The sequence below is a fragment of the Chiroxiphia lanceolata genome, chromosome 5 (genome assembly GCF_009829145.1).
Source record: "Chiroxiphia lanceolata isolate bChiLan1 chromosome 5, bChiLan1.pri, whole genome shotgun sequence".
Classification (NCBI taxonomy): domain Eukaryota; kingdom Metazoa; phylum Chordata; class Aves; order Passeriformes; family Pipridae; genus Chiroxiphia; species Chiroxiphia lanceolata.
Window position 1 is genome coordinate 42,615,425 of NC_045641.1, and position 576,716 is coordinate 43,192,140.

Consider the following 576,716-nt stretch of genomic DNA (forward strand, 5'->3'; position numbering starts at 1 on the left):
TGAGATAAGTGCTAAAGAACTCTTGTTTAACATGTGGAAATGTATGATCTCAAGTTCCTGCTTCAGCTTTCCCTGTTCCAAGAGTGACTTTTAACAAGAAATTTGTAAGTCTTTGTGAATCTTTTGTGTCTGTGATGGATGCATCCCACTATGAAAAGAAAGGGAATTAATAAGTTTTCTTAATGTCTGCATAGTGTGCTATGCATAGAGCAGGCAGCTACACAGGGAACAGTAGAGAATAATACCTGAAACATTGGTACATTATGTGATAAAAGCTTTACCTGCATTTCATAAAGGAAAGTCCTGCTGAAAAATAGCATATGCTAATATGATTGGTACCTACATATTATAATGCATGAAGTCAAAGGAATTGAATTCACTTTGTGAAAAGAAACTAACCTTGACATTTGAGTGCTTAATATTGCAGTAAAATTTCATGGTTTTGGAATACTTTTCTTGAATAGTATATTTTAAAATAAAAGCTATGCCTCTGTAATCCCCATGCAGATATAACACAAATATGAAAAAATTAGGAAACTATTTAAATACAGCACATATTATTGATTGAAGAACTATTTTCATTATGTTACTTGAAAAGTCACAGATCTTTTCTCATATACAGCACCTGCGCATTGACAGAGGGAGAAGGCAGCACTGTATTTATTTTGTTCTTCCCTATCGATGCTATAAATTATCATTTAGCAAAGATTTGTTTCTAAAAATGCACAAAATAATTTTACTATTAAAAAAAATAAGTTTTGTGTTTGAAATCCTGGATTTCTTTACAAGTAACTATTTACTATTTTATATAATCCCAGAATTCCTGATAAAGCTACTGTTTTACTTGCTGTTAATTGCTTAGAAGGAAAAAAATCCTCTAGAAAGAAAGCAGAGTTAAAAACCTCTGGTCCTAGCAATAAATTCTACCATGGATCTTTTCATTCACCAAAGTGGGAACAGGTAAAAAATGATGGGCAGAGGACTATTCTAGGACTAAGTGTTCTCACTAAAAATCCCAATTCTGTCATTGGCTAACTGGCTAAACAATCTTGGCCAACTCCATTTTCTTCTTCTGTGTAGCTTTACCCTGGAAATAGTAATACTAAGATGTTTCATACAGTGTTGTAAGGTCTTGAAATGAAAAGCATTAGAAAAGCTATGCTTTCCTAAAAGCTGTTACTGAGATGGTCAGGTATAATTAAAATACTACCGCATTTTATGTTGAAATTCAGACATTTTCATTTTTATATTTTGGGTTTTTTCTTATCCATACCCCTCAATATACACCTACACGTAATTTTTTTGTGTCTAAAACCATGTTTCTGAATCCAGTGCATACACTTGTGGGTCCAATGGTCTCACCAGTACGTATCTACAAAAGACCTCAGCTCTCTAAGCAGGCACTTGAGCATGGCTTTTTTGTTCAGCTACAATATGAGAAGGAAAGTTCTCAGAACATACTCCCTAGAGTCATTTAATAGACCCAAATCATGGTCAGGGGCAGTGACTCTAACTCTAGCACCTTTGCCTCTTGCGTTTGCTCTGAAAGTGTTTCAAGATGTGATCCTATGGTGATAACAAATGCCATGAGATCCTGTTATATTTGGAAACAATTGTGGATTCTATGTCATTTGTTGCCACAGCAGGAAAATCCTAACCATACCTCAGACGATGCATCGTAAGGTAGAAAATTTAGAGTGAATCCTACATGCTATTCCTTCCTCATACACACAGTATTCCCTTTGCAGTGCAAAACTAAGCAGTCTTACAAACACAGTGAAAAGGCTGTTGCATAACTCCTGTGCACTTGGCAAAAACCCTGCTATTGTGTTTGGAAAACAACAATTGGTAAACAATGAAATTTTTTGTGCAATAGAGCCTTCAACATGAGGAAGCAACAACTGCCTGTAAATCTGAGGGTGGTTTTATTCCGTATGTAATCCATACTCAATGAACAGCTTTTCAGGGGCTCTTGATCAACCATGGTGCAGGTACAAGACTCTCCACATGGAGAAATGCCGGCTTGAGCTCTAGAAGGAAGCCATATCAGAGAGTGATTCTTCTTCCTGGGCACTGGCATTTCCAAACACATTGCACAGAAGTCTTGTTCACAGTTTTCCAGCCTCTTGTGAGCTGAGAGAGCCCTTTTCTCCCTTCCTCCCCCACATCCTGCACTGGCAAGGGAGTATGGAGGGAATTTCACTACTGGTGCATCTTCCCTTATCTCTACTCATTTCTTCTTTGTGGTACAAAATCCACTCTCAAACAAAGAGTCCAACAGAGACCTGCTCTGCTGGATGTCTGGATTACAACTGACACAGATTTTATAACATAAACCTCTGCACAGTATCTGTTATTAAACAATTTCCTTCTGTGAGTTTAGATTCATATGTCCAAAATGAGTAGCAACTGAAGAGTCTAGGCAGATTTTAAACTAAGACTTAGTATTTTTCAGTATCTTACCATTTTTACTTCTCTCCCTTGTGAAATGTTTTTTCTTATGATTGCCATAGCTAGTTTTGAATAGTTATTCCAGGATCAGTTTTATCCCTTTGATGTATTTATAAAATACCGTATGCTCCCTAATTCTTTTGCCTGGCAGAAATAGTTTTCTACAAATGACTTCACTGTCAATGTTCCTGTAAAATTTTACACTTCTAAGTCACATGCAAATTTTCTGAGATTTATTAAAAAAATACCAACAGTTTATGCAAATAGAAGGACTTCATTATTGAAAAAAAAAACAACAGAATTTTCCATTTGTAGCAAAAGGTGCATAGCATAGGCCTGCAAATGACACTACAGAATTTCATAAATTACTTGCTCTAGATAACTTGCATCCTAAACTGAGAGAGCATTATGTTGCATCTTGTATAAACACATGATACTTTCACACAGAATAACAGAGAAATTGCTTCTTGGGTGTTTGTAGCATCGCATAACATTCATCATTACTGTATTTGCTGTATCAGCCTTGAAATTGCTTGAAGATGCAGCATAATCTTGGCTGAAGATTCTATCCTGTCTATTTGAGAACCAAATGTACCAAATTCCCTGTCAGATGTGTGAAGTCAGACCACTATTTCCACACTGACAACGCTTGAGCAATTCTTTCTTTTTCTTCCAATGTCTCATGGCTTGCAGGCTTCATGGTACAGTTTCCAAGTACATCTAGGCTTTGAGAGACTATCAAAGCAGCAATCCCAGTTCTTCTTTTGCTCTCTACTTCTATTTTCCGAAGAATATCATATCATTTGCCAACTTAGATATGGAAAGGTGTATTTAACTTGCTGACGAGGAAAGTCATGCAACTCTGTATGAAATAGCTATTCTTTTAAGGAATAAATTGGTCTTAAATTGCAGATGTTCTTAGGCTTTCACGTGTAATTTGCTGCTCAGCATGGGTGTGTATATTCAGAGATCCACACAGTTCTGCAGGAAAGCAGGTTGTTTTCAAATAACTTTATTTAATAAAGGGCTATTTGAAAAATTACTTTCCAGAGACTGCTACAAAAAAAAGCACATTTGCACCAATAATCTATCAATTTTGTTGTATAGTAAATTATCTAATTTCCATTGCAACTGATGTAGTGCAGCAATTAGATGATGTCTTATATGGGACCATGCGAATTTTATTGGTTGATGTCTTTTCCAAAATTAAAGCCGAAAAATGCACAGGAGCATTTCTACTTATTGTGACCTCACACCTTAAATGATATTCCTCATATTACTTTTGTCAGTAGGAGTAAATGCAGTTATACTGAACTTTCTGAAATTGAACTGCCATTATATTGAATCCTTCATGTGTTAAAACGTGAACAATACATGATAAATTGAAGTTCAAAGCACCTGAACCTTCTGTCTCAATGAAGTTCTGTTGATAATTTAAAGATGGATAGACTCTGGTAACATCCGTTTCTTGAGCTGAAAGAAGTGATACTTTGATGGAAAAGCTTTTGCTTTATTTTGCTTCACTTTGATTCTTTGCTTTCAATACAAATATTAGAATTATCAGTAGAGAAGACAAAGAAAGTGAGGTCAGGTATTGATGCTAAATGAGTCTCAGTTGAATAACTGCTGGTGAAATAATTTTCATGAAATGCTTTGCAAACCATTTATGAGGAATACCACATAGGATAGAATATTTTTTTTTAAATATTAAGAGAGATCAATCCTTCTCAATCTTTTCCTTTTATTGGCTAACATGCATTACCCATAGTCCTACGAAGCATCTTAAAGCATGATTTTTGGGGGTGTTAAACTTTCATGCTTTGGCAAATGGAGATTATCAAACACCCCAGATTCCTCATCGTTTATTACTTTTTCCAGTTTTTGCTACACCCAGATGTTAGGTCAGATATATTATCTTTTAAATGTTCTGATCTGCCACTTTTCTTATTCAGAGATCAGTTTTCAGTTGCTATTCTTCTGAGAAATACCTTAGATGCTTTTCCAGCCATGACTAGTTTGTGATATAGAGAGAGCTGAAAGGAAAGGAAGAAGAGTCAGAAGAATGTTTTTCACACAGTTTTTTGTAGTGAGATCATCTGAAGGATCCATTGTGTATAAACTTCTGGAAACATTCTGAAAAAGATGAAAAACTCATTTTCCCTTCCTGGCACAAGGTTTATTTTTTTCCCATGCAAGCTCAAGAGAGAAGATCAATACTTTATGATTTAAAAGGGTATAAAAGGTTATATATCAATACCCATGACACTGTGTGCTCATGTTTTTGACATTTGCTCCAAGTACATGTAATGTACCTGTTATTCTATTGTCTTACAAACAACTTCTGAGAATTTACTAAGCTATGTATCTGGCAGGGCAAGTCAAACACAATTACAATATTTCTGTTTGTTTGCTTCTTGATTTACAATGAAATATAAGGAAAAGAATGCAGAAGTCATCTTTGCAGCTATAGATTTTTAGGAATAATTTAAAGCAACTTGACTGTGATTACATGACAGAAAGTTTAAATAGCCTAAAACAGGTCAGGTTTTAACCTTGTCCAAAGCCTAAATTAAAAGTAGTGAATGGAGAAGTTAGTATTAAAGTTGCATTTGTTTGAAAATCTACATTTCATTCTAAAAAGCATGAGGCGTGTAGCTAAAAGCTAAAGCAGAAGATAGAATTAATAGCTTTGCGTGATGGACTAATGAAGCATGGGCAGCTCATTAGCAAGCAAAAAGCCCTTTATTCAAAGCAAGCTAATTTTTTATAGGCTTTTTCTATGTCCACACTCATATATCTTCTTTCTTATTGGTTACTCGCTCTTGTTCACGCGTTTTAGCTCATTTCTTGATAGGTAGCTGGTAGTTCTCGTGTTGCTAAATGTCAAACTGCATCCTGATTTTGCTGCTGTCTTTCCTCTTATCTCACTCCTTCTTCCTTAATGATGTTTACTTGTCCTTTTCCAGGTTACAGCTGTATTCACTCAAGGTCAAAGCTGCCTGCGGCCCAACCGTCCTCTACAGCTTTGGGCTTTGGTATCTTCCTTCTCTGTCTTTTGCATCGGTGAAAAAAAGAGTCATAAATTCCTTCCTTTCTTTTATTTTATATTGTAAATTATTTTCCCTTTACATTTATCCATTCTCCCCATTTTCTTTTCATCTCTTGTCAGGTGTTGCACACAGAGTACTCCCACTCTTTGAGCTCTCTGTAGTATCATAGTTTCAGCAGCAGGTAGCAGAAAGGTTTACTGTGTGTCAGGACTTTGTCAGTCTACTTCACTAGGACCTTTATTCTTCTCTTCCTCTGTTAAAGTGATCCATGATGTGAGACAGAATGGCAAAAATGAGATAGGAAGGAAAGTCTTAGCATTAATAGCATGATAGATTCATGCCTAATTCTATTTATTCCCTGGCTCTGACTGAAATTTCACAACTTTGAGTGACTCAGTCATTCTGAACTTAGTTTCTCACATGTAAGAAGACACTATTTCTTTGTCTCCTCAGACAGTCATTGCACAGGCAGGTAAATCTCTACATGGCTTGACATGAGTGATGCACGCTGCGGAGGTGTAGGCAATATTTCTTTCAACAGTCCAGAAAAGAAAGCAGTAGGGAACTCACAGTTAACTTTTTTGTATGTATGAAATTTTCAGTTAGGCCATGACTAAGAACAAGTCTGGGGATGAAATAATTCCAGAACAAACAGATTTGCCCATTCTGGAAACAATGGTGCTTTATTGTAAGGAACACATTTTAGACTGGTGTTTCAGACCTCCTCTTTTCCTTCATCATTTTGCTTACAAGGTTTTTTTGAGCTGTCGTAAATTTTAAAGGCAGATTTTAAGCCATAAGGATCATCTGGTTTGATCTTTGCCTAACACAGGCCATAAAATTTCACCAATAATTCCTGTAGTGAAACATATCATCTTTCCTTAAATTGTAGGTGAATACTGGCAAACCCAATAACTTGGGGTTTACTACAGCATAAAAATATCCTGTCTCAATTTAAGGAATCCTGGAGATGATGAATTTCCTTCTTCCTTGGCAGTGGATGATTGCTATCACTACAGAACAGTTGTTTCTAATTTTTGTTTTGAACCAGAAACAAATGCAAGGCTGCCATATGATATGGGTGAATACGGCCTAAGCATTTGTCACACCCACAACAAGGGACAAAATATTCTACTTCATATCTCTGTGTATGTCCTTTGTCTGCTGGTCTTTTATAACTAAGTTTTAAGGGTTTTATACTGCAGTTGGCTCGGTTCAACCCTCCCTTTACTTTTATCCTATTTCATGCTAAACCACATTTAAATTTATTCCTTTCTCAGGCCTCACAAAAGCTATGCCAGATCACAGAAAAGAGAAGGCAGGAATTATCTGTGATGTCATGGGATGTAACAGAGCATTGTCTGATGCTGCTGCTTTTTACTCATATAAGATTATGTGTTAGGAGAAAAATTATAGTAGCACAATTCAGCTGTGAAACTCAGAGCTATCTGCCTTGTGAGCCAAGCATCTGTTAATCACAAACTTACTGACTTCTGCGTAATTCACTAATTCACACTGGGACTACAAATATCAGATGTAACTGGTCATTTCTATGTCTGCCTGACTGTGTCAGGCACATGGGATCATGGAGTAGCAGTGTCAGTATAATGAATTCCAGAAATATTAGTGTTATAAGAGGGAAACTCCAAATTGAAGGAAGATACATACATATACATTAGTCATAACAAACCCATTCCCAATGTATTTCCATACTCTCTTGACTTAAAAAACTCCAAAACCAAATAAATCCACTAACCTCTCCCACAATGAAATCCTACAGATAAAGTTCTGTTATGTTGTTTTTGTGTTGGTGATTTTCCATTTTCAATGTTAATCTATAGAGTAATTGGCAAAATCACGTATTTGCCTTATAAATAGATGATTTAAAGTATTATTACAAAGTCTATATCAACAGTGTAGTAGCTACAATAAAAACTCAAAGCATCTGAATCTGTGTGCTGTTTTGGGAGAGCTGAAGTCTGAAAAATAAGGAAAAGCAAATGTTTATTAACAAAGTATAGATATAAACAAACTGTAAGATTCTTACTTAGCAACACAAAAAATTAGTTAATATATAGCCTATAAAACCTCATATAATGTTTACAAAAAGCAAATGGAAGTAAGGTAGATAATGCTATAAAATTGTAGAAAATTGAGAAGAAATCACAACTTGTGCTTTTGTGCAGAAATATCAGGATGGATAGGGATTGACTCAGAAAACAGATGGGAGTATTCTTTCCTTCTTTAATCCACTGAATTTACTTACAGCACAAATGTGAACTGTATCACTCATTCAATATACAAAGGAGTGCAACATTTACTGAGGAATTTACAGCAATGAAACAGTTACACAAGCACAGGACTTGGCCTTTCTCTGAATGCCTATGTTGCATAGTTCAAATATTGACTTAACTACAAACACTCTCGGCCTGAAATTTTAGACATCAAAACCAAATATATGAAATAAGTCTTGGAAAAGAACACTAAAAGCAGCAATAGTGCACAAGTGATTAATCTGTACTGAAAAAAATAAATTTTTTCTTTTTGATCTCTATAGATTTTTATTTTTATTTTTAGCTTTCTGTAGATTTTAGAGGTAGTTGTGTAACAAATGTAGATTTTAATATAGCTGTGTAATCCCATACACTTTAGCACAGTAGTTTCCATTTACCTAATTTTCCCCATTTCATATTGAACCTTCTAAATCCTTAACCTGTTTAGACTCATTTCAAGGAAGGTCTTCATTCTGTTTAAGAACATTTGTGCCCTTGGCTGAACAACAAGATACATCACAGTCAAAGCAACTTTCAAAACCCGGAACCTTGGGGGAGCTCCAAGCACTGTATACTCTGTGAAGAAGAGGAAGGTGAGGAAGAGGGGGTGGTAAGAGACCCCTGACTCAGCTTGCAGAGGGTTGTGCCGGGGGCAGAACTGGGGATGATCTCGGGTGTGGGTAGATCTGGGATTGGATGGAACTATCTTATCTCTCCTAATAATTGCCTGGTGAGTTTCTTTTTTGATATCTGATTCTTTAAGGCATGATTTTTTTTAAGAACACTTGAGCTAAAATTTATTTATATCATTTCACTTTTGCAAAAAAAGACAAATTAAAAGAATTAAAGATCTGCTTGCTAATACTAAGTCCTTCCCAAAGAAAGGGAGGGATCAAATTATAGAACAAAATTGTTTGCATAGGAAAGTAATCATCCAGATGGCAAAATCAAGTTTCCCTGAAAATAGTTTATGTTAAGATGAAGGCTATGCTTCTTGAGGTCATTATCAGTAACAGTTTCATAACAACTCTTTCAAGCTCTCAGCTTTAAGGATACCAGAACAGTTCAGTGAACATTAGCCAAACTGTGTATTACTAATCTATTATTCTAGAAATGTGTGACTGCAATACAGTCCTGGGTTTATGATTGACCTGGCCCTGTTTGACATGAAAGTACCAGAAAAGAAATAGCAGTTCACTTTTTTTAATGTAACTTCTCTGCTCTCAGAATTCATTGCAAATATAAATAACATAGGAAATATTTTAATGAAGACATTCCTATGTTGCATAAAACCATCTTCCAATCCACTTATTTTTTTTCATACATAAAGAAGAGCAAAAGTAAGGGCAATTTACTACATGTAAACTATTGACAGGCTAATCAGCTTGGTGAACTTAGATTTAAGCAGTGGTCTCCTTCTCCAAGAAAGTATGTACATCTATTTCGGGAATATTTAAGTGAAATGAAATATGAAGCAGTAGCTACTTAATTTGTAGTTTAAAACAAACACATTAGCTCAGAAATGAGAACTTGGAGTGCAGCTGTTCTGAAGCAAAATAGGAATTAACATAAAATAAGCAAGCATGATATTTGATGTTGGAAGAAATTATTAATAAAATCCAATCTAAGCACTGAATAACTCAAAAAATTGCAGACATGAACATAGTGCATGGAGCTGAAAATACATAAGGCAGGTAATTATTTAGGCAAGTTATGGAAAAGAGTCAAATGGGAATTGGGAAAAATGGTCAGATAAGCTTTACACTCACACAGCCCATGGCAGCCTGCAAAAGAATTAACATTACCAAGTATATTTTCTGTCCCTATAGTCGAATATGAAAAGACTCCACACTACTTCTAAGTCATGAATGGCAAAAACTCTCTAAATCAAAAAGTCCTTCTCTGTGCCTAGCAAAATATCTGATAGGAATACAGACAGGAAGGAATTAACAACTACTTCGTCATGCAAATAACTCTCTCCCTCTATAATCTATAACAGAGTTGCTGACATATTATTCTCAGGAATGCACTGGTAAAGAACTCAGATACTTTTGGAACTTGTATACTCCTCTGGATCTTTGCCTTGTGGAACAACACCCGTTTTTTTTTATCATAGAAAGTGACTGCATGACTTTCCCATAGTCAACGTTATATGATCTACCCTACCTCAGTACCGCACAGGATTAAACTAGACTTCTAAGTGACAGTGAACTTTTTTTACCAGCTAAGCTTTTTACTCTGTCTTAACTGTATCCTAGCAAAATGATCACTGCATTGTTCTTAATAAAATAATTCCTCTCTCCCCATAAGGAATTATTAACTCCTGAAAAATGGATGTTGGGGAATGGATTGATGGATTGAACATCAAAAGTTGTCAAATATTTGGGTGCATTAAAATTTCAACTAACAAGCTAGTTGAGCAAAACATGCATATAGTCACTGCATAAGCAAAAACCTGCATTTACATGCACAAAGACAACATTTTCCCCCCTCTTAGGTGAGTTTCAGTTAACAAGGATAGCAAATTCAAAATTCTTTCTATAAATACTTTTGGAAATCTAGTTTTTCAATGAATCGTTGTTTAAACCCCTTTAAATTCCAGCTGAATAAGAGAATACTGGTATGAATTCTAGTCAGATTTTTTTTAACCTGAAAACTACATATAGGATAAAATGTAAGGATTTAATTAATAACTCAGAAAAAGTGATATACTGCCCAAACATAAGTAACGATACATTCTTGTGACTGTTTCTTGAAGTAAACCTGAAGATTTGTAAAACATTATGCACAGCTCTTGTTGAAGTTAGTGGCTGGATTCCAGCTGAACTTGATCTGCCAGTGATACAAGGCAGCCACATATCTAATTGCAGAAAATCAACCTGTAATCATCTGCCTGAAAAACTGAATTTGCTGCAAGGTTTAATAACTAAATATTGGAATCTGTTAAGTATTAGAAAGAAGATCTTGATTGTACTTTATACACCAACAGTCTTCTCTTTGGAAGATAGTAATTTCAGTCATGGAGAGTTTTGTTTCAGAAATGACTGAGATTTTGACATAGTATAATATATTCTGAGTTGCATATTAAATTGAAAGAAAAAGCAAACAACAACAGCAAACTTTGGAATGAGACTATTACATTTTACAACACTATATCACAAAGGCAGTATAACATTAAAAATAGCGTATAGTCATTCAAAAAACTTTCAGGAAAAATAATGGGTTTAATATATGGAAAAATCATTCTATTATAAACACTGAAAATTTAGTCATATTTGTTTTGAACTGTGTTTATGTTGTCAGATGGAGCCCTGAGAAAGATAGCAAGTAGCAATTTCTTTTCCGAGGTTATAAAAGGCAAAATGGTATAGTAAAACCACCAGAAGGATAAACACCACAGCTCTAGGAAAATAAAATACTATCTGTGTAATAATTTTGAGAATGTTACTGTTGGAAAAAAAAACAGTCATTTGTGTTCGAGCTATTTAAACCGGTAAAACGGAGAGATGGTCCAAGGTAAGTTTAGAAAAAAAGTCCTTTGGATTAGAGACTTCTGTACTAAAATATATGTTCCTCTTGCACTATTAATGAAAATGCTTATCATTGCCAAAGATATTTTATTACAAAAGCAGTGTTTCATGGTATGAAAATGGAAAATAACGTGTGTTTCTTTTTTTTTAGGTTTTTTTTTACAGAAGAGACATTCAAAAGTATACTAAAAATTTAAAAAGGAATGTTCAGATAATATTAAAGAAAATATATGCAACACTGTGTTGGGTTGACACTGGCTGGATGCTAGGCGCCCAAAGTTACTCTATCCCTCCTCTCCTCAGCTGGGCTGGGAAGAGAAAATACAACCAAAGGCTCTTGGGTTGAGAGAAGGACAGGGAGAGCTTCCATCATGGGCAAAACAGACTCAGGGAAATTAATTTCATTTATTAATTAAAATATTCATATATTAATCAAATCCTATCATTGTAATGTGAAATAAAACCTAAACTTTAAAACACCCCTCCCTTCTTCTCAAGCCCAACTTCACTCCTGATTTTGCTCCACCCCCTTCCTGATCAGTACAAGGGGACAGGGAATGGAGGTTGCAGTCAGCTTATCACATGTTGTTTATGCTTGTCCTTCCTTCTCTTATTCTTCCCCCGCTTCAGCATGGGGTCCCTCCACAAATTTCTCTGGCTTGGGTTCCTTCCATAGGTTGCAGTCATTGAGAAACAGACTGCTCCAGCATGGGTCCTCCATGGGTCACAGGTCCTTCCAGACTACAGCTCCAGCATGGGCTCCTCTCTCCATGGGGTCACAGGTCCTGCCAGAAGGCTGATCCAGTGTGGGCTTCCCAAGGGTTTACAGCCTCATTTGGATATCCACCTGCTCCACCGTGGACCTCCAGGGACTGCAGAGGCACAGCTGCCTCACCATGAGCTGCACCACCAGCTGCAGAGGAATCTCTGCTCTGGTACCCAGAGCACCTCCTTCCTCTCCTTTTTCACTGACTCTAGTGTCTGCAGAGGTGTTTCTCTTATATGTTATCACTCTTTTCTCCAGTCAGTGCTGCCCAGCAGTTTTTTTCCATTCTTAAATTTGTTATCCCTGAGGCCTTGGCCAGCAGTGAGTTCATCTTGGAGCTGTCTGGAATTGGCTTTGTCGGACGTGAGGAGAAGCTTCTGGTAATTTCTCACAGAAGCCACCCCTGTAGTCACACCGTTGTCAAAGTCATGCCATGCAAACCCAATGCAATAACACACAAAATCATTCAAATTACTATTTGCTTAGCATTAGAATATATTGGTACTTTGCTGGATTAGGTGCATGGATCTAAATCTTTCTCCAAAGTAAAGATTAGGTAATCAGAAATAAGAATTATATGATTTTGTAATATTTGTTATATTACATCTATTTAAGTCTTTACACAATTGGAAATATGTAGAAAATAATAAATGATTCTAAGCATGTAGACAAATGTAAAGCCTATCATAGCAGTTTGCAAGTTGAAGCTCTAACCCCTGTGAATTTCAGTCTGTCAGTATCATACAATTGAATACTCATTTTAGAAATATATGTATATGTATATATAGAGCACATACACACAACCAGTAGAAAAATTGCTGAATGCTCAATCTCAAGACAAATATATAGTCTATAAGTTTGAACTGATAAAATCTCTTCAGGAGTGCAGAAAAAAAAGTCAATAATTTTCTAATTACGTGGTAACTTTTAACATAAATACATGGTAAATACCATAAATTTCTATATGACCAAATTATAATTATGTTTTTATTTGAAAGAGTCATCAAGGAACTGAAACAGGTAATTAAATTGACTCATCTACTTTCATCAAATTTGTAAAAGTACGTAATAAAGTCAGTCAGAAACATGAGTTTGGGGTATACGCTGTTCCCTGGAAATTGCTGGAATTATATTGGTTATAAATATATATGTGAAACTACTTATGTATGTAGGATCCAAAGAACTTTGTATAGGCAAGTCCATTCATTTGAGCAATGTTAGTCCAGACGACAGTTGTTGAAGATCTCTGCCTAGGTTCATATTGAACGCTAACCCATCCCACCCAAAACCAGTCACAATACAGGCTGAGTCTGGCACCTATTCACCACGCTGTTCCTCTAGCTCTGAAGAAAATGAGGAACACTGTGACCAGGGCAGACAAACAGGGCGTGGCATCATGGTGTTTGTTGAAAGGTGCCTCTCTGAAGGAGGAACATTCCACGGTCTGAGTAGAGAGATTTGGAGTCCACATAACCCAGCATCTAGTTACAGCACCCTTCTGTAATCATCTGTACATCGTCAAGGGCACTGCCTGATCCCTAAGGCTGTGCTCCAATTGGGGGGGCTCCATGATCTACGTGGTAGTGGCTGATACTTCCCCCCAGATGGAGCTGCTGAAGGGAGAGGTTGCACTGCAGACCTCACACTGTGGGAAGTGCCTCGACCCTTTTGCTGTGGCAGGGACAGGCTGCAGACCTGCCTGTGAAAGCTGTGCCCAGGTGGGGGACTGCTGTTCTTTCACCAGTGATACAGCCGGGAGCAGTCTGATGGATCAAGAAGGATTACAGAGCCCTAAGTGCAGTTGTAAGAGGGTCTGGAGTGCAGGCAGCTTTTTCATTGGTCCTCACAGTCAGAGGGTAGGAATTTGAAAATGCCACTGATATCTAGTAAATTGAAATTCATCAGATTATGGTTAGAGGACTGGTGCCATAGCCAGGGGTTCAGCTACTTAGATTATGGAACTTGTTTTGAGAAACCTGGTCTATGGAGGGTTTATGGGGAACATCTGTTAGAGAAGGGAAAGAGCACCTTTTGTTATAGACTTGCCAAGGTGGTGAAGAGGGCTTTAAACTAAAAAAGATTTGCTGACGGAGGGGAACTTCAATCCATCCCACTCCTACCAGTTTTATGCCAGCACCACCTCTCCGCCCAGAGCCTGGAGAGGGATTACAGGTCAGCAGGAGGGTACCTGAGGAGCAGCACAAAGGCATCCCTCTCATTTTAGTCAGTAAATAGTCTGCATTAAGAGCTCAACTTCAATGCCTATATGCAAGTGCACGTAGGGTGGGGAATAAACAAGAGGAGTTAGAGGTGCACACTAGGATCTTATTGGCATCACAGAGATGCAGTAGGATGGCTCCTAAGACCAGACTGTTCGAATGAAATCATACAGTATCTGTAGGAAGGATAGATAGGGGAGACAAGGAGGGGCTACTGTCCTCTGTGTCAATGACCAACTGGAGTTCGTAGAGCTTTCTCTGCCTGGGGATAGATGAGAAGCTGACCAAAAGACATCAACCTGTGGGGTGCAGTCCTCATTCTGGAGGGAAGGGATGCCATCAGAGGGGACTTGACAGACTTGAGAGTTTGCTCCAAGAGAATCTCATCAGGTTGAACAAGGTCAGTTGCAAGGTCCTACATCCAAGTCGGGGCAATCTCAAACACAAATACAGTCTGGGTGGAGAATGGATCAAGACTAACCCTGAGTAGAAGGATTTGATAGGGGTAGTGGATGAGAAGCTCACTGTGACCTGCCAATGTGCACTTGTAGCCCTAGTCTTCATTAAAAGAGGTGTGACCAGTAGGTCAAGGAAGGTGATTTTTCCCCTCTGCTCTTGTGAGACCTCACCTGGAGTGCTGCATTCCTCTCTGGGCTGGAGAACCTCTCCTCTGAAGACAGGCTGAGAGCTGGGGTTGCTCATCCTGGAGAAGAGAAGGCTCTGAGGAGACCGCTGTGCACCTTCCAGCACCTAAAGGGGGCCTACAAGAAAACTAGAGACTTTTCTAAAGGGCATATAGTGACAGTATGGGGAGGAATGGATTCAAACTGAAAGAAGGTAGTTTTGGATTATATACAAGGAAAAAATTCTTTACTGTGATGGTGGTGAGACACTAGAACAGATTCCCCAGAGAAACTGTGGATGCCCCATCCCTGGAAGTGTTCAAGGCCAAGTTGGATGGGTCTTCATGCAACCTGGTATAGTGAAAGGTGTCTCTGCCCATGGCAGGGGGTGGAACAAGATGATCTTTAAGGCCCCTTCCAACCCAAATAATTTTATGATTTTATGAAATAACTACCTTTCTGATTTTCCTTTCACTTTACATTGACATTTCCCATTTCCACTCCCTGGTTAGAATTTGTCTCTCCTCTTATGCAAGACTTACATGTAACATAGTCTATAAAAATTTTATAAAATGAAACAAAATTTGAAGATCAAAAGTCAACTGGCTTAATGGAATTATAGGAAATTATTCAAAGTTTTTGATTGTGTATTTCCTTATGAGACTTTAAAAGAAAAATAAATTATATATAGCTAGGACAGAGGAGGAAGTAAGGAGCATAAATGCCCATTATTCTAAAACCAGATTGAACAAGTACATGGAAACTGTCGAGGCAGATAGACAGCAAAGAGTGCATACAGTCTGTAATCATCTCATACATTCATCTAAATTCTGAAAGAAAAAAGTTTGAGATGTCAAAGTATAAATTTCAAATAAATGCTTCAAAACACTGGATTTTTAATATTCTTTTATTTTTTAAGAAATACTCTCTCCCAATCTATTTTTCCTATTTTCTTCTTAAAACACAGTGATACTCTTAAGATCTACATGTTGCAAGGGAGGTACAATCAACCATGTAGTGTGGATAAAGATCAGTTGTGAGAACTCACACAAGTTCTTATGAGTGAAATAAATCTGGTAGAGTATGAGTGGAAATTAGCTCCCCCATGGGTCTTGTTCTAGCCCGCACAGCTGTGAATATTATTCTGTTTCAATTCTCTATCCTCTAAGTATTTAGATATAAAAAAATGACTCAGTAGAAATAACTGTTAACTAAACTAACAAGAACTCATAGAATACGTTAGCCTACTCTCAGCATTCAGAACTCTGTGCTTACTGCTTGTCAGAGTGATACCACAGAGGTCAAAAGATGCAGAGTTGCGTTAATAAATTATTACAAAGACAAGATAATATATTTGATACACATGTTTCCATCAGGAGCTGATGAGTCTAAGTATTACACATTATTATTGAAGCATTAAAATAGCATTGTATGACAAAAATACAACACAAAATATATTAAGGCGACTAGCACACTTTGTTGGAACAAAAACTATTTATAATATCCAGGATTAAAAAAAACAAAAAAAAAAAACAAAAAAAACAAACAAACCCCCAAAAAACCAAAAACCAAGCCACAGCAGCAACAACAAAAAAGAAAAAGAAAAATTTCCTTTTTAGAAATTTTTTTCTTTTCTTCTTTTTGTTTTGTTTTTCTGCATCAAATATGTGCTAATCAGCAGTCCTAGTGCTTTGGTCATTTTAGAAAACAGACGGTTGACAGACATTTAAGAGAAGAAAATTACAGAAGGAGAAAGCAGTGTATTTGAAAGTATTTTACATTTATACCTTCTAAGTACTGTCCATTTGTTTACTTTGTAGGCTGTTGATTCTAGGATCTGTCTGAATTTTGCAGTTGAACTTTTTTTAAAAACACTGCAATTATTTCTCCATTCAATTCTTTTAATCAGAAGCATTAAACAGATTGACCTGCAAAACACAAACATGGCAACCCAGAAATTATGCGTGTATTCTCTATTAGCAGAGTGTCTAGCTCAGAGTTAGAAATCTTGTTTGGCAACCGAGGAGAGCACCTCAGTTCTACAGCTTTGTTTCGTATTTACAGCAATGTACTGGAGAAGGATTTGGGATCAACTACTACATCTTAAATGAAATCATTTAACTTAATCACATAGCTGTAAAATTCTCATGTTTTGCATTCCCTCTTTTTTTTTTTTTTTTTTATTTTACCTGGGGTCCAATATTTAATTAGCTATATAAAGTGGACAGTTTTACCTATATCCTGAAATCCTCATTGAGGAAGTAGGATTTACAGGTTCCTGCTCCAAAACATGAGATGAGATTTGACAAGCTACCTGCTACATGAAAATAGTAACTAAGTGGCTATCGGTAAAGTGTCTAGCCAGAGACAAAAATGTCTTGTTCCTGCCTGTCACTTCTGCTATGCTTTTTTTGGTAGTCATTTTTAGAGGAGGCTTAAGACACTGGATCCAACCATTGAGATAGTCAGGAGAAAGCCTTGCTTTCTGAAAATGCCCCTGGGGTTAAGTGTGAGTTTGAGATTTGAGCATCTCGCACAAGCAGGACATAAGCAGTTCTGACATGCCTGCTGGCAGAAACTACGTGAACTTAAAAATCACTGGGGCAACTACAGGGTAACAGCTGATAAGTAGGGGGTTTAAGAATCTTAAAAGCAGGTAAGTGCCACTGAAAGAGAATCGAAATTCAAAACCTATGTGTGTAAGGTAATTTTTAAAATGGGACTTAGGAGTTTTTGAAAATATTCTGATGAAACTAAATTTAAAAATACAACATAAATACTATTATATTTCTTTTGTCCTACAATATCATAATAACTATTTTTTAACAGATTACATGCTCAATTATATATTGCTTTACAGCAGCTTCATGGCAGGGAAACTCCATCTGAATAAAGCTAATGTAACAGAGTAGAAAATAAAACTCTCTGTCTAGTTTGCTCTAGTCTCTACTTCATGTTTCTAAAAAGTTAGAGAGATGCAGGAGTGGACCCAAAGATCAAAGGATATCAAATCTCCAAACTTTGGGGTCAAGACAGTCAGAATGCTCCTGTTTCACTAATTATCAATATTACAAGATCTAAGTAGTCTGTCTTGATGTAGCAAAGCCAACAACTTTGCACCTATCAGCAGTTAACCCATGATACTGCACATGATTTTCAGCACAAGTATGCTATTAAGGACATAAATAGACACTGTTTACTTTGTTAAAGTGATGCCACAGTTTTAACATCTTGAAGAACATAACTTTTAAGACAAAAAAATTTACTAATCCTTATAAATATCCTCAAAATATGACCTTTCATAAATGCATGACTGTTTTCAACTATGTTGACAACAGTACCATGTCCCCCGAGGTTATTTCAGAGTCCTGACTGTGTGTAGAGCTTATTCCAGTGTCTGAGTCCGTATCATTTATGTCCAGATTAGTCACTCTATGAACAAAGTCAGGAACAGCAGTGCTGTTACTGGAGATGCCACTGCCCTTGGATGGCTCTTCATTTGACTGAAGCCTAGTTTCAACGTTGTCTTTAACATGTAGTAAATTAAATTCTTCGGTAAGAAGTTCATATTCTTTTTCCTTCTTTTGAAGCAGTGAGTCCCTGTATGTAAGTTCTTTCTGAACGCAGCTCAGGTATGAGTTGATTCTTAGACCATCTTTCATACTTTTTTCCAACTCATATTTTACACTTTCTAAACTTGAGTTTTCCAATTCAGCATTAGCAGCTACTTCTGTGTGAACATCATCTACATTTTTTTCAGTGCATATACCTTGTACCTCTTTTTCAATTTCAGCACACAGGTTCTCTATTAATTGTTTGTGATGTTTCAATCTCTCTTCAACCTGTAAAATGCCCTCACTTTTGCTCAAATACTCATGCATTTCTTTTTGATCATCTGGCCTACTCCTTTGCTTCTCAGCCTCAGTTGGATTGATCATTAAGTAGGAGTCCTGTACGTAATTTTCTCCGTCATTGGCCACACGATCTAGATGGAATTTCGCTTCACATTTTTCAATTTCCATATCTAGTTCCTTCATTCTAAGGACTTGTTGATGAATGGTATGATCTTGAGAAATTATCAGATGAATTAGTGTCTCCATATTGTCTCTCTCTTGCTGAACACTGTCCTGTTTAAGCTTGGCCAGTTTCCGGAAAGTCTTCCTCACAATTTTCTTTTGCTTGTCTATTGGCAACATCTTCATGTAATTTGCTGGACTGAGGTCCCACTGTTTTTCTACATTTTGTATTACCTTGGCTTCAGCTGTCTTCCACAGTGGAAAGGAGAGGAAGGCATCTGACTTTACCAACACAAAATGCAAGTTAGACTGCTCTTCCCCCCAGGCCTTCCAAAGTCTCAGAATCTTTGTCAAGGGAGGTAGTACTCGCTCCGAGCCTCTCCATTTTTCTATGATGCAGTAATCACTAGGTTTTCCAAAAAGGACCTTTTTCTCTCCAAATGTTGTCTGATGTTCCTCAAGCAGTGCTTGAATCACTTCTGAGCAAGTTGTGCGCTTTGTCAAGCCACATACAATCTTCTCCTCCTGGCAAACCCAAACCACAATCTCTCTTTCATTTGAAGCCATGTCCTTGCTGGGAGACCTGGAGAACAAGAAGACATCAAGTACAAATTACATATCAATGGTATAGAATAATTACTATAATTCCAGTATGACATCAGATTGAAAAATTTGTGTACTGTTGTACAAGATAATATACTTGTTTAAATTCCATGAAGAAATATCTTTATATTACGTAACAGCTTTAATCAGCCACTGCTTTAATACTACTACTAAGTCAGCTGGCAATCTCACACAAAATGGCAATCTCACACAGAATGGCAATCTCACACAAAATGTCTTTTATCAAATTTAGTTTTTGTTCACATAGTAAGTGTGTATTAACAATCAGTGATAAAGTTTGGCAATCTGTATTACATATCCAGACTGTCCTAGGACAACACAACTTCCTCATCACATAGACACTGCACAAACATTTCTAAGATCTTAATATCACCAAGGCTTCTAAAGAGAAGAATACACTGAATATAGATGGACTGAGGAAAGCTGACATCAAAGTTAAAAGAATTTGACAATAAGATAAATCTATAGTTCTTTTGCCACACACAGACCCACACAAGCATAAACACCATTGTTTTCCAGTGTTATTTTTCACTAACAAGCCTCAAGAAATTTGTTGCTTTTCCTGAAGCACCAAATAACATGAATTCCAGTGAACTGTGAAAGAATACCAACTGCAAGAGAACACACATATGGGTCTGTATTTTATAATGTTTGAAATTATACAAAAATGCAAGAAAAGCAAAAAAGTTTATTTATTTATTTGTTTGCTTATGAATTGCAATGAAAGTGCTATTTAATTGATATCTCCTTACACTAAGATACTTAAGATGTCTGATATCCCTTTATGGCCACTGTAACTGTCTAATCAGTACAATCAGTAGTGCCTAGAGAGCAATTCAGCTGACCAAAGGTAGAAATTCACTTTACAGCTAACTCTTCAGTTCATCCCCATCTGAGTGGTCCTGAATTGCTATGGGCCTATGTTGGCAAAGTTGCCAGGATATTCATGTCCTCAAGATGCCGCATGCATAATTTACTGCTTGTCCAAACCTGATAATTTGACCTCTTTTATCATAAAATGGTAAAACACTAAATTCCCTGAGGAAAAATGCCTTTCTTTGGATTTTCTGGTATTTCTTGCAGTTAGTTTAAATGAATGAGATTTAACCCGGTCTGACAGAGAAAACTTGCAAATGAAAATAACTATTCAGACAATATTCAAAGTGCTCAATACAACATTTGCTTCTATCTGGCATTACTTATTCGGAGACCTTTTCTAGTCTTCTGAGATGTAGGAGGAATGGAGTTTTATTTGGCTAGATTATGGTTATACCCTATGATTATTAAAGCAATACAACTTGTTTCTTTTTCTCAATTATTACACAACATGACAGACACACTGCAGTCTAATAAATTGAACTATGACTGACTCAACTCTAGGTGCCACTCTGACCAGGAGGCAATAATCCTCAAAAGACAGGAGAGTGCAAATGAATACTAATAAAACCGACAAGAGTGAGCTTATTAGTATCATCGCAGAGGAGAGATCTGTCCAACTACGTTGCTTCAGGTCTTGGAACATCCTCTGTAAAATCTGTGTTTTGGTAGATTACTCTGAGTAATGACATAATTTTCCCACTTCTATAGCTCCCCCTTACAGACCAGCATTTTACAATAATTATTTTTTGAAACTGGTGCTCAGAAGATTAATAATGTTTTCATAGACTACTTCTCAAAATAAGAAAATATTTGTCACAGACATAGAAAATGGCAAAGTGACACAAAGAAAGAGTAATATTCAAGTTTAAATGGGGGAGAGGAAATGAAAGATGATACTAGATTAAATGGCATTACTGTTAAGTATGTCACACGCTAAAAAGTTAACATTTGTAAGTGCTTTTAGATTTGAAAAAAACAGGATGCTATAGAATTTTTTCTGTTGACAGATCAGGAGTTAAGTGAAATGAAGGTAAACAGCAAATTGCCACATGAGTCAACTGTGACTATACAATAACCAAGGGTTGGATTTTTTTCACCACAGATATGAAAAGAAATACCCGATTAGGAATTGTGAGGCAGTAAATTCAGTGTTTGCTCTTCCTGGTTTCTTTTGTAATCAATAAATATATTTTAAGGAATAAGCGTTATCTCTTCTGGCATTCTTCCAAGTGTATCTTATGCAATTTGTTTTCACATTGAAACTCTTCCTATTATTTTTTTTTTATTCTTGTTTTTGGTTGATTGCCATATTTTTTCCTGGTCAATATTTTCAGTATGTAACAGATTATGTGCATTAAGAAGCTTACAGTCTCTTCTTCTCCTGGTTCCTTTAAAGTTTTCTTATGAAAGTGGTTTCTCTCTGTGATATTAGTAAAACTACAGATAAAATCTGAAAATCCCTAGACACCTTTTCTTTATTGTACTGATAAATACTTCTGCTATACCCATTTTTATACAAAATTCCCACAGAGTTCAGCAGGAGTTAAGCAAAATTCCGATGGCAACACACTGTTTATTGTAAAGCAATCTCTACAGGATCCCTGAAACTATATGGGTGTAAAATAACATCTTTAAATTACTGTTTTCAGTCCTCTTTTAGACATTTATCACCCCCTGTTATTTTTTCAGTTATGATGTACCTGTCTACACAGAATTTACATTAAGATTTTTGGGAATGATTGTTCTTTGTTTTGTCTATAGCATACAACTAGTAGCAGCACTGCAAAATTGTATAATGTATGCACATAGAGGTACACAAAGAACTCAAGTAGCTTAAACATGAAAATATATACTTATAAATATATATGTATGTATGTAATTTATGTAATCTACACCTTTAATTATATTGTCACCTTTTATGGAAAAGGAGAGAAGAAATTAAAAAGAAATTCTGAACATCTCTGTAGTTCTTGGGTCAAAACAAAACTGTAAAGTACAAATTCTTTCATTTTCTTTTCTATGTGTTTGTTAGAACATGTGTTATCTTAAAGTTTATTGACATCTCACTAAAATTTTGATCTTTCTTTTTAATCAAAAAGATTTAGCAAATAATTCGTAATCTTACATTTCCATCACATTCTAATATCTTCTAAAATATCAAAAGTGGTTTACTGTTTTCTTCCACTAAAAAATGGTAAACTGATGCACTTTACTATGGACATTATAAGTAAAATTTATTGTATAATTCTTTTATCATAGTTAATTCAGATAGTTCCAAACAAAAACGAACCATTATTGTGTCAGTCAGAAAAGAACGATTATTAAAGACTTGCTTTCAGGATGCAGGAAAATGTTAGTACAAGGAGACACCTGTTAAGCTCTACTTTCCTTATAGAAAGTGAAGCACAGATTCTCCATATACAAAGAGGAATTCATCTCACTTAGACATATGAAAATTAAAATTTCAGTATAAATTCACCATCAGAAGTTCCTCTTTGTCAAGAGAAGAGAGTAGACCACCAAGGAGAAATCACCATTGCCTAGACCATCTATGATAATTGGAATGAATTCTCAAATGAAGCTATTTCTCTCTTTCCTTAACTATGAGAGACCTATGTGGCCACCTTCAATTAAATAACTCATTTTCAGGTAGCTGAATTCAAGTGAGATTAATCCAATCAGATTATAGTTTATTGTCTGAGAGAAATGTAACAAGAATGGTTACAGCAGCAGTAGATTTAGTAATGATAACTAAAAGATAACATATTACAACTTCTTAGCTTAGTTTAAACCTTGAATGTTCCATTCATTGTTGAATTTATTACTGTAATTTATGAAGAAATCCATTAATTCATTCCAATACTAAGGAAGACATCTTGAATAAATGTTGATAATTGACAATTTTTTTTTCTGAAATGCAATATTATAAATTATAATCTTCAGCAACAGGATCTTCTTTTAAACACTCATTTTAAGGGAGAGGCAAGCTTCTCATGTTTATAGGTTGCTTGCCTTCCATGGCCTGCAATTTTGTAAAGGACATAAAAGAACCACCGTTTTTAATAGTGTATCAGTTAATGAGAGTGTAACAGTGAAAGCGTTTTTGCAGTTTAAATGGTTAGTTTTCCCAAAAAACACAACAGCAACTTTCTCAAAAGTAGCTAAGCAACTAATTTTTTTTTTTCAACAATGCATTGCTGCTTCTGTAAACAGGCTTTGAAGCTTTCAGTTATGGCTTGAATTCTGTTTCTTTGAATTGATCACTGAAATGTTCTACTTATCCGTCTATGATTTTAAAGTCTTTATGATAACAACCACATGAAAGTCTATCTTTTTTTGCAAAGCCAATTGTTTCTTAGGAACAGATGGGAATTTAAACTTAAGAATGGTCAAAAGTACTTTTCCAATCTTTTTGTTTGCTTGGTTTGTCTGCTAGTTTCATGCCTGTTACTCCTTACTTCTCTTAAAGATGACCCAAAAAAACATTCTAATCATGTTATAGACCTCACACAGTCTTAATTATGTCAGCACAAACTGATTGTTGCCTGTCAGATATACACTTTGTTAATTTATTTTTCAGGCCTGGGGGAAGGTAATACATTCCAGTAACACATAGACAAAACAAAAACATGTATTTACATTGCACAGAGTCAAAATATTAGATAGCTTAAATGCTGGGAGCAGTGCTTTTGATATTCACTGACTTAAAGGTATGTCTGGAACAAAAATATACATATCAAACACAGAATTCTTTGCCTTCCTAAAAATGTTAACATTCTTCTTAATTACGTAATATATAGTTTTACAACCAATCATGCTAATCAAATAAAGAGTTCCCCCTACTTTTTAGAATTTCATCTTCATGTCTACAGGATGCTTCTTTTCCTTTACTAATTTCTGCATTCTGTTGGGACTAGGTCACTTGCATGTCGTACTGTTAGCAACTCAATGCAGTGTTTCTGAACGCTAAAAGAAAATCTTCTCTCCCTTCACTGTAATAAATTCTTCCTAGACTTTCACAAAACAAAATGGAACTCCTTTTTCAACATTACTGTATTTCTTGACGTACCCTCCCCAAAGAAAAATCAAACTGAGTAACTAAAAAATACCTAAGTAGTTGTTAGAAATTTCACAGCCAGGACATTTTTGTGAACCCCTTGCTAGTTTAAAACTTTACTAATTTTAATTCATCATGAACAGCTGAACCAATTTTATGTCAACATGAACAACCAACTAAAAGTTTTTGTGTTAGGAATGGGATTCAAACCTGAGATTATGTTTATGATCAAAAATTTTACTAGCTGTCTCCTCTCAGTCATTGAAATAATTTATAGAGAATAAAAAAATCAGTAGGTGAAAACAGGTGGCACACCAAGCAATACACTAACCTTTTCCTTGCAAATGTGTACAACTGTTAATAATTTATAAATTTGCCATCAAAGGGATCATGTTGGAAAGCCATTTGTGTAAAATCTCTCAGTAATTTTCCCCTCAATTTACTGGGAGAATCACATTCTATTCTATGACAGCTTAAACCTTCTCAATAGCACATACAGTTTAATCTACAGCAGATCAGATAATAATCGTGTTTTATAACTGACTGACTGATGTGATGGGGTCCTCAGCTGACCAGAGTATGTAGGTATGTTGCTGTCCTGACGTCCCCAAGGTAAGATCAAAGTAATTCTAAACTTCTAAGAAGCAAACTCCTACATTATGTCAAGATGTCACCCAGAACAATTCACCTTCTTCAGTGGAGAAACCAAAAGCCAAAAAGGCTTTAAGAGACAATCCTCCTGATGCCTACTGCATCCTTGCAGTGAAGCCCTTACCTAGAAGTATAGGGCCTGCCATCTCAGGGCTTTCCTAGAGTCCACTAAGAAATATGAAACTTTTAGGGAAATCCAGGTAGGTAGCTCCTTGAGTCTCTCGTGTCTCTGAATGCTCTCTAACTTCTTTTTCAAGCTGTACACTGCCAGCTCCTCGGGAAGAGGTTCTAAACCTCATCTCCTACCTGCCACATTGCACAGTGGGTAAAAATCTTCCAGCCAAGCCACTTGCTCTCCTCTGAAAATGGTATGACACAACGGCATATAACACCCTGGGAAAACAAGAGACACTGAACATTTAATTATCTAGTGTTTTCAAGGGGCTGGTTTTGAGCATACTGCTGGGGCACATGCATATGCCTATTTGGATTTTGGCAAGTATGTGTCTGTGCTATGATCTCTTTGTTCAGCGTCCACAGATGTTTCTTCCATGTGTAAGGTCCTAGAGAGCACTTGTCTTGGTTTTATGCAGTTGCTAAATCCTTGCTAAAAATCTCTGTGCTGAGATTAATAATCTCTGTTATCTCTCAGAGCTGAGCTGAGTCATATTAAAAATATGACTATCTATAAAAATAATTTTTTTTTATATATTTCCTTGCTGGAAATAAGAAGCCAATATTACAGGGATACCTACTTGGCACAAACAACCTACATCTGTAGCATAGATCACATGCTGAATGTCATTTGAGAGCTTTCAATACCGGTGGCATTTACATATCAGGGTATATAAGAGCAAATTAGTTTATCAGTCATAGAATCATAGAATATCTCAAGTTGAAAGGGACCCATAAGGATCACTGAGTCCAGCTCCCTGCTCCTCACAGGACTACCCCATCCAGAAGCTCCTTGAGCTTTGACAGGCTTGAGGCTGTGACAGCTTCCCTGGGGAGCCTGTTCCAGTACCCAACCCCACTCACAGTGAAGGACCTTTTCCGAATGTTCAGTCATTTGTGGGAAGGATGTGGGAATGCAGTTTCCACCAGATCTCTGACCTAATATGAAGTCAATAACCTGATATGAAGTCAAAACATAGCAAATACATGCATCATCTCATTCCATTTAGAAATTATAATATTATATTGCTTTTATTGTTTCTTTTTCAAAATCTCAGGATGTTACCATATATATATAAACATATATGAAACAATAGATGATCATTATGAAAGAAAAGATCATAACATATTTTGTATCTTTGCGATTTTTATCTGTGAAATTTGTGAAAAAGTAAAGCTATTGGTGCCATGTGTTGCAGCTCTTGCTTGGAAGAAACTCTAATTTAATTTGATCCACACAGATTTTTGATTGTGAGTTTAAACATTAAAGCTATAGAGAATACAGAGCCCGTATGAAAGTTAAGGTCAGAAGTATTTCAACCTTTCAGGAATAAATGAATCACATTAAAAGTTCATACTAAGTTTATTCAGACTATCCACATTTAATCCACCTTTTTTCTCAACTTTCTGTCACTTCTGTAAAGTTTTTCAAAAAGCAATAAAGGCCAAATCTTATACTCAGTATGCCTCCTGCCTAAGTAGATTACACGCTTCTGAGTTTCCTAAGGGCAGCAAGGAGGAAGTAGTTACTCTCTCACCATGCAATGAAGCTGGAATTACTCCAAAACTTCAGGAATTTAAGTTAGCCTGTTAACTAACTGCATTCCCATTCCCCTTCACCTGTCCCTAAAAACAATATTAATGTAGGCACAGTTAATGTCCACATAAAAATTCCATACATGACACGTCAGAAACTTGGTTCTTATTCCCTTCTGCATCACACAAAAGTCAGGGCAACAACTAGTTGAAAAGAATAATGGCAAGGCAGAACTACTACTTTAACTATAAGAATAAAACCCCTCAGTATAGTCCCAATAGTAGTAGTCCTAATATTGCAGGAAGACTTGGAAAGAACACTACAGAACTTCTGAAAACAATTATTTCAAAAGGAATAGCTTAAATTTCTCTCTACCATCTGTTTCTATACCCATTTAATGTTGCTCTATAATAAAACTTCCTCCTTTACAGAAATGTATATAGTCATTTACTAAAAATAAAGGCAAATTAGGCATCTTGTGAGTCAAGTGATATTTTTCAAACATACACATATACACAACATTTGGGGTGCTCTAATTGAAATATTTCAGATATTTGAAAAAAGAAAACAATTTAAACAAAATCTAATTTTACAACTAGCTATTTACAACACATTTTTCCTAGTATAAGTTTATGTTCATTTTGCTTTTTCTTTTTAAAAGCATAAATTTTTGACTCAACAAGATACCCATACTGTCAGGAAGCTTTTATGAGGAATTTTAAAGCAAAAAGTGCTGCAAATATGCCCTATATCAATTAAAATTTATGTACTTAAAACTGTGAGTAGTTCCTTAGTCTATTCTGCAGAGAAATGCCATCACCTTAGTTAGCTACTGTACAAAACTGCATATATTATAATTCAGCAGTGATTTATAGTTGAAATTTCTCTTCACGTAATCACTTTATACTATAGTGGTGTTCTATGACAAATGTCAGTGAAATAATTTTAAATTGCAATGAGATAGTATTATTTTGTCATGGAATAAAATACATGAAAAGCATGACAGTTTAAAGAAAATAATTTTGATAATTATTTTATTGCAAATAACTTTTTCACACCAGAGTTTCTGTTGACTTGAAATGTCAGACTTTGGTAAAAATCCCACGGGAAATCATACGCTTCATTCTAATAAGTGTACTGCTTAGAAGCAGGTGCCTGAAAAGGGATCAATATTTAAGAAAAATAAAAAGGGGAAAAAGCTCTGACAGTACTTAAAACAGATAAAAAAGAAATTAAAGTAGTCAACAAAAAAGACCAACAAAGACTGACAGTAATAATTCTGTCATCTGTTATGTGGATAGGTACTTCATGGAGTTTGTACTTCATAGAAAATAAGCCAAGAAATTGTAGTAACTGAGGATATTTCAAAAACAGGAAGACAGAAATAAGAGATACTGTAAAAGGAATTATACACCTTGCTCACTAGATGAGAGTGATAGTTATGGTAGATTATCCTGAACACTCCCCTGTAGTTCCATTTAATGACAGGACTCTGTGTCATTGCTACAGTGGACAATATCGTTTTACAAAATCCCATTTGCAGGGTCAGAGTGTAGATTTTCAACAAAGGTGACCAAAATTCTACTAAGTCCTTTCCTTCACCTGTTAGCTGTGCCATATACCACGTTTATGCTTCCAGTCACTTAACCTACAGGCAAGTGGAAAGGCTGCAGTGGAGACTGCATCTGCCCCTGTCCTTTCCTCCTGTCATACCTCTGAAATTGTCCTCTACCCCTAAGGTTATAAATTCTCTATAAATAACATCTATGCTTTAAATCTGCCTTCCTGTCAGACAAATCATCATTTCTCCATAGTATATTCAAAGTCACAAGGTTGGTAAGTGGATGTTAGTCAAAAAAATGTTTGGAATTCCAGCAATGTACGTAAAATGCCATAGCAGATAACATGTTCTTTGTATCAGGTGTGTATTGGTGGTGGCCTGACACAGTGGAGGTTAGAACAGAGGAGAACTAGCTGTCCACCAAAATATTTTCCAGTATGAGTTACAATAACATTAACAATTTACTTTAGTGGGAAAACATGTTTTGATATGTATATTGCAACTACTAGTGAGGAAGCAGCTGTTATACAGGGATGGCAGATGCAGGAAAAACTTCAGAGCCAAAACAAACACTGACATATTCAGTGACAGTAATTCTTTAGATCATATTAGGGGGAATGGGAAGATGGGCATTTTCAAATTCCTGTGTTAATAAGCAGCATACAATGTTTAGGAATATCAATACAGAAAATGCTACATCTTGATTTTGGGCAGTGGATGGTTCTTACTAGTGAACAAATGAAAATGTCACTGGTACTTCTTACCTACCACAAGAATTTTGCTACATTGCAAAAATACAATTCTATACATTGTTCCTGTGTCTACTTAAGCACCTATGCATATTTAAGCACTGGTTACGCTATGCAAGCTTTATGGAACTCCTATTAATAATGTACAAAATGTGTCTAAAATTCCATCACTTTCAATAATATAGAGGAAGCAGAATCATTTATAGATCATTTGGAACATAGACTTCAAAATGATAGAGTTACTATTACAGCTAGTAGAAATTTGGGTTATCTAATTTCTCCCATTAGAATTTTTATAACTGCTTTTCAGAAGCGTCCTGGTTGTTTATGAGCTTTTGAGATCAAAGAAGTGAGGGGAATTCCAAGCACCGGGAGTATGAGTTTTTTTTTGTTGTTGTTCCATGAAATGCAGTTCAGCTTTTGTTGAAAGGTAAACGTATGCTACTTCCCTGCTCTGGATTTGTTGATATTTTGCCCAGTGAAGAAATAAACACAAAGCATTCTGAGGGTGGGTCTGGGCTGCCAAAACATGAAAAAAGCGCACTATACGTAAACTGGTGATAATAAGGTAAGTTGAATAAAGGAAGAAGATACAAACAAGGAAAAAATAAGATTTCATGCCACTTTTCCAATACTCTCTAAGCTAAAGGCTGGGATGGTTATCTTCTTATGAACCATTATATGCTGTGCATGTTGTATACCTCTTCTCTGCTCCTGGTAGCACCATGTGAGACAGATGCTAATCTCATTCACAATAAATAGAAAGAAAAGTCCAGATGGATTTGGTTTTTCTTTGCCAGTCTTCAAGCTGAACTTAGGCTCAGAAAAGAATCTCTTCTTTCCCTGATGGTCATCAGTCTGTTCCTGATGGCTACCTACTGTAATTACTTCTGTAGCTGCTCTAGTAGAAGCCTGTGGCAAATTTCTGTTTGTACGTCATGAACATTGTAGGAATTAGTATTTTTATCTTCTGTCTTTAAACACTCCAACACTCCTCAAACCTATCCCCAAAACAGACAAAATTTTTTACAAAATTAATACCTTACCAAAGTGATTATCCTAAATACTATTTTTACTGCTAAATCTAGTCTTATATGTTAGCAATATATATGACTTAAAATACCATGAAGTAATTTAGGCAATCTGGTGTCTAGTGGATATTCCCATCTCCTTGCTTGTGCCAGCTTTGTAAGTTTAACCAATGGGTTTCCAGTTTGATAAACTTGCAGAAAGCAAACCCAGAAAAACATTAAAAGAAAAACCCAAAACCAAAAAAAAAAAAAAAAAAAAGAGAGAAGAGAAAAAAATAAGGAAAATATTCAGTGTGAGGCAAGAATAGGAGCAATGCAAAGGAAATGGTAGAGTGGCCAGGAATCTGGAAAGGAGGCTTAGCACTGCCCTTTTTACAACACTACCCTGCTAGATCTGTCCAGCCACCTCATCAATCATCACCCTTTCTTAACTTTCTTGATTTTAATGATTTGTTAACACAGCTTTTTTGTATATCATAAAATCTAGTTTAAGTATCTCTTTACAGTTTGCCAGAAGTGAGAGAAATATAGGATGGGCTTTAATTTTCTTCTGTATATATTGCAATAAATTTTGCAGCTGAACCACCTCACTCTGAAAATTATATTGTATGATCTTTGCCATTTCATTTGCTTTCATTAAATCATTTTGAAGAATATCACCTCAAAAGGGGTTCTATCAAGACCTCATTTACAATCAATTCTTTCTCTTTTTTTTTCCTTCAAATTTCTCCCTCGAACTTTCTGAAAGATAATTCAGTGACAAATGTGTTCCATTACTTACAGTATTTGAAGAGCTGAAATGAAAAAAAGATGAGATGATGAAGTGGACTCATACAAATTTTCATTCTAAAGAGCTAAATTGAGTACTAGATACATAATTAAGCTAACAAGAAGAGTGGACATAAATTTTTTTTTAAAAGAAACCTGAAGAATTTTTAGTGTCCATTGTCAGTATGAGAGATTTGTGCAGCTTATGCTTTCAAGTAATTTTCTAAAATTGCCTATCAATGAATGCTTCAATGTGTAGTTAGTCAGACACAGGCTGATAAGGTCTCTGAAATATAACCACATCTTCTCTGAAGAAGCTACTGAACAAATGAAATAAATTGTTAACCTTACCAACTGTGCTCTGTCCTAGCAATGGATATGCTAAGGAGGGCATAGGCGATTGCAAAACTAGCTCTAGACAGCTGAGCAATAGAGATAGGAAAGGTAAGAAGGGATGATTCGCTGTCTGGAAGCAAGGTTAATGCTGGATCATAAAGACTACCAAGACTAATGGGAAAATTATGAGAACAATGCCAAGAAGAAAGTGTAGAAAAAAGAGATAGATACAGAGAATGGTGTCCAGTAGCACACTGACATAATTTTTAGCTGTGAGAAGAAGGAGGCTAGCTGCAGAGGAAAGACATTTCATGTGATTCCCATAAAAAGCCATGTGAATCCCAAAGTATTTGAATGATGGTGACTTAAGCCCAAAATCTGTTCTATAACAGACCTGATGGGTTCAGATAATGAGTTTCCATCTGGGGCCATCTGAAGAGGCTCATACCCATGTCAGTTGTCCATCACAACCCTCCCACTGGGGCTGAGCTACTTGTCTGACCTCCAATGAATCATGATGAATTAGGCCATAAAGATAAAAGCCTTGTTAAACAAGATAACCCACTTAAATGTGATGGAACAGTTTAGGAAGAAACTGTTCAAAAATTTGATGCAGCTGAAAGGGTAGTAAGCCATAGTGTAAGATTTGTGATGAACAGAGAGAGCAGGTATGGGACAAAAACCTGCACTGGGCACAGTTGAAGGCAAACACGGCTAGGTTACTGTGACCAAAGACCAAGGCAGGCCCAAGAAATAATGGTGCTAGTTTTGTGAGATGCATCTATGGCAGGATAGTGATTATCCCAAGCAGGCTGTGACACCAGAAAGACATTGCAAACTACTTGTCATTAGTTCACAGAAAGTCAGGCTGAGTCAACATTCAAATTAATGTGATGTTTCTTTATTTCCCATATCCAAATGTCTTTGCAGGTGGGGATCCTTTCAACATATGAGCAATTCATATGGCTTCATAGCTCAGGGAGGATAAAACGGTAGTTTACTTTTAACAAGGTACTTCATAAGCTGAATGGTTGCCCACAGTGACAGCTGAGTGAAGGCATGCTTCCCTCTGCCATGTGGACAACTCTGTCATGTTTGGAGAAATATACATATTTAGCTTTCTTCCATGACATATGCACGTTCTGTTTGTGGCTTCTGACTTTTAAAGAAGTCTAGTGTGTACTCAGTTTTGTAATATGTAAATGCATAGATATGTATTTTTTATTTATTTCCACATACTCTTGTAGGGAAAGAACTCCCTTTTACAAACCAGAGCTCAAAAATATTCAGACCAAAGCTATCCACTCATTTAAATTCCCACTCTGGATAACTGAATTGATATCATAGAAATGTGCAAAGTGAAACATCCTTTGCTCAGCCCTTGTGCAAAACAGATTACAGGACACTGAATTAGCAAATAAAGAACACACAGTGAGTAACCACTTCTGTAAACTGTGGTTTATGTGACTTGCCCAAAATCAGGTAGGAATTTTGTGGCAGGGTTGGGGAACACATCCATGTTATTAGGATGGTTCTCCCTTAATCATACATTATCTACCTATCATTCACCTCTACATTCATGACTTCCTTTCTAGTTTTTAAAATGAATGGTGCAAATGATGGTGCTCCACAAAGTCTGAGCATGCTCCATGAAAAGTGATTGGGTGGAGCTCATGTCATCTACCTTAAGCTATTTAAAATGGAGATGTGCAATCAGAGATAATTTTCTGACCTTCCTCTGTAATCAGTGGCGTAAAGTAGGCTCCTCCAAAAGGGTGACTAATCACATACTGAAAGCCTGCCTAAGACTGAATGAATTGCCCTCCAGAAGTGTTTAGATGTATCCATTAACTACAAAGAGTACCTAGATGAGTAGATACCTAAATTTTCAGTGGATCAAGTTGAGTAAGACGGAGCTTGACATTTGTGTTTTCCTGTGCGCTTGAATCTTAGGAACAATACGAATGTCAGAAGTACTGTGACCATCCACAACTGTAGTTCCAAAAATAACTTAAATCTTTGTCTGATACCTGTAGTGACCTTCATGGGTAAACAAACATGATTAGTTATCTACCTAAACCTTAAGGTATCAAGAATCTGGGAAAGCGCAGTAAAGTCAATAGAAATCCTAAATTTTTCTTAGAAAACTGGATTTGTACAAAGTTTTTAATGAAAACAGTATTCTAACAACAAAGTGTCCCTGAGAGACACAGGCAATAATCAAGTTAAACAAGTATACTTAGTGCCTCAGCAATCAGCACAGAGGAAGTCTATCATCAGGTAATATCCAAATGAAACAGCAGTTCAGAACATCAGTTTACCAATTATGAAGCCAACCAAAACACAAGCAGCTGAACATCTGTGTAAGATCCTGTATTTATAAATGTCACTAAACCACTCTTTGATCAGTGAGCAGAATCTGATAACTTCCTGTGGCAAATGAGATATACTTAAGGTCATGGAAACGGTATCCCAACTGTTGCTCTGAAAAATGTTGTAGCTTAAAAGGGCTTTCGCAGTGGAAACTACCCTCTGTAGAAATAATCCTTTTCAATTTGAAGGAGGTTGGGGAAAGCAAAGTAAGGTGTTCTACATGGATGATGGAATGTATTAACACAAAGCAAATTGCATGGTCAAGACCCAAGGGCAGACTCTCTTAAAAATTAGTAGTCTTCACTCAGCTACATTATTCCACTGAGGTCATACATCCTTACAAGCTAAAGTAAGGTAAACATATTTGTACCTGACCAAAACAAAACTTGGTCTAATAGATTATTAAATTTTCATGAACCTGATTGTGTCCTTGAACATGATAATATTATTATTTTGCATATTTATTTTAAACTTTGATAATTTTGTATTATTAAAAGGAGGAAAAAATAAATATCTTCTGCTTTTCAACAGAGATGACTATATTTACTATTATGATGGGAAATTCATAATTCAGAACTCTTTACATCAATGAAAGAGAACAGACGGGGTGAAGCAACTTAATCAGATTAACAGTTTTGACCCTCAAAATCAAAAAATTATATTTATACTTATATATTTTATTCACAACAAATACCTATCCTCTCTACCTTCCATCATTATTCTACAGTTTACTAATGAATGTGAGGAAAAAACATCATACAAAACCAACTGCAACCCAGGAAAACAGAAGCATATATCACTTCTAAGATTATTCTAAGAAATAAGCTTCTTCTAATGCTAACGCTCAAAAAATATACATCTAGCAACCATCCAAACTACAAATTTAATGGTTCAAACTGACAGAGGCAAATACGTACTCGGGCAGACAGGAGTGAGAACGAAATAGGAAAAAATGGGTGAAAGAGAAACATAACTTTAAATAACGGGCATAAATAAAATGCACGAGAGATGTGCCAAACGTGCACTGGAATTTCTTTTCTTTAAAGTTTTGTGTCTTTTATTAATTTCTACATGATATCAGAACTTGGCTTTCATAGCATTAAAAAAATAATTACATGACAACTTTAATATCATTACCATCGAGAAACTTCCTTTCTGTTTTTTGGTTTCTGCAGCTAACTTTCTTTTCTTATATTCACTTCACAAAACCACCACAAAATCTATTAATATCCACATGCTATTTCTTTCTTTAATTCCCTTTCTAGTACATTACAACCTTCCTCACAAGTAATTTTTAACATTATGAAAAATTTTAGACTGATGAAAATTCCTCAGAGAATCATGTGAAATCAAACCTAAACAATCCACAATGTATTCTCATTTCCCTGCACAGCAGTTAGCTCTAGTGGACTGTACAAGTAGAAATAAAGAGCTCACAGATTTTATTCATACCTCTCTCACTAACTGGCTTTCATATTCTGCATTTCCACAAATTTTACACTGTCTAATCATGTCCTACGTATTTTCCTGAGGCATGTAAATATTAACACCCAAATTACAGCTAAGGAAAACTAAACGAGATTGTTGGTTGTCTGAGGTCACAAGCAAATTGGTATCGTTATCACTATTGCAACACCTGTGGTTTAAGTGCATTTCTGGATAGGTCAAAACAAGCAAAGGCAACTAGTGGTTCATTCTGGGGCTATTTGAGTCAAGCTCCAGCAAGATGCTAAAAAAAAATATTCTTTTGGATAAGGCTCTCTCAAGAATGCAACTTCCAAAATCACTAATGAGCTCTTGACTTATATATTTATGTGTTAAACATAAGCAAGAGGAATTATTTATGAAAATTTGTCACTTTTGCAAGAATTGTGCAGGCCCATGGAAAATTTACAGCCCCAGAAGGAAAAATTCCATCACCAGAATTTGCGTGAAAACTGTGCTGTGTTCTAAGTAATTTTTTCTAATGGAACATGTAGATATAGAATAGTTTATAAAAAAAAAAATCAGATGCAAACCTATCTGAGAGAAATTTTCAGAGAACTCTGCATAACATTATACTGAACTGTACTTGTTTAGTACCTACATTCTGTAGAGGATTGTTCTGGCTCTGCTACACAAAAAAAAATTGTAATTTATTTTCCCATTTGGTTGGTCACTCTTTCTTTCCATTCATCCTGAAACCATTTGTCTCTTGTTTGTTTTGCCCTACGTGATACCTGAGGAATTGCTAGTATGGAAGCACTGCAAAAGACAGAAAGTCAGCATCTTGAGAGTATCATAATACATGAGAGAAACAGTAGAAGTGACAATAATAGACCAGTAACCCATGCGCATAGCTATGTACAAGCATGTCCAACATTTATTTAGTTCTAGGCTTCACTTACTGTGTGGTCTTAAATACAAGTTTTATGCTGCATCATCCTTTCTGTCACTATTAATAAGGATTTATCAACATACTAAATATAGAAGCTGGATGAACTAATTAAGGCTTGTATAGCATATGTGATGCTAATGTTTTCAAATAATAATGTTTCAGACTATAGTTTTACATTGTTATTACTAATCATATAAAACAAACAAACCAAAAAGTTTTTCTGAGCATAGGTCAATCAGGAGGTACTACTCTGTGATTATCACTGACTTTAATAAAAGTTAATAGAATTTTAAAAAATCCCCATCTCTGAAAACTTATTTCTCTCTATAAAATCATTACACATTTAGGAATGTGACTGAGTTTTTACTCTGCATATAAAATGCTAATTTTTCAACAGTAAAATAGGAAATAGCCACTGACCAGCAAGATTTTTCCTCTTTTGATTTTTTTACTAAAAAAAAATGGGGGGGGTTGTGTCTGAAATGTATCTCTCAGCCTGACTTTACATTATATTAGTGTTTCAGATTAGCTTCAACTTAACCTAAGTCATGCTCTTTCCTTAGATGGTGTAGTATTACACACTTCTATTACTCATTTTATTTACTCCTTTGGAATGAAATTGCTACCTGCCCTCCCGGAATAGTAGATAATTAACTCTTTAGAAATAAAGTTAGTGTTTTGCTAGACGAAAAGCTCTTCCTGAAGCTGAAGTGAACAAATATGTACAAAGATTATTAGAAAATGTATGCAACCATTTTGACCCCTGTGACAAAGCTGACAAGCCAGACCAGAAAATAAATTTTGGTGTATGAAGTCTGGCTCAAAAAGGAAAAATTTCTTTGATAGTTCACTAATATGTCTCATACTCAAGGAAAAATAAAAAATATGGAGAATAATGTATTCTACCATTACCAAACAAGCACCATCTTTTTGATTTAAAAATTTAACATGGATAACACCACTGATTCTAAATAAGTTTTTACCTACCCCCTCCAACATACATACCAAATACCTGGTAGTCTTGTATCAAAAAGCACCTTTAGAGCTTCATATAGATTTTTATCCGGGTGTGCTCATCCAAGAGAAGAAGTATTAGACATCTCACATGATCCCATGAGACTTACAGTGTGGGTCATGCACAGTTCATTCAGACAAGCAGTTGATCTCCAAGAGCTTTACCAATCCAAACATCAATGCTGAGCATTTTCAGTTTTACTTCATCAAGGTTTAAACTGTACAGCAGCGTACTCAACCGTAGAGCAGTAGAGATGTTCAGAGTAATACTCAAATCACTGTGCTAACTAGATGTGATGAGAAACTACTGGAGGGAGGGAGGAAGGGAGGGATCATGGAAATGTGAGGTCAGTATCAGAGAGATGAAGTTGCTAATCTAATTCACTACCCTGCATGGTAATATAAAAACTGAGAGAATCATTGAATGTGTCTCTCACTGGGGAGGGGCGTCTGACTGTCAGAACTGAAAGAACTCCCTCTATATCCATAAGATTGAATGGAGATATATGGTCTTTTTTTCTATCTCTGAACTAGAGATGAGTTGTTTAAAGAAAGGAAGAATTAAAAGTAGACAAACTAAGCCTTTGCCTCCTATAGATAAACACTGCGCTAACTGCCATTGCACTGAGTAAAAGTGGAAAATGGTGGAAAACAGTAAATAATAAAGGGTGGGGGGAAAAATCAGGAAGGAAAAGGAAAACTAATAAATAAATTTAAATATTAATAGATTTGAAACACAACTGTTTCATCACAAAAAATGTATATTGGATTCAGAATTGTTGTATGTCAACAGAGCATACAAACAGTTGTGGTAAACACAGGGCCAACATGAAGTACACTGGCAAAAAATATTTCTCAGTGTGTTGTGCCTAACAGGACAACCCTACAGCATCAAGGACAACTGTGTGAAGAAGATAGATTATCTGTATCTTCTGTTTCTCAGTGTGCTACTTCTCTGGCTACAACATGCACAGAACAGTAGAGCTTCAACAAGTTTGACTACAGTTTACGTGTAAAACCCAAGGAAGTAGTCTTTATGAAAGAAATAACACTGAGGTCAGCTTTCTTGGTGTGAGATAGATCCAGATATCCTTGAAGTATTTAAATGAACCTAAAGACCCCTTTTCAAAAGGGATCAAATCTAGCACTCAAGGGCAGAGAAGTTCTAATCTTACAGAAAATCAGTGTGGCATAAATTCCTGTACTGCTTAGCAACTAGGAAATCCTATACAGTATGAAACCCCACTACATAGACACCGCAAGTGTATATGCTCTGTATTTGTTTCTCATATTTGGATAGGGAGCTCTTTTGCTCCATGCAGAGCAATGTGTTAGAGTGCAAAGAACTCAGTGCCTTTTCTCTTTCTCCACCTTCTGCTAAGCATTTCCTGCCATCACCAAAGTTATGAAGTGTGATGTCAGCTGAGTATTCCTCTCACTCTCAAAGAATGGCATCTTTAAGAGATATGCATAAAAATAAATCCCCTTGAGTTTACTCATGTTGCAGAGCCTTAGTCCTGCAGGAAACTCTTTTTTCCATTGTTGCCTTAGAGAGTACAGCCTGTCCCGCTGCAAACATTTCGGTTTGTAGGTGGGTGGGGCATCTTGGAAGTATAGTTCTCCTGGGGACACACTGACAAGCACAAACACACTCTGGGGAATATGCTACTTATAGCTGTTGAAAAAGATATCAAGACATCACTCACTGTCTTTCTGGCCAAGAAATATATGTTGGAGCCACACTGTTAGCAGCTGTTCCCCTGAAATTAAACCAGGGCTTACTGTGAGTAGCTACCTGGGCCGTGTGCTGTCTTTGCATGAGTGAGATTTCAGCAGCCCAAGAGAGTAATACTGACTGAAGATCTTTCAAATACTGGTAGTAGTTCAGCATGGGTTTTGTCTTCCTGATGGTTAATCTCAGTTTCTTTCCCTAAAGGCTGGTGACATCATAGGCAACATCCCTCACCTCTTGCTAGAATACCTCATAGACACAGAATCAGAGTAAACTCTTTGTTTAAACTCTGGGGTCTTACGGGTAGGGACTGACAATTATGATCTGTATATGAAAAGCCTACTATGAAACAGGGCCCTGATCTGGGACCTCTGGGCAATGCTGCAAGTCAAGCACTAATTACGGTGGTGTCGTCTTGTTATCTGAGCAAATGACTGTAACGCCTTCATTTTCCTTCTGGCATTTCTTCCACTTACCTTTATTACCTCAACTTAGCTTTGTGTCCTCATGTAAACATAGATTTTACTCCCCATTTGCTTATCTTATAACTTTCAGGAGTTATATTTGCATGTAGCGAATACTCATTAAAACATTCCAGAAAAAAAGGAAAAAAAGTTTCTCAGAAAGGTGGATGAGTGCTAGATCTAATGAAAAAAGCAGCAGTAGATTAAAGATCTACTTTTTTGGTCTCTCTTTAAAGGTAATTAAACTAATAAAAGGTAATGAGCCACAAGTTCCAACTCTCCAACTACTGCCCTAAACATAGTGAAGGATTTTAAGCTCACTTCTTTTCAAGGTTTCAGATGAGTTCACCAAGATACAATTATAATGAAAAAGAATTATTATGTATCTCTTCACTTATATTGCAAAACCGTTTTACTAAATGCATAAGCAAAGTTAAATTCTCAAAATTCAATATCAAAACTTACATTAAATATGCAGAAATTTAAATATCTGAACAGATAATAGCAACACATCTTAAGAATTATGCAGTTTGCTTTGTTCTTGACCTCCTCCCCCCACATTTCTATGGTCATACAGCCCCTTCTTATTGTCATAACTACTCTCTGCCATTAAAAGCATTAATTTATTTTTGGAGGTGGAAGTATGAAGTGAGAAGAAAATGCTAGATGTTCATAGTAATGATTCTTTTGGTATTTGAATTTCTATTGCCTGTTTAAAGCTTTGGATTCTGAATTTCTTTTCCCGAGGAATAAAATGTCACATCAGCAAACATAGTGAGATTGATGAAATTAGTGTGAAGATATTATAAATATCCAAAAGAGAAACAGTTTCACGGTTAAACACAATGGAACTGTGCTTTGTGACGTAATGCTTATTCAGATAAGTGATGGCAGTAGCAAAACTTATATTTTAAGAGTAAAAAATTTACAGCTCTATGTAAAAGCAATTTCATAAGAAATTCATGTCCACCTTTCCAGGCCTTCTAAACAAGAAATGGCTACATGAGAAATACATCAAAGTTTTACTGTTTTCAGACCCATTAGCAAAACGTGCTGTTTAATCTGTAACCTACAATATTAATAATTCTAAAATAGTATCCAATTTGTTAAACATTGACTGTTAGAATCTTTCTGATTTATATTCCATGTACTATGCTAAATTAATCTTTTCACACAATCCCAACAAATACAATCCCCCTCGAATAATTTTCAGTATATCAAATGTGAAAATCAAAAGCCAAACCCAGAAAAGGGACATTTTTACAAGACTTTTTAAGAATTCAATTATATTCCCCCTGAAAGAGATTTTCCCTTGCATTCCTTTAAATACAAATTTCAGCGAAAAGCACCAGTCAAAATGGGAACAAGATTACAAGTGATTTTTGAGGCAATCTGTTTCTGTTCAGCTTTAGCTAAATTGGCTCGGCAACTGTACATCCTATAGGGTCCAAGTAGATTTACTCCACTCCAAGAATATTTATCTCAAATAATCTAGTACCATCCTAGCACCTAACATGATTACATAACCCTTTTTCTCCTTTTCACAGCCGGTGTGCGGGGCATGTGGAAGCATGCACAGCGTTAGGGGCAAAGTCCCCATAAAGAAACTTGGCGGCAGCCGACCCAGGGACCGCAGTTGTCCACCTGAAGAATTTTCTAGGCAAAAAACCACACGCAATACGAGTCCATCCCGGACTAAAGGCTAAACAAAAAAAGCATGCTCGCTCCCCAGGCTGACAGCTCGATGCTCTCCTACCTCCCAGGCTTACAGCCAGCGGACAGGATAAGGGACGGGGTTGATTCGAAGGGGTTGCGGGCTGCCGCTCTACCTCCCAGGGGAACGTGGCTAGGGCGGGAGGCGATGGGCCCGGAGCTCGACCCTCCCGTGAGAAACTCAGGGAGTTTTGTCCCGGGCGGCTGAAAGGCTCCGGGTTCCCCCCGGTCGCCTCCGGGACGCGCACGTCGGGGTTGCAGCCTGTCCTCCCGGCCCCGGTGAGCCTCACCTTGTTAGCACGGGGGGCCGCCAATGTTCGCCTCGGTTTAGACGAGGCAGGTTCGAAGTCCGGAAGAGGTACTTTCCGCTCATGGAAAATATTGACCAGCAACCAAAAGAGCCAGAGTTAAGAGGGGGATCCGGGGGAGGGGGGAAGGGAAGAACCCCTTGTCCCTGCACACGCCAACCCCCTCCGCTCCGCTCCCCCCGGCCCGTCTCCGGTTCGCTCCTGAGCCCTGGAGTTCCAGCTGCAGGGAGCGGCATGGCCCGGATAACACATCCTGGCCCCAGATCCAAACAAAAAGTATAAAAAAATTATCCCATATAGCTCTCCCTTTTCCTCCACATACCCACGCATTTTACCTGGTTTTATGCCGGGTTTTTAATAAATTCCTTCCAAAAGGAGCCATGATCCCAGCGGCATAACATCAGCGATCCCCAAACAATTCGAGGGTGTTCCCTTCTCCCCTATTTTTTTCCCTGAGCGCCTTCCAGCTTGTTAATAGTCACCGAGCATAGCGATGAGCTGGAAGTTGTGCAATTTACTGCTAACTTTGAACTCCAGCTTGTTGCTGCTGCTGCACCTTTGGAGTCCTGCCCAGCTGCGAACTTGAAGGAGGTGTTTAGGAGCAGGAAAAAGAAAGGGGAGGGGGAGAATACGCACTTGCTCCTGTGATGTGAAGTTATGCACAGAACTTGCTAAACTTTCAGCCTTGTCACCCTCAGGGCAGTAGGCGGCAAATTGGAAAGAAGGGGTTTTGTTGCGGTGTGGAACTCTGTAAAGACACACACACACACACACGCAAGCACTGACAACTTTCCCTGGGAGGCTCCAGCCACTTCAGGTCAAGTCGTTCAGCTTAAACACACGCGTTAATGAAGGGGAAGCAACAGTTGCCACACCAGTTCCCAGTGCATAATAACCTGCCTTTTCACTACCTCGGTACTACTTTACAAGGTGTTGGACGAGTAAGGGGAAGATGAAGGGAAAAAGAGCTCTGTGGCCCCTCTGCTCTCTGTGGATTTTTAAGTAAATGATCCATTTGCATGAAAGCCTTTGCAGACTAAATCCACCTTCGAAAAAGTTTAAAGTGTGGCCTAGCAGAGGCAGCAACACGAAAGGCTGGATTCCTGCTACACTGTTCTAGGACCTTTTTTGTTATCATTTTAAATTGTCTTCGCCAGAAGAGAAGTGAACACACTCTAGGTTCCTGCTAACTGGAACCCACTGGGAACAAGAGATTGGGAGTAAAGAAAGCTTCAGAAGGATTTATTCTTTTCCCCCTCCTCCAATATGGAGCTGAGCAAGGGAAAAAGGACCCATTGCTCCCCAAAGGCTGATGCTGGTGTGTGAAGGTTCCAGGGCAGGTGGAAAGTCCCCTGCACAGCCCTAGTCCATAGTAGCCCTCTACTAGTCCTTTCTGCAGTTAATTTAACAGGTACATATTAGACACAAATAATTCTTTTTTTTTTTCCCCTCACAGGGCAAATTCTTTATGTGGCTGCCCAAAGGTGCAGGACAATAGGGAATTGTTTTATTAACCAAGGGTGATGATTAAATAGGAGACTACCACAGTAAGGGCTTATCTGAAAAAAAGGCTTTTTCTTCTTCTAAATTTCGCCTTTCCTCCCTTATTCAAGATAGTCACAGCAGCCTGAAGGAAACAAAGGAAAGGTCCATTCCATGGATTACCTATTACTGGAAGCTCTAGGAATACCCCACATATTTTCAGTTCAATCCCACGCCTCTAAATTCTCTGAGCTGTAACTACAAAGAGAAGGACCGGAGCCTCTTAAAAGCCTTGTTTGTGTAATCATTCAAATAATGCAAAAAAATAGGGAAGCTGAAATGAAATAACTGTCAGATTTCTTGTCCTGCTGCCAGGGTAGATTTTAAGTAGTCTGATTTGGGCATTATGATTATAAGCACACATTAAGTCTATAAAAGCCTTTCCTTTTGCTTTGAATTAGGTAATATATGTTACCAAGAGGAGATATTCTTATATCTAAAGGACCAGAAAAAATTTTGGGTCCCTAAGAGATGTTCAAGGTATATTTGGTGTAAAAATCAAATCACTGTAGAACTTCCTAGAGAATAATTAACATTCAAATAATTATTTATATTGGCAAAGTTAAAATGAAAGAGCTTTATCCATAAAATAATATTCACTTTTCTCATCATTAGGAAAATAAATGGGAACTTGGTGATATTTGTAGTTGGTTTTATTACTTTTGAATAGTCATCTCACAATTTTAATTTATTTAAAAATTAAAATACTATGTAAATTGTACCTCTTCCTCTAGCAAATTCAAATTGATGTTCAACTAAATATATGTAATGTGGGAACTGGGTCCCTCTACACAAGTAAATCAAAATGTTTGTTAAATTTATGTAGCTATGCAAATAATTGTAGAAAAGACTCCAGCATAATAAGCAGATGTTTCCCCCACAGCTGAGGGAGAAGGCTTTCAGTCTACGCACTTTTACAATTAGGCTAGCTGAAACCAGGAAGAAAGTACATGAGGGTATGATAAAGTCTTACAGAGTAATAAAGGTGAGAATCTTAAGAATGGCAAACGTTGTGCTTTACTAAAAACAAAACCAAAGGATATTTAGCATACCAGAAAGAAGGGAAGACATGCTGTTTCATCTGATGTTCAATTATTCTGAATTTATAGAAAAGCGTACTCAAACCCATAAAAATACCCCCTTGCAGAGGGACAAGTTAATTTTGTAAGCAGTGTTGACACAACAGTTCAGTTACCTTGTCCTTAAACTTCCAAAGTGCCTCAAACTATCTGTATCTGTATGTACACGTCCTTAGTTTTCTTTAAACTCCAGCTCTGATCTTCCAGGAATTTTGAGCCAACATTCCAGACCAGGGCCCTGGCACTTCCCAGCATGCCACAGGGACATAAAAAGCAACCACCACTCAAGTCTTGAGTATGACCACCTTCTAATCATTCTTTCTCCATGCAAAAATCTAAAAGTTGCACAGCTGGTAACATCAGATATTTCACTTACAGATTGTGAAGCCCAGCCAAATAGTTCTCTGTCGCAGTACCTTCCCTCTAGGAGAAGAAATAAGTCAATGGAAGACAGTTTGGTTTGCAGAACTCATGTTTTGAAAATATTCTGTATATGTACGGAGCTGGTCTTTCTTCAGAAAGACATGTCAACGATTCACTCTGATATTTAAAGGAGAAGGAAGGGGAACTATAAACACTAGAGTGTCACCTGCCACCAGCTTACTGAACAATAAATATGGATGCCAATATTGGGTGCTTGATCAGAAAGCCTAAGGTTAATAAATTGCAATGTTTCATTTGCCATTTTCCAAAGCATCTCACGTTGAGTGTTTTACTCCTCTTTTTGGTAAAAATACTGCAGCATAGCAATGCTTTAAAACCCAGCTTTAACCCTGGTTTGTAACACAGCTTTAACAATATTAGTCTATGGATATAGTTTCAAATTAACTTTTAAATGCAGCAAAGAGGGGGTGTGCTAGGTGTGCTACTGCTCCCTCCTTCCCTTTCTTATCTCTCTTACCCACCACTTAGTTTCAGTGCTTATCTTAAACAGTCTCTGGGATCTCATCTGATCTCTTTGTAAGCTGACAAAACTTATTCAAATTCCAAAGCAGCAAAAAAAGTTTGTTCCTTCTATTTTGACTGATTGCTGAGATGAGCTGGCTTACCTCTGGATCAGAGAAGCTCAGTCAGACAATGCAATTTCCAGAGCTGAATCAAAGGAGGAGAACTAAGAGAAAGAAGGGAGGAAGCAAAAGAGAACTTGGAAGTAGAAGGGGTGAGTGAGGCCTCCTTTGGCTGAGTGTCATGGTAGCTTGGCAGCTTAACCTATTCTAAGAGTGGGTTTACAAGAAATGACTTCATCTAATCTAATAGCTTGCTGTCCTTAAAATTTGGGAGGTCTTACTCCTCTCACCAGCCAAAGACTCCTGACCCTTTCCTTGTGCCAAGTCTGGTTGTCAATAGGCTTTGTGCTCACACCATTCAACTTTTGAAATGGATGGAAAACGGACTTGAAACACACGAAAGTGAATAGACAGCTATTTGTGAGCCAGATAGTTAAACTGGCTTATTGAGGTATCAGACAATTGGCAAGACTGGTATGTGAGGAGAGAAACAGGATCATGTGGCCAAGAATGTGGGCAGAGAAATGTGGGAGGAAGATGTCTTGTCTGAGCAGCCTTGAGCAGCTAGATTGGCTCAGCCACGTTGTGTTGGTTCTGGCTACAGCAATAAGCAGCCAAATGGAGACAGTAAAAGCTACCTTAGTAACAGGGCAATTTGTTGATTCCTTGCTCTGTGCATAGGCTGCTTCTGATGCCTTGGCTCCCTCATTTTAAACCATCATAAATAGTTATGTTTGCTTAGGTGCAGCCAAGTGTATGAATAAAAGACACTAGACTAGATGAGTAGAGTAAGAGGGAAAGGTCAGTGTTAGGATTATAACTCATGAAAGGCAGGAAAGTGGGTGATCCATTTTCAGCGAACTTGTGGATTTATCCCACTCAATTTACTTGAGATTTGCAGAATAACTCAGAAGACTAATGACTGATAATATGGCAGGTGAAGGTAATGTTGATGAGTGCAGAGTGCAGTGTAGAAGAAAATCTAAACAAACCATTAAATTGTCACATCTTGGAAATGTAATTTATTTGGGTCAGTTCATGGGAAGCCTTAGATCAATGTTCTATACTGTTAAAACCAAAACTAAACCCAAACAAACAAAAAAGAGAGTTAACAATTAATGAGAAAGGAATGCAGAAGGAATTGGAAAAGCTTGTTATGGAAAAGCTTGTTATGCCCCTGTAAACTTTCATTCTGAGTCTACCTTTTGAACATCACAGGTAGCCGATTTGAAGAAGGATATGAAGCAAATGGCAGCAAGGGAGTTTTAACATAAAATATACTTTAATATGCGAGGAGAAATTAAGTAGACAGATGAGACCCTTGAAACTAAAGAAAGGGTCTGATTAATCTGATTTATTTAAGAGAGCTCTATGATAATCACGGAGAAACTAAACAGGAAACAGTTATTTCTCACAATGTAAATATAAGGGCCTGCTGAAAAAAATAATCAGAAAGCAAAATTAAAATAAGTAGACATAAAAAGATCGTACTTGTAAGCAAATGACAGAACTGGCCTCTGACTGCAAATGTTGGGAAGAACAAAAGTAAGAATAGTTATAATGAGAGATTAGACAAAACCATGGAGCTTATGGCCAATAGAGATTAGAAAAATCACTGGATTCTTGTGTTTTTATCACCTTGGTCCAGTCGTTTCTCAAACTTCTTTTTCTTTTACCTTTCTTTCCCTACAGTTGGCTAGCTACTGGCATAACCTAAAACACTGTAAACCACACAGGCTACTTTTGACGTGCATATTGGTTCAAATGTAGCATCACCGTGGCTGCTGTGCCCTCTTGTATAGGGCCTCCATGTAAGGATTGTCCTACACTTTAATACAGCAGTGAACAAAACAGTCAGCTTGACTCCCTGTAAGCAGTTTTTTATTCAATGTTCAGATACAGAACTAGTTTTGTATATTCTACAACTACTCCTAAGTGTTGGCAAGGAGAAAATCTCCAGATATGGAGTCAAGTTCTTTGCACATGAAAATCTCAGTTAATACGTTCCTCATTCAGCCCCAAATCTCTTTCTCTCCTTCCTTTCATGAGGTATCGAGACAATGTCCTGTGACTGAATTTGCATTTTTCTGTTCCAACACTCTTCTCCCTTATGTATTCTTACTCCTTCTCTAATGGTGTAAATATTTGTCAGTTAGGTACTTGAACAGTCTGCAATAAAAGGCTGAAGCAAATTAAGTGAGGAGAACATCCTTCTGTCTGACACAGGGTCTGTTAAATATAGCGGTGCAAATAAGCTTTCAACTCTGAAAATCCTTGAATTGCTGATTACTTCATGATAGGAGTAAAAAAACTACCTCATATTTGCCTTGCTTTTGCACTCTTCTCTAAACGTCTGCTAGTACCCACTATCAGAGACAGGATATTTTTTAAGATGAAACTGGATGTGGCACCTAGTGCCATTGTCTAGTAACTATGACAGTGTTGGATCAAGGGTTGGGCCTGATGATCTTGGAGGTCTTTTCCAACCCGGTTGATTCTATGATTCTATGTTTCTATGGTATGATGCCAGTAAGGTATTTTATATGATCTGCTAGAGCAGATCTTCTGTTGATGATTGGATGTAACATGAAAATTGCTCTTCTTCTTGTGTTTTTTCTTCAGCTTTCTATCAGGTCCTTTTTTCTTACTGTGATTTTGATAAAAATGTGTTAAGAGACATGAACTAAATTCTCAACTCCTACAGATTTGCACGGTTATCTTGGAAATAGTATATGGGGTTAAATGTTTTACATAATACCTTCCTTTACTATTTTTTTTAAATCTTCTTATGAAATATATTATACTATTATTTTTCATAATAACTTTTGCAGCATACTGTAATAATATTTTGTGGTTATATTCTTTGGTGTAAATGCCTGCCTTATAATAGCTATGACCATTGTCAAAGAGAGCAGTTTAAATGAACTGTTGTGTCCTAAGCTGCCATACTTGGGTCAACAATGATTGGTGTAGAGGATTTATCACAAAATCTAAAACTCCTCTGTGTACACTTCCAGGAGCCCTAGTTCAAACTGCATCCATTGAGAAAGACATTTTGAAAACACACCAGGTACATACATTAAAGAAACTTCTTGTTACTGGAAGGGTTTAGAAGTTGAAGAGACACAAAATAATTTTCCTTTTCCAAAATTATGACAAAAATACTTTCATGATACAAATATAATAAGGGTTCTGAATATCTTTAATAAAGGTTTTCTATATAACACTTTTCTTTCAAAAGACATATGGTAAATTTGCGTAATGTACTGTTACTGAAAAAAGCTACTTATGCTGTCTACATCCAAGGATAACCAATGGCGGTTCTTGCAGCACTAAATGAGGGAATATGATCACAGGATTTGTAGATAGGCCACTGACAGCATTAATTTAAATTATTTGAAGACTTTTAAAACATAGAAAACAAAGGAATACAGGAAAAGTCAACTGAAATATTTTTAGGACAGTCTCCTGACAGTCTCCTGACTGTAAACCCCCATTCATGGCATTCTTTGCATACCACTATGTGATTAATAAAGGGAATATTAATTATATGTCTTTTGGTCTGCCACGATAATATCCATTCATTTCACATCTCTAGGTTTTCTGAGGTTTACGAATGATTAGGACTTTCCCAAGATCTTGGTTCACACAGTAGGAGAATAAATGGTTTCCAGCCACAAACTGGAGAATAACATCATTGTTCCTCCTCTTCCTATCCAAATTGTAATTACACAAGCTTTAAGAAGGACGAGGACCAAATATCTACCAGATAGCCTCCAAGGTAAGGAGCCTTCAGGCCCCATGTATATTTTTTTTCTTGTGGCTGTGTTATAGCAGTCTTTTCTCAATTGAGCTGGATCAATTGGTTCATTATTTAACTTTTGGTTATTATTTAATATTTCACAAGAGAATCTCCTTTGCCATTTAAGTAGATTTTATAGTATTTAGAAGAATTGAACTTTACAACTTAAAATGATTTTCAGAAAGACACAAGCCTTTGAGTGTGCTCTTGTCTGTTGAATGAGAACATTTTTTAGAGTCAAACATCTGAAATAAATGTCCCCTGGAGGTGTGCACTATTCCAGTCATTACAGAGGGAGTACTCATGTTCTTATTTAATGCCAGTCCCTGAGATCCTGTCAGTACCTGCACCTATTAAGCCTATCACTTTTCAACTTTACACCAAAATCCTCGATATTGTTTTCCTGATGTAAGATTCCAGCATGCCTGTTCTTGTCTTCTTGTACAGAGAGAGATCTTCTCCAGATGTCAGCTCTCAAATGGGCCAGACACACATTAAAATACAAGCTCTATTCCCTTACTAGATTCCAGCCATGCATGGAAAATAAACTCTACTTAATTGGTACTACCTCTGTCACATTAGTATTACTACCTAATACTTCTACCTCTGTTGCCTGTTTTTCAGAAGAACAGAAACAAATGTTTATATTCCCTCCCCCCACCTTGTCTTATCTAGGAGAACGTGGAAGTATCACTGATAATTCCACAGTGGTAAAAAGCTGCTGTTCCATAATCTTTTAGTGGCACACTGCTAGTTCGTTAATTAATTTTAAAAGAAATTAGGATATCATGAAGAATAAGAAATCTTCTAATACATGACATATGAAAATTTTAGTAGTTTCTAAATCTTTCTCTCACTTCATTTCTTAAAAACCAAAACAAACCAGCAGGGTAGGAATCTGCGTATGATGTAATACCTGGAGACAATTAAATTCACATTTCTATGTACTTTTTTTGAAGTTTCTTCATTGAAACCAGTGGGAGTTTTTCCTGATCAAGGTCTTTTTGCACAAACGGACAACTGCAAATGTGTTAGGAAAGACTGATATCTGGGACAGTGAAGTGGTTTGTCTCCCTCAGAAGAAAAAAAGAAAAACCAACCAAAATTTCTTGAGACTGTTCATTTTATACCTAAATTTATATCCAAAGGAATTTCTTACTTTCATCCTAACTGGAAAGTGAATTTATTGCATAGAACGTTCACTTAAGAATAAACCTGATGTTAACGACACAGAAGTAAAAAACAAACAAACAAACACCAAACCCCCCCCCAAAAAAAAACCAAAAAACCAAAAGCAAACCCAAACAACTGTATTGAGCTTACTCTCCAGATGGAGTAGACTATTTTAAATTGTATTTTCTAGCATCTTTGTCTATTTCAACTAAAATAATAAAATCAAAACTATCTAAGTCCTTCAGAAATGTAAGACACACTTTCTTTGTCACAGATTTAGCAGTAGTTCCAATAAAGAGCATAGGTCTGTAATGAAAGTTTTAGGTGGATTTTACATGCTGAATATTTCTGACACAGATGCCAGAGTTGACATTTCAGACCAGCTAACATCAGGAATATTTTCAAAAGATGGAAAGACATGTGGGATGCATCTGACAGACCAAAATAAAGAAGGATGAGACGGTTTACACAGCAGAGGTACATATGTCAAGACACATGTCTTCTGCTGAAGATGTTCTTATGTCTTGAACTGGGGTATAATGCCTCACAATGAAAGATACTTGGCTCTTTGTAAATGATTGCTCCTGTGAAACTCTTTTGTGCCTCTTGGTCAAGTACATATTTTTTCACAGCTAAATTTTTAATTATTACTTCATCAAGAATATTCCCTGAGGCCCAGGTACCTAAACTCTAGAGAAAAAGAGCAATGTACTTCACTGGTTTCTTCTCCATTCTTCTGGCTGCCAGTAACCTAATTCCTGAAGCAGTATAAAGGAAATATAGTTATCTAGTAAAAAGGTATAGAGACTTTTGACCTAGCATTTATTTGGTCCAAATCCACAAAGCTGTTTAGATAATTAACTCCCATTGATCCTGATATGTATGGACACTTTTACTATTTAAGCCTAGATCCTTTGTGCTAGATGTAGCAGCAGAGGGAAAACAGTCAGTCCCTGACTGTGACTATGGCTGACTGTGCAGGTCTGTGTGATGGTTTGAAGGCCTTACTCCAAAAAGATTTAGTTGGTTGGGTGCATAAATCTATGACCAGGACTGCTATACAATCAGCTACATAACCACAAAGAGTATGATCTGTCAAGGAACTGCTGCCACTGAATTGTACATGCAAAAGGGCATTTTCAGCACCACAAATATGGATGACAGCTAGCAGTAAGGAGTGGTGGCGGGGGGCAGCAGGAATGGTTGCTATATGTGGCAGCGTCCTATTCTCTTATCTTTTTGCCTCAATTACCATTAGAAACACATACTGAATCTTACTCTGGTACAAGGACTGTAGGCTGCATTCTGATGGTGCTGGTATCTGCACTCTATAAGAATTTCAAAATACAGCTACAAGTTCTATTCCATGAAAATGTACAGGATCACCCAGCGTGAGCTATCTGATAAAGTCAGTATAATAACTGAACTACCTGTTGTAAAGAAATGTGTAAATGATAGCCAACTCCTTATCTCTAGGTATGCTGATTTTGGTTGAGGTAATTTTCTTCACAGCGGCTACTATGGGGCTATGCTTTGGATTTGTAACAAATACAGTGCTGATAATAGAGATGTTTTTGTTGTTGCTGAGCAGTGCTTATACAGAGCCAAGGCCTTTTCTGCTTTTGGTACTGCCACACTGGCAAAGAAGTTGGGGGTGCATGAGAGTTTGGGAGGACACACAACCAGGACAGGTGACCCAAACTGACCAAAGGGTTATTCCGTACCATATGACATCCTGCTCAGCCTATAAATCTGGGGGAAGTAGGAGGAAGGGGGAACATTTGGAATGATGGTGTTTCTCTTCCCAAGTAACCGTTAACCTTGATGAGGCCCTCCTGTCCTGGAGGTGGCTGAACACCTGCCTGAATTCCTTGTTTTGCTTTGCTTGCATGCATGATTTTTGCTTTTCCTATTAAACCCTTTATTTCAACCCATAAGTTTTCTAGCCTTTTCCCTTCCAATTCTCTCCCCAGTCCTGCTGGTAGGGAAGTGAGTGAGAGGCTGCATGGTGCTTGGCTAATGGCTAGGGTTAAACCACGACATTAGGTTTCCAGAAAACTTTGGAACATTGTAAACTTGGTCAATGTCATCCTGTACTCAACATTGGTGAGGCCACACCTCGAGTACCATGTTTAGTTTTGGCCCCCTCACTACTAAAAGTCATTGAGGTGCTGGAGCTGTCCAGAGAAGGGCAACAAAGCTGGTGAAGGGTTTGGAGCACAAGTCTTATGAGAAGCAGCTGAGGGAGCTGGGCCTGTTTAGCTTGGAGCAAGTGAGACTCAGTGGGGACCTTATTGCTCTCTACAAATACCTGAAAAAAGGTGCAGCCAGATGGGGGGCAGCCTTTTATCCCAGGTAATGTGATAGGATGAGATGAAAGGGCCTCAGGTTGTACCAGGGAGGATTTAGGTTGGATACAAACACAAATTTCTTCACGGAAAATGTTGTCAACCACTGGAACAGGAGTCACCATCCCTGGAGGTATTTAAAAGATGTTTAGATGTGGACATGGGTTAGTGGTTGACACAGCAGTGCTAGGTTGGCAATTGGACTTGCTCTCAGAGGTCTTTTCCAACCTAAAAGATTCTATGATTCTAGCAAGAGTTGAATCTCTGAAAACCCATAATCGAATGCATCTGACACTGTAAGTAAAGCATTGTTCTGTGATGCACATCCTTCTGAGGCTTTAGACTGTAGGCAATAGGAGTTACCTATACTTGATGTACCTGTGCAAGCCTGCCAGAGATAACATGTCACACCTGCTTATGTTTTTTAACTCTTTACGCCCTCTAACACCCCTTAGGTATATAGTGATGCTATCTAACGTTATTCTTTCTGCATCAGTAACTCAGCTGGCTGTTCACACAGCAAAGAGATCTCATCTGTGTAAATAAACCCATTCCATTTAGTGATACTCATTGAAATAGAGTCAGAGAAGTTCACTTCCAGTGCTTTACCTTACTCATAAAGATATGGCCCTATGGAGAGACACCATTGCAGCTATGCAAAGGTATCATTTACTTGTTAGCCCAAACAGTGAATGTTGAGCTGTCTCACCAGTTACAATGAATACAGCTGGAGCACTTGTTCATCCAGGGGAGACTGGGGACAATGAGGACCAAAGCAGGAAGAAATGGAAGTTTTTCTCTGCATTGAATATTTACTCCTGATTATAAAAAAATTTAGTTTTAATTAAATCAACCATATGAAATGCTACAGAGTACCATCAGGTAAGTGTAACGCTCTTCAAATCTGCTTGTAATCTTTGACTGCTAACATATTTTCAGTTGATGGCCAAAGTATTCCATAGGTATCTCAACTTAAGTCAAGAGTTGTAATCCAGGCCTCACTGTTTAAATCAACAAGTCATGTTCCTCAGTGTGGTTACATGAAATTTACAGATACAGACAAGCTTAAGTTTTAGCATTTGAGTCATGCTTCTCATCTTCTTAAAATTAGACATGTATGGAGGTGTTTTCAGGACTGGGGCTACATCATCGAGTGATTAGAAAACAGTCCCCTCTGGGTCTCAATTAAACATGGCTCCAGTAGCACAAATCAATGCACCAGGATGGTGGTTTGAAGCTGAGATCATGTCTACAGCACAAGGCATGGCTGACATCAGCATGTTAATCTGGGGTGTGAGCACTCTGCGCATACTGAATCCCCTAGTTTACCTGCAGTTATAACAGCACAACTGTTCTCTTGCCAGTCTAACATATTTCTGTTGGGAGGGAAAGGGGGGGAGAGAGAAGGATGAGTACACCAAGGTTTGATGTTGTTATGATGTGGATGGTGATCACAGATGTGGAACTACTGTCATGACACATATCCAGGAAGATGTACTGCTCTGGATGGTTTTCATAAGGGATAGAGATAAACACAGTAGCTCTTTAGCATTTCCCGTGATAAGTCTTAACAGTAAAAACTAGGCTAGTGTAGGCTGCCACAGATTACAAACATTTTTTTTCGAGAACAGTGTGTATTTATAAGCTGCATTCTAGTTTAGACATGGCTATAGTTAATCATGGCTGGGCTTCGCGAACGAAGATTTGGGGAGGGCTCTACCCACATTTGTTACAAGTGCACTGGTAGTTAATTTGTGTTTATAAAGCATTGAAATTGAAAGGTGTTATGCAAATGCAAAATATTTCTCAGATGCAAGCTCTCTTTTTATTTTCAGAAAGGGTGCTTTCTTTCTTTGTCAGTGATGTTTTTGCTTGTGTTGTAAATGATTGGTTGCCTGTGTTTGCTGTTGTAACATGTATTCTTATTACCACTTTGACTGTCTTTATTGGGTTGTCTGCTTTTCAATCTCCTAGGAATTTCTTAAATACTATGCATGCAAATTTCAGTTCACAGATGTGCAAATTACATAGACGCTTTCCATTCCTCATAGGTAAAAAAGCTGGAAGTTGCAGAAGTGTTGTATACTTGGTATGTGTGTGCTGGCACGGTACTGAAACCACAGTTCTTTTAATCCATATTTTGTTACTGAGTATTACTCCTAAATCAAAACCAATGAGATTTAACAATGATTTTTAAACAATCTACCCATAAACCCAAGAACCTTGTATATTAATAATAAGTTTAAAACTAGTGCTTTTGCCCTGCTTAATGAAATTTTTGAAGGAAAAAAAAACTAACAAACTGAATGAGGGCGTTAAAATAACTAACAAACTAAGTGATTCTTAGTTTTTTCTTATGTTTCAGCAGAAGAACTGTACAAGGCTGTCCATGACTCTTGAGGATCCCTTTTATTGCTAAAAAAAAAAAAGGTTACTAGTTCTTTGGGAACCTCTTAAGGACTCCTAGAGAAGAACTTGTAACCGGTCAAGATGAAGGTCTCAGCATAATCTCACTGATTTACAGTAATAATAACATATTATCTCTTCACTGCACAAAGAGTAAATATTACCCAGTATTTTTAATTAAAAATCTTTTCATGACTGTGTGATTTTAAATAACTAGCTAAGATTAATTTCTCTTTTGGGTACAAGGAAAATGCACAATTATTTAAGAAATTTGTGAAGGTGGCAGGAAAGGTGATTTCAGAAGTTTCAAATTGAAGAGTCCAATTCCTATTTGTATGGCATAATTGAACCAGTGTAATATGACAATGCGTATTGTATGTCTTCTGTTACCATGTTCCACGGAACACTGAAGAATAATTGCAGACAAAAACTGAATATCATGGGAAAAAAGAGAATCAACCCTCTGAATTCAGGTCAATTTCATTTTGCTCTTTCAGAAATTGTGGATAATCATTGTTACCTGATCAGTCCAACAGTAAGAGTATTAAAAAAAATAATTTTGCATCTTTTAACTACTTCATCTATTTAACAAAAAATTTTAAAGCATGATCAGTCTGATGAGCAGAGGATTACATGAATATGTAATAGTCAACAAAGTTATATAAGGCCTTTCACCCATGTGTATTGTATATATTAGATCCTGGAACTTAAATTAAAGTATTCATAGCTCACTGGAGAGAAATGAAAAATTGATTAACTTAGATATTTGGGGAAAATGTGTAATCAGAGAAATGAGAAAGATGCAGTCTGGCTTGGGAATGAATTGCTGAGAGGTGAGGGTAAGGAGGAGGTGCCCAAAGCATAACTCCCATGACACACTGTGGTGGCACTTCTAACTGCACTTGTTGCTTTCTCATATAGAAGGGTTCTAGTAAAAGGAAAAAAATAAAACAGAAATTGAAATTAGGAGTAAGAGTGAAGATTGTTTTCCTATGACCTTTTTTATCCAAATTGACTTTTCTTAAACAATTTCCAAACTGTTATATATATGTCCAAAAAGTTTGCATTTTCAGTTGTTTTAACTGTTGGTGTGTAGATGCATACATGTTGTGTTTGCTTTATAGTAAAGGAAATACAGAATCTGTCTTTTCATTATAACCTAAGAGAATCTCAAAGTTCTGGAAATTTAATGGCCGTGTTTTAATGGAAAAAAAAATTAATGCAAAAGACGAAATGATACTTCAGATTATTCTAGTGAAATGATATTTTTAAATTCTCTATGATTTGAGAATCATGATTCCCTAGGGTGTTGAGATGTTGTTGCTGTTTAAAGCCTCAGAGCATGAAGAAAAAATTCTCTACCATACATGTAGACCTCGTGTAGAGGTTACACAGAATGTCACTTTCACAGTTTAAGGTCCCAGAACTTTCAAACACAAAGGGTGAGCTCATTAGTCATCCAAAAAGTTTCTGCTGTTTTGTAGCTCCTTACAAAATGTTGTAGAAATTTGTTGCATATTAAGAAACATTTTTGATTCTGATAATAATGCTTACGTGTTTGAGATTTTTTTTCTACAGCAGTAAATTCTTTAGCATTACTCAGTTGACTTCTGAAGGTTCCCTTAAAGTGTACAACCTCATAAATCTAAAAAATTGAGGATGCTTAATGTTTTACTTTAAAATGATGGTGCACTATCTCCCCTTTACCTTTGAACTCTATTCTGATATCCTTTGCAGCACAGGTGGTCTCTGGGACTTTCACCAGTTGAACACACTATAAATTTTTGAGCATTACTGTCCTGACCAAAAAATTCTAGACCTATTTTTAAGCTCAAAGAAAGAGATACTGAGAACTCACAATGCCTGGGAAATTCAGCTTCACTGTCTGACTATGTTAATGATTTAAATGTACTTTGAATACCCTCTCCTGTCTGCCCTGTTGCTTTGCTTGAGCTTGTCCCTTGACCCAAAATGATAGAAATTGAGTTATTAGTTTTCTGCCCAGCATATTAACCTAAACTGCTGATAGTCAAACTGTTGTAGGAGCAAAGGAACTTAATCACCACAACTAAATTCAAATTTGAAATTGTGAGTGAGCTTGTTGTTTAAAATTTTGTCTTGCTGATCACCCCCAGAATTCAGATTAAACATCTTGAACTGCTTTCTATTCATTGCCACTGTGTTTATTTCCATTTCAAAGGCATAAGACTGCTACATGGAACACTGAGAATTCCTTATAATAATCTCCACTTCCGTCTACTCCAGGATCATTAGCAGAATGATTCTTTCTTTCTGTTTGGTGATTAAAGCTTTTGTGTTTGGTGTTATCCATATGTTTTGGTAGTTTTATGACAAAATAAATAGAGGTTCATCTATCTGTTCTTCCATGAATCTGCCATTTGTGTGATCGTTTCATTATCTTCAGATACCTCGCAGCTGCAAATTGATCTGATTTATAGGCCTGGACAGGTCATCTAAATCACACATTGAGGGTAAGTAAAGATAAACTGAATTTCCCAAACCAACTGACACTAATGAATAGTTATAAATATTCTCTTTGGTTAGGAATGTTTAAAGAGAGAGAGAGAGAGAGAGAGAGAGAGAGAAACAGATCTGCCAAGAGGTTGGGTTTTTTCCTTGTAAAAGCTTCTCTAAATCACATTTCTCATTAGGAGAAATGTGATATGAAGATGACTTGAGGAAATCAAAGTGATTTAGGGAATAAAATGTAGAAAGGGTTAAAATTCATATCATGCAGTTCTTTGTGAAGTAGTACAAGGTACAGATGTAGGAAAGAGGTAGAAAATGTAAATAAAGGACCCTCTGAGAAACAGAAGATAGTTGAGTTCTATCAAGAAAAAAAATGTAATTGTGCCTGATCTGGGGGACTTGAAGATAATATGTCAAGAATAGCATGGTCAGAAAGCAAAGATTTTTCAGCACTGAAGTTTCTGCCTTGACAGTTTCCAAGAAAAAAAAAGTGAAAACAGAGCAATGAAAAAAAGATTATGGCTCATAACATACCATACACTTATCCTATGAAATCACTAGTAATTATTAACCCAGGAAAAAAAAAAAAGAAAAAGAAGCAACAATTAGGTGATCAGAGATTTTAATGGCAGGATAAATGGAAATTACTCTCTTCCTGGCAAAAAAAGTAAAATTCACTCCTTTAAATTCCAGTTACATAAGAATATGGGTAATTAGACTATTGAAGAAATCTGTGACAGGCAGTAGGCACTAGAAAATATCTATGAAATATGATTCTCATTCATAGAGCTTTCTGGACTCTTGAACACCCACAGAGAAAAATCAGCTTCAGATTGGTCTTTCTACATCATAGAAATAATAGAAAATAGGACTAGAGGGAAGTGTGAGCTAACCTCAGTGCTAAGGAAGATGAGTGATAGCTGAAACTTTCTGGTAGACTAGCACAGGCCATACAACGTACTAAATGCGTTTTGGGGATTTTGTTTGTTCGTTTTTAATTTCTCTCCCAGTAGTACAGAAAGATGTACTATATGCAAAAAATGTGTTCTTAAAACAGTTAGTACCATGGCAATGCACTGAATTTCATTTCTGTGTGTATTTATTTGACCATAAACCAAAACGACATTTAAATTTAAATTATGTTGTGCTGCAAAAGTTGCTTAAATGAAGAAAGAATTCAATTAATTAAACTTTTCTTGCCAGGTGTTCTTCATGGCAGGATTTTGAAAATTCTGTGTGTTTTCTTTTTCTGCGACACCTATTCAGTCACAGAGGGTGCAGGAAGAAAGCAACACCCGTCTTTGCTCTTTGCATTTTAAAGGAACCTTTCTGCGGTAGAGAGCAAGTCCACGACAGAAGAATCTACTCTCGGAGTGTGTTCCTGCCTACGTGTGCTATGTGTATCTGCCCTTAAATGTATTCAAAGGGACCGAAATGTTCTGTATTGTGGTATCTGCATTCAACATATGGAGCATTTGTGTGTATCTGGAGGGGAAAAAAAAAGGAAAAAAAACAACCAAAAAAACCCTAAACCAAACCACACAAAACAAAAAAATATCCACAGTAAAAGCATTAGCGCAATGGAGGCTGACGCCAGTCTTTCAGTTTTACGGTTTTATACCCACACGTTAGAGATTACCCTGCCCTCACCTTCGGGTCAGTTCCCTGGGCTTTACGGTTCATCTGCTGAGAGCTGGACGGCAGGAGAGCCCGGCTCCGGGGCTCGCACGGAGGGCTGGGAATGCGGTAGAGAAACAGGGGACCCGCGCCCCCCAGTACGAGCCCCCTTCCGAGGTAGGGCGCGCCCGCCCCGCCGCCGCCCTGCCTCCGCCTGGGGTCCCTGCTCTGACCTCCGGCTGCTCTGCACGGAGCCTGTTCTGTGCGGGTCGCTGAGGAAGGATACCTAGTGTGAAAATCAGCCGGGAAAAGTGCATCTTGAGAGAAACGTCTCCTAGGAGCGCTCACTCTCTTGAAACAGCAGCGGGTGGCTGTGGCAAGCGCTCTTCAAAACTAATAGGGTCGGGCATCATGATTTTTTGTGCATCTATGACTGACTCTATCAAGTGACTTTCCATTCAACACCCCTGCCCGTGGTCAGGGTTATATCCCTACCGTATCCCATGTCACACGTTCCCTGCACATCCCCGTTTTAGCACCCCTGCCCATCAGCAGTGTGCGATTCTCTCCCTGGTTGTTTCCCTTGCTATCGGGAAAGGTTCTATAGATGAAAGACAAAGCGCATCAGGCGTCAACCGAACGAGGACCGCCCCTGGCCCCGCGCCGGGGGACCGAGCACCAGAAGAAACTTTTTCTTTTCTTTTTCTTTCTTTTTTTTTTTAATAATAATAATAGAAAAATTAAATGGGGACCGTTCCAGACCACAGATAGTTCCCTTTCGGGAAAAGCCCGCGCGGGGCGCGCCCCGCGGCGGTGGGTGCGGGGGCTCGCCGTGCGTCAGGCACAGAGTGGCGTCAGCGGAGAAGGGGCAGCGGGAGGGGGCAGGGGGTATGGGGGGGGAGGAGGGAGGGATCTTCGTCAGGAGGCGACGGCGGCACTGCTGTGACATCACCCCGCGGCTTATATAGTTGGGGAAGGGTCTGTGTCCCCCGTCTGGTGCCTGCAGCCGCCCGACAGCACGCGTGCGGAGGGCGTGGAGCAGCGGGGCTCTCTCTGTCTGTCTGTCTCTCTCTCTCCGTCTCTCCTCAGGATTTATGGACTTTACTTTCTAGAGGGCGGCGCAGCAAGGATGAGAGTCCAGCTAGTGTGCGTGGTGCTGCTGGCCCTGGCCTCCTGCAGCCTCTGCTCAGGTAAGTCCCCGCCGCCGCCCTGCACCGGGTCCGACCGGGCGCGCCCCTCACCGCCCGTCCCCGAAGTCCCCCGACCACTCGGCACTGAGTCGCTCCCGGAGCTGTAAGAGGGACCTAAAGAAAAGAGGTGAAGTCGCTTCGGGCTCCCCGGTAGGCGCCCGGGAGCTGTCTCTAGTAACGGGCTCCGGCCAGCATCATGTTTTGTATTACTCCTGTAACTTTCTCCCTTCATATAAGCCCTTCCTTCTCACGGCATCCATGTCATGGAAGTAACTGTAGACTAGTCATTGGAAATACAAATCAGTGTAGACCATCTGCTTGGTTGTGCTACCTCATTCGTGGTTCATTGAATATCATGTATTTCAAATTATGATAGAAATTATGATTTCTGCAACTCATGAATAGCTGCTGTAATCCAAATCAACATGAATATCTATGCACCTTCGTCACTTTTTAGAGAGAGAAATACAGTTTTATTATGTGGGGAAAAAATTGCTAGCAATTGATCTGAAATTATGATCAAAAATGCTGAAGCAGGTGCAGATCACAAAACAGGAAGGTCAGTGTAAATACGTTTCTTCTCCAAGAGTAACTGCTTTAGAAACTCAAAAGGAGTTAAAATGCACTGCCTGCTCCTTTGGAAAATATCTCTGAAGATGTACCATTTATATCCCAAATTTATGACAAAAAATGGGTACACACAGGTGTACAGACACAGACAGGAAGCAGAATAGCCTTAAAAATACACTCTTAACTAACTTTTGAATTACTTTGATTTTTAACTCCACAAAATTTAGTGAGCAAATTTACAAACATCTTCACTTTTCAACTTCAGTATTCAGGGGGACTCAGAAATCCTAATTCTTCCTTTAGCTGAAAGTTTTCAATTTGTATTCCCTGCAGAAGAAAAATGTAACACATGTAATACCTGCATTTTATCACAGTTTAAATATAATCATTCTGTATATTGTAGAGAACCGGTGATCTTAGCGACAAAGCTTAACATTGATTTTTTTCTCCCCATCTATTTGAAGCTTTTTAAACAAATTCTTCTAGTATTTTCAATGAGGCAGTTTCAAATTTAATTCTTTGTAGAGCCTAAATGAAAGCCCATTAAAGTAAAAAATGTCAGTGGAAAGTAAAATAGGTTCATAAAAGAAAAAAGCAAAAGCAGAAGCAAAATTGTATGTGTAAATAACATTGGTGGTTTATTTGCTTGAAAATTTGAAATTATTTTTAAATGAGAAATGCTACAGAGAAGTTTGTGTGAAGGAGCCTAAATCAGTTTTAACTAAAATGTTCAGTTATGTCAAGTGATGGTTAATTTTAATTTGATTTTGAAAATGTTTGCCATCAGGGGAAAGTGTGTAACTGTAGAATGTAACTGTTCCTGTAAAATATGAATATATGAATAGAAACTATTTTTGTTGTCAATAGAACCAAGAAGACATCAAACTGTTTGGATTTCCCTCTGATTTGAATGATAATGCATGACCAGACTTCTTATACATTGCTCTCTGAGACCCTGTTCCTTTTATGCTTTTGCTCCTTGTCCACCTCTTTCACTCCTGAATTACCTGGATGTGCTTCCTTCTCTTCCTCCAAGCCTTGCTTTATTATTCATTCAAAGAATTTTGGCTAGACTCCTAAATAATATCCTCTAAGCTTCTTTTCTCAATCCAAATACTTCTTAATACCTACCCACTTTCCACGGCTGCAGCTACCTTCCAACCTTAATGGTGTGGAAGCTATCTTACATCCTTTATAGAATATAAAAACCAGGTGTTAATCAGACACAAGCCCTTTTACTGCTCTCAGCAGACATGACCCAGGACACCACAAATCATGATGCTATCATTGTGTGTGCTGCTCACCTGTTCACAGCAGCTGCTAACATTGATAGAAATTCAGCTGAGGTGATCTCGTGCTGCCAGCCGAAATTTGGGTAGTGGTGAAGCATTAAGTCAGGTAAAACTGACAACCATTGCTGCTGGAAGGAAGAAAAAGGCATTAGGTTGGAGAACAGTTGCTAGTGACTTGCCATAATACTGATCTACAACCAGTCTTATTTAATATGAAAATGTTAAATATTAAATAAGACTGGTTGTAGATTAGTATTACAGCAAGTTACATCAATGCAATAACTTCAATGCAAAAAATAATGAATTAATGTACTGTATTGGTGATGCAAAGGTGAACAGGAGCATCCCTAGAGAGGAATGGGATATCTGTAACTCACAGAAGTTTTTGATGACCTAAATAATTGAACTGAGAAGCAGTGCAACAATACAAAATGCAGTAGCTTACGAAATAATACAAATTCCTGTTAAAGGCTCCTTTTAACCAAAGCACAGCCATTGCTGAGGAAATAAAAGACTTGATCATATTATCTAATTTCTTTTTTTTTTATGTGTGTGTGTGAGATACTGAAGTTTTTCAGCCATGAAAAACAAATAAAATACAAAAATATGTAAGAGAGCTATCCTCTGTAGCTAGTGGTAAGCATTAAGGTTGTTAAGTGTTGAGGCTTCTGATTCAAACTGTACTGTGCTCTCTTGAGAACACATAAGGCACAGAGGAGGGCTGGTCTGATGAGCTGGAGAATACAAGGCTATTACAAGAGAGAAAAATAAGTGAGAGTCCCATAACTCGGGGCATAGTCTTTCAGTGAAACATTTATGGGATTTCCAGGGGAATGCTTTATGTTCAAAAAGGCACAGTGATCTTGCACTGATCTTTGCTGATCATCGTGTAAGCACCCACCAAAAATCTAAGCTGGGAAGAGCTGTGATTCCTCTAAAAAAATATTACAAATAGAAATTTATAATTTTTAGTGTATGAATTTATATACATACCATGAATAAATTTGTAATTATAAATAAATTGGGCTTGAAATTAGAAGAAAGTGAATAAACATTGATAGTTTTCAAAAATTTCCTGAAGAAGAAACACAGTGATAGTAGTGGTAAGATCTATCAAGATTGAACATGATTGATTTCTAAGAGCATAAAAATGGCTTCTGTGCTAACAGAAACCTGTGACAGATTAGCACATATTTGTGTGTAAGGTCCCTTACAATCTCATGTTCTGGGAAAGGTAGTGACACAACATGGTGATGATCTCTGAAATGAAGTCATAGACAGAATCTATACCCAGATTCAGTGGTAGGGTGTTACATACCAACAGCATTGATCATTTTAATGAAAGTGAGATGTGAGTTATATAAATATGTAATAGATTGTGGTCTAGTTTGGTTTGAAATATTAGTGTATTTTTTGGCTTTAGGGCTGCTAGTATTCCAGGAAAGCTAAAAACTATATGAAACACTGTTTCACTTAAAGACTGAGAACTGATTTCTATATATTTCTCCTTTTTGAGCTGTGTTGCTACTACATTTTCAAGGCAGCAGATCTTCGTTGTGATTCTTTACAGCACAAAGTAGAAATGTGTGTGTCTGTTTTCTCTTTGTACAACAATTTTACCCTTTTCACCAAATCACAGGTCTTGTGAGTCTACTGAACTATCAAAGATCAATTAAATCAGTAAAGAAAATCCCAAGACTGCCACTCAGAATGTTTTCTTTTTGTATGTGCACTGTCAAGATCTTGTATCACAAACTGGTCAAGCTCAATTCCCTCATATCAATAAAAATAGTCTTAATTCAAGCCAGAATAATCAAGACTATTGGTTATTAATCAGGTAATCATTACTGCCATTCACCTAAATGCTTAGCTGCTACTTAAATAAATATTATTTAAAAATAAATATACAAATTCTTCTTCCAAAGTAAGAAGAGGTAACAAATAATTATTATGAAAATCAAAATTATTTTGAATTAAGAATATTGCAGCAGGGTTTTTTTACTGAAAGGACTCCACTTTAATGGCCTGTCCACCATTGAATTGAGATTAGTGAACTGTTTCATTCACCTCAATAAGCTTGACCGTGCTTTAAAAAGGTAGTAAGTATCATTTTTAACATAATGTTGTCATTACCTGAAGACTCTTCACCATCCCTCTAGGTCATTTTGCTGTGGTTTTATCTAGGTTGTGTTTGTTTTTCAAAATTCATTGGTATAAGTTCTGTATACTGAATTGAAATGTCCGTGATTTGTGATCAAACAATAAACATATGTTTCTGGTTTATTCCCAGATTCAGAAGAGGAAATGAAAGCATTAGAAGCAGATTTATTGACCAATATGTACACATCAAAGGTAATTATTTTTCCTCTTTTAGCTGACGGAGAGAGAGTAAAAGAATTCTCATTACAAACCCAGAAGTCTTTGGACAAAATAATAACCTGTGATCCAGACCAAGAAGTTCAGTGTTAGGTTTTGCTTTGGTGCAAGATTTCCTCCAGTTCAAAGGAAATTTAAAGGTGTTGATGTGACACAATAAATGTGTTCCTCACATGTACACTGGTACTTTCATTAAACTGTCAAAACTGTGTTATGTGCAGAGATGTAAATTTATATGAGGAAATGTGTTTCCAATATGATTATGCCTGATGAAAGCTAAATTAACCTTGAGTCAAATCTGTAAGTGTTATTTTCATGCAGAAATTTTCCTATATACATATAAAATTAGGACAGTCGTAAAGCAAAAATTCTTAATACCTATGCTGATTTTGATTTAAGAATTTAATCATAGTGTTAGTACAGGAACATGAGGACATGACTGTGAAAATATTAACCTGATAAATGGTATTTCCTTACTAAGTTGCCAGACTGTGAATGATCTACATGTTATTTAACACAAAGAGATAAAAAATCAGTTAAACCTCATATTGACAAGATGAAGCAGCAAGTGTTGCTCATATGTATTGAACAGGTTGATAGACAAATAATTTCTTAACCCTATTATTTTCCACAAATGATTTAAGAAATATATATGTCTGATATACCTTCAGCAACATATTAAAGAACAAACCCTAAAACAAGTGCTATGGGTTTAAGGGTGAATATTTTAATTCATTCTTCCAATGAAGTTCACTTAGTGTTTAAATGTAATAGAAAATAAAATGAGGAATGAAAAATTTCTTCCAAAAAAAAGAGAGGTTTGTAAGCCAATGACTAGTTGAAGGTTAAGTACAATACCTGCCAGGAATGCTTATGCGTTTACTGTATTTGCTTATATGTGAGCTTTTCCACAGAATTATTGAATAGACTGAAAGAAGAAATGAGGCCAGAAAATAATTTTTTTTTATCTGGTTTGACAGTTCTTAGGTTTCTATGTTCTTTAATGGCATGGTAAGTAACCTTAGATGGCAAATAAACCTGTTTGTTACTCACTTTCCTAAGGTACAGAAAAATTTAATAGCTACTCTTTTTCTGTGGCATGTTTACATGTAGGAGGTTGACAAAAATAGTACTTTCTCTGTGTGGCAAAGCATAGTATGCCCTGGTAGGAAAACCTGCAGCTATCGGTATTTCTGCTGCTGACTTTAGTGGATCTCTGAACATAACTTCCACTTTTCCTCCCTCTCACCACAGAACACAAGCTCAGGTAACTCAAAATGCACAAATATATTGCACTGGTTGATAATGTAATGATGTCTTCCATAATACTCTCATGTTGTTTCATTTCATGTAGCTTGCTATTCAACTTCTTTATGGTATTTAACACCAATCAAGTGACACTTGATGTTGACAGAAGCAGTTGATTCATGCTGGGGACATTGCTTTAATTCTGCAATGTATTGCCTTAAATTACCATCTAAAATTCATTATTTTAGACAATATACATTGTCTTTTGGCATCAAAGTAAGGCATGGCAGAACTACTAAAAAGTATCCATCAACTTTTCTACAAGAGGTATACCACTATTACATTCATTACTAAAATGAATTATTTTTTCCTCTTGTCCTCTGCCAGCTGTGTAATAGCTGTCTTGTGTTGTGCCAGAGATCTGATTCCAGTTGAGGGCAGTTACTGCTCAATTGCATTAACTGTCTTTGACACTGACTTTGTAATAAGCAGCAAAGGAAATCCTGACAATTTAAACAGCATTAAGATGGAAAAAAATATTGTTTACGAAAGCTCAGATCTAAAAGTGAAGCAAAGTGGATCATCACTTCTGGTTTTAGTATTTGACAGAAAAAAAGTCTGCCTCAGTAGGCACTTGTGAAATATATCATCAAGACTACTGCTAGGGCTTAAGCACATACCTTTTGCAACATTCAGTAGTCTATCCAATATTACAGGAAGAATTACTGTATGCCTTTGATTTCACGAACGGCTGTCCAGTGTCTGCTGCCCTTTTTCAAACTGCTCTTTAAAGTCATCCGTATGGTGAATCACTCTCCATCCTTAAAGAAGTATGTCCATGCTTATCATAACGTCTCTTCAACATTTAATAAAGTTTATCGCCCTTCCCTGCTGTTACATCTTAAAGAAGATACAAGGAGCAAACAAGTCCCTAAAATGCTTTATCTGGCTTTTCTGTAAGATAAAATCCAAAAAGCCATTTGGAAGATCTGGTGAAATGACAAAACCTGATATGTCACAAATATGTGGACAGTTATCTCCTGCCTCTGCTTGGTATCAAATAGAAAACTCTATTCCTGTCAAAGGGATAACTCTATTCACAGCTTCCTAAATGCCTGCCTGAAAGCAGTAATTGCATGAAGAATGTCCTGAACTCAAAAATGATTGAGTTCGTTTGTTGATTGTGTCCCCCCCATGTTAATTATAGGGGGGAAAAAAATTCCCTTGAAGAGTATGTCATCACCAGAAAATACTCCACATTTGGGGTCCCGCCTGACATTAATTTTCTGAAGTCTGGGACCCTCTGAGCTTTTCATTGGTTTAGGATGCCTGTTTCTGACTGTATTTGTCCAGAGAGTTTAGCCTTCTTGTCAGAAGAGCTACCTAGAAGTTACTGACTTCCTGACTTAGTCATCATGTGAAAATTCATTAGGTTTATAGGCATAAGTATACACCATGGAAGAACTTCTGCTGTAACAGAACTCAATATTATATCTGATTAAACATAGAAAATATTTTTATTATTTCTATCGTTATAATCTGAACAAAATTCAGCTACTATTCTGGAAAGGAACCATAGAGATCCTACACTAGCTTGGGCTTTTTACTTGATTATGACTTTGTTTTTTATCTGCTTTCATTACATAAAGAAAAGAATTTAAAAACCAGATAACTGTTTTTCTGAAAGAAATATAGCATTTGGGAGGTATGCATTATAATAAAAGAAGTGTCTTAAGCAAACTATCAGGAGTATCATTCAACCATAAATGGAAATAAAATATCATATAAATTATAACTTGGGAATCTTTTATCTTGCATAGGACAAACCTGTTGTCAAAGAACAAAATGTTCTCAAGCTCATTTCAGTTTCTTATATGATGTAAAATTCTCTTTCAAGATATGTGAGGTGTGGGAAATCATATATCTGAGTCTTTTTTCAGAAGCATGTTCAACAATGGAAATGCACACATCATGTTCACTTCAGCATTAATACCTTTTAAATTCTTGTTCATACTGCAGTCTCTTTTGTTCCTTCAGATCATTCCCAGGTATTTTTCAAGTTAATCTTAAAAAATTGGTTCCATCTTGGCAGATAAGTGTTCCTTGTTCTCTTGTGTAGGTATTTTTCAAAACATGTCTTGAGCTACTGTAGTTGTTATTGCTTAGCCTTTGTGGAAAATATATCACATACTGGAAATTAACCTGAACATTTGGATTATCGTCATCTTAAACTGTGTTTTTATATATACTTTTAAGATAACTGCCTCAGAGATTTTTCATAATCTAAAAAGCAAAACTGTCTGATTTTCATGCTTGCTGTAATAGTGGAGAAGAAAAACAACATGACTGCTCTGTTCAGTGATTGGACATGACCTGGAAAACTCCTTGTTCAGTTAAAAAAACCCCAAAGTTTACTCTTGAGTGAAGTTCTTAATTGTTTATAGTCTCATTTTGCGAGCTGGTAGCAAGATAAGTCAGAAGCAGGTGTACCCAAGTAAAAATACTTTGAGGTGATATACGCATGGTGTTAATAGGAATGAGACTCTCATCACAAACGAAGTATACTTGTAGATGGTGCTGAAAAATTGTTTCCTCCTAACCTCATATGTATCAGCTAAGACCAATTTCACCTAATGAAGTCTGCTATTTAAGTATTTTACTAATATACAGGGTAAAATTCCTTTAAGCATAGACATGCATCAGGCTGACATAAAATAGTAACTTTAGATTGAAAAGATTCTATATATTATGCAAGAAGGTATAAAAAATTTCCCTATCCTTTACTCTTCTCTTTTATTCCCATCCATTGGAACATTTTTGGTTCTTTTTTAACTCAGAAATCTCATTTGCTCATGTAGCACTGCCTTTAGATTTTATGCTCCATTGTAATTTAGCTGTTGCAGTGGTAGCTTGCATTTCTTTTGTATACCCAAGAGAGAAAAGTGCACTGGAAAAGCCTCCTCAATTGTCATAGAAAGCTCCATATTTTTATATTTCACAAATATTTTAAAACAGACTGAAGAACATTTTGAAATTGCAGTGGACATTTTTCTTTTCCCTAGTTTATCTTCTGTTAATAAAATTAGATATTCTGCAAAGAGAGTAATTTTATTTGAACCTGTCACATATTTTCAAATAATTTGATGGACTAACTTGGGCGCTTAGATGGGACAACAGATGAGCTCAAAGTAAACAGTATAGAACCAATTACAAGCTTCCGAATAAGATTTGAGATTTGCTTTCTTCTTAGCTTCAAAACAAAATACTCTTTCCTTATTCTTTCTGAACCTTCTCAGGAATCTGAGAACACAGCATGGTTCTATTCTAATTTTGAAAGGCATGTGTGTATCAGAGGTATATCGAAGTAATGATCATGGCCAAAAGGGAATTTTTTTTATCTGTTGCTAATAGTGATGCCAACTGTTCTTGTTTCTTCCTCTTTCCTCTCAATTTTCTTTCTTCTCCTTCAAAAAGTGGGAAAGTGTGGTGAATATAAATTATTTATAAATATATTTATATTTGTAAATATATTTATATTTATAAATAAATCTTGAATGCAATGCCCCTTTGTTAGAAAGGTGTTCTAAAGAAACAGATTATATAATTACCCTATGTTCAGATAAGTAAACACTGCATCCACACTCTCAATTAGTGCTGTCAAGTATGTGAAAGGCAATGTCTGTTTTAGTGTAATATCTATATTTAACTTAGGACATCCAAGAAAGGAAGCAACCACATTTCAGTTCATAGGTAAAGTCTAATCCTAATGGGCACATCAAGGCAGTCCTTGCCAGTAATAAATAGGAATTTGCTATTTGACTTTTGATTGGAGATTGCTGTGTCACCAGTAGTAGTTTAAGGAAACTAATTTTTCTACTAACCACTAAAAGGAATACAATATGAAAGAAATAATTAATAGTGGGAGAACCAAGAAAGTGGCAAAGACATGAAAAGCAATGAATGAGGTAGGAATACACTTTTTAACTTACTTTTTTCCTATTGATAACCAAAATGGAAGAAGACAATTGCCACAAATACTTGGAAAGAACAATACCGGTAGAAAAGTAAAATTAAGATTCTCAAAATTTTTTAGAAGTGTTTAAAAGTTAAATAGCTCATAAATAATGTAAGGTACTGGAACAAGCAAAATTTGAGACAAACCATGATGAAATTTCTTTATTTCTTTCTGTAACGTCTCTGGGCAGGTTCATTATGGACCACCTAAATATAGTTTGCAGTTTTTCAGTCTAGTTGCCAAGTCAGGAATACTTTTTTTGCACAGGTCTGTTTTATCTTTGCTCCATCTTTCTCTAAGCCTGTAGCTTCAACTAACATCTCCCAGGCTCTTGACTCTCCAGCATCCAAAACTCCTGGGGCTTACAAATTCCATAACTTCAGACCCAGCCTCATCAGACAGATTGTGCCAGGGCAAGGACTCCTTTCCTTTTCTCAGGGAATTTTGAAATGACTGGTATTTGTTCTGAACTGGGGAGGAGCATCTAGTTAACCACAGGCATCCAGCTTGCATTCCAGAACTGGGAATTTATCTGGTGGGTTTGATTCATTGTCCTTATTTGCACCTGTGACTTTATATTATATTAATTTCCATCTATGTTTTGTTTGCGCCTGTGCAGAATGGCTATGAAATGCTGTCATTCTGGTTTGGTAGCAGTTTAGTTTTTTCATCATGTTTCTCTACCTGCAGGGTAAGGCTTTGGGGAAGCAGAATTAGTGTGCTTAATAAATGAGCTGTCCTAAGTTCAACACTCTATAATTATTGTCTAAAAGTCGACCAGATGAAAAGTACTTCAGAAATACAAACTTGCTCCTAACAAAATGTCTGAATGTTGCACATGATTACTAAAAAGCCAAAACACATTAAATAGTGGGTATTTTTATTTTCAGATTAACAGAGCAAAACTTCCTTACTGGAAAATGACCCTGCTAAATGTCTGCAATCTTGTCAACAACCTAAACAACCAAGTGGGAGAGACAGTAGAGGTAGATGAAGAGGATCTCGTTTCAGGAAGACAGCTTCCCTCTCCTCTGGATGGCTTCAGCTTGGAAGCAATGCTGACAGTATATCAACTCCAAAAATTTTGCCACAGCAGAGCCTTTCAGCATTGGGAGGTAAAAAACCCTGTCTCAAATGCGTGTTTTAAATTCTGTTAAACTCTCTGGCTCTGTTTTTAGTGGTGTTGTAAAATCCATATCCATCAGACCTCCATCGCATGGTCTGAGTTTTCCTTCCCTTTTTTATATTCTCTAATACCTCTAATATGCCTCTTTTAATAAGAGTTGAGAATTAGTGCAGTTTCTGATGAGCTGAGTGTATGTTTCTTATAACAACTCATGAGTTGATAAATGAGAACTTTTCTTAGCTGGATACTTTCTCCGTTCTTTGTAGCCATTCCAAATAACCGAACAAACACATGAAAGTAATCTCTATACCAGAATACATAATTAATATCTGCTTAACAGTTGTGAAGTTACTCACATTTATTGAGGCATAAATAAATACAGTCAGTATTTTTGTTTTAAGACCCTAAGGCAAACTGGATTCAAAATGCATGGACACAGGCCCATGTGTACATACCATTTTGCTTGGTACTGTGGGTTTCATATCAGTGCTAGGAAACTGGCAGCAAGGTAACTCCTGCTTTTTGTTTCCCTGCACCTAAAGAGGGCCCTGGAAGTTGACATTGTGACTGCATGAAAATTACTGCTCTTAAATAGGGATTGTTTGTAGTCCATTTGTGATATTTGTTGTAGTGCAACGATCACACAGAAGCACACTAGGCACAGTCCTCGTGCCGTTAAATAATACACTAAAAGCTGCTTTGTGTAGCTAAAAAAGATATCTCAGTGTTACTACTTACTTTCCAGTAAACCAGATTTCTTCAGCTATCTCAGGTTCACAGACAGTCTTATGGAGGAAGCTCTGTATATAATAGGTTTATTCTAAATCCTCATATTTGCTGAGACAGTTCATACAAAAGACTGCAACATCTTTGAGAACTCCCAAATAAAACTAAAAATACAATTATATATACAAGTTCGATTTGCAAAATTTTGGCTTCTTGTGCTTTATTTTAATTCCTAATTTGTTTATTACACGTTTTGATTTTTTTGGCTGTAGGAAGTTGCAGATTAAAATATTGCTCAAAAGCTGAAACCAGAAAGGAGTGCAGGTGTTTAGCCTAAATGAGTGACTACAGAGTGACAATCATTAGGAAGTTTTCAGTAAATTTGAGTTTTAGTGCAAGGAGGATATGCTAGCTTTTCTCTCTAGTCAAAACCAGTGATCTCATTTGTTTCAGTGGAATTTAAATATCATCTCTGTAGGGTTCAGCTGATCTTTAGCCTGATCTTAGGTTTGTATCTTGAGTTTTGTCTTTTTTTTTTTTTTTTTTACCCTGCAACTATTGTAATAAAGATTTTTTTTGGTGGTATACGTAAAGTATATTTTAAAAATTTCTAGGAACTTATAATCTTCATTACCAAAAAAAACCTGATAACATTGTGTCTCTTCTTGCATCCTACAGTTAGTTCAGCAAGATTCTTTTGATCTAGAGAACTCAAGCCAAGAAAAAGAAATAATGAAGAGAAAAAATCCCTATATTCTGAAACGGCAGCTACATGTGAACAAAGCTAGAAGACCATACATACTCAAGAGAAGTTCATATTACTGATGCAGCAGAAGAAAACAATGTATATTTAGTTTATAGGTAACTGTGTATTATGGTTATCTTATCTAAATCTAAAATCATACTTGTGTGAAAATATACTATGGAAAATCAAGATGATAACATAGCTGTGTCTTTTTTGCAATTGCTGTTTCTCGATTGTGAATTTTTCCTACTTGAGATTAATTGGACTAATACATTTGCAAATAAAACTAGTTTTTAAGCATGATGTATTGTACAAAACTGAGATTTCAATATACTTACAATAATCTTGTAGTCTTCTCCAATGTTATAAAGGACACCAACAAAACACCAAGGAAATTGATATTGACCGTAAATCCTACTGAGAATCTTACAATTTCTTAATGCAACATGTCAAACGTATATATGCTTGCAATTTTTTTATAATATGCTAGTAAGAACTGCCACAGTATTTTATGTATTGGCCATTAATTTATTAGGGAATAGGTCTAAGAAAGGAAGGGAATACTATCAACTAACTGTTAAATGGCAACTTCAAAATTAATATTTTAAATAGTCTGCTTGTAAGTGAATTTTAAGTTCTTGACTTCTAACTTGCCACTAAAGACTAATTATTTAGGAAAACAACACATAATGAGACTTTTAAAAAGTATGCTAGTGAAAACAAACCTAGATGTGCTTCAGAGTCTTGTATATCACTAACTAAATAATTTATTAAATCACTAAAAGAATTTACAGTGTTTACCTAATCTACGCATGCTCAGGAAAAAAAAAAGACAAAAGCTAATTCATGTCCCAGTGTTGTCACTGTTAAAAGTCAAAATAGTAATCTGATTACATGAGAAACTTGGGGAAGTATTCAAAAGATGAATTGAAATTAGAACATCTTAAGGTTACAATTAAAAGGCATTTGCTTTCCTTACCTCTACAATTTTGTAATAATAGTCAATGTCAAGGTTTAAGACAGTCTTGGAGGCTAATTGAGAGGGAAGTTTACAGAATGGGAAAAATTGTTATCAAGCGCAAGAAATCAGTTTCCCCCTGAAAGTTACACATTTTCCAACTCTGTGGTGTGTGCATAAGATTTGGGATCTCAATGATTCTGAGTTCCAGTCTGGAGGAAAACAGCCTGAAAGGACTGGGGGCCACAGCAACTATAAAAATAGAGGGATAGTGCAAGCCCTGTGAAGCCTGGATGCTCAGACCAAGAGGCAAAATGGGACAGACGTTGTTTTTGAAAACTTGCCTGTTTCCTGGCTGAAGTATTTTCTCAAAGTAATTCTGCAAAAACAAACAGATAAATAACCTCCCCGAACTACCCCCTAAACCCAACCATTTAAAAAACCCCAAAAAACAAAAATACTCTCACCCTCCCCCCTCCAAAAAAAAAAACCAGACCCAAAATCAAAAACCAAAAACTCTGAGAATTTCCAAATCCTCTCACAGATTAGATTTTCTACCAATTATTATTAAATGTATACAGGGATATGCATAGAAAGAGCATACCCATACAATGGTTATACCAACTTTGTTACATGGGGAGGGATGGGGTTTTTTGCAGCAAAATTTATTTTCACTGTATTAAAACTAATTATATTTCCTTTTCTGAGTGCAAATGTTATTAATCAGCTTCTTCATTCAATAACCATTAAATGTATGCACTGACAAGATATAACTGAGCATACACTAATTATTGTAATAATCACTATGACTTGGATACACCAAAGCACTTAAGCACATTCAGTCTCAGTATTTTAAATGCTAAATGTGCTTTAGGGCTTTGCTTAAATAAGGTTCTAGTAAACTCATACCCTTCACTTTTTTCACAAAACTGTCATATAATTAGACTGGAAACCCAGTATGGTCTCAAGCGGCTAACATTCTCTTTCCAACAGACCTATAAGATCCCTAGTCCTATTGTGGTTATTTTACATTCTGAATTATCTTTTGGTCTGAAATTACAAAGTAGAACAGAGATTGTTCCAAAATTCACTGCTAGCAGTATATAAGGAAAAAAAAATAAAAAGAGACTTCAGATTGTTTTTTCATGAGAAACACAGAAGAATAAGACAAAAAAATAGGTTGCCATTATATTTTTCTCTCATGCTCAGTGTAAGAGTATAAGAGCTAAGGAAAAAAAAAAGTAAGGTAAGGTAATATGGTCTTCATTTCTTCAATGTACACTTTTCAAAAACAAAACTACCCTTCCATGTTTCATTTTAGGGGTGATTTAGATATGCAGGGTGATGACAGAGGACCTCAAATGATGATATTAGCTGTTTCACTCTCATCTAGTGCTCCACGCTCAAGTTGGACTTACCTTGTGACTGTGTACTTGATCCTTGAAGTGCAGAGCTAACAGATTAGTCAGACTGGCTGAAAATGGCTTTAAATAACCCATTTCCTTTCAGCAGACTGTGAATTCACACACAGCCAGCTATTATGTGTCACTTGAGGAGACAGAGGCTAAAGCATGTCAGGAAAGTACATCTTGTCAGGTGTCCCTAGTCTCTGATGGAGATGTCCAGGGACCTGTCAGAGGAATGGCATTCAGAATGGCAGTCTGAACTAGATAAGGAAACAAAATCTATAACTGTAACATGGTCAGTTAAGCTACAAAAGTCAAAGGTGACAATTCAGCTTTTTGGTCACTCATGAAAAGCAAGCATAGCAACATTAAAATATTAGAAAACACACTTAAACCATAGAATTAAACCAAGTGCACAGAGCTGTTAAACGAAATTTTGAAATCTGGGAGACCTTTATTTACTTCAAATCTCTCACTTCCTCCACAGTGAGGAAGCAACAGCTTCCTCTTGATGACCTCTCTGCAGTGGAATTGCAGCCTTCCTTTAGCCTTCACTTTTGGACAATGGCAGCAAAAAAAAAAAAACAACCAAAAAAAACCCAAGAAAGGCATGCTTATGCATTTTTTTCTCTATTTTACACATCTTTCAGTGAGAACCTTAGGGTGCTTACCTTGTCCCTAGCTGTGCATTGCCTGCAAAATCAATGCTGTATTTGCTGCAACAATGAGTGCTGAATGAAGTTCAAGTAAGAGGAGAGTCTCACAGTATGTAAAGCTATTAATTCAGAAATTCAGACAGTTTCTTTTTTATCCCTTCCCCTTCCCTTTTCCCTATCCCTTTCCCTTTTTTTCCTGAAGCTCATAATTCCCTTAAGTTTAAAAATGTTATTTTGAAGAACATTAATTCAGATTACAGCCTTGGCTTAAGAATGATATGGGAAATTTTGTTTATAAAGGTAATTATTGAGAGATGTTCTGTCTTTCTCTATCTTTTCAGAGGAGCACTTTATTCCTACATGTTCAGTTGTTAATTTTTTTATGAAGGTCATAGATGAATAATTATACCAATTATTCAGAAACTTCATACTAAATTATTTCTTAACCTCCTAAAATATTTGATATAGTCATACAAAGCAATTGCAGAAACTTCTCAATACTTTCTAATGTATAATTAAGTATATCTGAGATTTACTTTGATTTTTTATATTTTTAAGGGTTCTAATCCATAATATTACAACTACCCTATACAAGAAAAGTAAAACATAGAGAAATTAAAAATTTTATCACTTCTGAAACATATAGAAATGTTATAATAATTTCTATTATCAAGGTTAAATGTGATGATAGAGTAAGTCTTCAGTTCTTGAGTCTTGCTTGTGGTATATTAAAAATTTTACTGTTTTCTGTCTTTTATAAATGTAAACTTTGTTCTATGTCTTAGGTAAGAATTTAATGGATGTACTGTGAACAAAGTAGATGAAATGTTGAGTTTTCAGATTAAGAGAGATTTAATTTTGCGATGTGTGATCATGACTGTGCCTCATACCCTATTCCTAGTGAGCACACATTGGACGCATAATTTGTTTGATCGTTATTCTTTTTCCCCAAGATTAGTTATCAGTTTACACTATAGGGTGTCAAATTGAAAATATAAACCACCACTATAATGATTGAGTTTTGGAGGGCAGAAAGAGAAGGAGGTTCTTCTGAAATTCCCCAAGGTTCCAGACTGCTCATTGATGTTCTCGATGTCCAAAATATCGGACTGACTGAAAGCAGTCAGAAAACTAGAATTGCAGAGAACCTGCAAAATAAAGTCTACTGACTCTTGTGACATAGTGAGAGAGTCAGAATGTGTATCTTGCTCTCCAGGAATCAAAAAAAGTGGAAGGGAGGGATTGACCTTCACAAGGAACCTGGGAATTAAATTTTCATTGCTACCAAATCCAAGCATTCAGAATTTGTGAGTGAGGCTGCAAAAACTTGCAAATAGGTAGATAGATGACAGACAGATACATAGACAGATAAGAAATAAATATCTCTGACTTCTAAATAAAATAATAAACACATGCCAAATAATTTTTATTTCTTTCCATTTACTGGACTTCCAGCGATCATCTGAATCACATTTCTAAGCACTTCTATCAAGAGGTGCTAAAACACATTTATTAATGTTTATTGCTACTGAAAATTGACATTCTCATCCAACCTCTTGAATCCAGCAGATGTTAGATTAAGACACACATAAAAGCACAATGTTCAGGATCAGATTTTAAAATTCAGATCCAGGATATATGGATGGGCCTGCCAGACCAAACAATCAGATGGTGGAATAGAAAGAGCTTTGTGGTACCTCATTAGCTGGCAAGTTTTGACTGAACGACTTGCCTCAGGTGGCAATATGGGAAAATGACATGGAAGCCACCCAGGAACTTTGGGCTGCATGTCAGCTATTAAGAAATATAAAGCCTGCAGTTTCTGAAGTTTTTGGGAACTCTTAGTTTCCCAAGTAAGACTTGCTTTGTCTGAGTAGATGAGAGTGTATAGCTGATGCCTCAGGGCATGCCTCACTTCCTTTATATAGAAAAAAAAGATGGGACTATACAAAACTGGACTTGAATTATCAAGGAATAGCATTTGTCTGTTTGAGTTTCCAGTGGGTCAAGTACCAGTCTTTTTTGTCACAAAAGTTACAGTGTACTATTAGTCTAGAACCATTTCCTATTTTATTCTTGAAAAGCAGTTGTAGGAATCTTTTGTAGGATACATTTCTCTTATGAATACATAAAGGGCTTCTCAGATTGTCTACACATTGCTTTAATGGATGAATGCCAGCAGCATGAAGACCTCTGTCCAGGTGCAGTGTCTTAAGCTGCTTAATAAAGTGTTAATGGTATGAGAATGAAAAACTGTTGGGCTTGTATACCAGTGAAGCTGGTGTTGAGGATAGACTGGGAACATCCTAAAAGGCAATCTTGACATCATTGTTGCAGCTTTTTCAGATTCCTTATTTAAAAATCCAAACTGTATAATAGATTTTTGTAATCTAATCTTTTAGAATTTAAGACTGTTTTCCCCCCACAGAAATTTAAGTCAAAATGTAAAATAAATGTGTACACAAAAAAGGAAAGAAAGAAAGAAAGGAAGAAAGAAAAAGAAAGAAAGAAAAAAGAGGAAAGAAAGAAAAAGAAAGAGAGAAAGAAAAGAACTAATATGTGTTAAATTGTGCATTATTTTCATAAAGAAAGTTTTCCCAGAGCAATATGACTTGGGAATCATTTTATCTGGAATGAATTTTATGATTCCTCCAAAACTTTTTTCCAAAACCATTGTTTATGTGTATTTAAAAAAACTCAACTTCCTAGAATCTTGTATTGTAAAGCCTTTTATTGGGATGCAAAAAAAAAGACTTTTGTTGAATGAATAATCTAATCCCTATGCTTAAAAAACAGTCATTCTTGTCCTTAAAAATAAAAAAAAAAGAAAAGAAATATTTCCTGTTTTATAGCAGATATAGAGAAGATCTTAGAAATAGTTTATTTAATAGCTTTTGCATGAATTAAATCTCTTGGTTGTTTTTATGTACTACCAAATCGTTAGGGTAGTTGTATAACCATATACTGTTGTAGTTGTTGTGTTTTGGTACCTTATATAATGATCTTTTAAATAAAGAACTGTTTGGAACAGACAACATGCCTTTTGTTCTGTTCAAAAAGAAGAAATCAAAAAAATAACCACATGGAACAAAGGTATATGTGCATGTACCCACACATGAATGGTTTATTTAAATTATTCTGAATTATTTTCCAAAAAGTAACACTCAGCTGGCCATCTCTTTACATCCTTCGCATCCCCAGAGAAACAAAGACAGATAGAAAGTGTTTTAAGTAATTCCCTATTCCACAAAAGAATTTTGAACTAAGAAAACAATTAGAAAGCATTTTCAAATAGGCTTCATTATTGCTCATGATTGCATGTGGTAACACCTTAGTTTTTATGTTCTTTCCATAGTAATAAGATATTTTGAATGCTAGAATGATCTAAATTTAATAACTAATGTTAACACCTGATACCATCTAACTCTAGCATAGAGAAGATTATACTTTAGGGAAAATTACCTTTGTTTAGAGGGCTTAAATACAATGTGTTTCTTATTTCTAGTTAGTTAAATACTTATTACTAGACTAAGGGGATTACTCTGTGAAAAGTCTGATGAATATTTTGGTTAAATACTTGTATCTTATTTAGGACAATGAAGTCCAGGGACTGTCCTAATACAAACTAAGCCTTGGTAATAAAAGCTTGGTTGGAGTGTTACCGTACATGGACTCAGCTAACTTGAAAAGAAAAAATTTAGCTTTTCATAACGTTTTTTTCTTCTGTAACTTTGAGCTTTTTTCTCTATATTTCCATTCTTTGTCCATTCTATTCTGTTAACAGGGCTCTGGTGTGTTGCTCCACTTATAAGAGACAGGATGCTCTCATAATTGAAGGGATTAGAGAAGGCAAAATAAAGCTGCTGCAGTAAACCCCATTTCCTTTAGCAAAGTATGGAAGACGTCAGGATCCAAACCTAGAGGACTTAGGAAACTAAATCAAGTTTCCTTTGAATGTTAATCATACTGAAAAAGAACAATAGAATGTCTGTTGAGAACCCACTCACTGTGTCCAGAAACTTAAATGACCTGGAATTGCTGATATTAGGTTTACTGTAAAAGCATCTATAAGCCTACATTTCTGAACAACATGTTGTTGTGTCCTTGACAGGGTGGGAGGTAAGAGTGTAGAGGTGTGGGAAATACCTTTGAGAAACATCTGAATCACTGTGATACTTCTTCAATGTAAGATCAAGGAGCAGCATTGGGAACCGTAGCTTTTCTCAGATTGTCTTTACAGATAGAAGCTCTGATAGAAACTCCAGAAATTTATATTCTCTGAAAGAAAGTAATCTGGAACTGGTCTTTGAAACAATTAGAATTTCTTCATGTATTTAGCTTAGTTGTGGCAAATGAGACACTCTACTTCAAGACATGGTGGACTGACCTGGACCTGAAATCCATGTTTCTGTGAATTGGGTGGGTATAGACTATAAACAAAATGTCTTCTGAGCATTCAACAAGGCAGAAGGCATAAGAAGTAATGCTATGCTAAAACATTTTTGATGCCTTATTAGCAGCTTTCAGTACTGCGTGAAGAAACATAATGTACTATTTGCAACACTTTCCAAGGCATATCTTGATGTGAAAGAAGGAGCTGACATTTACTGTGAAAGTAAAGTCTTTATTTAGATAGAGAAAGTGTGTAAAATATCTGAAGCATGGTGCTTACAAGCCTTATTTCTATTCACTTAAACACATCAGTGCTTTTCTGCTACAAGTGCATCTGCCCCTTTGGCAACAGGTGTGAATAAGAAATGATTGCTCAAATTCACCATTATAGATATTCATTGAGACTGATAATATAGAAAGCTGAAGCTTATTAAAACAGTACAGCTTTGTACAACCAGTTGAAAGGATCTGGGGAAACCAGGAAAAGTCAAATAAATGGACAATATTTCTTTTGCTAATATATATACACACAGGAAGAAATTCTTTACTGTGAGGGTGGTGAGACACTGCAACAGGTTGCCCAGAAAAGTTGAGGATGCCTTATCCTTGAAAATATTCAAGACCAGGTTGGATGAGGCTTTGAGCAATGTGGTGCAGTGAAAGGTATTCCTGCCTATGGCATGAGACAATTGGAACTAGATGATCTTTATGGTCTCCTTCAACATAAACCATCCTATGAGTCTATGATACACACAAATATACATTAGTATGGGAAGACACTGCATACAATGTTCTCTCCATATCTCTGTTAAGGTGTATCTCATCAAAACAAGAGTTTTGCAGGGAGGTTACTTGATTTTGCTGGCCAGAAAAATGAATGTTTATGCTTGTTTCATGTGAAAAAAAAAGTAATATAAAAAAAATTCAATAGTTTCTTAATTCTTTCTGTGTGTTAGCAGAGCTGACAAAAATTATGACCCGTAGCTGATCTCATCTGGTCTGGCTGTGAGCTTCACAGTTGGGAAGTAAGTCTGATCATCACCTTCCAACATTCATGAAATCAACTCTATGTCCTGTACAGTCACACTGGACCTGAGCTAAGCACCTAATTTGGAGTAGGAGAAGATGAAATGATTTGGTGACAAGAAACCTCAGTGTTCTAAGGCACCAGTAGATATATAAAAAACCTCAGATATTGCAAAAGTGACAGGAGGGAAGCCTTCTGTAAGCTGGAAATGATTACTGGATAAAATAGCATAAGTGACTCAATGAAAAAGTAAAGTAAATGGTTGCTATTAAAGATAAATGAAGAAAATAGGGACAGAGAGAAAGCTGCTGTGTTGCTCCCCACATAACATAATGAAATCTTCTTCAGAAATATATTGCCATCCTTTAAAGTTGCTTCCTTTCTGACACTGAGTACAAGATTACGTCTGGCCTCTTCCAAGAACAAGAAAGACCAGGCTCTTACCTGTCTTCCTGGGATTGCTGAAAACAAATTTGTGAGAACCAGTATTTCAGTTTTCCTATTGAAGTGGCACCCAGTCAACAGCAGAGGGTGAAAACACACAAACCAGAATCTCATCTTACTCTTTGAGAAGAGCAATCCATAGAAGAAGATACCATGGGTATCCTAGTGCACTTATTTTTTTTTGAACTGGTATCTAGAAACTTGGTCCATTCTAAATTACAGGTTGTCAATAGTACTCCAAAAAATAGCAATTCCTTAATAGCATCCTGATTGGTACATGGATTGTAAAAATATAGTTGCTAGAGAATTGAAAGTGCATGAAATTTCATGTTAAGTAACACAAAACACCATAAGAGTAGAAGACATCATCCAGGTCACTGAGTTCAATCCTTCACAGTTTTAGTCTGGCAAGCATTAGAGACTTCTCATGTGGAATTCATCTCATCAGAGTCAGATATCTAGGTCTAAGTTAGTTATGCAGACTTCCTCCATGCCTAATGAAGAGAGAGGAACTTTAGGAGGAAAATGCTGTATCAGGAATTATCTGTCTGTAAACAAACAATCTACTTTGGACGAGGCACTTCAGCTTCAAATGTTATAAACATGCCATGTGCCTATACTGAGTCAAAGAAGTTTCTACCTACACAGTGATCCTCATCAAATGAAAAATATGAGCCAGGAAAAGACATAACCCCATGAAAAAAAATTGAAAAAGAAGAAAGCAATATTTGAAGTAATAATCACCTCACTGGTCCTAGTGTCATGGAGATATTATTGAGTTGAGAGAACTATCAAAGATTATAAAATATTTGGAAATGAAAAGTGAAGAGATTTCAGATTAATTATTTCAGATAAAATAATAAAATGTTATAAAATTTTAATCATCATCATAATAATAAAAATAATATAAGGATTAATATTATGAATTAAAAATTAGATTCTCAGAACTGGTATAATTTGGTTATGAGCATGTTATATAGTTGTAACTAAAGAAAACCTCATAGGCAATTTACATAAGGAAATGTGTTTCGCCAGAGAGATTAAGTGCAAGCTTATTTATATACATTGGTTTGTCACTGAAAAATGACAGGAAATTTTGAAAACCTTCTCTAGAAGGAAAGATGTCTTACAGGGGGTGACAGAATGTTGCATATATTTGGATCTTATTCAACGGGTATTTGTGAATGTGCTGGAGTTTACATACTTTGAGTAATCTGTCTGTACAAAGAAGCTACTCACCCTTCTTTAAGTCGTCTTATTATCAGTGGCATGAGATTGTTTTCCATTTTAAAGTGATTTTTAAAGGTTTTCCTTTATTCCTCGTTGAGTCAGGAACCTAAACTTTACATTTGTAATTCTGTTACTAGGAAAAAAAAGTGCTATTGAAGTTTTGGGCTGGCAATCACAATTTCCTTCCCATGGTGTTTGTGATTACTGCTGATGTTTGATCAGATTTTGCACAATACCAGTAGAAATTCAAGATTTTATTTAATTTCAGCACCAGGGACTGGTGCTACAAAATTACATCTCTAATACAAAGTTTTGTAATATACTCTTTATCAGATGTGTACTCTCTCTTTAATCTTTAACAAAAAAGGAGAGAGTGGTGTCCAGATGGATAGCCTGGACAAAGAAGAAGGCAAGGAGGAAAGAAAGCAAGAGAGACAGACTATAACGGTAGGGCCCTTTCTCTTCTTCTACAGCAACTTAGTAGCATCACTGTCTTAGACCTTATTGTTGCAGGACACTGCTTACCTCTTGCAAAGTAAGGAATCGATTTTTCTGAAGTTGCTAATAGCTCTGCATGGCTGATTTTTACCAGGTCGGTCAAGACTGTCTTTTAGAAAATGGTGCTTTCTGCATGCTGCTATTTAGTCAAACTGTTTCAAACAGACAAGTTACAAACCATGGCAGCACATAAACTAAACTGTGACTGGAAAATTATTCATAGGTTTTTGATCAAATTCCCTGCTTTAAAAATATTTCAGGTCCATTTTCAGGAGCAAACAAAGCTATGAGTCAATAACAAAAGTTTCCATGACTCTTTTGCTCCATCAGTTTCCCAAACCATAGCGAACACTTGATTTTAACAGAAAAAACAAGTGTGTTTTCCCTTCATTTTCTTTTTTGGATGGGGTAGATTAGTTCCTACTCTGGACTTGGGGAGATGAGCAGCAATAGAAGAGCTTTTGTAGAGATGCTACCAGTTCAGTTGTACTGTGTCATAGCAGCCAATTTGTAATCCAGAGTAGGTAGACCAAACGATGAGCTGCTGTTCATGATCAGTGGTCTTATGAGGATCTGCCAAACTGGTGACCACATAGATGAGGAGGTAACAGTCAAAATGGCAGAGAATAATTTGGCAGAGTACTGATGACAGAGTTAGAGTTGGGCTGCTTCATATTTGGTACCAAAGGGTAGAATATCTGTTTTGGTTATGTTTAGCTTCTGATACTTTAACCTTGCACATGAACACAGGATAATTAGAAAACAGTCCTGCTTGAAGCTTGCTTTTCAGATCCACATGGCTTAGGGTGGAGTATCAGGACTTGTGTTAAGCATCATATTTCCAGGGACCCCAAGATCAGCCTCTGGAACCTTAAAGATTAGTAAGTTGAGCCCTTTTACTTATGAGTGGATATCAAGGTATTGTCTGGAGAGACACAGTGAATAAGAGTAGACAAAGCATTATATTTTCCCTTTAAGTTTTTCCTTTGTTAAAACCAGTAACATGGAACTTCCTTCAGTTCAGAGCTGAAATAACAGTAATCTCAATAAAAGACCTCTATTCTCAGATGCAAAGAAAAGTTTTTAATGGGGAGACCTTTGGTAATTTTTTTTTTTACTTTTAAGTACTTAAATGTCTATGTATATGGATTCTAATACAATATACTACAATACTTGAAAAGAAGCGTAAGAATATTAACTACCTAGAATAAATCTTGAAACATCACAGGTCACATCACTCCCTGCCACAGTATCCATGGCACTTGCAAGAAAAACTCATTTCTTGTAGGGGCTTCAAGATCCACTGTTGCTACTGAGTTAGTTCTAGGAAATGTAGGGCTTCTGATGTGACTTTATTCACATGCTCATCTGTTAGCTGAGGCAATTGTTTCAGAATCAGTGGAATCTTCTTGTATTGAAGCAAGACACATTTTAAGACAAGTTAAGTCTTCCTTGATCTGATGTCAGGCATATCAGAACATTCAGGAGTTATATAGTGATATCTGCTTAAGGTTTAAGTATTTACTGGGAATGCTCAGGACCTTGCAACTAATCCACCAAAGGTCACCAGTATTGCATGTGAGACAGAGAGCAAATATAACTAGTAAACTCTTTAAGAAGAAACAGATGAAAAACCATTTTGTCAGGAATCATTGCTGAAGTGGAATAAAAAGATATTACAATATTTGATTAAAAATATCATAACTGTGATTTTTCTCTAAACATCAATCATCAAAAATAAAGAAAATACTGGAAGAAAAGGTCGCTTTACTAATGAATTTCCCTTGCTTTTTGGGCAAGAGAGGAGAACGGTCTTCCGGAGTCTTTTTATGCACTATACCACCATCTGGTGGAAGTAAAGAGAAAGACAAAGCTTTTGAGCAGTTACTCCGTCTTGATACTGGAAACGTTTGTTTCCTAGTATTGGCTGACGTCAGTGGGCTCGTGAGGCTTTAGTGCACCCGCTTACTTAGACCATGTACTTTCACACTGTTCTATTCAGCTTATTTGCTTCATTTGTTGGTTTTAAGAGAATAACTTCAAAGGGACTTAAGGATGTTCTTAAATCTAAATACACATTTCAGTATTTCTTAATATATCTGTTCTGTAAGACAGGACAGAATTTTCCACTTAGTGATATAAAATGCTTCCAAATACTTTGCTAAATATCAGGCAAGAGTTATCATATAGACTATAGGCTATTCCTGTATTTCCAGGTATTGGTAGAACTTGGATGTCTTTCTCTTTCAAAAAATTGGGAGCAAGATAACCTTCTTTGTGCTGCTAGGAGTTTTTCCCCCAAAAATTTTGATTAAAACCTTAGAGAAAAGATTCTAACCATATTGCCTATGCATTTTAGAAGCTAAACTTCATTTTATACTGCATTGAAAATTCACATGTTAACAGAGTTTGTAATATATGCTGATATAGTATCTGTTCTTTTCTGCGGTCCCCATGTTCTTTCTGTGTTGTCGTCAACAAATGTTGTTATACTGTGAGTACAATAAGATGGAAATAAAACATATGTATATTAAAAAAATCTTGCTAGAAAAATATAAGGGAAAAAAAAGCACCAGCAAATTATGTTGATACTTGTTTTACTGTAGAGCTTCTGAAAGAAATAATTTCTGCTCTGGAACTGTTTCACAGGATCTCAGTGCCTCCCTTTTTTTTTTTTTTGGCAGCTGCTAGGCTTGCATGATAGATACTTAGACATCCCAAATATCTACCAGACAATTATTCAGGAAATTAGATACAATGCCATTAGATGTTGGGTATTTGCTGCAGAAAGACTTAATCAGACTTACAGTCAGGTAGCTTATTCAGTCTTGGACACAGCAAATCAGCAAAAGTTTTCCAGCGCAATTAAGTGTCTTGCTGAGCTAGGTGACATGGTCACAGCCAAGGGTCAGCCTATCTGCCAATTTCTGCTGAAGTTTTTGGCAGATCAACCAGTCCACAGGAGTGTGCCAAGGCCAGAAAACTGGCAGTTTTTTATGGGAAAATATTTTGTTGTAACCTTTTAATGAGGCCTAATCATGGTTGGGCTTCGCGAACGAAGATTTGGGAAGGGCTCTACCCACGTTTGTTGCAAGCCTGTTGGTGGCTAAAAGGCCAATACGGATAGACACGTCCGGTTGCAAAAGGCACAGCAGAAAGACTCTTTAGGAGGTATATTCTGCAAGGCAGAATTTCTGCGTTGCCTTTTCTCGTCAAGAGTGATCCTGCGTGCTTTCTCAAAAGCATCAGCAGTGTTGAAGATAGTGTGTCTCCAGACCTCCCGATTGGAGGCCAGAGTAGACCAGTTATGTCGATCAATATGGCCAAGGCTGAGATGTTGTTTCAGGGAGTCCTTGTATCTTCTCTTCGGGGCTCCTCTCTTGCAGTAGCCGGTGGCAAGTTCACCATAAAGTAAGATCTTAGGGAGGCAGTGGTCCTTCATCCTGGAGACGTGTCCTGCCCAATGCAGCTGTGTTCTCAGCAACATGGCCTCAGTACTTGTGATTGCTGCTTGTTCTAGAAACGAAGCCTAATAGCGCAGTGTGGATTAACTAGTGGCATTGACTTTGTAGCAACCTCTGTGCTCCTCGTGTACTGATAGAAGGATACGTTATGGTCTCTAGAAAGCCAGAGGGATGCAGCTGGCAATAGAGGATGTTTGATGGGCAGAGCTACTGAGTCCTTCCGATGTGCCAAGAAGGAAGAGATCTCAACACTGGTGTAAGGAAAATGTTACCCTGGCGTATGTTCATATTGGTTGCTACACATACATGGTGGGATAGGATCTGTTTTTCTCGCTTGCTATTTCCCAGTAAGGCTGTGTTCAGGGTGACACAATTTGTAGCTGTACCCAGCAGTGTGGACACCTGTTTATGGGCCTGGGTGCTGCCTTTTGCATGTAGGGGCTAGCTGTTAAATTTGGTTCAGTGTCCATGACTCTCCTCCTACTACAGAAATCTGGATGGAGTCAGATATACTAAAAAATTAAGACTTGCTTCTGCAAAATCATTATCTCAGATAGATGAAAAGTGTTCTTTTTATTTTATTATTGCCATTTCAATTAAATTTTGAAGCGCATGCTAGAATAATTAATTGTATTGTACAAAGCAGGTATCATTTCCATAGTGCAACTAAGCATGTATGACAAGTATTCCCTTTACTGGGAACAGTTCAGTTATAAGCCATAGTGCTGAAGACAAAAGGGGAAACCTCGATCCAGCGGAATGTGCAGTTAAATGACTCAGAAGACTGTACGATTTTAATGCTACAGATATTCATGAACACAGAAACCCTCTATCATACTTGTAATAGTATGAATGGCTTTTTTTATAACTGATATGCCAGTTTTATAAGCAACGTTCATGTCTTTTTCATACTTACAATGAGTTTCACAGTTAAATCATGTCTTGTAACATGAGTTCATTTGGTATTTTTGAGCAGGGTGCATTTAATTTTTGTTTTATATCTATAATTACATTACCTGTAGAGAATGAAAATCAGCATCATTGTTTAAGTGAAGGGTGTTTTGACACATATTCTATGCTTTACAAGTCCTTCTCTTTCCTTTTTAAAACAAACGTGACATGGCTATAGCATATGTTCCATTACCTTGAAGTTCTGTTGCACCACTGAGCAATTGATTGTTCAGAGAAATGCTTTCTTTCTCAAAGAGATTCTTGGGGTCCACAATACTTTTAAAATTATTGCCCGGTTTTTTGAGTTCTCTCCATGCATTGTAGTTTACTGCTGGTAGCATAAGCACCACACAGCCCTCACTCATTCTCTGCCACAGCAGGATGGGGGAAAAAGAAATGAAGATTAAACCCAAGAAATTCCGGGTGTCAAAATATTAATTAAAAAAAATAGTAGGTGAAGGATAAAGCAGAAGTAGAGGAAAAGAAAACAAGCGATGCAAAGGCAATCACTCACCATTTTCCTCAAGTAGACCAATTCCCCTTTGTTTAGTTTGGGTTGTCTGTCTGTTCCCTCTCAAACTGTTGTGGACCCCCAACCTAATCAGTGGTGGTGTAGAGTAAGAAACAGATGTGGCCTTGATGCTGTGCAGACACTGTTCAGCAATAGCTACAACATCAGTGTGTTGTCAGTATGGTTTTGATCACAAATGTAAACTATAGCACTGACTGAGATGCTATGAAGTAGCTATCTCAGTCAGGTTCAGTACAACATGTTACTGTTGGATATGACTGATGCTCTCCAAAAGTTCTATACTACATAAGGCACCAAAAGCAGTTTCATACACAGCCTTCAACACAATAAAATTTTTTTTGACAGTATATATGAAACCTTCCATTCTGTTCTTTGGCTGCAGTCTCCTTTTTCACTGCCAGAAAGGTAATTTTATCTGTCGTATTTTTAGGCAAAGATTTAGTTTCCCCCTGCTTAATGTCACAAAATTAGTAAACATACCTAACAACCTACCAGTTTTATTGAAAATAAAACCCTATGAGCACCACCACTGCCCCTGGTTCTGGATCTTCTAGTTGCTTCTATGACTTGAGTGAAGGTTACAGAAATTTACTTTACTAGTTAATGTCACAGTTTTTAACTATCTGCTGCCTGGTCCAAAAAGCCATAGTCCTTCTGATCTTCTGAATCCAATTCCATAGGTTCTTTTATCTTTGTCCTATCTGTCTGCAAGTATGACAGCTTGAAGTGAACACCATGCTTAGAAAAACAGGTCCTACATTATATATTTCAGCGGCAGTGTACGAAAGTTGCTATTATTTTCCTGTTCACATTATACCTCTCAATATAGTCTTTGCTTTTTAGAGTTGTAGTAGGTAAAGTTCAGATGACTAAACTGGTACTCAGGTATTTTTTATCAATGTGTAGAATTCAGAGAATGCTAATTAGTATGTGAAGAATGAAACGTTAAATCATTGATTCTACTTTCCTCTACAAGGGAAACAAGAGAATTTAATAAAGACTAAAGCTAATTTTCAAGTTCCCATTTGAAGACTTCAAAAAGACAAAGAGTTTCACTTCAACCTTCAATCATCTTTTCCAGAGACCAATCACCCTAACCCCTGAAAATTAGAAATAAACAGTGCAAATCAGAATTTGCCAAGTGTTAATTTGTAGCTATTTGTTTATTATGCTTTTCTCCACCATTACCCTTAGTATCCAGTAATTTTTATCTCTTAAAATAACTTATAGATGTCATTTAAAATATTGCTTGATTTTTTTTTTCCTTATGTGCTTTCCATATTTACTGTAAGAAGTGTTTCAGACACAAATCAGAGGTGACCTTCTGCACAGGCAAATTCAATTTTGTGAAAAAAATCAGTAGTCTGGAGGAATGAAAGGCATGAGGTAGGAAGAATCAACTGTGGCAGCAGAAGGCTTGGGTGAGCCCAGGAGAATGGTGTCAGTAGTCCGGAGGCAAGGAAGAAAGACTCGACCCTTGGGTATGAAGGTAATGGCTGAAGAGTACGTGGATACTTGATTTTACTGGGTGGGTAGGATGAAGGAAGGTAAATGAGAACTTTTAGATGTGAGGCTGGAAAAGATCAATGGTGTCTCATGGGTAGAGTGAGTGTGCTGGGTGAGGAAAGAGAAGAGTCACTTTAGAGTTTTTCTTGACCCAATCAAGATCACCCCCCTCTTGACAGCCACAGAACTTCATAGTCTCTCTGTGGAACCTTAGTACTGCTAAATGAAGCTCTGCCTTTTTCTTCTCTCTTCTCTGCTTCAGATGCTGGCAGGAAATGAAGGCTGCAGAGTCAGAAAATGTGCCTGATGGGATCAGACACCTGATCTGAAAATCATGAATAGGAAGACTTCATTATTTCCTATGTCCTTAAATGAGAGAGAGAGGTAAGAAGTCCTTTCCCATTTCTTTGTAGGAAAGCATACAGTTCTGGAGACTGTTGCTACCTCATACTGGAGAAATCAAGCTGTTCATTTATATAGGAATGTTTACCTGCACCAATAAAACTACACTAAAGTAATAACAGTCGGCCTCCTGCAAATTTGTCTCAATTCTTTGATCTTTATTGATACATATATATATAAAAAGAATATTTATTCAAATCCACATGCCCAGAATGGTATGAAACAGGGAAGGGTATGAAATTAGGTTGCTTTAATCAATAGAGAAGGAATTAAATCCACTGAGCAGAAGATATTTTTCAGATAATTTCACGAAAAAACTTATGGCCATTAGGTGGTGCCCTTATTCCAAATAACAAACAAGGCGGGGGGGGGGGGGGGGGGGGCGGGAAATAAAGCTGAATAGCTGACAATTAGCTCAACATTGTGAGTATTTTCTTCCCCTATTAGCCACTGCAGACTCCAGCACACACTCTCTAAAGAGCACTCTGCAAGCCTAATGAGGGTTTAGACAAGGCACCTGTATGTGAACTGTGAAAGGGTCACATTCTGTTATTGACAATCTCTTATTGCTGGAATTAGACACCATAGTTTTTCATGGTAGAATGCTTTAACCATCTTGTAATCAAGCTTTTATGTACTCAAGAACTTGATATTCACAGTAAGTACATAAACCTCTGACCCACAGGTTGTATTGCTGGTGAATATGATTAACTCAATAACGCTAAAAGATGTTTTAAAAGTTAAAGTTTGTGTTTGATTTGCGAGCGAGAACTTACAATTTTTTTTTTCGTGAGACAGGCTTTTTTTCAATTTTATGTAATTCTTAGAATATGGAAGGAACTCATGAACAAAAGTGACTTTAATAGCATAGGAAAAATTTCTTCACCAAGAGGATTATCAAGCTGGAGCAAGTTGCCCACAGAAGTAGTTAATTCTACAAGTATTTAAAAGACATGTAGATGTAACACTTAGGGACATGGTTTAGTGGTGGACTTGGTAGTGCTAGTTTAGTGGGCTACAGACAACTGCTTAATCATTAACAACACAGGGTTCTTTCCATCTAACAGAATCATGTTGGCTCCAATCCCTGAGCTGTGTCAGTAAAGGTGCAAATATGTCAAAATGGTGACTGAACTAACACGAAAGTTTTTATTTCTTACTTGATTATAATGCATATTATATTCTTTTTTTCGTTCACTATCCAATTCACTGGGTACCAGCACAGTTAACAGAACCGGGGGGAAAGACAGGACAGAAGTAGGGCAGCACCACTAAAACACTATTTTCAGTTTAGAGGAAATAGTGGTAACGGCTTTTAATAAAATTTTGTGTAACTCTGAATACAATTTCTTAAAAAACATCAATATCACAGCGTTTTGTTTTCATGGCAGTCGTTTCAAAGTGCCATCACTAAGACTAGTTTGATGATTAGAGTTAATTTCTAAATTAGAATGTGATCAAAGACCTGTTGAAATGAAGGTGGATTTCAGTGGTCTTTGGATTGTTTGGAATATTTCAAATTATATAATATTTTGCGAGCCCTAGAAATATCTGAGTCATTTTTTGCTTTGTTACTGACTGTCCCCTTCTTACATCTAATATCTTTTCAGCAGCTATAGAATTGCTACCGTCAGGCTCAAGGAATAGTGTGAGCTAAAGTAATTTCCCCGCTTTTCCTTATTAGGTGACATCCACAGCATGGCAGGGCATTCCAAAAGAAAAATGCCCTTCTGTAACAGTGTTCTAGCAATTTAGCCCCACTTCTTTCTGTATCCTTTCTTTTGTGGTAGTAAAAGAGGGGAAAAAAAGTTAAATTTATTAGATGAACTGTTTCTTACAAATAGTTCCCATTCTGATTAAAAAATAAATAAATAAATAAATAATAAATAAATAAATAAATAAATAATCCTTCAAAGCAAAGCTGTTAGGATGTCCTCATCTGAATTCCAGCACAGCTGAAAAAGGGAAAAAAAAGCCCTAAACAAAAAAAAATACCTCAGGTTCATAACAAATAGTGATTGTTTAGACATTAGAGAGAACTAAAAAATAAAAGCAGCTGAGGAGAAAAAAAAGGTGCATTAGCACTTAGGAATATGTTGCAAATAGCACCCTAAGTGCCAAAACTCTGTTCTGAGGTGCCATATGGGAGAAAATATCTGTTTTCCAACAAAAGGAATAAAAAAATGAACAATTCTCCTGAAGGCTATAAACATTTTTCCTGATTGTTTCTTTGTATCTCTCACATTTTTGTCTGAAAACTACAGTGAACTGAAGCAAATAGAAAGAGCAGAAATACTTCCTAATTGTGAAATTTTATGTCATTAAAGACTGAAACCTGAAAACTGGGTCTATTAATGCAAGTGCAGTGAAGGCAGTTAAGCTATTGAATGCAGGGTTTTAGAACAGTGGGACAAGGAGGAGAAGCTCCCATCAGCATTCTAGTACATGTACACCCCATTTATGAAATTATGAATTTTATCCTTTGGTGTAAAGGCTGTTTTGGAAGAAAGATGCTTTTCTATAGCTCATATTGAGATGACGAAATAGGAAAGAGGCTCTACATTCCAGCCGTGAGATTCAAAAGTTCAGTTTCTTGGGAAATCTGCTTTAGCACTTGCTTTTGTGAGAGAGAGGTAACTTTAAGCCTCTGGTTTCTTACTCCAAGTTAAACTAAAGATCCTTTAACCCTTAAAAGACTTTTGAGGCTATTTTATAATCTCAGTCTATTTAATTACCATGTTAAATTGAAGAGAAAATAAAAAAGGAAAAACCCATGAAACCCTAGGTAGAACTTTTGCTTTTCCATTAGTATTAGAAGTAGTTATTTACACAAGGGTAATTCAGATAATCATCTGGCCCACAAACTATCCTGGCACAGACAAAGGTTTGTTTTATGTTTGTTTTTTTTAAGGACCAGTAATTTTTCCAACATGTCTTGACTACTGGGAGCAGAACGTCTGACCAAAGTATGCTCAGCAGATGGTGGATGTTTCCATGTGGGTAAATATTAAAAAAGTTCTAAATCTATGTAAACTTGGAAATAGGAGTAGGAAAGATTTGTTGTTCTAGTTTTAGTTGCCTCTGCAAACTAAAAATGTGAGAGGAAAAAACCTCAACCAACTAACCAAAAAAATTCAACTAAAAAACCCCCAAAACCCCACCTCTAAACAAAGCTAAATTAAAAAGAAAAAAGAGAAATGTCCTCTAATTTTTACTGGATTTGACCTATTGTTTATGACTAATTTGAGAAACTTTAGAGTTAAAACGTTTTTATATTTATTTTCTTTTATTTCCTAAATATCTTTATTATTTTACTATTAAAAAAAACCCCCTGCTTCCTTAAAACATGATAGCTACACAAATAATGGCAAAAAAATAGCTTTGTATAGGGAAGGAAATATAGGAAAATCCAAAAGAGGTGTTTTAAGGACCAGTTGAATGCTTCATGCAACCAGCTCCTTGCCACAACTTCTACCAACTAGGCAGGAGTAGAGAGCAGCATGGGGTAATGCCTCTGACATTCCAGGTCCTCAGCCTCTCAGAATATTTAAAATACTGATGGAAGTAAGTTTGCGCAAAGACACCACATTGAACACTGGCTCTGCCGACCTCTTCTCTTCCACCAGCTCCCCTGGTGGGTCTGTAAATTTAAACAAAGTGAGGGGAGGGGAATACCAGCAAAGCTGGCCAGTGATAAGGTTTAAACTGCTACAGCTGTTGGCTGACTGGATGCAAGTCAGAGGGCTATGGTGCAATAACGCCCAAGCACTCTTCTAGATGATGTAGCATGCCAAATTTGGCTCCAATTTGCAACCTCAGCAGGAGCAAACAGCTCCCAAACATCTGCAAAAATGTTTGCTGGGTTAGTAATTTATCCCAGATTTAAAACCACATAGACGGCTAGAGGGTACACTGACACCACATGGTGTAGGTTGACCAGAAGCAAGCTGGCTTACATGACAAACGATTTGTATCTGAAGTGGCATAGCAAAGTAGTGCAAAGTTAATAGAAAAGTTCCAACTAAGTGGGGTGAGCTTCATATCATCTATCCACAGAGGCATGTGAAATGGAAGAAATGTCACAGTCAAAAGGCAGGGCAGCAGAAGAAAATGTTCTTTAGCTTTCCTTGTACTGAACTTTAAATAGCTAAGACAACTTCTAACTCTCATGCTCTCCTCTCTACCAGAAACCTATTGCTTACAATGCCTTTCTGTTTATTTGTGTTTTCACTGTGTGTTTGCCTGCAGTGAGCAAGTGAGTAGCAAAATCTGGATACGAAGAAGGTGATGACAGAAACAGATGATACAGAAATGTAACCAATTTTTTCCCCTCCACTCCTCAGAAAATCTATGTCTATGAAAATGAATAAATAAAAACAAATACTAACCACAAATTATCATAACAATGAGACACATTGACCAGAAATTTGCAGTATTTTTTTCTTTAGAACAGTGTAAGATAGATGTTCAGTCTTTAATAAACCTACAAAGATAAACGTTTGTTCAACTAAATGCATATAAACCTAAAGGGGGTCTGACTTGATTTTGTGGACATGACGGAAATTCGTGATACAAGGAAACTGGGTTTCATGAAGCAGAACTAAAAAATGTGATGCCTTGCTGCTGGCAGTAGAAATGAAAGTTTGGGAAAGGGAATTTTTTCAATAATATGGGCTTAGTTGTGCATTCTTTTCCCCCACAAATTCTGAAACAAAGATATTCCAGTATTTTTTTAGAACACATAAGTGCTTAAATATACTTTTATGACTTAGATACCTTTTCTCAGATATGATATTAGTAAAACGGTTTGGATCCAGTTTCATACCAGTTACATATGTGTTTCCTGTTCCCTTCTTCTATAATGTTTATGCTAAAGCTATTGAAAAGAAAAAATATATTTCCTCAGTTTAAAAGAGAAAATAGAACAAGAGAAGAAAAAAAATTATCAATAGTGTGTGCTCAAGGTAAATATATTAATTATAATCAATATTCATGAAAAGTAACATCTGTTTACAAAATATATGCAACAGCTTGGCAAGAGATATTACCCAAGAGATTATATTCTATGGAATTGGCTTAGTATCAGAAGAAAGAGTGATTAGCTGTACAAAAGTTAATGTTCAAATTATTTCTGACACACTCCTTTGATCACAGAATGATTTCTCTACTTAGCCAGAGAGTTTCAAGTCTTTGATGCAGAAGCCAGCTGTAGATGTGGGGTTTTCCAACTGTTTTATTAACATACTTACGTGTGCACATGCCACAGTTACTCACCTAATAGCCTTACCTGACTTTTGTTTGTTTGTTTTTATAGAGTAGCAGTTAACACAAATATGCTTGAGTAAACATTTTTTCCCCTTTAAGTGAATATATTTTATATTGCTCTTTGAATGCTTTAAAAAAAAATATGGACCTCTCAAAAAATTTGTTGGCTGCCTTGTGTCATTTATGCCTCAAATGCAAGAGTTTCTGCATAATCTAAATTACCCCTCTCCAAAATCAAAATATGAGTGCGCAGATGAGAGAGAGTTGAGGTATTGTAAAGGGGAGGACCACTTGCTGATTTTAATACACAATTTTGAGAAAGAGAATGGAGGAAACCTAGGGAAGAAATTGCATCTTTGAAAGGTAACAGACAACCACTAGAAAGAATACCTGTTTGGGTTTTTTTTTTTTTTTCTTCCTTGAAAGTTGTAATTCAGCTCTGTGGAAGAGAGAAATTCAGCTCATTTTGCAAATGCAAAGCCAGACTGCTGCCAGGAACCATTTGCAGGAGCGATTAACAAAACCAGTTTGCTTTATGAGATTTTCATGGAGGTAAAATGGTATGCATATAATTTTGACACAATCAGATAGTGGACCCTTAGAGTTATACGGGAAAAAAAATAATGAGAAACTCTTAAAAGGATTCTCATTATGGCATGCTTATTGTCTTCTCAGCAGATGTGGCATTTAAATGTAGTGAGCAATGGCCAAATGTAGGAAGTAATTCTGAGAAACAAATGACAGTAACAGTCCCAGTCTCCTGAATGGAGGTGAAAGTGGTTTGGCAATATTCACCCAAGATGATGTTAATTTATTCAGTATTGAAATTAAAGAGAGAACAAGAGAATGTCTGTGTGTGCTGGTGAAAGTGTAACATGAAATTAAAATAGATTCTAAAGTTGCAAATGGGTTGAAATATCCCAAGCAGCATCAGCACAAAGGAGGAGACTTTCAGTAGCAGCAAAGGATGACATAAAGGTTAAACTTATATGCTCAGATCTCTGCTTTTAGTGGTGCGAGGTATACTAAAGAAAAAACCCAGAACACTTTAAATTGTTGCTCTAGACTTCAGTTTGAGCAGCAACTCTAAATCTAGGTTATCAGAACACAGTGAATGTATATTTGAGGAAGCAAAATATATAATAACTCATTGCCAAATTTCCTTTAAATACGCTTTTTCCTTTTAGGTTATATGGACATTTGGCCCAAGTTACAGAAATGGAACTATGGTATCTACAATTAAAAGAAGACTGAATGATGCTGTGGTTAAAGAGAAGGTCATTAAGTCAAAAGATCTTTTCATATCTTACATTTATTTTGAAAAATATTACAGGTACTCTGGCAGGGATAGGACCTGCTCCTTGTGATATTTCCTCCCCAACTCTGATAGACATAAGTATTCCAGAGTTGCAGTACAACAAGCTGGACCCATGGCCTATATTGTTCTTTGTGTACCACATCAGCGTGAATGCCCAAGGCAATGCTTTTGAATGCTGAATATATTCTTTTTTTTTCAAGACAGCAAAAAAGGAGCAGTTCTGGAGGCCGTCATGGCTGCCTTTTTGTTGTAAAAGGGTTAATATAATGATGATACTCTGACAAATAACCACCTTTAAATAATAATTTAAGTACAATCATAAGCAGAAATGCACACACATAATATTTACTTAACTTTACCTTGCAAATACGGTATTTTCATATTTTTTACTTAAATTTCTCAGGACAGATGAAGCCTGATCACAGAGAAACCTTTAAACCTGGCTTTAAAAATTAAAAGTAGGGTTTTTTGCATAGCAGGCTTTTTTTTCCTGGTAATGTCTATGTTAGTATCTTTGCTTGATGCAGTTATGTAGGAAGAAAATCCACTCTAGTAACACCAGAGGAGCGTCCAAGAAACCGTACACTGCTTGTGCTGGTTTTCAAAAAAATAGTACCTGTCTGTTAAGAAATGGGAACATTTCATAAAGTACAAACACAGTACCTTTGAGATTGAGAATTCACGGCCTGAGATTTCCATGGCTATCAGGTAGGTTTTCCTGAACCGGCAAAAGTAAAACCATCATTAATGGGTAAAGAGCAAAAGAGAAGGAAGGCAGGTATTTAACAGTCTGAACACAGGAAGTGAGCATCAGCTTTCGATGTTCGGTTTTACTTGTTAAATGTGAAACTATTATATAAGCCCGGCAAAGGGCTTGCAAAGGTTTTAGTACTTTCAATATCTACATGGAATTTTAAGAATCTTTTTTACAGCTATTGGGACAAAGTGGAATTTTATTTGAGAACTGGTAGTAAGTAGCATAACAGTTGAAAAACATCTAGAAATGTGGCTGAAAAACAGCCTAGTATCTGTCCAGATGCCAATTCTATTTCACTGAATTGCAGTTTAACATCAAACTACTATCATGGAAATGTTATTGCAATTAATCTTTCTCTGTACTTAATTTCATTGTTAAACTAACATGAAATAAATAATGCTTTAGATCAAGCAACGAATTAGATTAGATTAGAAGGAATCAGATCTTAGACAACTGTTGTACACTGACTCTGGACATGTTCCTCTTTTCTTTTACAGCAAAAGCAGTAATATGGGCTTGGTCTACATGAGTGACTGTTCTGCTTAAGGGCATGAAGACTTAGGTGGCACAGAATGTATTTGCTGTGACAAAACTGGTAAACGAGACAAGATCTTGGAAGATGCCATCTGAAGATACCAAAATACATTTTTCTGATGACTATTTTCATTTCAGTCTTCCAGAATGGCTAAAACTAAAATGAAAAAGATAAGACAAATATTAAGCCCCTTGTTTACTTTATCTTAAAAAATGATAGAGCGGTGGAGGTAATCCAATCAATTTGTCTCTGTATACAGCATACGAAATCAAGATAATCTAATTTATTTTAATTATAATATATCTGCATTTTCACTTGTTTTTACAAAATAATATACTTTACCATTTGAGGATATGACACTGCTAGAGCTCATGACACATGATCTGCATTAGTACTTATAATTTAATATTTATTTAAATGCTGCCTAACAAAACTGCAAATTTAACTTGAGAGTAGTAAGAACTACCATTTCCATCAGATTCTCTGAAATACTTCACAATGAAAGCTGGTGTCATCTGCGGTTTTTAAGACAGTTAAACATGGGGCTTTTTCCCTTAATAAGTTTCCAAAATGAAATCTTTTATAAGGTGTCATGTTTGTTGTTTATTTAGCTTTTAAAAATTCAATAACAAACAAGTTCCCAACATCCCTTTATAAAAGCAAAAACATTAGGGTCTAACACAAGAGAATACTGAGCAGAGAGTAAAACAGAGTATCATGTTAGAAGATTGATCTAAAAATAACACATTCGTAGAGCACCTTAGTGAATCACGTTTATCATAGTACACATCTTAAATATTCTAAAACTGGTTTGTCTGAAAATTGTTTTCTCCTGGTTTGTTTATTCTGCAGTAAACTAAGGGCTCATTTATTCTTGTAATTCACAGTGAGTAGTATTTTACTTCCCAAGAATTCTTATGTCAGAAGGATGTGTGGAGATACCTGTGTGCAGAAAGGTAGAAGACAAACTGGCTTTAGTTAAGAAAAGAAAAAAAAAAGGCCCAAGGGCGTTATACAATGAGGAATCCCAAACTCTAGTAGGAACAATGCATGTATGTGAGTTAAGAACAGATCCATCACTGTGCAGATCACAGTGAAATATTTCAGTATTCACATTTCGCTATGAAAATATGATGCCCACAAATGAAGCCAGGAAATACACACTAAGAGAACCAACTGTATACACCGATGAACTGAGCTTTATAACACTGATAATCAGTGAAAAGAAGAAAATTCAAACTTTGAGAAGTATTAGTAAAGATATAAATGTCTGATTAAATGTTTTCCTTTCAGAAAGCAATCACTTTTCCTAGCATACAAAGAAAAAAACATATTTTCAAACACATATTTGAAATCTGTCTGAAAACCAGTTATCATTGATTTCCTGGCTTCTTTCTTTTTTTTTAATTTTTTTTTAAATCTGGCAGCCTTTTAATGTGATTGAGTTGGATAAAATATGCATTCAGTGAAGGAGAAGCTGGATGCACTACGGTGAGTGTTCAAAACACTAAACATTAACTTGCAGAACTGTGTTCTAATCTCTTCTGGAATAAATGTATTGTTAATTACTTTTCCAAATCTACTCAATTTCAACAATAAGAGTGGTGCATGCCTCTCATTCCTAGCACATACACTACCACAGCCAAGGAAAGCTTTCTCTGAGGGTATTTGTGGGTTTGACCTTCTAAGACTGGTAACAACCAGACGAGAGTTCTCACTGCTAAGCCTTTATACCAAGGCAAGTCTTACTACTGCTTTTTTGAAAAGGAAAGCAGTTTTATTAGGCTCGTAATTAAAAAATACCATTTAAATTCCTAAGGCTTATGTTGAGAGTGTTTAATTTTACTAGTCATTCACATTGTGTGTGGTTTTGACTACAAGAACATTTGAAATCTTGGTGTCTTCTAATTGTCTTCTAATTTAGAAAATTGTTTCAGACATACTACACTGCTGAATAAAAGTAAAGACAATGTTTTTGGTTAACCTAGTTATGTTTGCTTCAACACTAATAGTTAAGGATCAAGGAAAGTGAATGAAATACAAGTTAATGATCAAATGAGTCCAGAGGAGGGCCACAAAGATGATCAGAGGCTGCAGCTGGAGGAAAGGCTAAGAGAGTTTGGATTGTTTGGATGGAGAAGAGAAGACTCCTGGGAGACCTTATAGCATCCTTCCAGTACCTAAAGGGTACTTACAATAAAGATCAAGAGGGACTTTTAACAAGGACATGTAGTGACAGGACAAGAGGGAATGGCTTCAAACTGAAACCAGAGTAGGTTTAGATTAAAGAAGAAATTCTTTACTGTGAGGATGGTGAAGCACTGGAACAGGTTGCCCAGAGAAGCTGTGGATGCCCCATCCCTGGCAGTGTTCAAGACCAGGTTGGATGGGGTTCGGAGCAATCTGGTCTAGTGGAAGGGTCCCTGCCATGGTAGGGTGGTTGGAAATAGGTCATCTTTAAGGTCCTTTCAAACCCAAACTGTTCTGTGATTCTATGAAAGGAAAAATAGAAGAATGACAGCTTATTAAAAGAAATGGGGATTGACCAATAATTAATTATCAAGTAATTATTTTATAAACATGGAACATCATATTAAAAAGCAAGTAATTTATAGGCATTTATAATAATTTAAGATTAGCATGTAGTTATTTTTTTAAAAAGTTGTATTAATTTCCTTTTCATGTTGAACATGTATGACATTTTAATCTGTTTTACTGATTATATGAAAAACAGAGATTTAAGTGTGTATTAAGGAACAAAGAAATAAAGATTTCTTTGAGAAAAAGATGCTTTTCTGAATTACGTAGAAGCATATATCAGAAAAATTATTTGACAATGTACCTCTCCTTTGTACCGGATTTGACAAACCTGGGCCTGAATTTATACAGGTTTATGAACCAGGAAAAGCAATTGCATTGATGTTTGTGTAGGTTTTTAAAATAATTTACTCTTCTGAAATAGCCATGTTAGGTTTGGATGTACTCATACAGTCATTAATTCATTCTTGGTCAGTGCAGGCATTCTTCAAATTTCTTGCCTTCCAGGTTTAACTGAAAAATCATAAATGCAATCAGATGATAACCATAGTACTCATGAGACTGACAATAAAATGTTCATCTGTGTCACACTTTCTACTCACGTATTTTTAGTGTGTCTACTGAGATATCAAGAATTTCTTAGAAGAATAAAACCCACAGATTCTGCTAATCTGAATGTATGCATATAGTATAAATCTATGCTATACAGCCTCCCTGTGTGATGCACTAGAAGCCCAGAACTGATACTGAAGTCATGTAGATTGAGAGAACTTTTCTGATTTTTGTCTAAAGCCAGACAAAATATTCTTACAGGAAATATGCCTATCAGAGGCAGTAGGAAGATGTCTACAAGACTAATATGATTAGAATTAGAAAACTGCAAAAAAAACCCCAAACCCCCAAAAAACTAATTTAGGACCATATTAATTTCTCATTGAATAAGGATTCCTCATTTTGTGTCTCTTCTATTGACTATAAATCACCCAGAGCTTATAAGACTGGAGCTTACATTGACCTCCAATTGATTAACCTAGTACAGTTTGTATTTGTATCATACTTAAACTGGACGTGTATATATGGAAGACATAAGAGTCTTCTGTTATGCTAAAAGCATGCTGTAGTATTCAACTATATGCAAATTTCTCAGGGAGAGTTCTACATATCATGAAGGAACAAAAATGTTGCATCTTGGATCTGTTAAAATGCCTGTCTAAGAGAACAGTGGTGCCCTTGAGTTGCTTGGGTTTGATATTGACATCAGTACTGAAGCAGAAACCTTGCTTACTGTGAGACATTTTGTTCAAGTAAGGAGAGTAAATTGGTCCCCTAAGTAATATAGAATCCAAGTACTGCTAATTTCAGTGAAAGGACACAGAAAAAAGAACAAAGGATATTTGTTAAGACAGAATAACAGATGCAATTATCTCTTTCTTTACATAATTTTCATGTCAGATTTATAATTTTACATACATTCTCTTTTGAAAAGAAGTTGCAGTGATTAGCCACACTATTTTCTTACAGTGCTCAGAAGGAAACTGCCAGTTTCAGGACAGATTTCCTTGTCACAACTGCCTGTAGAAGAAACACATCACCAACTACAGTACAAATGCATACTATCATAAGATTTTAAATTTTTATGTGCATAAGGTGCGATTCAGTCTTTTTTCACAACATACTGGTCATAGATTTAAACCTTTTGGCAATTATAGGATGGTTTTTTTGTTCTGTATGGTCCACAAGATCTCTCTTCCAGAGAAATAATAATAAAAAAAGAGTTTAAAGATCTCCTATAAAATTCAAAATTTTCAGCAAATAAATGTTATTGCCTGACCAAACTAGTAAAAAATAAATTGCTTTACTTGTTTTGTGATTTCCCCAGATTTTCTACGTCTTTAGTGAAGAGTTGTGTCAGTTTTTCTGGGGAATGTCACCAGTTGGAACCCAGGTGATTGTGTGCACTTTGTACCTGCTCAGGTGGCTTTGCTTTACTGATTTGGTGTTTGAGAAGTCCAGACGCTAATGCTCCTAATGATCAGCCATTCTTTTTGACTTTTGGTAACAAGTATTCTCATGCAGTTAATATCAAACAGAACTTTGTGCTCTACATCAGTTATTTCAAAATTCCCATTTTTGAACTCCCCTAGTCTCAAGTAAGTTGTACATTGTCTCCCTTTTTTATTGCCTACGATCTTTTCTCCTACTTCCAGGGCTCCATGATGTAAAATATCATTTTGCCGATCTTCAGTTCCAGTGACAACTTTAATTTTACTGATTTTAATGGGCTTTTCAAATACAATTCCATAGAAGTCTCCACTAGAAGGAGCTTTGCCCCAGAAATACTCATCAATGCTGCTGTAAGCCTTGCTTGCCTCATAGTTTTCAAATACATTCATGTTGGTGTGCAAGTTTGCAGGTGGGTTGTCAGGGATATCAAATGATTCCTCTTCAAAATCATCATCCTTTAACTTGTTTTCAGCTCCTTTGTAAGATGAGTAGTATCCCATGTGCTGGAACAAAGATGGCTTAAAACGTATCACTTCCTTTTGAGCTAACAGCCCGCGAAAGTGGATGAGCAACCAATCGCAAGGCATTTCTTGGTAAAACATCAACAGAAAATGAGCCAGGCGTGGGAGGTCATGAGAATGATAAAGCTTTCCAATGTATCCCAGTTTGGAGAATTCCAAAGTCACCCAGTAGGATCCTTCTCGTGAGGTAATTACTTTCTTAACAGCAGTCAAAAAATTCTTTGAGCAGCGAACGTCATCTTCTAGCATCACATAATAGTCAGAAAGATTAGCACAAAAGTTTAGAAGGAAAGCGTAATCTACATTTTGTTTTGATCGAAACTTCACACGGTCTCTGGTCTCTGGGTCATTGTAATTTCTTTTGAGGCCATCCAGTACAGGATAATAATCCTCAGGACGTGAATAACTATTAATCTGCCTGCAATTATATGATGTGCAAATTTCTGTGAAATATCCTGGACGATCCCTTCACACCAGGCTGAGTCAAAATCTGCCAGTTGTACTACCACTGCGATTTCTTTGAGTTCTTCATAGCTTGACTGTTCAAATATGGACTTGATGGTCTCAAGTAAATAATTTCCCTTTTTCCGTTTTACAGAGGATAGTCCAATTGTAAGATACCCTGTACAAAAGACAATTTAAACAAAAACAGGGTATTTGATATTGGAAACAATTTTGTCACAAAGCCGTTTTCCAGAGCTCTGCTTATATGAAATAAATCTCGTGAATGGTGAAGAGTGAGAAATTTGGTATGTGAACTTAAATTGCATGCAATAAAGGACCTTTATTGCCTTTTTGTAAAGAAGCAACGTATTGCAAGCAAATAGACATATGAAGACTATTGTGTTAAACATTTACTTGTTAACTGCAAGGAATAGCATGTCGTGGTCAGATGTGAAAGCAATGTGTGTCTATACACCTGGCAGATGAAACCACACAGAAAATTATAAGGGGTTTATGAGGCGATTACTCACACAGTATTTTTAAAGCTAAGAACTACCAAATGCAGCACAAAAATATGATACATAGACTAATTGCCAAACTTTTATAATTTTAAACCCTCTAAAGAGTCTAGCAACATTTATACACAACTGCAGAGTGTTATGGATTTTGCATGGATAATTTATTTTCAGCATGTTCCTTCTTTAGCTGAATTTGTCCAGTTTTTCCTTGCTAGTTCTTTTTCTAACTCTTTTTCAGGACTCATTGAGCATTTTACAGGGAACTTTTTCTTGCAAAATGCAATTTAGATATTATTTTAAAGTAAAAGAGAACATATTTCTCTTCTTGCTTGTACAAATAATTTTTAATGCTGTTACATCTTTCTAGAGAGAGATGTATTTTAATTATAACAGAAGAATTTTCATCTCTGCCATTTTGTAGTCACTGCCATTGCATTTTTACCATCATTCTAAATCGGTTTGTTTTCAGATATTTGCTAATATATCTCTGTTTTTCTAACTTCTGCTATAAAACATTTTAAGACTTTATAATTGACAGTGTGTACTTCAGTTGAACCTACCCCAACTTTCTTAAAATACGATGTTTTGTAAAAGACTGCTCTGATATAGTGATTCAGTGTTTCCCTCGAGGCTTAAGTCTGCTCAAAAAGCAGTTGTACAGTGAAGTACAATCCCAGAAGTCATTTACACTGCCTACAGAGCCTCAAATTTTTCAAATCTAATTTGGACAAACTTTATAGCTTTCTACAAATAACAAACTATTTTATGTTACCTTCTGTTTTGAGCTTATGAGCTTTGAGAAATGATTGATTTGGAACACAAGGACACCTGTCTAAAGGCTAGGAATGGTCATATTTCACTTCTAGAGGAAAGTCTTGAACTTGATTTCTTGTCTGAAATCAGAGTAACTAAATAGTCCATCTACAGATAACTCTGAGAAGAACCCTTTTTTACTTTGCCCATAACAGCACAATTCACCTCCCCTATTATCACAGCTAAAGGAACAAGGAGTTCCATTCGCAGCGGCTGGGTTGGCAGAATAGGGAACCTGAAGGTTGTATCTATGGGGTCCCAAGCATACTTAAGATTGGATTTAGAGGGTGTTACAGAAAACCACCAGCATATATGCCTTGCTTCTGCTTTCTAAATCATCATCTTGCCTGGGAGGAGGCATCCATAGGAGTATGCTCACACAGACCATTTGGGGGCTGCTGCAGGCTGTCTGCATCCACTCTAGAACTGCCTGTGCAGAGATAACTGTCCCACTAACTTTTTTGAGATTGTCTGCTTAACTCAGTCCGTTGCCTAGAAATACCAGAGGGACTATATGGATTTAACTTATTTTTAAATTGCCTCATTTCATAACATTCAGATTGCAGTTACTTACTTTTCCTTGGCAAAGGTGTGCCAGCTAAGTAGCGATAGGAAATGTTTATAGATCCTGAGAAATTAGACAAATCTTTAAAAGTGTGAACATAACGCTCTGGGTTGAGCTGGTGCGTGGCTGTTTCTCTGATTTGTTGCTTGCCCCTTCCTAATAGCGGGAAACAAAGAGAATAGAGGAGGGGAGAGAGACAGAGAGAAACACATTTGTGAGTGCCAGCTAAAGAGGAAACATGGACAGGCAGGTTTCAAGAATAACATTTTTCAGTGTCAGCTTTTGTGAAAGATGTATATGTCACCCATTTAAAAAACAACCAAAACAACAAAAACCCAAAACAAACCACAGCATTACTGAAACATTACAGAAAATCTACCAAACCCTTCAGATTACAGTTAAAAGAAAAGGAAAAAAATATTTACACAAAGCTCTGGAAAAATAGCAAATACTAAATTATTGGCAAAAAAATGCTGTGGTATCAAAAGAGAGTTTTGTCAGCAACAGATAAGATAACTTTCATCGATGTAGAAGTGGGGGAGATTTTTTCAGTGATTAAAAAGCCACTGACACTGTTGCAAATGAAAGACAAAACTAGATTCTGGCAATCTGGCTCACTTTTGCCATTTTTTCTGAGAAGCTGTCTACTCAGATTGTGATAGAAGAAATACATATGATCATGCAGACAGCAAAGCTTTCTCTGAATTTGATGAACATGTTGATGGCATAGAAAAAAAGGCACATTTCTCACCATGCCTCCTCTTCCTGCCTCCTCCTTCAGTCTTTTCTTCCAGAAGGCTTTCATGGACAATAGTAAGTCACAGAAGGGAAAGAGCAGCTTCATGAGTAGTGCCCCTATCCCTAAGGTCACCTGGGCTTCAGGAAAAATTTGTTCCTTAGTCCTTAAGAAAAGGGAAGTATCTAACAGGTTGTAACGCCATGAGACTGAATTTAAAAGTACGAATACTGTTTAATTACCTGGTTGGATCTTAGTCTGATGGCAGGCCCATGTAGAAATGAGTTCATTTATTCTGATATATACATTGTCTCTCGAGTAATTTCTCTCTATTGCTTCTGTGCTACTTTTGTATTTGCTCATAAGTTACAAGAGGAAGTTTGATGATCGGATTCAAGATTAAAGTATAACTCAATGGTCTAGGAACAGAATACACCAAAACTTTAGGAGATTTTCATGAAAAATAGCAGATGGAAAAAATGGGCTGGTCCAAAAACTTCTTTTTTTAAAACCACCCTTTCTTTAATGTCAAAACATTATGTGTCATTGATTCCAGATAGAGCCCCAAATTCCTTGTTCATAAGAGGTTTGGAATGGAAACCCATTCTGATGAGGTTTTCCTACATAAAAAGTTTCAAAATGTTTAGAAATAGACAAAGTCAGAACAAAATGTTTTGATTTTAACAAGCAAAATATTTAAGCTGACCACAAAAATTTTCCCTTTTTTTTTTTTTTTTTTTTTTTTTTTTTTTTTTTTTAATATATGCCTTTTGTGGGCTAACTTTTTGTTTTTTTATGGTTGGCTATTTTCATTCCTTGTTGAATGATAGGCAAAATTGACATATGGATTTTTCCAAAAGATTAAAATCTGTTTCGTCTATCTCAGACTACTACGCAGAGGTCAGTGAAGCTGAGGAGCTTGATTAATACTTTGTTTCTTTTCTCTAGTTTTTTCTATGATCGTTCTGGCTTTTCATCTGTTAACTACCCCTCTAACTTACATTCCAGTGTTCGCTGAAGCTTGTGGGTTTTACATGGGTGTCATACGTTGAAGTGGCAGAAGTTCTCCATTCTTTATGGAGATATTCTGCTCTGCTAAAGATGCTGTGTCAGCTACAATAGTTACTATTGTTTTCATAGTGCCCAAAATAGTGATAAGTATTCATAGAAGAGCACAAAACACATGCTTTGCTTACAGTTCACTTACAACTCTGAAAAGGTTTTAAAAACTCCACTGCATATATTGTGATATCTGGTATATTAATTCAGTATGTCTTCAAAATATTTGATCAAATGTAGTTCATATGTTGCAGACGAAGTACCTTAAACTGCATTTTCTAATATACATCCATCAGCAGTGCATAACTGCACACCCTCTATCCAATATACTTAAGCAATTTTCCTCTTTCCATTTCTGCAGCAAATACCTGCAGAAAACAGTAATGGGATTTTTTTGGACGTGTGATACTCTCTGAGCAAAACCAGAAAGCTTCTTCTCTCCCTTCTTAAGACTTGTCATAACAAATCTCACTTTAATATTCTAATATGTTGAAAAAGACCACTCATCTAATCTTACATGTGGGCAGAGACACCAACTCCACAGTCCCTTGCACAGCCTGGCTGCCTGAGATCGGGGAAGAGGAACTCAGGTCATTGCCTTTCTTTTCTCAGTTACCTCAGCAGATAGTCCAGCAGGAGATAGGCTACAATCAGAGTGCCCTTCGGGGCTTTAAGGACTTTCTATTCTCATTCCCTTAGGGGAACTGGTTAGATGTTGTCCTTAAAGGCTTTCCCTAAGTATCTCTCTCTTCGCCCACAAATACTGAAATGCTCATCTTTTACCTCAGCAGAGATAACACACCAGAAAGTGTGTTTGGAGCGTCAGACATGGTTCAGGGAAGTGAAAATAAATAAACTAAAAAGTCAACAGACTAACACATTTGAAAAAATACTTTGATGGACCATAAGGTCTCAAGAGATCTGGAAGAACTGTCAGGAGACTTGGCAAGAGACTTGGCTGGGAGCTACATGAATACAAACACGCCAGAACTGTGATGAGAGAAGCAATGAAGAGAGAGAATTTATAAAAAGTGGGGAAAAGGAGAGAAAATAAGAATAAGACATGGAGCCATCTGGGGAGCTGGCAACAGGACAGGAAATGATTTCAAAACAAACCAGGAGGAACACCATTAGCAGTAAAAATAAAAGCACTTTCAAAAACATCTGGGGGACTTTGAAGCGATTAGAGAATGGGGAAGAAACATCAGGGCAAATACCACTAGGGAAAAAAAAAAGTGACAAACCAGGTCAAATTTGATCATAACCAGAATTGCTAAATAAATAAAAGAGTGTAAAACTTTAGTTTTAGAGAAAGCAATATATCTGTAATGGAGTAATATGATAGAGGCATGGGTTATGTTTTCAATGACTTAAAAAAATACTAGCATAATCTTAATTTGTAAATATTTACAATACTGTTATAAGTAATTTCAGAAGTAAAATATTTTGATTAAAATTATTAGGAAGTTATATATGGTTCTGATAAGTAATTTAAAGATTTTACTATTTGGGTATTATACTTTTTGTAATACTGTTGTGTTTCTTTTCAAGTCCAACTGAGATTGAACTTCACCTTTCAGAATATTGGAAAGCCCATACTTTCCCAGTTCAAGATCAAGATAGGAATGTCTAATCACATCACGATATAACATATTCAGTTTAGTCATTTTACTATTTACGAGCTCCAGTTGTTAAGCCACCATGTTCTTTTACCAGACCCAGTCCAACCTCCAAAGAACTGGAAATCCAATCCACTAATCAAGACTTCAGGGCTTGTTTGACATTCAGCACTGAGACACTCTATGTTACATACAAACTGCCGAGTCATGTTACATTGTTAGAAGCTTATTTTTTGAAATTCCTTACACAAACCTTTCTGTTTTTTTCTTTTCAAAATCATAAATTTAGACTAAGTTGAATTTATGTCTAATTGTTAATGCTGTAGCACTGAACCTGTCAGACTCAAATCTGAGATACAGAAGTTGAGAAAAACATAAAATAAAACCACTAAAAAGAAATTATTCATGCAAGGAGCTTAAAGTAGATGGAATTAATGAGAGTTCTCTTTTATAATTTAATTTTTATAGTAGCCTTTAATGCAGCATTCACAGGTGAGATTTGCAGTGTGGACTGAAATTAGCTCACACGAATATTTCAGATGTAGTCTATTTTCAACATTAAAATTGAGGGAAATCCAGAAGTATGGAAAATACAGAGAATATTCTGACTCAAAGGGCACCTGATGGAGATACCTTCATGTTTTGCTACATTCATTATCTCCCATACTTCCAATAAACAGAGACACATTTACTTCTGTGAAAAGGACTGTTAGGATCTTACTGACACACTTTATGCGATATACATTAGGAAGATGGTTTCATCGTAAACGACACATTTTGAGGATACTTCACTGTTAATGGTACACAGACAGAGAAAATTGAAGGAATTATGAAATTTAGCGTTTAACTAGGGATGCATCCTGTTTTGTTGTTCTAGGATAATTTCTCCCATCTAAAAAACTTACCAAAACATAACCGTCTTCAATGTACAGGTTCATGAACAGCAAGCAAACGACAAGGATTCCTAAGAATGACACTGCTGATCTTTTCCGCAAGCATCTCATTTTATCAAAATATTTCAAGCTGTGTCTCATGTGAAGAACAGTATACAATATTGTCACCTAGGAAAGAAAACCACAGTATTACAAGAACTGTCTGCCCGATAAACATTATAACAAATCAACTTACCTTCAGATATATCAAATCCCTTCAAACACATAGAATACACACTTTCAGGTGAAATGAATTTCATTTAATAATTGTCATCTTCAAGTTCCATATAGAATCTTAACTATAATTTAAGCTTCTCTTTTTTACTTGTTTGTTTGTTGTGGGGGTTCTTTTTTCAGTAAATAAAAAAACCGTATTGCCATACCCATTTTAGGTTGGAATTATGATGTCACTGTGGCAGGTGTGCATCAGCAGTTCAGTTTCCCATGCTTAACTGTCAGATACCAACTTGATGGCTAGAGATGATGCTGTGCATTGTTCTCCTATGTACCTAGGTCTCCTCCCAAAGACAGGTCAAGCCAACAGGCAAGAACGAAACTATTGCATGACTCAGTGTTGTTGCCAACAGAGGAATTCTGGATACCAGAACTTCCAGGCACAAATGAGGTACCTTCCCTGAAGTGAGAAAGCAGTAGCAAGGCTGTGCAACATCCCTTAGCCTTAGACCTCTGTATCACAATGGAAAAACTCTCACTGGAGATATCATTCTCTTCTTCAGAAGAAAGGTGTGTGTCTGTCTAAACCAGACACATTTAAGCAGAGTATGGGAAGTCCTGACCTAATTAAATGGATCAAGAAGGGGGACTTGGAGGACTATAAAGCCACTCAGTAGTTCTATTCAAGGTCAAGAAGAAGGACTGCCTAGTCACATCACAAAGTTGCATATTGATTTTAGCCATTTTACTCTTTAATTAAAACAAGATGAATGGTATTCTTGCCCACAAAATCATAAACAATAACATATGTAGGACTACATAGGTTTGAACAAGATTTGGCCACAAACTGAAGATCGTACTGCCCAAACTCTAAGGGATTATTAGCAAAAGCATTGAACATCTAAACTGATACAAAGTAGGCCAAATTAGGATTTCCATAAAGATTTGTCATGTTATATAGAAAGGTTTCTGCCCTAACAACAAAAAACCTTCCAAGACCAAAATTCAATATATATTTGTTTTGCCAAACTGAATAAATATATCTAATAATATAAAATATGAGTCCATTAGACTCTAGAGGACTGGGAGGTAAATATATCAAATATTAGTAACGCAAATGTGTAACTGCAAGGTTTTGTCTATATAGATTCACAATGAACTGCAGTAAATGGAGACTGATTGTACACAGAATATTTTTAAAATCACTATGATGAAAATAAAACCAATTTACATGTCGCACGTAGGAAAAAAGGAATTAATAAGAATTTAGATTTTTGTCCATATTTGTTTGAGGGTGGGCTGAATTACAGAAGCCTGATTATTCCGAAGGTGAAAAGCCCAATGTAGATATTTTTTTAAGTTGCATAAAGGATTTCCTTTTTCTTAAAATCCAAAGAACATAAACATCATGAAGAAGCTGTTAGGGACATGAATCTCCAAACACTAGTCCTCCCTAACTCCCTACACCTCCCTGTGGCAGCACAGTGCTTACTCGTGTCTATAGATTCCAGCAGGCTGTTGAGGAAATGAAAGATTGCCCGTTTTAGAAAAGACTGTGTTACACATACAGTTTGGGTTTCATTTTTGGTTTTTTTTTTTTTTTTCCTCCCTTTTCCCATCCCCTCCTTTTTCTCACAGTATAATTACTGATTTTCAAAGCAGCACATTCTTTTAAAATCCTATCAGAGGATCACTGGATGGATTAAATACTGACACTTCTCAGATAGGGGCTTTAAATACCCTGACTACTGAAAATGCAGGTAGTCTGAGTTAGAGTGCTTGCAGTCACTGTCAGTTTATTACCTTCTGAAGTTTTTCTTTGGAAAACTTAAGAATAAATAAATGCGGGTTTTTTCAGTTACAGGGTGACTGTATGTACCATATTTGTTGACTGGACTGCACTGTTACACAGTACCCCCCATCTTTGCTCTGAGCAGCCTGACTGAAGTCCCTAAGGATGAGGAAGAAGACTTACAACTATATTTGCTGGTCATATTATACTAGTTTTCCCCCATTGTATTTTTCATTAGACAGTAACTATGTTGGGTTGGCAATAAAAATTAAGGCAATTACACAGGTGAGGATGGAGGAACATAAAACTGTCATGACTAAAGAAGATGTGCAGAAAGCAGAGAGCCCAGTACGGTCACCACTCGAAGGAGAACACTGGCATTGCTTGTGTGGTTTCACAGGAAGCCGTTACATTACTGTTTTACAAATGGAAACAGCTGAAAGCAAAATATCATGCATCATGCCAGTGAGGGTTTTTCACTCATCAGACCTATTGCTAGGTCCATACCGAGTAAAGACACCAAAGCGAAGGACTCCCCGAGGAGAGTGCGCCCCGGTCGATCCGGTAGGTGCCAGGGCAGGCTCTGACAGCACCGCTAACACCAGGTGGCACTGCGGACGCGCTCCTGCCAGCCCCCGACCTGGTCCTCGACCTGTCCCTCCAAACCGGTTTGTCCGAAGGTGCTGTTTGACATCCTTATACTAGAAGCCTTAGCTAAAAATGCGCCCAGGATCATACATATGTACATACAGAATTCCTGACGTCTTTTTAGAGCTGCTTCCTCTCGCAGCTCCGTCTCCAATCTTTAACATTGCATTGTGGAACACTTCACAAGTGAAATTTGCACAGAAAAAAAGGTAAATCTTACTCGTTTTTTCCAGGTAATATCATTCAGCTTTTGAAAAATAGTCTCAGAACTTCCCACACTGAGACCCCTGTTCTCTAAAACCATTTGAGTAGAATAGTCACCATTACTAAAAATCTAAGACTTTGATGTTGAAAAAAAGGATTCAATTCATAATGTAATTCTGAAGGCACAGCTTCGCTTGAGGATTTTATGCCTTCATTATTCATGCACAATTAAGTAACTACCAGGATGGTATAAATGCAATTTGTTTCATATGTCTGGCATTAAGTAGTTAAACATAATAATTAATAAACATGAATGAATTATAAATCTGTTCCTTTCTAAATGAGATGTATTGCTTTCCTCAGTCTCTTCAGAGGGAACTTTTAAGACCTCAAATCCCTCTGCACATGCATATGTTGCTATCAGACATACATGTGCAGTTTTACACAGCAATGTGAAACTATAACTTTGACTTTCTAAAATGATACAGCAATGAAAAGGTGGTGAGCTAAAATGCAATGATATACCTTTACATTGTGAAGAGGCTGTTCTTTATAAGATCTACAAAGGTGTGAAAGCTGTATAAAAGTCCAAGATTGATGTTCACACGATAATGTGAGATTTTGTCTTGCAGAATTTGCAACACTCAGTAAAATTTTAAAAATTTTTCCAAAAAAGTAAATCCCAAATGACCATTCAGAAACAGTATGTTCTTAATAAGCCAAGTCCTTGAAACCACAAAATTAAATTAAAGTATTTAAATATATTAAAATGTTTAAACTTACTAAATTTTATTACAATTTATCTGTTCCCAAGAGGAAAAAATTACATAAAGTAAGATTTTTTTCCTCATTTTCCTCTTTTCTGAGTAAAAGACTTTTTTCCCTCCCTATATTACTTACTCTAGGACACATATATGCACATTCACTGTGGTAAACCATTTCATATTTGAACCACTCTAATTCTTCATCACTTTTTGATAACACTAGGAATTTGTGCTTCTTCTCACTTTCAGAGATTATTGTTTACTTTCCTGACATATTTTCTCCATAAACAGATACATAAAAAGGCCCTGTATTGTCCCTTTACCCTTAAGGATGACAACCTGAGTTAAGAATTTAGCTTTACCTAACCAGTACAGTGAATCTGCTTGTATGTACAGCTGTACAGAGAGCAACAAGGTCATCTTCGTATTATACTCTAGTCTGCTTGAGCACTGTGCCCCCCCAAAAGCTCAAGAGAAGGTGCTTATTTGTAGAGGCATTCATGGCTGTCAGAAATGACAACTGCCTTATTTTTATATTCTAATATTTCCAAATGAGGCACAAAGCTTTGCCTGTCACTGCAGAGTAAAGTAGAGCTGATCCACTGCCACATTTATTATACCAACAAAATCCATAGATAACACCCCCCCCCCCACCATGACTGGATTATTAAATCCCTTGTGAACTTTATTGCAATCCTTCATTTGTCTAAGGCACTCAGAAGCAGACACTTCATTCCTCAGTTTTGTGACGTACCATTCCACCTGTAACATTCAGTCCGTAACTGAATCGCTTTACTTGCAGTTCTTAATGTTTGTCCTATTTGTTTTTCAGATTTTCTTTTTGGAAGGCTGCACACGATGCCTCAGGGTTGCATTCAGTTGTCTTTAGGAAGTGGTAGAGGAAATACTTCCAGAAAAAAAAAAAAAGGAAAAAATAACAACATGGAAATTTTTTCCATGGTTATTATTATATTTTGCATGTGTTATGATTTTCTTATAGAAGATTAAAAAAACAAATTCTGGCTTGTAATGTATGTTTGAGCTACAGATGGTAGTGAACTGGAGAATTGTAATGGATAGGCTATTCCATGGGATTCAGATAGACTCCCAGCAAGATTCACTGTTTGCCTTACTGAAAGCCTGAAAATACTTATGAAATGTTTAAGACTGACAGGCAGGATGTTTGATGTCACTGGCAGCAGGGAAGTAAAACTGGCCTAAAGGAAATGAAAGTTTAACTTAGAATGAGGCTAACAAATCCAGAGGCTAGAGCTCAGGTTTTAAAGTAGACCTAAGCATATTGTTTGGATGACTTTCCATTGTGTAGCTTCACATGCTTAAAATTAATGGTTTAAAGACTATCATATCTTCTGATATTTAGATTCTAGATACAAAAAAAAGAAATATATTAGTAGGCAGATTACTCAAAATTAATACCGATAAAAGGATGAGCAAAAGAAACGGGTTTTGAAAAGGGATTTGAAAGGTATAGTGATTCTTGATCCACAGAAAGTGAGAGATTATTTCAAACATTGATGTAGGACACACATATATAGACCCCAACAGTTTGGGAAAAGGGATGAGAGTTTAGGAGGAAACAGATGATTCAGCTGAGGCAAGTTACTAAACAATACGGAAAGGTAGAGAGCTTAAATTCAAAGCATGTATTGGAGGATGAAGTGTCTTTCCTGTCTGACAACTTCGAGTGATATAAAATGGAGCCACAAAACTTACTTTGGCTTTAACGCTCTGAGCAAAATGCATTTCTTCTGGTGTGGAGGAGTCAAGTCTAATCAAGGGGAAGAGATGACTAAGAATTGTGAAGTCATATTGACTTAGATAGTAAAACACTATCTAATCCATCACTGGATGGATGGCTGTGTACCACTGGAGATATTTTATCAAGTAAGTTGTAGTGTAAAATATGGGTTTTAGAAAAATGATATAGACAGTGAGTTAATGGCATGTGGAGAAAACCTGGAAGATAAGAAAAAAATGGCAAAGAAATCTGAAATAGCCCTGAATTTCTGCTCCACAGAGACAAAGCGAAGAGGAAAATAAAACAGCGTGGGTATGAAGAGGGAAGAAACAACTAGCTGTAACATCCAGAGAGAGTGAGATTAGCAGCTTTTACAGACACAGGAGTAAGGTTTTAGGCTGAATCAAAAATACAGGGAGAAATCCTTGAGCATTGAAATAGCACATTTTCTAAACATCAGAGAAAATGTTTAGAAAGAGGATAGACATTGAGTTACACAGATATTCAATAGATTTTATCTATTGACTCATCAATTAATGAAAATAATATGTGGATACAAATACTGATAGATTCAACAGAAGATAAAATTGTAATGGACAGTTGTCATACAGTACATTCCTATACTCTGTGAATACTGGGATTATCATATACTATGACCCATCGGGTAAGATAAATTCCTTGAGCCTATTAGGCTGAACAAACTAGAGGGACATCCTGGTCTGAAGACACCTCTGCAGCTCTCAGTCCCTTCACCCAAGCACAGAATTATGAGCTAATATCTCAGCAACACTTACCCCAGGTGCTAACTTTTACCTCAAGGTCTCACAGTCTCTTACCTGAGGTTTACAGATAAAAGCTTGTCAAGTATCATGAACATCACTGTTTTAATAGAAGTAGATAATGTGGTGAAAAGAAAATTAATGTAAATGTTTGACCAAAGCCAATTAGTCTTGATGAGAAGAGCTTCATCTGATTCTGATTAAATCTGTTAATGGTTTTCTCTACAGCGCACACTGTAGCCTCATCTAACAGAAAGGTGAGCAGCTATTTCACAGAACTGCAAAATCACAGAATGTTTGAGGCTGGAAGGGACTTTTGGAAGTCATCTGTTCCACCCTCTATGTTTGCGTAGAGCCACCCAGAACCACGTGCTCCAGGTTGTGTCCAGGCATCTTTTGAATGTATCCAAGGATGGAGATCCATAATTTCTCTGGGCAGTGTGTGCCAATGTAAGTCACCCTCATAAGAAAGTTGTTCAGAGGGAATCTCCTGTGTTTCAGGGTGTGCCCGTTCCTTCTGGTCCTGTAAAGGTGCACTGCTGGCTCTCTGGTCTTCACACCCTCCCTTCAGGTGTTCATATACAGTGGTAAGATTCCCCTTGAATCTCTTCTTCTCCAGCCTTAACAGCCCTAGCTCTCTCAATCTTTCCCAATAGGAGACATGCTTCAGTCCCTTAAACAACCTTGTGGCTCTTAGTTGAACTCTCTCCGGCATGTCCATGTCTTTCCTTTACTGGGGAGCCTGGAACCAAATACAACACTCTAGGTGTGGCCTGTGGCTTCACCAGTGCTAAGTAGGGCACCATCCGTGACCTGCTGGCCACGTTTAGTCTAAGGCAGCCCAGGACACCATTTGCCTTTGTGTGACTTGGCACAGGGAGGACGAAAGAACAAACACAAAAATATTAACAAGATGCAAAGAGTAGTTTCATTACTCCACCACCTGGGGATCCTCAAAACAATAGTCAGGCATAGGCACACAAGCAGGGTTGCAGGCACTGCAGAGCTTCGTCCAGGTTCAGGATCACTGAACCTGCTGGTTTTGCCTGTGCGTCAGGGATTTGTACAGACATAGTTTACCACTGTGCTTGATGTTTTCTGCAACAGAGCATGAAACTTAAATATGTTTGATAGGGTGCCTATCACAGCCTATATTATCTACACACAGATGTTCTACTTGTCAAACACACAACAATAAACAGCAATTAATATAATATATGTGTTTTTTGACACCCCAGCTATAAGTCACTTGACTATGTTTACAATAGTCTTTGACAATATTCTGCTATTTCCCCACAGTCTTTGCTGCAAAGGCACATTTCTGGCTCTTCTTCAGCTTCACATTCACTATGGATTCCAAGTCCTCTTCTTCTAAGCTGCTTTCCAGCTGAGTTGTTAGGGGTGCAGGATTTTGAACTTCTCCTTGTTGACACTAGTGAGGTTTCCATAGCCCATTTCTCCTGCCTGTCAAGGTCCCTTTGGATTGTAACACAACACTGAAACATATCAGCCACTCTTCCCAGTTTTGCGTCATCTACAATGGTTTAGTTATTTTTAATCCTGATGTGGAGAAAAAACTCTGACCAAAAAACCGGAGAACTTCCACGCAGTCACATATGCATGTGACTAATGTGGACCTGGTATTTGATGTAATGTTAACCCTAAAGTTAAGGCATTAGGTTGTCATTATACTGATCCATCATCTTCTCACTTCATAGTGTTTGTGGCTTGTCAGAAGGCAGCATTACCAGACATGTACAAACCTGAGAGATTTATATGATTAGGAACAAGTAATATTTTTTGTGATAAGTAGTCACTTCTGAGGAGATACTCTTGGTCCATATAATGGAGCTATCTCAGGTACTGAAAGGTGTTTTAACCTGGAATTTTTACATAATGTTTCACAGAGTTTACATAATAATGTACATTTGGGTGATCCTACCTAGATCAAAAAGTAAATAAGTTTTATTGTGTGACTTAATAAAAATATTTTTTTAGTTTTTAGTTTTTTTACAAATTACATTGCTGGGTCCTTTACCATCTACTTAGACTAGGTTTAACTATTTCAGAAGAAGAAAAAAATCAATTTAGAAAATTGGCTAACTGTTAGGAGGCAACTCTCAAACTTATGGGATTCTATTATATAATCAGTTATTTGCACAAAGCCATATGTTGTGAAGGTCATGGTACCCTTGAGAAGTAATGTAAAATAGATTAGGAGATTAAATGCCAGAATTTTTTTTTCATTGGTCATACTACTAATCTGTTTCTAAGATAAGAATTTCATTAAGACTTTCCATTGAGCACCCAGGCAGCTAATAAACCTGATCAATAAAATAACTCATTTCATAAAGAAGGCTTAGAAAACTATGGAGGGGCATGTGTGACCAACGATTTGTTTATTCTTTAAAAAAGAAAGAACACACAAACTTCAGTAAATTTTGATGAATAAGGGTATATAAAATGAGAACAATTCTTTATAAAATGCTACATTTGTTGCTCATTTTTTCTTTAATGTTTTGTATGTTCGTCTGTTGTCACACCCAAAATATACTGCTATGATATTTTCAGTAGAAGTAAACCAGTGTGGATAAACTACATCCAAAATTCATCATCTTATCTCTGCAGTCAGATTAACTAGCAGAAACCCAATATTTCCAAAACTGTTAATACATTCACAAACTGGTAGCCTTGATTGCATTTGTTTGTTTTTTAATAAGAAAGAATCAAAAATATTTTCTGCTCTTGAGTGGACTGTGTTATTTATGGAGTAGTCTAGCCTTGATCTATTACATTAATTGATGTTGATTGTGTAAATAATGAAAATGGTTTTAGAGGTACCATAAAATCTACAACATGTTATCTTGAAATCTAATGCAATTTCATCATGCAACCTAAGCAAGATCTGTAGTGGGAGGGGTTAATAGCTGCCATTGCAAGTATCTTCACAGTTTTTGCCTTCTGAGTTAATGTTAGCTTAGAGACCTATTAAATAAATCCTTCACAGAAGGGAGGCAGACCAGGTGCACTAGCAGCTTTCAATTGCCACAATGATGAATTCAACTTTAATCATCAGATTTCCTATAGACTTCATAAAAGTCTAGGCAGACTGAAAAGTGACCTCAGATAAATAGCTACCTGTCGAGTTAACAGGCATTTCAGATCCATGAAGCTGAGTAGCATGGGATCTCTGTGAGTACTTTGACTTATCTAAGGCTGCTTTCAGTGAGCAGGGGCATGCTACCCTTTATCTCTGTGACCTGTCAAGTAAAACTGGTTCCATTTGAGTAGGGAAAATCTCTCCAAAGCCTGTGCCTGTGGAATTTTCTGCTATCCAGTGAGCAGCTGGACCCTTATTTCATTGAACTGATGCATCATTTTTCAAAGGGATAGTGGGGAAGGAAAAGGTATTACTACCTCTGTCTTGTAGCAGATTAGTTTCCAATTTTTTAGGAGATGTTTAGCTCATTTTGCTTCTAGCTTCAATTTATCTGTTTACTAGCATTATGTTTGGTGTTATCTGTTAGGTTGTGCCACAGATAATTTTGTAATCTAAGTAAAACACTTTCCCCCTTACTTTTCTTTAAAAAAAACCCAAACCCTGAAGAAAAAACATCAACAAAATGGCTGGATGATATAGTCAACCTGTCAGGTGTGGAAAATAGGTTTTTGTCCTCACCATATGGCAAGCATGATGATCAATAAAGGCTTAAATGACCTTTTCCAGTATTCTACATGTCAGTTACTATAAATAAACTCAAGCCATGGCAACAAAATATGATTAGTTATCAAGGTTTCTAATACAAAAAATACTTTTTGAAATCTTTATTTTTCCAAATAAAAGTTAAATAAACAAAGCCTGGTAGCAGGGAGTGAATAAATCTTTAATAAACATATTAATTGAATTTCTCTTGTATGTTTTAAGGTAAACTTCTAATCCACTTTTCCTCTGAAGAATCTATAAAATATTGCTTTACGTTAGTGACAGAGATTTTTTTACTTGTCTTAAATCAATATCATAAAAATATGGTTACTAAGTAAAACATTTATTTTCATTAAATTCAATACATGGACAGGAAGGAATTTTTCACAATATGGTAAAAAATAAGTTCAATAAATCTAAATATGCACTTTGAACTCTGTTTTGCTCATTTTTACAATGTCAAGAGCCGCAGTGTAGTTTGGGAAGAAAAGAAAATTTGAGAGTTTAGGGAAAAAGAAGTACTGTAAAAGATGTCCTCAGTAGAAAAAATACATTTTTTGCAAGTAACCTTCAAACAAGATCAATTGATAATTTAAACCTTTAGCTGGACCTACGTACTAAAGTAAAGTGTAGCATTTTTACTGGGAAGAAAAACAACCAAAATATCCACAGTATCTTAAACACAGGAAAAATAAAAATAACAGATATAAATTGTCCATGGCAGATTAAAAAAAATAATTTCCTTCTTTTTTCTATATTTTATCTCACTTCCTAGCTTTGTCCATTGTAGGTACAATAACTCTCTTATTTTTAAATAGCTCTTGATATCCAGAAATTAGGTTTATGGTGAGTCTTATATCATGACAAGTGTACCACTTTGCTCAAACTGGTTGCTTTAGAGCAATATTGGTCTGAATCATCTTTCGTAGCGGCTTTTTGCTACCAGTGATATTAAAAAGTGCTCAGGGAAACTATCAGTCTAACTCAACAATGGGGAAACTGCTGTAAATGCTCATAAAATCTCAGTATCCTGTGTTTTTCTAATGAATTATGATGTAAATTGATTTAGTAAGCCTTAAAGACAAGAGACATAACATCTCTTCAAACAAAACTTTCAGAAGAGTACAGAAAACAACAGAAGAGTACATAATAGCTTTATTGACTGATGCACAAAGTCCTAGTTCCTGAGATAACATTTTCAGGCCACTACTCCATTACTAATTTTTGGGTATATGTCTATTGGATGTATGGTCTGTTGTTTGAGAACTCATTGGAGTTGTTTTTCATTGTCTTCTTAGAATGACATTTTCCAAACACAGACACCTATGATGTGAATGTCTGAGCTAATCACACTTAGTATCCATTTACAGCCAATGTAGAAAAATAAGTATTCTACACTGAGATTCATCTCACTAAAAGGCAATATTCTAAAATATATCAGATTAATTGTGCTCAAAAAGGCCCATTCTCTTCACTGACTGCAAGAACAACCTTGGCAGACTCAGATATAGATACCAAAAGAGAGGAATTCCTTTCTCTGGTTCTTTAGTAATTTCTTTTTGCTTCCTTTTTTAGGGACAGTATATAAACAATAAGTCACTGTCTCCATCTCCAACGTATGGACCTACAGCAGAGACCTACACCTTTCATCAGCATAAAAATGTCCTAATTCTCACAATAACACAAGGTCAGATCTTGGATTGTCCCCATCTATGACACCATGGCTGGCATATCTTGCCTGCAGTAGACTGCTGAAAGTTCCCCTCCATTAAAAAAACTTGAACTTGGTTGTCTATCCCAAGACAGTTCTCTTTGTACACCTCACAAACCCGTTCTCTAATTCTGCTGCTTTCCCTTCTAGCTTTACCCAGAACATGGTTTTGCTGCTGCTAGAGTTTCTACTCAATAGATTCATCACTACAGCACGCAGTAGACAGACATTTATGCCCCCCACAGTAGGTACCTAATAGTTTTCCTGCAGGATATTTGGAAGTTGAAAGAGATACCCGTCAAAGGGCTTAACAGCCACAGTGGACTCACGCCCTCAAGTTGTGTTCTTGGGGGAAGTCTTGTATCTTTGACTCACCCACAGTCCCTGCCAAGATCGGAAACTTGTTCATTCAATGCATTCAAATGAAGCATCCGATTTTAGGTGGAATAAATTTTCTGTATGGCAGGACAGTAAGTCAGAGAGTTGTTTCATTTAAATGCAGTAACTGAACTGAGATTCAGATCTTACCAAATGCTGTGGGTGAGTCAAAAGTACCTATAGACTCTTCAGCCTAAAGATAGAACATCTATTGTTCACATCATTCACCCTAATTCTCTTAAGTCATCAAAGTAATATGGTATCTTTTGTGTAGCCTTTGATATACACCCATGATCCTGGAAAGTTGATATTTTTTCCCTCAATCTTGAATCTCAGCTTCTTTTTACAGAAGAATAAACTTCAAGATGTTACACTGGGATAAGACATTGGGTACCCTGATGTGTGTACACTGTGTGTACCTGTAGTGTCTGCTGTATGGTGACGTGTTTTGGTTCAAAATTTTGTGGGTTTTTTTTGGGTGGGAGTGGTTTATTCCTACTGAGAATGAAATACCAGCTTAAGTTTATATGTCCTTACCTGGAGTTAAGGTAAATAACCCAAACCCACTATAAATCTTATTTAAAAAATATTATAATATCATGAAGGAAGGAGAAGATACTTATATTAGAGCTTCTTTAGTTTTAGAAGATGAAGTAAGCTGTCCATTTGATTTCAATGAAGCTAAAATCAAGTACTTAAAGGTTATCTTTCCTTTTTTTTTTTTTTTTCCAAACTGAGGCTGATATTAGCAGATCACAGTTAAACAGAAGCCTGTAGGGAAAGAGTTATAGTATGACAGGTTGCATGAATTCCACGTTTCTAATATTAGAAGAACAGAAATAATATCATAAAATGGATTTGAGCATATAGAACATTTGCAGAAAATGAATATCATTACACTAAGAAATCCATACATTTTACCTACTGTACTAGTTACCTGGCTGTAACTATATGTCAGGATAAATGCATGTCATTTTCTGACCCCTAGATTGCCAAAAAATGTGGTTCAACACATTATGATTGTTTGTTTTTAAGGCATGGAGAGATGAAACAAAACCCACACCTGTGCAGTAGAAAGAATGTGTTTAAGTTCTTGATTTAAATTTTAATATTACATCTTCAGTACCATACAAATACTGGCAGTCAGCAATAAAAAAATTGTTGAGGATGTCATCCAAAAGGTTTCCAGCAGCAGATAAGAGGTTGTCATTTTATCTGAAAAATATTTTCCAGAACAGGAATTTTTGCATTTTTTCTATTCTATTTTTTTTCAAGCTTTGGATTTTGGGAGTTGTTTGAAGACCACCGAGTCTTCAGTTGACTTTTGTATATCTCACTTAGGATCAGAGTATCATAACAGTTGATATTTAGTGTGTAGAATGCAACAATGCTGACACAATCTCCTGATGAGTGCATTTAGCCCCTAAATCAGAAAAGGTCTAGTGGATGTGCCAGGGAGGTCAGCACACTGTTTCTGCAACAGAAGCATGAGCTATGTTCTGAGGAAACATAATTCTTCTGGAAACTGACTGTAAAAGGACTCTGTGACAATAATTCTGTATCGTTCTCTCTACATCTACCACTAAGTAAAGGAAAGATTAAAGCTATGTAGCTAGTTCATCCTCCCTGTAGAGATGCAATTGTATTCAGGAAGGTAAAAAAGTGATATTAAGAGGGTTTTAACCCTTTCATTACTACTGGACAATTGTCATGGGTTTATTCGTCTTGCTTCTTTATCAGAGAGCACAGTTCACATCACATTTACACCGAGGTTGAATCCTAGCTCTTTGACACCTTATGTCAGTTTAAACTTGTCACTTTCTCTTCCAGGGTATGTTCTCTTCTCTATACCTAGAATAACTTTTTTTTTTATTTATGTCACTTGGCTTTAGTTGTCTTACTAAACTACCTGATTTAGGCTCCCTATACTGTCAGTGTGTACTAACAGTTCCCACAGTGTCTTCCTCCTTATTTACTGACTATTGAAATAAGCTACATAGCTAGTTTGGCCTAGATCCCTAACTTTTATGAAGTTAAAGATAGCTGAAACAAATATCAGTTTGCTGCCTTTACTACTAAGCAGTTAATAACTGGAGGAGGAAACACACGTGGGCATACAAGACCATCAGGCTTACAAAAGCTCTGCTTGTGTCAGGCAAGACTCATCGTGCTAAGAGGTGGTGCTCTGAGCTGTGATGTCTCTAGAATTTCAGAGGAAACATTGTTAATACGTGGCTGACACCTTAGTAGCAAGCTGTGTGAGAGTATGTTTTTCAAAGGAAGCTTTAGAAGCCACATACCCATCTTCATCAAATGCAGACACAATCTCCTTGTGAAAGAAATTATTTGCAGTATCAGTGATAATCAATATTTTTCAACTGTAAATTATTAGCCACTAAGTTTTATGAATGGCTCTTCCATGTATGAACGAGGGAAGTGGGACTAACTGTATCTGCAAACGCAGCCAAGCAAGCACACTGTGACTTGATTTGTATATTAGAATATGACTCAGACATATAACAGTAGCAAATTAGAGGAAAATGGCTGAATTGCCTGCAAATGGAAAATCAGGTAGATATGTGGCTTCTTTCATTCATTTGTTAATTTTATATGAATCCTTAATGCAGAGAATAAGCAAGGGAAAAATAAACAAGGGGAAAAGCTAAAAATTCTGGCTTTGTTAGTTGGCAGTCTTTGATTGAAATACATTTGGTAGTGAGAGGGCCTTACATTATGTACTAGAGGTTTTTTACAATTCTTTGCTGGAAAAATTTCTGCATGTTTGTGGTTGGGTTATTTTCAATATTTCACCATGAGTTTTAGAGATAGACACTTCAAGAAGAGTTGTGAAATTACAAGGAAAATTATGTAATTTCCTCCTGTTCTTCCTGGCAACTTTTGGAGCATGAAACCAAAAGCCATAACTCAGATAAGTTTTTAGCTGCCATCAGCTCTCAGTATGACATAATATCTAATTGTTGCTCAAGATGTATGCAACCTTTTTAAAACTTGAGTTCAGGAGGAGAGGTAGAAGAATTTCCATGATTTTTTATATCATTGAATGTTTCAGCTGACTCTTGAGATTCTCATATAAAATTACCATTTGCTTTGTCACTATTTAATACATCTGGACTGAAGTTAAATATCAGCCTAGGCTTTCAGTGTTCTGACCTCTGATTGTACAAATCCTGTAACATCAATATGATATAACCTTGTCAAATCAATAGGTGAAGTGCCATTTTTCTGTGATTCCCTTGAACTATTTCAATACATTATTTTAACATGATATTTGTTGTCTAAAGGTAGTATATTCCAGCAAGTTTGTGTGTAGTAAAGTGCCTAGTTATTTTTTATTAATATATCTACAGAAACAAAGATGGTTATAAATAAATTACACATTATACCTTTTCTGCATTTCAGTGTTGCTTATTTTCCATTAATATTTCATGACCTGCAGCTTGGTAAGTACATAGTGCTTTTTCATTGATTGTTGTTTCTGTTATACTACATGAAAAAGCAGTTTGTGTTTCTATACTGGCTTAAAGTGTGCAATGACTTATAAAGAAGTGCAAAAATGTAAAATATTTCAATAGTTAGATCAGAGAATCATATTTTGGGTTGGAAGGCACCTTAAAGATCATCTGGTTTTGAGCCCTGTGCCATGAGCAGGCACAGCTTCCACTAGACTAGGCTACTCAGAGCTCCATCCAACCTGGCCTTGAAAACGTCCAGACACTGGGCATCCACAACTTCTCTGGATAACCTCTTCTAGTGCCTCATTGTCCTCACAGTAAAGAATTTCTTCCAAATATCTAATCTAAGCCTAATCTCTTTCAGTTTGAAGCCTTTCCCCCTTGTTATGCCACTACATGCCCTTGTAAATAGTCTCTTCTCTTCTCCAGGCTAAACAATCCCAATTCTCTCAGCCTTTCCTCTGTACCTGTTCTGACAGGTCAATGTCTTTTGTGTGCTGGGGACCCCAGAGCTGGATGCAACACTCTAGGTGGGATCTCACCAGAGCAGAGTAGGGAGGCAGAATTTCCTCCCTCACCCTGCTGGCCACACTGCTTTTGTTACAGCTCTGAATACAGTTGGATTTCTGGGCTATAAGTGCACATTCCCAGCTCATGTCCAGTCTCTCACCCACCTGCACCCCCAAGTCCTTCTCAGCAGGGCTAATCTCGCTCTGTTCATCCTCCAGCCTGTATTGATACCCAGGGTTGTCCCAACCCAGGTGCAGCACCTTGCACTAGATCTTATTAAACCTCATGAAATTCCCATGAGCTCACTTCTTGAGCCTGTCCAGGTCCCTCTTCATGGCATTCCATCCTTCAGGTGTGTCAAATGCACCACTCAGCTTGGTGTCCTCTGCAAACTTGCTGAGGTGCACTTGACCCTTCTGTCTATTAATGAAGATATTTAATAACACTGGTTCCAGTATGGACCCCTGAGGGGCACCACTTGTCACTGATGTTCATCAGGACTATGAGCCATTGACCACTACCCTCTGGATGCTGCTGTGTATCCACTTTCTTATTCATCTGACAGTCCACTCATTGAATCCATCTCTCTCCAATTTAGAGAGAAGGATGTTGTGTGGGATTTTATCAAAGGCTTCACAGAAGTCCAGATAAATGCCACCTGTAACCCTTCCCTTGTCCAGTGATGTAGTCAGTCCATCACAGAAGGCCACTAGATTGGTCAGGCAGGACTTGCCCTTGGTAAAGCCATGGTGTTTGTCTCAAATGACCTCCCTGTTCTCCATGTGCCTTATCATAGCTTCTGGGAGGATCTGTTCCATGATCTTCCTAGGCACAGAGGTGAGGTTGAGAGGTCAGGGGTTCCCAGGGCCATCCTTTCTACCCTTTCTAAAGATGGGTACAATGTTTCTGTTTTTGCAGTCACCTGGGACTTCACCTGACTGCCATGACTTTTCAAATATCATGCAAAGTGGCTTGGCAACTACATCAGCCAATTCTCTGAGAACTCTGGGATGCATCTCATGAAGTCCCATAGCTATATGTATGTCAGGTTATTCAGGTGGTCGTGAACCTGATCTTACTGTGGGAGGGACTTTGCTCTCCCAGTCCCCATCGGGCTATCCCTCCAGAGGTGTGAGAAGTTGCCATTGAAGATTGAGGTAAAAAAGTTGTTGAGTACCTCAGCCTTCTCCTTCTATAACAATACTTTTCCATAATATTTTTCCAGATAACTCATTATACTAAAACTCTGTTAGTTACTGTTGATATCTTTTGAAAAATGTTAGGAAAAAATGCCATTAACTCAAAATATTCCATCAAAAGTAGTATGCTTAAAATTCATATTCCTGACATATTTGCTGACAAGATGCTTTAATTAGGACAGCAATAAGCTATTCAGTCATATCTGGATATAACACTAATTTAATTCATACTTTTCTCCTAAATAAACCTACAACAGCACTCTGTGAAATTAAAATACAGGACACTCATATCTTTGCTTAGTATCAGCTTGCATTTTAATATTTTACACTGCTAAATATAAATAACCAAAGAAAAGTTGAAAACTCATCTGGAAGAAAGGTGCTGATTCATGACAAGACAGTTCTAATTTTAGGCAGGTATAGAAGCAAAAAATTAGTTGCTTATTTTCTGTTGCTGTGAAAGTAATTCACAATGAATAATTTATCTAACACATTTAATTTATTTTTAGATTTTTTTTAAACAGAAAAAATAAATTATTAATTTTATTATATTTTTAATAATTTTTATTTCTAGTATTTGATTTGAATAAAATTGTTCTCTGGGAATAATTATTATTTTTATAATATTTATTATTATTTCTCAGATATACCATAAAATATTTCTTTATCCCATTGATAGGTATCTTAAAATTTCTTGCAGCAGTTTGAATTCTAAAACGCATATTTTGTATGTGTGTTGGTTGTATTATATTTTGTCAAAAGTATATTCATATAAAACAAAGTGGAAAAATAAACTAAATTAAATGTATCTAAAAACTGGATTTGTATGAACATTTACAGTATTCTCCATACAGTTCTTATCACTCCTGAAGACACTGTTAAAGATTGAAAATAAAATTTGGGAAACATGTTTGGTAATTTTTTTCTTTAATATGGCAGGTTAAAGGGGTTGTTTTGTTTGTTTGAATCTTTGAATCTTCCTATACTGTGTTTTTCAGCATTATGATTTTTACTTTTAATTTCTTTTTAATTCTAAAAGTACAACCAGTTATTCCCAGGGAGGAGGAGGGGCAGGCACTGATCTCTTCTCTGTGGTGACCAGTGATGGGATCCGAGGGAATGGCCTGAAGTTCTGTCAGGGCAGGTTTAGGTTGGATATTAGAAAAACGTTCTTCACCCAGAGGGTTGTTGGATACCGGAACAGGCTCCCCATGGAAGTTGTCACAGCACCAAGCCTGACAGAGTTCAAAAAGCATTTGGATAGTTCTCTCAGGCACATGGTGTGACTCTTGGGGCTGGTTCTGTGCAGGGTCAGGAGTTGGACTCAATGATCTTTGTGGATCCCTTCCAACTCAGCATATTCTATGATTCCATGAAACTGGGAGGCAGGTGACCCATTGTGATTAAACAAGTTTGTTAAAGCTGACTACTGTTTTTTTTAGCCCAAATTTCTAATAAGCCTAAGTAATTTCTTTGAATGAAAAAAAATATCCATTGAGGGTTGGAAATTGGTAAATCCCTCAATATTGCAAGGCTCAGATTGGATGCTTTCTCTTTAGAAGCTTATTTGTAGGCTTTTCTAAGTGCATATAAGCAAAAAATATGCAAAAACACATACACGAGGTAATGATTAATTAATTCAGCAAACATATTGATAAAGCATCAGGTCAACTCTCAGATCTTTTGGGCTGACTGTTGGTCAATTAGTTCTTACATGTAGTCAAGTTGAAATACATTATTCTATTTGCTTAAGTGACAAGAGAGAAAGAAAAATCTATATTACTCTTTACTGGAGAAAACTACATTTATCAAATAGTTTCCACTTTTGTTTTATAACTTTATGAAACATACAATTATTTCTGAGGTTTTTGCCTAACCTCTCCATACTTTCAAATCTGTATATGTTGGCTTGTAAGCCTTCTGCTTGTAAGACTCTTCATTTATAAATGACTCCATACTTTTATAGAATACAATGTCAAAAATTACTACCTAAGAAATGCATACTAAGAAATAGAAATATTTTGGAAAATGACGAGAAAGTCTGCAGGTGACATGTGAGCTCAGTTTTCAGTCTGATGAAGTTCTATTGTATATATAAGGAATAATTCTGTCTCCAGAAATAGTTCTACATCTCTAAAATGAATAACCTTTGAGGTTGAATAAAAAGCAGAACATCTTTATGAGTGCATATGATTTTAGCCAACAAAAATGGGTCATGGGAGTTATTTTTCTATCATACTAAAATTGATATTTTAATTCAGAATTATTAGAATGAAAATAAGCTTTACTATTCTCTGTCATCTTACAGTGTAGCTCAAAATTTTGATAGCTGTGAATCAGCTGTGACTCTTATTATTTCAAAGGCAAGATCTAGACCACAAAATAAAAGATAAGAAATAAAGGAAGAAAAAACATGAAATAGATCAAAGTTGAAGAGAAGCAGAAAATGTACTTTGATTAATTGAAAGGTTAATTACTGAAAGACTTCCTCCACACAGCATACTGTTAATTAGAAAGTCTGAGCAATGTGTGATTCCATTTAACACCATGCAAAAGGCCAACATGACATAGTAAACTGCTTGATTCTTCTTGTGTTTATGAAACGTATGACTCGGTGTTTCATTTTACTCTGAAGTAAAAGAAAGTTCCTTTTCCTTTTTCCTTTTTCCTTTTTTTTTTTTTTAATAGACAAAAGACAAGATTAAAAAATGAGAGTTTGGTTAAAAAATGTGAGTTTGGTAGAGATCAGGCCAATTTGACACCATGGGCTAGTGTTCTCACCCACCACTGCCACCTTAGCTCTGATCTGTGAAGCACACTGAGCACAGAATAGAACTGTGCTGTTCGATAGGGTTTCTGGAATATTTTGGTGTCTTCTACAAAGTAGTAAGTCTCCTTAAAAATTACATTTCTTTTCCAACATTTCAAGAAAAGTGTTGTTCTCATAAGAATGGAAAGTATAATGTTAGAAGTGTTCTACAACAGTTGGCCTTCCAGAATAGAATGCCAGACTGTCCTGTCTCACCAGAAACTCCTCACTCTTCATAACTCTTGGAAATACTTTCAGCAAACCATCAGCAGCACACATGGGAAGTGTGTGACAACAACAATGTGCATGGACCCCAGAAACCACAGCAGCTTTAGAACCTCCTAGGTGTACCTCAGGGACTGAAGGACTGTCAAATTTGTGATTTACAAGGAGCTATAGAAATGGACAGAAAGGACACAATATTAGATAGTGAATTTGATGGAGTGTGGGACTGGGAGATCATGAGATTTGAGTCCTCATTGTTGGTGGAAGTATAAATTTAACAAGGAATTTTGATGGGAAATACTTTTTATAGACTAATCAAAAAAACAAACTGGAAATACCAGAGTATTATCAGGTCTGGAAAAGGCATAAAACCAAGAATTAATTCCTGTGTCACTGTCTCCCCCACTTTTAGCTACAAAGCAGTACCTTGAAGCTGGCTGACAGCACCATGAACAGAAAGAGCAATGCTTTCAACCATCAGGAAAGAATTAATTCTTTGGTTTAGTCATCTAAGCATTAGTCATGTAATCTATGCTGCTTGCAAAGGTGCTCATTATAAAGTAATTGAACGTATGCTAAGATAGCTGTTTAAAAAATGTGCTCTGAATAGGCAGATTGTGTCTTTCCATTTATTCTACTTTTTTAAGAGTAAATTTAGGTAGGATAACTTCTGTCTTTAGATAGTGATGTAGTTTTTTGAGAATTCTAGACAAGCAGAACCATTTTCTCCAAATTTTATTTTAAGCAGATTGATAGAATCCCATGACAGGAGTAAGCAAAAGAACATGGAAATAACAACTGCATGGCAAGCAGCATGAGTCAAGTAGGAGGAAAAATGCAAAATCTTCTTAGTGCTATATGATTAATTTTTCAAGGACATAAAAATCCACACTGTCATAGACTACTAATAGAGACAGCTTATTGTTCTTCATGGACTTTTAACTTGACCTGTTCTTATGTAATTTCTTTTATTTTTCATTGCTGAGTCAGGAGACCTGTTACTATTTTGTTGCTATATGGATAATTCAAAAACCTGTGCTGCACAGGTTAACATTAATTTGAAAAAAAAGCCTGCCTCTTTGGCCCAAGAGTTGCTTCTATTTAACTAAACCATGTTAAAGCCAACTAAAGAAGAAATAAATGAAGAAGTACAAGGTAGTGAAACAAGGAAGAGAAAACAAAATATCTGTCAACCAAAAAAAAAGTCCACTCAGACCTCCAGCCTTTGGGACAGAAGTTTTGACAAAATTTAGTTTAATATGAGCAAACCCCAAAAGCATAGCCAAAAAAAAGTATTTGAAAGGAAGAGGGAATGATCACTTCCCATTCTCTTTCAATCTAACAGGGCCTAGTCAAAAACTAGAAGTCTCTTAAAAGCTTCTCCTGTAACACACATTGTAATCACCACAGCAACTCTCTGGTTAATTATAATTTCCCTGTTGTGGCAGAAGATTACAAATGAAGCTTCCTTCTAGCTCCATGTGTTCTGCAGAGTAATGTGATAATAGGAGAAATACAAGGAAATGGCATCCTGGCAATCAGTTCTGCTTTTGACAACAAAACTACTGAAAAATGTATAAAGCTGTTAAATAAACTCAGACATTAAATAAATAATTTAGGCTCTTTCTGTGTTCTGAAAAATGGCATATTTTAATCTGAACAGACATAGTATTTTTTACAGTACATCATTTCTGATGGAGTTCATACAAAAGAAATAGGTTAGACTGAGACAGACATATCTAATTCCTGAAGCTTTCATCACTAATATTTTATCACCTTCACTGATCTGCCCAATCTTGAAGAAAAATGTGACACAACTATAGAATTTATCTGCATCAAACAGGAGGTAAAATGCAAACTACAATAGAGATGTCAAAGCAAAGTATCGACTTTGCTCACTGTTAGCTGAAACAGTGCATGGAGTGTTTTATTTGAACAGTAGGAACAAATTAGCATACACAAGTATGATGGTATGTCCATTCAGAGAAAAATATGATTAATGTTATTTGTAGGAAGGTATTTTTTTATATCCCTTTTATGCTGTCATTCCATTAACATCCATTTGCTTTGCTGAAGATTACTGTAGGAATTTTTTCAAGTTTAACATATCAAGATTTTTGATTTATCAACATTAGAAAAAATATAAAAAGAAAATTATTCTTTTTCTACACTCACTGATGAATCTCAATAATGCATCAAGGAGCATTTGCTATGGTAAAGACACTTGAGGAGACCATAGAGTTCAAATAGTTTGGTACGTGAATCTGCTTATATTAGTGAAATGGGAAAATATAAGAATAGAATCACTGTACTGTGATCTGTAGTAACTCTATCAGTTATGTTGAGGTATAGTAGGAATAACACATTTGCCTATGGAAAAGGGGAAACAATGAATTTACATAGAAAAAAATATGAACTGTGATTCCATTAATACATGTCAGTTATACAAGTCTGACCATGAATCACCCTTTGATGGTAATATAGCGTTATATGAGATTTAAAGACCACCTCAACAACCCCTAAGTGAAGTTCCTTGTTTGTTCTGACTAGGTTGTGTTTGATTCAGGTCACAAGGACACAGCCATGTAATTTGCAGACAGTCCAGAGCAAACAGTGGTGCAACTCCTTATCAGACCAAATGAGACTGTGGTGTGTGATACACCTCTCTCTACCCTGTCACTTACATAAGAGAAAATCAGCTTCATTGTCATCCCTTTTTAGCACAGTATGTTGGTGTGATATGGAGCAGCTCCTGAAAATCAAGTCCAAAGACATTGGTTCTCCAGGATGCTTATCTGGATATACTGCCCTTGTGACAGTAGTTGACTCTTTATACCTTTTCTGTCTTACAGTCACTGCATTTTCACAGTAAGATAGCAGTGCTAGTTGGAGGGGTTGTCAATGGAGCTCATACAGGCCTGTTCCTACTCGGAATGGGGCTATAACCAACGCTAGAAGAGGTCAGCTGTGGCATTGTCCAGCCAAGGCTTGAAAATCTCCAAGAGCATTTCACTGTCCTTCTAGTAGATTTTTCTTGCCCAAGTGTCTAATCTGAAACTCTCAAACTTTAATCTTTGACATCAGTAGAGAACTAAAACTACCATTATGTTACCTGATATTAAATATGGAAGGAAAAAAATAATAAAAACACTTACAACATTTCATTTGTGCCACCAGACGCAGGAACTGAAAACTTTCAGTGCAAAATCGTCTCACAACAGCTCATAAGAAAGACATGGAAACTCTCCCAGTAGAATGCCTTACTATTTGGATATCCAAGTCAGAAACTGAAAGAGAAGAAATAAAAATATTCTTTTTAAATCTCATCAACTTTATAAGGGACAACTGTGATAACTACTACCGTTCTAGTTCAATGGGAAAGATATTCTATTATCTATAATACAATTAAAATTCAAATGGTATTCAGCCTGTATTTTAGAATCTGATAATTAATACTCAGTATTACTAAGGTTCAAGTAAACCCACATCCTTATATCACACCCTCAACAGTAGTTTAAAATTCATGTCTGGAAAGAAATAAGAAGTGCAAAGAAGAAGGTGGAAGGCAAATCACAGTCAGAAGTGTGCTATACCTTACTTGAATGAATATAACCAGATGATAATATGATTGTGAATCTCCAATGAATCAGTAATATTTTCATCAAAAGTAAATCAGATGATCCTAATTCTGAAAGCATTATTAAACAACTATAAAAAGGGGAATATAAGAACATATTTCTTACTGACCTAGCAGCTGTTCTATGACCTGTAGAGGGGAGGGGAGGTGTGGGGAGGGGCAGGAAGGGAAGGGAAGGGAAGGGACATGAGCCAACAGGTTCATGTTACTCAGGTTCAGTCAGCTCTAGTTAGAGCTGGGGAAAAGACCCAATGTCTTTGACAAACTGTTAACTTCTTAATCTGGGACAATGTTACCACATAGTTTTCTACTCATTAACGCCACTATACATCTGCTGTTAAAATGAAACAAGAATGTTTTTCCTATGCTGAAATGAGAAATTATAGTCTCACTTAAAATTATAGTTTTAGAACTTCCCAGTATTGGAACAAATTCAGCATAGGAATGCAGTACTAAGATAAATGATTGTCTGTCCTTTGCCATTAAATCCTTAGTGATGTTACCTGTTAAATACAAAATTTGAATTGACAGATAGATTGCTTCTGTGATTCCTCCACATACTAAAGTACCCTTTGGTCTTCAGAACAAAATGAAGTCTGAGTAGACAGCATAAAACCTACTTTAAAAATAGCAAAGAAAATTGCCAAAATGATAAATTATTTTATTATTGTAGACATAGATTTTGGTCAATAGTATATTTGCTTATACTGTGGGGAACTTAACACAGCTATAAAAAGAGAGCTGTTAAATTATAGATGATGATGATGATGATGATGATAACAATAATAATAATAATACAAAAGGGAGCATGTCGAGCTGTCAAGAGAAAAAAAAAAATCAGAGCATAATTTGGAAAAGCAGAATTTGTGTCTAAATTGCATGCATTCTCAGGCTCCTAGCAATGAAAATCATCTCAGCACTAAGCATAATAGGGAGTAAAGATTCTTACAGTGTCACCTAGCCTTATCTCCAGCAGTTTATCATGAGGCTGTGCATGTGCATATGAGGAAAAAATGGGGGGAAAATATGAAAAAAAAAGCCAAATGTGAAGAAGTTCAACTCTGGTCACTGAAAAATAATTAATGTATAATTTAACACTGATGTCTGACGTTTATATATTGCATTGTTTCCACTACATGACAGTAATATTCTCCTAGGTTAATAAGAGTTCTAGTTCCTGGCACGTCTCAGAAAGAAGTGACTTCTTACTGAGGAGTTTCTGCTTCTAATAGAGGGAAAGGAACAACATGAACCAAACTAACAAAAGGGTGGATTGGCCAAAATTATACTACCCTTTTTTTTTGGAGAAGACTGAGAGAAAGATTGTGGAAATTGCCACAGATCCACTGAAATCACCTCTATCTGCCATCTCAGAAATTGTTCTTCAGTTTAAGTTTCCCTCCCCCAGATTCATTTTTCATATCAATGGGCAAAGAAAAGGAAGGTAAAGCACAAGCGCTGTTTCTCAATTTCTCGGATCAGAAGTTGTTGATCATCGATTTTTGATGTGTATAAGCTACTGAAAATAGTGAATCAGAATCATACATGGAAATTATTCTTAAGTGATTTTTTAAAATGGTTTAGATTTTCATACATTGCCTAGTCATAATATATTTTCCCCATATTCCTTTGTGATAAGAGCAGTATCTTACAATTGACAGACTATGGTGTTCTAGGACTGTACTGGAAAGGAGTTCACACCAATGTTCTCTATAATCTTTAAAATAATTATAAAGGATATTTTTCTTTTTCAAGTAGTCCTCATGGATGATAGGTGAGCCTGTCTCTGTGGCACATTTTTCCAGCGCTTATTCTTTAATACCTTGAAACCTAGCAAGAGCCTTTCACATGGCAAACATCTCCTTTAGTTGTCTGCCAGAAACAAAAGCTGGCAGCTGCTCTGAAGCCCATTCATTGAACCTGTACAATTTCTAGAGCAAAGCTCTCTTTAATGTGAGGGAGACTGTGCCAAGTCAGCCTGTATTTGTACTATGCAGTCACAGCTCTTGTTTCCCAATGTGAATCTCCAGGGCTTCCTAAGGATTTAAGGAAAGAAAGCAGAGAATGGAAATAGACTGTTTTTACACAGATTCATCTCTTTTAGTGAAGGCAGTTTCTAAAGTGTAAATAGAGGGGACATTTCCCAGAGACATTAAGTATAACTGTTACAGAAATTTATAAATGTATTCCTAAAGATATTAAATTTGCCTAGTGAAATCTATGAATCTGTGTAAGTTCAGGAAAATAAAATAAAGAAATAAAAATACATACATACATACATACATACATACATACATACATACATACATATATATATATATAAAAAATTCTTTACATTTACCAGCTGATACCACCTTTGATTGTTTTTCACAGTAATACACAGTTTTCATGCCTGCAATATGGGCTACAGTATTTAAAACCTTAGCTGAATAGTTTAAAGAACTAATTTAATGTGAATTCTGATTGTCCTGGACTTCAAAACTGGTCCATACCATAATTTTATGTAATATTCTTTTTGCATCTCTGAATAAATGAATGCTTGCTAATGCAAGCATGTTGGACTTACCATTAGAATTTAGTAAGATATTAAAAGCACTTGGAATTTTTTAAAACCTTACCTTTATCTTCCACTTTCATTCAAATATAAGTTTTAATACCCATCTACATTCCTTCTTTTTTCCTATTTAACATTATTCTTTAGTTTTACACGGTCACTGTGTGGATTTATACTGCAGAAAAGTGTAGGTTTTTTCCCGAATAGTAAGTGGCTATCAAAGCCATTTAATCTTTTCAGTCATCTGTACTATTCATTTAGAAAAATGAATTTCTAATAATTGTTATTGCATTATGCATTCAAATAGTAAAGAGGATTTTCATATATGTGTTCAAATCAAACCACTATGGTTTTTTCTCAGTTTCAGCGGAAATGCAAACAAGCCAATATATTTATCATTCAGAAGGACATAACTAGGTTTACAGAAGAAATGTCTCCTTCTCATTTATTAGGACAGAAGAAACAATTCCTCCCTGCAGATTGACAATGTTATTCCAGTGGTAATCTTGTGTAAATGTCAGAAGTAGTTTCCTAGAAGTGTGGTGTGGCTGTAAGGATTGCTGAAAATCGGAAAACCCTGCAAACCCAATCTGAACCCCTAAATATTTCCAAAGGACAAACTTCATAAACTTTAAAAAAGTTTCAATTTTTTTCCACTAATTATTAGAACCAGGTGAGCAGCTATAGTGTTTTGCAGTGCCGTAAAGATACATAAGTAAGCTATTTACTGCACGACATGTTGTGCTGGGAGAAGCTCTGCATGGCCAATGTAATCATGTAGAAACAAGCTAGTCCAATAGAAAACAGAACAGTGTAAGATAAAAATACATAAATACTACACAGTTGCAATCAGCACTTATTAAATAGCAAATGAAATATATTGTAACCAATTTTTCATATGTACAGTAAAAAGGGCAAACGAACAACATAAACTTAGTCCATAGTAATGGAAGGTTGCATCTATCTAATGGATAAATATGGCATCCAACAATTTATTTTATTTTTTTTTTTTATCCCAAACATCTGTACATACAGAAATAGAGACAGCAGTAAATATGAAGTTAATGGTGGTGAATTACAGGAATATGTTTAGCTTTTTTTTTATTTTACTAACAGTGTGATCACTGTGACCACTAATAATGCCCCACTATGGTAGGGAGCAAAACAGAAACAAAAATAGGAATTTATAAGTACTGAATCTATGGTAAGCAAAGTGTAAAAAACCAATGCCCTTAACCACTATCTTACCACTATAAAATATAAAAGTAAATTTGTATCAAACATGAAAGAAATATATACCCTGCATACAATAATGATTTTTTAAAAATATTTAATGTCAGAGTAGACTAGCTACATATTCTACCCTTAAATAGTTATATCCTTTTCCTGTTCAATAGTATTACAGCTATCTATTCAATTATGATTGTAATTAATTTTAAAAATAATTCAACATGAAAGAACACATTGCAGTATAATTCAGAAAACCTCATGATATTTAGACATCTTAAGAGAATTAATTTAATGTTAATGAATAGTTGAAATTATTTTTCAGTAAAATGTGACTGTAAATGTATTGTAATATTTTCACTTTGGTACTTAAAGAAAAGCTCTCAGTCAGATCAATGGAAGTAATAATAGCTAACATGTTTACATTGACAAAATGTCACTGAAAAGTCTTTTACTGAATGATAACACTTAAAGTTCAGTTTCCTTGTTTTATAAATTACTTTTGTGTTTTACTTTTTTATAGTTCTTATACAAATAAAAGTGAAATAACTTTGTCAGAATAAAGACAGTCAAATTAAATTTAGAAGTACCATTGACAGAATAGGAGAATTTTTATATATGTTAGAATTTTAGAGATATTGATATGCTTAAATGGTGACATTATACAAATTATTTAATGTGGTGCTTTACTTTGTGATATATTTTTGACATAATTATAATATACAATTTAAATAGACCAAAAGCTTTTCAGAAAGAGTGTATAAAGACTTCTGAAATGAACTTCTAGAAGCTGAAAGTGTTCTTTCAATTTATTGACTTTAGTAGACTCTTAGAAATCTATAACCATGTGAGGACATTCTAAGAATAAAGTACAGTTCTCATAAAAGATTAATGATTTGTTTTTAATATTTTAACAACCTCTAAAAAAATGTGTTGAAAGCTTACAGGTTGTAATTTTGATTGAAAGAGAGCCAAAAAAAAGTTTATAATAGAATTTTAAAGCAATCTTGGTTTTCAGAGACTCATAAAAAAAATGTTTCTTATAATCTTTTGCCCGATTTGACTAAAATTCTTTCACTTAGAAACATTAGGTACTTGAGAAAGTGACCAATGCATCATTTTTATATTATCACTCCAGAAGGAAAGTGAAACAGCTTGGTAAGAAATATTTTCTTTGTATTATCTTATACTATTTTCTGTTAAACTCTTGAAGTATGAAGGCTTTCAAAACAAAGTAACTTTTTGTTGCCTAAACCAGACGGTCATTTAATGAATCTCCTGACAATAGGGTATATTATGCAAAATGTAAACTTGTTACTGGCTACTGATGAGCCAGTTGATTAGGCTTCAAATAGCAGTTCTCAGCATTTTTCTAAGTCTATTTTTAGACTCTCACTTTGCATCTAGAGACATCTCTTCTTCCTACTTTGCAGTCTCCAAATAGTAGTGCAACGATTTAGCTCCAAAGCAGCTATGATTGGATCTCTCATACAGGACACCCTCTTTGAGACATTTGCATCAAAACCTTTCCTCCCATATCTTGACATGCGTCTTTGCATCGTGCTCCCTTTCTCACAATTGTGACTATTCCCTTCTCCAGAAAAACTTTGGAAAACTCATCTTTGCTCGTCAGATAGATCCCTATGAACAGCACTGACACTCTCTCAGTGAATTTTCTCTCTCAGACGCTTCATATAAGAAAGAAGATGTAGAGGTGTTTCTGTCCCCAGCAAGAAGACTCCTGAAGGGTACCACTCTGCAAAACCTTACTTCATTGAGAGGACCGGCTCAGTGGAAGGCTTTGCACCAGGCACACCACACACTGCCAGCTTGCTCTGTGAGACTGGTTCACAGCCCACATTACATGGTGAGTTGTTCATTCACATACGTACACTGCAGAGCTGCTCTCCTAGCACAGCACAGGTGGAAGGGCTCTGAGTGCAAAGCACAGTGTATACAGTACAGAATACAACAGAAGGAGAAATAAAGAGGAGACAGGGAGCTGGAAAATGCCACAGACACTGAATAGCCAGTGGAAGCTGTACAACGTGTTCACACAGGGCAGTCACTTTTCTTAGATTTGTAGTCTGTACAGGCACAGGGCCTTTCTTTCATTTCCAGTTTGGGATCCTCACTACAAGAAAAACATTGAGGTGCTGGAACCTGTCCAGAGAAGGACGACAAAGTCAGTGAAGGATGTGGAACACAAATCTGATGAGGAGTGGCTTAGGGAATATCTTATCGCTCTCTCAAACCACTTAAGGTTGTAGAAAGGTGAGGACTGGTCTTTTCTTCCGAGTAACAAGCAATAGAATAAGAAGAGCCTCAGGTTGTTCCAGGAGAGACTCTGATTGGATATTAAGAAAAATTTCTTCACTGAAAGTTTATCTCTTTCCCTGGGAAAGGTACTTGGCAGCTCTGTCTCTCTTACCTTTCTCCTTTCCAAAAGATATGTTAATAAAAAAAAACATACCTACAGACAAGACTTGTCCTGGTAACTAATTAACATGCACACATATAGGCTATGAGGCCACGGGCACAAATTTGACATTTCCTTGGTGGAAAACTCAGCAGCTCACTTCTGGTCTTTTCTTGCCTTCAGAACCCTGCTCACACAATGCCTCACTGTGCCCTACACCAGCACACAGAATGAAGAAAGCACACTGGGGAGTCTACCTTCAAGCATTCTGGTAAAATTAAAATGCTTACCATTTTCACTAAGCTTCTTTCTCTCTCAGCCCAGAAAAGCAGACTTATATACCTCTGTCCATTCTAAACCTCTTGAAGTAGAGAACCCTGACACTCCAGGCATCATCCTGAGTCATCTTTACTCCTCTGCGCACCCAGAAGCTCCTAGAGGAAACAGAGTTATCTAAGTGACAGGTCTACTGATATGTAGGTGCTTTAGCGGGCCTGTCACTTGAACCAGAAAAGAGAGTCCAGTTTGCATTTCTCTCTCATATCTAGAAGGACACAAACAATAATTAGGTGTCAGGTATCTACAGATGTTACAGATGCTATCGATTATTTGGATATTAAATCCCCTCATGTTAGGTAATATGGCACTTCCTGCTCTCTGGACAATGTCCTCTCTGGAGGTCAGTGGATAGACAACAGGACCTGGAGTTATGGCAGCTGAGACCTCAGAGTTGAACCTGTACCCAGTGGAGGAACTTTCTAAACATTCTGTTGAGTGAGGGCACTGCATGATGGAACAAAGGACTCCTCTTTTACACATGAGTAAACACATGAGTAAACACAGCTCCTGAGCTCCTTCAGCTTCTAGGTAATGGGTACCAAATCCTCACCTTCACTTATGGAAGCCTCTGTTGTTGTCCCAGGCAGGGCAGTGGTAGGGAAGGCTTTACCTCTGAGACTCCTGTCATCACCATAGAGGATACCTTTACTGAGGTCAGTGTTGCAGAGATCAACACAGAAGCCCTGACCTCACTGCCATTGCTGTCTTAATGTCAAGAAAGTAAGATCACAATTAGAGCTGAAAAGGACTCCAAGCCTGCAGGTTCATTAGAAATGTTGTCACTAGGACAAAAAACAGCTATTTGCCACTCCAGAATGTCTTCAGATAAGTCTTTCTGACGTCACTAATGCATAAATGCATCATGAATTTTATTAAGGTCAGCAAGACTCCTAAATAAGGGCTATTAAACAAGAGTAAGAGTTCGCAAGAGTTGCTCCATGTTTCATATTCTGATGTGTCCTCCAGTTCACAGGCTAGTCATGCAATACTGCTTTTTAAAGGTAAATGTGTGCTTCATATGGGAATAAGAAAAAATAATTACTGAGGTATTCATGAAGTATATTAATATAAAACTTTTTAACATATTTAACAGTTTAGTTAATAATCCAATAGTTAATATAGAAATTTCTAACTGAAGAATGTGCTGATACACCAGATACAATTTGATTACCTTTACCTACTTTGATTACCTTTACTTACTTTCTTACTTTGAGACACAAATAGAACTGAAGTGCTTTCTCACAGTTTGGGAACATCCCTGGTCCCGATGGTCAGTAATTTGCTCAACTTACGTACAAACAGGCAAATGAGACACATGCAACCCTCTGCCTCATGCCTGTCCTTGTCTAGATGTGGAGAGAAGTTAAACTGTGACATGCATATATTTCTGGTCAAAAAATATGTATTTCACATCCTAGAAAGTAGGTCTCAGAGGGACAAAAAATGTTGTAACTATGTGTCAACATCCAGAGGGATCCCGTGGTTAGAACTGGGTTCCACAATGTAGATCTTTGTTGTGAAGATTTTTCACTAAAATATTCTTTTGGAGTACTTTCAAATCTAATTTCAGACAAGCTTGGAAAATCCATTAATCCTGATATATACAATTTTCACATAGTTTATATTGTACTGATTAATATTAGGTCAAATATTAAAGTGCTAATTTATACCAATTTCTTAAGCCGATGACACAGTAATGTATTATCATTGCAGATATTTCACTTAATGAGAATCATGTAGAGTCTTAGAGTTCCCAAATGACTCTCAGTGAACAACATAATGACCTAACAAATTTCCACTAATTCCTCAGTATGTATATTTATAGATTTAGAAAGTCAAAATGCTAAATGCTTACTGATACAGATAGATCTCACTACCATTGTGGGATAATTGCATTATAAAATTCAGAAAACTAATGAAAGCAATGCTATGATTGATGGAAATTGTAAGTTGAAATGTTATTTCGTTGTTAGTAAAAGATCACTGAAATAATTTTTTTTTTCTACAAGTGGTTTTACATGCACCACAAAACTTCATTTTAGGACTATACAGTGGACTACTATCTATTTCAGTTAAATATTTAAAGACAAGAGCTAAATAACTGATGGAAAAAGATGTTAATATAATCTAAAATTTGGTAGTATTAAATAGCAAAAAATTGAAGCCTTATTGATCAGTGTGTCTAAGGGAAAGAAGGAGGTGTCATCTTTATATATAATCTGAAAAGCTCTCATGTTTACATTGAGGAAAGTATATTTGACTCTTAAAACTGAATATTTTCATTAGATAGATATTGTTTCAATAACAAAGTAGCAAAATATCAGACCTGATACCTGTCTTGGGAAAACTGAATTCGACAGTTATTGCCTAAAGACTGACTGTGTCAGCCTGGTGAAGAAGATTTACTCTGTTTCCCAGTCTCAGGGTAACAAAGGTTTTAAAGGAATCATCTGGGCTGTTGACCTAATGCTTTACAGCTATACAGTAGGTATTATATCCCAAAGAGTCCATAAAGAGCTTCACATTCCTCTATTCACTGCGGGTAAGAAATCATTTCCCCTATTTTAGAAAACTTATATCTACAGAGCAGAAGTTCACAGAATGGGAATATAAACTTCCTTGAAAGGAAGTAGGGGAGATCAAAGGCAGTGGTCAGTACACCACAACTCTGGATGGATTTATTAGAGAAAATTCTGATAACCTGCTACCAGGTAGTCAACTGCACCTCAAACTACAGATGAAAGTAGCATAAACAAACAAAGATGCCAACAGTTCTTACAGATAAAACTTTAGGAAAAAAATCCCTCTTCACCTATCACCGCACTCAAGACTTGAGTTTTTTGTCTTTTTTTAATTCTTTTGTTGGAAAGTTATGGTTATCACCTGTAAACCGGGGTGAGAGCTTTGCAAGCAAGCAGAAGCCCTAAGAACCTTGGGGGAAATATTTATGGAATCTGACAAGTCACTGCAGTTAGAGGATAGGCAAGCTCTTATTTTAACCCTCGGGCTTTCAACACCATTTCTGAGCAGAACATAGGTCCTCAGAAGTAGTATGGTGACAACTCTTTGTGAAATGAAACCCTTAAGATCCCTTTCAGGCATACAAGACAGCACAAAGTATTGAATGTTCAAGTTTATAGAAACTTCTGTGCATAGGAAAACAAAGAATCACTATCCCTTAGAGTTACAGGGGAAATTAATAACTCATGATCAAACTGACATACACTAGGAAGACAAAGTGCTTTTTTTTAAAGCAAAACCAAGAGTTTAGGTTTTAAATTTTCACTTTAAAGAGAGTTTTAGTTTTTAGTTTATTTTTAAATTTAATTCTGCAGTTAAATATGTACATATGCACTAAATTGTGCATATAAATATGTATCTGCATTACATATATGCATATACATTTAATAAAAAAAAATACAGGACTGAATGAAAGTTTAAAAGCCCTCAGTTTTCAGTGCTCTCAAAGTTAATGTTTTATGAGAAATATTCTGTGTTGAATGTTCTGCAAATAAATTTTTAGTGAAAGGATATAAGAATGTGGTCTATTACAACTACCATATCAGAAGAATTGAGTAAATGAGCCATAACAAAAAGCCTCAGTACATAATTGTCCAAACTTCTTACAAAGAATGTTGAAACAGACTGTGCTCTTTTCAGTAGTTTTAGAAACTAACATTCCTGTCAGACTCCTCTGTACATTTTGTCTTTCTTATGAAATACTAATGTAATTCAACAAAAAACATCCAAATAAAAAGTTTTAAAAAAGCTCAATGAGAAATTACCAATACAGCAGAAGAGCCTTACATAATTCAGCTGCCACCATCTGTAATTAAGATATTGGAGCATCTCCCTAAATAATCTAGTTTGTAAAAATTATCATGTATGAGTCACAGAAACATTTACGGTATGTTATGACAGGAAAATACAAAGACAAATTCTACTCAGACATATACAGAGGCTATGTTATAATCTGTTTATTTGTGCTGGTATTGTTTGCTTGGGTTGTTCTAAGTAGCCTACTGCATCAAGGCACAGAATTACAAACAAAGTCTACTTATTTTGAAAGATTTTTCTTTTTTTCATCTTGGTACTGCTTTTGTTGCAATTTTGCCCTATACACATGACAAAATTGCCTAACTTCTAAATAGTTGCCCATTTAACTTCTACATGATAAACAGTTTCGGAGTCATGTATTGATCTAGACTTTCCTGATGAAGCTGTCCTTGTTCCCTTAATCCCCATCCCTAAAGTCTTATAGCTGCTCACCTACATGATGCCTGAAAGTTGTTTTGAAAGGAAGAAATCAAAAATGCCTGTCTGTCAGCATCCTATAGGCTGGGAGGAATTCAGCTCCACGGAGCTCTATTAGGGAAAAAATGTTTGTTTCTACCTCTTCACATAGAGGCCTTGTGGTAACAAACATTTCTTCTCAGTAAACCCACACTATATCTCCATGGTCTGGCAAGACTCTAGCTTCAGTGATTCTGACATGGAATCTTGAAGGAATATGGATGAGAAAGGGGAAAAAAAGGTTATTTTTAATATTACGTAAACTTCACTAAGTCAGAACAGACTGTCATAGGAGACAAGGAAAGCACTGCATTCAGAAGAAAAGTCACTTGTAAAATCATAACATTTTGCCACTTGTACAAACAAAAGTTTGTGAAAATCATCTGTAACAAAAAATGTTATGCATACTAAATATCAGTGTAGGGTTTTTTTAAATATACTATACAGTTCTGAAAACAAACTTTAGCTAGCATTGAATAAGAAGGTGAATATATTCAGTTTAGCAGTGGGCCATAAATGTATGTATATGTACCTATGTATATACAGCTGCTCACTTTTAGAAAATATGATACCTTTTACCCCATACACCAGTAATAAATATATATGTTGTAACATTTACTTCTATTTTTTTCCCAGTATTATTCATTTTATATAGCCATAGCTATAAAAGAATTATAGAGATTTAATCCTAGAAAACTATAAAAGTGACACAAACAGATTTCACTAAAACAGTTGCTGAAAATTAAAAGAATACTTGAAATTAGAATTGGAATGTAACCTTAACATGTGCAACAGTTCCAGAATTGAGCACATATGATCAATGACCTCAACTCAACACTCTCTACTCATGGACAGAAATGAAAGATCACATACAACATAAGAATGACCTATACTTGGAGCTAAAAAGAAGTACTGGACAAGTGATAATAGGAAAAAAGACTCAAATTTTAAGCGAACAGAATTCAGATGCCACAAACAAGGATAAGAACGCTGAAAAGAATGATTGACAAATCTATAAAAGAAACAGGAATGTTACATCACTCTAAAGAGAAAAGAAGAAAAACAAATAAAAGGACTTCTGTTTTGATTTGATCCTCTGCTTTGAAAAGACAGCTAATAGACACACAAGCAAGTAAACTAATCCAATTTCTTACTATTATAAACAAAATTGCATTAAAAATTCAGTATTACTGCTGAAAGTCAAGCAGTCAAAAATTAGGAAATACCTCAACTGTCTTTTCACTCTCATCACTACTGCCTGTTCACTCCTGGCTTGGCCCCTAGTATATAACTAGAATGATAGTAATATAGACAAAAGTTTCCACTTATCCTGAGGGAACAGTGAGTTGCTCTTTAATTCCATAATTGGTGAACAAGAAGTCGACATGTTCTGCTGCAGATAGGAAGGCAAAGTATTTCCCATGAGGAAAAATGAGCATGTTTTCCTAAAGTGTATTGCACATTAGTTTCAGTCATGAGACAGGAGGCAACTCCAGGATTAGTGAAGTGTTATGGTTGCTCCATTTGCTCAATCCTTGTTTCTGTGTTGATAGTGCCCCATTTGAGTGTGACTTACCAGAAGTTAGGGTAGGACCAGTATTTTATTTAATTTTGTAAAAGAAATTTATTGGCTAGCAATGCTGTTTAGCCACATATCTTGAATTAGAGCTAACACCAAAATAAAAAGAGTCTGTAGAATGTTATCCCAGACCACCTAGTTTCTGAAATGTTAAACATAGTATGGTTTAGTTTTAACTCATGTACTTATTCAAAATGAAAGATATGAAGACAATCCACAGCCTTCATTTGTATTCTTGATGCTGAGCACATACAAGTGCTGATAAAATCAAGTGCTTACACTCACTCACTAAAAAGTTCTATGTGAAGGAGCAAGATTCAGGATGGGAACAGGTCCAGGCATGGAGAAAGGCATACAGCAATTGACAGGACTTTGTTATATGGACCTTACAGTTATTATATGGACTTTACTGTTATTATGTGGTTTCCTTGTATCCACACTACAAAGTGCATAACCTGGGCATGCTCTGGCTCACCAGGAGTTTGCCTGCTCCCTGCTCCCCCTCTCCCTACTCTGATAGGCTGAAAAAGCTGCAGAGAGGAGATAGTTACCATTTGCCCTTTTCCTCCCCCTTTTGCCTGTGTCCCTACCCTGATTTGTTCCCCTGTTTGTCTGTCTCATGCTCCACCCCATGTTCTGGCCCTTTCCCCTCCTGAGCTGATAAAAAATCGCGTGCACGCTTCAATAAAGCATTCTACCTGCACCCTATCTTGTCTCCTGAAGCTGTGCTGTGCCATGGTCCCTCAGTCAGTAGAGCATGAGACTCTTAATCTCAGGATTGTGGGTTCATGCACCATACGCCACGGTCCGAAGGGGGATGGGGCCATGACACAGCACGGGTTCAGGAGGTATACAAAAGCTAATGAATTCAGTCCACAGACAAGAGTAAGCCATAAGAAGAGGTATATTTGACTGCTCTGGTAATAATTTGATGACACTGAAATCAAAAAGGTCATTCACAAAATAGAAGCAATCACATATTACTACAGATGACTATGAAGATATAGGGCAAGTAGGCATGCTAGGATAAAGTCAGAATGTTAAGGAGAGAAAAGAGTTACAGTTCTTTGAGAACATTAAAACCATAGAAGTTAGAGATGATAATACAGTACACACCAAGAAGAAGAGAAAAAGAAAGTCTAGTTCCGTTACCTATCAGGGAGGGAGACAGAAACCTTTTTCCCTCTGTGTTTTACAGAAAATGCTATGGCCGGACACTCAAAATAAACATGTGAATTAAAAAAAAAAAAAAAAAAGAAAGGATTGAAAGGATAGAAATAGATACCATAAGAAAGAACAGATTAAACCCAATTCTAACAAATTATCTAAAGATAAAGATCTTATAGTATTTTACCCATGAATCTTGAAAAAAAAGAAGCCCAACCTATCTTTGAATTTTTATTCTGAGGTTTTATGGAGATTAGAAAGATCCTTCTAAGAAAGAGAACACTGAGATTAGGTGAAGAAAAGATATAGTATGTCTCATTAATAAAGGGAGAAAAGCAGTACCCGGTGAATTAAAGATCAGACAGTCCAGTTCTGACGAGGGGGATTATACTAGGAAAAATATTGAGACATTATTTATATATTTATTTATAGGATTATAAAACACTATATTTCCCAACATATGTTTCTCTATAAATAAAGATATTTCTACAATCTAATTTCCAACTTTCTAAGGACAGTTAGGTTCATCAGTAGAAAAGAAACAGCGGGTGTGACAATCCATTGACTTCAGGTAATTTTGTAATATTGCCTTTATAATATTTTTATAATAAAACAATGGAGAAATTATTACTTGAAAATAATCCCCTTAAAGAAGATACCTTCTTAAAATGTTTTCTTGAAAAACACCTATCAGTGTTTCTAGTTTAATTATAAATATAGTACCACTGGGGTCTTGTCTGGCTACATGGATTTTCTGGAAGTTTCTTGTGTGTTTTGATTTCTGAAAACTGAGGAAATGTGACATTTAGTGGAGTAAGCTAAAGCACGTATCTCATTAAAAAAAAAAATCTCTATTAATCTGCCCATTGGAAAAATTTAAAATCTCTTACTTTTCCTTGTGAGTTGTAGAGGAAAAAAAGGCAATATTTTTGTTGCATTAAAAAAATTAATATTTCTATTATTATACTCTGTAGGGATCAATATCCACTTGATTTGAAGACCAAATAATCATTTGATCTTGCTTAGTTCTTGTTGTTAACATTCAAAAAGATTTTTAATCTTATTCATATAATTTCTAATTGCTCTAGAGTGAGAATTTCTTTAGAATGGTTGTGGGAATTAAGTAAATAAATATATATTCAAAAGAAAATGCTTATCTTCTCAACTGTTAGCCCACAGGGAATCAAAACACAAAGAGGAAATATGGCATCTAAAGATACCAGAGTTTTTATCTTCCCTTATTGCTCAGTCTTCAGCCTCTTCTGATTTGCCAGAAAAACTGCCAATTGTGATCTGCATATCTGTCCATAAGGGAAACAACTGAGAATGACAAGGAACTTAATACTGGACTGCATGGGGGTATTTGTAAAATGATGATATTCTACCACTAGTAAACTGGGCTGGATTTGAAGGGGCAGCCCTGGGCAAATGATATCAGACATCACTGCCATTGTCCTAAGCAATACAATGCCATTATTATCAAGTATTCCATACCTGATAATCAACTGAGCCCATGAAGTTGCATCTGTTAAGATATTAAACAGCATTTTCTATAGAACTGAAAGAAAATGCATCCTGAATACTGATTTAATCTGCCTCATGAGAAATCAAATACTGGTTTATGTATCAAAACACAGTCATTATGGAGTTTTGAAATACAAGTGTGAGATTTTGTAACACATTTACCTACCTTTTGCTTAAGAGCCCTGTACTTCTCTGTGGCTTTAACCTGAAATATCAGGGTCCGAGAATGTATCAGGGTGCAATTGTTTTTTGATTTGACTTGAAAGAAAAAAATATGGATTGAACATGGACAGAAAGATTCAATTATTAAGAAAGGACAGATCAAATTTTGTGATAGCCTGGGATTTGAAAGTGTACAGGTAAGGAGACTTGTGTTCAAAAAGTGAGGGTCATGAGCACTGGGTATGAAGATTTAGGTTAAGAAGGGCAGATCTAAGAATTTTCAGTCCTCAGTAAATTTGCTAAATATATGCTTACATTTCAAAGTGATATACTTCCATACTTTAGTAGAAGTTAGATAACGTGCATATTTGTAGCAAGGTATCTTTCTGAGTTACACAGTTACATAACATAAAAAAACCCAACAAACAAAAACAAACAAACAAAAAAAAACACAGAAAAGGAACAAAAAGTGGTAACAAAACCACACAGTAAGCTTAGCATGTTAATATGCCCTAAAAAGTTCTAAGTCCTCCAAAAGAAACAGTTCTATTCTGTCAAGCTTTTAGATCTCACATGCTATAGACGAGTTTAGTTTCCAGCATGCTTGCGTTTGATTTGCTCTAGACTTTTGCAGTATGTAATTGTACTTCTATGAAGCTTCTAGGTCAAATCAGCTATGCCTAGTGAGTTTAGACACTTACATGATTAGGTTGCCAATAAACTAATAGAAATCAGTGCTTTGTATATAGGGAACTATTATCTGCCTGCATTCTGTTTTGGCAGTTTAAATCCTTTCCGTGGTTTTGAATATTAATCCTTGTTTGTGCAATCCTTATCTGTCTGACTGGGTTATTTTGCTCTGAATTAATGTAAAAAACTAAATCGTTGTGCTACAAATGTACTCTGTTGCATATTGTAAAACCACTGAGATTTTTTTTAATCTTTTGCTAAAGAAGAATCATCATAGGAAATTCTGAATTATTCTATGCATGGGAAAAAGTCTTGTGAGTTCATCTAATTAATTGCAACATGATAAAGAAGATGAGAATGTATTACAGAAAGCTGAAATGTTTTCAACCTCTCTTTTGAAAGATTAGCAGCGACATCTCAATGTGAGAAAAACAATCCAGGGGGAGACAAACCCTGAAGAGCTCTTGAATAGCTAAAAAGACAAGAAATCAATAAGGCCCTTAATTATTGGCACATAGATTTAATGAAGTGTAAAAGTTCGGTATTACAACAAATTAAAACTCTATTAATGTACATGGATCATGAAGAACAAAAAATGATTAAGAAAAAATGCATTCTCGTCTTTTCTCATACTCTTAATTCAGAATTATTTTTAATATAAGAAATAGCTGAAGGAGACTTAAAACAGCAATTTAATGGGAATTTGACTTATTATGAAGCAAACCTAAGCCCTTTTTAATACGTCCCAAATGGATATAGAATTTTAAACTAGTGACAAGCTTCACTGAATGGACTTGGAAATAATATGAAATGTACTACAGGTAGGTTAATTGGGTTCATTTTATGAAAGCATATTCTAAATTAGCTAAATTTATCCTTTTTTTTTTTCTTTTTGAGGAAAAAAAGGGCTGAAGCTACTGCCATTGGATTTCATTCTGAGATGTAGAAGAATCTGACTGATAGCAGTGGGAACTGGGAAGCTGATACTTTACACGTGCATCACAGGGAATTCTTAAAAGCATTTGTTGTCCATGGAGGATGAATCAGACAGCTTTGACAAATATTTGCAGTAGTATGAGCGTCCTTCTTGTCTTACTCTAAGATTACTGCTGGATAAGTCTTCCATTTATTAAAGGTCTTTTCTGTTTTCATACAAACCAAGCTTCCGACAGAGATAATATTATTTCCTGTGACATTGTAACACATGTATTTCCCTTGTATTCTACTAAAATGTTACTAATAATTTAGTTTGATGGATATTAACACATTATAGAACAAAAGCTAATACTTTGGAGTAAATATTAGTCACAACTTGTTCTATGCATGCATCTTGTCTATATGTGCAATCTGTCTACATGCATAATGATACCTAAATGTTGTAGAATTTTATTAGATAAAGCATACCTGGTACATCACAGAAATAGATTATCTAAACACTATGTAAGAAACAGAATGGAACAATCAAAACACAAACACATTTAGCTATCAATTTAAGTAAATCACAGTACTAGAGAAGTATTTGAATTTGTGTCCAGGCATGAAATGTAAGCCCTTAGAATAAAGTATGCACAAAAAACCCTTGAGAACAAGATTACAGTATTTAAGTAATAGCCTATAAAGAGCCTGCATAGTTTTCACATAGGAATCTCACCTCTAAATAGTTAATCCATGTCCTCAATTCTGATTCAGGACATTTTTCTTGATTGTCATTCCCCCGTGCTGAGAAATACCCTCCTGGCGATGCCTGATGTCCATGTCTTTCTCAGTAACTGCTTGCTAACCCCTTGGCAGAAGAACCCTATTTGCCCACTGGAAGCTTGATTTTCTGTCAGGCTTTGAAAAAAAAGCAGAAGCAAACATCACTTGAGCAGCTATTTCCACTTGCGCATGGGAAAAAGGCAGAGAGAGTCAAAAATAATGATGAGCTGAATTGGACCTCAGGCCAGGCTGGAAAATGTGTTTGATAATCTTCCAACCATATTGAGAAGATGACAGCTAAGCACCGTAATTATAAAGATCAATATTCTTAGAATCTCTTGTTATTTATATGCCATATTTTTTGACATTATAAATACCTAAAGGAAGTTAAATGCAAACCCAGAAATCTCAGCTACCAACAATCAAATGTTTCAGGATATACTGAGAGAAACCATTCTGCTTGAACCACCTCTTGATAAATTTCTGCTGTAGGGTTTGAAACTACTTGATTCTGACAGAAACCTGAGGTAAAACAGAGACGGGAGAGAAGCTATGCCTCAGGAATAAATCACTGCTGATGACAACAAAAATCTATTCCTGTGGAAAACCTACCTTTTTTTCCAAAGTGTGTGCTTTATTGATGGAAATTGCCTAAGCAAAAGCATATAAACCCTGAAGTTGCACTGTGTAATTCCTATCAAGTCAGATTTACAATAAGAATAGAGTATTTTTATGAGATTTTTAGGTGGTAAATTCACATCAAACATCAGTCTACTACATTCCTGAAACATTTTCCTCCAGAGCCAACAGTGAATATCTCTATATATCCTATGGTAGACTCTACAATATAACTTACATTGATTTCATAGTTTAGAAATAGTAAAAGAAAATTTGGGTGGGGTTTTTTTGTCATATTTCATCATTCCTATGATACAGTCTGTGGCAAACCATAGCTCAAGGAAAAAGTTAAATCTTAAATGGTTGATGTAGACTTGAACAATAATTACCTTTTATTTAGAAACAAAATTAAATAGACTTTAGCTATTTGGAAAACTGTTCTCCGAAAGCAGTGCATGACAGATAACAGGAAAGCAAAAATAAATATTTCATTTTCTGTTAAATGAAAAAATTTATTCCCAAAATTTTACTGGAGAAAGGGATCACTTAGCATATGTTAAATAATCTGGCTTTACCTACTTAATTAATAAACTTCAGATAATTTTACTGAATGTCATTTGATTAAAAAAATCAGAATTCAGAACAATAAACGATATTAATATTTAAAATTATAAAATTAAAGCTATGTTTGATCAATAACAAAGTGAATGAATCTAAATGATGAATCTAAAAAAAATTATCTGACCTAAAAGATAAGAAGGTATCTGACTGTGGACCTAGTCTTTGCCCTCCAGCAGCTGCCAGTCAGGGGAAGTTCTGAAAACTCCATAAGAGGTTATTTTCTGCAGGAAAGATAAAAACATTTCAAGTCACCATTTAAATTTTCACTTATTTTTAAGCCTAATATTCCTAATTTTAATTTTTTTCTCAATAAGCACGAAAATTAAATATTCCTATGATTTTCAAAAAAAGGTGTGCTTCCTATTTCTCTCATCCTCACAGGCATTATAATTACAAAATATACCAGGGAATATGTCCTAGTTATTTATCCGCTGTTAATAAAATCCAATTTTATTAAAGAACATAAAATCATGGAGCAACTCATTGTGGAAATCAAGAGAGTTTTGGAAGAACTGAAAACAGGTGTATTGATCTTCTTGGTCAGAAGTTTTTGCATGTTTTCTTTCTCCTTTGTTTTGTCTTCATTGTGTTTGAGATATTTGTTTCCATCTGGATGCACCAAGAAACACATTCATTTCATAGCACCTATAGACGCATTTTAATAGGTTTAAAAATAGCCACTGGCACTTATTAGCCTTCAATTACCTTGGTTGCCTCCTATGTAAAACATTTGCTGCTGTTTATCTAATCGTAAAAAAAATCTTAAGAGGACTCTTTATTTTTTGTTCCAAATCTACCAGTATGCTTCATCACTGCATCTGTCTCAGTCCCATCATTTTTATACCTGTTCAACTTTTACTACATGTTGTTCAGGGTGCAGGTGCCCTGGCACTGGCAGTGGGAGTTGCAGGGTCCTCTGTGAGGAGGGACCTATGGTGGTGGCACCTCAGGGAAATGCATTTAAGATGGGGAAAAATGCCAGTGAGCAGAGTGAGGGAAAAAAAAAACCTGGAAAACGGAAGAGGGAACAAGAGGGAACTTGTTTTATGGTCAGAGAAGAAGGAGATACTCTAGGTACTGAAGCAGAGGAAAAATATGAGCAGGAAGGAGAAGTAGACGGGAACTGTTATTGATTACTCCCCCATCCCCCTGAGCCCCTTGGGGTAGGAGGTATTGAAGCTGGAAGTGGAGGAGTGAAGTTGAGTGCTGAGCATGTGAAAGAGGAAGGAAAGCAACATCTTAATATTTTTGTTCTAATTTCTCACTACTCTTGTTTCTACTACTGTTTTAATTGGCCATAAATTCAATCAATTTTCCTCAAGTTGAGTCTGTTCTCAAGAAGGTACTTGATAAGCAATCTTCCTGTCTTCATCTGAATCCATCATCTTTCTCATTGTGTTTTGTGGCCCTGTGTCACAGGGCGAGAGTGGGTGACTGACTGGATGGGCATTTATTTGGCTATTAGACAGGGTTAACCCACAACATGTTTACCTCTTTCTTAAAATTCTTCTTATGCCATCCCTTGCCTACACTTCTCAGTCTATTTGTAAGGTTTATTCTCCTCTGTATCCTGTATTCTATTTATTCATACAGATAATATCCATATTTTTGTGGTTTGTGTTCAGCTCTACAGGAATCTGTTACTGTACTTTTTAATTTAACTTATTAAAATAATTTTTTCTTTTTCCTTCTTTACGACTGTCAGTCATCTTGTGATTGACCTGATACAAAGCTAACTGCAAATGATACAGAAAGGGGTTCATTTGGATAAGACCATAACAGAAAAATATCAGTATAGTAATCATCTCCAAAAGCAGTATGACAGCAATAAATGGAATTACTAAGGGAATTATTCTGTTAAACTGGAATGAACTATCAAATTTAAACCCTGATAAAATGAAGATTTTAATTATATTACATTTCTGTACACAGAAGTTGCTATAGCCTCTGGAACTACTTTGCGATCTACAGGAAGTCTATTTCAGTCCCAAATCTTGAATTGTCTGATCTGCGTTTTTCAGAGTACTCTATCTAGGAAGCTTCTTGTAGACTCTTCTATTTATCAGAGGGAAAGCAAGCTACCTGGATAGCATCTACCTGGATAATAGATCCTAAAGCTGTCCTACATTACACAAACATTTTACTGTAGAGCTGACTCTTGGAATAGGCAATTTGATTAAGTCTCCATCAAGATTAGAAAGCACGTTTAACAACTGTGACAAATGATTTTAGGGAGAAACAACAGTTAAACTGTTTGGAGACAATTTTTAAATATATAGTTATTTTCACATTGATGTTCACGAGTCCATAGCTATAAGTAGTAATTTTCTACTGTTTGTTTTGCAATAATTATTTGCTAATGTTCTTGAAGCAAACTGTTTTGTGATTCTTACTGGGAGAGAGATATGAAATCCAGTTCAATTGTATGCTTTACTAGCATACAGCAACTTGAATAAGTCAGAGAGTGGAGATTTTAACTGAGTATACGCTCAGACTTTGAGGTCAAGGGAAGTTTTATTTGAAAATGGCAAATGGGATTAGTTCCTAAAAGACTCTTTAATAAAGGTTATCAAATGAAGAAATTTAATAGGTGATCCATAAAAATTTGCATTGTTAAGCATACAATTCTGAATAGGATTTTCCCTTCTTCCTGAGTTTAGCCTGTGGTTTACTACCTGTCAAGTCGTGACTGCTTCCAAAATGTCATGTATGTTAACTTGCCTTTCCCCAGACACAAAATATGCTAATCTTGACCTATTGTTAGTTGGTCTTAATACTTTCTTCCAATCACTCAGTTTTAACTTTTCTCCATAATTCCTGTAAAATTGCACACTCTTACATTGCAACCTTAAAACTGCAGTGTGTAAGCAAATACAGTTCCAAATGTGCATTAAGAAAAATTTCTCATTGTTTCTTCTTCTTGATGACACCTTATTCTTTTCTTCTTTTTTCTTTCTTCATACAAAAATGAAATCAGAGAAAAAAGAGATTTCTTTCCCTGTCAGATTATAGCTACCGTCAATGACATAAATAGAAGTTCATTATACAACCAGTGGCAACATTTCATGACATTCCTGGAAGTGGGTTACAACTACCTGTCCAGTGCCTTTTGGATACAATTCATGATTAAACAGACTTGCCTTATTTTTTATTAGGAAACCCTCAGGGCATAGATAGAAATATAAAAACAGTAACCTGAAAGTTTTCAGAGATCAAGATAAGAAATAAACTAAGCAAGTCAATGTGCTGATTTCAGACAAAAACAGATAGGTGTCATAAATGTTATGTTATCTAACAGGAAAAAAAAATGGCTAATCATAGGCAAAAATTATATTTGGAGCGCTAAAATATTTATTATGTTATTGATCAAAGTTTTTCATATCTTGAAGTTATCCTGACATAAAAAATGTACTAGAAGCTAAATGGCTTTAGCTTCTAGTCCACCTGCTTAAATTAAGTGCAGGAAAATGTCCTTAGGGAGATCTTGAATGCTAGAATGCAGAAGGATCTCTCTGGGGCTGTAAAAATGATACTGAACATTTTTCACGACATGTTACTTCTAGTTGTTTCTGGACAAATGCCAGAGGTGAAGAAAGGCAAGATCTAAGTACCCCTTCAGCTGGTATAAATTAGAAATCATCTCAGCTGGTTCAAGCTAAAGAGTTGGAAAGGTCATAAAAGTTAGAAGACGCTTTTACTGCTATCTCTGACTTTGTGTTTGAGCGGCATCGAGAGTGTGTTTAGCACTGAGAAAAAATTGGGGCATGTCTTCAGAGTTTATTTAATATTTTTATTCATTAATAGGCAAAATGCATTTGTATCCTGGCCATAGTATTTTGGGTTAGAAATCATTAACGTTATGAATTACTGAGCTTCACTGTAAGGGTTAAACTGCAGTCTAATTCTTTGGTGTTTTCTGACTCCAAACCCTGGACCAAAACTGTAAGATTTTGCTATGTTATCCTATCCAGCTTCTACATGAAGCAATGAAATTCTAAACCACAATGTTTATATATGTTTTTATACGTATATATAAAAGTATGATATTATTAAAATAAGATTTGTGCTGATGGTCTACCATGTAATCCCTTTGCCCACTCAGAAATTCTGCTCAATATTTCATGTACAATAATAAAACATCCCATAGCTCTCTACTATATTTTCCGAAGTCCTTTAGGAATAATGTCAGAGGGCACTACTATTTGATTGATGCCACTAGAAAAATATTGCTCCTTTTTGACAGCATTTAATGATTCAGGTCACTAGTCTGAACCATACTCAGCGGCTTTATAAAGTACACAAAACCTTTCTTCATGGAGAGTACAAAAATGTGAGCTTTTTCTTTTGAAGGAAAATGCGAATCCATCTCAGGCACTTATTTTTCATACCTGCACAAGTGTATTTGAAAACAAAGTAATGTAAAATAATCAGTTCAAAACTGCTTTTTTTATTTGTAGTCATAAGTGTTCTATAAAGAAAACAAACAAATAATGCACTCAGGAACATATGAAGAAGACATCACAAAAAAAGTAAAAGGAGTCACTTCAAATCTTTTATGAATTAATTTTTTCTGAGATTCTACAGCTGAACAAGTAGAGCTATAATATTAACAGTAAATGCCATTATAATTATGAGTGGCACATTATCAAGTTACTACTTATAACTATTAGGAAGTCAACAACACCTAATTACAAAATTAGCTTTTTTTTCTCTCTTAAATAGTAAAACATGAACATGTTGTTTTCTAAAAACATTATTTTCATCATTAAAATTACTGCCTTTTCATTTCTTATGTTTTGAAGACTTAGTTAGTTTTAAATAATTTTGAGGCAGGCCTTTCCAATAAATACCTGATTTTAGAGTTATGAAACATTAAAGAACCGTGTTTTTGTAAGCAAATGCTGTTAAAAAAGTTGGCTAAAAGATAATTTAAATTATTTTTTCCTCTCCTGAGTTTTAAGGATAATTAGTTCTGTCACATGACAGATTACATTTTCAGCATCACAGAATGCAGACCTCAGAAAACACTGAGTACTTGTGTCATAGCTCAGTCAGTTCCCATATGATGTAAACCAATATACTGATACTGAAGGCACTAAAACCACATGTATCTACAACAGCTAAAGAGCCAGACTTTTATATTCACAAGGTTGATTTTCTCATTTTCAGATGTCTCTCCAAGCACTGTTGCTTTCACTTCATGTAAAGGAATTCCATACAAATTTACATATTAAAAATAAAAAGTGTACTCCAAAAAGCTCATGGGAGTGAGCTCCAAAGCTCCAAAAATCTCACTGAGAGTGAGATTCTGTTTGCGGACAAAGGTGTCTGTATGTGTATATTCACGTGTGAACTAGAGATCAGCTCATTTGCACACTAGATATCTATTGTCAACCGAAATTCTCTCAAGGATCTTTCCATCTGCCATGCCATTGGGTTTCTGCTCTCCTATAGGTTTTGCATTGCATTTGAATCCATGAGGATATTGCAGATAACTTGGAGCACCTAAAATGACACAAAGTGCCTTCATAAAGGGAAGTGACCTATGTGATATTCAACATAGTCAGTGGAGGTTAAAGAGCAGTTCAGCCACTAACAGTTCAGCAAAATAGAAATTTAAGGTGAAATTCTAGATTACAAGAATTTAATGTCATTTTTGACCCTTTGGGACATCTGAGTCCTGCTTATGTTGCCAAAAGATATAATGTAAAACCTACAGAGACACTCATCCTTTTCAAATGAAGAGTTATTTCAAGCCTAAGAGCATATCCAATAGTGTTTACAATGACAAAGGATGCCTCTGGGGAACTTAATCCTTTGTTTGGGTGGCTGATGTCAGAGACTGAAACAGTTAATAATTTATGCATTCTAGGATTGTCAGGGGACTTTTGCAGGCTGGGAAGAGGAGGCTGTTGGTTCATCAAAGCCCATCCCCCTGCTAATCCTGAAAGGTAGAAAAAATCCTTTTACACCATGCTCCTCACAGGAACTCTGCACAGGCCCAGGAGAGGTTGGAGACTCGTGGCATGGTCCGTGACACTATCCATGGATATAATAACTCATAACTTCTTTGAGTGTGTGAGCTTTGCTCCCCCAACTCCCAGTGGATTAAGGCCACCACTTCAACTGACAGACATGGAAACTGCAACTTTCATCACTGGACCCCATGGGTGGTGACTATATACATTTTTCCACTCTCATCTTTTCTTTCCCTTACTCTCCCTTACTCTTATCCTGTCTTTTCCTTTCTCACCCTTATGTATTTTCCCTAAAGGTTATTTTTATACCATATTACTATAGATCATACATACAGATGATAATACCCCAAATGGCAACATACCTGTTTACCTTAGAAACAAAATTGTTCTAAAATAAACCCTACATATATATGTTTTCAAACACTGATTATTCAGTGTCGTTTCACTCTAATCCACCCCAAGGGATTTATTAATAAGAACCTGGGTTACCCTCCCCTTTCTGGGGCAGGCTGTAACAGCTAATCAGCTCAACAGCTTTTGAGACACTATTTCAAATATTGACAATACTGAATGGATAACTAGATATCCACTGGTGTCCTAATCTGTGTGCTAAATCCTACCCTGAGTGATGATAGTAATTTAGCCATTGTTTTCCCTAACATGTTTCAAGTGCTATAAATGATTTGAATTCTGAATATAGGCAAATTCCATAACCATTCACAATTCTTTGGTTATGGTACATTTTTTATGACATACATGATCTGTAAACATGTATGGAACTTCAGCTAACCTGTGCTTGCAGTACTTTGCTAATTCTTATGGCCAGGTTTGAATTCTAAGCTGAAGAACAGAGATACCTGAGTAGTCAGTTTATGTGGTCTTTTTCATTTGATACCAACAACATATTTTGAGTACCCAGAAAAGCAGCTATTTCCATGGCTCAAATCAGAAACCCATAACATAGATATAATAAGAGATTTAAGACATAAAGAATTCTTAGACCTGTTTTAGAAAGTGAACCACTGTGGTGAGACAAGGTACCATTCCTCTGCACTGCAGAATCACTGCATTTAATGTTTCTCCTAAAGGTGTCATGTTCATGTTTCTATAGCTGAGCTATGGATTGGTAGCTGACAACTGCTAGAAAACACAAAGTCAAATATTATTGTTAAAGGTAATACGTTTCATTTAAATACATAAACTGTGGTTTGGTTCTGTAGAAGACCAAACAAAACTGCATTCAAAATAACCCATCTCTTTCCAAATGTAATTAATACATTCATTGATGGCTAAAACCCATGAATATGATGGACTCACTGGGGATTCTTTCATCTTCACAGTTATGAACTTTACAAGTATTGAAGAAATATTGCGTGAGGGAACTCAAAAGTCAGATAACATGAAATGAGAAGTTTTGGATGGAATTTTTCTGACAAAGTCAAATTTCACTTAAAAATAGTATTTCATTAAGCTCGATTATATTTTGTCCAGACCTTCTACTGAATTTAAGTTAGTATTTTGAGATTTCGTGTAGGATCCTGACAAAACTGTCTTACAGCAAAGGGTACTGGAGGATGTCTGTTGATAACACAGGGATTTTTTTGCATCCAGAGTGGAAATTAGCACCTTCGACACACCACAGCTGGTCTATTGGAACAACATGATCACAGTCAAATGCCTAAAAGCATCAAGCCAGCTTCTAAGGAGTGATGAAACTAGCCAACAGCGTCTAAGAACATTTGAATATACTGGAAATTTGCAAAAAACCCTGCTATAAGTAGCTTTAACAGACCCTGGACCTCCCTACCCCAAAACATTTCTTATATATCAAAACTCATATTTTTCAGCTTGTCTAAATACAGAAAAGAATAAAATGAAATTTCACCATAAATACATGTTTTGTTTTAAAAAAAGAACAAACAAAACAATAAATCTCCTTTTCATGTTATTACAAGTATCCCCCTTTCCTTCAACCAACAATGTACCTGAAGACAATTTGTATATAGTGCATAGATATTAAAGTCCAATTCACAAAAGCAAAATAAATTTTGTAATGGAAATCTTATATGCATTAATAATTGTTGACACAAATTACAGCATTTAAATATGTAACCAGATGACTAAACCTGAAAATTAACTATCTCAACAGTTGCAACAAATGCAATCATCTGTTTTGCAATTATGTGTCTACCTTGTTGATTCTGGAAATGACTGCAGGTGCAAAATCGAAGCCTGGGTTATGTATCCTTTTAAACCTTGGTCCTTAATGTAATTTCCATTTTAATATGCATTTGCAGCATATATTGTAATTGTTTCTCTAGAGCTCATATCTATGATTTGAATACATAATATCCATAACACAAATTGCATATTACAGCTTCAGAATACCAATTGTATTTTAAAATGTCTATTAATTTGTGTGCAACATGTAGAAGCTACTGAAATGTTTCAGCATTATTTTTACATTATGAAGTTTAGTAGTTCATATCATGTAACATGACTACTGAAGTTAACTTAAAAGAACGTTACAGAACACCAGAAAAATGCATCCTAAAATTTAAAGTTCCTTCTTTGCTTTAAATTTTTTGTCCACCAATACAACTTATGTTTCAGAAACAGTTTTTCTTTTAATATTTTATATATTTCATCTCTTTGATATTTTTTAATCCAGTGATAAATACCTTGATAACAACACAGCACTCTGTGAGGCATAGAAACCATCAAAAACATTCCAACTCTCTTTTCCTCACCACTCTTCACATACATCCATCTTACTACTTCTGTTTACTGCTGCTTTCACTGAGAACCTGGGTGAGAGCTTCAGAAGCTCCATTTACAATATTGCATGGTGGTATGGCAATCAAAAACTGAAGCGAAGAAACCATTGCATTCTTTCTCACGCAAGTTTTCCATATCCTAGATGTGTACAGCTAGAAGTAAAACTGGTCAAGTGACGAATTTGCTCTTCATCCTTTCCCTCCTCCACCCACCTTTTTTTTGAATTGAAATAAGAAGCAAAGCAAAATTATTCTGTCTCTTTTTAATTCTTCCTCATGCAAGTTGCACTTTCTAGACACATACACAACAGCACACTCAGACCCGCAGCAGCGTTTGGATGTTTGCAAACTCTTCTCTTTTTTTTTAAGGGAGTGTGAGTCTATTATATCAACCATGTGTTTTAATAGATGATACTGATATTAATCTTAAATATGACCTATTACTTTAAATGAGAGTGATAATAAATACTGAATTAATAAAAAGCATATATTCTTGACTGTTCATGTCCAATATGGACATGGGTTTAGAAATTACAAACTCCTTCACCTTCTAAAATTCCTAAAATTATAACATGTATTGAGGGGACTTACCATGCTCTCCTTTAAATAAACTACATTTTTTTTCCCCCTGTATTATTTTGTTAGTTTTCCTTTGGAATATTGCCATTACTTATAGGACTAATTTTCTGAGTCAATTGATTATGCTGAACACAGAAAGATTAATATTTTCACTACTGTAATATTTTCAGTGCTGCCACTAGGTACACTGGACAAAGAAACATGCCCAATTAAAGAGAACAGCTACTCAGAGTGCAGTTCCCAAGTGGCATTTTAGTGAAAGTAAGAAGCAGTTCAATGTTTTGTTCAACTGATTCCCTTGAAACTCTTCTCAGTTGCAATCGGATTTGGTCAGTTCAAATTTGATAAATACCAATGTGACAATTATTTTGAAAGTATTTTCATATAACAGACACATATATGTAAGTTTGCAGGTTTATATGTATGTATATAGTTTATCATGGGGAAAAAAACCTCCAACCAACATTGTAGAAACCTCAGTTTTCATCTGTGAATGATTGTAATAAAATATTTTTAAGCAGCTTTCTTCCACAGGAATGTGTGAATACTACAACCTAATGACTCTAACTGGTTCTGGAAATTGCTTGTTTGCATTTTTCAGCCAGCCCTGTCCATTATACAACTTATTGTGAAGTGCTACAGCCTGCAACACATGCCATTTTTCTCAGAGGAAGAAATGGCACCACAGTTTACTTCTCAGTATCAGTTTCTATACTGCTTTGATACATAGAAAATCACTGTTTCTTTTGCAGATACAACATTTCTTTCAAAAATAGGTTCTTTCCTCCTTAGTGTTTTCATCAAGTTTTCTTCCATAATCCATAACATTCTTGTAAACTGCACCTTTACCAAGAAGTATTTAAATCATGTGATGTTATAGTACTGTCAATTCCATAGCAGTTGACTGATTACCAAAGCAAAAATGGCTCCAAAGGTATCTGCTAATGAACAGAGAGAACACTTGACAGTTCAGTTGTTAATAAGATAGGTAAAAATGAACTGGTTCCAGTGTAAAGAATAGATCTTCATTTGGGGAAAATATGCTGTAACTCCAATGACTGAATTTTTGTTATGAATTTACAAAGAGAGCAGGATATTTCTTCTTAGACTTGCACCTAAGATTAGCTTTTTGCTTGTAAGGAACAGTTGCTTTTGGAGCATGTAATATGCCTATTCAAGAGCTATCATGGCACTACCAAATTTACTTGCAATTGAATTATCAAGGGATTAATTTCCTAGACATAAAATTTAGTTCTAGTGGGTAAATGGGAGAGTCTGCTCAAAAAATCAGACAAACTGTAGTTGTAATTAAAAAAAAAAAAATCAGAGAAAAACATTTTGAAAACAAAACAAAATAAACAAAACCCAGTATAATGAACCAAATCAGTACACAGATCTTTAAGGAATGGCAAACTAAACTTTTCTTTCTAGTTTGACAGCTATATTGACGGAAAAATCTTTAATCCAATGTAAGGCAGCATGGAGAAGGTATGCATTATATGTATTTCCATTACACTTATGGCCATATCTGCTACACAGTTATAGGGCAAGAATAACTTTATAATCTATTAGTAGCCTTGTAAGAATTTTCAAACACACTATTACTGGACGTCTCTGGCTACTTAATAACATAAGAACCTTAAGGTTACTTTTTGAAAGACTCTTTTTTAGGCAGACATTAATTAAAGTTTTTAAATTACTGACTTGGATAATTTCTAAGCTATCCATTTATGCCATTATTGTCTAAATAATTTGAAAATACGTATGGCTCTTCTGCAGTCTAAATGGTCTAAAGGTCCTATTTAGCAAATACAACCAAAATTTAACCAAAACGTCTCTAATTATTTATTTGGATAAATATCAGTGAAGAGTATAGTATATAAACTAAGCACATAAGTTGTCATTAAACAATAGAAAAATAGGAAAAATATTGAGGGAGGAAAGTTGTTTAAAAATAGAATGGAAAAGTGGGTATTTCTCAAATAGTGCTAATAATTATAAACATAGGCAGACTGTAGTTAGACTTACAATAGGAAAATGGGGTGCACTTCATTATCAGATACCACAGCATGAATTCTAAGTGTTTTGTCACTGAGTTCTGTTATTAGGTATTTTAATTCAAGTATGTCTAAAGGCTGATACTATCCCTTTCTGCCAACGTAACATGCAGCTATAACTCGTTAAGCTTGATGAACATCCTGAGTTACACTAAGTGCCCTGCAGAAAAGTGCTGAGTTTTGTAAAACTTTCATTCACTTTTTATCACTGTGGCCTTTGGGGATCATTGAGACCACAAAGACCAGACAATAAAAGAAAACTATTTCTTGCATGGCCTCCAGGATATGGCTGAAGGACAGTGTAGTACTGCCCACCAAGTTCCAGCCTCTGTCTTAGAATTGTGCATCGGGTGCCCTGTGTTTTGCAGCTGAGAGCAAGAACAAGCTAGACTCAGAACTCAGCTCCATGTTGCAATTCTCTCTAAAGACAGGCATACAAGGAAGGTGTATGCCATTACAAAACATCTCTTGTGATATTTTTTTTTTTTTCAATTTTCAGTTCAGTGAGAGTTGAAGACTTCTCCCAGGTGCCCAGAAATACATTTTCAAGTCATGTGTTATACCCCAGTTCATTTAATTGGAGAAAAAAAAGAGCAACTGTATATTGACTCAATTCTTTATTACAATAAAAGGAGTAGGAGATCAATGAACTTTTTTTTATGGTTGCACACTTTTACTTACTAGTGTAGTTACTGTGTATTTATAACTATCCATTTAATCTTTTAGACTTTTGTTTTATTTTTAGCATTAATAAAGCTATAAATTATTATATAAGGCATATATAACAATTACTTAAACAGAAGCTAATATAATTTTTTAAGACATTGATATTGTCATTACAAACACATTGTCATTACACAACTTGCTACTGGAAAAATATGAAAATAAAATAGCTTTTATACAAAACAGCCCTATTCATCTTTGTGTTCACTCTAGGAATTCTAGGAATTAAGTTTCAGTTATGTCTCAGTAATAATTATTTTCTTTTATTGCTTGGTTTTGGAAATCCAAAATCAGGTAAAAATGGACAAAATTTTCTTAAAGTGGGTCAACAAGTGGGTTGCTATGTGAAACTGAGATACTAAGAAATCTCAGTGTTTTCATTGCTTGAGGAAAATACTAGTTGCTTTTGTGTGCCTCCCATGAGACTTCAGCTGAAGTGACATACTTTAAATTATATTATACTTTTCAAGGTAAGATGCCTGAGAGGGGATATAAATATGTGTCATTTATTTCTATAGGAAAAAGTATTTACCAAATGAAGGATAACCGTTTGAAAAATAATGATTTTAAAAAAACAGTTCAGCTACTCCTAGCTATAAATTAGAATTATATTGGAAATATATTCATATATTTATCTTATCTATTTAAAATATTTATCTTTCTTCTACATAATGGTTTGTAGCAACATAGGGTTACAAGGGCCATTACCTTACCTGACAATAACCATCCTTATAGGCAGTAGAAGTGGAATAAGAGAGCTGTTAGAAAGCACTTATTAACTTCCTTTTTCTTTCCACCCATCCTGCCTAGAGCAAGGTGGAGAAAGTAAAGAAGGATAATTGCAAGAATAATGGTATCAATAAGCTTGATAGTTTATTACACTATTTTTAAAGTATTGTTTTGTAGAGCTTTTACCATTTGTTCTAACACTTCATAAAGTGAAGATGTCAATTTTTGTTAATGATCTATTTTGTTATTTTTCTTTTTTTTTTGGTTTTAAAAAGGGATTTAAATTCAGCTTGGAATTACTAACAATGTTATGGATATACTTTTTTGATGTCCTTATACACATTATAAATTAAAGTAGGAACCAGTCTATTGATCTATTAAGCCTCTGAGAAGTTATCTGTTAACAAATTTGCTTTAGATATATTCTCTCTCTTGATGCATTCTGAACTAGATTCTTGCTAGAACATGAACACTTTGAGTTTAGCCTTTTATAGACATATGTCTCCATACATTGATCTGCCTTCGGGCATGTCAGTACAGTCTTTTGCCTGGAAGGCAGCCATATTGACTACTACTGCTGGGAATGGCAAAGTAGGAACTTTTATATCATTTATGGACAAGCTGTTCTGGTCATATGCCTGCAGGCTTAAGCTGTCTGTAAAGTACCTATATATCAGCTGATCTGGGAGGACTTTTTAAGGGCTGAATTATATTTCCTTGTATGTAGTTTCAGATTTCTCCCCAACAACTCTGAGCTGATCTTTCACAGTAGAAAATTTGATGAACTGCCTTCCAAGAATAGTAAAATTTTAAGATTAGCTCAACATTTAATAAGAAAACATCCCACTATACTGTATACTAAATACAACACCCCTGTATACTGAATATAAGTTTACAGGGAATTACTCAATATGGTCAAGGAGTATGAGTATACATAGCACATAAAGTGTATCAAGGTTTTTGTTAAGACAGTACATTTGGATCACTGACTTGTCTTCCTACTTAAGGTTGCTCTGCAACCTTAAAGCAAAAGTAAGCAAGTCCCTATCCCTGGTGCCCCCAGCATGCATTTCAGCAGGTATGGGCTACACCTTTTAGGTTTTCTCTAACCCTGAGGGTTACAGCCTTAGGAAGAAGGACTAGGGTCATTATCATAGGATCACAGAATCATGGAATATGCTGAGTTGGAAGCGATCCACAAGGATCATTGAGTCTAACTCCTGACCTTGCAAAGACCATCCCCAAGAGTCACATCATGTGCCTGAGAGAATCATCCAAATGATTTTTGAACTCTGTCAGGCTTGGTGCTGTGACCACTTCTCTAGGGAGCCTGTTCCAGTGCCCAACCACCCTCTAGGTGAAGAACATTTTTTTAATATCCAACCTAAACCTACCCTGACAGAACTTCAGGCCATTCCCTCGGATCCCATCACTGGTCACCACAGAGAAGAGATCAGTGCCTGCCCCTCCTCTTCCTCTCACGAGGAGGTTGTAGACTACAATGAGGTCTCCCCTCAGTCTCCTCTTCTCCAGGCTGAACACACCAAGTGACCTCAGCCACTCCTCATACGGCTTCCCCTGAAGGCCCTTCACCATTTTTGTTGCCCTCCTTTGGGCACTCTCTTATGGCTAAATGTTTTTCTTATATTGTGGCACCCAAAACTGCACACAATATTCAAGGTGAGGCCACTCCAGTGCAGAGCAGAGAGGGGCAATCACCTCCCTTAACCACTGGCCATGCTTTGCCTGATGCCCCCCAGGACACAGTTGGCCCTCCTGGCTGCCAGGGCACTGCTGACTCAAATTCAACTTGCCATTGACCAGGACCCCCAGGTCACTTTCTGTGATACTGCTTTCCAGCATCTCATTCCCCAGTCTGTACAAACATCCAGGGTTGCCCCATTCCAGGTGCAGAATCCAGCATTTTACCTTGTTGAACTTCATATGGTTGGTGATTACCCTGTCCCCTAATTTGTTCAGGTCTCTCTGCAGTGCCTCTCTGCCTTTGAGGGAGTCAACAGCTCCTCCTAGTTTTGTGTCCTCTGCAAACTTGCTTAGTATCCCTTCCAGTCCTATGTTCAAGCAATTTCTGAAGAAGCTGAAGAGCACAGGGGCTAAAATGGAGCCCTATGGAATACCACTAGTGAAAGGTCACCAGTCTGATGTTATCCCATTCACTATCACCCTCTGTGCTCGACCTGTGAGCCAATTGTTCACCCACCACACGATGTGTTTATCCAGCTGTGAGCTGGATATTTTATCCAGAAGGATCCTGTGAGAGACAGTATCAAAAAACTTTACTGAAATTGAAAAATCAACTGGCTTCCCTTTATCCACTGGGTGGCTTACCTTGTCATAAAAAGAAATCAGGTTTGATAAGCAGGACTTTCCTCTCACGAAGCCATGCTGGCTGTGACCACTGACTGTGTTTCAGGTGTTTTTCAATACATCCCAGAATAATCTTCTCCATAACTTTATCAGGCACTGCAGTGAAACTGACAGACCTGTAGTTTCCATGGTCCTTCTTTTTGCCCTTCTTGAAAATTGAGACACTTTTTGCCAGCTTTCAGTCAGCTGAGACGTCATCAGATTCCAAAGACAGCTCAAAATTCATCAGGAGAGATTTTGCAGTGACACCTGCCAGCTCTGTGAGGATTCTGGGATGAATCCGATCAGGCCCCATAGATTTGTACAGATCCAGCTGGAGCAGCAGATCCTGCACAATTTCAGCTGAGAGTTGATCATCCTCACAGTCATGGTCCTCCAGCTCAGGGCACCGAGGCCTTCTTGGTCTGTCATCCATGTTGAAGATAGAGGTAAAGAAAAAGTTAACACCTCTGCCTTGTCTGTGTCCCTGTTTGTGAAGTGACCACCATCACCCATAACTGTAGTCTATGATAGACTCACACTATGACACCCTCTTTATTTGTTTGTCCCTTGATTCTTACCCAGAGCCTCTCAACTGTGTCATTGGTAACTGTGAGCTCCATACATTCTAACCCTTCTATTAAGCACAGTGCCATCCCTCTGCCTCTTCTGCCTTGCCTGTCCATCCTGAGGAGCCTGTAACCACCCAGCATGGTACTCCAGTCACAGGTGTCATCCCACCAGGTTTGACTTATGCCAGTCATGTCAAATTTCTGGGACTGGGCCAAAGCTTCAAGCTCCTCTTGTTTGTTCTTCATGTTGCATGCATTGGTGTAGAAACATTTCAGGTGAGGTACATTATATTTAGTTACTGTATCCTTTTTTAAAATTATTATGGAAAAAAATTCTAATTATATTATCATGAGGAAGGAAATTATTTGATATATATAGGCAGCCTTGCTTTTTTTCAGACACATGGATTAGAAAAAAATGATGTGATTGTGATGCTAGACTTTTGCTCTAATTAGTGTTTATTAACTCTGTGAAAGCAGATAAGAGGTACTGAAAACCTAGAAATTTATCCTGTCAGACACAGAGGAAATCTATTGTTCTGTTTCTTTGCATTTCAGCTGCATTAATGAAAGTAGTAATAGTTGCAGAACCCATGCCATTTTGCCACATAGTCATGATTTGTCCTTTCACAAAAGAAAATCAGAAAACTGCTGAGTATCAGAAATATTAATGGTTGTTAGAAAAATTGTAATAAAGGGCTCCTCTTCTAAAGCATTGCCTGGCTTTTATGTCATTATTCATGAGTGACTAACACATTCCGAGCAGAGTAGCTCTGATACCCAAGGAAGCCATGATGAGCAGCAGCAAAAAGCATGCAGGGAAAAGAGTTTTTCATAGGACTCAAATACCAGGGCTGTGTGCAATACACGAGTTGTACAGAACTTAAAAAGAATTATTTTTCATGAATGTTGAGTAGCACATCATTTGGAAAGAGAGGCAGGTCATAACTTTACAGTGGTTGAAATATTTGAGGGTGAGTGTGGCATGGGGATGGATATATGGAAAGAAAAGTAGAAATAGACCAGACAACAGCAGACCAGACTAGAATTTGGTAACAAGCAAAATACACAAAGGCATTCTTATGTGAGCTCTTTTGATGGCACCAACTATTTAAGCCATTAACAAAATTTTGTCATTTTTACACCATATTTAACAATGTTTTAGAAGGATATTACAACAGAAGACAGGAGAATCAATAATTAAAACATAAAATAAACTGTTAAAAGAAGGTGTACTTCATGATTCACTAGCTAGCCGATTGCTGAACTGTATTTGTTTAATTACACTGTAAATCACTAAATATGTCCAAAAAAATACACCCCTTATTCATTACTGTGAAATATCTGGGAAATAGTGTTGAAATAAGCAGCTAATTGTGTATTAGTGATTGTTTGTCTTCCTTCTCATATTATCAGATGGGACATAATTTTTATTATAAATAATTGCAAGTTAAAAGGTAAAAACAAACTCAGTCAAACAAACCCTTAAAATGAAATAGAAAAAACCTACCATGTTTACTCTCAATCTTCATTTTTTAAAAATATCTATAATTAAAAGTCTCAGTTGAGTAAAATAACCATTCTTACACTTTTACCATTTAATTCTTAATCTAAACTCTTTTAAAGTGATATGTGTATCTAGGTATCTAAAATCTATTTATTTATATTATTATGATTGTTATCATGTCAAACTGATGATATGAAGAATACTTAAAAATCACAGTTTATAGTGAAACTTTTTTCTGATTAATAGGAGTAATCTTTGTTCCAATTTATTAGAAACATTAAAATACATGTTTTCCTTCAGCATGCTGTCAAGGAATGATATTACAAATATACATAATGCTTAAGTTTGCACATTTTGTCAGATTCATATTCATATTCATACAAGGAAGGAATGTTCTTGTATGTCTTTCAAAAATGACACTTTCCAGCTAGATAATACTGAAGGTTAAAAAATTATATGAAAGACATGAGAACATTTTAATAAACATTATGCAAAGCTGTCTAATGTTATTCATGTAAGCTTTCAGATGTATTTTCTTCAGTTATCATGTGCTCTTTTTTTAATCCTGTTTCCTCCAACACATTTAACTGATAGTTTATCAAAAAATAAAGGTTAAAATTGAAGGATTCAAATCTGTAAAAAAACAATCTGTAGACAGTCTCCAAGGGTAAGATTAGACCTTAGAACATTACTGACCATCAGGATACTGTTGTCAGTACAAGTTGCAATGTAAGGATTGTGTGATATGTTGAAATCCCAGTTTATTAGTCAAAGAAGGAATTACATAACAGAACATTCAGTACTTGGTTCACATATAAAACTAAATGACTTCCTGAATTGTCTAGTTCCAGGATGCTCAAATATAAGGAATAAATGCTAAAACCATCTTCAGTAGGAAATTCCTTTAATAAGAAGAAGGACATTTAGATTCAGTGCTGAAAAATTTTGTTGGGTTTAAAAATTAAAACTCCAATCAAGAAATATAGGTCTTTACAGCATGACACAAATATACTAAAATCACTGAAATCCTTTAGGCAAGGCTGTTAGAACTGAATTCTACCATCAGATATAACTCAAAATACAGTGGTAAAAAAATAAATGGTTAAAGGAAAAAAAATCAATTTTAATTTAGATAGGACAAAAATATACAAAGTTTTAAGGAACAAAAATTATATCCTGATATATTCATCAGTCATTTTGTTGAGGACTACATCTAGTGGAGGTAGCTCTATTTGCAAGCTGCAGGCTGAGATGCATATTGAGCCCTGGGTGGGAGACCAAGACAAGAGGTTTTGAACTGCCAACCCTTTGGATAACAAAATGGGGCAAGCCAGGTGTATGGACACTGGGAGACAGGGCAGGAGCAGAGGACTCAGAAGGAAGAGTGAGACTGTGAGGCTATAAGAGCCTAGGTGTTCCTCTGTTGAGCCCCTCCTTGGAGGCACCAGCTTGGGCTGTTTCTGTGTTATCGTACCATGAATAAATTGCTTTCAGGAACGAGACATCTGAGACTCTTCTATGGGAAACCTGGGGTCAAGTCAGTCAGGAAACCCGGTCTGACTGTGTGCAAGTGGGGTGTGCAGGGAGACAAGTGGGGCCACCATTGGGTCACTGGAGCTGCTGCAAAGGGTCTTTGGTCCCAGCAATGAAAGTCTCTGGTATTGGGAGTGTGACTGCCAGAGAGTCTCATGAATGGTCAGACTGGAAAGTTCCTCAACATTTTGAGTATATGTTGGAGTTTCTTATTTTCATGACTCTATGTTTAAATAATGAAGGTGTAGCACTTATGTTGTATGTCAATTTTCACAACCATTATGTTTTTTTTATTTTTTCAAAGCTGTCCATTTTGCCCTCACTGATCCTTTTTACTCACAGAATAATTTGTACTGTGTACTACACTGTCCTGCTGATGGAATGGCTTACTAGTTTCTGTTAAGGTTTTTACTTGTTTTCATTTTATAAGGTTTTGTTTTATTTCATGGGGGATTTTTGTTTTGTTTTGGAGGATTTTTGTTGGTTGGTTGGTTCACTTTTGTTTCTTGATGGTGGATTTTTTTATCCCTATAGTAGTATAATTGGTGGTAAGCAGCACACACAGATTCTAGTCTGAGAGTCATTTTTATCACCAAGGTCACATCATGGTAGAAGCTGCTATGGCACTATTTAAAGGAATTTCATTGCTCTTTAGAATCAGAATTATGTCTATTTACTGTATGAAACCAAACCCACTACATTATTAATACCAGTAAATACCACATATTGATGTCCAAATGGGTCTTTTCTGATTATACATTACACGTCCTCTCAAAGCTGTCACATGGATGATGTACTACATAACACTAATAGCTGCTGTTTCAATGATGTATACCAAGTGCCATCACTCCAGCTAAATATTTCATCATAGCAACAGAATTTGTGCTCAAATACTTCAACAATATGGTTGTAAATAAAATGCACCTGCACAGGCCAATCATTGTGAAAGTGCTACAGAATTATTTACCCTATATGTGCAAGAGTGTATGTGTGTATGAGTGTGCACTACTGTAATCAGACAGTTTTCTGTTTTCACAATAAGCACATTGTTCTTGTTTATTAACAGTCTGATACCAAGTTCTCTTAAGGTTAATACCTTTAACATAGCCAAAATCTCTTACCACATTCTTGCTCTGAATTTTATTGATTAGATGTCGCTGTGACTTTGGAAAACCAGTTTTCTGTATCTGTAGTCTCACTCCAGTACCATGGGTTATCCATTATCAGTGTTCCACTTCATCAATTGCTCTCTCTCCATTATTTCCTTTAACTTCTCTCTTTTATCGACAATTGCTCTTTTTCTTTAGCTCTTTTCAACCCAACAAATTGTAAAAGCTGAGTTTCACTATTCAGACCTATCCTCAGTATTTAACAATATTCAACGACCTGCTAAGTAACTTGTGGTTTCAACTCAAATGAAAATGAGCAAGCGACAAAAATCACACCCCCCAAACTAAAACAATATAAAAATACCCCCACAACTAAACAAACAAACAAACAAACAGAGAAGAAATGAGCTGAAACACTGTCATATTCCACAGTTGTATTTCCCTAGGTCAGGAGTCCTAGGGAACTTGACAGCATGAAGTGCAGCAATTAAACAAAACTCATGCTTCCCTCACGGTTACACCAAGTGTTCATCTGGAAATGCCTCATTTTCTGCCTAAGATTCTTCCTCAAAAATATGGGAAGTAGCATGGAAGCAAAATAAAGTTTGTTTGTAGACACTATTCATAGGGTAATTCAGGCATCAGGGGACCTCATGAGGTCTCTAGTCCAAACTATTGCTCAAAGAAAGGTCAGCTCTGAGATCAGACCAGGCTGCTTAGGGCTGTATCCAGTTGCTCACCTCTCTGTGTAATCTGTTCCATAGCTTGACAGGGAAAGAGTATCTCCTCACATCCAGTCAGAGTGTCCCTTGTTCTATTTACACCCATTGTCTCTTGTTCTCCCACCATGCACCAGTGTGGAGGCTCTGTTTTCTCAACCACCTTAATGGAGAGCCACCGTTATGTCCCTTCAAAACCTTTGCTCTCCAGGCTAAACCAAACTCTGTCCCTCAGCTTACCCTTTCAGGTCTGGTGCCTCAACCACATGGACTGTCATGGTGGCTTCACTGAACTCAGTCTGTCAATATCTTTCTTGTGATGAGGGGGGCAAAATCTGGACATTATATTTTATTATTATATATTAAATCTAATAAATCCCTATTAAAAGAGGATAATCAAACCAGTCCAGTACGCCACTGGTCTTCTCTGTTATAAGGACACACCTCTGGCTCATAGTCAGCTTTTTGTCTGCTACAAGCCCCAGGGACTTTTCAGAAGAGCTTCTCCCCAGCCAATGCATCCTAGTCAGTCTTATTGTCTGTCACTGGAAGTTGTTATTCCTTCCCAAGCAGAGGACTTGTCATTTTTCTCTCCTCTGACTCTGACACACAAGCTCTCAAGAAGTTTGTTATCCATCCTACAGAGGAGCTCTACACATTCAACCTGCTTCTTCATTCTGAAAACATGTCTATATTAGATGCCTTTAAACCCTGGAGGATCTCAGTTATGCCCTCCCTTCTGCTCATTCACATCAAGATATTTCTAGTCCTGTTCAATGTTCTACCCTCCCTTCCCCTGAGGGAGAACACTGGAGGAATCTTCTTCAACTAAAAAATTAACTAGTCTAGCTTTTGTCACTCTTAACTGCATGCCCTGCCAAATCACATTGTTGGTATTTCATTGCTTTGCTATACTTAGTTTTTCAGAGAGCTCCACGGTCTTAGATCTTTTTCATTTATCATTTTTCTCTATTTCAAAAAAATTGCCTTAGTATTCTTAATATATTTTAAGTCTATAGTTGTCTCTATTTCTATTTAGAAAGTGATGAGTTCTCATTTCTTAAAGATAATGACGTTGTAGCATCTAAATATCTGTATTGATATAATGTATAGTCTCTTTTAATCTAAAAATTATCTACAGGCTAATACAAGTAAATTTCCCCTATAATCATGTTTTATTATTAATTTGTTAGTAATAAATAGTACTCAAAGATATTTAAACTGTCCAAATTTTTGCCATCTATGGTAGGTAATTGCTGTAGGCTGTATAGAGCAGATTAGTGGGTGTTACAGATCATATTCTATCTATTATCCTTTTTCATAATATAGACATATATAAAATATAATTCTATTTATTACACTGAGGCAAGATGCCTTGCAGTGGTTTCACATTACATTTTTTCAAAACATCAAGTTCTTTTATGTTGTCTTTCAGTATTTCAAAATACAAAATTAATGTGCAAAGCATTGGTTTATCATTTCTTTCCTTAAATAATTTATCAAGAATGTTGTAAAATATTAAGCATTTTTGCTCTCATTAACTTTTAAGAGTCCTCAATTTTTTTACTCCTGTTCACAAATCAGATCAGCATCTGAAAACATAAGCTTGTATTTGTATATGCCCTATGTTTCTGTAATTGCAATTTCTGTGACTTAAAGATTTGTATTTTTTGTCTTTGAGAAATTCACTCGTGTTGGATAGTCAGCATTTACCTTTAGACTCCTACAAAACTCTCCCAAATCATTAGTATTTCACTCTGTCTTCTTTTTCTTCACCGAACCATAAAATATTTCCTTTTGAGATATCTTAGCAGTCTCTTTTTTTTTGGTGTCTTTTTTATTTTCACATTCCTCAAGACATGACTGATTCTGTAAACATGTACTTTGCAATTCATTTTACAGACAGAAAGCTGTGGAGTTGTATCCTCAAATAATCCCACTGTTCATTTTCATGGTCTCTGGTGTCTCTTTTCGGTATATGCCTGAACATGTCACAGAAGATATCAGCAACAACAGAAATCTCCATTGCAGACTTCTAAACCCTTACTTTCAGCTTAATATTCCTGTCTATATTTTACCTTTTACAAAGGTTCTCAATTTTACTTGTGGCTCATCAGTTTCCCTTACCTCTCTGTCATAGCGAGCATTTTTTTTAACAGTCTTCTAAGTCAGCGGTCTGAGTGTAAACATCCCCTGAGGTTCGTCTTGTTCTTGATATTACTCTAATGTCAGAAAGCAGTAAATGCATGATTAAACTTCTTGATAGCAACAAATATCCTACTTGTTTAGGATTTCTGATAAGCTTTACGTTTATAAAACACATTACTCTTTACAAACATAACTTTGTATATGTTTAACTATTCTTCTTATTCTTCCTTTCATTATATTATAAATACACTCCACTTATAATTGGCTTTTTATGCAAGTGCTGTTAATACTTCCACATTGTAGTCACCTGCAGTCATTTGAATTGCAGTGAGGCATACTACCTGTTCAATTTGTTAATGTTCTTCATAAAATACTTTGTATTTCAACTTCTCTTCACAAAATATCTTATATTTCATTTTCTGTTCTTCCAGAAGGAACATTTAAGGTCAATATTTTATCATTTTTCCCTTATCCTTAGATAGAGGGTTTCTTCACTGATAGCATCAGAAACAATAACTGCTGATAACACAGTGTCATGGTTTGAGCCCCCTAAAAAATCCAATTTCCAATTTCCAAGCCTCCCCCCAATTTACCTCAACACGAAAGAGAAATTTTCAGACAGGCACACCTCAGTATTGGAGAAGGGAATGATATACAATTTATTACTACCCAATAAATCCTATACAAACTAAAAAGCAATTATATACAATATTAACACAAGTCCTACCACCCTTTGAACCCTCCCACATCAGTTCAGGAGAAGTCTTCAGGGCGATAGTGAAAAAGTCTCTCTCTCATTGGGGTATGAGGGAAAAGGGGTTCTCATGCACCCCCACCAGCCCTCAGCTCCATGCTGAGGTGTCATCCTGAGCTGCAAGGGAAACAACTTGCATCATCAGGATCTTCATCACAAAAGGTCCAGGGAGTCAGCTCTGAGTCCTTTCTCCCTGGTTTCGTGAAGGTTTCCTCCCAGGGAGTAAGATGTTCCATTCTCACTCTCTAGGTTGCAGGTTCTGGGGCTCTACTCAGTACTTTACCCCAAATAGTTTTCATCAGAAGTCCTTACCCAGAAAATCCTGCTCATCTGGCTCTCTTCCTTAGCTGCTGCAGCTTTCAGTTTAGGTAACCCACACCCAAATCCAATGTCAGCACCTCTGAGCCCTCTGGCCTGTCTCCCATTTCAGCCTGGAGTTTTTCCAGCTTTTGCAATGAATTGCAAGTTTTTCTCCAGGCAACCGAGCCTCCTGGCTCGTCTCTTAACTTGGCTCCACGCACACACACTCCTGCACACTGCCTTCAGCCCCGGCCGAGCCAGGGCCATGGGCACACAGGGCCACCCCCCTGAGTTCAGGGTCCCCCATCTACCCCTCGGCCTCTCTCTCTCACACAAACTCTCACTCACACTCTCCCAACAACTTCCAGCTGTTGTGAATATCTAATTTCACAGGAGTGAAAAAGAACAGCTGCGATTGGTCACTCAGGGGAAACTCTCCTGGGACCAACCACCTCTAACTCCCAGCCCCGGGGGCAGTGGCTCAAACTATGACATAGAGTATCATTTATCATGAAGCTTAGTCCTATTTCATGCCTCGCAGTCCTTTCTCTCCTATAAAACAGTATGAATTAACTAACTTAAAAGATCCACATCTCGGGTATCTTGTGAGGCTGTTATGTATGCAATGCTTCAAAAGCACATGGCAGGGTCCCTGTTCTATTTGTGCTCTAAATATTCCATGTTCCAGCTCTGTGTCCTTTTTCTATGTCTTCTAATCCCACACACTGGTTTACTTTTGAGTTCAAAGATTAACTTTTTAGAGGGCTTCTAGGACTTGAGATATTAGCAATAGATAAAGGAAAGGAGTAAACTTTTTTGCTCTGAAGTGATTGTGCTTCACACCAGAACAGGTACTTTACTGTTGACTGTTGTCCTGCCAGAGATATTTGGTTTTCTGCATGGGAATGATTATTTCTGGGTCTAAGGAATTTGTATTTTTTGAAATAAAGTTTAAGAATACATTCAGAATATAGAGCTAATTCATAGTCTCAGGCCATAAAATGGGCTATTCATGAGGGTCAGGAAACACATATGACATTCTGTTAATGTAAGCTGCATCTGAAGCCACTTGGCCACTGTAGAACTACAGTCACTTTAGGCTGAGTATGCAGGTTTGCCTAGGGTGTTTCTTGAAGACTGAACTGTAACATAGACTGAAATGTCAGGAAGAGATATGTTTGGATAATAGCACTGCAATATCTGAAAATGAAAAAGGAGGCAATCTTCTGTGATATTTGCTGATTTTGAGGACAAAACATCTCTAGACTGAGTGCATGTTCACCTCAAAAAGTCAGAACATTATTTTGAAATGATAGGCAAATAATAAGGGTATCATAAACTCCAAAATATGCATAATTTAGTTTAGTAGTGGATAAATATCTGAATACATAACCAATGTAAAAGGATGAAAATAAGTATACTGAGTATATTAAAAAACCATAACCCAAATCAAAACCCAAACACAGGCTTTTGTTTGTTAGCTGTGAAATAATATTTCAGCAAAAGATATAACAGCTGGATCCCTACAAATCTATGTAGCCTGACGGGATTCATCCCAGAATCCTCAAAGACCTAGCTGACGTCATTACAAAACCTCTATCAATTAATTTTACGTGGTCTTGGAATCTGATACTGTCTCTCACAGTATTCTTCTGGACTAAATGTCCAGCACACACCTGAATAACCGTGTTACCCAATGCGTGAGCAATTGGCTCACAGATTAGGCACGAAGGGTAATAGTGAATGAGGTAAAATCAGGCAGGTGTCCTGTCACTAGTGGGGTTCCATAGGGCTCCATCTTAGGCTCAGTTCTCTTCAACATCTTCATTAACAACTTGGAGCAGGACTCAAAGTAGTTCTGTTGACAACACTGAAGTGGGAGGAGCTGTCAACTCCCTCAAAGGCAGAGAGGTCCTGCAGAGAGACCTTGACTAGTTAGAGGACTGTACAATCACCAACAGCATGAAGTTCAACAAAGACAAGTACCAGATTCTGCACCTGGGATGGAGCAACTCTGGATGTTTGTACAGACTGGGGAATGAGATACTGGAAAGCAATGCCATGGAAAGGGACCTGTGTGTCCTGATTGATGGCAAGTTGAATATGAGTCAGCAGTGCCCTGGCAGCCAGGAGGGCCAACTGTGTCCTGAGGAGTGTCACACCAAGCATCGCCAGCCGGTCAAGGGAGGGAATTGTTCTACTCTGCTCTGCATTGATGTGGCCTCATCTTAAATGTTGCAGTTTTGGTCACCACAATACAAGAAAGACATTAAGCTGTTCGAGAGCGTCTAAAGGGGGACCACAAGGATGGTGAAGGGTTTGGGGGGAATCACTATGAGGAGCAGATGAAGTCACTTGGTTTGTTCAGCCTGGAGGAGACTGAGGGGGGACCTTTTTGCAGTCTACAGCTTCCAAGGGTGTACCGATCTCTTCACTCTTGTGACGAATGCCAGGACCTGAGGAAATGGCATGAAGCTGAGGCAGAGGAGGTTTAAGTTCTGTGTCGGGAAAAGGTTTTTCACCCAGAAGGTATTTGAACACTGGAACAGGCTCCCCAGAGAAGTGGTCACAGCACCAAGCCTGTCTGAGTTCAAGAAACGTTTGGACAATTCTCTCAGGTACATGGTGTGACTCTTTAGGTGTCCTGCACAAGGTTGGATGTTAGACTTGATGATCTGCATGGGTCTCCTCCAACTCAGCATACTCTATCACCTTGTGATTCTATGAATCTATAAAAGTCTCTCTTACCTCTTACAAATTTATATTTCAGATTAGTAAATTCTGAACCATGATTTTGCTGAGAAGTTTTAAAGGATGTCCAGGGACATTTAACAGACTTTGGAAGAGGAGGGCACATAAAAAAATACTTTCACTCATACAGTAGAAATAAATGTGAAAATATAATTCTGTAATGAGTGAAAGAAAGACTTATTTTCTGCAATTTTGAGAAGAGATACCAGCATTACTCCATGGGAGGGTTTGAAATAAATAGGGTTTGCAAAATAAAAGCAACCAGTTCAGTAAGAGGCAAAAAAGCACACATCAGGAATTAAAAAATTAGATTCAGAAACTGGAGATATTTTTAATAATAATGAAAATATCACTTCATAATCACTGTGGAAAATAGGTGATTTTAAGTTAATGGATTACTTTTAATTCAATAAACCTAAGGGAAGATTCCACTTTATGTAGTGTAAGTTCAAGGAAGTCTTTGAAATTGGTATCCAAGGGGAATTTAGAAGAGATATCTAATAGAGCAAAGAAGAAACCAGCTAAACAAGTGATTATATTTTTAATAAAAATGTTCATTAAAAGCTGTTATAGAGTGCCATTTGATGATATAACCACAAACAATCATAAGCTTCAGGGGAAGATCTTAAAACTGTTATATTAGACTACTGTATTTCACGTCATTAGTGATTTTTAGCATTTCAGGTATTCATGACATTGCAATCTATTCTGGTGTGTCCAATCAGAAATTATTGACATTAACAAAATCATTTTCACTTGTATTTTTTTTTGTCTGACTTAATATGAATTTAACTCATTGTGATGAAAAATTAACATTACATACTACTCTTCCAAAATGAATTCTCTTATGTTATTAACAAGTATGTTAGAGCAGTGTATAATGAATGAAAATCTAACAGAAGAATACATTTAGGTTCATAATAACATCATTTCATGCAGTATCTTATTAAGATATGAGTTTACTAATAAAATTGACAATTTATTTTAAACCATTCCCATTACAAATTGCAAGGTAGAAAAGAGTCATCATAAGGAAAACAGTAATGAATATTAATTGTTCTTCTTTTCAATCATATTGTAAATTATCACAGGCAAGTGATTATTCATGGACAATCAGATGAGGAAGATCTGTTTTTTAGTACATATTATTTCATATATTTATTATTTTAAATAAAGAAAATATAATAATATATAATACTATCAAATATTTAATATATAAATATATTTCTATATACATAATTATATATTTGTTATATATGTTATGTATATATAAAAAGATAACTTAAATTTTATCTTATTTGCGTAAATAGTTAAATATTTATTATATAAATACGGGAATATGTTTCATATATTTAGCCTCATAGCACTCTTAGAAGTTTATTCCTTTTAAAAATGGGACAATGCACAAGAAAGCTATATAATTTCACATAGAAAAATTGTAAGAAAATGGACAGTTGAAGGCATATAGACACGGTCCCAGAAAATTGCTCAAACCATGGAACCATTCTTCTTTTCTTGCTAACTCAGAACATGGAGGGGACATTTTCCCAGGGAAAACTGTTAGCAGAGAATATTTCAATGATAACAAGAAATTGACTAATTAATCCTCTTGAGATAGTTATCTCTTGTTCTATCTATATATGTGAATCAGAAATTCTGTCCACAGATCTGTTATTCTGCATCTGACTCCAATAAATCTTCTTCCTTGCATGCATGAGGACTGGAAACTCCATTATTGTTTTGCTTCCCTTACTATTATTTATGTCTTGACTTTGTCTGTAGAAATAAGTTTAAAAAGTCTACTTGATTCACTTTTGAACTCTAAAAATTTTAAAATATGTAATGACAACATATAAGACATTAATAGATATGACGAGCATGGAGGGCAGATTCAATAAACAACTACCTCAGCTCTGTAGGATCCCTGACAAAGAGCCCTAACAGTCATCAGAAGAAAGTTATAACACAAAGAGGCACCTGCTGCTATATACAAAGAGACAGGGAAATATGTGTCTTTCCCCCATTCATCGAGGGCTCTGAGTAAATAATTTCCACAACTGAAATGTTCTGTACAAATTGTCTTTCCTTTTACTCCCCGTCAACTGACAGCAATCAAACAAAGCTCAGCACTTCCTAGGTCTGGGAGGACACATGTGGAAGGCATGTACCCACTTTCCCCACTCTGTTTTACTGACACACACTCTGCCTTAACAGCTGCATATCATTTCACAGTGAAATTCTTGTAATATTGGCAGCCTGAGGAAATCACAGCCTCACCGATTTTCAAGATATTTTTACTTTTTGCTGATGACCTGATATTTTCTACATTTCCCCTCTCTCTTCTGTTCTTTGGCGGACTGGACAGGGCTTGAGAGAGTTCTGAGAGACCGAAAAACTTATATATCACGACTGTTTGGGTCCTCTGTTCCCAGATTCTATTTTTTTTCACTATAGATGACATGAATGTGTTGGAAAGTTGTTAGAGCTTGGATTTCCTCTTAGGGTCCAGTTTTTCCTCCAGCTCACAACCACCAGAAAGCCTTGAACCTCTGCTCCAGTGTATCTTGTCCTCTGAGTGATTCCAAAGTCCAAAGCTTAAAGGTCATCTACAAGACATTTACATCTAGTAATCAGACTAGAAATTTGTGCCAGACCTGATGGTTTTGCTATGAAGAAGTGTAAAAAAAATCAGCATACCTTGGGTTGAAGAGGAGATGATTGACTATAAAAACTTCCATGTAATCTGTTAATGAAAGAATATTTTGATTTAAAATATTTAAACCAATTAAATATTGTTGACAGAAAGGACTAAAGTAACAGCTAACTAAGTTGTTATTGAAAAAAATACGTAGACAAGGAAGGGAGGAAAATATTCAGAAGAAATTAAAAAAAAATCCTAGTACGTGATGACTTATATATCCTATTTCAAGCCAGGCAAATTAAGAAGACTATGTTAGAACATAACAAGACAAATAGTTTTTAACAATTCACCACCATGCAAAAACCACGTAGTGGTCACACATCTTTAATACACAATGAAGGATGTCATCTTATTAAATACGATTACACTTGTAAAAGGGAGAGAAGTCACAGACTTGAGACAGTAATGAGATAACTTGCAGTCTGATCCGTTTGCATGTAAATTATCTCATCTGAATGAAATGAATGTTTGCATTTTAATGCTTTTCTGAAAGCACTGCCATTCCCATTGTTCTATCCTTGCTTTCTTGAATTTTCTTAGAAAAAAGAAAAAAATTGCTTATCGAAAGGGTAAAGAGCATCTTGTACTGTGCCATCACATCAGTTTATAAATGTTTGTTTCTAAGTGAAAATTTCTACTAAAGTCCATCAAAGACATGTTAGAATTTTTTTCTATCTTATTAGCTGTTTTAATGAAGTTTAAAAAGTTGAAACATACATTTGATTTAAAATGTAGTCATGTGTTTGAAAAGGATAATAAGATGATAGGCCTCATATTCAGATGAACTAGACCTCAGTAACTTTAATTATTTTTCCATAGAAAGAAAACTTCTTTATATTGTACTTAGTTTTGTGTATTCCATAATTAAAGAAATAAAGAAAGTGAAATCATCTTCATCTACATTTTATTTCTAAACATTTAGTTTATTTTTCCTGCAAATGACATTTAGGAAGAAGTAAACACTATTTCATGTATTTACTTTCTGTGCAGATGTTTTGTAGACCTAATACAAAAAGACAAGAAAGCTATTTTCTTAATTACATCAGATGTCCATCTGACAGAGAAAAATTTTTCAGTAACATATGTTCAATAATCTGACCATAGTCTAGCAAAACATCCAAAAGCATGTTTCATTTTAAACACAGTAACAGGTTGAATTTCTTTAAAGTATGAATAAAAACAGGTTTTTTTGAAAAGTGAGGGTACATATCTGCAAAATTGCAAAAAACTGTGTCCTACACAAGCTCCAAATACGAATTTCACACTAATTCTAACATCACGTTAATTTCTGCTATTACTGTAGACTTAGTAAAAGTTACACTTCTGCCCCTCTGCATTCTCAATGTTCCAAACACAAAAGGTTTTCTCTTCACTCTTTTTTTTTATTCATTGTCAAGAGAACCTACTTGCAAGATCAACTTAAGTTATCTTAAAGAACTTTCCCTATGATTGCATTATTCCAAAGAAGGCTAGGACTTTTAAAGAATTTCTCCCATACTTAAAGGAATAAGTGCCAGGTGTTGTACAGTCTCCAAATACTAGAACAAATGAGAGTTATCCCTGAAGACACTTGTTCATGTACTACTCTAACAGAAAGCTCTGGTAAGGTTTTCTTTTTGCAATGGATAACAACAATACTGTGAAATGCAGGCTGTAAGGGTATGAAGACATTCAACTGACATCTTAGTACCTCCAGATTTCCTCCCCAAGTATAGAATTGAAATCTTGTAAATTAGCTTAGAAAAACTTGGAAAAAACGAAAATGACCTTGCTGGAATTATTAATGGAAATGAAAAGCATTTTCAAAGACCAAGAAGAGAAATAATCAGGAGGAAAGGAAATTAGGAAGCCAATAATTTAGCTTGAGAGATAGCTTCCGTTTAACCTTTCAACATAATAAGATGAAATAAACATAAAAACCTTTGTATTAATTACAGTTCTTATAAGATCATGTCCAAAAAATAAAAAGTGGAGGAGGAGAAGATTTGACTGTTCTACCACCATAAGTTCTACTTAAGATAGAAAAAGCAATTAAAAATATGAATTGACAAATCCCAGCAAATGGGAAATGTTGATTAAAAAACTGCCAACTTCACTGGTAGCTAGCTAACCAGAAGTGTGAATTCTATTATACAAAACAACTTGAAAGTGTAAAGCAGAATCATCTCAACTCTAAAAATCCAAAATGTCAAACCAGAAATCTAAACTCTCTAAACAATGATGTAATGCACAACTTCACCACCTTGTCCTGGAAACTGAAAAGATGTGTAGCCCTATTTCCTTGCCTTCCTGCTTGCACAGCTATGATGAAGGATTTCTGATGTTTTCAGCATGCAAAGTTACATTTTAGCATTTTCTGACCTATAGTAAGTGTCAATGAATTGTGCTTTTCATGTAATTACATCCTCTTCCAAAGCCAATTGTCACTGGCTCACACAAAGCATCAACAAAATATTCTTGTGTGATCCACTTACAAATATGTAACCAAAAAGAAAATATTCAAATTAATTCTACTGAACTAATTGTAAAATTGAGGCCAAAAGCCTTCTGTAAAAGCATATAGGTAGAAGAAAGCCTACTTTTAAAATCTTTTTAACTTATTGAAGTGTTACATAGAACTGTGTAGGAAATGTATGTATGAAATGTGTAGGAAACATCTTGTAGAAAAAAAACCAATTCATAACACACTTGTAGATGTTTAAGGCAAAGTTTTGAGTAGTGCCCTGATTTTCAATTATTCAGTTTTGCAGAAGTCAAACTGAAGCTCCTGTTTTTTGATTATCATTTGGAAACATGGTGTGGGTAATCCATTAAGAACTAAGGGGTCATCTGTGTTCTCAGCACCTTGACAAATATAGGTACACGGTCTTTTGAAAAAGTCATGAAGTCTGAATGAACTAAGATACAAGAAGTATGAAAGGTTACTCTACAATAACCTTTTGTAGGTCTTGTGATTTCATTGTTTGGATATTTACAAGTACTTTTCTCCTCATGTCCCACTATAAAAAAAAAATTAAAAACAAACAAAAAACCCCACACAACCAACAAAATCAAACAAATAAACAAACAAAAAAAAATTAAAAAAAAAACAAATCAACAAAACAACAAAAACTCAGCATGAGTTATGAGGATTAAATCACATTATTCCTGTCATAGGAATTCGTGAGAAGAAAAATAGAATGTTCGTAATATCTCTGTTGCCTTATGATTTCCTTCTTCTATAACTTTTGGTACTAGTAAATGAATCTAACAGATGAGAAAAAAGAAAAAATGTGATAAAGATCACTAGATTTTAATTTTTTGTTGAAGAAAAAACACTCGTTCTAAGTTTATTTAAGTAACTGAAAATGAAATATATACATGGATAATCCGTGCTGTTCACAGAAATCTATGCAGAAATTACATAAATGTAATGCAGAAATTACATTTATACAATGGATCAACTTTGCTACTAGGCATGTTTCAATGCAGTAAGTGCTAATCATTGAGGCAGTGTCTAACAGCGTGTGTGGAAGAAATACTGTTATATCAGGGCACTTAGGCTAATTATTCTCAATGTCATTGAAAAGACAGGTTGAATCAGTGCCTTTTTTCTTTACATAATCTTGATTCTTTGACATATAAAACTCTTCCTGGAGAAACTCTGGATCTACCTGTCTTTTCAACACAAATTTCCCTTGAGGTCTCTGGTTGGCTTTCAGCCAGGAACACTGGTAAAATCCTTCCCTGTGAGTTTGCTTAAGGGAAACTTAAACCAACTGAATAACTTCACATTTAGCATCAAAAAGACATAAACCAAGGAAGACATTTTTGACAATTTTGACAATTTTTGTGATACTGGATTTTTTCCCTGCATCCTATAGTTTGGACTGGAAATGTAAAAATTCCAAGGTAATTCAGTGTTACAGAATAACCAACATAAGACCTCTTCTTAGGCACTATGTGAGATCCAAGGTGTAGACTAAATCTAGGACCATTTGTGCTCGGAGTATGCTGTAATACTTAGTCCAAAATTTTTAATAACATGGAGTCAGGTACCCGACCAGTTAAGAAACTACTTTTTTCTTAATGATAGATGCTCCAACACTATCTTTACTTCTCCACAATGGCCTCAAGTGAACCATGTCTTTTAGAGACAGAACAAAAGTCACAAACTCTTGTCCCTTCCATATATAATACAATTCTATTTACCTTTATTGAAATTGCTATAATTTAAACTGTTATAAATAATGTTTACAAAGTTATTAGTATTCTAACATATAGATGTTAACACAGTTATTAACACTATAAATCATTTTCTATACTAAATGATATGTTATCTATTTTCTATCTATATTATTATTTTATTGTGACTAAAATAAATTTTTATAAAATACAATGGCTGTTTCCCAAACTATTTCTATTGTCAGTATAAATACTAGACTTTGCTTATAAAAATAATGTTATTAATTCATTTTTAGATATAAAAGAGGTACTATTTTAAGAATAGTGTTGTATCCTACAAACATGTAAACATGATAAGATTTGCATAAATTAAGATAATTGAGCACATTCTTTAACCGTACATTGAATCTGCGGAGAACAGATACTGGTTACTCCAGAGGTATGCAGAAAAGGGGGAAGAATATGTTGTATATTCAGACATGACCCTCTTATTAATCCAGCTTATTATGCTAGTCTGCAAGTGCTCCTTGTCATTTTTATAAGACTAAAAACCTTGCAGGTGTGACAAAAATTATTAGAGATTAGAATTTCATTCTGATGTCAATATTTCCATGACTTTGGATGGAGGTTTTGTGAGGGTTTGAGGTGCTGTTTTTTTTAGTTTGTTTGTTTGTTCTTTCAGGTGTTCAGACCATTTCTTATACCAATAAAAACAGCTACAGTAAATCACCTTTCTCATTAATTGGCTGAGAGGGTTCCATGTGAATTTAAGCCCTGTAGGGAAACAGGTGAATGAGGTTTAACTGCATTTTACTTTACATGCCTATCTAGTCATCCTTTTTCAAATGTGGTTCTTTTTTTTTCAGGCTTCCACATAAATATAACAGTATAATTTTAGAGGCTATGACTATCTTCAGAATGTGTGTTTCTTATTCCAGGCACGTATGGCACTTGATTGACTGCCTACTTTCAAAAAAATAACAAAACCACAGTGGAGAAAGTCTCAATCTTGCCTCGTCAATGGAAAAACAGGTAATAGAAGACAGTGTTGTCATTCTCAAATAATTTCATCATAAATAAAAGTCCACAGTACATAAATCCTCTTACTATGAAAAACAGAGATCTACTGAACTATTAATTCACATAGACGTTAAATACTTTATACACATAGTTCCTATAATTATATTAATATAGAACATGACCAAATCCTGAATTTCAGCATTGCAAGAATGGATTGCTCTGGTATAAATTAGCTATAGTTTCATGACAGTCTTCCAATACTATGTAAAATGAATTTGATTATCCAAACAGTAATGCAAGTAGATGCTAACAAGTAAAACATCAGACCAAGTGGTGTGAAATCAGTGATCCAGGTAATGGATATGTCTTTTACATGTGCTCAATGGTTTATTGTGCACATTTTAGCAAGTCCTTTTGCATATTCCTGGCATCAATTATTTAAATTTTTAACTTACTCTGTTTAAAGTCACTTCCTAATTTCAGAAAAGTGTTCCCAGAAAATTCTTGGTGAACTGTTCAAAACATCAAGGGTAGTTCTCAAAGGACAGCTTAAAACAAGGTAATAATTTTACTTGTGGTTTGAAATCACAAGGTCAGAAATCAGACTACTACAAAGTAATCCATTATAATGAAACATCTCTCCCTTGGGAAAGTGTAACACATTCTTGTTTTCGATATTCTACTCATGATTCAAAAGCTTCGATTTCGAAAATATAAGATATCATTGTCACCTTCTTATTACAGAAAAGAAAATTAGTAGCAGTTTAAAGCTACAATATTCAACCTTGTTTCCATTAACACATCTGAAGAATTCTTCTGCCTAGTCAAAACCTATAATGTTTGAGCTTTATGTCCCAGTATATGTCTGGAAATCTCACTTAATACTCTCCATAAAAACAATACAAGTAACCCTAGTAGAAAAATTCTACTTCTTTCTGAACTCAATTCCAATTGGAAACTAGCAAAAACCATTTAAAAATTGGAAAAAATGAAACTTAAATATGTCTTTATTAGTATATCAACCCACAACCTTGTCAGATCTAAAGATATTCAGCTGATGGATCACTCTGCCTCTCTTCCAGTTTATTTCTAATTACACTCTCTTCAGGTACTAGATTTCAAGGGGTTATACTATAACAATAACATAAAAAAAATACTTGCACCACACCTCTCTAACTGTGTATGCAGTATATGCTGTTCAGAAGGTAGAGAAATATATGACACTGTGAAGCTACAACTTCAGTACTGAAGATGCAGAAACTTTCCATACAGCTCTGACTATGAAGCATCTTTAGGTTTCATTTTAAAATAAACTGGAAGAAAAATAAATTCAAAAAGATCCTGATTTTTCTGCTATGTAAAGTCATCAAAATTACTTTCTTTATTGCACCCTTCCATTATAAATGTTAACCCTGAAGGGAGGAATAAAATCCAAAATTAGACCTTTAAAAACAACTTGTTTCAGAGAAGTAAAATTAAAACAAAATCAAATACATTTAATTATAGAAGGAAGGAATGGTGGAGAGAACCAAAATGTTAAAAGATTACATGGGGATTATACCACATATTCTGAGTTATTTTTCTTGTAAACAAGATTTATGTCACTAAATTCCCTGTTTAAAAAAACAGATGTATCTCCCCGTGGACTACTGAACTCCAGATTGAATATTCATGACAGTTAGGGGTTTTTACAAACAGTAGTTTTACTGTTTACCACATAATGAGACGGAAAGTACACTGAGAGATATAGTCAAATGAGGTATTGGTAGTATACATTTCTCCACAAGATCTATTGTACATGTTTCTCCTATACCTTTTCTTGCAACCTTGTTCTGTAAATGTAGTCCTGCAGTGCCATGGTATTTCTACATGGCAAATTCAGACCATTGATACAATATATTCAAAGGCAAGAAAATAGTTGATGTTGCAAAGAAGGCAGAAGGAAGTAAATAGTTGATGTTGCAAAGAAGGAAGAGGAAAACAAGTTTGAATTTTCTAACCCTCTGATTCAGTGTAGCAATCAGAATTTGACTCTGCTACAAGTTAGAGCAGGGATACTGTTGAAATTCTTAAAATTAGCCTGATGACCAAATATTACTCCCCTTAATGGTTCTAATCCTCATCAGCATCTTACAATTTTGAGATTTCAGTAGCTGTTCAATAATATCACTATTTTCTACTCCTGGAATTCCTACAACTGTGCCAACATGAATGAGCTTGACTTAAAACCCACTGAACTAAATGAGCTTTGGATTATAACCTGAAACAGTAAAATATGCAATATGAAGTACCATAAATATAGAGATACAACAGATCAAATAGTGAGTATTCAACATAGTTTTCAAAAAAGGGTGTTTTCTTAACCGTTGTTCCTTTTATTTATTTTGATCTCTAGTAATTGCTGTTAATTCAAAACTGAAAAAAATTGTAAATGCATTGGACTGCTTATGTTTTGCCCTTTGGGGAAGCTATCAGTATATGATATCTGATTACACAAAAGATAGTATTTAGAGAAGAATGTAGATATGTAAAACACAGTATAGTTGTCAATCAAGAATAAGGGAGCAATAGTCCAAATTGCAACCCAAGCATTGTTCAAATGAAGATGTATAAAGGGTTCAGGTACACCTTTATTTGTTCATTAGTGAACGTTATTTCCCTAAATTCAGAGAAGAGTAAAAAATGGGAAAGAATAAAATGTGTCTCTTAGAGGAGACCAGCTCTTGCACAAAAGCCGAAGTCAAAATTACATAACTCTTGTTATTTTGAGAGGCCTGATTCTTGAAAGTCCTGGTGGCTACGGGAGATGTATGGCAAAAGATAGATCTGCTTTTGCCCAGGTTATTGTACATACTTTTTCTTTGCGAGGATATAGTACTGCAGAGCAGAAGACAATTTGTTTGCCTTTTCCTGCCACTTGATCTGTAGGTCTTCCTGAGCCATGGAGGCAGAGCACATGCAGGTATGACGGGATGGTGGTGACCTGGGACACCACACCACTGCTGGGACTGAGGGACTCCTGAGAAGCTCGAGGAACATATATAGATCTACAGGTCCTGAATATTGGAAAAACTGTTCATAGGAATCTGAAAAGGACCATGTTAAACTTATCACAGTTTAGACAGCCATTGAAAAGATGCTGGTCCTAGGAAGAAACATGAGCTAAAGAATGTTCTTTCCAAAGGTACATTAGGCTGATGACAGCAGAGTAGAGAAGACTGGCTTTCAAGTCTGTGTCTTCAATTCATTCTGAGCTTTACGCAAAAAATATCCTGACTTAGCTTGCGGTCTGATAGAACCTAATTTCAGAGGCACACAGGACCTCTGGGGTGCTTACTTAGCATAGGGTGCTCACTGCACAGGAAACTCCCCCTCTGCTTTCTGTCTCTCTTGGGTCCCTTTGAAAGGTACCATATTCACAATAAACCTGCTTTAGTGGTTAAAAGGAGTACTTGAGAAGCAGTAGGCCTAGATTTAGGACCTCCTCTGTCCAAGCATGTTCAAATCCACATCTATCTGTTGTTTCTACAGAGAACAGTCTGAAAAATAACCCATACACAGTATTCCATTTTTCATGCAATAGCTGTGCCACTGATAATTTCCAATAAGCAGAGAAAATAATGCAATTCATTTCAAAAGCTCACTCCAGAGTTATACTAAAATACTAATATAGGTTGGTCCATTATGCCGCAAAGAACAGAATATATTAGAGACTGAATTGGAGAGAAGTTCCTGAATTCTAGTACCTGAGTATGCATTTTATTCATTGATTACTTGATATAAAGTGTGTAAAAATTTCTATCTTGTACATGTAACACCATAATCAGATTATGTTCCTGTAATTCTTCCCTAATTTCTAAAGTCCATTGAGAATAAAAAATTGTATATATTGGTTACTTGGTAAATTTTCATAGTAATCCATTATTCAAATTTTTTTACATGACTTAACAAAATATGTATACTTTTTTTTCCAAGCAAGCTTGCTTTTGAGTCTGAGATACAGCTTTTTCAGCTGCCTCTCAGAATCGAATATTACTGGAAACTGCAGTCTTCAAGAAAGGAATGTCCTCAGGAGTCATACTTATTTACATGCAGACAAATTTTGATGGGGGAAGTCTCAATGAGAACTATACCAGTAGATCTCCTAACAGCTTAGAGAGGAAAATGATTCTTACCTGAAGAAAGAGACATAAACATTCATTTTATGAGCTTCTGAGGAGTTGGATACATCAAGGCAGATGCTGCTGGGCCACTCCTTCCCTGCTTTCTAAAACTGCTATATGAAAAAGTTCCTTCTGTCTCTAGGTCACAAATATTTCATGCTATAATTGTAACAGTGTAATTTGTGTTATTAGCAGAATAGCTGAACAGTGTTCTAGTAATCAAGTGGCAAGTTGCATTATATTAATTGGGAAAGAATTCAAACAATGTAAACACAAAGTATAATATACTTCAGAAAGGATAAGACCGAACAAACTTTCAGAGAATTAAACTCTAAGGCAAATCTAATAAAATCTATAATTATTTTGCAAAATATTTTCTATTTATTAAGATTTCACTCCTAAAAGTGGTTTATAAACTTTTTATGTCCAGAAGCATAATAAAATATACCATCTCTTTTTTTGATAGCTTCCACACTCTGCTATTTGGGATAATAACACACCACACATATAACCACAATTATTTTGATGATTAGGAGAGTGTACTTTGCCATGTAATTAATCCTCTGTAAAAGTGATTTCCTTTTAAACCCTGTGATTAGAGCCTCTTTAGAAACACCTTTTTCTCCAATTTTGTACGTTCTGTTAATCGTACCTATCTGAATCTCACTCTACAATTTTCCTGCTTCTCAGAAAAGATGCCTAATGCATTGTGATTAGCCCATTGGATAGAGATTTATAATTCACATTTTATGAAAAAGAGTCATGCTGTTCTAAACAGTTATCTCCTTTATTATATTTCCATAATATGCTAATACATAAAAGAGAGAGTGTGCATTTATTCTTATCACTGATTAAATGCATCACACTAGTACATGAAATGTGATAGAAAGGGTAGCCTTAAGCAGAGGTTTATAAACCAGTCAAAACTGGATCAAAAATAAACAAGCAAAGGCCTGACAAAAATCTGCATGATGGATAGGCTTGTATAGATTGCTAAAGCACACCTGGAGTTCTGCTTTGATTGAAACCACACTTTCTATTCAGCCTCATATGTAGAAGTCACCAAGGGCCTTTTTTCTCTTTCTGAAAAAGTAACAATTCTTTTGCTTCTTCCAATCAACAAAAGATAAGCAATATGGTTCTTCCCCTATATGACTTATAAAATTTATTTTTTTTTAATTTCACAGGTATTAAATGCATTAATTTTATTTTCTATTCACGTTCTATCCAAATTTCCAAAACGTTTTTTTTTTTTATTCCCATGCAGCTTTACCTTCAGACTTAACAAAAGGATTGGCACAGCATAAAAGTTTCAGGGAAATTCACCTGGAAAACTTTTGCTACTATACTCGCTTTGGGCAAAAAATAAGATTTGATGCTGGTCTATTTTCTAAAAATGGTTTCATTATGATCTATTCATCATGTATTTCATCATATATCAACCATATTAAAGTGTATGTGATACTAATATTTTACAGCAGGACTGGCAATTACTTGTGCAATGCACCAATTTCCCCTTTTGTCCTTCAAATATTTAATTTTTACTGTCAGTTTTTAGGATCTTATCATGTGAAGAAATCCTGTATATGGGGGTGCAGAGGTGAATTAGATATCATATACTCAAGAAGTGAGACGTCTACTTTCATTTTTACCTTGTACATATCACACACGGTAGACCAGAGTACAATGAGCATGATGTTTTATACTAAATATTAATCCAAGGATTGTCTACAAAACAAATTAGAAAATACTGCTGAATTAGTCAGTACTGAAAATTGTAAAGAATAATCAAGACTAAGGAATAATAGGACAAGTAATTCATTGGGTGAGAGGCAACAGTATCTTCTGAATCATCTGAAGAAGAGCTGTTAGAATCAGTAATCTGATTTCTGTTCAGAATATACCAGTGCTCAAAAATACAGTGTTTATACCTGCTGTCCAAAGTTCACTCCATTAGGAACAAGGTAGACCTTCTACCAGAGGTGGATACTCACATTTACCTTCCATACAAGCAAGCTTTTTTTACATACAAGATACTTAACTGCAAAAAGAAGCGGGCTTTTATATGCTTCCATATAAAACTGGGACATGATTAGAGAGTGCACTCAGTTCCAGGCATTCGGAGGAGCTCATGAGTTCTCTAATATACACCATATACTGGCTTTTGGAGTCACCCTCTCTGGAAAAACACATAGTTCTTGTTTCTGATTTGAACTGATGTGAAACTTTGAGCAAAGATGTAAGCTTGAAAGATAAGGCCACCTGGAAAATGACTGGAAGCAAAAAAGAAAATTAGTAAGATCCTTGAAAAAGTATTCCTGACCTTTTGTGATATAAAAGTCTAAGCAGGTACAAAAGTTTCTCGTTGACAGATATCGATTTATCATCTGAACACTGGATTAATTTTCATTAATTCTGACTTATTCCAATATGTACAGGTCTGTAATTTTGTTTTTTTTCCTCAGTTGATTAGATTTTGATATGTTTGTGCAGCAGGGCAAAACCAGAATTTTTTGGGCTCATAGCCCAAGTATCAGAATAAGGAAAGACATTCTTTCTGGTCCAGGTTGGGCTGTTTAGTTTTGGTTGGTTTTGGTTTGTTTTGTATTTAAGTTGAATACTATGGGGTTTATTACAATTTTAATGATTTAAAATAGAAGTAAATGGAAGTCCTCACAGAGGTATATTCTGAAAAACTCTTAAGAAATGGGGTTTTCATGCGCAGTCGGGAATATGGGGTTATCAAGAAATATTTATACGTCAGATATTTGCTTCTATGCTGTGGCTGCTGTGATTTTTATTTACAATTTCCTTACTTGTTTTGTAACTTAAACATTGACAGGAGTCCAATGGACTGTGGTTTTTTTCCTGGTTTTCTATCCTTCCTTATTTAAAAAAAAAAAAAAAAAGAATTATTGTCAGTGTAACACTCACATTTCAAAGCCTATTTTCCTTGTCATTCTGAAAATTATCTTTCTGAGAGGAATCAAAGGGAAGAAATGCCATTGAAAAGGATTTCACTTCCATGTTGAGGAGCAACTGAAATGCCAACAGGTAAAGTGCAGATGCAATTTTGCTTCAAACAATGAATTTGTTTTTCAATTTATTTCTCAAATTTTCCTCCAGAGATTCTCACCTAAATTTCCTTACTCCTCTCTAGCTGGGAAACAAATTTAATGTCAGGAAATCTATTTCACTAATGTTAATCCTAGTAGATACATATAGTGATGTTCCTTTTCAGTCACATTGCTAGGGAATAAAAGTAAGCATGCCTGGAATGCTGTGTGACAACCTGAGTGTCCTTTCATAACAAATCAGGAATTAAGGCTACAGAATTAGTATAAGGTGATATTTATAGGTTTTGGTCCTTAAAATTCACTACCAAAAGAGTACCATGTGGCATGGAATACATATGACTTCTGCCATAAGGTAAGTTGACCGCTGAAATAATGATGAATTGTTTGGGTTTTTTCCCATTAAATAAAGAATCTTATCCTTCATCTGTGTGCATCCTTGTGCATTCAGGTTTCCACTTCTTACAATTTTTTGGGGGTCCTGTGAGCAGTTATGTTGTTTAGGGTGCTTAAAATAATTATGTAACACAAATCCCTGGAATTAAACTGTCTCCTTGGTTTTAAATATTGATGCAGTCAAAAGTAATGTTCGGTTCTCTCCATTTCAGTAAGTTTAAAACAGAAAATAGGGCTGAGTTTCAGAAAAAAACCAGTATAAAGAGTGGAAGACTCTTGAATAATCTTGCTGTAGAAGCCATAACACTTTGGAGCATTGTAAATATACCAGAGTAAAGCTTGTTTAATATATGATACAGAGGAAATCTGACTGGTGGAATTTTCATCAAAAGTGAGGTTCTGTGATTCAGAAATAATTTCCTGGCACAGTGTGATAACAGAGTAAGAGGCACCTGTCACACCTGACTACACATTTCTGTTCTTTTATCATCTGAAGCGTCTCTATATATGCACACTTCTAAAACATTTATAGGTTTCCTAATACATCTGATGCATGGTTTCAGTTTTCTGTTGCGTCAAAAAATGAAGGAGGAGAACTTCCCAAAGAGAAAGATGCATCATCCAGACTAAATCCATTTAGTAAAATGATGATGTGAAGTGATTCGAGTATATGCTATTCACTCAAGCATAGCAATAACTCTCCGGAGGGAGAAAAATGGGAGTGAAAACTGGTATGTTGTTATGCCATAAGGGCAAAATACAAAAGAAGTTGTTAAGCACAGATTTTAAAGCCCCTAGGGAGGGAAAACATTACTTCTTCATTGCCTTTGCAGAGAAAGGCAAAACACATAGGAAATCCTTGCTATTTAAGTAATTTGGAAACTACTCTAAACACGAAAAAGATACATGACCTTTCAAAAGGTGAATTTATTTACAAACATATAAAACAAGATAAACATCCTAGTGATAATAAACTACCAGAATAATATTTAAGTTGTATATGTGGATTTATATACAGAAAATGCACACACACCAATCCATATTCCAGGTTCAATTCTGCTGTAGATTAATTTATTTTGACTACATAAAAAAGTCTACAGCATGATGCCAACTTCTTGCCACATTTGGGGAATAAATAACTATTTGACACTCATGAAAAGAGGAAGAGAAGTGAGGGGAATAGAGAGAGTGAGGGTGGGGTGGTAGCTGATAGGAAGGGAAAATATTTCATTGTCTTACTGAACCGTTAGTATTCTTTCAGAAAAAAAAAAAAAGGTAATTGACAGAGTGACTACTATTTTCAAGGAACAAACCTTTTTTTAGAAATAGAAGTACACAGAATTTCCAGTGGCTACACACTTGGAAAATAAATGTCAGAAAGAGAAAAACAAAATAACCTATGTGGATGATAGTTTCAAGACAAAAGAACATTTAAATATAGCAAAGAAGGATTAACAAGAAAAACTAAGAGAAAGGCACTGAGAAAAAAACAATGATTCAATGGTCTTTTTCTAGACCCTCTTTTTTTTAGACTTTTCTTGCTTGAGTTATTACATTTTAGATAATTGAAGTCACCATTGTCAGATCTATGTAAAAACTGATCTACTAAACAAAAAGTCAAAAAGCTGACATTATAGAGGAAAATGAATTATTAAATAAATTCTATTGTGTGGATTAAAACACTCAACTTACTTAAGCTATAGAATATCGATAAATGAAGAGAAGTCTTCCTCCATGGGACATATTTAGAGATACTTTCTAGAAACATATGAAAGCAAAACCAGTTTTATAGATCAGATAATCAGAAAACTAAGGTGATTTAGTCTTAAAAAATTAGAAGGTCACATAGTTCACCTAAATAGAATGCAGTTAAAGTAACGGCTGAACCTCCGCTGATTCTATCATGATCATTCAGTTAGTGAACCAAACAATAACCTTTGCCAATTAATCAATTGGGGCACACACTCCTTCCTAGACTTAGCTGTTAATTACTTTCTGTTCTGAAGTATGAGATTTGAATATATTGCTTTTACATTATTGCAAGAAACAATTAGTCAAACTTTTGATCCCTTACAGGAACAAGAATTCACTGATAGAAACACTGAAAGACATTTTACAATAGGGAAAAAAAATCACACTACTTCTACAGGTATTGTAACTGATGAAAATTGATAATCCGTTGTCATTTCACTCCCTTCAAATAAACCTCAAGCACTTCATATATAAAAGCTATATAGTTTGGGATCACAGACTCAGAGGCCCAGAATATGTTGAGTTGAAAGGGAATCAAGAGGATCATCAAGTCCAATTCTTAGCCATGCACAGGACCATCTCCAAGAGTCCCACCATGTGCCTGAGAGCGTTGTCCAAATGTTTCTTGAACTCTACCAGGCTTGGTGCTGTGACCACTTCTCTGGGGAGCCTGTTCCAGTGCCCAACCACCCTCTGGGTGAAGAACTTTTTTCTAATATCTAACTTAACTTCTGACGCAACTTTAGGTCATTCCCTCAGGTCTTGTCACTGGTCACCACAGGGAAGAGATCAATGCGTGCCCCTCCTCTTCCCCTCACAAGGAGGTTGTAGACTGCAATGAGGTCTCCCCTCAGTTTCCTCTTCTCTAGGCTGAACAGACCAAGTGACCTCAGTTGCTTCTCATATGCCTTCCCCCCCCCAGATGCTTCACCATCTTCATTGCCCTCCTTAGGACACTCACTAATAGCTTAAAGTATTTCCTGTATTGCAATGCCCAAAACTGCACACGATATTCAAGGTAAGGTCGCCCCAGTGCAGAGCAGAGTGGGACGATCACCTCCCTCAACCAGCTGGCCATGCTTTGCCTGATGCCCCCCAAGACACTGTTGGCCCTCCTGGCTGCCAGGGCACTGCTGACTCATATTCAACTTGACATAAACCAGGACCCCCAGGTCCCTTTCCATGGCACTGCTTTCCAGCGTTTCATTCCCCAGTCTGTACAAATATCCAGGGTTGCCCCATCCCAAGTGCAGAATCTAGCACTTTCCCTCACCCATAATGTGCTTATCCAGCTGTGTGCTGGACATTTTGTCCAGAAGGATCCTGTGAGAGACAATATCGAAAGCTTTACTGAAATCTAAAAAGATTACATCAACTGGCTTTCCTCAATCAGCTAGGTGGGTTACCTTGACATAAAAGGAAATCAGGATCATTTCTGGATAGCTACATTTCTAAGGGAGGACTAGGAGTTGACTCAGGTAGTCTACAGACCAAACAGGTTTAAAGAATTGTAAATGTAGCTACTAGTTTGGATTTAATTGAAAAGAAACAGGATTGAGAAGGTAAGCTGTTAACAGCATCTCAGTTAAACTCATGGGGGAGCTTGACTCTGTCAGTTTAAGTGTTTAGTCTCTGCCCAGCAAAACAATATGTACCAAGAGGATGGTGAACATTACAGTTAATTGCCTGAAACAGCAGCAGTTTTAATTGACTGACAAATGAACAGAAACAAAGAATAAAAAAAAGTAAATGAAAACATGGTAAGAATGGACAGTTTTGTAATCGGAAATTGTAAAGGCCACTAAACATGGCTTACCACTATCTGTTTGAATGGAATAATTGCTTTGTGGGAGTCTTTATTTGGAGCCTGAATATGGGTAACGTTAACTCTCATAAAGTAAGGGTGGTTTTTATTAATACTTTAAGCATGAGTGGACGTATCAAATGTGAGTTGTGCTGCTTCTGTAAAAAGTGACAAGACAATTACACACCATCACTAATGGGCACTTTTGATCCAGTCTGAGATTACGTAATATATTTCTGCGGAAAATTGTTAATTTGGGCAACAAGAAATAAAAGAAAAATATTAAAACACTTAGGGGATCAAGAGTGAGACTATTATTATTTTACATAAAAAATTACTTTTTAATAAATAAAATTGGCATTTATTGGTCCTGCCTGATCAACCAAATGGCATTCTACAATGAAGTGACTAACTACATCAGTGGACAAGAGAAGGGCTACAGATGTCGCTTATGCAGACTTCTATAAAGTCGTTGACAGTGTTCTCCTCATCATCCTTCACACTAACTTGGAGAGACATCGATTGAAATGGTAGACTGTTAGGTGACTCATTAATTGGTTGGATGGTCACATCCAGAAGGTAGTGGTCAACAGCTCAGATTGATATCAGTAACAACAGGTGTCCCTCAGGGGTCTGTACTGGGACATTAATCTTCCTTCATGACACAGATGAAGTGCACCCTCAGCAAATTTTCAGATGACACCAAACTGAGTGGTGCAGAGGACACACCTGAAGGATGGGATGCCATGTAGAGGGACCCAAACAGGCTCAAGTGGGCCTATGGAAATATCAAGTGGTTTAACATGACAAAGTGCAAGGTGCTGCACCTGAGTTGGCACAACCCCCAGTAGCAGTACAGGCTGGGGTATGAACAGATCTAGAGCAGCTCTGCTGAAGAGGACTTTGGTGTGCTGGTGAATGACAGCCTGGACATGAGCCGGCAATGTACACTCACAGCCCAGAAAACCAATCATATCCAGGGCTGCATCAAAAGCAGTGTGGCCAGCAGGTTGAGAGAGGTGATTCTGCCCCTCTGCTCTGGTGAGACCCCACCTGGAGTGCTGCATCCAGCTCTGGGGTCCACGGCACAGAAAACTGACCTGTTAGAATAAACACAGAGGAAGGACACCAAGATGATTAGATGGATGGAGCACTTCTCTACAAGGAAAGGCTAGGAAAATTGAGATTGTTCAGCCTGGAAAAGAGAAGGCTCCTGGGTGACCAACTGAGGCCTTCCAATACCTGAAGGAAGACTGCAAGAAAGATGGAGAGAGACTATTTATAAGGGCATGCAGTGACAGGACAAAGGGAATAGCTTCAAACTGAAAGAGTAGGTTTAGGTTAGACATGAGGAAGAAATTCTTTACTATGAGGGTGGTGAGGCACTGGAACAGGCTGTTCAGACAAGTTGTGGATGCCCCATCCCTGGAAGTTGGACAGGGTTTTGAGCAAGCTGTTGTAGTGGAAGGTATACCATGGCGGGTAGGTTGGACCTAGGTGATACTTAAGGTCCTTTCCAATCCAAACCATTCTGTGATTCTGTGAAAATGAGGAATGCCAACTAGATAACAGGAAAAAAATATCATGAGGGTGATCAAACAGTTGGAGAGGTTGCCCATAGAGATTCTGGAGTCTCCATCCATTTAGATATTCAAAACTCAGCTGGTAAGCTGCAAGTGATCTTCCCTTCAACGAGCAATCTATACCATTAGTCTCCAGCTAAAGACATCCCTTTTCTCAGTCTTTTTTCCTGATATTTAGAACTATTGTTTCAAACCATAACCTAAGAGCTGGTGCCCACATAGATATTCTTTAAGCATTTACATTTCTCAAGAAAGAAATCTCTATCCTTTTCCCCCAAACAACATATTTTTGAAATAATTAATATGTGATGTAGTGGTTTAAATTTAGCATATTTCTTTATTTGTTTGAAAACTTTCAATGAAGCTTCTTTCAACTCAATATATTTATTATTTCATTCTGACTAGGTCATCTTATATGAAACTGAAATCACCACATCATATTTCAGTGGCCTGAAAAATGATTCAATATGGAATTTAAAATGCTGACTATTTAATGCAAATTGAGAAACTATGTCAGGGAAAATCCCTATTTGCATCAAAAGTGAGTAGGAAAACCAAATAAAATCTTTCCACTCACAATTTTGGTGTTCTGTCACTTTTTCTTTTGTAATTTTATCGGGCTAGGCTTCCACAACAGGAAGTTGCTATGAATTATCTTTAGCTTGCCTCATGAGGGATAATTATTTCGTATCACTTGTGTGTCAAAGATGGAAGGTTTCAAATCAGTTTTAAAATTGGCTGTTCCTCCTAATGAAGTAACATTTAGAGTTCATTACTCTCTTATGTATTTCTGCTAGACCATAGTGAAGGTTTAAAAGAACAGCCTTACAAGTAATTAGTTGTCATACTATATGAATTGCTTTCTACCATTTTAATACACTGCAATGTTTTTTGTCTGTCCTACAGACAGTGTTCACTTCACAGGAGTGGAAGTAAAACGGGCATTCTGAAAATGTTTTCTATTAAGAAACCTGAAAATCATTTCACCAAACTTCTCAGTGTAGATATTTACATTGGACTTGGTTCTCCAGACATGCTTTAGTGTTATTGAGGAAGATGGTACATAAAACATTCTCAAGTAGTTCCTATTGCTCTCGCTTAGCTATAAAGGGAGTTCCAATGTTCAATATGCTGGCCTCCACAGATGACCAATGTCATGGAGGTACTCTAAGTATCCCACCTCATCCACCTCCAGAAAACTACAGGCTCAGCATCCAGTCTGTCAGGCCTCTCCAAGATAGTTTAGGGTATCTCATATTCTTTTGTGCTGTCAGGATTAGCAAAGGGCCTGTGATACAACTGACTAGCTCAAAGGTTGGTGTACTGGTTCCTGGAGTGGGATGCAGTTCAAGATTAGTATTTCTCATTGTAGATTTACTGTGTGTATGTGAGGTCTTTTATAGGCACCCATTATAATCAGAGGAGATCTATTGCTTCATATGCTTCCAACAGAGGCAGTTAGTGCCTTTTGAGGTATCCTAAGGTATTTGAGAGATATGCAGACGGCTGAATGACAGGATAAATGCTTCTTGTATGTCCCTCTGGACTGGCAGGTAAAGACCAGCTGCCCAGACATAGTCTGGGATATCTCAGGCGTCCTTGGAAACCCAGATGACTCATACTCAGTAAAAGCTACGCATCCTTGCAGAGAATCTGCTCAAACTCTGGTAAACACCTGGTGTCTGCTCATCTGAATAACTTCCTAAGCTTAATTGAATAAGGGCTCATAATTTTGTCTAAACATAACTGTATACTGCCATTTGAGATGACAGTATTTCTTGTTCAAGTGCACCCATAATATTCCCATTCACTACTACCCTCAAACAAACCTCAAAATGAAGATTTTCCTTTTTGTGAAGTATTCAAACTTTTTTTCTGAACTGTGAAGGTAAAAGTCATTGTAAAAGTCCTTTAAGAGTTCTTTGCCCTTAATATATTTTATATATTATTTTTCCTCTAATAATTCTTTTACCATTACACATTCATAAGAAACTTTCAGGTTTATTTATAAGTCATACTCTTACTTATTTTCTTGTAAAATAACTGACTGCATATTCTTGTAATAGCCTATTTTTCAGTTCCTGTTATATTCTCCTTCCTTTCTCCTTCAGCATCTCAGCAGTCCATTTTGATGCCACATTTTGCCAACAGTCTTCCCTACTGTGAAATATTGCAGAATTAGGACTGTTTTAATGAGCCGCCTACCATATTAAATAGTTGTGACTTTAATACCTTACTATACTGTAGGGACATTACTTAAATTTAAGTATGGGAAAGTATAATACTGACCTCAAATAACTATTTCTATTTTTATTTCTGAACTTCAGGTTTTGTGGGTGTTTGATATATTTTCAGCAGAGTACTTTTTCAATCAATCTAACAGACTCCTTACACAATGACTTTACTCCTGACTCCCTCTTTTTACACTTAATTAACTTGATTAGATATTTATACTGCTGTCACAGCCTATGCCCCTATCAAAATTGAGGTCCTGTTGTGTTAACGGCTAGGTACAGCACCAACACAGAAGTCCATCATATTAGTTACTTATGAAAAATATTGTTAACTTTCTGTGAAGAATTACTTGTTATGTGAAATATTATTCAATTTTCTGAATATAAAATAACCTTGCCTAATATAAAATGCTTTAATTTGAAGGAAAAATTATATAAATTTCCATGCTTAATGATTAGGATGACTGGCTGATTTTGGCAACAGTAATATGTTACCTAAATTATAATTATGAATATTATCATTATGTTCAATCAACATAACCATCTCTATTTAACACAAGGTACACAAAATGAGAAATACAAATACCTTTATAACAAGTAGAAATTCATATGTATTGTTAGTGGCAAAATAGACCATAAAGCAGGCGTCTGCATTCAGAGGAAGAGTAAGTATGTTTCTAAAGGAACTCATACATTATGCATCTTACATATCTCAGAAGCAAAGCAGCAAAAAAATAAGTTATCCAAGAACACACACAAGAGGAAATTCTAATTCTTGTCCATATTCCTCTACATATACTAAGCTTATATTATTTCTCACTACGTTACTGAAATAGAAAACCAAATGAATAAGTTCATAGCAGGGACTGATAGAGCAGGATAATAGTTTAAGTATGGCAAAATTCTCGGTTCTACCAAATTGAAAGGAAAAGCAATAATGTTGATGTAATCCAAATTTAAGGGTACACAGTTTTGATTTAGACTTGTAAGAAAGTGAGAAACAGAGAATGTTAAGTAGAGTTTACAGATCCTATAATATTTCAGAAAGCAGGTTTTGTTCAGAGAACCTAAATCCCAGTTTAGATGAGGCACCAAAGAATTATGGCTGCTCTGATCATCACCTTCTAAGAAGCATATACTCATAAAATCACTTTATACCACAAATTTTAGTCACAAATCTCCTCATATACCTGTACTCAGATTAGGGAATCTATTGTCATTTACAAAGGTGTTCTTAAATTCTGCCTATATACCTGGATGCACTCAATCCATAAAGCATGCTCTTCCCATTTAAAAAGAAGCTCGGTGCACAAATATCTGAAAGAGAATGGGCTTAGAACTGTAATAGAATATGTTTAAGGGTTAAACATGACTAATGCAGCTTGAGAAAAATTAGCACATTGGGATCCTATTGTGATTAGGTGAGTGGGATCAAGTTCAGCTGTCTGATCCTTTAGAGCAGATTTAGTATAAACAGACAATATCGACGTTAAAACAGAGATTGCAGGCATTTTCATTGGTAACCAACAAATGGATGAAAAAGGTACTTCCCACAACCTGTTAGAATGCCTCTAAAAAATAAAAGGCTTTAAAATTAAATGATGAGGATCTAGGAAAAGAAAACATTCTGGTCAAGGATATCTGAGCCTCAGCATGGAAGATGAGAAAGACACGATCGTCCAGCTGAGTGATATCAGTGTCATCTCTGAAAGAAGAGGTAGCAGCAACAGGGAACAGGGCTCATCTGATACTTCTTTTGGCTTTTAATCTGGGGGGTTGGGAGGGGAAGACTAAATGCTAATACTTCAAAATTTAAACATTTCTTGTATTTTTAAAAAGAGAAGAGGAACTCAACAAAACAATGACTTTTTCCTAAAACGTTTGGAAGAAGGATAATTCAAGTAATTGAACTTTATGATTTTCCATCAGTGATACCTTTAAAGTCATTATCATATTAACATTTACAGGATGCATTAGGATGAAAAAGCACGTGACCAACCTTTGTGTCTGATGCTGTGTCAATATAAGATCTGATTCACTCAAACATGAATTCAGTTACATAAATACTGAAAAGTTTATAAAGCTGTAGTGAATAAAATTTTAGTTTTGATTCTTTTTTGAATGTGTATGTAAGTGACATTTGAAACCAGCATATTTAAACTGATATTTTCAGATCATCACACAAGTTCCATCTAGAAAATTAGGTAAGGTATTTAACATTCCTTTTCTGTCTTCTTCTGCAAAATCTCTCAATTATGTATATTTATAAAAAGAGGTAACAAAGTAGAAGGACTCTATTAGGTCAAATGATTTTTAACAGGAAGAAATCAGTAACAGTGTTGTGCATTATGGGGATTGTGCTACTCTCCCTGAAGGTTTTGAAATGTAAAACTGTCCTCATTTCAGTGTCTTTATTTTAACATAAAATCAAAGCTGAAGAGGAAGAATCAGAATGATCTGAAGTGTGAGATGACTTTTGAACTAGTCAGAAAATTAGCTTCCTTAGAACCTAATATGCTAAGTTCAGAGATAATGTCAAATAATAACTATATTGAAACTAATGGGAGTTTTGCTGGTGCTTTCACTGAAGCAGTGTTTTTCTCTTTGTGAAAATTAGGCCTCTTTCCACTTCCTCTGGCTACTCTCCTCAGACTTATTTTCAACACATTTTTCTAAATTTGAAGCACTAACTTAGCTGAACTTAACAAAAAAAAAGGAGAAAAATTGTATAAAACAATATAATTTAAAGTAGAATGGGTACTGAAACTGAATTCCTTTAAAAAAAGTTAAGCAAATGAAATCAAAACCAGTTATGTAAAAGACATGGGTGAACAGTAGGGGTAATTGAATGGCTTTAAACAGCACAGAGAAAAACAAAACAAAGCAAAACAAACCACAGTCATCTCAAGGTTTGTATTATTTTATAACAGCAACTGCACTTTATGGACTAATTTGGATTAACAATCAGTAATAGACTGAGATTAGGTAAAATGTCTCTATTATTTCCTAAAGACAGGATAGTAATTATTTCAACGATATCCTCAAATGGAAAAAGAGCAGAAAATGATGCTACAAAACAATACGGCTTAAAGGGAAGGATAAATTTTATGAAGTTTTCATGTATGTGAAAATACTATCAAACATTATTTGACCGGTAATAAAACAACAGCACACGGTATTTTGGCATCAGTCACAAATTAGTAGTTTCTAGCATTTACTTCTATTTGCTAAGTAAATAGCTACTATATCTGTTGGAAAGTAGCATAAGAGCTAGAGCTATGAAGACTTCCAAGTTGCGATGCAATTATAAATAATATGTATCCCCAATGTAGTGGCAAGGTTAAATACATGTATGTTCCGTTACCTATTCTGAGATCTGGATGAAACTAAACACCTCATTCAAGTCAGTAAGTAAATAGAATTACTTTCAGAATTGTCTGTGTTTAATGAATTCCCTGTTTAAGTAAGGTAAAACAAACCACATTTCATTATTATAATTCAATCTTCAAGTGAAGAGTTTAAATATAGAGTTACTCTTGAGAGGAAGAAAAGCATCATTAGATACAAAATACTACTTTGCTAATATTTCTTGATGGCTTGATTGGGTTTTTTTGTTTGTTTGGTTGGTTGGTTTGGTTTTGGGTTTTTTTTAGGTAAAGTATTCACCATACAAAACTGAAATAAAACATGAGTAATACTCAATTGGTAAAATATTCAGAAGGGCTTAAAGGCATAAGATCCAAAACATCTTTGACTGTCAATGTTGCACATATTTAAAAGTGCCCAAGCCAAAAGACCAATCTTTCATCTTTAGATATTAGGAAAAATTTTTTTCGGTTAATATTGCTGAAGCTTGTCACTTAGGAAAGGGAGAATTCCCCATTTGTCCTCCTTTCTGAAGAAACATATGTCTTTAGCAAAACAGGGAAAGACTCTGCTTAATTTCCGAATTCAATGAAATTACTGTCTGTGGACAGTGATGTGTATCAGGATGATACGACATTTGTTTTCTCTGTCAGCTGCTAGGCTATTAGCTCTTTGTACGAGTTAGAAAGAAAAATTTGCAGCTGCAGGACATTGTAATTTGCTTGAGATTTTCTGATAGTCTTGCTCTTGGTATCTATTATTACTAAACTGAAGGATTGATCAGGTTACAGAAGTGCGTAATCACATTACTCTGGCCCACTGGGATATGGGGCCATGCACGACCTCTGTGGAACCTGCCTGCTCCTTCCCTTACTGAGGTAGGATCCCTGGCTGGATCTACAGATGAGGCTCAGTAGTTCTTGCCTTTTGGGTAGACGTTGTCTACCTGAATTTCTCCAAGGTTTTCAATTTGGTTTCCCACAGCATCCTCCTAGAAAAACTCATGCATTATGGTCCAGCAAGTGGTTGTCAGAAGGCACCCAGAGGGATGGCCATAAGTAGCTACTTCTCAAAATGGCAACCTGACACAAGTGGAGACCCCTAGGGATCAATACTGGACCCAATGCTGTTAAATAAGTATTCTGGACAATGGGATCAAATGTACCCTGATGAAGTTTGCTGATGACACCAAACTGGGTGGGAAAGTCAACACTTTGAAAAAGAGAGAGTAATACTGCACTAAGTGCTGGATAGACTGGAAGAGTGGGCTAACAAGACTTTTATGAAGTTCAATGAGAATAAGTGTAAGGTTTTATAATCCAGAAATACAGCACAGGCTGGGATCTACCCAGCTTGGGAGTAGCTCTGTAGAAAGGGACCTAGGGGTGCTGGTGGACAAGCTCAGTGTGAGTGAGCAGCCTGCTGCTGCAGCAAAGAAAGCCAACAAGATGCTGGGCTGCATCAATAACAGCATCACCACCACAGATAAAGTTATTATCCCACTTTATTCAGTGCTTGTCAGGCCACACATGGTATTCTGTGCTTAGTTTTGGTCCTTGCTATTCAAAATAACTGTGGACAGGCCAGATATGGGCTACAAAGATGATTAAGGGACCAAGAAGCCTGCCCTGTGAGGAAAGGCTGAGAGAACTGCGTTTGTTCAGCATTGAGAAAAGAAGGCTGAGGGGAGACCTTATCACCATGTTCCAGTATTGAAAAGGTGGCTACAAAGAAGATGGACACTCTTTGTTTAAAAGGAGTCACATAGAAAAGATGAGGGGCAATGGGAAATTCTAATTGGATACAAGAGAAAAAATTTTTTCAATGAGGCCAATCAGACATGACTTCCCCAGGGAAGTAGTGGATTTCTCAACACTGGACACTTTTAAGCTGTAGAGGGTGCTGGGCCACCTTGTCTGGACCATGCTTTTACCATGAAAGATTGAACCACATGATCCTTGAAGTACTTTCCAATCAGGTATTTGATGGCTCTGACTCTATGAAGAGTTATTGTGGACAGTCCCATTAAAGAAGCAATGAAGACTGATAGGGGAATGCAAGATACCTGTAGGTACCTATATATGTGCTTTCGTGTCCAATCCAAAGATATTAGAAGAGAAATGATAAATGGAATGGCTGGTGTTACCGGGTTATTTGTAAAACTGTATGGATTAAATTTTACTTAATTCTCTGAACTAAAACTAAATAAAGTAATACAAACAATTTCCTCAAATATTCTGAAGTACCTTCTGATCTAAGTTATATATTAATTATGCATTTCACTTTAATTAATTTTCAATATTTGTGCACAGTCCGGAGCAGATCACTAACAGTTTTCCTTTCATTGTAATTCTACTCTAGTTAATTTTAAAACCCTGTGCACAACAATATTTTGGGTTTATATTAAAGATGGTTTGAGATTCACTGCAGCAACTTGACATCTCTTAATTCCTAATGTGATTTTCAATTTGAGAGATTCTCTCTGGAATGAGGAGAGGGTGTAAAGCAAATCATATCAAATCAGAAGTTCAAGTTTCTCCATCCAAAGTAGAGAAAAAATAATAACAAACACTTTGCATATAACAAAGATATTTTAAAATATATTTATGCTTTACAAATGATATAATACACAAGAAAGAGATGTGGTTAAATAAAAAAAATATGTATTTTATATTTTTCACTATTTATTTCAATTGTTCTCTCTTTTGTCTATATATCCCGTTGGCCATCAAACAGTAGTACTTAATACTCACCATTGATTTGATTTTGCTGACTTCAGTTCTAAGAAGATACCGCAATAATATCTAAAATGAAAATATCTTTCCATTGTGTAGCAATGTTTGTTGTTCTTGCTTCTCATTCTCAGAAAATGGCAGTACATCTCATTGTTTAAGTGCATTAGACATATTTATTTCAGAACTAGCAGACTTTCTTGTCTTTTGACTATAGAAAAAAGTTTCAGATACAAAAAAATATACTGATTGATTTATATGTAGCTTTCAGATGTAAACCCTTTAAGTCATTCAATTTAAGTGACACTTCTAAAAGCTCTTTTCCTTTAATACCTTATCATCCCATATCAGAATCTGCAATACATGAAGGTCCGTAATATTCACAGAAGTGTCTACAATTACTTTTTTGTTAACAACATCACCTGCCCCAGACAGACAAAAATTTATACTTTCTGCCCAGGAAAGTGGTGGAGTCAGCATCCCTGGAAGAATTCAAAAGGCATGTCAGTGTAGCACTTGGGCATATGTTTTTGTGGTGAACATCGTGATGCCTGACTCGCTGATCTTAGAGACCTTTTCCAACCTTAACTATTCTATGATCCTGTGATCATAGCACACACACTTAGCAACAGAAAGCAAATACTTTAAATTATTGTACTGAACCCTTCACTGTTCCAATGCACTGCTGAAACTTACATTACTAAAAAATTCCTCTGCAGATTTTATCACACACAGCTGAGCAACAAGCACCAATTTTTCCATGTTTAGACTGCTATGATGAAAAGAATGGAGCATTTACTCATGAGACTTCACTGAAAGAGCTATGTAACAGAATATGAATTCTTTTTAAGACTTTGTACAGACTTTGTTCTGTACAAAAATTATCGTAGTTCATGTTTGCATACAGGATCAGATTAGACAGGCCTCAGTATTTATAGATTCAGCAGTGCTTAGGGAATTCATTCTTGTTAGGATCAGCAAAGTCAAGTAAGTAAATAGATTCTGTGGACTGGGTCCCCAAGGAGCTGTCTCCAGCCAGCATTAGAACGCTATAAGCAATTATCAAAGATGTTGTCAAGAAAATGTGAACTGTGGCTTCTTACATCTGAAATGATCATGAGATTCATTTGGACATGATGGAGAAATAAATGACTGTGTACTTTCCTAGCCATGGATAAGATTCAAAGTACTAGTATTTTAGAGATTATGGAGATAAATAGGGTAGAAAAGATCAGTTTTGCTACAGTGCTACTGTACTACTCAGGAAAATTTGAATAAAATTTCATATCCATTATTGTTACCTTCAAAAAGTATAATTTAAGAGTAAAGTGTAAAATGAAAGATTCCCATGTCTTTAACAAAAGAAACTTTAGAAAAGTAAGTATATTTAATGGTATGAAAACCTTAATTTTATTTTTTTTGCTGCCAGAAAGTGTTTTCCTTAATTTGAAATCATAAGTAAGAATATGTATTGTAAGTTTACATGCTTTCTTCCAACATTAGAGGAACAAATATTTGTCTGATCATCAATTCAAGAAAAAATAAAATTAAATAATATATAGAAAAACATGTACATGGAAGAATAAACATCTCTATTACCTTCCTTGTCTTTTAGCAGTGGAATGCTAATGTGCATCATTGAAAATCATATAATTTAGGAAATATTTCAAAGGCTTCCAGTTAAAATGCACTTCACAAAAATCATATATTCCAATATTGATTGAATAGAACTATGAATAGAAAATTAATTCATATGATGTCAGATTTGAAGGGACTCTTTGGCTCATCAAACCTAGCTCCATACTAAGAAACTACAATGTGCAGCTGCTGCTACACGTTTTTCAACCTTTGCTTTGAAAAGTGGTTTGTTCAGCCTTTTGCCCAGACTAATACTGAGAAGCTCTTTCCAAATTTGCTTTTCATGCTATTTACAAAAACAAATATTTCTTTCAATTATCCATGTAACTCCTTAGCCTATTCTGTCAATTCACTTTTGTGCCAACTTGCTGTTTACTTCACTCCAAGAGCTGATGCCTTAATGTCTTGAAAGAATAGCCTCTTATTCTTTGTTTTTGGGAAATATAAAGTATGAGGGTACGCAAATGGGTAGGACTTGTGTTTGCAGAGCTATGCAGCTGGGAAAAGTGGAGAAGGGCAGATTCTTTTAGCGCAGGTTGAATACATACCTCAGCCTTTCTTGGTTTGGAAAAAAAAAAAGTGAAAACAAACCAGACACTGAAAACTGTTAATTTTGGAAAGATTCAGGGGAATCAGAATTATTCCCACAGTCCATGCACCATGGAACATACATTCTACAAAAGATGATGGAATCACAACTGTAGACTACTCCATCATGCATACAATGATTGTTCTCAGTTTTTCCCATAGGGACCAAAAAATGTTCATTGTAACCACACAAAAGCCGGAATTGTTGCTGAACTGTTTTTTGACATTATGCACGTCCACAAAGGGAGATCACAGTTTATCTTTTTTTGCTTTTGCATACACTAACCAAAGTCAAGGTTTACTACTCAGAACAAAGCAATATATTTTTCATAAAGAATTTAAATAAAATTTAATTCTGTGATTGATAGGTAGCATAAAGGCAAACAAGCGTCCTCTCCTCTATCAATTGTCAAGTAAAATCTAGAAACTTGGGTATCACAAGGTAGTTGGTAGCTTGGTATGGTAACGTTTGGGGAACATGGCAGAAAAAGGGTATAGCCATGTTTCCAAAAACTGCATTTTACAAAAGCTTTTTAAAAACTTTCTGACAGACCATTGTTTCTTCCTTTTGTTCATGAAATGTTGATAAACTAAATTCATTTTTTCTTCTTAAGATTGCATTGATTTCTTCCCAGATGAATAGGGTATGACTGAATAATTTATTTCCATCAAGTGAAATATTGCATATTCTTATAATAAAATATATTTCTAAGGTAGAATCTATCAAACCAGAATATTTCAGTAAAAACATTTTTACTATATTGTATTGAAATAAGTTTATTAATTTATATACCAAACAGAAAAATTAAAAATCATGTTTCAGTCTTATCATGATGCAGCTAGCATCTAATATTTCTTAGAGTTGTGTTAAGATAAGATTCCAATCTTTTGACATTATTAAGGTTTGAAGTTAATCTAAATTTCACAACCTCCCAAAGGTTATCCCACCAAGCAGAGGTATGTATTAAAGAAAAAATTATAGCAAGCACCACTGGGTAGAATATTTTTATCTTAAAATTTGGGAGAGAAAGTCTCCATTTTGCAAATGACAGGTCAAAAAGATAAGATAAAACAATCCCAGCTGAAGTGATAGATATGTACAGATGTCTCAGAATGCTCTTGAAAGCAGAACTTAAAATCTTTACAGCAAAATCAATGAATTCCTATTGGTGTCAGGGAAATGGACCTTATTAAAATAATCTTTCTTTCTTGATCAGATTTTTTATGTAAGCACTAACCATAAATCATCATGCCACTTTATCTATCTTTTTTTGACATCTTGTAGCCTTAGAATTATCTCTAACAAAGCTTGGACCAAGCAGACATACTCTCAGCAGCTGTGAGAGAGAGATGAAGTGAAAAGGATCACGGTAATTGCTCTTGCTACTTTTGTAGCAAGAGACATCACTGGTAATTAGACCTGTATCAGAGACTGTCTTCCCAACCCCTCTACTTCGATTTTCTTTCCTTAATTTATGTGTGAAGTGGGGAGAAGGTATTAGACTATGGAAGAGATTATTTTCTCTCTTGGGAGTGTTTGTGTGGTGAATACAGTCATTGAGGTTAAAGGACACCATCACCTCTGTTACTAAGTACCTCTGAAGAAACAAAAGCATATCTAACAACATAACCTAAAGTTTTTGTGCTTCAGATAGCCTTATTAGTTAGGTCTAATACATTAGGTATCTAGGTTGCTTATAAAGCAAACTGTTCCCCCAGAAACATTTTAATTTATTCTCTTTGTGAATAATTTGCTCAGGAACTAGGAAAGAATTATGGTTCTGACATAATAGATTAATAAGACAATATTCAACCAACAAAGGAAATTGAGTACAAAGGTTACTAACTGGGGATGAAACAAATTTTAAAAAATACATAACCTATTTCTCTGAATTTCTAATGTACTTAGGAAAGTGGATAAAATTTTATCGACTCCTTGTGAAGAACTACTATTTCTTGAATACTGCAGGAGATTTTTTGTTAAACAAAGATAAAATTTACATGTAATATATGTATTCATATTTACACATTTATTGAATATATACTTGCATATTTACTGAAGTATGAGAGTTGCTTTATGAATAGCTGATTCTTGCTTATAGGGTTATGTTTGCCTGTTTGTTGGTATATGTGTAGATGTGCACACACTAAAGGAAGAACTTGTATACAAAAAAATATTCATTTCAGTTTAATGAACATCCAGGAGTGGAAGCCTTTCTTCAAGATAAATGCATATATTTTCAGCCTGGAAATTTTTTATGATTATTCCCTTTTAAATGTCTTTTACATAGATTAAATTCTTCATTCACCTAAAAAAGAAAAAAGAAAATCAAACCTCTTGATATTTAAATTAGATTCTTGTGCTTTGGAGACAGCTGAATTATAAGTTAGAAAAAATTAATCACATATAAAGTGAGGTTCAAGTTGTTGATATCATTTGGAATCTGTGACACTTCTGCTTGGAGAACATCAGATCCAGATTTAATGAAACACAGTTTCCCAGAATAAAAGAACTTTTTTATCTTTACCCTTCTGTAAAAATGTACACAAACCCACAAATATATATAGATATACATGCACTTATCTGGCTATTCGCTTATCTAGAAAGCTGTTGAGTGACACTTTATAGAAAAAAAGCAGCTGGATAGTAAACAGAACATGAGACACTAGGGAGCATGGCAGAAAAGAAGATGGTTGCCTGCAACCTAGGCACCTTTGGCAAGCACCCCATCAGCAGGTTCAGGGAGGTGGACCTTTCTCTCTCTTTGGCACTTATGAGAGCTGCTCTGGAAGTCTGTGTTCACTTTGGGGCTCACAGAGTGAGTCCAGACAAAGGTAACTGAGATGGTGAGCAGACTGGAACATCTGGAATGCAAGGCTGAGAGATGCAACCGGTCAACCTAAAGAAGGGAAATTTCAGGGAAGGCTTTATGTTACCTGATCAGATGAAAAAGTCAGACATTTCTGAGAAGCATACAATGGAAAGGAAGCTGGAAACATCATTCTATCATGGAGTGACTATATCAGTGAACAAGGAAAGGGCTATAGATATCATTTATCTGGACTTCTGTAAAGCCTTTGACACAACATCCTTCTTTCTAAATTGTTGAGACAGGGATTCAATGGATGGACTGTTCAGTGGATAAGGACTTGGTTGAACGGTCACATCCAGAGGATAGTGGTTAATAGTGCAGAGTCACAGTTGGGACCAATGTTATTTATTATCTTCATTTATGACATATATGAAGGGATTGAATGCACCCTCAGCAAATTTGCAAATGACACCAAATTGAGTGGTGCACTTAACACACCTGAAGGATGCACTAGCACCCACAGGGACGTGGACAAGCTCAAGAAGTGGGCCTATGGAAATCTCATGCAGTTTAACAAGACCAAGTGCAAGGTGCTGCACTGGGTCATGGTAACCACTGGTACCAGTACAGACGGGGGGGTGAACAGATCTAGAGCAACCCTGCTGGGAAGGACTAGGGTGTGCTGGTGAATGACAGCCTGGACATGAGCCGGCAATGTACACTCACAGCCCAGAAACCCAGCCATATCCAGGGCTGCATCAAAAGCAGTGTGGCCAGCAGGTTGAGAGAGGTGATTCTGCCCCTCTACTCTACTCTGATGAGATCCCACCTGGAGTGCTGCATCCAGCTCTGGGGTCCATGGCACAGGAAAGACACTGACCTGTTTGAGTGAGCACCGAGTTGATTAGAGGGATAGAGCACTTCTCTACAAGGAAAGGCTAGGAAAATTGAGATTGTTCAGCCTGGAAAAGAAAAGGCTCCTGGGTGACCAACTGAGGCCTTCCAATACCTGAAGGAAGACTGCAAGAAAGATGGAGAGAGACTATTTATAAGGGCATGCAGTGACAGGACAAAGGGGATAGCTTCAAACTGAAAGAGTAGGTTTAGGTTAGGCATGAGGAAGAAATTCTTTACTGTGAGGGTGGTGAGGCACTGGAACAGGCTGTTCAGACAAGTTGTGGATGCCCCATCCCTGGAAGTGTTCCAGGTCAAGTTGGACAGGGTTTTGAGCAAGCTGTTGTAGTGGAAGGTATACCATGGCGGGTAGGTTGGACCTAGGTGATACTTAAGGTCCTTTCCAATCCAAACCATTCTGTGATGCTGTGAAAATGAGGAATGCCAACTAGATAACAGGAAAAAAATATCATGAGGGTGATCAAACAGTTGGAGAGGTTGCCCATAGAGATTCTGGAGTCTCCATCCATTCAGATATTCAAAACTCAGCTGGTAAGCTGCAAGTGATCTTCCCTTCAATGAGCAATCTATACCATTATGAGTCTAGTAAAAACTGAAATTTTTATGACTGCATTTTCTGTTATTTTGTTCATTAAAAGGTAAGCATGGCTATGAAAATGCTCTTATTTCTTGTGATGTTATTAAAACTAGGTAGTTCTCAGGTGTAAGGGAAAAATAAAGTATATGTATAGATATACATATATTTATATGTGGATATTTAAACATGTATCTACAGGAGTCAGGACTTAATGAATAATTGAGATAAAGTAGCAGCAAATATTTGACAATATAACAAAATAATGTTGCCAGTGTCGGCAAAATTTCCTTCAGCCAGATAAAGATCAAGTGCATCTAAATAAATAATTATCTTTTTTTTTAATAGGTAAAAATCACTCCAGGGCTTTTAAGGATGTTGCTGTAAATTCTTTCATATGAAGATAAAACTATTGGTAGGAAAATATGTAACAATATTTAGAGAAGATTCATTCAACAAGATCAGATATTTTAGTACTCAAGACCATTTTCTTACAGGAGTGAAGGATGAAGCTCCATGTTTCTTAATTTGGCTGGCAGACAACAATGCCTGTAACAGCTCCTGGTTTCTGTAAGTTAACCCAGAATCTGTGGAAACAGCAGCCACAGAACAATGAACCATTTGAGTCTCTAGTGAGAATGATTTTCTTGACCCAGGAAACCTTTTCCCTGGCATGGCATGGAAAAGGGTTAGTAAAAAACCAAAATAAAACACCACAGCTTCTCGCAAGAGGTTGTTTCGAGGGAGGTTTATGAGTAACATTCTGTTTACATGCAAAACAAATGAATGATGGAAAGAACTCAAGGTAGTTAGAGACATTATTTTCTTGGAGCTGGGAAGGAGTCCACCTCTTCTAACTCTGTGGAAAAAAAAAGTATGTTAAATAAAAATGTTGGAGTTAGTTTGCTATATTCTCTGCAGCTCTACCTGGTTTTATTGTTTTGTTTTTTTCAAGTGCTGGAGTATAGGATGAACCATCATGCAATAATGAGAGCACTGTCAAATCTCTCTTTTCAATTCTGTTCTAAATGAGCTATTGACAAAAAAATCTGTGGCTTATTTTGAAATTGGAAAGAAAGATTCATTTCTAATTAGTATTGAAAAACATCTGGTTTCCAGTTCCCATGAGGTTTTGCAAGACAGTGACAGTTAATTGCCATTAATTCTAACAAAGTGTTTCATTCCTAACTTACCATCGTACTCTAATAATCAGAAATAATTAAAATTACTTTTACATTAAAACTTTTATAAGAATGTAGAAAGCTGTTAGTCAATTCATAATGAGATAAATGAGGACAGAGAGTCTTTCTTTGTTCTGCGTAACAGAGATTGAAGCTCATTTGGAGTCTATCACTGGACTCCTGGGTACTATCACAAAACAAGAAATAAATTATAACAGTAGAGCAGTGCAAATTTTACAGCTACAAGCCTGTGCTGTAATTTTTAATGATGTGTGCGAGCCTGCTGCACTGTTCATAACAAATATTCTCGCATAGTTTTATGCACATGTACTCATCCTCTTTACAATATTTCTTCCCTTCTTGAGGTTTTTTTTTTTTAATCATTGTCAGTCTACTGCAATCCCATTCCATTTTCTGAAGTTTAGAAAATGAGCTTAAAACCATTTGTTACAGATCAATGAATGAAGTGCGTTTGGGTGGGGGCATGGGGATGAGGGAGAAAGCTGTAAAAGAGGGTTAGCCTTTTTTGCTTGACCAGCTTGCATATTTCAGTGACTTGCAATGGGTTTCTCAGTCATTAGGCTGAATGAGTGAGGTTTTCTGGTAATAATAAGATAGCAACATGGTCTGCTAGTCAAGACAGCAATCACACTTAGGTGGAGCTCTGCTGTCTTAATATTATGAAAATGCAAGAAGTCATTCTTCACTTTGTGATCTCTGGAAGACTTGGGTAAGAACTCAGAAGTCACAGATGACCTTCAAAGTCACAAAAGACAAAGAAATGTTGATGAAAACAAGGACTAAAAGCATGGGTTTCTACTTTTTCCTGAAGAATTAGTGCTCCCTCTGATGTCTCTGGCTGATTAGAATAAAGAGAATGTCCCACTATATTACCTCTACATTAGTTGCACAAGACTTTCTCCAGAACTCTTACCACTGAGTACTCGGGTAGCATTCCCCTCACACATTTCCAAGCAACAAGCCAGATCAGTTCAAAACAAATATAATCTCTCTGATTTTCGAAGTACTCATTTAAAATATGGTTTATTTAAGTTTTTGCACTAAGGTGGTCATCCAAATCTTATTTCCACCATTTATTATTGTTGGGGTTTTTATTTTGTGTTTTTATATGGAGAAAGAAAATCACCTTATAATATATTTGCTACAAAGTGTGAGATTAAAGTAAACCTTAAATTCATAAATGACCCCCAACTGAAGTCAAAGTTTGAAAATCTGGACTTGATGTGTCCTGTAGAAAATTACCAATATTCTGGACATTCAGGAAAGCAAGTAATCAAAAGTAATATAGTTAGAATTTTGGAGACAGACTTTCATTCTTAATTCCCTATTTTATGATGTAATATGGCCAAAGAGTACTACACAGAACTTTCTTTTATATCTCTCAGGATATTATTCAGATATTTATTTAGTCCTTGAAACATGCACATAAATCAAGAATATTATCTCCACTTTGTACGTAAGGAAACTCAGTCCAGAATAGGACACACATCAAGTTCACTCAGCTACCAAATGATGGAATTGATTATCGGACTAATAAAGACTAGAATGGAAACTCAAGTTGTCTTGAGTGAGGCCATCACTACTGGAAGTTGGTGTTGGGACCCATGAAAGACATAATTGCTTTAATTCTAAGAAAACAGTACATTACCATAACATTTTAGTACAAAGACTGTTCTGTAAACACACCACTCAGGAAACTATTTTCCAAAATTCTCAGTATAAATAACTGCCATTTTTCCATCTCAAAAGACAGAGTGAAGATTTCTTCTTCCTTTCTCACCCCTTCCAAAGTAAACAATTCCTATAGAGAATAGTGAGAAGGGAAAATTGAGATCTCTGTTGACCCATTGAATTAACAGTTTTCTTCTGTTATAAGATTTAGAAAAATATCAACAGACATTTTTAAGGCAAAAGTCAATCATATTCTGATCCAAGATGTGACTTCTTCCAACAATATCAGATGTGCTTTTATTACAACAGGTCACAGACACATTCATACCTTGAATGATTTTTTTTAAGAGAAACAAAGTAAGACTTTTTGATGTGCATTTTAGAGTTAATGGATTCATTAAAGACATAACTTCTTGTTTTCAAACTATTAAGAATATTTTTTATTTTATGTAGTGCTTTTCAGTATTAATTACTGTGCTATTTTTATTCTCCAGTTATATATTTATGTTTTAGAAGAAAAAAAAAAGTGATGTTACAGAAGCCATTACCGTCTGAAATGTCAGTTCTGCACAGGATCAAGTGTCCATACTAGAAATTTGCTCTCTGTTGTTTGTCAGATATTAGACAAATATGTCCATGTTTCCAAAACAGTTAATGTCCTTTTTTTACCTAGTAACAGAACGACAAGTCTATTTTAAGATTATTTTTATTTAGACAGAAGGAAACTCTTCTTCTATACGTATGTGCAGATGGTGAAAGACCATGCAATCTCATTAAGCACTTCTGAGGCATTCTTTTTTTTTTCTTGTATACTGCATCTGACAGTAAGAATATATGGCAACCAAAACAGATACTGAAGTGATCCACACTCAGCAAAGGAAAAGAAGAACATAAAGGATTCCTACACTCAAACTCAATTGTAGATTAAATAACTTCATAGATAATGCCAAACTGAACAACCCAACTCCTAAAATTAGTTTAAGTCAATGGAAATATGGTAGCTAATGAGATACTAGCTACATGAGTAGTATAGGCAATTATTTCTATATTTCTCATTCAATGAAAACCTCCAACTGATATATTTAAAATTAATTTTCTTGCAAAAGGACACTTTAAATTAAAAGTTCCTTAAAAGAATGTCCTTATCATTACAAAATTTATAATATTTGTACTAGGATATCCTCCAGCTCATAAAAATTTAATTCTTAATCTCAAAAACACTTGCAGCACTCAGTGAGAAATATAACAAAAATACACTAGTTGCAACTTCAGTCAGAAAGCATACTTTCATACTACTAAATGGAAAATTCGTTGATTCAAGAATTTAAACTTGCAGTCAATAACCTGTATTCCACAATTTATTTCACTGCATTTAATCTGTGGAAAAGGTCAGAGAAAGATGTTCTTGAATTTCTCTGTATACAAAAAAGTACCTTATACAGAAAAAAAAAAATCCTGTGCTGAAGTTCATTTCCAGTGGAAGCAGAATTTGACTTCAACTGCTAAGTTCTGTTTTATTTTTGTCTTGTGCTGAGATGAGGATGAAATCTGTCCTCTCAAATAAAGAGAGTTTATAGCCTCTCTTTTATATTTCAACACTGATTGAATACATATTCTGCTTTCATTTAGCTGACATAATGAATCTAATATTCAGGAGTCAGAAAAGAACTCAGTTCTATGTTGTATTTAAAAAATGGAAATGTGTTTCTTTGTACACATTTTAGTCATATCTCAGTTCGTAAACCTTCAAGAGAAAAAAGTTATATTCACTGGGACAGTTGGAAAAATTGCACTCTTGCTCACAAAATTTTCAGCTTCATTACTTTTAAGAGTCACTCTGGAGTGCAGGAGACCAGATTTCCCTTCACTATTTACAGTGTGTTACAAATGTCTTCGAATTCGGTCCAATTGTGAAATGTGATAGCAATGAATTTTGAGAGGTTTGAGCTTTCCTGAAATAGGTTTTTCAATCCCTAGTGAATTAGAGATGAGTTTATAATTCTGTTATCAAATCAAGGTAGCTCTATACTACTAGCTGTGATATAAAGGTTAAAGTTTAAAAAAGAAAAATTTCCACCTTATTTAATCAATTAAAAGTTATATGACCATGTTGGGATGGTTATGTCTTGACTATTGTAACTACCTTATGACAGAAATTACTACCCAACACCAAGAAAGCCACACAACTTTTGCTTAGCTTATAGCATACTATAGACAGTACTACATAGATACACCTGATTTCTCCTAGCCTGTAAACATCACAATGTAACTGAAATACCAAAATAAAAAAATAATTAAAAAATCAGATGGAGTAGATATAATTAAAAAATTTCAATCCAAATATTAAAACATAAGCCCTATAAGTTTAAAACTTTGGAAGAGGATCCATAGATGACTCTGTGTCATATTACATATTCTTTGGTAGATGGAACATAGAGGGAGTGTTAGAAACTCATCTAGAACACTCTAGATTGCAACAGTATGAGAGCAGACTATTTGTTTAGTGCACTGAAAAACTGTGCTAGCACATGAGATTAAAAAAATAGTGTCTGTAACTCCAGGTCAAACGGGACCCTCGAAGAGAATTCTACAAGGATAAAAAAAAATTAAAAACTGCATACAATGCACACTGGCAACTACATTGTGAGACCTACTCGGGTTTGCTTCTTTACTTGAATCTGTGTGTAAATGTGTCTGATTAAAAAAGCAACTCAGCATCTCACATACCATTTTCTGACATCTCTGAACCTGTGGTCCACATGCTGCAAGCTGACAACTAATAGAAAAATTGAAGATGTCATCACCAAGAGAGAAGGAACAAGAACAAATATGACTAAGTAGTAGATAAAATGGTAAAAGGCAAAGTTAGGATTGAGGGAATAAAGAGGAGGAAGGAAAGAGAAGTATTAAAACATTGGTCAAGAAATGAAAGTGAGAAGAAATATGCTTAGAATAATCACAGACTGGCAAGAATGCTTAGCAGGAAAAATTTGTTCTTGGCACTGAACTGATGAAAATCTTTCCTATAGATGTGTATCTTTTCTTTGCTAAGTCACCTCTACATAAGCGGACGTTTGTGACATCATTGCTAGCCATGAGGTAGATGGAAGCCTTAGGTGTACCACCTCACCAGCCAGTCTGCATGTGCTAGTTGTGCACCCTGTTCTGCCAGTCAATACACAATGAGGTTTTCCTGCCTTTCTTTCAGAATCTTTGCATTTCGCAATTAGTTTTCACAGATCTTGAAATGTTCTTATCTAAACTTTGGTTTTCTCTGTTAAACCTGGTAAAAAGTTCAAAAATTATTAGGTGTGGAAGAGAGTGAACATTTGTCGTAGAAAAGAAGACAAGTAATACTTGTTCTCTCTGGAAAACAGCTTCTCTTTGAGGGAGGAAATGAACTACAAATAGCTTATTTGGGATATCTTGGATATCAATCAGACCTTTTTCACTGTTCATAGCTGAATACTGAATTTTGGAAGTTAAGACAGTGTAAGGTTGAAGTGTAAAGTATGTAGACACAACTGAAGAAAATGAGATTCATGAATGAATAACTGATTAGTTTCTGAAAGGAGTATGTAAGCTTGTGCCTCTGGGCATGTTAAATTGAATTTACCTACACTTCTGCTTTACACAGTTAGAAATTCACATTAGCACAAAAATTGGTATTATATAGGCAGTATTTTCAGATGACCAAATTATTTTTGTAAACCCGAAGCTATACTGTAATGATACTTGTGATGAAATTGGAAATTTAGATTTCATCTAATACCTTATATATCCTATCAAATCTTGAGGCTGTAAAAGTAGACAGTGCAGTGCTACAGAAATACATATACATATTACTAAAGTTGGTCCTTATTGGGTCACCAAAGAGTTGTCACCTCTGAAACCCGGCACTAAACTGGAAAGCAACATTAACAAAACTCCTGAGGTAATTCCGGCCTGAATTACCTCACTAATCACTAAATCAAATCAGAATGAAAAAAGAAAAGTAGCAGTAACAGCATCAACTTTCTTTTTCTTTTAACAAGCTCTTTCAAGCAAGTTTTTCCAAGACCTCATATTCATAATATCTCTATTTTATAAAACATACAATTTTCTATTTACTGTTAGAGTCTCATTAATATTTAAATTGAGTTGGTTTTAAGAAAGTAAATGATACTTATCATTGTTGTTTTCTTTTTTAGTGTTTTCTGCATTTTAATGGATTGGTTTTATTACAAAAGAAGTGAGGTTTTAGAAAACGAAGAAAATGAGAAAAGGGTAGGTGAACCATAAATTTAAGAAGAGTTGATGTGAGTGATTTTCAGTCAGTCATTGTGCAAGACAAAGGTTTGGCTCACCCAGTGCTGCTCAGAGCACAAGTACTGAATGAAACAAATGTTTTTCAGGTTTCTTGGCTCTGAGTGATTGCTGATCATGAGAAGAATGTTCAGTTGTGTATCAGCAAATCTAAAATATTATTGATTCAATTAGTCAATGTAAGTAATAAGTCACATCACCCTTTCAGGCTGTATATGGATGCATTTCCCGATGAAATCTAGACACATGGAAACCCAGGCCACGAAAGAAGCACTGAGTGGGTGTGTCATACCCCTGTTCTAAGTGATCAGGGAAAGAGCATCACCTCTCACATGTTGCCGCTGATCCACCAACCAATTATTAGATCTTAATCTTTCTATCCACAAAATCAGTGGACTTTGTACAGTTGAAGGAGGCAAACCACATACTTGAAGCTGTGTAGCTTTGAGAAACGGTCCCGAAATTCTATCAGTCTTAAGTATTACAGAATCACAGAATGGATAAAGGAGACCCAACACACACTGGGGCATCTAGTCCCACCTCAATTTTTCACAGTCAATAATTTCTATTATTTTTCTAATTGGTGTGCCCAAAGCAAAAAGCAACCAGTGCCTTAAGGAGTCCTCAAAAGATTAAGAATCACAAAATTGGATAAGAATTGAGGTTGGAAGGGACAACTGGAGGTTCAACTACCCTGTTCAAACAGAACCATTTGAAGCCGGTTAACCAGGATCATGTCCAGCTGGTGTTTGAATATCTCCAAGAAAGGAGACTCACAAATGCTCACTGGCAGTGTGTGCCAGTGCTCAATCACCCTCACAGTACAAAAATGTTTTCTAATGTTCAGAAGAAACCTCGTGTGTTTTGATTTGTGGCCATTGCCTCTGGTCCTGTCACTGGGCACCACTGAAAAAAAGACCCTTTCTCTGTCCTCTTTATATTTTCCCTACTGGGAAGGTATAAAGATCTTTTGGAGATCCCCTCAGGCCTTCTCTTTTCCAAGTTGAACAGTCCTAACTCTTCAGCCTTTCCTCGCTGATGAGGTGCTCCATTCCCTTAATCATCCTTGTGGCCCTTCATTTGACTCTGTCCAATATGTCTCTCTTGTACTGGGGAACACAGAATTGGACACAGTTTTCCGGGCATTGCCTTACCAGTAGCCGAGGATCTCCTTATGGTCCTTCCTGCTGTGCTGACAGGTAAACATTGTAACCATCATTTTGAAATCAATTTAATATCTTGAAGAAATACTTGCAGTAATTTATTAATGTCGAATGACAGACAATTATAAAAAAAACAAACAACAAAAACAAAACAACAAAAACCCAAGAAACACTTGCATGTGTGTTGGTGGTGGCTCATTAAAAGATGTAATTTGAAAACTATTAATTACAGAGTATATACCCTTAATCCAATGGATTTTCATTGAGGGAGATAGAAACACTCAAGAGAATTACAGAATCGTAGAATAGCTGGATTGAAAGAGCCCTCCTATAAAGATCATTTAGTTCAAATCCACTGCCATAGGAAGAGATATTCAATAGATCAGGTTGATCAAAGCCCCATCCAACCTGGTCCCGAACACTTCCAGGGCTGTGGAGCACCTAAAATTTCTCTGAGTAATCTCTTTCAGTGTCTCATCACCTTTAATGTAAAGGATTTTCTCATGTTCCACCTAAATCTATTCTCATTCCATTTGCAAATGTTACCCCATGTCCTATCACTACTTGGTAAAATTCTTGCTATCATGCTTATAAGCCCTCTTTATGTACTGGAAAGCTGTAATGAGTTCTCCCTGGAGCTTTCTTTTCTTCAAGCTGAACAACCCCAGCTCTTCCAGCCTCTCTTCATAGAAGAGGTACTCCAGCCCTTTGATCATCTTCATGGCCCTTCTCTGGACCCACTCTAGCAGGCCCATGTCTTCACTTCTTCTGGGGACACCAGAGTTGGATTTAGTTCTCCAGGTGGGAGTCTCACAAGAGTACAATGGAGGGGGAAAATCACCTCCCTCAACCTGCTGATCACACTTTTTATGCAGAATACGGTTGGCAATTTAGGCTGGAATTGACTTTTAGTCAATACAAAATGGGTACAGGAAATCAACAGGGAGTTAAAAAAGTCAAGTTGACCTCTATAACTCTCAAGAATCTGAAATTCTAGGCTGACAAATTTTGGCCATAGAAATACGAGGATAGAGATATTAAGGAAATGCATACACTGGCATTGGCCAGAGAAATATTAGTCTGAGAACAAAAGTGGTTTCATATTGCAGAAAGAGGATGTTGCTTTTCATAGTCCATACCTTCAAAAAAGGTGAAGTCAGGTGAAGCAAAAAGAGAGATTCTTTTTTTTGCCTCATAACCCAGCGCAAATTTGTTTGTACCCAAAAACCTGACTACACAGAAACATAAACACTTTAGAAAGCATTCCTATTAGTATATCACCAACCAATTTCTTTCCAAAGAGACAAGTATGTTTTAGGACATCTTTGCATTTAGCTAGAACTTAAAGGTTTTTCTCTAATAATAACTGATAAGGAAATATATGAGAACTAATGGTCTTTCCCATGTACCAAAAGCTTGTCCCTACCCCAGTCTGCAGATGAGTAGCGTAATCATAAATCTTTATTAAGGGAAAGACACCACATCAAATATCCTCAAACTCTCTTTATTTATTCTGTTCTTCATAGAATAACTTTATTCATTGATTTTAAGATCTAAAGAGTGGTAAAGTAGATGTACAGATAAGGAAGACAGAACACTGTGGGAGAACTTACCACCAAATAAACTACTAAAACTATCTTTTTATGGTTTAAGCAAAGACTTTAAAACTGACATCAAAATATTGAAAGAATGAGGAAGATTAATATGTTCTCTGAGTAACATTTCTCATAGCGCATAAGGTCAAAATCAGGCTGTTTATTTTAGTCAGTAAGTTTCAGTACTAGACTACAAAAAATACAGGTGATTAGTAAGCAATGATGATTGCCTATGTTATGTGACTTATCTGTAAGTGTCTTTGAGTGATGGTTAAGGAAGTTCATGTGCTGAGCACAGAGCCACATCAGACTGTCTACAAACAATACCACGTCTAGCTGTGGGGCAGTCTGTGCTTTATAGCAGTCCCCAGTCATCCAGATCTGAATAGCCATTGGAGTGTGCAGTGGGGCACACGATCTTTCCTTCAGTGAGTAATGCAGAGGTCTAGGGTTCTCATCCCAAAGCAAAAAGAGATCGTGGCCATAATGTACACACAAAGCCTATGGTGTGCACCAGGGAATGCATCTTCTATGCAGTATGTTCTTTGGAATGTGTTGCCCTGGTTCTGTAGCCAACTCTGGATTGTCTGCATGTTTTATACTAAACACATCCTGAATAAAATCCAAAAATAATCCAGCATTTGTCATTCAGACAGTTCAGACAACTATAATGCTACTTGATTTCCTATATAACCAGCACACCTCTATTCATGTATTACTATGGCTGCATGGTGTCTCAGATTCCACTGGCTGGGTGAGAGGAACTCTGTGCCGCTGTCTGTGATATGATTCTGTAAATACAACAATAGAGGGTTCAACTCCTTTAGACTGAAGACTGCCTAGAACTCAAGTGTTTGATGCGCAATTCAATTTCAAGAGTCCTGTCATCTTGTTTAAATACAGGAAGAGAGTTGTGTTAAAGTTTTTACTTCAAATGCAGTATGGTCCCTGGGATGTACTATAGAGCATACTACATGTAACCAAGGGAAAAAAAAAACCCAAACAATTAATTAATGGAATGCTTAATGAAAAAAAAACAAACAAAAAAAACCCAAAAAAAACCCAAACAAACACCCCATCAAAAAAAAAAACCCAAACCAAAAAACCACATTAAAAGTAAACTTTCTAATGCAAACAAATAACTGAAAATGAGTAAGGTTGTCCTGAAAGGAAGAGTGATTTCAGTACAAATGCATGGATTTCTAGTCTCTGAATGTATCTGAAGGCATGAAGCAGGTGGAACCTAGTCAATTATCTCCTGTTATCTGTATTATTAAGTATGGTTGTTCATATAAATTATATTATAACTGTCTATCACAGTCCTTTGTGACTCCCAAATTTCTGAAACTCTTAGCAAAGCCAGTGTAACTATTTCTTTTAGTGTAGCTCTCCTGGAGTTCAGAGCCTACTGTAGTGCCAGTGTGGAACACTGTGAGGCCCAAGAGGGAATTCACTGCAGGTGTGCAAGAAAGAGATATGTCCTCCCTCTGTCTGCCACAGGAAGGAAGTTAACAAGCCCTATGAGGATTTGGGTCTGCTTATTCTCTTCTCTACTTCTAATTAGGAAACAACCTAAAGGTCTCTCTCAGATACCAGGGAGAATCAATTACCCAACTGGGAATGAAACATTTACGTTTTAGAAATTTTTGGCTACACCAAAAAAAGAAATTAACCTTTTTAGATAACTACAGCCTTTAGAAGTTTTACTTGTTCTGGAAAGATTTCAATGTATTACTACTACTTCCAAGAACCCATAAAAAATGATTTGATAGAGACCTTACTTCAATGTCTTACTAAATCATAGTCATGCAAACTAAATTAGTATATAAGAGAGACTAACTGTAAAATCTCAAAAGATATACTAGTTTACAGATTAAATGCTTAGCATGTTTCTGGACATATTTTACAGATTGTTTCCTCATAACACAATGTCCATAAAATGTAATACTTCTGTGGTTCATTCTATACTGCTGTTCTAAAACTTGCAAATTTCCAGCTGCTTTCCAGCATCCCTATGGAAGAGGACACATCCATTTTCCAGGGCTTTCCTCAGTAAATGAAAGTTCTCAGAGCTTTAGTGATACAGTACTCGTTTCCATACATTTAAACACAACTGCCCTGTTTTCTTGTAAAAACAAACCTAATCTTCTTCCTCACAGAACAACTTTTGAATGTAGTAGCGGACACCAAATTTAGACATTTAGAGGACAATTCTCTAGTGCCAATTAAAGCAGTTCAGAGTATAACCATCTCTTACTTCCTGTGCTCTGTGCTGGAGGATGCTGAGAGGAAGTGAGAAAACACAGTTCTCCCGGTATGCTAGTGATAGTGCTTCATTCTAATGAGTTGGCACAAGCCAGTACTTGCTAGTCCTGCAGGGAGAAGGATGGCTTAATTTTAACAAGCATATGGAAAGATAAAAAGAAATCTTAGTATAAACCACTAAAGTGGTTAATTAATTAAGGGACACAAACCCATAGGAAATCAAACACTGTTTCCAGGGAACTTAGCTCTTGCTGTTGTTTTTTCCCCTCCCCTCTCTATGAGAATTTTAAGATGAAATAATGAAGCAAGACACTATAATTCCTACTCTTCTTTACACATTGGCTACAGCAGCAATAATGAGAACTTTGGCATTAAATACGGTTCTTGATAATTTTGGAGCTATTGGGCATGATCAGATTCAGATACACTTTCAGAGAGGGATAAAAATCAAGCAATCTCCTAAGTATTCTAATGTTATTAACTTGAGAAGAATTCTTCACAGATATTGGTTTTGATAGTGTGTAACCTTTCTTTCAGGTTCAAAATTAAAACAGACCAGATACTACACATTTTAGGAATTGTGTTTAGAAACAAAATGAGGACTTGGAAGTAAACCATTTTTTTTCAGAAGTAAGGAAGTATTTCTGAAGTATTTTCATAAAAAGTGAAAATTTCATTTTGCTAATATAGTAAACATGGTAAGTTTAAAACCCATGTACAGCTGGTTTTTTAGTTCAACTTTACTTTCTTGAGATGTCACTAAGCTTACTTTCATTTTACCATGGGACTGCAACTGGCTTTCTAGAAGCTAGATCAAAATAAATTGCTCCTTTTTCTTAAAAAAATATTTGTTAAAAAAAAAATTCACAGACATTTAAATAAAAAAAAGAACAAGCCTATTAAAATCTGTCAGCAGTGAAAGTCATGACCTCCTTGTGCTGTTATTTTCTGTCCAGTTACTGAAATGTAGAATCCAGATGTATGCCTGTTCTGCCTTTACAACTGAAAATAAGGGTGACTTAGAGAATTACTTCAACACACCCCTTGTCAGTGCTACAGACCATTAACAATACTATAAATAGCATGATCAAATCCCAAATTGCAGATTCAGTCATAAAAATGTCTACATTTCATGCTGATTCAGAGGAGCAGCAACATTAACTGCAATCATCAAGGAATGTGACATCTCCACAGGATTTTCTACAGCTCACCGGTCTGGTGACAGGACAATTGTTAAAAATTAATGGGGACCGTCAGATGTGGATAAGTACAGCTTGGCAACTATGAAAGACATACTTCTCATTTGCAAGTGATAATGTAGTATTATTCCATGATGATAGATTGTAATAGATTATTTAGATTATGCTTCATTCAGGAAACAGTAAATCTTCTCACTCTTTGAAATTCTGACCATGATATTTATTTTTTAAATTTATAAGCCAGAGATAGGAGAAAATTTTACATTTTTTTCTAGTTTTTCTCTGTTGAAAGTACACTTCCACCTTTTGTTTATCCATTATATTCCTTCACTTCTCAATCAGTTAACATTCTAAGAAAGTTGAGATCCTAAAATCCAAAGTTTATGAAGAGATTGATTCTGATAGTTAATAAGCAAAATATCAATATATTGTAAACAGTAATTCCCACCTCCATGTCTGAATTTATAAGGAATGATGTGAGTTTTATTGATATATTCTTACTATTTTATATGCCTGTATTTTTAAAGTGCAACAAAATATTTCAACCAAAATCACCAGCCTGATGAAGGATCTACTGAATTACATAACCCAGGCTGTTTTATGCATTGGGGCAGAGTAAACTATCACACTGTTTAGAAGATTGCTTAAGAACTCCTACATAGAAGCTGATTCAAAAAGGATGATCAGATAACTGGAAGGATGATCCTGTTTATCATTATGGACAATGACCATTTGTTCTGAAGTTATAGATTCTAGACACCTGATGTTGTTGTCCGAGAATGAGACAAGTGACACTTCTTTGTCCATGCTCACTACTCTGAATGTCCGAGGAGTTCCTAATGTTAATGCAGTGACTTGAAGACTGTCAGGAGAAAAAAAACACGTGTGTCTGTGTCTTTTAGGGAGGAAAAAAAAAACAAACAAATTTAGCCAACTTGTAATACTTTGAATATATGCAGTGCACATGACCAATAGATAGAGTCTCCAATGATTCTGATAGCAAGTAAACAAATGGTCATAGAGAGGAATAAGAAGAATCTTAAGCGTGAGAGACAATGTTTGAATGAATGTAAAAGATGAAACATGTTTCCTCCTGTTGCCAGGCATGGATCTGCATTTCCCAAACTTTAACATTTCCTGCAAATACCAGTGGACCAGGCTGCCAGCAAATGCCTGTGGACCCTCAAAGTCTTGCACCAAATGCTGTCATCAACACCCTTGCCACTGCAGAGATGAAGTCCAGAGTCCATCAATCGCAGAAATCATAACTGACTCAAGTGTACAGCAAATAATGAATATAATTATTGTTTGTTTATTATTTATGCTACTTGTGGGATTCACTGATACTCAGAAATATGAGATCTTAATTAGACAATATTTAAAAGCCAGGAAGTTCAACACGTAATTGAAAGTATTCAAAGAGGTTGTCTATATGGAGTGAATTTTCCCCCTCCAGAGAGCGATTCAGCTCATCTATCCAAAATAGATATCTTAATGATGAGACGAACTCTTTTTCAGAGATACCTCTTTCTCCACTGATTATAAGAGGAACCCTCCTGGCTAAAGTTAGCCAAAACTGATATCACCCTCACTAAACCATGTAGGATTGACTCTACCCATTCCCAATGTCACACTCCTGCATGGAAATACACAATTATGGAAACAAAAAGCACCATGCTGTATGTAGGGAAAAGATCTAGACTGAAGTTGCAAAAATACCTCAAAATCTGAGTTATAAGTCAAGGACTTATAACTGACAAATGCATAATTTACATTACTGGTCCTTTCATCATTCAGATGGGTATCCTATTGGAGAACTCCAAGGTGCGTTTTCCACATCCGTCCATCTGGATTTCTTTCCAAAGGAAAACCATGAGTTTGAGGGACAAACGCAGATCTGCATCTCACTTTTCCCACAGTAGAAATACTCTCTGTAATCTCCTCATCATTACTTGGTGAAAAGGATTTTTTTTTTTTCAGCTTGGGTAATGGGTAAGGAGAGAAAAGTTAAGGGAACAAAACAGACTCTTGAGTCTCACCTGGCACCCTAACATGTAAAGGACCTCAGTGATGAGCAACGAGGATGGTTGCAGCACAAGGTTTTAAGGCAGTTTTTATAATTTGGAAGATTCTAGAGGAGTCTCCTTGTAATCTATCTTAGTTAAAACAAAAACATGACCCATGGACCAAAATCTCCAACATGAAAGAACTCCTCTGTCTCCTGTACTTCCTGAAGCTGGATAGAAAAGAAAATGCACTGGTACAATACTACTTTAATTTGTATTTTCTAAGGGTAATATTCCTTTGCCAATTATAGAGGAAGAAGAATTATTTTTAGTTTGAGTTTTTACTACTGGTGATATGGATACTTTTTCAGCAATTGTTGTTATTGTCATATTTCTGTCTAGTTGACATTTTTTCTTTAAGAAATACTAAATGCATTGAATTTTTGTAAAAGAAGAAAAATTACTTTTGTCATTTTGCTCAAAATTATCTGACAAGAAAACTGAATAACTTGCGTAGGAGGAATGACTCAAATCTTCATTGTAAGCGTTATTACCTGATGTTATTGTGAAAATGTACAAGTTGACTCATTCATAGGAAATCAGACAAACGAAATGACCTATGCATACATTCAAGCAACCTCACACTAATTCTACCTTTAATATGGTGGATCATTGATGGAATATGGACTTTACGGAGTATGATCAAGTACAGGACAAGAGGGACTCTTTTCCAGACCAATAGTCAATCCTGCTATGCAGTCCTTGTGCTAGCAGTATCATAGTTATCTTTATTATTTTAAAGAAAAAAAACATATATCACAACACTAGTTTATGCAAAAAGATATGTTTTTCTTTATATTTTTCTCTCAAACTTAGTTTTGGATTGAAAATAGGAAAAAACCCCACCCATATTTTCCCTGTAAAATGGTCTATCAGAAAATATTTTTTTTCCTTTTGAAAGGTTAAAACTGAAGTAGAAGGTCTCGTTTCCTATAAGAAGTTGATTGCTATCTGTTTGGATTATCATATCATTAAGGTTCCTTGGCTTGCTTAGGTCCCTGATTACCATCTAATAAAGCAACATGCATTGGTACATAAAGGGACACATTTATTAAAAACACTCTTTGAATTCTTCAGATGAGAACATTGTGAGCATGTAACAAATGAGCGTTACATCTATATTATATGCATCATCCTGTATTTTAGAAGAAACAACAGTAATTTATTTATATTTGAATTTTGGCTAAACTGAGTAGGAACAGAAATAGTGTGAGATTTGACACGAAGCTTAGTAAAAAAGCAGATAAATGAGATGGACCTATGCAGTGTGTACGTATGTAACACTGAGGGAGAGGTGAAAACACTTTTTTTTTTTAATTAAAATGTATTGAAGGCATAGCTTCAAGGTTAGCATAAAATAAACTTGAGTTCAATAATGATTAAGCAAGAAGGGTAAGGTAGTAAAATGTTAAATACTCCTTTATAGGTCATGGTCATCTCACCTTTGAACTGGAATTTGCTAGCAAAAAGGTAACAAAGCATAATAAATACTTCACTTTAAAAAAAACGTGTACTTCTAACCCCATCCATATTATAGATATATCATTTAAAAGAAGCTTGAGAATGTTTGGCACATTGATATCCAGAGCTGAATTAACAATGGTAAATACCAAGAGCTGCATAGACAGGACTGAACTAGTAAAGAGAAGTGCAATACAGCTGAGAAGCCCTACTGTCTTAAGTGGTGTTTGAGATGAAAATAACTATTACTCTTCTGACAGTGATTAGAGCAGAGCTAATCATAGCTGGATTGAATGACAATATACCTCAATTTTACAAGCACTTGTAATACTCATTGCATATGTCATTATTCAAAACTTTGTATGGTATAATCATGGATTGTATAATCATGGATTACTGAAATAAATACAGAGAGTTCTTAAGTGGCCTAGTGAATTCTAATCACTATAAAGTAAATGCCATCAAGCTTTTAAATTAACTGGAACTTGCTATTTATTATTTCCTATTAGGTACACTACTTGACTAGTTAAACTGGTTATTGGATTCTTCATACAGCAGCCCCTGAACTCCTTCAGTCAATTAAATTCTTTATTGCATCTGATTTGTCAATGTCAGTGTCACTTCTAATCTCTTAAATCCACATTGGCTCAGAAGCTTTAAAATGTACTTATTCTGTTACAAAATCAGGAAGTTACATAGACAGAATCCTTTCCCTCTCCCTCCTCTCCCTATGCAAACCACAAAGCTGCTAATAATGCAAAAGATATAAACACTTGTTCTTCAGCCTCTATGTCTATACTCATATACCTACCTCTCTAGAATGAGACATTTTTTAAGACAAGCTACAGAATTAAGTGGGAAAAACATACAAACAAACAAAAAACTCTGTTGGGTGTTCTGCTACCAGCATATTGTATATTGAATACTTTGAATCTTTGACTCAGTTTCGTAGCACTTTAATCACAGAAATTAGCAAAACAAAGTAACTGTAACTAATTCCAGAACTGGGAACTTTAACATCTTGGTATTATTATTCACAGGTTTTGATTTATATCTGCAAAAGTATTCCAGACATTTTTTAAAGTTATTACAATATTAAATTTCCTCTTCTTAAATCTCCCCATTTCTTTGTTCATCAACAAAAGCTAGATTTCAAAGGAAAAACACAGGTGTTAAAGGAAAAGGAAGGAAAATACAGGTATTAAATGACGGTTCTGTGAGATGGTCTTGTCAGCCTAATAACTCTTTAGTTCACCTGAAGAGCAGCATAAACATTCAGGCTATTTATTTCCATATTGTAAAGTAGAGTTTGCCAGACACAGACTTATTTTTCCTTTAAAACCATTCCCTTTCTAAAGGATCTCCTTTTTGCCAGTAAAAAGCTGCTTTTTACATATTATAGGTATATAAACCTCTGAACTATGAAAACAATTCCCCTCCCAGGTTAGGCGCATCACCTTTATTCTGAAGAGAAGGCAAACCAGACCAGACTCTTACCAGACACAGGGAAAACAATTGCTTCAGCTCGATCCAGCAGTGCCGTGAGCGAACAGGCAGCCTGAGAGATCCCTGGGCCTCATACAAAAGAGAGATAATTGGCTTTCACGGAGGAGCTGTAAACATCCATCACGGCGGGGCTGGGCGGCGGCAGGCGCTGCCCCGGCCGAGCTGGGCGCTCCCCGGCTGGATGATGTCAGGCACAGCCCCGGGCGGGCGCTCATTGGCTTCCCTCACCTGGACCGGCCCTTAACCCTAAACTGCCGGCCGCCGACTGAAAGGTGTCTCTGATCATTAGATACACACACACAGGTGGGGTCTTTCTAATTTTTTTCCTCTTTCTTTTTGTCTCCCTTTTTTTTTCCCTTTCATTTTTTTCTTTCTTTCTTTTTTTTTTTTTTTTTTTTTCCCCCCCTTGCAGAAAATGAGATTGTACAGAAGCTCCTGCTTTGGGGACCAGGTGCTTGTTGTGACTTAGCTATTGAATGCAGCAATTAAATAAATTCTAAAAACTAATTTGTCTAAATTATTAAACAAGATCCTCAGGTAACTGCATTTTCATAATCTGTTTACTATATGACAGTAATCATCAAAATATTGTACAGAAGAGGTATTAAAGGAAAGGTTAATGTATGCAGCACCTGGAGAACTCACTTTTTAAATGATTTTGCATTACCTTGTCTTAAGGCATGAGATTAATAAAGACATACACTGGAAAAAGGGTGTAAATTCAAGAATATTGCACTATTGTAGTGTCAGGTTGATTATTGTATCTTTTTAAGTATTTAAAACTAACAGTAAAAGTAAAAAGATGCACAGTTGTACATGCACAGTTATTCTTTGAATGTTAGGTAGCAGTCCAGATATTCTGTACTAGTAGGGTGTGAAGCACTATCAAATGAAGGACATCAAACGTATGATGTCCTAAATAGTGACACTAAGTATTTTGCTATGTTACAGGCAATATCATAAATCATGTGAACTTTTGAGTCAAATCAGTGTTAGAATTGCTTTCCCACTAATGAATATTTTCATCTCCGACCTTTAAGTTACAAAAAAATCCAACTACTGTGTAGAAAAATGCAAAATCTGATCTGATACGCATTTGTATCTTTTGTCCTATATAAACTTTTTTTTTAATCTATGGAAACTAATATTTTATTTCAATGAATAGGAAACTAATTCAATATTTATTGACAGTAAATTATATACCACATGAGTTTCTTTATGATCTGTATTCCTCATGAGCAGAAAGGAGAAAAAAAAAGAATTTTTTTTTAAATTATTACTCGGTTTGTTCTCTTTGAAAGAAATAAACCTGCAAAACCAAAGAACCATCAACACTATACCAAAAAAAACAGGAAAAATGAAATATAATTGAATAGAGTTTAGCTTAATCTATAAGACATGAAAGATAAGATTTCTATAATAAACTTGATAAACAGCTCTGTCATTTCTTTGTGGTTCTTTCACAATGTTTTAGAGGCTCAGGAGATTAAATTCTGTGGACTTAATAAACAGCAGTTCTGTGTGGGGATCTGGAGGCTAACCTATTAGTCAAAACATACTTTAGGCCAAAATGAAAGCCTCTGTTCATTTATTTCTGCTCAGAAAACATGGGAGTTCAGATGGAAATGTATATAAAAAAAGATTCATTGCTATGCAAAGTGACAAAACTGAATTACAGATCAGAAAAAAATAATTTGGACATTGGGAATGCCAGCGTTGCTTTTGCTGATTAGTGATCAAGGTAAGACATAGTAATTGCTGAGAAGATATGAATTATAAGGAAAAGAATTATTGATGAGATAAAGTATGCTTAGATGTGTCATACGTAAAAGTTACATTCTCCTTAATATTTAATGCTATAAATAGTCTAGATGACATATTGTCGACAAAATTTGATTATATTGGCTGATTCAGCCTGAAAAGGTCCCTAATTTCCAGTATCTGGTTAATCTTAACCTGATGAATTAAAGTTCTATACATTTTTTATCCTTATGTAGGCTACCCTTTATACCTTAACAGAGCGTATCACTCACAGATAACCTGTTAGACCATCTTTAATGGTAGTCTGCCATACTTTTACAAAGTTTTCAGCGTTCATAAAGTATGTTCTCCTATAGTGATAATATAACACCTATGATTTATGAACTAAATAGTAACTTATATTAGTAGAAAATTTACTTAGAAAGTGTAATACAAATGCTAATTTGGAATATTAGTGAAGAATATTTCTTAGTAAATGGCCCGTAAAATTTGACATTTTCTTTATAAAATGTCTTTTTTTTCTGCAGTAATATATGATAAAATAATGTTTTGAAATTGAACTACTTATGAATGTATTGGTAAATTATCAGTTTGTTCTTACTTCAAAAATATCTATCACCAGTATTTTTAAAAACATGTCTGAATTTGGACATCTATGCTAGAGCAAAAGTAATAGCTGTAGATAACAGAACAGTTCCATGATCCTAATCAAGTCAAACAGTATTTTTCACACTTCCCCATGCTGTCACACATGGGTTATAAGCAGTTTGAAATAGAAATAGTGAAAAAAATTATAAGATTTAAATCAAACAATTCAGAAAAAAAAATCTGTAAGGTCATTTCTTTAAATGAAAAATTATTTAAAGAAAATAGATATTTTGAATAAGTTACAAGAGCTCAAAGAAGAGTGTGCATGACCGTGTTTGAAATCCAAGAACACAAAATTCTTATACTCCTGTCATAGTGCCTTGAGTTGTATATACGAAGAGACAAGCTTGTTAACTCTCATGCCTGGCACAGACTGTTGTTGTCAGTGATATTTTTTCCCATCATAGTTTCAAATCCAAATCACATGGAAAAAGAAAGAGGAGAAGAACAAGAAAATGAAGTGTCCAACGATTTTCAGTAACTAGCTGTATTTCTTTCTATAACCTAATATCAATCAATGTAGGAATAATGCTGAAGAATCTTACTAGAGCGGATATTTTAGTCCTCAAGCAAAGGGAAACTCAGGTTTATTAGTATATATTTCCCATGAGCTGAAATCATTATTACATTTAATTGCTTGACAATTACTTCTGTCACATCAATCTAATGGTTAAACCAATTATTTATACTACAAAACATAGTTCTGCACCAAACACTAATTGAAAAACACAAGCAGTTCTTCAGCATTGCTTAAGCTATATGTTATTAATATTGGAAGGTCTAGGTTTAGAGATTTTGGGGGACATTAGAACTCAGGTGATAAGAGTTTTTAGAGATTGAATATATAAATTCAAAATTATAGCTCTCATAATCCTGTTTATGAGATGAATGTCAAGTTAGGTAGACCTGATAACTATCACAAATATTCTTTTTCCTCCTTAATTCAGGCTACATGAGCTATGTGCTTTTAGGAGATTTATATCCACAAGATGGCAGGTCTGTTTGCATGGTCACTATTTTTTGCAATACTCAAACACAGGAGGGTTTTTTTGTTTGTTTGTTTGTTTGGGGGTTTTTTGTTTGTTTGTTTTAATTTTATAATAAGTAGGCTTTTGTACCTCCTGAGGAACTTAAAAAAAAAATCTCCAAACAATCCCAATAGTTATGCACTAATTAACCACAATGAAGAGGTAAAATTTGCTAGGTGTTGAGTAGATTATAAGAGGAATGTTTAACAACACAAACTTTATTTTTAGAGTTTTGAAAGAATCTCCATTCAGACCCGTATGTTCTTCATGCTTCAATTTCTACACTATCAAACCCAGTACAGCCTTTGACAGATTCAATTTATAGAATACAAGAGATTCTACTGAGAAAAAAGGAAGTGCTTATATGCCTAATGGTAAACTTAGGTTGATAGATTTCCTCTATAGATAATGATATATTTTATTTTTCTTAATACCTAAACTTATCAAGAATGTTCATTTATGTTACTAAAATCTAATAGATAGCTTTATTTTAAGGTAAAAAATTCTGAGATATTTATATGTACAGATCAACTACATACAACGAATAACTGTTTGTGCCCTGTAAAATTAATAAAATACAAAAAATCATAAATAGCAGGTTCCAGCTCTCTTCCAGGGCATCACTCACAGCTGAAATGATTAGTGAGAATATATGTGAAAGCATTTTCTTTGTCAATGAAACTCAGTAAATTAAAATGAAGCTTTACTAAAAAAATACATAATTTCACATGGAAATAGTTTGTCCATGGGATGGTGGTTTCAAAGGAAATGCCAGTCTTTGATGGCACTTCTGGAGTGGAATCACTGGTCCCTCAGAGAGGAAGGAGTAAGGAGTTCTGAGTTACCTAAAATTTGTCTTTGACCAAGCCCCTTTGTACATATCATTATAAATCAGTGGATGGGAGCTTATAGATTGTAGTAAATGCAAAACTGATTGATGTGACTTGCCTCTTAATGGAAAAGAGTAAAACTGTTTTTAAGTAGTGTGGGGCAGGAGTGCATGTATGAATGTTTATCATGGATCACTAACTTGGGCACTAACTCATTAACAAGGCAGCAAAGCAATGATTCATGGCTTAGGGACACATGCCTACTCTCTCAGCGTTTAATATAATGAAAAAAGCACAACTTTGGGATGTGAAATTCCAACATCATGGTTTGTAACTTAGGTTGCATCAGCATTGACTAGGTTAAGGTGTGCAACAGGAGACGTAGATTAAAATGGTCTGAAGAGAAAAGGTGATATGATGGAAGGATAAAGGTAATTTGAGGTAGTTTAGACTTCTGTGAAGATAGAGCAAGCTGTCCAATGCATGACATGAACCTGAACTCAGCCAATTAGAGTAGGTGATTCACTGCAAATTACAATCCCAGAGTGATCGGTTCATATAGCCAACTGTACAGCACTCCACTTGTCAGAGCTTGTCATAAGAGCAGCTCTGGTCTTTCATCAGAGAATGTCAAAGTACATTTATGTCATGAAGTTACATTTTCATTCCATAAACTAAACTGTGAAAAGAGTGTTACAAGAAAAGGGTTTCAACTTTTGTCTGCATTTATATGGCGGGGGGGGGGGGGGACGACATTCTATGTCAGGATAAATTGACTGTTTTTTCTGGTCTGCTATGTGAGGGTCTATTTTAATACAGTTGTGTTTTTTTTAAAAAATAGGTAATTTTGTATGGATTGGAATAATGCAATAAAGATACCTGGGCCAAGAATTTGCAACATTCTAAAAAAAATTTATGCAAAGATTAAATTTTTACAATGAATAGAAGAATTATCAGAAAAATTTTAAATTTAACATAAAAATACCTACAGAATTAGAAGGCTAAACCACTTTTTCAAAAGTGACTTAAGCTCTAAGTTGCATATATCTATGACTCGGCTATTTTACTGCCTAGGTTCAGATATTGCTGGGCTAGCTGTGAATGCACCAAAATGTTCTCATAGGAAAGGGTAGAACCATGAAGATGTACTCACTGGGCATCAGTCATGCTGCAGAGAGTATGTGGAGTGCCTGTCCTATACGTTCAGTTAAGAGCAATATCATGTTTATTCAAAACAGAGCCTGTTTGAACTGCTGTTGCAAATCAGGAACACTCTCAGCTGACTGACCTTCATTTGAGCATGACACAGATATCATCTAGATAGATTAAGAAATGTGGAAATATTTTTTACTGCTCTGATGATCACATCACTGCAATACTTCAGCTGGTCACAAGATGGTCACAAGCGTCTCCCTTGAGATGCATCTACCTTGCCAAAATGACACAATTTTTTAAATGGCTACAATTTTTCCATAACTGGAATCTTCAGAGAAACATTTTACAAATCTGATTCCAGAACTAGATGGTATTCATACACAAATTCTGAAGAATTTTTGGATCTCAGAATTATTGGATGTCAGGGAAAAAATTTCTAAGACAAAACTAAGAACACAATCACACAAATTTTCTGCATAGCATAGGTCCCAAATAGTCTTTTGATACCTTTGGAAATCATCCCTTTAGAACCTAACTTCCAAAATCGTTTTGAAAATCTTGTATTTATTAATCAATTATGTTTTGACTAATAAATTACTTCATTATGATGCCTAACATAGCCATATTGAAGATTTTGGAACATTTAGGTTGTCCCCCTAAGTTCCTTAAAATGCTCATCTCACTCCATGAGGATCAACACGGTCAAGTCAGATATGGCAATGCACTTTCTGAGCCCTTTCTAATAATGAGTGGTGTGAAACAAGGCTGTGTTTTTGCTCCAACCCTATTGACAATATTTTTCAACATGATGCCCCAAAGGGCCACAGCAGACCTCGAGGATCAGGATGGTATCTACATTCGATACTGTACTGATGGAAGCCTTTTCAACCTCAGGCGACTGAAGGCCCACACCAAGACCTTAAACCATCTTGTCCGGGAGCCGCTTCATGCTGATGACACCGCCCTTGTTGCCCACACAGAAGCAGCTCTGCAGCGTTTAACATCCTGCTTTGCAGATGCTGCTGAGCTCTTTGGGCTGGAAGTCAGCTTAAAGAAGACAGAAGTTCTCTACCAATCGACACCTCAGGAAGTCTTCCATCACCCCCATATCATCATTGGCGAATCAGAGCTCAAATCAGTCCAGCAGTTTAATTACCTAGGCAGCCTCATCTCCTTGGATGGTAAGATTGATGGAGAGATAGACAACAGGTTAGCAAAGGCATCCAGTGCCTTTGGAAAGCTTCATAAAAGAGTTTGGCGAAATAAACACTTGAAGAAAAGTACAAAGATCAGTGTTTACAGAGCCACAGTGCTGTCTACTCTCTTATATGGATCGGAATCGTGGGTCATCTACCGCCACCACCTGTGACTCCTAGAACGCTTCCATCAACACTGTCTTCGCACAATCCTAAGCATTCACCGGTCAGATTATGTGACCAATACATCTGTTCTAGAACAAGCAGCAATCACAAGTATTGAGGCCATGTTGCTGAGAACACAGCTGTGCTGGGCAGGACACGTCTCAAGGATGAAAGATCACCGCCTCCCTAAGGTTTATGGTGAACTTGCCACTGGCTGCCGCATGAGAGGAGCCCCGAAGAGAAGATACAAGGACTCCCTGAAACAACATCTCAGCCTTGGTCATATTGATCAACATAACTGGTCTAGTCTGGTCTCCAGTCGGGAGGTCTGGAGACACACTATCTTCAACACTGCTGATGCTTTTGAGAAAGCACGCAGGATCACTCCTGAGGAGAAAAAACAATGCAGAAGGAATCGTGCCTTGCAGAATATACCACCTAATGAGTCTTTCTGCTGTGCCTTTTGCAACCGGACGTGTCTATCTTGTATTGGCCTTTTTAACCACCAGCGCACTTGTAACAAACGTGGGTAGAACCCTTCCCAAATCTTCGTTCGCAAAACCCAACCATGATGATGATGTCTAGATAAGGCATTTAAAGTTCAAAACCTGAAATGTTATTTGATAAGTAAAAATATAAGAGGAAAAACTCATAATGACTTTACTCACAGGAGTCAGAACATAACCTAAATTATAATGTACAAACTTCAGAGCTTTTTTTTTCTAATTTCCATTTTGATAACACTATCTATGTGTGTAAGCCCAAACAGAAAGATCAAAAGCACTGCTTGAAGTTCTGATTGCTGTGTTGTATCGTTTATCCAAAGCAAGGATCATGGGGTAAAAGAATGAAAATAGTACTTTGAATAACAAATGCTCGTTTCTGCGTCTTGACCTGTAAGATAGTTGAACATCCTGGAGTGGCATTTTTACTACTGCAGTGAAGGGAGGTCCATTAACATTTAAATCAGTAAACAAAGCTAATTTTTGTAGGTCCAAGTCTGAAACACTGGTCTTTGAGAACAGCCCTCATGATCACTACAGAGTATGATTCAGGCATCCAACTCTTGAAGATTTCCAGTGTTGAGCATGCCACATGCAAATTTACAAGGAAAACCAAATGCATCACATGACATAGTGACCAGTGCACAAGGTGTACAACCCTTCCTCATTCACACAGGGATTAAAATTGTTCCTGAGTGTCATCCTAACATGATGACATTTTTAGGTGTTCAGTTGAAAGTTCATCAAAGAGGAAATTATTCAGAATAAATGTCAGTGTTTGGTGTTTTATCAGGAGATTTTGAGCCAGTATGAAACGAAGAGCTTGTTTCTGTAGCTAGCATGACAGTATACAAAATCATGTCACACTAAAAAGGCAGAGGTTACTGATTGAGATACAGTTCTGTGCTGAGTGACCAAACAACCTTTCTGACGTGTTCAATCTAAAGTTAAATTTGAACTGACAAACAGCTACATTTTTGTTATTTATACACAAAAAGGTTGCTTCCAAACCCATGTATAGCAATATCTAATACAGTCATTGCATTATTAAAATATGTACACTGAAAATATAGGAAAAGAAGATACTAAACCAGGTACTTGTCTTCAGTAATGATTGCTAAGGAATAACAGATATAAGACAAAGACCTTGAAGAGGATAACATATTAAGTTACTTAGTCTTGAAGACACTATCTTCATTCTAACATTGTTTTGAGAAACAGGAGAGGAAAAGGCGGGTGGTGTCAGAAGTCTCCATTAGTGGCTAAAGAGATGGTTTAAAAAACAACAGTGAATTGCTGTTATTTTTATATTAATATACAAAGTTATATATGATGTATGAAGTATATAGTATATTATAAAATGCATGTAAGCATATTTAAAGATAGAGTCTCTGATGGTAGTAAAAGAAAATAACAAAAAATATTACTAGTACAAGTATTCAACATTGTTCAATAAAAGTTATTCCAGGGGACAGCTGTAGTGAGAGGAAAAATAATTTTAAAGATGGTAGATTTAGATTGGATATAAGAAAGAAATTCTTTACAATGAGTGTGGTGAGACACTGAAACATGTTGCCCAGGGACACTGTGGATGTGCAGTCCCTGGAAGTATTCAGAGTCAACTTGGATAGTTTTATCAACCTCGTCTATTGAAAGATGTCCCTGCCCATGGCTAGGTGATCTTTGAAGTCCCTTCCAATCCCAAACATTCTATGATTCTATGACTTCATGACAAAATCATAATTATCTGCCACCACAGATCATGTTTTGAGTGTTATAATATTGACATGTGATTTGTTTGTCCTCTGGAAGGGTTAATGTCTTCAGAATTAATATTCAGTAAAGCACAATGTAGATTGCAAAGCCTATACAAGATACAACACTAACCACTACTTTATTAAGTAGTCTATTAAAATGATAGCATCTTAGGTTTTAGAGTAATTGCAATAATTAAAGCTGGTCAAACCGTTCTGCACAAGATAGCCAGATGAATTTTAGGGAGAATTTTCAATTAGCCTGCTAGATTAAATCTGTCTTGGTTTGAATCTGTCTGTGTGATTTAAAATGGTAATGCTCTGCTATGTATGGGATTCAGTTTTAGATTAACACTCACAAATTCAGGTATCTACATATGAGTTAGGTATCTTATCTCACTTTATAATCAAGACAGAACTAATCAATGCAATCATTGGAGCCTAGAAATAAGCTCAGTTTGCCTTAAGCTAGATGTCTATTGCCATATACAGTTGTCTAAAAATGAGAGTTGTTTAATGTTATTTGAGATGGCCAAGGTTGTCTGAATCAACATGTCAATGTAGTTGAAGTCTCCTTTCTGAGAAGTGACAGGTGAACACTGGAGTTACAGGTGACCTGCACCCTCCTCATCCAAGGTCTGCAGGTCAGGTAGATTACCCAAACATCACAAGTAGCAGAACACTTTTATGTTCAAACAACTGAATAATTCCTTTAGTGGTTATTCAGACCATTGGGAAAACTTCAACTGTTTAAATATAAGAACCTATATTTGATCGTTGCTATTTGAGAGCCATCTGACCTAGGTACAGAGAGATGACATCTCCAGTGATCATAGAATCAGAGAATATCCTGAATTGGAAGGGGCATACAAGGATCATCGAGGCCAACTCCTGGTTCTGCACAGGACAACCACAAGAATACACCATGTGCCTGAGAGTGTTGTCCAAACTCTCCTTGAACTCTGGCAGACTTGGTGCTGTGACTACTTCCTTGGGGAGCCTATTCCAGTGCCTAACCACCTTGTGTGTGAAAAAGATTTTCCTAACATCCAACCTAAATCTCCCTTAACCTAAACCTCATCTGACAAGTTATCTGCCATCCCAGTGCAGATATCTCCAATACCATAGGCCACTGTACTGGTTTGGGCTGGGGTAAAGTTAATTTTCTTCATGGTAACTAGTATGGGGCTGTGTTTTGAATTTGTACTGAAAACAGTGTTGATAATATAGAGATGTTTTTGTTATTGCTGAGCAACGCTCAGAGCACCAAGTACTTTTGTGCTTCTCACTCCACTCCACCAACAAGATAGCTGGTGGTGCACAAGAAGTTGGCAGGGGACAGAGTCAGGACAGCTGCCCCCAGGTGAACAGAAGAATATTTCACACCACATGGCATCATGCTCGTCATATAATGCTGGGGGAAGGAAGAAGAGGGGGGAAGTTCAGGGTGATGGCATTTGTCTTCCCAAGTCACCATTATGCGCGATGGAACCCTTTTTTCCTGGAGGTGACTGACCATGGGAAGTGGTGAGTGAATTCCTTGTTTTGCTTTGCTTGTGTGTGCGACTTTATCTCAACCTTGGCTTGTTTGCCAGTTGGGGTTAGACCATGACAATCACCGTCTCAAGTAATACTGGATATTGTGACAATAGATTTAAATCCTGTTTGCTGAGGTGAAATAGCACCTTTTCAGTGTTACCTAGGATTACCTGCTTCTGTTACTTCCTAAAATAAGCATTTATCTCCCTTAGTCCATCCTTACACTGTGAACAGAGATCCTGTTCCTTCCATAATATTTGCATCAATACATATTTTCTACTCATATTCCATTCCAAACACAGAATGAAATTATGAATGTTCCTTATGTGATGAATCTCAACAAACTGAGCCTTAATCTTATTTCTAGGGATGGCAGACTTTGTCTGATGTTCTAAAAATAAGGAACACTGGAAAAATAGACTATTTGAAAAAATAGTCCAGGGAAACCAGAACCTAACAGCAATGGGACTGTGAACTATAGTCTCTGTAAAGTTTTGCACTAAGAAAGTACATCTTCAGCACTGTTTTTTAAATTTATCGAAAATATAGTACTATTAGTCAACTCAATAGAATGAGCCATTTCATTTGGTGGGCTGGCAGATGGAAAGAAGGAGGTTAACATCAACACACCTTTTTATACTGTCTAGATCTCTTATTTTATGTGCTTCTATCCTACACAACAACTAACTAAACAGCAATTAAAAAAATCAGCTTTAGAAAGAACGTATGTTTTACTTCTTTTTCCTTTTGATGTGTTCTTAAAAACTGAACTGTGAGCTAAAATAATCCCAGTTATTGTAATTCTAGAGACTGTGAGCATAAATTGCATATAGATATTGAACTTGTAGATGAAACACAGGAAGAATGGTAAGCAATAAAAGGTTTTATTGTCTCAATATTGCCTAAGATACACTGTGGGAGGAAAATCAAAAAAATAAAGCTATTTTCATCAGCAGGATTGTGAGAATATATGTGCTTTCTGAGGTGGGACTTCTCCATAATGTGTTTACTTTTTGATCACAAGGCTAAGATTTTAATAGATTTAATTTTTTGTGAAACAAACATCAAAACATATTTTTATTTGCTGAAGAAGACATTGGGATATCTAGATCAGAGTATTTGTTGATTCATTCTACATAAAACTGAAATTTTCTTAAGAGAAAAATCTGTGAGAAATACCAACATGACAAAATTGGAGTTGCATCCTATGCTAGACCTTTGCTGTAAGTTTTTCCCTCTTGTTGCTTCTTTCTGAAAACCATATCAAGAAATTGTTTTTGTACATTAGTACCTATTAGCACAATATCTCACTGCATCTGCAGTGTAACACTTTTTTTGGTTCTATGAAATTATCCACTACTTTAGTATTAATTTGATTGTGTTTCTCTTGCTTGTAATTAGTTTTATGAAATAAATTTTTTGTTTGTTTGTGTATAGTGGGTTGACCCTAGCTGATGCCAGGTACCCACCAAGGCCACTCTATCACTCCCCTCCACAACAGAATAGGGGAGAGAAAATATAACAAAGGGTTCATGGGTTGAGGTAAGGACATCGAGAGATCACTCAGCAATTATCATCATGGACAAAACAGACTCAACTTGGGGATATTAAATGAATTTATTAATAACAAAATCAGAGCAGGAGAATGAGAAGCAAAATAAATCATAAAAACATGTTCTTCTCACCTCTTCCTCCTTCCCAGACTCTAGCTCCTTCCCCACAGTAGTGCAGGGAAACAGGGAATGGGAGTTATTGTCAGTTCATCACATGTTGTTCCTGCTGCTGCTCAGGGAGAAGAGTCCTTCCCCTGCTCCAGTGTGGGGTGCCTCTCGCAGGAGGCAATTCTCCATGAACTTCTCCATTCTGAGTCCATCCCACAGGCAACAGTTCTCCATGAACCACTCAACATGGGTCACTCTTCCACAGGACACAGTCCTTCAGGCACAGACTGCTCCGGTGTGGGTGCCATACAAGGCTACAAGTCCTACCAGGAAAATCTGCTCCAGAATGGGCTCCTCTCTCCACAGGTCTGCAGGTCCCTACCAGGGCCTTGCTGCAGCCTCTCACAGGTTCACAGCCTCCTTCGGGCATCCACCTTCTCCAGCATGGGTCTCCTCCATGGGCTGCAGGTGGATCTCCGCATCCTTATGGTCCTCCATGAGTTGCAGGGAGACAGCTGCTCCACCATGATCTGCACCATGGGCTGCAGGGGAACCTCAGCTCTGGCACCTGGAGCACCTCCTGCCGCTCCTCTGCTGATCTTGGTGCCTACAGGGCTGTTCCTCTCATGTAATTTCACTCTGCTCTTCTCTGGCCACAATTACATCTGCACAATAAGTTTTTTTCCTTTTTAAATGTTATCACAGAGGTGTTACTACCATTGGTGATGGGCTCATCCTTGGGCAGCGGCAGGTCCATCCCAGAGCTGACCGGCACTGGCTGCCACATATGATGGAAGCTTCTAGCAGCTTCTCACAGAAGTCACCTCTGTATCTCCCCTCAACTACCAAAACCTGGCCACACAAACCCAATACATTGCATAAAGCCTATCTTTCTTAGACACAAAAATTTTATACAGTCTCATATATATTGCTTGGTCAGTGAATTTTCTGTTTTTTGAGGACATAGTAGCTATGCCACAGTGAAACATGCTTCATCCCCATTTAAGCAAAGCAGTTGAGGACATACTTGAAATAATGTGGAAAGAGACAACTGTTTGACTGTGCTGACTTCATAGGTAGATGCTCGCCTGCTCTATATTTACCAGGCTTTTCCCCCTACACTTCTAAAACAAACGTAGACTCACATTTTCTGCATTAACCTTGCTTTAATATAAATAAAATCCCAAATGGCTTCTAAAGTATATCTTATGATATAACCTTTCCTTGGATTCAGCTAATAATTAACCATTATTTTTTTTTTATTTTCTACCATACTTTAAGTAGCAAAGTTATATAAATATTATCTATTCTGAGTTTCCTTATTGAAGTTAATGACTCATATATTCTACTTCATCTGCTTTGGAGGAAATTAATAAAGTTTAAATCCTATTTTATCTTTTCTTTTCTGAAATTAATAATCTGTATGACCTTTGCTATCTTTCTTTGACTTAAAAAGTAATCTTCATACCTAATTTTGCTTTCCATGTCCTGAATTTCTGAACCCAACTTTGCTTCCTTCAATAAAATTAACAGTTTTCGCAAATCAGTTTTTCTTAATTTTTATTTAAATGAGAGAATTTTTATTACAATTCCCTTGTCATCGTTTCTTGGTTTCTGCAAAAGGTCTGAAACAGTAACTGGTTAAAAAATATACTCTTTTAAACAATTAATTGCTATCTATAGCATTAGTATGTAGTTTCTTTCACCTCCGTGTCCCCAGTGTCCCCTTCTCACCCATATATTTTTCAGGTTTTAATGATTTTATATTTTATTTGTATTTTTGCCATTTTGCTTCTGTTTTGTGCACTTTGAGCCTCTAGCTACAGAGCTTTCCTCCCACATGCTCTCTGTGCGCAATCAAATTTGCAGTGTGGCTGTAATTCATCCCTGTGGCAAAAGGTAAGAACAAAGTCTATGAATTGCCTAAGTCCAACTGAATCGTTTAAACAGTCTTTATATTATCGCTGTGTATACAAATGAGACTTGTCATTATAGTTTCCCCAGTTTATTTGTGTGCAGCTCTTAGATATGTACAGTCCAACAGAAGCCCCCTGGGGAAAAAAACCTCCCAACAACCCTAGCATAAACCAGCCAAAACTATCTGACTTTTATGAGCTTTCAAAGTTGATATAAACGATGTGTCTTATTAAAAACAAAACAAAACCCAATCTTCACATTACTTGGTAGTATGCTTATTGACAAGATAGATGGTTTGTTTTTTATTTTTTTTCTTTTATGTATTCATTTCACTTAGAATTATTAACATGAACTAAATTTAACACTTGAAATAAAATGGCTTTTTTGGTTATACTGAAATCTGCAGGTAAGTCCTGAGTGTGTTTTAGGAGCTGGTAAAAATATTTATTTACTTCATATTTCAGACTTCTGTGATGCCATTTCAGACCTTTGGTCAACTTCTATACTTACTATCTCCTTGTCAATCATTATTTCTTTACCATGTGATCCTTGTTTGTAAATTAACCTCATGAAATTGATAGAAAATGTCCTTGCTGGTGTGGCAGAAATTTAAGCTGTGATTGAAATTCTCACTTTTGAAATCACATATTTTTATAAAAATTGCTTTAAAACTACATTACCTCGATGGCTCCTGACTAAAAAAGAATTGCAGAATCACAGAATCACAGAATCACAGAATCACAGAATCACAGAATCACAGAATCACAGAATCACAGAATAGGTGCGGTTGGAAGGGACCAGAATGAGTCATTAAGTCCAGCCTCAAGAACAGATAATTCTACATGAGGATCATAGAATCATAGAATATCCTGAGCTGGAAGGGACACACTAGGATCATAAAAGTCCGACTCCTGACCCTGCACAGAGCAGCCCCAAGAATCACACTACGTGCATGAGAGCATTGTCCAAAGCACTTCTTGAACTCTGTCAGGCTTGGTGCTATGACCACTTCCCAGGGGATCCTGTTCCAGTACCCAACCACCCTCTGGGGGAGGAACCCTTTTCTAATATCCAACCTAAACCTCAACTGACACAACTTCAGGCCATTCCTTTGGGTTCTGGTCACCGCAGAGAAGAGATGGGTGCCCATCCACTTCCCCTCATGAGGAAGTTGTAGACTGCAATGAGGTCTCCCCTCAGTCTCCTCCAGGCTGAACAAACCAAGTGACCTCAGCTCCTCCTTGTGTGGCTTTCCCTATAGACCCTTCACCATCTTTGTAGCTCTCCTTTAGATTTTCTCTAATAGCTTTATATCTTTTTTATATTGTGGTGCCCAAAACTGCACACAGGTCTTGAGTTGAAGCCACACCAGCACAGAGTAGTATTACAAACTAGTAGTAGTAGTCACTGTAGAAAAAAAAAAAGTTAGAAAGAAACTCTATCAAATTAAGACCTGCTCTTAAATCTGCAGAACTCGTGTAAAAATTCCCAACCATTTATTTAGCTTTGCCTCAAGGTGATAAGGAACACATAATCAATAACAAAATGTCAGTTATTTTCTTCAAGTTAGGTGAGGCTGAATCCCCAGTAGATTTGAAATAGTGCAGCTCTTAGTTGTTTAAATTCAGTTGTGTCTTTGTAGATTAAATAAGATTGTGTCAAAATTTAGTTTGAAGCTTTAACTGTGTACCAAAACATCTCTTATGAGTGAAATGTCATTTTAGGTTAATTTGAGGTCATTTAGAAGAAATTTAAAAGATAGATGAGACGTTTTTAAATTTTTGATCACTAAAAATATTTTTAATGAAATGATCCAGTTCATTAAGAAAAGTTCTTTGGGAAGTAATCAGGGAGGAATAGTAACCACATTTAATTACAACACCCTTCTAGTCTGAATGATTTAACCACAGAGTATTTTGTCTACAATGGGTTACAGTGAGTCATCGTTGCTGCTTATGATCCTTTATTCTCTCAAGCAGCTCTTTTAAACCCCTCGCCCTCATTCACTTTCTTTATGCATTATTCAACACCTTGAAACATTAGAGAAACTCATAATGAGACAATAATTATGCTTCAAAAGCTTAAAAAGAATGGATTCCTATCTGGTATTTTCTTATTTTCTGTTGTAAAACACTGTTTTGTACTTGGAACAAACCATGGTTCATATTTAAAGAAATGTTCATCAAGATTATACATGTTCAAGGACAATATTCACTGTACATACTGACTTTCCATGATGAATAATTTTCTTCAGCTGCCCTTCAAGAACCCTAATCCCAGACATGTAAGTAAACAGCAATACAGTGTGATGGTCAGGACTGAACAGTGCTGGTATCAACACAGGAAACGTATTCCAGTTCTGCGTATCCTTTAAAATGAAAAATATCTTCCTTGCAGTTCCCTACAGGTTAAGCAGAATGACTGTTTACTCAGAGATGACTGCACATGAGGAGAGATGTTGGCCTAGATAGGATCTCTCAGTAAAGAGATGAAACTGCCATCATTTTTTGAATAAAACATTTGAAATACTTAAGGTTAGATTGTTTGGTGATTTGTTTTATTTTTTAATTCCTTGAGCCAAATTTCAGCTACTTCTTTCTCATTCTGAATGAAAATAATTTGCATGATTGAAAACAGGAATCAGAACATTAATTTCATTGAAGAATTCTTTTAGAATATATATACTATTTTCCACTAAATGTAATTTCATATAGTTGTCTTTCAGATAGATGGTACTGAGGGATAGCTGCTGAGAGGAGACATTAATTTTCCACTGTAAAACTAGATTTTAGACCTAGCTAAAACATATTTCTTACAGCTATGTCAACTCCTCCTTGACTCTTTAGCCTCTGCGTAGCTGCAGGGAAGGCAAATGTTGGAAATTCATAATGAGCTTTCTTTAAGCACAAACAAAACCTAAGAAAATTATTTTTCTAATAAAAAGAGGTCATTTCTACCTACCCATTAAAAAAAAACCCTCCAGATTAGTTTTTTGTTCTCAGAAGCAAAAGAGCAAAATATATCTTAGAGATGTGAATATAAGATACTACAAAGTAATAATTAATAATAAGATCTGTAGAAACTGTCATATGTACATATGATGCTGTTAATTTAATAGAGGTTTACATTGTCTACATTGTTTTCCACAAAGAGTGCTGTTTCATTCTGTCTGACCTTAATTAGTGTAATTGATAGTAGTTTTAGAGCTGCACACCATTTTAATCATGTAGTTACAGCTTTCATGACAGAAGAAAAATGAAATAGCAGCTGGGAGTTATCTATTAATAGTGAGAGAACAGAAAGGTAAAAAGAAAGACTGTTCTCTTCTAGGACTTCAGGGCTTTTATGGTGTTAGTAATGAATGACTAATGTATTCTAAGAGGAGCACACTGATCTCCAAGGATGTAATGAAGGGCAGTAGGAGGTAGGATCAATATGAGTTAGAAATTTTGTATCATTAGGAAATCATATAGCTACAAGAGTATATAGATAGACCAGAAAAAATGTCAAAGCTTGAGAATATAAATCATGTGTATGTATGCATGCATGGATGGGATTACCTGGGCATGTGTACTAGGGATTCAGCTCTGACACAGAGAGAGAGTGCTTTAAAGTTTCCTGGAGAAGCATGCAGTGATACAGCAGGTCTCCAGGTTAGAGTGAGAATGACAGAACAAGCAAAAACTTTTTTGAGATATGGTTATTTGGAATGGATTTGAAACAAGATCAGGGTATAATGAAAAACAGACAATAAATGAGAGTTTTGAAAATGTAAGCAAAACATACTAAATTAGTAGATTTGTTCATTAGCTTCAAGTGGTATTTTTTTTCTTGAAGGTTTCTGCTATCACTGTTAGTGGTGCTTAGTTTCTGAGGTTGGGAGGCTTTACAAGGAAAGAAAATTTATTCTACTCTGTTCTCTCTGGCACAGTACTTTTGCAAAAATTACAATGTAAGGTCAGTTCATTCACAGATACTTAAAAATATTTTGTATGTGACAATTACGTTTTTCTTCTTTAAAATAAAAAGGAAAAAAATGAACACAGAATTTAATTAAAAAGTATGGCAAAGAATGGTATAATGGAAAGTGAAAGAATCTGGGGACATATGTTAGTTTTTAACTGCACATGTAACCATCAAAATAAATAATGTAACATAGCTATTATAACTTCAACATAATCATACCTATTTCAAAGATCATACTGAAAAAGCTTAGATGAGATACTGTATTATTCATAGCACTAAAATATTTTTGAAGTTCCAGTCTTTATGGCTTTAACATACAAACACTGCCAAGAATATGCAACTGTCTTACAGTTATGGGAACAGTCAGATGGTAAGTAAGAAAAAATATTTCTAAAGACTTGTAAAACAAATTCTCATTCTGCTTTTTTTTTCTGGTTTGCAGAATGACTGTTGATTTTTGTATCTATATTCTTTTTTTTTACATGTATTTCTCCTCTTCTATATTATTGCACATCAAAATTAACTGACAATAGGGATTATAAGACTTTTACTGCCTAGGAAAAGGGAAAAACCTTCACCCTGTAATTATTTATAAAATGTACAGATACTAAACCTGTTGCTGTTCCAGTTAACAGTATATTGTGGCTACATGATGGACACAGTTCTATTTTTAGGTCAAGCAATGAGAAAGGACACACTTTTTTTTTCTGTGTATTTTGCTATGGCATATTTTAATATTGGGTTTGATACACTAGATTTAATACACTAGGGACAATGAAAGTCTGAAAAACAAGAAAGTCCAGCTTACATACAGGATTCTGTCTTTGATGTGAGAAACTACACACAAAAATTGTTTGTTACATAACTATAAAAAATTGGTACAATATCAGATGGGTTTTCAAGCAATTTTAAGTATACATATTTAGTCTTGTACTATTTACTTAATTTCTAAACATACAAACATTGTTTTCTTTCTATATCTTCCTCTCCACAGGCTTAACTCAAGAGTTCCTTAGATGCATTTCAGAAAATTAAAACTTTCATTTCCAGTGAAAGAACAATGTACAACAAAACCCAGAGCAGATATTTGAAATTAGTTCACAGCTCTGATGAAGCACAGGACCTGATTTCATTATGATTTTCCCTTCACAATTATGTAAATCAGCATTTGTGATTCCTTCTTTGTGTTATAGAGCACTCAGTTCAAGTATGTGTAAAAACTTCAGAGACTTACCTGAAACTTATTTTCTAAGTTTCTTGTAGATATTAAATTCAAGCAACAACCAAATCCCATATTTTATGTATAAAAATATATATAAATATATATATTTAAATATATATAAATAAAATAACTAATCATAATCTGTAAAAGTTTATACATCCACAATTTGCTGAAAACAAATGGGATTTGTCATCTAAACATGACCATTTTAAGACTTGTCTCAGATACATCAAGTTAAATAGAGAGATTTCGTGCAAATGCCTAGTTTTATCAGCAGACCCAAGAGAATTCATGTTAATTTTTTATCTTGTTCAAAATTTCTCTAATTTTAAAGACAACTATTTTTATTCCTCTCCTCATATTTTCTTAATTTTACACTCTTCAATAACACATTGCATGATAATGTACCTTTCTTTGGAGGAAAGACTGGGTTTTTTTTGCTGAGTGAGACACAATGTGTGTTTCCTCATGGATACTTTTGCCATTATGTTCTCGACTACTTCATGTACAGAATCATAAATTGAACTGTGCAACAAAATCTGCTTTAGCATGAACAGGTGTGTAAACTGCTCTGCAAACTCCCCAAATGACTTTACTTCCGTTTTCTGGTTGTGGATGGTACTACCTTATATGTACTTTCAAAAATTATTTTGTCAAGGTATTTACTATTTTATCCCGGAATATCCATGAACCACCTTAGACATGCAATCCTTGGACTTAAACTCCTTTGGGGTTTTCAGAATATCTTGATGACTGAATACACTAAAGGTTAGAAACACAGGTGGATTTTTAGCTTGTGAATATAAAATGGGTTGATTCATATTTCAGGCTTCATATAATGAGATCTTTTATTATAATAGAAGTATTGTTTCTGCAGTACTTCATTCTCCATTCAGTTACAGGCTGGTGGTATCTGAGACTGACTTATCTCAAAAAGTAATATGAAGAGGATTTTTAGAAAAATATGTGAGAAATTTGATATGTTGGGTTTTTTTTCTCATTGGATGACTATAGCAATCACAGAACATCTTTTGTCTGAAAGGTCACATGAAGTAGTTGTTTGCACAGTACTTTAAGTGGCTGTTGCTGAAAATGTATTTCAACCTTTCCTGAGTGTAATATATTAGGATGAAGTGTCTCAAATGTATTATATTGCATTTTCAACCTAGTCTTCTTAAGCAGTAATTACATCAGAAGATTAAGGGGAACAAGAAGCAGAGTAGGCATACAATCTGTTTCTAGGATAAATATTTAATTAAATTTACCTTTAAAAAAAAAAAATCTAAAACCTGCCCTTTGACACAGAGTAAAATCAAATTTTTCAATTTTCAATCTTGAATTTCAATTTACTGAACAAACTTTCTAACATCTTTTTATTTTCTCTTTCTTTCTGGCATGACTCCATCTCTAGTAAATGTTAAATGATTTGTAAAAACTTCTCATATTTACATGATATCCAATAAAAAAATGTCATTTTTTTCCATTTTGATGTAAAATATTGTTAACTTTATCATATATACCATCATTGACTTTATTATTGATGATAAGAAGCTGACAACTGCTTCACACTAGGAGTCTAAAAATAAAAATCATATTTTACCAAAGGAAAATCCAGTTTCTTGTAATAAAAGAAAGGAGGAAGCAGAAAATTTCAGTCTGTACGTGTAAGTTGTACCACCAGTTAACTAGAAATTAAGAATTGATGGTTCTTGGCCAAGTATGAAAGTATTGCCTTCAAAAATAAAAAAGACAAAATTATTTTGTCTGGTACACAAAAGATTAGCCTTATAAATAATAAATTTTCTCAGAATCAAAGATTTGTGTTCACTCAATGATTCAATACTTCTAAAAGTCCTCTCACTGCTGCTACATAATCTTTTTTAACTGAACAATTCATAGAAGGATTTATAGAGAATCAATGTTGTGGAAAACCTCTTCACTCTGGTTGTTATGGAAAGATTCTGCATTTACAATTGGGCAAATTATGAGACATAGCAACACAGACCAAAACGTGTTTTTACAAACTTTTATAGGTGCTTTCTCTCTACATAGTTATATCTGTATCTTTGTTGCCTCTGTTTCCATCAATACTTTGTTTTCTTAATAGGAAACCAAATGAACAAACTTTTGTCTTTTATTCATTGACATCTACCTTGACTTATTGACATCTACAGACTAAATGAAGAACTGAGTGAAAGATGGAGTTTTTTGGTAGATATCATATCGTTTCATTATTTCATGATGTTCCAAGTATTTTACTACCCATTTTTTAATTATTTCTGAACAGCAAGTTGTCAGGTACTACTGTAAAGATTTGACTGGCTTAAAATTTCCCAGGTAACATTTACAGCATTGATAGCTAAAATATCTAATTAAACTCATAATTAAATGAGAACAAGAGGCAATGGGCACAAATTGAAACACAGGAGACTCCATCTAAATATGGATGGAATCAGACTGAATCTGATGGGAAAAAAAATCCACTTTTTTTTACTGTGAGGATGACTGAACATTGGCACAGGCTCTCAGCTGTGGACTCTCCACCCTTGGAGATGTTTAAAAGTCATCTGGATGTGGTCCTGGGCAACTAGCCTTATGTGGCTCTTCTTGAGCAGTGGAGCAGGACCACGTGGCCTCCAGAGATCCCTTTCAACACCAACCATTCCGTGTGATTCTGTGAAATCAGTGCACAGTTAAAATTTATGCTTAACAAAAATCTGAACCATTCAGCTGCTTAGAATAAGAGACTGGATTTTTCTTTGGCAGCTCCATCACTGCACAGTTAAGCTTTTTTAGAATATTGTGTATATGCCATCTGGAGTGGTGACTCTGCTTTTGAAGTTGTTGGTCTACTCTAAAAATTCCGAGTCTGTCAAGTCAGTCTCTGAGGATTCCTCATGTGAAATATTAAACAAGCCAGGTCCAAACTACTGCATTGTTACTGATGGTGGTAAGCAGTGATCTGCTTCTCAGTATTATCTGCATCTTGTGTAGCTGTTCTTTTTTACCTTTTTAAACCAGTCTTCTCCTTTATTAAAGAACACATTTTTTGCAAAACATCAATATCCCATTTTAGTATTTCTGATTTCCTTTGATTTTAATCATTAATCACAAAATATTCCTCTCTTTATTCTCTAGTAAGCATGCTTCTGGAGGAAATGTGATAGGTCAAGTCAAAGGAGCCAGGGGAGTCCATCTCATGAAAAAGACATGGTATGTGCACACATATTGGAAAGAATATTTCTTCTGGTGACCAGAGTAAAACGATATTAGGTTTTGTGTTTGTAACAGCTTTGTTTTGAAGTATTTCATGGGCATAAGCATCAGACAAGGTACCTCTTTGAATTCAGAGACTTATTATGACTATTGTTAAGAGCTATTCTGGGTAGCAGCACATCATCTAGAAAGTGTTAAAATCAGAGCTCTTTGAAAGATGAAAAATATGTTTTCCTCCCTTTCTATGAGCCTAGTCCAACTGCGGGTTTTACAAGAGTAATGTGTTTTGGGTTAGTTTGATTTGGTTTGTTTTTTCCTTCATTTATTTCCTTTTGGTTTTTTTTTTCCTCTTCTATCCACTTTTATCTTCTCTTAGAAAGTGGAGTCTACTCAATCCAGATTATCAGAGTTTGAACTAAATTGCTGCATAAATCTTCTAAAGCACTCTTCTGCTTCTTTTCACACCACTGTGATGACAACTAGGCATCCCTCTAAGGAACCTACATATTCTTCATGCTCTAGATCTCCTTGTCTAAATATATTAGGGATAGATGGATGCTTTTCCCTAACTTTTCTTCAGTTTGAACCCACTTGGTCCTCCCTTGTGGAATAATTGGCATAATTTGTCAGATCTTCCATTCTTTCTTTTGACCAGATGTTAGTAGACAGTGAATTAAGTACACTATGGAATTCATGAAATAGATTTTACTTTTGAGACCAACTAGGCAGAAAGGAATCACAAAGCAATTGCACTTCCTAAGAAACTGATGAAAGAAGATAGACAAATAGTGCTTTCTAAGCAAAAGAACTTGGAAAAGACTATAAATTTCTAGAATTTATTTAAAAAAGTAAAACAAAAACAAATTTCAGTTTACTGTTATTAAGTATGGTGTTTACTAATTGAATAAATAAACCATCATAGAAACACACATTTCGCTTGTTGGAAGTTCAGACAATTCAAAGACACTGGCACAGGATTATTTCAGTATCATATATGCATTGTAATATGATCCTTGACTACATGATTTCATACCATTTCTCTATAATTGCCTGTTTCCAGTCATCTTAGTACATCTTTGGCATCATCAGACTCAACTTTTTAGGTGTAGTCTTCTCAGTTGAAGTTTTTGATTCAGTTTAACTCCTGGACCTGCCTCTGTCCTAGCTACTGTTGCATACTTGTCCCTGCCCCATCATGTAGGATGACCATATAGCTCAACCTAATTCTCCCTGTTGCTCCTAAACTTCAGAAACTTATGTCTACTTTCTAAGAACTAATTTCTTCCTTGATTTAGAGACACAGCAAAAGTGAGTTCCTCTTAAAAAAAAATCATGAAATATTTCCGTACACACAGCTGAAGCGAGAAGAGATCACACAACCGAAGGATGAATAGCTATAAATTCTATATTAAATGCAAAAAGCTATGTTAATTCTATATTAAGTATGCACCATTAAAATCTCAAGGTCAGCCAAATTCAAAATTTAAGAGTTTCACACATTAACAGCAACTTCTGAAAACAGTATAGAATATATATTTAATAGAAAATGGGATAAAAAATGAAACATACACAATGGAATATCCAACAGACAATACATAGAACACATAGGATAATAAGCTAAAGAAATCAAGTAAAAAAGTAATTATATGACAACACCACTATTTTTAGAAAAAATAAAGTAAAATTTAAAAAATTTACTAAAAGGTTGTAATTACAAAAAGAAAAAAAAATCAAATGAATATTACCAAAAAATCCTGCAAGTAATTCCCTTTCATTCTCTAGTAATGGGAATATGTGACCACATATACATCATTCTTTTGAACTCTTCAGAAACATTTTACTTGTGAGAATGTCTTCAGGATAGAAAGGTAATTATCCTAACAGCTGAAATCTTTAGTTTTCAGTGTTATCATAAACTTTAAAAAATGCAGCAATCTCTAAGCTGAAACATTTTTCTTCAAATTCTCCTCTTTATGATAAAATTCGTATAATTTAAGTTCACTCCTAGTTTACATATAACCATGCATATATATATTAGTTTTAATATTGTGACACTGTTACTGCTTTTGTAATAGAGAACATATGTCTGATCGTTCTCCATTAGGCAGAATTGCAATATATGATGGTCCAATTTATTTAATACTTGAAGTATATTTAGATTAAGTAATTAATCCTAACACTTGACTACTGATAATTTTTGTATGAAGTCATTTATTATTTTCATAATAAATGTTTGACATATACTGTATGTTACACTGGTAACATTAATGGGACTATTATGCAAACAGAAATCAAATACCATTGAACAAATACAGTAAAGATTTTGTGACATAACCCCCCCATTTTTTGTAGTATCACAGATGTCATAAATAGATTCTTAATCTATATGTAAATTAGATTATTTCATACTATGAAACAGCAGTAAATAACTATTGGAGTGTTTTCTTTAAAACAACTTTTACATGCCTGTATAAAAAGATGGCTTTTGTACATAATCTGTGAACTGCAAGACAAAACTTTCTCATTCTGCTTAGTTTAGCTTAAACTTTCTCATGGTATTTTTGTTGAGGGATAACTACAGTTTTGAGGTCCTCTGAATCTTCCTAAGGAACCCATGCTTGCCTCTCTATTTAAAGACTCGCAGATCTGAAATTCTTGCAGTCACACCTAAACATCCACCTTTAGAAATACATGAACTGTTTTGCAACATCAAAGGCACCAATACCGTACTTCACAGATATTTCACAAACTGTTTTTATAGTGATGAACAGACTTTTATATCTGTAGAAGCACAGAACAAGGAATAAAAAATCCATCCCTTCACTGCAAAGAGAACTGTGCCTCACTACTACATGCATTTCCTTCAGCTTGTTTTTCAGACTAGTCTCATCAGTAGTGACCAAGCCAATCTCTTTAACTTTCCTCATGTATAAAGACAGTTAGCAATTGTTTTCTGAGTGAATATCACCTTCTAGCCTCCTGCCCCAAAGTTACTAAAAGGGAGTAAAGTCATTAATTGTTCATCAGTCCTCTTGTGGTTTTCCAGTGTTCACTTGGAACTGAAAAATACTGAATTACATCAGTTGCATTATGAAGTTCACCTCTTGATTCTTTATTTTTCAGCATATAAAAGAGGATAAATTCTGTCAATAGCAACTGAACAGCTGTAATCTAGTCATCCCCTGTCTGAGTGGTGATTTCAGGTAGATTTCACCCCTAGACAGACATTTCTGTTACTTACAGACAAATCTGATGCACTAAGCTGTAGCTTCTGAAAACTGAGTATTTTCCCTCCTGATATGGGTTCTGAATGGGCCTCTGTGGGCATTCAGAACCTCTGTGGGTCACATCCAAGCAAACGTGTTTGCTCTTTAAGTATTTGGACAATATCCCCATATGGGCAATCCTGTCAGTTTTAGGCTGTAGGTTCAGGGTAATTTAGAGAACAAGATGTTTATATGTTAGTTCCATTCAGTCACTCACAGGGAAATGTCAACAGAAAAGAAATATGTTTGTTAGAACTATAAATCAAATATGATAGATGAGAGACCTACAGATGGACTGCAAGAAAAAACCAAGTTACAATAGAGTTTCTGCAAATTTCTGAAAGTAAACAGGGTTGGATTTTTAAACACAGTTGGTCAAACATAGTTCATGAACAGACAATCTACTTACATTCCAGAGGATATTAACCACTGAATACTAGAAAAAAAAACAACAGAAAAAAACCAACTAAATAAAAAAGGGCAAATAACCATCCCACCACACAGAAGAAAGTATTCTATGTCTAAAAGAGGACAGTAAAAAAAAAAATAGATCCAACCTTTACGATCTAGTATGAGTGCAATATAAATTTTAATTTGAAATGTTTTCCTGACTGTATGTATGCATTTGCAAGAATGCAACAGGCATACCTCTATGAGACATAATTTAATCTGCCAGCTATTTTTAATCATATCCTTTTTGGTAGGTAAAAATTGTCAGCGAGAACCTGTGTGTGTATCAACCACTAACTGACAGTTTGCCTGCACAAAGTCAGTCTGAAGATGACCTGTATTACTTTTGCAATACCATCAGCATAGCACACTTCCAGAAACTGTCCTGTAGCTATTTTAGACACTAGTGTTTCAAAAGAAAGGAAAACAGATGGAAACAACAACAGATAAAATTAGAACTGCTTACTTAACTTCACACGCAAATATTTTAACAACATCTTTATTGTAAAGTTTTCCATATATAGATTAAGGCTTCAGTATTTTATTTTAACTTCTGACAGAGAAAGTAATGAAGACATCATCATGCACTTGTATGGAAAACCATTAGCCTTGGGTGACATCTGAGGCCAAGCAAAGAAGTAAAACTGATAGATGAATCTGCCAATGCTTACTGAAAATAACCCATCTGAACACAAATATAACACAGAAATAAGGTGATGGTGAAAAGTACAAAACTTTTACAATAGATATTTTCTGTTAATGGTGCATTTTTGGAACCCTACGTTTCCATTCTAAAGTTCATTGTAACCTTTATATCCAATATATCTAAAAGTTGTCATAGTTGTATATTTTATACTATCCTTTCTTCCTCCAAACACAAAGCTATGCAGAATATAAAATATATAAAATATTAGGAATATAAAGCTTCTAAGATATCAGCTTTCTTTATGAATTGTGAAAAAACATAGATATAAGTTTAATTTCTCTAGAGTTGAGAGACATATTTTCTCTTTTGAATAACCATTGCCTCCTTTTGCAGGAGGACATAGATTACTTAAATATTACATTAGTTATTTGGTATAGATTAAAGAAATAAACAATCAAACTTTCTTACCTAAATGTTCAATTACTAATGACACAACCTCATTTAAAATACAACATGGAATGATTTAAAATGGCTTTTATTGTAAATGGAAATAATCTTACATGTCTTGAATTTATCTTTACACAAATACATGAAATATATTTAGAAATAAATAGCTACACATGCGTAGTGGCATACCAGTAGAAGAGTAGAGCAGCACTGCAGATGCAAAATATTGTTAATTTTGCACCAACAGTAGCATGGAATATGTGGTGCGTCCACCAAAATTTATGAGTTGATGAATAAAGAGTGACCAGAGAGTTGCATTATGTCCATAAGACCTCAAACCTAATAGTAGTATTGGAGAGGTCACTGGTTATTTTTATAGTAATTTTGTGAAGCACAAATAGTTAGAAGATTTCAAAGAGCCCAGATGAACCCCTACCTACCTTGTCCTATGACATCTTTGTCTAAAAATCATGACAGTCTACATTGTTGCATGAAAAACTATTCCCAGTCACTTCAAAGACTAAGTAAGTATGCACCTTGTGAACATATTCCGTATTAAGGGACCAGCAAAGTAAGCAATATATATCCACATTTGTGATCTAAAGTCCTTCCACTGCATTACCTTCTCTCTTCAGAACATATTCTTTATTTAATATAAAATGTCATAATTGATTTTATTAAAGTTTTCCACTAAGCCATACTTGCTATAATGGATATGAGAAAAAAGCAGTGTCTTACATCTGAATGACATGTTCAAGTACCATTAAATTTTTGATTAAAAATCATTGGTAGAGGCTGTAGCCATATTCCAAATAAAATTTTCTTGCGTTGCATGCAAATAGTATTACAAAAAAAGAAGTGGTCAAACAGGATGAAAGGCAAGATTTCAATTGCTTTTCAAGGCAAACAATGTTCATGAATATCAATATCTGCCTTCATGAAACAACTATGTCTTTAAAAATTGCTGGGGAAAAGAAAAACAACACACAAAACAGATGAGAATAGTCCAGCACTCTAGTAACTCCCTCAAGGGAACAGATATTAAAATGAAGCCTGAGTAACACTATTAATTACTTTGTAATTTCAGTAAGTGATTCATGGTATGATTTGATCTTCACAAATTCCTTGGGGCAAAAATTATGACTTTGTTCAGTTTCAGGAAGTGAATGATATTACTATTGGAAAGGAAACTGTTCTCTTTTCAGAACAATTTTCAAGGCTGAACTCCTCAGCACAGATTTTCAATTGTTCTTATTTAGTTCCTTTTTCTTTTATACCTGATTTAATATATTGACCTACAGATTCAGATTTATTCCTTCATTTGAATGGAATTTCTTCTGTTTGTTTTTTTTTTTTTTTAAATAGCCTTGTATCCTACTCTTTACAGTAACTTATTTAATAACTTTATTAGGCTAGTTTAGTAAAATGGGAGGAAAGTAAAAAACTAATATATATATATATATATGATAGAATGGAATTGTATCTGAGATTAAAACTGATCCAACAGGGACTGTGATTGTTAACATAAACCCTCCATTTATGGTGAATCATAAATGTCATTTATGGAAAATATTCCACTCTTTTTTTATTCTGTGAAGATTACTGTGAGTTTACTCATTTTAACATCTAAACACACTGAGATACTAAATTTGGTTATTATATCAGCTAACGACTATGAAAAATATATAAATACATCATGGGAAAGAAGTTCCCATTATCACATTGTGTAAATTCTTCTTGTATTTACAATGCTATTGAAACTGTCTGTGGATATCTTGCTACTTTATAATATAGTTATTGCTACACACAGAAATTTCTTAGAGCTTGTTTGTCATGGGAAAAATGAGAAATGTCACATAAAATGCCAATACTTATGTATATTTACCTCCTTTTGTATTTAAGAAAGATTTCCTCTAGAGAGGTTTTGTTGGAATTTTCTGTTCTGCACAACTATTTATACAATTAGTAAGCAAACCCAAAGATGTACATGCCATACAATGTAGAAACTTTGTCATATTCACCAATAAATCTCTGACTTTCCTATACATTTTTTTACAAATATCTTATTCCCATTGTTGGCTGCTCCTAACCCTAGGAGGAAAAATCAAAACATTGTGTACTTATAGTACTGCCCATTATTCACACTTTATATGAAATCAAATAATTAGCTGCAAATTGAGCAATTTACATAAACTACACTACAGTTCAACAAAAGATGTTGTGTAGAAGAGAGCAGCTTTAGCATATGTGACTCAGAAATGTGTCATGAATCCTTGTTTCTGCATCTTTTCATCTGACTTATTTCTTTAATTGCTCAGTTACTATGCTCAAGGTGTTTGAAACAGTTTCATACAATTAAGTGAGTGTTTCTTTTAGTTACATCAGTTTTCTTACTAAAAATAATAAAAAATTGCCTATTTGTGTTTTTCAAATAAGTGTGACTTTGTATGGAACAAAAAAATCCAGGAGCTTTAGTGTCAAGACACGATTTCATATGAAGAATTTGGTGGAAATACCAACTTAAAATACTTCATCTCCTTCTTACAATGGTGACAGAAGGTGGAATTACTCATTTTAAAACCTGCATCAGTTTGCTGCTTGCACTCACCAAATGACTCCACCAGTAGCTGTTGCCAACAAATGTGGCAGGTTAAGGATGCATAAACAGTATGGATGGAATGACAAACAGTAGTGGTAGGGAATGGAAAGAAAAGTGGGAAAATCTTAAACTGCAAATACTGGATATTTTGGATCAACTAATTACAGCAGAGCATATTTAACGTAGTGATCAGTACAACAAGTATTTGGAGGGCAAGATGGGGAAAAAAACTACTAAGGTTTTTCAGAAATACTTTGATATAAACATAGAGAGTTTGGAAATGCCTGACTTACCCCTCCTTTCTGTATAGTGATGAAGCTAGATAAGTAACTGCACTTTTCCACTGGAGTTCATGGTTTGTAAAGCTGTCACTGCTGACACTTGGTTGATAGCACTGGGGAAATGACCGCTCACAGCACAACAAGAATGCAGATTGAATTTCTTTGACTATGGGTGTCTTGGGACCTTGCTGAACATTTTATCCAGGAACCAAGTCCTGTCAGTTCTTAAAACAACTGGAAAAACTGCCCTGTGGTGCAGATCATACTCTACATATCTTTTAGACTACTAATCTCAATTCCATTTAATAAAAACAATAGTAACTGAAGTGACAGCTGTACTAATTCTTGCTGAAAGTATATTTAAATTAACTTACATTATGTATAATTCACTGTTGGAAAAGCCAAAATTTGATTCTAGAGTTAGTTGAATTAGTGTGAAGAAAATAATTAAGAAATAATGAACTTCATGACTATTTCCGCTTTAGCTGGAATGACTTTTGGCACATAAAGACTTCTTTGGAAATTTTAAAACAAGTTAAACCAAATCAGAAAGATTCCTACTATCTCCTGAAATATAAGTATTTCATATTTGCATTATGCAGTTGTTAGTCTAAAATTGGTGAAATGCTGCAGAAAATATAAATATGCATTGGAAATTTAAATCTGTTTGAAGAGGTTAGCATTTTGCCATTAATATTCTGCATCTCTATAATGATCAAAATTCACAGCCAGAACATTTTTGTAGTCATTCCCTATAGAGAATATACACTCAGCAGAGCTATGACTTTTAATTATGAGCCTAAGTATAGTAATAATCTAACAAGGACTGGACCTTCCACTATGCAAGAGTCTTGGTCTAAACCTGAACAGTTGCAGCAAGGAGAGGGGGCACCATCGCATAAGGCACTGAAGCAATAAAAGAGTAGTAATATAATTAAGAAAGTTCTGGGACTGGGTTTTAGTTGGTAATTAAATAATTGAACAGTGCTCATCAAATCACACTGAACCTCTGCCAACAGGCTTGCACTTTTGATGGCTAGAGAAGTGGTACCTGTATTTTTGTTTTCTTTTTTAACTTCAAAGGAATGCAAGGAAACAGCATCATTTCTAAATCCCATTGCAAGTGACTATACTATGAAGTTGAAGCTGAAAAAATAGCATAAAAGTATTCTTTTTGGATGGAGGGTCTGAGCAAAGTATCTACCAGAACTAGGACTAAAATGGGATTGAATTCAAACACCTGATTTGACTTTTCTTATATTAAAATAAAAATATGTAGCTCACTCTCATATGCTTTCAACTTAATCAACTATAAATAAAAAAAGGGAAAAAATAGGTGTCTTAAATAAATCTACACTTCTGTGAAGATAGTGTATGCCTAAATCTACACTTCTGTGAAGATAGTGTATACCTTTGATGCAAAATTTGTTCACCACTCGACCCTTTGTACCCATACACTCACCTAGATAAATGTATTAGCTAGTTAAAAATATTATGAAAACATGAAGATAGGGAGATCTATTTGAATAACACTAACTTTATAATTTTAAAAACTCCTTTTGTGTAGTGTTGATGATGTACAACTGTAGTTTAAAGTGCGTAAAATTTAATGGCATATTATATCATGTTACATAACCTAAATATAATATGTACTCTTATAAGTAGTGTGTATGTGTATATATGCATGTGTATGTGTGTATATACACATATATATATATATCTTAATATACCTAAGTATACATTATATGTAATGGAAGAAGGGAACATAAAGGTCATATAGTTTCAACCCCCTACCATGGGCAAGGACATCTTCCATTAGACCAGGTTGCTTAGAACTCCATCCAACCTGGCCTTGAAAACTTCCAGATATTGGTATCCACCACTTCTTTGGACAATCAGTTCCAGTGTCTCACCACCCTCACAGTAAAGAATTTCTTCCTAGTATCTAATCCAAATCTTCTTTCAATCTGAAGCCATTCCTCCTCGTCCTGTACATGCTCTTGTAAAAAGCCCCTCTTCATCTTTCTTGGCATCTCCCTTCAGGTACTGGAAGGCCATAATTAGGTCACCCAGAAGCCTTCTCTTTTCCAGGCTGAAAAACCCCAGTTCCTTCAGCCTTTCCTCATAGGAGAGGTGTTCCATCCTTCTAATCATCTTGGACTTGCTCCAACACTTCAACGTCCTTCCTGTGCTGAGGGACCCCAGAGCTGGATGCTGCACTCCAGGTGAGGTCTGATCAGAGTGGAGAAGAGGGGGAGAATCACCTTGCTCGACCTGCTGACCACACTGCTTTTGACACAGCCCAGGACAGAAATTGGCTTTCTGGGCTATAAGTGCACATTGTTGGCTCATGTCCAGCCTGTCATCCATCAGCACCCCAAAATCCTTCTCAGTAGGGCTTTTCTCCATCTCTTCATCCCCCAGCCTGTATTGATACAGAGGGTTGCCCTGACCCAGGTGCAGCATCTTGCACTTGGTCTTGTTAAACCACTTGAGATTTCCGTGGGCCTGTTTCTTGAACCTGTTTGAGTCCCTCTGGGTGGTATCCCATCCTTCAGGTGTGTCAACTGCACCACTCAGCTTGGTGCATTTGATCCCTTTTCTGTGTCATTAATGAAGACATTAAATAACACTGATGTGTGTGTAACTATATATATATATATATATATATATATATATATATATGCACAAATATATATATATCCCTATCTCTTTAAATCATAAGCCAAGCAGAATGTATGGAAAAAATGTAAAGCCACAATAAAATGAAGAAATCATACGGGATTTGAAAATACACATAGGTATCACTAGTGCTTTCCAAAGGTGAGAAAATGCAACTATGACTGGTGGAGCTCCATCACAGTAAAGTCCTGTGCATCCTACTTCTCTTTTGAAATTCACAGAATTGGTCTTTTCTGTATGGACAGTATTAGAGAGAGTTTTCCAACAAGTGGATATTAAGAGAATGATTGATTATCTATATCTTCTATATCCCCCTGAATATTGATTTCTTAAGGCTTACATTTCTTCCAGCTTACTTACTTCTGGTATTATAGAACCCTGTTCTCACTAAACCCTCAAAACTTGGAACCAGTTTTCATAACTGTGCAGAGAAATTTGCATTTCTACCCAAATGGTTGACTTAGCACTTCCAAAAATCTCAGAAAGCAAAATCACTTGTTTTATTTATAAAGAAATCCCTTCAAACAAAGAAGAAGAAAATAAAAGTAATTCTCATGAAAAAACAGAAGACAGTTTTCTATTGAAAAAAACCAGTTTCCAATTATTTCTTGATAACACTTGGTACATACCTCAAACACATTTCAGCATCTACTTGCTCAATGTTGTGTCCAAAGGTCATGAAAGCTAGACATCACTTCAACGAACAGCTTAGAAAAACAATGTCTACAACTTTTCTCTAAAGATCCACTAACCAGTCAAATATGGCAATTTCCACAATGCTATAATGTACAAAACTAAATGTCAGATTGTCCTTGTATTTTCATATAAAACTGTATTCTGATTAAATAATATGACTGCTTAAAGTAGAAGTTTTGATTTTTAATATTTTTAATAATTTCATGCAGAAACATGAGAAAAATAAGCTTTATTGCTTGATGATTATGTTCACAAAATATTATTTATATTGTAATAATTGTTTTCTGATGCAAAGAATAAATAATGTAGTTACCTACAAAGTATTAATTTCCTCCTCATTTTGGGAGTCTCAGAAGAAATCCACCCGAAAACTAACAGTGCAAATTAATGAGAGAAGAAGAGCAGTCAGCAAAAATGCAAAATGCTCCTTTCTCGGTGTTGTCATATGCAGTATTGTATCTGGTTTTTTATAGGATGTTCACAAGGGGAAATGACTGGTAATCTAAAAGGACTGTGCAATTAATACTTCACATAATACTATGTATGAAATATCACCAATGTGTCTGAGTTATAGAAAAGTAGACTGTGTGCAGGAATGTGCAAAACCAGATCTGTAGTGGAAAGATTTTTCAAAGCCTCTGTAGTATAAAATGAAATAGAAGCGGAAGAAGAAATCAACCATTTTTAGTATTCCAGCATCTAACAACAAATGGAAAACCAGCTTTTTTGGCACAAAAATTGAGGACTAAAGTACTCCATCCCTGAATGATGGAAATTTTGCTGGACATTGTTCTGTGGTTTGTTTTTTTTTCTCCATATGAAAAAGACAGCAAAATCTACCTTTCTGTGAAAGTAATTTTGAAAGAATAAAGCTTTGATGTTGACTCAAGATTTCAGTAGAAGGCAGTGGAATTAGAGTTATTTATCAAAGTATGCAATTATCATCTGTAAAAGAAGTATCATCCACCTTCTTCCCCACTTATTAATTGCAGCAAACTGGCTAGAGGAGTTTGCAGTTTTATTTCCAATTTTAGGGTCAGAAATTGGCACTGGTACAGTTTATCAGCAGCTAAGCATTCTGATTTCTTAATTGTGAGAGCATTTGTGCTATACATACATAAGTAAACAGATGTTATAAATTGAAATTGGTCGGGATTGATATTCTGACATAATCAGAATTTAGATTTTATTATGGAAAGATAGATTTGACTATGGGAACCTCAGCAAAAGTTATGGGCCATTTGAAACCTGCTTGATTTTGGATTAAGGTCAGGTCAATAGTGCCATGATATGTTATTTAATAAGGGGGTAACTAATGTGAAGACTAGAAGCTTTAAAGTGTTTTAATGTAATTGTGAAAAAGAGGAATGCTTGCTTCAGAGTTGGATCTACTACTGAAAATAAGACACTTTTAGCACCTGCAGTTATTGATAGAGCAAAGATTGTCATATCTGCCACACTCAGTCATTTATCAAACACTACATTTATCAAACATTACGTAGGAAAACTGCTGATTGTTTCAAGGTTACAGAGAATACATAGAAAAAATGCATGGAGAAGCCTTTGAACAATCATCAAATCCAATCGTTTACTACAGTAAGTATCAACTGAGTTAAAAATACCAACACTGTTAAAGCATATGATTATTCATATTTTTAATTCAGAACTATTAAGAACTTGTATATTGATAACATGTAAAAGAATTTGGAGAACAGGATCTGGTATCTTGAATATGGAGACTTTATTGTGAATAGAGTTTGAGAATTTAGGGAGATAAAAGAAGATTAAACAATTGATCATTTTGATTCTGTATATACAAAATAAGACAAAATCATGATAAGACACAGTTAAAAAAAAAAAGAAAAAAAGACCAGTTTTTCTTACAGATGATAAGTTATATAACTTGAAATATGTGAAGTAGAAGGATCTTGTAGAATAAGAATCATTGTGAGCGTGAAAAAAGAATTTTTGAAGTTAAGGTTTCTGATAAAGAATTTCGATTTATTCTTCCAAGACTGAGGCAATAGCATCAGTGGGAGAGTTGAAAATAAGGGCTGAAATGTCACAAAAAATTAGCCTTTCAGTCATATCTGTAGAGGAATTGGTGAATGTCTTTCGACAATGTAATATCAGAATGCCAAACTGAATGTCCAGGACTACTTACTACGTTGAAAAGGAATGAGTCATCTAAATGAACATATGGATTATCTGGCCCAGTATAATTTACTCAGGTGGTTATGTCATGAAGATCAGGCACAGGCACTGATAGTGAGACAATTTTTCAATCACACTAAAAGAAAAGTAAAATTTAAGATTAAATTATAACCCTCTTGGATTACTTTATAATACTTTGTGAAATATTAATTTCATATTAAAAATATATTATGTACTGCATAGTCACAGAATTTGAGTATATTATTTTGATAAAGTGCAGCTGCAACAAAGGCTATTCTATTCTATTAAGTCATGTTGGTAAGTAGTGCCTTTCTACATTGTATCCATGGATTATATCTAACAACTCACTTAAAAGGTAGAGTTGCCAAAAAGAAAAGTTATTAATCTCTTGTGAGCTAGGTCCAAAGAACATTAATCCTACTTGGAAGTTATCACCAGGGAAAAGTTAAGAGATTTATGTTCAGGTCATGATCGATATCCTTGTTTTAACTAATGGAGATAAACTCTGTCTCCTCAGCATCTTCTTGCCTGCCAAGGAACTTAACCTGAGAGAAAAAGATAAGCCTTACTCTCTCAGATTTTACAATTATAACATGGTTAAAAAAAGGTTTATGTGAGAGGGTGTGACTGAGGGAAACAAGATGTTTTACATAAAGACTTATAATTCCCAAGGTATAGGTAATCATAGTCATAGTTCTTAGTCATGAACTGAATATACATGTATATGTTTACACGTGTACAGAAAGTATTTGGGAGACCCAAGAATGAACTGAGAAATTATCATAAAAGTCAGGTCTAGCGGCTTTTCCCCTCTGAGGATTTGCTTATTCTGACAGAGTTTTCTTCATGAAATTAGGGTCGATATGCCCCGAATGTTTGTTACAGTTAAATTTCATGATCAATTGAGAGAGAAGTTTTAATATTTAGCACTCCATTTTTATTTGTATTTCCTAATACCTCACAAGAAAATATTTCTTCAGTCTTTCTTTATACTATGACTTTCTTTTGCTCTATGTTTTGTAAAAAAAATAGGAGATGGCTACTTTTAATAATTAGACAGAGACATGATCATATTTAGTAAACTACAAAAATACCCTTTTATGCCAAACTAAAGCACTATGGACCTAAATAAGGTTAGAATTACCACTGGTTGAAAAAAAGTCATGTGTCATGAGAAAGTAAATACTAAGAGGAGTGACACAAATAACATTGCCAAATGTAACTTCAGGCATGAACACCTCTCAACAACGAATAGTAGTTGCACATAGAATCCCATTTATTATTTATTTATTATTCTACAGTTGTGGAATAATAAGAATTAATGCAAAAGAGGTTGAAGCAAAATCAAAGACACACATGTAACCACCCATTTTAATTCATGTTCCTTCCAACCATGTCACATTTGCCACATATTATGTAACCATATGATCTTAAGCTCTGCCAGGGCAGGTTTAGGTTGGATATTAGGAAGAAATTTTTTACAGAGAGAATAATCAGACATTGGAATGGGCTGCCCAGGGAGGTGGTGGATTCATAGTCCCTGGAGGTTTTTAAGATGAGATTGGATGTGGCACTTAGTGCCATGGTCTAGTAACCATGGTGGTGTTAGATCAAGGGTTGGACTTGATGATCTTGGAGGTCTTTTCCAACCCAGTTGATTCTATGGTTTTATGACAACATACGGATAATTTCCTTTCCCTCCACTGGACAACGTGTGTACAGCAACTTTATAACCCCATAGGGGAAGTAAGAATACAACTTCCTATTGAACTATGTGCAGACATAAAAACAAAAATATAAAAGTATAAACATCATCATGAATGAAAACTATTGTCAAATTTAATAGCGCTGATCAGCTTCACTATGGAGTACTACCAGTTGTAAGTTACATGGACATTGTAAGTTACAATGCAAGAGATTCACAGCAAACAAAGAGAGAAGTTTACTTTCTCATGTGTAAATTAGACCCTGGGTCTTCTAGTGCTTATGATTGTCTTGTAGACAACAGTACTTCAGGAGCAAAAGCATTTCACAGAACTGGGTATTATTCGTTCAAAATCTTTGTGATAATTAAACTTTCTGTCATACTATTTCTATTCACCTTTTTCCAAACAGGTATCTGAAATAATAATGAAGAATTTTTTAGATATGCTAAATGTAACATCAGATGATTTAAGTGGATATTGTTAAGAAAGAAGGTACAAATACATCATCTTGTCTTCTACTCACTGAATTTCAGCTGTGATCTCTGAGTTGAACCAAAATCCATCAAGTCATTAAAATATAGCATATGCAGCTCAGTACTGAAAGGTACTGCACTCTAGTAAAATTCAGTTCCTCTCAAGCAGATAGCAATTAGGACTTTCTTCAAAATCCTGCCATTGTTTTTCTTACCAGTTTTTATTGTCTAAAGATAAAAACTTTAAAGTGACTGGTGGGAATATTAAAAAGTTTAAAGATTTTTATTTAAGCCTTTTCAGCTGATGACCAGCCAAAATATGGAAACGTAATAACCCTGATGGTAGCACTACATAGACAGACATCTATGCTACTTTAATTCTCTTTCTTTCTAAACCACCTATGAGTTGGGTAGAAATGCATGGCTTAAATTTTCCCCTTTCCAACAGATTACAGGGTGTGAATTTAGGCAATTGCTCATCTGCACACAGAGACTTCTGGTCTGTGCTTCTCCTTTGACATGTTCTTCAGTATGTATGATGTGCAGCCAGGAAGGAGAGAGAAAGAATAAGCGGATGGTAGCATCAGCAAAGATGTGAACGAGGCTGAGTTTTGGCATCTTTTAGACTAAGATGTCTTGTATTATAATTCTCTTTTCTACTTATAGCTCTAGAAACCATTGCCCTCAATCAAACACTCACTCAGCAATGCACCCATAAAACAAGTACAATGATTGAAACCTTTTGATGGATAGATAGGGATTGAAAGTTATTTCTTCGTTATTTACTTATACCCACTTACATATCCATTACTGTTAGTAGCTTTAGCACCAAATGCCCCCTTTTCATTATTTTAGCTTTGTAAAATTTCTGAAAGCCTCATGCTAAGCAAAAGACCCAGAAAATACATTTTTGAAATTGGCCTTAATTGCATAACAACATTTATTTTTTCTAAATTCTTTAACAATCTTCCATGTAACTTAGATGGATGCAGGCAAGAAACACAAAAGTTGTTATGTCGTCTATTCATTCATTTTAAAAAGGAATAAATTCTTAATGTGAGATCAATGCTTAATGAGTACTTTTGTGAATTCTTTCAGGGAGAAGAATCACACATTTTTATTGCAATCTAGACTTCCTAAAGTTTTGCCAGCATTACTGTAATTTATTTTATAGTAAGAAGTCAATCTCTTGAAGCAAACTTCCCAGAAAGCACTAATTTAAAGAATTATTTTAAAATAAAACAAAGGATCAATTTAAAATAAAATTATATACATTATTAATACATTTTTATTTATGTAACTAATAATTATAATGGACGCATTGTCATGTAGTTAGACATATCCAGTATCAGTAATGACTGACACCTAAAACCTGGTGTTAAAGAGAATGTTGGTGGTGGTGAAATTGAGCTCACTGTTCTCTATTCAATAACACAAAATGGTTTTGAATTAGACCTTGGATTAACGAAATATCAAAAATAAACTTTTAAGTACGATTGTATCTTAAGATATCAGGAAATTAATCCTACTACATTGAGGTTTTTAAAATAAATAGCCCATATTATTGGTTTTAAAAGCATAAAAAAACCTAAACAAAAATACCCAAATATTTTTTCATTGTGTCAGATTGGTTTTTAAATTTCCCCATGTAGTAGGCAAAAGGAGAACCAAATTGCCTAGTGGAACTACCTTTAGGATTTTGTCCAAACTGCACAACAGACTCCAAACTTTTTAGAGAGTCTTTCACCGGTGCATGAATTTGTTAAGGTAAGTTCCAAGCCAACAATTGATACATACCATAATCAGTAGTACTGAGTGTCAGAGGCATATTAATATTATAACAATTTAGAGATGGATGAGAAATTTGATTGGCATTAGTAGTGAGAATTAGGAAATAACAGTAGAAGATAAGTAGGGAGGAACAACTACCTAGTGAAGGTGTTTATTAGATAAGAAGGTCTTTGACACAAAATCTAAATAACCACAGCACACTTGCTTGTTTCCAGTTACAATGTTCGTTTAATCGCTCAGTCCGTAGGTAGTGAGACTTCAGGCACACTGGGCTCAATGTTGAAGTTTAACTGCTTTGCTGACACATAGCAGCCAAACACATCTGCTTTTAGACAAGACTTCCAGCAGCCGGGGACGAAGATGCACAGAAATCCATCTGCTGTGATTAGCCATAATCATAGCAGTAGGACAATGGATTACTGATTTTACTGACCAGATATATAGTCACATCAGACCAGTTATTCTGTGTAGTAGAATAACACAGAACTGTACCAAGTGCCATCCAAATCACTAGAAGTGAAATTCCTCTCTTCAGGATCAACAAGCAATTGTCATCCTGGATGAAATGGTAAAACAATGTAGAATGTTGCTTTTAACATGTTATAAAAATGTTCATCACACAAATAATTTATATACACATTAAAATGTATTTGTGGTTCACATCATCCATGCATTAATGTAATGTTTCCTCCCTGTATTGTTTGGATTATTCCTTGTGGCATCTTGCATTTTCAAGCAGTTTGTTCCATGACGGAAACACTGTTGCTGCTTTTACTATTCTACATAGATATCTGCAGTGCCTGTACTGAAAATGACTCTCTGGAGAAAGTGTTTATTGCCACCAGTTTGGCAATAAGCATAGTACAGAATTTGCTTCCCAATGATTTTCAATACTTGCTTAGCTTTCATGCAGAGTTTGTGTTATCAAAATAATATATGGGTTTGATTTTTTTTAACAAGTCTTCTTCTAGGGCTTCAACAGCATTATATGAACTTTTCCATATACCATATTTTCCATTATCTCTATGAACTGTACATACATATACATATATATATAGATGCAACTTATATTAGTGACCTGTAAGTGTGAGTCACTATGTCAATGCATAAACATGATACATGCATGTAAAAAACTGATATAGAGGGGGGTTTAATTTTAATTAATTGTGAAAAAAATATTTACAATCTCCCCCTGCCCCCCAACATTTAATAAAAAGTTTTGCAATCTAAATTAGAATCAAAAAAACCTGATAGGTTGAATCTATAATCACTAGTTTCATACGAGAATGTGCTTACTGACTGTAAATTTCTTTTATCAAATATGTGGCAAGTAAAATCCTTTGTTTTGATAACTTAAAAAGTAACTACAAGAAACTGATTCATTTCTATTTGAAATTGATTTCTAGTCACTTTGAAACTTTAACTCTTAAAATATATTTTGGGATTAGAGTACTTTAACAACCAATACATTTCAGGACATATTAATCCTAACTAGAAGCCCATTTTGAATGACGCTTAAATTTGAAGTCCATAGCATATTCATTAGCTTATTCTTTTGCCATTCAAGGCAGCTAAAATTCATCTCATAATAGGTTTCAAAAAATTATTCAAATATATATATAGAAAATGATGTATTTATGTATTTTGATAACCAAAGGTGATAAATATCTCTGTAAGTTAAAGATCTTTTTTTGGAAGTACATTCTGATCCAATTTATGAGATACTCTTCTAATAAGTTGTACATTTGCTTATTTGTGATAGAGATTTTCTAAATCAGACAATAACTATATGCTGCCACCCTCCACAGTTAGCACCTGATTAAAGAACAACAAAACAAGAACATGAATAGACAATTGTTTTAACAATGGAGGGTTAACTGAGAAGTGCTTTGGGGACCTGTTAGGGAACCTGTGCTTTTTAGTATATTCCTAGATGTATTATGTGGAAAAGGCGTTAAACAATGAACAAACATATGATGATGTCAAAGTTATTCAGAATAGTTAAAAGTTGACAGCAAAGAGTTGCGGAAGTGTTTTATATTATTAAGTGACTGGACCATAAAATGACAGAAGAAATCTAGTATTATCAGTGTAAAGCAAAAATTATGGAAAAAAAGTTCATATTTGTATATATATGTATCTATAGATAACAATGGGTTCTAAACTAACATCTTCAAAAAAGTATGGGATCATTGTAGTTAATTTTATGAAAACAGCTGTTCTTAGCAGCAGTTGAAGTTGTGAGGTATTGGAAAACAGGAAAAACTATAAAAGAAAATCATAAAGCATTACTGCAATGTTTCATAATTAAATAATTCATATGTATCTTGAACGCTGAAGATCTTTCAGGTTTTGCCAACTAAAAGCAAAAAGTGCAAGTAAAAATGAAGTATAAAAAGACTTGTATATGAAGAGAGATTAAATCAACTGGGATCATTTACCTGGAAAAATAAATGATTGGAGGAGAATATATGATTGCAAAAGAGAGAGAGAAGTGTTATTTACTATTTCCCATAATACAAAACCCCAATAAAATCAAAAGAAATATTTGAAAAAAAATTCTTGAACTGAACTGAAAGTTGTGGTTTTTTCACTCAATGTGCAAATGAGTTGTGAAACTTATTGGCAACATGCTGTGCCAATATAACTGCTTTTACACTTATTAAGTGATATCAAACATGAGGATGCAGAAACAAATTTCAGTTCAGAAGGTACTAAGCACAAGATGTCAGAAGCTGTGAGGTTAAACTGAGTGAAGTAGTAATTTATTCTTGCATCCACAATTGACCACTGTCTAACACAAGATGTTGGACCAGAAGTCTTTTATCTTGCCCATTATCATTGCTTTTACGATCATTTCAGTCTGAGCCTTTCTTGAAGTTAAGCATTTGATTGCTGCATTTTTAATATGGGACTGTGCATGAGTAAAATTAATGAACTGAAAACCATGAAATGTGGATAGCTCTATCTGAGGCATGTGTGAAAGACTTGTATCGTGATTTAGATATTGTTAATTGTATGACAATCCTAAATAGTCACAGTGTTGTAGAGAGTGATAAATAGAGCTGACAGTGAAAGACAAGGCCCATATAAATTATTAGCAAAATCCCTCCCTTTGACGTAAAAGTACAATCTGAGTGCAAAAACTTGGTTTTCTTAATATATGCCATTTAAAAAGACTTATACGTTGCCATGGTAAATACTGTATTCTGGTTTACATTTTAAGATCATCACAGAGCTGAACACATGAGCTAGGAGATTTTATGTTTGTAGAAGTGGCAAATTTTTTTCCTCCCTAAAACTTGCAGAAAAGGGACAAACTACAGCTTCAGAGTTTCCTGTGATTCTATTCAAAGTATTACTGCATGCTTGAAACATCTTTGCCTGTGTGAGAAAGATAAACTAGTATTGACTCTTGTTCTGTAAGAAAAGAGAGAAGTAAAAGACCTAAAGCATTGTTATGGCATTTATTCCATCAGTGCAGAATTGTTCCCTGTTGTGTATTTCTGGCATTGGACTAGACTGCTTTAAAAGACAAAGAAATAAGGGGAATCCTATTGTATAGTTAAAATTAATATATCTTAAAAACATTACTCGAGTTTATGGTACTATCACATTTTTCCTGGAAATCTCTCCTTGACTGTTCATTAAGACCATACAAATTGCTGTTCTAGAGGAAAAAATAGCAACAGCTATTTTAAAAAATAAATTAAATACCAGTTTTACTATATTTTAAAACATAAAAAATTTCAGCAGAATCCTTGATACTATGTCTTTACATACTTCTGAACTATTAGTATTTTAGGGTGAGTTTTAATGTGTTATCTTTCTTTACACTCCTTGTACATAAGGGATTCTGAAAACTCAGTTTTATGGTAAGGTCGCATAGTTTTTATCTTACTGTTATTCAGTCTGGTTGAAGATGTACAGAGAAACCTTCATGACAATAGTGTATATTCTTTTTTTTTTTTAGAAACCTTAGAGAAACAAAAAATACTGCTTGTGTTACTATATTTGTATATGAAAAACTTATTGATGTATCTTCCTTAGACTGAAGAACACTAACTGGTTCTAGCCTATTGTACCTCCCTCTTTGTCATCTGCTGATCTGCCAAGAGAAAGTAGGTTTCATACATGATGAAGCCAATTTTGTGTGGGTCCCTTTTCCTATGAACAACTCAAGACAGAATTTGATAGAAATAAGTCTTTCATTCAGAATAATATAAGTCCTGATTCCCAAAGACCTGATCTAGGAGGGACAAATCAATAAACCAGTATTTCCTCCAGCAGCACGTAAGAGAATGACAGTAATGGTGGTTTTATAAGGTAAAACAGCAGTGGTATGTTCAGTGAACAGATCTTTCATAGGAATCCTAATAAAGAAAAAAAGGAAAGAAAAGTTATGGAATGTTGTTAGGGAAGTAGGGAGGGCAGTTTAGAAAAAGAAAGGAAAAAGTACTTAAATGTATTCTTAGCTTCATCTACTGTTGAGACTTTTCAAAAACAATACTGTCTACACATTTAATAAAATTTCTTACTGAGAAAGACAAGGAAGGGCATCTTTTAATTTTCCCCATGTGGAAAAGGTAGCAATAACTAAGCAGTTACTAATTTCTATGCATTAGTTGCTCGCCGCAAAATCAGCATACACTTATTCTTACTCTGAACTAGCTGTTTATCTTGGGTTACTAGAAGGCCAAATATATATGCAAATTTTAGGGTCATGCAAAGAATCATGAGGTATTCTAGTGAAAAAAAGGGATAATACAGGCATTGGAAAAAATGGAGGATACTCATTGAGAACAGAAATGGAAGTGAGTATTCATTGCTAGTTATTGCAGTTGGGAGGTGTATCACACACATACAAAGAAAACCCTCTGATTAAATGTGCTAAGCATAAAATGCCCTGCTGTGTTTATTTTTTTCTTCTGAGAAAGGATGTCAATGGATTAACAGTATATGTAACTATATATAGTTGAGAATAAAGAGTACTTCTGCGGAAATAATGTTATTATGATTAATATAAATATGAGTAAAGTTAAATAAGTCCATTGGATATTAAAAAAAAAAAGCTATTTCATGAGCACACAGAAAATTCAGTCTGTGCCAATCGCCTCTGGTCTTTCACTGGACACCACTAAAAAGAGGCTGGTTCCATCCTCTTTACAACTTCCCTTTGGCTATCTATATACACTGATAATAACCTCCCTGAGCCTTCTTTTCTGTAGGCTAAACAGCCCCTGTTCTCCCAGCCTTTGCTCATAGGAGAGATGTTCCAGTCCCTTAATCATCTTAGTGCCCCTTTATTGGATTGCAATATCTCCATATCTCTCAGTGTGTAGCCTCACCAGTGAATAGGGGGCAAGGATCCCCTCCCTTCACCTGCTGATGATACTTTGTCTAATGCAGCTTATTATACCCTTCAGTTTCTTTCCAGCAAGGGTACATTGTTGACACATGTTCAGCCTCATGTCCTTTAGGATCCATAGGTCCTTTCCTTCCAAACTACTTTTGAGGTGGATGACTCCAGCATATGTTGGTGTATGATTTGTTCCATCCAAGGTGCAGGACTTTGAACCTCCCCTAGCTGAACTTTATGAGGTTAAACATCAAACATTCTTGCTCTGTATGTGAATATGTAGATTTAAATAGCAGAACAAACAAACAGTTTGAAATGCTGCCTAAAGAAAAGTGTCAAGACATGAAGAATTAACTCAGATTTATCACTATACTTCAGGAGTTAAGCAGGGCTGGTAGCATGAGTACTCAATGTTAATAAAATGAATAGTAGTGAAAGTCAGTGGACCAAAGCATCAATCCTAATGGAGAGGCACAGTTTTGTGCTTAGAGAATGCTATAACTGAGAGTTATGGTTGAGAGTTGAGAAGGTAAAGACAGATATAGAAGATTGTAACTACATTAGTTTAAATTTCTTTCATTGCCATTACTAGTAAAAATGACACCAATAAATGGATGAGTGGTTAAACAGCAGGGCAACCTCAGTAACAATCATAACCAACCAAGGACCAGAGAGTATTTGTAGTGTCACACCATAATTTAATTAAGTTGAGGGCAGCAAAAGCCTCAACAATTTGACCAAACTAACTTCCTAAATACATTTTCGACATTACACTTACAAATAACCCAAATATTCTGTGTGATTTTCTTGGGTTTATGCAACTACAGTTTTTTAATTGGGCAGTTGCAGTGGTGGCCTTTGTGAGAAGAGAACAGGGACTGGCTGCACGTCAGGTAGAACCTCTTCCAGTCTGTTTGAAAAAGGACCCACCACTGGCCAAAGCTGATCCAATCAGTGACAATATTTAAGAAAGGGTAAAAAACACTGTGCAGGAGCTGTGAGAAAGGAGTGAGAAAATTATGAGCAAGAGCCCTGCAGACACAAGATAAGAGAAGCGGGAGGTTTAGGGAGGTGCCCAGGTATCAGAGCAGAGATTTCCCTGCAACCTATGGAGAAGACTGTGGTGAGGCAGGTTGTCAGGTTGTCTCCCTGAAACTTGTGGAGGACCACAGTGGAGCAGATATACACACTGAAGCCTCTGGAGGACCCCATACCACAGCAGGTAGATGTGCCCTGAGGAAAGCTCCTGGAAGGAGCTGTGGTCCATGGGAGACCCAGGCTGGATCAGTCTGTTCCTAAAGGACCGTAGGCTGTGGAAAGGTCTGATGCTGGAGCAGTTTGTGAAGAACTGCAGCAGATGGGAAGGACCCCTCTTAGTGAACCTAATGTTAGGTACGGAGTTTAAAGTAAAAATACAAAAATGTTTCTCTGATTTATCTACAGCTATACAATTCAGCTGAAGAACTAATTCTCAGCTCAGCTTATATTCTACCAGCAGTGTCAGATGCTAAGTATTTCCGAAATATAAGTATGTGGAGCAAAAAGAAAAAGGCTCAACTTCCTTAACTACCTTTTCTGCTTTTTTTTTTTTAATTTTTTTATGTTTCAGTGTGAATTTAAATATTTATGGTGAAATTCAGATACCATGGGATTGAAAGCAAATTTTCCAGAGACTTCAACAGAAATTAATTATTCTACTTAATTTACATAATGATGAACAAATCTGCTTCAAGAATCACCAAAAATAATAAATAATTGTACTCCTTCTGTGAAGTATGAAGAGAGTTTTTTTCAGCTGTTCAATGATTTATGAGGGAGTGGATAGTATCTGGCCTTTCTTATTTGAAAAAAAAAAAAAAAACACAACAAAAAAACCAAAACAGTTCCACCAGTACTGTAATGTTGAGATTACTAAAAATGTGCCTAAAAAGAAAATATTCAAACTATGCATCCAGTTTATGAACCAGTATTCTATAATACAAGTTTAGAAAGTAACATGTTGCAGCTATGGTGACAGAAACACAAACAAATGGCATTATAGCAAACAGTTTCACAGAGTAAATTTTACTTACAGAAAGTATGACTGATGTCTTGGAAATGTTGCATTACTACACTGTGTAACAGTTTGCATAGAGCAGCAATAGAATGAACTACTTTTTACTGTGGCATATAGTTTTAGATCAGTTAAATGATTCAGTAATTTACCAGTGTGTTATATAATAGTTATACATACAACAATTCAGAGTGTTTTTATAATGTAACCTCAAATAAAAAGAAATGCTGTTAACTACACTACAATAGAAAATAAATGTGTTATATCAGAGACAGTCACAGAATAAATAGTCACTAAATGATATAATTTAAAGACAACTGCATAGTTGTAAGTCATGCAGAAGATAATAATGAATTGAGATACATGTACATAATGGTTGGAATGTATGATCTTAGAGGTCTTTTCCAATCTGAATGATTGGAAAAGAAAATTACATATTAGACGATTAGATATTAATAGTGACATTCGTGGTAGCCCATTAGACTGAGATACATTTTTTCTGGATCTAAATTCCCTGTTAGGAGACAGTCTGCAACTCTTGTGCTTTGTTTTTATTACCTCTCCAACACATCCATAGCCTGTCACCTAGTGATGTGCATTGCACCTGCTGTAAGAGTAATAATCAACGAGTTCAGGCACAGACATTTTCTGCAGTTTTCACCTTAGGCCCAGCCTCTCCAGTTTTCTGCCAATTTTCAGAAAGTTTACACGCATACACATACACATACACATGCACTCAAATGAGTATGCTCTCAGATGCTGAATACAGTAATCCTTATTTAGACAGATATATGGAATAAATATGTTCAACAATGGCCTATACAAAATCCAGACTTTACTTATTAAAGTAATTATTTATGCACACGTGAAAATGAGATATACAAATACTGGATATATGCAGAATTCTTCAGAGAATTCTTAAAATGGGATACAGTTTGCATAACATATTTGTGTCTATACAAATCCTGATTTTCACATCAAACAGAAGGGAGAAACATTTTTTAAGAAGTCTTTATTGCCATGCCAAAGCCTTCATCTCCAAGGCCTTGTACAAAGCTGAACTAGTCAATTTGTAATTAAATCTTACAGGATACAGCAGTGATACTCATTACAGAAAAGGCATTTTATAGTCAGCAATCTTATTTTCAACTAACAGGATGACACAAAAGTCACAGTTCACAGAAACTTTATGTCTGTTATTTCATGCTGGAATAACGCTGCACAAACCAATTAGCCAGTGTAATAGTGTCAAGATGTATTTAAATTAAAAAATGGATCTGGCAAAATGCCTCTGCCTTTCTCATATTTATAAGGACCTGTGTATTACCAAGACAATAGCTTTACATTTGAAGGGCCAGCCTCTTGGAGTACTAAGAAATAAATCTCATAAGGCACTTAGACTACATATAATTAGTATAGGATGGTATAACTCCCATTCCACAAATAATTTTTTTTTTACAGTTGGAAACCAAAACTGAATTAATAAACCAAAACTGAATAAAAATTATTAAAATTAAAGCCCTTCAGTTAATGCATCCATTAAGGTGCATGGAATGAGAGAATACAACAGTTTTAGCAGACAGCCGAATTAAGGCAGCAATGCACTGGTGGTAGTCTGAAGGTTTTTCACATTCATAAGTGCTTATAAGTATGTCCTATTTTTGGGGCTTTTTTGTCTTTTTGCTTGAAAGGAAACTCATTCAGGAACATTACAGAAAAAGGAGAGGAAATGGGAGAGAAGGAAGATTAAAGGACTAATGAAAGATTTGAAGGGGGATTAATTTAAGCACAAAGTTCTGATTCCTGGAAAACTTCTTTCAGCAGATTCTTGTAGATTTCCAGGTAACTGAGATCTGTATAAAGTTTTACAGAGGAGTGTTGAATGTTTGTACAGTACATCTATTATTCAGATCTGTGAATAAGGATGCCACTGGATTCTCAGAAAGTGACCGATTCATGCAAGTTCTACTAAAATGAAATTATAAAATTCAATCCCATTTTTAAATGGCAAGTGAATTTCAAAAGTAATAAAACTAAATAAACAAAATGTGTCGGAAACCGTTACATGGTAAATCTTTGTCCTGTGACTACATGACTTTTCTAGGAAGATGCAAAGAACTTCATAGTGCTGCATCTCCATAAGCCGCCTCAGCAACTGGAAGTATGAATGGAAAAAACTATTTTGTCCCAGATCCTGACTACTAGCTCCTCTCTTTTTAGTCAGTGTGGAGGACAGTTTCAGTCTAAATCTGTAGATAAACCTCATTTGGATATTCACTTTACCTCTCACTTCTTTTATCATGACAAGGAATTTACTTTAGACTTTTATCGAAATATCAACATATTTACATGGCAATTTCTAATTATATTCTGCTATGAAGGAGCAGTGACACTTCTTCCTCTTTTAAATATTCAATACTGTTTTAATTGGCTGAGCATTTCAGTTTCACATTTAAACAAAGCAGTAATTTTTTATATATTCAAAAGGGACAGCCAGGTATATTTGTGAACACTAAAGAAGCATTACAGCAGGATAACATAGACCAAAAAACCAAGACAACTGCAGAAATGAAAAAAGTTAAAGCTGTTTTCAAACATGGAATTATGGAGGAGCAATTCTACTTCATTCAGCAGGAGGTATATACCTTCATCTCTTTTTTTTTCTTTAGAAAGTAATGAAACAACTAGGTTTAAAGAAATAAAAAAATGGAAATATTGCTGTGGAATTAGCAGATAGCCCATCTTTCTGATAGTTTATGGAGCAAAAGAAGAAAATGGAAATTAGTCAGTGAAATACGAATTTCTACAACTAACACTCTAACTGTAATTTTCTAGATTACTGCTGATGTTCTAAAGAGCTAAGAAAATCAGGTACATTTTTTTTCATTAAATAGCAATGTAGTTAGAACAGATAAACTTCCTTTTCCCTGTGCCCAGTTTTCTTTTACTTTTCACGCATTACATAGAAAAGAACACATATGGGATAAGAAAATTAAAAAATCCAAACCCATCAAATGAATGACACAAGCACTGAAATAATATCTATGGTATTTAGGTGACATTTTCCAGATTAAAAATGTACATAAAAATGTTAGCCAAATATTTTCATCTTAAAAGGAAAAACATTGTACTGTGTACAGATTTTTTGGCATTTAGCAAGTTTAACATCCTTAGCATTACATGCTCAGAAGTCAACTAACACAGAATGTATTACGTTTCTAAAGGAGAAAAAATGTTGTCTTTTCATGAGATGCTGTTTCTTGTTCAGTATTTGAAACTCATGCTTGATTTGCAAGTGTTTAACTAGTTTCTGCTTTGTGTTCTTAAAAAAGAATTATGAATTTAACAATTTTAAAAAAAATTTTGTCTCCTTAAATGCTTTTAAATGCTGTATTTGTCACCACTGCTTATCAGATAGACACAAAACATTCAAGGTCATAATTTGACTTACAGATTTGTCATTTAAAATACTGTGAATTCTAAATGATTGATCTAATGAGCTGTCTTTCATAAAGCCTTAGTAAGTACTAATATAATAAAAATTTCATTTAACAGTGAAAGTGGTGGGGAAGGAGATACAGGAATAATTCTTAATCCATGCAGTATAAAGTCTGTCATTTGGTCTACAATAAACTGTCCTTGTAAAGAGGAAAGAAACTAATTGCATTTGGTTTATGCTTCATCCTAGTATAGAACATTCACTTCTCAACTGAAAATAATGAATTGATTTCTGAACATATTTGACTGCTATAAAGACTGAGAGTACAAAATTGTTATACCAGAAACATTGTTCTTATGTTATAGTTTACATGTCCTTTATTGCATTAAATTCATACCCCAAGTTGGGAAGAGGCAGTAAAATATAACAAAGCATCTTTCTAATACTCTCTCCTAGTTATAGGAAAAGGAAACAGGGTTTAGCATTAGATGGGTGTGACCAATTATGTATTCTATCCCATTTTGCCATTTTTGATGGACCATCTCTTTAAGCACAGGAGGCAGAACTGTTTCTGTTGGAAGTTTCTACTTTGGCTGTTACTGTAGCCACCACTCCTGCCAACCCAGAGGGGAAAGATCCTACCAAGAGAGAAGGAAAGGTCCACCCTGCCACAAGCTGCTTCAGGTGTTTTTCTTTCTCTAAGCACTTTTTGCCACGGCTGCAGACTGGTACCATTACTTTTTGCAGTGCCTATTGCCTTTGGCTCACCCCACAGACCGAGCGAGAGCCTGCAGTCTGCTACTGCTGACTGTTCTCTCACCACATATGGAAAGTAAGTGGCAACAAAAATATAGTTTGGGTCAATGTGACCTTTATCCATTGAAAATGTGCTGATTGACTTTTAGAAAAAATGCATTATTTTGAAATTAAAGGTTATTCACTTTTAGGATTGGGAGTTCTAGAGTATTTTAGGACAGTCTTAGACTTGAATACACCTACACAAAAATATGCCCTAGATTTATCTCTGTTGTTCAACAGCACATTCCTCTGACCCCAAAAAGAGAACCTAGTGACAAAGAAAGAAATTTAATCTGTCTTTAATATATAATAATTTCAACAAAAACCATTGCTAGCAGATGCTGAAAGACTCATTAGGAATCTTGACACAATGATTAGTTGCTTTTCAGTGGCTATATCAATTGGAGACGTAAACTATCCATCGAATGACTGTTATCTCTCTACATGATATTAAACAAAAATTCAGCTTTTCCCAAATAATATTAAAAAAACATAATCTAGTGTAAAATCTCTTAATTAGTTGGAGGTTTCAGCTGAAAAGTTCCTGATAGAAATAGGTGTATGAATACTGTTCCATCAGGTAGCATGGTCTTGACAACCCCTGAATGTGACTTGCTCCTAGTGGAAAGCAATTTAATGCTCTACTGCACATAGAATACTATATATGAATGAAAAAAGAATCCCCAAAATAAACAAAAAAAATCTCCCACCAGAACAATTACTGACAGGTACACCTGAATAGGACTGCTTATTAGTCACTTGTCTGTAGCCACGCAAGACTGTTTCACCTCAGTTTAAAAGATAAAGACTCATGGCAGGCTGTCTCTGCAAGTTCTCATTAGGCAAACAGCCTCCACTGTCCATTAGAGGAAAAGTCTCCCTATTATTTAAGGAAATGTGACAGCAATGGAGGTGAAGTGATGGCAGGAAATTCATCAGTGCATTACTAAGCTTTTTGCTTTCTACAACTTTCACCAGCCTCTTTCCACTGTTTTATCTGACAGCTCAAATGCCACAGGGTTGTAGTCACGGCAAAGGTCAAGAACAACAGCAGGGCTATAAAATGAGATTCTTTCAGGAGGAAGGCTGCCAAGCACAAAAAAGTTTGTTGAGCACAAGACAATGAGATGAGAGTTCACATCTCAACAAATTTATCTAAATAGTTACCATTATTTTTGAAAAAATATTAAGAACCTTAAAAAAGATTTAGAACTTTTACATACTCTTATTGCGTATACAAATGTGTTTTACTAAAGACTGACTTAGTTGAGCATGATACTCAACTAAAAAATAAACAGAAAATGCCTTCTTCCTTTAATAAAGACAAGGTTTGCAGTGCTACAACTGTCAAGTTTAAAGCTAACAGTTTTGCTATGTCTTTAATGTTTCACAATCAGTGGTAGCAATAAGGTGAATTTGAATTACCTTTCGCAATGTCCAATAGTATCTAGTATCTAGTCAAGGAACATGCAGAGACTATATCATGCTTTTTTAAATTCCCTCAACTTCAGCTTCATCTGCTCAACTTCAGTCTGTCATTCCCAACTCTTCTACCCACCCCATGTCCCCAAGCAGTGCAAGAGGAAGATGAGTGGGGGATCAGTCCACAACAGCTCCCCTCTGCCTCTCCATTCTCCTCACACTTTTCCTCTGCTCTGGTAGGGGTCCTCCACAGGCTGCAGCATGGATATCTGTACCATCATCTCCCTCTTTCACAGGCTGCTGGGGAATCCCTGCCCTGGAGCCTGGAGCACCTCCTGCCCCTGCTTCTTCACCAACCTTGGTGTTCACAGGGCTGTTTCTCACGTCTTTTTCCCCACTCTCAATGCGGCATTTTGCCCTTTCTAAAATCTGTTTTCCCAGAGTTGCCTCCACCTCGGCTGCAGGCACAGCTGTGCCCCGTGGTGGGTGAACTGGAGCCGAATGGATCCGACTGGGACAGGTCCGCGGCAGCCACAGCCTCTTCTCACAAAGGCACCTGCTGCCAGCATCAGTCCTGTTCAGCAATATAAACACATCCTTATCTTTTTTATTTAACTTGTGTCATCAAAGATGCGTCTTATACACAGGAAAACTAGAGTGAAGTGGAAATTGAGGTCAGATTTTAAAAATTTGCATCACTGTGCCGCATAAGATAAATGCACGTAGTTTTCCCTTTTCATCTAAAGAACTTTATTATATCAAAAAATTTGGACTCTTTCCTTCTCTCCTTGCTGCATAATTAATTCTGTCTGCTTTTATAATTTCTTTCACACTTCATATACCAAACTTCCTGTTGTTCCTTTACAGCCGATTTTCTGATTTAACATGTTTGAGGAACTGAAGCAGCAGTATATATGATAAAACTGAGTAAAAGCATTAATTGAGCTCAGACATTAGTAACATGGATAGTGTCTCATCTGAGGCTGCCAGAAGTATCATGCATCCAGTTATTTCCAAACTAGAAAAACATTTTCAATCAAAAATACTGGTCAGTGTAAAGACAATTCTAGTTTCAAAAGCATCTTTTCACCATTAAAGTCAAATTTTCACAGAATTTGCATAGAATTCTTCCTTTATATTGCCCACAACTCCATATTCAATCCAGTTTTCCATACTACCAACCTGCTTCATATCAGCTTCAGTTAATTGTTCATGTCTACCTCCAGGCTGAATGCAAGCCTGAATGCACCCCACATCTTGAAGATAACCCTTTCTGGTATCTTATTTTAGTGATACAGTTAGTTATCCTTCTCAATATATCCACTGACAAAAAAAGTAAAATTATAAATATAACAAATAAAATGCCTGCAAACTTTGTCAGCCCCAGTGACGGGAAAAATATACCTAAAACTCTAATACTGAGAGTGTACATTTTAATTTCTTATGAGCACTACTGTGCAGTAGAGAAGCATTTACAACTTGTATAGATGTGTCATTGTAAGAACAGAAAGTGCATCTTTTATTAAATAAGGAAAAAAACATTGTAGTATTTACAATATTATGCCTTCATGATTAATACTGAAAGCATTACTAACTGTAATACACACTGTAGAAAAAGATTAATTCAAACTTAAAATTCAGTCAGAAAATAGTATTTAGATCAAAATTAAAACTCAAAGAATGAATCATCATTAAAGTGACAACAAATGATAAGATATAGTGAGGTAATTCTTCAGTGATTTTTAACATGACTGATACAACGAAACAAAAATATACCTCAATTATATAAATAACTAATATTTGTGGTGAAACTGACCCTATTTGAAGAAGCTTTAGTACAATTTGTAGAATAAATTAAAGATGTCAGAGTCATGAAATACCTAAGTTCTAGCAATTTCTTAGAGGTACCACAACTTTTTATGATTGTTAAATATTTAACTATATTTGTGGTTCTCAAACCATGACAAGCATCAATCATAAAAATTCAGTCTGGTATTTTTGCAAATATATAATAGCTGTTATTATAGTTATTTGCAATTTTCTGCTAACTATTAAAAATTAATTTCAGATAAGAGTTGTATGAAATGCATAATAATACATAAACCAAGATGAAATCTAACTTCGATGAATTTAAGGTATTGCAGGAAGTCACACAAACCTCTGCTTAACAGTGCTCCATTCTATACCTGGGAAGAAGACCTTTAGCTTTCTTTTATAAATAAAAACATAACTTTATAACTGAAATAAATAAATTAGATAAAATAAAAAAATAAATACTTAAAAATAAATAAAACACCCCCCTAAAAATATATTTTTAGGGTTTAAAGAACTCAATTCTGTGTACTTGAAAAAGTATTGTAGTAAGAAGTATTTTATGTGTGGAAAAAAAAGCCAATGGGCTGGATTTAATTTTTTTCAATGGATCTGTATCAGGAAGTACCAAGAACATCATGTTGAGTAACTTTGATAGTTTATTGAAAAGGTGCATAAGTTAATAATCCATGGCTTTGTGACAATGTCAGTGTCAGTGATAAGTGAACCCAGCTTGCTGTGATACATGCTGCATCCATCTGCAAGTGGGAGTTACCTCATGGAACTTTTTTAATATCAACTAAATAACCGTTCAAATTTTAATTTCAAAGCTCTGACCTATGGATAAGTATACTAGAAGGTTGTGACAACAGATGAAATTTAAGCTTTATGATGATATTATTCATATATTATGACAACATGTCTCAGAGAACAAAAACAACACCTCAAATTTGTGCACATGTATATGTTAAGAAACATTACTGTGTCCTCTATCTTTAATACCATTGGAAGTATCTTGCAAAATCTTGAAAGCACTAGAAAGGAGTCAGAAGAAGGTCTTGAAGGTGTGAAGAAGGATAACTAGATTTCTCATTTACATGAAGTAAATTCTAATATAAATTTAAAACATCTCAATGTCAAGGTTCACAAAATAGATGAGACAATTTCAAGACATAAAAAAGAAAAAGCAGCAAATTAGTTAAACTACATAACTTTTACTGTCTCAGGTAACTTATTCTGCTGTTGCTTTATAAGAAAGATACTTCATCTTCAGGTAAAACTATATGGTCAGCCAGAATGATACTTGTTATCACATCAACTTTTTATTCTTCCACATCTGCATATATGATTGGAAAGAATGACTGAAGAATAGCTTTTCTCACACAGGAAAGTAGATGAAATATAGACCTTCCTCTCCTGATTTCATTGTTAGAATTTGAAAGACATAGAGCAGAACAATGGCTGTTCATTTGTGCTAAAATCACGGCTCAAAGATAGATTAGCCTAATCATTTTAAGCCAATGACAAGAAACTTGATAGTCTTAAAAGGATGAGAGAAATTACTTCTGGCTGAAGATAGCAAAGTGGGTGGATCAGTCTAACAATAGTTATCACAGTTCTTTCCTTAAACTATCTGTAAAAAAATATCATTTTTTTATGGAATACTGTAACAATCCAATAACTATGAAAAATACTTTTTCTTGACTATCTTAAATAATAGAGATTTATTAAGAATATCAGAGAACTCCCTAATGTTCCAGTAATATCAGTGACCGCACAGGAAGTTTTAATTCTTATGTACCCACTAGAACATTCACAAATATACAGTGATCTTCTTATTTAATATTATGCACAATAGGGATTAGATAGTCTCTTCCTAAGAATTTGAAACACAATTCTGATACTGTGTCTATTTTCACAAGTAGTGGATGATTACAAACGGTCAAAGCCATGAAGACCCTACAGCTAAATTATGTTCACTTGGATGGGAAGATTTTTATGGTGCTATAGTTAGTTTGACCATCTGGACTAAATACAATCCATGCCAAAATCCCACAAGGGCCGAGAACTCTCTCCAGGCTGGTGACAGTGGAGGCAACCCATGGTGGGAAACAGGACAGGTTCTGGCAGACACACTCTCCCAGTCAGGAACTGGGCAGCCAGAGGGCACTGTGGCAGTCTCAGCACCTGCAATAGGCAGCTCCTTAGAGAGGGTAAGGATCTGACCTAGTGAGGAGAACCAGTGCCTGATACAACCCTGGAGTGACTGTACAGATCTGTGGAGATGGACTCAGGACATCAGCCCACAGATGGAGTGGTATGAAACACCTTTTCTCACAACCACAGATAAAACTACACTTGAACCTTTGGTGAGCCCAGTAGAGAGAAGCTGGAAAAGAAAGAATTAAGAAAAATGAAAAATACAAAAAAAAATAAAATTATAGTAGCTCAATAACAAGATACAGTAGGCAAGGAAAAGACAAGAAGAACAGGAAATTATATCAAGACAAGAAAAAAACCCTCTGTGGAAGACAAAGGATTTGGCTGTAAAACCTGAGGGCTGGTGACTGACAAATTAGTTTTGTCTTCATATAGAGCATTTCAAATGTGATCAGAGTTCTCAGTGTTTTGAAAACTTTCTTTTTGTATGAGTGCTTGGTAGGCGCTGAAGTCAGTGGTACAACCCCTGTATTTTCAATTCTCCTGTCTGCCCTACAAGAAAGAACAGGGTGCTCTGCTGGAGTGGATTTTCCAGTTTATTTTAGTCTGAAAGTAATCTTGCTTATTATATACTTTGTAGTCAAAACCAAACACAATAAATGAGAAGGTTCGAGAGGTTTATTTCAGAAGTACATTACTGCTCCAAACTAAAATGTTAATGAAGATTCATCTTCTGTCAAATTTTAACTTTGGGAAAACTAGAATTAGTACTAGACAACACTCCCATCAACATCACTTTTCTCTGCTTTTCTGTTGTAGGGCAGTCCCTAGAGAAGCTATGAACTGTCATCATCTGGTAAAAGCATGGAATTTACGAACTGTATTCAAATATTGGCAACACATACTGGCTCAAAGTCATGAAATTTGGAGAGCACAAGCAAAGCATATTCAAAAGAAACAGACCCTAATATCAGACGCTGTAAAAGTGCAGAATGAGACAAATACAAAGGGACGTAAAATATCTCAGATACATTAAAGAAGAAACAATTGATCAACCGGACAGGAAAACTGCAAAATCAACACAATGAATGCGGTAACTTTAAAATAAGCTAACTCATCCACATAATGAGATATGCTTTCTACTCTTCCTACTTTCCACCTTTGCTATTATTCAGTTTAATGTCAGCATTATATTATTTATGAATATGCCATTATGAGGCAGCATACATAATTCTATTGTTAGATACTAAAACAATGAAGAAAAATTACTGTTTTCCACTTCCCTACTTTTTCTTTCAACTCCCTGTTAACAGAACAAAACTTCAATCAGGATAGTAATTTAAAAAAATATCAGTTAGTAAAACCAAAACCATGAATCCATAAACCTAGTAGTCATAGAACTACAGTCAATTATTTTTAGTGACTCGGTATGACAAAAAAACCCACTCTCTATACTCTATATCAATTTAGAAAAATGTGTAGCTAGCTGAACGTGAGACATATTTGTTTTCCTGAAACTATTAGGCAGTTATATAAGAAAGTAGAAACACAGTACTCCTTCCCAGTAAATTAAATTTTCTGACCTCAGCAAAACAAGACCACACATAGACATATACATTCTTATTAAAAATTAGGCAAAAACTCATAAATAACAGTGTGGACTTTTTGAATATGTAATTCCCAAAGATCTTTTAGAGAAATTATATCTTGAAAAACCATATACTATTTAAATTCTTGTGATTACTTTACTTCAGTTTCTGTCTGCAAATGGTCTGTTCTGTTCCTCTGTCCAACAGTTCAGTGTACTTTATATTTTGTTTGAGAGATGGCTGCATTTTAGAATTGGATTAAATAATAACCAATATTCCACTTTATGTAAATTTGAAAAATACGTTGCAATGAAAAGTATTTCACATTTTAACATGTGAAATGATACACAGGTCATTGTCTAAAATAAGTTTGTCTTTTGGAAGACAAAAGATATTAAAAGAATCGGGGATGGTGTTATGTATTTCCTTATCAAAAAGAGAAAGCAGGACATACTTTTTATCGCTGTCTCCATTATTCCTGGTTATTTCCAATGACCTTCTAATTTATTAGTTGTGAAGAATAACAAAAACTTAAACATAATTTAAAAAGGTAATGTAGATTGAAGACTGATCCACAAGGGTCTGTTTTACTTCTCTATCAACGCATGTAAAAATCTATTTTTACATGGAACACAATCCTTACAACAAGTCTTGATATCCAGAAGGGAACAATAGTGGCAGTCTGTGATCTCTGTTGCATCTCTGAGGACCTTTAGAAGTCTTATCATTGTAATTTCAGTTAATTACTTCTTGATGAACTCTGTCAAATTGAGTAATAGCAATATTCCTGGTTTATATGTTAGGAAAAGAGTTATCCATATCATGGTAAAATTTGATACAATATCTGATTTTTTTTTTAATCTAAAAAAATATTTCCTTTATTGCTTAGCTGTAAAATTCAGGTAATTTTTATAATACAGGGATTATATGTAGCCATATGTGTTACCTGCTCATTTACAGTATTTTTTTTCTGTTCAATTTTCCAGTGGACAAAGTATCATGTAATTTTAGAAATACTACTGAGAAAATTATTTCAACCAGTTGTATAGAGAGGGAGAAGTGAAAAACGTCAATTAAAATACTTGTATAGACACCAAGAAAGTTTGCAACTCTAATAAAAATGTTCAACTTAATATATATCTATATATATTTAGAGACACTACAAACACTCTGATGTTAAGTATTTTATTTTGTCCATTACTAAACTAGACATTTGTCCTTTTCTGATATTTGGAATTGGTTTCCATTTTTAATTTAGTTTTAATATTTAGAATGTGATAGTTATATTTAGATCACAAATAAATAAACCACAATATACACATACTATTTTTCTGTTCTTCCCCAGAACTGTCAGCAAATTGACAGATAAAAGTAGAACTAGCCTCAAAAATTCAAGAAAAACATCTGCAGAGCACGTGCTCTGAAATTATTTTAAGAGATATTCACTTTTTTGAGATTTGAGTTCTGCTTTCCAAGTAAGGGAATGCCTGCTTTGCAGCCTGGGGTTAACCACCTCTGTAGATAAACTCTTGTGCTTAATGTTTCTCATTAATTAACTCCAGGCATACCCTAATGGGAATAGTAGGTACATAGACTCCCATTAGTCAACAGAGCAAGGCAGAGTATTTTGTCTTCAAATTGTTTTGCAAAGGAGTGTACTTCTCTTCACAGAGAAAGGTTATTGACTGCCTACAAAGGACATCTGCTTGATAACAGAGTATATAGCTCCCTAATGTCCAACTTTTGAAGCCTCAAATAGAATATAGCTTCCTTTATAATTATGAAAATTGAGAAAAGGTACATTTTCATATTCAATTGACTGTACTTTTCAGAAACATCAAAAATCTTTTTAAACAAATCAAATTCATTTTCCAAGGGTGGTGGATACAAATTTCTGGACAGCCAATCCCAGTCAAATTTACTTGTAGGCTTTCAGCTAAGCTGATGGAACATACAGATTTGCCTACATTATAAACAAAATGTTCAGAATCCTCAAAAATTATCTAAACAAAAATTATAGATAATAAGAGAAAATATGTGCAGGTAATTCAAAGATGATGACTGTACTTCTGTATATCATTGGCATATTTTCAAAAAACTGCCAAAGTTCCAAAAGGCAAATTTTGTTAGTTTTAATTCTGTATAATCAGCCTTTTGAATTCTGTATTCAGATCCTAGATGAAGAATATTCTTAAATCTCCAAGTTTACTGCACATGCAGAGAAAATAGCACATCTCACACAACCAGTTAAAATGGCATGGATTTATTTATGTATATAAACACATATTATTAAATATAATTATCTATCTAGCCATCAGCTTCATCTAACATAGTTCCAACATTTTAATTGGAATTAAGACTCATGAGACTGTGCCTTATTGATTCATTAACAACTGCATTAAGTGTACTGTCAAGCATAAGGCTAAAGTTTGCATACTTCAAGCCTCCGGAGAGATTTATTAATAAATCACTTCTGAAAAACTCAGTGTAGGTCATTATTACAATATGGCATAGAATTATTACATATGGCTTATAAAAATGACACAGCAACATCTTTGGAAAATTTTCCAATTGTTGAAAACAACTCTCAAGGGAGGAAATTGACAAGTTATATAAAAAGATAGGTGACACAGAGACCAGGAGCTGAGCGGCTGAGACTTTTTTTGCACTTAGACTGTGAGGGTATAAAACCTATTGGTTCTTTTGTTTGGGGTCCCTCCTCAGAGGCACCCAGCTCAAGCTTTTATTTTGTTTCTTAGTTATTGCAACAGCCTGTCAATATTTCAATCTGTTAAGCAAATACTGACATTCATCATTGACTAACTTGAAAAATTAAAGACAACACCATTTTTCTCTGCTTTTGTGGGAATTTTCTTATATCCCATTAACAAGCTAACACCTACTGAATGCCAAAAGGTCAGAGTTAATAATTTCAGGTTCCTGCCTACAGTTCCTTTGTGCCTTTTTCCTTTCACATGTGCCAACCATGAACACTTAATGAACCCCTTCTTTACCTTATCTCACCTAGACTTTGTCTCACTGCTTTGAATCCAAAACTTCTGCTTGACATTTCCTTCACTGTTTCATTATTTTTATCCAATACCCTCCCATATTATCTTAGCTTTCATTTTTCTTTCCAACAGAAAAGAATTTTAGAGAATACTGTATACAGAAACATCTGATGTTTCTGAATTAATGCAACAAACACACTTTGTAGAAGAGATATCTTGAGTTAGTTACCTTTCAGTAGACTCTGTTACTTATCTGTTAATGTTGCCTTTTACACTGTACCCAACATCATTTTACAGGAAAATCATTTCCCTCACTGGCTTGACAAATCAGTCTTGACACAATGCTTTTAATTACTTTTTTTGAAAGAACAAAAATTAAAGTTTCTTTATGCTCTAACATGGTAGAAGCAACACAATGAATAGTAAAAGAAGAGCAAAATCATTGAAACACTGTTTATTTAAAGAGGTAACTATACAGCTAACATGAATGTGTCATTTTGTATTAGCAGTTGTAAAATGTCCCTGAGTAACACATTTTGAAACTCGCATCTTAAGTTACTATGCAATGATTTCTCTTGTTGACATGCCCCAATTTCATATCTGTGCTTAGGGAGAGGTCCAGGTCTTTCTTTGCTTTTTTTTGCCCTAACATTGACAGCTACCTCAAGAATGATAGTTCAGTGGAAAAGCCACGTTAACTCATTTCTGTGTCTGGAAGAACGAAAAAGTATTTATACACCTAGACCCTTTTTGTTGTTTCCTATAATCTTGGTACTTTTACCCCAACAGACCTCTGTTAATCAGACACAACACCCACGTGGATAACGCATCCAAGTTCTCTCTCCATGGCATCCTAAGTGTAAAAGGTAGGATACCGTGAGTACAGATTTCTTGTTGCAAAGTGAGAATGGCAGCCAACATATGTTCACTTAGGTCATGTAAAATGAAAGTTAAAGAAGAAAAAACTAAAACTACAACCAGTTACAGGATTTATGATTATTTCTCATTCCTCAGTTGAAAAATGTCATGACTGGTATTTTCCTCCTTGACATTAATTTTTTATGAATACAAAAAGTTTATAAAACATTTATTAAGAAGAGATTAAGGGAGTCAAGCATATTATTTTATGTACTGTTTTAAGGACCTTAAATTATCAAAGACATTCATATTGGGCTGGACATTTGACATCCACAGAAGATTTCTGTTCTTCAGTAAGAACTAATGGAGTTCAGACCAGGCAAGACATTTAAGATGTTGCTACATTCAGTCATGAATATTGCATTCAGTGTCTCATGAATCAGAGGTCATAGTCACAGTAGGTTGTGAATATAAGTGTTCCTATAAAATTGAAGTTTTAAAAAAAAATTGATCTCCATTTATTATTTTTTGAGGTAAACCTAAGGGAACATTCTGGTCACATATATTATTTTATTCCACGCTCTAATTCTTATGTGCGCAATTATTATTTAATATAAACAAATATTCTTATAATTGAAGCATGTTACTTAAGTCACTGAATACAGTATTTTCAGCAGTATTAGTCAAATATCATATAAAAACCCCAATTCACAAATATTGCCTAAGATTTTAACAAAATTATAAACTGAAGAGACAAAGAAAAAAGTTAATATGCAAATTTGTTAATATTATTTTTTTGCCTCTCAAATTATGCTAGCCATTACATGACTATCAACTACTCTAGTTGTTTTAAAGTGTTTAATACAAATAGTCTAGATTGTTCATAAAATTCTAAATTTCTATATTCCCATTTCCAAATTAAAACTGTAAATCTCTATCTTTATTGATCCCTTTGTAACTTGAATATGTTTTTAAATCAACCAGAAATCATAGCAATAAAAAACTCAGGCTAGAGATTTTCATTATACAAAAATTGTGTGTTTGTTGAAATCTATTCTTTACCTTTTCACAGATTAAGTGTGTCAATGCCAAGGAACTTCTGAAGACTATTAATTTTAATATCAAGCAATGGCCTTCTAGTATTCAGGACAATACAAAGTTACTAGAACCAAAATTCCATATTCTATTCACATACGCAACGAATGAATCATAATCTTCTTAGGAACAACAGTTAATGTGTAATCTGATTAAGTGGCGTTTGTTTGTTGGTTTGGTTTTTTTTTTTTTTAGGCTTTCAGTTTAAGGATTTGGAAGAATACTCTGATCTTTATTTATGAATAATCCATGAATAAAAAAATCACAGCAATGAGAGATGCAGTAAAAATCCATTTGGCTAATCCTTCCACAATCCTGACATTGTTAATAAAAGCCATCAATTGCTTATCTAAGATACCAACTGAGTAATAATAATAGAAGTAGTTCAGCATTTGGTAATAGTGCTTTATTATCAGATCAGCATAATGATTCTCTCTAGTCATGGAAGAAAAGATGAATCACTAGAATAAAGGAAATCCATCCATTATGTAGAGATGAATAGAGCTAATCCTAACACGCTAGCTCATCAAGTACTGCAAATACCCATCCCAAATCTGGACTGAATGTACATGGACTGACTACTGACTGGACAACTACAACATTGTCTAGGTATGTAGAAACCCACATCCTTTAAATAAATGAGAAAAATAACACTAGTTCTTGGATCTAGTAAACTGTTTTTAATCAAATATATTTATAGTACTTACAATTCGAATTGCAATTTCATTCTTTCCCCCTTTAATGAAATACATGTGTGTTCTAGATGATATTGGTTCTAGGAAACCATTACATCTTTCTTCTATTTATTCAGTGTAATGTTAAAAAGATGAAAAGAGGATTACTTAAAATTTGTATACTTTAATGTAAGAGGAATTTGGTTTACAAATGGGGTTTTTTTGAAATAAAATGCTTATAAACGTCTATAAACCATAAATAACTTAACATCACTATTGAAAGTGAAAATGTATGGGGAAAAAATAAAATATTAAAAAGAGTATAAAATTGGTAACCCTGAAAATATTTCTTGATGTAACTCTAAAAGAAAATAACCAAAAGTTAGAATTAAAAACACTTGCCCTGAAATTTACCATTTGCAAGTCCTACTGACATTTTAGAAACTTAATTATTTAAGTTAACTGAAAATTTAAAACAAAAAAGGGGTTTAGAAAAAAACCCCTACATGTGAAATGGGGTATTTGTACAATGTATGTTAATATATACCTGAAGCAGTCATGCAGTTTTCTAGAATCAAATAGAAAATTTATTTACAAAGCTTGAAATTTTCAGTACAGAAGAAAATATTTAAATGCATCAATTATGATACTTTTAAAGAATAGTTAAGACTTCATCCTTTCATCATTCTCTTAAAGTACGGTGTACTACTTGAAGATCAAAGCAAATATTTGTATAGAATTTATCTGGGAAAGGAAACTTTTAGTGATTTTCTTTATGGGTTTTTTGTTTGATTTTTATGTGGTTTTGACAAAAAAAAATAAATTGCTTTCATTGATCAAAATGTTAACACAGGAAAACTGAGGAAACTAGGGAACCTTGTGGGGAAGGTGAAAAGGAACTTTTGACCCTCAAAATTCCATAAACTTTTGCTAAGGTGGTTCCCAGAGGAGACTGTGATTGGTTGACCTTGTCTGGATGCCAGGTGCCCACCCAGCCACTCTATCACTTCTCTTCCCAGCAGGACAGGGGAGAGAGTAAGGCGGAAAGAAAACAACTCATGGGTTGAGATAAGGTGGTTTATTTAAAGCAAAAAATAAAGTGAAGCTTGCGCACTGATGCCTTAAGCCCCTAATGTTTTTTTTATTTTTCTAATATTGATAAGCCTTATAAGTTTTATAAGTAGATTCTAAAAGCAGCATCCCTCACTCCCTCCCTTTTCCCTTTCCCTCCAGCACCCTTGTTTACGCATTCCTTAACCCTCTTACCCCATTCTATGCTCCCTATATCACTCATAGCCCTGAAACCAGTAGAAATGTTTAGTCTTTTGTCAAGGCAAGGCCTAGATTGTTGGCAGAACAGCATATCAGGGCCTAAACAACAGAACACGGTCAAAAACTGGGTTACTATGTATCCTTTGTGTTCTGATGATGGTGAAGATGGGATGAATGAGGGGTCCCGAAATACACCCCAGACCCATTTTAAGGGGTGGACCCAGGGTGGACCAGAGTAAAGGCCACAGGGTGGACACATCCGGGATTGGATGGATGGTATTATAAAATGTAACATCTCAGGAAGGGCCGGCAGGCGTCTTGTAACATCTTAGCCTTGGCAAATAAACCCTTTCTTATCTCACCCCTAATTAACTGCTCTGGAGATTTTTTCAGCACCATGAATCCCACGGCAACAGCACACAGAAGTGAAAGATAGCAGGGTTTATTCTCTACTTCCCATGAGCAGCGATGGTTGGCCCCTCCCAAGAAGCAGGGCTTTGGTACATGTGGCGTTTTCTCAGCAGGCAGCCATTGGAGACAATGATTCCCCACCCCCCACCCGCTCTGTGCCGCAGCTTTTATATCTGAGCTGACGTCATATGGTCCAGAATATCCCTTTGGTCAGTTCAGGTCAGCTGGCCTACTTGGATCCCCTCCCATATCTTGCCCTCAACTAAGGAAGGAATGTTACAGTGTTGGTGCTGTGCTTAGCAGTAGCCAAAACACCAGTGTGTTATCAACACCCAATGCAAAGCACAGCACTGTGAGGGCTACTGTGGGGAAATGAATTCCAGCTCAGCCAAACTCAATACAAAGACATAAGCTTAGAGCTATCTTTTTAAGATCATAGCAAAAGAACATGGATACTGGGGCCAAGTCTAACAAGAACTCACTTTGGTTGAAGTTATTCTTGGTCCTGTTGTAAGAAGGCAAATCAACACAGATATACTGGGGGTTTTTCTGCTCTGTCTTTAGGGAACTGGAATGGTCAACATCTAGCAGGTCTGATGGCAAGAGAAACATTTGTGTCTTCTGCAAAATGCTAAAAAATCATGCCATGGCACAACAGCTGAAGCTGAATTTAGATGCATAACTTTGAACTTTTAGCATTTGAAAAGTACACTTGGATTTTTGCTTTATTCAAAGCAAACTATAAAACCTCTACAAAGAAAGAAATTTGATTTCCCCCCCTCTCAAAAGTTACCGTAATTGTCAATACAGTTCCTTCATATCTGAGACAAATCAGACATCCTAGGATTCTGTATTTATGCTTTTGCAGTAAGCTGTAATCACTCTGGTGACTTGCAAAGACTTACAGTGGCAATTTAAGGTCTACAAGGGCATTCAATACTTTAGGTACCTGTAGCTGTGATGGAAAGTGTTACCTCTAGTTAACACATGTAGCATTAGCTACATTATGTTCAATCACATGCATATGTTGCCTCATACATAGATTTATATGCATTACTAAAATAAAAATAAAAAATTACAGTAAATTTGAATCACTAATATAATTTCTAATATCATTAATTTGATACCAACGGTCTTCCTGATTTATCATGAAATTACCTTTTAATTGTGTAGTATGAACACATCACCATCTACCTCTTACATAAAGTCTATAGCTTTTAAATATAGATTTAGTTTTCCAATTGCTAGTTTATTTCAGACAACTCTGTTATCTCCCTAACTGTAAGCATAGTGTTTATTTTCTAGAATCAGAATTGTCTGTGTTATTAAACTATATATGTATCCTTGTATTGGATCAGTCATTCAGTTTTGACTGAGACATATACAATTAGAAATACATATATGAGAAGTGTCTAAGTTCTCTTTATATTTAACACTTCTAGGTGGTAGAACTGACGTAATGATTGCCCTGGCAAGCTGCAAGTCAGTTGATTAAACAGAGCTATCGAAGTGGCTCTAAGTCTCTTTATATTTCTCTATATCCTTTGACATATGTTGTAGTTAGAAACACTGTCCTTTAAGAATGTGAAGCACTAAGGTTTTGTAAGCTAGATCTGAGTGATGACACCATAAGTAAACCTTGGGATGTAAACATTTATATGAGGATTTTTTAAAAATCTTATGAATATGAGGGGTGCCGTTCTCTATGTCACCTAAGAAACCTTATCAATGGTTTGGGGCTTTTTTCTGAAGAGGAATAAATTATTGCAAGATGACTGTGACATAATTGCTAATTTCTGTACCACAACTGCAGCACAGTTTTAGGGCAAGAAATGTCAGTGAAGTTTATGTACATACGCAGATGCAGAGGCACATATGTAGATATTTGTGGATATATTTCTATATATATGTTTGTCTCAATATAGACATATATAGATATATATAGGGTGGTGGTGTTGTTGCAGGGGTTTTGAATTGTTTGGGGTTTTGTGTTTGGTTTACTGTTTGTTGTTTTTCTTTTTTTTAATTGGGTTGTTGTTCTCTTTTTCAAATAGGATGAAACTGTGTGCATAGTCAGACATGGCTATGATAAGACAGTCATAGTCAGAACAATTTCATTGTTAAAAGGGAAGTTGATAATAAAGTCTTGGCCTTCACTTTCTGTTGTAACAGCTTGATGAATACCAATCAGAACAGGGACCAAACGAGAGAGAGGCAACGCTCCAATGTTAATGATGCCATAATTTGGAAATATAGGCTAGAGAATTTATGCTATTTTTATTTTGCTTGTAAATGCATCTGGTTGAGCCCAAAATTTATGGTTATCAGATACCTAATGGTCACCAGAGACTTGACAACCTAAATTGCTTAGGTCTAATGAAGATAAATAACATTCTAGACATGGATACATTCTACATACTGAAGAGAAATTGACAGAGATGTTGTTGCCAGGCAACTCATCAACTCATCCCCCCATGTAAAACATGCATTTCCTATGATTTTACTGTATGTGTAGCCAGAAAAAGATGGAGACGGAGGGGGGAGGGGACAGACACTAGTATTCTCTTTCACTAAATTACTAATGCATAGGAATGTGTCAGAAAAAAACCCTATATTTACTAAATAATTTTACTATGTTCTTAAACACAAGGTAATCATTCTTTTTTATGGCTGTTGGATATAAAACAAGGTAAGAAAGCACAGTCACTTACTATTGGTCAGTTTCAAAAAGTTATATTGTACATTTTAATTGAATAATGATGCTGTCTTTAGTGATTTATGTTGGTAGCTGGGCAATTTTGTTGATACAGTGCCAGTGATTTTCTGTAAAGGGATGAAATTGCATTTCATCTCTTTCAGTTCAAACAGTAAGGCTAAAGGATTCAGCTCTACCATCATTTTTTCTGTATGCAACCAATTTATGACAGATTTTTGTTTTCTGTTTTATTCTCTCTCTTATTATAGAATAGATCTTTGATTGTCCTTGTTACATAGGGTTTTTCTAAGTGCTATACAAGTACTTCATAAGCTTCATAATTAAGATTTATTTCTAACAAAGTAAAGTTGAATTACCATTAAGAGAAGTGCATAGAACTTAATTATATTCTTGTAAAGCTCAGAAACCTATCCTGTAACAATCATTTCTCTAAGAATCTGCTCTCATGTTTTCTTGGTTGTGCTACAACATCCTCGATTAATGCACATTTGAAACAGAATGAAGAGTGTTAACAGTAAAAGCAAATATAATTTTGCATTCCATTATATTTTGATTCTTTGTTTTATAAACTACTTTAATATGCTTTGTTCCTGCATTTTCACATAGCTTTTTGGTGACAAAAATGAAACTATAGAAAAGTACCATCACACTACAGTTATAGCATAACAAATACAATGAATTTAAAATTAGTTCGGCTGTGTACTTGATACAGAAGTGCAGGCTCTTTGATACTGGCCATGTTGATCTTCTTGATAGCAATCACAAACATTCAACATGCTTAAGATATCTGGGACATGTTTCTCAATTTTACACAACCCAGACTCAGACTAAATTTTCGTCACAGCTAATGCTGAGATGGATAATTAGGAAAATTCTAATTTAGTAATCTCCTGATCAAGCAATGACACCACATGCACTTATATTTTCAAGAACCTTAAAACCAAAATTGAGTTAAAGTACTCAAAGAATTGGGGGTTTTTTTGATTCATTTTTACATACATTGCTTGTCAGCATTTGGGCTACAGAACAACTAATAAGTCTATAAGCACTTTACAAAGAAAGCACTACACAAAAGTTGATTCAGTGCTGTATCCAATACTGGATAGGAGAATATGTAGAACCTCCTATAAGTTAAGTCTCAGGATTATACATTGTGTTATGGCTCTCTAAACAAGCTAAGAGTTTTTTTCCATTTCTAATAATAAAAATAGAGTTCATTAAGTTTTTCCTTTTTTTTTTTTTTAAACTGTGTTTAGCAACATAACAATAACTTCCAATGCTTCATTTATCTCCAGTGTGATGCTGTACAATGCCCTTAATAACATGCTTTAAATTTTGATTGCCACTGTAGTGGTCAGGTAGTTGGATTAGATTACCACTGCAGCTCCCTTCCACCTGGAACTATTCAAAGAGGACACAAAATGCACTGAAACTTCATGGAAAGTTTATCCAGTAAACCCTTAGATTCAGCATCAGAACTAAACATGGTACACAGTACTAACTCTCCTAAGCAGTAAGTTGTATGTATTCCTTTCCTTCCTTCACTACCTTTAAATGGAATTCTTCCTGCTCTGCTCAGGAACTACTCAGAGCTCAAAATGCTATCTTTTTAGTTGACTGATTCTATCTTCCTTTCTACAAAAGATATATCAGCTTTGGAAACCAAACTCAGATCATGTCAGGTATACATTACCTGACAAAATAAGATTCAGGTCATCAGTCTTTTAATAAGTGTATTTCAGAGAACTAAGCAATTGAGGTGAAGTTGCTTCTCTCCAAGCCAGTGAAGGTAGGAAATTTTTACCACTTTTCTTTGGTGGGACAGGGTCTTTTTTGCAGTCACATAATTTGTTTTGTTTGGCTCAGTTATACACACTGCATAGAAGTACATCTTAACAGTATACTGTTTCTTTCTGCTGAGGATATCATAAGGAGTACTTAGAGCTTTTCCAGTATCTCAGTTTTCAAACCTGAAAATATATCTCAGTGTAGCAAAAGTACAAGGTGGGCAAGGCTGAAGAGAAAAGAGGTTCACACACTAGTATACACTGAAGAGCACTTTCAACTGTAAACAAAAGTCTTGCCATCCTAGATTAAGTCTGAATTTTGGATTAAGTGGCCACTGGATGAAATAAAAACAAAGAATCCTAAAAAGAAAGTATTTTTCTCAGACATACTTGGTGATGCTCATTTGTTCAAGCTTTCCCTAGCCTTTTGACTTTAGGTATGTTGATGAAGTTTATGTGGAAAATTTCACACAGTGAGGTGTAGGTTTCATCATATGATATTTTATTTCTAATATGCTTTGATAATCAATTAAATAGTAAAAGTTAAAATTCACAATATTATTACTGGAACCCGACTGGGAACCACTGAGATGAAAGGACAGGGTTTTTGATAGATGTTGTATTACAATCATTTAAGAATCCGTCAATATATTCAGTAATTGTTATAATTCTTCCAGGATCAGAAAGGCTTTTATTTCTGTTTTGCAGTCCTAAAGGATTCTTCTAAGAGAAGAAATAAGCCAAGTCAGCCTAACCTGAGCCATTCTTAAATTATGGATATAAAGGTGCAATAAAGGAACCCTTAACTTTTATATGCAGTCAGTATGTCTACCACCATTCTTATATATTGCATAGTTTCTACACAGTTCTTTTCTGTGTTTTTGTGTCACTTCAGAGCTCTAGGAGACTAAAATTTGGAGGAGATGAGCCAAAGACTATTTATGGTTTTGCATTATCTTATTTTGCTGCATATTTAAACAATTCCACCTAGTTGTGAGACCCCATCTGGAGTACTGTATCTGGCTCTGGGTTCCCCAGCACAGAAAGGACACCAACATGTTGGAACAAGTCCAGAGGAGGGCCACCAAGATGATTAGAGGGACAGAGCACCTCTCCTATGAGGAAAGGATGAGAGAATTTAGATTGTTCAGCCTGGAAAAGAGGCAACCAGAGAGACATGCAGAGAGACTATGCACAAGAGCATGTAATGACAAGTCAAGGGGGAATGGTTTTAAACTGTAAAAGAATAGGTTTAGATTAAATATCAGGAAAAATTCTTTTCTGTGAGGATGGTGATACACTGGAACAGGTTACCCAGAGAGGTTGTGGTTAACCCATCCCCAAATGTTTTCAAGGCCAGGTTGGATAGGGCTCTGAGCAACCTGGTGTAGTGGATGGTAATCATCTAATTCCAAACTCCCTACCATGGTCAGGGACACCATGCCCACAGTCAAAGTTGGATATCTAGTGTAGTTTTTCCTCTGTTCCATATATCAGTTACCAAACCTAAATGCAATGCATAGACAGAATTCTGAAGAAGAATATCTTGCTGACAGCAGAATCTGGAAACTTCATCACTTCTAAGGTCCTTGATCTTTGCTGCATTGATGGAAGTTTTTTGGATTTGATTGATTCTCAAAGACTCCAAGATACCAGCTGTGAAATAAATTTTGAAGAAAATGGAACTCTGTAACATTGTAGCTTAGGTAACATCAAAATTACTAGCATCTTCAGATCATTTTCTCTAGTTAGGTTTCTTGGAATCAATTTCTTTTTTTCCAAGGGGCTACAAGAGCAACAATTATTGAACTGGAAGATCAGGAGGAAAATGTGAGATCAGACAAGAGAATGTATGTTCAAGATGTGAAAGACTCATACTTTCTATGATAGAAAAGAAAACTGAAGATAGGTTTTCCCCATGCTAGATGCCTAAGTTATAAGAAAGATGACAAAGGCTCTATCAACAATGATTGCAGTCATAGGCATTTGTCTATTTTTCTTTTCCTATAGTGTTTTGCAAGATATTTATTTTACTCTTTTAATCAAAAGCAAACTTTTCGCTTCTATTTTTTTAGGTAAACTCAGTCAGGAGAGGAATGAAAGAACAGCATAAAAATATAAAAGTTAATTTAAAATTAAATGCTGAAATATACCTCTTTTATTCTTTAAACACAAATTAATACTACGTTTATGTATATAAAAATACAATCTTATAATCTGAGTGCATATAAATACTTTCACTCTGTCTTGAATTCAGATTCTGTAAAGAATCAAATACCTACCGCATCAAATCTCTGTCTGTAAACCCAATAAAAATGTTAACTTGAGTTTCCCCTTTGAAATGTCTTTACCTCGAATGGTAAAGGATGATATGTCTCATCTTATGTTATTCACTAAAAAAAAAAATCCGTTATAAATTTCCTTTTCCAAAAGCAGAGGTGTATATTATGTACTGTGACCATGAAACAATGCAGAGTTCTACTTCAAAAAATGAATATAATTTCAAATAAAATAGGATAAATAAATCGAATAGGAGTTCCTGGTGTTTCCTAGGAATACAATGTGCTTAGAGACTAATTAGTTTACTACAATAAAGAGAATCTTCCAAAAGAATCCAATTATACTTAATTTAGTATAATAACCACAACGATTTTGAAGATGCTTTCCTAAAATTTATTTTAGGTCCCTCTCGGTCAATATACTAGAAGGTCTAGGAAATGGCAGACCAAACTGTCTACATCTGACATATTTAGGACATACTGACTAAAAGTAATTGAAAATTAAATCTGTAGTCTGACAAGAACCATCAAAACTCCCCTTTTTCTTTTAACCTACTTAAATTAATTGAAATATTTTGTATTTCCTGGTTTTCAATATACTTTTCATTTCCAGAAGAAGTTTTAAAGAAAGCATGTAGGATAGAATAGAAAAAATCAAATTCATATCAACTAGCACTATTTTTTATTATGGCTAATAACAGATACTTATTGTGTTTAAGTTAATTCAGTCATCTGTTGTCCCATTAATACATTCACTGACTATCCATGCATCACTGATAGTTTATCTATGGCACAATGAGTGTGACAATCTTGCAGTTTTCTAACTGAAAACATGAGAATTGGATGGCTACTTCTTTTTCGTCATCAATCAAAACAAGTTCTTTCTAGATTCTCCCAACCAGAGCAATTCTTTTCCAGAATTTAACCATGAAGGACCTTCATGAAAATATTTCAATCTTCTAATGCTCAAAACCAGAAAACTGACATATCTTTATTTATTTAGTAACCTTGTTAAGGTTTTATAAGCCTTATAATGAAACTCTCTCCCTAAGCTTCAGAATTTTTAATTATTAATTTGACCCTTCACACACAAAAGACAACACTTTCTCACTACTACTGGACAGACCAGATTTGAATAGAATCAGAACATTTACAGTCAAAACAGAGAAAATCAATAATAGAACGCCAGATTCTCAGGAGAGGGGAAAAAAGTTTAAGATTTTATGAACTTCAGAAGAGATTATATGAGACTCAAAAACTTTAAACCCATGTGCACTTGATTTTGATCATATACTAGCTTCTGCTTAAATGTATTTACTTGTATCTACATCAAATCTTAGCAAAGTGCCTGTGCAAATCAAGCAAATTTTGACTTTTAGTTCACCTGCATCTGCTAAACGCCAAAGTGCTTTTAAGCAGCTTGCACTTCCAGATTATTTTCAAAGGTTCCAACAATGCTGCATGTGCTGAAGAAAGACAGTCATGTGGGATTAGGATGCAAAAAGTCTACTTTCTTAAAAATTTGTTGTAAAAATTAGAATCCTAATTACTACATTAATTATTCATTCCTTTCTGCTTTCAGAACTAGACATTTTCTCAGAGATGTAAAGATTTAAAACAAAACTTAAAAACATCTCTCAAATAGGAAATCCATGTGCATGTAAGTATTTATGGAAACTCTCAAAATTAAAAAATCTAGAGTGATCCAGGGTTTTAAATGCAGTGCTGAAATAGAGATGCTAATTTCAGCTAGCAACTGTCCTTTCACCAACATACATGAAAGTTTGATTATGCCCTTGCATCACAGTGTATTGTGCCTGAACACCTTATATAATCATATCACTCTTGAATTTACCAGCATTTACTGCTTATCAAGCCCTAAGTAGCTCCTAAGGATCACTCTTTTTTTTCCAATATTTTCACAAAATCATTTTCAAGAGTGGAAAGTTAAAGAACAACTTTGATATGTCATAATTTTTTAGTGAACAATGAAACAAACTAAACTATTTTCCCAGATATTTGTGTTGGTTTTGCCTATAACACCTCTGCTTTCTGACCTCTTCAGTTTACCACTTTGCTTCCTGCCTACCTTGTGAGTAATTCTGGTTCCATCTATGCCCTTTTCCCACCTATCACCTGGGAAAGAGTGAACAGGAATCGTCAAGGTCCAAGTCAATCCAAATAATCCTACAGTTCAGAAGGAGCAGATAACTCCTGAGCTCCTGAAGCAGCTTTTTTTCAATATGGTATTATTTTTCTTTCTACCTACCTGTGAATTCTAGAAAATCAGAACCATATACAGGTTTTGAGATGTGTAGTTCTGTGTCAAATTTAGCTTAAGTTAGACAGCAGGTAAAGGGTTCTTAGGGAAAAGAGAATACCAGATGAATAAGTGATTGCACAAAAACTTCTAAATGAAACTGGGATAAAAAGTAGAAGATAAACAACCATAAATTTTGTGGATGTTCAAAATAGTATCTTCAGCATTCATACTCCTAGGTAATTTTTAAAACGTCTTTTAAAATAATCTTTGAAAAAACAATACCACCTTTCAAACCAGACAAGAAAGTCCCAGGGGACTGAATTCAGCTTTATGAATTTCTGTTGTCTGAGAAAGTCAAGCACAGTTTGTCTGTAACTGCTCTGAGAGTAGGGTCCTTTTAAATCTTTTCAAATTAAAAAGGAGAACAGGAAAATTAATATTACCTATAAAATACTTTTATATACATGGAAGTGGTTTTGAATTACAATTTTTTGAGGGTTAAAATTCGGTGATTTTTCCTATAAAGTTAAGTTGAAACAAAAATATATGTAAAATTAGGTAATGAACTGAATTCAAACCCGGTACTAAAGATACTAAACCTAGTAAATGCTGAACTTGGATGTAAAGTAAGCAATTTCCTGATATAAAAATTCTCAGTCAAAGTTTCAAGTTATCATAAATTTAAGCCGTCACTTTCAAAGTTCTTTTCTTCTCTGGAATCAGGCAAGATTCGCTCTCCATACTCTCCAGCACTGCCTTTCTCTATTGTTCAAAAGTTAATGTTTGAAGTGCTTCCATGCATTCATGAAGTTATATCTACTGATCAAGGATGGATTGTCTTAAGTTCTGAAGCTGAGGATGTATAGAGGACTTTCAGGCAATAATTTTAACAACTTTTCCTATTCCAAAAAGTGAATCAGCTGACATTGAATTTTCAGAGATATTTCTCCGAAAAAGGGAATTCCACACACCTTGGCCCAATACAGAAGAACTTCTGAGTAAGAAAATCATGTGCTAATTTATTCTATCACAGACACACTGGACAGAGGTCTCAGACTCTAGAGGTTCTTCCTTGTGACAAAGCTTTCAAAAAATTGCTAGTTCCTCCTCTCCTAAAGGAATGATGATGTCTCTGATAAAATCAAAGCATGTTTGTACTGTATAAACTTTACTAAAGAAGCAGAAATGCTTGGTATTTTTTTCATTTCCATCTCGTCATTCTTTGTGAAAAGGTATGCAATAATTTTTTGAAAATAATTGAAAGAAAGTCTAAATTGGATATTAAAAAAAAAATCCAGCTTTAAAAAGTTGAAAATAGCACAATAGGTCTGAAAATCACTGTCTTCAAGTTCTTTAAAAATACAGTATAAAAGCCAACAGTCGTTGCTTTTAATCTAAGATATGCTTTTTCAAGCACCTGTCTCACTCTGAACACCTAGTCACAGAAGCAACTCAATATCGGAAATATTTGTTAGCTTTTCTTTGATTTATAAAGTCTGGGAGGCAACACAACACTGCAACAACACTGGTCAAAGAGAAAAAAAGAAGCAAACTAAATCAAATCAAAAGAAACCCCCCCCCAATAATCCTGAACCAAATCAAACCAAACCAAAAAAAAACCCAAAAAAAACCCCAAACAGACCAAAAAACCCAAACAAAAGCAACCAAACAAAAACACAGCAACAAAAACAAACAAACAAAAAACCAACAAAAAAAAGCAAAAAAAAACCAACAAAAAAAATCCAAAACCAAACCAAACCAAAAAAAAACCCCCAAACCAAATCAAAGCAACAATAACAAAATCAAAACGCAGTTCATTGGTCATGACTCTGACAATAAAAGGCATGGAGTCTACATTTTTTATAGCCAGCTATTGGTTCAGCATGTTCAGACATCACACAACTACTCTCATTCTGTTTAGAAAATAGAATGTATCCAATATTTATCTGTAAATATAATGGCTTTGCTGGTATCTTTCTCAAGCTGTGAAAATTCATCAATATTAGCAATATTAGAATATATACATCTAAAAATTGTAAGTATGTAACAACGCACACACCTTTTTCTATTCTTTTTTTTCCTCTGATGATTCTGACTTGCTTTCTTTTATACTTTGCTACCCCTGAACCTGCTGTTAATATTTCCTATAATCACACATACTGTGTCCATCATCTTTTCAACTACACCAGAAAAACCCTGAAACTCTATAATCGAACATAAATACATAAGTGTATGAAGAAAATTTGCAAACCTTAAACAGCTTGTTAGACACATGTCATTAAAATGCTAATTTAAAATAAATGGTGGAGTTAGGATTAAATGAAGTTACCTAAAGTATGAATTATGCATCTTTGTCAAAGTCACTGAAAAGTTAAGAATTTCACAGGAATCACTTTCAACTAATAATAGTATATACCTGACTTCAGAGCAATAATGCTCTTGGACTGAATGATTCTGACTGTAATTTATAGGTTTCAGAAGCAGACAGTCTTCAGCATACTCTGAAGTTACAGACTTATCTACTGCATCTGGAAGAGTATTCAAAAATCTTAAAGCAAGTATATATTTATTCTATAGTTGTTGATCTACTGGAAATAGCAAGGATATAAGAAAAAAATCTTCAGTGATGGCATTCAAAGTCCATCTACTCTTTTCACTAAAAATCCATACATGTAAATTACAGGAGTTAGAAAAGCTGATAAAGTAAAATATCAGGTTTGTATGTTCTGTCACATAGTTCTTTGGAAGGATGGGAAGTTCAAAGACCATAAAATACAAATATTGTGAATATGGGGCCATTTGGTGTATTTCCTGATGAAAACGAATTTCCTAGATTATAGTTACTGCAAAGGAGTAACATAAACTGTTAGTCTCTGGAAATATGACTTCTAGGTATGCATGGAATTAAGAGGGATTTATATGTACAATTAGAGTTATAGGACAGCAGATGCTATTTGTGTCTTTTTCAAGAGGCTTTATAAAGTAAAGACACAATCTTAACTTAGAGAAAAGTCTCCTCACAGTAGCAAATGAAAAAAAATTAAAGACTTGAGACTAGTTAAATTAAGGTCTGGTGTTTAAGTTATGTTACAGATAGATGATACCTTCCAGGTTGAAAACATTTATTGCTTTCTCATCTGCACTTTCTCAATAATGTTAATATTGCAAATGATATGTTTTGTGAAAAATGTCACGTTAGTAAGTAATTTGAATTAATTAACAACTCTCTACTCAGAAAAACAACAAATACTGCAATAATAACTTAATTTCAAAACTGATAATGTCATCACAGTGAAATTTCAGAAGTTTACAGTTTTAAATCTTGTCATCAGCCCACAGGGAAACTGTTGAGTAGAAGTCTGAGACTGAAGATGGGATACTGATGATTTGTGAAGGACTTAAAAACACAGTTGAGAGGTAACCAGTCAATCAAAGAAACAGCGAACAGACAGTAATGCAGAAAAAAATACTGCAGTTATACTTTTAAACTAAGTTTTCAAATACTTCCATGTTAAAATAAAAATTATTAGGATGGAGAGGTACTTCTATTTCTAATCAAAAGGTCAAGGAAGTGAATAAAAACCTTTTCTGTTCACATCAAGTTGTCTTTCAATCACTCCTTTCTTTGGGTACAAACAGGTTTTCCTGTGACTAACTTGTAACACAGGAGTCTTTTAGTTGTGTTCCAAGGTTGTCTAACATACAGCTATATCTAAGTAATTTACACCTTACTCCTTAAGGCTATTGGATGACAGTGCCTCTTTGCATTCAGACTGAGTAGAACAGACGGTGAAAAGCTTAGATTAATCTTATTTTGGCTTTAAAATTACCTCAGTATAATAGCAGTTTAGTTTACTAGAACAGAAATTCATGATGCATTAGAATTAATTGCCAGATATAAATACTCCTATTCTCAATAGATAACATTTTCAGTAGCTTTTTTTTCCTTTAAGTGAAAATTATGAGGATTTCAGGTATCTAAGTTAATGAGACTGGTTCAGAAAAAGGCACTAATGTCTTCTGTTGCTTGAAGCACAGCTCCACATTATGAAGTGATTGGCCAAAGTTCCGACTTAATGCATTCTTGCTCCTCTCTTGGTCTCTGTTATGAGTCCCTGCTCCTTGTCTGAGAAGCACTGCCTCCACAGTTTTTTTCAGTCTGCTTTTTTGTAGAATTCAGTTATGAACTTGCTTAAAAAGCCCAAGAAATGACATCCCACAGATAATATTAGCATATTTCTCTAGGGCAAAAAAAGCTAAACTAAAACTAAACACCAAATAGTCTTCATTAGTTGTCTACATTTTTACAACAGTGTAGATCCACTGATATTGTACTTTTAGTTGACTTCCCACACAAAGCTGCTTGATATTCACCTCTAAACAATGCTATCTAGCCAGTAAAGCAAGTAAGGAGGCTATAAGGAAGCAAAAAAAAAATACTATCCAAAAATACTGTCCATATTTATGATTATAATGCAGAGATGGGATTCAGGTGGAAGTGGGGAAGATATAAGGTTTTGTGTCACTTCCAAAGGGCAATTTCAGAGTGACCCTATTTTTTAACAAAATAATAGTTTCTGGGAGTGGTGGCTTTTAATTTGAGAATAGTGGGGCCCCTCCCCACTAGATCTTGAAACATAAATCTTGAAACATAAATCTTATTTTGTGCTTCTACTAAGCATAGCTAAAGCAGATATTGGCCCCAAGCCTGTCACCACCACACTGAAACAAGAAGCCTTCACCGAAACAGAAAATCTGTTACACCTGCCTGTTGAGATCCTCATCAGATAAAAGAGGCTTTAGTAGTTTCTGGCTTGATTGTTGGGATATTCACTATGGAAATAGGAGATATACATTTAAATCCCACAGACTAAAGGACAGCTATTTTCAACTCCTGGGCAATTTGTGTAACCACATACAACTGTGCTTTTGAAGTAAGTCATTCTGCTATACCTCAAAAATTATATAGATACCTGAGCACATGGAAATATTTTCAGTCTCTGAACATACATTGAGCAACAGTCTTATATGTGCATTGGGATACCACAGTCCAGTCCAGGTAACATTATGAAATACATATTTATCTTCAGAAAACTCTAGAGAATCAAAATACCAAACAAATTCCTAGAAGACAAGTGGCAGAAAGACAATGAAAAGCTAAAATACCTAACCTCAAGATTTTTTTTATCAAGATAACTAGGCTAATATAATAAACACAACACTGGTGTTGCATGAAGATGAAAGAACCAGAACCAGTAATAAGCCCTGAATCTGCCTTTTAATATAACTGTAAATTTTTGCTCTAAACATGAATAATCTTTTAAAAATACTGTTTAACTTGATTTAATTGGTATGCATATTAAATTTACATGTAAATTTTAATACATATTAAACCCTATGAAGGCTACAGAATCATTTATGTTATCTCACAGAAATATCAGAATTAAACACTGTCTCTCATCTTACCAGTTTTTCAGATAGACAATGAGTGAAACATAGTAATCTTAATGAAATGCAGACCTGAAATACATAAAGGAGCAAAGTGCCAGCACTTTCGTTTTGAATTGGTGGGTATTTCTGAGATAAAAAACTGTGAAAAACATAAATACTAACTTCTTGTGTAAGATTGATAGAATAAGTGTGAGAATGAGAACCTATTTTTCTTTATTCTTGGTGTAAATAAGATCATTATTTCATCACTTTTTTAATTGTGCTTTTGGCTGAAGAACTCGTAAAGCCCCAGCCAGCTACTAACACATACGAGTTCACTTTAGGGCAGACTGAAATAATTAGATATGTTTCTTTGGCAAACAGTGCAGGACAGAGAGATAAGGGCATTTCCCTCTTGGTTAGAAGTAATTAAGTATCCGAGTTATAGATATGCAGACTTTTCTCTGGGGATATTTAAATTGATTTCCAAGTCACATGAAAGACAAAAGTTCTCCATCTTAGTGCTGAGAATGAATACTGCAGTTGCTCATGTCTGCTTGTACCTGAAAGCCAGTTGTAGCATAGGTAAGAACCACTAGGAAAAGTGCAAATGCATAAACTGTATCATGACAGCAAAGATACTTCAGAGGACTGTGTTCCCATGTTCCAGGGAGTCTTCTGACTAATATGTAGAATCACATCCTTCTTAATCTTTAGTATGAAAGGCTATGTTACGGTGTGTCCTCTCTATATATCATTCAGGTAGCAAGAACAGGGAAGAAAATCATTATGTACTGTAGCGTTTGTTGTTGGTTTGTGTTAGGGAAATGCTGAGAGACAAATGGAACACAATTTTTATAAATAAGTCTTCAATATTTATTATTTTTTTTATTTTATGGTAGGTGTTCTAAGACATTCCAGGCAGAATTGGACTGTATACTGCTAGTTATTCAATAGATTTATGACACAGAGCCTTCTCTTTTGAAATTTACAATCTAATTATAAGAGAAAATGGATGGATACACTGTTCTGAAACAAGTAAATTGTGGGTACACGGGTATGGATCTTATTTTATTCTGCCACATGTCATAACAGGTTGTATATTTTTTCTCAACTGCATGTCTTAAAAGAAATAAAGTTGTAATTACCTTGGTACAAAGCTACTATTTAAAGAGAAAGGACAGAGTATTAATATACTGCTTCTTGTTTTGATTTGTTCTGCTTTACTATCAAATTTAATAATAAAAAGTAAAGAATTGAGAAAGGTAGAAGAAAATATAGGGAAAGGAAGAATTCTTTGGATGGTTATTCAAATGAGTCAAAATCAAAGGGTATGATAAGAAACAAAAATGTTTCACTAATTTCTACTGAGAGATAAAAGGCTATATAAAAGCTAATTTTGGATCAAAACTAGATCTAATCTTTCTTTCCTTTATGGAATGATAAAACTTCAACAATCCTCATCATATATAATTTCAGCATGGATTGTTCAGCAGTCATTGTCTTAAAAATGATAAACGTAATTCCAAAATAATGCCTTATTCTTAATAAAAGGTTCAAATATTTATTCTTACTAAAAGACAATCATGGACTAGCCAAAATGTTATCATCTGAGCTGCTCTGGCTTGCAAACTGCATGATCAAGTGAAAACTTCAGGTGAACTTCAGTAAGGTAAAGATTTTGTGATGCAGAATAGCATTCCTATCTTTCAAAGTAGAAATTGTGAGATGAAAAGAGCGACACCCAAATTCTTATATATCATTTTAACTAAACTGCTGTACAGTCTCACAAATAACTTATTGACCTTGGAAATAAGAAGGGCAGCAAAAGTATAACATCAGAAAATATGGGGCAGACTGTTAGGAACTGTGTATAATTTTTTTAACATATTATTAAAGGATTTCTGTAATAATTTCTTTATTTCCGTTTTCTCTCATAATTGATCTGGAATAATAATTTTTGTTGGTTTTGTTGTTGCTGTTGTGATTGTTGTTTGTTTTGTTTGTTGGTTTGTTTGGATATCATTGAGACTAATGTTAAATTCTTTGCTTTGTGTATAAAGTATGTTTCCCTGGTCCAGCTAAATTGCACAATTTGTAGCAAAAAACCCCAACCAACCTGATTCAAGACTATGAGATACCTAAGCTGTAATGTAAACACATCATAACCTCAAAGTAAAGAAGATAATTCAATACTTTCCTTGCAGTTATTCAACTATTTGAAGGTTACTTTCCTAAAACAATGACAGGAAAAATAGACAGCCAACATTTGCTAACAGTATCACAAAAACTAAGGGACTATAACCTTAAGAAGGTGTAGGCTATCTTCCCATTTATAATCTATGACTGAATTTATATTTGCAGTCCATATATGCTTTGCAAAACAGCAATTACTCTTTCTGTATCCTTACTGAAAGAATATAGTTAGCATAAATATGGAAAGACACATGGAATATAACACATCAAACACCACTTCTGAACACAGAGTCCTCAGAGAAATGGAGAACAGAAGAAAAGTGCTGAATTAAAATGGAATTAGAAATCAATCAAAACTTTATTCAATAATGTATATTGGCAACTTGCAAAAAAATTCAAGATGCCCAAGATGGAAGTAGAAAAAGAAGGAAAAGGTTTTGTTACAAAGAATAATAGATTTTTAATCTATTTTAAAAATTACATATCAATCAGAAAATGATATACAAATTATCTAGATAAAAGAACAAATAAGGTACACTTTAATACTATATGAAATGATCAGTGTAAAATTTGGTCTGACATAAAATTCTCAATTCTCATCAGCCCTCTTTAATCCTTTACCGCACATACGATTTATTCCTTCTGTGATATTTTAGTTGTCCTCTAAAAGTTTTAATCTAAATATTCATTTTGTATTCAATTTCTTTGAGTCGAAGTCATTGTATTTGAAAAAAGAGTACAAATTATCTTCCTCACAGTATTTGCATTATATTTTTATGTATTTAACTGATAAAATAGCAAATACAAAACCATTAGTTTCAATGAGCTTTTTACTTAGATTTCAGGATTTAATACAGTGATGCAGTGATGATGTTTAAATGAAGAACTGCCTTGTGCAGACTGCTCTATACCAACATTATTTCTACATTATAAAGTTTGCAGTATCATTCCAACATATTTTTCATTTTTAAAATTTATTTTATAATGACTCTTCTAATTAAAAAATATTCACAAGACTCCTCTTTTTGTGGTACAAGTAAATTTTCATTCTAGTTGTTTTAAGACATACTAATTAGACACAGTTCAACCTGCTTTCTACAAAATTATGGATGACATTCAGAGAATGTCAGCTGGGACATCTAAATTTGTACATAGAAGATGAAGAAATATGGGAAGGAAAGGTACTAATGAGTTTTAGTGGAACATCCAATATGCTACCAATGTACAGGATAGATTCTACTGCAAAAAAGGATATGAAGGGTGTTTGGTTGTGGTTTTTTTCAACAGCAACAAATTAAACAATATTTGGTGTTCTATATAAATTACTGAATAACCATTTTATCACAGTTATTTAACCTGCACAAGAACTGGATTCTCAGAACATGAAGGGTAAATTACTTATCACATTCTTTGAACCATCCAGTGAAATACATTTTATAACAGACCATTAGAGGGAATGTAGTTTTGACATGTCGATTAATCTTACACTACCAGTGTTTTTTAAATGTTTATCAAGGTACTTGGAAATTTGGAAAGGCTAGCAGAAAGAGATAGTAAATTTAAAATGGCTTATCTTTAGATTATTACAAGTGGGATTATTTGGAGACAATTAGGTACTCTGAACTTCAGAGAAAAATCTACGAAGCAAAGATGTGAAACACAGTTTTTAAAATTCACTCTATGACTGCTTAATCAGAAAACTCCATGTTAACATGTACATAATAATAATAATTGTTTCTTCTAGTGCAGAGACAATGAAAACAGCAACACAAAAGTAATCCATCTTCCAAATCATATAATTACTAAGAATGTCAAGGCTTGAGATTTGTCAGTGATCACACTTTGTCTCTCATTCATGCCTAAATAAATGCAGAGAACTTATAACTGAGAAAAATATTAAAACAGGTATGAAAAAATTGCTTACAGCCCAGTTTGCAATAGAAATCACATACCAGTATAGTTTTTCTAAACTTAAAAGCACTCAATTTTTTTTATTCTGCCATTCTCTTCAATGGATGGAAAATGAGACGTGCAAATTCTGTTTTATAATATTTTTTCCCAGATACTAGATAATCCCATGTTCTATGAACTTTGAAATTCATAATTCTAGTTTTTAGTATTCAGAACTATTCAGAGATCTAGAACTATAAATCAGAGCATGTTGATCCAATACCACATGGCTCCATCTAGACTTGCACTGCCTCCCTTGCTGGCAGCACTACACCACTGATTGCCTGGCATTCCAGTGAGACCTTTCATAAGCTGCAGGGAAAATAGTCTCCTTAATCTAAAACTGATTGCAAAATAAAGATGATATAAATCCAGATGAACTATTTCTGACAAAAGTCACAGAAAGAGATTAAGTGATCCTTAGAACTAAAGACATAAAACTTGCACCACAGAAATTTCTGAGCCAGCTCTCTTTTATCACCATTCATCTTACCTTCTGACTCCCTCTGTTTTCCACTAGGCTAATGAGTACTGTGTTCATTTTTAATGTGTTTGCGATGCACTCATTAAAGTAAGAACTTTCAAAATATTAAAACCTTCCAAAAACTTTTTAATTTGAAGTCTCAATACTCTGTCTCTCTTCCCAAATAGTATGAAAGAAAGATGGACAAGAGATCATTATGATTTCTTTGTCTGTCAAGCAAAGTCTACATTACATTTTCTAAGAGCACAGCTAATGACCTCCAACCTTTCATTTAGTGCAGTGGAGCAAATAAAATACATATAAAGTAAAACCACCCAACATGTTTTGTAGTGATGACCTCACCTCCATTTTCTTCTGAAAAGTCACTCTAGTGAGCTGAATTAGACCACCTTGCAAGTACTTTGAGGAAAAATAATCACTTCAGACTGAATTTTAATTCAAAACCTCTCCCAGTTGAAGAGATATTGTGGAATCATTTATAGCCAAAGCAGTATTTCCCCTCATTTAAAAATACCTTTTCATGTTTTATATGATATATTGGAATATAAAGCAAGATATTATTTTACACCTTATTATCTTTAGATGAGCAGAGAAGAAAGTTCTTAGTTCATCTATTGGGCAGTTTCAAGATGTGGAATAAATTACCAAATTATGTCAAACAGTGTAGATACAACTTTCAATTTTACTTTCTCTAAAATCCAAAGTATGCTCTCACAAATTTTAGAACAAGGATGAGCACATGAGCAAAAAACCAATCAGGGTTTAATTCCTTCTGTAATCTATATTTTTGGTAGTCAGTAGAGGGACAGGAAGTTAATTAACAAGAATTGTTCCCAGAGCTCCGCTGATATAATTAATAATATAGGTATACACAGACAAAAATGATGAAGAGGAATACTGAATTGTCTTATATGAAACATGAGGGGTAAAACCCTTTTGTAACAGAAGTTTTGGCAGACAGTATCCTTATCTGTGAAAGAACCTCTTAATACTTTTGCACCTAGGAGAAAACATATAATGCTCCATATAGATCATGGAAAGTTATTCTTATACAATTAAAAGAATGACACTTATTCTAAGGTGATGGGTTTTGACAATAGGTTGTAAGTCTTTGCTTCAGATAAACTATAGGATAGTGATTTAATCTTGGATAGTTATCGATCTATATCTAGTGCTTCTCCACACACAGAATTCTACTGTCCCTCATCATTTAAGGGTTGTATTAAAGATGGGTGAAGAGCTTCAGCTGAAACCCAGAGGCTGCTTGGTCTTTGAATCATTTCTTTTTTCCTGTAAGAAATCTGAAACAATGGGTCACTAAATATATTTCTTATGAGGTATTTTGGTTTTTTCGCTTCTGTAACAGCTACTCTAGAACTATTCCTTTTTTGCCTTGAATAGCACAAAGTGTTCTAAATGAACACTCTTAGGCAAGTGGGTTTGCTAGTCTCCTGTGAACTAAAGCGTAAACGGCCCCTCAAATCAACTTTTCAAACAGCTATAGGAAAACATTAGCAGATGTTTACATGTGAATACATTGCAGCCAAGACAAAATATCTCATATAGTGATATTGTTCCTAAAAAGATAAAGCATTTGAGTGATGCTCCATTACAACACTAAGATATAGCCTCAATCATCTGAGCAGCTACACAATCCAAAAGACGTAAAACATACCTCTTGCAAAATGCAAGCAATTTCTGAAAATTTAGTAGGTTTGTTGTTGCTTTTGTTGAGTATCATAATTGGTATGATATTAAATAGGTCTAATATTTCAATTTTTTTCAAAATTGTAGGAAGAGTAATCTAAAATGTGTGATACTTACAGGCAAGAGCCCATGAAAATTGAATTAGAGAATGGGAATAGAATGTGTCCTCAGAAAGGGGTCATTTGTTACATATTTGCTGACATCATACAAAAAATCTGCAGCTTGAAATATGGAGGTAAAAGAAAAAACTGTTATATAGGAAATGAATATATGATAAGTGACATGAGAACAATCTCTTCAGGAGTGCCATGTCATTAAGATATCAGAAGTGACCTTGTGGAGTAACGGATGAGGGCCTATAGCTGCAGAAATGATAGGAAGAAGGCATGGAACTGCAGAGGCTCCAGGCTGATCAGTTTTGGAGATTATTTGTTGTCCAAAAGAACCAGTGACTGTTCCAAGGAGAAAAAACTACATTAAGATATCAGGTAAGGAGAAATATAAAGGTCCTTGTCAAAAGGAAATTGCAACCAAGTAAAATCAGAGCTGGACATGACGAAACTATAGGTCAGAAATCTTGGAAAAAATCATAACTTTCATCCTTTCTATGGATCTTATATAGAAGCTGTCTCTATTGATATATTTCCAAAATTATTTCACATAGTCTGCACAACTGACCTAGCATATGCAAATTAAAACTAAGCATTTTGATTGAGATCATGATATTTTGAAAAGTGAAGGAATTTTAAAAGTATGAAATACAATATAAATACTTAATGTTCAAGCTATTTTAATTGATTTCTCATATTAAAGAAAGAAAATTTGCTAAAGAAAGGAAAAATCTGTAGGAAGTATTTAACAGGAGTCATGTGTGAAGTATAAAATAGGGTTTTATCTTCAGTCTGTGACAAGAAACTTCATATTCATGGACCAAAGCTAAAAATTTATATGTTGTTGAAATAATAGAGTACCCAAATCCCTGAACAAGTATTTAAGGTATATTGGAAAATATTGAAGAGGAAGAATTAACTCTTTTGGATTATGGATGATTGTATCAAATTAATGACATCCAGGTGAAATATGTTTCCGTCAGGAGCCAAGAAAGAAAATACTTTGCCCACAGGTAATACTAATAAAAAACCAGGCACAATAAAAAGACAACGATGCATATAAGTTTTATTGCTAACATAGCTATTGAAAAACAGAAATCAGCTAGAGCTAGCTTTACCACACAAGTGATGTTCACTCTAAGAGTTTCCAAGTCCATCGTAGCTCATCATTCCTTTTATACTAAATAAGCAGATATTCCCTTTGGAATATCTACTTCCTCCCTTTAAGCACAGCAAGAGTATCCTTGTGACCGGTTTGAAACAACTCCAGTGACAGGACCTGAGGGAACCACAAGTTGCTGTGCCAGGAGAGATTTAGGTTTAGGCATTAGGAAAAGGTTCTTCACCCAGAGGGGGGTTGGACAAGCTGCCCAGGGAAGCGGTCACAGCACCAAGCCTGTCAGAATTCAAGAAGTGCTCGGGCAGAGCTTTCGGGTACATGGTGGGATTCTTGGGGTTGTTCTGTGCAGTGCCAGGAGTGGGACTTCTATGATCCTAGTGGGTCTCTTCTAACTGAGGATATTTTATGATAAGTTATTCCTGATAACAGATATACTGGGGTCGGAGAGAGTTCTTGCTGAACAGATTTAGAAATGTGATATTGTATGGAAGACATTAAAAAAAAAAAACCTGAGAATCAGGAAGAACCCTTGTCCTGTGTTCAGCGAGTCTTTTTTAATTTGAAGCAATGAAAATGCTTCTGAGGAAACCAATTTCTCAAATGTACTACAGGTAGAATGAGATCTCTGTTTTCAAATATTACAGAAAATGGTAACTGTGGTGGTATTATCTTTATGTTCACATACAATATATAGAAACAAAATGGCTGCATACCCAAATCAAAGCTAGTTACACCAAAAGGGGAAGAGGACTCAGACCTCAGTGGTATGTAAATCATGGCATATGAGACCATATAAACATAATGCAATAAAGTTTGGTATAATAATTTGTACATAATAAAGACATTATATATTGAATTATAAACACTTCAAAAATTAAAAACCGAAGAGATGCTCTGCCTCAAAAACTGAATAAAATTCTAGAAAAGAAAGGGGAGCAATTAAATTCTTGTTATGTTTTTTAAAAAATTGAGATACATTTTGTGAAACCTTTCCTGTATCAAGAGGTATATATAAAATTTGAAGGTCAAAGTCTAAACAGACCAAAAAAAAGACTGTAAATGTGCCTGAGCCATCTGTTCTATGAGCATTTTAGTGTGAGAGTCTGGTTACCAGATCAGAGCATAGGAATAAGAATTTCTTGAATGCCACGAACATGTCTTCTTAAATTTTACAAACTCTTCAAAGCACATGTATTGATCTGTGCTGGATGCTGCTTTGGCCTTCCACAGTAATAGTATTACAGGCTGATGTGCTATCATTCTATTTTATTTTTAGAAACTTAATCCCACAGAAATCAAGGAAGCTTCACCAGGATAAAATTGCAGTGAAGTAATAGATTTTATTAGTCAAAATAGGTCAAAATACAAGGAGTTTTTTAATACTGAGAAGAATATTATGTTTTCTATAATGTTTTTTAATGAGACAACACAGAAGATTTTTCTTTCAATTTGGACAGTCAACAAGTTATAAAGAAGAGATATCAGAACATAGTTATGGATGTTTTGAGGAGAGAGAGGGAAATAGAAACACAAAGTGGGATCAAAATTCAGTGTGTCACTGACTGGCAGATAGACCGTTATTAGTGTACCACTAGTTTAATGAAAAGAAAGCATTTTAAAAACAGAAGAAAAAGAACAATTTTACTAATAGAAATTGTGAGGTACTAGAAGGTAACAGTGAAGGAAAGGTCAGAATTAGAAAAAAAGTAGACTGAAACTCTCTCAGAGAAGTGGATCTCCAGGGAAGATGAGTGATCAACAATGCTAAAAGAGGCAGTAATAAACAATAATAAGCATGAAACAGAGTTGACAGAAAAAGTAGGTATTTGTTTTGCTTAGGGCACTTTAGTTCGCCCCAAGACATTTAGAGTTCTAATGCAATGTGATGCATGACAGCAACAATAAAATAATATATCATTGACCTGTATCAGTTGACATAATCCAGTACAGCTCTTCTGTTAGCAATGTAAACACTATGATTCATAGTACGTGAGTGCTGGGTGCATAAAAAGAAAGCAGGAAAGTTCAGACTGCCTTTTACAGTATTCAAAAAGTATGAATTTCTATCTTGCCTTCCTTACTTTCCCCATCCTCCCTCACAGACATATCATGTTCCAACATTTGATTAAGTCATTTGGTAACATATAGCTCTCTTTAGGTTATCTAAACATAATGAAGTAAACAGAAAAAAAATATACTAGAATGTGTATGAATCATGTACCGATCTAGGTAGTACATATCTTTGTGTGATATTTATAAATCAGCCTTTTCTACGAATCCTTTTCAGATCACAAAGCTAATTCAAATACATTTATAGAAGGAGCACGGCTGTACTTTGTTCAAAAGATGACCTCATCAAACAGTAATGTGCACTCTGTTGCCCACTGCAACCTAGATGATGGAAAAGAACAAAAATCTTAATGGACTGGAACTAAGGAGGCTTTTGTAACACAGAAATGTGTTCTTAAGAATATGTTGTGCTTATTTCTCCTTAGCTAGCTGTGAATAGATCAGATACATTGCCAAAATTTTGTAGACTATTGTTGCAGTTTTTTACATCTTGAAATTTGGATCTTATTTAAAGGTACCTGGTGACATATACACCTGCATCAGTACTCTATTGGTATTCCGATTTTTTTATTCTATTCTATTTTTATTTCTGTTGTATATTATTCCAAGGCTACTGTGATGTGAATGTTTCTGAAAACAAAAATACACTCATATCAGAAGAAATAAACTGAGGAAAAAAACAAAAAAAATATTTTTTCTATTTTTGAACTATGACAAAAGAAGAGTAGTAGACAATCCTATCACACAAAAAAAAAGTTCAAATTATGATTGCAAATCAAAATCATGTTCTTGGCCACCCACAGAAGGGCTCTGATATCCCTTAAAACTAAATTTTGAAAATTTAAGAGTGGTTGTTTTTTGTTTGTTTGCATTTTTTCATTTCTATAAAAAAATAAATACAGAATTCACAGCTATAGAGTCTCCTTTCTTTAAGCTGACTTCTCTACTTCCTGAAAAGGAAAAAAAATTACCTCATTAATAAAAAGGCACTCTTTGCAATATCATTTAATTAACTTTCCTATAATAATGTCACTAGCTGAAGTTACAGGGATTTTCTTATTTGCAAACTTTTCATATTTAGGTACAAAATCAATCAGTAATAAAATGGTGTCATAAGAACAGCAAATTCTTTTTTCTTGACTACAATAGATTAGTTTAAGGGAGACTAATTTAGTGCATTTAAATAATTCACATTAGTTTCACTAAATGGAGTGGATCCAATTTAAGAGAAAAATTTCAGCATGATAGTGAAATAAAAGAAGAAGAATACATGTTGGAAGTACAGTGTTAAAATTGAAGACTTCTAATAAAAAAAACTATCTGATAGAGGGTAGACATGATGGATTTTCTGAGGTATTAAATAAATTCCTTTTCAGTCAGTTAAAGCAAGATATAGAAGCTCAGGGATTTGAAATATGATGGTTAAGACCGAACGTGAAGCCTAAAAGTATGTCTGGTCTTGAAGAAATACAGAATAAAACTAAATAAAATTTAAAAAGAATTTAAATAGTTCTTAAACCATGAGAATGTAAGCTTGTTGATTCATTCAAACCTTATTTATTCCAAGTGTGGAGTAAGGAAGAAGACAAGCTGGTGCAAACTTCAAGTATTTTCACGTAAATGATTGTGTAAATTAGTTGTAGCTCTTTGGTTCCTGAAAAGTTGCCAGTGTGGCTTTTTCTGTTGTAAAGGTTGTAATCTGTTGAACTAGACAAGGGGAGCAGACCACAGTTTAAATGAAAGCCAGAAAGAGCGATTTAAGGAATTAAACTACAAAAAATTAGAGAAACAACAACACCACAGATGTCCTCTAGATACATATATTTTTTTCATTCATTTCCTCATTGTGGTCCTTAGTTGTTTCTAAAACACTGATACTAATGTTAGGTATGAGCTCTTCATTCTGTAACTATTTTCAGGTCTTTATGCACACTGAGAGAAGTCTCTTATACATAATGAGTCTGATAACTTTTATTTTTCACTACATTATTTAATTTTTGCAAGACTAACAGCATACAATGTTTGTCTCTTTTTCCACCAAAGCTGTTGTGCCTTTTTTATCCCAGATGACAAAGTTGTTCCTGTACTATTGTCAACTATGTCAATTGTATTCTTGCCCTCTACATTACCTTTATAAAGAAAATTAAAAGAAAATTGTATATATATATTTTCGCTTTCTTCTTTCTATGACGCATCTAAAACATATTGTAATACAAATAAAAAAATTTTAACTGCAGTTTATCTCACCTCAACCTACTTTCTCCCTTATAATGTAAATGCAGGCACACATGCTTCCTCACACATCCATTTCCCATCCTCTGTTCAGTTAGTCATCAGGAAGCAAATGAGACCGAACTAGAGCAGAGATGATAAGGGTGAAAATGTGAAACTGGAATGAGTGACTGGAAAGGAGACAACCACCGGAACACATACACAAGTTGTAGCATTTTTTCCAGTTTCATGGCACAAAAAACAAGGACTAACTATATATAAGACACTCCGTGCCTGAAGACTGTGGATATGCAAAACAGATGTGGTAGACAGTTCAAGCCATGAGAAAAAACATGCCTAAAAATAACCTATGTGAGTCTAGCTGCAGCTCTTGTTAAGGAAACTTCCCAGTCTCACCATTCATGAGACTCTGGTAGTCACACTCCCAGCGCCAAAGACTTACACTGCTGAGACAAAAGTCTCTTCACAGCAGCTCCAGTGACCCAACGAAGGCCCCGCTTGATTCCTGCACACCCCACTCACACACAGTCAGACTGGGTTTTCTGACCCATTTGACCCCAAGTTTCCCACAGTAGAGTTGTCAGATGTCTCGTTCCTTAAAGACACATATTTATTCACAGCCGGTAACACAGAAACAGCCCTAGCTGGTGCCTCTGAGGAGGGACCCCCAACAAAGGAACCCCTGGGCTTTTATACCCTCATAGTTTACCCTCACACAAGTCTCATGGTTCCTCCCAAGTCTTGGTCTCCTGCTGTCTCTCAGTGTTCATCCAGCTCACTGGCACCACCGGTCTTTGCGCCCTTTATTATGCAAAGAGTTGACAGTTCACAGGTCCCACCCAGAGTTCAATCTGCATCTCAATCTGCATCTTGAACTGCAGCTTGCAAACCGACCTACTGCACCAGATGTATTCCACCGCACTGATAACCGTGGAAAACTATGTAGAGAACAGTAAGTAATGCTGCTACTGTTGATCCTAGTCAACAATAGGAGTTGACTAACGATTGCTGATGCAGAGGACTCTTACCTCAATATGCCTACTTTGGGCTAAAATTAGCCTGGGTTTCTCCTCTGAACATCCTCACTACATATAGGGTTTGAAGCAGCAGGAAGGACAACTACTTCACCAATATTTATATTCTGGACTGCAGGTCCCTTAATGATTTGCATCATATTATTCATTCAACACTTCTGCTGATACTGGTCCTCATGTTAGGTTTTAGACATGAAACCAAACCTTAGTTCTCTTTCCATATCTATTTCCAGCTTGTTTCTGTTCCTGCTGTGCCAAGAGTTATGTTGCTGATCCTGTTACCTGAACCTCCTCCTGTCTCTGAGACCCACCACTAACAAAACAAGCTTTCATTGTGTGTCCATGAATTTCTGTGTGAGTGGCATGAAACTTTGTTATTGTGGTTGTAGCAGTTGGATGATTTGACCTGATATTCCTGAATATACTTTTAATGGAAGAGAAAGATACTCATAGTAATTTTTGAGAGTCTTTGCTTTGTTAGCAGATTTGGCCCTTTTATAACTAGAGACCGATCCCTGGGGAAAACTTCATCAGCAGGCTGGTGTAATTTCCTCTTTGTTGTAAAGAGACAGTCTGTGCCAGCTCTTGAACCTTCAGACGCAGATGGACATGGCTGAAGCCTTCTGCTATAGTTGTTTTATAAAATTTTTCAGAACTCTATTTTATAGAAGGCTTTTCAGGAGCTTTTACATTTAGAGAAGACATGCCTAAGTGGAGCTCATAATCCCTCAATAGCTATGAATTAATGAATGATCAGTTGAAGAGGACACATTTCAAGTTTTCTCATTGATAATGTGCATAAAAAATATTGCTGACATCATTCAAATACAGGAAACATATCTCTTCTCATATCTTATCTCTTTTCTGTGCTTTCATGGTGTGGGGGTGGTGTTCACAAATTCCAGATTTCACTGGTGTTCTTACTCTGGGATATCCATGACTGCATAAATGACAGTTTGTGAGGCTTACCAGGGAGAATGCATAACAGCTGAATTGTGTAACTCTGCCCCATAATCAAAGGAGATGCTGACACCTTTCTAAGCAAGACAGAGACATTTTCAACACTCAGATATCAACTTGTATAGTGGAGACACTACACTCCAGCAACACTGGCTATAGTCAGATGATGATAGACAGTATGATGATATTTCTTTGCATGCCACATGGCTGTAAAACATGGCTTTGGTTGCCCGAGTGCAAAGTGGCTTCACATAACAGATCAGACATCAACATTCTCAGTATCTTCTTGGTTGTGGGTGCCAGATATGTCATGCACAATCTCTGAGAAGATGTGATAAAACTTTCTATTCAAACCAGAAGAGTAAGGACTCAGTTTTCTCAGGAGCTATATACTCAGAGATCCACATAATCTGCAAGGAGTCAGGGCACGAGAATTGTAAGGAATAATCTCAGTCTTGAAGAGACTAAATGGGATGAGAGCAATGTAGCTGTACATCAATGCCTTTAGTCTTTTGATAAAGATTGATGAACTAGGACATTTCCTTGGAGTCCTGAGTGGCACCACATTGGATCTTCTGAGACATCAAGAGGAGATCAGGGACAACTGATCCCTCGAAGAAGAGGCAACTGAACACAGGGCATGTAAAGACAAAAAGAATACAGAGACAAGAGGAAGACTGTATTGATACAGAAAAAACAAGAGGAGTCACTAAGGAAATCGAGTGCAATAGAAAATATAAAAACGTATGAACCATATTTTGTATCACACAAGAAGAGAAGTACTCTATAGTGTGGACTGACAGCCTGATGTTTTCAAAACTTTCTCTTAGCACATGTGTACCGATAGATTCTGGAATATTGTGGCCACTCATTGATCCATTTTTTCTCATTAGAGAAACTCCTGATTAGATCTTACTGTTAGTTTCATTCAAAGGCAATCTGTTCACATGCAAAAAGCCCACCCTTCACAGAGAGAAACCCAGTAAGTGAGGATGAAAATGGACCTACTACAAAAGCACACTCTGGGGCTGTATTAACACCAAGAATAATACTTGCAAGAAATTTTTTCATATCAGGAAAACATTTACATAAAAGTCAATGATATATGGCAAAGTATAGAAAAAGTCCAATGCCACATTTGTTGCACATGAAATTCATTGAAGTAACTAATCTTTTGAAATCTAAATGGAGAAATAAGTTTATGAAATATTGACAATACTTTCTAACACACAAATAATTAAGATGTCCTAAACTGGTCTGACATATACACTTCTGGCAACTGATGCTTATTAACTTCTGAGACGAAGGAGGCTCGTGTAAAATCTGAATTAAACTACTAGCTGAGGAATATATACATAAAAAATAATTATTTGACTTAGAAACAGTGGTTGAGCTAGAATCCATATAGCATACAATTACTGAATGTATTTTTGCATAGTCTGATTTGTCACCAACACCAACTGTGTATAACTACAAAAAAAAGCATCTTGACTTGAAAGAAATTACTTTAAAAACACTTTTTATAATAGTTTTTCCTTTTAGTGATGCAGGTAGCATATATAAGTGGTGCAAACAGATGAACTTAAATGGGTTTAAAATACACAGGGGAGTCTAAATAACATGCTTAAAATACAGAAGAACTCCTTGCAATGAATGATAACAATTACCCTCTAGGTGTGAATCACAATAAAGAAAAACTGATTTTTTTTGTCGCATGTCAAATGTTTGGTGGTTTGGGGTTTTTTTCTGCTAGGGCCAATTGATTATTGACAGTGTAGGAAGTGCAATTTGTGCATGACTTGGGAAAATCTGAGTTATTTTTCTAGATGAAAAATAGATTATTATGTACTTCTATATAAGCAGTATGTCACTTTTTCAGCAATTCTTAATATGCTAGTAATTTATACTTTAAAAAGTATTCTTTATCTGGAACATTAGTTTCCTGTTACATATATGTCTTACAGCAGGAAATTGGACGGACACCCTTCAAAGCCCATCAGGGCCTTCATCCAACCTGACCTGGAAGGCTTCCAGGGATGAGCATCCATTACTTCTCTGAGAAACCCGTTCCAGTGTCTTGCTACCCTCTGAGTAAAGAATTTCTTCCTAGAATCTAACCTAAATCTCTTCTATTTCAAAATCATTCCCCCTAGTCCTATCACTATCTTCCTGTGTAAAAAGTTGCTGTCCCTTTTCTTTAATTGGCCCCCTTTAGGTACTGGAAGGCCACAATGAGGTCTCTCCTCCGGGCTGAGCAAACCCAACTCTCTCAGCCTATTTTCATAGGAGAGTTGCTCCACCCCTCTGATCATCTTCAAGGTCCTCTTCTGGACCTCCTCTAAGAGGTCTACATCTTTCTTGTGCTGAGGACACAGTACCACAAATAGGGTCTCACGAGGTCAGAGCAGAGAGGCAGAATCACCTCCCTCGACCTGCTGGCCCTGCTGCTTTTGAGACAGCCCAGGATACAATCAGCTTTCTGGGTTGTGAGTACAAACTCTTGGCTTATGTTCAGGTTTTCATCCACAAGTACACCCAAGTCCTTCTCTGCAGAGCCGCTCTCAGTGAATTCTTCTCCAGTCTTTACGAATGTCTGAGATTACCCTTATCCAGGTGAAGCATCCTGCACTTGGACTTGTTAAACTTCATGAGGTTCTCATGAAGTAGTTGCTTTTATTTGTTTCCCCATTCATCTAACATATTTAGCTTTTCTCTTTTGTGATTTTTCTGTAAATTAGGGCTAGAGCTTGCCCATTTCTGTTTATACAACAGTGGGGAAGAAAGCATCTTTTAATTTTCTTTTTTCTTAAGGAGTAAAAGGAAGGTTAAATGTATGAAACTTCAAATATCTTCAGTTTTCATTTCAAGTTTTGATCAGACTATTTTCAGCTCACCTCATGCTGGGCTCCCACTATATATTTAAGAAAACAATGCTTTACTCTTTCCTTTTGGAATGGTCAAAGTAAGGCTGAGGGGATTGGAATATAAATGAGGAAAAAGGGAAAAAAATTTGCCATTGTCTTACAAAATCTTTTTATTTTCCTGAGAAAAACCTTGCAAAGTCACTTCCTTGCCAGCTTGAATGATGTTTATACTGGTGTCCAGATCTTGTTTCTGAAGGCGTTAGAAAAACAGATGAGTTCACAAAACACTGAGGTTGCATGTGAGGCAGTGCTGCGTGCTCAACCCTGGCTGACCCGTGCCCAAGAGCTTTAATATGAGGCAGCTGCCTAAGAAAGAGCTTATTGCTACTTGCAGTAGCATCTTCTGTATTTCAGAAAAAATAAAAACAGTATATGAGAATAAATCAGAACATTTTGGCACCTGAATTTCTGAAAGAAGTTTGGACATTTTAAAGAGCCTTTGTAGAAAGTACATGTAGAGATTTAAATAAAATTATACCTTCAGTTTGTTAAATTACCCTTCACTCAGAGATTTATCTTAGAGCCAAATAATATTTTATTTACATGTTTATTAAATGTCATTTCCCAAAGATATTTCTGTCTAAATTGCTGGTGAAACAGACAGCCTATCTTGTAATCTCCCCCCTCCAACATACAAGGATGGCAAGATTATTTATGTTTACATGAAAAAACAAATTAATATAACATTCTGTGTGTAGTATTCCCACCATTTGTAATGAATGATTTCAGATATTACCTAAAAAATGTCAGAGACAGAAAAATGAAAGATTATACAAAGGTCAGAGGATACATGATAGAGTGCAGCTGGTTGTCAGAGGGCTCAGTGTGCACAGTCCATCTCAACTGCATTATTCTGTTTGGAATAAGATTATTCCCACAAAGAATGCACTGCAATGTTATACAAAAGGAGTAGTAGCATTTTAGAGATGTATATGACTTAGATATTTTTGTCTGTGATAATTGCCCTAGTTAGAACAAATGGGACCAGCTCATCACTATGTAGATGTAACCCAACACTGTGTGTTCTATACCCTTCCATGCCATTTCCCAGAAACTGCTAACAATAAACCATTTACAGCAGCTGCCCAGGGGACGCCTGACCCCTCAGGCTATAAGCTGGGTGTTAAGAGGTCTGTGAGATAGCAGGATGCTCCTGTCCTCATACCCATTGTGGAACTTCTCACCCTGAGGGAGGTACTGGGCATTCCTGCCTGAACCTGAGGATATATAATCTTGGGGTCTTGGGACTTCTGTACCGCTTGTGGGATCCAGAGAAGGACCAGAACTTGGACTGGACTGCGACCACCACTTTCAACCAGAGTGAGACCACCACTCTTGACCAGACTGCAACTACCACTGTCAACCGGACTGTGATCACCACCCTCGACCAGACTGCAACCAGCACTCTCACCAACAGGTTTTCCCTTTCCTTTTACTTTTGGACTCAGGGAGACCACATGGGGCTCAGTACGGGGAGGGTGGCCCAATGAACACCACTCTGTTCATGCCCCAGGGTCCTGGGTTATACATCTGGGTTTTGTGGGTTAAAACCAATTGTTTGTCTGTGTAATTGTATTTACTGTATTATTTTTATTAAATTGTTATTCTGACTTATAACCTCTTATGAGTTGGGTTCATTTCCCCTACCAGTTTACCTTTAAACCAGTACAATAATTTACTTAAAGCTGTACTATATCCAGGCTAGGCTGTGGCATTCTAAAATCCTTGGTGATAGAATACTGGTGTCAAACAGGTCTGATTCTCTTACAGAAATTCTAAATATGATATATTCCACATAAGTCTGCAAGACCTAAGTAGACAATATCCATTATGTTTTGCCCAATCACTCATTATAGAGTAATTTTACAACAGAATCTGAACTCATTCCAAAAAGTAGAAATAATGAAATATAAAACTAGAAAGTCAAATTATTTTTCCATATGCCCAAGGAGAAAGATCTTTAGTACTGACCTAAGAAAAATGGACATTCCCTTTTCCAGCAGGAGCTGATGTACATTCTTAAAAGCCTAGGGAAATACATGCATAAAGTCCACTTTAGATACCTATGCCTTTAAAATAAACAGGAATAATCAATTTTTTATTTAAAGTAGTAGTTTTTAAGAGGTTTAATACTAAATTTTAGGTTTAGAAGAATCTGTGTCCTTAAATCTTGGCTAAATATGTATTTTGACATTCTCCAAAGGGTACAATTACTACATTTTTAGATTCTGTTTGTGTATCTCTGATTTTGTAAAAATAAGATATTAGCAGACAACAGTCATACCGTGAAAGGGATGGAAAGTAAAAACTATCATCTACCACGCTGACAACATGTCTTTTAAAAACATCTATTTTTAATTTTTTTTTTCCCTCAGGAACTTAATGAATTTTCTACTTTAATACTTCTTAAATATAGAGATATATAAATATGACTCAGGATAACCAATATCCCAAGTATTGATTATATTATCTGTTGTGTATTAATAGCCTATCTGTTTCAAGCCCATTTAAAAACTTGTTACAAATGCACTTCATGTTCAGACTGATATAAAATACAGTGAACTTTATACTGAAAGGTACAGCGTGCTTTCCTGGACCACTTGTGGAGTCAAGAAATTGTTAAACTAAAATCAAGATCAGCAGCTGACATCCGTTGTGACAATACCGAAAAGCATGGAACAAGACTTAATTGGGCCTTGACACAGTTCTTTCTTCCAAAAGGTATAGAAGAAAATGTACTTGGGAGAGAAAAGAAATATACTAGGTTGGCAGTAAAGTGTGAAATTATATCTCTATGTTTCTCTAGAGGACTCCAAAAAGTATGTAAGCTGTGAAAACTGACTTCCTCCAGTAGGAGAAAAGAGTATCTGGTTTCATCTGAGACATGATATACATAAAAAGACAGGATTTGTGGTGAGATGTGTGTCAGAAAAGCCTTTATCATGAATTAATTGGCTTTAGAGAATGAAACCTTGCAGATTTAAATCAAATGTATATAGATGAAGTGCTTTTCCTCCTGTGTTTTCATGTATTTCATAAATATATCAGCTTATGAATATTTTGGTGTCATAAGTGCTCCTATGTGCCTGTTACCTTACTTTAGCTCAAGTTAAAAGTGAAATACAGCCTAATAAAATATTGTTGAAGGTGTCCAGTGGATGATGTGTTCTAATGAAAGCTGTCCCTGCCCATGGCAGGTGGGTTGGTCTAGATAAACTTTGAAGCTCCTTTTCAACCCAAATTATTCTGTGCTGCTTCATATGGAGTCTTATATGGATACTTTATAAGTATCACCACATAACTAGAATGTTTTCTAATCTCAGCATACACAAATATTGTCGAGAGGAGAGTATGAGATTGTTTCAACTTTCTATGGCGATCCTTTTGATATTATCATACAGTTGCTGCCTTGTTAACCTCAGGGAAAATGCTGCCTTTAGTGTTGATTTTGGAAAGATTTTTAAGAATTCCATTTCCCTAAGGAATTTGCCCATTTCCTTCTATATGGGCAGCCATTTTTTCCTAATAGGATTCCTGCCCTTTAGTTTAAATTGTCCTTATGTCTCCTCAAGAGCTTACTTTCAGCTACCAAAACTCCACCCTTTCTCTTTTATCCAGAGTAGCCATGTTCAAGTGAAGACAAGACTTTGAAAAATTCTGATAAATCCACTCAGGAGTAAGTTGGGGAGATTAACCAGAAACAAACTTTTGGAAACAAGTTGTGTTAACATAAATATGTAGACATGATCTATGTGAATGGAAGTATTTACAAGATTGAGAGTATGAGCTAACTTCATATTAGTTCATCTAACGTACTTGTTTGTAAAGGTTAGAAATTAAAAAAAATAATACAATAAAGCAGAATTCTAGTCTTCTGCTCTTTGATAAAAATTAACTCTATTAATTTCTTCACTACATTGTATGTAATTTTTTATGAAAATAAGTAACTATATATTTTTTCAGATTAAAAAGCCTGAAGTGACAATAGTGCAACTGATGTTTTAACTGCATGTGTCAATTATTTTTTACTTAATTTATTAATGTCTCCACACTAGAAAAACTGGTAGTGAGAAATAATTATATCTATAGAAAAGCAGATTAATCTAAAAATTAGTCTTTTATTTGTTACATTCTCAAAAAGGATTAAAAAGAGTAGCAATTTTAATAAATTACATGAGAAGTTTATAAAATGGCAGAAATTTAATTAATGTAGGAAGTCAATAATTCCACCATATATAGAAGAAAGTATTAACGTTCATATTTTATAAGAAAAATTGAGTTCTGATTGTGTTTTGCATACTAATTCTGGCTCTAATTATCTTACAGTTAACATATTGTTGCTACTACTTGCAGGGAAATCTTGATAAAAATGTGGTAAGACAAGTATTCTGTAAAATAATCTAAATATAATGATCTACATTTGAACAGTTCAATTGCCCCCAATACCAGTTTTGAATAGATTAGAATTTATGACATAAATATTACATACTACTATTATTCAAAGCAAATATTATGTGATATGTTCGTTTCTTTAATGATTTTCTCCCCCACTCTGGGCAATCTAGAAAATCTCTCCAATGACTTAATTATTTTCAGCAGAAGTTTTGTACTAAATGCATTCTCTCAACAGTTTTATCTTAGATATAGCTCTGGTGAGAAGAGTCATAAGCTTTGAGCTACAATATTCTACTCCTCTATCTTCCTGTGTCTGGAGCCCAGCAAATTGGAAATGATTGCTAAAATCAAGCCATGTAATTAGACAGCATAACATCTAATATATTCCTTTTGTCACTTGGCTAGAAAGAGAATTTCAGTAAATGATATATTACACCATGAAAAAACTCCTTCAAACAAGCCTGTTAATGATGATAAATAAAGAACTTGTGCAAAACCAAGCAATTAATCCTTTGGAAGCTTTCCATTGAAGTTGCTATTAAGGCATCAAGAAATGCAAGCACATACATAAACAAATTCTTTGGGAATATTCCACTTTAGATTAGTGCATTTTCTTGCAAAACCATCTGCAGTGAACTTCTTTCATATAATTTCTTATTCACTAAAATATTGCCTGTGTTCCAGTAAAGGAACAATCAACAGTCATACATAGTGGCAAGAATCACTCAAAGAAAAAAATACATCATATCATATGAGAATTTTAAATATTCAGAGACATTGCATTTTATTTTCAGATAAGAGATATTGATTTATTTACTTGTGAAGCAACAGTATTTTTTGTTTCTGCTATGGTGACAGAGAAGATTGCATTCTGGCATTAATAATGCATTGGAAATAAAGGGGAATGGTAAGCAAAAATTTATGCTGCAGCTTGTGAAAAACGTGAAATGTCAAAAGGTTACAGAAAAATACTCCCAGTAAACACTATTTCAAGTCACAACCTTGTAAAGCAGTTTCTCAGTGTGCAGGCAACTAAGAAGATCAATGTCTCAGTAAGAGAGGATGGTGTGCATTGGTGTTTTCTGTGTTTTTTTTTTTAATAGGTCCACCAAATTATTCCTTTTTTGTGTTATGAGCTATGTCTAGAAGTATAAAAGAAAGTAAAAAATAGTTAAGCAATTTTTTATTGTGTAAACACAGAACAATTCAGATTCCATTTTATGATCACATGGGTTGAAAATCCTGTGGATGTTTACTTTCAATATAAATTGCATAAAATAACAAAAAATATAACTAAAGTATGCATCACAAAAAAGTATGGAAGACCTTTGCTGTGTCTGGTACAAAATATGTATGGATTTCAAACAGTTTGGATTCAGGTTTTGATGAGTCACCCCACACTCCCTTTGGTAGATCATTCTGACTCCAAAAAATGCCGTAAAATAAACTGATGTAGATCACACAAATATTATCTGTAGGCAAAAAATTTTCCCCTTTTTTTTTTTCTGTCATTTACTTGAACAATAAACATAAAAATGTTATGAAGACTGAAGAGCTACTATGGTAATTGATTTTTGCAATAGGATAATAACATATCAGTGATTTAGTAGAAGGTAGTAAGAGTTTTCTAACTAATGCACTTTTAAGCTAAAATATAAACACTGCTTTGGGTGTGGATTGTATCAATAGTATATCATTGCTTGCAGTTTTAGACTATTTTTTTCATTTACAAGATATTTTTTAAATAAAGAGAAGTACCAAACATGGTGTTTTTCCAAAGTGAATGAATGAGAAGTCCAGAGCAGTAAGGACACAATAGACAAATTAATCAGTTCTATTATATTACAGCACAAGTTGTAACATAAATGACAATAGAAGTGCTTAGAAGAGAGCATTGGTCATGACCATTGAGGATTTCCTTGTATTTGTAAGTACTGATAAAGGATAAAGGACAGTTAACACTGACTACTTATTTTTCTCCAAAGCAAGTAATTCTGTAGCAGAAAAAATAGCACTTAGTGAAAATAGCTGAAAACGCATGATCACAAAATCACAGAATCACAGGCTGATTGAGGTTGGAAGGCACCTCTGGAGGTCATTTAGTCTAACCCCCTTGCTCAAGCATGGCTACCTAGACCCAGTTGCCCAGGACCACGTCCAGGCAGTTTTTGACAGAAAGAAGATTCCACAGCCACTCTGGTCAACCTCTGCCAGTGTTCAGTCACCTTCACAGTAAAAATATTTTCTGATATTCAAGGTGCATCTTAAGTGCTGTAGTTTGTGTCTTTTGTCTCCTGTCTTGTCACTGTCTTCTTTACCCTTCTTTTAGATATTCAGACACTTTAGGCCAAGACCTCTCTTGAGCCTTGTCTTCTCCAGACTAAATTGCTCCAGCTTTCTAAGCGTTTCCTCATAGGAGAGATGCTCCAGTCTTTGTGATTTTTTGCTTCACTCTGTTCAGTGCCTCCATATATCTCTCATACTGGAGAACTCAGAACTGAGAGAATAGCTGGAGAGTATTCAAAATATATTCTCTCAATGAAATATCTAATACATATTTAATTATCCAAATGGTTAATAAAATCAATATCTATAGTCTTTGTGTTTATCAAGTGACAAGTCTTCCTGACACATCTCTTACAGAGAGTAATACATACAAAATTAAATTCCTAACACACTAAACTTGTAAATAATATTAAACCATTTTTAACCAGGGAATTGTACTGTTGTGGTTTAATCTCCATACATTATCAGCTAATTTGCATTTAAGAGTAATGGGTTAAATAGAGCCAAAGCAAAACAGACATCTCATCAGATTCTGTGTTACATAGCCACAAGCACAAAATCTGAGTGTCTGCAGAATCTGCTGTGAAAGAAATACATCATACTGTGTCAGCAGGGGATTGAAAACAGTGGAAATAAAAGTGTTTAAATTTGAAGGTGATAAATATTTTTGCTCTGACTCCAATTTCAGTAGATTGGGGTTATTGATAGGAGGAGACAGAGAGATTCACAACTAAAAAAATAATAAAGAGGGAGGAATAACTGTGTCCTTTCTTCTTTTCGTGCGCGTGTGGGTTAATGAGTAGACTTTCAATGCTCTTTTCACAAGAGAAATAGAGAAATCTATGAGTCCTTTGGGCCAATAACACTGGATAAAATCTATGTTAAACAGTAAAGGCAGAAAAGTACTTATTATTCATCATGCTTATGTACAAGACTATTTTAACCATTGTTTTTCTGTCAGAAGGTAATACTTTTCTTCAGAATGTATAAGCAGATTTATTTGGAATATTTACTTTCTCAGAACAACTGTTGATAGCACCAAGTCGAATGACAAACATATTTCCTCAATACAGGTGCTACAGCTGAGAAAGGACTACAGTCTGAAAAGTTTTACCTTATGTAGGAATTGATTTAGAGAGTCTATCTTTCAAGTTATTGTTGTATCTGTGAGTTAATGGGTCATCTTGTGATTAATTCTGTATTTAAGTCTCAAGAAAGAAACATGCACTCATTTATTCTCATATACATTGAAACCTTAACTCTGGAGCAAATCCTTGACACATCTGGTAATTGTGTAAATATCAGCTGGTACCATAATAACATATTCTTATATGTTGCAGTGTAGGTTGAATGGTTTTCAGCCAATCTGGCAATAATATGTGGTGATGACGTTCTACAGTTTTACAATATTTTTCCTTTCTGTCATGTACTAACACTCATATGGACTATAAACAAATATTTTGTAGAAAAAATTTACATTTTTAGCAATAGATTTTATTGTGTATGGCTGTGATAAAGTATAAAGTATACTTGTATAAAATAACATTTTGCTCCAGACCAGATAATTTAGATAGTCATAAAGGTACTGAATTGTGGCTAAAGTATGTGAGAAATTTTGTCTGAATTAATATAAAAATGTTCTCTAATATTCATGTGAAAAGTGTTTGTCCTACCATGAACTGTAAGCCATGCTTCTTATTCTCTAGAATATAATACAATGTTCATATAAGTTCTTTATAAAGAATATAAGACAGTAATTATAAACCTCTTGTCTTTACATACATACTTTTTAAATTGTAGAACATTGCATGTGTATATTGGAGAAGAGATATAAGAAGCTTATAAGAAGGATTTATTAAGTGAATGACACTTTTGTTAGGACTATGTAAAAGATGTAGAAGCCTGGAAACTTCATAGGTTTTAATGATGCCGTGCAAATTTTTGGGATTTCTGTTTTGGCAGTCAAAAAGAATTCCAAGGAATAGTAGATTAATGCATAATGTAGAAGACAAAAATATTTTTAGAGTGCTTTTTTAATTTAAAATATCAAGCTAATCCGTTGTTTAGGAAGGAAATTTTAATACTTGTTTATATAAATGTTGAAGTATTCTCCTTTTCTCTCTTTTTCTGCTTTAAGGTAAAAGTGAAGCTTCAAGTAGATGACTGAATTTAAGCTTATTTCATTAAGGGTTTTTTTTTGGCCTAGAAGTAATTTCTCAATTTGATAAAACATTTTTACAGAGTCTTGTAAACTGGTGAAGTTCAATTCAATCATCTTGTCTTTTAGATAATTGTATTAAGGACTGTCGATTTTGCAAACCTCTGATTTTAAGTAGGGTGAGATGTTGTGATAAAGGACAAACACATTGATCTGTATATCACCTTTGTCTTCAATTAGATGACTTTTCGCTTAATTATTTGTGACTGTTCTTCAAACATGATCCAGTTTTAACGAGCACAAATTGCATATTTTTTCTTGCTTATTTCCTGAAGTCAAGCTTGGAAAATTTGTACTTAAGCTCTAAAAAGAATATTTCAGATATTTTCAAGTCCTATACAAATACCTGGGTTCTAAATGGACTATTCTGCACTACTTGGATAGCATCTGGAATACATGAAGATCGTTGCATTGTAGGTTCCCATGCTCTAATTCTACAAGACAAATCTCATTCACAGGAAACTCTTTTTGGTGAGACAGTGATAGAAAAAAACAGCAGAATTAAATTAAACATGGGGATATTCATAGAATCATAGAATTGTCTGGGTTCCAATCTGAGAACTTTCATCTGCTTCCAACCCCTCTGCCATGGACAGGAATGTCATTCCCTAGACTGGGCTGCTCAAAGACCTGTCCAATCTGGCCTTCCAGACACAGTGAAACTTTCTCTGGACGTATTCCTAGTGTTCTTTTCAGGTAATGATTGCTGGAATAACCCACACTGATGAAAACCCTCTTGAAGTGGATGATGTGTCAAGTAGAGTTTGTTGTGGGTCTAGTTCTGCTAAATATTTTTAAAAAATTACTTGCATGATGTAACAGAAAATATCCCATTTCCTGACAGCTCAAAACAATGGAGGTCATCAAGTACACACTAGGACAAACACACAAACATTAGAATGTTTTTTGTTAGGGATACATGCATTTACACACAAATTATGTGAGTGAACTTCTATACCTGACACAGAAATAATTAACCGTATAAATACAAGCTGGTGAATTACTTCTTTATCTTTAGTGATTTCTGAAGATGATATAGAGCTGTATGAAGAGGGGGGTGTGGAACAGGAAAACGTGTGAAAACAATTATTTTACTTTGGTTGTGATTGGAAAGGCATAAAGCCTAGTTTTTTTTCAGAACTGCTGTCTAAAATACTACAAACTGAATAGAAAGAGGTTAGAGAAAAGTAATAGGAAAAAAATAAATCCTTCACCTGCAAATCATGTGATGAATGTTGGTCTGGTTTACCTTCTTACCAGAAAACTGTGAGAAGATAAAATGATTTTCAAACATATCATAGGTCAAGGAGAGAAAAAAAAAAGAGTCCTTCTCTATAACTGAGATTAATAGAACTAATGTGCTGGATTAAAAAGGTTCAGAAAATTAAAAACCCCCAAAAATCCCAAACAAAAACCAAGAACAAGGATATTGAAGCATACTAACAGTCAGTTCCTTAGTACAGATTAAATAAAAGTAGGATATTCCTGACAGTTAAACAGCTAATACTGACCTTACGTAGGAAACTTCTTATATCAGCTCCTAAAGTATTTTCTGAGAGATACTGTTCTCTTTCTGTGAGAAAATGTGAGGTTGTTCGTATTTAAAAAAAAGTATTCCAAGTAGCTCTTCCCTTTAAAACTGCTACAGAGAGGTGCAGAAGCTGGCACAGACAAAATGTTCTTGTAATCTTAAAATGTTTAATCAGTTTACCATTTGATGGTCACTAACTCTTCAACGTTTGCTGGCAACTAACCAATATAATACATCAGAAAATTACCATGTTTAACTTTAAGACAGCTTGTCAATCACAATGCACAAAGCCCAACCAGTTAGACTTCAGTCAACATACAAGTATTGTGGATTCTGGAGCCCAGTTCTTTTCGAACACTGTGCTGGGTTATATTGATTTGGTAGGGTTTTTATTTGTTTGTTTATTCATTCATTTGGTGTTTGTTTGTTTTGGGGTTTTTTGTTTCTCTTGAGTGGTTGGGTTTCTTTTGGTTTTTTTTTTTATATTTCTTCCTAATTTACAAATTTGTTTCTATGTTCTGATCAAAATGAAATTTTTGCAAGTTCAGATGTCAGGTCTCCTGGAAACCTCATTTTCATGTCACATTGTTAAGCCTTATTGTTTTAAATACAAGATGACATTTCTAAACTAAGTTCAATGACTTCCAAAGAAAATTTGTCACCCATGAAAGAAGACTGAAAATTTTATATATATATTAATATAAAAACTCTGAAAAATCTAATGCTGCTTTTCTGCTGGAATTTTATCTAGTGCTAAAACATTACTAAAACATACTTTATTAATTAAAAGTCATGACTTGAGTAGGATTCAGTTTTATCAACTATTTAAAATGAATGCAGATTTCAATGATCTATTTTTTTGCATAAAATCTTTGTGTCCTTTTCAGAGCTAAGTGTGAATAGATTTGAGAAATTAGAATAATAGAGGAAGAACTTTTGTAAATTAAAATGACAAAGCATAATATAAGCATAACACATATCAAGGTTCAGACAAATTACAAAATTAGATTTAGTAATACTTTACTAAATAAGTATTACTATTGAACTAGTAATATCTATTTTAATTAAAATAATAATGAGAACTTCCCTGGTGTCAAACCTTCAAGAACTTCAAAATCGTTGTGGACAAGTGATGATGATGTTGGTAGTGGTCTTTGTTTTTAAGTAATTAGAGAAGTATACCATTACAGACATGTTAAGATCTGAATTTCTTATTTGCTTACACAGAATATTTCACAATCAATATCTCCTCCACTTCCCAGATTCCATTTTTGCCAATATATCTTGATAAAATAGGAATGGTCATGAAGACAACTGAAAGATTGTGAAGTAACAACCGATTATAAAAAAAAGTGCTTAATGTTATTTTTAGACTTCAGTAAATATTCAAGAAAAAAAAGCAGTATAGTTTTGTCTGAGACAGAAATTTCCAGTAATGCATATATCTAGTGGCTTAATGAACATATTATTTGCTATTCTTAACCAGTAGCACATTTCCATCACACATGAAGAAATGTATTAATACTAGAAAAAAGAAATATATTAATTATTTTTATTTTTTCTGTAAAAACAATCCTGACTTAAATAGTCACAATATAAAGCTGTGAAATTGTAGACTGTTTCTAGACTATCAGAATAGCTGGAGTTTCAGGAAAGGCCACTTAATCAAACCTTGAAGCAAACTATATTTGTTTGACAAAAAGCTGGGCAAAAAAATGCAGAGAAACGAGCAAACAAACAACAAAAAAACAGCCAACAAAACAAAAACCTACCAACCTAACAAAAAGCTCCAACCAACTTATCTGTGGTATATTCCAGTGTTAAATACTTTTGGCATTAATGCTTTTTATAAAAGGAGCAATTCTCACTCCTTTCCCATTCTTCTTTCCCCTTACTCCTGTCATGGAGTGTTGCCTCCTCAATTTTGTTGTTACAGTGACCCCTCTGAGATCTGAGTATACAGGAAATCTTTTATTTCTTTTTCCCGCTATGGTGTGATCTAAACTTACTAGGTGGAATTAATTCATGAGGGATCTGATGAGCACATTATCAAGCAACAGAGTTGAAAGTAATATACAGATGAGAATAAAAAAGGAAGCAAGGAAAAAGGCCTGGTTTATCCAGTGAGTTATTGGATTTTCTCAGCTATATCACTGCTATACAATTAGCTCATTTTTGGTTTTATACATATGTAAAAATGTATATATGTATAAGTTGTTTTTATACTTCATATTAATGGAAATTGTATATTGAAATCAAGGGGAGGAAAAAAGTAGCATTTTAGAACAATTAATACATTTTTACTTTTGCAAGTATTTAATCTGCAACTGCTGGCACTGATAAAAACAAGAGAGAAAAGACACCAAGAGAACCTGAAAAATATTTTATACCTTTTAAGGGGCATTAATTTTTTTAAGAAAGAAAAAAGGTTGTTTTATTATTGCATATTTTAAAAACCTTTTTAATGTACCACCAGGAAAGCTCCCATTTCCTCAGTAGGCAAAAAGCACCCGTTGATGATCTACATGTCACCTCTTTCTTAAGAGGAGCTTAAACATATATGATTTCTTCCCTCTTTGTACAGCTCCACACAATGGACTAGGAAATAGACAAATGTACAGAATTCCAGTCTGCTTTATAGAATCTGAGAGCACACAGTCAACTGTAACAGCAATAGAATATTAAAAAAGAATGAGTGAAAAAGATATTAAAAGACAAAGCAGGGAACCAAATCTGTGACAATTATGGAGATGCAAACTGAAGAGAGAATGTTTCTTGTTCAGGCTAGAAAACTGAAAAAATTGCTATTAGACAATTATGCTGGCAGTTATTTTACCATATTCAGGATTTAGTAAACTTAACCTTCTTTAGGCAAAAGTTCTTCTAATATATCAGAAATTATTCAGTTACAATTTACCCATTACATTTCACCCTGTCTTTGTGATTTCCATCACAGTGTCAGCCATTAGCCTAATTGTACAACCACTGACAATTCACTTCTGTGTAATAGTTAAAGGCCAGGAAGATCATGTTCTTTCTCCATAGTCACAGAAATTATTAGCACTACCCTATTCTCTGCATTTTTGAAGAAGAAAAAAAATTGTAATTTACCTTCTAGGTCTTTGGTTATTTTCTTCTACATAGAGGTTTTCCCTTGATGTTTTCTCCTCTTGGAGAGGTATTAGTTTTTAGTTACTATCTACAGTAGAAGTATTTATAAAAAGTACACTCTAATAATGAAATTTCTATGATCATTTAGTCTTTAATGTCTTTCACCCTTAGGAATGTTTCTGTTACTGTCTTTATCTACTGTCAGGTCTTCCATATTAATTACCTCTTCAATCCGGCAGTCTAAGATATGAAATTCTAGTGTTCAAGGATGTAGTACTCTAGCAAGAAGAGTACCTGAACATGCCATAAGCATGACTGTGTAACTCCAGGGATCAAAAAAAAAAAATCTTGCAGTTTCGGGCTTATTCAGATATTCTTTTAAAAAATAACAATTTTCTGGAAATTATTTTACCATATGATGACATTCAGCCTAGCAAAAGATCAACTGAGAGTGAATTGAATATGTAATTACTTTTTTCCATAACAGAAGTTATAAAGAAAGCTCCAGTTGACAGGCAACTATTTTATAGAATAATACTGTTCTTTCCAAGCTGAGTGTTATATATATTTTTCTCTGCTCATTGAGTGCAGTTTCCTGCCACTAAATAACTGAGCTTAATTTCTCAGTGTCAAACCATTGCTGTTACCTGCATTTCATGCCAGCTATCAAATAAGACAATTTGTTTTGCAGAAACTGTGTACAATATTTTACTGAAAGAGCAAGTTTTATATTCTTACTACAAATGAATATGTATATGTTAATATATACATATTAAAAATAATTATGCTCCCTTTAGTCAACATTTGTTAATTAGGAAATGATCTTTTTGATAACATTTTTTTCTCTCTGACACATAATATTTAGTCTCTTTTGTCTAGTGATCATTACTCCAAAAAATGTTTGTCCCCCTAGTAATTTACAAGTGTTGGTAAGGTAAAGTTCACATTTATTGGTTATTCTAAGGGGATGAAGTCTCTACAAACTACTCTCAGGTTCTTACAGCCCAAGAACCATGTTCAGAAATAAGAGATTTTAGGATCATTTCACTTCTATAAACAAATCTTGTACTGCAATTCCATAATACAACGTCCTAGTCCGCAATTGTTAAAATCTAAAGATGATCTACAAAACACAGAGAAATAAGTCTTTAAACCATTTGCACTAAGTTCTGGCTTATTATATGTCTCCTTATGTATTAAGTAAACAACCTAAGAACTAAAAACTACTGAATTAACATTACTAGTAGTTTAAGATTTGAAATATTAAATTAGATACTGATCTCGGAATAATTCAGATTTACCATTTGTTCTTATGCAGATTTTCAGTAGCATTTCCATAATTTATTATCATTAACAATGATTTTATTATTAAGTTGCAGAATTTTTCTAAATAGTAGATATTATCAGAAATATTAAAAAGGAGCTTTCTTTTACATAGGGAGTTTTAAGTTGAGAGATTGCATCTGCACCCAAATTGCATTCAGTAATCGTTGCAAATTCCCTCTAAGCTCTGAACCTGAAGCATATGGAAGATTGCATCAGGAGATCAACCCTTTCAGATTATAGGTGTCGATGATTTTATTAGCGACTGTATATAAGCCTATCAAAATAGAAAGTACAAAGTGATTTCATATATCAAATCCTCTTTGTTAAAGGTTTAACTCCTGAGCTCAACAAAAAGATGAATTTATGTTTACAGTAGATACAGTGTTATTTTATGCACAATGCAGTGCAATGCAATACCATCAGATGCATAAAACAGATCGTGTATAGTCAGGGACTAGGAAAACTGCATGATTTGAAGTTAAAAAAACTTGTCATATTTCTTCTTTTGACCGGAGAGAGGATGAATTGGAATTAGTTTCGTCAGGCACAAAGACTGAATAGCAAAATTCATCACCTGAATAAGTATGTCTCGTATTCCTGACAATTAAGTACTAGACTAATATTGCCAAAATATTCTTATACTGACAATTATTTCAGGAAAATTTTTTTCTCTGTTGAATTATAATAATTTTTTTTTATTCATACACTAACAGTAAATCAAGTGTAAGTGAAATTCAATGGACCAGAAACAACTGCTTGTCAGCAGATTGCTGACAGTGACTTATTTAATTCAATTACTGGAGAAAATAAATTTTTAACAATACTAAGAATGTATTTATAAACCATGTTATCTGAAGAATGAGCTAGTACTAATAGACAGGAAAGGTTTCAAAAAAATAATATAGAGCAGAAACGTCTCCATCACCTCATTAAAAAATTCCCTGCATTGGTGGCCACAACCACTAGAGGTTGAATAACTCATGATACTTATTAACACTAAATATATGCTTGGTTCCTAAGTGATCCTTTTCTTCATGCAATAAATTATTTTTCATGTTTTAACTTATTCTCTTTATCTGAACCATAAATGTACATAATGACATCTTATTAGCTTATGGGCTCAGTTTTCACAGAAGTTATTAACATGTGCTTCAAAAAGGTATAAAGGTATAGTGTAATAATCAATTTACAGTAATCTGGATGGACTAACTAGCATCATCATAATATCAGAACTGTGGTTACAATTTCCTAATAGTTTGGTACAGTAGGGGTATTTTTTTTTCTCCAGAGACTTATCTGTCTTTCAATTTATTGATGCTAATATTAATACACAATTAGTACTTTTATTATTCTAAGGTTTAGTATTTCACTATGATGATTTTTACTTTGTTTATGAGATGCAGACAAAAGCTTATTTGGTCACATTCCCTAAAGTTTCAAGTATGAATTCTATTTCCAGAAAATATTTATTACAGACACACAATAGAATCATATAAGAGTTTGGACTAGAAAGGACCTTAAGAGACTTTGTAGTCCAACCCATGTGCCATGGGCAGGGACATCTTTCACTAAATCTGATTGCATAAAACCTCCTCCAACCTGACCTTGAACACTTCCAGGGACGGGACATCTACAACTTCTCTGGCAACCTATTTCACTGTATCACTACCCATATCATAAGAAATTTCTTCAGTATACCCAAACTAAACCTATCCTCTTTCAGTGAAAAATCATTTTCCCTTGCCCTACCAGTACAGGAGTTGGTTAAATGCTTTCTGCACCTTTCTTATAATCATCCCTTCATATATTGAAAGGCTGTAATAACATCCCCCTTAAGGTTTTTCTTCTACAGGCAGAACCACCCCAGCTCTCTTAACCTGTCTTCATAGGAGAGGAGTTCCAGTACTCTGATTGTTTTTGTAACCCTACTCTGGACCCTCTCTAAAGCATCCTTGACTTTCTTGTTCTGGGGAGCCCAGTACAAGGGAAAGTCTTCTTTTAACAAGCAATAATCCCTGGAATATGTAACCAGCATTGAAAACGCTTCTTACTGCTCTCATCAGATGCAAAAATGGTAATTTTTTAATTATTCATAAACTTTCTTTCTCCTTGAGGCAATATCTGACCCACAAATATGTAAAGGATGAAAAATGTCTCTCTTAGAGATAAAAGAAATGCTGATTTACACAGCATTAATTTAGTTCAGTTAAATTAATGTTTTAAGTAACCATTTTACTTATTATATTATATCTAGTGTAAAGGACTGATCAAATAGATATGCTTTCTCTAACCTGTCTAGCAAAATAGTAAAATAGGTATACTTGATGAAACTGGTTTTACTGAGGCTTATTTCACAAAAGACATTCAGCATCATGCAAATGACCAAGCTTTGACAAGACAGCTTTGTTGGCCTTGTGCTTAATTAACTCTTTCTATGTCACTTGATTATTTCAGTTAAGGTTGCCCAGTTTTTGTTTTCTGCTTTAGAAAAAAAACCCAACCAAACGACTAAAATCCCCAAACAAAAAAAAAAAAAAAGGAGAACTACATTTGCTTAAGTTGTAAATCCACAAATGAAGCAGATATTTTAGCCCCTTTTTCATTTACCATCCTGTCACATCTAGATTCGAAAACTTGAATTCTTGCTTTAATGCTATCAAGTTATAAAGAGAACAATTTATTTGCTATTCCACTTCTCTATTTCCTCTATATAGAGGTTTTGTTGTTTTTTTTTTAACTTATGACTTAGAAACTACCAGGAACAAATTAAGCAAAGCAGTACATTTTGAAAAAGATTTCAAAGCCCCTCCAATTGAAGATATCACTCATTTTAATACATAATTTTAATAACAATGCCTACTAAATACATAGGTTTCTGTTTTCTTATAGTGATTTGCTTTAACGTTTAATATTTCACTTACCTTTTAATCTTGCCAAATCTAACAGCTATTTGAAGGGCTTGACAGTAAGCGTCAAGGTCACACGATGAAATCCAAGCTACAGCTGTTTCACTAAAAAGAGTCTGCAGAGAAAAAAGAAATTTATGTAAATCTTTCAAAATACTTTCCCCCCTCTTTCTTTTTACACAGTGGTTCATATCACAAAATCATTTTATTGTGTACAAAATAGCTAAACTTGGTCAGGATAACATTCCTTCTCTGATGTTAACATGAGTTGATCCATACACTGTGAATGAGTAATTCATGAGGAGAAAAACTTTTCAGAGAGTGAATGGATATTCTAGGGACAGAACTACACAATTTGCATTCCTTACATGTGATGACTGTTCTGGGAGAATTCATACACATAGACTCATTGCCTCAGTGGAGCAGTGACATTTCCATATGCAAAAGCACAAGGCAAAATTTCAATGATCTTTTTTTCAAACTAGAATAGAGAAAAACAACAGTTGTATATTATTTCTTATTTCTCATCTATGTAGAAGTGTTTTAGTGGTCTAGATGACACTTGCAAACACTTGCACGCAGTCCATTTTCAATAATAAGAGAATGATAGAATTATGATCTGAATTATAAATGGTTTTGGTTGGAAGGGACTTCTAAAAATCGTCTAGTTATTTCTTGGCAAATTGCTAATTTTTAATTTCTTTTCAAGAATAGAAGTGAAATGTGAGATTGTTTTTGTGAACAAAAAATGCTTTTGCTCTATAGCAGGGAAGGACCTAGACTGTGGAATGACACAGTAATCACAGAAAGTTATGAATTAAGCTGCCTTTAATGGCTTCTCACCTCTTAGTAGTTGCCTTTCCAGTAAAACAAGTTTCCTTAGGTTAAATAGTCATGCAAACATACCATACATACAGCCACACAGAACCCATGAAACACCACTGTCTTCTCTTTAATAAATGTTTTCTAAATTGCAAGGTTTGAAAACTATTTTTATTGAAAAATGGGAGCATAATGCATAAAATGATCTCATTCCTTAAGATGACAACCAATTCTGGGAGAAATGTATTTATTTTCTATCAGCTCAAATCAAGCAAAAATGTTTAGCTGAAATATTACAGCTCAGGCTGCTACCCCCAGTCATAGAGCACATCAAGTTTTAATTTTCTTTTTGGGAACTCTTTATACTGACAAACCTGAATTTTTAGTAGATATAAAAATGTACTTCTAAATGTATATCAAAAATATTCCTGTAAATAGGATTTTTAGAGGAAATGTCACTTCAGAAATTTTTTTTATGAGACAAATATATATCATCCAAACAATAAAACAAAATCCATAGGGAGAAGTGGTATAACAAAATTTACTGAATGGTCTAGGACTACAGTCGGTCTGTCATGTTCTCTGTGACAGAGTGCTCTAGGTTGACATTTAAAGTCTAGTTAGGATTTTTGTTATACTTAGCAAGACACAACTTTAGAAAAAAGTCTCAAAGCTTGTTAAAGATGTGTAAGAGATAATGTATAAATTCCAAGTTTCTTAATGAAGACAAAGTCAAAATAAAAACAGCATGGGAGTGTCTCAAAAAAAGGCTTTACCTGTACCAGTACTAATTCAAGCTTATTCATAAAAGAAAGATTTCCCCTCTAGAACAATCAGTTACATATAAGTTCAAGATTTATGACTGAAAAAAGCTATGATTCTTTCTACATGAAGTTGCATTAAAATCAGAACTCTCCATGTTCTTAAACATATCTCTCTCTGCATATATGTCTTAGAGAAAAAAAAGTAACAGGCCAACTTAGGTAAACTGTCTATATGTCACTTTATCTTCTCAAACTTTAAGGAAAATAAATAACTCTATATTCTTTGACTTATAGTATGAAGCTTCCAATGAAAGGATTCAAAGGTTGGGTTTGGGTTTTTTTTAAGACACTTAGGAAAACATTTGTATTAGAAATCCACACTATATACAGTATTTATTGGATATGCAAAAAAAGACACACAGTAATATCTTGAAGCAACTCAGAAGTTATAACCAAGAGACAAACTAAAAACCACTGAAAACTACCTTATCACTTTCTTTGTAGTTGAATAGTGTGAGCAAAAGATTAGTACTTATAAAGTCAGAGATTACATCGAAGAAAAGTCTTTGAAAATCTTAGGCTGACTCTACTACTGGTCGTAAAAATTTTTAGGAGTCTAAGGAAAGAAAATATATGTTGGAATGAAAAGAATCGTATGTGTGAAGTACAGCCACAGATCGATTGACATTATGAAAAAGTTTTCTCTCTACAAAAAATTGGTAGGTAAAAGTAGAGTTTCTGGAAAAAGGTTTGTTCAGACTACATGTAAGTTTAGGGAAATACACAACACAGCACCTACTAGGCCAAGTACTCTTGCAAGAGATGTACAATATTAACAACTTAACCAGAACTGCAGAGAGGATAATGTTAATATTGATGTTCTTTGTTTAGTAATATATAGCTGTCCATCATATATTAAAAAATTCTAGTTATCCAATACTGAATGATCATCTAAAAATACGATGGTTGATGCTAAAATGGTATTCAGAAATAAGCAAGTCAAAGAAGAAAACAGGGACTGTTTATAGCAACATGTGCACATCACAAGAAGGTTTTTTGTTGCTGTCACCGAACCACTGCTCATCTGGAGACATGATTGCCAGCCACCTGGTTCAGAAATGTAGAGACATATGGTACAGTTATTAGTACTGACCCAAAGTTATTGCAGTAAACATATCCCAAATTTGAAAAAAAAGATAAATATTCATTAAAAAGGTAAATAAATGTGTTCTATTATAAATTATATTCTGTAAATGCAAATGTTTTCAGTGCCAAATGAAAACCTTCTGAATGCTAAGAGTTCCCTATAATTTTGGGAGTTAAGCATAATATATCTATGAATTTCAGTGATATCCAATAAAATTAAATGGAAAGGAGAACTGCAAAATGAAAATATAACATCATGCATTCAAATACAAAATTGGCTAAGGTCTGAATTAGCATAACCACTTTGCAAATGCAGCTATAAATCTTAATGTGGTCTTAAGTAACAAGCCAAAATCAATGAATGTATTAGAAATGAAATGAAATGGTAGACATGGCAATCCTACTGATCAGAAAAGAAAAACCCAGAACTAAATAACAGTTAAAAAACCCCAAACAACTCAGCTGTCTCTTATAACTTATTCCATTCAAAAACCTCATTCCACATTTGTCATTCAGTGCATGAGTACATTTTACAATAAAAGTTCCCGCAAACAAACAATTTTATTGGAAATGCTTGTAACCTCCGAGAAGTCAGTCATTTAAGACTACACATGAATATTATGAGATATATCTTAAACTAAGGTAACGAAAATCGCCCAAGATGATCTCTCATGGTAGTGGAGTGTCTATAGTATCCAGAGAAAGGACAATATTTTTGACATGAATGTTTCCAGTAGAACTAATTGCACTTTAAATGAAATTTCTTGTGTCAATTACAAATCTCCAAAGAATTCACTATGAAAATAAAAGCTACTTTCAAAATCAAAATACCATAAAAAATTCAGGCATTGATTTCTTGTGGAAAGCTTTGTAACTCATTTTTGAATCATTATTAATAAAATTTTGCAATCAAATCTATTTACTGTTGAACAAAATGTTATAATTAAAACTCTTTATAGTGTCCTTATCCCATAAGTTTCTTGTACCTTAAAATACAACTAGAAACGTTAAAAAACTGAGCTCTAACGTGTTTCAAAGTGAATGAGTTATGCTTTAGAGGAGTATTTATTTTTATGTAAGTATGCAAGCCCAATTAGTTTACGGCATAACCAGTATTCTGCTCTTAAACAGTATTTATATTATGCTTCTCCTTGGTTTTGATTTCTATACTTGAAGAAGTAAAATTTTTTTGATTCCTGCCAAAAATTTTAGTTGCAAGGAGACATGGAAGGTTACAATATGGGATGCGAATTCCCTAATGAGTGACAGAAACTGAAAAATCCTGTTAAAAAGATTGTAATCAATTAATTTCTTCAGGAAATCAAAGCTGAAGACAAATGGAACTGCGACTACAAGAAGCGCTGTCTCCAAGGGTCAAATAGTGGAAAAGATATGTTCTAACACTCTGCTTGTTGACTTTCGTGCTAAATGTCCGAAAATTAAGATTGTAAGGTGAGAGTTATGGACAAAAAACTTTAGAAAATACTGAAAGATGCTATTATATTATGTGTTATATGTAATTGTAATAAGTTTTTGGCTAGCAGCAGTTCCTGATACTGCAAAGAACACCTAGTTTTACAAATACCTTCAACTGTCCTTTAATAATGTAGTTAACTAGTCTGAGAAAATGATAAGTAAAATTATGCATCAAGGGGAAGAAAAGTATAAATGTGATCAGTCTAGGCAATGTAGATAAAATACAGTAAAGAGTATGAGCCAACTGCAGGTTTCAAGATATTTGTTTGTAATTATTTGATTTTGGTCCAAATGAAATGAAGCATTATTTTCCTCTCAAACTTCCCATGATGAAAAATATCCTAACTTTTTCCAGTTTCTCTTTCTTCTAGATCTTCCCAAAACGACAGGTTTTCCAGGTTAAAGCATAGATCTGCAGCAAGAACCACTGAAAGGATTACCATTCTTCCTTCTATATAGATTGTTGCCAGCTCAAGTTGCAAAAGCGGTCATACCAAACAGCAAGGTATGAACACACGATGGGAGGGTGTAGAAGAGCTAGGAGGCAGGAGCCTAGCTCAGGAGCACCCAAGAAGAATTAGACACAAACTGAATCCATTTAAGTGTGAGAAGAGACTTAGTTGTGAGAGTGGTCAAACACTGGAACAGGTTGCCCAGAGAGCTTGTGATGTCTCCATCATTGGAGATACTTAAAGCCATGAAGAACCTGCTCTCTAGCTGACTCTGATATGAGCAGTGGGGTTGGACTAGATGATGTCCAAAGATTACTGCCAGCCTCAGCTATTCTGTGATTTCATGAAACAGACCTAGAAGCTCTATAACATGGCCAAGTCATCCAAACTGTGGACCTTGTATCCCAGGTTATTATGCTCCCAGGGAGGCAGTTACAGTATGCCACTATTAGGATTCGGTTGCTACAAACAGGGTCTGTGGTGTTTCCATGACTGCTGGATCCAGGGTGTAGCTTTCCCACATGGTTTCTTCCAGTCAGGACCCCATAAACACTGAGATTTGCAGCAATGCATCCAGTGGTCCTGGAAGAGTGGCCTGTCTAAATACTATGCTGAATCCAAGTACTCCACAAATCATTTTGAGTGAAACCTTTCAAAGATGCAACCTAGCCAAATCAAACCCTATCCTAAACTCCTGCAACTTAATTACCTTATTTTAGTTTAAACTTCGGCTAATGAGGTTTGTGTGTGGTTTGGCAAATAGAGACAAAGCAGAAATAAAGCTAGACCATACTTTTTGTAAAATTAGTCAAACCAATAAATATTAAAAAAAAACCCCAAAACCCAACAACTCTTCTTCAGTGGTTACCTGCACTACCCATTAAAGAGTACTTTAGTACTTAGGGACATGTATCTTAGGATATATATCAGTGAAATGATTTGTTTGCTTTATGCTGTCATGCTTGTTTTCAGGAGCCGAAACAAATGTCCAGCATAAGAGTTTCTCAACCATATAAACAGGTAAACCTCTGTTAAAGAGAAAACTTCATCACAACCTTTTATATTCACTACAAAAACCATAAATGTTTCACAGAAGTTTATGAAAATGTGTGTGCTTATATATAACCTGTATTTTTTTGTGTAATGTCTGTGTAAGTAATACATCATCTTATAGGAGATAATTTAGTTTTCAAACTAGATAACTGAAAATATCAAGGTCCTATAATCCTAAAATTATACCTGTTTAATGGCCAAACTGCTTGTAACTGACTAGCAATGTAGAGTTCCATATTTTACTTTCACCTCTTCCCTTTTTAATCTTGTTAATGTAACTGCTTAACTTTACATATTTCAGCAAAAGATAACTTAGTCTAATAAGCCCATTACAGGCTCATTAATGTCAGACCTCTAAGGAAAGATATGTATCACTTGCCTTTCATCATTCTCCTCTCAGTTTCTTTCTTAGTCTTCTCCCTCAAAACTCTTCTGTAAAGATCAGAGACAGCATGAGCACTTTATTCATTTGCCATCTGTCCAATGACCCCTACCATTTTTTATACATTTACTTTCCCAACTCTATTACAGATCAGCTTTGTCTTCTATTCTTCACTTATCTTGGACATATTCTTGTGTTTCATGAAAAGTCCTCAGATAAAATATTTAACTTCTATTAAATATTTTTAATCAACCCATAACTTCCCCATTGTGAAAGCTATGTCAATTTTGCCACTCTAATTTTAATAAGATTTTGAGCCTCAGTCTCCTCCTAAATGCAGTTCTCTCTGATTCTGGGAGAATATTTTCAGATTTCCTACAAACAGAAAAATTAGTAAAAATCCTCCTTTGAATTCTTTACAAATTATTTACAGCTCTTCCTATCACACTGTAGCCCAAGAAATATTGCAGGTAGATATTTGGGCATCAAAACACCAATCTATCTGTCTTAATGTAGGTTATGTCAAATGTATTAAAATGTTAATGTGGTTCACAAAAATAAGAGGTCTCTGAAATCCCCCAAATCAAGATGTTGTAGTTATAATACATTTGCAACATAAATGACCTGTGCACTCTGAGAACAGGTGGACTCTCCTCCTTTTGTGGTTAAGATAAAAGTGCTTAGAGAAGCACAGTGACATCTTGTCTCACTCTACACTGAAATTGTCATAGGCTGAGATGACTGAGTTCCTTTGTCAATTCACTACATTTCATGGTCACAATCACAGAATCACAGAATTTTTAGGGTTGGAAGGGACCTCTGAAGATCATCTAGTCCAATTCCCCTGCCAAGGTAGGGGCACTTACAGTATATCACACAGGAACTCATCCAGGTGGGTTTTGAATGCCTCCAGAGGGAGATTCCACTACTCTGGGCAGCCTGTTCCAGTGCTCTGCCCCCTTCAATGTGAAGAACTTCTTCCTCATGTTGAGGTGAAACTTCCTGTGATTTAGTTTATGGCCATTCCTCCTTGTCCTGTTGCTGGGCACCACTGGAAAGAATCCGGCACCATCCTCTTGAAACCTTCCTTTGAGATACTGATATGCATTAATGAGATCCTCTCTCAGTCTTCTCTTCTCCGGATAAAATAGGCCCAGCTCCTGCAGTGCCTTCTCATAGGAGAGGTGCTCCAGACAACTCATCATCTTTGTGGTCCTCCACTGGACCCTCTGCAGTAGCTCCTCATGTTTCTTGTACTGAAGAACCCAGAACTGGACACAGCAGTCCAGATGTGGCCTCTCTAGGGCTGAACAGAGGGGTAGGATCACCGCCCTTGACCTGCTGGCCACACTCTTCTCAGTGCACTGCAGGATACCATTGGCCCTCCTGGACACAAGGGCACGCTACTTGGCTCATGGTTAACTTGTCATCCACCAAGATTCCCAGGTCTTTCTCCAGAGAACTGCTCTCTAGTAGGTTCTCCAGAGAACTGCTCTCTCCCCCAAACTACTGGTATTTGAGGTTGTTCCTCCCCAGGTGCAGTACCTTCCACTTGTCCTTGTTGAACCTCATAGGTTTCTCTCACCCAACTCTCCAACCTACCAGCGTCCTGCTGAATGGCAGCACAGCCTTCAGATGTATCAGTCACTTTCTCCCCCCCCCCCCCCCCCCCCTCCGTTTTGTATCATCAGCAGACTTACTGAGGTTACATTCTATCTCTTCCATCCAGGTCAGTGATAAAGAAGCTGAATAAGGTTGGACCCAGTATTTATCCCTTGGAAACACCACTGACTACAGGCCTCCAAGTGGATTCTATGCTGATGTGTATTCTGAGCAGTACATACAGCTAGATTACTTATTTACTTCTGACATCTTTATATCATATTACCTTTATATGCAAAAGGATGGTCCTATAATTCAGCTCGCAGCTCAGTGTTGTCTTTATTTCAATGTATTTCCACATCTTAAGCTCACCTAAATGATACACAATGCCCGAATGGAACCCAGAGAACAAGGCTGATAAAAGGTATTCATATATCAAAAACTCTACTTCAGCCACCAGCATGTTCATCAGAGATGACAATAGTTTTTTTAGTAGTGGTTCTCAGGAACTCTAGATACTCATTAGAAATGCAGTGCTGAATGACAACTGTATAAAGAAAGAAAAAGGTCACCTCATTGTTACTTGGTTGTCCATGTTGCATCAGCAATGCTAACAAATTGCCAGTCAGCAACAGTAAAACATTTATCTATATCCACACTCTTGATTAGCTATATTATATTATTGAATTACATTAAAATATCATATAAAGATGCAAATCAAAACAAGAAATAAAAATTATGTACATAGAAAAATACATTTTTTCAGGTTTTGTATATGAAATCTTTTGTAACTTTAAAAATTAACCTTAGAAGAACATATGAAAATCTTTTACTGAAAAGAGAGAACTTAAGAGATGTAATTTATTGAAGAAATAGTAAAATAGGGTTTAACATAATTAGGGAAAAAGTCACTAGTTACCCACAACAGTAAAAGACTGAATTTGATATTAAATAAGAGTCCTTCTGTACATTACTATTCTGACATTTATTATAGAGTTTGATTTGTTTTGTAAGCAAACAAAAGACAAAGGTCCTCACTAGCAAAATCTAAGATCTTATGTCCCAAAACACTGATAACTCTGGATGGGTCTTAGAACTGGGACATATGGTTCAAAAGAGACCTTACAATATGATTCTTCACTGTAATGCAAAACCAAAACAAAATCCCTCCTCTGCCAAGTGCTTGCTAAAGAAAGTCAATACTGCAGGCTGGCAATGTAATGTGAGTTTCCTGTCTTTTAATTATTCGCACTGAGTAACTGAGCTTAGTAAACCTGTAGAAAGCTTATTCATTATTACGTGTTCAGAGTCAGATAATTTTTTATAATGATGTATAGTTAACAATGTTTTTAGCTGTTTCGTGGTCCTATACCTAATACAGCACAGACTAATTCAAGGAAAACGACAGAGAAATATCTGGAATAACCTGACGCAAGTTAGAATAACTTACAATCAAGTATTGCAGTAGTACAATACTTTTTGCACCAAAATAATTTGACTAATTACTAAGTCCTGGGAAACAACTTGAGCTCAGACATTTTAAGTTTTTAATCTCTGATTCATTTTCTCTCTAAGGTCTAACTCCTTTTTTCCAGGAGTTAAATATTGTCTTAATTTTACCGTTACTATATTAGAAGGACTTAGATACTTAAAGAGCAGAAAAAAATATTGCTTGAATTAAGTGATTAGCTTCAAGTAGCAATTTTTAAGTACCAGTTTGAAGAAGAATAAAAAAAAATAAAGGGAAAAAAATTCAATAAAGAGTTACTTAAGCCATCAAAAATATAAATATTCAGTAAGGTGTGTTTCCCCTCATTGAGTTACCTGAGGAAATCTATTCATAAGGATCTTCATATAAAGAATTCTAAATATCCTTTGAAGAAAGTCAGTCATGCATACTTGACAAGCTGCTTGTCATCCAACAACAAGTAAACAGGATGCTTTATGCATAAACATTGACATATAATGAAAATAGATCGCTGAAATATCATGCTGAAAAATTCCCACTATCCTAGAAATCTATACAGTAGTGTAATGAAACAAGTAAACAAAATCTTAAGCAGTTGTTTTTGTAAACATCAGTTACAGATCTCAGACTATTTAACAAAACAGTAACTAAAAAGGAAAGACTAAAGAATCCACACCATTCATTTTGTTATATAGCCTGTGAGATGTGAAATTAGAGAAAATGGGACATGACAAAAAACAATGATACCAGAACAAAACTAGATTCAGTGACTTTTCTGGGAAAACTAAAAAGGATATCAAGTTGTTAAAGGACAGAGAGTATTTGTATCTTAACTCTTAGATAAAGTTCAATAATTATTTCAATACTAATTAAATATTCATCACTTGAAACGTTTGCTCATGTCTTCATGTCCTAAATTATATGAAAGGCAGAATTTTCTATTTGTTAGAAATCAAAACAAACCTAAAAGTCTTTGGAAGAACTCTGTTTGTCATGCTCTGAATAATATCACAAGTCCTTCTGCTTTTAGAATAAGTATATATGCTAGATAAGGATAAATTCTTGATATTCAAATCCCCATAAATATATAAGGTAATAATCTTAATGATACTATTTTTTTCTTCAAAAATAAAGATCCAGCTATATTTAATTTTTCAGGTTTTCATGTTGCTGGAAAAATTTTACATTTTAAACTACTCCAAGAGCAGGTAAAGGAAAAAAAACAAACAGCAAAACAAAAACCAACAAACCAACCAAAAATATGTTCTTCAACATGTAGATGTGCATGGAGTTTTTTAAGTGACAAAATAAAAAATGATTAAAGGTTTTATCTAAGTATAATTATAATTTATCTTAACATTTGTATGTAGAAGAATATACATATAAAAAGATCATCTAAACAGAGTTATGTTTAAAAAGATTGAGAAAAGAAGCAAAATATTTGATTTTTCATCAAATTCTTGTTATCTATATGTGACTTTTTCCAAACAAGAATACTATTAATGAAAGCTTCTTCTTGCTATGTTTAGAATAATTTCAAAGCTGTGAAGCTTCATAAACTCAAAGTTGCTGCTAGATTACCAGAAGCCAACACCTCTTATGAATATTTCTCTTTTGTGTGTTGACTTTTTGGATAGTCTGTCTTCAGTGTTTTAATTTAAGTCAGCTATGAATACACTGTGAATAAAGTATCATATCTGAAATTTGAATGAATTGACCCTTAAAGCTTTGATAAAATCCGTATCACAATTTGAGTAGTTCTCACAGTTTACTAAATCTTAGATTTCTGTCAAAAATCTTAGGGCTGATAAGTTGAGGGAGTGCAGGTTAATCATAAAGCTGAAAACAGAAACATAGTTCCAAATTTTTGAAACTTCTTTATATCAGAGAAGAATTTTCAGTAGTGTACTCTTGGTTTGGGCTCACATGTTCTCTTGTCATCATGTGCTGCAGTAGGATCCAGAGGTAAAAATGTGCAGTGCATCCTGCAGCTTCCCAAAAGGTATGCAACATCATACTAATTTGATTTCAAGGTAATTTTTCATTATTGTATCAAAAAATAATGACTTTTATGTTCATCCATACTGATAAAACAAAATATTATTTTTTAAAAATCTGTATTTGTTAAACTAAAAATAATAAAAAGCAAAAGACTTGACATAAGTATATGTCCCCAGATGTGGAGATGCTTAACAGCAGAGAGGGTTGAGCCATTCCATCAGCTGCATCTGGCAGAGAGAGGCACTCTTTGAAAGTGTTTCAAGACATAATGCAATCTCGTCCATGTGAATCTGCTTTACAAGATATTAGAAATCCAAAACTGCAGTTTGTGGCAATAAGAAGGGGGTATGGATTCCCCTCATGACTCTACAGACTGTTTCCCAGGTGAACTGTTTGGACAGGACTCTTGAAGGGCAATTCACTGAGTAGTGATGACCATGCTCAATACAGAGTATAGCAATGACCTGTCTTCAGGAGCCAGGTATGGTGAAGACCTAGTTTAAGCTGCTACTGAGATTATAGAAAAAAAAGAAGACGTATCAATTTGTGAGTCCTGAGAACACCACTCTGTAGAAAGAATGGTTTGTGTAGTGTCAGGAGGATTTAACAGTTTTTTCAAATATCTCAACCAAACCTATGCATACACAAAATGGAAGGTTAGTCTAAAGACTCAGTTCAGTCTATAGCTACTTTTCACAAATCTGTAGCTCCTTTTTCCTTAAAATAAAATAAGACCCCACCCTTATTTCTGAAGTGTCTAAAACCTAATCTTAAACCTCTTAAACTGTCTTAAATCTTTCACATTGTTCTTCATGTGTGAAACCACTGAAATAGCAGTCCAGAGGTACTAGAATGGTTCAGAAAAAAAACACAGCAGTCCTGAGAAAGATTTTGGAATGATTTTGAACACCTGTTTTCTCACAGACTACAGTTTGGTGAAAAAAAAAAGATTCATCATGTACACTGTGTGTTTCTGAGTGACTTGGGAATAGAGTAGTAGTCTGTCACTATCTAGACTGGCAGATTTTTGAACCCTATTGCATTCAGTGATTGATTCCAGTAACAATAGTGACATCTTCAAGAGAAGCAATATATTTCCTGAAAGTTAGGGGAAAAAAACCAACATCAAACAAAATCCCCTTAAAAGTGTTCTTACCATAGATCCCAAAGCACTTTGTCATGTGGATAATATGGAACATCTGTAGCAAGGAAAGTTTAATGGAGAAGCTACAAGAAATTCTTTGGTTTCCTTTTCTTTACCCTCCAGAGAACTTCACTGTGTGTAAATTATGAAATCTGAGAGATACGAAAATAATTTACATTCATATTGTCACTGTATTACTTGGAATCACCATTGAAAAAATAACCAGCTATAATGAAGAGTGGATTTGGTTTTTATGATTGTTTACTCAACCTCTCTTCCACATTACTCAAAAGTTTCTATAAGAAGCTGAGCAATTCTTTTGACTCAATGCTGGCGAAAAACTCAACAAGTCACAAAATTCAAACTCCAGTATCTTTAAGGTAGTCATCAGGATTTATAGAGGCAGATCTCCAGGATGTTAAAAGAAAACAAAACACACAAGCTGTTGAAATATATTAAAAACCAAAAATATGTTTAAGGCAGTGTCACAAGATTTACCCATCTGCTTCTCAGTCATCAGACTGGAAAATTGAAAAAGGCAAACTCTGATAAGAACTATATCTGAGAACACAATTTTAATTAAAGTATGCTTTTGAGCTTTAAACTTTAAAATATGTTTCCGGTGTTCTGCATTTTAGAATTCTGTACACAGGTCTGATGAAAATCAGATTTTTAAGTTACATTTCAGCAATGACAAAGGCAAGAATTTCACTACACCAAGCACTAACTCTGTAGCAAATACCAAATCACTACACTTTCCATTTAGAAAAAAAGAGACAGAGATTGACTTTTCAGTAATCCCATGCAATATGCATTTCTGTTGCAAAAGGGATTTACTGGAGCTGAAAAAGTAGTATAACTGTATTTCTAGGACTTTCATGAATACACTTTGACAACATTTAAAGTAATTTTTAAATTGTTAACAATCTTGCCTTGTCAGCTCTGGAGCAAAAAACTCTACAAATAACATTAAGACAAGATTCAAACCTATGAGGTTGTGTAGAACCACCCACATACAATTGGATACTTCCATGGAATTATGGCTCTGCTTTTAGTGCCTGACAACCTTGCAACTGAATGAATTTCTAATACCAGATACCGTTCTGAGACTTTCCCTTTAGCTCAAACAAAATCTCTGTTAAGACTTCATTCCAAAAACAGTTCAAATGCCAGGAAAACGTGCAGACTTTTGACACTTGGAATAAAAAGGTTGATTTAATATCATTGTAAGTTTCTACCATCTACAGGAGAACTCTCAAAATTAGTTTAAGTGGGTTGTTAGTATTTTGTTAAGGGGGTTACAAGAAGCATTGAGTATTTAAGGGATTTTGAGAAATAGAATATTATTAACAGAATCAGCTTTTGATATTTTCCTAGGAGTAGATTATGTACATTTTGCATTTAGTCTGCAGTTTTAAGGGGACAGAAAACTAAAATTCAGTTAGAGGCCATACTGAGTGAGAAGTGACAAGACATATATTTTAGGTAATTAATTCTCTCTTCAATACAGTGAAATATTAAGTAAGGTACTGGAAATAGAAAGCCTAGAAAGTAAATGAGTATTAGTATATTACACTCCCTGACCTGTTTATATTTTACAGAACCTGATGCCTTTGTAAAGGGGAATATTACAACATCAACTTTCCTTTATAAAAAGTGTTGTATCTATGATAAAAGCCAGCAGAACCAAAATTATTTAAATCTATCAAAAATATCTGAAGCTGAATTAGATAAAGTCTTTTTTACCCTTGTCCTAGAAAACCTTTTTATTCATTTCATAGAAGAAAAATTGAGTAAATTTATTGTTTGTTTGTTTGTTTTAATTTTGATTGCCTCAGAAGCAGTAGCAATCACATTACTCTCTCCAAAGATAAGCTGGCTTATTTTTTTTTTGTAAATCTCTGTGTTTAGAATAAAGCTATCACTATGTACAAGATTTATATAGTGTGTAATGCTGGGTCTGTTTCAACTTTGTACAGAGACAACACTTTCTGTCTGCAAAGCAAATCTTTTTTTTTCTCAAACCTCTTTCTGTTAAATGAAATGTCTAATATATTTTCAAAGGTCTTGACTTGAGGAAGGTGTTGTTTTTCATAGCCTTAATCTTGAGGTAAATTGATCTTCATTAGAACAGACACCTGTTTTTCCTTTGAGCTTACTGTGCATGTTTTCTTCAATTTAAGGATAGACAGCTGCTGAGGTAGCTAACCGCCAATCAGACAAAGAATCAGTGGTTATAGAGCAGTCAAAAAGCAGTGGCTATAGATGAGTCAAAGAGGAAAGTGGTTTACTGGAAAAGAGTGATAGCAATTCATCTAGTGTTCCTGCACAGCCCATGAAACTCCTGCTTGTAGTAAATGCTTCGTTTGGAGAGTCAAGTGGTCAGAGGTGAAGTGTTCATTGAGCACTGTCTATTCCTTGAAAAAAAATCTCTATATAAATTATTATTTTTCATGTACTACCTAATTAAGCATCTCTCTTCTTCCTATCTTCTAGGAATGATTGCTTCAGAGAAAAACAGGCAAATGGAACCAAAGATTAAAGTATTTAATCAGAATTTAAAAAAACCTACAACCCCCCAAAACCATAAACCCCAAAAAACAACAACAAAAAACCCCACCCAAACAATCATATCAACAACAAATCACAAATCTGAAGACTTGTTTAATTCTGAACTTCTATGAACCTACAATTGGAGCTTTTTGAAAGTTTGTTCTTAATCAGCTAATAGGAGTTAGTGGCCATCCTCAATTCTAAATGGAGAGATGGATTTCCAAGAAAATACTATGTCTGAAGAAGCCTCCCTCAGCAGCCATAGGAGTGTCACTGGTGTGATCTTTTCAAAACAGAGAAGGCTGATTAGTGGACAGGCTTACTTTGGTAACATTGAAATTAATACTTTGAAATGGCAATTAAAATAATTCTAGAATTGCTTTTAATGACACTTTTAGACATCATTCAGACCATCTTCCCACAACGCTGGCATTCTGGGAACTCTAAAACTGAAATATTCTCCAGACTGTATCTGTGTAAACACAGGTAAGAATTTTAGTATGAATGGGATTCTTTTTTTCTCCATATTTGTCAAAGATTCAATTATTTTTTTTGAAAGCGGTTCTAATTACAGAATACTTTATACTACATTACAGATTTATCTACAGAAGATTAAACAAAAAAGTAAAGAAGGTCATTACATAATTTGGTTAAGCAGCTGAAAAATTTCAGGCAATTCACATCAAGACTTAATTTACGTGAAAAGTCAGGGTACTATGGAATCCTAGCCTGATGCTTGGTCTGCTGCCAAAGCACATACTTCTGTTTACCTTTTATTTTTCATTAGAAAATGCTTGTCAGTATAAGGAAAATGCAGAATGTTAGAAATCAGAATTAATTGCACAAAGTATTGCTGTACCTGTCCAAGATCCCTATCAGGAAGATCAGGTATGTTCTGCCTCTTGCAAAAGTGACAGGGATGCCGTCTTATTAATTGTTATCTTTGTTTCTTTAAAATATCTGACAACAGAAGTAATATTTGCAATTAAGAGTAGCAAGTCATATTAATAACAGTAGTGGATTAAGAGTGATTAGTCATTACATTTGATTAACCAAGGCACATTTAATTTAAGCTTGTAAAAAACCATTTTGCTGGGGCAGAGATATATATTCTTGCCATTTTTTTCCAATTAAAGAGCATCAATAAGTAAAATCTAGAATTCTTATTTTATTAAAATAACAGTTAATTAATATAAGGCATTTATACTGATTAAATAAAGCCAGAATTTCTTTAGCTTTCATAGGTTTTCACTTAGCTTTTCTTACAGAATATTAGGCAGGAACAACAGATCATTCAAATGCTTTTCTCTCATAAGAAATCTGAAATTAATGCTCCCCTATCTTCAAAAGCTAGACATGAAACTGGTATTATTAAAAATACTTTTATCAATAATAAAAGAATTATAATAAGAAATTCTCCAGACTGACACCTTTGAATTTAAAGGATTGATTTTGCTTTTCTAAGTAAAATAACCCAGACTATTCAAAAGACTTCAATAAATGAAAAATCACACATTTTCATTTATTGAGGCATCACTATGGATAACATCTGGTTAAATCAGACTCCTGGTATTCTAATCAGACATCGTCCAATACGATACAGTGATTTCTGGCAATAAAATAGTGCCTAGAAGTAGTACTCAGGATTTTAAAAATTCAAAGAAAGAAAGAAGTAAAAATAAGCTCTTATGTAGCTATACGTCATCACTTGTAAATGCCAGCAAATTGTGTTAATAACTGGAAGGGTTTGTTCATCATCGTTGTACTAAGGGAAACTGAAGAACTGTTTACTGATCTTTACTCTAGGAAATGCCTATTTACTGTTTAAAATCTTTAGAATGGTTGACTCAAAATAGGTAAAATTCTTAATGATATTGCCTTTCCTTCCAGGTTCATTAAGTGTGTTATTACTCAGGCCCATAGACATTAAATTACTCATGCATCCACTGATACAGCACTTCTCACAGCACCCTGGACAGGGGAACACTCTAAAGGAGAACATCTATCTCAGAGACGGTTTGGCTGCCCTGCAAATGGTTTCTTTCGATCTACCAGTTTATACCATGTAACCAAAAGGACAGAAAGTTTTCTTGGATTTTAAGATCAGAAGCACATTTTTCACTGGGTTACCTCCCCCTTAAATCATAGACAACATTGCATTGCTTGACACTGCAGTGCTTTCTGGAATTAACAGTAAGCCTCTGAGTTTCTGATAAACAGGAATTAAATCTGAATAACTTACATATTCATTTTCAATTTAAATCCTAAATTTATTTTTAATCTGATAATAAATCCTAAACTTGTCTGGTGTTAATCAATTTTCTCTTGTCACTTCTTTAGCTCTGTAGCTGAGCATTTCTACATGTATTTGTTGATTATGTAAATGCTTGACAGTAATTCTAAACTGCACTTTACATTTTCCTTTTCCCATTATGGAAATAAAAGTTATGGATTTCAAATAAAAAATAAGCCCATGGCAAACCAAGAAGTCCTACCAAAGTTTTTTCTATCTCCACCAAAGCTTTTCCTCATTGTTGTTTAGGCAAAGCTTAAGTCTTATAATTGTTAAAGCAAAGTTAATATTAAAAGCCAAATTTTTTGGGGGGGTAGAGGTAAATAAATATAAGTTTCATTATTTCATTTGGAATTGAATTTAAGAAGTACAGAGTGAAACTGAGAAGAGCCAATTCAGTCAGTATGACAATCAATAGAAAAGCTTTTGCTTCGCAGGTAATGGTTAATTTGTTTCATAAAAGACAATTCTGGAATACGTGCTCTGAGATATCCAAGGATTTGAAGAAAAGCTCTACAACTCTACAATCTGTTTAAATGTGTCACAATGACATTGCTGCTCTGTATCAGTAAAGCGAATGTCATTTGTACACACGGTGTACAAATACGGTGATAGCAGCCTGAGGAGTGAAGGATTAGAAAAAAGTAGGGAAAAAATCAAGACCAAAATAACAGAAATATTATAGACAAAAATAGACAGAGGAGTGAGAAAAGCCTCACTTCAAACACACAAGAAACAAAAATTCATTATGTTGTGTAATCACCCTAAAATGCAGTTGAATTACACTTGTGGCACAATTTTTAAAATAAATGACTTAAAAGTGAGAATTCAAATATAAGGACAGACCACTGAATCACTTTGCTTAGTAGGTTGAACCTTGTTCTCCTCAGAAAGATAGCTCAAAAGAAGAGACTAGCTGTGTTATATAAATCAAAAGAAGAAAACATGCAAGACATACCTTTATAAATGAAAACTATTTAATTTTCAGAAAAAAAATTAATTTACACGTAGTAAACATCTTTCGATGAAATACTTGTGTATTTGTAAGCACATCACTAAGAGCAGTAATATGTTCACATAGAGTTGTCTCCAACCTCTTCTTTCTTGAGATGTACATGACTACAGTACAGTTGACTGTTCTTTACAGAACAAACTTTCCTTGACTTAATGACTTTGTCACCTCCTCATTAGTCCTTTTCCCTCTAATCTTTCTCCTCACCTTCCTTCCTTACCTTCAGAATTATGCAAATATTCTGTAAGTCTGTTCTTGATCCCTTTCTTTTCACCTTCATTTTACAAATACATGAGCTGCTACGACAGTATAACAGATCTTTTTGCTATACAAACCTGTCATGTTTTAAGCCCAGCTGGAAATAAAGTACGACACAGCTGTTCACTCAACCCTCCCTTCTTTCCTCTACACCCCGGTAAAATGTGGAGGACAATCAAAGTAAAACTTGTATGTTGAGATAAGAGCAGTGTAATAATTGAAAATAAAATAAAATATAGCAATAATGGTAAATTATAATAATAATTATGATAATAAGGCAAAAACAAGTGATGCACAATACAATTGTGCTGACTGATGACCACCCGCTGACTGATGCCAGACACCCCTTCCTGAATCCAAATTTGAGTAACTCCCCCCTCTTTATATACAGGGTATGACACTCTGTGGTGTGGAATATCCCTTTGGTCACTTAAGGTCACCTGTTCCAGCTATGCTTCCTTCCAGTTTCTTTTGCTACCTCCTCACTTGCAGAGCTTGAGAGAAGAAAAAGTCCTTGACTTAGGATAAAAATGACAACGTAAACCCAAAGCATCACTGCGTTATCAACACCATTCTCATTCTCAATCCAAAACACAGCACTGCAACTGCTACTGAGAGGAAATTAACCCAATCCTGGCTGAAACCATGAAAAAACTACTTCTTCCTGACTCAGCTACTTTCTCCTGATACTGACTAGCTTCATTTCTAATGACTCCAATGAAATTCACTATTTATTGTCAGACCATTGTCTCTGCTTTTTTATTGGTATTAATATGGACAAAACACCATTTTTTTAAGGACATTATCAAATGTAATTACATCCTAAACCTTGATAATTCTTTCACACAAAGAAAACCAAACACCCGAGTTATAACTTTTTTTTATAATTTTGTATTGACTGACAATCATAATAATCAGCAGCTTGATGCCTCAGAGCTTTTTGGATTTTTTTAACTTTTGTAGATTTTAGAAGTAGTTGTGTAATAAATGTAGATTTTAATGTAGCTATATTATATCCCTTACCCTGTAGCATAATGTTTACATGTACCCAACTCTATTATCCCATTACATATCAATCCCTCTAAAGTCCGTTAGACTGTTTAGTCTTCTTTTCAAGGTAGAATTGTAGAAAAACCTGGACCAGAAGATATTACACAGACACAGTGACCTTCAAGCCCAGAACTTTGAAGGAGCTCTGAGGACTATATGTGCTGCGAAGAAGAAGAAGATGAGGAAGAAGGAGTCCCAAAGACCCCAGACCTGATTCCCAAAGGGGAATGTCGGGGGGTAGAACAGGGCAGAACCAGTGGGTAGACAGATCTGGGATTGGATGAACCTTATTATAAAATCATAGAACCACTGTCTGGGCAGGCACTCATCATGTGTACTCCTCTGACCTCAGACCTAATTAAAGAACCCACTCTTTTTACCTTGTATGCTAAATTGGCCTGGAGTCTTTTGCTCTGTAGTCTCTTAAGGCAGCAGTTAATATTAATTTTATATTGTTTGCAATACATAGACATAAGCATCATTTTCTTGCTGTGTTTTTCTCTGAAAAGTTCATTTTTATTATCTCTTCTGCTCAGTTCCTTTTTCCTGTCACATAAATGCAACATGAAACATACAAATCTGAAAAGAAATCTTGAAATTCTAATATACGATTGAGCAAAATTATTTAAACTAAATTCAATTTCAAACCAATCCTTACTGATCCAAATAATCTAAGAATGTATGAGCTATAATTTTCTGCTTTTTAAATTCAAAAGAAATCATGCATAAGAAAAGCACGTGAATAACTAGATAACACTGATATGGCTATGAAACACAAATCAAATTATACAAAAAAAATCACAGAATTCCACAATCTGAAAAAGACTCTTGCCTTAACATTAAGAAAAAACTCCTTGTATTCCATTCTGTACCCTCTTCTTATAAGGAAACATTCTTCACTTATATTTGGCAGCTGAAAAAAAGAAACTGAAACAAACTGAAAAAAATAACTTTGAAAAATTCACACAATAAAAGCAAACACTTTGTTTGCAAAATCTTTTTGGTCTATCCATAAATGCTTTTACATGAGGAAGAAGATTACATCCACCAAATTTACTTTCTTTAGTTATGTGCTTCCTAAACAGCAGATTAATATGTTTCCATGGAAATTTGATATGGTCTAGGCACCTGAACCTACAGGAAATAATTTGGAACTAGTTGTGGAAGGATTAATTAATTAATTTTATTTGAAAATATTATTTTTTTCAGTTCTATATTACCTATGGCTAGCATAACATAACTTTGTAAATAACTGTTTTAAAAGCAAATTTCTTGCCTTTATGTATAACTTCTGAAGGGTGATAGTTCATACATAACTTTAAAAAAAAAAAACCAACCTTGGCTAGCTTTTACTGCAGTACACTTCCTAAACCCTTATCTTTTCTGTGGCTCTTGTGAACACTCTCCAATCTTTTAATCCTCTTTTCGAACTCTGGGTGCCAGAGCTGGACAAAGGAATACAGCAGAAGTCAAATAAATACCAAGTGCAACATTTCTTTTGGCCATATTCTTCATTGGAGATATATGAGTTATATGTTACATATGTAACAGAGCTCTTTTGTGTTCTATTGCTTGTCCTCTATGGTCTAAATTTTTTCACAGTCACTTTCTTCTGAGATAAAGATACCTGCACTGTGCACATCCTTAGAATTCTTAATTTCTACACTAGTCAGTTTACACTATGATGCAATGATATAGTGCTGTTTGTATTAATCCTCTCTGCTTAGCAATTCACATCACTGGTATGTTTAATTCTTTATTGACTACACCTACCCCAATCTTCATTTCACATTCAAATTTCCTCAGTGACACTTCTGCATTCCCTACTGAGAAACAGATAAAAACTAGGTGAATACCACCAAAGCTATCAGTAATTCTTGTAGAAATAGGATGAAAACACATCCAGAGGCTACTACACAGAAAAACATTTTAAGATGTATCAGATGGTCTCCAAATGGTGGGTTTAATATGATTTTGCTTCTTTAAATGTTTTACCATGTGAATTCCAGTGCCTTATAGCAGCTTAAATAAATTCCTAGAATCAAACTTGTAGCAAGTTTTTATTAATAAAAAAAGAAAGTTGATAAAATTATATTTCACAGATCTACATTAATCAAGATAAATTATTTTAAATATCTACTCATTGTTCCCTCTTATTTTATCTGGTCATTATTACTTGTTCAGATCAGGATATTATTCAGCATTGATATCAGGCATGTTATTTCTCTCCTTTAAAAAATTGGTTTCTTTTTGCTCCATTTCTGTTGATTTTCTCTTCTGTTCTACATTTTACAGACACTAATCCAGGAGGACTTGGAAGTCTCATATTCTTGGGTAGTGTTTATCTGCATTCACAGTCTTATAAATACCTAAATATAGTGTCACCACTAATATAAAAAGTTATGCTGGATATAATGAAAACGCACATGAAATAGGAACATATGTATATATGCGGAATTTTATTCAGTCATAGAAGTCATCTTGCCTTTTTACTCTATTAAAAAAATATGAAATAAACCCCAGTCCCCATCTTCTAATCTGCATACATCCCCTTCTCAGTTCTTCCTTAATTAAAATCCATTCATTTTGACTTTCCAACCATGCAATTTTTCCACCAAATTTCAGAAATATTAATTAATTCTAAATTCCACATTCACAAAAAACCAGTTCTTCTATTTTCCAGACTCCCGGAAAACATACATATCCAATTAAGAATTCCTTCTCTTTTTCTTTTCAGTTGCCTTGATTAATTGTTATTATTCATAACCTAGCTTTGCACTAACACCACAGTAACTTGACTTTTGGCTCAGTTTAATGTTGATTTTTTCCTTCTTTTTAACTCTTGCATTTTGTGTTAATGTCTACTAAATTGTTATAGCAGTCAGCATGTTAGGTCACTGTGAACAGCAGAGCAGATGGTCTATATGCAAATTTAACACATATATATCTATGATTCATTCATGCTTCTAGAAATTAAGGAACATTTAGGGGAGTATTACAAAGATCATTTTGAGACCTGCAGTTGATCCAAACCTTTCAAAACACTTGTGTTTTTTCTTACTTTTTTTCCATGCAGAAACAGAAAATACACATATCAAGCTGTTAATAGTCATTCTGTTAAATATGTAAGGCATACAACTCTCTGATCAGCTCCAAAATTCTGGAGTTAAACCACTAATACTGTTGAACACTACATGACATATGAAGTTGGATCTTTTTATCTACAGTAGCAATTTTATTTTTTTTAAAAATATTACTTTGTGACATAAAGATCTCCATCTCATTACTAATCAGCCAAGCCATGCAAAATTTCCAGAAATTTAGTTAATAATTGGAATTAGTATAGAAATTATACTTTCTCACTCTGTGTTTAAGCTGTGAACACAGATTAACAGAAGATGACTATTGAATTTCATGGGAACTTTCTGCAGTGAAGGAAATCCCCATTTTTAAAGTATCTTCATGAAAGTACAGGAGGGTTCAGTCTCTCTCTTCCTTTCTTGGGCAAGAGCAGTAGCCAAGTGTACAGCAGAGTAAGGAAAATACTGAATAAAAATATTCAGTGAAAGAAAATATATAATCATATTATTGTGTTTACAGAATTAGACATCATCCACCTTCACAAAATATTTTCAAGGAAGTAGACACAGAATATTTCCTCAAAAGCTCCTAATTAAAAAAGTGATGGACAGCTTCAGTTAGAAAAAATAACTCTACAAACACGAAAACCAAAAAAGCCTGTGCCAATTAACAGAATTGAGTTCAACAAGGTTTGATTACAGACCTGCAAAATCTCCAGAGAAGCTGAATAACATTACACTGGAAATAAATGTTTCTTAACTTTCAAACTCTCCTGCTGATATAAGTCTTCAACCTTCAGAAATGATACATTCATTAAGTTGTTTGATTATACCAATAAGGAAGAACTTACTCCGCAACTTTTTTTTTTTAAATACAGTATTTTAAGATTATTCATTATTTATAGATATTTTACCTCCAGTGGAAGTTTTAATGCCTACTGCAGTGAGCTATCTGTTTCAAAAAAATGCTGAGATTTAGCAAGAGTGCAAGTATTGCACAAATGAGCAAGTAATAAGAAGGGAAAGTTATAATCTTCATGTAATTTAATGGGCATCTGCTATGATGTCTTGTACCTTAGCCTTTCCCTCTCTCCTTTTTGTAGCTCTTCTGAATCACTTTCCTTGCCACAGAATGTGATATTTTGTGGGTTACTGAGACACATTTTAAGGACCTGTAAGAGGAGGATCATGTTCTAGAAGAGCAAAGGGCAGGAGAGGGAGAACAGAGAAGCTGTCTATGTTTTGTGTAGTCTACATGGGCATCCTAAAGGGAAACCCATCCTATGCGCCAGAAAATTCACACTCAGAATATTATTCAAAATACGGGCACATGAAAAATAGCTCCATTAACACACAAAGAACTGCCACAGCTGGTCAGCTACCATGAAATCATCTAGAAGATTGTGTCATGAGGTATGAACAGCGAATATTTTCACATATCTATTAGCACTGGCACTGCTCCAGTCTAAAGACACAAACATATAGTAAGTGATAGATCTGTCTTTTTTTCCATTGAAATTCATATTGGTTTTCTGCATTCCTAATGTGTTTTACTGTTTTATTTCAAAGATTTCAGGGGTTTGGACTTATTACCTACATACTATCCTAAGGAAAGAGTGCTGAATAGAATTTATAAAGTACTAATACAATTGATTACCACAGCAACTTTAAAAGTCAGTCAGTCTCTTTTTCACATATAAGAGAGAATTAGCACTAGCATAACTAGCATATGTGTCTTAAAGGATACCCTACTTGGCTGTGTTACAAAAGGCAACCTCTGAAAACCAACCACTTTAAAAGTAATTCATATTTGATAAGCTTGACACAAAAAGAAAAGTAGCTAACATTATTTTTAGTTTTTCTTATAGTATATAAAGGCCCATATTTTATTAGAATTTTCATGCAGACTATGATTTAAGTGTATGTCACCTGAGGCCCTTAGACAGAAAAAGACTGTGCAATTCATCACCTACAACAACTGTTTTAAACTATAAAGAAGATTAAAAATAAGGTGATTTTGAAAAATTGTTAATTGCTTAACAAGAAGTATTTGCTTTTATTTATTTGCCTTTTTTTTCATTATTTACATTTATTCAATGCATAGATTCCTCCTGTTACACTATTATCCAGTCTGATGTTAAGGAAATTTTCCTGTCTGACCATGCAGGAGCCACTCTGGCAGCCTCACACCACCTGAACTAGGACTGAGGCTACTTTGCAGAGGGCTACTAGAGTGACACAATGGTGCCCCATTTGACTCCCTACACACATCACACTCACAGAGTCACATGAAACATTTGAACCTACTCCAGAAAAGTTGACCGTTGTTTGTCTATTTGTTTTACCCTGTGAAAAGAAAAAAAATAGAAAACTAAGAAAAAATAGATAAACAGAAAACTTCAATAATTCACAGAACTATTGCAAAAGAGCTACTTATTTCAGTGGGTTTTATATAGCTTATGATGCCATGTATAACATCTGCCAGTGAGGGAGTCTCTGAAAGCTTCATTATCTAAATTTGTACCTGGCTTGAGAGAAAAAACAATAGCTGATTAAATGCAAACTGTTAAATACTCTTCAACTTCTTCAAAGAATAAAAGAATCACCTGCAGTGACACCTTTTCCGTTTGTTTACAATGCTTCAACATCATCTACAGATGTGAATTACAAGGAAATCTGAGACAAGAAAATGGTGACATTTGAGCATTGAGAGGAGAAGTAAGACACAAGTAGTAAACTAAAGATGTAGTTTGGTTTTTAAATCTTCACAAGTAGTTCTATTTCTTCATGTGGTTCTGCAAAGAAAGGAAGGAAACTTACATTATGTGCTACTGGAAGGATGAATATCTCCTTTATTTCAAGTAATTTTCAAATGAAGTTTGTTAGACTAATTAAACCAAATTTTAGTGAAATCAACTTCAATCAAAAATCTAGATACAAACCACAGCCTCAATTCTCAAGTCTACTCAGAAAGCTGGTTGGATTTTCCTATGAGATTCTTGCATAGTTTGAAAATCTTGATGAAATAAAAAGATGTGCTACTGAAAGTGTGTTCAGGGCTATGATTAGTTTGCAAGTAAATGCAGAGATATAATTCTGATGCATTCTGTGTATGCATGCCTTTGTTGTGAATTGTTGTTTGGTCTTTTTGGGTTTTTTTCTATAGGTCAATTTCTTCTTAAATATTTTATTGCTTCTTCACAAAAACGTCCCAACCTTCATCCATTTATTTGCCTGACGACTTTGTTTCTAACATTTCTAATAGCATTCTTAATGATCTCTGTAGGTAAAAGGTATGTATTTAAATGACATATCTGAAATAAAAAGCACCAGAAGGAAAGAGTCATTATCAGCAGTATTGAAACTCCAGCAGTTGTATGTGACACTATGTTTATGCACAAAAAAAGTGAGCTGGTTTAGGTATGAATGCTACAGAAGTTCATTTCAATCACATTTAGTTTATTCATTCTGTTTCAGTCTGAAGGAACAAATTCATTCTGATCATTTCATCTACGGCTGAGAAAATTGAACTCTAACAGATTGCAGTCCCAGAAGAAATTGCTTGGTGTTAGAGCTGCAAGTAATTGTTAAACTCCCACATGCCTCAGGGGAGAAAGCATGTCCTTGATTAGAAAAACAAGTAGAGGGAGGGAGGGGATGGGAGAAACTGTGCTTGTAGTTACTGGGTTTGATGTCATTATGTATGAAATGCTCTGGACAACTGAGTCATATTTTCTATTTTTAACTAGAATAATAATTATTATTTAAAGTAATTATCAATATTTATGGGAGTTTTTTTCTATTGGAAGGTATCCTTATTCCATTAAAAGGATACTTTTAATGAAAAATGAGCTGTTAGTGAGCAGATAAATACACACTGCTAAGACACTTACTTCTATCCATTCTTATTCTCATTAAATTATATTCTTCTGACAACTCAGCAGTGAAGACATAGAATCATAGAATCAGCCAGGTTGGAAAGGATCTCCAAGATCATCAAGTACAACCCTTGATCCACTAGCACCGTGGTTACTAGACCATGATACTAAGTGCCACATCCACTCTCATCTTAAAAACCTCTAGGGACAGAGAATCCACCACTTCCCTGGGCAGCCCATTCCAGTGTCTGATTACCCTCTCTGTAAAGAATTTCTTCCTAATATCCAACCTAAACATCCCCTGGAAGACCTTAAGACCATGCCCTCTTGTCTTGATGATAGCTGCCTGGGAGAAGAGACCGATGCCCACCTGGCTCCAACCTCCTTTCAGGTGGTTGTAGAGAGTGATGAGGTCTCCCCTGAGCCTCCTCTTCTCCAGGCTAGACAGTCCCAGCTCCCTCAACCTTTCCTCATAGGACTTGAGTTTGAGTCCCTTCACCAGCCTTTTTGCTCTTCTCTGGACCTGCCCCAGCACCTCAATGTCCTTCCTGAACTGAGGGGCCCAGAACTGGACGTAGCACTTCAGATGTGGCCTCACCAGTGCTGAATATATATTCAGTTATTCTTTCCTGAAAAGAAATATATTGCTGAAAATTCAACCCATGGTAACAAGAGCATTTTGATTGTTTCTAAGATTGCAAAGAGTATGATTATTGAAACTTAACATGAATGAGAACATTTTTCATATTTCTGATTGTGTTCTGAGTCATTTACACACTAACCATCGTGATTGACAGAAGAATTGTTGCAAGGACTTAAATTCCTTCAAGACTCAAAATTTGCATGAGATCTGTTTGTCATCAGACACAAAATTCTACGTTGAGACAATTAACTATCACACTCATTTAAGCAGTAGGAATTTCAAGCTGTCAAGTTTTCAAGCTTGACTCATGGCTTCTGTTTTTCTTAATGTGTAATAGCCAGGAGAGCCCTTCAACATTAGGAAAAACTGATTTCTTTTTTTAGTTTCAAGGACTGACTTTTTTTTAAGCTAAATTTAGAGGACAGAATTGTACACACACAAGAAGGAATCAAAGAATTTCCATTCTCAGAGGAAACCTTCTCAGATTAATACAGATACAAGGTCTCTATATTCTCTTTTTATCCTTCATGCATCAAGACTCACCTTCAGAAGTGTGTCTACATTTCATATTTCCCCGTAACCTTGTGCAAAGGATATTTCCAGCAGAGCAACAACAATGGAACCTTCAGAAATCCAGTGAAAGCCAAAAACCTGGACATCCCATTACAAAAATTGTGTATTAAATAAAAAAAAAAAATGTGAAGACAAAACCCATACTCATTCTTTTGTTATATGTTTACCCATATAAGGAATTTTCTGAGTAAATTTAGTAAATTCATCTTACTCTTATCAGTTAATTGTATGTAGTTCCATCTTTCTTCCCTTACCTTGTCTTGCCTTCCCTTCCCCATCTTTTCCCTTTCCCTTTCCCTTTCCCTTTCCCTTTCCCTTTCCCTTTCCTTTCCCTTTCCCTTTGTAATACACTGACCCAATTACAGACCTCTTCTAATATTCTGTGTCTTGCTAATGAGGATAACACCATGAATAACTACATCAAGTCACCTCAGATACTTATACAGTCAACATGAAGTAACATGAAGATGTTTATACACCTGCTGTAACTTTCTATTGTTCCCAATGTTTTATCCTTCATGAAATTTTCTCTGTGTCTCCATCACCTCACATATATGTAATTGTTTTACTCTTATTATGTTTTTTGGAAATCCTTCTTACTCCATGTAGCTTTTTCAGTTTTTCTCAAGGGAGGACACCCATCACCGAAAAAAGGCAGGCAATATTATCAACAAGGTATCGTTTGATATCAGTTGGTTCTGAAAGAATAAATTCTCAAAAAGATAGTTGAGAATAACTAAGCTATTTGAAATGCTGGGCCAAGTCTGCATAATAGCTTTAGATTAAATGAAAAAAAAATGTTTGAATCTTTTAGGACAAGTAGTTCAAAGAAAGGCTTGATGGATTGGAGGGGCACCATATGAAGACATTTCATATTTGTTGGAATGTGAGAATTCTCCCACTGCTTAAAAACCCCCTACACAATGTCCATTTTACACAGAGTTCTCATAAATGCATCCCACTGAGTTTGTGGGTTTTTTTAATAATGTATATATTAACTTGCAAAGATTTAGACAAATATTTCAGCAGGATTCAGGCTCAGATATTCTTCCATATGGCTACCATATTCAGTGAACATTATAGCATTTTCCTCTCTGTAGAGCAAAAAATATTATAGAGATAGAATGGATGCATTTTAACAAGGACTGTAACTTTTTTTATTTTCCCCAGCAATGTATATTATAGCTTTTATTTGAGATGCACAGATGCAGACTCATATTAGAAAAAGGAAATCAAAAGGAAAGTTTTCCCCTTTTGTGAAGCATATGTTGCTGAGATACTGGATATAAGGGAAATACTACATTTTTTTCTTCTAGTTTTGCAAATCTGGGGTTTTTGAGACTTTTTGTCAAACTGTGGTATTGAGGTAAACAAACCAAGAAGAAAGGATATTTAATAACTTGGAGAAATTATTAACAACCTCCTTCTTAACAACCTCCTTCTCTGCTATATAATTTCTTAGCTTACAAGCCACATTTTAAAAACTTTTTATTTTTGATATCCTGAAATATCTGATGCTGTTTTTAGGAGATAACTGTTAACAAATCAAGTGCAACATAGTACTCAAGCTAGTCTCTAACATATCCTAAAAGTATAGAGTGGGACAGTATTGATCCATTTTAGTGTAACAAAAACAACTGCTCTAAAGAACTCTATAGGTATTGCAGTAAGGAAATCAGTAGTATCTTCACTTTCAAATAGCTGAAAAGTATTCAAATGTTTCTCAGAATTCGTGGGATTAAGCATTGTACACGTATTGCAAGAATTTTTTCGGACATTGACTCTCTTCACAGAGTTGAGAGAAGAGCACCACAGATGAGAATTATAATTTGTTCACTGTGCTGGTTTTCATTTCTCCAGATCTATCAACCATGTAAGACAAGTAGAATTAAATAAAGTAAATCAATTAGTAAGCAAGTAAAACCGACCTATTAGTAACCATTATACTTTTAGAACACTAATGAAAAATATGTTAAGTCATCAATAAACAACTTGGGTTCATTAAGATGATAAGAAAAACAACATTGTAAGTTGCATCACGAGAACATTGAAAATTAACCTTTTACATTATCATTCCAAAAACATTCTAATGCATTTATACTACCTTCCCTTCCATTTGGAGTGTTTAGTCATATTATGAAATGGCTTCATACTCACTTTACTCTCCCAGGTATAAGTCCAAGGTAAAAATCTGTACATTTATGTTCTTGAAAATGACCGTGGTTTGAATTGTTATTGTATTATCTGTAGCCTTTGAAACATGTTAGAATAGCTATATAAGCATTGAGAGCTTATGATTGCATACATTTGTAACTAGATATTTGTACTTTGCTAAAATCTAAGGAAATTATAACTTTCTGAATAAAAAAGTTAATACGGTGAATGCACTTGCCAATTGATTCTTTGGACATTTAACAATAAAACAAGGAAAAAAAACTACAACAGTTCTTTGAATAACATTATTTCAACCACAAACTTCTTTTACAAATTTTTTTTCAGAATTGTTTTACTCTATTTTCAGTACCTGCTGATACACAACCATATGATAATAGTAAAGAGATTTTCTAATTTTTAATTCCTATTTAATTGTATCTGATGTTCTTCTCTATAATTTTCTCAAATATTTAAGACCTTCACTCTGTTATCCATTAGAAACAAAGTGCTGGTTTTCACTTCAACAGGATTTAACACATCAGATGTCATACTATTTTGAATAGAATTAGTGCAGAACTAATACCTAATATAATAATCTAGCTAACATTCATGGCAAAAATATTTAAAAGGCAAGTTTCACTAAATGTATGAAGCTTGAAATGTATAAAATAAAAGAATTTAATTAATATTTACCTGAAAAAACTAATCCTATTTTTCTACTTAACTGCTATGACTCCCAGTCTCTTTCAGTATATACTGAACTGTGAATTATTTTCTTCTTTCTTTGTAACATTTGAGCTATACCGTTATTACAGATTCACATATGTAACTCAGAAAATAGTATTCCAATGAAACTTTTGCCTAAATAATGAATACAGGATTTGATCTTCATTTGATAAAATAATGTGTTAATGTAGTATCAGGAAAAAAGAAAGACCATACCTACTTCATTGAAAAAAACCCCTACATTATTATCCCACATCAACAGCAACTGTATCTATTTCTAAAAGATGCCTTTCCTTCACGAACACATAACAAAATAAGAGCACAAAAATAGATAGGGTAAACAGTCAAAAAAATACAGAAATTACTGGGTCCACTTTTCAAGCTATCTGTATTCAAAGAAGTTCCAAAATAGGATGCACTGCAGTACAGAAATTGAGAGACTTCATTGAAAAAGGGGATTGAACTACTTGCTGTTCAATTTGTCTTGGATGCAGAAGTCCTACAGGCACATTCTCAAAGGTTTTCCAGTTGAGTTTTAGGCAGCAAGAATTGGCTCAACTTCTATCCAAACAAAAAATACTTAAGTTTTTTATATTCCTATTCAAAATTCATATCAAGACAAAATGCCGTCATGTTGTGGATCACCTTTTTATTACTTTGTAGACAATTGTATTTTTAATGTGGAGAAGAATTGTTTGGTATTTCATCTCTTTCCTCTATAAGGTACTGTTGGCCCTGTATGTCATTTATATCAGTCATATATAGTACAAATGTACTGTTGGCCATGTATGTCATTCATATTAATATATAGTACAGTAGCTTTTTTAAATACTGTGGAAAACTACGTTTCAGTGTAATATACTCTTAAACACATGTCAATAGGATAGGGCTAATTCTTTCAGCAAAACTAGGAAAAAAAATTATTTATTCATAAAGTATCACACAAAATTCATTAGCACAGCTGTTACTGCCTGCACAAAGAATTCCAAATGAACATGTTGGGTTATAAATTTAAATTAAAATTGATTAGGAATGCAAATCTTAATAACTGCAGAAACAGGACTATATAAAGTCATGACATTGTGTACAGTATTTCTCTCTCATGAGTTATTTTAAAAATATATTTATAGATAGAGTGAAACTGTATCTATGGAGGAATATAAAAAATGAGCCAAAACTCACACATATCGTTAATGGTCAAAGCAGCCACTTGGTGAACCAGCCTGTTAGTGTATACTGTCTGCCAGGTGAAACAGCCTTGTTTAATACTCCTTCCAGGGCACTTTTGAAATATGTAAATTATGTTTCCCTGGTTTCACTTTCACTGGCAATTTAACTAATGTCTTAATACTCTTAATATATTTACTTAAATGCTTAAGATCTCAAATAATCTGTCCATTTCCAAAAATAAAAAACATGCTGACAGATGCAGGTAATGTGTTATGCTGCTAAAAAGTGTTTTGGTGTAATGGACATGTATTATTCCATCTGGATTAGAAACGTGATTGGTTAAGTGAGTTTTATAAAAGCATAATCAAAATTCACATATTCTGTTTATTCCCTACTGGAACACTAAGTCTTGTCTCTAATTAGAGCATTCTTTGACACACTTATTAATTACATATTACATTTAAAACACAACCAGAAATTACAATGAAGAGAAAAACTACAGTGCAATAAGAGAGACAGCAGTTTGAATACATGATTTTCTTTCCTTTCTCTTATTTTGTTACTGAGGCTGTTTTACTTGCCAACCATGCAGATACTGAGTTGTACTTAGATGGTTCTTTACTATCTGTAAACCTACATTTAATTTTTACTATTAGGATCCATGTCATGATTTTGAACAAACATATTAATAATATTCAAGTTCAAGGCTAGGGGTTTAATCCATCTCAATTATAGCTATAAGGTCATGTTCATACTTAGGAAGAACTTCATTCAAACTCCAAGAATTTTTAATAGACATTTATTTGCATTAGATTTTTACTATTCTTTTAAACTCAAATAACAGAGAAGGGTGTCTTGTTCATTTAAATTTGTGGGTCCAGCAAATCCCTTTATTGAAGCAGCACAAGAACAGTAGGGACAAATAATAAGGTAAAATTCTATGTGAAGCTGAGAAAAACAAGACATTCCTGAAATTATGAAACTCTTTTATCGAAAAAATTAAGCTACCTTTGCTGTCACTGATTTTCTCAAAGAGGAAATTATACAGCCTGTCTTCTTTCTTGAAAACAAATGGTTGATTAAACTTCTGTTTTTTTAACTTGGATGACAGAATTGCACTTAATTTTCTGGCTACTTCATAGGAATAAGTTTCAAGGAAAGCATACGCTGCTGGCTCAAATGTATGAGATGTTATCGTGACTTTGCTCCTAGGTCTGGCAGAATTATTTGTCTTTTGAATATATACTTGTGATGAACAGTAATTAATTAGATAACAAATTGGAATAAGCCAACTTCATGAAGACTATTCAGAAAATAAATTTGAAACTTTTTTTTTTTTTTAGAAAAAGGCAAGTCCTTTTTGAAAAGTAGTCAAGAATTTTGATAAATATCGGACATCTGGTCAGGTTGTATAAAGTCAGATGTGAAATGAAACAAGCATAAGAAGAAGTGAGATAAAGAGAGGAGTGGCATATGTGTGGAAAAGTAGGTGGAGGAAAACAAAGTTAAGAGTGTATTATTAAGGGAGAAGGGCAATAAAAAAGATGTGGAAAAGGATTAAAATAATTTCTTATAAATTGGTAAAAGCTACATGACTGTGTAGGTATGTAAAAAAGCTTCTATTGATCTAAGAAAAGGAGGAAAGCATAAGCAATTTACTGATTTCATCACTTGCAAATTACATGAGTCATACCAGAAAAGTGTCAATGAGAAATCTATGCTATAAAGGATGTAATTCTTTGTAAATCACATGTTTTACAGAAAGGAAAGGTAGGACAAGATCTACTTTTAAAGTTGATTTAGACAGTTATATATATTTAAAAAAAAAAACCTAGAACTACTTTTTCTGATTGTTTCTGATTTACTTGAACACAAGATCTCAAGATGATATAAAATAGTTCTGAAGTAAAAACTCGGAAGTATAAAAATGGAGCCAGGTTCAGGTAGCTAAAACTCAGAAAATCATAGAGACAAAAATGCATCACTGTTTGATATGCAATTGTTAGGGCAGAAAGAAGCTTCGAGAAAAATGTAAATCTAAAGAGGTGGAATTTAAATTTGTCACTGTTGAAAAACATCAGCTCATTCAATCACAAATATATTTGTATATCATTGTTTCCTGTTCAGCAAAGAATAGAATGGCTTTCTCTGCACCATCTGTTAAACTCCTAGGGAACAATTTGGATATAACCAATTCCATTGTGCAACTGTTAAACAGACTGAGCGTTGGTTCTTTCATAATCCTTACATCTTGCATTTCAAACATCCAGTGAATGGGAACAGTGCAGTTCTGCCATCAACTGAATGAGAAAAGTGAAGTTCTTCCATCATTTGAGTTACTTTTGTTCAGTTGTCTCCTCAACTGGTAATATGTACAACTAGCTGCCTAAAATTTCCCTGTAAAAGCTGCTTTTAATTTTATATCATCATTTTAACACTGATGAATAATAACAGAATTTAGTACTCTTGTAATTCTACTGTCAGGTGAGAAAAAAAAATCCTAAAGTTGCGAAGTACATTTTAGCTGTAAGTATAAAGTGTAGTATCTACATATTATATGACATGTACTAAATACCAGTCAGGAATTAGTTTTTTAAATTGTTTTTATTTTTCTTTAATTTCTTTCTTTTATTATTCCCACCTGGATATTCAACTTATTAATCAATTTCACAGAAACGATCCTCAAATCCTTAATGTTTACTCTCATAGGGGTGGGATCTATTCCAAATATTCATCAATTTCACCATATAAAGAAAGAAAATTATGTTTAAGAACAGGATCATCAACATTATAAAGAAAAATAAGACAAGTGAACAGTTGAATCATATTTGATTATGTAATTAAAGGGTAGAACTTTGCTGTCATATGCAGACACTGCACAGAATGAATGTTTTCTAAACAGGATATTCAATGGAATGTAGGCAAAATAGCCAGACATAAAAAGTAGAATCAAATTTCAAAGGGAAATTTCCTGGTCTTTCAGGAACTACATTTTTGTTTCTCATATTGACTGTGAACTTCTTTGAACACCTCAGGCCTGTTCTAAACAGAAAAAAAATCAAATGAATTTGAGGTAAAGCTATTTGGCTTAAATTACAAGTTTAAAGATTAGTTAACCTTGAAGACATTGCAGCTCTTCAATTGAAATAAATAATATAGATATTAGTCCTGAGAAAAGCTTAATAATACATAGGAGGATGTTTGAATCTTAAAATACACTTCTGTCTTTAAAACCCTGTGATACAAACTTCCATCAGAGTCAGAAAAAAAATAAATAAAATAAAAAGAAGAACAATCCAAGAATTCATCTCACTATATAGAAGTCTCTTGCTGATTACAAAGAAGGTGGAGAATTAAAAACAAGGAAATACATGGTTAGCTGTAAATCTTCCACATTTCCAGGATGAAATTTCCGCATACTTCACATCTAAAACATTTTGGCGTTGCAAGATTTTGAGAAGTTACAATTCTTCTTCATAATAAATATTGTCAAACATAGTATCATTTTGCACCTTGTCATCACTGGCTCTTACACACTTAAATATTTTTAGCATCTGCAACTAGATCTCTAAATCTAAAGGATGGTTTCTTAAATTCTTAAGCATATATTTCCATATTTTGAAGAAGGCATTTGATCAGACATCCATATCTTCCCCTTTGACAAAATTTGGATTAAAAATAAACATTCAAAACTCCACAACTTTTCAATTTAAGCAAATTCCCTGTCAGTAATGGCCCTGAGTATATGTTTAAAAATAATCTTAAATGCCAACCTCGCAAACCTAAGGATAGAAGGGAAACAATATTAACAACATAGAAAAATAATGGCATTAAGAGACACATTAATTATTAACTAACTAAAGATTTATGGTAAGATAGTATTGAAAATTAAAGTGCAAGAAAAGTGAACAGACACTTTGTGATTTAAGTCTTAAAGAAAAAGATAAGGAGTACTGAAACAAAAGCCTGGCAAAACATTGGAAGGAATACAGAAAAATAATTTTTGGATAGGAAAGTTCACTTATGAACCTTTATAGGTTATAAATACCACATTAATAGTGACAGGTAGGTAGTTTTGGTAGGTAATTAATTGATGAAAGAAAAAAAATAAGTAAAAATGAACCAAAGAAAACTCATTTCACATGAGATGGTCCACACCTTGTGCATCAATGACTCCTAAGGAAATAACTGAATTTGTTTAGTAGTTTAAAAAACAAATAGACCCATCATACTGAAAGAATATTGGTGTATTGGAAATGTGTGCTTCCCTTACATATCATCAAAACACCTCTTCTGATAGAGAGTAAAGATAAGTAAATCCTGAAGCATCTGATGCTTACTGCAAACACCTACAATAAAATCATCAAATGCAGCAACTTTAGCTAATTTTTAAAAACTTATTATAAAATTACTTAAATCCTTAGCCTTACCATTTTAAGGAGAAAAATCTACTTCGACTGTAATGATTTTGTGAGAAAACAAGACACTTTTTTAATTTATTAATAAGCACTGTTTAACAGAGCTTAATACATATTGATAGATTTTAGATCACACTCCTTTTTAAGGCCTTGACTGGGTTATATTTTCTATATTAGATGTCTTCACTATTTTTAATCCCCATTCCTTCCATCTTTTCAATTATATATAACTGTATAATCTTTTATAGACCTATCCATAGACTTGGAACCATCTCGCAGAGAATGCTAGTATTTCTAATCTGCTCTCAGCTCTGCTGGAAATACATATTTTCTCAGACGTATTCTACCCTTAAGATCTTGTTGCACTTCAGTGGTGAATTTATATGTACAGTAAATCACACAGAATATGCTGAATTGGAAGGGACTCACAAGGATCATCAAAGTCCTGGCCCTGCACTCAGAAGAGTCGCATCATGTGACTGTGAGTATTGTCCACTTTGTGAACTCTGTCAGGCTTGATGCTGTGACCAGCTCCCTGGGGAGTCTGTTCCAGTATCCAACCACCATCTGTGTGAAGAACCTCTTTCTAATATCCAACCTAAACCTCCACTGACACAACTTCAGGTCATTCCCTCAGGTCCTGTCACTGATCACCACAGAGAAGAGATCAGTGTCTGCCCCTCCTCTTCCCCTCACAAGTTGTGACTTCACAACTTCTCCAGGCTGAACACACCAAGTGACCTCAGCTGCTCCTCATACGGCTTCCCCTCAAGACCCTTCACCATCCTCATTGCCCTCCTTTGGACACTCTCTGATGGCTTAATAACTTTCTTATATTGTGGTGCCCAAAACTGCACACAATATCAAGGTGAGGCCACACCAGTGTAGAGCAGAGCAGGACAATCCCCTGCCTTGACTGGCTGGTAATACCCGATGCCCCCCAGGACACGCTTGGCACTCCTGGCTACCAGGGCACTGCTGACTCATATTCACCTTGCCATTGAGCAGGATCCCCAGGCACTGCTTTGCAGCATCTTCCCTGGTCTGTATGTACATCCAGGATTGCCCCATCCCAGGTGCAGGATCCAGCACTTTCCCTTGTTGAACTTCATATGGTTGGTGATTACCCAGTCCTCTAATTTGTTGAGGTCTCTCTGCAGGGCCTCCTTGCCTTTGAGGGAGGCAACCACTCCTCTGAGTTTTGTGTCATCTGCAAACATACTTAGTATCCCTTCCAGTCCTGCATTCAAGTAATTTATGAAGATACTGAAGAGCACAGGGCCTAAAATGGAAACCCGCAGGACCCCACTTGTGACAGGTCACCATTCTGATATTATCCTATTCACTGTTACCCTCTGTGCTTGACCTGTGAGCCAATTGCTCACCCACAGAACAATGTGTTTATCCAGCTGTATACTGGACATCTTATCCAGAAGGATCCTGTGAGAGACAGTATTGAAAGCTTTACTGAAATCCAGAAAGATTACATCAACTGGTTTGTCTTGATCAACTAGGTGGATTACCTTGTCATAAAAGGCTATCAACCTATACTGTTCACAGTTCTTTGCCTTTAGACTGTTAATGGAAACTCACAGTTTATATCATATATTGTGTCATATTCTGTTGTAACATTTCAGTATCTTTCTCCTAGGACTGGTTGAGAAACAAAAAATTCCAAAAGTTTTTACATCAGTTTCTATTCACCATTATACTGCAAATAAAGAAAGTTGGTATTTTTTCGTGGAAAGGAAAATAAGAACAATAATTCTTCTAATGATGTACCGAACACACTAATTTTTCCTATATGGATGGAAGTGCAAAATCTCTGTCACCTTATTAAGAGGGAGACTCAAATGCTGCTTACCTATTTGGTAAGAAAGTAATGTTCAGGTTTTAAAGGTACTTCCTCTTGTTGATGTTATTTTCCACATGTTATCAAACATTCCAGAGGAAGAGAAAAGCTAAAAAATCATGAATCTTTTGTCTATTATGTAGGAATATCACCTGATATAAAAGAAACCCAAGTGAAATCACTCTTAAAATCAGAGAGAAAGAGGGAAGAGAGAGTCATATTTTTGTCTATAGCTCCTACAGTCCAGAAATGATCCCTTTTCATTTTTTGCATATGGATATGACAAGACATTCAGTCTTGGAGTGAGGAAAGCTTCCACTATTATTTTTTAATTAAAACATCTTAAGATGTCAAATGCCTTGACTAGAAAGAACCATAGAAGTACAGAATCACAGAATCATTAAGGTTGGAAAAGACATCTAAGATCATTGAGTCAACCATCATCACAACACTACCCTGTTCAGCACTAAACTACACACCACATTTAGATGATTCTATGCACCACATTTAGATGATTTTTCAACACTTCTAGGGATGGTGATTCCACCACTTTCCTGGGCAACCTGTTCCAGTGCTCAAGACTTCTTTTGGTGAAGAAATTTTTCCTAATATCCAGTCTAAAACTCCCCTGTATTCATTTGAGACCATTTCCTCTTGTCTTAGCACTTGTTACTTAGAGGAATCTCAGAATGGGTAAGATTGCAAGGGACCACAGTGAGTGATCTGGTCCAACCTCCCTGTTCAAGCAGGGTCATCCTAGAGCACATTGCACAGGATTGATTCCAGACAGTTCTTGAATACCTGCATTGAGCATGAGTCCACAACCTCTCTGGGCAATCTGTTACAGTCCATGGTCACCATTCTTACTCATACTCAGGTGGAACTTCCTGTGCATCAGTTTTTGCCCTTTGCCTCACAATCTGTTGTTTGGCACCAATGAGAAGACCCTGGCTCCATCCTCTTGATGGAGCCTCTGTCCATCCTCCTCCTCCATCTCCAACCTTCTCTTTAGATACTTGTAGACATTGATAAGGGCTCTTCTCAGTCATCTCTTCTCAAGGCTGAACAGGCCCAGCTGTCTCTGCTGTTCCTCATAAGGGAGGTGCTCCAGTCCCCTAATCATCTTTGTTTCCCTCTGTTGGACCAACTCCAGGAGGTCCATGGCTCTCTTGTACAGAGGAGCCCAGAACTGGACACAGCATTCCTGATGCAACCTCACTAGTGCTGATTAGAGGAGCAGGATCGCCTCCTTCAGCCATGGACTTGTGGATGTCAAATTTGCCTAGATGTTCTCCAACCTAAATCTCCTTGACCAAGGGAAAGTCTTTCTTCCAACATTCCTTTACACTGGTCTTCTGGGTCAGAGATTCCTGAGGGCTGGTTTTGTCAGTGAAGATCAATGTAAAGAAGACATTCAGTAACTCTTCTTCTTCTGTGTCCTCTGTCACTAAGATCCCCCATTCATTTAGTAATGGGCCCACATTATCCTTAGTATTCCTTTTTTTATTGATGTATTTAAGAAGCCCTTTGTCCTTGACATCCTTGGTCAGACTCAATTCCACATGTGCCTTGTCCTTCCTTGTCTCATTTCTACTTACTCTGACAAACTCTCTATTCATTCCAAGTGACCTGATCCTGCTTCCATCTCCTGTGTATTTTTTGATTATACTTGACTAATGACAGGAGTTCTTTATTCATCCACACAGGTCTCTTTCCTCCTTTGTCCAATTTCTTCCTCATCTGGGTGCATTGTTCTTGAGTCTGGAGGAAGTGATCCTTGAATATCAATCAACTCTCTTGAAACACTCTTTCCTGCAAAGCTTGTTCCTATGGATTCGTCCAAGAAGGTCCTTGAGGAGTTTAAAATTAGCTCTCCTGAAGTCCATAGTCGTAATCTTACCTGCTGTCCTGCTTCTTCCTGGTCTGATACTGGACTCTACAAAGTCATGGTCACTGCAGACACAAGGCTGTCCCCAGACTTCACATCTCCAACAAGGCCTTCCCTGTTTGTTAGCATAAAGTTGAGGAACACAATATTGCTTGTGGGATCCTACACTACCTGTGTCAGAGAGTCGTCATCAATATTTTTCAGGAACCTCCTGGACAGTTTATTCTTCACTGTGTTGCTTCTCCAGCAGATGTTAGGGTAGCTAAAGTCCCCCGCAAGAATCAGCGCCTGTGACTTTGAGGCTGCTTCCAGTTGCCTTTTTCAGCCTCATCTGCTTTCTCTTCCTACTCAGGTGGCCTGTAGCAAACAACCACAACAATGTCACTCTTACTAGTCTGCCCTTTTGTCCTAACCCATTAGCTCTCTACTCGCTCAACATTCACTCCAAGACAGAGCATAATATATTCCAGGTGTTGCCTCACATAGAGGGCAACTCCACCACTGTGTCTTCCTGATTTGTCTTTTCTAAACAGCATGTGGGCCTTCAAGATATCATTCCAGTCATGTTTGTGGAGGGTCAATAAACTAGGCCAATCCCAGATGGAGGTGAGAAACTGGAATGGTTTATTCGTACAAAAACTGGTATTTCATGGGTCTGGGGTACTACATATTCATGGCGGGTTTACATATTCATCGGGGGGTCGACCTATTACAATTGGGAGTTTTACAGAGATGAGGTAAAGGGGAAAACCCAGGTTTACAAATTTTGGGGTCTTAACACACCATAGGGGAAAACCCACTTTATCTTAGGGGAATTACATGGGGGGAACAGGTAACACAAAAGGAGAGATAAAACACAATAGGTCTTATGCAGATGCTTGATAACATCAGAGTATGATCTCTCTGGCTTGGGCAGGGCACTCCACACCGGTGATGTCCCATTTGCTTCTTAAATTGCGGTTCTTTACGCAGCTCTCGTAGCCCATGGCCTTTTGCTGAGATCGCTCAAATGCCTTTCTGCAGATATATGAATTTGGGATCCAACAATGTGAGCTGTGCCACCACATCCCTGTAATCACAGTGGGATCAAAGTCCTGTGACCGAACACAAATCTCTTGTTTCTCCTCTTTTTTCCCTGTACTGACTGCATTAGTGTACAGGCACTTTATAGAAGTATTTAATTGTGTCAATAACCCAGGTGTACTTCGCTTTGTTGAACTTCATGAGGTTTGCATCGGTCCACCTCTTAAGTCTGGATGGTATCCCTTCCCTCCTGCATGTCAACTGCACCTCACACCTTGGTGTCATCAGCAAATTTGCTGAGGGTACACTCGATCCCACTGTCAATGTCAACGACAAGGATTCTGAACACTATCAACCCCAGTACCAACCCGTGACGGACGCCACTCCTCACTGGTCTCCATACGGACAATGAGCCATTGATTCTTTGCATCCAGCCATCCAACCAGTTCTTCATCCACTGAGCAGTCCATTCATTAAATCCATGTTTTATTTATACTTTTAACTTTGGTAACATACAGTAAAGAACTGTGAAATCTAATGCAATATTTATGTATTTGGCGGTTTAGTTCTCTTCTTCCTTAAGCCATACCATAAAAATATATTATTTATTATATATCTGTGATTTTGCATAAGTGCACAGCATTCTTGTCATAGGTGAAAATGCGTATGTAGCCAGATGAAAAGCAGATATACATACATCATATAATTCCTGAATGAAGTCTTTGTTAGGATAACCCTATATGCTCATATACGATATACCCATATACTATTCATACAGACTCCTTCTTTAGCAATATCCTATGGAGTTTCTCTTGCCTCTGATTTTCCACATAGCTACAGGGGAGTATATATTGTTTTATTTACAAATTCTAAAGAAATAGCAGTGATTTACTCTGTCCACTCTCCTTCAAATGGTATTAACTATGTGACCTAGAAAAATATGACCAATTAACTGACTCAGTTCCTGTGGACAGAAAAATGTGTTAATATAATTGTTGTGAAGAAAGACAGGACCTTCACAGATTATGTACCATAAAATCATAGAATAGTTTGGGTTGGAAGGAGCCTTTAAAGGTCATGTAGTCCAACCACTCTACAATGCACAGGGAACAGATCATATTGTTCAGAGCCTTATCCAACCTGATCTTGTATGTTTTCAAATACAGTACATCTATCATCTCTCTGGGCAATCTCTTCCATTGTTTCACTACCTTCACTGTACAAATTTTTTTCCTTATATCTAGACTTAATCTACCCTCTGTTAGCTTAAAACCATTATCCCTTGTCCTGTTGTTACAGGCTCTTTCTTATAAGCCCCCTTTAAATACTAAAAGGCTTCAATAAGGTCCTCCCAGAGTCTTCTCTTCTCCAAGCTAAAAAACTCCAACTCTCTCAGCCTGCCTTCATAGAGGTGCTCCATCCCCCTGATTATCTTTGTGACCCTCTTCTGGACTTCCTCCAAAAGGTCAATTTCTTTCCTGTACTGGGGACCCTCGAGTTGGATCCAGCACTCCAGGTGGGGTCTCACGAGGGTAGAGTAGAAGGGCAGAATCACCTCCCTCACCCTGCTGGCCATTCTGCTTTTGATGCAGCCCAGTATAAAATTGGCTTTCTGGGCTGCAAATGCACATTGCCACGTCATGTTCAGTTTTACATCCTTCTCAGTAGCGCTGCTCTCCATCCTTTCTTGCCCAAACCTATATTTATACTCGGAGTTACCCCGACTCAGGTGCAACACACTGCATGTATGTCAGCTACAATTTACAAGTACAAATGTTAGGATTAAGAAAATACATTTACTGACTAAGGAAACTTATTATATCTGATCTACTCAGCCTGAAGCAATTAAAAAATAAACTTAGATGATTAAAAGTGGATTTGTCTAGCATGGTGTTTTAGGATATACAATTACATTTGACAATTCACTGCAAAATTGGATCACTAGTTTACAAATGTAGGGTGAAAATTTGTGTTGTTTTTTACCAAAGCTTATTATACAAATTCTGACATTTAAAATCAGGGACACGTAATAAAAATCTACTTTTAAAGGTAGTGTTAGTTTTATTCTAAGTAAGAATTCTCCCCTTTGAAAAGCTTTTTCTGGCATTTGAGTTCATATGCTTTCTGAAAGTCCTTAGAATTTTCATGTTTGTATTGATGAATTCAGTCCCTAGAGGAGATACTCACAATTTGTTTCACAATTAATCATGTTCTGTTAAAACTGTATCTGCGTTAAATTAATGGCCATTCTTATATAAATCATAGCATGTAAATACCTTTTCAACTACTATCACTGCAAAACAGAATTATGCAATTGATTTTTAGCCTGACATGTTAGTAGGACACAGTTCAAATAAATTCTAACTGAAGCCAACAGTAGGATGAATCTATTCAAGTATCAAGAGTAAAAAAAAAATATTGATTTGGTTTAACAGCAAATTAACAAGCTAGGGGACCTGTCTACAGATCAAATTTCATATAAGATTAATTCCTGGTGTTCCACAATGAATTGAAACATGCAATTACAATAATTAGCAGCAATTTAGCCCCCTACCAGGATTCAAGGGTGGAAAAGTTACTTTATGAAATGATTACTCCCAAGAGAACCTGTGAAAATAATTTCAAAGAGAAGGAAGTACATAAAGAAGCTTCCCACTGCAGAAATTCTAAGTTCTTTGCCACTTGACTGACAGTGCATATGAATGATATCTGCCCATGACAATTCACAGTGTTATTAAAAATCACTGCTGTACTCACAATTTGTAAAGCAGACAGGATGAATCAAGCAAACGAAGTCATAAACCATTATTTCTACATTTAATGTTAAAAAATGTTATCTAGGTATAAAATTTTTATAGAGCTATCCAAAATATAATCAATATAGGCAAGTGGGTTGAAATTATCCAAGCATAAAAGACACAAAAAACCCCATAAATATTGTGTGGAACTGGATAAAATTCCTAATTCCATAGAAATCATTGGGAATTTCCTTCTGATTTTCATAAGTCCAGTGTTACATCTTTACCTAGCAGCCTCTATTTTAATATCTTTTCTTTGCACATCACAAGCAAAAGAACATACCCTTGCCAAAGGTATTATTTTGGAAAAAAGGTCACACTGAGTATTCTCATTAATGTAACATTTTCTATGATCTCCATTTGTGTGTGTTTAGTCCTGTCTGACAAAGAAAAGAAAAAAAATTACTTTTGGGGAAGAGAAAGTAAGACAGGACAAGAGATGTGTTTTTGATCTTAGCAAATTCACCTGAAAAAAAAAAAAACAAACCAAAAAACCCCTAAGAAAACCAGCAGCTGAATGCCATGTATCACAGAGTTAGCACCAATATCTTTGATACCTTCAATTCAGAGAAAACTCTAGAAATATGAGAGAAAATAAATGGTACTCCATAGTCTTTTTCCGTACATAGTTGTTCTTTAAATGTGAGGGGAAAGTACTGCTGGAACTAAAATAAGGCCAGTTCTAAAAAAGAAAAATATGCAAAGTATTTGGCAAATATTCATATATGTTAGTTTATATTCATATTAGTCAAAGTATTTATAAAGTCCCTAAACCTAATTACAGCAGGTACTTCAGAAAAAAGATTTCAAAGCGTAGAGTACATCTAGTGTACACCTCATAAGTACTTTTGAAATAAATATTCAAAAAGAAGCAATAAAATTTTAATTAGAACTAAACAGTCATACTTACATTTGCCTCAGTAAAAGAACAACAGGAAAAAAGTATTCAAGTTAATACCTTAAATTCTAGATTTTTACACATCAGAAACCAAAACAGAGACTTTTTCATTAAGTTAATCAATATTTAAATAAGGTTGTTACTAATAAAATTAACCCCTTTTCTTGCACACAAACTTTAATGCACCAGGGAAGGTCTTAAAAAAGTAGGAGTTTATTAGCTCAATACGAAATATTGGTGAGCTTTCTGCTGAACAGAACCTAAAATAATCTTTTCAGCAAATAATTTTGTTAAACCGTGCCAGTTTAAAAATAAGTTTTGTTGCCATGCTGAGGGTCCTAAATTGAAATACATGACATATGCAAACTGACTGAAAGCATACAGTGCCAAGATTTCAATTCAAGAAACATGAGGACGTGAAGCTACTAGTCCTCAAAAGGTTGATACTCAAGGGATGGCCAGAGGCAAAGAAAGAAGCTTCATGCTTAATTCATCATTGCTGGTCTGTTTGTGATTAACTGATGGTTGTTGGAGTTATGAAAGAAATGAAAAAAAGTGATTTCAAGTAGCAGTAGGAAAGAAAAGGTTTAACTTTCATAAAGAACATTAGAGTATTGAATTATTTTAATAAATAAATTCATTAAAAGTGAAGGACCTTTTCTCCACGTGCTCAGAGAAAATAAACGGATTGATGCCATGATTTCAGAATATTCAGACAGTCAAATGTATTGACTGAAACAGTCCAAAGAACCATTATATTCTCAGCAAGCACTAGAGTAACCTTGGCTGAACAGTACTGACTATTTTTGTATCTGAGAAAAAAACCAAAAAACCTGTTTAAGACTTGATGGGACAGGGTACAGGGATCCTTGAGCTAAGAGCTACAAAGCTGTTGTATTGACATAGCACTGCGCAGTAGAAGGCACTGAAAATAATCCTACTTCTGAAAGCTTCATGGCTGTATTTGTACATTGCTAATAGCTGCAGTCTCAGCAGAACTAATTAGCTGGTCCACTGAAATGGTCATGAGGCCAGGATGGGGCTAGTTTGGAGACCTCTGACACTGCAGTGTTGATACGTTATTAGCAGTTTTATTTCTGACTCTCTGAAAACATGCTCTTTTCTAAGTGTGCACAGCTGAAATTCGAAACCTAAAGACTGAATCTGGAAGGTCAGTAACTGCACTTACATGGTGTCATACTTGAGCAAAAACAACTTCCACCGTAGCTTCTATGAGGGCAGAAAAAGAACTCTTGCTCTCTCTTTCTGGTCCAGGAACTAGCTTGTGCAGCTCAGATCTAAGAGTGTCTAAATATATGAAGTAGACTTTTAATGAAAACTGATAAACAGTAACTGTCAATACTCTGAAAGCAATTTTAAAATAAGTGAAAAGAAATGAGGAATTATATCTTCAAATAAAAGGTTATGTATGCCTATATAAAATTTGACTAATAAGGGAGATTTGGAGGCTACAAGATTGTTCTCAGTACCAAATCAGCTGGTGGGAGGAGCTGTTCTTACTTGAGAAGTAGAATAGCTGAGATCTTTAGTTGTTTAGATTTATAGAGATTAAGAGAGAATATGAAATCACCTGCTTTATTAGTTCAACACATGTAAGGTGCTGCACCTGGGTTGAGGAAACCCCTAGTATCAATACAGACCGGGGGATGAACAGATCAAGAACAGCCCTGCCAAGAAGGGCTTGGGGATGCTGGTGGATGAGAGGCTGGACATGACCAGAAATATGCACTTGCAGTTCAGAAAGGCAATTGTGTCCTGGGCTGCATCAAAAGCAGCATGGCCAGCAAGGGGAGGAAGGGGATTCTGCCCTTCTACTCTGCTCTGGTGAGACTCCATCTGAAGCGCTGCATCCAGCTCTGGGATCCACAGCACAGGAAGGACATTGACCTGTTGGAGTAAGTCCAGAGGAGGGCCACCAAGTTGATCAGAGGGATCCTATCCTCTGAGGAAAGACTGGGAGAACTGGGGCTTCTGGGTGACTTAGTGATGGCCTTCCAGTACCTGAAGGGAGCCTACAAGATAGATGGAGAGAGGCTTTTTTACAAGTGCATGTAGTGACAGGACAAGGAGGAATGGCTTCAAACTAAAAGAGAGTAGGTTTAGATTAGATATGGGGAAGAAATTCTTTACTGTGTTGTGAAGGAGTCACCATATACTTGAGGGTGCTGAATCACTAGAACAGGCTACCCAGATGAGTTTTGAATGTCTCATCCCTGGAAGTGTTCAGGTTGGATAGCGGTTTGAGCAATCTGGTCTACTGGAAGGTGTCCCTGCCCATGTCAGGGCAGTGGGAACTAGATGATCTTTTAGGTCCCCTCCAATCTAAACCATTCTATGATTCTGTGTTTCTAGGATTACTAATCTATTTGATAATTTTCCTTAAATTAAGCAAAAATGATGATGTATTTTGATAAAATAGAGAAAAAATAATTTTCTTGTTTTACTAAAATGTTGCTCAGAAATGACTCTGTTACACATAGAGAAGAGTTTAAACTCTTTTGAAGCAGGACAGGAGTTACTCTTATGCATAAATAATACAGAAGATCTGAACTTCAGTTTTCATTTTCTTTCTATCAAGTGATAGATGTGTGTACCAAAGACATATCTAAAAAAACACACTTCCAGACAAAAGGAAGTGCATACAAAACAGGTGACCCAGTTCCTAAACTAGGACTGATCCAATGCACCAGTATTCATACCACAACAGTAAAAGACATGTTACTTCTTCCCATAGCCTCTTGACAGTGATTGACAATATGGGAAAATCATCACAGAGAGTTTGGTTTCTAGGTGATACAGTTTTATGTACTGTTAAGGGCTGGGCAGTAAACAGGAATAGCAATTCTAACACAATGCACCTTTGTAGGACTTCTGAATATTTGTTGATTGGGATTCAAGTGAAGTGCCACCATTTGAGTTTGGCTCACCAATCAAACCCAACTACCTCCTCCTGCTATGGTGAGACAGACCCTATTTCCCTGCTAAAATTATTGTCATAAATTTAGACAACTATGGCTGAGAAGTAACCTCAGACCTCATTTATCCACCACAGAGATAAGCAGTTCATCTGCTAATCATTCCTAACCACTTTTATCTGTGCAGCCTAGATGTCTAAAGTATTTACAGAAATTCTCTAATGTCTAAGTCAGAGGTAGACATTTATGCCATGATTTCTGTATCCAAATGGATGAAGTCAATTGCTCAGTGTAGTTTTTTATTTTGATCTACCCCAAAAATATTTTGCCCTCTCTTTGACAGGTGATTGAATATTTTAGGGTAAGCAATAAAAAGTTGTTTCCTTCTTTACAGAAATGCAAACAATGTTGAAACTGATAACTTATTTTTTATCACCTAAAAGCATATTATTCTACAAAACATTTCACAAGGGAAGGAAAAAAAAATATTAGAAGTCCAAGTTGATTCTTTCAGAAGGACAAATTTAAAAACTAAAGAGACAAAGATAGATAAAGAGGAAGAGATAAAAACTATACTGGAAATGACACGGGACCTAAGAATTAATATATAATTTGTCAAGAACTATGGTCATATGAAAAAATACATCAGAGCATAATCACTACATCTATCTGTATGCTTTATGGTGAAGTTGTTTCCAAATGAAAAAAGATAGCTGGTACAAGAGAGACGAATATAAAAAAGGATTCCAAAACTGCCTTATCTGAAAGTGCTAAAATTATACTTTCTTTCTTCTCAGCTGTAATGGCCAAGTATTTAGTGAACATCATGGGCATTCTGGCAACAATGTCTACTAAAGTCAAAATATCTTACTGTGCTACTGATGATTGTCCGCACTGATGAGATGCTTTGAATTCTTGGATTTCCTTGATTTCTTACTTCTCCGGAGATGAAATAGGGAGCATAAATGTATTTTAACACGAGAGTTCCTTTTACTAGCATCAGTGACTGCCATTTCTTCCATCAGGACAATATTCCTGATCCTAAGAGAGGAAAATAGCTAAGATTTATTTCATTGTTCTTTCACTGTTATCTTGCTTATGAACATAGTTTATGTCTGGACTCTTGAATTATGTGTCATGAAATATCTGTTAGAAGCTGTTCATTTGGCTGTAAGAAGTTCAAAAGACTTTTGACTCTAATGTATATTCCGGTGTGTATATCATCAATTTCCTATAATAACTTTTAAGTTATTTAAGTACTATTTAAGTATTGCATATGGAACATTAGTCCCAGTAAATTCCACCATGAGTTTTGAAATTAGCTTCCAAAATGACAAAGTTATATTTCCACCATGAGTTTTGAAATTAACTTCAAAAAACCCAAAATTATATTTACAGTCTTTCGAGAAAAAGACTGATCACTCTTGCCAAATATTCTCCCATTTACAAAGTAACATATTAGTTCTACTGCTATGAAATGAGTCAAATACAAGGTTAAGAATAATGCTTTCTTCATTACAGATTATCATCTTTGATTGGCATTGAATTAACTTTTCTTTCCAGTTTCTAATAGTTCTGAAATTACTCATTTAAAATACTGTTCTTTGCTTCCGTTCAGAATTTAATAATAAGGTCCAGTTGGCCCAGAAACTCCCTGTGAAAGCATAGATATCAAATAAACCACTATTTACTCCGTATTTTTTCTAAAGACGGAAAGGTTTTCGGTTACCTAGAGAAATTATTTTGAGGCTGAACTAGCTTGCTTTCTGCTCTAACTACTCAGATTCATTATTTCTCTGTGTAGCTACTGTTTGAACTTTTGTCAAAAGTGTAGTAGATGTCCCTATTCTTAGTAAGAAGGAAAACAAAAGCAGAGAGATGATGCTTTTATAATTTTCTATTTCTGTTGCAAATATGACCAGAAATGATTTGAGTGGGTGATTCTAAGTCATATCAAGGTTGTCTAACTGAAGTTAATTAAAAGTATCAATTACATAATCAAAGCACACTGTTTTGCTGTTCTTTGCTATTTATAACAAGTCTCTCTCTCAGAAAACATTTTAGGAGTAAAAAACAAAATAAAACAAAAAGACAACATTGACATATACAGACATTTTAGAAAGTGGATAAAGTCAGGCTTTCACAGTTAAATTTGATAACAAAATAACCTTATTTTCCGTAATACAAAGTGCTTATCTACTGTCACAGAAGAGTGAAGCATTCTTTGGTCTTCAGCAGAAGACTTACCTCCCAAAGACTGTTTAGTCCCTCTTCATCTTTTTCAAGTATTTAAAAATCCAGCATACAAGCTCTGATACAAAACTAATTTCACCAAAATTGTATTTGGCAGATCACTCATATAGGCAGATCACTCAAATTCTGGAATTGTACACACATGAATTGTATTGTGCCTTTATCATTTCAAAATAAAAAAGGATACTCCATTACCAAAACAATGATCCAGACAGCAAAACTGTTTTCTTGACTGACTTCTTTTCAAAAGGTGCCCAGAATATTGTTTGAAAACTATAGGTTGTTTTGCAACTAAAGTCTAAAATTGTTTTAAAATACCACCTAATATTTAAGAAGACAACAGACATACTTAGTAGTAATTAAGGACTTATAGGAAGAAAATAAGAAGGAAAAAAACCCACAAAATTACTTACAACTATTTGGAATGCTTTCCTAAAAACAGAGTACAGTGCAGTCTTACTTGACTGAACTGATGGGCACTGTAATCCACTGCGACAATAAGTGTATATAAACAGTCCAATAGCAGCATTTTGCAATGCATATTCAGGAACAGTATGATATATTAGCTCCTGGTTTTAAAACAGAAAGACAGAAAAGAAAGTGTACTCACAGCCGGGGATCCTGACTTTATCCCCCTCTAAAATTCCCTAATATTTATTTTGCTTCTTTGGTTTATATAGACATGTATTTATTTATTCATATATATAAGATAGCTTCTTAGTCTTCCATAATACTTTTTTTATCCCAGGTTTCAATTTTAGCCTTTAAACAACAAAACCAACAACAAATCTGCGTGGTATTTTACATTACAAAATCAGTTGAGCTGGACTTTTAACAAATGAAATTTAAAATTGTATTATATACTTTATAGTGAAAAGAAAGAATACACTTACAGAGGAATTTAAACATCTTTCTACTGTCATTGAGCAATAAAATCAAAATTTAATTCAAATTAAATTGCTAATCCATTACTTTAATTTTATTATTCCAAACACCTTTGAAATGCATCATAGTCAATATATTCCTGGGGTCACCAGGACCCCATTGGTCTAAAATTCTTCAGTATTTAAAACCAGCTAAATAGATTGTAAGTGTCCCAAATGACAGAATACCTCTTTAAGGAAAATATAATTACCAAAAAGTGTTATGTAAATTAATTAACCTGTAGGCTTGTTTATTGACAAAATAAAACAAATTTGTAAACCTTGATCTCCTAGAATTCAAAATCTAAAAGAGATTCAATATATTTAAAATGTAAGAAATTACTATGTAGCTAAACTTGGAGAACAAAATTATTGCAGTATTGTCTATCAGCAGAGTCCAATGCAAGTTTCTGTCAGAAATTTCCCTTAAAAGTATTAACTTTCCTTAAAAATTAAAACTGTCTCCATAGCAAGCTCCCTATAGCATCTGGCTTCTTCAATACTGTCAGAAGACCTTCAGAAAGACCTCTGATTTCTGTCCTAAGTACAGGGAAAGAGGGAAAGTATGGCAGCATCATGCTCTCTCCTCTGTAAGAAAAATGAAGAAGAGATGTTTATTGTAACTTATTGCAGCAGCGGTGGGAAAACAAGAAGAAAGAAGGCCTGTTAGAGTCATAAGTTTCCTTCCCAGTCCTTTTCAATTTGTGGCTTTGATCTATGATGAACACCTATTCTTTGAAATGTAAAGGTATTAAATGCAAGAAGAATTCCACTGCTAAATACAGAATGTTTTGGAGAAACGGATTGGGTTTTTTCCCTGAGGTCTCTTTCTCTCAAGTGCTTCTTTGGAGTTTTCCTGCAAGACAATGCGAGTGTAGAAGCATGCCAATAATTGCTTGAGTATTCTTATAAAGACCTATTTTTTTAAATTACAAAACTAAGAAATCACTGTGTTCCTCCTAAACTGCCTATTAAACTATACCTATCATGGCTGTCCATTGAATGAAAAACCCCATGGTAAACCAAAACCAATATTTCATCAGGAAAAAATTTAAACAAAAATAAATAAAAACAAAGGGTTGGTAGAGTTTTTACAAAACTATTTCACCATCATAATTTATATGGACATTGGCCAGCTCTTACTGCACAGTATTAAAGAAATGGTAGGATTTATTTTTTAGTAAAATGTTCAAAACCTCTGCAAGATTTATGCCTGTCTTTCCATGTACTGAAGAAAATGGCAAACTCAGGGAGATCCCAAGGGCTCTTAGAGGCCCCCAGGCTGCAGACCAAAAGATCATTTGGCTGAGGTAGGTGACAAGAGGCCAAAGGGACCAAAATGTCTGAGTTGTAGCCAGAGGAAGATTGTGGTTGTAATGTGGTACAAGCAGATAGAAACCCACACTCTCAGGATTGATGTACAATTTCCTTACCTCCTGTCTTAGGTAAAACAAATCACTATTCCTACATGAACATTTTGTGAATCCATACTGAATAAGCATGCTGTCCAGGAAGGCGCTTGAAATTTGCCCAACAGTGATGTTTTCACAGGACTATTTTGTGTGGGGGAAGCAGCGTAATGGGGTTACCTGGCAACCCTAGAAACTGTAACCCTCAAAACCTGAGCCAAATGCTAAGTCCAAAACAGTCGAATGCTAAGTCTGAAATATTTTGCCCATATCGTCACTGCAACCTGCTTTTCCACTCAATTTAATATCATCCTGCCAAACTGTGAAGCCATGACATGCTGCTTCTGCACCTCGTACAAACAGAGCTCAATTTGAGATTACCACATTTATACAAAACCTGAACTTCCACTCAGAAACTATGAATAGACTTGAGGAGCAACTAAATTTAGGGAAAGTTTCAACTTAAAAAATATATGGCATTATAAACCCAAAGTCTATAGTCTCAGTTAATTAAAAGATATATAATTGTCATACAGACCACTTGCTGTTATATAATTTAGTCTCTTAATAAGTCCTTTTTGTTTTATGAAAGAAATTTCCTTTTCTTCTCAACTTGAGAAATGCAACTCCAATAGGACCATACTTCGTACTGATACGGCAACTATGCATCATACTAGTTAGGGTAGTATTTATTAATAATGAATACATATAAGGGTAAAAAATAAGAGGGGTGTGGAAAAAATAGCATCTTGCAGACAACTGTGAATTAACCAAGACTTAGATTAATACTTTTCTTACCATGCAAATTCTACTGCTATTTTCTATTAATTAAGGTAATTGATAACAGTTATAAAGGTATCTGGCATTTTAATCATGCAGATATGTCTTTTGCTGTCAGAAGAGAAAATTAAAACAGCTAGAAGAACTCTTTTATTTGCAGTTAGCTGGAGAGGAAATTTAAATAGAGCTGGTAATAAATGAGTGATACATTCAATTTAAGAGATCACAGATGTAGGTCACAGGGGTAGGAGGACGCAGAGAAGGATTGTGACATTCTCAAAACTGCATTTCTTTCTAGACATATTGTAAGTTGAAACATATACTGATGGTCTTGGTAGCTCATAATGCTATCATTAATACAAAGATTTACAATATATTTGTTGTTGTTACCATTAATGAACAGTTAAAATATCAAAGCAACCACTGAACAAGTTACACTTAGCACAGGGATTTTTTCATTTAACTGCAGTATTCAAGGATTCTATTTTTAAAGGAAATTACTACGTTGTTATATAGTTAATATATCAGGTACTTCAAGGAACACATGCACTTTTTAATTAAGTGGGATCTGGGTTATATAAAAAAGTCAAATAGATCTGATCACTAGAGGAAAGGGAAAATTTAATGTGCAGAACAAGGCCTGAACTGGATAATTGCCTCTGCCCATTTACAAAATCCAATAGTACAAAATAATTTTGTTCCTGTTGAAAGAGTGATGCCTTTAACCACTCCTTTCTTTTTGGAGACATCAAAGAAACACTGAAAAATTAAGAGATGAGCACTCAATGACCCACTAAAATCCTGGATTTCTGTGATACATATGTCTAGCTCTTTTGGGTATTTCTAGTTCAAAGATAGAAAACAGACAAATATTCCTTGACGTTTTGCCTATTATTTCATGATGCAGTTGGTATTGAAACCCTCTTGCTGTCTGTGGATGCTTTTCCTGCTCATAGTAGATGAAATAGACAAAATACTACTTTTATTCTTGTGGGTCATAATGCCAATTCAGTATGTTCTTTTTGAGGAAATCTGCTACTAATGAGCTCATCATCTGCGTTGCCTATCATTTTTTCAATTAATAAAGCAGAAATGCCTAAGATGAGGTATATTTAGGAACGTTACTGGGGCTAATGGTGCAGTTACATGGTTCAGGTGCCAGGCTTCAGAATTTTAGGTAATTCCTTAATATCAGAGGATGCTAGCCATTAGAGAGCACCCTGGGTAAATTTCTACTGTGTAGATGAAAAATTTTGAAAGCTAAAGAGGTCATGAAGGTGTGTACAGCCTTTTCTGAAGGGATCCTGTGTTCTTTGAGGTATTCTGGACCTAAAACAGTAAGAAATACTGCGTGGGTACAGACCAACAGAAGATTAGACAAGTCTCTTGTAGAAAAATATGTTAATATGAAATGAATACCAAATGAAAATATTTGTTCATCAACAAGCATCATATACTCCAGGCAGCATCCAGACTGGTAAGATAACTTGAAAGATAAGAAATATATGGAAAGAAGATAATATTTTTCTCTTTTTTTTCTCTCTGTAGATTAAGAGGTCACAGATATGAGTCACAGCAGAATACACAAGGAAATATCTTGCCAAACAAAATGTCTCTTTTGTTCCCCTAGACATACCGTGAAATTGAAACATTCCATTTTCTGAAATAAACATTTCTGAAATTCTTATTTCTCTGTATGAATTATATCATAGTTACAAAGGAAAAAGGCATTTTTTTTTTCTCAGTAGGAACTGAGAAACAGAGCATTTGAGGCTCTCATTCATCAGGTCAACTTTCTCAACATGCCTGAGGAATTGATATTATCCTAGTTAGAACAGCTGGGACCAGTTCATCACTGCATGGGTGTAACCCAAAACTGTGTATTCTATAGCCTTCCATGTCATTTCCCAGAAACTGTTATCAATAGACCATTTACACCATCTGCCCAGAGCCTGACTCCTCAGGCTATAAACTGGGCGTTAAGAGGCCTGTGAGATAAAAGCATGCTCCTGTCCTCAGACCCATTGTGGAACTCCCCTCCCTGAGGGAGGTGCTGGGCATTCCTGCCTGAACTGAAGGATATATAATCTTGGGGTCTCAGGACTTTTTTAACCACTTGTGGGATCCAGAGGAAGACTGCAGATCACTGCTCTCAACCAGACTGCAATCACCACTCTTGACCAGACTGTACCAGCACCCTCACCAACAGGTTTTCCCCTCTCCTTTTACTTTGGATTCAGAGGGCCCAACAAACACTGCTCTGTTCATGCCCCAGGGTGCTGGGTTATACATTTGGTTAAAACCAATTGTTTGTCTGTATAATTGTACTTATTGTATTATTTTATTAAATTGCTATTCTGATTTATAATCTCTCTTTCAAGTTGGGCTCATTTCCCCTGCCAGTTTACCTTTAAACCACCACAGATATGTATGTTCTGCTGTAAACCATTTGCATGTGTGCATTCTTAAACATAATATTTAACTTTTCTGTGAAGAATTGACTAGCTATTTATGAAAATAATACATGCTGAGTCTATGCTATCATCAATAGACATCTTTCCAGAGTTAATTGAAGACCAAAATGCAGAAAAAATTGCATCAGTAACAAGTTTCTATCTACCTGCATACAAGAGACTTATTAGTTACTTATTTCTTTTGTAAATGCAGAATGCTGAGCCAGACAGAGAATCTTGCTGGACAACAGCATTTGAAAACTTAATTCTAGTACTGTACTATTGTATTCCTGAAAATGAAATGTGAGGAATTTTAGGGCTTTTATTTCATTGAAATACACATCTTATTGCTTATTGTACGGAGAGTCAACATTTATTATGGCTCAATATTGCTATGTTGAATTAGTAAAGGTTTGAGGGTGTTTTTAATAACTGCTTTTTCATCAATTAAACTTGAAAGAGGAAATTAAATCAGGTAATATAATCCATATCTGATTTCAATAACAACAAAAAAATGAAAATGTTTTGTAGAAATCTGACAGAAATAAAAGCTATCTTCAGACCTCTATTACTTATGAAAACTTATAAAAAATATAGCACATGTAGACATACAGACAGATATACACAAAAAGAGCCAAGAAGGTTAGAAAACAAAACAAGCTACCACTCTGCTAAATCTGGTACACATATTTACTCCTCACAAATTAAAATAAATAGAGAAAAAAAATTAATTCATCAAACTCTATAGAAAGACCTTGAGTGTGATTTGCAAACATTAAGAATAACTTTCAACATCATCATTCAATTAAGATTAGATAAATCCTTTTGGAAATATTGCTTAGAAATGATGTTATTCTTACAAGGCTTGGTGCTCACTCAGCTGATATGTCTTTTTGAATGAGTGTTCTCTGTTTGTGTGAGCACAAATGTGTAACAGAGTTCTCCTTTTGCTTCCTTCAGTTCAGAATACAGCAAGTCAACCACAATACAAAAAAAAAGTAAAAATAAAATATCTGACAGTAAAATATCAAAAAAAATATTTTTTTTATCTAAGATTTTATAGAAAATCAGATTGACATGTAAGAAGCAAAGTGAGAAAGCCAATGTCCAGCAGAGATATATTCTGACTTAATTTCTAGTTGTAAAGCACGGAGAGAAAAGAAAAAGTGAGACAGAAAAGTACTGGAGGATAACAGTAAATACTAAATTATCAGAAAGATATTTTCAAGAAATCTTTAGATTTTTTCGTTCTAGAACCAAATCTTTTTAATCTTTAAAGTCAGCAAATTTAATAGTGTATTTCTTAAAGTTTGGTTTTTTTTTTAAGTTAGATAAACATTCTACATTTATAATGTAATTTTAGTTCCTAGTTAAATCTACTATTCCTTCTGTTTGAACCTTTTTAAAGTTTGAATAAAGGCACTGCTCAATTCATCAAGGCAAAACAACTACAATGTGGAGGAAACGTTATTCTTTATTTGAGGAGATTTCTTCATTGTAACAATAGATAGGCTTATAACAGTCAATATACTCTTAGGAGTTTATTGTCAGAGTTCCAAGTTAAAGATTGTGTGATATTATTTACTTTATGCACAAGCATAGGTCCTTAGGCAGATACTGAAAAACTGCAAGAAAAGTGCAAGAGGGAAAACAGTCAACATCTTTTGAAATTCAGGATCTTAAAAAAGGAAAAAGAAGATTGAATAATGAATGTTTAATAATGATATTATTCCAACAATATTAAAATTAATTGTGAATAATGGTTTTTCTATCAACAAACTTTCATACTGCAACACCATTTACTCTTTCTTATGGTAACTTCAGGGGTAACAAAAAAACCCCATCCATATTAGAAATTTGGTGTAAGATAGTCTATACTCAGCCTTTCATTGCAAAGTAATGAATAACTTTGCAAAGTAACAAATGACTTTACTAGTTACAGATATCTTTTAATTTTACACTGCTAGTATAAGTGATTGTAGTGAGTAGATATAGTAGCATTTTCACCTGCTGTGACCTAAATGCAGATCGCTGAAGCAAAGTAGCAAGCTAGAAGATCTCTTTCTACAGTCTTAACCACTTTGGAATGTCTAGGGAGATTTTTCTGAGCCTCCTAAAACAAGACCATGCACACATAGAAAGCATTTCTGTTTGTTTTTTGTTATCAAGTATCAAAGTATCTACAGTTTATTCCCTCTTGTAGAATTATCACAAACTTTGATGATAAAGCCACTTTAGGTGGACTTAGTGATATAAGCCAAATTTTGCGTGGTATAAACATAACTCCCACCGTAACAATGAACAAGCCCATATTTAATTTAATAATTCATTTATTGATTCAAAAAGTCAGGAAAACATGAGCAAATTACCAAAGGACCTTCCTTCAGGCATCCTTAAATTATTCATCAGTCTTTTTAGGAAAAATTGTTAAAACATAATTTGCTCCTTTCAGAAGCTATTTCACAATTTTTTGTTCTTTAAGCAGCAAATAGATAAAGTTTCTGTTTGTGTAGGCATAGACATCTGCAATTGACATTGCATTCCTAGATAAATAAAAGGTTCTTTAGACATTCCTCAAGCTAATATAAAGAAAATATGTTCTTTAACTCTAGAACACACATAACTTTCTAACTCAAACTTAGAACTTGGTACAAATGATTGCAAAAAAACCCAAAACAAAACAAAACAACAAAAAAACCCCAACAACAAACAAGAAAACAAAAAAATAAATGGGAAGGGGGGAAACCAAGCAAGGACACACTGAACAAAAATGTATCATTTAGTAGGCAACAGAGCGGAAAATTACGCAGGGAGAAAATACTGTCAGAAAGAAACTCTCTTCAGAAGGAACCCATTAGTCAATTAGAAGTGACCACTCATGTGGCAACAGACACATGGAGTGGAAAATGGTAAGATAAACTCAGCTACTGTATACTGAAGATACAGCATATGTGCTGTTTAAGATAAGATAAATTATCATCTATTCCTGAAAGTGAAGATGAAATATTGGATTTATTTGTTAGAAAACTTGAGGAACTCATAGTGCAAGCTCTGTGTATTGCTTAAGTGCCACCCATTCAGATGCATAGATAACAATGACAAAATTTTACTAATCTACTGTTGTGAGAAATGGCTGAATTAATATTTTGTAATGAGCTTTTATGTTTATAAATATAAATTAAAAAGATTTAATTAGTTTCTTTGGTCTACAAATCTGTTCTATACATAAAGCCAGAAATTACAATACAAAAGTAGAATAAAAAAAAATCTGAGGTCACAAAATTGTAAGATGATATTTTTTTTACTCTGTTCAGGACTTCCTTACCAAACACACAACATACACCGCACCCAAACATGTGTGCCTCTAATATTTGCAAGTGAAGAGACTAGTCATTCTTTCGATACTACTTTTTTTTCTATCCTAAACCTTGATTTATATCAGTCCATCTTTAGTTAAATAGAGATACTGATAGTAAGAAATTCATTTAAATACTCTATGCTGATAGCCTCCTGTAATAACTGCAGAGCCCTAAATCTAGGAAATCAATGGAATTTTTCATATGGGTAATCTCTGAGACATAAACTGAATACTCGATTTTCTGGCTTTCTTGGTTTTTGCTGTTCTTATTTTAAAATAGAGCCATTTATACAGAACAGGGACTGGCAGGAAATAAATCAAGATGGCAATGCTGTGAAACCTCACTGGACACAGTTAGTCTATGTGAAAACACATAGGAGATATGTGTCAGGTTGAAAAAATAATTGTCCAAAAGTAATAAAACTCCAGCAAAACCTGCTTTTAACCATTAGAAAAAGTAGAGTTATGGAAATAAAGTATTATCTTATTCAGATCCTTATTTAATTTTTTTTAGAATTACACAGATATTCATTTACCCTTTTATTACTGTAAATTTACACAAATTTCTTTGTGTAAATAATTTAATAACTTTTTCCACGTGAAAAGAATCACGTATTCTATGCATCATCTATAGCAATACTTTTCCATAGTTTGATAACTGAGATTAAGTGGTCCTTCAAAATAAAAAAATCCCAGCTACAGTCAAAACTTGGAAGTAGTATCTCTCCAGAAAACTTTTCATTGCGAGATTCTCCTAGTCCAAATATGAAATATTCTCAGCCAGTTCTGATATCAATAAAAATTGCTATGTGATAAGTTTACAATTCTAAAGCCATTACATTCTATCATTTCAATATGTTGTAGTCATAAAAGTCAAGATGTCTATTATTCTGCCAGTGTGGAGGTATTTTTCTAACAAGAAATAAATATAAGTACTCCGAAAGTTATATTATTATAAGACGGTAGAGTGGTTCCATTCTTAATTATGTTTTATACGTACAAGGTGTCATTCCACGTTCATAAGTTCCCTTTGTTCCTCTACATTTCAATAGATCTCTTGCTGAACTTTTCTACTTAGGCAAAAATATTTCTAACAGAAAGCTGAAATAATTTTTACTGGTGTTAGGAAAAACGAAAAATGTTCATTAGCTCTTAAATGCATTAAAATATTTGGTATAAAAAAAATCAGGAATTTCACAAAATTGTTTGAATGAAAGAAAGACTGCTACTTATAAAATGCATAAGGAAATACTGAAAGGTTCATTCTTAGTCAATTTTGATATAATGTATCTAAAGTATAGATGAAAGCAGAAGATACAGCTAGCCCAAGATCACTCTACAGCATAGGGTATATCTAAGCAGAGATTTAACTCTGAAAGTTTGCTTTCAGTATATGCTATGACTGTATAAGTCAGCCTAACTTGTGCACAATAGTACCAAACTTTCCCGTGGAAATTAATTTACTTAAAGCTCAACTTGTCTAAATGATATTTGAATGCAAACCCTTGAAAAATAGAAGAAAAGAAGACTTTTCTCACACATTTGTACTGGTAAATTGCTCTCTGCCTTCCTGGCAAGTGGCGTGTCCTGTTCATATCCTCCCTATTTAGCATTTACTCTGAGGGCTCAGTTCAGCTCAGTGTGACCACAGAATTGGAGAACCACAGAATGATTTGGGTTGGAAGAGACCTTTAAAGATCATCTAGTTCATCTTCTGTGGATGGGGAGATCTTCCACTAGATCTAGTTGCTCAAAGCCTCATCCAACCTGGCCTTTGCTAAACCTGTTCCAGTGCCCCAAAATCCTTAATGTAAAACATTTCTTCCTTATGTGCACTCTAAACTTATTCTCTTTCAGTTTTAAACCATTCCCCCTTGTACTATCACTAAAGGCCTTGGTTAATAGTCTTTCTCCATCTTCCTTATAAGCCATCTTCAAATATTAGAAAACCACAATAACATCTGCTCAGGACGTTTTCTTCTGCAGACTGAACAATCCCAACTCTCTCAACTTTACTCCATAGGAATGGTGTTCCGTCCTTCTGGTTGTTTTTGTAGCATTCATTGGTCCTCTCTTTAGTAGGTCCATGTTTTTCTTGTACTGGGGCCCCCAGAGCTGGATGCAGTACTCTAGGCAGGGTGTCTTATGAGTAGAGGAGCAGAATAAACTCCCTTGACCTGCTGGCCATCATTCTTTTGATGCTGCCCAGGATAAAGTTTGGCTTTCTGGGCTTCAAGAGAACATTTCTGGCTTACATCCGATCTTTCATCCTTTTGTATCCCCGAATCCTTCTCTGCAGGGCCGTTCTCAGTCAATTCATCCCCCAACTTGTACAGAAATTGGGGATTGCCCTGACCCAGGTGCAGGACCTTGCATTTGGCCTTGTTGAACTTCATGAGGTTTGCATGGAATGTAGGTGGTGTATGTCCAAGTTTGTTACAGTGCTATAGAGGAGAGATTGAGATTGCTGAGATATGTTGAATGAAGGCGGAGAGAGTCAAATAGCCTTCTGAGAGTGGTTTCTACCACATTCCTCTGAACACCTTGAGGGCAATTCTCCCAAAGAGTCTTACCTGGTATGGGTGAAAACCATGTAGAAGATGTTTTAAAATTTTAATAATAGTTGATTTGTGATCCAGTGTTTGACCTCTCTCCCTCCCCTCTTTTACTCATCAGTAAAGATAGGTAAGAAGATGCAAAGACTCCCTTGTTTTTAAAACAGATGAAAGATGAGTGCACGTCATCTAATTTCAGGTACTTAGTCAGATACTTTAAAGACCTTAGGGCATTCTTTCTCTACTTAACGGAGAAAGCAATCACTGTCTTCATGACAAGTACAAGAAGAAGCATCTTTCATATTGCTAGTTACAGAATAAGGTAAGATTAGCCTTCAAGCATCTAATTTTCTAAGATGTTGTGACTGATGAAAACTTGATCTTTCCCTCTATTATGCATACTGAACAGAAGTAGTAAAAAGCAAATTTTATTTAATATTCTTTATTTTTAGAGCTTAATTAAAAAGGACTGACAGAAAAACAGGCAAAAGAAGAACAGAAAGAAGAAAACAGAACACAGAGCACATACTGCTGAAGAGAATATTTTTCATATAAGTGGAGAAAAGCTACAACTTATCAAGTATTTTCATTTTCAGGGGTTGATATTTATAAACGTGAAACCTCATTTGCAGAGGTTGATGTTTATAAATGGATTGATGTTTATAAAAAGAAAGCTGATAAGTTTGACAGATGACTAGTAAAGCAATTTTGTTATCATTATGGTTATTTTATAGATAATTGAGAACATAACCTAAGCATAAGAGTATTCACAAGTCTCCATTTCATGCATTTTATTATATAGCAAATTACCTCTTAAAAGTTTGCATATAGAAGACTTACATTGCGTAATGTGAGATTAAGTTCCAGTTCTACACTAAATCATTAAGTGTATATCTCCGAGGTCTTCTTTACTGAAGATCTCTTTAATGAGGATTTTCCTGAAGTGGTGCAGGACAGTTGTTAACATGTAGCCTTACACATAACAAAGCATGTCCACCTTTGCCCAGGAGCATTTTGTAAAGTCTGCTAGCAGTATACAAAGGGAGAAAATCCTACTGCCCGCACTATAGATGGTTGCATTGTGTTGTAGTACAGTCTTATCATTCACCATGAGTCACACCTAACAGGGACAGTAAAGGACCACTTCCTCAGCTGTAACCTCATAACTACCCGTTTAAAACAATGCATTTTGCTTATTAGTTCAATAAACCAATAATTTGAACACTACCACATGTTGTATCTTACAGTTGCAAACAGTTGTCTGATCACGTGTTTCATTTTGAGAGAATTTGGAGGGGCGAAGACATCAGACAGAGGTCTCTTCCATAAGATTCAATACCCCCAGTTTCTCTAATACAGAGAGAGAGAGAAAGATACGCTGGGATGGAAGTGAAAAAATAACTCTTTACTAAGAAGAAATGCTAATAATAATCATGTTAAAACTGTGTTAAACCAACTGATGAGGAGAAACTTCCCAAACCTTGCACACTGGACCAAACTGAAATGGCAGCTGGCCTCCGCCACCTTGAAAAATCCACACTTGGCCACAGGACAGAGACGAGATGGGCTGCCCTTCCATGTGATTCGCCTCCCCATGCTTGGAAAACCTGGCATGAATGGTTGGAGAGTCAGTGCTGGCAGGAAATGGTCAATAGCTGGGATTCAATACTGGCAGACACTTGTGTGGCGCTGGAGTGAGGCTGCAGTGCTGGTGCAGGAAACAAGAGTAGGGCTGCGGATCCCTCAGCTGACTGGAAGGACCCACAAGACACCCATTGGATCTGGTGATGACATTTGGTTGTTGCAATTTAGGTATTCATTGGTTGAAGTGGTGGTCACAGTCCAGATCCATGGCAGTGGAAGCCCCAGGTGGTGAGGGAAGCCCCAAAACTTAGACTTATATATGTTCAGGTGGGAACACCTCCAGTACCTCCCCTGAGATGGGGAGTTTTACTCTGGATGGCCTAATACTATGAATTACAAGATACTTCAGGAGTCTTTGACACCTTCTAAGATATTGCATCTGTCTCTTATGTCAGGGCAGATGGCCCATTATGGACCATTATGGACCATTAGGGATCATCAACAAGACATGAACACCCTCAGGCTGGGTGTGAATGTTCTGGGGAGTTATCACAGCTGAGTCATATGTGTAAGGAAAAAGAAACAGTACCCCACCTGGTAGGGTTTGCCTCTTTCCTTATCTTGTTTAACACTTAGCTTGTAGACTGAGGTGTTGGATGTGCATGCCTTCAGCACCTGGCCTGGGTGGCCACTCTACACACTGTCAGCAAAGCACACCGCTGATTGAGCCAGGAACACCAATACTCCTGTCTCTTACAGCACCTGGATGGTCACTGCAGGTGTTAGAATGTTTGAGTCATGAATCACTAGCAGTTCAGTCTCTATAAAGGAGGCAAAACACCAAAAAGTCATATTTGGAGAAAAGAAAATGTGAATAACAGAATTTTTGATTAACCTGGGATACCATGCCCGTGTCAAGAACACCTTGTGATGGATCACAGCAAATAGACCCCACCTCACTCAAGTAGGATTCACTCTAAAACCTGAGTATCATCTGCAGGCACAGGAAAACTCCCATATTGAGGAAACAATGGATGCCTAAGGTGTCTTTTTTACCAGCACAGTGAGCTCTGCCTTGAAGATAGTATCTTTCCCCCACTTAGTTACAAGATCCCTCATATGGTAATTTCTGAAGATTCCCAAATCAAGAGATTAGCTAGAAGCTTTGATTGAGCCTTTTGAGACAGATAACTTAGTATTTGCAAATTTTTGTAGCTGTTCATTGACATTGATAATACTCATTATTAATATAGCTTTTTAAAGTTCTAATATGGTGTTCATATCCCCTAGCTACTACATGGTGTAATTTCTGCTTATGATGGCTGAGATAATTGCAAAGACAGCTTCTAAATTACTTTAGTCAATTTGCCAGGAACAGATTTTTACTTAAATGATACACTTTACTGCTGTATACACATTACAGTGAACAAGTTAATGGGGCCAGATTTTGTATTTTGTTCCAAAAAATTTTTTATCTCACAGTAGGGATGGGTCTGGATACTTTGAGGATCATAATTATGCTTGTCTCATTATTTTTTCCTTTTTAAGAGAAATACTGATAATGTTTGAGTTTAAGCATAAAAGTATCAACTGTTTATCAATTTGATTATGATTAGTTTTCTCCTCTCTTATTCTTTGAGAATGGACTTTTTTTTTTTTTATTATTACCAGATTTCATGCTCATTTGTCATTCAAAAGCAGGTAAAAAAATTTACCAACCTGCCTGCTGCATACATGTATTTTGGTACTTCTGAGTTTATTCATTTGACTGTAAAAATGTGAATAAGTGAGATCAGTTTTGCTTTAAAACAAAAACACCTTCCCATCCTTTAAAATCTTACACTGAGATTTTCTACAATGTTTCAGGTTTAGTCCTTGCATAACTGTCTACATGCCCATTTCTAACAAAATCAATTTCTCGTCTTCCTCTGTCACAGCCTCTCTTTGCCTTCAGTCATATATACTATACTGACCACGTAGACAAATGTAAGTCATTGTGATTCAGTCCTAGGTATCTGCATTTTAAACTATTTAGATCCCATATGGTAAGTCTGAATCTATTTCTATATCATATATTTATATATATTTATAGGGTTACCACCCTGTAATTATCCTGACATCACAACTTTTGAATTGACACTCAAATTCAAATTTTCAAAGAACAAAATCAACAAACTTTTACAACCTCCTATCATGTTAACTAATACCTTTTTAAGAAAACCCATCCAGATCAGTAAGAAAAGGGAGAAAGAGGCATAGAAAGCCTAAAAACTAAAACATATGGACATGGAGCATTTTTCAGATATCGAGAATCTTAGTACTTCTCACTGGGTAAATAAAATCACTTTTGGCCGTTTAAGCAATACTGAATGGCACTAGCTTGTCAAGCCAAAAATAACACAATGGAAAGTAGAGGATTTGTAAGTATTACAATGGGCAGAAGGAAATACAAAGGAGGCAAGATAGTGTAGATGTGAGGTTTGGTATGATTTTGACAAATGCTTTTAAAGGTCAACCAAATTTCACGAACTGAACCCTGTTATGAATCCTACTCACCCTATAAATCCTTTTTAATAACCAAACAAATATAGCAGTATTTTTTGAAAAACATGATTTTTTTTTTCATGGAATCATAGAAGCATAAAACAGTTTGCTTTGCCGAAAGACCATCTGCTTCCAACCCCACTACTGTGGGCAGAGACATCTTCCACTAGACCAGGTTACTCAGAGGCCCATCCAGCCTGGCCTTGAACACTTCCAGAGATTTTTTCCAAGGGTATAGAATCTAGTCCTGAGTCACTCACTAAAAGTAGATATTTCCTTCTATAATATTAGCAATGTTGACTTTCTAATTGTATTTTCTGTCACAATTTAACTCAGGATTATAATAGCCATAGAATAATTTTAATGATATTACTGATTCAGGAGTATTAAAAACAAAATTAAATCTGAGGCTCAAAAGTTTCTCCGAAGTTCTCATTCCTATTCCTCTGCTCTTGTTTATGTTCTCTGAAATGTCCAGTCCTTATTTACCTGCATCTGCCATTTCTGTACATCCAAGATTTAACATGGGTAGCAGAAAACATCTCTTAGAGGTACTATGTCTATCTTGATTATTTCTCAAGATCTGATTTCAGATACTAAGTTGTTCAAAAAGGTCTCTGGGTTCTGCAAATTTTTCATTATGGTATCGATCTCAATTGCTTTATTCTTTCAAAATGATGCAGTGATAAATTTTTACACAACTGCTTTATAATTTCAAAAACTATGTAGAAACTTATTGCTAGAATCTCACTTGCTCTTAACTGGTCCTTGTAGAAAAAGCTCTTTTCCACCCACATTTTCTTAAAATATGAAGGATCAGCTATTACTGGGGAGAACTGGTGGATGTTCAATCATATACTACATCAACTGTATTCAGGTATGGGAAAGCAGCAAACTCTAGCAGAAACACCCTACACTTCTTGCAGATACTGACAGTTCTATAGAATATCTGGTGAAAAGTAGTAATATCTGACCCAAATTAGCACTCTGCTTCATACATTCCTCTTATGCAATATTACAAGAAGAACAATCAATGATAGCTATTGCTTCAGAAGTTAAAAGACAGCAGAATAGGACCTAGGAAAGCTTTATTGACTATACCTTTTTGCAGTGTACTCATTTCAAAGATGTACGGTTAGCTTTTGTGGGATATGGAAACCACTTCACAAGTCTCATATCTGCCCATATCCCTCATTCTAACTGGAGCTCCATGAGAGGATAAGATATAGGTTCACATCACTCCACACATTTAAGTGGTAAGGAAAGCTAAGCATCAGGTCTGATAGGATGTCCAATCTTTGTCAAGGCACAATGGAGGAAAAAGTGGAAGAAAGGAGAAGCATGCAAGGGGGCAATTCAGAATATTTAAGATGTTTTAAATGAGAAAATGCCTTTACTGCTGATTTTTATTTGAAGTTGCATATCATAGGTACAAACACAAGCAAGTAAATTGTAAAACTGAAGATATAGCAAGTTTGGATATTCACTTTATCTTACAGAAATGAATAAATGAATAAATAAATGAATGAAGAAATGAAAAGAAATCAGCACGCTATGTCAAATGGAGTTACAAATTTTATTTTTTTTCTCTGCAAAAGCCAGACAATGTAATATGATAAAGGAAACTTAAAAGGTATTATGATTTCTTTACTACAGAAATAAAATGCATCCTTGTCTGATAATCTTTCCCTTGGATAGGAATCCATCTTGTTATTTTATCACAGAACAGAATTTTCTTTTGTGAAGCAAATATTAAGAAGTATAACATCCAAAGGAAAAAAAATCTACAGTGAATTTTAATTTAATATTCAATAACTTCACTGATTTGCAGTCATTAAAAAAAACCAAAACCATTCCACCAGAACTTTAGTTACTACAAATCTGGTGGGTTATGTTTATGGGGTTTTTTTAAATTAAATTCACATTTCAAAATTTCCCCTGTCAGAACCAACATTTCAAATACTCTGTTTGATTAGAGTGTCAGGGAAACTATGAAATCCTAGATTTGGAGAATTCTTTTTAGTACTTTTAGTTGGAGACTTCATGTTAACATATTCCAGATACTTCAAAGCTTAAAATTTAAATTTTCTCTTTGGCATTTTTCTACTGCCAGAGTATATTAGAAATAGATAACATCACAGAGTAACAGTGAGAGATCTACAATCTAATGTGAAAACAGGTCTATTAAGAAGAATATGAGTGACTTGTTTCAGATCTTTATTTCAGCAGTTCTATATCATATTACATTATATTCACAGAAGGAATTAAAAATTTACGTATTTTAAAAATGACAAAATAATATATACTTGAATGAGAAAATAATTTACTTAGGAAAGAAGAAGTGGTATCATTCTTATGAAATAATAGTATTTGAAAAATCTTACAACTGGATATATCTGGTTAAGAGAGAATTCAACATGAACATATCTCAAAGGAATTTGTGAAATCTCTTGTATAAACTACTTAACAGATACTACATGTGTTTAGTGTAAAGCACACCAACTCCTGGCTACAGCTTCAGAAACCTTGGGGGAAAAAAATCCTATAAAACTAAATATTATATTTAGGAATTGTATAAAGTTAAATTCTCAAAGATGTTCAACAACCACAGACTGTTATTTCACAGAAATTATAGGTTTTCACAATGTTCACAACTTTGAAAATGCTAAGTGGGAAAGCCGAGAGAATAGATAACCATAGATATTACTATGAAAGTAAGAGACATTAATGAAAGGAGATCAAATTTAAAAAATACCCTAAACATATTATTGAGCTATTAAATGATAAAATGACTTATAATACCTTAAAAAAGTAATTTAAATACTTCCTGTTAAAATTTAAAATTATTCTTTCTGTTCATTTCATCTGATTTTTGTAACAAGAGAAAAACAGAAAGAAAGACTACTTTAGATTTAAGACTTTGTTTTAATCTAGATACAAGATACTCAGCATTCAAGCAATAGATTAAACATAAATGTAATTCACATTTTCTTGTACATGGTAAAAAGCTTTTACCTAACTGAAAATGCAGTTAGTCTCAAAACATTCTGTAGATACACTGATTCATCTTTCTTCAACTGAAGTCATAATGGTATTTCTCAAGATCATCAAAGCATATCAGAAGCATTTGCTAGCTCCATCCATGTGAACCACAAATTGTTTAAAATCTTTTTAACAGGATTTAGTCCTGTGTTTGGATCTAATCTTAATTAGATCCAAAGTAATTGGAAGTAATTTCAGACAAGAAATCACACTTTAAAAAGCCACATGTAAGAACTATAGTTCATTCTGGAAACTACACCTTATTTTTTTGAGTAACATTTCTTCATTGAAATTATCACTTTAGAGATTACCTATAAAAACTGATTCTTACCTTAACAGCAAAATATTTTGAAATTAAAGTAGTTCTGCAGATTGCAACTTTATCTCATATACTAGTAGTGGTTACAAAGTTATACCAAACAGCTTACTGCATTGGTCATACTGAGTCTTTAAAACAATTTATCTTCACTGAATCTTGACTCTGCTAATTTCAAGGGGAGTTTTGCTATATTTTCAGTCTGACATTTAAGTTTCTGTAATTCTACATCCATATTCCATGGGCTGAATCATCTTCTCTGAATAGCTATTTCTCTGCATTGAGAACTTGTGCATTAAGTATTAAAAATCAATATATTAAAGGAGATATCAAAATCAATCATGCAAAAAGGAATAAGAGCATTATTGGCCCTTTTGACTCCTATAATGGATCATATATGCCCATATAAACACACATTTCTCCTGATAGTTTTAGTTTGGAAGAAATAAAGGAAAATATTACTCTTCTGAGGGGAAAAAAAGAAGAAAAATACTTATTTGGTACCATTTTGTTCCTGAAATACTCTTATCTTCTTTCAGTGACAAAGGTTTTATCACTGCTGTTTGTTGAAGCATGTGCACACCCTTGCCACAAAATCATTTTACCATTCCCTTATCCATCTATGTTACCTTTTAAAATTTATCTAACAGCACAAAATCATCTTAAAACACTCATTTTGGTCCCTGTTGCTTCCACTAGTTTTTGGAGGGAGGCTAAATTTATAGCAAACATGGGACTTTTATTCGCTTTGACCCAGAGATACTTTACTTTCAAAGCAAATATTCATAGTACTCTTGAATCCTGGAAACACTCTCAGGAAGTTCCAAATTAAAAAGGGTTTGAACAAAAGTCTCCAATTCTTTGTATGGTTTGGATGAAAAACACATCAACTGAAGGACAATTGAAGGAGTCCTCTTACCATAACCAAGATCTGTATTTTATTCAAGTGTAGAAGAGGGCCATTACTCCATTTTTCAGATAGCTTTACAGGACAGGAGAATGTTTCCTGTTAATGCACTGTTTAAAATTTCATTTAAACAAGCATTCGTAGTTTCATCTTTGCTGAGAAGCATTGAACAAATAGTCTATAAATTATAACTTTGCATACATTTGTGATGGGATTATGAGTCAGCCACAAGCTTATGATGAGTGTATTCATGCTACCACCTCTTTTTTCTTCATACAAGATTGACAACAGACAATACAATGTTTGTGAATGCCGCAATTAGGTTTTATCAAAGCACAGAACAAAAAGATTGAAGAAAATAAATTAAATAAAATATCTGAGAAACAAATCTACCCTCTCCAGTAGTTTGGAGGAGGAAATGTCCTCCTCTTAATTCTTTCTTTCCATTTCAGCAATTTTCTTTGACGGGGAAGAAAGTTTTCATGTCCTTCTTGAGAGTCCTAGATAAATTTTATTGTGTCTGCGACTTACTAGTTGAAAAATTACTCTGCTCTTCTCAGGAATTTCCCAGCTATTTCCATTTTGCAGGCTCTTTTCTTCTTGGCTTTTTCAGATCTGTCTGTCTCACGTTACACTCCAGAAGTTCTTTGGAGTTAAGTGTTGTGAATTCTCAAAGAAGGAGAACTTTCTCCTCTATGAAAAATTACTCCTGTTTGAAGTGGAATTCATGATAGTACCACGATCAGGGAACCTTGTCTGATACTTGGCTACATCCTTTTAACCAAAAAGCACTTGTAAAACAAACTGAATGAGCTAGCTAGGCAGTCAGACCATCTGTTAGCATCACGGAACAATTGATTACATGCTATTTTTGCTTTTTCTAATTATTTATATTTTCGGATATCAAATGAGCAGAAATAATTCAAAATGGTTCAAAACCTAAGTACTACTATCATTGGGATTCTGCTAAGTAGAAACACAGACCTTATGTACAATTCAATTTTAGAGACTTGTCTTTAAACTTAACTAAAGCATAAGAATGCAATAGATCTGTATAATACTGGTAGAATTATTATAGGCTGAAAGAATGCTATAATTTTTCTTCTTCCTTGATCAGGTCTTGATTCAGGGTCAACTCTTTCTCATACCATAACATGCAGTTATTTAACGAAAACTGAATTTATGAATCATGTTAACACTTACAAACTCTGAAAAAGTCTCCAGTTATCCATTACCAATAATAATAGGCTTACTGACATACTGTCCCTTAAAATCTCAGGAATTGCTTAAAATAATGAAATTCATGTTATGGAAGCAACTAGGACAAATGTTGTGCAAATAACATTGATTTAGGTATAGTATTAATATTGAAATCTCATTTTTCTCAAAAAGCTCAGTAATGATAGCAAAAAAAACATTTTGTGAAACCAGGAGGTGATAGGAGTTTAAATTTCGAAGATTCTTGAGCTGTGTCCAAATTGATAGAAGTCATTCTGAGAAGAAAAGTTCCTCTAATATATATGTACATATATACTCATTAGCAGCATACCAGTACAATAAGACTGAGAAAATGTACTTATCTGGTACATTTCTAACAGAGTACAATAGCTGCTCTACCATGGATACAATTTTAAATGGAAACTTTTTTCCTTCAGTACAAGTTCAAATGTACATAAAGATATTTTATCATGCTAAAGAAAAAAGAAAAACCTAGGGTCTTTTTTAAGTGTGAGAATTTTTCACCCTCATTATGAACTGATACATAAATATATTAATTAATTTAAATAAGCAACTTGGAAATTTGCTTTTTAATGAGACTGTGAATATTGAAATCTGATTAGAATGTGAACTCCCTGAGAACTAATTGCTAAAGGTACAGTAATCCACACATAAAGCTCCAACTGTAGGCTTTGTGAGTTGCCAGCATGGAGATAGACACTCATTGACATGACCCTTGCTATTTGTGGACTGTTTGTCTGATGAAAAATCTCTCTGTACATATGCACATTAGCACCAAGAAGATTCTGGCTCTTCTCTGGCCCAGAGTGCCTAAATAACTCAATAAGGCTGTCTGTGTCTGAGCACCTAGCCACAAGTTAGATGGGCATTGAAGAACAGAACTCTGACAAACTCCACAGTGGTTCTCTCTGCACTGGCACCTAATTTAGTACCTGTTTTCATACTTTTTATGAAAACACTGGACATTTTGGTAGCAATACAGATAAAAGTAACAAAAAAGAAGATGAGATATTGATGTATTAGGCTATGTATATATTATTTTGCTGCATAATAAGGGAAGAGGCAATAAAGACTGACAATTCTCTATTTATAGTATACACTACACAGAGTCTGTTCTGCAAATACATATCGGAGCAAGTAAATAAGTGATAAGACAATAAAATGATCTGTGTTGCAACATGCTATATTTTGTTTTGTCTCTTTCTTCCTCTTAAATAGAGTATTAAATATCAAGATACTTCTAGAAAAAGGTAACTTCACACTCTTAAAATTGATCAATTATATTTTCTATTGTCAGAAAATGTATTGAGGACCTTGTACACTGCTGATTCTGTTGCACATAATTTTTCTGGTATTTACCAGAATAAGATATTACTTTTAGGAAATGCCTAACATGGACAAAGGAAGCTTTTATAGAAAGCTCTTTTTTTAGCTAAAAAAGTCACCATTCTGCGTGTGATGTGAGGCAATTATAATTTTTCATCTCTTGCAAGAAAGTCAACATCCTTTCAAATAGTCCTTTTCCCTACTTAATGACAGTGTTTAATAATATTCGAAGAATATTCTAGGTCAAGGAGAACTATCACTGTTTGGAAAAAAAAATTCAGAAAGTTGTCTGTCTGTTAGTTACCAACATGTAGTTCTGCAATATCGTTTCTTTGTGTATATACTCTTACAAAACTCTACACATGGTCAAATAGTTTTATTGTATAGACTCATAGGATTGTAATTTAAATTAGGTAGGAAGGATATATGAACTAAAATGATTGGGTCATCAGTTCTTCAGAAAGGTCTGGAAGAAGATATAGTAGTTAACCAAGGTACCCATTTCCTTCACATACTCCCTCATATCATTAACTAGAAAGTGTTGTTGTGAGGCACTATGTGACTGTTTTATATGAGATATAAGGACAATTATGAAGTTTCAAAATTATTAGCTTCCTGGATACAGACATTCTTAAAAATCATAGCTGGTTCTTGGCCAGTGTCACTTTAGTTCATCCCAAATAAGTCTGTGGGATGACAAAGAAAAAGATCAAAAAATTTTGTTTACTCTACCTTTTTTCTTAAATCACTGAATTATCAGAAACTACCTAACTGAACAGGTAGAAGAATCAAAATATATTTGATTTTAAAAAATAATTAAAAAAAATCTGAAATATTTTACCTCTTCCAGAAACTCTTGCCTATAAAATACGGTGATATATACCTAAAGCAGACTCTCAGCACTTTTTAACAATGTATTATATAAAATGTTTATAAAATAAAGTTGGATTTTTCATTTTTACACTTCAAATAAAAAATAAACTTTTACAAAACAGCTTTAAAAGCACAACCTTGCCATGTATTGATAATATTTTTTTCATATATTACTCTTGATTTGTATTGTAGCAAGACTAGAAGATTGCTGCATCTCAAAGCTCAGCATGAATTTCAATTGCAGATTATTTCATATAGCTACAGCTTAGTAAAGTAATTTTTCCAAAGATGACTTGAAATAACATGTAAGATTTTCTTATGCTTTATTTCAGGCCTTGTTTTTCTCCCATTTATATGGACAGCGTAGAAATATAAATTGCTGTATGAGAGATAGAATAACTTTGTCTTTTTTTTCCTCTTATTCACCTTGGTCTTCTCTCTCTGTAGCCCCAGAGCTTTATGCCCTGGTGAATGCCTGAAAGTGATAAGAAGGGGTTGCCTTGAGTAAGCAAAATAATTAAGCTGCTAATCAAGTACTGAATTTTTTGTCAATCACTCTTTGATACTACGGGTGACACCTGCCCGACACTGTCAGTTCTGGCTGCCATGGATTTCGTGTTATACATAAATCTCATGACTCAGTGATCAGATATGAAGCTGTGAGTCCATCAACTCCTACATGTTAAAATAGTACTTCTGCTTCAGCTTTTTCATATAAACATATAAACATAACATACCTATGCTGATGGCTTAGGAAGTGAAGTTGTCATTCACTGTGCTAAAATATTACTATAAAACCAGATCCTAGGTTAGTGTGCTGTATTCTGCTGGCTTTTGAGGAAAATGGCATCTGTTCAAGGAATTACTTAGACCTACTCTCAGTAAAACTGACTATTCATCAGCTCCAAGATTTCTTTTGCTTAAACAATTATACTCTGTTTATAGGGAATATTTCTAGGGAAGTACCCATCACGTGAAATATGTTTCTATTTTGTTTTCTGGCAAAATGCTTTTCACATTTACCTAAATGAATTTCATCATGGACAAAGTTTTTTTGCTTTACATTTCTGACCTGTTAAATTATATTACATCAAATAATGGCAAATAACGGGATGTCACATCATGTTGCATAGTTTACTTTGTACGTCTATTCAACTTGACACAATATGACAAATTAATGCGATATATCAATTCTATAACATATTGTTTAAGTAAGGAGGTAATATTTCAGCATACAAACCAGAGCATCTATTTAATATTAAATATCCATCATCTGCTTCAACAGCAGCATTTGGAGCAATTGGATCCAGTACCTACAGAAAGGGGATATTTTTGTTGTCTTTGCTAATTGATTAAACAGTACCATGCTAGTATTGCCTCCACATTGTACAAACTCATTTCATTAAAACACTCACTGTAAACAGTCTAGGAATAGTACATATCTCAGTTGATAAATATATGTGCTTGGGTTTTAAGCAGCACTAGTTTCCATTTAAACCATAAGTGAACCTGATATTTCAATAATCATACTCATATCAGATAAGAAATATTCATGCAAGACTGTGGTATGAACAGATTGTTTTCAGTGCAAAAAACTTAAAATGAATTTTGCTCAATAAAGCCATGCCTGACAGTCAGTTGCAGTAGAAATCTGTATATCATATCTGGCAGGAGTGACCAGAATACTACTCTCTATCTCCATGCAACAGACACAACACTAAGCAAGCTGCCAGTCACATTTACATTGCCTCACCACTCATGTTCTAAGGATTCACTCGGAGAGCAATAGCAGTGTTGTAGCATCAAGAAAGCATAATGTATGTCTATAATGATATTACCACACAAAACACTGGTATTTAAACTATTATTAGTATTTAAATTGCTATTGCTACAGGTAGCAATTTGAGCTGTGACATGGAACTCCATATGAGTTTAAATGGTAATGTACTCAGTTTCTGGAGAGTGTCCACACTGACCTCCATGCTACTAAAATGAGGTCACTCCTGGTTGCACTGTACTGCACTAAAAACTGAAGTTACTTCTGTCAACCAATGCTTGCATTCAACAGGAGAAACCCTTATAAAGGTATCAAGGCTTTCAGTCACTACCCCTCAAAACATATGCTATAGTGAAAGAAAAAGAGTGCTGAATAGACAGGGTGCTAATAAAGCAGCCTGTTTCCAAAGCAATTATCCCATGAGCTTCTCCAATTAGATGACTTAAATAGGAAGGGAAAATATTTTAGAAAGGGACTTTTTCTTTTATATTTTTCGGTTTAGTTAGCCATGTACATCCCTTAGTTAGCTGTACATCCCTTTCTGCCATATTGGTAAGAGAAGAAATATCAGGAGAAAATTTAGAGAGGCAGGAGGCTGCTTAGCCCAGTATCTTAGACATAATGTCTGTTGTTGAATTATGGTCCCATGACAAAATGGGGCAACATGAAGGAGAAGGGAAAACAGATAAGTGTTACATGAAATAGACCAGTTAGAATTTTAGCAATTTTACACTAAAATGTACGAATATTTCTATGTGTAAGAAATTATTTCATCCTGTCTTTTGCCAAAGAGGGCTTCTATGGAAAAAGCAAACTTTGTTTGGCAGAAGATTATATCTGAGTCTTATTTGTTGCCATGGAGTTTTTGATTTTTTAATTTTTATAGGCTTTAGAAGTAGTTATGTAGTGAATGTAGATTTTAAATGTAGCTGTAGAATCTTTCTCACAGTATTATGTCTCTTATCAGTATGTCCAGTAGAAGTAACAGTAGTTTAACAGTTGCACATACCAAAAACCCTTTCCCATAACAATTCCATTAAGTCCATTAGCTGTTCAGTCTTATTTTAACGTAGAATTGTAGGAAAGCATCTTAACACCTGCACCAAAATATGTAAACATAGGCCCAATGGCCTTCAGGCCCAGAACCTTGGAAGGCCTCCAAGGTCTGCATGTGCTGAAGAAGATGAAGATGAGGAAGAAGGGGTCCCAAAACGCCCCCAGACTCAATTCCCAAAGAGGTGTGCTGGGGGGTGGAACGGGTGAGAACTGGTGGGTGGATAGACCTGGGATTGGATGGGTTAACACCTTAAACTGTGGAACCCTCTGAACACGAGGCGTGCGACCCGAAGCCTAGTGGCTCATGAAAGCTTTCTGCTTTCTTATCTTATACCCTAATCTGGCCCGGAGTCTCTTTTTCAGCAATCTGGCTCCTAAAAATGTACAGGGAAACATATCACCGCTTTTGAGAAAAATTGTTATTTGAGTATATAAGTATAATTTGTGTCTTTCCAAAATAGTCTGTTTATACTTTTTTATAAATCATGCTAGAGATCTCTGAGAAATAAAAGAAGTCCATTATATAAACCAGCTATCTCTCAATCTAAGAATACTAGTCAGAACACTGTTAAACAAAATTTAATTGCTAAGTGGAGTGCCTTACATTTCAGATAGGTTCCTTAATGTTTATATAAAAAGACTATAGAAAATAGAGGTTTATGCATTTGTATATGTAAAAATGTCATGGATCTTGAAACTAATTTTCAAAAGAAATTAAATGTTCCATTTCAAAGTCTATTTCTTTTTTTTTGTCACAAGACATTCTTTTTCATTGTCATTCATATCTGTCTATCTATAACATACATGCAAAAAACTCTTGCTGTCTAACAGCAGAAGTAAGTCTATTTTAGTCACCCTTTTTTATTTGTTCGTTTCCTTTTTAAGTAGCAATGGAATCTTAGATGAAGTAAAAGATATGAAAGATACATCATTCTTTGTTGTAGATACTGAAAATAACATACTTGAAAATAAAACGTCAAAGTTCTACATGCACTAATTCTGTGCGGTAAACTTTTGATATGTTCTTTAAAAAGTGAAACAGATTGTTTTGGATGAATAATTCAATGACTACAAATAAAATTTCAGGTTGATAGGTTATTTCAATTTGGCATGATACAGCAGTAAATTTCAGAAATTATGCTTTTCTATTTCCTTGCCAAACAAATTTTCACTTCATGATGAAGTACTGTTTTATATTACAGTTAATTAAATCTAAATTAAAAAGAAACAAACAAACAAAATCTACACACCTAAAACATGAAATATTTTTTAAGGCTTTTCAAAGTCTTGCATTGCCTTCTGTATGAGCCCTTGTGTATGTACTACTTGGGTAAGACAGGTTTTGCTTGAAGCCGAGAATTTTGACACGCAGTGCTGGTACTGAACAAAATGTGTTTTTACTTGCAGATCTTGTATTTGTGACTGGGAATGGGCTGTGCATTCCTGAGATTCAGTGGCACTATTTGACAATAATGAAAAATCTAAATCCTTATCACAGAGCAGGTAAGGGACCTACAGGAAGTCTCTACAGGAATCCCTGGCTATGGAACAAAGTTAACATAAAGAAGATCTAGTGTTAGTGAATGTTTTTTGTACAAACCTTGTATATAGGTAGGAGGGATACTCACAAGATAAGGTTCATTTCCACAGCTGAAATATCTCTAAGGCTAGGAAGTTTCAAGCTACTATAAATCTATAGTTTGTCCCTATACATTTATAAAAATATTTGATTTGAAAAGATAACCTGTAGATTTTGTTCAGTAGGAAAGTCAGTTACTTGCATGGAGTTGTGGATCAAGATGTTTTTCAGAGCGCTTTTTTTTTTTTTCCTGGGCACTGACTTTGTATACTGCTTTATCAATACAGAATATATTTTTCACATTAATTTCTAGGAAAAAAATTAATAGATTTCTTCTGCATGTACTTACAAGACTACTATTGCATACAGAGGCCAAGTATTTCTCCAAAATGACCTGGAGGTCTGCCATTCCTGTACCACAAGAGATACTGTTTGCAATACTTCTATTTTGAATAAATGCATCACATCCAGTAAGTGATCCTTATTGTCTCAAAACACAATTGCTTGGTCTTTATGGTTAAATCCATAGACCCTGGCAGTTTTCTCTACCAAGATCATTATGAAACAATGCACTATAGTGAATGCTACCACGTGTTCAACATTTCTTCTCAGATTGTCTGGGTTTCTATCCAGCTCTTTTATACTCCCCCATTTCAGATACGTGAAGATACTTTCAGTACAAAATTTGAACTCTTTCTGTAAACACAGTTGTCTATCAATATTTACTCAAAATCAATGTGAGAAATTATGTCAGTGTTGTTATTATGTGGCCAGGTAATTTTGAGTTCAAGTAAGAACTGTTTTTTTTTTATTTCTTCCAATAATAGTAAACTAAACAGAGCAACCAAGATAATGATATGATAAGTTCCACTTGGTATCTTCATAGTGGTGAATAGTGCTACATTCGGTTGGCAGATGGTCACTAGTGGGGTTCTGCAAGGCTCAGTATTGGGGCTAGTTCTGTTTAATATCTTTATTATCACTTCTTTTACTCCAAATCAGACAAAAACGAAGTCCACACATGCTCCTAACAAGACATTCTCTCCAGCCCTTTCATCAGAATCTTCTAGATGCATTCAAGGACTCTCATTCCTTCTTAGATTGTGGGGCCCAGAAATGCACACAGTGCTCAGGTGAGGCCGCATCAACTGAGTAAAGTGGGATAACCACCTCTCTTTCCCAGTTCGTCATGCAGTGTTTGAAGCACCTCAGGATGCAGTTTGCCTTCTGGGCTGTGAGGGCCCACTGCTGACTTATGTTGAGCCTGCGGCTGACCAGCATGCCCACATCCCTTTCTGCAACCACTTTTCTCCCAGTTTATACTACAGCCTGGCATTACTCTGTCTCACGTGCACAGTAATGGAATCTGGTATTTTGACTTATTAAATTTCATGCCAATAATCATAATTCAATGTTCTAGTCTATTTAGATCCCTCTGCAAGGCCACGTCAACATCACCTTCCAGTCTGGTATCACCAGCAAACTTGCTAATGGTACATTAAACTTCTTTTTGCATATTGTTGATAAATGTATCAAATAAAACTGTCCCTAGAACTGAACCCTGAGGAACACCACTGATGATCACTGGTGACGTCATACTTCTACACCACAGCTAAGGAGTTATTAAGATGAAATAAGACCAAAAAAAAGGAACAAACTACTAGGTTTTCTGACTGAAATCATAGTTCTATATTCCAGGGAATAAATTTTTGTCAAGAAAATAAATAATATTGCCTGGAATCCTCAAAAGAGTTTGAGGTATATATAAAGAAAGTAGATTTTATAATCCTTTTGAGCAATGTAATAATTACTTCAACAAGGAGAAGTGCAAAGTCACATATCTAGGTAAGAACAAACCCATTCAACAATAAATGTGAGGGGCCATACAGTAGGAAAGTAGCGTGGTAGGAGAGTCCCAGAGGGTCTTGGTGGACACCGAGTTGATCATGAGCCAATAATGTGCCTTTGCCATAAAGAAGGCTCCCGGGTTGCATGAGGCAAAGCATTGCCAATACATTAACGTAGATAATACCTCCCTTCTACTCAGCACTGATGAGGCCACATCTGGAATACTGTGTCCAGTTCTAGGCTCCCCAGTACCAGGAAGATGCTGACAAATTGGAGACAGTTCAATGAAGGGCTACAAAGATGATGAAGAGATTGGACCATCTCTTGTATGAGGAAAGCCTGAGAGAGATGTAACCGTTCAGCCTGGAGAAGCGAAGCCTCAGGGCAGATCTTATCAAGTATAAAGTAACAGTGTAAAGATGAAACCAGGCTCTTTTCAGTGGTGTCCAGTGACAGGATCAGAGGCAATGGGCACAAATCAAAACACAGGAGGTTCCATCTGAACATTGGGAATCACTTTCTTACTGTGAGGGTGACTGAGCACTGGCACAGGCTGATGTGGAATCTGCACCCTTGGAGGTATCAAGAAGCTGACAACACACTGCTGGACTATCAACTGTAGGTGTCTCCTGAGGGTTTGGACCAGCTGACCTCCAAAGGTCCCTTCTCTCTTCAACCATTCTGTGATTCTGTGATTCTATTTTACTGTACTGGGTGGGATTTGCACCAGAGAATTACCTCTAGTCTAAATACATGGAAAAAAGAGACGGTCCTGATCAAGCTGAAGATGAAGATGCAGCAACACACAATGTACAAACTTGGAAACACTTAAAGCATTGCCCATTTCAAGATTTATGCAGAGGTTTAGCTTAGTGTACCCAGTCCCTCTAATCTCTAGCATTACAGTGGCAGCCAGAAAAAACCAAGAAGCAAACCCCCAAACAAAAAAACAAATCCCTAGATTTTGAAGGGGGGGTGGGGGTGGTGGTGGTGGTGTGGGTGTGGGTGTGCGTTACACAGGACTGACAGATGCAGAATTACAAAAAATAAGCAAAGAAGTTTTTGGGACAACTTGCTACAAAAAAAAAAAAAGGAGAAAAAGACCTCCAAAACAAAACAACCAAAACTCAAGAACAAACTTCACTATTTAGTATGCAGTGAAGTACTTTCATAAAACTGATTAGATTTGGGTTCCATTTATCTAGATCCAATAAACTATAGAGATAAATCTTAAAGATCCTTATTGACCTAGCAGTTTGACCACTATTTTGATGGCAAGGGAAGCTTCAAAGTTCTAGGTGATTTCAACCTCCCTTTCTGGTTGCAAGGTTGCTTTTCCCCAAGGAGACACACACCAGAACAATAAGATCTGCTCTGAAAGTGAGCAGAGATCTCATTTTTCCTTTACTGACACTTTTTGACAGGAGGTAAGGGAGACTTGCAAAGAGTGTCAGGCAGTTTTAAGGTGAGGTTAAATGTTATAGCTGTTGTAATCTAACAGTTTACTGCAGCAAAAGTGAGGAAATTCCTCCTTCTCCCCCATTACTCAGACAGCCTTGGTCTCCCTGGTCTTCTGATGATATTAGTCTCAGATTCATCAGCTCCTTAGCTGACATGATTCGAATTACTAAACTATTGGAAAACTTTTAATTTTTTCCAGTAAGTTAGCTTTTCATTAGACTTGTGCTTAGTGGCTTATGGAGGGGTTTGGCAAGCTTCATAGTCAAAGCCTTTTGAGAAGAGAGAAGGACACAACGTTACATCCGCTTGGTGTCGGTAAGATGCTTAAGTGACTGCTGTTGCATTATACTGATGTGTAACCTTACTTCCTATAAGGAAGAGAAGTAAAGCATACTATATGATTGTTAACACAGATCACAACAGAGGAGAAAGTAAATCAACTGCTGAGCATGAAAGGCCATCTATGGGAGTGATATTTCAGTAGTTTAGAAGTACTAAATCATCCCTATATTCCAGAGGCTATGCTATGTTATTTGCAACAGATCTATTAATGTTCTTGGCAGTACAGAACACAGAAATCTGACCAAAATATTTTTCCTAGAGTATTAAAATATTTTGTGAATCTGTGGGTTTGGGTGGATTTGTTTGGGGTATTTCTTCACTTGTTTTGTGGGCTCTTTTCCTTTTATCTGTTCTGTTTTCTTCATGACTTTAGAAGCAGAGGCTAGATAAAACACCTTATTAATCTCTTTCATTCTTATCCTGTATGTACAAACACATCTAAAGAAAGCATACAGGTCCATATATTTCTTAAAAAATAAGTCTTATAAAGTAGAACCTCTTAAATTTGACTTTCTCTAACTTTTGTCATACAATATCAGAAAAGTTCAACCTAACAAATGAAAGTTGATCAAATAGGATAAGAGGAAATACTGAAGAAAGGAGGTGAAGCTTCTCCAAAGACAGTTATCAACTCCTCCTTGATTCATAGTGTCCTTTGATTTTTCAGAGAACTCTTCCGTCGTTACACATAATATTCTACATATTGAAACACAACTTAGAAATGTTACTTGGTTACACAAAAATATTCACACTTGACAAAGTTTCTTAAAGTTAATTGCTACTCCAAAAGTAGTCAAATTAAAACCTGAAAAGTTTTTAATAGAAGTTTTTGTAATGACAACAAATCTCCAAATTGTCTGTCAAGTAATACCTATATAAAATATACAGTTCATCCACTTAAATTATTGAAAATTTGGGGTATCAGAATTAATAACAAACAGTTAAGGAATTCTTTATAGTTCTTTGAGATAGAATTTTTTCATCTGCCTTAAATTCTGATTAAGTACTTTTCAAAATTTTTGAAGCTATGGGCAGATGAAAACTATTGTCAGTCTTCAGAAGCAACTGGAAAAGCAAAGCAGAAGCAGTTTTATGTGAAAACAAATAATTTACCTTTCAAAGCCTTATTAATAGACACAATTTAAGATAGAAAATTCACACTGATGGATGTGTAGGGGCAGACAGGGATACTGAAACATATTGAGCCTGATTCCACTCTTATTTATTCCACTGGCTTCAGTGTACTGACTTCCAGCAGTGACATAAAGAGGCAAACTGGATATTAAATGACATTCAGAACAAGATATATTACTATAATTACTTCAGTAAATTTACTTCTCTATGTGAAACAGTAATTGTAATGATTGCATTAAGTTAGAAAAGCAATATTGCAGCTTCCCAAACAAAACCAAATTTTTAATTGCACCTGAAAATACCGACTGCAGAAAATTCTGTGTATTTTTCAAGAAGAAGAAGAGACCAGCTTTGGATGTTTCAAAATAACTTCTGTGCTCAGCAATGTATAAAAGAAAGAAAAAGTGTAAGAAAATTTTAAGTGTATAACATTCTCACTTTTTGAGGAATATTTACTTTGTACTGCATAGCAAAGTGGAAGAAGATTCAAATTTACAATAAAAACTTTAGTTAAAATGATCTTTGAACCATACACTCACAAGTTTTCTTAGGCTAAAATTAAGGCTTCCCACAAAGCCAATATGGTTAGTTATTACAGATTTTCAAATGTGTTTTTTTTTCATTTGAGGGGTTGGGAAGTGGGGTGGGGTGCACAAAAAAACCCCAAATCTTTGGAAGGGTTTCAAAACAGAATGCTTTACTTCAAATATATCAAACTAAGGTCATCATAGCACAAAGGAATTCAGGTCCACTTTTAGAAAATTCTAATAAAATTCATAATCTGAAAGATAATACCATGAAGTCAATATTAATTCATTCAATTAAATTAATTAATAATTCAATATTAATTCAGTCAATCAATATTGACTTGTCAATATTTTTGTGAGCTATGTACCTTTCAACAGGAACATCAGCCACATTACACTTTGTCTATTAGGATGATATAAGTCACCAAAATTGGTTTATTATTTGAGCTGAGTTTTCTTAAGAGATGGTGACAAAGTAAAGCAGGAGAAGTGAATTCTGGTACTTATTTATCTTTTTTTTTTTTCATTAAAAGATGAACAAATAATCTACTCAGTTGCTTAAATATCAGTGTTTACTAGAATTTCAGATATTTTGCATAACCAAAATAATGGGCTACAAGATACAACACAAGACTTGTGTGAAGTCTTGGATTTGTACCTATAGCTAGGCAATACATCCCACAATTTAAGAGGCTGGATCACACTTTGAGAGTGCGCTGAAGCATTTCAACCAAAATAAGACAGTTTGCAAATGTGAACTAGTTTTGTATATTCTTTCTTTTCCTATTTCTTGAACATTCTTTACAATAGCCAGATATGATTCTCAGGGGAAACCACCTTTTCACTCTTGCTCACTCAAACCTGTGAAACTATGTGTGTGAAAACAGAGATATGCTATTTAAGCCTTAACAGAGTTAGTACATAATCAAATATGTTTTCTAGCTAATGGTCTGTGTAAATCAGGGAATAGCACGTTCTGATCTTAGAAATACCCATTTTTTTCCTGAGAACATACAGTCTATCATTATCAAGCTCCTAGACTTCTCTGCTTCAAAGCACTTTTTCCACTTGTTACCTGTTAGAGTTCAAAGAACAGATAATGTGAAGCAGTCATGAATTATTTTTTTCCCCAAAAAAGACCCTAGAGATACTATTTATATCCACTGCATAGAGTTATGTGTTATCACAAGCACACTCCCAAATCTAAAACAAGTAAGAAGGAAGAAGAATAAGACAAATAAGAAGGTGTCTTTTTTGTGTCAAGTTCTGTGTAATACCTTTACCTTCTAGAGGCTCACTCTGGGAGAAGAGTAAACCCCAAACTCAAACAGCTGTTAAATAAGAACAAGAGAAAAGCAGAAATGCTGTATAAAAAGGTCAAAATTGTTCTTTTTGTTTTGTGATTTGACTAGCACACAGCAGAATAGGAAGGAGTGGAACCTAAGATGTCAAGTAAGGAATACAGTCAACACTTAAGCTTACTTCAGCAAAATGGAGAACAGGAAATAAGTAGTGTTGGCTAAGGACTGCTGAAGAATGTAAAGAAAAGGGATAGATTTGTGATACTGTTGTAAATTCCTGTGGAAAAATATAGTTTATTTCTTTTTTTAGGAAACTGTTATTATAGGAAAGAAGAAAGAATAGTAAACTAAATGTGGAGCAGGAATACCAGTGGAACCAGGACAGGTAGAAGACTATAGAGTAGAAATATAACACCATAACAAAGAATTTGCACTTCAGGTTTCTTCCTTCCCACAATGGTTTCATGTATTTATGCTATACCATATTTTGTAACACAGTTCTTTACAAAAACAGACTAAAAGGATGTCAGAATGCAGCAGAAAGTTTCATGAGAAAATGGCATAATATGTGGACACATCACAGATCTCTGTATCATGACAGGCAAAAAGAAAAATAAAAATGTGATGGTAAAGTAGAACATAGAGATATTAATCTTAATTTATTTTCTATTATTTAATATTACCCTCCCAATTAAACATTTTTTAGTGTATTTTCTGTCATCTTACTTTAGAGAAAAGATCAAGATATTTTTTTATGTTACTCTTGGTTACTCCCCAATGCCATATATCAGAAAAAATTGCATGTAAATAGCTAGTGGTTAAAGTAGCCAGACATTTAAAAGGAAAAGTAATTGGACCCAAAGGAGACAAAACAGAAAGTGATCTGGAAGAGTTAGGTTTTCATATAAGCAACATATAACAAGAAATGCCCGTATTACCCTCCCAGGTTGTGACATTTATAAGTAATTGCACAAAACACTGAAATATCCATGGGTATCTAGAAGCATTTGAAGACACTGCTATGTATTTAAACAAAAAGTTTGGGAGATTGGGCAAAACACAACTGGTGCTCATATTTCCTTTAAAAAATATCTTGCTGATGGTAGGAGTCTCTAGGGAGAGCTTAGGGAAAGCCTCTTTGCCTGAGTCTTTTTGAGGTCCATAGGAAAGGGATTTCATCGGAAATGGGATAGAATCAATCTCTCCTTTTTTTCCTTCAGCATCTCCAAGGCTCTAGAGGAAAGCAACTTTCAGGTGTTGCATACAGAAGCAACATACATTGCTCTAATTTGCTATTAATGCCTTGAAAATATTATATTCCTTAAATAAAGGAAATTAAACATACTAGCAAATGCTTTTATCTCATATTTACTGTTTTAAACCTGAGGTCCTTTTCCCCCCCCTACATTTGCTACCTATTACTACTATCTTATTGCTTTCTTTCAGCAGTATATTAAAAAATATGAAATACATCTGTCACTTGTGACTAAAAATCTGGTTCAGCATATTCACTGTACTGTCAAGTGCACCACAGATAAGTTCATACATCATTTATTCTTGGTAGTATGACAGCAGTCCAGCCAATGCACTGGACAAGGAGCTACAGTTTAGCCCTGCACTTGTCTATTCCTGCTGAAGTCCCAGAGCTTGTATTCAGGTAGAGTAATAACTTGGGAATGAAACAAGGCCAGGACTTTAACTTAAATGTGGCAGTGCTTTTTACATCTCTGCAGCAACTCCCGCTCTTGGAATAGTTCAAAAATGCCTGGCTGCTTCTGCAATTTAAAGATCTTTCATTTTTAGGTCAGGCTGCCTCACAAGCTACAGACACCCAGTAAGCAATTCAGATTAGGAGACACATGCTGTAACTTCTATATAAACAGAGAAGTTTAAAAGGCAAGAAATTCTTCTTTACAGATTTTATTTTTAAACCTCCTGTTGTGATATATAATCCTTATGTTTTACTAAGAAGCTTCTGGAGTATGGCAATACAGATGCAACAACAGACTTCTGTCACATACCTAACATAAGAGATTTTCAGAATTAAATATCATAACTCCACATGTGAAAGGGCAGAACATCATAGTAAATATCTATATCTGACAAATATCTAACTCTGGAATTAATTTGTAGTACTTTAAGGGGAGTTCTGCCCATATCCAGATTTGAAAAATATTTTGCAAAATTAATACTCACCTCTAACAAATTTAAAATCATAAGTATGATTTTGCTATTGATTATTCATTGCTTCAGAAAAACAACATTCTCTGGACAGTCAGTATCAACTTGTGGCAATGCTATATGCAGCACAATGCATTTTTGCTTTTTTTGTTTAAAGGTTAGGTATTGCTTTTTGCTTGGGGGGATTGCTGACAAAGCATTTGGCAGTAGGCACAACACATCTACGGTAAGTAGATCAGAGTATTTTAACTGCAAACATGCTGCAATAAAGTGCCATCATTCAATCAATACAGAACTACTTAGTTAACATTTTTGTTAATATATCTAGATTACTAGTTCTTTAGATCGTTACCTGATAAATAACGTGGGTAATGAATTGAGAGAGTAACTACATACCTTCAGGAAGAACCTGCCCGATAACAATAATCCATTAGAAAAACTGGCAGTATCCTCTGATCTATTGCCCGCAAAGCTATGACTTGATGGAGAGTTTCATTCCCTCTGCTCAGCACTCCAGAAGAAAATCAACACAATTTAAATATTTCTCAGGATGTGACAGCTCTCTAGATCCCTGGCTGCATTCTGTTCCCAGGGGTTGACAATCTGGTGTTCCAGTGTGCATAGAGCAGTGAAGATGAATTGAAAAAGCTTGAGATAAATTAGGGATGGCTAAGTTAAAATTGTCTCTGCTCCCGAGTCTCTCATCTGCAGTCTGCAAGCCTATTTTGCTGTGAAAAAGCTAGATGGCAGGCTGCCTCAGTGAGTTCTTCTTAAGCGACAGGGAGCATTTTCAATGAAGAAAAATTCTCCCATTATCTAAGCTAATGTGACTGCAGCTAAATCTAGTCTTAAAACTGTCTACTAGCATGAAATTCATTCTCACTGATGCTTTCCTTCAAGCCACAGGTTAAAAAAGAGAAAGGGAGGAAAAAAGAAAAAAAGAAAGAAAAAAACCAACAAAGCAGCATCCTAGATTTTTCTATCTGAAAGAAATACTCAAACTTTTTTTTTAAGTTGATAAATGGCAGCACATTTCACAATATAACTATGCCCAACAATCTAAGTATAGGAAATTATCACTCTTTCCCAAACTTTATCTGCTTATATTCAGTTAATTTTTCCACCACCTGTTCTTTCTTGTTTGTTTTTAATAGTTATCATGTCTTTTAATTAGTTTCATTTTCAATATTCCAGGAAAGAAAGTGGCAGTATTTTCCCCCTGTTGACAAAAAAATGAAGCGATGGCTAAAATTCTGAACAATTAACGTGTTAAACCTTAGTAGATAATAATCAAAAAAAAGTGATTGGTGTTTTGCAATAGATAATAATCAAAAAAAAGTGATTGGTGTTTTGCAATACCACTAAAAAACGTTGTGTAATGAGTTGTTCTTTAATTATGAACCATTTCTCTCATTGCACTAGTTTACAAAAAGGTACAACTGAAGTTTTCTGAATATCACTAAAGTGCCAAAGCTGTTTGACGATGTCATTAATTTCAAGCTGTTTTGTAAAAAGGTGTTACAGTGAAAACTCTAGAGCAAGAGTTTATCATTAAACACATTAAATGAAGTTTAATATTTTATCCTCTCAAACATGGGAGATACTTTAATAAAAAAAGGTATAGTTTCAAAGAGCCACTATCAGTCATGCTTACTAGTAAGCAGGCATTTTTGCAAATCCTTTCTTTAGTTTCAGCTGATCTAGTTTTCTGAAGTCCTAGCTGTCAATCACAAATGACTTTCTCAGGCCTGAATTCTCAATATAATGGAAATTCAGGCACCCACCCTTAAGTGGAAGCAGAGATACAGCTGAGTAAATATGAGTATAGCCTTAGTTCTAGAGCATTTTGAGAATGATAAATAAATATATCACCAAGAAAGAAATGTAGACCCTGCTTTCATCAAACAGGCATGAAGAGACTCTGAAAATGTTTATAACATGACTGCAGAGTTATCTTTTGTTCTCCATGCCCTGGGGTAAAACATGCACTTACATTAACAGAACTCAACCAGGTGAAGTGAAAAGGCATGATCAACATTAACAGGTGTCCTTGGGGGTTAAGTTACTAAAACCACCAGCCTCACAGAGTCTGTGTTTTATGCTGAAGGCATTAAATCTAGCCTAAATCTTTTAAACAGAAGCTGCTTTGGTCTTTGTCCCAACAACCATTTATTGAAGCATATGCAAGCACTTGACCAGATCCAATTGTTCAGTAAATGCAATACACATAAACACAGCCTAAAATAACACATATTTCCAAAGGGATAAAAAAGTTTCCCATGCTTCCTTGCTCTAGGATTATTTCTGGTTTTGTAACACTCACATTTCTTAATTCTAGGCGGCACTGGCTGTGCTGCGGTCCTCACCATTAATATTTGTACATTTTCCACATAAACATATCATGATATAACAATTCATAGAATTATAAAATCATATACTCACAGAATGGTTTTTGTTGGAAGGGACCTTCAAGATCATCTATTCCAAACCCCCGAGTTCTAGATGGCCCTGTTTGGCAGGGAGCTTTGACCAGATGACCTCCAGAAGTCCCGTCCAACCTCAAATATCCTGCGATTTTGACTTTTGCTTAGGAGCCGCCAAAATCCTCAGTTCATAATGGCAGTGGTTTTCTGTTTAAACAATTCCTAATTTTGTTAGCCTGTTTTTTCCAAAACATCTTTCTTAAATGATTTTAGATTATTAGGTTTCTCTTTTCTTCTGCTCACACAACTACAACATCTGCTGCCGAAACTGAAAAAAAACTGCCAAGACCTTATTGTGCAGCAGCCCATCCCTAAAGTTCCTGAAGTTCTCCCTCTTCACAGTAAGGTAAAGCTTGATAGAAGTCTTTTTAGAGCTGAAAGCCACCTGCCAGCCCTAAAGACAGCATTGGTTTGTGTGCTATTTATAAATTTTAGAACAAGAATCACTCACATTTCCCTCCACTCAGTAGCTACTCCTTCAGCAAGAGCTACCAGCACCAAATTACTGTTTTTCTTGGAGCCTCAGCAACTTGGATCAAACAGCTACATCCGTGTCCCAGGTCCTCTACATAAAAATCTACTATCTTGAAGAAATTTATAAAAGAAATTGAATTCATTATGTCTAGCGATATCACTAATTTACAAGATATGATTCATTCATGTTTAGTGGCTTGAATAAGTAACATGGACATTTCAGTTTCTAGGAGGTTTCTGGTTGAATTTTGGGGCATAACATGGAAGAAAATAGAGAAGGCATTTAGCCAACAAAATAAAGTAATCCAAAATGTCTTAGTAAAATTCTCATCCTTGACCACATATTCATCTCAACTTTCTCTTCTCAAGTATCAGATGGGGAAAGGAAGAAGCTGAACATCAGTACTAGCAACTTTTTTTTTCAGGGAAAAAGATTTAACAATCCCTGAGGATTATTAGGAATTAGGCCCAAGGCCTCCAGCAAAGCAGTCACTTGACTTACAGAGTTTTAGAACAAGACATAGATTCACAAGAAATTCTCAGACAATGTCATGAGAAAAAATTAATAGGGCTTTTGTTTTTGCTTTGTTTAGGTCGTGTTTAGTTTTGGTGGGGTTTTTTATTTGTTTGTTTAGTTGCTTTTTTCCTTTCCAAGTTATCTACTCATGCTGTTTAATATTTTTTTGGAATTAATCAGACAGCCCCAGATAGATGCAGAAGTGACAGTGTTGGTATAGCATGCTAGATGTTTTTGGTGTGCTGTAATCCATTTATGAAAAGATGTTTCAATACATCAAAAGACAGCAGCAGTATCATGGGCAGAGGGTAAGAAGGTGGTCATGGAGTGGTACACATCGTAACTTTCTGACGTTACCTACCTGGGTAACAGAAGTTGTAATTCCTTTGACCTGGGTACCTTAGAACTCTGGGAAAGCTAATTTCTAGAAACCAAAGTTGTACGCTGGGCCTGTTTAATTTTTAAACTTAAATAGCAGTGCGATTCCACTACAAGGCAGATTTCTAAAGAATATTAAACCCTCCCTATATAATAGGATACACTAAAAAATTATATTTGACTAAATCTTCAGAACCACTTCTTTCCTCCAACTGATAAGTCTCATTAAGTAAAAGAACTCAATTTAGATAAATGTTTGTCTTTCCTATTTCTTTGTCATTCTTCACAGGAGACAAAATACTTGTTAATAAATTCAGAATATTTTCTCCTATCTTTACCCTGCCTGTCTTGCATTAGATTTTAGTAGCAGAGAAAAACTTCTAATGGGGAACTCCAGTGGGATTAGAGACAGGCAATTCAAAGATGAAAATTTCCGTTACAGAAAGTGAGATTTTTTTTGCTACTGTATATTTTATTTTGCATATATATATAAAAACTTTGAAAAATCCACAAATGTATGCATATAAACGCTTAGTAAACTTTTTGAAGTCTCTTTTTCATTATTGTGGAATGAACTCTTGCATAATTTTAGCTGCTTCACACATTTCTTCACTGTTTTTTCTTGAAATACGTGTGACACTCTGTTGTTACTGGTCATGTTTGTAGGATATAGTTTGTTGCAAGTTTTCTTCTCTTAGATTCATAAAAGATTAGGTCCAGGTGAAAATAAAACATTTAAATAAAAATATTTTGCTAATCTTAAGAATTACTAGTAGAAAGTGTTGTCTTCCATTATGAGTGCACCTTAATGTACTTCTACCAATGTTTTCATTTACTAACCACTTGTAACATGGAAAATTATATCCAAAATAGAAGTACGTAAACCTGAAGAGGAAATTGAGACCTAGGTCTGCTATTCGGGTTTGACTTGACAACTTTAGTGAGAGAATCTACTCAAGTCTCTCTTCAAACTTCAGTCTAACATTATGTAGTTCCCAGAGGAAAGCAAATAAGATTTAGTGAGGAGAAGGCTGGAAATATATGGCCTGAATATGCTGATGTTCATTATCCTCAAAAATCACACATAAAAAAAAAATAATTAAAATAATCCAAAACGAATACGTCATTAATACATTTTAGACATTGGTGTTAAAATGTACCACAGCAAAATCACAAATTTATTTTGCTTTGAAAGCTATTAGATACCCATATTACAAAATACAAGAATCTTACCTCACTGCCACCGTCCAAGCTTGCTCGGCCCCGGCAGATGAACCTCAGGATTAAAGGGTGGGCTCAGCTCAGCGCACACTGTGTCTCACCTAAAAAATCCACTGCGCAGGCTCGAAGGGTAAAGACCCTTCCCAAATCTTCGTTCGCGAAGACTGGCCATACACATACACATATACACTGATTAAGGTATCTAGTTTCAGTTTAATTATAGGTGTCTTATATTATTCAACAGGAAATCTCCCAACAGTTTTCATATGATACACATAGCATTTCTTGTTCTGTTTTCCATTGTTCTCTCTTCTCCACTGGCTAGACTGTAAGGAGATATATGTGCTCCTAAAATTCCAGCAATCGATGAAAGATTCTTCAAATTTCCTGCTTTTAATATTTTATCTACATATTTGTTTCCTTCAGCTCCCATTTCCAAGTGAATAGGGTCTTGCTTTGAATTCATACATCAACTTTCATCTCTAAAACTCAAAGTAAGTTTAATATGTCTCTCTTGAAACCCATAGAACTTGTGTTAACACAGTCTAAAATCTCAGCAATTGTATGTGAACTGAGAGCAACAGATTAAGGTAGTAGAGGAAAATAAAGCAAAACAAAACCCTTGTTACATAATTCCAGACAAATGGAGTAGGGCATTTAGACACTACTATAATACAAATAAATAGTTAACTAGAGAAATAATGTCTTTAAAAAATAAGGAAGGAGAAAAATGTAATACAAACACCATGCATCCTCTGGGAGTATACTGTAGAATTCAGAGCACATTCAAGCCTGTCCAAACTTTTTAGCTTCTTTAGAAATTTTTTTCTTAGCTCTGGGGTATTGTTGAGTGATTTTACAGTGATAAAATCTGATAAATGTGCCCTGAACATCCTAGTGTCCTGGGAGGCATCAGGCAAAGCATTGCCACCTGGTCAAGGGAGGGGATTGTCCCGCTCTGCTCTGCACTGGTACAGTCTCACCTTGAATATTGTGTGCAGTTTTGGGTGCCACAATACAACAAAGATATTAAGGTATTAGAGAGTGTCCAAAGGAGGGCAGCGAAGATGATTAAGGGCCTTGAGTGGAAGCTGTATGAGGAGTGGTTGGGGTCAATTGGTTTGTTCAGCCTGCAGAAGAGGAGACTGAGGGGAGATATTGCAGTCTACAACTTCCTTGTGAGGGGAAGAGGAGGAGCAGACGCTGATCTGTTCTCTGCGGTGACCAGTGACAGGACCTGAGGGAATGGTCTGAAGTTGTGTCTGGGGAGATTTAGGTTGGATATTAAGAAAAAGTTCTTAAGGGTGGTTGGACACTGGAACAGCACACCAGGGAAGTGGTCACAGCACTAAGACCGACACAGTTCAAGAAGCATTTGAACAACACTCTCAGTCATGTGGTGTGACTCCTGAGGATGGTCCTGTGCAGGGCCAGGAGTTGGACTCGATGATCCTTCCGAGTCCCTTCCAATTCAGCATATTTTGGGATTCTGTGATTTACAATAAATAAATAAATAAATAATGATAATATAGAAGAAAAATATTATAGGCTGCTATTTGTTCTACTGAAATGGAATAATCATCTTTAATCTTAAGATTACCTTACAAATAAGATATTTGGGCTAGAAAATGCTCATTTTATCTTGTTTTATCACTTAATATTTTACAAGCAGTTTATTTAATGAAAATGTGGAGAAAACAACAGGACTCACATCTTCTTTCCAGTTCTCTCATCAAAACAGAAGAATGAAAAAGAGATGATATATTACACACAAAAATAGTGTTTCAAACTTTTATTCAAGTATTATTCTTCGTTTTTCCTTTTACATGTAGAACATGACAGATATGAATCTTAAAAACTAAGAAAAAGGAAAGTGCATCTTGATAAAACGACTCTCATTTTGAATTTGTAGTGAATTTATTTATGATGGAACAATCCTATAAGAAACTCTCTCTCTCTGATGAAAATAGTGGTCAGGTAACCAAATATCCTTGAATACTTAAGTATATCCATTGCTGAGAACTGCCTAATAATTCTCTCACAAACAAGAATCAGGGGTATGAAATCTAATTTCTTATGTAAATTTATCTCCTATTATACATATTTTTCAATAGACTGTATTATAAAAAGGGAGTGGGATGAGGGTGCTTGTATTTCAAAAGAAATCTTGGCAAATAAAATCATGTTTATCATGTCTAACATTGAGCACAGTTCTCCATCTACTCTGTACCTGGATTTGATTTTGAAACATGTTTCAGAGACATGCATTTCAAAGTGCCAGCCTGAATTCACATAGAACATGTGTGAATTCTCAGTAGACCTATAACTTAAGACAAATCAGAAAAAAAAGAGGAAAAACAAAGCTTAACAGGCTTTATTTCAGTTTTCTTGTTTCTGTCTTCATTTGAAAAAAACCAACTTCATAGAGTCACTTAAGTACAGCTGTTCTATGCACTTGTCATGCCAAAAAGAAATTTTCATTTGTTTCAGTAATGATTGTGAAGGTGTATTAGTGAACCTTATTTAATGCACTAATACATTCTCATATTGCAGAGTTCTTTGAGCACAACCAACCATGTTGCACAAAGGTACAGTGATATATATACTCTTAGTATGAAGAATACATGCATGTTTGGAAAATGAAGTAACTTTCAAATGTAGCCAATTTATTTGTAATCAAATGATAAAAACAAAGAAACAAATTAGTCTATAGCTGAGAATATTCCTTTGGTATGCTTTACAAGAATTTCAGTTTTTACTCGAAACAAGATTAAGTAATTTGCACAAAACTGGCTCTAAGGAGATCAGTTTAGTGGGAGTTTCAGTCTGAAATATAATAAATGAAATTCCCAAAATCATAGCTGTTTTGGAATAACAACCACATGGAACTCAGCTTTTGACCCCTATACTGTGCCTTTTTTAATACTACTGAATATATTTATTAATAAGGAAAAACCAAACCAACCAACCAACCAACCAAAAAATACTATTGCTTAAAATGAGTTTGTGTGTCTCAAGGTTTTACTGGAAAAAGGGAAGAACAGTGAATGTTATTCGACAGGATCCACACAGTAGGAAGCATAAAGATTTTCTTTAATATAAATATTGAATGTAATCTGATTGTTTGTTTGTTTGTTTTTTTCCTGGAATTGTAGCATACAGACTAAAATGGGTCTCAGAAAAACTGGGCAAACCTAAAGTAAATCATAGTGATATATCTATTATTGTAAATTCTTAGCAAAGTCCTTTCTTGTGGTGATAATCTATATCTTTTAAATGAATAAGGTGGTCAAGTCCTTTGGTGTTTGACTGAGTACTTAGGATTTCAAACAGTAATTATTTAGGCAGGCCTGTTGTCCATATTTATACAGGAAATTGACTTGGTTATTCCAGCTGTACTTTGTGGATTTTAGAGAGTAACCAATGAATGACTTAGTGAACAGTCTCCTCTGAAACTAGCACATCTCTGTTTAAACAGTTGCTTTCTGACTACTGTTGCACATATATCCTTTTCCTTTTGATACATTGATCTGCATAAAAAGCGGACCATTCACCATTGTGAAAAGTCTGCCAAATATCTAGCTGAGGCATATTTTAATTTTTCTGCTATGGTATGTCACCATCTGAAAAAGGGATCACTTAGAAAACTCAACTTCTGTAAATTGAATTGCATCTGTGACATACTGTTTACTCTTTTGTGGACACTCGTACACTCTCCAAAGGATCCAGCGACTGCATTTAGAATAATTTACTCTTCATATGGTCTACCTCAGTATACAAAGAGTTCATTGATGAGAAACTCTCTCCCTATTTGGGAGGCAAAATGAAAAAATTCCGCCTAATCATTGATTTTAAACCTTCATTGTACTTAATGCTCGTCCCTCCCAAAAAAAAATCAGTTGGACTATATAATATTTTGCCCCCAAACAACTATATTTTAATGTACCAAATTTAACTTTAATGGAACTCTCTTTAAAGAATGTGGGTGAGAGAAGGAGAATAACAAAAAATTGCACACATACTCAAATGAAACATGCACATATATTCATTTAAATGCAGTGTAGAGAAAAGCTACTTTACTTTTCCAGTGCTGTTTCTACTATGGAATAAATTAATATGGCAGTTTTCTTCTCAGTAGTAAAAACAATATTGGTTCTTTCACAAATAAATTACCTGTATATTTAAAAAGGAACTAAGTCCTCACACACAGATTTTGTTTGTACTTCCACAGATTTCTAAAAATGCTTCCCCAACATCACAATCATGCAGGTCTTCTCTCTCACTTCCCTGCCTTCCCCCACCCAAAATATCACAGGTTTACTATTTTGTTGTCATGCTCTTGAAACTTTTTAAAGAATATTTTCCTTACAAGCAAATTGTTTTTTAAGCAAACAACTGTAAGCACTCTGACAGCACTTTCTCTTTAGCACCATTTTCATCAGCACCTTGTTGCAGATCAGCTTCAAGTTACCATTGGAGCAGCTGTGTGGGGAAGATTAATTCAGCTTCTAATCAAAAAAGTGGAGGTAGAAACATGAGGAAGCCAACATATCTCACTTGGTCATCTCACATTTACTGTGACCTGTTCTTTGCCATGTTCTACTCACCTAGATCAAGGAATGGTTCATCTTGTGTCTTACACAAGTTCAGCAGAGCACCAGTGTCACCCTCAGAATAGCCAGCAAAAATTTGCTTTGGAATTCCTCCCTCCTAGTGCAAAAGTTTGTCCACATCTCCATTTTGTAGTGATCCATGAAATGTATTTCATGGACATCCTTTTCAACTGGATTTGTGGACCCTGAGATTAGCTCAGTTGGTTGGAGCATGATACTAATAACACTAAAGTTGTGGGTTTGATACCCATATGGACCATTCACTTAAGAGCTGGACTTGGTGATCCTTGGGTCTCTTCCAGCTCTGAAGATTCTGTGATTCTGTAATTATGATGGCATACTTGTGAGGTAGTGTATCCTCATTGACCCTTCTTGAGGAATACTACTCGCTGCTGATGCCATCTGTAAGCCACTTTCTGAAACTAGAAACAAAAGTGCCTCTTCATACTTCTTGAGAGCGATAGGCTCTCTGTATTCCATGATATTCAGAGTTATGCAGAGTCTGGATGCCACTGCAACATATCTTCAATGCCCAATAAGCTGCATGACTTCATGCTGCTAGGGAACTGGAGGTAAAAGGAGAGAAACATTTCTGTAACCAAAATGCTCTCTGCTAATAGCTTTACTTTTTAACTAAAGGTAAGGCATCCCAAACTATGCTTGTTGTTGTCTGGGGCAAACACTTCATGAGAACAGGGCAAAGGTCTTTCTGATATACATATATTCCCTTTCAAGGGTTTTTTTCAAAGTCCAGGGTGTGGATCCTGAAGCAGTATCAGAGACAATGGTCTCTTCAAAACTCTACCATATGGCATTCTCAGACCTTAGCATGCCAAGGTCCAGCCAGTTGATAGGCTTAATGGTGTGCTCCCACTCAGAGAACTTTTCACATTTTCCAAAGTACATCTTCCCTGAGGTCTAACCATAGCTTGGTCTTCAAACCAAACACTGTCACCTTTCTTAATCATATGCAACACTGACACCCATCAGCAGCATAGGAAGCAAAACTCAATAAAGGTTCTGTGTAAGCCATGCTTTTCCCTTTCAACACACACCTTCTGTTCCTGCAGGCAGTCCCTTTATTTGCCAGTAGACAAGTGGCAACAACAATATAACTGTCTATTAATGTTAGATGTATTTTTAGTTTCTTTCTTTCTTTCAGGCACTGTCCTTTTCCCTGCCTTATTCCTTGAGTCACCACATGGACAAACTCTAGAATAATTTTGAAGGCCTTCACAGAACGCATGGATGAAAGCAACGAATATTAAGCAACCTTGTCTGAAGAAGGTTGATCATGTCCTTTTATCAAAAAAGAAATTACCCTTCTCCTTCAACTCTGGACTATCTTGTTATCAGTATTATTAAAAAAAAAAAACAAAAACAACAAAAAAACCCAACCAAACAAAAAACCAACAACAAAACCTCAAAACAACAAAACACAAAGGATATAAATTTTTAATGCTACATTTATTATTATAGTCTATTATAAATATTTAAGAACAAATATGCTGTATTTACCATAAATTTAAATAAAGTTACATATGTGATTATATTAATTATTATATTAATTATTATTTATGCAATTCATTTTCATAAAATAAGACACAGCAAGTGGAGTAATTTTATTCTTGATGCATTTAATACCTTATATTATAATTATTTTAAAGCAACTTCCCCCTCCCCTCCCTTTAGTTACAGTTAATGTAGCACATTTTGTGTGGGAGATCTCTTCTTTCACCTGAGTGCTAATGTATCTGATATGTCAATGCCATTAAAGCTAGTAATCATTTTCCAGCCCACATGAGATTTCTTAACTAAATCTATTCACCTAATAACACATTCTAGGTGATATCATGGGACTATGTCTCCAAAATAAATATAAATGTAAAACATTTTAAACCAAACATTTTTTATAGGTAGATATACACATGCATTCATACACTGCTTTGCAAATGACTGCTTTGGACAAGAACTACAATAAGTATTTGACATTAAATAACCTATGCATTTTGTTTCTTATGTTCAAATGCATCTAATTAGATCATATGTAATCACAAACAAAAAAACATTCTACAGATGTTTTCTCCATTTCGCATTCTTTCTTTAAACTAGTTGCATATTCAAATTTTTGTAACCAGATATTATTCCTTTGAAAACATCTCCTGTTTCTCACGTACTTTTCAGCAGAAGGAAATTTATGGTGCAGTAGTACCTTAGAATTAGCTTCTAAATTAGATAAATAGCCTTGAGATTGAAAGTGAAAATAGAATACTCCAGGTAATCAAGAGTTGTCAGGTGGTTCATTTCAACATGAAACATAGTGGACAACAGAATTTACACTGGATTCTACTGACCACTGAGGAACTGGTTTTTATTCTTCCTTTTCTCTGTACTAAAATTTTACTCCTATTCAGTCACTCAGCAAAAATTTCTGGAAGTAAAAACTACCTTGAAGCATATATTTTTGGCTCTAACTTTTCCCAGAAAATATTTTACATTCAATTATCAACACATACGTGCAGGTCATTACATTTAGAAATGTGTTTGTAAAGAGAAAAGAATAAAATAAGTTTTCGTCTGGCACTGAATTTCAATTTCAATCAATTCTTTTTGTCACTCCATATGCTACATTTTACTGTGACTCAAAAGAAGGTTATTAATACAGCATATTTAAGCTATGATACTGTATTACATTTGAACAGGAGCAGTTAGAAATATTAGTTATAGGCAGTATAAGGTTTTCAGTACAATAAATAAAAAACCCCACATTGTTTTTTGAAAGTATTTTAGTTATGTATGTACTATTGAAGAATATTCAAAAACATATCACAAGTTTAGACTGCTACATTTCCCTTGTATTTCACATCCCATAAATTCTAGTAGTGTATCTAAACTTAGCATTTACTATGCTAGGAGTACATGATTTAAAAGTAAAAAATAATTCTAGAATAAGAAAATAGTCACCTGACTGATGGATGTGACGTTGTACTCTTTTTACCTCATCAGGTTTGCTTTGGGGCTGTACAGCAAGGTCAAAGCATTTCTGAAAAATTGTATTCTCACCTAATGTATAAGTCCTTTTGAAAATATTGATAATTAACACTTTTGGAGTTACTTTATGTTGTGCAGAATTCAGCCAGATCTTAATCATCAGTGCAAAAATGTAGAAGTTTATTTAGATCCTTTCTTCCAGTATGATGTCAGTTGCATTGAAGATACAATACAGCACTGATAACTGGTACAAAAAAGTAAATTTGAATAAATATCTTCAAAAATTTCCAGATTCAAAAACTATTTCACCACTATCTGACCCATCAGGATAGAGATCTTGCCTGTGGTTAATTTATTAGATAGTTAAATGTTTATAATGTGTGCATAGATTAAAAAGAAATCACTTAACTGATAATTTTTATGTGCTCTCAGAAAGTCCAAACCCAAGAAAGAAGAAATGTTCTCTCCACCCATTCAAGTTGCAGATGACAACTGAGCATACACTGATTGTAAGAATTCCTATGTCTTTGGTACTTCCATCACTTGCTGAGATTGCTGAGGCCTACAAAATCTTTTCTTTTTTCATAAGTAATCTGCTTTTCAAATTTTGTGTAACATTTGAGAAAAATATAAATTGATGATCCCACATATACACAATTTTGCCCTCAACACACTCCTAATATAAGAATAATATTGTTCATAATAGTAGTAAAAAAAGTACTTCAATCTGATCCTTTGGTTAAACATAAACTATTAAATATATTTATAAAGCAGGTTTAAAAAGGAGGAGAAAAAAAAGGGAGTTCATACAAAAAGGTGCCACACATATCAACACTTTACAACATCTTCAATGATCAAATGATCAGGGGAGATTACTTAGTTTGGGAATGTTTCCAGGTCACAAAAAGTGGTGAAAAAAAGAATGAGAAGAGATATGCATAGCAGTGAATAGATACACAGATAGACCTCACAGAGGTACCTGCATGGAATTTGTTGCCATCCCAAAAGTCAGTGAAGTTTTCTGAATGAAAAGCAAGACCAGAGGAAAAGATCAATCCTAGAAGTACATAGGGTCAGAAGGACACCTATGAGCACTAATAATTATGTCTATATTTACTTCATAAGTTCCCATCTGTGTACCTCTAACAGGAGTTAGCTTCTGTGGCTCAGAAGGTAACACCAGTAACACTGTAATTATACCAGTACCTGCATATATTTTACTTGGGATCTCACTTAACCTTCTTCTCAAAGATGTAAAAAATATATACAGCAGAGATAATAAAACCAAAAAAAATTATTCTAGGGCTCAACAGCATGTAGCAACACACACTATGATGAAAAATTTGTCCTCTTTTTCCCCTTTTTCCTGTCAACACACACAATCCTTTGCTCTGACATCTTTGTTTTATGTAAATTTCCTTTTCTCATTATTATAGCTACCACAGCTTCATCATATTTTCACTAACAAGAAGCCTGATGTTAACTAAAAGTTAGCATCCAATTAATCACAAATTCTAAACCATTAATTATTTTATACCTACTCTGATTTGGGGAAGAAAATGCGATTCAGGTAGTTTTTAGCAAGACCTTCAGCATTATAAAATCCTGTTCGTACAAGTGGACTCACTACCACTGTCAACGGGAAATTACAGCCAGTAAAGTAATTTTGTTTAGAAATTTCACCCATAGATATGTACTTTCTGTTGGAAGCAAAAGCAAATGATGGTTTAGCACAAGCTTTTTTGATTTATTCAACAGTTGCTATAAATCATGTTAGTTAAGCTCTCTGCTCCTTAACTCTGATCATTTATGGTTTAGTACTCTGCTCTGTCCTTGCAATATGTGCTTAGGAAGAAAAAAGAAATACTGCTATGGACAGAAAATAGCATCAAGGAACTACTCATTCTTCATTTTCTGTAGTTCTTCACAGTACTAATCCAAGGTAAGCATATACCCGTGTCTATGACAAACCTTATATTTATCAAAGCTCTGAAATCATGCCAGGACATACATCCACATCTGTATTATACTAAGATACTAATGGCACCTCAGAAATGCAGGGTTTTTTGAAATGCATTTCCAAATAAGATGTTCAAGTGTCATGGAAATTCAAGACTTGAACATGGAAATATTTAGGCTGATGATTAAATTTACATATGCAAGGAGCTCTGGGAACATAAAGGAATTAAATAAGTTGAACATAATTTTGACTAGGACTAAAGCTGATTTTACTTTTTTTCACTGACTTCAAAAATTATTAGAGAGTACATGTACGTTGTTCCTTAGGGATTACATATTCCCATGGAGCAGAGATAAAGCAAGAGAAAACTGAGAAAGCAAAAGTGACAAAGAATGTTTCTACCCAGTATTCACTTTATCGTATCGCAATTCCACAATACTACCTATACCACAGACCTTTCAATAAACCATGCTGAAGTCAATATCATGTACTCTATTCATTTTCACTGAAGTGGGAGACCATTTATCAGAGACTGGAAGATCAGCTGTCAGAACAGTAAGCACACCTTTTTTTTGTAGCTTATCACTGGAGTTACCCAAGGTTTTCAAATACTATTTCTTACAAGGATTTAATACTTCTATTTTTTCCTCCACTAACTATTAAAAATTTGGGGACAGGGTGGGGGGAACAGAAGCAGGTAATAGTTGTAATATACGGTGTCTGACATGTGACATAACAATACTTTATTACCTTGATTTTTTTCCCTCTTACCAGTTTTTCACTATTTCTCATATTTTCTGCAAGTCATAGGACTATTTAGCAAAAGAAACAACATCAATATAGACAAGAATGTTTTAATCCTGCCTTGTTTTCTGCAAGGCCAAATTCCCAGAACTCTGGGGGATTTCAGCAAAGGGGAAGGAACATTGTTCTTGGGAGAATGCTATTAAAATGTCTTATATAAAAAAAAAATGAGAGAAGTATCCACAAAAGCCCACTTTGAGCATGCTAAACTAATTAGGCTATAATATACCACTAAAAATAATTTGTTTGTACTACTAAAACTCTGGGGAAATCTGGCTCAGCAATAAAACCCAGATGTTGCTATTCAATATATTTTGATTTTGGAGTTCTTGCAGTTCAGATGATTTTGAAGGAAAGCATCTGAGAGCTGCTTTGACTAGCAACATTTTGTACCTGGGGTGATGTAAAAGTGATCTGAGCTGCTACTATTTTCTCTTTCCATTTATAATATAATTTGTATACTTTCGTAAGCAAAAAGCTATTAACACTATTTCCAAATAGGAGAAGCTGGTATGTGAAAAAATTTTTTCCAACTTCTCCAGCTGACTGTACATGCTAGTTACATATACTTGATCTGACACCTATTCTACCTTTAAATGAACTTCACCATGAGAGTCATTTAAAGAAAAACAGTGGAATAGACGTACATATTTTTAGACATTCCCTCATAAAATCTCGCATTACTGTTTTCTCATGTTTTGCTGACACCAGTAACTGAGATAAAACCTCTGTCTAGCAGCATGAAGACACAATGTGGAACTTTACAAGCTAGTATTTTATGTTAATTTCAGTGTTAATATTTCTAAGTATTGCAAGAGCAAGGCCATAAGAGCTATAATTAATAAAGAAGACTGTAATTTATTTAGATTAGTTAAGTGAGAAATAAAGCAGTTGTTCATCCTATTTCTCCCACCAGAAACTTCTGCACTGTAGATCTTAGGAAAATAAGAAGAGTTATTAAATAGCAATGCTACTTAGACATTGGACAGACTAATCAACTGACAGATTAAACAAGCTTTGCCCTAATTAAAAAGATTATACCTCCTTCTACCAACACAGATATTCTCAGACCACAACTAAAAATTTTATTATTCTGTTGTGGGTTTTCACAAAAGAATATTGTGATAAGAACATTGTGCGGCCTTGAAATTACATAAATTACATCAAGTCATAGAAGTTTAATTGACTGCCATTTTATTAATCAGACATTCCTTGTCATAATCAGTATCATACTGACAAAAAGGAAAGAGAAATACAATTGATGAATCTGGACTGTGAACTTATAAAGTGAAAAGTAAAACAGACACACACACACATATTATACATATAAAGATTCTCAACATTAGACACTAATTTTCACTAATCATTCAATCTGTTCAGATCCCATCCCACAAATCTCATAGAGGAGAGAGAATGAAAAACTGACAGCTTACCCAAAGGAAGCAAATATATCTTTCACACCACAGGAAACAGCTTCCACATGTCACAAAGACTGAAGTGACAGGGTGAACTGGGTATGAAGGACATTGTTAATCTGAGTAGTGTTTGCTTTGTAACACGTGAGTAGTTCATTAAAATTGTTTACCCGTAGAATTACTCATGTGCTTGTTTGCATAACTGATGTCCACTTCATCTCTTCAATTCAGGGAAGTTAAAATCCTACGGAAGTAGAGTACTGCTAACGTAAGACCACTGGGCGGAGGATAAAGAATGGAGCTGTTAAAGAAGGGTTTTTTAGCTGTTTTGTGACACAAGATAAGTTAATCAAAACTAATTCCAGGTTTTGGGGGAGAACCATAAGGGATTTTGTTTAGGTTTTTTTATTTGCTTTTATTTTGTTTTATTTTTGTTTTGGTTTTTTTTTTTTTCCCACAGTAGTATACTCTCTTTATAAAATTTAAATCTACAAACTAGGCAATTTAGGAAAAAATAAAACAAGTAAAACTTACTTTTCTTTACATTTAAGGGAAATATAAATCACTATTTGATGATTAATAGTTTAACTTTACTAGCTCACATTTTAATGTTTTGAAATTTAAGTTATAGCTCTTAAAATTAAATAAACAAATAAACAAACAAATAAATATGGCAAGTAAAGTAATATTGAAACAGTTCTCAGTCATGTGAGATGATTCATATTGCTTTGACTCAGTGGCTGCATTTTACCTAATAGCAAGTTCTTTCCAAAGCCATCCGTGGATCCTCTCCCTACTTCAGTTTCTTTTCTCTGTAAAGACAGCCAGTCTGACAGTTATTACATTAATGGATGGCCTACTAATGTGAATTTCTTAGAAACTTTTTTTTTCAAGAATGCATTTGTTGTTCAAACAATTTGAAATGAACCAAACTGGGTAAATTGTAATATACATACTACCTGGCTCAAGCTAAAGTTTCTTTCTCCGGGATCTGCTGTTACTGCTTCTGTCATCTCAAACAATATGTGCTCATCCAACTTTTTCAGCTGACTGGTGTGGTAATCCTTTTTTTATGTTTTGCCCACAGATATAATACAGCCTTTATAAAATGGCACAATAATGTAGGAGAAATCACAGGCAAAAAGTGAAAGTGGTGGCCCTTCTCTATGTTGAGATATAGGTACAGAATAAATACATATATTGAGTAGTTATGATCCTCCATAACACATCAAAACAGACCTTACCACTTTTCTGTTGACACCTTTCCTCTAAATGAATCTTCATAAAACAACTTTTTTGAGTCCTGCCACTCCCTACCTTTATCTAGGAGCCAGACATTCTTTTCAACTATAAGAAATTAGGTTAAAATAATGGTATCAAAACCTAATATTATTTTCAAGTAACATATTGATGAAGATGTACTAGTTTAATGGTTAGTGCCTTCACTGAGGAAGCAAATTCTCCCAGAAAGCTGGGCTGATCTTGTTATAGTTTCATTTGTTTGTCTTTTTGTATTGTTTTTTTTTTTCAGAATTAACTGAACAGGATTTTTTGTTTACTTCTGAAGCACAGATGACATTTTGGTTTTGTTATGGACTCATTAAAAGCCAATGGGGAAGGTTGAAGAAAGACTATAACTTGCTTTTGAAAGAATATTTTCAAACTTTGGAAGTTTGAGACTACAAAATCCACTGTGCTCTGGGGCAGGATATTTTTCTCCTGGAAACAGGGAGAAGCAGACTTTAGACATGCCTTCTATGAAGTATTTTTAAACTCCTCTGAAGAAGTGATAATTTACTCTCTGGCTATTGTGATATCGAAGATTCTCTGAGGTTGACAGGCAACTCTGGAGGTTATCTATTTCAATTCTCTTGCTCATTGCAGAATCTGCAGGTTGACAAAGGACCATAAGCAGTCAGATTTTGAATATCTGCAGAGCTGAAGACTCCATGACCTCTCTGGGCAACCTCATCCGGTGTTTGACTACTCTCACAGAAAAAAAAAAAAGTATTTTCTTGTGTTTAGGTCAAATTTCATGTTTTTAAGTTGTGCCCATTGCCTCTTGTTCTGCCAGTGAATACAACTGAGAAGATTCTTGCTCCCTCTCCTTCATATCCTGTCAGGTATTAGTACACATTGGAAAGATCCCCTTGATTCTTTTCATCTCCACACTCAATAGTTCCAGCTTTCTCAGCCTCTCCTCGTGTAAGTCATCTTTGTGGGCTGTTGCAAGACTTGTCCCCAGTAAGTCCATGTCTCTCTTGGACTGGGAAATGAAGAACTGGACACAGCAGTTCAAACGGAGACACCCCATTCTGAGTAGAGAGGTAGGATCATCTCCATCAAGTTGCTGAAAACACTCATCCTAATGTATCCCAGGATGCTGTTGGTTTTCTTTGCCAGGGTCATAGTATGATGGGCCCCTTTGTTGTCCACCAGGACCCCAAAGTCTTTCTCTGTAGAGCTGCTTTCCATCCAGTCAGACCCCAGGTTGTGTTTGTGCATAAGGTTATTCCACACCAGGTGGAGCACTTGAACTTCGTGAGACTCTTCACAGCCAAGCTTTCCAACATATCCAGGTTCCTCTGAATGCTCGTGCAGTCATCTGGCGTATTAACCACTCTTGTCAGTTTTGTATTGTTTGTGGACTTGCTAAGGGGTGCACTATGTCCCATCACTTATAAAGATGTTGAACAGTACTGTCCCAGTATGGACATCTGGGATACACTGCCCATGATTAGCGTCCGTTTGAACATTGGACAAATGTCTGGGTCCAGCTGTTCATAGAATCATTGAATCATAGGATCATAGAATCATAGAATCAACCGGGTTGGAAAAGACCTGTGAGATCATCAAGTCCAACCCTTGATCCAACACTATCATGGTTTCTAGACCATGGCACTAAATGCCACATCCAGTCTCATCTTAAAAACCTCTAGGGACAGTGGATCCACCACCTTCCTGGGTAGCCCATTCCAATGTCTGATTACCCTCTCTGTAAAGAATTTCTTCCTAATATCCAACCTAAACCTCCCCTGGCAGAGCTTAAGACCATGCCCTCTTATCCTACTACTGTTGCCTGGGAGAAAAGACCTATACCCTCCTTTCAGGTAGTTGTAGAGAGTGATGAGGTCTCCCTTGAGCCTCCTCTTCTCCAGGCTCAACCACCCCAGCTCCCTCAGCCTTTCCTCATGGGACTTGTGGTCGAGTCCCTTCACCAGCCTCATTGCTCTTCTCTGGACCTGCTCCAGCACCTCAATGTCCTTCCTGAACTGAGGGGCCCAGAACTGGACACTACTCCAGGTGTGGCCTCACCAGCACTGAGTACAGGGGAAGAATCACTTCCCTGGTCCTGCTGGCCACACTGTTCCTGATCCAGGCTAGGATGCCATTGACCTTCTTGGCCACCTGGGTACACTGCTGGCTCATATTCAGCTTCCTGTCAGTCCAAACTCCCAGGTCCCTTTCTGCTTGGCTGCTCTCCAGCTGCTCTGTTCTCTGTCAGATAGTTTTTAATTCACCTCGCTGTCCACTTATCTAACCTGTTCTTTTTCAGCTTGTCTATAAGAATGGGAGACAGTGTGAAATCTCAGCTAGTTCCCTCAGCACTAATAGGTGCCACCCATCAGTCCCCATGGACTTACATATGTCCAGTTTGTTTAAGTGCTCTGTAACCTGGTCTTCCAATGAGGATGCCTTCCTTGCTCCAGACTTTTCCTCTTGTCTCGCATCCTTGGGATTCCTGAAGGCTGACCTCATCTATAAAGACCAAGGCAAAGAAGACTTTGATTACCTGTCCTTTATCACCAGGACCCCTTCCACATTCAGTCCTTGTTTTCCCTCGCCTTCCCTTTTTTTTAATGTAATTTGCTTTCCTGTTAAAATCCTTTGTCATTCCTAACATCCCCCTTACACAATCAAACAGCTCATCTTGGGTCACCCTGCTTGATTTCCAACTTGTTGGGATGGAACTTTCTTGAACTTGGAGGAGGTGAATATCAACGAGCTCCCAGCTCTCCTGGATTCCTCCTAACTCCAAGGCTATATCCCATGGGATTTTTTCAAACAGATTTCTGTGCTTTTCATAGATTTTTTTTTTTTAATTCCACAGAGAACCTAGATGACTAATTCAGAGCAGTGGATTCTACTTAGATAAAGCACCTCAAATATATATTACTTTAGAGTTCAGTAATAACAACAAAAATAACAATAGTAATATATTGTTATTACTTTGGTGGAGAAGACCCTTGTGGTTACTTTTTTCATTTTAAGGTGAAATCAGATCAATAAAATATTCTTTCTCTTCTATCCTTGTAATTTGATGCAACTTTTTGTAATACAAGTATTTTCAATTCTTTAAATAAAAGTAGAGTACTATCTTGAAGTTCTAGGACTTTCAATATTCCATTACTCAAATGCAAAATTAAAACCAATAATACCTTTACAGACTGCATATCACACAAAAACTCTTACTGAAAGCAGTAAACTAAAATTTCATTGTGATGGGCGTTTTAGAAGGGAGACAAGCAAGAGAGAACAGCACTTCAAAATGGAATACTGCAGCACAAGGTAGCACCATCTATAACAGAGATGATAATCAGCAAGGCAGAGAACTACACTTTATCACGTAAGGCAGACTGCATGGCAGCAAAAGACGGTGTTTTGATGCCAGACTAAGGCAGCAGAGTGAGCTTCGCAAAACAGAACACTTTTTGTAGCAATGAAGGGAAGCAAAGTGTCAGCCTCCCTACTTCCACACAGAATTGATGAAAAAACACTATGTTTGAAATTAACAGTGCTCTGACTTTTTTTTTTTTAAGTCATCTGCACATTTTTACCACATCTTTCTGTAGGTTGTCATCTGGTTTGGGGTTTTTTGGTAGTTTTTGTTGCTGTTAACTAAAAGCTGCCCAAAAGTACAGGGCAGTAAAACGCATCAATGTATCTGTAATATATTTCTTTTTCAAAATATCTCTTCTGTACTCCAGAATTTCTATCTCACAACCAGAATATTCCCATCATTGAAACTTTAAACTTACTAAGTTTTTATCCTGGTCTAATACTTATTCATCTTGAGTATGACCTACTTTTTGCACATATGTTAATACCTTTTGAACTAAAATGCAAACTCCAGCATATAAGAGATGAAAATGACAGACAACAAAAGATGAGCATAGAATTTCTCAGATATTTAGGGAGAAATTCAAGAACAGAGCCCAGTTGAAGCTGAACCTAGCAAACGACATTAGAGGAAAAAAAAAAAACAAAAAACAACAAACAGTTCCTGCAGTTAAATTAATTGCAAAAAAGAAGTTGAGGGAAAAGGTGGTTTTCTGATGGGTAGGGGAACTAACAAGTGAGAGATGGCATGGAGAAGGCAAAAGAACTCAGTGTCTTTATGTCTTGATCTTCATAGACATTGTCTGCTTTCAAACCTCTGTATGTAACAGCATAGTCTGAGAAGGAGCGAGACAGCTAACAGCTGGGATCAACACCTTAGAAGTACCTATAGAAACTGAATATATTTAAATTCATCAGTTTGAACAGCATGAACATTTCATCAGCTGTTTCAGCTTGAAAGTGTTGAAAGAGTTGGCGGATCGTGATTGTAAGGTGCCTGTATCTCTTCAGTGAAAAAGAATGGCAGCTGGAGGAGGGATCCATGACTGGGAAAAAAATTTCATGTTATTCCCATTATTAAGGCATATCAGAAGGAGAATCCGGATAACTGTGGGTTGGCCAATCTCTTCTTTCTCCATGAAAGAGAGTATGTCTCTTTGGAATACACTTCCAGGCATGTGCAGGGCAATTGAGTAATCGGGAGTAGTCAACATCAATTTACCAATGGCAAATTATGCTGATTGAATTGGTTGTTTTTTACACAGAGACTGGTTATATGGATAAAGCAGAGGACTAAAAGTTCTATACCTTGACCTCCTTGGTCTTCTGACACAGTGTCCCACAATATTCTCGTTTGTCAGATGAGAAAATATAGGTGGAATAATTGGACATGAACCTGTTGGAGGGAGTCCAGAGGAGGGCCACAAAGATGATCAAAGGATTGGAACACCTGTCCTACGAAAACAGGATGGAACTGTTGGGGTTGCTCAACCTGGACAAGTAACGGCTCTGAAAAGAATTTACAGCAGCCTTCCAGAACTTATGGAGGGCTTATAAGAAAGCTTTTCCTGGTTTTGTATTGCTTTACATAAGCACAAAATTAAATTTCATAGGGCATATGGTGAAAACAATTACTATTTGCCAAAACAAAATTCTTTGGAATATGTGTCTCAAGTTGTTGTTGTTGTTGTGGTTGTTATTATTATTGTTATTATTATTATTATTTTGCTTCTTTCTTCTACGCTTTCATGTTATATTTCAATTTACTCATTTTCCCTATATTTTGAGTCTGAGGTCAAAAGTTATCCTAACTGTTCATTACAGAAGAATTGCAGAATAAGCTCTTCAGAAGGGTCAGGCAAGGAAAGAGAGGGATTGGGGTAGCTCTGTAAATTAGGGAGTGTTTTGATGTACAGAGCTCAAGGACAGTGATGATGAGGTTGAGTGCCTATTGGTAAGAATCAGAGAGAAGGCTAACAAGGCAAACATTTCAGTGAGAAGCTGTTATAGAGCACCCAACCAGGATAAAGAGGTAGATGAACTATTCTATAAATGTCTGTCTGATGTTTCATTATAGCCTTGTTATAGACATTATAGACTTGTTTATAGACTTTAACTTGCTGGATGCCTACTAGAAACTCAACACAGTGGAGAGGAGGTAGTCTAGGAGGTTCCTGGAGTACATGGAAGATCAATTCTTGACAGAGCTGGTAAGCAAGGCTACTGGGGTTGATGTCCCACTTGATCTGCTGTCATCAGAGAGAGAGGGCTGGTGGGTGATGTGATGGTCAACTAAACCTCTACCTTGGACTTCCAGAGGGCAGACTTTGCCTGTTCAGGACACTGTTTCAGAGAGTTCCTTTGGAAACAGTCCTTAGTGACAAAGGGGTCCAGGAAAGCTGAACATATTTTAAGAAGAAAATCTTAGAGGCACAGGAGCAGGCTGTCCCTGTGTGCCAAAAGATGAACAGGTAGGGAAGAAGACTAACCTGGCTGAACAGGGGCTTTTCGTAGGAGCGCAGGGGAAAAAAAAGAGAGGTTATGACCTTTGGAAGAAGGGGTAAGCAACTCAGAAAGAGTATAAAGATGTTAAGTCATGTAGAGAGAAAATTAGAAAGGCACAAGCTCAGTTAGAGATCAACCTCATCATTGAAGTAAAGATAGCAAACAGTGTTTTTATAAATATATAAACAATAAATGAAGGGATAAGAAAAATCTCCATCCTTTATTGGACTCAGTGGGGGGAACATTGTCCCATTGGAGGTTAGACATTGTGACATCCTTCTACAAGAAGGGTTGGAAGGAGGATTCAGGGAACTACAGGCCTCTCAGCCCGACCCTGGTGCCAGCAAAGGTCATGGAACAGATGCAATCACATGATAACCAGGGGACCAGGCCCAGCCAGAATGGGTTTAGGAAAGGCAGGTCCTGCTTGACCAACCTAATCTCCTTTTGTGACCAGATGACCTGCCTAGTGGCTGAGGGAAAGGATGTGGATGTTGTCTATCTGGACTTCAATAAAGCCTTTGATGCTGCCTTCCACAACATTGTTCAGGAGAAACTACTTTGGGCAGTTACACTCCTTTCTGGTTTAAAAATTGGTCTGAAGGGCAGGGTGGTGAATGGCACTACATCTAGTTGGCAGCTGGCCAGTCCTGCTTACCGTCTTCACTGGTGATATGGATGAGGGGATGAAGTGCACCCTCAGTAAGTTCACATATGACACCACATTGGGCAAGGGTGTTGATCTGCTGGAGGTCAGAAGGGCTCTACAGAGGGATCTAAACAGTCTGGATTGATGGGCCAAGGCCAACTGTATAAAATTCAACAAGGCAAAGTGCCAGGTCCTGCACTTTGGTCACAACAACCCCAGGCAGTGCTACAGGCTGGTGGAAGAGTGGCTGGAAAGTGACCCAGCATAAAAGGACCTGAGGATGCTGGTTGACACCCAGCTGAACATAAGTGAGCAGTATGCCCAGGTAGCCAAGAAGGTCGAGAGCATCCTGGCCTGTATCAAAGATAGTGTGACCAGCAGGATTAAGGAAGTGATTGTCCCCCTTTACTCGGCACGGGTGAGGCTATACATCCAGTACTGTGTTGGTTTGGGCCCCTCACTACAGGAAAGACTTTGAAATGCTAGAGTGTGTCTAGAGAAGGGCAGCAGAGCCGATGAAGGATCTAGAGGGCAAATCATATGAGGAGTAGCTGAGAGATCTGGGGTTGTTTAACCCAGAGAAAAGGAGGCTCAAGGGAGATCTTATCACTCTCTAGAACTACCTGAAAGGAGGTCGTAGCAAAATGGGGCTCAGCATCTTCTCCCAGGCAACTAGGAACAATACAAGAGGAAATGACCTCAAACTATACCAAGAGAGGTCCAGGTTGGACATCTGGAAGAATTTCTTCAGTGAAACAGTGGTTAACCACTGGAACAGGATGCTCAGGAAAGTGGTGGAGTCACCATCACTGGAAGCATTCAAGAGGTGAATGGAGGTGGAACTTAGTACTATGGTTTAGTTGACATAGTGGTGTTCAGTCAAAGGTTGAATTAGATGGTCTTGGAGGTCTTTTCCAACCCTAATGATTCTATGATTTTCCAGAAGAGCTTAACAGTCTGTTGAAATAACTATTCATTTCCTCAATTTTTTGAAGAGTTGTCTTTCTCATATTAGACTAAACACTGAATTCTTTCTCAGTGAATTAAGGTTTTCATCCTGAATGTTGCTTACATAGCTTCAGTTGTAAGATCTACAAAATCTAGTAGAAAAAATCAAACAAAAATCTTTTTTTGCTAGCCAAAGTGTTTCTGATTCATCAGTTGATGAACTGCAGCTGACAGACCCAACCTCTGCCAAAAGCCTAAATATATTTTTGTTTGAAGTTTCTTTCTGAGGAAAACAGAATGCAACTTAAAAGTAAAGGTAGAACATATCTTTTATCTAGACTGGGAAAGTATAACCGGAAAAATATAACAGTATATATATACTTTCATACAACAGGTATCTTTTGTACTACTTCTTTAATTATTTATACTATTCCTTTCTCCTCTGCTTGCAGTTTGAATTCTGAATTGTAGATTACAGCAAACACCCCTCACTTCTCTTCCTTAAGGTAAATACTAAAAAAACTATAATCTTCCTTCAAGGCTCTGATAAAATCTTAGTATTAAACATCCAGTATTCTTTCATGGAGCAGCATTTTTCCTGAAAACTTAAAAAAAAATGAAATCCGAAATGTGCTTTCATTTTACCCGGTGTTATTTTGCCAACACAATCATTATGTTAGCATTCTTTTCCTTGCAAACTCTAAGGTCATTAATGGCAAAGTATGAGGTCATATTGTATGTCTAGTGGCATAAAGTCACACATTAGTCCTTCTAATTAATTTGCATAGCAATTGAATAAAGTCTTTTGTAGCTGCAGTCTAGACCTTACTGTACAATTAGTGGTCTGAACCTGTGAAATTATACTGCTTCTATTGAAAAAGGACATAAGTAAAACTGTAAATAGTGCAAGATTATGTGACTATAATTAGATAGTAACTTGAAAATAGGTGCAATTACAATTAATTTTTTACAAAGGTGTAATTTCTTATACAATGTTCCAAAATGTCATATTCATAGAAGTTCATCTTTCAGAAGAAACAAGATTGCATTACTAAGGAAGAATTCATTATAGATTAAGAAAAAAGTCTGAAGTATTCTGATTAAATTTTCTGTTCATTTTAAATTCTATATCCTTAAACTGTATTATTTTTTGAAAAGAGAACATCAGTTATTTTCAACTACTGCAAGATCAAATAGCTGAAATAGTGTCCTTAAACTGAGACAATTGTCTATTCTCCTTTGCCAAACAAAGTGTATATAGCACTCAAATGTGGGTAGAGGGAATTTCATTGTGAGGCTGACTTGTGCATATTTCCTGTTTCATACAGAGGGGAAGAAAAAAAGACTCAAACTCTTAAAGAAGAGAATTAGTGAAACAAACCACAGGCACTCTTAGCTCAGGAAATGGTAACATCTGAAAGATGTGGACTAAGTGCTCTGAAAAATGCTTTGGCACTAAGACATTCCTGCCGTTTCTCCTCTCCTCCCCATTGTGTCTATAGAAATAGTATCTTGTGCCATCTTTATAAAGATGATTGCATCAAAGAAACACCATGTTTGCTTTTTCCTCCTAGTAGGAAATACCCATAACTCCTCAAATGCAGTAAAATGCTGGAGACAGAAGGGAACATTGTTCAGTTTGATTTGCCTGCTAAGTGCAGGGAAAACACAGCACTGTATCTGAGACAAAGGCAGATTGGCTGTGCATTAAAGCTAGTCATACAGCATAAAGGTGTCTCTGTAAGTGGGTTTGCAGTTCCTGATGAAAGAATAAGGGATCATTCCACACAAGGAGGAAACAACTACCATCAGTGGAGCTGAGTTGTTCTTAAAAAACTTCTTGATAATGTCGTTAACACTCTTGTGCGAAAGAAGCCAGAAAATAGCTGTAAGTGGATTGTTATGCATGATTACAAATCACAAGCTTCAGAAAAGCAGAAACACCGTTTCTATGTGATCAATATATACCAGTTTTCTGTACAAGAGTAGAAGGAATATGCAAAGATTGTTGCTATGTTGTATACAAATGTAACTGAACATGAGCCAGCAGTGTGTCTAGGTGGCTAAGGCCGATGACATCCTGGCCTATATTAGAAATACTGTGGCTAGCAGGACTAGGAAAGTGATTTCCCCCCTGTACTCAGTACTGGTTCTGTGCTCAGTTTTGGGCCCCTCACTACAAGGAGGACACTGAGGTGCTGGAGCATGTCCAGAGAAGGGCAACAAAACTGTTGAAGGGTCTGGAGCACAAGTCTTATGAGGAGCTGGTGAAGGGAGACCTCATCCCTCTCTACAGCTGCTTGAAAGGAGGTTGTAGCCTGATGGGGTTGGTCTCTTTTCCCAAGTAACAAGTGATAGAAAAAGAGAAAATGGCCTCAAATTGTGCCAGGGGATGTTTAGATTAAATATTAGGAAAAATTTCTTCACAAAAAGAGTTATCAAGCACTGGAACAGGTTGACCATGGAAATGGAGGAATCATCATCTCTGGAGGTAGATGAGTCACTTTGGGGCATTGTTTAGTGGTGGACTTGAAAATGTTAGGTATGACATTGGACTCCATGATCTTAAAAGTCTTTTGCAATCTAAATGATTCTACATAAATCTCTGATTCTATCTTAAATGATAATGAAATGGTTTTGTATTTAGTGTTTTTACCACTACAGTTATTTGACCGTTGCCAAAAAGATAGTTCCAAAACTATTTTTTTCTTTTTTTCACTATTTAAAGAACAAAAAAAATGAAGGGGAAGGCAAAAAGAGGCAAATAATTATTTCTCATGTGCATCAGTGAAATAAAATTACTGTGGAAATACAAAATGAAATTAATATTATAACTATATACTATTTTTTAGGTGATGCCTGAGACACTAAAGGTCTTACTGTACTATGTACACCACTGAATTAATGTTTATAAAGGCATGGACGCATGTGCCCAAAGGGTTGGCAGCAGGGACCTCTATGAGGAGGAGCTGGGGCTGTCCCATGTTCTGCATGGACAGTCCAAACTAATTCCAACCAAATCCCCGCAGACTATAACTGAACCCCTGAGCCAAGATGGTGGCACCTCTGGGAAAAAGCATTTAAGAAACAGTGAACAAAAAAAGCAAGACAGAGACAGGAGTGAAGAAACAAAATAGTGAGAAGCAGCAGAGGAAACACCAAGGTCTGAGGAGAAGGAGGAGGAGGAGGAAAAACTGGAGCAGATACTCACAGAGGTCCTACACCAGAGTATGTGGATATTTCCTGAGGGAACAGCAAGCTGTGGGGACAGCCCATGCCACAGCAGAGTAAGTGTGTGAGAGGAAGGGAACAGCATGCATAAATCATTATGACTGACCATAAACCTTTTCATTTCTGCTGCATTAGGATTAGGAACAGGTAGAGGGGTTAGGATTAAAGGCTTAAAGTAGAGCCTCAGAGCGAAGGGACAAAAGATGTTTTAGTGTATGTCTTTTCACTACCCAAATCTATATAAATTGTAAATAAATGAAATTAATTTTCCCCAAGTCAAGTATGTTTTGTCCAAAATCATAGTTGGTAAGCAATATCCCTGGTTTTATTTCAATCCAGGATCTTTCTCAACCTATTTTCTCCCACACCTAAGGATGGGGAGTGAGTGAGCCCATGGATGGGATTTTGTGTGCCAAAGTCAGCCCACCAGAGAACAATAAAGAAATTTTGATCTATCCATTCTGCAAAGTTTTGAGAACTGTATGTTAAACAAGTACTTTTAACTAGAATTTTCTAGAACACAGTTTTTAATAACATTTTTTAAAAACTCAAAAAAACACTTAAAAAATTGACTAACAGTGGGATTAAATATTTTATGCTTGCCTATCACTCTTTTTAGAACAGATCCCTGAGATCCCTTAATACTCTCTTAAATAAAATCAAAGACAAAACTACTGTGAAGTAAATAGATATTTGGTGAACTTGGGAGCCCACCAAGTGAATTGAACTAGGATTTTGTCTATTATGTTTTTTAGTTGGAGACAATAGATATGATGAATCTATCAGCAATCGATGCTCCACTTCTAGGCCTTCAGTGTAGCATTTGCTCCACTTCACCTCCTGAGTATAATTCAAAAGGAAGAATCAAAAAAGAAAGTAAAGAAGAAACTGTCAGCTTGTAATTAGTCACTTAAAATAACAAACTCCTCAGAAGGAACAGTATTCCTCCTTTGAAAAAATAAGAGTAGGATTCTGACAATCTGTTCTGCCTATATTCACTGACATAGGAATCATCAGCAAACCACTTGATTTCAGGTTGCTACTCAGTGACAGGCACTATTATTAAAATTGTTTCAATTCATCATGTGCCTTATGGGCAATTAATTCCACATTTTAAATTGGTGGAATGCTTTCAAATCATTGAATAAACAACAATAAAAGGAAACTAAGTGTAATTTAAACTTTTAGTTTACCATGAACATCTGCCAGGTTCAGAAACAGTAATGATAAGGATATCCATTTATACAATACCAGATTGATACATGTATTGCCAGAAGATTCCAGAAAAAAAATTGAGATACATTACATGTCTCTAACCTGTTTTTTTCACGCATTTATATACTTAAGCCACTCAATTTTTACTGCAGATAGTTGGCAACTATGACCAAAAATGCCCTCTCCTCTCTATGACAGCAACTGTGATAACACACTTGTTCAATAGCGTAGGTGGTATGATGTGCCACTGTAACATAGACTTGAATGGGCAGGAGAATCACCTGTGTCATATCACATGTAAGAGATGAAAATGCTACCTTCAAAATTGTGTCTGCCGTGTAACTAGATTGTATCATTTAATTACTAAGGTGGAAGAATATAACAACCACCTTGCAATTAACACGAAACTTTATTAACATCTTAGAATATATTGTTCACAAACATTTTTAGTACGTGACACCAATCTTCCAATGAATTCTTTTCATTCTGTAAGACTCTGGATAGAGTAGTTTTTTGTTGTTTTCCCATTAACTTCCACTGGTCCAATTTCTCCTTCACTATTAGACACTATTTACCATAAGGATTCTAGCACTTTCCTTAAATGTTCAGCAATATTTAACCTGAATCACAGTTTTCTCAGAAATTATTCATAGTAGCCTCCAATATGTGTTGGAGTTAAAGGTGAATAAAGTTGGTATTAATAATTTTTCCATTACTTCAATGGATGATCACTGAAAAATGAATGTTACGTTGTCATGCTTAACAAGGTCAGAGAGGAGACATGACCTTTATCCATTAGAATTCAAACTCACTGAAGAAGAGACATTACTGTAAAATTGTGTTCTCATTTAACTGAGATAAACCCAAAACAATTCCACTGATTGTAAAATATTTCTGCATTTTAAATAAAATATCTAGGCTTAAAATCCATTAAAGTGTTATCCATCTCACTCAATCTACTGATGAACCACCAGAGGTAGAATCAAAATCAGACAAAATAAGATGATTTATCCTAGGGTTATAGATGGCAGATCTTTGTCTGTAGACACATAATCTATACATTTCTTTCTCAAAGCAGTGAATTTGTTTTTATAACACAAAAGAAAGACTCTCACATACCTGTTTTGAGAGCTATAAGTCTCTGCTGGAAATACAACTGGACTTCACAAAAGGGCTTTCTTTGTTCTACACGCTTTAACTATACCATATCTTGAAGTCTCGTAATGCAGAGCGAATTTTGAACAGTTACATCTTTCTCTGCATTTTTTAAAGGATAATGTTCACTCAATAGCACAAAACCAGAAGTACATGATTACAAAGGGTGAAAGAATCTGCATTCAAATTACCCATGAGTTTAAATGCTTGACTGTGTATAATTACTTTCAAATTATTTCTGTCAAACACACGTTATAGTTGAGTTAGTCATTTATATTTTAAAAATAAAATTAAGAAAATCAAGGAAGAACTTATTCAGATTTTTTAATGGGCACAGATTTTTCTTTAAGAAAAGGTATCAGTTTTTTAAACTACATATTACTTAACCAATTTAGTTTGGTGGATATGTAACAAAACAGATTAACACATTAAAGCCTACTACTCTAGCATTCAGCATGGAAAATATGATGATCCAATATATATATAAGCATGTTTCTATGTGAAACACTTACATATTTTAAATCAATTGTTCTTTTCTCTGAATTGGTGTCTTTTATTTTTTTCGCATCCATCAGTGAACGGGTTCTCTTGAAATCATAATATTGTGATTAATACCATATTGTGTTCTATGTAGTTGTTGTGTTCATGGTTAGAACAGGAGAAAAGAAAATAGAATAGACCTCCTGTCTTATTCACTGCATTTGTATCTATGATTGCCAAGATCAGCTCTTCTATGAACTTACTAATCTATTTGAACAGATGCAACTACACATTGGTGAAGATGCACAGCAGGGCATCTGGAAGTGCCAGGGTGGATTCTCTCCTTTTGATATACTAACCTTTAAAGTAATTACTTAGGCTCAATTTTATACTAAACCCAAACCTGTACAACAATGAATTGAACCAAGAACAGGATGAACAGACAGATCAGAGGACAAACAGCAAATATTAGATGGTATGTTGCTGTATAAATGAATTATCCCAGAGTTGTGATAGAAACTTCATGTTATATATACACATCTATATTTAGGTATATATATGTAAACAAAAATAAAACCATATAATTGCTTTCTATTTTACTGAAAAACTAAAGCCTTCAGAATTGTTGAAGTGTTAAATGTTTATTGGTCCATTTTCTGCATTGTTCTTGTTGTACATTCTTCAGCTGTAATCAAAGATTTTCTGAGACTTAAAATACAGTCCTCAGCGCTGTCAGTTGCATCTTGGTAGATGCAATCGAGAAGACTTGTCTCTAATACTACTTTTAACATGCACTTCATATTGTAAGAAAATATTTCAGGTTTTTTATTTATGTAAAGCTCCTTTTTCCAAACCTCTCAAAATCAGAGATCATCTCTAAGATCGTCTGTAATGGGGTGGAAGGTAATGAAAACTGGCCTAACTTAGACTTTATCATAGGTGAGAGACTCCATTGGATTATATTGTGCTAGAACAAAAGAGAAAAAAATCCTGGGTGGAGTATCGACATGTTTCGGATGGGTTTGAACAGTACAGATATTTTAGCTTTGTGGTCAGGCTGCACAGTGGGTCTATGTCAGGTGTCTGTGTGTGGCAGGCCACTGAGTACACAGCTACACTTCATGCCACCCTTAGCTTTGTCCCTTGAAGTATCCTGACACAGATAACAGGAGGTTTACCCTACAAGAGATGTAACATTCCTTACATCCATAGTGAAACTCTGTCTCACATATTGAGACATTGTAAATCTGAGGTTATTGGCCAAGCTGGAAATGGAGTTTGGAAAACAAAGTCTTCTTTAATGTCATTGGAGTCTGTTTTAGGGTAAATTACACAAATGCTAAGTCTGCTCGTGTTTTCCTGGGCATGTTGTCCTTAATTCATACAAGTCTGCTCCATACAGCAAAATTGGCTAAGAAGAATCCAGAATTACTTAGAATGAAAGTGTATGGTGCCAAATTCTCATGGAAAAGTTTACCACATTTGATGTTGAAGGACTACACTAAAATTGTTAAAGAAACCAAGTGTCTTAGATCTCAATATCTGTCATCTCCTTTGCTAATCCCTTCTAGATAATAGCTTTAGTATGTAGCAGAGGATTGTCCCAGGAAAGGCAGGGGAATATATCTTTATCTCAGTATCTCAGCTGATACAGTCTTTAGTATTTTGGATAGAATACTTAAGCACAGGAATGCTTTTCTATAGGAAGAAGCAGATAAAAGCAACTTTTTACAATCAGGTATATTTCAATGAAATTGTTACTAATTCCATAATGGAAAAAAATAACACAAAATCACAAGTGCCACAAAAATGTTACTTAATTCTATGTTTCTCGATTAAATATTTCTGGGTTTGTTCCACTAAGGACAGCTATTTTAGAGCTGACATGAATGTTGTTTTGATCTGTTTCCCTGGAGAATTTTTCTGTAATTAATTGAAATGAAGGAATAAATTCTAAACCGTAACATCATCAGGGACCTGTGTGGGTGCTGGAATTCATGAACTCTGTGTTCTCTGAAGGATTAAATAGTAGAGAAATTAATATGGTTTATAAATAATTCTTAAGTATAGAACAACTTTTTGATTCTGGATACATCACATTAAAATTACCATGAAGCAGTAAAATGGTATGAATGGTATGGTAATTTTAATGTGATGTATCCAGAATTTGATCACAATTTGATAAAAATGTCATAAAACTAATTTTTACATTAGAAACAAATTATTTTATTTCTTGATGCAAAATTCCTGAATACTTGTCAGCTTATACTGTTCAGGATCTGTTTCCAAGAAATTGAAGTTATTGTTTATTCAGTTTAATTGGCAAAAAATACTAAAATACATTTATCTCAATACTTCAGAACTACATGTTTTAGCAGTTGTTAAGCAGGTTGTTAAGTTATAGTAACATATCCTTCCTGGGGGAAAGGGAAACCAGCAGGAGACTGGACTTAACTGCAACAAAAATTAATTTTTTCAGCTTCAGTGGAACACAGTTTCGGATGACATGGCTATTTAGTTCTAACTGGTTTAAGCATGAAAGTTATAGTATAAATTCTGACACTTTTAAATGGAAAAGAGGCAGCCTTGCAATTAAACCTCACAATAGTGGTGTGGTGAGGTGTGAAAAATATGAGTCTTATTCAGCACCCAAGATAAATTATTGCAAATCTGTAGTAGATGTATGTCAGAAATGAATTCAAAATGCACCATAGAAGATTTTTCATTACTTCTAAAATGCATGACACTACAAGTTTTACTGCTGACTGCCATATTCAGGAATTAGGCTGTGGAAAAGAGATACTAACTAAACTGTAACCGAAAGTCTCCAACATGCATTATCCATATGAATACTATATGCCTAGAGTGCTGGAGAGAGAATAATTTGTCTCACTGTATCATTTCTTTCATTTTGCTCTGCCTCTATCTTTGTATTCTCAATCTCTATTAAATGAAAACATCAGAAAAAAAATCCAACCAACAAATCTCAGTGTATTTGTAAAGACTAAGACAATAATACTAACATTTTTATCAATAGAAAGAATTCAGACAATATCTATAAAACATACATTTTCTGTAAAAATGTAATCTTGGTATAATCTTGGTATAAATTCAGAATTTGCTTTTCTCCTCAAATATTTGTTGTTGTGTAACTAATTCTCATGACTCTCAAGTAACATTCAGAAATAAAGAAAAACAATTTGAATCTAGTAAAAAATCCTGTAATCCTTCTTAGCCAAAATAATCATCCAGGGGAGATATCTGAATAGGTGATCTCCAGTGCAAAGCTTTGTGTTTAATTCAGTAAATATGTAATCTAAAAAACACATTCCTTAGGGAACTATCAGAAGGGACTGTCCTCATGCAGAACTTGAACATCTGGAATATTCAAGTGTGAACACTTCATTGCAAATCATCAAATTGAGTGCAATTTATTAACTGGATTAAGGGTAGCAATTCTAAACAGACTTATCACCTGTAAATGAAAGGTAACAATACAAATATTGTTCTCATTAAACAGCAAATCAAGAGTTTCTGTCATAAGGACAAGTAAATTACCATCTTGGTGAAGTAGCTGCTGACAGTTTTCTTTCTGTATATATTAACTGATTGAGGATCTGATGAAGAAAGAATAAAGTCTGAATGATCAGGTCGCGGAAAAAAGAGTTTTTAAAGATTTTGCACTGTTTAATTCCAGAATTATCCCTGACTTATAGTTCCTTAGTATTCTTTAAAACAGTAAATTATGAAGAGGTTAGGAATATAGGATAAAATAAACTGCAAAACCAAGAAATTAAAAAGTTTTATGAAAAATAATGTAGATTTAATCTTTTAAACAGAGAATGCTCCATTTCTTGTTCTGTTGTGAAAAGACAAAGGTGGTCTACCAAGTCCATACCCATGCTCCTGTGATAATATTATAAAACGTTCTTGGTTTGAGAGAATTATCTATGGAGGCTGGCCTGGGAATACATTTTCAAAGCAAATGTTAACATGCATCTGTATCAATACTAAGCTTGAGAAGGTTTTATGCTTCTTTCTTTTTTCTAACCTTTTTAGAAAAAATGCACACAAAAATTAGATCTAGTACCTATCCTTAGCATTAGAAAATTGCTTTTCAGTATCCTCACATATAAGATAACTTTTACTGAATCAGAGGCTGTGATGCCTTTTTCCTGTTAATTATGGAAGAAAAACAGAAGTCATTTGGGTGGGGCTAGAACATCTTAACTCTTAGAAAAGATTTTGTTTATTAAGGAAGACAGGATGAATCTATAATTATGATAATATGGTAAGTGCTGATAATTAGACAATGGTATTTAATAATTTTTATAATCTATAAGAACTAGTTACCTTATGTGAGTTTAAGAATCATCTGGACAATACTCTCAGGCACACAGTGTGACTCCTGAGGATGGTCTTGTGCAGGGCTACGAGTTGGACTAGATGATCCTTGTGGGGTCCCTTCCAACTCAGAATATTCTGTTATTCTGTGATTCTGTCTGTTTGCAACCTGTAAATATGGAAGTGATTCCAAATGAATAGACAGTGCAAGGACATAAAAGGCAGGCACAGATGGGTTGTGCACATTAACAAATACTTGGTTTTTTGTTATCATAAAACTGTGATGTCTTTTAGTTATGTCTGAGACTGTTCACTGAAAAAGAACTACAGGAACTAACAGATGTTTGGTCCTATCTTACTTAAATCTTACTGAGCACTGTCATCAGTTTTACAGACAAATTACCTGTTCATCTACTGTGGATAGACCTTGAATCCTTTTATTGTGTTAACAAATACACTGCTGGCAGTCTTACATTTGCTTTTAAAACCTTTGACCCAAACGTAAAACATACCCTGGTTTGGGTTAGATTTTCCTAAAGTTTAAAAGTGAAGGAGTAGTAATTGCCATTTATAACTACTCATTGTGTCATTAGCCCCCTTCTATCCCTGTCTCACCGTAATAAAGCCATAAACCCTATCCCCTGAGTGGGAGACAGCGGGCACACCTATTAAGTACATGATGGTCCTGCTGACCAATATTTTTAAGACAGTTGTTGAGACATAACACTAATTTGGTCAGACATTCATGAGGGGAAGCTGAGAGCTCTGTGAACTTTCTGTATTGTAAATACAGTTTTACATATATTTTCACTGTAAGTGAAGAATTGTCTTCATATTTGCCTTATTCTATGCCTTTCCTTTTGAACATCTGAGTAAGAAAAAATAGAACTATTTGACAAACCTTGCACTAGTAAAATGAAATAATTTGGTTTCCTGAGATTTCTCACTGAATGCCCTTGACATAGTTTCTGTGGGATCAGTGTCAGGAGTCAAATCCTTTCTTCTGAAACCATACAAGATCTTTTTTTCTAATACTATGAATGCTAACAGGATCTAAAATACTTGTTGAAATAAGCTCCCATGAAAGGAATCTCTGTTCAGAAGCAGAAAAGGTTACTAGAGGTAAGGGATACTTTGGAAATGAACATAATGTTCTTTTTTATTGCTCTTTTGTCATTGTTAATGTTTTTCCCGTCTTCTAGAAATAACGAATAGTTTCCATAAAGGATAAGGGAAATGTAAAAATCTTTTGAGTTATGTCAGAGTCACTTACACAAGCACCAAGCAGATGATTTTGATGGAGGTGACAACTGATTAGAAACTTTGATCACTGTTTAAAAAAATCTCTATGTGTGATTCTGTTAGTTTTTATTATATGAACCTGGGTAAGCATCTGTATGACAAACTAAAAAGCAATAAGTGACCTGTTACATAAAAAAGTGTTTTTTTCTTAAATAAGTATAAATACTTCACAAATAAAAAGGTTGTTTACCTGTATTTCTCTTTGTATAAAAATAACAGTTTCTTTTTGTTTGTTTGTTTTTGTTTTTGTTAGGCCAGAGTATTACAAAAGGTTTCTTTTTATTTTTTTAAGTTTTTTTAACGTGATATCTTAGAGTTTTTGATTTTTTAATTTTTATAGACTTTAGAAGTAGTTATGTAGTGAATGTAGATTTTAAATGTAGCTGTATTATATTTCTCATGGTGTTATACCTTTTACCAGTATTTTCCAGTAAATTAACAGTTGCACATACCAACCCCCCTCCCATATCAATTGCTCAGAAGTCCGTTAGCTGTTTAGTCTTCTTTCCAACGTGGAATTGCAGAAAACACCTTAACGCCTGCACCTCAGGAGATGAAAACATAGGCACAACAACCTTCAAGCCCGGAAATTTGGAGGGCCTCCAAGGACACAACGTGCGGAGAGGAGGATGAAGATGATGAAAGAGGGGTCCCAAACTCCCCCAGACTCAATTCCCAAAGGGGTGTGCCGAGGGGTGGAATGGGGCAGAACCGGGGGGTGGATGAGCAGGGATAGGATGGACACCACTGCAAAATTGTATCACCTGTGTCTGAAGGCGCGCACGGTGGTTTCTATTCCCAGGGCCTGGAGGCTCATTAAATCTTCTACTCTCCTTACCTTATCTCCTATCTAATTTGGCCTGGAGCCTTTTTTTCTCCTCAGTGTTTTAGGTAACAACAATATACCAAATAGAAAAAAATATGTAGGTCAGGTGAAGCTGAAACAGAATCTTTTTACTCTTTTATAAATCTTTCCCCATTTGAGGAAAATATAAAGGGAAAAGGTAATAACAGGTATAATTGATAACTATGAAGTATAGAATTTTTTATATTAAATGTTTTTTCCAATTTATATTCAGAAAAGTCCAGGATATGATAGTGATAAGCCTATACTTGCAGAATACAAGTTGTGTTCAACACTGACTATACACAACAATAGGATCATTGCCATCATGTTTAATAAAGCTTTTTCTTCCTGCAGCTAGGTTAAACTGTAGAAGTTTGAAAAGATCCTGGCTAAAATCTATTGTTCACAATTTCCATGTTGGAATATTTTCTGAGAAACTGGTTTTCATCAGCAGAAATTATAAGAATAATTTAAATGTTCCTGGTTGCATTAGGAGTGCATTAAGAGTGTAAAAATGATCAGACTCATGAACAGACTACAAATACTACTTAGGAGAACACTGGAATATAAATGTTCTGGTGTCCTACTCTGCTTAGTTTAACAGTACTATAACAAGGTTCTTATTAAAAGTTAACATTAAGCTTAGAATGTATTGTATTGGGTTTCTGTGGCCAGGTTTTGGTAGCAGGTGGGCTATGGTGGTGATTTCTGTGAGAAGCTGCTAGAAGCTTCCCCCATGTCTAGTAGAGACCAATGCCAGCAGGCTCCAGGATGGACCTGCCACTGGCCACGGCTGAGCCGATTAGGAATGATAATAACACCTCTGTGATATATTTAAGAAGGAAAGAAAGGTTTTGCGTAGATGAAAATTGCAGAGAAGAGTAGAGTGAGAACATGTGAACAACTCTGCAGACATCCAGGTTAGTGGAGAAGGGGGAGGAGGTGCTGCAAATGCTGGAGCTGAGGTTCCCCTTCAGTCCATGGTTCAGACTGTGGTGAGACAGCTGTGCCCCTGCAGCCCATGGAGGACCACAGGGGTGCAGAGATCCACCTGCATCCTGTGGAGGAGACCCGTGCTGGAGCAGGTAGATGCCCGAAGGAGGCTGTGACCCCATGGTAGACCCATGCTGAAGCAGGGTCCTTGCAGGAACCTGTTGGCCCATGGAGAGAGGAGAACATGCTGAAGCAGGTTTTTCTGGTAGGACTCGTAGCCTTGTGTGGCATCCACGCTGGAGCAGTCTGTGCCTGAAGGACTGCATCTCGTGAAAGAGTGATCCATGTTGCATCAGTTTGTGAAGAACTGTTGCCTGTGGAATGGACTCATGTTGGAGAAGTCTGTGGAGAACTGTCTCCTGTGGGAGCAGAGGAAGGACTCCTCACTCTGAGAAGCGGTAGAAACAACTGACCATGACCCCCATTCCTGTCTCCCTGTGCCACTGGGGCAGAGGAGGTAGATCTTGGGAAGGAAGGAGGGGTGGGGGAAGGTGTTTTTAAGACTTATATTACTTCTTATTCTCCTGCTCAGACTCTGTTAGTAATAATGTTAATTAATATCACCACTTTTGAGTTTGTTTTGCCTGCAACAGTGATCAGTTGGTGATCTCTACTGGTCCTTATCTCTGTTCATGAACCCTTTGTTATATTTTCTTTCCTCTGTCCAGTTGCAGAGGAGTGAGAGAGCAGCTTTAGTGGGTACCTGACATCCAACCAGGGTCAAACCACTACATGTATATACTCAGCATTATACGAATCTCAATGTGTGATGCTCATCTTTAAAAGTGAAAAGGGATACAGCCTCAGCTGGTGCAAATTGCCATTCACTTTCAGTCACTCCAGCCACTGGTATGTGAAATGTTTCTCTACATTTTTCACCTCACATTTTTATATCAATCAAATTTTAGAATTCAACTATTTTTGCCAGCATGACAATTTCCTTCTGTCTTACTTAAAGTTAGGTCTCAGATCTCAGAGAACAGTTTCACTTTGTTTCTGGTAAAACAATATTCTAGCATAATCTGAAATCCACTAATGCCATTAAGTGATGTAGACAGACTTTGAATGAAATCCTCACTGTACTTGATGATAGGCATTGAAATACTTTGTTGTAAAACACAACATTTTTAAGAGTTAATAAATATTTTGCTTTTTTCCTGTCAACTGTATTTTTGGTTAATTTTTGATTACTACACATATTTAGCTCAAGCTAAATATGACCCCACAAGCCCAGCCAAACACAGCTAGTGTTTAGGGAAGTTGATGGTAAGAACAAAACAAAACACAATCCCCTCAAAGTCCAGTTCAGTGTCATAAAAACAAGATCGTCCTTTCTCTATTATCAGGTACTGGCACTTTGAAGCAATCCCCTTAAAATCTTAATGTCCTTAAACTTTAAATTAAATTTGTCAAATACCTTCTCATCATTCTAAATCTCTAAAGATTCAGTTTACAGTGAGATAGGAAGACGGTAGAGTTTGGTGGGACTGTGTTTTTTTTTAATGTGTATCAACTCTTAAGTCACTTTTTTGAGTCATCCCAAAAACATTCAGCTATTTTTGTACCAGTGTGCCTTAATTTAATTTTAATGTAAAACTTCATTCTTTTCTGTTGATAAACCTGAGAAGTTAATGCGAATGGATTACATTGCAACGATAAACTGTTTTTCTCGGAAGGTAAACTCCATCCACTAAGACTTCAGCTCATACTGATGTCTCAATTCCATGTAACTGCTCTTTGCAGTATCTACTTTTCACTGGGAGAACATCATGTGATAGCAAATAGCATTACCTAAAGTGATGTCATTGAGGAGGTCCACAAGAAGCTGGGAGAAAGCATGGCCAGGACAGCCGACCCAAACTAGCCAAAGGGATATTCCATACCATGGGATAAGATATTCAGTATATAAACTGGGGACAGTTGGTCAGGAGGGGCCAATCACTGCTCAGGCACTAGTCGAGCATCTGTCAGCAGATGATATTGTGCATCACTTTTTTTCTCTTGGGTTTTATCCTTCTCTCTCCTTTTCACAATTCACTATTTTTCATGCTTTCTTGATTAAATATAACCTGGTTTTGCATTGGAAACAATGATAGGAAAGGTTTTAATAGTGGCTTGGAGCACACTGTTTTCTATTCCAACTTCTGGACTCTTCCATCACATCCCAAAAGTTGTTTTTTGAGAGGAGTCATGTAGTTTTTATGACTAATTTTTATTCACATCTTTTAAAGACTAATAATTCATGTACAAGTAGCCTTTGTCCACTAGAGGTGTGTCTAAGTTTTATTTGGCTCCCTACCAAGTCCCCAGACCCAGTACAAAAAAAACTTCAGCAAAAAGCAAAGAAAAAAAACTATGAAAAATCCAGACTAGCTGAACTATATTAAAATAAATGTATTTACATATATTACAGTTATATACAGTTGAAATACTACATACAATTTCAAAGGGAAAAGGGAAATGGGAGGGGGAAGGAAAAAAAGGACAAAACCAAAATAGACATACACAATCAAAAACTCAGGATCTAGTAAACAAAACAATTAGCAAAAAAAAATCTTATGACTTTCCTTGGGATACTAAAATCACCCAAACGCTGCCGCCACGCTACCAGACTCCGGATCAGCAGAAACAAGAGGTGCCATAAGCCCAGCCAGGCCCCAGCTCCCCAACAGAAGCAAGACCAGCTGCGGGGGATCTGCTGTCTCCAAACCTCACCAGAAGTGAAGAGAGGAAGAGGCTTCTCTCTCCGTCTGTTTATATGTTTGGATTAGGTAAAGGAATAGGATGAAATCCTATTGGATTAGGTAAAGGAATAGGATGAAATCCTTCCTTCCTTCCTTCCTGGCAACCAGGAAGGAAGGTCTAATACTTAAAACCATTACAAGGTGTTACCTACATTTTATAAACCTCAGCGTAGTTGTCAGGGCATCATTAACCATTTATTTTGTTATTTAGTGGGACTGACTTGTAATCTTCCCCAAACAAATATATAGACTGCTTGTTGATGTTGGTATTTATGATGACCATTTGATTGAAGCAGTAAAACAAACCAACCAAATAATATTTTTTCAGTTACATCAAAGGAAAAACAAAACAAACCAAAAAACAAACCAAAACAAAAAACAAACCAACAAGGAAACAAAAGACAGAGTGTGATGCTAGCATACGTAAAAATGAAGGAGATCAGGAAAGCCTAAGCGCTAAATCGGTTTAAAATAGTTTTGTTTGAAGTGTCTCACTTTTTTCTCAGCCTAATTAAGTGAGATGAATCATTTATCATCATCGATTGTATCAACAACGCTTTCAAAATGATGGAATACCAGTACTAGAAAGCTAGAGGAACATGTATCATCATCTCAACATTCTGATTGAACATTAAAAAGTGGATAAAAGAATAGCAGAAATTAAAGTTCAGATTCCCAAGGTCTGTACTCTTATACAAGGGGAATTAGAGTTTCTATTTTATTCTACAAGATCACAGAACATTCTTACACATAAAATGTATGTTGTTGCAAAATACCTTTACAATTTAAACTCTTTGGGATATTAAAAATTAGATTATATTTGAGTTAAACTGTTAATACCAGTATAATATTTTAAGTACTTAGAGAACAATGTTTAATGGGAATAACAGAAAAATAGTGCATGAATTATCTTGTATGTACTGTACTGCCAAGTTCAGATATAATTGGTATCAGTCTTGGAGTTCATTACAGACAGAAACCAGATTCTTCCAGTACCAGTGGAGTTTGTGAGGATATTATTTTTTCTTGACCATCATAAAGTTTAATAACGTGTTTTTCCCTTTTGCTGAGATCATCAAGGGATGCACTGCAATCGTGGTACCTGTCAGCACATACTTCAATATCTCTATTAAAACAGATGAGAAAACTTGTAAATAATATTAAAATATTTCTCCAAGATCAAGTGTACACAGCAGTTTTAAAAGCCACATACAGATTTTCTTGCACACCATTTCAATATGAAACTATAAAAAACCCTTCACTTCTTGGAAAAAAAAAGCTTCAGGCCAGTGAACATTACATAATCTGCATAAAACCTTTAGCTTATGTGGTGTTTCATGTTTCAGGAAACTCCAGCTCAAAAATAAGAATTTATTGAAAAAGGTTGTTTGGGGGGTTTTTTGTTGTTAAAAGGTAAGATTTTTCTAATTTTTAAGTAAGACTTGTTTGGAGCATAGTTTTGTTAAAAAAAGACCAAGAAAGTCTTCAATACTTTTTTATATTATATTTGCTCTGTTTGTGTCACAGCTGCACACTGCTTTGCATCTCTTCAGGAAGCTTCATATAGATGCAGTGCTTGAAAGGTTAATGGCATTTACTGCATTACTAATCTATTCTTTAAATCACTGATTAGCATTGAAATTGATTCCCAGCTTCTAGTGGCTGAAACAACATTAATCTAGTCTCTGCTAGTAAATATGTTACACCTTTCCTATGTTACCAGGTGACAATACATCATTAATTTGATAGTTTCCATTGTTCTGTCCTTTGTTGGAACACCTATAAATGTGAACAATGAGCAGAAATATAATGTATTCATTCTGAAAGAAAAAATAAAGTAGTTTAAGTGCATATGAAATGCAAAGGACAAGTATTTTCTGCAACTCTTAAGCATCCAAAAGTATGGATACAGGCATTAAGTTGTGGTCAGAGAGATATAGCATTATGACAGTTCTAAAACTTGCAAATGCAATCTACTGTGACAGTGTTGAAAGGTGGGTGCACAATATCCAATTTTCAGCTACTATTGCCCTATCTCCACATGGCATTCAAATTGCAAACGAATCTGTAATTTCTTGTTTTATCCATCAGAACAAACCCAGATGCACAATTACACATTGTGTACTGCAAGAAAACATTGTATCTCAAAGAACATATACTCTTCAAAGCTACTTTCAGCTTCCAAACACCAAGCCCAATTTTGCCATTATAGTATTGGATTATATTCACACAGAGTGGTATCTCTTTTGGGTATATAAAGTCCTGTGGCTTAGCTGTCTTGCCCAGAATCCTACTTTCATTGCTAAATTAAATCAATCGTAAAACCAGAATTTATTTAACAGGATACTTTTTTCCTGTCAACTTACATAACATACATAACAATTTATGCATGAATCTACAACATTGTTTTTAAGATGTAGAAAATAAACTCTCCTTGATGGAGAGATAGGAGGCGGTAACACACTATCTCTTTACAAATAATCACACCTGATTTAAGAATTTTCTGGCATAAGCTTTTAATCATAAATTATCATAGAATGAGGATGAAATGAAATTCATCTCTGGGTTTTTTTCACTCTTGTGAACCAACTGAAAAAAAAAAAAAGGCTGATGATCTCAGTGATGTTACTGAGAGTGCATTCTAAATATCTAATTCAAGTACTTTGCTAAGACAGGTATGTGTTCACCTTGAAAATAAAATAAGAAATTAATAGAATATCAGCTTTTGTAAACACTGTGTTGTTTTATGACAGTATTTCTGACACATTGAAATTGAAAAAATTAGAAGATGTAATGTATTGAAATCTCAAAATAATCAAAATCAGAAAAAAAATAAAAGCATTCATAATACTTGTCTGCATGCTATGAATGCAGATGAAGCTTGCACAAAAGACAGAAAGTGAGCTGCAGGGTCAATAGAGATCTAGAAATCTCTAAATAACAACTATGTCATTTTTTAAAATAAGAGAAAGTTATCACAATTGTATAACCCTTGTATTGAAAAAGAAAACTACTAAGAGTTTTAAAAATATCTAGAGAGAGGCAGGACTAAGCAAAGTCTGTAATTTAAAATGTGAGATAACAAAATGTCATCAAAGGAGAAAGAAGAAAAAGGCTCTTATGTACTACTATCCCAGAAAGGTCCTGTTCTTCTAACCAAAAAGCATACAAATGAAATGCAACTGAGTATTAAAGATCCCAAAAGAAAGAAATACCAAGATAGTTTTAATTTTGAATGATAAGGCAAAAAATGTCCATGAAAACATGAAGACTGTAGGTCATTAAAAAGTGTGTGCAAATATATTAGGCATCATTCTGCACTCTATAAAAAAGAAATATTTCCACAGATTATGATGAAAAGATGCATGCACAGGGTGGAGAATACATAGAAATTGACTGGAAAATATGGAAAACTGGAAAATACGAATCTGAGAGATTATCCTGTACATATAAGTATTATATATTTTATAGACTAGAATTTTTTCTTCTATTAGTACTAAGAGTTAAGGAGAATGAGAAAAAAGTGCCAAATAATCTCTGTAAATAACCTAACTATTTCTATCATTAACAGTTAAAAAAAAAAAAAAGAAAAATATGACAACATACTTAGAGAACCAGTCTATATGTAACGTTGACATTTTTTATTGAATGAAGGGACAAATAAAAATTTAAAAAGAAAAAAATGCTTTTAAAAATGTGTGTTAATACAGCAAATTGTCCTCGTGAGGAATGTATAATTAGTCATACAGGGTTAGATTACCATCTGTTTAGTCCAGTTATTTGTCTCCATCAAGAGTCTGTGCAAGCTTTATTAGGACAGCACGTGAAAAATACCCTGGAAAATCTTATAAAAGTGTCACCTAAAGAAGAGTTCCATTAATTTAAAGGTCACTAATATTTAGAACTAGCAGAATTAATACTAATTAAAAATACATTTTTTTCAATGTTCATTACGTTGTACACTATGTGTTTTTAAATGCCCTGGACTATCTCTATATGTGTATTACTGATCATTTTGTGAAGTCAAATTTCAAAGATTATTATGCATATACTAATGAAAAATATTTTTTCATAAACAAGTTTCATGCTTAATTAACTAGCTATGTATTGTTTTCTTTTGCCAGTTATGTTTCAATTTAGTTGATCCTCTCTTCCTCTTTTCTATTTGAGATAAAAGTTTCCAATCTATGTTTTGGTGACAGAACAGTAATTTACTGTGTGCCTTTTCAAAATAATTCCTAATATTTTCAATCCTTTTATTAGATTTTGGTTTGGGATGTTAGGGGTCTTTTTCCTCCCAAAGGACTTTGCATGTTCAGAGTACACTTCATTGAACTTCTTCAGTTATTCCATTTCTGAAGAGATTTTCATGTGAAAACATTCTGGGGAAAAAAAATTAAAATTCCATAGCCAGAGCATACTAAGTCCCATTTCTCAATTGAATTCTAGTTCAAGTGGTAAATACTGGACTTCACTTCTATCAAATACTAACATTAAAGCAAAATTTAAATTATACAGAAATCACAATGAGGAACAGTTCAATGACAAAAATGTTAAATTGTATGTTTAAACTTCCTCAAATTAAAGACAAGAGAACTCTAAGTTTACCCAAAACTATTGTTACTGTCAGAGAAGAGAAAACTCGAATTTTTGAGAGGGGAGAGATGAACAACCTGTAAGGTGATCAAAAAGAATATGATAGAAATATACTACTTTAATAATAAATTTTAATCATGTTGAATTAATGTTAAATCCAGAGAAACAATTTGGAGCTATAAAGTAAATAATAAACACAATTTTTTAGCTATTTAGATTTCTAATTTCTGATAAGAGATTTTTGAGATATCTCTGACAAATATTGTCTACTGTTTTTTCCCCTGGCTTTCCATTTCTATGGAAGGAAAACATATGGCAGACAAACAAAGAGATAAAATATCTTAGCAGATGATGGCTGTCAGATAAAGTAATGACCTGTTTCTAAACAGCTAAGGAAGTGGTGTTATCTCAGGGTACTGCTGCTAAAAGAATCAAGATTAGGTAGATGGTTTCCATCCTCACCCATCGCTGTGGTGTTACAGCAGTATTACGTCATCACAAATTTGCAGCTGAAATAGTAGTTATGCACTGTTTCTACTCTTTTTAAATGATTCTGTGAAGAGTAGAATAAAATAAATTCAATACTGCTAGTCATATTATTTTATGCTCTTAATATCTGATTCTAGAAATATCAGATGTTGTTTTCTAATCTTCATATTTGCAATAAGTATTAGAATTCACTCAGATTTGTTAGAATCACAGAATCATAGAATATACTGAGTTGGAAGGGACCCATTGGGGTCATTGAGTCCAAATCCTGGCCCTGAGCAGGACAACCCAAGAATCACACCACGTGCCTGAAAGTTTTTGAAATTCTTCTTGAACTCTGTCAGGCTTGGTGCTGTGGCCATTTCCCTGGGGAGCCTGTTCCAGCACCCAACCACCCTCTGGGGGAAAACTTTCTCCTGATATCCAAATAAAACCTCCCCTGACTCAGATTCATGTAGTTTCCTTGAGTCCTGTCACCAGTCATGAGAGTAAAAAGATTGGTACCTACCCCTCCAACTCCTCTCATGAGGATATTGAAGAGTGCAGTGAGGTCTCCCCTCATTCTCCTCTTCTCCAGGCTGAACAAACCAAATGACTTTCAGAGGTCTCTTCCTACCTCAGCCTTTCTGTGTTTCCATAGTATAGGGTGCTCAGATTTAGCACAGCTTAGTGATTATGGTACTCTTGGGTGAGTTAGGCTTTAATTGCGCTCTGGCAAGAGGGGAAATAAAAAAAAGCTTCTTACATTACTTTATTACATAGTGGAGAGAAGCATCCCACAAGTTTGAAAGACATCTGATAGTACAGTAACAGGGCCAGTCAATAGCATTCTGCAAAGACTGTCAAGGTCATCCATTTAGGAACAATTGAAAGTATTAAGAACATCCTAATTCCCATAAAATTAGACTTGAAATCATAATCTGTATCCCTGCTGACTGAACTACTTGTGAGCATGTGCAGAAGCAGAATTTTCAGCATCCAGGGAGGTTATGAATAAAAAAGGCACAAAGAGGTATGAGGGAACTACTTTTTAAAATTAAAATGCTCATGTAGACAGACAAGTCTTTCCTTAGACCTTGACATGAGTATAAAAGAAAATAAAGGAATAAGCATTGAACTTTATGCAGCGTATACTGAGTGTTCAGTCATATAAGAAATGTTTCATTTCTGTCATTAGAAAGGCTGAACCACATCTGGCATAAAAGCATGGTGGATAGCATTACCTACTAAGCATTGATTGCCATAACATTAGAAAATACAAGGTAGTTCTTAATCTTATATTAAATAAATGCATTGTTAACACAAGTATCTTTAGCAATAAAAGCTAAATTGTTTAACCACTTTATTGATCAACATAATAGTATTTGTAGAATATACGAGATGTAACTGTGTTTTTTCTCAATAAAATAAATAACCTGACTGTTCACTGGACTGGGTGTGAGACTGTCAAAGAGCATGGCTGCTGAGAGAGAAGTAAAATAGATTTTCTACCTAAAGGCTGTTTCATTATGCCAGACAACACTTTGTATTGATCTTTTTCTGTTTATTTCTGATTTTGTTGTCCCTGATTGAGCTGAGCTCTAAATCTTGTGATGGCTTACACGTTGTTAGGATGCAGCATTATTGCGTGAAGTGTAAGGTAGCAGTGTTCTCATTTTAAGCTCTAATTTAGTCTGATTTGCAACAAATTAGGCTTTCTAAAGTAGCATTTTAGTACAGAGAGACCATTTGTCTCATGTATTGTCAATAGCACACAGAAATTTCTGTACTTAGAAGTCAGTGAATATTTTTTTTTTAGTTCTGCAAGGCTCTTGGGAATTGCATAATTTTTTTTTTTAAATTGGCACTCCATATTTAAATTTCTAACTTTCCCTAACAATACAAAAACTATTTCACATCATTTTGTCATTTTATTGTCTCAGAAAACAGAGAAGAGTTAAGTACCTTTTTTTTTCAGCTTTTCTTTATTAAAAATATATGCTCAATTATATGAAATTGGTTTACCACATTGCTTTTGGCTCCTACTTTTGTAGATCATAATTCCATTGCCTTACGAGCAGTGATCATTCAAGATAGGAGCAGGGATGGAGAAGCTGGTTCCTGGCCAGTAGAGAGTAACTGATAAAAATCAAATTGCATGATAATTCTATGCAATATTTTATGAATATGTCCTAAAAACAAAAAAAAATAGAATATTTTACTCTTTGTAAAGAGTTGTATTTTCTTTTTGATGTCATCAGGTTTACACTCTTTCCTGGCAAAATACATCCCTGATGTCCTCATGCAATATATTTGGCCATAAATGGGGGGAAAAAAAAAAAAAGTAAAAAACAACCCAAGCATTTGTTAATGTGCTGTGAATTTTTAAAAGAAGAAAAGAAAAGCTAAGGATGGAAAAATATGTGTGTAAAATATATAATTTCCAAACTAATAAACCTCACTCTTTTCATTACAGATGATACAGATGATCACTCTGGGACTCCAAGTCTGCTAGTTAGCATTTTATGAAGCTAGCTGGCTTCTTTGGACATTTCATCCAAACTGAAAGAAACACATGCTTCTCAGTGGGGGAACAAAAACGAGCAGTAAACATCCTCAAAGATCTCTGTTAACCATTTTAAATAAATTTTACAGTAATATATTACATGCTTCCATACATCTGCTTAAAGATGTTTTCTTTAGGGAGATGTACTACAAAGAGAAGGGAAGTGAGCTTAGATTTTTAGATTAGTTTTAACTAGGTTTTAAATGTAGAATTTATATTTTCATGCTTCTAACTTTATTTTCCAATCGTGGTCTCAATATCTTTAATTACATAAAGATAATGCTGCAAGAAGGTAGTCTCTTAGTAGATAAAAGTCTACAGACTTAAAAGATTTTCTGTTGTCCATCTGTTGGCACAGTTTAATTTTCGATGACTAAATAAACTGCTTTTGCAAAAGAGAGGTCACATTATAAATATTATCTAGCTTTACATACTGTTATCCTTACACTGCTTAGAAATGTAAATATTCTTTTTACAGTTATAACTGACCAAATGGTAAAACTCTGAACTGTATATATGGCTATTTTTTCTGTAGCCCAGTTAGCTATGTTTAGAAGAAAAAGTCTTCTGGTATCTTGTATGAAATTGGGTAAGGGGCAATTTAACTACCTAGATGTCCCAATTTTACTACACCTTCTGCTGAAAATTTAGATAGGGAGCTAAGCCAGTTCTGCACATCCATGCCCATCCATGACCATGGGATGTGGGGCGTCACAGCTCAGAAAGAGCTGTCTGATGTGGCCTGAACCCAGTTTGTGTGCAGGCTGCCTGATAATACTGATTGCCTTTGAGGAAATGTTACTAAGAAACCCCACCTCACAAGCTGGTAAGTATGCATCTGTGATCTGTTAGAAGATGTAATAGGTATCAAAATGTCTCTTTTTGTCTTAATTTCTACCCTTTGGAAAGGATTTCCACTCAATATTCAAAACTGGCGAATTTATACAAAGTGACAAGCATGGATGTGCAGATACACTTTTTGTGTCTTTATTGCCATTGGGAGCAGCTGCAAAACAGAACCATGGTTCAAGTATTAGTGAGAAAGTGGGACATTTTTCATGACAGCACATCTGAAAAAGTCATATTATTGTGATTAACAGTACACACATTAAAAAATCTGGAGTTCAATTACATTGGATTTAGATTTATTCTGGAAACTCACAGTATAGGAATCATTATCATGATATCCAAAAATGTAATCTATAAAAAATTCTTTATTATTAATTAAACTAATTGTTTAAAAGCAACAACTTTAGCTGTGTAATCCAGCCACTATCATGCAGGGAAAAAAATGTATAGGTTCTTTCATATATGGTCAGCTATAGTGAAGAGAGAATGTTTTTTAAAAAGAATCTTTACTCTGACCTTAGTTGGAATCTATCTCTTATGTTAAAACATCAATAGTAATAACCTAAGTTCATTCAAATTGATAAAAATTGAAAGCCAAAAATTATTCTAATGAAGGACTCTCTTAGGCTTTCATTTTGGCATTATACTGGTTGAAATATATTGGTTGAAATCCACTAAATCCTTCCTTTGAAGAAGGGTATAATTTCAGCCATGAAATTTCATCTGTACACAAAGCTGTCTCTGTTAATACCTTCAAGATATATGTGACTCTTTTTTTTAATCATTTAAAAAAAAAAAATCCAGAATTTGATTGCTGAGAATCTTTCTTTTTTTTAAGCATAGCTTTGAAGCCCCTTCAGTTGCACAGCACAATTCAAGTACAACATATTCTCAAAAAATAGTTCTGTACTGTAGAGAGACACAACAAGGAGACTAGGAGTGAAGCTCACTCAATAGTGGAGATTTGCCACTGTGGCTAACAATCAGCATCATATAATCAAAAGCTTCTGGTAGTGTAGAAAGAATAATGTAAAAGAAATTAAACAAAAATGAAAAATGTCAACATTTCAAAGTTGTGATTGAACAGATGCTCTTGGGTCAGAAGAGATTATCCTATCAATTTGTTTTGGTTTGTCTTAATGGAGGCACGGTGTTTCATCTCTTTCCCAGAACTAGATTAGCCCAAACTCAGCACAGCTCTTTAGCATATATTCTGCACCTTTTAGCCTCAAATCATCTTAAGCTTTGGTTTATATATTGACTATCAAATTCAGCGATTTTATTCATTATAGACTTCATCAAAGAAAATAAGTATGTGATATCTAAGCAACGTCTATTGGAGAAATAGGTTGGTCAGACTGTGAACTGCAGGATGCCGCTTAAACAAGGAACAGCAGTGTGGCACCAGCAAAAAAGAAACACATATTAAGAGATATATTCATTCTTCTTCCTGTCCCACACTTTCTGTGTTTCTCTTTTTTTCCTTTACCATTCTTAACTCTGATTTGTATCCCTGTTTAATTTTTATATCTATGTGTAACTAAGAAAAGGAAGACCATCTTTGCCATATTTTGAAAATTAAATTTTGTTTTGTCATATGGAGATAAGAAGTGCTGGTGTTAGTAAAATATTTTGAAGGCATCACAAACTCTTTGAGAAAAGGCTACAGTTAGACTAATACTGGTCTCTTCTTGTGGAATTTATGGCTCATGACAACTATGCAAAGCTGGGAACCTGTAACTGGCTATATGTTCTATAAAAAGTCTATTAACTATGAGATACCACATTCTATCACCTGTTTTCAGGCTACTCTGCAGCTATTAATGTAGAGTGAGGTTACCTTGGGGAAGGTAAGTTATGTTAGTTGATTCCAATCTTTGGATCCTGTGAAAGACTAGAGCCCATTTCACACATGGACAGAAGTCCACCTTTATTGATGTTAATGGGAATTTTGCCGTAAGAGTTAGTGGGCCATGTTTTCATTCTGGTACACTTCACCCCAGTAGACACCACAAGGTACATTTCCAGCATAAATGTTTCCACTTTCTGCTTTTGAAATGCTCTTCCTGCATTTGATTTCTTCCCAGGTTCATAAAGTGACATATTAAATATTCAACTTTTCCTTTTCCTTCTTAACTTCATTTTTCCATGCAAATATATATAATACACAAGTATATAAAGTCTATAGCTCTTTTCCTCCTTTTTCTAAAATGTCTTTGATCATTGTTAACATGAACTTGATTGCACAGCAAATAGGTAAGCCTTTTTTTTTAAATTTTGCCTTAATTCCACTGAAAACAACCAGGAATTTTAAGCCTGTGTTTAGAATATAGTACAACAAAGTTTTCCAAAGCCCTCTGTTTATTGGTGTGTAAATGGCAATGAAATCAGTCACAGAACTGGGCCAGTGTAACTCTGAAGACTACAAGTAATTAGACTCTTTTCCTGAATGCAATTGATGCACATAAATGGAATTGTTGGGGGTTTTTTTCGATTCAGTTTTGTTTTGTTTTGCTTTGTTTTTCCTAAGGAATTAATCTGAGAAAATTAAGACACATTTAAAAATCTTAGACATGAAAGGTAAATACCACTTTCTTCCCTCTCAGTAGATAAGTTAAAATGTAAAGGTTATTTATCATCTATGATTGTGAGACTATTCAGCTTTTAAATCTATAAAAAAGAGCATCACAAAAATAAAGATTAAAATTTACACTAGAAAAATTTACTTAGGTTAATAACAATGTGCCAGTTTTTAAAGAGTGGATCTAAACATAGAACTGGAATAATTTAGAAAGGAATGCAATGAATTCTCTGTTACTGCAAGTTCTTGAGAGAAATTAAACATCATTTGAAAGAGCATAGTCATTTTTTGAAGAGAATACCACCTTAAATAATTTTTTCTTCAACTGGAATTCCTTGTCACATTATGCAAGAGGTCAAACTGAATTATCATAAAAGTTCTGCTTTATTTCTAAATCTGGGAAAGATGTCACAAATAAAATTATTCTACCAGTAAACTCCTACATTCCTAAAGAATTTATATTCCTGTACATTTGGCACATGTAATATAGGAAGACTATGCACAAACCCCAGATATATTTTAACTCTATTCTTTTCAGGGATACTAACATCAGCATCCTAAGAACACACTCTTTGGTTGAATATGCAACAATTTTGTACCTTTAATTGTATAGCAAGTCATAGTATTTCATATTCACATTCTTCGTTGTCTTTGACTCATTCATTAAAGGAAACAAATCCTGTTGCTCTCAAGGAGAGTGTTTCTTCACAGAAGAAAACTAATGTAATAGAGGCAAAATTCACTTCTATTCAGCTTTCTTAAATGTTACTGCTTTGATTATCTATGAATCCTAAACTCTTTTGTTCTGTTGCATGTAGTTTTCAGTTAAGGATTTCTTGGAAAATTTGTAAGAAGCTTTAATTCATGTTCATGAAGGGATTTTAAAAAGAAAATAAAACAATTAATATGTAACATTTGAAATTGTTTGCCTGTTTGAAAGGGAAAATCCCAAAACAAATTTCACTGGTCGCTTCCAACTTCAAGTACACCCCATTGAAAAATTGAGAAGTGAAAAATTAATTAGTTAAAAAGAACTGAACTTACTGAATTTAATGAGTTCTGTGACCAGTATTCACACACCTTGACCATGCCACAATTGTCCAGTGTATAAATTTGTTGCACTCCTCCAAGTACAAAAAGAAGGTGATGTAGAAACACAGGAAACTTAAAGAAAACAGAGCCAAGGAGAGAAGGTGGTTACTTTAATGTTTTAGTAAATGAATATAGCCTTGCTATCAACAATGAGATAACATTCTTCCTAGCCAACATTCAGCTACTTTTGAACTCAATGTCCTATTCCTAATTTCTGCATTTCAGTTACACATGCAACCTGTTTTTCAAATAATAAATAACGTCCAACAAAAATCTGCATAACTTTAGTGGCATCCAAGCAAGTTTTCTAACATTAAGCTTTTTCCAAAAGACTACCAACAAACCCCAAGTTCATTCAATGTTTCAGGTTTTACAGAGATAAAATACGAATTTTATTAAAATGAAATGTTTCTAGTGAATTTTTTGTATCTCATTCTTATGCTGCCTTTCTGGTGTTTGTTTCATAATTTGGGGGGTTTTTTTCTTCTATAAGGGCATTTCTATGCCCTGTATTAGTAACATACTCAGCAATATGACTAGAGTCTGGGTCAAACCAAAAGATGAATACTTGTAAAGATTTTCAAATGGCTGTAGTCGAATTAGGCATGTAGGAGGTATTAGAGACTGCACAACCTTTCATAGTCAACAGACACAAACTCCAACTCCAGTGCCAAACTTTGTATATGTGGGTTTAATTTTAAGGATACTTACATAATGCTATTCTTTTTATTCTACTACTCGTTGAGTAAAAGACGAAAAAGTACTCTTGGCAAGAATTAAAGGACTATTTAGAAGAAATATTGAAATTCTGCATTACGAATCCCAGAGTGCCTCTAAAATTTATAAATATATTCAGTACTACCTCACAGGTTTTTTTCCACTGCAAATCTTGCTTAAATATGTGTGGAAGCTGCTGCTAAAACACTACATTTGAGAAAATGTCCACTTAGAGTTCTGTAAATAGCCTATAATGGTTTTGTGTAGGGGTTACTATGTTTTAGATTTTTCTTATAAAATCTCCAGATTACTACTATCTTTACCTTCCAGCTTATATACACATATATGTATATATACATATAAAGATAACCATGAGCAAAGATACATATATAAATCTACATATGAATTTGAAATTTTTGTTGGAAGAGCTGTATATCACTCAAAAAAATTTATATTTATTAAAAGTTTTTCTCCCTGTACAGACACCGCAAAGTAAAAAAGAAACATCATTCAGCTTTATCCTCAGGGTCTGTTATCTATTTAAGCCTGCCTAACATAGAAAATTTCCTGAGCAAGCATGGTAAAATATACTGGTTTTAATCTCCCAGACACCTTTAAAGCTATATAAAAGGATTATTATATTATAAGCTTCTTTTAATAATGATCTTATCATGTAATTATAGAAGATTCCCCAACCCTGTTTTCCTGGGATGGGATGGAACTGCTTCAGAATTATATATAAATAGTTTAACATTTGTTTCACTAGGATTGAGTGTGCAAGAATGAACCAGGGGTTCAGATTTTTTTTCACCTCAAAGCTTTTCATGTCCTCCAACCATAGTCACAAAGAAAATCTTATTTCTTTTCTGTAAAGTAAGAATCAGGGTCAATAAAATTACTTTCCAACATAGTCATAGACACTGGATAAAAACAGGTGAAAGGATTTGAATCATTATATTTGCATTTAATTAACATTTGGCAGCCTAACTAAGTCTCTGGTGGCTAGTACGTGGATAATGACAGATCTCCGCTTCTAGAATGGGAAACTGGTTCAGTTGAGGTGATTTTCTGTCTTTCAAAGTAGGAGGCCATGACATACAGTTGAAATGCAGTCAAACCTTCATTTTCTTTCTGGAAATCTGCCCTCCTGTTCTTATCTGCCCTCAGAAGTTATCATCCTTCGCCTGCTGCTGGACTGTAACATGTTAGAATAGTATCCCATGCAACCACTGCAGGAGTCCACATTCTAGGTAAATAAAAAAAATATTATATGGTATTGGTAATGGTAAAAAATGGTGTAAGAATACTAACAGTAAAACAGTTTTTGTTTTGTGACAACTCTTGTTTTCTAGGGCTTTGCTGGAAGACTAAAGAATGTCAGAAATATCATCCTGTCAAAGAGAAAAATGGGAGAAAATAAATCTAAAGAAGAAATTTGGCCTCTTTCAGAGGATACATATCAGTGGCCCAGGGCCATATAGAATGTTTTATGGGCTTCACTAGTATTAGGTAGCACTCTTCACAGCTTCAGAATGCCCTCTGTGTATAAAACACACACAAACAAACAGAAGCCAGAATCTATCAAAAATAACCATTATATTCTGGTATCAAGTAATGTTTATATCTGCAGCTAAGTAATGGAATGCTTGTTAAATAAGTATTAAACATTATAACAATACAGTTCTATGCAAATAAATGAGAGGGTTGTGAGCTGTTCACGTTGATATTTTCTGATTGGTAATACATTATTTATATTGTCATGTGTTTATCTTAAGTGAAAGAAGAAAACAAAATAAATCATACAGCTTTTTTTGTTCAGAAATTAATTTATTTTGTTTTTTACCAGAAATGTCAAACCTTCTTTTTCTTATTTCTGTTTAGTATTATGCAATGTTGGGCTCGAATGATTTTAAAATATATCTACAGACAATTCTTACAATACACTTTGCATTCTTCTGTTTTCTTATATTAACAGAGAAAATATGGAATATACAGTAATTGTAGTCATGAAAATGTCATAATTCTCAGGTTTGATTACTGTCATAGCAAAACAAGAGTTTTTTCCTGTTGCAGATACTAATTTCCATCCACTTTTCAGCAGAATCAAATCTCACATACTTTACTGAGAGAATAATTTTGACCCATTCTTTAATTGCCTTTGACACATACTATCAATTGCTATAATAAATGCTCCATCATTCTACTAAATTTTCAAGTATATACTGTATACTTACATGTTAAGGTGATTATTAACTCGTGTAATTAAGTCAGTGTCCTGGTCCTATATTAACAAACATCTCCCATTGGACTAATTTCAGAAGACAATGCAGGTATTTCATTCTTTAATGTAAATGATCAGACTTTTAAACTGTCTGAGAGAAACAGTGCCTCCAAAATGCTGGTGGCATTTCAGTGATTTTCATTATTAAATATAAAACTTAAGTACTTTAAGAGTGTTAAGTAAAAACATTCAAGTTAGAAAATTATTAAAGTAAGGTTATTTGTGCAACTGAATATCCATGGATCCTTTGGACATACACATTTAAAGATATGGTGTGATAACACAATCTGTTCATTTCATTGTCTTTTTTTATTTTTTGGCTCTGTGTACAGTAACATTTATGGTATTGGCCAGGAACTAGAAGCTCATATGATCAACTCCACTGAAATTAACAGAAATCTAAAACCAGATTTAATGTAAGTAGTTGAAATTACATAAGGCTTCATCCCTTAATTATAACTGGAGTCTTCCAGGAAGAGGTGAAAATGTCATATGCGAAATAAAAAATGTAACAAATCTACCTGAAACATTAATAAAATACCTACATTTTATGAGGTATTTTATATACATACATATTATGAGGCCTAAATGAACCCATGATTATTACTGAAGTTTCAGTTATAAATTCACTATAAGCAAGTAATATTAAAGCACAGAAAATTTGGGGGTGGGGAGAAAGGAACTTATGAGTATTAAAACAACAACTCCAAGCCTTCTGGAAATGAAAAATTTTTCAAAATCAAAACATGTTTCATGCCCTATATATTTCCTTTCTACCTTCTTTAGATTTCTTAAGAGTGTGGGAAAAAACAGACATAACATCAGATTCAAATAAGACATTTATGAAAATCAGCTTGCAAGTGGTGCCTAACTGAAGGAGAAACACATTCTAAGACTGCATTTTGCAATTCTTTATCATTATTCAGTAAATAGGCAGTTCATTTGGTTAGGGATCCTATCAGGGGACATTTTAATTTGTCCTGAAAAAATCTTCATGAAACCAAATTACAGAAACTTGTCTGCTGTGCTGATGTGCAGAAGAAAGGTATGAGTCAGTATAGTTCATTCTCAGTCCCAAGTTTGAGCAGGTAAGATGCTGAAGACTGTGTAGGTAAATGTCTGTTGAAAGTTTAAATTTCATAAGCTGTTGTTCTCAATCTAAAAAAAGATACTTTTGTTAAATTAGAAAAATCTATGTTTATTATTCTTGCACTGGTCTTTGTTTCATTGCAAAACTGCTGTAATATCCCTGCACTACAATATCCCTGCATCCCCTTTGTCTCATTTTCTGCTACTTGCTTTAAACATATTCTAGAAGTTGCATGCACTTATTCCTCCACAATACATTTTACTTGTGATAGAATCTAGGAGCTTGAGAAATGAATTCTTCAGAAAGTTGTCTGTTTAGGAGTAGAGTGAAGAGCCTTTTCCAGCATATCAAAAGATGAGGGCAACTGTCAAAGGTAATCCTTCGTGTGGTCTCCAAATCTCAGCCCTCTTGTATATTTATCTGCAGGTTAGGATTAATGAAAAGGAATTTGAACAGCAGGATATGTCTGGCATAATTCATCTGGAATTTTTTTTTTGGTCGATGATGAAAATGTGTGTGTAAAAGCGTACTGGAACTGCCTATGAAGTACTACCTTTACTCCTAAGCCTTCAAAGAATGTTTTTCAAATATTGATCTTCCACTTCTGTGGCTGTGCAGAAAGTGTAATTTCAAATTAATGTCTCAGAATATTTAAAATATAAAAGAGTAGATCCATTTTTTTTCCTTCCAGAAAGTTTTAAAAAAAAAGAAATAAAAATTGTAACATTCTCTCCATTTATATAAGGAAAATATCTGATAACTTTGATGCTCTATTTTTTTTTCTCTATGAATTATAGTGGACCAATTGAATCCTACTCTATAGAGATAGGAACGAAGACACAGGCAATCCGCTGTTAAACAACCATCCTTCAAACCTTAGGCCTTTAAAAATGTGGATTTCTCACCTGACTAGTCTTAGTCAATTTTCAATTTATATTACATACTTGAAGAAGTTCTGTCCAACTCTAAACACTAAGGTCACAAGCAGCAGAACTAATGAAGCCTTGATTACTGTAGATCTATGATCTTCTACTAATAGTCTTCTCTAATTAACCACTACCTGGAGATTTGGTAGAGAAGATATCTTCATGATTACATCATCTTAGTATGCAATGGGGACCAATAAAAGCAAAATAAGTATTATTAATTAGCAGGAAAGGAATGAAGACTAAAACAAATACTGAAAATAATTCTATCAACCTATGGTTTACCCACACCCTAAATACAGTGTGCAGTTCTTGTCCCTTTATTTCAAAAAGGCTAAAGTAGCACTTGAAAAGGCCCAGACAGCATCAATGCAAATGATGAAAGGTGAGAAAGGGCTTCTGGTAAAGAATAAGAACGTAAATTAGAATTCTTCAGACTGACAAAAGCAGAACACCAGAAGTCTGTTCAAACTTAAATTATTCTGTCATTCTAAAATGAGATAAAGAATAAATCCCAATGGAGGTAGTAACTTCTATACTTCTTCTGTCCCCAAGATGACCAGTTTTCCTGGAATCTGTAGACACGTCAAAACTTTGAAGAATCTGTATTTTACTACACCTACTTTTCCACATGTCAGTGAAATTTGGGCTGAAATTTCTGTAAGTATAGTTGACAGAGCTCACAGATGGACAGAGGTATGGCAGTGTTTAAATGAAGCAGGAAAATAAAAGGTTCTTAAACTTTGATTACAATTTACTCTTGTCACCCTGGTGAGCCTCTGGAGGGAGAAGCTGTTTAGAAACTGACAAATTTCATGTCTGGAACAACGCTGTAGTTCATCATATGTGAGTAAATATTTTAAAATTCTCTGCATGCATTTCTTTTATTACATTTTTAAAAGTTAGCACATCAGTTTGTGTAAGAAGGATGAGAGAATTAGGTTAACTCCAGAATTATTTCCTGCTGGTTAGATTAGCTTAATTCATTTCAGACAGCACGTTTTAGATGCTGATTTTCTTACCTGGCTAAGAAAGAATGTGAGTTCCATGACTTAAAGACACAGGTAGGTAAATATAATTTTCAACTTACCTCAAAAACCAATAATCTATTCCCAGGTTTCTTTATATAAAATCTCTTGACTCCAGTACTTTTCCCTTGAGGCAGTGTGGCAGGGTCTCTTTGTCTTGGAAATATTTATTTCTAAAAAATCTGAAGTCATCTAGTTTTTTTTCCAAAATATTTACATCCCTATCCCCTTGTATTCAAGTCATTTAAGCTTCTTATCTCATCATGTGGTGTTCACTCTTTTCTTTTTAAGAGTTGTTAGTTAACCTACTACTCTGTGTTCATCTGTGGGGACTTTGAAAGGTTAGGAGGTCGTGTCATTTTCTCCTTTTGAATGAATCATATTCTCTGAAACCTCATCTCTCTCATTGCCTCTAATTAAGAACTGTAATCACCTACTATTGCTACTTGACTGTTATAAAAATATGCTAGGAAAAAAAAAAGAAATGTGAAGTCTGTTCTTCAAGAACTCTAGAATTTTCAAAATATTCTCAGGAAAAATATCTCATAATTTATTTTTTTTAAACATCCATATAACCATTCTGATATCAATACAAACTATCAGTATCAAGAGAGGATTTTTTCGCTACATTACTTATATATAATAAAAAAATATTGTTATTCTTCTACTGTATTTTTTAAATCAAACTTTTCTACTTAAGATTTAGAAGATAAATTTGGCCACAAAGGCAAATCCCACACAATCCAGTTGAGACAACACAAGTGAACTGGAGTTTAATATGAACTACTGAAGATACAACTGTTGAAAACACTAATTCAAATTCATAATATTTATGTGCTGTTAATGACTGGGATAGAGTTAATTTTCATCATAGTAACTAGAATGGGGATGTACTGTGGAAACAGTGTTGATAATACAGGGATGTTTTCATTAAAAACCAGTCTGGCTCAATCTGGCCACTGGTGTGAAAGATAATAAAAATAATAAAATGTGTTTTTATAAATACATTAGCAACAAGAGAAGGGTCAAAGAAAATCTCCATCCTTTATTGGATGCAGGGGGGAATGTTGTCACCAAGGATGAGAAAATGTGCTTAGTGCCTTCTTAGCCTCAGTCTTATAAAAATTATCATCCTCAGGGTAACCAGACCCCTGAGCTGGTAGACAAGGATGGGGAGCAGAATAGCCACCCTCTAATCCAGGAGCAAGTAGTTAGTGATCTGATGAGCCACTTAGACACTCACAAGTCTATGGGGTCAGATGGGATTCACATGAAGGTACTGAGGAAGGTGAAGAAATAGCTCGCCAAGCCACTCTTGATCATTTATCATCAGTTTTGGTTAACCAGGGAGTCTCAGACAACTGGAGGTCGGCCAGTGTGATGTGCATCCACAAGAAGGATTAGAAGGAGGATCCAGGGAACTGCAAGCCTGTCCATCTGACTTTGATGCAAGGGAAGGTTATGAAAGATCATCTTGAGTGAGATCACACGGCTTGTACAGGACAATCAGGGGATGAGGCCCACACACCATGGGTTTAGGAAAGGCAGAGCCTGCTTGACCAACCTGATCTACTTTTATGACCAGGTGACCTGCCTAGTGGATGAGGGAAAGGCTGTGGATGTAGTCTACCTGGAGTTCAGTAAAGCCTTTGATACCGTTTCCCACAGCATTCTCCTGGAGGAACTGGAAGCCCATGGCTTGGACAGGTGTACTCTCCGCTGGGTTAAAACCTGGCCAGATGGCCAGGCCCAGAGAGTGGTGGTGAATGGTGCCACATCCTGTTAGTGGGCAGTCACAAGTGGGATTCCCTAAGGCTCAGTGTTGGGGTCAGCCAGGTTTAATATATTTATCAATGATCTGTCCCTTACACCATTCCACCAGTGAGAAGGTTGGTTGTGCACAAGGATCTGGGAGGAGACACAGCTAGGATAACTGATCCCACCTGATCAAAGGGATATTCAATACCATATGGCATCATATTCAGCATATAGACTGGGAGGAAGAAGAAGGAAGGGGAAACTTTTGAAGAGATTGCATTTGTCTTTGCAAGTAACTGTTAGCTGTGATGGGGCCCTGTTCTTCTGGATATGACTGGACACCTGCCTTCCCATGGGATGAGGTGAATTGTCTTGCTCTGCTTGTATATGTAGCTTTTGCTTTCCCTATTAAACTGCCTTTATCTCAACCCACAAGTTTTCTAGCTTTTACCATTCTGATTCTCTTCTCGATCCCACTGGTGGGGGATTGGCAGAGTACTTGCATGGGGCTTGGTTGCTGGCTGGGGTTAAACCACAACACTTAGTTAGTCATGATTATTTTTATTATTCATTAAATTACATTGAACATATTATGTGTAATTTTTGACCCCACCAGTTGAGATATTATACTGATAATAAGAAGTTAACTTTTTCCTCTTTAACCAGAACTTATCAAAATTAAACAAATTTCAAATCTAAATAGTCCACAGAAGCAAATCAGTTGACAATGTGAACAAGGAAAGAGAGGGAGAGATCTTCTCTTGTATTTATTTAAAGTTCATAAAGTTTTCAAAATACTACAGTCTGACAATATTAACTCTAGAACTAGCATTAAATTTTACATAAAAATTATCTCTAGGGGAGAACAAAAACTCTAATTCTTCCTGTCTAGGGTTAAATAATTAGACAAATAACTCCCTCCTATGGGCATGCCAGGAACATGCATATATATATAAAAACATACATAGGATTTACTCATCTTTCAGAACTTTTAACTTCAAATTCATATTCAATGTGAAACAACATAAATTGGCTTGTACAGGTTCAGTAATTTTGTTTTTACTGCCCTTTTTAAACACACTTCAAAGTAAACTAACCTTGCCATTAAAACAGAAGTTAGATGGAAACATGGTACTTATGCTATCACAGGGAGTAAAGTTAAACAGAAAAAACAATACTGTTCTTATTTCACATGTTCTCTGGATTATTTAACACCCACAAAATAAAACCAAGTTGGAATAAAAACAACTAAAAACAAACTATGTATTCCCTCTTTACAAGTTGCCACTCTTTACCGGGACAAGCAATAGATTTTTAAGTGCTAATAAATTGAAAGGGAACACTTATTCTTTGTTGACTAATGGAAACAAGTATTGGATGGGACATTAAATGAAAGGCCTACCTGATCCTTTGATTTATCATTCATTGAAGAAACATAGTTCTTTGTTATTCTTCTGACACAAACTGCTGAGAGGTGATTGAAATCAGTCTGGTTTAGAATCCTCAACATGTAATTCAGCCTGCATTTAAGGAGTAATTGAATGGTTCCTTTATTAAACTTATATCTGGCTACTTAACTATTTGGCTTATGTGAGCTCATTCAGACAAAGCATAACTAGCAAAATTGATTTTCTCTCCAAGTTTTCAAACCCAAATGAATACAATTTTCTCTAATGCAGATTCTTTTGTAAGAGAAATGTCAATAATTTGCACCTTAGTGTACACAGGACATCAGTGAAACAACCAGTGAGGCACTCCACACACTGCATGTCTCTCAACAAAACACATATTTTCCTCTTTCTTTGAGTAATAGAATCATTAGCAAAGAAAGTCATGGGAAGTGAAGAAAAATATTTGAAACATTAAGTTATTTTTAGGGCCCTGAGCAGACTATCAGACCGCAACCTTAATCCACCTGGGCTATGGCTGCTTGTGCTCAAGGCCAGCTTTGCTAATGGTGCAGCTGGGCCACCATGAATCATACTGCTGAGAGAAATCACTGTGAGGAAGCTGAGCTGGGCACCTTTGTCCTATGCCTTGGGTGCCAAGTACTTTCCCTTGGCCGTGGCTGGAGCTGTGCTTATCTTTATACCTAAGGAAAAAATCCTATGGAGATGTATGTGTCATTTGTCCACCTAGCAAAATATTTAAAAACAAGCTCCTAAACCAATACACAATCTACCAACAGAATTCACTTAGATTGTACTGCAAACAGGATATTACTTAATGCAGACCTAAAAACTTTCATAATTTAGGCAAAAAAATCAGTTAAAATTTAAAGTGAGTCTATTCTGAGATTCATATAACTCTTTCATTTTTAATTTAGTTCATGTGACTTCTTAAGATTTAAATTCCACTTTTTTCTAGTATTGAAATTAGTGAGATGACTCAAAGAACCACATTAAACTGCTGCTTCCACAAGAAGAGATACCAAATCAGTTCAATTTCTTGTGAAATTATTTAACAGTAAGCGGAGTCCCAGATGAAAAACTAGCTTTTTTTTAAACTTTCAATTTAACAAGAACTTTTGTGACTGACAAATTTTCCCATGATGGATTAACCCTTGTCAGAAACTCTCTTATGTTTACAAGATACTATTACTGAAAAAATAGATAGACCAGTTGTTGCTTGAACTCCTTAATTTGATTCTATCAAAGCAGGTAATTGACTTCCTAAATTAAATCAATAAACAATTAAGATCCTTTTCAGTGGTGCACCCAACAAGAAATCTATGCCAAAGTGCAACCATATGGAAATCAATCGAGTTCTTCTTTTTTTTTTTTGATTATTATATCTTCCTGAATTTAGTTGACATGCAGCTTCAAACCTTAAACTGCTTAAGAATTCCAAAAAATGGAATTATGATGTTAGTAGATTTGCAGTTGTATACTAATTTTTTCCAGGTAACATGAATTTTCTTTCATTTGCAATTTTTAAAAAATATTGAAATTTAGAAAAGAAAGAATCACAGCTCTTTATAACTTAAACCAGAATAAATATGGCAACTTATGCTTCTTTTTGTTTGTTTATTTTCAGTCCTGTCTTAAACAACACAGGAGTTTTAAAATTTAATAAAAATATTTTACTCTGAGGAAACATCCACCCCCCACTTTTTATCTAACAAACCTCAATATCTTACAATTTCAAGCATTAAATTACTGAGTTCTTCACTCTTTTTTACTGTCTTATTATGAAGCAGAGTGAATAATTCTGTCTTCTTTAAAAAATTGCAGTCTTAAATCTAATGTGTTCTAACTGCTTTATTCAGAAAATTTTTGATGTCTTAGGTAACTCTAAGTATGTTCTCACTTTCGATAACTGTAAATCCCTCTTTCTGATTGATCATGATCAGAGCAAAATTTTTAAGTTGCACGTAGGAATTCAGTAATGAATGTCTGATGAGAATTAGTAGTATTGAAAATGTTTTGAAATCTCCAATATTGAATTTGATTTAGGTAGAAGTTTCAATGGTCCATTCTAAGAATTAACAGTTTTGTATTTCGATGTGTTCTTGGCAGTCTAGAAATATCTTATTTAAATGAAAGTAGTTTGTTCTTTTTTTACTTTATTTTGAGTAGGCAAATGATAATTTCGAGCACTTGTTAAAATTTCTTACAAAAAACCTTAAGCATATGTATCAAACAAAGCTTGTGAATGTTTTCCTTGATTACAGATTTTAATAATAAGTCTATACTCAAACATTCTGGTGAATCAGGACTGAATTTTTGTTAAAACTTTGACACAAGTGTGAACCTTGGAAGAAAATATCATATCATAATCCAACAACTGACTGAATGTAGTAGTGGACATGAGTGATTTTCAGAAGAACTTTTAGCTCCTCTTATTTTACTTGAAACTGTATGTTCCCTAACCCTCTGAAAAATCAGGTAATACTAGGGGATGAAATTATTTCTACTGGAAAATACTACATCAAATACTTAATAACAAATAATTTCTCAGAGGTCAAGATTGGGACCGGTGCTGTTTAATACATATGTTGGCAACACAGACAGTGTGATCGAGTACACCTTCAGCAAGTTTTCTGGTGACACCGAGCTGTGTGGTGAGTTTGACACACTGGATGGAAGGGATACCATCCAGAAGGACCTTGACAGGCTTGGGATGTGGACCTGTATGAACTTCATGAATTTCAACAAGGTCAAGTGCAAAGTCCAGCATCTGATTTGGGGAAATCCAAAGCACAAATACAGGCTGGGTAGAGAATGGACTGAGAGCAGCCCTGCCAAGAAGAACTTGGTGGTGTGGGCTGACGAGAAGCTCAATGTGACATGACATTGTGCTCTTGCAGCCCAGAAGGCCAACTGGGCTGGGCTGCTTCAAAAGCAGAATGGCCAACAGGTCAAGGAAGGTGATTCTCCATGTCTATTCTGCTCTACTGCAGACAGCCCTGGGATCCCCATCATAAGAAGCATGTGGACCTGCTGGATTGAGTGCAGAGAAACTCAGTGAAGATGATTGGAGGAATGGAGCATCTCTCCTATGAGGAAAAGTGGAGACAGTTGGTGTTGCTCAGCCTGGAGAAGAGAAAGCTCTGTGGAGACCTTATAGCACCTTTGAGTACCTAAAGGGTGACTTACAAGAGAATTGGAATTTTTACAAGGGCATGTCATGATGGGACAAGGGTTAATCTCTTTAAAGACAGTAGGTTTAGATTAGATATAAGGAAGAAATTGTTGCTGTGAGGGTGGTGAGGCACTGGAACAAGTTGCCCAGAAAAGTTGTGGATGCTCCATTCCTGCCAGTGTTCAAGGCCAGGTTAAATGGGGCTTCAAACAACCTGGTGTAGCGGAAGGTGTCTCTGCCCATGGTGGTGGAGGGTTAGGACTAGATGATCTTTAATGTCCTTTTCAATCATTCCATGATCCTATGAAATGATATGTACTAAAAAAGATGTGATTATTTTAAAGCATCCCAAAATTTCTTCTCACAGTAATGTGAAGAACTTTTTCTAAAATGATTTTAAAGTGGTATTTAAGAGAAGGAAGAAGGGTGAATTCCCTCTCTGAGGGAGGTAGCTATAGCCATATCACTAGCCAGATACACAAACACTAGCAGTTCTCAAGCAAATCTGTCAAATGGCCACTAGTATAGTTTCATGCTTCAACAGTTTGGCAAAGTAAAAAAGCAAGTACTGTGACCTTCCTGTCGTTTTTGCATGGAGGATAATTTTTGCTGAATATGGCTGAAAATAGTCAGGGTACCAGAATGTAGAGCATAGGTATCTGATCTCGTTTCATCATGATGGTACAAGTACTGAATCGTATGAAGATTACACTTTGATTTTAATTTAAATGGATTTTACTGGTAAATTGGATTTTGTCATGCTTCATAAGAATATATTTCATAAAGCGAGCTGAATTGCCTACCTTTACAAATTGATATGGATCAGAAGAGAAACTTCATTTCATGCAACCTTTGAAATACCCATACAGAAATGTAAAATTTACTCTTGCAAGTCATCTGTGCTCTAATGCATTAAGAACTATTTTTATTTAATCAGATGCAAAAGTTTGCTTTATATTTATCATATTTTGTTTTATTTCCATCTCCAATATCAGACAGTACTTCAAATATAATTTCTTTATATTTCTAAAAATATTAGCATTAATTTTTTAATTCCACACATTCTACATATGTCTCAATTTCCTGCTTTGATCCTATACCTCATTTGATCTAATGTTTTCCAAAGTAATTTCAAATATCTCTTCACTCATGGGATACTGAGTGTAAACTTTTTAAAAAACATAACTTGGCTTTTCTGGAAATTTCAACAAAGCAGAATATGCTTGCTTCATTCTACACTTCTCATAGGATTCTGCATATGGTTTTCTGCATTGCTTCACTCACACCATAAAACACATATTTTATGGTATGCAAGTAAACATATTCTAAAATTATACAGTCACTTAAATCTATTAATTACATAAGAATAAAACATAGATAACAACACCTAAAGAAGTCACTTCGTTTCACAGAACCACAGAATATGCTGAGTTGGAAGGGACTCACAAGGACCACTGAGTCCAACTCCTGGCCTAGCGGTGGACGCTGACTTCAATGTTGTCAAGGTATATTTTAGAAAAACCTACAAACCCACAAAAACCAGATATTACAGGTAGTTACTCCTATTGGTAAGGAAAAAAATACTGAAAATCATTTGATATACTAAAAAGATTATCTTTTATACATTAACTGACATGTCTTAAAATATATCTATTGTGTCAACTAGTTACTAAATATCCTGGTCCTGTAATATGATATAATGAGATATCTGCAAGGAGAGTGAGATGTTGATGATGGTAAAGGTCAGTTCGAAGCTGAGGCCAGATCTCATTCTTACTAAAGATCACAGGCAGAGCCAGGGTAGAGTTTGGGGTCAGTTTGGGGTTTGGTGATCCACAAAGCTTTAAAGTTCAGGCAGATGGCTGGGTGGAGGTAACTGTAAAAGCTACATGTGTTTGGGTGGTTTTACCTACATATTTTTCAACATGTTTTTCTGTAATAGATGTTTTAGCTGTGTTCACATACTCTAGCCCAAAATTGCTTTTTCTCTTGCCCCACACCAGATAACTAAAGCATTTTAGAAAGGTCAAATTGTACAAACAAAGCAGTCAAACAAATAATGAATTTTTGCTCACAAATTTAAGGTGTATTTTTCTGACATCAAGCCTGTCCTACATTAATAAGGGTCTTGTAACATTACTGTGGAGTAAAGCAGTGTATCTTATGTGAAGAAATTTTTAAAAATGTCAGTCAGTTTTATCTGATTATTATATCTGTTTCTAAGGAGATTAAAGTTAATATTTACTTTCCTTTAAAGAGAAAAATGAAAATGTATTCTTCTTTCAGAGACCACGCAGAGCTACATTTGTGGTCAACAAAAATATTGTGAGTGTTGTTGCCTAGCAACCTTCATGTCAGGAAAATTATATTCCTGAGCACGGTTTGCACTGTAATATATGATTCTAGGATACCTATAAAATGTTAAAATTGACAACATTGCTTCTATAAAATGAATTCAGCATCCTATAACATATAGATGACAATTTTGATTCTTACTAAGAGTATTATTTCTTTACTGAAAAAAGGCAAGATATGTAAATACTAATTAGTGTACAAAAAATGTAAATAATCACATCACTGGTCACTAGGGAAAATATACTCAAATCCATCATTAACATTTTCTTATTCATTCCAAAAATTATGTCATGGTGTTCGAGATTTTTTTAATTAATGACAAGTACTGCTATCTTAAAGAAAGACCTTATTTTATCAAAGTATAAGTGGAAAGCTATGAAATAATCCCTATTTTAATTTTCTTCTTTTGATAACATCACTCATTTCTTTCTAATAACATTAACTGAGACCCCACTTAGCTCAGCTATTTAAAATATAGGAACTACTATAATCAAATCCATTTAGATTCCTCTATAATCTAGGCATAAACCTTTAAAAAAGAATCATTTAACATAGCTTGTCTTACTTTATATTGTTCTTTTAGGCTGGAATAAGTCATTGCATGCCTGTGTATCTCCCCTGGCTATAAAGAGAACAAAGAAGACTAGCTCAAACTAGGTACAACAAAATGTCTTATTTTATCTCAGGTAGGAATTACAATTATTCTACAACTTTGTTACATATGCAAGCAAGGATTATAAGCAATACATATTTTAATTAGTATGTATGACTGAAAATAAATTTTTTTTGTTAATTAGTGAGAAGCAATTGGCATTTATTAACTCGCCTATCTTATACAAATTTCTTTCAATTCTCATTTTCCCCATCAAACCCATCTCCTTGGGTAATTTTTAATTTGAAAAAATAATATATTTTTCATCCAGAGTCTCTCATTTCCATTGATGAAATTCTAATTGGTGCTTCTAAGCACCAGTATTCTGGTGCTTAGATATTCTGGTCTCTCTGTAGCTGATGTTGAAATAACAAACAGACAGAGGCTCTGCTTCTTGTAAAAACAAAATCTGATGGTGGGAAGTAGGAACACCAGAAAACAAATTTCAGAACATTAAAACTTAAGGGGAATGGGCTCAGATGTCTGACCAGGCTCGACTAACCATTCTAGGACTGCCAGACCTGCCAAGAAGAACCTGGGCAGGATTCAGTTGCTAACCATTCCTAAAATGGTCAGGGATTTTCAGTAGTTACTTCTTTTTAGTCTCCGAAGAGTCTCTTTACAGATTTCTCTACAGATTTCTGATAAGCTTTGGGTCTTAGATGATACCTCACACAGATGATAAAAGCAGGAGGAAACTCTGTTTTTTAATAATATGTATAGACGTTACCTGTTTCTTAAATTTTGAAAATCCACCACAGTCAAGAGTTAAATTCAACTTAGACACAGTTTAGGGTCCATTCCATCTCACTTAATTCTTGCTACACTGAAAAACAAGAAGATTAACTTGTACTTAATAAACAAATTATAAGATGTAGAAGAAAATAATTTAATTTTTAAAAATTATTTTAATTTTTTAATTTGGTGGGGAATTGGAGTTTTTTTAGATGGGATTTTTGGGGGTTTCATTTTTTTTTTAAGAAAGCATAAAAGATATCATGTCACCAGATAACAAAATCAGAGAAATAAAAATATTCACTGCAGCTCCCTGCCGTCCTTTGAGATAAAACATACAGAGGGAGTTCTCTCCATTTTCCAAAATACAAGTTCAGTTTCAAAAGCTTGCCCATCATCAGGGAAGAGTTGTTCCCAATGACTGTAAATAATCCTTCCTTCTTGGCAGTTCTGCTGCTGCAGTAATAGTGCCAGAAGATATAGGCCTCAAGGTATCTACAGTACAGAACCAGTGAAATGTTTCACTGTGAATAATGTATTTTGGCAGATGCTTGATCTTATCTTTTAAGAGTAAAACTGAAACTAGACTTTCACAGAGTTCAGACATTTCATCTTTTTGAAAAGGTTCCTTTGACAAGGTAATAGATACCTAACTATCCTGTGTCTCCTTTTCTCTTTACTACATCAAGATATTAAGCTGTACAACTTTGACGAGCATGCTATTCCTTTAAAATATCACAAAAAATATTTCAAAATGTCTATTAAAATAGACTGTCTGCAAACGTTACCTCCGTATTTTTGAGATCTCAGCTAGCTGTTCCATCAGGTTCTGCTTTTCGTTTTGCAGCTGAAGAATCCCACTGATGCCTGAATTCAGGAGCAACACCTGACTCAATTAAGTATTCAGGATGTACAAGACTGGAAGAGGTCATTGGAATTTGAATACATTCGACACACAATGTGATGATCTATTCATTAGCAAAAATAGCAATCATAAGAAAACATATCTGAAGTAAAAAAAAAATGGAAAAAGCAGAGACAGTACCTGGGAGGAAAAAAGGGAGATATCTGTAGAGATATGCATGTTAACTGTATGTGGAAAGAAGAAAGAAATGAAGAAACACAACCAAAGAAAGATATTGGAGGGAAAAAAGATTAAAAGGAAAAGTAGTTAGAGGTAGTTGAAATTGGAAAAAAAAAATAATTTATTAAACATGAAAATAAGAATAGATACAGGAAACTAATACACATTTAACAGTACCAAAACTATGTAAAAGGAATAAACATAAATAAATGGTTATAGCCAGCAAGTCATTTGTAATGAGAGGTGTTTCGGAAAGAGAAGGAAAAATAAATACTGTAAAAAAAAAAAGAAAAAAAAAAAGGAAGACAGTACCAAAAAGTTAAAATAAAATCCAGACTGGTGAAATAATTTTTAAAAATATAAACTAGTAATAACTTGAGATTCTTATTTTAGGGGTTTTTTTTCTGTATATGGGCATCTAAAATTTTCATTTCTGTAGCTTTAAGTTTTGTCTAAAAAGAAGTATTTTTTCAAAAATATCCCACTAATTTATGATGTTTCTGGATCTTTATGGTGTTTCTGGATCTGAATTTTGTTTGGAGTTGTGAAGTAATTTGAAAAGATTTGAGGAAATAGGAAAAAAAACCAGCAGTAACTCTTATGAGACCAATTTAATATCTTGCAAATAAAATGAGAAGGATATATGTCTAATCTTTTTGTTTACATACTTTAAAGCTTTAGTTCATTTAAGTACTATTGTTTCCTTTCTTATATCTGCTCCTTTCTTCTGTAAATTATAATATATAGTGACATATTCTTTTTATGGCCAATCTAATTTCTCATCGATTTAATATCTAGAAACAATATTAAATTTCTGTAAGAGGACTCTCATCTGGGTTAAAAATCCAAAATTTAGGTATCAAGATTTTAGCTGTCTGTCTCTGAATCAACTGTTTAGTCTTATGCCACAGTAGGTGAAGTTGTAGATAGGTATTTCAACAAAACCAAATGAAATGTTCATTAGATATTATGGTGCTTGTCTTCTTGAGTAACACTGGCCCATGCTAAGATTTCCAGAAAATGGCTAGACATCTACCTGCCAGTGGGAAGGAGGGAGGAAATTCCTATTTTGCTTTGCTTTTGCATGCACAACTTTGCTTTACGTATCAAACTGTCTTTATCTCAACCCACAAGTTTTCAGCTTTCCCCTTTCTGATTCTCCTCTCCATCCTGCTGGGACAGAAGTGAGTGAGTGAGTGGGTGGGTGCTTAGGTGCTGGCTGGGGTCAACCCACCAGAATAAACAACTTAATAGAGCCTTTGGTTCATATTTTATGTAATATTCTTTACTTTCAGGAGTCACAAAGGACTTTCTGCATAGAAACTCTTACCTTATTCAGTTTTGGAACAGTTAATTCAAGAACTCCAAAGGCTCAACTGATTTTCTGAGGATTGCAATTTCCCCCTATTTCACTTTCACTCCCTCCTATTGAATATTTAGCTTCAAGATTACTATACAGTGCTGAACAGCAGAAAATCCAGTTACATGAAACACATCACACTTATTTTTACACAGTCTTAACAGTGTTATTTCATGATCTGATCACTGCAAACAGTGTATAGGCTGGGCAAAAGCATAAGTCTTATGGGCAGAAAGGAATGCCTAATTCAGCACTTATTTATAGGAGTAAATGATTGCTTTCCCTATGAACATTGAACACCTAATCTGATTATGAACTTAATATTTGACAGCCTGCATGATCTGTGAGTCAATAGGTGCAGCAGTACTTTCTGGATAGATTATACATTGAAATGGAATGGGCACGGGGAGAAACTGTGGAGGGAAAGATAACTGCATGAAACTAAGTGGTAAAATCACAGTCACTGAAATACAGCTAATTGAATATTTCTAACTTTTAAAATATACTTGGGGCATAAAATTTCTAACACTGGAAAATTAAACTGACTTCTAGGAAGGTTAGAGTAGGAAATTTTGTTCTCAATTGCTTTAGTCAATTATTCTATTCATTGATGCAAATCAATTAACTTTAGAATTGCATTGACATAAATGAGGCCAAGTAGATTCAGTCATTCTGAGAAATACCTTTCTTTAAAACAAAACTTATTTTTGATTTACCTTTTTTTTAGTAAAAAGCTGAATCTACAGAAAAAAAATAATTTAATTAATGTAGGAAAACTGAAATAGATAAGAAAAGAAATTTTTTACCATTTAGACTACTTTGCATATTCTATTATATAATTCTATTATACGTAAATTAAATTTCATCTAAATTAAATTTCATATAAAGTATATGTGTTACTTGTATATATATATTTTGTATATTTATACATAGAAAACCTTATGTACACATAAACAATCAACTTACTTTTTGTACATTTAACACACACAAATATAAGGTATTTTTTAATGGAAAAAACCTGATACATAAAGAAAAGCTATTTTTGCTATGGAAGTTAAGAATTACCCTGTGTTTTTAAAAAAAAAAAGATAAAAAATCAAATACTGTAAAATCTAGGCTTTTTAAATAAAATATGTCATCAATGTGCATTTTATCATAGGAAACTATCTCGATGAAAGTGTTCAAAACACTTGGACATGTACCTTTTTTCCAGTTGTAAATAAGAGAAATGTGTCCTTAATCTAATATTTTGCTCCCTTAGAGAGGTAATTCTTCTGGGCTTCAGACAAGAACGATGAAATTTTAACCCGCATTCTTTCCTTTTTCCTTTAAAAATTCTGGTGGGGAGATGGGGCACGCTTTTTAAAACAATATGAAGTTAAAATTCAGTTCATTAAAATACAACAGTAGGGCATTTGCTGAGCATCAGAAGCATTTTTCCATACAAATGAGCCAAAGTAGAACTTACACTGTGGAGCTAATCATTAAGAATTCTAATCATCTGAAATTCCTCAATCCATGGATGCTGATCTGATGACTCCATAATTCAGTACATAAGAATAGAATTACATTAGAATTTAAAAAGAGTAGTCTTCTTGGTCACAGAGGGCCAGTTTTAGGCCTTCATGAATAATGCATAGACAGAGAAGGAAAGAGATTTCATTCAAAGTTCTAACCTGAACAATTATAGAAGAGTTTTAGAATAAAATGAGTTTCTTTGATTCTATTCAGCTTTAAAGCTTTCACAATCAGCACATTCTAAATTTAGCACCAATGTATGAATAAGCTGCACTAGACAATTTATTTTCACCAAATGGCATTGTTCCTATATAGATATAATGTGGTATTACTTCAATTAAATTAGATTAACTAAAGATTTCTCCCTAGATTATTTTCTGTAGGGTTACCACAAAATGTAACTAGTTATGTAAATTATTGCAACACTACTCTCATTCCTGGAAACTGATTCTGTAGTATCATGTTACTTCTGCTTTCCCCTTGAATTTCAATGAAACTAACATTGTCCATATTTGATTGGATTGAGAAAGCTAGGGATTCTTAGAAGCATTATTCCTCCAGTTTTCTGTATAAATGTACAACTCTGAATCATGTAGAATCATACTGAGAATTTAGAAAGAGGCATGCTGGCTTGATCTAGAAAGGAAGAACAAGGAGAGTGAGAGCACAAAAAAACACAGGGGCAGCAGTATGTGAACAGTTCATAAAACATGGCCCTACCTTTTCAGGAAGTGTCTCTTTAGGAAAGCCACTGAAGTGGAAACTTCTGAAACCACTTTAATACCTTGTCTTTCCATCATCTTTTACCTTTCAAAGGGGTCTATGAGATTATTTTGAAGAAAATGACCTATGTGTTTATTAATCCAAATATTCCCCTTACTTTGAACCCTGACCAGAAAAGTGCATTAGTTTTAATCACATTTTATCTCTTCTCATAAAGCTGCTTTAGCTTCTGAAAATATATCCAAAATTTAGCAACCTCTTTTTGAAAGAGCAACAACATTCAAATTAAACCAATCATTTCATGGATAATTAGGGAATTAAAAGAACAAGGGAGTAAAAAAAAAACAGAGAAAAAAAAAAGAAACATAAAAGTGTCACTTTAAATGCATAATAATGTATTCCTTCCATAGAAAGAAACCTATTTGCAAATCTGAGGCAACACATCTGTGAGGGATTGAAAAAAGTTATTTAAAGTTATAAATGGCTCAAAACAACCCGGGGGGGGGGGGGGGTTGCAGGGCAAGCTCTGCCAAGGCAGGACAGTGCACTACCTCGTCACCTCATCCCAGTCCCTGGAGCTTTTAGTCCAGCCCAGAACAGTTATTAGCCAATTAGCACCCCTGAAGCCTCCCACCACATCCCCTGGAGCCCCTAACCAGATCCTGACTGGCTCGCAGACTGGAAATCCCACTGGGGGGCATGACCATGGGGTCCAGAGCAAATATAACCAACACCATGAGGCCACTGCACGGTTCATGGATGTTGTTATATTTTTCAGGTCTGCGTGCACATCCATACATAATCTCCTGCCATCAGTAAGAAATATGTCTGAGAGAGACCCCAACTTTTTTGAAAGAAAAAAAGAACATTTTTTTTTTCATTCAATGCATCACTATAATATTTTCTGTTACTTTGCTTTCAGATTAAAATCCCATTACATGCATCCTGCGCTAAATGCATTTTTTATAACAAAATTCTACATTACGAGGATAATATAATAAAAGTGATATTGATTATAATCTTTGTCTTGACATTGTCTGTACTTTTGATTTTAATTACAATTGCCTAATTTTCTCTCATTTTATTTGTAAACTGGTTCCATTCACCCTTTGAGGCCGCTGCAATTTTTCTTTGTACCATTCTACTGTACCCTTCATCTGCATTTCTCTAGTCTCATCACTGTCTGAATTTTATATTCTTTTGATATGAAACATTTTAGGCGCAAGCAAATGAGTTCAGGAAAGAAGAATAGAATAGTTAATTACTTGCATAAAGTGAGGGTGCTGATAGTGTCCTGATATCATTTCGGAACAAAACTGATGAAATGGAGAACGCAGTTTAAGAACACTTTCTAATTGACAGTAATAGTGAAGTAGTTAGTTATGAAAGTCATAATGTGATCAAGTTTAGAATTTACAAGTACATTGCTTTCTATTCTAAAGAAAATTAAGCTGTGGTAATTGAAGAAGTGAATATAAAATGTACTAAATGCATCCCTTATTATCTCATTCAAAAGACAGGTAGTGTTAACCTGCTTTAGCTTCATCTCTTTGAGGGAAGGGAAGAGACTTCCATGCAAGAACTTAATGCTCTTTAAATTCACACCATTAATTAGCAGAACTATCCTAACTGTAGAATAGGCTTTCCCTAAAAAACAGAATGATCAAGAACATTGAAAGTTGCACTGGGATTAATTTAAATAGAAGATTTCAGGGAATCTGCTGCTGAGAGGTACTTTACCAGCTCATGTCATTTTACTGACTACTTAGGAAAGAGCAGTCTCAGCACTATTAAAACAACTTTTCAACAATGAAAAACACTTGCTTTGAGCAAAGATAGTTCATAGAAGAACAATTTTTCAAAGAAATGTGCATTAAGGTAGAATTCTGGATAAAGTGAAGGGTGTACAAGTTGAGAGTTAAATTCTTATTAGCATTTTTATTTTAATCTTTTTACTGTTGACTTTTAATAGACAAAAAACCAAAATTCTGTTTATCGCAGGCAAGAAGAGTTCAAAGAAACAACTATGTCATCAGAGGCATGCAAGACAAACATCTGAAGAAAGAGAGTTAAATCCTGGAAAAAAATTCTAAATGGTAAGTTGTGAATGTAATTGAAACAATTAAACATGTGCATATCTGAGGGACAATAAGGAGCACTGCCCTGAAAAATTTCAGTAGTAAATAATCAATAATGACACTTCAAAGGAAGGGTTGAAAAACCAAAGAAGGCTCTTTTTTTTCCTGTTTGATTTCCAGTTGCTTCTTATAGGCAACCCAGAAAGATTTCTTTATATTTATTATGGTTTATTTGCAAATGTTATACTTTTTTGTTAAGGAATCTATAAATCTGAAAGGATGTTGCTGAAGCAACTCCTCGAGAGTGATCCTGCGGGCGTTCTCAAAGGAAACAGCAGCGTTGTAGATGGTGTGCCTCCAGGCCTCCCAGTTTGAGGCCAGAGTAGACCAGTTATGATGATCAATGTGGCCGAGGCTGAGATGTTGTTTCAGGGAGTCCTTGTATCTTTTTTTCGGGGCTCCTCTCTTGCGGCAGCCGGAGGTAAGTTCACCGTAAAGCAAGATCTTAGGGAGGCAGTGATCCTTCATCCTTGAGACATGCCCTGCCCAGCGCAGCTGAATTCTCAGCAACTTTCTGAGCCCTTTCTAATAAAGAATGGTGTGAAACAAGGCTACGTTCTTGCTCCAACCCTATTCACACTCTTTTTCAGCATGATACTCCAAAGGGCCACGGCAGACCTCGATGATCAGGACGGTATCTACATCCGATAGATACCGTACTGATGGAAGCCTTTTCAACCTAAGGCGACTGAAGACCCACAGCAAGTATGTGAATCACTCTCTATCTTTTGTGCACTTTTGTTATTAATACTGTTGCTGTTACTGTTAGTTTTATCTCACTGGTGTTTCCAGTAAATTGTTCTTATCTCAACCCATCTCCTGTCCAGCCCAGCAGAGCAGAAGGGGGAGGAGGGGAGCAAGCAAGTGGCAGCATGGTTTGGAGAGTCTGAGCTGGAACACTAAATTAGGGATTACCATTCCTAAATCACAACAGTGGTGTTAACGTTATCAGCACAGCAGTCTCTCATTCTGTAGGGTTGTGTAGTTTGGGGGTTTTGAGTGGTTTAGTTTTGCTTTTAACCTTGAGGCTATCTTAACCAAATTGAATCAACCAGTGATGCATAAGAGTAATTAAAAATACAGGTTTGTCATCACAGTTTTAAATTACTTTATTTCTGTAACAATGAATAAAATACAATTCCTGTTTAAGCACTAAAATAGCTGGTCTATCAAGGACCGCTTCCTGCATTCCTTTGACTCAAACTCATTTGGATTTTTAATTGACAAGAACAAGACTGACTTTCATCCTAATTACATCCTCATTCCAATGCAGAAATTGGACAAGAAGAAAACATAAAAGACATAGCAGTGTAATTAAGTCCTTAATCTAAGTAAGTAGTCAAGCACCCAAGTATGTAAGGAAGCCCAGTCAACATTAGCAGAGCTGCCCAACTGCTTTTGGTTAAATGTCTGTTTACCAACTTTACTGGACTACGACCCTAATAAAGTAATTATTATGATCCCATCATTTTTTGCACACAGGCAAATCTTGTGCCTCAAAATACTTTTCTTGCAATTTTATGAACATCAAGAGCAAGGTGGTGTCATCCATCATAGAGATAGTCTTCCTAACAAAGGGGGATTTTTTTAATGCTTAAGACTCAGTGTTATGAGGAATGCAAGTGTTACAGGCCTAGTAACAGCCTCTCAGAAGAATTTGTGGTAAGACACAGTACATTTCTTACTAAAGTACATATCATCAGATTATACTCCAGATGAGAAATAGATCATGAAGATGTTCCATATCCCAAACATAATTTTGGATTAAAATTCTGGAAATGTTTATTAGAATTCTTAATTTTAGTTACAAATTAATATTAATTTTATGACGCTAACAACGAGTACTTTTGTATGCAGGACAGTTTACTAACTATATGCCTCGTGTCTAATTTGCATTGCAGAATAAAACTGGGCTGCCATTCAAAGTGTCAATGTAATAAAAACTTCTCTGGCATCCACCCTGACCTTTTATAATACACAACAGTTTGCTGTTCAGTAAAAACTTCTGATACCTGAACATAATTAGGAATATCATTAAAACAGACATCTGGTTTCTATCCATTTCTACTAACTAACTACAGTCAGCTTGTTAATCTTTTGGAAAGCGAACACAAAGTAAATTATTGTAATACCTATTTCCATTTTAGGAAAATATTCACATTGTTGGTCAATTGAAAATACAGTATTATTTTAATAGAAAGAATAACAAGTTATTCACTACTATCCCTAGGCCTGCTCAAACAAAATCTAAATGATAAAGTCTGAGAAGTCTGTTCTTTTCTCTTCTTTTCTATATGTTTGATTTAGTTTCTTTTTTTTTCCCCCTGAGGATTTTAATTCAATCTTTCAGGATGATGTCTGATTCTGCAAACTTGATTTAAATCCTGTTGCAGTTTGTGTGATCACATGCCAGCATTGATTAACTACAGATCAAGAGAAGTAAAAACATGAGAAATATATTTCTTGATTTCTCAGCTATCTTTGTAATCACTGTTATCCACTTTTTCTTCCATCATTAAAACACTCAGCAGTAAAAAGTGGAAAACTTGTCCTGGTAACCAAACCAGGCACATGACAGGCAATGGATTATCAAGCTTCCACACTCAAACACTCCTTTTATAACTCCTCATTTCCATTAAACCTTTACTATACAACAACTCCATCATCAAAATTATATATTTGGATGACACTATGCTTGTATTAATGAGGGCTGAACAAATCCTTAAAAAAGACCAACCCCCTCCCACCCAAAACCTCCCAGTTCTAGTGACTTATGTCAAACTTTAGGAATTGAAACCATGGTGCTTTAAAAGATTGCATTATCTGTGTTCCACTTGAACAAGCAAAAGCCAAAAAAGGTTCACAATAAATTTCTGTTGCACAAGATCGAGGTAAATCAACAAATCTCCAAAGTAGCTTACAGCTGCAGAATAGAAGCCCTAGTTACCAAAAGCAAATGAAAGACAAAAGACCAATAAATATCATGAACAAGCTAGCATCTAGTATCCAGACAGTGATACTCACACCCTAGGGATTTTAGCACAGACATTAATTATGTCTTCAGTACAACATTACTGCCATTTGCTAAAGCAGACCTCTTACTACACTGATGAGTAAAATCTCACCTGTAGAATGGTAAGTGAGGAACTCAATTCTGTTCTGAATTCCCTAGGTCCCTGTTGACAAAGACTGTGCCAGCAAGTACCAGAGAGGAAGGTCTAAGCATGGAAAATTGTGACCGATATCAACTTAGTAGTTCTATCAATGATATACACAGAGACTCAAAGTTCTAGAATTCTGAATATATCATCAGATCTTGTGACAGAACAGAAAAAAACCTTGAAATTCACTGGAAGGGAAAAAAAAAGAAAAAGAAAAAGAAAAAGAAAAAGGAAAAGAAAAAGAAAAAGAAAAAGAAAAAGAAAAAGAAAAAGAAAAAGAAAAAGAAAAAGAAAAAAGAAAAAGAAAAAGAAAAAGAAAAAGAAAAAGAAAAAGAAAAAGAAAAAGAAAAAGAAAAAGAAAAAGAAAAAGAAAAAGGAAAAGAAAAAGAAAAAGAAAAAGAAAAAGAAAAAGAAAAAGAAAAAGAAAAAGAAAAAAAGAAAAAGAAAAAGAAAAAGAAAAAAAGAAAAAGAAAAAGAAAAAAGAAAAAGAAAAAGAAAAAGAAAAAGAAAAAGAAAAAGAAAAAGAAAAAGAAAAAGAAAAAGAAAAAGAAAAAGGAAAAAGAAAAAGAAAAAGAAAAAGAAAAAGAAAAAGAAAAAGAAAAAGAAAAAGAAAAAGAAAAAGAAAAAGAAAAAAAGAAAAAGAAAAAGAAAAAGAAAAAAAGAAAAAGAAAAAGAAAAAAGAAAAAGAAAAAGAAAAAGAAAAAGAAAAAGAAAAAGAAAAAGAAAAAGAAAAAGAAAAAGAAAAAGGAAAAGGAAAAGAAAAAGAAAAAGAAAAAGAAAAAGAAAAAGAAAAAGAAAATGAAAAAGAAAAAGAAAAAGAAAAAGAAAAAGAAAAAGAAAAAGAAAAAGAAAAAGAAAGAAAAAGAAAAAATAAAAAGACAAGAAATGGCAGTTACTTATTTGATATTCCAAAAAAGGACAGTTTTGGCTTCAGCAGAATTAGTTTAAAGACTATAAAAAAGTTACATTCCATTTTGCCTTTGATATTGGACTACATTCAATCATATTCTAACAGTTCACAGAAGTCATAATTATTCTTTACAGTAATGGAGACACACAGTTATCTGTATTGCAGCCCTGGCAAATTGAGATTATTACCGATATATGAGTATACACAAAAGGCCTGAAAGGAATTCCTTAAGTGCTCTCTGGCTCTTTTGAATGGCTATATAACCAGAGAATGAATTTAGCATCTACTGTTGCTTCTCAAAATGCCACGTGCATGGGAAAAAATGCAAAGAAAAAGAGCACTAAGAAAAAAAATAGTAATATTTTTCTCTGATAAGGTATCTTGATGCATGTTGTTAGGTACAGATAGAACATTCACAGGACTGTAGCCTTAGTTATGAGAATTGAAATTAAATTTTAAAATTGAATGAAGACTATGGTATCCACATTCTGCATGTATTACTTTAGCCTTTTCAATATTCTGCATTTTGCCACCTGTTTGTTTCTATATTTGTTTACGGATTACTAAAACTGTAATCATGAAAAATTGTTGCTAGCAAATGAAATTTCAAAAAGCTAACAAAATCAAAGGTAATGTTGTTTGCTATTGTCTTTCAAGGACTATATAACAATTCTGACTGTTATTGCAGAGAATGTGAAATGCCATAACCTTGTTATCATAACAAAGATTTTCTCAGCAATTAAAAAAAATATAAACTCTGTACAATCACGACTTCATTTCCAAACAAATTAATCTAGCCCCATTCATCAGACTGATAGTCATGAAAGGCTGTAAACCTGGACTGAAATATTTGTTTTGGATCATATTTTACCTATGGACAAAACCTGACCTGTAACCTCCAGTTAAATAGGCCATGAATGACATTGCTGGATTTTAATGAGAGAGAGGGAAAGGGAAAAAGAGTGGAAAGCAGTGGGAGAGAAAGAATTGATTTCATATGTTTCACAGAATATTGTGGGTTTTGGACATTTAAATGATTTTCTTCTCCACTGTTAGGAGAACCATGACATAACAGAATAATTCAGAACATAGCTGATCTTTTTGTTTCTCAGAGAAACATGAAAAGACTGCCAGTATTTTTGAAGACCTATATATGACAACTCCAAAAAGATGAAAACAGTGTAGCTGCAAAACCCTTTGTGATCATGAAGATGAATCTGAAGAGAAAAAATTTTGTCTCTTTTCAAGACACAATGAAATTCCCATTGTTTCAGGAGATGGGGAAGGGTCAGATACCTTCATCAGATAAATCAGTGAAACACTCAAATGCCAATGAAACACACGCTCATTAATTAGATAAAGAGCAGTCATGTAAATACCACCCAGAGTTTCTCTCACAAAGATCATTCTGCCTTTGAAAGAAATAAAAATTACTGGGAGAAAGTAACATCTAGAATAAACTGAACAGAGAAGCTGAAAAATGGTTCTTATTTTCACCTTGACCATGACATTTTAATCATAAAACAAATAATCACAATTCCTCCACGCTTACGCTACCTATACTTTAGTACCAGACGTAAAAGCTACTGTTCAGCCATGTTCAAGAAAAGTGTTGCCTTAGAGTTTTTTGATTTTTTAATTTTTATAGACTTTAGAAGTAGTTATGTAGTGAATGTAGATTTTAAAGTAGCTGTATTATATCCCTCACCCTTTAGCACAGTAGTTTACACATCTTCCCAACACTGTTACCCCCTTGCCCGTATCAAAATTCCATTAAGTTTATTAGCTGTTTAGTCTTCTTTTCAATGTAGATTTGCAGAAAGCACCTTAACACCTGCCCCAGGGAATGTAAACATGGGCACAACGACCTTCAGGCCAAGACTTTGGAGGGCCTCCAAGGGCTGCATGTGCTTTGATGAAGAGGAAGATGATGAAAGAGGGATCCCAAACTCCCCCAGACTCAATTCCCAAAGAGATGTGCTGAGGGGTGGAATGGGGCAGAACTGGGGGGTAGACAAGTGGGGATTGGATGGACATCATTATAAAATTGTAGCACATGGGTCAAACAGGCACACAGGATGGTTATATTCCAGGAGCCGGGTGGCTCATTAAAGCTTTCTGCTTTCTTATCTTATCTCCTACCTAATTGGGCCTGGAGGTTTTTTTTCCCTTGGTCTTTTAGGCAACAAAGGCAATAAGTGTTGAGAGAAGTGAGCCTGAGAAGCAGTCTTTCCCATCATTTCCAAAAACTGACCCTGAATGCAAACTAGTTTTCAATTTTTAACAAGTTTACCTTGCTCTGCTATAACTTCTTGTTATTTTCGTAGCTCTGCATCACTGACAAAAGCATTGGGAGGTGTGCTGATTCCTGCGTGTTCTATTCTGATTTATGCAACTCCACTGCAAGCTCCATATTGCAACACATCAAAAGGTTAATGAATAGTACCAAGTAGTTTATTCCTTATCTGAACCAAACCAATCATCATTACAGTGCTCATCATTACAGCAAGACATTCACAAATGATATCTATACACATCAATAGCTTTGGTTTTATTGTCATTTAGCAATTTCTTCATTCATTTTCAACCCACATTGTATTAGTTTTTGTTCCTTTAGAAATTCATCAATTAACTTTATGTTTACACATACAGGCAGTACACCATTTATATAAGCTACATTATGTGCCAAGAAAAGCATATTCATTAGCTGTTCATAATTTTAGCTTCATGGTAATTACATCTCTTACAGGTCAATGTGACTAATGACATGTTTATCTAACAGTTCAGATCTTTGATTACCACTTTGGTAGACATATCCGAGTTACACTAGGTACTAATGATAGCATATCCATGATGATGCAAGGACTAATGTGGGCTGAAAATTTCAACTTGGACACTAGGACATTTTGTTTGAATTTAGTTTAGTTCAGAGTTGACTACACAAAATAACTGTTTTCTAGTTTAAAAAAAATCTCATGACTAATTATTCTCTACTCTGAATTTGAATTACAGGGTGAAAAAAAGCTTCAGTCAAACAAATGTCTTTGGGAGAAGAAGTTACAATCCTTACCTGTTTGTTCCTGTGACAAAAATGAGCACAAAAGCTGTGCTTCAGCTCAGGATTCACATATAACTTGTATCTGTTTTGAGCTTTGTAAGCACAGCCATCTTCACTGTATTTAACAGAATTCAGTGGAGGTATTTTATCACAAGTGATACAATGTTTCAGATTAAAAGAAAAGTAACAGGAAAAATCAAACAAATAAAACAAAAACATAACTTGGTTAACTATTTCTTTAGGTCCCCTCATCACTGTAACAGAATTTTTGTATGCTCTTTTATGATAACAGTAAGAAATAGGGAGTAAGTTGCCCTTATGCCCTTGAGGTCATTGCTGGTTCAATTAAGAGCTCTATCGATGTGACAAATTATTGGACTGCATCAGTTGCATTTGTGGTTTTGCCCTTCTACAGCAGATTTACCTCACTTAACGCACCAGAAAGATGTCAGCTTGATATATAGTAATTTAAACTTAAGAATTCAGCAAGACATAACCATTTGGTGTTTACCTCTCTCCCCTTTCCCCTCTTCAACACATAGTATCTGCAGCTCTGCTGTACTAAGTTCAAATTTGAACTCTCTTAGCCTAAGAAAAAATAGATGACTCTACTTCAAGTCTTTGGATTTGAATTCGTCTCTTCAGGCAAAACACTTCCATTTTATTCCAGAAGAGAGAAAGAGAAGGTATAGACATGACCGTCACAATCCTAGTGATTTTATTCCAGTGGAAAATTTCCAAACCCAAGAAAAAATTTTCACAGTCTATTCAATTAATGACTGTTTTGCCATGTCTACATTAGGGAACAAAATATGCAAGAAATATTAAATTATTTTAGAGAGAAATAGATGTTTTATATGTTGCATACATTATATCTAGTAATGACTTCGAATGCACAAATTTGATTTGCAAAGTGGAAGAAATTGAGGTATTTTGCATAAAACCTTTTAATGCAGTTTTTATTCCCACTGGAATGAGATGGCTACGAAAAAGAAAGGTTTAAATATATATAATTATCTTTTTAAAACTCAATACAAGATTGAATTTGTCCATTTTTTCTTTAAAATACATTTGATATCTACTTTTCTTTATGTTATGGAAAACAGTATAAAAAATATTTCAGTCCTCTGTTTCAACTTTTTCACTTCATCAGCAAGAAAAAGGGTACAATAGATACATTTTTTTAACTTTTCCAGAATTTTTTTGGTTAACATGCTCTATACATTTAAACATTACCTTAGTACGGAAGCAGTTTTGGTCCAAAATGTGGGTATATGGCTGAATAAAGACAAGAACAAAATTAATGGGATTTGGATGAAAAGAAGATAGATAAATAGATAGATAGATAGACAGAGAGACAGAGAGGTGGATAGTTAGAAATAAGAAATGCAAACTGTGGCTTTTTTCTGTAAACTTTATATATAAAAATCAAGAACAAAGAGCCAAGATATTTTTTGTGCATAGACAATTACATCTCACTTGAACAAAGTTGAAAGGATGAAATATCTGTGCATGAAAATCTAAATTCCAAACTTTGCCAGAAAATTTGAGCTCTTTTAATCTTAGTAGTCTGAGTCTGAAGCAAAGCTGAATCAGGACTGAAGACAAAGAACTGAAATTAAGGCATCTTTACACGAAAAGATTTCTTTTGCTATGTAATTCTCAGTGATGTTACCAGAACACTCACGGTATGGAGATAGCTACTCACAAAACCAACTTCTAAATGCTATGTTTATTTGAGTAGAAGTCTTATTTAGACAAAATTACAAGCAGATACCTTGGCATTCTCTGTAAGGATATCACAAAACTCACAACTTGTTCTTATCTTCACAGATTGTGTTACAAATTTTCCCAAGCTGCTCCATGTCTTTTGGACATGACATTAACAGACTACAACAAAGTGAGCAACCACCTAATCAGGTTGCTACTTTTTGTAAATCAAAATGTAAATTTTGGATGAAGCAGTAACTATGAGGTCAATATTAAGCTTACCCTAGATTCCATAGCCAGTTTCAGTCATAGACCACGAAACTTAAACAGCACAATCATGAGCACTCCCAAGGCCTTTCCTTATATACGGTCTCAACAATGAATTTCATATCAAATAAAAGGAAGAAGCTGAGGAAGCTGACTAAGATTAGGTTTAAATAGGGAACACCTACAATTGAAAATGAAATTGATGTATTCAAGCTTCTAAACCCTCAAATTAAAAATACAGTACAGCTCATTTTGAGCATAGAGCCGAAGTCTATATACATAAGTCAATATTGCTGTGTATGTATTTAAAATCATGTAAGAAAAAGCAATTTAATCTTGATAAAGACTTAACAAATAAATAAAACTCTGAAGTGTGTATTAGATGCTAGGAAATCTCTTTGGAGATGAAACACACAATGTTTACTTTGTAAGTCTGGAAACTTTCTACATCAAGACTTTGAGAAAAAAACAAAAATTTACTCTTATGAGAACTGTATATATAAAATGCCAAGCTCTCTACAAAATTAATTCATGCACCAGAATCACACAAAAACTGAAGGCTGTAGATCTGTTCATGGAGTCTGTGACTTAAAACCACATTCAGGCTTTTAGGTAAGAACAAGATGCACATACAATGTAGACATTAGGATAGAAACAATACAGACTTTGCAAAACTCCGTGGAGATAAAATGTTATATATAATTACCTATATAGAGAGAGCAATAATTATCTCCTGTGTTATCATGAAACATATTAAACATAATTTTTTTAGCTACATATTTATCTGGTAAAAAATTTTTCATTCACCTTACACAGCAACAAATATTATTCACCTAAAATATTTTCAAAACATATTGCTTAGAATATACATTCTCAGAATATCAATTTGACTGATCATTTCACATTACTGAAAGTCATACTTAAAATCCTTAGTAATGTTTTCTTTGATATGAATTTAAATAACAGTGTTTTGATCTCATTTACAAAATAGTAAATATTATTGTCAAAATAAGAGAATAACCAGTTCTATTATTTCTACTCCACAAGTCTTTACAGAAGCGAGACAGTTTTATATTTCCCCTTCATTAATGAATTTCATTTTCTCTTATATAGATCAACAAATAAGTAGTCTTGTTGATTAAGGAAAGTGAATGAAGATTGATCTACACAAAGATTTATTTTCACAGTCCTCTGTTGATGTTACATATCCAATTCAAGGTCACCTGGCAAAATAACAGGGATAGGAAGAGGTCATGCAGGAAGTGACAGAGGACTTCCAATGAGAGTCCTCTCCTGGGCTTCCTCTCCTCTTCAGCAAGAGGTCAAAATAACATTCTATCCAAACCAACCAAACAAGAAACACCCTGGCCCTTCTTTCCCCATACAATAATACCTTCCATTGACATTCACTCAATCTTTCTAGTGATCTTTGTTTCATGGCATTACTGGGACTGATGTTTAACTAGATATAATTGCTGAGCAAGACATTGTTACTAGATCTTTAATATGTGTATTATTAACAAATATATGTTAAAATTACTACTTTTTTCTTCTTATCTATTTTTGTTTGTTGTTGGAACAAAAACCTAAAGCCTATAGGTAGAATTATGAAGGAGAAGATAGGAGCACTGAGACAAATTGAAACTATAAAACAATGCAGAAAGAAGGCTGTGAACAGATGATTTAGACATTGAAAACCTCCCTTTTCTCAGGTTAATCATAACAATGATTAACACTGCACTAGTGTAAGGTCTCAAGGCCACATGGATAAGACCACTTGAAATTCCAAGCCAAGGTATATCAGCTGCCCCAGAACAGTACCGGGATGTGGAGGTGACAGCTTTCAAGTGGAAAAACAGACTGAAAACAGCAATGGAAGACCTTTAGAAATAGAAAAGTTTTTAAATCCATGCAACATATACATATTAAAGTTTCAATGTGTTTCTTTCCGTATAAAAAAAATGTGTGTTAGACCGCCTGATTACTCGTCTTGTCTTTAAATAACAAAAATTGGCAAAAGCAAAGAAATAAAGGATCTGACAAAATATTGTGGGTTTTTTCCTTTGCAGATTTGGATATCTAACTATTTCACTTTCAAAACTATGATAGAAATATTGTATTTGAAGATAAATTAAATATGTCATTCCCATTGTCCCTAGATGAATGCCATTTCCATGACTAAGACATTTTAGTCCACAATTTTTCTAAAGTACCCCTAAATAAAATGTGAAGGGAATAGGTTAATTGGGGTTTTTTCTCCCAAACTACTCAGTTTTCAGATTTTGCAAGCAGACTCATTTTGCATCAACAAGAAAAACACTTCTCAAAGTTCATATAGAAAAGGAAGGAAGCTGATAATAATTTTCAGATACCCAGTCCATTCAAGCTGAGTAAAGGTTGAAACTCAAATTTTCTGTGTACTAAGTTCTTCTTTTGTTTAATGTGTTATAGGATACACAATAATGTGTCCCATGCCCTAATCGTAGTACCAATCACATGCTTTGAGCTCTTTCCTGCTTGAGATGAACTCAACCAACACAAAAGCCTTTACTGATTAAAATTTAATTGAAACTAGAATAGTCCCATGAATAGCCCTGATGATGAACTAAACTATCACATGAAAACTAACCACATGGGATAATTGTCTATTAAATATATTTCTTAAAATGTTGTGATTTTTTCCATTCCTTTAAACCAGATATTTGGGTTGAACAAGGCAGATTTAATTCTAATTACTGATTTATTCAAGCTTACATGAGAAATTATTACTCTGAGTCTTTCGTAATTTTACAGTGATGTAGTACCTGTACAAAGTGAGAAAACGATATTTGACATTCATTTTTCAATTATGTTCAGTGATGATCCCAAATGTCGGTGTAATTCTACCTTTCTGATCTTGTCTGCCTCACTTCCTAGTTTTTTTTCCCTTTTTTCAAAAATGAGTTCCAATTCATTGATCATATATATGTACTAAGGCCAGTAGTATATTATATCGGTACAAACAAAGCTGAATGTCTCAGATTTCCTTTTATGAGAGAGGATGAAAAATGTAAAAACAACAGTTCTTTTACAGGTTGATTAGTATTCTTTATTTATAATCTTACTCTTCCACATAAATAATGTTTATTCTTATGACTGTGTGGACTGATCTAAACAATCTAAGATAAATGCATGCCATTGTGATCCACTTTATTATCTGGCACAGAAGAAAATAAACTGTCACTGAATATATATATATATATATATATGTATATATGTAATGCAATAACATTAAGACATGATTTAAACTCCTAAAATATGACCTGTGCATTTCAAAAATGAGTATGTTAACTATATTTTAAAATTGTATTATTGTGAAATTATCTGAGTTTGACTGTAGAGGAAGATAAATTGTAACGCATTTTCTTTCAATCAGAGAATCAGAGAATCACAAAATACCAGATTGGAAGGGACCTTAAAGATCATGTGACTCAGCCTTTCTTGGCAAAAAACACAATCTAGAGAAGAAGGCCCAGCACCCTGTCCAGATAAATCTTGTGTTCCATATTGGGAATCCACTACTTCCCTGGAGAAATTATTCCAACCATCGATCTCATTGTGAAAAATTTTCCTCTTGTGTGACAAGATGCCAGTTTGAAAAGGAGTTATATACCACCAACCCCTGTAATATTTCAGATCCATTCTATTACTTTGACTTCTAGAACATTAAAATTGCTGGAGTATTTGTTGCTTGACAACAAGAAACATTATTAAACCATAGGTTACAGTTAAGCAAGAGGAGTGTTGCTCAGTCATAGTCATCTTCAAAGTCCAACAGATAGAAAGAGTCAAGGTTAAACCCCAGGTAATTACTATACTTAAAAGCAAGAGAGCAAGAATTAGATTACTCCTTCTGTATCATGTACACACTTCTATTACTCAGCAAATCGAATTATTCTGCACATCTGTAATGAAAGATTACAGGATTATTTGTATGAAAAGATGTTGCACTACTTAAGAAATCATTAAAGAATCTCATAAACTTCCCTCTTGAAAGCTATATGAAGCAGTCTATCTTTGATAAAGAGTAGCCATGATGGATATATGTACAAGTATCCTGATCCCTGGACAAGCTCTTACATATAATGTGCAGATGATACTTCTTTCCACTCACATTGCAGTGAAATTGTTAAACAGGATACAAATTACATACTAACAATCTTTAGGTGGCGTTAAAAATTATACAAATCTTTGTAAAACTATACCATAGAAGAAGCATTACATTTCATTATACCAGTACTATAGATACATGAGGCAGATTATTTTGTCCTTCAACTTATAATCAAAGATAGTGCAACTTATTTTAAGTGTTAATTTTTTTTTTTGGGGGGGTTGTTTTTGTAAATCTTTAGCCCTATGCTATTCAAAGGGCATGGAGGAGTATTTAAATTACCTGTAATCATAGTTACCTTCGAGAAAACTTGTAAAAATGAATCAAATTTCTGGTTGTCTGGGAAACATTTTTGAGAGTTGTATATGAAGAGAAAAGGAATAGCAGTGTGTTACAAATAAAATCAATTTAAATTACATTAAAATTTCAAGGTGCGTCTTTTTTTTTTTAAGGCTTATGTATTTGCCATCACTGAACTATCCATTCATCAGCTCAAAAACCATGCATGCAAACGAAATTATATTCCATCATAACAAAATCATAACAAATTAACACAAAATACTAATAATTTAATGAAAATACCAGATTTCTAGTAGCAATTTTGATGTGTCCATCTAAAAAGTAAGAAAGAATTTTGGGGCATTTTGACATATCAGTTGCTTTAAATAACTTCTTAAATAACTTTTTAAATAAGAATATTATATAGGTGAAGCTGTATTACAATTTCTAGCAGAAATACAGTTTTAAAAGTATCAGTATCATACAATCAAGTTGGCTTCTAAAAAAACTAAAAAAATCTGTATTTCTAATGACCATTTACTCAAATTCAGTTCTAAAATTGTCTTTTTGTCAAATTTAATATATATTTTTAGGACTGTTGTACCACCAATGATTTCAATAAGTTTAACTAATGACACATTCCTATTGCATGTTTTATAAAATTAAGGCACTATGCAAATATGAGTTTAGAATAATTTTGATGGAAATTGTACAGGATAGAGTCAGAAATTATTCATTTGTTGCACAATATAACATTAAAGGTGACTATTGTGGACAACTTATTCTTCAACATTAGTAGTGGATCAGCATGCTAGAAGATCAATTTTTTTACTGGTGTTATCAACTCACTAACAGAATCAACACATGCAACTAGATGGGTTATGATTAAGTGGTGGACTTGACACTGTTAAGTTGGACTCAATGGTCTTACAGGTTTTTTCCAACCTAAGTGATTCTATGATTCCATGAGGTAAAAATACTATAAGTTAATGCGTAGCTAAACTTAACCATTTGCACTTACCTTAGAACCCTCAAGTAGAATTAAGTCCTCAGGTAAAATTAAAGACATAAGTCATGCTGGATTTTGCATATCTATATTCTGTTAGTCTCCAATATCCTGTCTTAATTAAGATCCAGTTTATTCTGAGCTGATATTATATTCCTTGTATTCTGAACAGTATATTGTTGTATAGTGATGGCATCAAATCTTTAAGCAATTGTTTCAAAATACCTTGAGAAATGGGAATGAATGTAATTGGAAATTATTATGTGTAAGCTTATGATATCACACACAGTCTAACTCTAGCAGTGCATCAAAACAAATAACAAGGTAAATTGAATTCTATTATATAGACATTGTAAAATACATGGATCTATGGATGATACACACAAGTAATCCAAAGCCAGCTTAATTTGAACAAAATGATGACTTAAATTAACAGTATTACTGTATTCTCTTCCTATCCAGGAAGGCTCTTCCATCTGCATTCATGGCTTGTTTACTTGGTACAACTTGAAGAAAAATAAAATTTTTGAAAAAAGAGAAAGCACCAAACACAACTATGTTGATGCTTAGCATAGCAGTATTTTAGATTCCACATTTGTTCCTTGTATAGAACTAATCATCATGTTTCTGAACTCCTGATATTCCTAAGATATTAATGCACATTATCAGCATTCTTAAGATATTAATGCCTCATTATTGAGGCTACAAAATTGAGACATCTGAGTGAAGAGGATATTGTGGTCAAATAGCTTTGCAGGAAGAGGAGTAAATGCAAAGGAAGGCAGAAAAAGAGGGAGTTAAGAGGCGTTGAAAATACACAATCTGGTAAAAGAAACATAAGATTAGACTAAAAAAAATTCAGAGAGCTGTACAAGCATGGGATCAGTAGTAACTGAGGAGGGTATGACAAAGGAATACCAAGAAGAAATGGTCAGGGAAAACAACAAAGAATACACACACACACACACAAAAATACTACAAGGTTAAATAACAAGAAAATTGACTCATTTTTGAGCTTGTTTGATGATGTACCTCTAAAATATGCATATTACACCCAAATGACAAAAACCTTGATTAATCTAAAAATCCTCTCGTTCCTCTCACATTTTTCAGTAAGTTATTAATGATTTTCTGTAGGACTGGTACCTGCCTAAAATTCCTTGTCTGTGATTTTTCAGTCAACTTTACAGAGCCCAATCAGTTTTCAATAGATCCACAGTTACTGAGAATTCATTCAGGCCACATTTATTTCATCATACAAACCCTTACCTACCATGGAGATGGTGAAATGGATACCTCTGCCAGATAAGAATTCAGCTGTCATATAACTGTTCCCTTGGAAAGTTTATTCAGTATGACAAACTCATTCAACAAGAAATCATGGAACCTGAGCTATCAGTGAAATGTAAAATAGTGATATCAAAATGAGCTATAAGCAGTTATTATTTCCTACTGCGATAGAAGCTCCAACACACAAAGACTTTAAAAGGATCTCAAATGTTATTTTATATATAGTTTATTTTCATTTTAAAATGATAGTGCAGAATAAGGAGTAAATTAGAAGTGGGCACTTTCATTGCCAAGTAAATGAATGAACAGAAGCGCTACAGGTTATTTTAAATCTGTTTGGGAGCTTCTATCCGCAGCAAGATACATGCAGATTGATTTCTAACTACATTATTTTGAAAAGTTTTTTTTACTTAAAAAAACCAGTCAGACAATCTAAAGAGCTTTACCTGACAAGTCTTAATTAAATCCAAGAATCTCTGTTGCCTTAGTAACCACTCATAGCACCACTAGCATTCCAGAAAGAGCAGCAGGTGCAAGAAACCATAAAAATGAAAAATCTTATTTTGCCAATGACTTATTGAAATATTAGATAGAAGTATTTAATACTGGCTTCCTACTGATTTCAGTGCTTTCTGAGTACAATCTTCTATCAATCCTTTAAATAATTATACACTACTGAAAGTCAATTTGATAATTTTTTCTTTGGCATTCCACACTCTTTTGTTACATGACAGTGTACTTCTATCCTTTCTTGTAGTTTGATACAATTTCATATTTCACAGTCAAGTGCATACTCCTAGTGCTATTCTAATATTCTTTATGATCTTTTTTGTCTTATATTTTTGAGACATGCAGATCAATATATGAAAGTATACATTGCTGAGAAGACACCACTTACGTGAGCTTTACAGAGCAAAAAAAACCTTAGAGAATAAAGCAAAATTATGTAATTGTGGTGAATTAAAAATAGAAATCTGTGAGCCAGGATTTTCTATATTTCAACAGTAGGCTTTTCTGCATTTTATTTCATATCTATATTACAATTACTTTTTATAGGAACAATTTATCTTTATTTAATAACTTCTACCAAAATGAAGTCGGTTTACATCAAAAGAATATTTAAAAAGTAAGGTTGCTCAGCAGACTCAACTGGATGAGTATGAAAGAATCAAGTTCATCTACTGCTTCAGACTCTGCTTGAGGGATGAATACGCCCCCAACATAAAGAGATGATTGGATTTAGATAAGGTATCTAAGCAGGAATGAGAGCTCTCTGGCTTTAAATTCTTAAATGCCACAGTCACCTTGAAACTTTCACCTCCTATCCTTACTTTTCTCTCATAAGTTATTTTCCAAAAAATGGTCCTTTGCTCAACATAAGAACTTCAACAAGCCTTGTTGCAATGATAAGACACTAAAATGCAGTTCTAATTCTTTAATGTGGCTAAACATGTATATTGAATCCCTAATAGACAAGTGTCCATTTAGCACATAAATGATAGCTTAGTAACAGCCAGTCATGCCTGTTATAAACTTGTAGTTTTTTAAATGACATCTTAAAATTCTGCCACTTGTGGCAATTTACCGTAATCAATCACATTAGTTTAATAAAATAATAAATTAATAAGTAGAGGAAAAGGAGAAGTAACCAAAAAACCAACCAACCAACCAACCAAACCACATAAAGAAAACTCAAAGCAAAAAAACAACAAACAAACAAAAAACAGAACATGTTTTTTCAGGTATTACCAGCTATTGAGGTCATGAAAAGATATTGGTGCCTTTGTCCTGTCTGCATATGTCCCAATGAAATACTTTCTTAATGTGATCCTATATCTTTTCTTTTATACTTGACCAAATTGTTGGCATTAAAGTTTCCCTGCAGCTTACAATTCAGTCTTTGAAAATCCTTCTAAACATGTAGTGTGAGAGGATCCTAGCATCCTGTTCAAGGTCATGACTATTTAGCATTATTCTAATGTTGTATTTGCCCAATGGCTCAGGATATGTGATTATCAAGTTCAGTTCCCCCATTTGACCCAACATGAATTAAACCAATATTAATCACAGTGCTAGGCAGTCTCTGGCTTGTTGAAACCATTGCATTAAGTAGAAAATATTTATTGAGCCAAAGTTCAAGAAAAATAATTGTTTTTCAGCCACTTGCTGAAACATTCATGTGGGAGACAGAGTCCTGATTTCCATTTTCTGTTCCAGAAACTGTAGTGTATGGCCAGTCTTCGTGAACGAAGATTTGGGAAGGGTCTTTGCCCTTCGAGCCTGCGCAGTGGATTTTTTAGGTGAGACACAGCGTGCGCTGAGCTGAGCCCACCCTTTAATCCTAAGGTTCATCTGCCGGGGCCGAGCAAGCTTGGACGGTGGCAGTGAGGTCCTCAGGACGTAGGTTTGTTTAGAGTGACCTTCTCTTAGATGGATGGCCTTACAGGGCTAACGAACTCCATCTACCCGGGGGACTCCTCTGACCGGGACCCGAACCCGGGCCGCGGCGGTGAAAGCGCCGCATCCTAACCACTAGACCACCAGAAACTGTAGTAGTATTTCAAATAATTACTCCATCCTGGTGGAAACTGGAATTACGAAGGTCCGTCCCTGTGTAGATGTCCTAATCACTAGATTTGACCCTTAGCTTTGCTCCAACCTACTGTACATCCACTACTGGAAGAAACTTAAAGAAACAAAAAACTTGTGTGAAACTAATTTAATGTGTTTGCTAACTATATATTGCTTTAATTAGAATGTTTAGAAGAGAAGAAAAACACAGTGTGGAGGTCAATAATGCTTAGACTATCTCAGTGGAGGCAGAAAACTGAAATGCTTCATTGGACTTACTAGTTCATATTTAAAGGGTTTAGGGTTTACGTATTCAACAGGGGGTTGTAACTATTACAAATAGGGGGTTTCAGGGGATGACATAAGGGCAAAACCTGACTTACACAATTTGGGGTTTTCACAGAGAGGGCATCAGAGGAAAATCCAAGTTACACTTCTTGGGGTCTTAGGAAGTACCTTATGGGGGAAAACTCATTTTATCTTGGGGGATTTCCATTGGGGAAAAGGAAAATCCATGCAAGGATTCAGGGAACACAAAGGGAGAGATAAAGCACAATGGGTCTTCTGCACAGGTTTGATGAGATAAGGGTGTGGTTTCTTCAGGCTTGGGCAGGACATTCCAAACCCATGACATCAATGGATCCTTGTCTAGACTCCAGATGAAGGTTTTTCCCCAGTCACTGTTAGTCCAAGGCTTTTGTTTAAACCTAGTAGGTTTTTTTTCTCATACCCAAATTTTGGAATCAAACAACACAGATTTTGGTTTTTTAGTAAAATGAAAGGTAGTTCTGTGGCTTTTTTTCTGATTTTATTATTATTATTATTCAAACACTTTTGACACATATTTTTGACACTTTAAAAATGACCAAATGAATTTGTCATTTGAAGAGATAAAATACAAATGTAGATTGTCAATAGTGATTGTTAAAAATTATATACTCTCATATACATGGGTCATCTACAAGTAATAGAGCTCCTGATAAAAATAAAACATTTTGTTCACATATATTCAAGCATTTACATAAAACACAATCTATTTATTTCTAAACTTAGAAACCATGTTCTCAATTTTTTCTGTACAGTAGTTTATTTGCAATACCAAATTCAAAACATCAGAGATAGAATATCAATTTCAAAAGACACTTAAGACTAAGCAAAATATAGAACACAATAAATTCAAATTACAGGGCAGATCAAACCTCAAGAAAGCAGGTTCTAGGCTCACTGGACTTCAACAAAGAGAACTGTATGTAACTTTCCAAGAAATAAAGACAAATGGCAGAGATATCTATCTAATAATTCATTCTGTTCAAAGAAGAAAGAAAAAAGGAAAAAAAAAAAACAGATAAAGAGATACATTTCTAAGAAAAAGAATATAAATAACAACTGCTATTTTCCTTTCATATAACAGGTCCACTTACTCCTATATAACTGTTTGAAATAAGTCCCCATGCACAGTTTTTTATGCTTTTGGCTATGATGAGAATAGGAGTCAGTTATTAACAATAATGGACATCATGTTATTTAATCACCTCTATCTACTTAAAAGACAACATATTTAAGGCAATGTTTTCCTAATCAAATCCTTTGTAAAAAAAAACTTCATTACTATCTCATTCACTCCACTAAGTATTTTGTTTGGTTGGTTGGTTGGTTTTAACGTGAATATTCTGAGATTTTTTGGTTGGGTGTTTTTAAATTGCCCTTGATATTAAGAACAGAAGTGACTGACTGAGGTAAGCAGTTGTTACATTTATTCCCATTGTTGCAAGAACAGCACTCCTGAGAAACGAGAGGGAGAAAAGTTTCCAGCCTCTTCTTTTTCTCTTAAATCAACTCATAACTCAGAAAAAGGAAACTAATATGGAGTGTTTATACAGTGAACAAGCACATAAACTGTGCCCACTGCTACATATGTATCATGTACTTTGATTGTGTTGCATAACAAGGAAATTAAGAACATTTAGAAGCTTGCCCATAATTTAAAAAGTAAAATTTATGAGAAGAATTTATTAATGAATTCACTGTCTCTGTATCACAGTTTTGGGAACTTGTTGACTGAAGGAAAAGCAGAAGACTATAATGAAAGGAGAAACTTTTTGACCTGTTGACACATTTGCAATTACTGGGAATATTCACATACTGGGAATACATGCACATTTTAATGGAAAGAATTTTCATAAACTATCCTGTTACAATAAGATATTTTGCATTAATATCCAAGTCTAGATCCTGGCCCCATTTTGCTGTATGTGGTGAAACTATATGTATGATTGATTACAGCTCACTCCATTTGAGTGTAATAAACAGAAAAGTATATCTGTATGACTCCTTCTTCCTATAATTTTTATTTCTTCAAACATAATTTTCCATCAACTCAACCGACTTTGATGTCAATGACATAGAAGTGTCTATTTTCATCAGTCAACATCAAAAGAACAGTTCAATCACAGTCTGGAAAAGAATGACAATTGTACAAAAAAATCCAGATTACTTTACAGATAGATAGATCCAAGCTTTCCCCTTCAATAATATGCCTTGGCCCTTACATGCTCACTCATATTTCATATAGGGTCATTACTCTTGCTCTACTAATTTCCTCCAAAAACTCCTTGATGTTATGTGAGGTAGAAGTTTTCAATTGTTCTCATTCCTTTAGTATTTGGGAACAATGAAACAAGTTATAGGAACTGAATATTAGATTCCTTCTTGAATTAAACTAAACAAATCACTGAATAATTAAGTCTAACAACAGCATTCAAAGATTACAAATATATATGATTACTTCATTTTCTTTTGTTTTCCCAACTCTTTTTTTATCCCTATTTTATCTGCTAGTTTTGTTTACTTATAGATAATAATTGACAATCTAATCAAACTGGTGTTTGATTACATACTAATATGTCATCTTTACCTATTAGTTAAAACTGGTTGGCATTTGTACTTATCTTAAAAAAAATAGTAGTACAACTACTAGTTCTAATCCTACCATTCAACTGCTCTCTAGACTTTTGGAAAATAGGTAATTAATCTCTAATAATTAATTAGAGGACTGGGCAGTCACCAACCATATGAAATTCAACAAGGGAAAGTGCCAGATTCTGCACCTGGGATGGGGTAACCCTGGATGTTCATACAGACTGGGGAATGAGATGCTGGAAAACAGTGCCATGGAAAGGGACCTTGGGGTCCTGTTTGATGGCAAGTTGAATCTGAGTCAGCAGTGCCCTGGCAGCCAGGAGGGCCAACTGTATCCTGGGGACCATCAGGCAAAGCATTGCCAGCCAATTGAGGGAGGTGATTGTCCTGCTCTGCTTTGCACTGTTGTGACCTCACCTTGAATATTGTGTGCAGTTTTAGGCACCACAATATAAGAAAGATATTAAGCTGTTAGACAGTGTCCCAAGGAGGGCAAGGAAGATGGTGAAGGGTCTTGAGGAGTGGCTGAGGTCACTTCATCTGTTCAGCCTGGAGAAGAGGAGACTGAGGGGAGACATTTCAGTCTACAACTTCCTCGTGAGGGGAAGAGGAGGGGCAGGCACTGATCTCTTCTCTATGATGACCAGTGACAGGACTCGAGGGAATGGCCTGAAGTTGTGTCAGGGGAGGTTTAGGTTGGATATTAGAAAAAGGTTCTTCACCCAGAGGGTGTTTTGGCACTGGAACAGACTCCCCAGGGAAGTGGTCACAGCACCAAGCCTGACAAAGTTCAAGAAGCATTTGGACAGTGCTCTCAGTCACATGGTATGACTCTTGAGGATGGTGCTGTGCAGGGCTAAGAGCTGGACTCGATGATCCTGATGGGTCCCTTCCAAGACAGCATATTCTGTGATTCTGTGTTTTAAGAAACTTAAAAAAAAAATGAAAACTGGAAAGCCTTTACTTTGGGAGTGAAAAATCGGGAACCAGACCTTTTCACAGTGCAGAACAAAGGAAATACACATAATTAATTGAGTTTATCTACTGGCTTGGATATGTATCTAAGTGCAGTAATTAACATAATTTGCATTAAAAAAGGTCCAACCATCTTCTTTGATATTAGACACCAAGTAAGAAAGAAGTATTTAATTATATATGCTTTGCAATATCATAGTGGGGAAAAAACAACTGCTTGGAAGAACTAAGTCATTAAGCTGGAAAAAGAAACCCCTCAACAGTTTCTGGATTCTCTTACTAAAATAATCTCATTAGTTAAAACTAACTGAAAAATGATCGTATGTTTTTCTTTTATTTTTAATAAAGCTAAGCATCACATTCTAGGTACCATTTAAGAACATGGGAGAGGTGGGGGTTTCCAGATACCTCAATGAGTCTAATAGAACTAGAAAATATTCTTTCAAAAAAAAAAAAAAATCACCATTACTTATCTTTAAAGCATCACAAACAAAAGATATTTCTAAAAAACATTGTTACCATTTAAAGATTTCTGTGCCAACTGCAAATGGTCGAAGAGTCTTTGATAACCTTCTAAAAGTATTTGTACTAAAAACCCACAAAAACCAAACAAAAAACCCCCCACAATCAACCAAAAAAACTAGAAACACATGATTCTATTTTACATATAGTTATATTTTTGTAATTACATCTGCAATATTATATGATCTAGGTCCAGTCTAACAAGAAGCATGAAAAATCTTCAGTACAAAATAATTTAAAAAAAGTCCCAATATAGATGTGTGAATTTGAATCATTGACATTAAAATTTAATCAGTGCACAGTCATTCACTGCATATAACCAGTTATTACACTAATTTTGGACTGACTTACACCCACTATTTCATTAAAAGGTAATTCAGTCTCCCAGAATAAAAGCAAAGAGGCCCTTCCTAGCTAATTTTGTGTGCCCAATGTTCTTGAGATTTCTAAGTGCCCCTATCTGGGAAGTATGTCAGAAGTGCAGAATCCAAGTCCCGAAGTTTCTGGGGCTGCTTCAGCTCTGCTTCAGCTCCTTATCCACGTCTTTATGTGTAGCCTCTATGGCTGCATTTCAGAAAATCAGAAGTGAAAGGAACTCAACCAGCCATTTGCTACGGACAGCATGTCCTGGGTATTTCCTACTGTACAAATGCAGAGTAGTTGGTTGCAAACATTCAGAGGAGTTTGCACAGCATAAAATGAATCCAACCTCATTCTGCATGATGTTTTATCTGTTTACGGACACATATAGTGTCCAGAGATTCCCAGACTCCTAAAACATTGCTATTCTGAACATGCACAGATATCCCTCGGTGTTCACAGTTTTGCACCTGTCTCTTCTATAAATCCAGTTAAAATGAATAGAATAGTTATTCAACAACCAGAGTTGCTTGAGGCAATCTGGTGTGTTCTGAACAGATGTAGAAGATCAAGTTCCCTGTTAAAACAGACCATGATTTTTAGAGATAGCAAATGAGGGCTCAATTATTTTCTTTTCCTGAAATTATGCAGGCTTCTTGCTCTTCCCTGGTAACTCCCTTAACACTCCAGAATGATGTACTCTACAGGAGGATATTGCTGAGAGTAGAGGTTGACAGTAAAAATTTTCACTCTTACATTGTAGAAATAGAGACAATCAGAACCAAAAAAATCATATAAATTTTCACAGCTCTTCATCCTACTGATCAGGATGCTCACCCAGCCAATGAGTGTTTCAGTTTTTATATTAATTAGGAGTTGTTCAGAAAAACAAAACAAAAATTGAAAGCGAATTGTAGCACAAACTAGTTTGTTTTTTCTCACGCTATTTGCCTTCTCTTCTATGCTTGCTTTCCCTCTTAAAAACAAATCTGTAAATAAATACACAACTAAAATAGCTTTAGCTAGAGTATGTGACTTCTGTATTGACCTAGTGGTGGTAAAGGTCCTAGGAGGATCTTGCATCCCTATGGATAAAAGATGGATATAGGTTTATATCAGTTAAAAAAATTCAATGGGAAAACTGCGTGTTGTGTGATTGCGATATCCCCTGAATTATGACGGAAGAAGAAAGACCATACTTCACATTTCTTGTTGTTGTTTGACAGTTGAAGATAAAGATTACTTTTTGGGTGGTATGGATGTTGGATTTCTTAATTATGTGTGGAAATACTTTATTTTGAGAAAAGTCCAGGTCCTCTCTGCAGCATTTCTTGTTGACTAAACTTTGAAAATGATTGTTTATTATATTGACTGTAAATAATTCTGTATTATGAAATATATAATTTCTCCTAATTTTTTATAGGGCCTCTGTCAGATGGTACATGATTTTTGAGCAGTAAGACCTAAAATTTAGATTCATTATTACTCCACACTGTGATAAAAAATCCCAAAATAAATGTATTGAGCTAAGTACATTTTATTTCTATTACATCTCTATATACAGTTTAATATTAAGCTATAGGTAATAACCATTTTCTAGAAGTACTAGAATTTCAAGATTGTTTTTATGAGTCTTCATTCATTTTTTTTATCAATTTATTTTGATAACTTATTTTATGTCATTACTGCCATGGACAAAGGTAGAAGCTTCTATGAGAATGTTGAGACACCAGAACAAGCACATCCTGTCTTTAAAAAGTATAAAAGACAACTGTGCCATAAAGATCCTAAACTGAAGATATGTATTGACTGGTACTGTCAATACATAAGCTTACAGAAACTTATGAACAGAAAGTATTAAAAAGAACTGTATACTCCTATTTTATATATCAACAGGAGACCCGTGAAAAGCATACTAATTATATTTTTGAAGACTTATTTCAGGTCTTTTTGCACTAAGAACATTACAAAAGATAAAGGCATAAGAGTGACTGCAGTTCACACATTTTTTTGGTGCACTTAATTTCTCTGCTTGAAAAGAGGTAAAATTGAGCTGTTAGTTTTGCATGGTGCACAGAAGTTGACAAGAAAACAGAGTTTGAAATGAGAATACTTGAAATACTTAATGGGCATGATGATTAGTACAGTTATTTGGTGATTATATTAATAATGGGATTTAAATGTTTAGAAAGAGATTCTTGGATTCCTTAATCATTCATGCTGCCTTGTGGAAGTTTAAATGCATAGTTTAGAGTTCTCTATAATGTAAGATAAAAGGTTTAGTTCTCTATTCATATATAAATACAAATGAAAGTTAAATGAAGACCTGATTGCTCAGATGAATTTTTATGAATTCTACAAAAACGGCTTTCAGTACTGCATTTAGAGGTCTTTCAGGATTTGTCTCTACATAGCAAAAGTGAGAATCCACAACTCTTCGTTAAGTACAGGTTTCAGAACCCACAGGAAGAGTTTGGTGCATAGGGGATTCAAGTATCCTGGACTTGTGCCCCTTGTTGTTTTACACGAGTTGAAGTGTGAGTCTGCTGAAGAAAAGTAGACATTCAAAGTTCTTTAGATCTTTTAATGTTGAGCAGTGACTCACACTGTCTACATTCGCCACACAGTAACCACTGTTTACCTCTCTTAGCCCACAGGCTGTGGACAGCTGCATCTTTTGAGTGACTGTCTTAGCTGACAACATGTAGAAACACAGAAGCACAGAATGGTTATGGTTGGACTGGAGCACTGGTTGGTGGGGTTGTCTGGTCCAACCGCCTGCTCAAGTAGCAACTTCCTAGAACACATTGCAGAGGTTTGTGTCCAGATGATTTCCACTTGTATGTTACTTCTCTGGTGTATGTACATACAAAAAATGTCAACCTTAGTTCTCATAGCAGTAGGACAAATCAAGAGAGCAGGATTTTTTGGGTGTGGTTTAAGATGTCCAATGACACGTACTTAAAAAAGGTGTTACATTTGCTTCCACAGAGTTCTGTATTTATATAAACCAGGTCTTCTCTCTTACCTTTCAATTCCATAAGTGCAGCTAATTTGGCATGCATATACAGTTTTCACTTTAATTAGGAGTTTCATATACATAGCTTAATATTTCAGTATCAGTATGCAACTTTCAGTATGCAAGTTGATTTTTCCTCATTATTATTCTCAAAAGTCAACATGCTTTCAAGATCCTGTACTACAGACTTTCGAAGTTCTGTACTATGTGATACACAGCTACCCAGTCCAGTGGATGATGCTACATCCTTCTTTCCACTGAGGCTTTTCTTTAACTGTTGATGGAAGAACCTGCCTAGACAAGGGGTCAGGACAGTTCAAGTGAAAAAAGCATGTGGCTTTTCACAGCCATGGGTTGTGAATTGATGTTTTGGGGTTGCACTTATGTTTTCTGTTTCACATGGGTTGCAGTTGATAATTTTTGTTCAGGGAGGATGTTATGACTTGCCTTTTATTCCAAGCATAAATATTTAAAACAATGTAAATTGCAAGGAGTATACAGATCCCAAATTCATTATTTGATCTGAACAAAAGGCTATCTAGGAATGGATGGTTAATATATAAAAATGAGTAAACTTCTACAGTAAAACTGGACTTACAGGTAAAAGCACCCTCAAGTTTCAGCCTCTGAAAAATATTCAATTACTTGAAAAAGAAAAAAAAAACAACCAAAAACAAACAAACAAACAAAAATTGCCTGTAAACCACTAGTAATCTGTAAATACTTTTTGGAATAAGATTGCTGTCTTTGTATTATTTTATGTTGTTCAGTGACTCATGATCTAAATTTCAGCAGCAAGCAGCTGTTGAAACACACAGAGAATCACATATACAAATATACAATAAATTTTATTTTGCTATACTGCTGTAGATTTTTTATTAAAAAAAACTTTGGCTAAATTATTTTCCAGAATTTAGATTTATTTTGCATCTTCATCCAGATGTCATTCACTTTTCATCACACTCAGTTCTTTCTTTTCTTTTTAAATAATTTCAGAAGAACATCTGCAGTTAATAGTAAAAGATACAAAAGCAGATAATACTTGTCAATATGCTGATTTAGTTTGAGATTGAAGTGAAAAAATCAGTGCCAATTTTGACATACAAGTAAACAGTGATAAACATCTGAGACTAGAAAATATGGATGTGATCGTGAAAAGAGCTGAAAGAGCTGAATCTGTAATCTACAGCACCTGAAGCTTTATAGCAACTTTTATAATTACTATCATTGATAGTTTTTTTTTTCTTGCACTTTCTGAGTATCTAGAGTTTCTGTATTTCTTCATGGAAAAAGTCCCAGTGACACTTATATGTGAGTTTATTTCTAGTGCTTTCAGTGTAGATGGATAGAAAAATTATGTGTAGGTCTCAATTCCACTTTCTGGATCACTGCCACACTTTATACTAGAATTTCTCTATTGACTAAAACAACCACTTGAATATAAGCAATTCCTGTAACAACAAATTACTTCACAGGTTAGTCAAAATGCCATTTCTGATATGTACCACATGAAAGGAATAATCCCAAAACAATTATAAAAGAAAAAATCAGAATCCTTTTGTTGAGCTCAAGATAAACTGTCACACTCACTGAACTGATGCCAGAGTTACTGTGAAAACTGTCCAAGTCATCCCAATAATTTTGGAGATCACAAATGCTACCCTGTCAATACCTCTTATGTCAAAGTGGCAGTTGAAGTAGGGCCTAAGATAATGTCTTAAATTTATGAAGCTAAAGGACTCTTTTGTGTTAGACTCTGTCGTGGACAGTATAAATATTATCTACAATCCTCTGCTAATCAACATGAACTGTACTTGAATCTTATGGTTAAAATGTAATCTGCACAGATAGAAACATTTTTTTTTAAGTCTGGAAGATTTTGATCTATGATGATCCACTGAAAACCATCACATAATGTGATTTATTTTGTGTCCATTACTATTGCACATGCTTACAAAAGAATAATGTAAATAAACTTTTCTGCAATATCTGTACTTTAACCCATTTTACTAAAATAATACTAGTGTGTTCAAATAATTCATTTGGCAGTCAAATGTACTTTTTTTTTCAGGAATGGGATATATCAATACCCTTAAGGACTTACAAATTAATTTTGATAACAGAAGAACAAAAGTAAGTCTAATTACAAGCAGTAAAAATGGTATTATGCAGGAGTTCAAAGCTTGTGTTCATTTAATTGACTTTAAATTATTTCTATAACCTGATTGCTGTAGGGATTTATGTCCCCGATTTTAAATGAAAAAGTAATTATAACACTTATCTAATAACTGTGCATGATTTTGATTTTAGAGAATATAAAATACAAAAGATAAAGCTGAAACTTTAGGACTTACAATGGGCTTCATGCTTCAGAACTGAGGGTAGGCAGTGACTGAGTCAGACAAAATGTCCTCAAGAACTCTAGTATTAAAGTAGTTAACACTTTCTCACAGAGCTCTGTGCAGCTGCATTTATTGTTGGGAACCTTGAACCTTCTCTCTTTTCAGACGTTTTTTGTTTAATTAACACTACATATCCTATCACCACACAAATATCAGTTTTACTAAAATGCCATTGCTGAATGAGTATCTCCCCATCATTAATTTAAATTCATGAAAACTAGTTCAGGTTTGTAATTTCTAAGAAGACTTTCCAAAAGAACATTTTTTTCCTGTAGTTTTCCCAGTCTTACAAGAGACCAATTTCTTTCAGTTATGGTATAGACCAATACCATAAAGGTATTGCCAGTAAATGCATGAGGTCACCCAGCAGATGCATAGTTTAAAGTGTCAAAAATAGAAAAAAAAATTTAAAAAATAAATCTCTCCCCACATGACAACTAACTTCCTTTTTTTTTCCCCAGTATAAATTAGGTCTACTTGAGATAATTATCTCATACAGATAATTACAACTTTTTCCTACAATTAGGAATTACAGGCTTTTTCCTACACTCCGAGCATTCTAAAAAACTCACAGTGTAGACATGTCTTATGAAACTTGGAGCTATCTCATAAAATGCATATGTTTTACCCTTTCTTATAATTCTAATTCTAGGTCCCTCGCTAGCACATAAATAACAGTTTCCTATTTTGATAAAGTTATCAAAATTGACTTTGAAAAGTCCTTTAAAAATAGAAGTAGTTTCAGGAAAAACATTTTATATTCCTATCTAGCCTCTACAGTTCTGAGAAGGGGACAAATAGGTAGCTGGGAGACATTGTTTTAGACAACTAGGATACTTTTATTTACTAGAATCTTGTTTCTCTGCTAAATGCCTCCATGCATCTCTAATTGCAATTTACTGAAATGAAAGTTATCTAATGACTCTGAAACAAGTCTGTGGTGAGACAGCAGAAGAAATCTAGGGTTTTATTAGTATATTATCCTTCATAGTTTGGAAAATAAAAATTTCTAATATAAACATCAATCTTTCATTGCGAAATCATTGCATAAAAGTTTGTTTTCTGAGCCTACTACTAATGAGAACCAAACAATGTAAAAAACAATTCAATTTTGCAGCTCATGCTGTTCTTAAAGAAAACACGGTCTTCTATATAAACAAAATGTTTCATCATGTTCAAACTATCAGCAGTATGCACAGGAAACAGTAAACAAAAAGCTTTGTATCCATGTAAAATTAAGACACTGAATGCAGAATTATGCACCTTCTGCAGTTTTTTTCTGCAGTTTGGTCCTTTTGAGAGAGTGGAAATTCTTCTATTGTATCTTTTTTTATATTTTATTTATGATATTAAATGTGAAGGAAAAGTTCTGAAGAAAAATTTTCTCCTCCCTGCATTTTGAACCATAAAGTGTCATTGCTCATGTTGATAAAAGGATGACAGCAACTTGGATACACCCTGAAGGCAGAACTGTTCAATATACTTAAGGGTTCTTTCGGTAAAAATTGGAATTTATGTAGTGATGTTGATGTTGCTATAGGGCAGTAAGTATATTAAAGGAGAAGTACCAGTAAAGCTTTTTCACTGAAAAGGAAGACAAAGAAAGTCAGATCCTCTTTAACTGCAGTGATGTTTTACACTGCCTTGTGGAAAAACTATCCCTAGAATGAAAGATTATTTCTATTTTCCACTCTACTGGTTACTGAACATATTCTTTAATACATAAAACTGTGATGAGAGGTGTTGTTCAGGACGTCCTTGTACATGCTTTTGCAGATACAGACCCTTGAAAGGAGAAAGTGAATAAAGGAAATTTTTTTGTTGTTCTCTAATAGACCATTAGAGTGGTAGTAAAGAATTATTATTATTAATATCTCATGAATTCACACCATGAAAGAATAATGAGTTTATCTTAATATGTAAAGAGTTTATCTTAATATGTAAAGAGTTTATAGAAGCAAAAATAAGATTGAATTTTTGTCTCTTATATCTCCACTACCTAAACCATAGTAGATTTTTTCCTTTTTTTTTTTTTCTTTCTCTCCCACTCCTCTTTTTTTTTTCCATTTTGGCTATATTTGTGAATATATTTCTATAATTGTGAAAAGGTGATTTTATCCTTTACAATTGCATGGTAAGACTTAATGTAGAGCATTTATCCTTGTAAGTTATCAGAAATAAACACATATCTTCATTCAGAGCTCTGAAATTAGCATTTGTGGAAAACATAATGCATTTACCGCATAAGGCCTTCAGTCTGCCACATAATTCCATTAAATAATAGGAATTGAAAGTCCTATTTATAGGAATTTTTGTCTCAAGATCAATACACATATCTGTATAAATTTCTCACTTTTCAACAGACTTGAAGTATGTTTTTCTTGAAATTCAACTGACTACTCATTTACATGAAGATCTGATACTTTCTGTTTTATAAATGGTTTACATCTATTTTAAATCATTTCAGGGAAAAAAAGACATTTCAAAAGTGAGTGAACAGCCAAATGTGGGACAAAATATGAAAATCTAGATTTTTAGTTAACTTCATCTACATGAGTTAGATTCATCTTTATAAAAATAAAATAAATCTGGAGAGCACAACTAAAATTTCAAAATGAGCTATGCTAAAGTATAATTGGGAAAAATTTACTGAAAATGAAATAGTGTACTGAAATTATAGTCTTTGGAAATTAATATCTAGCTAATGGAACTCCAGTAAACACTACAGCACCTGACAAGGAAAGTGTACTTGACCTTACTCAAATTAGAATTGCTCCAAGGAGAAGAAATAAGACCTGTGGTTACAACCTCTGCTACAGGGAACCAATGACCCAGAAAAGAATTTATAGTTTTATGATCTGTAGACAAAGGTTTGTGCAAATTCACCACTTGCTGTTGTGTTATTGCTATTCTTTACAAATTACATGCATTCAGTATTTGGTGGCAAAATTGTTTATGAAATATGTCATAATTATAAGAAACCTCATTATTGCTGACTACCAAGGAAATGAAAACAACTGTATATTTTGTCATGAGTTTTGAGTAAATGCGTATATTCTGAGCTTATTAAGGTAATATGTTGAATACCCGAATACTGTATCTAAACTGACAAGAAAGAAAAAAATGGATGGGAAGAGGTACTGCTATTTGCAATATATAGTAAAGTGGGACATGGAATCTGCAGGACTTTGACAGCTCTCCTTAGTGAATTCATGACAGAGATAAAAAAGAGTCCTACCACTCCATGCAGAGTGATTGATTTATTTAATTACGATGCTTTTTTATTTTATCTTTCCCTGTTTTATTATAACTTGCTCCCATTGCCTCCATATACTTAAAGCACCTGCCTAGCACGGAAAGGGTCTGAAAATAGTTCTCATCATTTCCCTGTAATAGTTGTAGCATGGAAAGAGTTAAATGAATTTTCCAGATCCTTTACATCAAGAGACAATGTTGTCTATAGGTGTTTTCATGAATGGGGCTAGAGGAAACACATGGCAGATTGTGTGGAAGCTTTGTGCAGGACAGGGATTTGTACAGGACAGGGAGACTTAGATGGTAAACCAATAAAGTCATAAGAAATTGCCTGTGTAGGAGCAAGTTTTCAAAGGGTAAGACAACACAGTAACGATTTTCAGTGGACTGAAACAAGATGCTATGTGTATTCTTTGTCAATTAGTGCTCATTATCAGAATATAAAAGCTTCCATTCCTAGTGAGGCAACTAGCACCCCAAAGTCTAATCGGTGTTTAAGATAAGATCTTCAAAAACATCCATAGGAAATTAAGAATCACAAATGTCTATTTTCTTTTAGAAAAATAGCCTTTTTGGAAGTGAGGTGCAATTGGAATTAACAAATTGGTTGAACTTTTGTTTCTTCTACAATGTAAGAGTTCATGTCTTTGATCTCTTCTGAAGGTTTTTTAAAAAGAGACAAAGAAAGGGGAAATTGGAAATTAATTTTCTGATTATTTTGACCTTCTATTAGAAAACTATAAGGCATCCTTCACAGCATTTGGGTTTTTTAAGAAAGTTCTTGAGATACTCCAAAGGGAATAGATCAGTTTTGCACTGAGAGATCTAATCATATCTTTTCTTCTCATCTTCTTATTAGGCTCTATTATATATTGTAAAAGTTTCAGTCTCTTCTACCCTCCTCCAGACAACTTCAGGCAATACATTTGAATCCGATTTTTTTTTTTTTCTCCCTGGAAATATTTTGTGACACAACTGACAGAAAATGTGATTTGGCCTTTATTCTTTGCAATGATTTACATTCCTCAGATGAAGTTCTATATGACTATTTTGTATGACAGACAATTTTCTGAGCTGGAAGGTTGTGTTTGATGTTGGAGTTCAGAGCTGAGGCTATAATTAGGTCAGTAATTTATCAGTGCCTAAGAAAAATATGTATTCATCTGAAATTAACATTCCAAAAAAGAATCTAAAATTTCTTGTCTGCTTACTATTGAATCCCACTTCAGATCAAGAAAAGCAGTTTTAGACCAGATGCTCGTATGCTGTGCACATGAGTTCTCTATCACAATATTTTTCCAGTCTAAACTCAAAGTTTGGAAAGTCACAGTATTCAAATTGAATTTTTTTTTTATTCTTTCAAACAATATATTATTATCCTGCTACTAGTAAATGCAAAATCCAGGGAATTATAGTGAGAGAATAGTATAAGAATTCATCCTTACTCTTTCCAGAGTTCAAACACAAAAAACACTAAACTCTAATTATTCAGTGTGCACTGTTAGTCATGAAAATCTAGGATACCAAAACACCAATTGAGGCAGCTCCAAATTCCTCCTAAAAGGTTTAAGACCAGAACAATAAGCTGACTGAGAAAGTTCTGTGCTTGAATCCTCCATTCCTGAACACTGTCTTCAATAAAAATCTGTCATTAACTGTTTAATTAGTGTTTTCTTGTCAATGACAAAGCTGCATGAGAAGAAATTGGGATTTTTGCTTTGTAATACATAGTATAAGCTATATAACATTTGCACAGCAAAATCTTAGCATAGTAATAGGAAAAGATTAATTTTATATCAAAAAATACTTTTTTCCACAAAGGAAACTTTCACTATTCCTTTAAAATATTTATATGTGGGAACAATTGTTTCATTTTTGTAGTAACTCAACCCTTTTGATTTTTCAGGTAAAATTTCTGTGCAGAGTCTAAAAATCACAAGACAGAACATAGATATGAGAAAATCTTTTTTTTTAAATGTGTGTTACAGTATTCATTAAAAGTCTGAAGTATTAATTTTATTATTTTTCATAAATGCTTCTCTAAGATCTTACAGTCACCAATTTAAAAGATACTCTGCTGAAGCCAAAAGTTTCAGTCAGGACTACACACTTATGCAGTAACAAGGGCACTACACAGATGTCTTTACTTACGTACTGCTCATTGCACCGTCATTTAATCTTTTAGCTTTCCTAAAGTGAAAGTAAAGCATCAGTTTCTACTTCGTTTCTTTACAAGACATCTAATTTTGAAGGATTTCTTCCTGGTGAACAGGATGGAACTAACCATACAATAAAAAAAGCAGTATGTTTTAAAATGTTGCAATTACCAAAAATGTTTCACAATTGTTCTAGGACCTAATAGAACCAAATGTGCATAATTTCGTATTATGTTTGTGGTGTTTCTGATGATGGCTACTACAGTCATTAGGCAGCAGCTTTTCACATTTTGGTACTGGTTCTCTCAAGACATACTGACATTAGGGTCAAGAAAAGTAATGATATAAGCAATTTCTGAAAGGTGTAAGACCATAACAACAATACATACTTTTGGACCCGCAAACATATATATTTGGTTAAAAAGGTGTGGAAAAATCATCTAAGATGAAGATGCTCGGTAATATTACAGTGCAGTGCAGGAAAAGCAAAAAAGATTATAACGTGAAGTATATTTTGCTCCGTATAGGATTTGAAATTTTTAAATATTCCTATATCTTTCAGATCTTTTCTGTATTCTGTAATGAGGACCCCTTTATGATATTTTCTCCTGCTAATAAGTATACTTATACATGTTCTGATACTACAGTAAAATTTTAAAAAAAGCAAACAGATCATGAAAAACAAAGAAATCCTTATACACTACAAAATATTATCTAGTTTTAGAATGCAAGGAACAAATACGGAAAATTTAACTCTATATAATTTTCTTTATAAACTTTACTAAAGGGTAAATATTTAAACTGAGTGTGCTAAATCTAATAGAAGATTATGTGAAAATATCTGATCAAGAAGCAATATTTTAAAATTATTTTGTCTAATTCATATTAAAAGTCTTTGTGTTTTTGTTGTTCTTTGTGTAAGATTAATGTAGTTTCAATGTGAATTCTTAACAGGTTCACCATTTCATTAAAATATGTTTGAGTGTTATGTTCTCAAATTATGTTATGAAAGGATATACTAAAAAATTTACAGCAGGGTACATTACAATAAAAAAGAAGAACATCAGAAAATCTACTAGATAGTTTCTCTATCTAAACCTTTTCTATGCAAGTGACCAGAATGTAACTGGGAAATTAAACACTGAAACAGAAAAGAAGTAATCCATCAGCTCCAAGAAAGAAACTCATAGTATAAATATTGTGCCATCAAATAGAAGGAAGTTACACACTGTACTGAAGTGCCACAAAATTCAGCCATCTGAGCACTGAGATACAAAACTAAACCAACAATAAGAAATAATAAAATGAGATATATGTCTGAAGTACTTTTTCTTGCTTGAGTTTAGGTACGTCAGGTTGGGTTTAGGCTTAGGTGTACATGAATGCATAGTTTCTGCCTAACTCATACATAACTTCGAATTACATCTCTAGCAATTAGCCTTACGAGTATATTAGTATATTTCCAGCCATTTAAGAATTTTTATACGCACTTTTCCACTTTGTAAGTGCTTTTTTAGGTATGACCTTCAATGATGTTCTCATTGATAATTACACAAAAGTTTACCACTTCTTGTTCAATCAAATTTGCATACCAATTACAGCAACTCACCAAGGCAATTTAATAAAGCAACATTTCAAGGTCTCAAAGTATAATGGTGTTCCAGTTTCATATCACTAACAGCTGATTTATCTAGCTCATAAATCAGTTGATTCTGCCAACATTTAACAAAGTTTGAAATAATAGACTTGCAAATAAATGGAGATGGACACAATTGCTCTATGTACATGCAGAAAACTTTCCAATATCTCCAAGATTTCCAAGAACATTCTCACCACAGGAGCAGTTTTGCTGAAGATGATTATGCAATTTTGCTTGTGGTAAAGAAACTACTGGTACTTAAATAATCATAAACACAAAAAGCAGGTAATGTCCTGTGCTGGTTTTGGCTAGGATAAAATTAATTTTCCTCACAGTGCCTAGTTCAGTTTTAGATTTCTGGTGAACACAGATGTTTTTGTTATTGCTGAACAGTGTTTAATCAGAGCCAAGGCTTTTTCTGCTTTTTGTTCTGCCACATTGGCAAGGAAATTGGGGAAGCGTGGGAGGTTCAGAGGAGACAGAGCTGGGAGAGGTGACCCAAACTGACCAAAGGGATATTCCAGACCATATGACATCATACTCAGTATATAAAGAAGGAGGAAGCCAGGGACCATGTTTGGAGTGACGACCTTTGTCTTCCCAAGTCACTGTTATGTGTGATGGGGCCCTACTCTCCTGAGGATGGCTGAGTACCTGCTTGCCCATGGGAAGTAGTGAATGAATTCCTTGGTTTTGTTTGCTTGTGTACACAGCTTTTGCTTTCCCTATTAAATTGGCTTTATCTCTACCCCACTATGCCATAGGTTTTTTCCTGTTGTTACAGTATTTTGGAGAAACTTGAAGTCTGTTTACTCACTGCAGCTGAAATGAACCTCATTCCTGCCCTTTTGCCATGAGAAAAGGACAGGAATGAAACCCATGAATTATAAACTTTCAAAATATGAGTGCAAATTAGTGACAATTGTCCTTCTTAGTTAAGGCAATATCACCCTTGCAAAGAGAAAAAAAATACACAAAAAAGTGGGCATTTAGGTGCTTTTGCTTCACTAAATTTTGTATGCTGTACAGTGATTATGACTCACTCTTTTTTCTTTTCCTCTAGTATTAACCATCTTGGCCTCCATATGCATACTGAAGAAAGGTCAAGGCCTTTTATCCTTATCTATGTCTATCATAATTAAACCTGTAAAATATCAGTCTCCCTTTTATAGCATCATCAAGAGCTAAATTTAGTTGTACTGCGGAGTTCACAACGTATCGATGAAAATTTTCGCCATCAGTCAATGAAAGTAGAAGTTATTAGGACAGAAAGTAGAAGTTATTAGGACAGAAGACGATAAAAATATACTCTGTGATTAACTGGTTACTTACTCTTTCTTCCCTTGTAAATATGTGGTTGCAGAGGTGCAGTCACTTGATTCTTGGCATCTGGTACGAGAAAGATAACGTTCGTACTGAACTGTGCTGCATAAAGCTGTGACACACTGCTAAATGCAAGATTGATGTCCTATGTGCCTAGCCAAAGAGAATATCAGGAAAGAAATACCTCTGAAGAGAAGAATAAGGCTCATAATTTTAGTATCAAAATCAAGCAAAAAAACTTTACAATATTGTTCCAGAACGTATTGAATTTTAAGTACTTTTCACTATTTGCTGTTCCCAAAATATTCTTATTCAGGTTGAAACAGAGGCAATATATAAGATAACAGAAGCACATTACACAGTATTAGGAATCCCATAACATTATCAGAAGTTTGGCAGTTCTTTTTTGCTTCTTCTCATTCCATCTCAAAATCACCTTACACAGAACAGCTTAAAACTTTGACTCTTTAGCAACAGAAACACAGAACAGTGTTTAGTTCCTTAACCCTAACTTAACCTTAACATAAAACCAAACAAAATCCACCATCATCACCAGAAAAAAAAGCTCAACAAAAAACAAAAATAAATAATTTAAAAACAAACAAACAAAAAACCAAACCAAAACCAACAAAAACAACAACAAACAAACAAAAAATGGCTCCCTCATTTTATGCTGTAAATAACTTTTGAATGTCAATATTCTCTGTAGATGCTTTTTCTAGAAAATTGGCCTGAACAGGTACCATGTTACTTTAAAGGAGGACAAGCAAAATGACACATCTTTGTAAGTCTGTACTTTCTGTCCAAGAAACTATGTTAACTTCTATGGAATCAGCAATTAATGATATTTCAAAAGCTATATTTAAAGTTAAATGAAGGCTGAAGTGCCATCTACAACCTGATTTGCCTTTCCTCTTCCCACCTGTCTACAACAGGAATAGCAGGTAAAACAAAACCCACAAAACCACAGTTTAGCAGGAAAGTTATTCTACTTGTGATACTCCCAGTACATCTAGGCTTATAAGCTTTTACTCCTGTGTTTAGTGATTCATGGTATCTGACGCTTCTACAGTATTATTGCTTTGAAAACCTGCTTGCAAATCCCTTCAAAACACGTCTTGTTTAATTTATTGTCAATATCTGAACAACTTTCACATTCCAGATTCCATGGACTGATTGATATTTTGTTTCATCTAGAACTGTTTGAATTACAAGCATCAAAATTAGGCATTTCAGAGAATATTTTCACTTTATAAAATCTAATGCCAGCTTTCATCAACACTGCATCAAGAACACTTTAGAGCTAAAGAATACATCTGGCTTCACAGAAAATTTATTTCAGCCAAATTCATCCATCCTAATATCTGTACCAGGATGAAAAAATAGTGGTACGTAAGGCATAAAACAGTATATTGAATTCATAGGAAAGGAGTATTTTCAGAACTACACAGTTCTAGAAATGCACAAGTCATTTTTTTAGATGACTTGAATCTAGCTAGTCTAGTAATTTGCTTACAGTTTCAGAGAAAAGATCAAGTTTTTGTGGTTTATTAAACCCTGCATTGTCATATACAACAGTGAGCAGTTCTGAACAGTTATGCATGAAATTAAAACAGCTACATGAAGAGCTATATAAATGTTACGTAAAGAGGCCAAAATAATACCGTAGTTGTCATGTGTTGTTGCACTAGGTGACAGAAACAGAAAGCACCAGAAAGGTCAAAAATTACAATGCCAGGGAGTCAAAGTAATGGCTCAGAGCACAAACTCTAAGTTTCTGTACATGACCTATTTAAATAAATTAGCTTGTTCATTTATTGTTTAAACCACTTTTGCCATAACTGTCCATCACTTTATAAAGAATGTAGAGGTTTTAATCCCAAGTTGTTCTGAAATACATTAATTTAAATCCATCATTGCGTTTATTTATAAATCATGAAATCTTAGGGAAGTTAATAACAGAACTCACACCAACCTCAAGAAGAGGCATTTACCCAGAGTGTCAATCCCTGGTATGGTTCATACTCAAAATTTCACACAAAGAGGAAATAAATTTAAGATTGTCCTTGGAATGGTGTTATTTGAAGGCTTGAGTATTTTTCAAGCTGCTGATATTTCCCATTAGGTCTTCCTGTGCGTAATACTCAGATGCTGCTAGAAAACAGTCTCCACATGGCTCCCCTTAACAATTACTCGACTATTGTCAAAAAAAGGCTGACTGAATGTATGCTTTGATATGTAATAAGGAAATACTTTGTGCCAAGACAGGAAAGAGATCAATGTTTTTGCTGGAGTAAAACATTTAGTCACAAATTACTTCAAGGGCAGTAGATATGCTTTTGGGTCATATGAGCATCATACAAGACAAGATATGTGCACTTTCGGGGAAGATCATCAGATGATCATCAGCAATAAGATGCAGGAACACAGCTAGCTAGCACTGGCTGAGCTTTTGCTGACTAGAGTCAGTAAAAAAGTGATGGCAGCCTCTTGAAAAATGAAACAATGGGTGAAAATAGCTAAAAATAAATTTTATTTGTTATTTTTATGACTTTGATATGTATACGTAATTAGATTCCACAAATAAAATTCCCAGCTTCTTAAAAACGTGCCTTCAGTAATACTTGTAGACAATCTCTGATAAATATAGCAGCCTTTTTTTTTTAATTAAACTATCAAAGGTGAAATGAACTTAATAAATTAATGCACTTCTAATTCATTGCAACTTTTTGTTCAGAGAATTATTTCTGAGCAATTCTGGTCATGTTCTGCTGCGGACAGTCAGGACTGCAGCATGCAGTAAGAAGACAAATTTTCATCCTGACCTCATCTAGTACATAACAGCAATTTAAGAAAAGCAGTAGGGCTTTGAAAATTATAATGGTAAAGGAAGATCATTTGTATAATTTCTGTAATGTCGAGCACTACCACTGGGCACTCACCATTGATTTCATTTCAGCACTTTGCAATGAGTTGCTACTACCACTGCTCTTCGAGCTGTAATTAAGGTAAAGTTACTGTGACAATTTTGTAATTTCAGATTTTCAGATTTTCATTTCTGAGGTTTATATTTTGATGAAACTCCTTCTCACCAGCCCACAGCTGTAAGCTAACAGACTGTAACAAATCTAAATGTCATATATAATGAAAATATAGCAAACGGAAAGGTAGCACAAAGCACAGATAGTTCTAACTTTACAAGTACTGAAAGTTAATCAGTGATTCCTGGATGTGCAGAGCATATTATTCTATTCCCCTTTCCACAAGTTCTCTCTCAGGACCAAGTAGTCCCTCATTTCTAATAAAACACCAAAACAACTCATCTAGACTGCTTTGACAAAATATGTGATAGGTATTAGTTACCTCCGCATTTCTACTACAATTCTAATTCACTTGTAAGCATGATTGTATCAAAGGTTGTAAAATCCAACATATTAAAACCAAAACTATTAAAAGAGATCACAAAATGATCTGCAGCTTTTTTAGACTAAGTTAAATCTCACCTAATCTCCTATGTAGGAAAAAAATAAATTTAAGGCTGCTATTGATCTTTTCACAGCATAAATACGTTTTTATTCTTAAATTGTCAAGTAGAGTATGCGCTGACATTTGTTATAAATTTTAATTCTTGTAGAACCTTTCTTTTTATCCTTGAGAAATAGTTTTCCTGTTTTGCTTAAGTTATTCAACTAACACTATTCTAATGCTATTCTACCAGTAGTATAGTTTGGATAAATTTGTCTTTACATCATAACAATAATAAATTTTGTATTAAAACTTATACAGTCTTACCAATTTGTATAAAGATTCAGTAGAAGAAAAAAACAAACATACAAACCAGACACAAAAAAACCCCTATTCCAGAACACATTCTGTGCAAAACCAGTTTGTACCTATTTCTGGATTCCCTATTATTCATCAGATAAAATGGACAGGCACATTGTTCTTTCCCAGCTAGTCTGACCAACTTCTGGTATATAAACCTACACTGTGTGCTATAATAATGCCAGAAGATGGAAGATTTTTCCTTAAGAAGATGCCTTTATACTCCAAAGTACCTTACTGGATGTATCTGTAGCAATATTGCAGCACTTAGTTATACCAATTGTTTGGAAACAATACCTAGATATGGCAAGCGTAATTTTTTCAGTATTTACTTATATTGTGCCAATGAAAATCAAAATGCACACTGTTCCAAAATAGTCCATCAACTAGACATTTGAATACACAGGATTAATGGTTAAATTTCACACAAATAGTACTGTTGTCTTGATACTTGTGTTCTTCACCAGATAAATTTGTCTCTTTAAATGTAAGCTTGCCTGTTTCAGCTCTACCCTTTGAAAGAATATCACAGAGAAACGATAGCACTGCAGTTCCTACCTGGACGTGAAAATCTTAACAAATGTCCTTGGCAATTGTATTCCAACAAACATTCTGGAGACGGACTAATGAGTGTTAAAAGTATTTAAATGAGTTGCCCATGGCTATATGAAAAGTCACTATGCTTGTTTAGATTGCAAAAATGTTGCTGCCAATATTTTTAGTAAACCATAATGATCTTTTTGTGTGATCATTCTTGATCGATGTATATTTAGTTGCATTCTTTTATTCTCTCTTCATAACCTTCACTTGGGTCCCAGAAGTTGGGCCTGAGACCAATCATTCATACAGGTGTGTGAAAACCCTTTATTTCTTCTTAAAAGATTTTAGAGACTATCCCATGGGTTTCGTTTTTTCACAAACTATTCCAGTGTGAGTTCTTTCCATGGGGTGCAGTCCTCCAGGAACAAGCTGCTCCAGCATGAGACCCCCCCATGGGGTCACAAGTCCTGCCAGCAAACCTGCTCTAGCATGGGCTTCTATCTCTTCAGGTCCTGCCAGGAGCCTTTTCCTGCAGGGACTCTCTAGCTTCCTTAGGAGCACATCTACCTGCTCCAGTACGGAGTTAGAAAGTCAAGATAATATAGTTGAATAAGTAACTATAATTGCTATACTGTAAATAGATTTTTTTTTTAATGTTATTTTGGAGTACTTCCTTTGTCCTTCTACTTTATAATACAGATTATTGTCAAATCAGCTGCAGATAATTTTACAGTGGTATTAGGAGCAGAAATTTTTGACCAGCAATGGCTCATACACACTTTGCTTCTTCTGAGGTGGGTAGACATACTCTGTTATAATTCTGCATTTTTGATCTGTCCTCTTGTACATTTCTGTTACCTGTTCTACATTACTGTTACTGTCTAATTGATGAAGTTTCACACTGTAAATCTTTTATTGTGTCTCTGTGTCTCATTTTGGTTTTAACTGCCAGGAATTATGTGTTATTGCTATATAGATGCTTTTCAAAGAAGAGATTAGATTAAATGATCCACAAAGTCCCTTCGAGGTTTAGAAAAAAAATGATCATGGCAACAGCTATATGAGGTTTCTATCAGTGATACTCTGTGATGATATCACCAACGCACTGTGTCAAGCACTTGGGTAGTCTTCGGGTTTTTAGGATATCAGGAGAGTGGACATAAGTGCAGTTGGACTTGTGTTATACTTAAAAATGTTCTAAACACTCTTTACTGACAAAGTATGAGATTTCTGGTCATATGACAGCCAGATACATAGAAAACGCAGAAATCCTTAGAAAAATTTAGAACAGGAAACATATATATAAAAGATGATAAATATGATCACTCCAATAAAGGATTGTCACTTAAAGTAGTCATTTGACATCTTCTATAGCCAGTAAAAAGAAATAGTCATTTCTACACTGTGAATTTCCTGAGTGCAAAGCAGATCTTTGGGAAAAAAAAAAAAGTCAAATCTTTTAGAGAAACAGATCCTGAGTGAATGTCCTGAAGTTGTGTAAGAGAAGGTTTAGCTTAGATGTCAGAAAAAGGTTCTTCACCCAGAGGGAGGTTTGGTACTGGAACAGGCTCCCCAGAGAAGCAGGCACAGCACCAAGCCTGACAGAGTTTGAGAAACATTTGGATGATACTCCCGGGGACATGGTGTGACTCTTGGGGAAGGTCCTGTGCAGGGTTAGGAGTTGGACTCAATGGTCCTGATGGGTCTCTTCCAACTCAGCATATTCTGTGGTTCTGTGATAATTAATTGAGATCTAGATGTCCACACTAAAATCACCAAGTAGATCAAGTGAATCTCATGATAGATGAATATCAAGGTGTGTCATTTTTAGCATAAAGTCTGTATCAGCATGTGAAATTCAGTGTCTAAAATACAAGCCTGGTGTTGATTAAACAGTGTAATTTGGCCAAATGCTGATATGATTATCTTATTTTTATGTATTATGTACTGCAACTATACATGTGACAAAAACAAGTGTAACTAACATGGTATGTCTGTAATTCATTAATAACTGCTGTGCTGAATAAATAGTTGTTAGAAAAGAATGATCTTCACGAATGTCTAAATTGCAAACAGCTTTTTCAATTTCTGAGCATTGCAGGAAAAAAACCCCAAACCAACCCATAGACAGTCTTCTACTCTGGAACGCACTAAAATACACCTGGAGACTGGTGCAATACAGTGCTTTAGAGCAACATTGTTTCACTTTTCAAATGTCTTACCTACATGTACAAAGTCAGAAAATAAAGTGACCTCTTCTGAACTACCCAGGCGAGCCGTTTCAAAAGAGGAAGAAAAATTCCATCTCATTTCAGCACCTTAGAAAATAAAACTATTGCAAGAGTGATGCTTAAATATGGATTTATAAGCACAACTTCAAATATTCAGGTTTAAGAATCTGGTCATTGTACAGAGTGATACGGTGTTCATATGTTGGCTTAAAATATTTGCCAGATATCTTTTGAAATGTAATAAAGACTGTGAAATAGAGAGAGCCAGGGTGAGAACAAAACTGAAAATACTTCTTGCAGAGAAATAACCTTCCTTTCAAACAGATGCTTTCCTATTAGCTGCTACCTCTGACCCATATCCTTTAAAAATGACCTCCTGTGAGCAATGTGTATAATAAGACTTATGCTGAAATAACCTCAGAACATGGACAAGCATGACAGGAAATAAGTATTTTACTGACTTTAGCCACAAGCAACAATATTTATATTTAATAAGAAAATAATAAACATGATATTAAATTTCTAAAATTACAAAGACTGGAAGCCATCCATGAAATTGTCAATTATCTGACTCTCCCTGCAGTGCTGAAAGGATAAAGCAGATTCAAATAACACTTTGCACTGCATCAGTCTCCAATTTATACATTCCCTCTAGCTCAGCCTCTTTAACCCCTCAGAATCAGTTCTCCCTATGCTCATTTTCTTTAAAAAAATAACATTTGACCTGTACACTTAACCCAAATGTGAGTTCATCTCAAATATGCATTTTAGACCAGATTCCCAATATCTATTCTCTTCAAGAAATGTTTTCTAGCATTGTAGGAAATGGAAGGATCAAGACTACTCAAAACATACATATTACTATTATACTTTCTCAGAGTGATTCTCTAATTCCTATCTGAGTTTATCAGTGCTGCAAATCACGAATATCTGAAATAAAGATACAAGTATCAAGATGTTCTACTTTCTTTCCTGCCCTTGAGTAATAATTATCTACATACCACTATTACATATCTCCTTCAGCCTAGACAAAAACTACTTTGATTAATTAAATAGCTAGAATTGGATAGACATTCTTAGAACTGGTTTTAGAACTATTCTAATATTTCAGCATTCAACAACTTTTTTCTTAAGGAGTAGTAGTTGTAGTCACAAATTGTTAATTCATCAAGACTAAATTTCACTGTAAAAATATATGAGTTATGAAAGTTGACTTACTGACAGAGTCTCCAAAATCAAGCTGGAATTTCTCATCAGAATAGGAGGAAAAAAATGAGATGATATGCATAACTTCTCTTTTTACCACATTGTCTCCCTTCTACTTTACCTCTTGAAAAGTGGTCAGCTCTCAAAGCAAATTCCACAGGTCCCTCAAATTAGCAGCTTTCCCTGAACTTTTGCAAGTATTTCCTACTTCTTTTTGAAGAGCCCTCACAGTAAGAGAATGTTGAAACATGTAAATCACTCCTTGAAAATGCCACATTGCTGTTAATTGCTGTCTTGCTGGTGTCATGTCTACTAGACCAGAGTTAATCATGATTTTACTGCTTAGAAAGGGTTCATTACAAAAGTCTTTCAGAGAGTATCTGCTAGTCTTTAAAAACGAATAGTGTAATCTCAGAGGAATGTGTCTACCTAAGGTTAGATGGAAAATGTAAAAGACTAATTATCATCCTGAATCACCATTCAGCCATCTGTTGTATAAGAAGGCAGTGCCCAAATCTGAATCAAAAAATAAGAACATCGTGAGAGAAGTCCAAATGTGTTTTGATAGAGTATTTAGGGAGGTAATAGCATAATATTGCAAGTAAATTTAATTTTCAAGTAATGATACCATTTCTTCTCTAAATATTTTTATATTATAAAGAATGTATGGATAGAGACTTCTAGATATCAAATAAATTAAATGATGTTACAGGCATTCCATGCTCATATCCCCTTGCATAGGCAGACTGGTGGAAATTAAAGCATATGCTAAACACAAAAAGCTTCACAAGAGACTTGAATCAATTTTCACGGTTTTGATACAAATTATTTGATAGCTTATGAGTTGTGTATTAAATTGAAAGCATATATAAACACATTATGTGTTCTTTCATTTTATATAGGGAATTATATATATATGATTTGAATTTTGAATATTTGTGTATATAAACATGCATAATACACACAGTATGACAGCTGTTCACAATTGACTCAAAATATGCAACTCATCCAAAACCCTTAAGTGAGGCCAGGACTTTTAAGTCACTTACAGTAACATTCCCAATATTTCAGTCAAGCAAATCGTAAACTTCACATTTTTATTTCCAGTAAGTACTTCACTTGTGACAGACAGTACCTCTTATCTTTCTGTGTTAATTACTCACTATCTGTTATTTTAAGCATGTTTTACATCAAAAGGCTGAGGTTGGATAAGTTGAATCCTGACTGCTGACTGTGGAGCTGGTGTGAGGCGGTCATGGCCAGCTCCCTGACAGTATAACCATGGCTGGATAGGATAAGCTCCTGGACTGAGACTTATAGAATAAGGTAAATGAGTAAGAAGTCTGCAGTAGAAGAGGAACAACAAACTTGGTTCTCAGGACTGCTGAAAGACTCACTTGTCAAAAACTCCTGTTTCTCAGGGCAAACCCCTCAGACTGCCCTTCAGTAGCAGCTAACACGGCCCAGTAACAGCAGACCTGTGGAGCAAACTGGTACTGAGGACCTGGTGACCACAGTATATGTACTTAATCAGGATTTACTTCATCTTAAATTTAGTCTGATTCATGAAGTGAAAGTACATTAGCAATAGGTGTGTGGGCTTCTGAAATGCATCTTCCAGTTGTCTAAAGAAAAAAACTAACTAGTTTGTATGTTTGCTGAGACCACTCTGTAAATAAAACAAAGCACAATAAATAGTGAGAATGGGGAGAGCTGCAATAAAAATGTAGTCTTAATACAAACTAAAATGATAAGGTAGAAAAAAACTTCAGAGATGAATGACAAGTAATTTTTTCTTATAAAATAAAATGTGCACTTGGTGAAAGCTGAAATGACATTAAAAATTGCTGGAGAGACAGATCCATTCTACAATAATAAAATGGCAAAACATAGGTTTTCAGACTTCTTTATTTCTTCTTTTTTCTTTCACAAAAGATCTCAATTTTCTCTGTAGGCAGTGTCACTTCATTCTGGTGCATAATAAAATACAGCATTAGATATTGAAAGGTTTTTGGCTTTTTTTTTGGTTCCCTTAGAAGAAGAGGTGAACTTACATACAAGATAGATACTTTGCAGAAGAAACCAAACCTCTTTTTTTGTGGAAGGGAAACTTTAAACTTTGATTTTGGAGGTAGGGTCCTTCTTTAAGGTTCTAGATGAAATAATAAACATAGTATCACACAGCATACACTTTCTCTCTACAACCCAAGCAGTTCCATTGACCAAAGCACATATTCTTTATTTTTGGCATTGAGAATGTAAGCCCTTCCTCCCACCCCACCATCCCCTTGCCCTGCAAAAAAAAAAAAAAAAAAAGGAAAACTAAAGCCTTCCATCACAGCTTTCTACCGAAGGGATGTAGTCTAGTCCCACAAAGAAAAGTTTGTAGCAGAGCAAGTTTGACACCATACCAGTGCTGTTATCATGTAGGAAGTTGTCCTGGTTTCAGCTAGGGTAGAGTTAATTTCTTCTCAGTAGATGTTACAGTGCTGTGATAACAGAGTTCTATATAATGTCTATATAGGGCTTAATAGTAAATTATTTCTGTTGGGCATGTTATTCAAAGACCCCAGGGCAATGACATACACACAAATAGCCTGTGTTAATAAAATACTTCTTGTCTTAGCAAGAGCAAACAAACATAAGGGCTTACAGGCTGCTAAAGGAAAATATGAAATTTTAACAAGGTATAAGGACTTAAAGAGCACTGTTGCCTGTGTCAAACACTGTTACCACAGAAGAACTCTGCCATGAGATAAGCACAGAATGGAGTGACAGGATGGTTTTAACTCCAACCCTGGCAGAAGCAAGATCTGATTGGCACATCCTGAGTAATGCATCCAGACAAAAATTCCAACTGTGGCAAACCCTGTAAAGAAGCAACTGCTTGTACACATATCACTGGTCAAAGAACGACCACTCCGAGTTATGGGACAGATGCCAACTGTGACCACCAGAGCCTCCCTGCCCCCATCCCTTCAATATGCCTCAGTGGATACCTGGAACTTGGACTGTAAGTTAAGCAACTGTGAGGGGAACTTGAGATTAGATAAAGGTGGTACTATTGTCAGACCTTAACACAAGGTTCCCAAAGGCCTAAGTACCAGATGTTAACAGAGTTCTTCAAAATTAAAGCACAGAAAATATAAAGGCCACAAGGCTACAATTATGATCACAAAGGAGTAACTACTTGTCACTAAAAGACTGTAACTTTTTGACCTCAGTAAAACTGGTCTTGGAGATCACACAGACAACAAAGATCAGATATATAAAACCTGTAAAAAATTATGCATATAGTTAAAGTTGAATGTAACATGGAAATGTAAATTAATGAAGAAAAAGAAAATTGTGTTTAAAAAAAATCTTGTAAAAAAAGGAAAAGAACAAAACCCTGTAGATCCACAAGTGACAGGAAAAACCCCTTCCACCGTCATACTCCTCTTGATGACTGCATAAAAAGACTTTAAGGAATAAATATTTGAAATTGTGATGTGACCTACAAGTTTCTGTTCCACTTCAGGTTCATCTATTGCTGAAATGATGTAGCCCATCCACAGACTAAGCTACACCTTAAAATAATTACTTATACTTGATTCCAAGTTAAGAAAAAAATATAAACCATTCAAAAGAGTTTGGGTTCAGTAGAAAAACGTTAAACCAAAATCTGCAGTGCAACTATGGTTACTGATAGCCAAATCATTCAGGCACTATGTTTATCATTTGAAAACTGCAGTAGGTTCTATTAAACCGTATAGAAAGACAGTACTGATCAAAGCAAATCCAGCAATGTATAGTGTTCCTCAATTACTTTACCTTATCCTAGGAATAAAAATTAAAAATCAAGCCATTTCCAGTCTTCTTTGCACCCTACTTAAAGGTTAGCTGAGAACATGCTGATAAGATTGCTTTTTCAGGAGAAAAAGAGAGTATGTCCTGAGTAAAACCTTGATTTTTTTTCTGGTGTGTGAATCTGAAAGAGCGCAATCTTTTTCTTAGATGGTTATACTTTAGGATATGTGCTATTGAAAAGCTGTGTAAAGATAGATAAGAGTGACCACTGGAGTGGTCTGTTGCCCTAGATTACCTTCTCCTTTTTGCCAAATTTTAAGTTGTCTGTTTCACTGAATATTGTAAAATAAGAATGTTTCACAAAAGTCAGATGAAAGATGACCATGACTGTTTTTTTCTTTAGCCTCAGTTTTTTGCTTACCATATTTTACTGTATTTCTTTAAAAAGGGATTGTTATGCAGCAAACTGAAAAAGCTGCTTATTTGTCTTTCCTGGCTGCTGTAAATTGAGTCAGACAGAAACTTCTTGAAAGATGAAATTTTTCTTTACCTGCAAATGTCCAGACTTTCCAGGGTGGGTCTTTTAACCTGCATAGGAAAAGAGAGTCGGACAACCAAAAGATACCACTGGCAAGCAGAGGCTGGTAAGAAAGCAAGGCAGAGTTGACCAGCCAAGTGCTTAAAGTAATAGGGAGAACAGAGATTCAGAGTGCACTTCAGGTGAGGTCTGACAACACTCATCTGTTGTCTGGTATTCTTGTAAAGGACAAAAAGAATGGAACAAATACTCATCTTGAAAAGACAGAGTAGGAAAAGTAAAGATTGTATACAAATCTTCCTAATTTCACTCTGTCTTAGCCAGCAGGTCTGAGGTTTTACATTTAAAAAATATCTGCTTGGTTTAGTGTTCTCAGAAAGCCTAGCTTTATAAGTTTCCCATTCTCATGGTATTTTGCATATGTTCATTTAGCAGAAAACATTCTCAAAAACCTAGCCAATTTCTGATGTATTTTACCAACACTGATGAAAAAAAGTGCAAGGAGGAAATAGTGGGTGAAAATTGAATGAATTTTATGAAATTTGGAAATTAGAAACAAAAATACAATGAAAAAGGAAGATGGAACATATGGCAAGATTAATTCTAAAGTATTCTAGATTGTTTCCTTCACATCTTCTCTAAAAACTAAGAAACTTAATTTGCCCTGAAAGGCCATGTTATGACCTTACATTTCCCAGCATTCACATTAACCATGTAATTTAGAATGCCATTGTGTCTCATCAGGCTAATATGCTCATCCCACATTCAGACTTAGACCAGGAACATGGGAATATGAGGGAGCATGATAAACATTACTGTCATCTGATGTTTTAGAGGGCCAGTGCATTAAGACCATGGTTGAAAACTGAGCAAATGGCAATTATTTTTTCAGTGAAAGTGACTTTAAAAATGAAAAGTATCTTTATTATTTTTCATTGCTCAGTTTTTGCTATATAAAATAGAAGCACAAATAGAACTCTGTTTCATATTGCTTACTCTTAAACGCTCAGATACTGAGTTAGACAGTACCATAAAAGTTTCCATAGGCAAACAAATAACATCAAAAGGCACTCTCATATATAGCAATGTTATATAACCTCAGTTCTGTGATCAGGGACTAATTCACAGCATGAGTAATAAAATTTCTTTATAAGTTTTCAGCAGATACACAATCCTGAGTCCTTTTTTGTTCCTCAGCCATATTTCCTTTTTTCCCACATTCCTCAAAATAAACTCAAATAGTTAAAATAGCCCAAAGACATAATACCTTGGTCAAGCTACTTGGCTGCATTTCTTTTATGTCCTCTCATTATTTATAGCAATAGGCTACAAGTTCTTGGAGCAGCAATGCCATTATATGAAAGCTAGTCACATAAACACTGATAATATTTCTTAGTTTGAATTCTATGTCAAAGATATAGACTTATTATTTTCTGTTATTTCCAACTGCCTCTAGATAATGGTTATATTTAATAGGGTCCCCTTCGTAACCTTTTTCTTTCTGTTTATAATAAAGCATAACTAAGGATGATTTGGGAATATTAAAAACATCAAAGGTAAGTAAGCTGTATTAACTGAGCATAAGGAGAATGGAAGAATTCAGAATCATCACTCTTTTTTTATTGTTTTAATCTTTTCTACCCTATTGACACAATAAAGAGGGTTTCATAACAACTGCTATCTGAACTGCTGTGGTGCTCCAAGCTATGCATTAATCTTCAAAGCTGAAGCATTTTGATTAGTATTTCCAAGAATGATAGTGTGGTGTTAGTAAATCAGTGATTCTAGTTCTGTAAACACCCTTATATACTTTTTATTTTTCCCCATGACCAAGGAACATAAAAATATTTTTATTAGTAATTTTTGTCCCGTGCTTCAAGCTTCGCCGTCATCTGCAAATTGAGATTAAAGAAGACAAAAAAAGGGCCAGAAATTTACAGCCTTTGAAAAAAACCAAACCTTGTAGTAGTTATATTTTTATAAATAAAAATTCATGTCATGGTTCAGTACATTTTAATAACTGTGATTCATTATAAGAGCAATATAATACCGGATTATTACTAATTTAGATTCATGCTTTCATGACAGGAATAGATTAAAATCAACAACAACAAACAAAAAATATCCACTGCAGGTTGAGAGAATAATTTATTGTAATTTTTTTTAAGCAATAAATGTTTTCAATTAGTACTGAGAATTCATTAGTAATTAAATATATTATGATTAAATATGGAGAATAAAGCAAAAAATGGAAGAGCTTATCAGCAGAGGAAAGACAATGATAAAGAAATGAGCTAAACATCATACTCTAAGAAAGAAAAAAGGATTCTATATGAATGTTGGTCAAAAAATAATGTTAAACAAAATAGGTGGCAGAAAACTAGAGAATCAGAGTAATGGTGACAGAAAAAAAGGTAGGAATGAAGACTCTGAAAGTGCTCAATTTATAGAGCACATATTCCTGTGAATACAACATTACTGTCTCTAAAAACAGGGTCAGAAACTTTATATTAGATCAACAGTCCAATGCCCCAGGACTTGTTACTTTTTCAGGATTTCCACAGAATCACAGATTTTAATAAGCAAGTGACAGCTCCCTAACTCATACTAGCTTTTGCTTAGCTTCATGCAATTATATGGTTGAACATTTATTGTTAGAATAATATCTATGCATGTTTTTAACTATTATATAGTAACTACAGTTCTGTGCCTCTCTATATCAGCTGTTTTTCTTTGTTATAAAAGTTTTCCTGGGTATAGTGTAAGAAGCAGAAAGGAGTTCTGTCTCTCCAGCAGAAATGCACAAGTTGGGTCTGATATATTTGGTATTGCTCTCCTTGAGCCATCTGGCTGAAAAAGTCTTTTGAAAATTTTTAGGCACAAGTGATGTTTATTCTCTTACATGAACACATCGAACAGTGCAGCAAATCAGTAAAGCTCAGCAGGTAGCCTGAGAATAGGAGCTGAGCATCCATGGAAGGAAACATTTTCATCTTGGATATATTTTAGCTATTTTTGGAGTATGGTCTTTTGGGATTAAGCATGAAAAGACTTAAGAGCTTTAAAATCGGAAACAAGAGAGAACAGCGATAAAGGCAACTATAAATTCCATGTCTGGTTATAATAGGAGATCTAGAAAATCAGGTACTTGAGGATACAGTAAAAGGTACAGGAGCATTTTCAGGTATGGAGAGTGAGGTTTGATATTCACAAAATTAACTATCAGACAACACATGGCACAGCTAACTCAGCAAGAACATAAGCTGAGATCTGAAATAAACAACTAATACAAGCTGATGGAATAACAAAATGGAGAAATTATTAAATTTATTTCAATGCATGAGAATAAATGCTATAATAATAGAAGAAACTTCATAACTGGAATGTAATATTAGGGCATAAGCCATTTAAAAATATTAAAATAAGCAAAAAGTGGTTGGAAAAACACTTGTACTAAGGAAAAAAATAAGATTATGTAGAGAAAATATTGTACAAGATATTTTATTAGTTTAATATAAGAATCTGATGTAGATGACCATGTTGGGATACAGATAAAGTTAGATTTTAATATTACTAAAGAGACAGCATGAATGTTTTCTTGTTTAGTTATTCTAGTTTGCATATAAGATATCAAGACAGTTTTCACAGGGAGAAAGAAGGATAGCGATTGCGGTTACGCCTACATTGACAAATCCTTTTCTTCTTGTTCATGGCTATCTGTCCCAATGATCATCTATATTGTAAGTTTGTTATTAAATCCCAGGCTTTCTTGCAAAGTAAAAACAAATAGTTCCCACTAAGATAAAAATCATCTTGGTACCCTCTTCAGTTCACACTAGAATTTCTCTCTACAGGTGATATCAACAAGATGGTACCAGGTTTAGTTCTTTCTAGTTTGCGCAGACCTGCAATGATATTCCAGTACACCAACATGTCTTACAAAAAAATCTCACAGTATGCAACAAATATCCTTCTTGTTACGCTATAAAATGATCATTTTGAGCACCTATGCCACAGTTCTCTCATTATTTAAGGTATCCTGAACTTTAAATAAAAAAACATCAAAAAATCCCTAAAACAAACCAAACCCAAAACAAACAAGCAAAAAAACCAAAAACAAACAACAAAGATAGAAATTAATTAAGTCTCAAAGTTCACAAGTCAAGTTCTATGCATGGTGTCAATAGAAAACTTACTCCAGGGAAAAAGATGTGGCTCCAGAGACAGTGCCTATAATTTTAGCTACACACTATGTTGAAATGGATGAAGTTGCTTGAACTATTCATTAGGTAGATTTTAAAGACAATCCTTAAAGTGGAATCTGGAAAACAAGTCTCATGTATGATTCCTCTAAACATCATTCAAAAGTGAAGGGTAGCAGACTTCATCTTCAGCCAAGGTTTGATGGATGGAAATCAGAAGTTGCTGTTTGTTTTGAACACTTTCTAAGACTACTTGCTGCTTTGAGATCTTTAGGCGAGAAAGATGGAAAAGCATGAATTTGGAGAGATCGATGTAATCTACTTAATATAGGCAAGACTACAGTGTTTCCAAATAGTATTGGTTTATAAGCAGTGACTCAGTGGCTTCAGGAAATCATAACTACAGAAAAAAATTGAGAATTTGTGTTTAAGACTTACAGGGTTACATGACACCTACACCTCACTTCGTGATCCACATTGTGCTTACAATTCTGAACAATTTATAAAAAGGTGTTGATTTAGATTTCAAAAAGGAAAAATGAGAGGAAATGAATGTGAAAGAATTCTATAACTACACAAATAAAAGAGAAAAAATGGGCACACAACAGTTTTGCACTGAGAGCACAGCTACATTTAAAGTAATCCAGACACAACCAAATATTAACTGAATTTTTTGTCTCAGATTTTATCTTGAGTATGGTGGAATATAAGTGGAACTGTATGAAAGTTAATGAGAATGCATATACGAAATTAGATCAAAGAATGTAGTGAACTTAAGACGGCAGGTTGATAGTCTTCATTTTTAAACAACAAAGAAGCTAGTGGTGGATCCTATAATAAAGAAGTTAGAAATTGATTCTATAATAAAGGTTTAAAATATTTAGATGCTTTAGCCAACAAAAATTAAGACTGACTGAACATATGCTTGTTCTCAGCAAATGCCCATAACTTGAATATCAGGGAGGGAAAATTGCTATTAAGGTTCAAGGGCAAAGTTGTCACAACAACAAATGAATTTAAGTTGACCGTAAGTAACGTTGACTGGAAGTGAGAAGGAGACTTATATGTCTAAAAAGGAAGAACCTGTAGAGCAAACCTGCACTCAGTAGCAGAGGAAAAACTCTAGCTAAACTGAATATAGTTAACCCATGATTGTGCTGTATGACATAACTGACTGTAGGCACTAAGCTCTGTTCCAGGTGCTTGCTTCTAATTCTTTGTCCTGTATTCCTAAAGAAAAATATATTTGCAAATGTATATATATACACACAATTTCAAATGTGACGCCTACAAAATATCTAGAGTGCTTCTATATTTTTTCCTGTCAATCACTTTTTTACCCTCCTTTACAAAGAATTTAATTGATTTCATGTTTTTCAAGGTTTATTGCTTAGCTTATTTGAGCTGTTGAGTTTGTCATCTTAAAAGCAGATATCATATGAATAATAAGCATTATATATTATAATTCTAAGTAAATATGTGAAAGTGAAGCAAATATGTTTGCTATACTGGTCTAGTTATCTGTAAATTTATAAGAATATTTGTGATCCTACTTTGCACCAGCATTCATAAAAGTAAAAATCTACCTAAAGATGTGTTTAGGGAAACAGTGTCAGCAGGAATTCACCTCAATATTTGTACTGGAATTTAAAAAACTCTCTGCACTCAGAAGACACTTCCCCCCCCCAAGATTAAGATGCCAATTTTCTTGTGACTAGAATGCTTGGATATATACACCCGTAGTTTTTCTTCATTGAGAAGTGTTATCTATGTGACAGTCATAATGTTCGTATAGTCCGGTCAGTACTATTGGAAAACATCTCTATTAGCATTATCCTCCCAAGTATTATCCTCCTTGAATGTTAGCCAATAAAGACAGGGCATAGCTTGTTCCTTTCTTTCAGTTCCCCTTAAAACGTACACCAAATTAGGTAAGACTTTGAGAGGGATAGGAGGGAATATTGTAAATATCTGAAGTAATTGGCTATATGTTGATTCCCACTGTGGGTGACCAAGTAGAGGAGAAACTAACAATTACCTGGAGAAGGACCCTTAGAGTTCTTAATTAAACAAAGATTGAAGGATAACTCCCAAAGGCAGCGTGATCACTGGATGCTTCAGCAAGTGCATAATGCTTAGTATAACTACGAATGGAGCTCCAGATGGCCTCTCTTCAAATGTCAAGTGTCTGGGTTGGAAAAGACCTCCGAGATCATTAAGTTCAGCCACTGTGGTTACTACACCATGGCACTAAGTGCCACAACCAGTCTCATCTTAAAAACCTCTAGGGACAGTGAATTCACCACCTCCCTGGGAAGCCCATTCCAATGTCTGATTACTCTCTCTGTAAAAAATTTTTTCCCAATATTCAACCTAAACCTCCCCTGGCACAGCTTAAGATCGTACCCTCTTGTCCTGCTGCTGTTACCTGGGAGAAGAGACCAACCCCACCTGGCTCCAACCGCCTTTCAGGTAGTTGTAGAGAGTGATGAGGCCTCCCCAAGCCTCCTCTTCTCCAGGCTCAACAGCCCCAGCTCCCTCAGCCTTTCCTCATGGGACTTGTGCTCCAATCCCTTCACCAGCCTTGTTACTCTTCTCTGGACCTGCTCCAGCACCTCAATATCCTTCGTGAACTGAGGGGCCCAGAACTGGACACAGTACTTCAGGTGTGGTCTCATCAATGCTGAGTACAGGGGAAGAATCACTTCCCTGGTCCTGCTGACCATACTATTCCTGATCCAGGCTAGGATGCCATTGGCCTTCTTGGCCACCTGGGTACACTGCTGGCTCATGTTCAGCTTCCTGCTTAAAATGGTCAAATGAGCCCTTGCAGGTAAGGTAGATTCTCTGACAGCAGTTTGATAGCATTCATTTGTGTGTTATGCTAACCAGAATGGTATTTTTTGTGAGGACACTGACATCCCCAGACATCCTTCAGCCTTGACACAAGGACATTGAGAAACCTCCTAAAGGAGGTTTTCCAGTACAAAAGGACTGAGTATTTATACTCTAGCGTGTACAGAATTGCATTTACTAAGGAATCATGATACTCAGGAGAGGCATGGTAGTCAGAAAACTCCTCCAGTAAAGCCTTGGAAAGCCTGCTAAGGGTTGCCTTTTCCATAAAGAAATGACACAAGGGGAATCAGCCTTAAGATTCTGGCTTTCATGTAAGCTTTTCTGTAGAAATGATAGCCACTGAAAAGTCTTCTGAAAGATAAATGAGATCATATTAAGTTTTGAACTGAAAGAGCCTATAGATATTGTACTGGAAAGCAGGTCTTCAACTGTAGGTAAAGCCTATTAGAACCTTCAAAAACTTCTCAAGGGAAGTGAGAATGCCGATTAATCTTCTACCTGAGGACATAAACCCATAATAACTGCTAAACTGGCTGTAACAGAAGAAAATTACTTACTGTGCATCTTTAGTTTTGAGACACAAATAAGAACTGGAAAAATCACTGAGGTTGGGAAACATGACTTATGATAGCAGCAATATGCAACTATTTAATGTGGTAAGTAGATGCACTAAAATTTCTTCTACTGTTTATAAGAGTGTTCTTTTCTAGAGAACAGATATGTTCTAAGTCAAAGTCATCCATCAGTTTACTCTGAGACAAGGTAAATTTCATTTTTCTGGTGAGAAAGAACTCTTGTGAAAGACAAGACCAGGGTGACTGAGAGGTGATATCTTAACAGAAAAAGGATACTAGAATCCTAGGTTATGATATCCATAACTCACTCACCAGAAATTATGAATTGGGATGTTTAATGTAAATTTGGCACTTAGTCCCTGAAAAGAGGCTGGGATAAGAAAGTTGATAATGACTTTAAGGGGGGCAACAATAATGTACAGCTCTTCATCATACCTTCAAAATATTGTCATAATGCCATCAGGTTTGTCCCCAAGATGATTTATGCAAAGCCAAGCCTGTAGGTAGTCCAAGGCATGGCTGTACCCCTTTGCTTTCACTGTCTACCTGGAAAAGATTCAGTGTATAAAAGAAATAGGGCCAGTGTGGACATATATATGGACTTGAATCAAGACTGAAGCAAATCCAAAGATCTCAAGATGGAAATCAAATATTTGTGGGATGTAGTTCATGTCAATATATGCACTAAACACAACTCTTGCCCTTGGAACAGCAATCCCTTAGAGATATCTGTGACCACAACCTTGGATGCTTTTTCAGGACAGTCCTCACCATTTGAACCTAGCTGTGATATCCAAAGTAGCATCATCTTACAAACAGTTTTTCAACTAGGATAGGATCAAAAGAACCTGCAATAATAGCATGCAGCAGCAATAATAATTTCTAAGCCAGAATAAAAAGTGATGAAAGACATTTTCATTCAGAAAAATAGTCTATATATTTGTAGTATACTTTGATGACACTGAAGGCCTAGAATGTTGCATAGCAGCAACTAAGGAGGAAGGTGATGGTATATTAAATTTAACATCTTTACTCCCCTTTTCATTTTTCATAAGAGTTTTCTGCAGTTTTTTGACACATTAACCAAACATATACAGTCTCAGTATTTTTCCCTTTATCTTTATTTTTCAAGACTCATCATCATGGCTGGGCTTTGCGAACGAAGATTTGGGAAGGGCTCTACCCATGTTTGTTACAAGCGCACTGGTGGCTAAAAAGGCCAATACGAGATAGGCACGTCCAGTGCAAAAGGCACCCCAGAAAGACTCATTAGGTGGTATATTCTGCAAGGTACAATTCTTTCTACGTTGTCTTTTCTCCTCGAGAGTGATCCTGCGTTTATTCTCAAAGGAAGTAGCAGTGTTATAGATGGTGTATCTCCAGGCCTCCTGATTGGAGACCAGAGTAGACCACTTATGATGATCAATATGGCCAAGGCTGAGATGTTGTTTCAGGGAGTCCTTGTATCTCCTCTTTGGGGTTCCTCTCATGCGGCAGCCGGTGGTAAGTTCACCATAAAGCACAATCTTAAGGAGGCAGTGGTCCTTCATCCTGGAGACTTGTCCTGCCCAGCACAACTGTGTTCTCAGTAACATGGCCTCAATACTTGTGATTGCTGCTTGTTCTAGAACAGACGTATTAGTCACATAATCTGACCAGTGAATTTTAGGATTGTACGGAGACAGAGTTGATGGAAGCGTTCTAGGAGACGCAGGTGGTGGTGGTAGATGACCCATCATTCCGATCCATATAAGAGAGTAGACAGCACTGTGGCTCTGTAAACACTGATCTTTGTACTTTTCTTCAAGTGTTTATTTCACCAGACTCTTTTATGAAGCTTTCCAAAGGCACTGTATACCTTTGCTAACCTGTTGTCTATCTCTCCGTCAATCTTATCATCCGAGGAGATGAGGCTACCTAGGTAATTAAACTGCTGGACTGATTTGAGCACTTCCCTTTTTCTTTATTTTTCAAGACTATTATGAAACGTAATATGATTGTATTTATGTCAGTATGTAAAACTCTATTCTTCCTGGTCTTTTACAAAACATTGTTGGGGTGGTGTTTTGCATTTCTTTAAATTAACTCCCAACAGTAATAAATATAATAGCACTACAATCAGTGGGATTTTTTAAAATTAAAAAAATTCTCTTTAAAAAGTCACTTTGTCCCAAAATGTGGGTTTATTATTATTATTACTAAAATAGCATGCAATATTTTAGTTTTGGACAAGGAATTCACCAAAACTGGTTTCTCAGAAATTTTGCAGTTGATTTTTGTGTATTATTTATATTTTCTAGGTATTCTCAATAGAAATAAAAGAATAGATTAAATGCAGTCACATTTTTGACTATCAGCCTTTGAGATTACAACACGCGATCATAATTTCTGAATATTCATTTGTGAATTGAAGCAAGCTTAAGGTCTAACAGTTAGCTTATTTTCCTTTTGTATGATGTGCAGATCTCTATTAACAATTATAATCAGAAGCAGATAACATGCCATCTTTTTCTCACTGCCTGGTGGAACAGGAAACACAATAGTAAATTCATTTTTCTTTCTTCCTGCAGAGTAAGATGGTTTCAATGACTGCCCTTTGAGTAAGTCTACATTTCAGATCAGCTGCACACTTCCATTAAAAATTTCTGAATTTTTTCCACCGACACAATGTACATCTCATGGAAATTGGTATTGGAATGCACAAGCTCAATTCTTTCTAAATGAAAATATACTGAGGGATGCACCGCTGAAATAAACCTCAATAGGCTACAACCACTACAGTTGTTCAGTACGCAGTACTGAATGGTAACCCTCTGAAATGTATGTAATGTAGAATGTTCCATCTTCCATGGCAGCTGTTTCCCTCTACAGCCTTTCCCATTGCATGGCACTTCCTGTCAATGTCAAAGCTGGTTTTTGTCTTTTTAGTTCATTAGGCAAAAAAAAAAAAGTCATGTTTTTTCTTCTTCCTCTAATGATTTCCATAAATCATAAATAAAAAGTTTCCATACAATCTCATTTAATTAGAAGCTATTTAATTATTTATTTTTTTAAAAAGAGATCATGAGTTATAGGTATGATCCAGAAAAATTGTAAGCACCCACTTTACAGCTAGAACACTGCATTCCATAAGTCTTTTCTATCTTAAAGCTAAACAAGTGTTTAGCTAAACTGTCTACATTTTGAGAATTATGATAGATGTGACAGTCTCCAGGACTGGACAATGAGAGACACCCTGTAGCAACACTGATCATAAACCAGAAAAATACTAGTTTAATACAGGTTGACCAGAAAATATTTCTTAAAAAAAACCAAACCAAAACCACATGAAAAATGGATATTAAAAAAAAAATCATTGATGTATTTTTTTTAAAGCTGAAGGCATTTTTTTACTGCTAGTGTACATATAGAGATGAAAGCAAGGAAATACAGTTATATTGACTGCAAGTAGTGATTTTAGAACTACTGTTTTAACAGTTGTTATGCTGCAGTGCATTATGAAGGAGACAATAGGTGTTTCTGAATGACTTTTACACATTCAGTATATATTCAAGTTTCCATGTTCACCCAGTCTGTGTAATTGAGTGGAGAAGAACTGATACACCCCCCAACAGCTGATATATATTTCTATCTCCCCATAAACTTCCATCCCACCCCCTTCTCCAAGCATTCACAGTCACAAGTGGAAGATTATAAGTTTTACAAAATATTAACTCTACCACTGAAAAACAGACACGGTATACTGGATTTAGGACAGAAATGAAAAAATAATCTGCAATCACCACAAAATATACAACAGGTTTGGGTCACAGTGCTGCCATTGAGCAGACCTAGACTAAATAAATATTCTTAAATATTTACAATAGCTTTTGACATTAACTAATTAAAAATATTTTCATGATGCTTCTAATTGAATACTATTTTCATTGCCCACAATCTCATCTATTAAATTTCTCAAAGAATTTAGAAAGTTACTAGCAACTCAAATAACAAAACAAATATCAAATCTCTTAACTGCAGATTTTCATGCATCAATAGGCATAAGAAGCCTTTTTGTCTTTCCATAACATAATGGCATACTGTGAGTCACCTAATGCAAGCAGAAAATGTTGTCTAGGGAATCTATTACTAAATAACTAAAGTCACTTTATCTGTCCAGGAAATTGCAGAGGCTCTTTTGTGGGGTAAGGCATGCCCAAGAGGTTTAGAAGAACAAAGAGCAGGAATTTGTTATAAAGAACTGTTTATTTTTATGTTCATTTTTTGGTTTTATTTTAGGGAAACTATGATGAAGACTGAAAGCTCAATGACAAATAAAAATAAAAAAATGGAAAAAATTGTTTGGTACAGATAGGGAAGTTTCAGAGTGCTGGTGAGTCAGAATTCTTTTGCTTGACTCAACATGACAAATAAATATAACGTAAAACAAAATACTGCATTTGCTAAAATAAATACACATTAAAATGAATATAACTATAGATAGCTGCAGTGCTTAGAGAAATAAATAGAGCTCAAACCGAAATAAATGTAATACACTGTAAAAAGCATGCAACTTTTACAGAACATGATAAAATGAACACTGCACAATTTAAAACTGATTGACAGATAATGAACTATAAAATCTATATTGAAATGGAAATGACAGAGAAAGAATAGCACAAAGCATCAATGCTATAGTCACAGAGCTGAAAGATGGGAAAATTTCTGAGACAGCGGCTCACTGAAATTAAGCAAATTAAAGACTGATGAAAAATCTATGTGTTCTGATTGAATTATCCAGTTTCTGAGAGACAGAACAGCACTGTAATTTAACGTGGCTGTTAAATGGATTCTCCTGCTTCTGGAAAAACTTCTAAGATTGAAAATGAAACACCAGTAAGACAAAATGCATTCCTTCACATCTGGTCTCTCCTTGGGTGTGGTAACATATCTTAACCATGTTGTCAGTTTACTATTCAAGTATCAATATGGTAAGTGCTTAATGAAGTAAACATCAGTTTATTTTGAACTTTCAATCCAGGACTAATTTGCTTTGCATCTGTTTTGAATTCATTTGTAAGTAAATCTCCCAAACTATTTGATAAGCAGAATTCAGATAGTAATGTTCACTTGTAACATTTTCTGGGACTTGGATTTACTTACTAGAATGACTTTTTATTTCTTTTTCCCTGAGGGTTCCTCTGGTTCCCTTCCTGCACAGAAGAACACCTTTCAATATTTGTAGTTTCATTAAAAGGACTGCAATCCCAAGTTTACAGCCTCTAGCTAATCTACAGAATACATCGCTTTCAAAATGTTTTCAAATAAATACTGTGATAAGAACTCATTAAATCCATGATAAACTTTGTTACTTGTAAGTGATCTACACTCAGCTAAAAGTTTGAAGATTACTGCTCCAAACCATTCATTCTATCACAACTGTCTGCATTAAGTCAAACAATGAGCCACTTTATTGGTTTTTTCTAAGAAGGAAAAATAGCAAGTTGGGAAAAGACCTATTTCAGGAAAATTAAGGAATGTATTTACAAAAATGATTGGTCCTTTAGGGATGTTCTCAAAACATTCTATCTGAACACAAGTTGATTTTTATATGAAGCATTCTATATCCTGATATACTGCCTCTAGAGACAGTCAATAAGCAACTGGAATTTTCCTGAAGTAGTAGTTGTAATTGAAAGAATATGAAATATGATAGTCTAGCTATTATGTAAGAGGATTTTTATTTCAAGACTTTGATAACTTCAGTCACCATCAACCAGAAAGTGCTATTAGGTTGCATGTTCATAATCTTTGTACAGGCAGGTCATTCAATTTTGCCTTGCATTATGTTTGTTTAAACAGGTTCTCAAAACATGATTTGTTCTTGTTTTGAAGTCATCAATAGATATCCACTGTGTTTTTATGGATGTATTATACAGTTTCCAGGCTTTCTCTCTGTTCACAAGCATGTGCTAAGGTTAATCCTTTCAGTTTATCATAAAGAGAACAGCATAGTTGCTCTATACCTTCTTAACACAGTCTAAAAAACACACTCAAATTATTCACTGACAACTTCAACATATTAATCCTTAAGATACCTTTCCTAAGCATACTCAGTGAATTTTTGTCTCTTATACCACGTTACCTCTATTAGGTGTTTTTAATGTTCAGTTCTTCAACTTCATGAAGAAGTAATATTTAAATACCAAAGACCATGATATTCTTTCAGCAGGTACTCCAGATACTGAGGATAACAGGTTTCCAATTTTTCTGGCCTTTTTCCAGCAGCATAGAAGGAACTAACTATCCTCATCATTAAGATCCTTTCCCATATCTTTGAAATCCTGAAATTATGAAATCACCTGGCTACAATTCATCTCTGAATCAGATCTCGTTATTATCTTTATATCTGTATGATTTAATTTGATATTTATTTTTTGCCATTAATCACTCAATATTCTTAGATTTTATATCATGCTCAGATCTCCCCATTTCCATTCATACTGTGCACATTTAAAGTTAATCTTGTGATAATTTTTCTACAAATTTAAAATTTAAACCAGTCTCTACTGTGCTTAAATTATTTCGGATAAGTAGCTGTTTTCAATAATACGTACTTCAAATAAGAAAAAAAAATATTTCTTTGTAATGTTTGCTTCAGTGCTAGTCATACCAATTTTTCTCTGAGGGACGCTAACATATTTCAATTCAGATTATCAAAAGGGAGGTACATTTTCTTGAAGAATAGGACATGACTGTAAGAATTCTCAGAAAGAGTAAAATCCTTCTTCCTGTCACTATGCAAAGGATTATTTTTAACTACCTATGGGTTTTTTCTAGTCTGTAATAGCCTGAAAATATACACGTCAAATAAATCACTGAATAAGGAGGAATGAAATGGAACAGATCTATTAAAAAAGGTAGATTGAAGTGTGTTCACCGCTATAGAGCACTGAAATGAATTTAGTTTGAATTAGTTTTACTACACTGTTGTATTGGAATACTAAACACAAGACTGTAGGTAATTTACAAAAATAACTAAATAATGCACAGAGAAAAATTGCAGATCTATACTGACAGATCTTCATCTTCAAAACACTCCTCAGAATAATAAATAATATCCAGATAGAGATATTCCATCAATTACTGCAGAAATAAAGTGGTTTGTATCAGCCTGTGAAATGTAAATCCCTGAAGTTTCTGTGTAACAAAAACTTCACAGTTGGATACAATTCTAAGAATATTGCTAAGAAATGTAGACATTTGGAACAGCAAAATGTTCCTTCAGTCATACAATATATTAAAACATTCCATACAGTGGCTTTGTCCAGGGGTAGTTATCTTTGTCAAGGACAAAATTCAGAATGTATACCTGGTTAGTATGGGAAGTGTATAACACATAACTCAAGAAAATATGAAATACTTAAAATACTTCTAATGGAAAAATAAAGATATTAAAGAATACAAGTACAGAATACAGCTAAACTCTCCAAAATGTGGGCTAAAATTCATCCTAATTCATCTGAGAACAGTACACTACTTAATTATCAAGTTATAAAAATTTCAGAAAAAGAAAAAAAAAGTCAAATCGGAACATGGGTGATACCAAAGATATCTAAGAAAGACATTTTGTGTAGACTGAATTAGCTCAGTTGGTTAGAGCATGGTGCTAATAACACCAAGGTTAGGGGTTTGATTCCCACATGGGCCATTCACTTAAGAGTTGGATTTGATGATCCTAGTGGGTCCCTTCCAATTTAGGATATTCTGTGATTCTGTAAACTAAGATATGCCACATGGGAATTAGGTATCTTTTTTTTTTAACAGGCTTTTAGAAAAGAAAAGGAAAAAGCAAGTCTTACCTATTCATTCATCTTAACTTTAACAAAGAAACTTGAGATACAATATTAAGATGGCACCTAAAATGCCAATTATTTGGGCTTTTCAATCAGTAACTGACAAAGATTTTGTGAAAGGAAGAAAGGGGCAAGTAAGATGAACTTCAGACTCTATTAGAAGGGTAATGAGGTGGTAAAGAAAGAAGCCATGATTTCCTATTGTTACAGCATCAGTGATTAACTGCAGAAAATTACCTAAACAGCATCACATATATATTCTTAATTTTGCATGATTTATAAATAATGTCCCTTAGGATTAATATTTTCTCACAGTTAATGACTACACCACTTTGGGGGCAAACTCCTCTGGATAGTCATTAATTGTCAAGAAATGCTAACCTCACAGGTCATTCCTACTGAAGTGCTGTATAATGCATGTAATAATTATGTAAATGCTGAGTATCTCTGCAATAAATATTTAAATGAGGTGATTAGGAAAAGCTTACAGGTTATTCTTGAGCAAGTACTGGGTGTGGAAAGTGGGCAAAAGGAGTGTCTGTGAACACTTGCATTCAATGGCAACCAAGCCTAAATATTTTTATTCTCTGGTAAAATGAACCTGGGCTTAAGGCTTAGCGCTGTCAAAGATGAGGGATACTGAGACTGCGGGATAGAATCCAGTTTGGTTCTCTGCCCTTTATTGTATTTGGCTGCAGTGGGAGGAATTTTGCACTGCAGTGCAAAGTAAATAGAATCCACTGCCAAATGTTCTCTGTGTGTCACAGAGGCACATGTTCAGAATCAGAGCATCTATTTTGTTCACCCTCCTTAGATTTGGATGGCTAGTTCAGACACCTCCCTTAGGAGTATAACCATTATTGTCTCTAGTGAAAGCTATGCATCTCCAAAGAATATCCCTGAATTTTAAGCACTGAGCCTCCTTGAGTTTACCAGTCAGACATATTGATGGAGGAGGAAGTTTTCCCTCATGAATTTAGATAGCCAAAAGAAAGGTTGCTATCAAGTGTGTCTACTCTGAATTCACAGCACTGGATTCTCTACTGTGGATAGATATATACCTGGGCAGCTATCACTCTTTTTGAAACGCTGATGTCCACAGTGTCCACTTTTTGCATAATAGCCACTAAAAACAGAGAACACGTGTAGGAAGTGAGTATTCATGGATCATTTCCTTCCTAAATGTGAGAGGAATTCAACTTACTTTACCCTCTTCCCAAGTATATTAGCTTCTAGATGACAACAGACAGAACTAGAAGCACTGTCCACAATTCTTATGGAAGTAGGACTGCTGCATAGGCAACCCCCCCCAAGAATCCAATTTGACCCAGAAGTCAAATATTTAGCCAACTCTTCAAGCTTTTAGATAGAACATTACACATGGAAAAGTTTGCTTTTGTGTTCATACCTCAGATTCTGCTTTGGTTTTTATGTTGGATCAAACACTAAACAAAAAAGCAAATGCTTGGAAAGATCTTCCTATCCCAGATATTACATTATCTAGATTCTACATCCGTGAAAAAAACACTGGCCCTCTCTAAGACATTGGGTGTCTGCTCACCATTTATCATAAATGCAGTGAAATTTGAGCAAAAGTTATCCTACTAACTTCTTACAAGGATGCAGTTCTGTACATTATGCACTACTTAACATCACGTTTTGGTCACCACATAGGATGTTTGGTTCTATTTGGAAGTCAATTGAATATCCGTTCTTCAAAATTAGGGTGGAAATATCCAAATCATGGAATTACTTGGATATAGGTGCCACAAACCCATTTTATGT

The 576,716-nt window shown here is 35.2% G+C and overlaps 3 protein-coding genes and 2 long non-coding RNA genes across 10 annotated transcripts; 2 read left to right on the forward strand and 3 right to left on the reverse strand.

The window, feature by feature from the left end:
• Positions 1 to 15,911: 15,911 nt before the first annotated feature.
• RASSF9 (Ras association domain family member 9) lies at positions 15,912 to 41,828 on the reverse strand. 2 transcript variants are annotated; one of them, XM_032689375.1, is made up of 2 exons: positions 41,612 to 41,828; positions 15,912 to 19,511 (listed from the first exon to the last, which is right to left on the reverse strand). In XM_032689375.1, the coding sequence occupies exons 1-2, from the start codon at positions 41,656 to 41,658 to the stop codon at positions 18,236 to 18,238; spliced, it is 1,323 nt and encodes a 440-aa protein (XP_032545266.1). In that variant the 5' UTR covers positions 41,659 to 41,828; the 3' UTR covers positions 15,912 to 18,235. The 2 variants fall into 2 exon arrangements, with proteins under 2 accessions (XP_032545266.1, XP_032545265.1); XM_032689374.1 differs by lacking the exon at positions 41,612 to 41,828 and adding an exon at positions 41,259 to 41,527.
• Positions 41,829 to 46,984: 5,156 nt separating this feature from the next.
• Positions 46,985 to 51,729, reverse strand: LOC116787529. Its single transcript, XR_004357320.1, has 2 exons — positions 51,604 to 51,729; positions 46,985 to 47,031 (listed from the first exon to the last, which is right to left on the reverse strand). It is a non-coding gene; the product is annotated as an uncharacterized LOC116787529 (long non-coding RNA).
• Positions 51,730 to 59,689: 7,960 nt separating this feature from the next.
• Positions 59,690 to 79,050, forward strand: NTS (neurotensin). Of its 2 annotated transcripts, none has more exons than XM_032688481.1 (5): positions 59,690 to 59,930; positions 64,083 to 64,144; positions 70,322 to 70,546; positions 71,962 to 72,144; positions 78,833 to 79,050. In XM_032688481.1, exons 1-4 carry the CDS (start codon positions 59,870 to 59,872, stop codon positions 72,106 to 72,108), a joined length of 495 nt encoding a protein of 164 aa, XP_032544372.1. In that variant the 5' UTR covers positions 59,690 to 59,869; the 3' UTR covers positions 72,109 to 72,144; positions 78,833 to 79,050. The 2 variants fall into 2 exon arrangements, with proteins under 2 accessions (XP_032544372.1, XP_032544371.1); XM_032688480.1 differs by lacking the exon at positions 78,833 to 79,050 and having other exon boundaries at positions 59,700 to 59,718; positions 59,853 to 59,930; positions 71,962 to 77,863.
• A 21,096-nt stretch (positions 79,051 to 100,146) lies between these two features.
• Positions 100,147 to 434,090, reverse strand: MGAT4C (MGAT4 family member C). The gene is given in 11 exon segments (XM_032688942.1): positions 100,147 to 102,830; positions 102,833 to 103,054; positions 104,782 to 104,924; positions 106,024 to 106,028; positions 109,092 to 109,247; positions 132,402 to 132,533; positions 146,804 to 146,851; positions 150,489 to 150,670; positions 151,899 to 151,995; positions 347,104 to 347,204; positions 433,766 to 434,090. Coding segments are annotated over 5 exon segments (1,437 nt in total). The 5' UTR covers positions 109,221 to 109,247; positions 132,402 to 132,533; positions 146,804 to 146,851; positions 150,489 to 150,670; positions 151,899 to 151,995; positions 347,104 to 347,204; positions 433,766 to 434,090; the 3' UTR covers positions 100,147 to 101,892.
• LOC116787371 lies at positions 219,909 to 232,450 on the forward strand. Of its 4 annotated transcripts, none has more exons than XR_004357272.1 (6): positions 219,909 to 220,117; positions 225,212 to 225,289; positions 225,990 to 226,144; positions 226,633 to 226,725; positions 230,787 to 230,830; positions 232,265 to 232,450. It is a non-coding gene; the product is annotated as an uncharacterized LOC116787371 (long non-coding RNA). The 4 variants fall into 4 exon arrangements; XR_004357271.1 differs by lacking the exon at positions 232,265 to 232,450 and adding an exon at positions 231,331 to 231,396; XR_004357270.1 differs by lacking the exons at positions 230,787 to 230,830; positions 232,265 to 232,450 and adding an exon at positions 228,398 to 228,574.
• Positions 434,091 to 576,716: the final 142,626 nt, after the last annotated feature.

Excerpts from the sequence above, each read along its gene's own strand:
- RASSF9 (XM_032689374.1), bottom strand. The coding sequence starts at position 41,512 with ATGCCGCTCCCTGCAGCTGGAACTCCAGGGCTCAGGAGCGAACCGGAG. Across the intron at positions 19,512-41,258 it reads CGGCCCCCCGTGCTAACAAG|GTCTCCCAGCAAGGACATGG; the intron begins GTGAGGCTCACC and ends CTTGTTCTCCAG.
- NTS (XM_032688481.1), top strand. The coding sequence starts at position 59,870 with ATGAGAGTCCAGCTAGTGTGCGTGGTGCTGCTGGCCCTGGCCTCCTGC. Across the intron at positions 59,931-64,082 it reads CTCCTGCAGCCTCTGCTCAG|ATTCAGAAGAGGAAATGAAA; the intron begins GTAAGTCCCCGC and ends GTTTATTCCCAG. Across the intron at positions 64,145-70,321 it reads CCAATATGTACACATCAAAG|ATTAACAGAGCAAAACTTCC; the intron begins GTAATTATTTTT and ends TTTTATTTTCAG.